This window comes from Hyaloscypha bicolor (assembly GCF_002865645.1).
Source record: "Hyaloscypha bicolor E unplaced genomic scaffold K444scaffold_125, whole genome shotgun sequence".
In the NCBI taxonomy this organism is placed as follows: Eukaryota; Fungi; Ascomycota; class Leotiomycetes; order Helotiales; family Hyaloscyphaceae; genus Hyaloscypha; species Hyaloscypha bicolor.
The window spans coordinates 147,149-713,490 of NW_020194627.1; the positions used below are offsets into that span (position 1 = coordinate 147,149).

At 37.3% G+C, this 566,342-nt stretch overlaps 102 protein-coding genes and 1 pseudogene across 103 annotated transcripts; 43 read left to right on the forward strand and 60 right to left on the reverse strand.

The window, feature by feature from the left end:
- Positions 1-3,432: 3,432 nt before the first annotated feature.
- On the forward strand, positions 3,433-3,669 carry K444DRAFT_537541 (uncharacterized protein; the record flags this gene model as incomplete). Its single annotated transcript, XM_024875474.1, has 1 exon — positions 3,433-3,669. A coding segment is annotated over one exon (237 nt), but the record flags the coding sequence as incomplete, so codon positions are not given.
- A 169-nt stretch (positions 3,670-3,838) lies between these two features.
- On the reverse strand, positions 3,839-9,353 carry K444DRAFT_666667 (uncharacterized protein; the record flags this gene model as incomplete). The annotated part of the gene is made up of 10 exons (XM_024887203.1): positions 3,839-4,156; positions 4,284-4,339; positions 4,440-5,512; positions 5,563-5,629; positions 5,679-6,160; positions 6,220-6,567; positions 6,630-7,462; positions 7,519-8,271; positions 8,359-9,142; positions 9,190-9,353. 10 exons carry the CDS (start codon positions 9,351-9,353, stop codon positions 3,968-3,970), a joined length of 4,749 nt encoding a protein of 1,582 aa, XP_024732315.1. The 3' UTR covers positions 3,839-3,967.
- A 4,833-nt stretch (positions 9,354-14,186) lies between these two features.
- Positions 14,187-15,879, reverse strand: K444DRAFT_655020 (thiolase-like protein). Its single transcript, XM_024885981.1, has 2 exons — positions 15,245-15,879; positions 14,187-15,184 (listed from the first exon to the last, which is right to left on the reverse strand). The coding sequence occupies exons 1-2, from the start codon at positions 15,736-15,738 to the stop codon at positions 14,302-14,304; spliced, it is 1,377 nt and encodes a 458-aa protein (XP_024732316.1). The 5' UTR covers positions 15,739-15,879; the 3' UTR covers positions 14,187-14,301.
- Positions 15,880-19,365: 3,486 nt separating this feature from the next.
- Positions 19,366-19,780, reverse strand: K444DRAFT_486619 (iron copper transporter; the record flags this gene model as incomplete). Its single annotated transcript, XM_024873122.1, has 2 exons — positions 19,366-19,514; positions 19,693-19,780. Coding segments are annotated over 2 exons (237 nt in total), but the record flags the coding sequence as incomplete, so codon positions are not given.
- Positions 19,781-19,998: 218 nt separating this feature from the next.
- On the reverse strand, positions 19,999-22,757 carry K444DRAFT_88136 (DUF654-domain-containing protein). The gene is made up of 3 exons (XM_024888771.1): positions 22,394-22,757; positions 21,748-22,327; positions 19,999-21,702 (listed from the first exon to the last, which is right to left on the reverse strand). Exons 1-3 carry the CDS (start codon positions 22,601-22,603, stop codon positions 20,408-20,410), a joined length of 2,085 nt encoding a protein of 694 aa, XP_024732318.1. The 5' UTR covers positions 22,604-22,757; the 3' UTR covers positions 19,999-20,407.
- Positions 22,758-22,801: 44 nt separating this feature from the next.
- K444DRAFT_617144 (protein serine/threonine phosphatase 2C) lies at positions 22,802-25,302 on the forward strand. The gene is made up of 3 exons (XM_024881057.1): positions 22,802-23,731; positions 23,777-24,805; positions 24,897-25,302. The coding sequence occupies exons 1-3, from the start codon at positions 23,028-23,030 to the stop codon at positions 25,006-25,008; spliced, it is 1,845 nt and encodes a 614-aa protein (XP_024732319.1). The 5' UTR covers positions 22,802-23,027; the 3' UTR covers positions 25,009-25,302.
- A 3,221-nt stretch (positions 25,303-28,523) lies between these two features.
- K444DRAFT_633564 (uncharacterized protein) lies at positions 28,524-29,526 on the reverse strand (the record flags this gene model as incomplete). The annotated part of the gene is made up of 2 exons (XM_024883628.1): positions 28,524-29,189; positions 29,266-29,526. 2 exons carry the CDS (start codon positions 29,524-29,526, stop codon positions 28,524-28,526), a joined length of 927 nt encoding a protein of 308 aa, XP_024732320.1.
- Positions 29,527-30,166: 640 nt separating this feature from the next.
- K444DRAFT_695531 (uncharacterized protein) lies at positions 30,167-31,819 on the reverse strand (the record flags this gene model as incomplete). Its single annotated transcript, XM_024887883.1, has 4 exons — positions 30,167-30,253; positions 30,290-30,805; positions 30,880-31,350; positions 31,793-31,819. 4 exons carry the CDS (start codon positions 31,817-31,819, stop codon positions 30,167-30,169), a joined length of 1,101 nt encoding a protein of 366 aa, XP_024732321.1.
- A 2,263-nt stretch (positions 31,820-34,082) lies between these two features.
- K444DRAFT_537817 (gamma-glutamyltranspeptidase) lies at positions 34,083-36,064 on the reverse strand (the record flags this gene model as incomplete). Its single annotated transcript, XM_024875493.1, has 4 exons — positions 34,083-34,552; positions 34,605-35,504; positions 35,676-35,868; positions 35,915-36,064. The coding sequence occupies 4 exons, from the start codon at positions 36,062-36,064 to the stop codon at positions 34,083-34,085; spliced, it is 1,713 nt and encodes a 570-aa protein (XP_024732322.1).
- A 944-nt stretch (positions 36,065-37,008) lies between these two features.
- K444DRAFT_537719 (uncharacterized protein) lies at positions 37,009-44,655 on the reverse strand (the record flags this gene model as incomplete). Its single annotated transcript, XM_024875485.1, has 7 exons — positions 37,009-38,371; positions 38,423-38,838; positions 38,888-39,172; positions 39,224-43,684; positions 43,820-44,081; positions 44,132-44,214; positions 44,266-44,655. 7 exons carry the CDS (start codon positions 44,653-44,655, stop codon positions 37,009-37,011), a joined length of 7,260 nt encoding a protein of 2,419 aa, XP_024732323.1.
- Positions 44,656-46,281: 1,626 nt separating this feature from the next.
- K444DRAFT_617147 (uncharacterized protein) lies at positions 46,282-46,917 on the reverse strand. The gene has a single exon (XM_024881058.1). It carries the CDS (start codon positions 46,751-46,753, stop codon positions 46,484-46,486), a length of 270 nt encoding a protein of 89 aa, XP_024732324.1. The 5' UTR covers positions 46,754-46,917; the 3' UTR covers positions 46,282-46,483.
- Positions 46,721-47,409, reverse strand: K444DRAFT_88276 (uncharacterized protein). Its single transcript, XM_024888772.1, has 2 exons — positions 47,132-47,409; positions 46,721-46,974 (listed from the first exon to the last, which is right to left on the reverse strand). Exons 1-2 carry the CDS (start codon positions 47,367-47,369, stop codon positions 46,883-46,885), a joined length of 330 nt encoding a protein of 109 aa, XP_024732325.1. The 5' UTR covers positions 47,370-47,409; the 3' UTR covers positions 46,721-46,882.
- Positions 47,410-53,405: 5,996 nt separating this feature from the next.
- Positions 53,406-55,059, forward strand: K444DRAFT_568416 (PLP-dependent transferase; the record flags this gene model as incomplete). The annotated part of the gene is made up of 5 exons (XM_024877198.1): positions 53,406-53,800; positions 53,858-54,204; positions 54,308-54,337; positions 54,405-54,547; positions 54,605-55,059. 5 exons carry the CDS (start codon positions 53,406-53,408, stop codon positions 54,983-54,985), a joined length of 1,296 nt encoding a protein of 431 aa, XP_024732326.1. The 3' UTR covers positions 54,986-55,059.
- A 1,404-nt stretch (positions 55,060-56,463) lies between these two features.
- On the forward strand, positions 56,464-58,241 carry K444DRAFT_537718 (cytochrome P450; the record flags this gene model as incomplete). Its single annotated transcript, XM_024875484.1, has 5 exons — positions 56,464-56,656; positions 56,746-56,840; positions 56,934-57,283; positions 57,365-57,992; positions 58,053-58,241. The coding sequence occupies 5 exons, from the start codon at positions 56,464-56,466 to the stop codon at positions 58,239-58,241; spliced, it is 1,455 nt and encodes a 484-aa protein (XP_024732327.1).
- Positions 58,242-58,491: 250 nt separating this feature from the next.
- K444DRAFT_695545 (MATE efflux family protein) lies at positions 58,492-60,397 on the reverse strand. Its single transcript, XM_024887884.1, has 3 exons — positions 60,162-60,397; positions 59,542-60,116; positions 58,492-59,490 (listed from the first exon to the last, which is right to left on the reverse strand). The coding sequence occupies exons 1-3, from the start codon at positions 60,349-60,351 to the stop codon at positions 58,675-58,677; spliced, it is 1,581 nt and encodes a 526-aa protein (XP_024732328.1). The 5' UTR covers positions 60,352-60,397; the 3' UTR covers positions 58,492-58,674.
- Positions 60,398-70,226: 9,829 nt separating this feature from the next.
- Positions 70,227-70,997, forward strand: K444DRAFT_695547 (uncharacterized protein; the record flags this gene model as incomplete). Its single annotated transcript, XM_024887885.1, has 2 exons — positions 70,227-70,661; positions 70,753-70,997. The coding sequence occupies exons 1-2, from the start codon at positions 70,526-70,528 to the stop codon at positions 70,995-70,997; spliced, it is 381 nt and encodes a 126-aa protein (XP_024732329.1). The 5' UTR covers positions 70,227-70,525.
- Positions 70,998-72,694: 1,697 nt separating this feature from the next.
- On the reverse strand, positions 72,695-74,511 carry K444DRAFT_617148 (HET-domain-containing protein). Its single transcript, XM_024881059.1, has one exon. It carries the CDS (start codon positions 74,366-74,368, stop codon positions 73,067-73,069), a length of 1,302 nt encoding a protein of 433 aa, XP_024732330.1. The 5' UTR covers positions 74,369-74,511; the 3' UTR covers positions 72,695-73,066.
- Positions 74,512-75,275: 764 nt separating this feature from the next.
- On the forward strand, positions 75,276-75,897 carry K444DRAFT_88346 (uncharacterized protein). Its single transcript, XM_024888773.1, has 2 exons — positions 75,276-75,457; positions 75,513-75,897. Exons 1-2 carry the CDS (start codon positions 75,349-75,351, stop codon positions 75,767-75,769), a joined length of 366 nt encoding a protein of 121 aa, XP_024732331.1. The 5' UTR covers positions 75,276-75,348; the 3' UTR covers positions 75,770-75,897.
- A 1,632-nt stretch (positions 75,898-77,529) lies between these two features.
- K444DRAFT_617150 (uncharacterized protein) lies at positions 77,530-80,042 on the reverse strand. Its single transcript, XM_024881060.1, has 2 exons — positions 78,664-80,042; positions 77,530-78,614 (listed from the first exon to the last, which is right to left on the reverse strand). Exons 1-2 carry the CDS (start codon positions 79,958-79,960, stop codon positions 77,653-77,655), a joined length of 2,259 nt encoding a protein of 752 aa, XP_024732332.1. The 5' UTR covers positions 79,961-80,042; the 3' UTR covers positions 77,530-77,652.
- Positions 79,991-82,591, reverse strand: K444DRAFT_537591 (uncharacterized protein; the record flags this gene model as incomplete). Its single annotated transcript, XM_024875478.1, has 3 exons — positions 79,991-81,379; positions 81,446-81,679; positions 81,782-82,591. Coding segments are annotated over 3 exons (2,433 nt in total), but the record flags the coding sequence as incomplete, so codon positions are not given.
- A 23,183-nt stretch (positions 82,592-105,774) lies between these two features.
- Positions 105,775-107,150, reverse strand: K444DRAFT_88389 (uncharacterized protein). The gene has a single exon (XM_024888774.1). The coding sequence runs from the start codon at positions 106,678-106,680 to the stop codon at positions 105,862-105,864; it is 819 nt and encodes a 272-aa protein (XP_024732334.1). The 5' UTR covers positions 106,681-107,150; the 3' UTR covers positions 105,775-105,861.
- A 1,176-nt stretch (positions 107,151-108,326) lies between these two features.
- K444DRAFT_617152 (AAA-domain-containing protein) lies at positions 108,327-109,826 on the reverse strand. Its single transcript, XM_024881061.1, has 3 exons — positions 109,253-109,826; positions 108,644-109,097; positions 108,327-108,577 (listed from the first exon to the last, which is right to left on the reverse strand). The coding sequence occupies exons 1-3, from the start codon at positions 109,657-109,659 to the stop codon at positions 108,356-108,358; spliced, it is 1,083 nt and encodes a 360-aa protein (XP_024732335.1). The 5' UTR covers positions 109,660-109,826; the 3' UTR covers positions 108,327-108,355.
- A 668-nt stretch (positions 109,827-110,494) lies between these two features.
- Positions 110,495-111,660, forward strand: K444DRAFT_617153 (uncharacterized protein). Its single transcript, XM_024881062.1, has 2 exons — positions 110,495-110,973; positions 111,026-111,660. Exons 1-2 carry the CDS (start codon positions 110,520-110,522, stop codon positions 111,604-111,606), a joined length of 1,035 nt encoding a protein of 344 aa, XP_024732336.1. The 5' UTR covers positions 110,495-110,519; the 3' UTR covers positions 111,607-111,660.
- A 472-nt stretch (positions 111,661-112,132) lies between these two features.
- On the forward strand, positions 112,133-113,224 carry K444DRAFT_88411 (uncharacterized protein). The gene is made up of 3 exons (XM_024888775.1): positions 112,133-112,393; positions 112,476-112,874; positions 112,932-113,224. The coding sequence occupies exons 1-3, from the start codon at positions 112,190-112,192 to the stop codon at positions 113,028-113,030; spliced, it is 702 nt and encodes a 233-aa protein (XP_024732337.1). The 5' UTR covers positions 112,133-112,189; the 3' UTR covers positions 113,031-113,224.
- Positions 113,225-114,229: 1,005 nt separating this feature from the next.
- K444DRAFT_88437 (uncharacterized protein) lies at positions 114,230-115,412 on the reverse strand. The gene is made up of 2 exons (XM_024888776.1): positions 114,541-115,412; positions 114,230-114,429 (listed from the first exon to the last, which is right to left on the reverse strand). Exons 1-2 carry the CDS (start codon positions 115,215-115,217, stop codon positions 114,411-114,413), a joined length of 696 nt encoding a protein of 231 aa, XP_024732338.1. The 5' UTR covers positions 115,218-115,412; the 3' UTR covers positions 114,230-114,410.
- Positions 115,413-118,888: 3,476 nt separating this feature from the next.
- Positions 118,889-119,770, reverse strand: K444DRAFT_633578 (uncharacterized protein; the record flags this gene model as incomplete). The annotated part of the gene is made up of 1 exon (XM_024883629.1): positions 118,889-119,770. One exon carries the CDS (start codon positions 119,768-119,770, stop codon positions 118,889-118,891), a length of 882 nt encoding a protein of 293 aa, XP_024732339.1.
- An 868-nt stretch (positions 119,771-120,638) lies between these two features.
- On the reverse strand, positions 120,639-121,640 carry K444DRAFT_633579 (uncharacterized protein; the record flags this gene model as incomplete). The annotated part of the gene is made up of 2 exons (XM_024883630.1): positions 120,639-120,809; positions 120,972-121,640. 2 exons carry the CDS (start codon positions 121,638-121,640, stop codon positions 120,639-120,641), a joined length of 840 nt encoding a protein of 279 aa, XP_024732340.1.
- A 628-nt stretch (positions 121,641-122,268) lies between these two features.
- K444DRAFT_666681 (GMC oxidoreductase) lies at positions 122,269-124,959 on the reverse strand. The gene is made up of 5 exons (XM_024887204.1): positions 124,429-124,959; positions 124,022-124,374; positions 122,833-123,967; positions 122,609-122,772; positions 122,269-122,551 (listed from the first exon to the last, which is right to left on the reverse strand). Exons 1-5 carry the CDS (start codon positions 124,475-124,477, stop codon positions 122,507-122,509), a joined length of 1,746 nt encoding a protein of 581 aa, XP_024732341.1. The 5' UTR covers positions 124,478-124,959; the 3' UTR covers positions 122,269-122,506.
- Positions 124,960-127,637: 2,678 nt separating this feature from the next.
- Positions 127,638-129,384, reverse strand: K444DRAFT_88562 (uncharacterized protein). The gene is made up of 4 exons (XM_024888778.1): positions 129,146-129,384; positions 128,489-129,069; positions 127,986-128,435; positions 127,638-127,930 (listed from the first exon to the last, which is right to left on the reverse strand). Exons 1-4 carry the CDS (start codon positions 129,194-129,196, stop codon positions 127,906-127,908), a joined length of 1,107 nt encoding a protein of 368 aa, XP_024732342.1. The 5' UTR covers positions 129,197-129,384; the 3' UTR covers positions 127,638-127,905.
- A 997-nt stretch (positions 129,385-130,381) lies between these two features.
- Positions 130,382-131,638, reverse strand: K444DRAFT_655029 (NAD(P)-binding protein; the record flags this gene model as incomplete). The annotated part of the gene is made up of 5 exons (XM_024885982.1): positions 130,382-130,660; positions 130,717-130,838; positions 130,889-131,164; positions 131,215-131,346; positions 131,404-131,638. The coding sequence occupies 5 exons, from the start codon at positions 131,636-131,638 to the stop codon at positions 130,382-130,384; spliced, it is 1,044 nt and encodes a 347-aa protein (XP_024732343.1).
- Positions 131,639-132,254: 616 nt separating this feature from the next.
- On the forward strand, positions 132,255-133,754 carry K444DRAFT_537756 (putative NADPH dehydrogenase C23G7.10c; the record flags this gene model as incomplete). Its single annotated transcript, XM_024875490.1, has 4 exons — positions 132,255-132,365; positions 132,426-132,863; positions 132,920-133,072; positions 133,122-133,754. Coding segments are annotated over 4 exons (1,335 nt in total), but the record flags the coding sequence as incomplete, so codon positions are not given.
- Positions 133,755-136,490: 2,736 nt separating this feature from the next.
- Positions 136,491-138,015, forward strand: K444DRAFT_633583 (uncharacterized protein; the record flags this gene model as incomplete). The annotated part of the gene is made up of 3 exons (XM_024883631.1): positions 136,491-136,705; positions 136,775-137,858; positions 137,923-138,015. The coding sequence occupies 3 exons, from the start codon at positions 136,491-136,493 to the stop codon at positions 138,013-138,015; spliced, it is 1,392 nt and encodes a 463-aa protein (XP_024732345.1).
- A 6,363-nt stretch (positions 138,016-144,378) lies between these two features.
- Positions 144,379-145,360, reverse strand: K444DRAFT_633584 (uncharacterized protein; the record flags this gene model as incomplete). The annotated part of the gene is made up of 4 exons (XM_024883632.1): positions 144,379-144,574; positions 144,623-144,857; positions 144,915-144,945; positions 145,217-145,360. The coding sequence occupies 4 exons, from the start codon at positions 145,358-145,360 to the stop codon at positions 144,379-144,381; spliced, it is 606 nt and encodes a 201-aa protein (XP_024732346.1).
- Positions 145,361-145,971: 611 nt separating this feature from the next.
- Positions 145,972-147,037, forward strand: K444DRAFT_645671 (uncharacterized protein; the record flags this gene model as incomplete). The annotated part of the gene is made up of 2 exons (XM_024885108.1): positions 145,972-146,021; positions 146,350-147,037. The coding sequence occupies 2 exons, from the start codon at positions 145,972-145,974 to the stop codon at positions 147,035-147,037; spliced, it is 738 nt and encodes a 245-aa protein (XP_024732347.1).
- Positions 147,038-147,794: 757 nt separating this feature from the next.
- Positions 147,795-149,244, forward strand: K444DRAFT_537742 (uncharacterized protein; the record flags this gene model as incomplete). Its single annotated transcript, XM_024875488.1, has 4 exons — positions 147,795-148,016; positions 148,070-148,336; positions 148,383-148,911; positions 148,964-149,244. The coding sequence occupies 4 exons, from the start codon at positions 147,795-147,797 to the stop codon at positions 149,242-149,244; spliced, it is 1,299 nt and encodes a 432-aa protein (XP_024732348.1).
- A 156-nt stretch (positions 149,245-149,400) lies between these two features.
- K444DRAFT_617161 (uncharacterized protein) lies at positions 149,401-150,769 on the forward strand. Its single transcript, XM_024881063.1, has one exon. It carries the CDS (start codon positions 149,873-149,875, stop codon positions 150,749-150,751), a length of 879 nt encoding a protein of 292 aa, XP_024732349.1. The 5' UTR covers positions 149,401-149,872; the 3' UTR covers positions 150,752-150,769.
- Positions 150,770-151,122: 353 nt separating this feature from the next.
- Positions 151,123-154,782, reverse strand: K444DRAFT_596335 (uncharacterized protein; the record flags this gene model as incomplete). The annotated part of the gene is made up of 5 exons (XM_024878425.1): positions 151,123-151,793; positions 151,899-153,198; positions 153,247-153,882; positions 153,933-154,417; positions 154,515-154,782. 5 exons carry the CDS (start codon positions 154,780-154,782, stop codon positions 151,123-151,125), a joined length of 3,360 nt encoding a protein of 1,119 aa, XP_024732350.1.
- Positions 154,783-155,164: 382 nt separating this feature from the next.
- On the forward strand, positions 155,165-157,566 carry K444DRAFT_666688 (uncharacterized protein; the record flags this gene model as incomplete). Its single annotated transcript, XM_024887205.1, has 5 exons — positions 155,165-155,309; positions 155,358-155,526; positions 155,580-156,298; positions 156,362-156,760; positions 156,822-157,566. 5 exons carry the CDS (start codon positions 155,165-155,167, stop codon positions 157,496-157,498), a joined length of 2,109 nt encoding a protein of 702 aa, XP_024732351.1. The 3' UTR covers positions 157,499-157,566.
- Positions 157,567-157,794: 228 nt separating this feature from the next.
- On the reverse strand, positions 157,795-158,801 carry K444DRAFT_568446 (Aldo/keto reductase; the record flags this gene model as incomplete). The annotated part of the gene is made up of 3 exons (XM_024877199.1): positions 157,795-157,973; positions 158,024-158,698; positions 158,744-158,801. Coding segments are annotated over 3 exons (912 nt in total), but the record flags the coding sequence as incomplete, so codon positions are not given.
- Positions 158,802-159,669: 868 nt separating this feature from the next.
- K444DRAFT_568447 (general substrate transporter) lies at positions 159,670-161,434 on the reverse strand. The gene is made up of 2 exons (XM_024877200.1): positions 161,075-161,434; positions 159,670-161,021 (listed from the first exon to the last, which is right to left on the reverse strand). The coding sequence occupies exons 1-2, from the start codon at positions 161,426-161,428 to the stop codon at positions 159,810-159,812; spliced, it is 1,566 nt and encodes a 521-aa protein (XP_024732353.1). The 5' UTR covers positions 161,429-161,434; the 3' UTR covers positions 159,670-159,809.
- Positions 161,435-161,633: 199 nt separating this feature from the next.
- On the forward strand, positions 161,634-163,402 carry K444DRAFT_655037 (NAD(P)-binding protein; the record flags this gene model as incomplete). Its single annotated transcript, XM_024885983.1, has 7 exons — positions 161,634-161,639; positions 162,128-162,180; positions 162,326-162,580; positions 162,643-162,677; positions 162,731-162,906; positions 162,960-163,026; positions 163,083-163,402. 7 exons carry the CDS (start codon positions 161,634-161,636, stop codon positions 163,400-163,402), a joined length of 912 nt encoding a protein of 303 aa, XP_024732354.1.
- A 4,496-nt stretch (positions 163,403-167,898) lies between these two features.
- On the reverse strand, positions 167,899-170,426 carry K444DRAFT_666692 (putative cytochrome P450; the record flags this gene model as incomplete). Its single annotated transcript, XM_024887206.1, has 8 exons — positions 170,052-170,426; positions 169,465-170,000; positions 169,077-169,397; positions 168,986-169,011; positions 168,836-168,920; positions 168,580-168,743; positions 168,396-168,504; positions 167,899-167,919 (listed from the first exon to the last, which is right to left on the reverse strand). Exons 1-8 carry the CDS (start codon positions 170,401-170,403, stop codon positions 167,899-167,901), a joined length of 1,614 nt encoding a protein of 537 aa, XP_024732355.1. The 5' UTR covers positions 170,404-170,426.
- A 1,123-nt stretch (positions 170,427-171,549) lies between these two features.
- On the reverse strand, positions 171,550-172,607 carry K444DRAFT_633594 (alpha/beta-hydrolase; the record flags this gene model as incomplete). Its single annotated transcript, XM_024883633.1, has 2 exons — positions 171,550-172,350; positions 172,500-172,607. 2 exons carry the CDS (start codon positions 172,605-172,607, stop codon positions 171,550-171,552), a joined length of 909 nt encoding a protein of 302 aa, XP_024732356.1.
- A 938-nt stretch (positions 172,608-173,545) lies between these two features.
- On the forward strand, positions 173,546-181,941 carry K444DRAFT_537698 (putative polyketide synthase; the record flags this gene model as incomplete). The annotated part of the gene is made up of 17 exons (XM_024875482.1): positions 173,546-173,954; positions 174,015-174,132; positions 174,191-174,722; positions 174,804-174,927; positions 174,975-175,574; positions 175,622-176,727; positions 176,783-177,095; positions 177,147-178,142; positions 178,165-178,415; positions 178,648-179,487; positions 179,542-179,748; positions 179,802-179,879; positions 179,934-180,008; positions 180,065-180,402; positions 180,461-180,632; positions 180,685-180,993; positions 181,048-181,941. The coding sequence occupies 17 exons, from the start codon at positions 173,546-173,548 to the stop codon at positions 181,939-181,941; spliced, it is 7,362 nt and encodes a 2,453-aa protein (XP_024732357.1).
- A 913-nt stretch (positions 181,942-182,854) lies between these two features.
- On the reverse strand, positions 182,855-184,591 carry K444DRAFT_88774 (S-adenosyl-L-methionine-dependent methyltransferase). Its single transcript, XM_024888779.1, has 5 exons — positions 184,445-184,591; positions 184,363-184,382; positions 184,185-184,267; positions 183,395-184,119; positions 182,855-183,340 (listed from the first exon to the last, which is right to left on the reverse strand). The coding sequence occupies exons 1-5, from the start codon at positions 184,496-184,498 to the stop codon at positions 182,996-182,998; spliced, it is 1,227 nt and encodes a 408-aa protein (XP_024732358.1). The 5' UTR covers positions 184,499-184,591; the 3' UTR covers positions 182,855-182,995.
- Positions 184,592-187,154: 2,563 nt separating this feature from the next.
- On the reverse strand, positions 187,155-188,146 carry K444DRAFT_666696 (uncharacterized protein; the record flags this gene model as incomplete). Its single annotated transcript, XM_024887207.1, has 3 exons — positions 187,155-187,562; positions 187,726-187,862; positions 187,947-188,146. The coding sequence occupies 3 exons, from the start codon at positions 188,144-188,146 to the stop codon at positions 187,399-187,401; spliced, it is 501 nt and encodes a 166-aa protein (XP_024732359.1). The 3' UTR covers positions 187,155-187,398.
- Positions 188,147-189,242: 1,096 nt separating this feature from the next.
- On the forward strand, positions 189,243-190,922 carry K444DRAFT_537712 (cytochrome P450; the record flags this gene model as incomplete). Its single annotated transcript, XM_024875483.1, has 4 exons — positions 189,243-189,367; positions 189,442-189,737; positions 189,792-189,951; positions 190,016-190,922. The coding sequence occupies 4 exons, from the start codon at positions 189,243-189,245 to the stop codon at positions 190,920-190,922; spliced, it is 1,488 nt and encodes a 495-aa protein (XP_024732360.1).
- Positions 190,923-192,304: 1,382 nt separating this feature from the next.
- Positions 192,305-193,166, forward strand: K444DRAFT_617172 (HET-domain-containing protein). The gene has a single exon (XM_024881064.1). The coding sequence runs from the start codon at positions 192,496-192,498 to the stop codon at positions 192,793-192,795; it is 300 nt and encodes a 99-aa protein (XP_024732361.1). The 5' UTR covers positions 192,305-192,495; the 3' UTR covers positions 192,796-193,166.
- Positions 193,167-196,833: 3,667 nt separating this feature from the next.
- K444DRAFT_666698 (uncharacterized protein) lies at positions 196,834-198,235 on the reverse strand. Its single transcript, XM_024887208.1, has 2 exons — positions 197,156-198,235; positions 196,834-197,098 (listed from the first exon to the last, which is right to left on the reverse strand). Exons 1-2 carry the CDS (start codon positions 198,021-198,023, stop codon positions 197,067-197,069), a joined length of 900 nt encoding a protein of 299 aa, XP_024732362.1. The 5' UTR covers positions 198,024-198,235; the 3' UTR covers positions 196,834-197,066.
- Positions 198,236-198,344: 109 nt separating this feature from the next.
- Positions 198,345-200,148, reverse strand: K444DRAFT_617175 (uncharacterized protein). The gene has a single exon (XM_024881065.1). The coding sequence runs from the start codon at positions 200,081-200,083 to the stop codon at positions 198,536-198,538; it is 1,548 nt and encodes a 515-aa protein (XP_024732363.1). The 5' UTR covers positions 200,084-200,148; the 3' UTR covers positions 198,345-198,535.
- A 2,368-nt stretch (positions 200,149-202,516) lies between these two features.
- K444DRAFT_666700 (uncharacterized protein) lies at positions 202,517-203,899 on the reverse strand (the record flags this gene model as incomplete). The annotated part of the gene is made up of 3 exons (XM_024887209.1): positions 202,517-202,741; positions 202,775-203,423; positions 203,610-203,899. 3 exons carry the CDS (start codon positions 203,897-203,899, stop codon positions 202,517-202,519), a joined length of 1,164 nt encoding a protein of 387 aa, XP_024732364.1.
- Positions 203,900-205,112: 1,213 nt separating this feature from the next.
- K444DRAFT_537654 (uncharacterized protein) lies at positions 205,113-206,786 on the forward strand (the record flags this gene model as incomplete). The annotated part of the gene is made up of 2 exons (XM_024875481.1): positions 205,113-205,534; positions 205,631-206,786. 2 exons carry the CDS (start codon positions 205,113-205,115, stop codon positions 206,784-206,786), a joined length of 1,578 nt encoding a protein of 525 aa, XP_024732365.1.
- Positions 206,787-206,826: 40 nt separating this feature from the next.
- On the forward strand, positions 206,827-208,294 carry K444DRAFT_537846 (S-adenosyl-L-methionine-dependent methyltransferase; the record flags this gene model as incomplete). Its single annotated transcript, XM_024875495.1, has 8 exons — positions 206,827-206,961; positions 207,013-207,174; positions 207,357-207,442; positions 207,495-207,676; positions 207,739-207,897; positions 207,960-208,053; positions 208,111-208,180; positions 208,232-208,294. 8 exons carry the CDS (start codon positions 206,827-206,829, stop codon positions 208,292-208,294), a joined length of 951 nt encoding a protein of 316 aa, XP_024732366.1.
- Positions 208,295-209,338: 1,044 nt separating this feature from the next.
- On the reverse strand, positions 209,339-212,145 carry K444DRAFT_617178 (DAO-domain-containing protein). The gene is made up of 2 exons (XM_024881066.1): positions 209,903-212,145; positions 209,339-209,800 (listed from the first exon to the last, which is right to left on the reverse strand). Exons 1-2 carry the CDS (start codon positions 211,845-211,847, stop codon positions 209,592-209,594), a joined length of 2,154 nt encoding a protein of 717 aa, XP_024732367.1. The 5' UTR covers positions 211,848-212,145; the 3' UTR covers positions 209,339-209,591.
- Positions 212,146-213,148: 1,003 nt separating this feature from the next.
- On the reverse strand, positions 213,149-214,038 carry K444DRAFT_617180 (uncharacterized protein). Its single transcript, XM_024881067.1, has one exon. It carries the CDS (start codon positions 213,942-213,944, stop codon positions 213,372-213,374), a length of 573 nt encoding a protein of 190 aa, XP_024732368.1. The 5' UTR covers positions 213,945-214,038; the 3' UTR covers positions 213,149-213,371.
- Positions 214,039-216,008: 1,970 nt separating this feature from the next.
- On the reverse strand, positions 216,009-218,121 carry K444DRAFT_568480 (FAD-binding domain-containing protein). The gene is made up of 4 exons (XM_024877201.1): positions 217,578-218,121; positions 216,551-217,524; positions 216,377-216,498; positions 216,009-216,328 (listed from the first exon to the last, which is right to left on the reverse strand). Exons 1-4 carry the CDS (start codon positions 218,030-218,032, stop codon positions 216,164-216,166), a joined length of 1,716 nt encoding a protein of 571 aa, XP_024732369.1. The 5' UTR covers positions 218,033-218,121; the 3' UTR covers positions 216,009-216,163.
- A 1,857-nt stretch (positions 218,122-219,978) lies between these two features.
- K444DRAFT_633607 (uncharacterized protein) lies at positions 219,979-221,759 on the reverse strand (the record flags this gene model as incomplete). Its single annotated transcript, XM_024883634.1, has 2 exons — positions 219,979-221,336; positions 221,396-221,759. The coding sequence occupies 2 exons, from the start codon at positions 221,757-221,759 to the stop codon at positions 219,979-219,981; spliced, it is 1,722 nt and encodes a 573-aa protein (XP_024732370.1).
- A 408-nt stretch (positions 221,760-222,167) lies between these two features.
- On the forward strand, positions 222,168-223,132 carry K444DRAFT_695659 (uncharacterized protein; the record flags this gene model as incomplete). The annotated part of the gene is made up of 2 exons (XM_024887886.1): positions 222,168-222,923; positions 222,995-223,132. The coding sequence occupies exons 1-2, from the start codon at positions 222,174-222,176 to the stop codon at positions 223,130-223,132; spliced, it is 888 nt and encodes a 295-aa protein (XP_024732371.1). The 5' UTR covers positions 222,168-222,173.
- Positions 223,133-230,093: 6,961 nt separating this feature from the next.
- K444DRAFT_617183 (uncharacterized protein) lies at positions 230,094-232,355 on the forward strand. Its single transcript, XM_024881068.1, has one exon. It carries the CDS (start codon positions 230,205-230,207, stop codon positions 231,882-231,884), a length of 1,680 nt encoding a protein of 559 aa, XP_024732372.1. The 5' UTR covers positions 230,094-230,204; the 3' UTR covers positions 231,885-232,355.
- A 1,213-nt stretch (positions 232,356-233,568) lies between these two features.
- Positions 233,569-234,872, reverse strand: K444DRAFT_655050 (aldo-keto reductase, putative; the record flags this gene model as incomplete). Its single annotated transcript, XM_024885984.1, has 3 exons — positions 233,569-234,221; positions 234,274-234,353; positions 234,424-234,872. The coding sequence occupies 3 exons, from the start codon at positions 234,870-234,872 to the stop codon at positions 233,716-233,718; spliced, it is 1,035 nt and encodes a 344-aa protein (XP_024732373.1). The 3' UTR covers positions 233,569-233,715.
- Positions 234,873-236,603: 1,731 nt separating this feature from the next.
- K444DRAFT_89224 (uncharacterized protein) lies at positions 236,604-238,558 on the reverse strand. The gene is made up of 3 exons (XM_024888780.1): positions 238,448-238,558; positions 238,192-238,329; positions 236,604-238,141 (listed from the first exon to the last, which is right to left on the reverse strand). Exons 2-3 carry the CDS (start codon positions 238,264-238,266, stop codon positions 236,774-236,776), a joined length of 1,443 nt encoding a protein of 480 aa, XP_024732374.1. The 5' UTR covers positions 238,267-238,329; positions 238,448-238,558; the 3' UTR covers positions 236,604-236,773.
- A 351-nt stretch (positions 238,559-238,909) lies between these two features.
- K444DRAFT_537850 (uncharacterized protein) lies at positions 238,910-240,405 on the reverse strand (the record flags this gene model as incomplete). Its single annotated transcript, XM_024875496.1, has 3 exons — positions 238,910-239,251; positions 239,366-240,199; positions 240,250-240,405. The coding sequence occupies 3 exons, from the start codon at positions 240,403-240,405 to the stop codon at positions 238,910-238,912; spliced, it is 1,332 nt and encodes a 443-aa protein (XP_024732375.1).
- Positions 240,406-242,037: 1,632 nt separating this feature from the next.
- On the forward strand, positions 242,038-243,538 carry K444DRAFT_89242 (uncharacterized protein). The gene is made up of 3 exons (XM_024888781.1): positions 242,038-242,249; positions 242,301-242,407; positions 242,487-243,538. The coding sequence occupies exons 1-3, from the start codon at positions 242,239-242,241 to the stop codon at positions 243,500-243,502; spliced, it is 1,134 nt and encodes a 377-aa protein (XP_024732376.1). The 5' UTR covers positions 242,038-242,238; the 3' UTR covers positions 243,503-243,538.
- A 216-nt stretch (positions 243,539-243,754) lies between these two features.
- K444DRAFT_695662 (uncharacterized protein) lies at positions 243,755-245,742 on the reverse strand (the record flags this gene model as incomplete). Its single annotated transcript, XM_024887887.1, has 2 exons — positions 243,755-244,891; positions 245,461-245,742. 2 exons carry the CDS (start codon positions 245,740-245,742, stop codon positions 243,755-243,757), a joined length of 1,419 nt encoding a protein of 472 aa, XP_024732377.1.
- Positions 245,743-248,518: 2,776 nt separating this feature from the next.
- On the reverse strand, positions 248,519-249,195 carry K444DRAFT_491821 (uncharacterized protein; the record flags this gene model as incomplete). Its single annotated transcript, XM_024873212.1, has 2 exons — positions 248,519-248,938; positions 248,986-249,195. Coding segments are annotated over 2 exons (630 nt in total), but the record flags the coding sequence as incomplete, so codon positions are not given.
- Positions 249,196-253,922: 4,727 nt separating this feature from the next.
- On the reverse strand, positions 253,923-254,774 carry K444DRAFT_89280 (uncharacterized protein). Its single transcript, XM_024888782.1, has 2 exons — positions 254,636-254,774; positions 253,923-254,588 (listed from the first exon to the last, which is right to left on the reverse strand). Exons 1-2 carry the CDS (start codon positions 254,660-254,662, stop codon positions 254,088-254,090), a joined length of 528 nt encoding a protein of 175 aa, XP_024732379.1. The 5' UTR covers positions 254,663-254,774; the 3' UTR covers positions 253,923-254,087.
- A 239-nt stretch (positions 254,775-255,013) lies between these two features.
- On the reverse strand, positions 255,014-255,455 carry K444DRAFT_89286 (uncharacterized protein). Its single transcript, XM_024888784.1, has one exon. It carries the CDS (start codon positions 255,337-255,339, stop codon positions 255,058-255,060), a length of 282 nt encoding a protein of 93 aa, XP_024732380.1. The 5' UTR covers positions 255,340-255,455; the 3' UTR covers positions 255,014-255,057.
- K444DRAFT_89285 (uncharacterized protein) lies at positions 255,456-256,374 on the reverse strand. The gene has a single exon (XM_024888783.1). The coding sequence runs from the start codon at positions 256,047-256,049 to the stop codon at positions 255,573-255,575; it is 477 nt and encodes a 158-aa protein (XP_024732381.1). The 5' UTR covers positions 256,050-256,374; the 3' UTR covers positions 255,456-255,572.
- Positions 256,375-263,391: 7,017 nt separating this feature from the next.
- Positions 263,392-267,472, forward strand: K444DRAFT_89401 (ras GEF). Its single transcript, XM_024888785.1, has 2 exons — positions 263,392-264,181; positions 264,235-267,472. The coding sequence occupies exons 1-2, from the start codon at positions 263,612-263,614 to the stop codon at positions 267,337-267,339; spliced, it is 3,675 nt and encodes a 1,224-aa protein (XP_024732382.1). The 5' UTR covers positions 263,392-263,611; the 3' UTR covers positions 267,340-267,472.
- A 2,451-nt stretch (positions 267,473-269,923) lies between these two features.
- K444DRAFT_89418 (uncharacterized protein) lies at positions 269,924-271,051 on the reverse strand. The gene is made up of 2 exons (XM_024888787.1): positions 270,180-271,051; positions 269,924-270,124 (listed from the first exon to the last, which is right to left on the reverse strand). Exons 1-2 carry the CDS (start codon positions 270,867-270,869, stop codon positions 270,041-270,043), a joined length of 774 nt encoding a protein of 257 aa, XP_024732383.1. The 5' UTR covers positions 270,870-271,051; the 3' UTR covers positions 269,924-270,040.
- Positions 270,811-271,713, reverse strand: K444DRAFT_617191 (uncharacterized protein). Its single transcript, XM_024881069.1, has one exon. It carries the CDS (start codon positions 271,666-271,668, stop codon positions 271,234-271,236), a length of 435 nt encoding a protein of 144 aa, XP_024732384.1. The 5' UTR covers positions 271,669-271,713; the 3' UTR covers positions 270,811-271,233.
- Positions 271,714-274,573: 2,860 nt separating this feature from the next.
- Positions 274,574-274,670, forward strand: K444DRAFT_t31 (annotated as a pseudogene). Its single transcript has one exon. The product of its transcript is annotated as a tRNA-OTHER (tRNA).
- Positions 274,671-276,161: 1,491 nt separating this feature from the next.
- Positions 276,162-281,748, forward strand: K444DRAFT_568499 (uncharacterized protein). Its single transcript, XM_024877202.1, has 5 exons — positions 276,162-277,059; positions 277,107-279,470; positions 279,519-279,693; positions 279,746-279,964; positions 280,014-281,748. Exons 1-5 carry the CDS (start codon positions 276,435-276,437, stop codon positions 281,548-281,550), a joined length of 4,920 nt encoding a protein of 1,639 aa, XP_024732385.1. The 5' UTR covers positions 276,162-276,434; the 3' UTR covers positions 281,551-281,748.
- An 824-nt stretch (positions 281,749-282,572) lies between these two features.
- On the forward strand, positions 282,573-283,573 carry K444DRAFT_617193 (uncharacterized protein). The gene is made up of 3 exons (XM_024881070.1): positions 282,573-282,827; positions 282,930-283,048; positions 283,096-283,573. Exons 1-3 carry the CDS (start codon positions 282,607-282,609, stop codon positions 283,362-283,364), a joined length of 609 nt encoding a protein of 202 aa, XP_024732386.1. The 5' UTR covers positions 282,573-282,606; the 3' UTR covers positions 283,365-283,573.
- A 14,905-nt stretch (positions 283,574-298,478) lies between these two features.
- Positions 298,479-298,943, reverse strand: K444DRAFT_537585 (uncharacterized protein; the record flags this gene model as incomplete). The annotated part of the gene is made up of 2 exons (XM_024875477.1): positions 298,479-298,856; positions 298,905-298,943. Coding segments are annotated over 2 exons (417 nt in total), but the record flags the coding sequence as incomplete, so codon positions are not given.
- Positions 298,944-299,728: 785 nt separating this feature from the next.
- K444DRAFT_695704 (glycosyltransferase family 2 protein) lies at positions 299,729-301,466 on the reverse strand (the record flags this gene model as incomplete). The annotated part of the gene is made up of 6 exons (XM_024887888.1): positions 299,729-300,043; positions 300,119-300,210; positions 300,253-300,430; positions 300,518-300,604; positions 300,659-301,042; positions 301,443-301,466. 6 exons carry the CDS (start codon positions 301,464-301,466, stop codon positions 299,729-299,731), a joined length of 1,080 nt encoding a protein of 359 aa, XP_024732388.1.
- A 1,821-nt stretch (positions 301,467-303,287) lies between these two features.
- K444DRAFT_617197 (uncharacterized protein) lies at positions 303,288-304,788 on the reverse strand. Its single transcript, XM_024881071.1, has 3 exons — positions 304,242-304,788; positions 304,044-304,190; positions 303,288-303,988 (listed from the first exon to the last, which is right to left on the reverse strand). The coding sequence occupies exons 1-3, from the start codon at positions 304,702-304,704 to the stop codon at positions 303,687-303,689; spliced, it is 912 nt and encodes a 303-aa protein (XP_024732389.1). The 5' UTR covers positions 304,705-304,788; the 3' UTR covers positions 303,288-303,686.
- A 1,412-nt stretch (positions 304,789-306,200) lies between these two features.
- On the reverse strand, positions 306,201-307,076 carry K444DRAFT_633620 (uncharacterized protein; the record flags this gene model as incomplete). Its single annotated transcript, XM_024883635.1, has 5 exons — positions 306,201-306,333; positions 306,392-306,432; positions 306,483-306,557; positions 306,598-306,614; positions 306,701-307,076. 5 exons carry the CDS (start codon positions 307,074-307,076, stop codon positions 306,201-306,203), a joined length of 642 nt encoding a protein of 213 aa, XP_024732390.1.
- Positions 307,077-308,145: 1,069 nt separating this feature from the next.
- On the forward strand, positions 308,146-310,074 carry K444DRAFT_666717 (uncharacterized protein; the record flags this gene model as incomplete). Its single annotated transcript, XM_024887210.1, has 4 exons — positions 308,146-308,318; positions 308,374-308,377; positions 308,436-308,445; positions 308,564-310,074. The coding sequence occupies 4 exons, from the start codon at positions 308,146-308,148 to the stop codon at positions 310,072-310,074; spliced, it is 1,698 nt and encodes a 565-aa protein (XP_024732391.1).
- A 168-nt stretch (positions 310,075-310,242) lies between these two features.
- On the reverse strand, positions 310,243-310,746 carry K444DRAFT_537731 (uncharacterized protein; the record flags this gene model as incomplete). Its single annotated transcript, XM_024875487.1, has 1 exon — positions 310,243-310,746. One exon carries the CDS (start codon positions 310,744-310,746, stop codon positions 310,243-310,245), a length of 504 nt encoding a protein of 167 aa, XP_024732392.1.
- A 796-nt stretch (positions 310,747-311,542) lies between these two features.
- K444DRAFT_633623 (P-loop containing nucleoside triphosphate hydrolase protein) lies at positions 311,543-313,131 on the forward strand (the record flags this gene model as incomplete). Its single annotated transcript, XM_024883636.1, has 4 exons — positions 311,543-311,857; positions 311,894-312,591; positions 312,645-312,799; positions 312,875-313,131. The coding sequence occupies 4 exons, from the start codon at positions 311,543-311,545 to the stop codon at positions 313,129-313,131; spliced, it is 1,425 nt and encodes a 474-aa protein (XP_024732393.1).
- A 4,944-nt stretch (positions 313,132-318,075) lies between these two features.
- Positions 318,076-319,154, forward strand: K444DRAFT_666718 (uncharacterized protein). The gene is made up of 2 exons (XM_024887211.1): positions 318,076-318,105; positions 318,160-319,154. The coding sequence occupies exon 2, from the start codon at positions 318,169-318,171 to the stop codon at positions 319,006-319,008; it is 840 nt and encodes a 279-aa protein (XP_024732394.1). The 5' UTR covers positions 318,076-318,105; positions 318,160-318,168; the 3' UTR covers positions 319,009-319,154.
- A 979-nt stretch (positions 319,155-320,133) lies between these two features.
- Positions 320,134-320,664, forward strand: K444DRAFT_633625 (uncharacterized protein; the record flags this gene model as incomplete). The annotated part of the gene is made up of 1 exon (XM_024883637.1): positions 320,134-320,664. The coding sequence occupies one exon, from the start codon at positions 320,134-320,136 to the stop codon at positions 320,662-320,664; it is 531 nt and encodes a 176-aa protein (XP_024732395.1).
- A 545-nt stretch (positions 320,665-321,209) lies between these two features.
- Positions 321,210-321,877, forward strand: K444DRAFT_695748 (uncharacterized protein; the record flags this gene model as incomplete). Its single annotated transcript, XM_024887889.1, has 1 exon — positions 321,210-321,877. The coding sequence occupies one exon, from the start codon at positions 321,210-321,212 to the stop codon at positions 321,807-321,809; it is 600 nt and encodes a 199-aa protein (XP_024732396.1). The 3' UTR covers positions 321,810-321,877.
- A 374-nt stretch (positions 321,878-322,251) lies between these two features.
- Positions 322,252-323,173, forward strand: K444DRAFT_617200 (uncharacterized protein). Its single transcript, XM_024881072.1, has one exon. The coding sequence runs from the start codon at positions 322,384-322,386 to the stop codon at positions 322,930-322,932; it is 549 nt and encodes a 182-aa protein (XP_024732397.1). The 5' UTR covers positions 322,252-322,383; the 3' UTR covers positions 322,933-323,173.
- A 22,372-nt stretch (positions 323,174-345,545) lies between these two features.
- K444DRAFT_633629 (uncharacterized protein) lies at positions 345,546-346,971 on the forward strand (the record flags this gene model as incomplete). The annotated part of the gene is made up of 5 exons (XM_024883638.1): positions 345,546-345,723; positions 346,299-346,419; positions 346,471-346,553; positions 346,623-346,678; positions 346,954-346,971. 5 exons carry the CDS (start codon positions 345,546-345,548, stop codon positions 346,969-346,971), a joined length of 456 nt encoding a protein of 151 aa, XP_024732398.1.
- A 58-nt stretch (positions 346,972-347,029) lies between these two features.
- Positions 347,030-347,179, forward strand: K444DRAFT_537556 (uncharacterized protein; the record flags this gene model as incomplete). Its single annotated transcript, XM_024875475.1, has 1 exon — positions 347,030-347,179. A coding segment is annotated over one exon (150 nt), but the record flags the coding sequence as incomplete, so codon positions are not given.
- Positions 347,180-347,866: 687 nt separating this feature from the next.
- K444DRAFT_537905 (uncharacterized protein) lies at positions 347,867-348,055 on the forward strand (the record flags this gene model as incomplete). The annotated part of the gene is made up of 1 exon (XM_024875501.1): positions 347,867-348,055. A coding segment is annotated over one exon (189 nt), but the record flags the coding sequence as incomplete, so codon positions are not given.
- A 1,353-nt stretch (positions 348,056-349,408) lies between these two features.
- K444DRAFT_666721 (uncharacterized protein) lies at positions 349,409-350,397 on the reverse strand. Its single transcript, XM_024887212.1, has 2 exons — positions 350,336-350,397; positions 349,409-350,262 (listed from the first exon to the last, which is right to left on the reverse strand). The coding sequence occupies exon 2, from the start codon at positions 350,037-350,039 to the stop codon at positions 349,584-349,586; it is 456 nt and encodes a 151-aa protein (XP_024732401.1). The 5' UTR covers positions 350,040-350,262; positions 350,336-350,397; the 3' UTR covers positions 349,409-349,583.
- A 30,043-nt stretch (positions 350,398-380,440) lies between these two features.
- Positions 380,441-381,758, forward strand: K444DRAFT_666722 (uncharacterized protein; the record flags this gene model as incomplete). Its single annotated transcript, XM_024887213.1, has 3 exons — positions 380,441-380,704; positions 380,830-381,574; positions 381,637-381,758. Exons 1-3 carry the CDS (start codon positions 380,522-380,524, stop codon positions 381,756-381,758), a joined length of 1,050 nt encoding a protein of 349 aa, XP_024732402.1. The 5' UTR covers positions 380,441-380,521.
- Positions 381,759-381,956: 198 nt separating this feature from the next.
- K444DRAFT_666723 (uncharacterized protein) lies at positions 381,957-383,113 on the reverse strand. Its single transcript, XM_024887214.1, has 2 exons — positions 382,617-383,113; positions 381,957-382,477 (listed from the first exon to the last, which is right to left on the reverse strand). The coding sequence occupies exons 1-2, from the start codon at positions 382,771-382,773 to the stop codon at positions 382,062-382,064; spliced, it is 573 nt and encodes a 190-aa protein (XP_024732403.1). The 5' UTR covers positions 382,774-383,113; the 3' UTR covers positions 381,957-382,061.
- Positions 383,114-383,448: 335 nt separating this feature from the next.
- K444DRAFT_89729 (uncharacterized protein) lies at positions 383,449-385,690 on the reverse strand. The gene is made up of 6 exons (XM_024888788.1): positions 384,894-385,690; positions 384,648-384,832; positions 384,002-384,594; positions 383,856-383,945; positions 383,627-383,795; positions 383,449-383,567 (listed from the first exon to the last, which is right to left on the reverse strand). Exons 1-6 carry the CDS (start codon positions 385,250-385,252, stop codon positions 383,563-383,565), a joined length of 1,401 nt encoding a protein of 466 aa, XP_024732404.1. The 5' UTR covers positions 385,253-385,690; the 3' UTR covers positions 383,449-383,562.
- Positions 385,691-385,844: 154 nt separating this feature from the next.
- On the forward strand, positions 385,845-387,905 carry K444DRAFT_617203 (subtilisin-like protein). Its single transcript, XM_024881073.1, has 4 exons — positions 385,845-386,258; positions 386,321-386,368; positions 386,423-386,773; positions 386,824-387,905. The coding sequence occupies exons 1-4, from the start codon at positions 385,938-385,940 to the stop codon at positions 387,403-387,405; spliced, it is 1,302 nt and encodes a 433-aa protein (XP_024732405.1). The 5' UTR covers positions 385,845-385,937; the 3' UTR covers positions 387,406-387,905.
- Positions 387,906-390,145: 2,240 nt separating this feature from the next.
- Positions 390,146-390,775, forward strand: K444DRAFT_617204 (uncharacterized protein). Its single transcript, XM_024881074.1, has 2 exons — positions 390,146-390,564; positions 390,612-390,775. The coding sequence occupies exon 1, from the start codon at positions 390,388-390,390 to the stop codon at positions 390,547-390,549; it is 162 nt and encodes a 53-aa protein (XP_024732406.1). The 5' UTR covers positions 390,146-390,387; the 3' UTR covers positions 390,550-390,564; positions 390,612-390,775.
- A 5,422-nt stretch (positions 390,776-396,197) lies between these two features.
- K444DRAFT_537752 (uncharacterized protein) lies at positions 396,198-396,401 on the reverse strand (the record flags this gene model as incomplete). The annotated part of the gene is made up of 1 exon (XM_024875489.1): positions 396,198-396,401. A coding segment is annotated over one exon (204 nt), but the record flags the coding sequence as incomplete, so codon positions are not given.
- Positions 396,402-438,121: 41,720 nt separating this feature from the next.
- K444DRAFT_666726 (ketoacyl-synt-domain-containing protein) lies at positions 438,122-445,191 on the reverse strand (the record flags this gene model as incomplete). Its single annotated transcript, XM_024887215.1, has 4 exons — positions 438,122-439,280; positions 439,333-439,548; positions 439,603-444,511; positions 444,571-445,191. 4 exons carry the CDS (start codon positions 445,189-445,191, stop codon positions 438,376-438,378), a joined length of 6,651 nt encoding a protein of 2,216 aa, XP_024732408.1. The 3' UTR covers positions 438,122-438,375.
- Positions 445,192-473,227: 28,036 nt separating this feature from the next.
- On the reverse strand, positions 473,228-474,467 carry K444DRAFT_645699 (uncharacterized protein; the record flags this gene model as incomplete). Its single annotated transcript, XM_024885109.1, has 3 exons — positions 473,228-473,494; positions 473,976-474,182; positions 474,453-474,467. 3 exons carry the CDS (start codon positions 474,465-474,467, stop codon positions 473,228-473,230), a joined length of 489 nt encoding a protein of 162 aa, XP_024732409.1.
- Positions 474,468-481,092: 6,625 nt separating this feature from the next.
- Positions 481,093-482,975, forward strand: K444DRAFT_655055 (cytochrome P450 monooxygenase-like protein; the record flags this gene model as incomplete). Its single annotated transcript, XM_024885985.1, has 4 exons — positions 481,093-481,158; positions 481,218-482,321; positions 482,387-482,542; positions 482,601-482,975. 4 exons carry the CDS (start codon positions 481,093-481,095, stop codon positions 482,829-482,831), a joined length of 1,557 nt encoding a protein of 518 aa, XP_024732410.1. The 3' UTR covers positions 482,832-482,975.
- A 59,193-nt stretch (positions 482,976-542,168) lies between these two features.
- On the reverse strand, positions 542,169-543,215 carry K444DRAFT_596407 (uncharacterized protein; the record flags this gene model as incomplete). Its single annotated transcript, XM_024878426.1, has 2 exons — positions 542,169-542,991; positions 543,051-543,215. The coding sequence occupies 2 exons, from the start codon at positions 543,213-543,215 to the stop codon at positions 542,311-542,313; spliced, it is 846 nt and encodes a 281-aa protein (XP_024732411.1). The 3' UTR covers positions 542,169-542,310.
- A 1,508-nt stretch (positions 543,216-544,723) lies between these two features.
- On the forward strand, positions 544,724-545,923 carry K444DRAFT_695777 (uncharacterized protein; the record flags this gene model as incomplete). Its single annotated transcript, XM_024887890.1, has 5 exons — positions 544,724-544,831; positions 544,880-545,181; positions 545,232-545,652; positions 545,773-545,796; positions 545,912-545,923. Exons 1-5 carry the CDS (start codon positions 544,736-544,738, stop codon positions 545,921-545,923), a joined length of 855 nt encoding a protein of 284 aa, XP_024732412.1. The 5' UTR covers positions 544,724-544,735.
- A 622-nt stretch (positions 545,924-546,545) lies between these two features.
- K444DRAFT_568519 (alpha/beta-hydrolase) lies at positions 546,546-547,788 on the forward strand. Its single transcript, XM_024877203.1, has 2 exons — positions 546,546-546,826; positions 546,949-547,788. Exons 1-2 carry the CDS (start codon positions 546,647-546,649, stop codon positions 547,735-547,737), a joined length of 969 nt encoding a protein of 322 aa, XP_024732413.1. The 5' UTR covers positions 546,546-546,646; the 3' UTR covers positions 547,738-547,788.
- Positions 547,789-548,128: 340 nt separating this feature from the next.
- Positions 548,129-549,317, reverse strand: K444DRAFT_617207 (uncharacterized protein). The gene has a single exon (XM_024881075.1). The coding sequence runs from the start codon at positions 549,284-549,286 to the stop codon at positions 548,363-548,365; it is 924 nt and encodes a 307-aa protein (XP_024732414.1). The 5' UTR covers positions 549,287-549,317; the 3' UTR covers positions 548,129-548,362.
- Positions 549,318-551,548: 2,231 nt separating this feature from the next.
- K444DRAFT_509596 (uncharacterized protein) lies at positions 551,549-552,370 on the forward strand (the record flags this gene model as incomplete). The annotated part of the gene is made up of 1 exon (XM_024873424.1): positions 551,549-552,370. A coding segment is annotated over one exon (822 nt), but the record flags the coding sequence as incomplete, so codon positions are not given.
- Positions 552,371-566,342: the final 13,972 nt, after the last annotated feature.

The following is a 566,342-nucleotide window of genomic DNA, read 5'->3' on the forward strand; positions in this document are numbered from 1 at the left end:
TTATAATAAAGAATATACCGGGCTAGAAAAATCTTATTATAATAAGTGTTATAGTATTTTTTATAATATATCTAATTATTCTAAAATTTATATAATTAGGATTTATATTTAATATTAGTCTAATAATACTTTTCTATTTTAGTTCTATTAAGAAGTAAAGTATTAGAATTTTATAATTATTATCTAATATTTATATATTTCCTAATAATAAGAATTTGATTTTTTAATTTTTTAATAAGCCTTTAATTTCATATAGCTTTATTTTTAGTAAATTAGTATTTATAGTACTTATAATATAAACTATATCTAGAAAATAAAAGAGTAAAGGCCCTATATATATCTAGAAGCTTTAGAGAAGTATTTTTATTTCTATTTTTATTTCCTTTAATACCTAGAAAAAAAATTAAATAAACTATATAATATTATAGGTATAATATAAATAAGTAAAATATAAGCAAAATAAGAAAATTAGACTTAAGGATATATTTAGTATTAAATATTAGAAATCTATATTATAGTATAAAGAATAAGGCTTAAGCGAAATAAAGAATATAGAATTACGAATTGTATTAGCATCTATGAAGATCGCCGAAACTGCAAAGGACGACAGCTCCGCTATAAGAACGCTTGCTCTGATGAGTATTGCGTTCCTCCCTGTGACTTTCATTGCCGTGAGTTACCAATATTTTCTATTTCTAAATGCCGTTAGGAGTAAGCTTATTCTCGCAGAGTCTTTCTTTTCTATGGGTATGTTCGATTGGTCAGCTAAGGCTGGAAGCTCCGTTATATTAGAACAATCACCTGAGCAAGATCTGTCAATCTTTACATTTTTTTGGCTTCCTACTTTCTAGTCAAATATAGTCACTCTGACCTCTATTCTCGCATCACATTTTCGTCAAGTTTGACGAAAATGCTCAAAGAGCCGATTCAAGTTCCTAGATCCTAAAATAGACACCTTCCAAAACAGGGTAGGGAATAGTGTGACCTCAGTCCAGTGCCACCGCGGTGGTGTAGTGTAATATAGCTGTAGTGTAGTTTAGTGCGGATATACTAAACCGCGGTGGGTGCGGTGCAACTGCGGTTACACCGTGGTGCAACCGCAGTTTAAGGGGCAGTCTCGCTTAAAATTAGTTAAGGATATCAAGTGACTTATAATAGATAGAATATATTCAAACCTCAATGTAATTAAATAATTCTTTTATTATTAGAAAATATAGATCTAGGGCTTTCAAATGGATTAAACATTATAATTTTAGGTATGGTGGTTGTGGAAATATAGTTAAGTGCTTAATCGGGAATTCTTGAAGTTATTTACCGAGTTCTTGTTCCGGCACCGGGAGAGAATTTTTTCTTTAATTCTAGCCTCTCTTGAATTCCTCTCAATCAGAACGCGTCCTATTAATCAACCACTATGCAAATATGCCTCCAAAGGCCCAATCGAGACTCCCTTTTGGGAAAACCACTTAATCAAGCTCTTCCAATAAGAGAAATTCGTCAGTAATCGACCTAGAAGCCTCCGAGATTAATAGCCAAGCCTCTATAAATTCGACTCTAGCTCCTCCCGAAATATCGAATTCTCCTCCCGAAACCTTTGAACCCCTCCAAAAGCCCCCGAATAAGAAGACTCTATATACGTCCTAGGTATTTAAGTGGATGAGAGGGACAGATAATATGCAGTACGTGTTTTATAATATAGCTGGTAAGGAGGAGTGGCGTTATTGATTTTGCTTACAAAATTACTAAATCAGTGGTGGGACTAGTACTATTAGGGCCCATTTGGATATACATAATATTAAGAAGGACTCCTCTGCAGATACTAAGGCCAAGAATGTCCAAATCGCAATCGAAGAAGCTATTGAATCAGCGGCTCAGAACCTTCAAAAGCGTAGACGACTAAATAATTCGGACGGTAGCGAAATACCCCTTAATAGAGACGTTCTTGAGGTTCTTTATATCAAGTTTATTGCAGCTTGCAATATACTACTACGCTTAGTAGAGTGCCCCGAATTTAGAGCCTTGCTTTCATACCTTAATTCTAATATCGATTAATGGCTCCCAATAGCCCATAAGACGGTACGAACCTGGGTTATATGGCAATTTGAGATTAAGAAGGGAAAGATTAAGATACGCCTTTAGAACTCTAAGACTAAGATCCACTTATCCCTTAATATTTGGACTTTACCAAGTAATAAGCCGATCTTTGGTATTATTACTTACTATATATCTGATACGGGGGTACTAGAGCGGGTTATACTTGCTATAAAGGAAATAGAAGGCAATTATAGCGGATTAAACCTTATACTAGTTCTTATGGACGTAATTAGGGACTGGGGAATCGCACTAAAGCTGGGGTATATAGTAATAGATAATGCAAGTAATAATAATATGATAATACTAGTACTCTCGACAGGTACGTGTTTTATATAGGAATTATATAGGTATTGGCTAATTTTGACAGAATTACTTTATGAGTATAGCATAATCTATGACCCTGTTACCTATAGAATTCGATACCAAGGCCATATAATTAACCTATCTATTAACTTCTTTATTTATGTTACGGATAAGGAGAATCTGGAGAAGGAAGAAGAGCCTGGAAAGCTTAAGCAAACGCTAAAGGAGATTGATTAATGGCGGAAATATGGACCGATTAGCAAGCTATATAATATTATTATTAATATCTAAAGTAGTACCTAAAAGATATAGGAATTTATAATATTAAGCAAGCAAAATCGCCCGGTACGAGATAATAAGATATACTGGAATTCTATAGCACGAATAATCAAGAAGGCTATTATATTCCCGGTTTACGAAGCTATTAACCTATATATTAAATGCCATTAATTAGATAAGGTTGGAGAAGACGAGCTTTTAGAAGAGGATTAGGCTACTTTATGTAATATTTACGAGCTCCTGGATTAACTTGCCCAAACCATACTTATACTAGAGTTCTCGGTATCTATATTAGATAATGTCTTACCTGTAATGGATTTTATTCTTGAGCTTTTTGAGCAAGGGAAAGCCCGATATAAGAAGGATAATACTATAGTATTAATATATAATTCCGGGTGGGCAAAGATAGAGAAGTACTATAATATGACTAAAGAGAGTCCTGCTTATATTGCCGCTATTATTTTGGACCCTAATTTGAAATGGAAGTATGTGGAGACTAATTAGAAGCATAAGTGGGTTCCAAAGGCGAGAGCTATAATAAAAGACCTTTAGGAAAAGTATAAACCTGATCCTTAACGATCCCAATCGACTACTACGCTATTAACTGAAGCTTCTACTCAGAATGCCTTTAGCCAGTAGAAGAAACGTTACCAAGGAATACCAAACCTTGAGGACGAATATAAGAGATACTGTATAGCTAAGTATACGTACGATATTAATTTAAGAGTATGGTGATTGGAAAAGACTTAGCAAACTAGCTATCCTAATCTTAGCCGTATGGCATTAGATATCTTAAGTATTCCTGCTATATTAGCTGACCCTGAGCGTCTGTTTTCTAGCGCCAAGTTACTAATTTCGGATCTACGGAATAAGCTCGGTATGGATATTATTAAGGCCTTTGAGTGCTTGAAATCATGGTATAAGATCAAGGGATGGGAAGCTAAATCAGAGTGGTTGGAGAAAATTATTGATATTAAAGCTGGTTTGAGCTTGTAAAGTCACGTGAAACTGGCAAACTACGGTTTAAACTACGGTTTTGAGGATATAATCGTAGTTTAGTTTAGTGGAGAGACCCCTTAGTTTAGTTTACTTAAATTGCACCGTAGTTTGAAACCGCAGTTTGCACTATGCCCTACACTGTTCCAAAATATATCCATTATTCTATCCACGGTATAAGTTGGTTTTACATAGATCCCCTGACCCCGCCTGATCATCTCCGTTCATTTCGTGAGCTTGACATAACGATAGTCTCTCTGTATAAGAGCAAGCATAGTGCCTCTCAGCACTCTTCAAATCAATGTCCGTCACCAGTCGGAGGCACCACAGAGTAAGACTCCGATGTGAATAAGAGCTCACCTCTATCCTCCATTCCAGCCGGATCAACATAAAGTCGCATATCAATTTTATCCTTGTTGAGATTGAAAACGCGAAGGATTATATAGACTTCAGCTGATGCTTGAACACCCAGTCTCATATCTTGCATCTAAATTCTCGTCAGCCTAGAAGCAGTGTAATTTTCGGACAGCAAATATACTCTTTTGTATTGACTCTTGCTCAAAAAGAGCCGAGTGGCACATTCTTTTGTTGTCGACTTCACTTCGAGGTAGTACTTTGGCTTCGCACGAGCCCAAATAGACGTATCCAGGTAACCATTCGCGATTAGAAGCTGTGTAAATTCTCCTTCAGTATCATCGTATGTAATATCCGCCGTCTCCGGTTCTCGCCACGGTTCCATGTCGCTGTAATTCTCATGGACAGTAACATACTTGCGGATTCTGCTCTGCCAGTTATCGCGACAGAATCCAGGGAGAGAAGTCTCGAGGCGGGAGAGAATTTCAAATGCCTATACATGTCAGAACTCTGCCTAAACTCTGTGGTTTTTGTACACATGTAAAGCTCTCCAGCAGCTCCAACTTTCATATCATGAGCAAGTTGGTTCTCATTCCGGACTCCGAAAGGTAGATCGTAATTGTCCACTTCTCTTGTCGCCTCTACCGGAAGAGCGTTCAAGAGTTCGCCGAGATTGAAAGCTCCCTGGGATGGAAACGCTCCTCTTTTATTCCTTGCTGCAGTGATGATATTGTTGAGTAGTCGTCGATACTCCACTTGGTTACCCCCAGGCGTAAATGGGCGCCGTGCATTCTCTGGAAAGGCCGGCTCGGGGCTTGTTCTTGGGGGACTGTCAAAGAGCTGAATTGGTTGTGATGGAACACTTGAATGATAAGTTGCTTGGTGCGTAGAAGTCGCAGGGATAGAGAAGTTGGTGCTTCGAGCGGGTGAGGCACTAGTTCCAGGAGTTGTAATTCCTGCCTGCGTTCCTGATCCAACCGATGCGTTTTCGCTTTCCGCGTTATGCTGTTGATCAATACCTGGACTAAGCCAGACGTCGTCCGGAGGCGGTTGCTGGAGCACTTCTTCATATTGATCAGGATATGGTACTGGGATAATACCAGCCTCCTCTAGTACCAAGTTGACGACCTCGTCGCTAGACGCGAAGATTGCGGTAATGATCGAAACAGCTCTTGAATCAAACGCCAATGTAGAATTGCTGTCGACTTCCCCCATCATGGTCTCGTTGAATAGCTTCGTGGGAAGTAGCCGAAGATAACAGATCTCTTGATCCTTTGAATCTTTTGGAACATATATGTTCAAACCCTCCGGTCCTTCTTCAACGTGAAGCTTTGTTTTGCTGACTTCGACGATAACGGTTTCACCAAGAAGGGTATACTGAAGACTTCCAATTATACCATCCGTTTCATAAACTTTTGTTTTAAGAAGCAATTGGTAGAGAGTTTGGCTGTCGTTCTTGGTCTTAGGGCTGCCGAAGTGTGTCGCACAGCTACAAATATCAGCCGAGGATCTTTTCAAGGCGAGAAACTGAGCACCTACCGGGAGAGCGCATAAGCACGTCGTCGCAGATGTCTAGTCCTCTTGGCGCTTGGCTCTGGAAGAATGCCTTGGAAGGAAGATTTTTCAATCACAACCTCAGACAAGTATCCGCCGACCTCCATACCCCGACAAAAATGGCTCCAGAGCCCGGATTTCTTTGAGAGTAAAATCGAGAAAGTCTAACTTCCCATCAAATGCATCAGCCCAGAGTTGACGGTCAATAATCGAGAACCTCGCCAGCCTTGTCCACAGCTCAATGCTCCCGTTTGTCTTCCTTACAGGGAATATTTTAGACCCGCGCAACCTGGCCAAGTCCTCTGTGGTCGGAGCAAACGTATTGATTTGCCAAATAAGACTCTTGATATCATTGGTGGATGGTGAGGATTGTGCGACTCGTTTGAGTTCTTCAACAAGCAAACGCAAATCGGGGATTTTGACCTTAAGCACTCCTACAAACAAGTCCTTCAAATCTTTATACTGCCCACTGATAGTACTCCTGCCTGGCACTTGAGCGTCTTTTGACCACAGGCACGTTGATGGAGCAGCCCAGTCTTGACCCAGCATATCGTAGATCAGCGCATCTTTTTCGAAAGAAGCCCTAGAGTTCGACAAGTCAGTAGAGATTTCACGGCCAGTCATGAGGTTTTCATTTCTTACAAGATCGCTTCCAATTCTTCTGACCCCAGATCCGCTGACATTCTCTGGAGGCGAAGGTAGATATCTTGAACAGCTATTGTGTCTGGTTTATTTTCTGCTTTCATCGCTCCGAGCTCGGAAACCAAATCGACCCAAGAAACGTCTTCAATATCGAGAGTGTTTTGAAAGAAAACTGTAAGTATGGGAGTGTTAAGATGTGACAAGGAAGGGAGTAAAGCCCATAATTTTGTCATGTAGTCCGGTCCATCCCAACGGCAACGTCCCGAATAAGTCCAAGTGGGCAGCATTTTCGGACAGGACAGTGCTAGTACGAGGTCGTTATCCCATATAAAATCCCTAAAGTATGACCTAGTAAGCATCTAGGATGAATCGTAGATGCGGGAAGGAGGAAAACGAAAGACAATTCATACCTGACTCTTTTTATATCCTCATTCGAAGTGCTCGAGACCCAGATCTCCCGCTGAATGACTTCGTATAATTCATATCGAAATGGACCGTTCGATAACTTGCAGTAATACAGTATCTGCAACCAGAAATCAAGGCCACCCTCGATGCCAACGTGAAACGCACTCAAAAATTTCCATCCTTCGATATTCGGTTCATTTTCCAGTTTCAAGAAAGGGAATTTCTGTGTGTCGAGAAACTCGCCACATCTGACTGTAAGCGTCTCCGATGGAATGAAAGTCTCTTTTAACGCAATTGAGCCAATGTTTGTGCCAGGAACCAGAGTGTCAGAGATTTTCGATGCCAAGCCAGTACTCATCACCGTCGCGTAGGAAGCCCAATGTGCCTTCAATGTTCCCAACAACTTCTCCGGACGTGCTTCAATAATGTACCGGAAAATTGGTGACAGTTGCGTAGGATCTTTGGAATCCACAAGCCGTGGATGGTTTAATATACCAACGGATTCTTGTAACCAGGCCTTGAATGGGAGGTGGGATCCACCACGTTTTACCGGAAGAAGCTCAATTCGCTTGCAATAATCGGGACGGATGAAAGAGCCGACAATGCCACTGTTGTATGGCTTTATCTCCAGGACCGATCCCATCAGCTCTTGGAGACCATATTCCTCATCACTTTGAAAATACAAGTCTTCCTCATCGTGAATTCGATGATCCCGATGGTTAAATACCCATAGAGAAGTTGATTCGCGGAGCTTAACTGCTGTTCCAGGAGGACAGGTCGAGTAAAGAAAATGGAGATCTTTCAAAGATGTTTCGAAGTCGATGGAAGAGCTTTCTTTCTTATAGCGTGCTAGTATGAGTGCTCTGATGTCTTGGATCGAGGCAGATTTAACACCAATGGTGACAAAAGCTTTTTCCTCGTCGGGTTCGTGGTAGCTTTTTCATCGACAATTCTTAATCCAAGATAGCTTGGGATTATTATCCCATCAGTGTGAGGGAAGAATACAGCGCCCTCGGTGATTGCTGTCCACTTCCCATTTTGCAGTGGGATACATGCTAGTCCTCGGACCCAATCCGGTCCCTTAGTTTTCCATTTCTCCTCAAAAGGTCGCAGCAAAAGTTTCGCGGTCCTCGTGTGCCAGTCCTCATTTGTTTCTGGTGATTTGAACCTGGACCCGGAACTTGGCTGTTCCAAATCGTGTCGGAAACGTTCCATTACAGAACCAAAGCCAAGCACACCTAGGCCCAGGCTGACGAGAGCCGCTATATCTTCCTGTTGGTATTCTGATGCAAGATACATTTCCTCGTCCAAATCAGGAACAAGAGCATTACCGAATTCATCTGTAAAGTCCTCCCCGATTTGCTTCAACTGACTGATGGGCCGAAGAGGGCCATGGCTGTGTCCACGTAAGACTGCACGCCCCTTGAGGAGCTCGTGGATCTTGTCTTTCAGGCGCTCCCAGAAAGTGTTGGAAATCTTCCCTGGGATATATCGCGGCCACTTATACTGAAGGGTAGGGTGATTGCAAAATTGACACACAGCGTCCAGAAATGCTTCAGCTATGCCGTCGAGGATGTCTTTGTTTCGGTGGCTTTCCATCACATCCTGCCGACTGGCCTGTGTAACGAAGTCGGATTGAATAAGAAACTACAAGTTGTTAGTCTTGTATACATATGAAGCTCAGATTCACTTAACGGAAAACCCAAAGTCCTCGATAGGAAGGTAAGCATAAACCTTCTGGGGACCAATAATGGGTTCGGATTCGCCATCGAGGGGGAACGCAAGCACTACTTCTGCAGTATCACAGTCTCGCTGTTCATCCAGTGGTAGATCCTTCAGTAGTTTCCGCGTAATGTGGTAGTGCTTCAAAGACGCCTGTGGATGCTCGGAACCTTTACGGTGGACCTTGCTTAAAGTTGCCTGTCTGGAGGATTCGTCTAGAGTGCAGGAGAATGTGGTAGACTCTGCACTCTTTCCAGCGAAGTCGATTTTGTCAATCGTAATTGTCCCAAGCTTGTTCAAAAAGAGGAGAAAAGTGTCAGGGAGAGTATCGAATTGCGAAAGTAGTTCCGGATAGTCCAATGTATCGAGGAGGGTTAATGTCATACGGGTCAAAGGATTTGGCAAAGCTACCTCGGCAGGTTCCCACACTGGAGTTACCAAGCCCATCCCCCGCGCTCCCGGTGGATGCTCGAAGAAGAAGGAAAAGGGGCCTGATTGGATATGAACTTTTGATGCGACCATAAAGACGGATTTGAATCCGATGCCTTTTTCGCCAATATACTGCTGCGCGCCAGCTCTTTTCTTAGTGCTCTGTCCGACCTTGCATATTGCTACAACATTTTCGGTGGTAAATCCATCTTCATTGGAATCGATAACTATCTTGTTGCGATATACCGTAAACTTGATATAGGGCTCAGCACCGCTGGAGATAGCTCTCCTATAATCATTGTCTTCGGCATTTTGGATCAATTCAAAAACGAATCGAGCTTGGCTCTTGTAGAGGTTCGTTGCTAGTCTATGCAATTGTCAAGAATTGCTAATAGACCTTAACAGGGTGCATACGTTCTGACTGCAATCCCAAGGCTTTCTTGGAGCATATCTATCGCTTCAAGAGCTTCCTGATCGCTCGCATCACGCGCTCTCTGACTGATCCATCCATAACCACGTGCGATCCGTTGGACAAGCTGCTGGGCCTCCGCCGAAGATATGAGATCGTTGGTTGGCATCGAAGTAGCGTTTCTATTCAGTGGCAATGAACAATTCAGTCACAAAGGTGGTCTTCTTTTGGAATATCAACAATTTCCAAACAACTTTATACTGAGCATTCAGTAGGAGCAAAAGAGGCTCGCGTATTGTGAAACTCGACAATTGATTACAGCGTATCAGGCCTGTTAATTGTAGCGAGGCAGGGGGTTCTCGGGTTGCACGGATCGGAAAATCGCCGGAATTAGTTTGAACACCCTTTCCCGCCCCCGGTCTCGCTACATTTAATCGGGCAGCGACGTTGTATTGAGGGGGATTTACCTTCTCACATCTCTGTTATGACCGGCGAAAAACATGCAGGGGGTCAGTTTGTGACATTCTTAGGCCTGTCACTCGTTTCATTTTCGAGGGTGAACCGAACCGTCGGGATCACGAACTCGTAAATCACCCAATACATTTGAACAGTTCCATTGCACCTTCTTCATCCGTTCACCTGCCCATACAGTCTACCCCTGATACGGCTGCTGGACATTCGGAGAAGCTATCATTGCAGAATTAGGGCAGCGGTCCACCTCATGGCGCCAAAATAGGGCTCTGCTCAGGTATGCCCACCCTCGGCTCAGGGTAAGGAGCAGGTGCTCGCGTCCGGAGACTAAAACAGAATCATGGAAAGGGAAATTAAACCCTGATCTAGGGGTAGCCTATTGCTTCCAGCGAAGCGTCTTGGATACTATCGGAGTAACGCTCCATTCCGCCGACTACATCTTTGTCCCGATGTTTGTTTGCTCGTTCTCGAACTGCCCGGTAATAACTCGATGGGTTTCCTCTGTCGGTACGTCCGAAACCCTCCTCTCTGGGTGGTCTCTTCCGTCGAAAGCGTCCTCAGTCTCAGTCCACATCTGACCCCTCCAGGGCTGTACGTTCTCAAACGGGTTCTCTTTCCCGAAAGAGTTCGGCATAGTAAGCAGAACTCCCTTAGCTGATGGGCGAGGGATCTCTCGATCTCCTCCGTGTGTCTCTAACATCTTCGCCACTAGCCCAAGGCAAGAGTCTGCGCATCGGCGCTGGCTCGGTGTTGCCCAGCGAGCGGAGCATGTTCCGGACTGTGTCTAGCTTCGAAGAACGAGAATAAATAACTGGTGTTTGCTGTGTACCATGGTCAGCGAGGGCTTCACGAACTTGCTAGAATTGACGAGGGTTACTCACATCCGACAGAGAGGGTCTCGGTAGATCCATTCCATAACTGGTTGCGGATTATGTACTCGAGTTTGCTGGGGTATTTCCCAAACGCCGTCGGGAGCTTGGCGGGGCCCTGGGCCTAGAAGGCAGGTGGAGCTGGATAAAAAGCTTGGGGGTGAGGCGCTTGAGAAGGACGTTGGTGAGAGGTTCAAAGAGGGAGTACAAGACGAAAATAAACAGAGCAGCGTTTGCTTATTGACGCCCTACTCCCGACGGTACCAATTAGGGAGACCATGTACCGGTGTTTGCTGGAGCAATTTTTGGGCGTTCGATCTCGCTCACTATTTGAGTCAGCGGAGAGGAAGCAGCGCGAAAGATATTAGAACTCACATTCAGACGGCGGCCAGGCGATCCTTGCCGTCAGGGAGCTGGTGTTTGGATCTTTCAGTCTTTGCCTCCTCTGTGCAAGAAGACCTATTAGCAGCAGGTCCACGAGTTGTTAGGATGGGAAGAAATACCAAGCACCAAGTCCATTGATAAACTTCCCAGACCTTGGTTGTGGCATCGACAGCAGATTGACGTTGGGATTTGGGAAGAATGCGGAGTTCCGTAGCGAATTGGAAGAGAAAGAACAGGCTTTAGGCCATCCACTCAAAATATTAAACATTGCCGATATCGCTGCTTCCGCCTTCCGCCTTCCGCCTTACTACTACCGAGAAAGGCACAAAGAAAACATATCACGTCCTCCAACCCCAACACATCTCCAACGTCCCGTCTGACAGCTCCCCAAATTATGCAACCACAGCCACAGGACAACTTGGTAAGACTGCACGGGACTTGAATAGCTTTTTCTTAACACCCAATCACATTACAAGCTATCGAGAATGCCCCCTTCTCATTTCTTGGTCGAGAAGACAAGACAAGACTTTGGGGTATGTCTTCCCTTCCTTCATGAACAGGCTCTTATCTAATGATTCCAGCACGGGCAACGCGCCGGTCTAACGCATTTCACTTTACTCTGCTCAACTTCTTCGATGAGCAGACCGAGGTGGTAAAGATTGAGAACGGATACCAGCGGTCGCTGATTGGCCGTTATATCAGCACAGCAGCCCATGTTCTATACTCTTCGGATGTGTCTCCGCTTTGGCTTTGCGGATGTAAGTCCAATAAGTAGCTTCTTACAATTGCCGCATACTCGGAAGAGACCGGACTAATCTTCTCTCTCAGGATCAACCTCGGTCTCGTTCTCAAGAGAGTGCTCGGTCGAGACTACAAACTTCTCTGGCGTCACACCGTCATTCGTTGTCATCTTCGCCCCAGGGGCCCAAGGCGAAGGCAGCCGCCAGTCCTTCTAAGCCAGCTACTTCACCAAACCTCAATTAAGTTGAAAGCGTGATTGGTTCAAAATACAGCAAGCAAGTCAGACACCAGACGTTCTGCGCCTGCCTCATTGCCACCCAAGTACTTGTTCGGCAACAAGCAAGGTCTTCCAAAAATTAGGAGGAGATGAACGAAGCTGGCGAGCCTAATCTATTCGAGGAAGATGGCTACGAGGCTTATGACCCCGGCGAGCGGAAACTGGATCTTCAGTTGTCAAAAGCCAGAGGGTGAGAATCAGCTCAGAGCGAGAGTTGTGATATTGGATTGAGAGGTAAGATCGACTACCTCACCGACATATCTGCGACATCTTCCTCCCAATTATCGTCCGGAGACTGATATTGTAATCATTAGCCAAGACAAGAGTGGCCACTGCTAAAGGAGACTGTTAGCAATTCCCGCAGGAGGAAAGGCAATCGTTCTTGCTGAGCGGATAGCTGCCAAGGCCAGGAAGGGATGGAAGCACTTCGATTATCAATTAAGTTTTCGACGCTCCATAAATGAGAGAAAGTCGACAACAAGGACTCTGTGGCCTACCGTGCATTCCAACGTCTTCCTTCCTCGATCTTTTCCCCACACATATACACCTCCGATGGATGGATACAATACCAGAAATGCAGAGGTAAGGCTAAGAACTCCCATTACTTGGCTTTTCTCCCAGTCAAACCTGCACACTGCTCCTCCCCCAGACCTGCCACTAAGATCTACAACGACCTCTATCTCCACCTCCAACCAAATCTCAGGCAGACTCCGCCGCTGCTACATATGTGTAGCCACTGCGGGCGGGTCCGGACAAGAGTTTTTCTAGAAGCAATCCAATCAATGTTCCCCCAAGATTCTACCATTCTTCACACCACCACATAATTATTAAGTTCATTCAAAGGGTATCATTGCTTCGAGTCAAGCTAACGTTTTTCTTATTACAGAATGACCGGGATGGCTTCGCTACGGTCCTCCGTATGAACTTCGTTAGGGCGAAAAAGGTAGCCTCTTCCTGGCCCCCCTCACCGCTCCGCTTGGCTTCTAACGGAGTTCCATAGAGCTGAGATGGAAATAAATCTAAAGACCAATTTGGCCTTCACATAGGGACTGACTCCTGGGGAGAACCCAGTTCCCTTGAGCTCCATTGCCCAGCATTTCCCAAAGCGCAAACACCTTCCACCTCGGGAAACCCCAATATCCGGTGGACCCTCAGCTTTCTTCAATGACCGCATACCACCCCTTCCCTAGTAAGCCGCCATTCTCGATTACTCTTCCAAATGCAGCGACTCAACAACATCCCCTTGACCCTAGTCTCATCGCCGGCTCGCCACCTGTCAGTTCTGACCTTCCGCCTTACGCTGCTCTGTACATCCGCCTCGGGAGCAACTGGAGGTCGCCTCCGGTCTAACATGAAGACGGTTCTTGTACACGTCTCATTCATGAGGATAAATACAACGACATTCAAAATGTCCCTCGGGGTGGAAAGGCCACTGGTGGTGGACTTTCCTGTCCCGAAGACTGCCAAGAATTGTAAGGTTACCAAAAAGACCTCCAAGAAGAAGGCTGCCACGTCCGTCCAGCAACTCAAGGCCAATGCCATCAAGTGATGGAAGCACTTCGGCAGAACCAGCTTTCAACTCTTCATTAACGGGAGAAGGCCGATAACAAAGGAACCATGGAGACGAGATGAAAATAAAGCTCAAGATGAGATTGGCCCTCAAGAACCGCCCTCTAGGCACTGCCGCCAGAAAGGCTGCTGATGGTGAACCTTCTTCCCCTTCCGTCCCAAAGACAACCAAGGCGGGTACTCTCCTGGGAAGCAGAGAAACTAAGAGAAGACTGAGTGTTCCCCCGGTTGCCGATTATGAGTGAGTTCAGGCTCGAGAGGAGGCACCACGCGAGAAGCAGCGTGTTGGTGAGGAGACTGCCAAGAGACTGCGGGAGGAAAAGCGGAATGTGTAGAGGCCATTCACAGAGAGCAGGACGAGCCAGAGGTCACCAAGACCACCCCCAAGGAGAAAGCTGTCAAGGAGGAGTCTGAGTGGAGGGAGACGAGGAAGAGGTAGATGTGAATGTGTGATACTGTTGCTAGTGTTATAAGGTTTTCGAGGACCAGTTCGATCGTTTGAACGAGGCCAATCGGGCGAAGTTGAAGGAAGAAGAGTACGAGGAAGCACGTCAGTCTCCAGCGAAATAAGCCCCAGCACAAGTGACAACAAGCTCCTGGCAACATTCTCCAGGAATAGAATGCCAGACCGGGCAATTTATGAAAAGAATCCATCAGCAAGTGATGTTCGGTACAATGAGATTGGTTTGTTGTATTTTCTCCACGCTATAACTGCAGCAAACCTTGCAAAAAATCCAATGTTGAAAAGATTTTCAATTCGATCCTAAAACTCCTAATATACGTAACATAACAGACTATTTTGTAAATTAAAATCTAGCCTCGACCTTCTTCTCCACATCTCCCAAGGCCCACGCACTCTTCTTATTCCTACTCCTCACACTCGTCGCCTGCTCCTCTGTAAACCCTTTAGCAACGACAGCAGGGTTATACCCTAACTTATTCCTCTTGCCAACCTCACTGTCCTCCACCTTCCGACTCGTCTTCCCATCCGCCCTCTTATAAATCGTGACCACGACCGCACCTCCAAGCCCCAAATTATGCTGCAACGCAACCTTCGTCCCATCAACCAACCGATTATTCGCCCATCCTCTCAAATGCCAAACAAGTTCCGCACACTGAGCAATACCAGACGCACCAAGCGGATGCCCTTTGGAAATCAAGCCGCCGGAGGGATTAATGACGACCTTCCCGCCGTAAGTAATGCCTCCACCTCGAACAAGTTCATGCGCTTTCCCCGGTGGAGAAAGCCCCATGGCATCAATAACAATCATCTCATTCGCAGAAAAGCAATCATGTAACTCGCAGACCTTGATCTCGTCCGGCTTGACGCCCGCCTCCGCCATCGCAGTCTTAGCCGCATATTTCGTCATCTCGAAACCCATGAGATCGATCGCGGACCTTGAGAACAGAGACGGCGCGTCGGTCGCCATGCACTGGCCTGCGATCAGGACCGCTTGGTCTTTGAGGTGTGGACGCGCGTCGAGGAAATCTTGCGAGACGAGCACGGCGGCGGCGCCGCCGTCGGAGGTCGGGCAGCATTGCAGCTTGGTGAGCGGCTCGTGGATCATGGGCGCTTTCATGATTTGCTCGAGCGTGTAGACGTCTTGGAATTGCGAGTAGGGGTTGCGCTGCGAGTGCTCGTGGTTGATACGTGCGATTTCGGCGAAGTCTTCGGGTTTGGCGCCGAACCTGTGGTAATTGTCAGTGAGAAGTGGAGAGGAGGGGAGGGGGAAGGGAGGGAGGATATACTTCTCCATGTATTCCCGCCCTGCGTTGCCAAACATCTGTGCTGCTCCTGGTGCATTCGTGACTCCCCTTGTAGCAGCCATCATCTCTCCGCTCGTGCCCGTAGGATTCGCTCTGTCGTTCCAGAAACTCTGCAGAGAGCCGGGATTCATCTTCTCGAATCCCACAACCAGAATACAATCCGCGCCTCCATGGCTAATAACATTTCTCGCGAGATGAAGACCCGTAGAGCCGGTAGAGCAGTTGTTATTAACGTTATAGATGGGGATTTGGGTCATGCCAAATTGGTAGAATACACGCTGCCCACAGGTTGAGTCGCCGTAGCAGTAGCAAGCCACCCCTTGGTCCACGTCGTCGTAGTTGATTTGCGCATCCAGCATGGCTTTGATGCCGGCTTCGAAACCGAGCTCGGTGTAGTCGACTTTTCCGCGGGGTTTGATGAATTTGGTCATGCCCACGCCGAGGACGTAGCATGGCTGGTTGCGTTGGATGACCATGGTGGCGGTTGTTGAGGTGTGGAGGAGTAGGGGATGGTCAGTTGTGAAACTGTAATATACCAGAAGCTGTCCCGTGGATGCAATCGTCAATTATGGAGAGGAAAGGGGCGAAAAAAAAAAAGGAAGGTTGTGTGGTATAAAGGTAGAAGTGAGGTGTGGAGAAGCTCCCCATATGGAAGCTTGACGTCGGGCGTCGGCATCTACAGATTGCGGGGAACACAGCCGGGAACACAGCCGAGGCACAAGTTAATCTGATTATAATTTGCTCCCCATTAGATTTTTTCAATGGGTCTTGTGGTTGGACGAATTACCGATTGTGAAACTTGCTTGTGATGCATCAAAAATTACTGACACGAACATGCTGACAGGGCCGTTCTGAATGGGAAGGGTCGGTTGCGTGTTCTTCAGCGACGCCACGCATATAATCGTTGTACTTCGCGCTTGATTTCTAGTCTCTTACTTTCATATTGCACGACTTGCCATTCTAACTTCTTAAGCAAGTACATAAAGGTTGTTAAGAGAAAGTCTCGGTTCATGCGCATATTAAGCTGTGGGAATCTATAAATAGAACAGCCCCTTTAATTTTTGATATTTCCTCTTGGCCCAGCAATTGGAAAAGCTGATTGTAATAACAGATGGAAAATGTCACATCTTGGATGATTACATTAAACTCTTCTCGTAACAGATATTTTGTCGGGGTGGTTTAATACTTTTCTTACTGGACACGGGATTTTGGGTACACGGCCTCCTGAGACATTCTTTTCAAGTTTTATATACAGTTGGCCCGACACAACAAGAGCAAAGTAGTCCGCCTTTTACGCCTACAACAACTTTTTAAGTATAATCTAAATTAATTAATACTCAGTGATACGATAATAGAGTAGAATTATACGAATAAAATAAATTAACCTGATATTTAATAAAATTTACATTTAATTAGTAATTGAAGTTTGAAATATATAAATTGTCACAGCCAGTGTGAGTCACGCTAGACTAGGCGAGGACACACGCAGGGAATAGCTTTGCTGCGTGGGCGAACAGGCTAAAAGGCACAATAATAAGGTTGGAAGCCCTATCAGTGATTCTACTATACAAAAGCACAGGTGGTGTGGTCACGTGGTTGCGCACGTGATATAAATTATATATACTTAATTAAATAATATATTAAACTTAAACTTATAAGGCCTCTTAAGCTTTTATAAACTTATTATATATAATAAAAACTCAAATTCTAAGAGTTATTATTAAAGATAATATAAAATATTAAAAGTTTATAATTTCAATTATATATAATTTTATATATAATATAAGGCATAGTTTTTAATTATATAAAACACGGAAATTTCTATATAAGCTTATATATAAAAAATTACGTGCTTTATAACTCTTGTAATATTAAAGATATTAAAAATCGGAGAACCAAGAATTATTTACTATAAAATATATAATAATTATGATTAATACGATTTACATTAATTAGTATTATAGTAAACTTTCTCATTTTGTCGTTATCTTGTCGGACCGACTGTAATTGCATGCTGGCTTCAAAATTCCGAAGCTCTTATTACGCCATGATGGCACCGTTAGTTCATCCCTGCACTTACGCATGACAGTTTCTGGAGCAAGGTCCCCAGTGGTTCTACTGTTGACATCGCCAAAGAATACGGATATGCAGCAATTGATGGATACTCACCTAATTGGCAAAATCATCGTTCACGAGGTTGTTTGGCCCGAAATTCAAATTTGTTTATTAGAGTACATTGCTTACACTACTTACCCAGTTTTGACGCATGCATGCCAATACAATGTACTGTACTTGACGGAAGACTTTTTGACGCCTTCGAGTTCTAAAGCTCATAGTAAGAACCTTCTAATGGAACATCTTAGCTCAGGAATGAGGTCTTAACAGTCAATAGGATGGGGCAATTGTAAAGAAAATTCGGATGTCGTGACGGTACTTGGGCCAGGGGAGAAATTGGCTTTGGGGTGGGGTAGGGTAAGCCTCAATGCCTCGCAGGGTCCACTCAACGCAGGTGATATTTGATTCACAGAAAAGAGCGTCATCTGTAACTTGGGTTTGTTTTTAACTGAATAAGATTAAATCTTGGATACACGGCGTATTTGCGGCTATTTCCTAGGGGTGTGTTTGTGGACGACGACATTACAGAAATGAACGCTGATGTGGCATAGGAGTGGGTGAACTTAGAACCTCGTAAACTTACGATCCCGGTTATTCGTATCCTCAGTACAATGCACAGGAGAGGCAAGGTCTTTTTGGGGGAGGCGGGGCTGATTCATAGGCAGCTGGGCTCTGTTTGCGCCTTGAGAGAAGTCGCAGAATAATTTAAATCTTATCCTGTAGTATGTGGACGGCAGTCTCATTGTAAAGGCGTTTGATAAGGTTACTTCAAAGTGGCATCAAGGATTTAACAACCTCCTGCCAAATTGTACATGTTTACGGCCATGTTGCTTCATCATGATAGGATTTTTCGAGGATATACATTAGAGTGTATACAGAAGGGAAAAGTTAAAGGTCCATCCTAATCTCTAGCAGTCCTTCGAATTGTGCAATGTAGCGAGCCTCAAGGATCAACGCTTCGGCGTGTTGAATTGATGAAATATCTCCGGGAAGTATGGTCCTGAGAGCGAGGGGAGTAATGTTGAATGCCTGTGACTTGGTGGTTTGACGATTTGGAGGCGCTGTGGCCGGTCCCGGGAGGCGGGAAAGGTCGAAGCAGGGGTTTCCGAGCGACATATTGGCAAATTGCAATGCCCGACTAACATTGCCGGAATGATGTTATCGGGGGCGATAATGAGTTTTACCCGCAGACATTGCTTCGATCATGGTGGTAGAGCAGGTAGATCGAAGAAGTTGATAATAATCTTGTTTTCAACATGGGTCAGTCCAACGGCCGGTATGGAAGACCAGTACTGTAATTGGCCAAAGAACTTCAAGCCCCCTGGACCTTCGTACGGACTGATGTAGATACAGTGATATGGGAGACGGACAGGGAAGAGTATCCATCTAGCAAATTGATGGAGATATCGGGGAGGTAAAGGTACGAGGAAATTAAATTCGCAAAGACCAACATAACCTCATTTAGCAAGCAGTTGAATTCTGCTCTGGATACCTCCAGGGAATTTCCTAGATAAACCAGCATCTGGGTACCGCATCGTGGGCCTACACTTCAGGGTAAATTATACGACTCTTAGCTGCCGAGATTTTATACATAAGCTTCACAACTGGGGGAGTAACTTGCCAGCAGTCCCAAACCAGCTCCTTGCCTCCGTATTCTTCCTGCACACAGAATTGTGACACTTGCCTCATACGGTATGCATAGCACCCCGACTTTTGAATTGCAGCACACCTCGGCCCGACCCTCTTATTTGTAATCCTGGTACGCATCTTTGTATCCAGCCGACCGTTCTGCAAAAACACCGAGTGCACAAGCATCACCTCAACACCAGGCCGAGAAAGAAGGGTATGTACGCCCAATGTTGAATTCCATTCTCTTTAAACCATGTGCCTATGTGCTGTCTCCCATCGTGTATCTAACAATCTCCCACTCTCCCCGCTGGCCTCTCCTCCCCAATCAATCAAACAGGGACTTCAACGCTCTTCACCACGACGCTCTTCACCTCCCCATCCGCCTCGCCCGTATTAACCTTCTTGCCTGTCTTCACGATGGTTTTCAGCACGGTCTCGTAGTCGAGCTCCGGGGCTGCGACGACGGTCGCGGTCTGTGTGTCAAGGGAGACCTCGTAGGATTTGACGCCTTTGCACTTCGTCAGCTCTGTTCATTTCATTTTTACACTGAAGATCGAGGTGGAGGACGCCGCGCGGGCTTTTAGGGGCCTCGCTGCGCAAGAGTCGGGGCCCCGGACACAGGAGGGGCAAGGGAGAGAGGGACCAGAGAGGTGGAGGAAAGAGAAGGGGAAGAGGTAATGACATACCGTCAAGCTTCCCAAGGACTCTGTTCACGGCGCCGGAGCAGCCGCCGCAGGACATGCTGACGTTGAACTTGTATGTGTGGTCTGCCATCTTTGCTTCGTCTGCCATCTTTGCTTCTTTTTGTATCTCTCTGTCTGGTCTTCTTGCGGTGTGGGGTTGGTGGGGTATCGAAGTCGCAGAAATTAGGAAATTCGTGAGGTTCGTGAATCGGAATCAGAAATTCGTAAGGTGAATGGGCCCGTCGGGTATTTATGGCAACGCAGTGAGAAATGAGGAAAGGTAGTCAGAATGGGACTTGATGTGTAATATGTAACAGACCTCGATGATTACCGATTTCTAAGCTGGGATGACGAGCGAGTTCAGCCGCGTCGCAGCGAACAGGGGTCGGAGCGGTTTTAGGCTTGGCAGGGCAGCCAGACGTGCATGAAACCTGCTCATCGAGGATCTTAATGGATTCTCTCCGATTTAAAGGCCCTTTTGCTTTTGCTAATCCTGGGGGGGGGGGGGGTTCTTTTGGAGGATGTCTTGAGCAAGTTTCGGGTTGCTAAAGGGGAAGAGGCCTACAGGGGAGCATTTTGAGGAAGAGAGAGTGTCACGTGCGTGACGAAGAGAACCTAGAGAACAGTCGGCTCAGGGCAGATGGATTTTGAAAGTGCAGGGTTGACGATTTTGTTTCATGAGATCTAAAACGGAGTCCTATCAGTGAAGTCGTGCGAGCTACTCGGCATTAACCAACTCGGGCATCTCATCATCAGTCTCCCCCCCCTCGGCATCCTCAGCGTCAATCAAGTCAGGCATGCTATCATCCGTCCGTTCATCATTGTCCCTGCCAAGTTGCGGAGCATTACCACTCCTCCAAAGCATGTTCAGCAGTCTGCTGATCACGCCTGGAGGTATATCTGTATCTCTGTCTTCTTCTCCCTCACTATCTTCATCGTCGTCAGAGAGACCGTCGTGAGCCTCGCTGCCTGAAATATCTTCGAGCACGCGGTTGATGGCACCCTCTTGTTCTTCGCGATTCCCGGCTGCTGGGCGACGGAATCCGGGAATTAGACGAGCGAGTGCTGCAAGGGGGTCGAAGAGATCATCTCCTAGGCCACCGCGTGGACCGTCACGACCTTCAATTGCAGTTCGCTGGGCAGGGTAAGAGAAGATGTTGTGATCTGGTGATAAGGGATCTGCATCTGAGTTGTTGCTTCTATGCAGGAGTTGGGAGGGCACGAGAGACATGAGAGCCGGAGTGTTCTCCAGGTAGATGAAGCGCACTACGTCGAGACTCATCGTATCATTCGAAAGCTTGGGGAATGCTGAATCTGGATCGGCTTTTGGGATCGTGTGGGCGATTTCCATTAGCAATGCGGTTGCTTCAGGCGTACTCCAGAGATCTTTGGTCTGAAGAACATAGAGTTCCGCAATCAGGGCTTCGGCGTCTGTACGAGGCTGTTGACCCCAGATACTTTTTGGTGCATCCAGGTTGAGTTCTTTGAAGAGGCGTACAAACAACCATGGGAAGTTTTTCATAGCCTCGCTCAACAACATCCTGCACAAAGTAGCATCTTGGAGGGACATGGCTGCGTATGCAACTGACACCATCATCGCTACAATTGAGAGTTGTGACCCTGGAGGTTCCAGCTTTATTTTGGGGTAAAAGTCCAACAACCATTGAAAATCGCGAGCTCGAATTGCGAGATGATGAATCATAAGAAGCATCGAATATGGATCAGCTTCCAGGTCTAAACTCAGCAGAAGTTTCGCCCATTCTAATGCCGTTTGATAAGTGCCTTTCATGAGGAGAGATTTGATGTATTGGTAACCAGCAAGCCAAAACTCTCTGTTTTCAGGTCGAGCAAAATCAAGTCGCGCCTTTCCTTGTGACATCTTGTTATTGAATGCCGTGATTGCAGCTCTACCAAAGGTAAACAGGGCCCTTTCAAGAAGATCAGCTGACAATGCATGATCTCCTTGGTCTTTAGCAATTTTGCTAACTTGGATGAGGAGCGAGATGTGGTACGCTAGAAATGTTAGCCATTTATTGTAGTGGGATTTGGGAAACTTACGATTTCTTGTCAAAAGTCCAATCAAGTTTTGAGGATCTCCCATCTCAACATATCCATGAAAAGCGGACTGCAAAGCCTGGTATGTCTTGTCATGGACAAATCTAAACTCGATAGTCCCATCCGGCGCCTTATTATCAACCATTTCCATAGTTAACCCACCAGTTGTCCCCTTCGGCCAGTCATCCTTCCCTTGGATTAAAGGATTCCGGCGTAGTGTCAACTCTGACAATCCTTTTCCTGGTGCGTGATGTCCCTTCAAGGCAGTTTCGAGATCTACCTGGCGTGGTTGTTGCCGTGGCCTCTGCCTTGCCCTCCTTTCTGCACGATCTTCATGGGTTTCCACTGCAGACTTCCCAAACAAACTTCGCATTTCATTTGCAACCTTGAGATGTTGCGTACTGACGCCTAGCAAAGCGCATACTCGTTGATATTCTGGATCGACAGGGACAACTGGGTCTGCTGCAACGCTCTTCGATGTTGGCTTGATATCCAGTTCTCGCAGAGCAGCATCGATATCATCCGCACCAGTTCCGTGGACTTCATCCTCCGCAGGCTTCTCTTTTCTTTTATTCTTTGCCTTCTTCTTCTTTTTAGATTTCTTGGGCTTGTTCGATGTCGAGGTTGGAGCGGGTTGGTGATCGCTCACATCGTCTTGAACGATCTCCTCCTCGGGCTTCTCCTCGCCTTCATCCTCTGCTTCATCTTCTAGATCCGCTAGATTTGCGAAAAGACTTGGTTTCGGTTTCGTTGTGATAACAGGCTCGTCGTCCGATTCTTCCTGTTCCTCAGCCTGAAGCTTTGCTTGCTTTTCCAGCTCTCGCTGCTGCTGGATCTTGCGTAACTGCCGACTCGACATTTTTGCAAGGATCTGTGAAAAAGAAAGAGAACCTCTTGCTCACGGAAAAGTTGCGTGTGTTGTGTCAATGAAGTCCACGAGACGTTTGCCTCTGGATCATTCTCGGCGAATGACGCATTGAAATCGGCAGAATTCCGCATGTGGAGGGCCTCACAATCTTCACGCGAGCATCTTCGAGACAACAGCGTGTAACCTGGGCACACACCTCTCTCGCCCTGCTTCACCCAGGAAAATTCTCACCGCGTGCGAATATGCAATCATAATACAACTCACGCTCCTTTACAACCTCGTCGCTCTTTCCGCGGTCGACTTTCCCTCCTTTAAGGTTACGGCTCGCAACTGCCTAGCGCTCCAAGCCAGCCATCGCCAAAACGTCTCACAAGGGGCTTCAGACTCGCTCTGAGCCTTCCAAGACCACAATCCGATGCGTCGAGCAGCAGTCATTGCCTTCCGGACAGCACGTCTCGCCCCACCGCGCAACCTCGCTGTGCGCGTAAGAAGCGGCTTCCAGTCCTCCAGCTATGTGCTAGGCCTCAGACACGCATCAGGGCAGCCAAAGACGAGTTCCAAAGCAGGCATCTCATCAACTGTAACTCCAACTTCGAAAGGCGCCTCGTCGATGTACATTCGGAGGTTCTCCGTAGCGGTTATCTCTGGCTTAGTTGGTTATGGGGCTTGGTATACATACAAGGGGCAAACTGAGCTTTCAAGCGGAGGAAATCCTTTCTCGGCAGCACAACAGAGAGGATTTGCTAGTTCTCCTGTTCCCGGTCCTAGGGGAGAGGTCGAGAGAAAGGCGGTGATTGTTGGGCCGGATTCGCTGTATACTGGAGCCATTTCGGGAGAGGGGCCGATATCCAAGCAGATAGACGACGCGGGAAGACAAGTGCTTGAAATGTTGACACCGGAACAATCTACGCAAGTTTTACGACGAAACGAAGAATCTTATTTTGTGGGACGGGGAAAGGGAGTTGTGAGGTATGATGTTGTTCAGATACCCAGTAATAATCCAATTGAGGATGATCATTCGGAGAAGATAATCGAGATACCACAAGCATTGGCAACAGCTACGGGAGCAAGGAGTTCAGGCAGTGACTGGATGTTCTGGGGAGTGTTTGATGGCCATTCGTGCGTATCATCGCTCAATTGAAGACTGTCGCTGATCATTAATAGAGGCTGGACAACATCTGCTAAACTACGGCAAGTTCTAATCAGCTTCGTGGCTCGAGAATTAAACAACACATACAAAGCCTCCCTCGCCGACCCATCTCTCTCATCCCCCACAACAGAAGAAATCGAAGCAGCCATCAAGACAGGCTTCACCCGCCTCGACGATGAAATCGTTCACGACAGCGTCGAGAAAGTTCTAAAAGCCAACTCTAAAGTTGCAGCGGCCGAACTCCTCGCCCCAGCCCTGTCAGGCTCCTGTGCCCTCCTCTCTTTCTACGACAGCAACACCAAACTCCTCCGTGTTGCTTGCACTGGCGACTCCCGCGCTGTTCTTGGCCGTCGAGGCGAGTCCGGAAAATGGGTCGCGACACCACTCTCCGTAGACCAAACAGGCAGCAATCCCGATGAAGAAGCACGCATGCGGAAACAGCACCCTGGAGAAGAGAATGTGATCCGCAACGGACGAGTTCTCGGCGGTCTTGAGCCGTCACGAGCCTTTGGAGATGCTACCTACAAATGGACCCGCGAAGTCTCGGAACGGTTAAAGCAATCTTTCTTTGGTCGAACTCCTAGCCAACTACTTCGTACCCCTCCCTACGTAACCGCCGAGCCAGTAGTAACAACGACCAAAATCGAACCTTCTAAAGGAGACTTCGTCGTCATGGCCACCGACGGCCTCTGGGAGATGCTCACCAACGAAGAAGTCGTCGGACTCGTCGGCCAATGGCTAGAAAAGCAATCCTCTGAACAGAACGGCAATTCCGGCAGCTCATGGGCCAAGTTGTTTTCATCACAGCAGAAAGGCCTACCAGTTGAGCACCACCAGCAAGGGGAAAAGAAGAAAGGGAAGGATGGCCAGAAGACCCCGATTAGACAACAGCAGTGGGGTGTCAAGGGCGGGGAGAACGAGAGGTTTGTGGTAGTCGATAAGAATGTTGCGACGCATCTTGCTAGGAATGCGTTGGGGGGACGAGATCAGGATATGGTGTGTGCTTTGCTTACGTTGCCAGCGCCGTATTCGAGGCGGTATAGGTATGTTTTTCCCTTTGTCTTATCCTTCCCCCTGCGCACCTTATGCTGCTCCTTCGTTGTTTCTTTGCAAACAAAAACTGATCATAGATAGGGACGATCTTACAGTAGAAGTCATCTTCTTCGGTGATGGCGAGAAGAGCGGTGATGTGGTGCTGAACAAGGAAGCTAGTGCCTCGGCTGGGGATGCGAAGGCTAAACTTTAGAGCTCTTCTCCATAGACTAAATCTTTCGTGAAGCGCTTACATTGCATTGAATTTTGCTTCTGGACGAGTTTCATCGCGCAGAGGAGTTAGGAAACCAAGTTCTGCCCGATGAACGTATCTTCGAGTAGAATGTTCCTTCGCTGTCCAGTACAATGATCCTAAGCATTTCTCAATTCGAGGATGTGTGTGCTGATATGTGTATATATATTTAGATATATAGTTATGGCATCTTCCACGAGGTGTGAGCACTAAAGTGAGCTAACATCCTGGTCCTTGGCCTCTGATTCTCTCCCGTCTAGTTAACTTTTGCTTTTTGTGGCGCAAGTGTACGTGTATCTTCACATTGTTTGCTTCCTCGATGGTCCTTTCTACTTTCCATTCTATTCTCTTCTCGACAACTTGCATCTCGTGGCTTGAGACATGTTTATTCAGTTGACCTTCCTCCGCATAGCTTTCGAAGTTGCGACGACAGTCACTGTTTCGCAAAATTCACGAGCAGTCATGCCGTTTAAATTATGTCTTAAAGCCAGCGAGGCCTGGAATTACCGAAGTGGTGTTATCAAAAATCGAAGATGAGGTACCGTAGTTGAGAGATGCCATAGTCTCTTTGTGAATTCAATCGAGTGGAGGAAAAGGTCAGATTAGCAAGGAGTGTGGCGAATGCGACAAGTGTGTGACGTTCATAGATGGGTAATAATGCATCCTTGGCATGATGAGAGCAGGGAGGTAGGGAAGTCTGGATGTTAGAAGTTTGAAATTCGGGGGGCAAAGCTGATAGGTCAAATTGCTCGGCTGGCTTGGAGAGCATATGTATCACTGATGTCATCTTGATGTCTCCTGCAATGTCACAAGCTGGGAAGTAGATCGAATACTTGATTCAAGTCGCTTCCGCAGTTATGCCACGACGCCAAGTTGCCCGAGCATCTTATCTCCCCGGTCTAGCAAACGGTATTTCTGACCATCCTCACGGCGTTTCCGCTCCACCGGTTTAGGCTGCTGCCTTCTACATACCAACCTCTTCTTCACACATGTTACGCAAGTGGCTTTACTTGATCGCAACGGAGTTTGTCGTTTTATGGCAAGCACTTCTCAGACTTCGGTTGAGCAGACGGAGCGGGTGTACACAGATATTTCGCACAGTGGGAGTAACGTAGTCCTGTAACTTCTGCTCGGTCACAGTAGCTTCCAGGTCGGTAACACTGCTTGCATTTATCTTCCTTGCCCTGAGGCCCCCTCCACCTCTTCTCCACTGGAGAGTCTACGTGTATGTTATTTTGACTTCCACGTGCCCTTGCCAGAGTCTGCACGTCATTGCAGGGCCTGGCGGAAGTGTGTTGGGCTGCTTGCTGGCTTGATTGCCCAGGGGTCGTTATGTTCTACTCGACTTGCCGAATGAATTCTGACTTGGCAAAGAGTGACGTTTAACTGAAATGCCTTCTTATGTGTTGTCCATGGCGTTCGTCATCTGAGGATCTTCCTGGTCGAAAACTGGCTGAAAACTCTGTTGACTGCCAAGCCCTTGAGCACTTGCTTGATAGTTGACTCTGCACTTAATGATCGAGCACCGTTGGTGCTACGAATCCCTCGCAGCCTTCACTGAATTGAGTCTGCGGAGGGGTTCATTGCTGTTGCTGACCCCTGTTGCCAAGGACCGCAGTCTCCCACTGCTGGGTCGGCATCCCAAACTCTTGAGAAAACCGTAAATGGCAGCATTTGCTTCTGTGTTATACTCCTCAAAAGGTCCCCCGAACTGGAGAGAAAATCGAGAATTGTCCTGATACTGCTAGCCCATGGGATTGCTGGCAGGCACTCCGAATTGCTGTGGATATCGACTACCAAAGTGATTTTTATTCCCTGGGTGGTCTTGTCCCATTGAATGACATTCTTCTTCGAACTGTAGAGGGGGTTGAGCAATCAACTGGCTACCCTGTCTTTAGGCGATCGTGGAGATTTGGCAGTAGTTCCAGTACTTTCGCTCCACCCCCTGTATTTTCCGTTCAATCGTCTCAGCCACGCTTAATCCCAGGTCCAGATCAACCTGACTTTCGACTGTTCTTGACTCGTTCCCACAAACAACCAATCAATGTTTGTGTCCACAACATCCAGAGAGCGACCCTCTTTTGTCTTTCCTGCAAGTCTTGCAACATTCTCCGGCAGTCATGATTTAACACTGACGTCTTGAGCGTTCAACTTCTAAGCTGCCAACAATTCCGTTTCGTATCCGGAATGATCTCTTAATTCAACACTTCTCTCGTAATAGCAACGACTGGCCATGGCTCGAAGCTCTTGAAGATCCGTTGGGAAAAGGTTCTCTCCAAACGTCGTGTTTCTGTTGGATTCTGAGTAGAGTTGTCAGTTTCGCCGGACCAGTGTGGTTGTCTGGCTAGGGGGAAACTGGCCGATCTCTCCCTCGCCGTCGAGCTTCATATATGACATCTTTGACTCCAGAAATTCTTGCGAACCCCTGCTGCTCGTGAGCGACTGTCGTTCTCGTTTAGAAGATCTGGTATAGGCTGGTGCAATGAAGGCGTAATGTGCCGTTAGCTTAGCCTTAAGATTCGCAAGCTCTTTCTCAGGAATATACTTCCAAAATGTGCAGGGAGCCGCATCAGGTTTGCTCAAGCAACCGACTTGACGGTCAAGCTGGGCGACAACTTGTGGAGCCAAATTTCTCCCAGTCTCCAGCGCTCGTTTGAGGCGTGTCTCGATCCAAACGCGAGCAGCGTAATCAGCTGCAATCTTGACACGCCCACTTCCAGCTCATTTCGTTTCGGACCAGGTTCCTCCGTTGAAGATTCCGGCGCCTAATCTGCATATGGCTGCACAACATCATAGTCATTCCGCACTTCCCCAGTTGAATGCTCGTCGTCTTCGTCCATTGTTAGAAGCGAAATTGAACCTGTGGATGACTTTATCTTATTCGGAACGGGAAAACTATTCCGTTCGGTCCATTATCGCACTCTACTTCAAGCGGAATGGTGAATTGTGACAATCATAGTTGTAAAGGTTGCCAGATTTACTGTATTCCCCAGCAAGCCATCGCCCAGATAAACCTTGGAATAATGCTGGTCCTTTCTTTTCCACGGATGTTTAAGAAGCTGTGGCAGAAGAATCTACTGGAATGAAGACTTTGGAAAATCTTACAAAGAACCTCCTTGCTATGTACAGGGTCAAAGAAAGAGGTGATACTTAGGGAAGTAAATCACGGACTGGCAAAGAAGAGAAAGAAACCTTTATTGCAAATATCAAAATACCCCCTCAATCTGTAAAGGTCAAAGTGATCTCGTGTCGTTAACACAAATCGCTCCTCCTAATCCGAGACCACAACGCATCATTAATCTTGTTGGAACTGAGTGTACGCTGGTACACTGTAGTTTATATACTGGGTGTATATATAGAGTGCTTACCCCGCGTGAGCTGAGAAATCAAGTCGTCAACCTCCAAAACATTGCAACAAATCTCCAGACGCCCCAGTTTCGGAGAACTCTCGATGCTAAACCTCCTATCCAGAACATTCAGTATTGTTGCTGCGAGAGAGCATCGGGTGCATCTCGTCTTGTGGTGTATTGTTGCATCATTGCCATACCCGGAAAGTCCTTGTAATCCAATGCATGTCGACGTGCGAGGGGCCGACTCGTCATCTCCTGGATCGCGTAGTACTGATTCTCGAGGTCCAGAATCGTCCCGCCTACAGACCGACCAGCGCTGATGGTATTCGCAGCATCCTCCTTCACAAAAAGCCCATCATGTAGCCACAGGAAAGCCCAATCCTTATTCGTGTCATCAGTGGACAGTGAGCGCCCCTCCCGTGTTCGATTTGTGACTATTGCAACGGATTCCGAGAGCCAATGATCAGTACTGATCTCAAGCACACTAAGTGCCTGGAGTTCCTGTATCTCTGCCTCTTCGCTCAATGCTTGAGTTATCTCGGAACTGCCGCGGTAAAAGCATCTTCCTGGCCGACTTCGAAACTCTTGGATCTCCTGGTTACCGTAACCATAAGTCGTAGTTGCTAAGTGAACAGCCTCTCTCCGAACATCGTAGTTTCTCTGAATCGCAAGCAAGGCTGCCGGTCTCGTTATGTCGATGTAGTAGTGAGGTCGCTCGATGACTGAAACCCCGGCTTCATTTCTGCGTCGCTGGTACTCCAAGGCTATGTCAAACCCCTTCGCCATCAGGTTCTAGCTTTGGATTAGTACCATTAGACGGAAGTTGGAGAAATTATCGGACGGAAAGCAGAACATTCGTGCAACCTACTTTCATCTCCGCTTGCAATTCCCTCATCTGCTTCAAATGCAGAGTCATCCAGCCCTCCGGATGAAGCTCAGTTCTTTGCTGTGCACTCAGTTGGTCCATTAGAAACTGTTGCAATTGCTGATAGATTTGGGCAGCGAGTACTGGGTATCCTTCCATTCTGCGTTTGCAGAGTGCTTCATCCCAGACGTGATCAGCATGGCGGTGTGCAACCTCGTAATCTGTAAGGTTGACAAGTCCAAGAACTCCGCTTGGGTCTGCCATAGTTGTAGCAGGCTGACGCTTGTTGATGAGAAAATCAAACGAAATTCTGGGTTTGTGGTTCTTCCTATGCCTGGAAGGACAATCTGATGAAACTTCTAGCTACGAGAAGTTGCTGGCATTGCATGGTGAAGAGGCGGAAGAACCAAATGGGGGCTGGTGAATTCAAGACAAAACCTCTTTGGAAACACCTCCATTAACCAAATCTTGTTACGTCTGGAAGGATTTGCTATTTCATCACCGTGTAACGTAATCTTGAGACAAAAACTGTGTAAGGCTTCCAGCTCTAACCATAAAAATATTATGTCAATCTCTATATGCTGTCGAAGTCTCGCGTGCAAATGTCAAAGGAATAGCCAAAGACTCTGGTTCGACGATCCCCGAGAAGATTCTGCAGCCAGTTCGCCAAGTTGCTCTCCGCAAGATCTGAAATATGGCACAAGAAAGCCAATGCCTCTCAGCAATTAGTTTACATTTATTACTAGACTGATCAAATTGTTAGGACACGCCAAAGACAACCAACCAGACCCTCGAAGTAATGAAGTAGCGCATCCGCGTCCTTCACTTGTTGTCCACGACTTCTGAAATTATTGACCCAGCATATATCCACATTTGCGGCACAAAAACCTCCATGCAACCCCTTTTATTCAGTACAGTCATCGTCGCTACTATCCTTTTCCTCGCCTCCACTTTCTTCTGAAAGCGTCCTTCTGAACACAAGTCTGCGTGGCTGTCCATTCATAGCATAGTTTTCATAAAACTGTACCTTCTCGACCTTCTTCTTGAACTTGATGCTCATCAAGACCACTTCCGGAAGCCAGTAGCCCATTTCCCTCTGCTCCCTTTCCCAATTCTGATCATCCAGAGGCCTGCCGTTTCGCCGAACACGAGCCAAGCGAGCAGTATTCTCTGATAACCACTCTTTGTCCTGATACGCGCACTGGTATTCTTCGGGACTATTTCCGCAGTTTCTTTGCAGGTAATCGGTGATAGCACGACACTCTGATTCCACATCGACACCAGGCTCTTTGCGAGGAAGGTCGCTCCTAAGATAATACCGTCCATAGATAGTCGATTTCCACTGCTCAAAGTCTGCTCGCTTGACGCCATTGTTGCATATGATTCTCGCTTCCCTTTCCACAGAAAACTGCCTCTGAATCTGGAGACGCCACTCTGGCTCGGTAGGGTCGATGACGAATGTGGGAACGAGGCGGCCCTTCTTCCTTTTCGTGCGATAGCTTGCGTACGCCTTTGCAACCTGGGTGTGGCTTTGCTCTAAGGCCTGTTGAGGTCAGTCCTAAAGAGCTTATGGTAAAGAAGAAGAAAAGACTGCCAGGGAAACGGAGAAAAACTTACCGACAGCTGTGCATCCCATCCAGCTTCCTCTACGGCATAGCTCTTTTTCCACGACGTGTATTCAGCAATATCTTGCGGTGTTATCTCGTAACCCCCATCTTCGATCATGTAGTCCATTTCGTAGATCACTCTCTGGGCGGAACGTCCTAGTATCTCTTTCCTTTGCTTCAATAATGTCTCCAGCCAGACGTGATCAGCATATTCCCAGGCACTTTGAGCAGCAAGACTTGCTGAGGAGAGCTGGCCGAAATCGCGCGGAGTATCGGACATTTTTGCGATTTTGACAAAGTTTGCTGCGTGTATGACTGCGTGTGTGTATGTTTTTACGAGCTCGAGCACCCTCCTCGTTGCCTCGAATCGATTCGTTGGCTGAGTGGCTCCGCTCAGAGAGTAGTCGCGGTATTGGAAAAAGCTGACTGGACGGCGACCGAATATGTTGGTTATGGAAGTCTCTTTACTACCTCGGTGAGACTGGATAAGTAGACAAAATTGGTTATAGGACAATCCCTTTGTGCTTCGAGATCGTTCCGGTGTCAGGCAAAGGAGCAAAACCAAAGATTGAGGTTGAAAGACGCGCCTTCACCAAGACGAAACTCTCGGAGCAAGTAAACTCAGCCCACCGACTGATTGCAAGATTCAGGGAACTCCGAGAAATCCCAACTGCGAGCGCGCCTTGCATTTGGATGGGAGAATTTTCCCCAAAGCGACTTTTGGTGCAGGTGCTCGTGTTATTTTCGGCAGTCTAAATCCCGACCTTTGGCTGCGTCTCCGATACTCGTCAAATAATCCCGGGTTCGTGAACGGCAAAGACAAATCGCTATTGGGATCTTTCTCAAGGGTGATATAGCAAGATCGGCAACAGATTCTAAGGACCTAGATAACCTGTGTTGCTTCTACTCTTGGAAGTGTTTACCTTTCGGCCATACTCTAAACGTGCCATTGTGAACTGAAGATGCAATACTAAAATGAAGCACACAACTGTGAATTACAGAATTTTATCTGTAAGATACACTCTTCTCTTCTTCTATGTAACTAACCTAGATTGAACCACCAATACTGATTCCTTTTCAATGTTCCTCATTAAATTTGCATGAGACAATCGGCGTCTCTTCTGTTGCAGATGTAGCTCCCTTTTCCTACCGGTTCCAGAAGGGAAACAGAATGCACAATGGCATGGCCTGTACATCTAACGTAGATGTCATTCTCTAACCGCAAAGTTGCTTTATGAACCATCGTCTTTCACTCATTTGGAAAATCTGGCATGGAATGATTGGGCTGGATAGCTGTTTTTTTGATAAGATAGTGCATTAAGGAGCTGTGTTGTGTGCATATAGAGATGCACTACGAATTGAGTTTCTCCTATTATTGTATCTCCCATCGCCTCATTTTTGATCCCCCTTCGTGACTTTTATTTTCGTTTCTTCTCTGAGCAGATTCAGGGGTAAGTGGCCCGTCCGCACAAGCGACCCCAGCCCCGAAGAAACGCCGTGAACCGACCCCCTTTCCTTCCCCTGTGCTCACTCCTTGGGTCTTTCCCTTGCAGTCGACCCAATAAACAAAAGCATTGCCCTTCTCAGCTCCTCACTTAATCTTCAATATAATGGCGCATCGACTTGACTGCTAGGCTATTGTGATTATATGCATGCAGAGCAATGCTGTGGCTGCTTCCTTGCTGATCTGTCGACTTCCCCCAAATCAAAGGTATCGTCTTTTGGGGTTCACCCTCGGTATGAGAGGTAGAAGGAGACCACCAATGATCTCAATTTCTGTGCAGAAACAGGAGGAACCTTCAAAGGGGCAGCTTGAAGGATTCATGGCACTTGTAAAGCAGAAGAAACTGCCGACAAAGGAGATGCTGCAACTGCTTGTGAAGAAGTTTGTTGCTCTCCAGAATTAACAAAGAATCGACATCAATATTACTTTCTTGGTAGGGAGATACTGGGTGGAGATTCTTAATAGCATGCCTTGTTCCCACTTAATGACATATATTAACAGTTCACTCGGAGTTTGGCTAAAATACTCCGATATCTGACTACCGAACTCTATGCATCTCCTCCCCAGCAGCCAAGTGTTCAACCCAATGAGTCAATGGTCTACTTGGCAGAGAGCTACTCCCCATATCGCATTGCATTCCTCTATCACAGACTACTCTGTGCCTATTTCCCGTCGCCTTGGTGTGAGCCTTTGCTCCCAGAGCCGTACATTTATCCAGGACCCTTACTTCCTGGGCCTTCTTCCCCGGACTCGTCCTTGACATCCTCATACTCCAGTTTGTTCGGATTTCTGTATCGACGAGAGGGCAGGATTTCATGCGAGTCCTGAAAGCTGCTAAATGTTGCCTTGCATTTCGAATCAGCAAGCCGAGACCCAGGAGAATGACGCGAGAGTTCGGCAGAGCAGCCTTCCAGACCAATTGTTGGAGCTCAGCGGGAAGTTCAAGAAACTTTGGGAATGTGATAGCTTGCGGTGGCGGACCGGTTGAACAGTCGCTCTGGTTTCCAGCCCGGTGAAGGATCGAATTTCGCGCAAAATTCGAAGGGGAGGGGTGCGGTGGGAAACCGAGCTAGCAACGAGCTCGCCAGTAAGTGATTTGCACAGGTCAATTACACGCCCGTATCTCTTCTACTCACGATGAGCAATGGTGAGGGTCGTCATAGAGAGCCCGAAGGAGCTTCGACTCAACAGCAGCTCCCTGCGGAAGCAAAAGAAGACTGAGGAGAGGCTCATGTAGTTTGGTTGTCCAAAAATTCTGGAACCAGGAATGAGAAAGCCACTTGGGAAGGTGCTGGAAGATTGCATTGGAGAAGATAAGAACTGGAATCTCGGAATTATATTGAGATGATGTTGGTTGGTTTGATCTTCGGATTTCCTCGGATTGACTTTTCCCCGGAGTTAAGGCTACTGACCACCCCCTCAATCACGTGTATAGACCATCCCACCTTCCAAGTTGTTGACTTGGAATTTTCGAATCGATCTTGAAATTTAGGCAGTATATTTTCCCACTTATCTTTATATTGTCTTTGGGTTCATGTTTTGTAGCCAAGGACGAGTTTACTGCGGACTGAAGCGATGATTTCGATTGAGCGTGTAGATGTTGATCAAGTAAATTACGCTCCTCAACCCTCTTCCCCACAATAACAGATTAAATTGGTTGATGTAGAAATAAAAAAGGTGAAGTCCAACAACATGACAGATTCAACCCCTCAAAAGGCATAACCTCCACTTGCCAACTGTCTTGGCTCTGCAGCTGCCTCAAAGGTACCATTACTCAATCTTCTGATTGCTTGTCCCGCGGAACTAAAACCAACAAAGGTAATATTTGCTCCAATGCTCTTCATAAAGGCAGTCGTCTGGTTATTGTATCCCACAAGGCCATGTGCTGGATCTGCCCACTCAAACTCTACTTGCGGAGGGTAAAGTTGATCATGCATTCGGGGCGAAGCAAGCGCTTCTGCAGATGTCAGATTCTGGTCAAGAATGTGCCAAAGATGTTGGCTAATCTCGGTGGTAATGCGGCTCCCTCCTGCGCAGGCATGAACGATGTACACAGTGCCGTTTGGGAATTCCACGATTACGGGTGCAATCGAGGATAGAGGGCGCTTGAGAGGAGCGATGTAGTTTGAAGGGCTGTCTCTTACACCAAACGCATTCGAGGTATTGAAAATAGAGAAATCTATCATACGTGTTAGAGTGTATTGATGATTTGGAGACTTATTTCGCCTCACCGTTCATCTGGTTATTCAGGATGACTCCAGTCTCGGGTACCATCATTGTGTTTCCGAAGTAAAAGTTGACCGTACTTGTCAATGCAATAGTGAGACCACTCTTGTCCGCGGAAACCACGGCGGTTGTTCCATGATCAGGTACATCAAATAGTTGCCCTGGTGGTTCATAATCCATGGTCTGGAGTACACCGTAGTCCTCGATCTTGGATCTACACTCCTCTGCGGTATTCTCAGAGTACATTTCCAGCTGGTAAGCCGTAAGATTCGGAAGGAAAGTTGGGTCTCCAAGTAAAGTGCGTTGACCATACCCAAACTTCATTGCCTCATCAAGATAATGAGTAGAGAGATTGAGTGCGGAAGGCGTTCTCATATCATAGCCTTCGACGATTTTCAGGATGCTGCAGAGGACTGCTCCACTTGATGGCGCACTTCCGCTGAAGACCTTGAAACCCCGGTAGGTGATATTGGAGATTGGGCGATTCAAGATTGTATAATTTTTGAGGTCTGAGAGTGTCATCGTACCGTTTGCTCGTTGTAATGCGATGATTGTTGCATTCGCAATTGCTCCGGTGTAGAACACATCAGGACCGTATTCCGCAATGCTTTCGAGTGTGTCAGCAAAGCGTTTCCTTGTCATTACATCTCCTAGCCCCACTCTCGTCCCATTCGGAGCGAAATCAATGGCCCACTCCGGATCATAGGTGAGAAAGTCATAATCATAGCCGAGGTATGCGTATCTTCCATCAGTAGACGCTATCATAGCAGAGTCGAGGGCTTCCGTGACCTTGAAACCTTCGCGAGCAAGTTTGATCGAGGGCTTGAAGAGATCTTTCCATGGCTTCTGGCCATATTTTTCATGCATTATTTTCAACCCGCGAAGCTCACCTGGGACAGCCGCCGCTACAGCAAATTAGCAATGCAAATGTAGGAATATCGCCAAATATCCGAAAACCTGGGCATTCCTACTGGAGAAAGCAAACAGACGGAGGAGTCACCACTGTTTCCTCAAAATAGTCCTTGTCTCTCGCACCGTAACATATATGATGATCTCAGAATGAGAACAAGCCTCACCTAATCCTCCCCGGAGAGAGAGTTTTATAGTTTCCTCAGTAAACATTTTCTCGTACGCTGCTGCCGGAGCTGTTTCTCTGAAGTCGATGAATTCATAGGCTCCTTCCTTTGATCGAACCAGCACGAAACCTCCACCTCCAATCCCAGAGTCATACATATCTACAGTACCAATGCAGATTTGAGTGGCTACCATCTGGTTTTCCATTAGTACAGGCGAGATGAGAGAGAATTGAACTTACGGCGTCCGCAGCATTGCCGCCTTCCTTCATTGTATCGATCCCAATTTGAGTGCATAGTGCACTCTCACAAGCAACAGCGCCATTTGTGTTGTTCGCCCACACATATCCCACACCGAGAACAAGAAGGAGTACTTTACAAAATCTTAACATGATCGGCGACTGGATAACAATCGAGAGGCATGAAATGAGAGAGGGAGGGAGGGAGGAAGGCTCTTGAGGGTTTTTAAGAAGGCTCGCTCGGAGCTTTGTTGTTGGATTTTCTACTCGCTCTTGAGGATTGTGATACACTAAGGCACTCAATTGCATGTAGCGGGCCGACACCTTTCGGCCATACTTGAATCATAGTTCAGGGCCACAGGTAACGCAACAGAAGATCATCGAAAAGATTGAAAGAGCTGAAGTCCTCGGCACTCGCCTGACTCGACAGTAAACGGCACTAGTGTATTTGATAAAAGTAACGCAGAGCATGCCGTGAGACTTCCCGCTGGGGCGGACCGACCCACAATGGGAACTTTGTACATCCGGTGGGGCGCTGCATATACCTAGCCGGATGAATTCCACCTCTCCTCTCCTCCTCTATTCTTAACCTAAGGAAGTGGGCAAAGGCGGCTATCGAGTCCCGAGGAGAATGACTCTGCTGTACTCTGCGGTCAATGAAATGAACTCATTCCACGGAAGTAACACAGGAGCTAGGGTCGAAGCAACGTTACTGTGACCAGCCGGTCTTTGATTAATGTGCGCCCAGGGGGCCGTTCAGGTGTACCTTCGTAAGACTCACTGGCCAGTGTTTTCGGACGTTGAAGATTGCTGATACACAAGCACGGCGAATTCTCTTAGTGCAGAGATATTTCTTCCTCTGTGAAGCAGGCGGGGAATATGCGATAGGGCCATCCGAGGGCGCGAAAGTGGGTTGAGAAAAGCCGCTTACTACTTCTGCCTAGGGGGTGGGGAGGGTGATATTTTCCAAAGTTAACGGGCATTGGACCGGAATTGGTCATATAAACTTGAGATAATCGAATGAAATTCTGTAAAGCAAAGCTAAAAAAGAGCAAAAACTTTTCGTGTCCGTGAGGAGAGGGATGAGAGGTGTTGTCCTACGCCAGGACCTTCAGCAACTTATCAGCGGCGTGCTTCCCCAGGGCGTCCAGAGTCCCCATCTGCAACATTTCCAATACCGTGATATCAAATTCAAAGGTCTGTCTCCACCAAGCTCGCACCTCGATCGCGACCAGAGAGTCCATGCCCAAATCGGAAAGAGAGAGCTGGGTGTTCAATTCTTCCTCTGGCTTTAAGAGGAAACCGAACAACTTCTTCCCGATTTCAGTGGCAAGGAAGCTGCTGGTTTCAGGTGAGGATATGATTGAAGGATCGGTCTTCGCAGCCATCATGAACGACTTGAGTTTGTCACTGGATGCCGTTACTTCGACGTTGGTACCGGCGTCGTTGTGGTAGGCAGCCATTCGCAAGTCCTTCCAGATTGTGGCATTGTTATCAGCGTTAATTGGAACGGTTGAGCCCAGACCAAGCACGAAACTGCGATGATTGACAAAGTTGGGGTATGACTGATTTCCCTCCTGCTTCCCAACTGTGATTGCGAGTGCCAATGCATCAAGAAGGCTTTGCTCTGAAATCCGGTGTAAACCCATGGCGGTGATTTTCCGGAGAGTCTCTTCGTTCTCGGCCACAAATCCAATTTCGTGTACGCTGCCAAGGTTGATTGCAGAGACTGGAAGTCCGAGGCGTGTCCGATAATCAACGAAGGCATCTAGAAACGTGTTTGCACTAGAGTAATTGGCTTGGCCGGGCTGTCCGATGATCCCGGAGAGCGAGCTGAAAAGCACAAAGAAGTCGACACTTGCTCCAATGGATGCGAGCTCGTCGTGGAGATTCCAAGTCCCTTGAATCTTTGGCCAAGTGGCTCCATTCCATTCACCAAGCGTCATTCTAGAGAAGGCTTGGTCGCGAAGAACCATTGACATCTGAAATACACCCTTTACTGGAGCCGTGGCGATGGCCGCTGCGACCGTTTTCTTGACATCTGCGGGATCGCTCACGCTTCCTCGAACCATCTGCACCGTGCAACCCATGCTTTCGAGCTCGTGGACCAACTCCCCGTGTATTGGACGCGTTCCTGCACTTGGGGAGAGGAAGACCAGATGGCAGGCACCGCGTTCGGCCAACCAGATTGCGATTGCGCGGCCAAGGCCTCCGAGTCCACCAATAAGAAGATAAGACGCCGAATTATCGAAATCCACATGCGTTGTGCTGTGTGCGGCCTCAGTCCCTTGCAGAGTACCTTGAAAGGGCTGAGGAAACTCGACGATAACCTTCCCGATATGGGTTCCGGGTTGCATGAATGTGAAAGCATCTTGTATCGCGTTTGGTCCAAAGAGGTGAACTGGGGATATGGGTTTGATCTTTCTTTGAGAGAAAAGTTCAATTATGGAGGCCAACAATCTGAAGATTGTCAGAGAGACCAGTTGGACATTTGGGGATTTGAGCGCTCACCTATTGATGACCCAAGGCTTTTGAGCAACAATTTGATCAAGATCAACGCAGCAGTAGCTGCGGTTAGCAATAAAAACGTCCATGTCGAGCTTTCCAGCACCAAGGATGTCTCGTTTTCCAATTTCGACCATCGTGCCAAACTCGGCGATGCAGCGCCAGGTTTCATGGAGCAGCTCACCAGAGAGCGAATTGAGGGCCAAGTCAACACCGCGCCCTTTAGTTTCCCGCATAATTCCGTCAACAAATGAGGTGTTTCTTGAACTGAAGATCCGGTTTCTGGGCACATTCATCTTGTCCATAAGGAAGGTTACCTTTTCTTCCGTGCTGACGGTCACGAATATCTCAGCTTCCAGCATCTGTGCAAGCTGTATTGCGGCGAGACCAACCCCGCCACAACCGCTGTGGATGAGAATAGACTATACGTTGTAAGCAATGAGAGGATGATGCATGAGAATATCAACTCACCTGTCGTTTTTCGAGTCGTCCAACTGTCATCACCGCTTGCATCGCGGTCCCATATACAACTGGCATGGTCGCGGCCTCAACAAAAGTCATTTCTTCGGGTATCTTAGAACAGAGAACCTCCGATACCACGATTGAGGTTGCGAAAGTTGAACGACCAGCCAACATGACACGGTCCCCAACGCACAACTCCTTGACTGCAGGTCCGACAGCACGGACTACACCACTCGCTTCATGGCCCAGTGAAGGTTTTGAGAGCTTGACAACGCCCATTCTAGTCAATACATCCTATACATTGTCAGGAGCGCCAATAATAAAGTGAATGAGTCCTTGGCTTACTACGAAGTTCAAGCCAACTGCATGTGTAACCACTTCGACATCATCCCCGCATAATCTCGAAGCAGGCTTTGGTGACCACTGAAGGGTGCCAAGCCTCCCAGTTCTGGTCAGAGTAAGCATGAGCTCGTTGCTTGCATCCGAGGTCAACAAGGCATTGGAAAGTGAGAATGGATAAAATCGACCAACGTGGACAGTTCCGTTGCAGATGGCGAACTCATAATCCGGGCCCAATATATCTTCCGTTCTTTGACTTTGAAACCTGGAGAAAACATCTGCTATTAGCCCGGAATCTGAGCCAATGTCGGTTGTCTCGCAGGTAGCGAAGTCAAGCAGCATCTCAGACCGGATCGTCCGCGCGACACCAATAGCTTGAGCGTATCTTGGATCCCGGCAGTGCATGTGGCAGGGTCGGGTAAGCCACATAATTTTGGAGTCTCCCAGAGAGCCAACCACGTCCTTGAACTGCTCCAAGGTAGTTTCGTCAACCTTTGCGAAAAAGGGCTCGGCTTCATCGAGAGCAGCAATAACATCTTGCTGAACAGGAAGACGATCCCCAAGGTTAAACCTTGACACTGCGAAGCCTTTGGAATCCAACTGTTCCATTAGCAGGCGAGGATCACTATCCTGGTCTCTGCACAGAAGCGTCAATCTCTTCGCTGGCGTGTAAGCTCTCTCAGGTGATGCGATCATAATTGCGTTCATCTGGAATGGCTTCTCGGCGTCGAATATCACTGCATCCAGTGGTCTGAAACCTACTGAAATGAGCTCTGAATTCCACCTTTCGGGTGTGACGTATGGTTCGTCAACTCTCCCGTCCAAAACACCATCCCACCACCCAGGAAATGGGCCCCAGACGTAATCAACCCATTTCGATATTGAGCATAATTCATGGAGCAGAAGTCGGCCGTCATCGGCGAGGAGCGTGCGGACGTTGGCCAAAGTTTCTCGAAGAGTTGGGGTTGCATGTAAAACATTTGTTGCAATAATGAGGTCGAATTTTTGGTGATCAAAACCTTGTTCCGCTGGATCACGGCTGATGTCCAAAGTAAGGAAGTCGACATTTGGAATTCCCATCAAAGTCTCTTTAGCAGTAGCAAGAAATGCAGGCGAAATATCCGTAAATGCGTATCGCGAGTATAAGGGCTTCCCGTTAGGGAGAGCTAGATGAGCTAAAATCGTTTTGCTGGTCGCGCCTGTGCCAGCCCCTATCTCGAGAATTCTCAGGTTCGGCTTGCTATGGGTTAAGTGCTTCAAGAATAGTGACCTGTCACAAGCCTCCGACAGGAAATACATCTTGCTCAGTAGGTCATCCTCCCGAAGGATTTCCATGGCATTGGCTTCACCCGTGAATATCTGTGCCACGGAAGTGCATATTCTGCGCATTGCTAAAGCCGCACATGCAGCAGGAGTTTGACTGAGTTCACCAACAATTTGGTCAATCCGCAGATCAATGGAAGCATCATCGAGCTCTGACTTGACACATTGGCGATCGATCCATGCCGAAAACATCTTCATGTGAGGCAGACTTGATTCCAGCCCGGCGAGGCTTCTTTGTGAGCGGAGAAGGCAGAGCTGAGTCAATTCGTTCAGAGCTGGTGTGAAGGTTGATCGATCTAGTGTTGGTTTGATCAAGCCTTGCAGATCCATGAAGTCGATATGGGGGGCCCAGGTGTGTCTCGCTGCTGCATGACTGTCCCTGGTATCGGGGTTGTTGACATCCTCTAGCGGTGAAAGACAGACGCCTGACATATGTACGACTACAGTATCGTCTACCACACACATTGCCTTCCCAATAATGCCACCGCCTGCGGTAGAGGCTGCGGAGACTGAAACATTGACATCGCGCGAGCACCGATGTATGTTCATTGACTCGACAACGGTTGGAAGCATCATCCGATACTTACGAGAAAGGCTGTAAGTTTCTGCGCAGCATAGCAGTTGTAAAGCAGAATCGATGACAGTTGGATGAACGTGGTAGTTATCCTCGTCGCCTTGCCGGTTGTTGAGGACTCTTGCTGTCGCCATTGCTTCGCAGGTAGTTGCAGTCCTGATATCATTCAGTGACTGGAAATGCGGCCCGAAGTGCAGCCCCAATTTACTCATTGCACTGTACCATTTCTGTGAAGCAAGCTTACGAGGGAGAGTGGGCCGGATCCCAGGCAGCTCCTGGATTTTGGACAGCATTGCCACTTCCCCATTGCAATGTCTTGTCCACGAGTGTCCATTGTGCGAGGTCACTGCGAACTCCCACCAGTCCCCTTCCAAAGAAGTTGTTAAACGCTGTCGGCGAAACGTGGTTATCAGCTCTGTAGGCTCTCCTTCATGAAGAACAAGCGCTGTTTTAACGTGAACACGGCGAAGTCGGAAACCATCCTCAGCGCCGACAGTCTGTCGAATCGCCTCCCCAATCAGTCCTACGTACCCTGTAAATGGAAAGATAATATCATCATTGATAACATGGTCACGAAGCCAGGGAGCATTGTCCAAGTGAAGAATGTTTCTCCATACCGGCTCAAACTCGGTGCTTTCTGTAAGCTTAACTCCGAGGAGGTCGTGATAAGCGTACTGACGATGACGCCATTCGCGAACTGCCCGTGGTTCATGCCAGAAGCTATTGGGGTGGTGCCATGGATATGGTGGAAGATTGGGCAGGCAGCGGCCGGCGGGGGCCAGCGCCAGAAGGTTCATTGAGACATTCATCGTCCAGAGTCTTCCAATTGCTGAAAGGAAAGACTCAACACAATTCTGCTGACGCAGCATAAGCGATGCGTACGGTGCCGCACTCGAGTTTTGTGCAAGTATCTGCCTCAACGGCCCACCAAGAGCCGAGTGCGGGCCAACCTCTAGGAAAATCGCATTTTGTCCAAGGGGGTGTCGCAAAAGACAGGTGACTGCAGAATTGAACAATACTGGAGATTCGAGATTCTGCTGCCAGTATTTTAGATGAAGCGTTTCCCCTTCGTTGAAAAGCTTTCCAGTGACAGAAGAGAAGAAAGGCTTCTGCAGCCGCCGTGGCAAGACAAGCCCCTCGAGTAAATGAAGATAGCTTTCTCCAACTTCGGCCATATGGGGAGAATGATAAGCCTTATCGACGTTCAAAACTTTCGTGAGCACGTTTTGCTGCGTGGCCCGAATATTTTCAACCACGAACTTAACTTGGTCCGCATCTCCTGATATTGTGACGCTTGATGGGGAGTTTTCGCAGGCAATGTTGACATTGGGAAGTAAATAACTCAAAGTGTCCTTCCAACCCATCCCGATGGCAGCCATTGCACCCTTTTTTGTCTGGCTCTTGATTGCAAACCCACGGTTCAAGGAGACCATGATTGCCTCATTGGCTGTGAGAGCACCTGCGGCATAAGCTGCTGCCACCTCACCGCCAGAATGGCCGACAACAGCTGTTGGTCTGATTCCGAATGAAGCCAAAGTTTCGACTAGAGCTATTTGAATGGCTGTAAGGGTCGGTTGGGCAATTTCTGCCTCACATAGCCTACTCGATTTGGGAGATTTGCATAGCTCTGCTTCCAAGCTCCATTGTGGAGCAGAATCCTCGAGGTTGCCTAGGAACTGATCCATGGATCTGATGCTGTCTCTGAAAGTAGCATTCCACTGCAACAGGTCACGACCCATCTGCGGCCATTGGGCGCCCTGGCCAGTAAATGCCATCACCAAGTTAACAGTAGTAGAGCCAATTTTTGTTGGAGGAGACGTTGTTGCTGCCCCATCACTGCTAACGATCATGAAAGTGCGGTGTGGCATGTGCTCCCGCCCGTTCGCTAGGGTATACGCAAGATCTACTGTCTTTTCTGGGTTCGAATGCACGTAAGAGTTGTAGGTTTCCATTATTTGCGTCAAGGATTCGAGAGAATTTGCCGAATAGAGGAGCAAGTGAGGCTTGGTAATTCTCTTGTCTAGGCACTTCTCTTGGGGAGGCTTTGGGAACATGACGCTAGATGCAGAATCAATGATTACGTGCGCGTTCGAGCCTCCAAAACCAAATGAATTGATGCTGGCTCTCTCAACGCATGCTTTGGGCCAAGTGACTGGTTCTACAGGAACCACAAGTCTTCCAGATTCAAACGGAATTTTTGGGTTGGGTTTCGAGAATTTGATGTTGGGTGGGATAGTACGGTTCTCGAGAGCGAGGACGCACTTTATCAAGGATGCCAGACCAGACGCTCCCTCTGAGTGGCCTAGATTTGGTTTGATAGATCCGATGTAAATGCCAGACTCTCCGAAGACTCGAGCTACGGCGGCGGCCTCAATAGGATCACCGGCCGGGGTTCCAGTGCCGTGACATTCAATGAATGCTGTTTGCGCAAGGTCCGTAATGCCGGCGTGGCTATAAGTCCTCCTCATCAAAGCCTCTTGAGAATCAGAACTTGGATTTGTCATGCCGGGCGTCTTTCCATCACAGTTAGTTGCTATTCCTCGAATAATTGCCCTGACTGGATTGCCGTCCTAACAATCACCGCGTCAGCATAACTCGACTAGGAATTTCGATATCAGAAAAAGGTCAAAACTTTAGTTGAGTGAAAACTTTGTTTGTGCGACATCTCAAGTCCATTTAAAAGAAAGTCGCAAGGATAGGCATACCCGTAATGCAGCCTTCAGGGTCTTAATGTAGACAGCAACAATTCCTTCAGCTCGCGCATACCCGTCAGCATCAGCTGAGAAGGTTTTGCATGAGGCGTTGGGAGAAAGTATGCCTTGCTCAGACGCCGTGGCTGTGAGGCCCGGGGCCAAGATAAGGTTGGTGCCACCAACAATGGCAGCATTGCAGTCGCCCTTCGAAATAGCTGCGCATGCCTCGTTCAGACAGACAAGTGACGCTGAGCATCCTGTCCGGATAGTCAAACTATACAAATCAGCTGGTGCGCACGTGAGACATTGCTGAGTTCAGCATACCTGGGGCCTCGAAGGTCCATTTCATAGGACACGCGGTTTGAGAGTGCCATGTCGCTGGTACCCGTGAGGCGGTATCCGCCATACTACCCGACTTAGCAAAATGACGAGAAAACTTATGAGAAGGGAAGATATACCTGTTGAGAGTCCTTCGCAAACATCTCGCACCAGTCCTCACCAAAGTTTCCTGCGTAAACACCAGTGTTGCTTCCTCTCCAGTTGAGCTCGCAGGCATCGTCGATACATTCTCGCGCTACCTCAAGTAACTGCCGCTGTTGTGGGTCAGTCCGCTCGAGCTCTGTTTTTGAGATGCTGAAGAAGGATGTGTCCAGACTCTCAAGCTTTACGTTTTCATCGAGGAAATAGCCGTACTCCGAATTGATGGTTCCCGGCTTGCCATTTGCCGAGTAGTGCGAGGACGACTTGTAGCGACTGTCAGGAACACCTGCACGAGCATCGCGTTTGGCAAGCAAGAAGTCCCATAACTGCTGTGGACAGTGGATGCCTCCTGGGAGGCGACATGCCATTCCACAAATTGCAATGGGTTCAAACGTCGTCGGGCTGTTGTTGATAAGAGGTGTTGGTGGTGTAATATTACCGCTCTGGTGGCCACTGACATTGCCGCTGGTGTTGTTGCTAACGTTGTGGGAGCTGACAGGATTGACGAGGCTTCCGGGCGTCGCCTGGGCCACCCCATTAAGACCCATTCGGTGACATGGACCGCCATCGAGCGGTGGCATTGCGGAGATCTCGAACTGAGATTCGAGAAATTAGTCCAGAAATTTTACTAAGTGTAGAGTCAGTGGTGAAAACATAACTAATTTGAAGTTGATGCGTGAATATCTGTTATAAAAAGTCTCAAAAATCACGTGTGGACAAGAGCCAGGCTGGGAAAGAAGCGTAATCCTTACACATTCACGTGAAAGACCCAGCATTAACCTTCTCAACGGTGTAGAGTTGGAGCAAAAGAATCACGACTTCTTGCAGAACCGTACAGCATTCTCGTCGAGCATATGAGCACCATTGCTGGTCCCAGCATGGCTATCCAATAGAAAATAAAAAACTGGGTCAGAATAATCATACCATCCAATAGAAGCTTCGGCACCAACTGTGGAAAGGGAGTAGAAATGGAACACAGAAATCACAACTTCTTGCAGACACGTACAGCATTCTCGCTCGGCATGAAAACAGGCGTGTTGGCTCTGACCTGGCCCGTTGAAGTTACCCCCACGCCCGAATGGCAGTACCAGAACTTGTTCTGCAAATCTGCTGCACGACGAGGTACCAATCCGCCGGATCGCGAATCGGCGCAGGCGCAAGTTGCACGTTCACGGCCACGTGCTCAATTGAACACCATTCCCAAGCAATATACCCAATGCTGGGCTACATGAAACTTCCTCGCTCGAGTCTGAATGCGCTCCATAATCCACTTCCCCCTCAATCATTGAATCATGGCGGTGAGGGTGGTCCGAGAGGTGCCAAAAGTGAAGTACGAAGCAAGTACGACTCGTTCATCCCGAGAACTTTCCGGTAGTGCAATGCAGGGCAGTCTCGGAGACAAGGTGTTCTTGGCTTCAAATCGCTGTAAATTCAAAACGGCAACTGGCATCATGTTTCATTGAAGGTGGGGTGGTGTAACCTTAACGTCTCCTAGGCGGTGTGCGAGATTCCCGAAGTACTCTGCAAATTGTCCACAGGTGATCACATAGTCGTGCAACATCTCTCGATGGTAACAATAATGACTTAGGGAAAGGCATTGAGTCATCGGTCTTTTTGGCGTTGCTATGGTATGCTTTCGTTGAAAACGCGTGCTTATGATCGTTAGATAGGCAGATCGGTATCTCAGTATGGGTGCAAGCTCAAAGGTTAGGTAGCTCTGAAGGAAACTCGGTGACAGAATTGAGTATATAGCAGTGTGGGTTTCCCATTGCCAGCGAGATCTTGGGAGTTGGTAGAGGCCTGTCCGCTTCCACAGGATGAAGGATGAAGTTGGTCGTCGTTGGATTAAACTCACGACCAGAAAGTGGGGAGAGATCTCACGTGAGATGCGGCCTAGTGCATCCCAATCAGGCCTAACCCCATACCCCTATTTAAACCAATCCTCTCAGGAGAACCTCACCTCCATTTTCTGATCTCTAATCAAAACCAATTGCATCGACTCGTCTGTGGTGCTTCTGGGAGACAAGTTTCATTTTGGTCCCCCAAACTTCCACTAATTTCTACCGCTTTTACCCTCCATTTGCTCCGTTTCTCGATTAAGCACAGTCCTCCGTATGCTATTTTCGTGCAGTCTTCAGTAATGACTAATGATCCAGTTCTCCCATTCCTGGGTCTCCATTTTCGCAATACCTCATACTACTCTTCCATTATAGAAACGTATGCTGATACCAAAGGCGTCTCTAGACCTCTAACTAAAGCCCCATCTGACTGAAACTCTCTCAAGCTCTCGTCGATGCTAATATGAGGTTTCGTCGTTACCCGAAGCCCCCTCCGTTCCTCTGCTGACAAATCTGCAACTTCTCTCTGGCAGTCCCCTGCTACAAGTGGAAGCTTGTTTTCTAAGCCATCAATACCCCCGACAAGGACGGCACAAAGTGTGATACAAGGATTAGCCGTACCACACATAAGTCCGAACTCGAATATTGTCTCGGTGACGCGCCTCTCGGTTCTGCCAGCTCCAACACACGTATTCCACTCTGCTCTAAATCCCCGTTGCTACTCCCTTGTAGCTGATATTGAGTGGCATTGCAAATGCTAGTATTGAAGGAAGATGGTCCAGGATGCCTGTGAATAAGCTCTCTGCTTTCTCAGGCTTGTGGTGTGTTTCAGTGGAATTGCGGAGATGCCTAGATGGTTTCAGAGTCAGCATTAGCTATTTAAAAAGAAATTTCATATTGAGTTAAAGTTTCGTGGTCCCTTTCTTATGCATACTTCTCTCACCAATAACCTCACTGCTGGAAAAGTACTTGAAAGAGGAACTTTGTGCGCACAGAACACACTTACGCGTATGAACACCGGTGTCAGCATATTTTGGATATGGTAGAGGATGTAACGTGGCCCTCAATCTGTGTTGATGAGCGATAATTGTTATCGTCTCTCGCGCCCTCAGCAGCATATTAACTGCTTCAACTAATATGCGGGGCAATAATCCGAACGCCTTTTGGCCAGGCCCCAATTCTGTGTGGAACTTTTCGGCCGCTGCGTCTACAAGAGAGAGCTTTCTTGCAAGTTCACCAATCATCTCGAGAATCAACGCATCTTCCGAGGCGAGATTGCACCGCGACTTGGTACCAACCTTCTCGAACATGAAAGCTGGAGGGTCAGCGGCACCAACAGATTTCATGGATACAACCTCGAATCTCAAGATGAAGCAAACGGGCTAGACTTTACTCCATCTGAAATCTTCCTTTAAGACTTGCAAGCTGGCTGCGTGCGCAGATAGATGTAGAGCAGCACCGCTTCTTTCCAGGAATAAAGTCATAGTCTACACCCTCATTGGACCTCTTCCTGGGTAGGCATATTATTGGAAAGTAATCGATTTATTGATGGAAAATCGATATATTGGAGTTTGATAATCTGTAGAATGACTAGATACAGGAGAGTGAAGAGTAAAAAAAAGGAGAGGAAGGAATCTAAAGTATAGTTCTTATATACCTACTAGTGGGTGGCGATTTCCTCTAGTATATTATAAATCAGATGACTCATATATATTAGTGAGCGTTCCCTGAGCTTCCATAGTGAGCTATTCTATAGGCTTCTATAGTAAACCATTATAAATGAGAGTGGCGAAGCTAATATTAGTAGTTAAACCTGGTACTGGAAGGACTAGTAAGCTAGTACTAATTTAATACGCCTCCTCCTTATAGTCGAGGTTCGACGTTAGTGAGGCTAATAAGCCCCAGCTTTGATTGTAGTAGTTCGAAAGCCGGTCTAGGGAGTGGTTTGGTGAGAATATCGGCCGTTATTTCCCTTGTAGGTACGTGCTTAAGATTAATTTCCTTAGTATTAATATGATCTCTAATAAAATAATGTCTAATATTGATATGCTTGGTTTTTTGCGAAAATCGGGCGTTTGTAGCTAGATCTATAGCTCCCTGAGCGTCCGTTTTTACCTCGATTAAGCCTATAGGAATTGATATTTCCTTAAATAGTTGCTTTAGCCATAAAGCTTCTTTGATTACCGGCGTTAGGGCGATATATTTAGCTATAATAGTAGCTATAGCGACAGTTTTTTGCTTGGTACTAGCCTAGCTAATGGAACCACCAAATAGGGTAAAAACCATACCGGAAGTTAATTTGCGATCCTGTAAATCGCCTCCATAATCGGTATCTGAGTACCCAATGAGCCCTTTATTAGACGAAGCGCTATATAAAATGCCCATATTAAGCGATCCCTTAATATATCGCATTATATGCTTCTGTATAATACCGTGCGAAGCTTTAGAATACGAATTGGAACGTCCTAAATAGCCTGCAGCAAAGCAGAAATCGGGTCTTGAAGCTAAAGAAGGCCATATAAGTAATCCAGTTCGACTTTGATATTCCGTAATATTAATATTGGTTCTATTAGGTACTATAGGTTCGGCTATTAGAGTGGTAATTGGCATGTACCTTTCCATTTTATACCTTAGGAGCATATTTATAAGATATTGATTTTGGTGCAAAAACACCGAACCGTCCCGTAAACGTATGATTTCCATACCTAGAAGCGTTTTGATTTCCCCCATATTAGTTATATCAAACTTCTGATATAATTAAGCCTTGATTCTATTAATATGAACCATGTTTTTTCTAATAATAATTATATCGTCTATATAGATAGTAATTAAGAGGGGTAGTTAATTAACCTCGTATTCCTGGTAGATATAGAGTACTGGATTACTAAGTAATTACTAGAAACTAATAGAATAGAAAAATCGATTAATTACCTAATACTAAACCCTAGGGGCTTGTTTCAGGCCGTAAATACTCTTTTGCAAGCGGCAAATAAGGTTCGTTCCTTCGATAAAACCAGGGGGTTATTCCATATAGCACTTCTCTTCTAATTCTCTATATAGGAATGCTATTTGGATATTTATTTATTGGATATAAAGCCCATATTTAGCTGCTAGGGCTAATATGATTCGAATAGTAGAAAGTCTGGCTATAGGAGCAAAGGTTTTAAAGTAATCTATGCCATATTCTTAAGTATAGCCTTATACTACGAGCCTAGATTTATGGCATTTATTAGACTTGATTTTGAAGATCCAGCGGTATCCGATAGTTTTTTGGTGTTTTCGTACTACTAGATCCCAGGTATGGTTCCGTAAATGGGAATCTAGCTCTTTCTTAATTAAAGGTCTCCAGAGATAAGTATCTGGGCCAGAGAGAGCTTCTTTAATTAATAATGGAATTTTGGAAGCTTCTGTATTCTGGTTAGTAACTAGTAAAGCATGGTAATCCACTAATTCCCCGGTAATTCTAGTCGATTTTGGATATCTAGGGAGTAGTTTACCCCTAAAACTAATTATTTCGGGCATCTCCTGATTTATAGAACCCTATTTAGAAGTATCTGCAGGTACTACAGGTTCTTGGTTCTCCCCAGAAGGTAGTTTAAGGGGCTTGCTTAGGTCAGGAGTATCCGAAATTACGTTACGTAACGCGTTTTTAGTAGTACTTCCTTCTGTATTAGAGTGATTTTCTCTATTATTTTCTAATAGATTATTAAGCTATTAATTTCTAGTATTAATAATAATAGTATTTTCGTAATCTATATCTGGATTATCCGAATTATTAGTAGAACTATCGTCAGATTCTGTAGCAGTTCCTACTAGTCTTCTATATAGCTAGGATACTAGGTTTAGGAATAAGATTCCCTTAACGTATTCTTTAATAGTATAATAGTTGGAAATAACGAATATCCGCTTATACGGGTTCCAAATTCAGTATCTAGAACCACTATAGCTAGTGAAAATGCCCCTAAAGGCCTTGGCCATATACTTATACTATAAAGCTATTTCCTTAGGTATATGGACATATACTAAGGAACCGAATATCTATAGGTTAGAAACGTCCGGTTTAATCCCATAGAACGCTTCGTATAGGGTCATTCCTATTTTGGGTAGGTAGTATTAATTATAGGCATAAATCCCATATATAGCGGCTTCCTCCCAAAACTCGTATGGTAGGCCCGATTATTCTAGTTCCGTATACTTTGCTTTAATAATTATATGCATACTATATTTAGAAATACTATTCTGTTCGGGTATATAGGTAGTAGTTAGTTCTAGACGAATCCCCTTTAATTTGTACTAGTTCTTAACTTGTCCTAATATAAATTCTAGAGTATTATTAAGGTATAGGCGCTTGACTTTATTCCTAGTTTGGGTTTTAGAGAAGGTTACTTGATCCTGAAGATCTATAAAGTAGCCCTTTCTATCCGAATTATATACTGCCATATAATATTTGGTACCTTTATAAGTAGTAGAAAGCATATAGGAGTTTTTGCTAAGGGATAGAATTCTTAATAGCCCCTATAAGTTAATTATAATATACTTTCCTAGAAGTAGTTTTTCCGGGTATAGCTTAGTCATACTAGCCCTAGTAATCTTGCTTATATTATATGGATTATAATCGAATAGGTTTTGGTTCTTGAATTAAAGCCTATAGATATGGTTTATTAATTCCAGGATATACTTCATATTCAGGTATTTATATTACTAATACCACGTTTCTAGGGAGGCTAAAGCTTCCGATTTTAATGCTTTTAGGGCATGCCCTGAACCAAATTAGTCAAGCTAATATAGCCCTATAGAGGGGCTAAAGGTACCAGTTATAATAGTAATTCCTTCGTTAATAACTTGGACTTTCCCTTTAGAAAAATTAATATCTCCTCCTACTCGTATGATTTTGGGAATTAATAATAGGAAGGTATTCCGGAATTAGGGGCTATAAAGTATATTATTAAGCTATATTTTTAGCTCCGGTTTAGTAGCCAAAATAATGGTTCCTTTTTCCCTAATAAGAACCGTAGATTTATTTCCAAGGGTAATTAAAATAGGATTAATTTCTTTATAGGTAATAAAGGAGCCTTTGCTTCCCGTAAAATAGTCCGTAGTACCTGAATTAATATACCAGATATTCGTGGAATCATTATTAAGTAATTAGCTACTAAGGAGGGCGCTAATAGTCGATTTTTGAGTAGTATATACTTTCTTATAGACAGGTAATTAGGAGGCTAAAGGCACCTCCTAATTAGTGAAATTGGAGTCTTTTCTATTAGAATTAAAGTAATCCTGGGCTAATTTATAGGTAATATAGTCTTTAATATCGTACCCTTTAAATTTGTGGAATATATAGTAAGCATTGGGATCCCTAGCTTGCTTTGGTTTTTTATTATTTGACTAATTATTTCCTTGGGTAGCTAGTGCCTTAGGAGTAGTATCCGGGTTGAAATTAGAGGTTTTAGCCCTAAGCTTATTCTCTTTGGTAGAAGCGTCCGCTTTAAGTAATTCCAGCTTTAATTTATTAATATTAGCTCTAATAGAATTCAGGAGGGGCTTATATAAGTCGTATTTCTTTGGTAATCCGCGAATCAGATATCCGGATACGGAAACGTCCGAAATTGACCCGTTTACCCCCTTGATTTCAGCTACTTTGCGACTAATGCGGTTAATAAAGTCGTCTATTCCTATAGTAATATCAAATATAATAGTTTCCATTTGTTAAAGGTATAGGGCTTCCTTTTGAGCTTTTAGCTATTTAGCTTTGACTTGAATCTCGCTCCAAACCAGGTATACGAGCTTGATTTCCTTGAATTATTGCCAGGTATTGTGGGTAATAAGTAAGCTTAGTACCGCTCTGGCGATTACTAATTGACGAGTAATCGTTTTATTATCTTTTTGGGACGAAATAAGGGCAGGAGCTTGATCAGGATCGACGAATTGCCATAGATCTTCGACTATGAAGAGGTTCATAGCGTCGTCCATCCAGGAGTAGATGTTGTTGTCCGAGAGAGGCTCGATTTTGGTACCTTTGTAGGTAATATGGGTTGATTTTTTGGAATCCGGCATATTGGATTTTGCGGAGAATTTCTGACCGAAAATGGCTGTGTTTTTGGCGAATTCTGCTGACGCGAAGCCGAACTAATGGGTGGAATTCACCAAAATTAATGATTTTGATGATTTTTGGAATGGATAAGTGAGTACTAAGGTCAAGTGACGCTTGGATCGCTTAGTAAAGCACTAGCCGGGCTCAGAACCTATTGGAAAGTAATCGATTTATTAATGGAAAATCGATATATTGGAGTTTGATAATCTGTAGAATGACTAGATACAGGAGAGTGAAGAGTAAAAAAAAGGAGAGGAAGGAATCTAAAGTATAGTTCTTATATACCCACTAGTGGGTGGCGATTTCCTCTAGTATATTATAAATCAGATGACTCATATATATTAGTGAGCGTTCCCTGAGCTTCCATAGTGAGCTATTCCATAGGCTTCCATAGTAAACCATTATAAATGAGAGTGGCGAAGCTAATATTAGTAGTTGAACCTGGTACTGGAAGGACTAGTAAGCTAGTACCAATTCAACACATATGCTGACGAGAGATGAGCTTCGAGATACAAGACTCCTAGAACAAAACCTCTTTTTGCAATGTGACCATTCCTTAACCTGTGGGGTATGGAGGACGCAACTCTCGCTCTGATGCCACTTTCGAGCATTTGGGATAATCGGGAAGTGAGAATCATAACGATAAAATAAGACATATTCAGAGGCATAAATCGCAGCCAAATAAATTCGCGGTCATGGCGAAGCAGGATCTCTTTCCAAAACTTTGGGATCTGGTCTACTTGACACTGAGGTTCAATCCTGGAATCCGGATGAGAGCACGGCCACTAGAGGAATCTCAGCCCAGAGCCTGCAGCTTGTGACAGGCTCGATAAAGTATCCTGCCGTACGAGCTTGACAAATGTGCGCCAACCTTCTCGTCGCCTTGAGAGCAATAGATCTGGATCGAACATACAACCACGATGCATACGGAATCCCACTTTCGTCACACACATATATGAAGGCCTGTCGCACACAAGCTGGATACCGTGGTTCCTTTTCTTATTGGCATGTTCAGTAAGGGAGTGAACGGGATGCATACATCGACCTGCCTCTAGTGACCTCTCAATTTTCTTCTCCTTTCCATCAGTGAGCAGCAAGTATTGGAAGAGCTATTGGCCTTACTCAATCGAAGTCCCATGATATACGCTGCGCTCCTTTCTGCTTCTGTTAATTCTTTCAACCGTGGGCTATGTCTCAATCCACGAGCGTTTTTGAGCAGGATCTTGCTGCCACTCTCCATAAGCGTAAGGAGAAGGGAAGGTACCGTCCTATGTACCCGCCTTCCGAGCTAGCCAACACGATCGATTTCGGCTCCAATGACGCCCTCTCACTGTCTTCCTCAGGAGCTCTTCGATGCGAATTTCTGCGAGAGCTTGAAAGAAATCCTGGATTCCAGGTTGGAAGCAAGGGGAGCCGACTTGTTGATGGGAACAACCAATATGTGGTAGACCTTGAAGCATATCTAGCCGACTTTCACAAGGCTGAGACAGCGCTTTTCTTCAATTCGGGCTATGATGCGAACGTTGCGGTGTTTACAACGCTGCCGCAGCCAGGGGATGTTATTGTGCATGACGAATTTATTCAGTGAGCGGTTCTGTGCAAGTTTTTACCTCAAACACGTATCGCTGACTTATTCGGCAGTGCCAGTGTCATCGATGGAATGCGCCACACAAGGGCAGCATCAACACAAGCATTCAAACACAACAGCATCAAGTCCTTCAAGGAAGTTCTTCACAATGTCAAAGCGTCCTTCCCCGAAGTCCGAGAAGGTCGAAGATCTCTTTTCGTTGCCTTGGAGTCGCTGTACAGCATGGATGGTGACTTCCCTCCAGTACACCAGATACTGTCAGTCGGCAAGGAGTTATTCCCTCTCGGTAATGTTGTTTTCTACGTAGATGAGGCTCACTCAAACGGTATCATGGGACCAAAGGGCTCTGGTTATATATGCCACCATGGTCTAGAGGATGAATTTGCCATTCGAGTTCACAGTAAGTTCCCAAAGAGCAGACCTGCCCCTATCCCAGACTGTCTTAAAAAGAAGCATCCAAATCTACTCGATCAGACAATTGCTGACTTGCGGTTTCCTTACAGCATTTGGGAAGTCACTGTCGTCTAGCGGTGGTAAGTAATGATCTCAATTGGAAGTATAGAGTTTTTCAAATACTGCTTTGCTAACTCGCGGACAAAGCAATCGTCTTGGCTAGTTCAATCGTAAAAGATACCCTTGCAAATTATGCGAGGAATTTCATCTATTCGACCGGACCCTCGTTTCCGAGTCTGGCCTGTGTGAAGGCAGGATATAATCTTCTTGAGAGTTTGGAGGGTGAACAGGTCAGTAAAGTAATCCACAGAAGTTTATCCATACTGATGATTGGTGTCCTGTTGCAGCGACGACAAAGGCTGCAGAAAGCAACATCTTACTTTCTCCAATGTTTCTTTAAACACCCAATCTGGAACCAAATCAAAGGGAGTGCCAACATTGGCATTGCTAATCCGGGAAGATTGGTTTCCAGCGACTTTCAATCTCCTATTGTACCAGTCACTACAAAAGCAGGGAAGGCTTACCCTCTTCGGGCGTGGCTGTTGAGAGAAGGGTTCTCGAGCTGGGGAATCGCGTACCCTGTGGTACCGAAAGGGGAAGACAGAGTCAGAGTTGTGATTCATGCTGACAACTCACACCCGCAGATGGAAAGATTTGTTGATGTCATTATGCAATGGGCATTGGAGCAGGAGAGGAGCAAGAGACCCGACTTTAAAGCCCAGTTGTGATGTGGGAATCACTGTGATGTCTTGAGATAGGGGCTACTGAATAGAAACAAAAAGTATTCCGGGTAACCCGCTACGAGCTATCAAACTTGATTTTCGAGTTATTGGTGTTCGGAAATATCAATAAATTTTAGGAATTGTCCCCGAAATGCTATCGTTTTGGTTGAAAGTGTCCACATGGGTGCAAGTGTACATCTCAATCTCGAGTCACGACCAGATACAAATTCAAAAGGAATGTCTTAGACAAGTTGCACTTCAAATTTGCCGGGAAGGCTTGGTCAACTTCCACGGGGGCTCATCGTTCATTCACGTACGCCCAACACTCCACTGCCGGACGGAACCTCGGGTACGTGGTGCCATATGGGAATGGCTAACTGCATATTTCATCGAGGACAAAACCTTGTCTGGTGAAAAAAAAAGGTACTCAGTAATATCTACTCCGTAGATAGGAACACAACTGCATAAGCGGTGTGGATGCATTCTCCCTCTTGACACCGCATCTCACGCTTCACGAACAAGTCCCGATGGTCGCCAAAGCAGCAGTTGGGGTTCAGGGTGCTTATCTCACCAATTACCTCTAGCGTGCCGTCCGATTGTCGCTGTCACACAGCATAACTAGAGGGGCGTAAAACCAGAAATACCAACCAAATTAATCCAGAAATCCCGGAGTTGAATCGGAATCTCTGTAGGTGCAGTGTTCTGTCTCACAATTGCTTTGTTGTTCCACTCAATTTCGTGGATACGTCCCTCGGCTGTGCAACAGTGCAACAATGCATTGTTGAACAGAAGGTTCAAATCTCGTACAGATTGCAGACGGTAGCCTCCCCTTTAATGTCCTTCCTTGAGAAACATCGCACTACAGGTGAGAAACCCCAGGTGCATTATGCTGCACATTGCAGACTCTTCCGACGGTGGCGTTGTGGGCCAGCGGGAGTTACGCTTCATGTTGTGTCAAAAGAATTCCTGCTTCCTAACTAATTTTAATATAACCCTTCATCAGCTGATGTTCCAAATAGGGCCGCGAGAACACTCTTGCCAGTGAACCCGTGCTGCATTCTCATTCCGAGATGTTCTCCAAGTTGTCAATATTTGCCGTTCGGAAATATAGAACCTTGTCTTCCTAACACGTTGGTTCACGAATGTAGTGTTCCTGTGCCGAACAATTTCGGCTACACCTGCTGTGCACCCTTGAGAATTTAAATCCGAAAGGCGTTACAATCTCGGGAGGCTCGATCCCGAAAAAGTTTGTGATACAATTCAGGGCTCGGAAAGTGCCTCTTCCCTCATGAATGGAATGTTTCACAAATTGCTCATCCAAGTTCAATGTTTGCCAGAGGGTACGGCTCAACGCCACCAAAGAATTTCTGTGGGCGTGGGCGTCAGTCAATTCAACTTCGGTGTATTGCGTAGTGGCCGTGCCATCTTCGTGATTTGCTTGTTGAGCTGCGGCATCGTCAACCAAATCAAGCCGCACCAAAATGATGTCTCCTCGGATCCAGCTGCTATTAGCACTCGCCTTTGCCTTCTGTATCAAACGGATTATATCTCACTTACTGGATCCTTTGCGACTTGTTCCCGGACCGTTCTTGGCGAGATTCTCTCGACTGTGGTATCTTTTTAGCAGCCTGAATGGGCGTGGCCATGAGACTATTTCCAAGTTGCATGAAAAATACGGTAGGAAGAGCTACTTTTCAAGACGCTTTTGACACGGTTCTCTGCCATTGGCAACCTTGTATTCAAAAATTCTGATTTTCACTTTCGAGTAGGCCCAGTTGTGAGACTGTCTCCCGCAGATTATAGTATCGCGGACCTCGATGTTGCCAAGCAAATATATGGACCTCGCACTGCCTACGAGAAGGTAAATATCAAAATTTCTCAAAAAAAAATCATCAATCAATCCCCTTTGAAGTGAACGCTATGCTGATATTTTGATCCACTCTGCTCTTTGTAGTCTTCCTGGTACTCAGCATTCCGAAGCCCCGAGAAGGAATACACCATCTTCACCGACCAGAATAACAAGCATTACTCTCAAGTCCGAAGAAAATATGCAAACGCATTCTCTCTATCCAACGTAACTCAATACGAAGGATCTCTCAACAAATGCCTAGGCCTACTCTGTCAGAGGTTCACCGAGATAGCAAACGAAAAGTCCGAATGCGACTTGTCCCAATGGTGTCGATTCTTTGCTTTCGATTCGATATGCCAGATGTCAATTGGAGATTTGAAAGTTATGGAGCTGGGCCAAGATCAGCATGGGATAATTTCCATGGCTCAAACGAGTACTGTTTACGGAAATGTTGTGTAAGTCGTTTTCTCACACTCACCCACACTCTCGACACCTGTCCGTATTGTCGCCAGGAGACTGTGCTAATTCGTTGTCAGAGGTCGCATCCCAGAATGGCACCATTGGATCTGGAAGCTCCTTCCAGCAGACAAATCTGAAAAAGGAGCTATCGCATGGATCCGCGAAACCATGGCCAAGAAATCACGCGGCGAATACAACAGCGCAACAACGACATTCACAGACGTGTGGCTCCAGCAAGAAGAAAAGATGAGCCGGGAAGACATCTTCCTAGGTATTGCTGCGAGTGTTGGAGGAGGATCGGACACAAGTTACGTGACAATCGTGAACATTATTTATCTTCTTGGGAAGCATCCTGAGGTTCTGGAGAAATTGCAAGTCGACATTGACGAAGCTGTGAAACGGGAAGGCCTGAGGGAAGGCTTGATCTCGTATGAGACAGCCCGGCGTCTTCCGTATCTACAGGCTGTCATCAAGGAGTCAATGCGGATAATCCCAGTTGTTGCAGTCCAGCCTCCACGTTTTGTGCCGAAGGGAGGCGATACGCTCGCAGGCCATTACTTCCGTGAAGGGCTGACTGTTGGTGTCAACCCGTGGTCGACTCGAATGAACGCCAAATATTTCGGAGATGATGCACATATTTTCAGGCCGGAGAGGTGGTTGGGCGAGGGAGAAGAGGTGAAGCGTAATGAGTATTACCACATGCCCGTAAGAAATTTTTCCCCATGTAAATTGTTCTGCCAGGTTTGCTGACCAGCTTTTGCATAGTTCAGCATTGGACCTCGGAGCTGTATAGGGAGGCATCTCGCCATTTTTGAAATCACGAAAGCCATAGCACAGCTGGTCTATCTTTTCTCTTTTCATGTTACCGTTCCAGAAGGGGAGCTTCGCTATCGCAGCTATTCGCTGGTGCAACCAGACGTGCTGCGTTGTAGGATTGAACTCCGGAGACAGTGAGATGAGTGTTGAATGAGAACAACCTGTCACATGCAATTTGCGATGGCCAGCTATCATCCATTTTCCATTTCCCCTTGAAGTCTCATACAAAAAGGTGGGTGAGGCCATGTTTAAGTCGAAATCAATATACATAGCCTTTAGTAATTCCGCGTCCTTGAAACTTCGGTGACTTACGCGACCTCGCTATATGTAACCATGATGGCAAATCATATCAAAAACGAAGGGACCAACACAGTGCCCCGTCTTCCATTGAGTATATGTTATATATATAATACAGGCATATTTCTACACAAATCCAGGATACCATGTCCCTCTTCTTCTTCTACTACTTCTTCTCCTCCCCATTTCCCCTCCCTTTCTCCCACAACTTCCACCACATCTTCCTTTCCAGCAACCCCGGCACTCTCCTTGGCATACTATAATTCGCCAAATCTTACTCAAAACACCGCTCATTCCGCGTTTTCGCCTCACTCAGCGCCCTTTCCCAATCCAACCTCACCACAAGCCACAACTCAACAGCAGCACAAACGGCCATCGCCACCAAGCACCCAACCCAAATCCCAAGCAACTTCCACCCCGCCACAAAAGCCAGTAGTAAACCCAACGGCAAACACAAAATCCAAGAGCAGAATAGCTGCGAGTAGCCAGCTGCCTTGGGTCTGCCCACCGCACAGATAATCCCATTGCACGACGAGACGATCCCGTCGAAAATCCCCATGGCAGCGTAGATGGGAAGTATGGACATCATTTCAGCGACAACTTCGACATCGGCTGTAAACAAGAGCGGGATCTTCTCTCGAAGACAAACGAGTAGGACGAGATTTGACGTTCCGAGAAGCACGCCCACGCCCATCGAAACATGCGTAGCAACCAACGCACGTCTCGGAAGCCCCGCACCCACCGAATTCGAGATCCGCGTGCTGCTGGCAATCGCAGCAGAAGTGCATATCTGGTACCCAAGGCTAACGATCGATGCGAGAGCTGACTGCGCGGCGAGTTCCACCGAGCCGATATAGGAGGACACGATCGTCTCGAGCTCCCAGGCGAGGAAACAAGCCTCGAGCATCAGGAACGTGGGGATCGCGAGGCGGATCATGGGGCTCCAGTTCTGGAAGATCTTTTTGCGGCTGAACGGGTGCCAGCACTCGTATCCGGCGATGAAGCGGACGTAGAGAGCTAGGAGGAGTGGGAGGAGGTTGTTGGTGATTGCTACAGAGATGGGGGCGCCGTTGAAACCCCAGCCGAGCTTCTGAATAGGAGGTTAGAAAAAGAGTGGAATTTCTTGGGTGAGCGGACTTACCCAAACGAACAGCCAACTCATGACAGCATTCAGAGGTGCGCAGATGAGAAGGACAGACAGCGTAGCGCGAAAGAGTCCTTGGGCTTGGACAAACTTCTTCCCTGCTTCGAAGCATGCGAATCCTGGCGCCCCCAGCAGGACGATCCGGAGATAAGTTCCAGCTAACTCAGCGGTCTCTGAGTGTTCGTCAGGGATGAGAAATTTGATAACACTTGCTGCATTAAGCCAGAAAGCTCCAATTGGGATCGTCAAGAACAGAAGGAAGGCGGTCATTCGTTGCATGTGAAGCCCGACGAGCTTGAAATTCCCTGCACCATATGCTTGCGGACAGAGGGTATCTAAGCTTATGGAAAAGCCTTGATATACGCAATAGCCGGTGATTATTGCCGTCAAATTGGCTAGGCTTACTGCTCCCAGCTCCTGTGCACCCATGCGCCCAACGACGAAGATACTCGAAACTGATATTGAGGTTTGAAGCAGCATGGAAAGCATCATCGGGGCCGTAGATAGAACGATTTTCTTGATTTCATCCTTCCAGAGAGCTGCAGTGGGTATGGACTTTTCGTCAAAATCGGCTGAGGCGGCACAGAGAGGTGTATGTTCGGTTGGTTGGCTTGGACCTCGCGAGCTGCTTGGGTCGTGGTGCTGCGACCCTGGTCGGGGATAATTGTGATATGGAAGTTTGAGTTCAGGGGCTTGCCCATACTCGATGGTACCATATGCCACATCGCCCTGATACGGTGGATTGTTGTTTGAGCCACCTCGACTTGCGGATAACCACCCACTATCTTCGCTGCAGCATGAAGACATTCTGGAAGGCCTAGTGAAAGACTCTTACGTTGAAAGGGATCGTGACATGAAAATTTAAACAGCAAAATAAAAACAAAGAAAGGATGGCCCAGTGGACAAGTGAGCACAAGCTGTTTAATCTAATTCATCAATCATGTTGCTGGTCAGTAATGCCTCAATACCATCTCAGAGCTGATCTATATGCCATTGGAGGTTGGCACAGGCCCCTCGCCATGAGGCAATTTGATCGCCGAGGATCTTCGAATAGTGAAACGTCACAGTGGTGGTGGCGTGGGCTTGCAGCGTACAGGTACCTATGAGAGCCTGGAGCGGCCTGCCAGAATAGCCTCGGAAGCCCTGTATTCATAACACTTCAAGCCCGTGAAGCCCTGTCTTCAAGTTAATTCCAGCGTGAACCCGGAGCGTGTGGATCGCTGAAGAGCTCAAACTATTTGCTTATATGAGCTATAGAGAACACAGGAGCGAACAGCAGAGGCAAAGTAACTGGGGAGCAGGGAGGAGGATATACTCGTGGGGGAGGTGGTCGAAACTGTTGAACTACCAGCGAGGAGACTACGTCCGTAGATTTCCTTACGTCAATCAGGCTTGTTTTTTTCGACTCCCCTAATGCGGCCATCTCACTGGCAATTGAGCCACCTTCGCGACCAATACCATAATATTGATTGGTGAGACGTCGCGATATTCGGAGTTCCCTTCCTGCCCATCGCCGACTTGTGGACAACGCAGTTCAGGTTCCGTTACCACGATCTTAGGAAAACTCTAATTGGTGATCAGTTATAACACAAGGAAATAACGGCGAATCAAAGAGTGAGCTCACATCGCATGTGTTCCAAACCCACCTACGACATTGCATCTGGAGTGACACGGTGTGAGACTGGAACATTGCAGGCGAAAGATCGAGCCACCGCACAGGACCACAGGTTCCGATCCTGTTCAGCATTATCGATTTGAGATGCAAGGGAGGACTTTGAAATGCCATCATGTGGGGGAGCTATAATTCCCGGTCTTGGGAGAAAGGTCGGCAGGTGATTGGAAAAGGTAATGTGGCTGCAGTTGCAGGCGGTTCGTGAGCTCTGTGTCCTCCTCGCCATCTTGACATGGGAGTTCCACCGTCTCAAGACACCTTAACACTGGCACCCTGTCACTGGCATCGCCTACCTGAAAGACTTTGGTGTTAAACAAGCACTGATGCGAGCACTCCCAAATCAGAAGTCGGCAACACTCGTCACCTTCCGCCTTCCATTGTGAAGCTTGGCACTCGGCCAAGGGGAGAATGAAGAAAGAGAAAGGGGGCTTGTAAGCGTGTGCTAGTGGGCACCAATCTGCTCAAGGAAGCATGCTCGCCCCCAGCCAGAACGTACTCGAACGCGTGTATACCAGTACAGCTGGCCGAGTCCTGCGTGGACTTCCCAAAGATCCACTCCTAATACTTCCCTCTTCCAGTATCGCAGCAAGGGCTGCTCATCCAGGTCTGGAATTTTTGCTCGTCTGACTCATGCTGCTCAGCGTGGTATTATTCCCTTCATTGAAGCATGATCACCATCGATGTCTGATAGTTGACTCCTCTTCCAGTTCAAGAACGCTTGGTCTAACCGCATATCGGAACATTGCCGTATTATCATTCGAGCTTGTCGATGAACACACCTAGTTGGTCTCCAGTCTTCGGCAGCGCAGCGCAGCACTGATGTCATCCCCCGGACAGCCATAGTCCCCCACACGGAGCAACGTCGCACCCTTTGCACTTTCAAATCTTCGTATGTTCTCGCCACTTGTGCCATCCTTGTCGTTGCTGCTCTCGAAATGGTGGACATCGCTCCCGATCCCCTCCATCGTGTTCTGGTATCTCGGCTGTTCTCTGCATCACGGCCGTCTTCAATGTAGTTGTAACCTTCGTCGTGCCCCAGCTCTACAGGCACCCTAATCACTTGTACAGCTGCCTCTTGTATTGTTGAAAGTCCAGCGTCTCCTGTACCAATCCAACTCTCTCCTCGTCCTCTTGGATGCATCTTGTATTGCCTCCTTCCGCCAAGTTCGCTCTGTCCTTTCCTCTTCACGTCATTGATGGTGGAACTTGGGAGGCCGAGTCGGGGGGATAGAGATAGAAGAGGCAGGAATTGAAGGTAAAGCAAGCAAGAGCAGGCTTAAAATCAGAACCGGGGCAGTCTTTGATTGCGGAGGTAAAGGTCAGAGGGAATCTGCGAGGGCAGTTAGCTCTTGTTGTAAGGAATATTTGGCAAGCTGGTAGAGTGGGTGACAGTTAGTCAAAAGCATTTGGATTGGACTTCCTGCTCGGGACGATGTGGCGACGTGATGTTGGTTCGCAGTGACCCAGCGTCTGCGCCGAATCATGGTTATCTGACCCCGGCGGCACGAGCAGTGGTATCCCACAGCTCCGAGATCTTCCTGCAACGCGATAGTTGTCTTGCTTTTGCGTACTGCGGAGGAATAGGTGGAGTAGTCTTTGGTCAAAAGACGTGAATTCCAAGAAAGTGAATCAAAGTTGAAAGACCGTCGACGCGTCGATCTCTGTGGCATCCGCAGCTGTGTTTTGTTATGTGAAATTTCTCCATTTGGCTTTCCCCAGGTTTTGGATAGGAGGTGCTTTAAATTCGGGGATGTTAGGATAGAAATGTGTAGTATATCTTTGAGCAACGCCCCTCCAGTCCTCCATCAATTCCTTGGCTTGCAGCCTTGTTCGTTCTCCCCCGCTCTCTCACGACCAGAAAGCAACAGAGCAATTACCACAATGTGTCCATCACCTTCTGACTTTGCTTTGAAAAACAAGTCGCCACAAAGGCGGTTCCGAAGCCTTAGATATGGCGCTCTTATATCCTCAACTCAAGCATAGGCATACATGATTGAAATGCCCGTCGATGCGCACCGTTCGCAGAGCTTTTGACCTGACAGGCCCGGCCCCTTATTTCTACGTCAAGTCTTCCAACACTGTCCAGATAATAGAGGACCCTCGTAACAGTCTTGATCAAAGAAGGGCAGCAAATCTGTTTGAAATGCAACGAAACAAGAGTTCCAATCTCTCCCTGCTTGAGAGTGCTTACTGGATGAGCGTCATACTCAAAATCAGAATCAAAATCACAACCACAAATTCACAATCAGAAGAGAAATTTCCGTTTTCTATTTATTGTGTTGTTGATCTGTCTTTTGCGATCTACAACGAGCGAGTCCCGGCCCAGACTCCTCTGCTCTCTCGCTCTCTCAAAACAACTTCTCTCTCTCTCTCTCTCTCAAGGCCACAGCCCGGCCGCGGGGCACACTACCACACAACCCACCGGGCCTCCCCGCCCCCACCAAACCACCCTCCACAACCACACACCCCCGTCCCCAAGAAAGGAAGGAGACCCACCCGCGCTCCTCCCGGCACTTTCCCTACCCGTGTAACCTCCTCCACCACCCCCCTCAGCAATACCAGTTCTCTTCCGCCCTCTTTCTCCGGTAAGAGAGACGGCCTCCTCGAACAAGGCAAGATAAAGGGATGATGAGTGTCGTCGGTCTCCCCCACCCCGCAAGCAGAGTGAGATCAAGAACCAACTCCACAAAGCAACCAGTGGAGAGGACGATCTATGCAGCAAACTTTTGTCTCGGCCGGGCCGAACCCTTTCTCACATGATGTATAGGTAGGTTAGGATCCGCGGCCTTATTTCAAGCAAGCTTGAGATAAGTTTTACATTGAGTCAATTTCCAGGGCGAGGACCACACAAAGTGTGGCTCCCAGATGGTTATGCTTCACTTCACCACTGTGCAGGGATACGACGAGAGGCCGCGAGGTCCCCCCTAAACGGTTTCCATTGAGAGTCTGCTGCGGTGACGCTGTGTTTTCCGAGGTCGTGGGGCGGCTTAAGGGTTCCCAAGCCCCTTCCGCAAATGGGGACGTAGCTCCGAAGAGTACGCCCCCGAGCGGGAAAAAGTGGCACGACTGCATTGATAAAAACCGTTAGCAGTTGTCCTTTTGAATGAGTTCTGAGATGTGGGATGGTGGATGTCAAAGAAGGGTCCAGAGCTCGGAATTTCCGAGTTGGGAGAAGGAAGGTAGGGGAAGGGATGTCGGGGTTGAAAAGGAAAGGGAAACTTACTCTTAAGATGTGCAAGAAACAAGTACCTAGCCACTGTGGTTTAAGATGGTCAGCCAATGTTATGTGAGATGGGAACGGAGATGACTTGCCAAGTTAGCAACGTGTTCAAACTGGCCCCCCCTCTCCGAAGAGAGGGGGGGAAGGGGAGTTTCCTGTGAAGCATATCAGCGTAGATCAAAAAAAAGGGAAAAGTGAGACATTCCTTCTTCACATCAATTAAACCCTCCCTCCCACCCTATATTTGTCAGCAAACATCCTTGTGAAAAAGGGAGGGGAAGGGGTTAGGGGAGTACTTTCCAAATAATTCAGGTTGCGAGCAGACCTCGTCAACACATTGTCGTTGCAGCAGACTCTCGGAAACCAGGGTTCTCAAGCTTTCTCTCGTCGCGTTACCCACGGTGCAGATCCATGAAGCAAGGTTATCTTTGATGGGGCCCCTTCAAATGATCAATGGCCGGGATCCAAATGGCGAGCCACACGGGACCCATGTTGCCAAGTTACCCGATGCCACTGGACACGACTGAAGCCGCGCGACCTGCCGTAGGTCTGACTTCAGTAGCAGCAAAGGGCCATCTACCAATGTGGCCATCAAGGAAAACCAAGAGTCATTAAGAATGCAAGAAAGTCATCACACCAGCCACTTGACTCGGTTACCCTCCCCATGCCCTCCGGACCGGACAAGGAGAGGTGGGCGTGAGCGGTACTCATGCCACCCTAACCACCCTCACCACCAGACTGAACTCTGAGAAAGTAAGCATTTGAAAGTCTGAAAGGGAAAGGATGACTTACAACGCAAGACTAGCTACTAATGGTGACAAAGCACCATAGCGGCTGACCAATGCCAGTCCAGACTCGGGTTAGATGAGTTTTATGACTTCCCAGGTCGCATCCTTGCCATTGCTGTGAACTTTCGGTGCTGTATTTGAAGCTGTGATGAAGTTTGGCTGGAGTCGGAGTAGCCTCTGTCTGAATGATGATGATAGGGATGAAGGTACTCATTTCAAAGATTCTGAGATTCATTTGAAGACGACAGCAGGCTGTTGATGAATTGAACTGCCAACTTCACGACCAAAGGGATTGGTAGCACGAATAATGAGAGCAGTTATTGCGGTAGAAGCAAGGATGCATGATGGGTGTTTGAGTCTGGACTGGACATTGGTTAGGATTGGGAGATAGCAGATTTTCTGACCTTGGCTTGCAGCATCCGAGAGTTCTGAAGTCTCCGATGAGACGTGAGACTCAGATTTCCGAGGAAGTTTCGAAGTCTTCGAGGTGACTGCATTCTGAGACTCAGATGTTCGAGTTTCTGACGTCTTGAAGGAGACTGCATGATGAGACTCGAGTGTTTGACGAGTTTCTGAAGTCTTCGGTGAGATGATTGCAATTCAAGACTCGGATGTTGGAAGGAGTTCGGAAGATTTGGTAAGAGAGCTGCGAAGAAAAGCCGGTGATTGAAGTTTGAGAGGAGCCTGAGCAGTTGGAGGGGAGAAGAGAAAATTCTTGATTGGTTTCGGGCAGCGCAAAAGCTTCGCTGGTCTTTTCAAAGAAGACCATGAAGATCAGAGATGATGCTGCAAGCTGCTGCAAAATTTCGAACCCGACTACCATCACAAGTTGGAGAAGTTGGTGATTTGAGGGTAGAAAGATGAAGAATTCAACTTCCACTGTGAGGAGTTTTGCTGGTGGAAACAGATTTGGTTGGTATTGCTCAGACTCCTCTGGGGAGATCAGAATTTTGGGGGCTACTGGAACGTTAGTGGAAACTCAAAAAACGGATAGAAAAGAGAACTTACTGCTATGGTGCTTTGTCAAGCGTGCTCATCAGAGCTTGGGGAGATGATGGTTTGATGTTCCAGAAATTGAGAGCTGTCCAATTTTAAGCAGAGACGTAACTTCTGATTGAAGTACTGGAATCGTCATGATTGCTGAATTAAAAGATGCTTTGCTGTTAGTATGATTTACGAGCCATTGGATGCATGAATTTGGATCAAATGCAGAAACAGCAGTGACAATTGTAGTTGTTTGCAAGGGACAGTAACTCAGCCAAGAAGGTAGGTAAGTATTCTGGCGGTTGGAAAAGTGAGAAGGAAGATCAACAAAGGTTTGAAACCATCACCTCCCTAGGAGATAATTTTCAAGAAGAGATAAGAGGAGCATTTGGAGTTTGCTCATTGATCTGGACCACAATTTTAGTAGCTGCGAGAGTAGCGTTGGATGGAGAGGGACTTACGTGCTCTTGAGCTCTTCCTGGACTGGAATTAGTCCAAGTGCTGCGGAATTCAGATGATTGCAACACGATGAGTGCGGAAAGAATACCTTTTATCTGTAAGTTTTGGATTTTGAGCAACAGCGAGAAATCGGAGTTGACTTACTTTGGATATTTTGAAGGTCCGCTTTATGCACGGGAAGTGGCTGTTGATTCCCTTTTTGCAGCATTGTGAGGAGAAGAATTGCGGTTAGCGTGAGGAGAAAATGTGGCGGTTGTCGTGAAGTGAAGAAGGTTGTGAAGTTGCTGCTAGTGACTTGCAGCAGGGAAGGAATGGCGGTTGTTGTGAAGTGAGGAGTTTATGACGGTGAAGCAGCTGCTCGATGATTTACAGAGTTTTGAGAAGAACATGTGGCGATTGCCGTGAATTGAAGAAGTGGAGGTTGTGAAATTGCTGCTTAGTGATTTGCAGCATTTGAGAAGAAGAAGCGGTGGTTTTCTTGAAGCGAGGAATTGATGGTTGTAAAGTAGCTGCTGAGGAACTCCCAGCATAAAGAGAAGAGGTGTCGGTTGTTGTGAATTGAGGAAGTGATAATTGTGGAAGAGAAGAGATGTTCATGAGTTGGTGACGTTGAAGTGGATGATTTTGAAGCCTTCGAAAACGTTTGAAGACTTTGAAGAAGGTGTTGCGAGGAGAAAGAGTTTGAGAACAAAACAAGTAGTGGGGATTGGGATGTGCAGATGTCAGAAGGGGTAAATGCGCAGATGACTTCAGAGGAATTCAGATGCTACCAATGCAGCGTTCCTTGACGCGCTTGGTAGAGTTGACGAGCCATGATTTGAGGCTCTGGATTTTCTGGATTCGCTGCCATTAGCTATCCAACGTACTTTGGTCTTAAGAGGGGAGATGTTAAAGTCAACTTACTGGATTGGAAGGTCTTTTATGCTAGACTCGCTCGGGAGAGGAGCCTCAGACTGAGTGATGACTGTGTCGGTGTGAGAGTTTGATTCCTTCGAACGCGTCAGGAAGACGTGGTCTACAGAAGGGGATTGAATTTACCTGTGTAAGGGAATGCATTGCAGCTTGGGAACTTCTTGTTGGCGTGATAAGAAGACTTGAGGTGCGGTAAGGTCCGAAGACAAGTGAAGAGATGTTGTGCATACGTCACGGGCTTCACTTTGGAGGGAATTTGAAAGCGGCGCAGAGCTAATTTCCTGTCCAGAATCTATGAGTGATCAAAATATTCATTAGGGAATGGATGTGAGTGCTCACAGAAGCTTTTGGTTAGAAGAGAAGGAATTGATGGCGAAGTACTGGAGGCAAGGTGTGGGAATGGACGCGATGATGAAGTTTTCGCGTCAGGCTCAGCACAGTGGAAGCGCGCGAAGTCTTGTGAAAAGACTTAATTAAGCGTGTCAGTGAGGCAAGAAGCAATTGGGATCAAAGCACTTACGAGAATTTTGGAAGAAATCCATGAAATCGCTGCGACGAAATGACGTAGCACAAGTTGGGGTGAATTTATGATGTCCAAGTGCTCAGGTACTGAGGAGCGCGTGAACTTTGAAGGCCTTGAAAAATGTCAGAGGTCAAAAGACGCGATGACAGATGGATTGAGAGACTTACTTTGATGTTTGTGAGGAAGTATGGTAAGGAGACAGCGCGAAGACGCTGGTGATGGCAAGCGCGAAGTTGTGGCGATGAAGTCGGAAGAGATGGCAGGACGCGATCAGCGTTCGGGAGGCTTGCAGAAAAGCAACTGAGATGCGAAGGGGATTGCATGTTGATCAATTGAACGATTAGGGAGGAATTGAAAGGATCTACAGCCGCAGCAGGTGGTGTTGAGGCAGAAGGTTGTTGAAGGAAAGTGGCGTCGAAGGTCGCGATGGGAGGTTGCGAAGGAAGAAAAGCTTTTCAGAGAGGAAGCTCAAGAGGGTCTAATGTCGACGCACCAAAACGGCGTTGCCAGGTGAATTGCAACGTGTTGTGATGTCGGGAGAGACTCAGCTTTGAGTCTTGCTACTTGATGGACGCGTTTCCTCCGATGGTGGCAGATCGAAGGAAAAGGACGAGCTGAAAGAAGCTTTTGACAGCGCGTCCGGAGGAGAGTAAACTCAACTTCCCAAAGATATCAAATCGGAAAAGAGAGATGTCAGACAGTCAGTAAGAGGTGGACGGGTGACGATGGCTTGGAGCCAATTGCCCCATCTGCGCGAAAACGGTGTTGACGCGATTGCAGTGTCAACAGCTTTCGCTACTTGACCGGAATTTAGTCAGCGCGGTTGCAGAATGGAAGAATTGGAGACTTACGGATGGTACTTGTGTTCAGATTATCCACTTTCCTGAGGAAGTGGTAGAGTGGTGGCGCATTGTTGAGGTGTTGGAGAGAACGCGGAATGGGAAGGCAGATCACAGCTTTTCGCGGCGGCTGGTGTGGAGGGATGGCCATCGACGTGAGGGCGAAGGCAGCGATCTGAGATTTGCAGTGTAGGGAACTTAGCTTGATGATTCTCTTGATGGCGACGTCCGATGTTGAGGTGCAGTCGTGGAGTGACGTTGAAGACTGGCCGTGGGCGTGGGCGCGTCTCTCCGACGGCGGCGACGAATTCCGAGACTGCGAGAACCAGACGCGGTCAGTACGGTAGAAGAACATCAGAATCATGTTTCTTACCTGGCTGCCGTTGCGCGATGTGCTGTAGACAGCGCAGAAGAGTGGACCAACCAATGGGTGGAAGTTGGAAGTTGTGGTGGAGGTTGGTGGTTGTTTGTTTACTTGGTTTCGAACTAGCCACAAGGTATTTTGGTGACGGTGACGATGACGCGAATTTTGACGCTGTGGCCTGAGCTAAGGCACAAGCGAACACATGATTTTTGGACAAGGCTGAGAATTGATCAGCATGTGAGTGCATTCAGTGCCAGCTGCGAGTTCATTGCAGTTGATGGCCGTGATACGCAAGAGCTCTTGATTTGCGTAAGAGAGAACCGTAAATCAGGACCAAAGTTAGCAGTTCATATCAGACGGCTACAGAAAGGTTTTGGGATTAGTGCTGATGAGAATGGATGGTGGCATCCTGGAGGCGCGTTGACGCGGCTCCGGCTGGTAGAGGAGGGGATTGCGCAGGCGTAAAGAGGTGGAAGGAGTGTGGTGAACCTCTATAGACATCTGAACAGGGGCATTGGGGATGGAGTTGTGGTGTTGTACCCCTTCGATGGTAACATGGGACCTTGGTTATAAGAAGGATGAAAGGCTCGAAGCAATCGTGGGTGAAAGCGAAGGTTTCTCAGCCGATTTGCCTCTGACGTAGCAGAGAATCGAAAGCAGAGCAAAAAAAGTGAATTACTCCAGCTTAGTCAATATTAACTCGAATTTCTTCAGCGTCAAATGGAGTTCAGAATTTTATTGCCTTCGAAGACCGATCTCGCTCGTTTGTTTTCGTCTTCGGACACGACATCGCACAACACCAACACCTCAAAACATCCCTGAAGAATCGTCCACCCGGGACAAACCAAGCACAAATTCTATCTACCCCTTGTACACATCTGAAGACACTGGTAAGTACTTGCATTTACTTTTCCGCACATCCACAAGGCATCACACCACTTCCGGCTTCGATTCCTCTGGTACCCAGCAACCTTTCAACATACTTCCAGAGAACTCCTTCCTAAAGAAACCTCTTGATTTCTATTCGAGTCTCCTCAGTTCTGTTGGTTTTCTTTCAGCAGCTACGAGTTTTTCAGAGACAGAACCACGCAGAAAAACCTTCTCGCACTGGCACACTGCCACCTTCAAAAGCACAACATTTGCCTCTTCCCCCCATTCATTCTGCATCAACCTCTCGCTGACCTCCCCTTTCCGCATTCACAGAACCAACCACCGCCACCATGCCTGACCTCGCCAAAGACCTGGAGTTCTTGCTCGCGATAGTCAAGACCGGTTCGCTCACTATCAACTATGACGCCGCCTCGACTATGCTCGGCTGGAATAAGAAGAAGACGACGAACAAGATGTCCGAGTTCCGTAAGCAAGCAGTCTCTCCAGATCCCCCCTTTCTCTTAGAAATCTTGCGTGAAGAATCTCCATATGCTAACGTCCATATCTTGCGGTGTAGGCAAGGCTCATGACTGGCCCATCAACAAGGACAAGGATGCTTCCCAAGCCAGCGCCGCTCCCAAGGCTGCAAAGGGCAAGGCTACAAAGAGAACTGCCGCCGCTGCTGGTGATGAGGAAGGTGAAGGCGAAGTCAAGAAGCCTGCTGCTAAGAGAGCAAAGAACAAGAAAGCCGCCAAGGAAGAGATTGCCGAGGACGAGGCCGTTGCGGAGGAAGCTGTTGAGGAAGAGGGCGATGATGCATAATTTCCATAGACAGATGATAGATGCGTTGGCCTAGGGGTATGATTGAGAATAATCATGGCCAAGCTTGGTGGACAACAATGGATCTGGGAAATGGATTTGAGCTTTCTTCGCGGTTCTCACATGGGCGTATTGGGAAGCAATACCGAATATCAGAGAAGTTTGGGGAGATGAACAATGAAATACAGATGTCCTCCCGTCTTTCATGCATCCAAGATACAAAAAACAAGTCATGCATTTTATTCCTACTATTTCCTGCCATCATTTTCAGATCATCAAGTCGATGCTTCAAGCTTGGATGTCAACAAACCCCTGAGTACGGCAGACGGCAAGCATAGCCGCTGCAACATCTTGGCAAAGCTCAGCCCCGCACCCTCTCTTTCTCTCACCTTCCTCCTCCCTCTCGCTCGCCGAACCCTCGATTCGAAACAATATTCCTCACTCGTTCGTACTGTCTCGTCTCCCCTCCTTTAATCTCCCAGATTTTCTTTCTTTCACCGCCCTCGATCGCATTTGACCGCACTTGGTTTGGTGTGGGTTGCTGCAGCACAGCACAGCCCCAAGCCACCGAGAATTTGCTCTCACCCCGGCTGGTGGGCGCAGCAAAATGCAGCCGATGGCCAAGATTTTGATATCGCATCCACACCGCTCATTTGTGTTCGATCAATCTCTCGTCGACAGTAGACTGCGGTTCCTCATTTGCTTTCACTCGCTGCGCGTTTGCTTTCGCCAGCAGGATGCAGGGAAATGGCTGCGAAGTGCTTTCGCCGGTTTGTGGCTGCTGCGCCCACCTCTCTTACTCTTCGTACCCCGTTAGATTTGCTCTCACCACGTCTTACAAGATCCCGCTATTGTCCGGCCCCTGTCAGAGTTCTTGGAATGCATCTATATCCTATGTCAAACTCGTGCGGAGTATCCAGTCCAGTTTTTCTATCTTCCAACAACCTCAAAGGAATCAGTGTTGTTTCGCGCAAGCACACATGGAATTACATAAGCTCGTTCGAGCCTTTGATTAAAAGGGCCCGAACGTACAGGAATGGAAACCTTACGTCCTTTTACCCGTTCCAATCACATTCGTATTACCATCCCTCACCTGATAAGCGTTCTAAGCGAGAAATCATGTGAGAACCGCTGAACGATTACTACAAGCGGAAAGCCCACTCATTCCGAAATTCAGCCTTGAGCCACTGATACTGCTCCTGGGTCGATTCATCCAAATTCGAGATGGCTACATGAATCTTCAATCGACCGAGTATGAGAATCAAAAGGATTTTGTGAGGACTTGGATGAGGGGAAGTATTCCTATCCGATTGTCCTTTCCCTGGTTCGCAAATCCGAATAGGAAAGTCAGATTACTGGAATTTTCCGACAGAGACTATTCCGAATCGATCAATCGTCATGCCTTCCACAGGAAGCGGAACTGCATATTCTTCAACTCCTGAACGAATCGGGGACTTTTAGTGCTACCTTGTAATTTTTTTTTTTCTTGAAGAGATTGGAGAGTGAAATTGAGGGTGAGATTGAGAAGTTGGAAAGTCTCACGGGGGAATCAAACCCCTTAATGCGACTTCTAATTATAAGACTTAGTGTGAAGCATCTCTAACTACCTAAGAAACGAAGTCTCGGTAATGTTTCGGGAATAGGAATAGTTAATGTTTAATATATCACAGTTCAGACTATATTTAGATTGAGTGTATCCTCTCGTAAAATATTAAGAAGCAATTTGAAGCTATATAATTGTGATCTCGCGTTGCGAAAGATGATCAAAATTCGTTCTAGGCACATTTTCAAATGACCCAATACGCTTGAACGTTTCTTTCTCGGACTTTAGGAGAAGCAAGCCTATCGATATAGTCTTTTCGAAAGTCCAGATTGGAAGACAGAAGACTTGCATTGAAGGCCAATTACCTGACTCGTCATGAAAGGCCTTGAACCTCGAATCCTGATCAGTTGATTCATTGTCTTCTGCCTCCTTCGAACTGCCTTGCCTGGACTGAGCCAAACAACAAGCATCGATAGCCCTTGACATGTCATCGTCTTCGTCGGCCCAGAGAATGTGCTTTCCAGAAGGGTTAAACCACCCCTGCCTCAGCACACCTTTTAACTTCAAGGACCCAGGTAAGTTGCCACAAAATCGAGAATTGCCACAATCCAGCGAAATACTCCGGGCCTAGTAGAGGTGAGAACCCTTGAGCCACAGCTGAAATCGCATTCAATTTGTCACGGGAAAGAGATGATGAGCGCTTTGAATAGACGCTCACAAGCCGCATCCACCGCCCCAGTTCACCTTTCGAATCAGAAGCGGGCTTGTTCAAAGCATAGAATGATCGAGAAGTTTGCTCATCGTCGGAGTAGTGTACGAGATGGAGGGAATTTCCATGGTTTCGTACACCGGCATTACAGCGCCATTGTAAGGTATGCGATGAATAGATCAGATACCTGTGTGCAAGCATACTTTCTTGTAATGTCCAAGCCCTTCTGTTGATAGGTTCTTCGGATTCTTCATATTCCCTTTCGTCTAGTTCCTGCACTGACATGGTCCCAAATTGGCTTCCAGAAAGACGAAACGGGATGTTGAAAGATTCCATAGGCATTTTCCGTGGTTGTAAGAACCCTTGTGTAACTCCTTCTGAATTCGCTGCGACGATAGTAACCAAAGAACCTCTATAGACTTGCTCCATCATGGATATTTCAAACGATTTGTCTTCGTCCGAGTCTTGAAGTATGCACAAGGCGTCCACCCAAAGATAAGGAACGGAAATGCTTTTAGTAACTGCGATGGCATCGCGCAGTGTCTGGGGAAGCACTTCTAAGTCCAGGTGTTCAAGGTATTTGTTCAAGTGAGACCGTCTGAGTTCCCCGTATGAATTGCTACCCCAGCAGTAAGAGAGGGCTGCATATCTTCCTTTTTTGCCGGCAGTTGCGAGCAGTCGAGGTCTGTCGGGAGAGATCGCAGGAGCTACCTCTATTACCCGGGTAGGGAGAATCGTTCCAACCTGCCCAGGGCATTGGCTGTGATCGGCACATTCGGCAAGCCAATTTCGAATTTGATGTCTTGATGCATCTGAATATACCTCGGTTTGAACTTCTCTCGCTGTAACAAATGGAGCAGCTTGATCCGTCGAATTGGTAAAGGCGTGAATCCTGAGAGCCCAGCCACCGCGTGTCTCACGTTTTGGAGACTCCAAATCCATGTTCAGGTAATACATGTTCTTTCCAGTAGGCGAGGAATAGTATGGATAGAAATCGCTGAGAGAGATGGATAAAACATCATCTGGATCCCTAGTTTCTTCTTCTCTTGATGTGAATGTCCGCATGTATGAGCACCAGTTGCAGCCATTGCTTGCTGACCCATTTATCTGCTGGACGGTCATCTTACAAGTGATCCGATTGTCACAGTGATTGCCTTCGCATTCACATAAGCAAAGGAGCTGGAACTGTTCTGTATTGAAGAAATTTTGCCAACAGAAATTGCAGACCAAGTTTCTGGCGCACTGGAGAGATGCCATATCGATTCCTTCGATTTGAGGGCTACGTGAGAGTGAGTGAGGCGTTTGAGAAAAAGGTGGAAGTCGCCTATGGTCACGTGATAATAGCATTAGCCCCTTCAGCGCTAGCGCGTAAAGTGGATTTAAGGAGTCGCGTCTTCCATGACTAAGTTCGTCTTTTTCACCACCAGCGAGTCTATTTCCGTCCAACACCTGGAATTCCATCCTTCCAAACTTGATTGAAACGAATGTGGGACGTGATTGACGCGACAGACACTTGCACGACGCGTCTCCCCATTCTACCATCAGATATTCCCTTTCGTATCTTCACAGAACCTTTCAAGAAGCCCCGACAAATTTGACTTGACAAAATCAAGAGCTGGTCAAGATGGGGTAATCAAGTAGACCTAGCATTTACACTGCCATATACAGTAACGTATGCGCTCTGCAATTTTATCTCATTACGTGTCCGCGACGTAAAAACTGACCTCACCTAGATCCCTGTCTACAAGTATCAATTCGGAGAAGGGCTCAAGGGGCATGGGACGTTCACTGTTGATCAAATATCTTTCGCAGATATATACTAAAAGTGCTGCTAGTTATGCGCCGCCGTGGTGACGATTGGATCAATGCGACGCACATTCTCAAAGCTGCCAGTTTCGACAAGCCCGCGAGAACTCGAATCCTAGAGCGAGAGGTCCAGAAGGGGACGCATGAGAATTTTCAGGGGGGCTATGGAAAATAACAGGGTCTGTTGGGAAAGTGAGCTCTGTAGAAGGAGATGCTGATATTCAGAAGGTACCTGGGTCCCACTCGAACAAGGCCAAGCTCTGGCGCAACGTAACCAGATCTACGACAAGATTCACATGATATTTGAGTTCACTCCTGGCAACATCAGCCCCCCTCCCGCTTCCAAGCATATCACTGCGAAACCGAAGCTCCCCAAGAAGCCCGCTGTCCCAAAATGGTCCCGCAGTAGGTGTCTTACGCCCGTTATCTGCGAAGACAAGCGCTAACAGTAAAGAGCCAGTGGCCGCACCATCTCGTGCGATGGACGACGAGTACGACAATATAAGCGCTTTGAATGATGACGGAAGTGTTGCTGATGATACCACAGTTGCTTCGGCTTCTTATGCGCCGGAGGACGACCGATTTGATATGTCTCAACCATCCACTGATCACCGGAAGCGCAAGCGGGAGGACCACGTGCAGAGCATTATCGAGCAAGCCCAGATGCTATACTCTGATGACCGGAGTGCCGCGCCGATGTTGCCTAGTCTTGCATGAAAGATACGGTACCGGACGTTTGTGAGGAGCGCCAGACGTTGACATCTCCTAAGACTTGTGCTGTCGTTCTTTCGGACTTTTGAAACCATATAGAAACTAATGCACGTAAAGATCGCAGAGTAGGGAGTTGTATTAAATGGTAAAAGAGTTAATTGAACTAGCTAGAAAAGATCTCAAGTGAAGTGTAAAGCTTCAGGATATGAGTGCACAGATCCTGACAAGCAGAGCGATCGCGCTAGCCCCAAATCAGTGATTCTCACTGCAACACACCCCCCAGGAAGGCACGATTATCGTGTTCTACCTGTTCTACCCAATCAGAGAGATTTGAAATGGCAAAAATCGTCCGACATATGGGTTTTAGAGAGCCGCATCGATTTCCGATCCGAATAGGCTTAGCGCGTATCGTTTCCCCAGATCGCCGAATTCCAGGGGAAGCCTATAGAGCCCGAAAATTTAGCGATCAAGCGCCTGGAACTAATTTCCCTCGTATGCAATTATCGCCTTGCCTGTTCCACACCCCAAATTAGAGCTCTTATATACAAACTTCCTTATACCTATATTAGGAAATCTGATTCGAGAGAAGGACTTATGTAAGTACAAGCAACCAATTGGGCATTATTAAAACTCTAAAATCCACTGATTCGTGTAATCGACACCCCGGGGGTGTCGTTTTACATTTTCCCCTCATAGTGCCTTAAAAATTCCGACTTTCCTTACTCTCTTTAAATTTCCTTAAATTTACTAATTATTATATAATAAAAACTGTATATCCTATTAGCTTATAATCTGGCTTTCTATAATATAAAAAAAGAATTAAATTATAATAATTCCTTATATAGTAAATTAAACTTAAAGGAAAACTAGATTTTTTGGTGTTCTCTCTACGTTAGGTTAGTCCGGCCCCCAATCGACACCCCGGGAGGGGGGGAGGGGTTTCGTTTTACATTTCCCCCAAAACCCCCCAAAGCGAACATTCAACAAAATCTTAAAATTCTGAAGTGCCAGGAGTTGACGGCGAGACTATCAGGAGTCCTAGTCCAATTATTTTTTACAAGTGGCAGTGAAATCTGTCTATTTTGCTAAGCGAGCTCCTCCAAAATAATTACCTCTAAGTCGGAGAAAAAATGGTCAACAAATCAACCCTTTTCCCCCTGCAACTTCTTACAGCTCCTAGTAGATCTCGCAAGTCTTAACGCATATTTTTTGCGCTTTGATTTGAGTTGGGTTCTCGCAAATACAAGTCAAGAGGCGCAGATTTTGGTGTTCGCGCAGTCGCCAAAATCGGCCACTTTTTGCTCCTACGGAGAGCTCGCATTAAAATAATCTTGATTAATATCGCGACATTTAAAAGAATATATATCAAATTGTTATATGACGAATATTAAGCGAACCTGATTATACCAACGTTGATAGCAAGTACATTCACTAAGAGTTAACCAGTCAATAAATGTCGACGAAGCTTGGGGAGAATCCATGCCAGGCTCGAGCCACCACTTCTCTTCCCTCTCTATCATTTCGGCGAGAGCTTGGAGTTGGTGATCGAGTTTCGGCTCCTGGGTGGGAGTGATGGTGACCTTGGGCATTTTGACTGTCGAAGGGGTAGGCGGGTTGAGTGAGGGAAGTGTTGAGATCGCAGGTTAGAGGAACGGGTCTAATGTTTATGTAGGAAGAAGGAGCTTTTTACGACTCGCTGCTAAAGAATAAATTGAGTATTTAGGCATATAAATTTCTGCATTGAAGTAAATTTGATTATTAGCGTGTATTTGCTCATATTATTTCGAAACTTCGCTGCATTACTATAGCAAAATTAATCAAAGTATTACCACAATGTCCCTCACCATGTAGAAACAACGATTTCGCCAAGTCCCTCCCCCCCTGATGGCTCACCGTATCTCGAAAACCGTCGTTGCTATACTGTGGTTATTTTGATACGCCATAGCCTCGCCGTCCATCATGCCGTACACATAGCACTCTCCCATCACCTCATAGTGCCACTGACCCCCTTCCCCATATTTGCTCATTTTGGTGGTAAAATTCGTCTCGATGGTCTCGGTGTATTTGACTTTCTCCTCCTCAGTCAGCCGCTGTGTTACCCTGATAAGAGCAGAAACCGGCTTTGTGATTCCTATCTCCTGACTCTTTTTCTGGTCTTTCTCTGCAACCTGCTCAATATCTTCCCGTACACCTTCTTCGTGACCTTTCTCTTTGATCTTTCCCTTTAAAATTTCACCCCCCTTCTTCTCATTCAACCCCTCAGCGTTCCCATCATCTGCATGCTCTCCGTGGTTAATTCCTCCGTTTTGCACAACATTGCGGCTATCTTGCTGTTCATCAAGGTTTTCTTTTTCCATCTCGAGTCTCTCCTTTTCTCTCTGTTCTTTCTGTCGTTTCTTTTCCACGTTGGAGGGTCGGGTATAGTTGAGGTGAAACTTGCCATCTTTGCCGATGATTCTAGGGGCATCTCGTAGCCACATTGCAAGATCGTTTTCTATTCGGGCCTGTGTAGCGGCCCGATGCTCTTCTTTGGCCTGAAGTAGCACGAGTTTCGTTCTGTCTGCCGCTAAATCGGTTTGAGAGCGTTTCAGAGACAGCTTCTCTTGTCGATTTTGCTCATCCTCAACATTGATTAGTGGATTATGAAGGGCTTCTTGCTTGTATTCACCATGCGCGATCGAATTATTTTGGCTACTGGAGCCCTGCAATAACGGCTGTGAAGGGCGACTGGCTGTTTGAGTTGGCCCCTCGTGAGATTGACCGGGTATGGCGTTGTGCCTCCCATTGTGGATTTTGAGATCAGGGGAAGTGTTATTAGTTAGGTCATTCGGGTCATTCGGGTCGGCTCCAGCTTGAAGTTCGTCATTATTTGTGGGAATATTCGTTTCCAGCTCACTCACCTGTCTCTTCAAATGTTGACCAATTGCGGTACTCAACTGCACAATCTCCGCTTTTCTTCAGAAAATAACGCGTTCGTGTCAATTGTCGCTGTTTAACTCGTTGGGGTTCTGACCACTCTTTCAAGTAGTCTCGTTTTCCCTTTCTAATGAGCTTCACCCAATGCCGACCGTAGCTGAGCATGATTTCGAATTCTTCCCAATTGACCTTTTCAGGTTTCCAACCCCTTCTCCACCTCTCTAGGAAACGCTCCTTGTCTCGCTTTTGTGCTTCCTCTTTTCTCTTTTCAGCTTCCTGGTTCATCTTCTGTTTGAGCTCTGTTTCTATTTTCGTCCATTCGGTCTGCTCCACTTGCAAAGTTTCCAGACGAGTAGCCTCAGGGTTCTCCGAAAGCCAAGCTGTTCGCCATGGCTCAAATATCTTTCTAACCTCATTTGTTATACTCTCATGTCGATCAGGATTCTCTAGGCCCTTTTTCCTCATCCAGGTATTGAACGATTTGACTTCGGGTTCGTTCTTATCCCACGTTGGATCGGCCTCCCACTCTTGTTTCTTATTCAACAGTTCTTCAGACCCACAGAACTTACACTTCTCCCTCAGCCAAGCTCTGAAAGAGTCAGTACAGAGAAACCAGGAGTTTTCTGCTGCCCACTCCGTCTTCCACTTGTTCGCTGGCGGCTCGTTCCATTCCGCTTCTTTCAGGTCATCAGAATAACCAATTGGTTTTTTGTAGACCTTCGCCGACCATACAAGGAAGCCTTCACTTTTGAGGTACTTCTCGTTTTGCTCTTGCAACCAGACTCTCCACTCTTTGTCCTCGCGAAAAAGATCCCACAACTTCATCTGATCTTCCGTCAGTTTAAAAGGCTCTCCAAATGACGCTTCGTTGCTTGAAACCCGAAGTTTATCCATGAAATTCTCGTGCGTATATCCATTCTCTGTAGCCCAGGTGGCAATGTCGTATATCTGTGGGAGCAGGACGTTGACATAGCCTTGGATGGCCGCCTCCGTAGCATCGCAATCCCTTGCGTTCCCTAGCTCTGATAGCTTCTTCTTCTTTATCACCCAAATCCTGAACTCATGAATTCGCATCAAGCCGGCCCGCACCAAGGGCCACTTTTCGCTCCAACCCTTATCTTCCTTACAGTCCTTGCGTCTCTCCTCCTCCCAAGCCTTGTAGGTCTCCTTGTCCTCTTCGCGTTTCTTTCGAAAAGTCTCACGTCTCTCTAGACGACTGTGATACCTCTCGCCAATATGATTAGCAAGAAATTTGAGCTCCCACTTCATTTCGCTCTCCATGACATCATTCTTCTTGGGACCAAATAGCCTGAGTATCACAGGCACGCTGCATCCGTAGAGAATGCATACAAGGTCACCCTCCTTTACGTTACTCGCGACCAGTCCCAGACGTCCAGCTTTCGTCTTCACCAGAGCCCGGTTCCAGATCGCGGCTTGTACGCGGCGGCAGAATTGTGCCACTACTGAATTGCGCTCATGCTCAATAAGACCAGTAGTATCAACAACACCGGATGTCGTATTGCCCTTGCGGAAAGATTCCTGGCAAGCACGCGCATAGTAGACCGGAGGGTTCTTCCCGTCGCTCCCTCTGTCTGCCACTAATGTCCTCCAGAAATGCTCAGGTGGCGTGGTTATCATGTCCCAGTTGGCAAAATTTGCCCATGCAGTCGGTATCGACCCACTCTGAGAAGAGTTCTGGAGCTCGACTATGGTATCCAGTACAAATCCTCGGACAAAAAGGCTGAAATGATTGAGAATCGGATGAGTGCTCTCTGAGGATGGTTGAGAAACAGCCGGCATCGATGTCGTGTTCATGGGTAACTCTGGGGAGGCTATCGTTGTAGATTTACCTTTTTCAGGTGCAGCAATTGGATTCACGACTTTCTGAGCGGCATCTTTCGCGTGGGTTGCCGAAGATGCAGCCAAAGTTGACTGCGGACGAGCCCCGCCAGCGTTGCTTGGCTCAACAGACTTTCGCGGCCCGCCAAATTCTTTTGTTTTTGCAGATGATGGAACTTCAGTGGTTTCCTCTTTAGTGTCATCCTCTTGCGTAGTGGAAGACGATGCTGAGTGAGAGGCGACTGCTTGCTGGCCCTCTTCGGCATCGGCTGGCTTCCCATTGACCTTTGGTTTTGGGACTGTCCTCTTACGAAATCGAAATACCTTCCCATCCAACTTCTTCGTCTCGGCCGCATTATAGTTTCGGTGTGTGACGTTGGGCAGGCCGACTAGCGAATCGGCATTTTTGCGACCCATTCTTAGCCCATCGATACCCGGCCCACGATCCATGCCGTATGATGCTTTTGACAACCGAGGGACCCAAGAAGGGAAAGGCAGCTCATCTGGTTTCTGGTCGATCTCTATTGCAAATGGTCGACATATAACATCAAGCACCCTCGACGGATCGCGGTGCGCGTTCTGACGCACACAGAATTCGATAAACTCTTTACAGATATCGATATAATCGGCGGTATAGTCCACATTGTATTGCTTCTTTTCGGTAAACATCTCTAGAACTGCTTGGGTATGATCCGTAACGAGTAATTTTTTATTCGCAGCTGTCGGTGTAGTGTCCTTCGAGATTCCTAGTAGTGCATAGATAGAGTCGTGCGCATTGGTGACGTCAAAGATTGAAAGGTTGGATACCAAGTACTCGAGGGTCAGGAGAGGTTGGGCTTTTGCCATGGCGTCTAGAGTCTTCTGATTTTGTTCGTAGTGTTTCTCCGCTTCTTCTTTGTAAAGCTTAGCTCGTACCTCTGGCGTGACCACCTCATCGTCCTCAGGCTCGCGATCAAGTGTGTCGGGAGGTGGATCTATTAGCATCTCAGGAGTAGTCTTGGGTTTGCTCCTTGCTGGTTTCGATCGGGGCTGCAATCGTCTGATATAATCATAGTCGCGGAACAGCTTTCCCGTCGCGTCGACCAAGAGACTCGCCCCCAACTGTGAAATGTACTCGAAATACCTGGGTACGTGATTGGTTTTGGTATCTGTTTTCATGATCTGGATAAAGTATTTGTTAGGATCTATTTTTCGGGGTACTCGACTTGAACTTGTCATCGAATCTATCAATGCCAAAAATAAGATGAAAACGTTGATTCTTACCTCGGACAATCTATGGGTAGCTGTCTCTGCCTCGACAAAAAGCTCGACAGCGACAGCGAATTTATTCCACGAAAGTTTTGCTGACCCGCAATGAATGATGGCCTTGGGAGCTAAAGCGACCTCCTGCACAACCCAGCGACGCGAGAACCATTCACGCTGCATGAGTTCCAGTAAAGCTTTCCACTTCTCGCTAAACTCACTGCTTCGGCACAAATCGTCGAAGTGTTGCAATTGGAGCACCTGCTGCTTGATAAAGAGTATGGCAAGCTCAGCGGACTTGTCAAGATCACCAAGCCAAATTCGCACACAATCAGCTCTGCCATAAATGTCCGCCATCATTTCGACCTGACTGTTCTTCTCTGGTTTATAGTCCTGGTTGATGCAGATTGCATCAGCCCATATATGTCGGTCACAGTTTCTATGCCGAAGGGCTCGTAGTGCGGAAACCAAGCTAGGCTGGACGAACTTCACGTAGCTCACTCCGTCGAGCCGAATATTTATCTTCCCGTTCTGTCGCCCCTTGCCCCAACACCATGAGAGAGCATCGTAAGGCTTGAATTCTAAGGGGTGCGGTTTATGTTCTTTACATTCCTTGTAACTCAGAATAGTTCCGGTTATAAGCTCGCAAACCACATCATCGTGGTCGGATGACGCGCAATGGACTTTCAATATCCGGATGGCGCCTCTGTCATTCACAGGAATCTTATCGTATTGGGCCTTCTCGAAAACCAGTTCGCCATGGACACGATAATCAGTTTTAGGCAAAAGTGATGATGCCGCTGTCTGTGCCGAGCCAACTGAAGATGCCATTGTGCGAAAGAAGGTAATGTGCATATGAGAAGACCACGTCCTTGAGAGTGTCGCGCAAAAGAGAGAAAAGCATGCGACTCATCTTCAGACGGGACCGTGAGGGGTTTATCATTCTTTCATTTGGTGGGCACCCCCTCGTAGCGCTTTCTTGGGGCTTTTAAACCACTTCTATCGAATCAACCAAGAGCTGCGGCTGAGAGCCTCGCCAGCTCGCGTGAGTATTGGACGCCAACTGCAAATCTCGCCAGAAGGAAGAAATCCGTACACACCACCAAGATCTCATTGGCTTGGTCTCACTCTCATCCAACTCAGCTGTGCAATCCCATGCGGCTTGCAGGGCGACAACCATCATCTATGCAGTGTAACATGATAACATACGAGAAGGGGAGGTTTTAACGAATATGAGGAAAGAGCTGAATACTCGACAAGCCTATTTTAGAGGTAAGCCGTGCCGTATATTATGGAAGTATGAGCCTTAATTCGAAATAGTTCCGTAGCAGCAGCTCTGCTTACTTGTACCTTTGGGAACAGAAACGGATTTTCTCCATGTCAGGATCGGCGCATGACAATCGGCTGCCGAGTTGATCGGGAATCTGTTGGGCGGACGGCTGGTCCGTTCAGTTAGTGGCTGCAATCGGTCCGCCCGGGCGAACAAAGACCAGGGTTGTATCGAGCTAATTGGAAGGTACCGATTGGCGTAGCGACAGCCATGAGGACCTTGAGCAAGAACGAGCGAAGCGTGCTGAAAATGAGGCTGCTAAAGAAGCCAAAAGCAAGGGCAAACGTGGAAGAGTGCTGCGGCTAGAGGTAGATGCGTTAAGGCTAAATGCTAAGGTGGCGCGGATAAGCAAATACAATGTGAAAGGCAGGTTTGCGGTTGAATCGAAAGTCTCGAAAATCTCGTCAAATTAGATGGGATGAAAGAAAAGTTTCCTTACAACAGTCCCTTTTCATTCTTGATTCGGGAGTCACGAGATCTAGGCTGGAGGACGTCGCACCAAGGTTATTCTAGGTCTCCAGTGGTGGTGCTGGAATCTCCGATAAGCTGCAGCAACCCCTGCAGCAATCCCAATAGTGTGTCTCCCCGTGCACGAATTGAGGGGTTGTCAGCCTAGCAAAAGCTTGTGCGGGCGGGGAATGGTTGGAAAGAAAATCAGTGTGCCCCTGCCAACCCCTGCAACACCCCTGTTTTGCTCGCGTAGCATTCCTAAAACATGGGTGTACGCCCAAAGGGGAAATGACAGGAGGCTAACTCTGATTAGAATATATAAGCACCCTCTCTGGGTAAACCCTAGAACGGGCACTTATGCAATTGAGAATTGGATTCCCTTCTAGCCCCCTTCCCCCGCATTTTGCAAGCTAATTTTTATAATTTTATCATAAAGTAAGGCTTTCTTTTTCGGTTATTCTTTAGCCCCCGGTATGTATACAAAAGGTGGGCAAGACATATGTCCCTCTATCCCTTACTTATAATCGCTTAGGAAATATATTCTCAAGGATATATATACGCTTCCTGCATTTAAGGTATAGGTATATATACGCTCCTATAAGGCGCTGAAGGCGCCGAACGCCGTACCCCTGGCCTCCTAAGCTCCTAGTATTAGTAGAGAATATACTTTAAATATAGATGTGCTTTGTATACAGATGTGTCCCATACGCAGTTGTGCCCTATATGCCGTAAGGCGCCGAACGGGGTGCCCTTAGCCTATTAAGGTCCTAATATTAGTAGAGAAATAAGCTTTAGAACTCCCAGAACTAGTGCTCTGTCTAGTTCAGCTTACGATCATAAAACCGCAAGCAGAAGGTACTCTAGCTTCTTTTATATTTCATTCGTTAGATATTATAGTATTCAGGCTAGTGGCGTTGCACAGATTTCAATGCTCCTTCATCCTGTAGGGCACGGCTGTGTAATTAATCACGCTAACAGCGTGGAAGGGCCGACTTGATTCTCCAGGTTTCGTTATCTGAAGAGAAAGATCCTTTTATTGCACAACCCCTGCTAGTATCCAAATCGTCATCCGTAACCCCCACAATATTTCCAATAGGTCTCCTATTTTATTGCCTCGCAAACCATCTACATCGAGGTGCTAATAAGAGAGCCACGTCAGAGTGACCAGCAGATGGGCGCTGTCGGGACATGCACTCATCCCTCTATATATTTGGGCACTATGCAGTGTGACACGACCGTCATACCGCATATGAATAGACCTACATCAAGAGCGGGGTAAGCTTCCTTATTATCTGAGTTCTAAAGCGCGTATTGAGGCTCGAGGCTCGGTTCGGCTCGGCTCGACCCTTCCTAACAGGGGAATTCGTAGATGATTTATCAGCCCACAACATTAACTGGGCGTCGATGGCACATAACCACGATTTGGATCAGAGCAGGGTTACATAGGCTGTGCAAGGCAAAGCAGAGCGAGAGCCTTCCTTAGCGTCTCGTTTGGTAACGGATACAAGTAGCTCTGGGTTTCCGACTGGAAAGATGACTGTTTGAAGTTGTACGCAATTACGAGATTATTCTATAAACAGAAAACGTAATGTCTTTTTCACAAGCTTCACTGTACTTCTTAACGGCAACGTCTAGTTGTCCCAGAATCTCAAGAGGGCTGGAAGGCTTAGATGGTACTATTTCTGTTAATGAGGTTGGGGTTTGAGAGGGCAGAACGTTAGTGATATTAATGGGTGGGAGACCAGCCACAGTCGAAGCTCTACGTTTTCGCTGCCGTTCTACATCTTGCTATTCTTCAGCATAGAGTTGTTCACGAATATCGTCTGGTATAAGATAGCGGGCGTCTAAAACCAGAGATTTGCGAGATCAATTCCACTTGTTAATGCGATCCCGGCTCTTCCGCTCCTCCGCTCCTCCGCTCCTGTCTTGCAGGCCCGCGCGTGACCGCTAGCGCGCGCGGCCGCTTATTACAGCGATATGCGAAACTAGCTTTAAAACACCTTTTTTTTTATTTTACCGAGCTTTGAAAATCGCGTCTGGAGAAGAACGATCACCAACCATAGATTTCCAATTTTTGTAATTACTGTATTCCAGAACCACTTTATCAATTGATCCGTAACACTGCAAAATTGAAGTTTGCCATGCCTCCCGCAAGATCCTCTAAGCGCCTGCAAGCCAAAGCACCTACTGCTAAGAAATCTCCGAAACGGGTGCTCTGTTTTAATAGAAATACTCTGGCCGAATTCAATGTATTCTAATCGCTTGTTTAATAGCGGAAGAGACCCAAAAAGCAAGCTATAGTGCCTATAAACGTTCCTGAACCCGAAATCGAGAGAAATCCGGTATCTGGTACTCTAATTATTATTTTAAGTAATTCTCTAGTAAAATGCTTTTATTATATTCTTAATATAATTATATATTCTAAATATTAATATAATAGAGCTTTATAATAATTCTTTTATTTTTTCTAATAATTAGTTAAATAATTTACTTATTACTATAAAATATAATTTAAAGCTTTTTAAAATCTAAATATAGATTTCTAAATAGTTTCTAGAAAGCTATAATTTCCTTTATTATATAAATAACTCTATATATTTCTAATTTAGTTAAAGAAATAATTATAATATTTTATTAAATAGCTTTTTATAATATTAAACTTCTAAATAAGAAAATTATATATCTATAGCTTAATTATTATATATCTATAGCTTAATTATTATATATTTAGGTTATTTATATATAAAGTATTAGATATAATTTATAGTTATATCTTTCTATATTTCCTATTATATTAGATTACTAAAAACCGGATTTTAAATAAATATTAGAAAGCCTAATCTATAGCTATAAAATATTCTAAAATAGAATTTATTAAGAACTAAAAGAATAATAAAATAGTAAAAGCTATATCTGATCTAATTATAATTATAATATAAAATAATAATCTAACTTTCTTTTAATATATTTTAATTTAATATAAATAAACTTAACTATTATATATCTAAAAATTAATTTCAAATAATAAAATACTAGAATATTTTTTATTTATTATTTTAAACTTTTTCGTAATTTTTTTAATATAAATATTATAAACTAGTTAGAGCTTTTTAGCTTTTTAATTTCTAATTATATAAACTTCTAGAAACTATTCTATATCTTATATATTATAAAATTTATAAATTCTTTTAATTTAAATAATAATTAATTAAATATATATTCTATTATTTTTATAATAAAACACTTAAAAGTTATTTAAATAAAAAATAATAAAAAACTTATAATTTATATAAATATAAATATAGAACTTTTTATTAAATCTAGAAAATCTAATTCTTTTTAGAATATTTATCTAATATTTATATTATAGAATAGAAGAGTTTTATAGCCTATATAAAGCTTAATCTATTTCTATTATATAGCCTAATATTTTAAAACTATCTAATAGCTTATATATTATTATAGATTTATTAGAATTTCTTTTTATATTAATAAATATATTTATAATATTAAATTACTTTATTTCTAGATTAAAATAAATTATAATTATATTAGTTATTTAAAAACATTTTATTATAAATATAATAATATATATATAAATAAAAGTAATATCTTTTTTTTAGAAATCTTTATAAACTATTAGCTTTAAATAATACTAAATAATATATTTATTAGAATTAATTTTATATATAAATACTTATTTTAAAAGAATTAGAAATATATTTATTTTATTACTAGAAATAATTCTTTAGTAATTTTGAATTTTAAAATTATTAATCTCTAGTTTAGTATCTAATTTAAAATAATTTTTAGCTAGATATTTCTCTAGATTATTTTATATCTTTAGAGCTTTTAAAAAATTATTAATATAAATTTTTATTATTATTATATTATCTGGAATTTTTTATTCTAGATATATTTTTAATTAAACTGCTATTATAATTATAGTATAAATAGTTTTATAATTAAATTTCTTTTTATAATTCTCTAGCTAATTAGACTAATTTTTTTTAAAAGAAATTCTAAATAATTAATCTAATTTAATTTATTTATTATTTCTAATAATATATTTATTATAATAATTATATTATTACTAGATCTATTCAGATTTCTGTTCTGATTATTTCTTTTATATAAATATATTTAAATTAGCTTTTTTCTAGTTTTAATAATTAATTTCTTTATCTATTTTCTTTTTAGTTTTATTATTTAATCTTCTATTTTAGTTAAGCTATTTATTTTTTCTATAAAGAATTCTTTTATTTCTATTAAGCTTTTTATTTTATTTATAAAAACTATTAGTAAATCTTATTATTAGTTCTAAAAATATTCTTTTCTATTTTTTATTAGTTTAATCTATTTTTCTAATAGTTCTAGTATATTATATTATATTTCTTTTTATAATATTAAGTCTTTTTAAAAGCTTAGTATTTTTATTTTTATTATATCTAAATTCTAATATACTTTCTAGTTCTAAAATATTTTATAGAATTATAAGTTCTATTTCTAATAAGGCTATAAAGTTTTCTATTTCTAAATTATAATTTATTAATATATTTATATACTTTTTTAATTATTAGTTTATTTATTTATTATTTTCTAATTTAGATTTATTTTCTATTTATTTTAATAAGCTATTATATTATAATTTTTTATTATTAAAGATTAATTTAATATTCTAAATCTTATTTTCTAGAAATAGTTCTATTATATTTTTTATAATTTTTATTAAATATAAAAATTCGGATTTTATAAATATTAAATATAATATATTTATATAATATAATTCTTAATTATTAGATATATTCTAGAACTATATATATAAATTTTATTTTAATTAAATCTGAAATTAATTATTATTTAAACTATAAGCTCTAAATTATATTAATAGAAATAATTATAAAACTATAAATCGAATATTTTATTTAATATTTTCTAGTTATTTATATATAAAAAGCTTTAATTATATAAGTAAATTATAGCTATAAAGCTTTTTAATTATAGTCTTTTAGATAAATTAGTTATTAAATATATTATAATAATCTTATTTATAATCTTTTATTTTATTTATTTAATATTATTATTTAATTTATATATATATAAAGAAAAAAGCTTAATTTTAATATCTTATTTCTTTATTTAGATCTAATAAACTAATATTTTTTAAATTAAAATAACTATTTTTTTCTAATTATATTTAATATAAATAATAAAAAAGTATTAGTTTACTAGTAATATATAATACTATTATATATTCGTGAAATGCTATTTATATAAGGTTAGTAAAGTTATTATTTAGAAATAAGAATTATAATATTATAGTATTAATATATAATTCCTAAATTTACTAAGTCTAAAGAAATCTAGTTTACTAGTCGAATTATTAATAGAATACGAGATTATATAACTATATCTTATATCCTATATCCTATTACCTATATTCTATTACTTATATTTCGTATCCTATATCCCGTGACTATATATATAACTCCTAAAAAAATAGCTATACTAATACTAGGAACTCTCTAAAAAACGCGAAAAATAATATCTTTTTCTAATTATATATAAATTCTCTAATCCGGCCTAGTACTAGATTTCCTAAATACTTTATATATCTATATTGTTTCTAAGGTTTTAATTATATATTAAAGGCTATAGCCTTTTATATATAACTTCCTCTTTTATAATATTCTTCTATCTTATATATTTATTTTCTGCCCTATTTATACTTAATCTATTTTTCTATATCTAATTATATACTTGAGGGTATTTATTAGCTTTAATTTTATTATAGAATTAGTAGGATTCGATTCTTCTTTAATTTATTTAACTTCTATAATCTCTTATTATTTATATATCTAGTAAAGGCATATTATATTAATTATTAGATACTTCTCTTAAGTAATTCCTAATTTAATAAGATATTTATATAATAACTTTGAATCTATAGACTACTAGTAGTAATTCTAGTACTTTATTAATTATAGATTTAACTAAAGCGCCTATATTAAAGCTATAAGCTATATTATAGAGTTTTAAAGCTAGAATACTTCTAGTAACTCTCTTATATTTAGTAAAGAACTAGTAAATAATATTAGTATATCTAGTTCTATTTACTAGAACTAAAATATATCTAATTTAGGAAAAGAGATCTTTATTATTTATAAATAAAGTATTTATAAAAACGATTAAATATAAGGATTTCTTTATTAGCTTTACGAATCTTAGCCCTCTAGTAATATTCTTAATTTATTATTAAATACACTTATTAAATACCTTTATATTAGTTTCTAAAGATTTAATAGCTTAAATAGTAATTAATAGATTATATAAAGCTTCTGGTTAATAAACTAATATAATATATTAGGTAATATATTAGTTTTTAATAGAGAGATTTTAATAAATAGTACTCCTATTACTTATAGTAGTAATATTTTTTATAGAAATAGTTTAGAGGTTTTTATATTAGTATTTCTATATAAGAATAATTTTAGTAATATTTATATAAATAATACTTCTATTAAACTTAAAATTATAGTTAAAAGTAAGGGATTTATACTCTTTAGCTAAGAACTTAGCCTTATAGAGCTTTAGTTATTTTATTTTTATAAAATTATTAGTTCTAATAAATAGAATATTATTAGTTTAAAGGCTAATAATTTTAAAGAATTATTTACTATAAAAAAGGCAAGAATTATAAGTTAATTATTCTATAAAAAGCTTATTAATATAATAGGAATAATAAGTCTTAAACTAGTAATTCCTAGCTTCTAATATATTATATAGTAGTTTTATAACTTTTAGAATCGAATTATTATTTAGATTTAGCTTTCTAATAAGCTTATAAAGTAAGTTAATATAAAAATTGCAGTTAAATAAGATTATTAATTAGATATAAGCTTATAAGATATTATATAAATATAATTCTATAGTATTTATTATTATAATAGTAATACTAAGGATAATTCTCTAGCTAATATATTAAATAGTAGGTAATTATATTAATACTATATATTTCTTACTATTATTATAAGCCTAGATAACTAATTTCGACTTTTTAAATTCTCTTTTCATATTCTTATTTTTAATCTCATTAATAAACCGGGAGTTAAAGATATATACTTTTTTTAGTACCTGAGATCTGGGAATAATCTCAAATATATTCTTTTCTAGAAAGCAAGTAATTTTAACTTAATAGGAGTTCTTATATAGGTTATTATCCTATAGAAATACTATAATATCCGGGTTCTTATAAGAGTATTCTTTATTATACTTTAGTAAAATAGCGGGAATAGTAAGAGGAATTATATTTGTATTACCTTTAGTTATATTATAAAATTCAAGAATAGGTTTAGATTTAAGGCTATTAGTAATAACCTTAATATTTCCTATATAAAAGGGCTTTATAGAAATTAAATAAAAGATAGTATTACTATATAATAAAGCTAATATATAGTTCTTTCCGTTAATAGCTACTAGCTTATATAGCCTATCCCAATTACTAGATTAATTAGTATTTCCTTTATATTATATGAAAATGTCTGAATTTAAGGAAAGTTTATAAATATTAGTAATACTAGAACTATTTTGGATATTTAGGGTATTTGTAATTTAATATCTAGCTTAAAGCTTCTGAATTTCTATTATTACTTTCTTAAGTATTACTAATTACTATAATATAATTAGTAATAGAGTATTATATTTAGTTATTCGGGGTAAAGTACTATAAACTAATAGAATTAGAATAATACTATTAGATCTAGCAGAATTATTAATAGCCTTAAAAGCTATTTAAAGTATAGTATTCTTATTAATTCTATTAATTTTAGTTATAATAATAAGATAAATATATTAAATTAGGCTATAGTAATATTCTATAATTCTAATAAAACTATAAGCTTTTATAAAAACGATTTTAATCTTAGTTCCTATAGTATTTATAAGCTAAGTAAACTTCTTACTAGTAAACTACTTTCTGGTATTTACTATAATCTAATTAGAAGGGCCTAAATAGGTATTAATCTAATACTATTTTAGGGCATTTCAAATATATAATATACTAATATTTTAAAGCTATTAGCCGGCTTAATATCTAGTACCTTTATTAATAATATAAAGTATAGGCTTACTAGAAATATAGAAAATATTAATAATAATAAAATAATTAAAGCTATTATTATTTCTTAGGTTAAACTTAAATTATTCTAGTAATTATCCGAATTTCTGGTATTATTTATAGTATTTTATAAAGTATTTAAGGGCTTTTATATTAATATTATAGCCTGCTTATTCTAGTATATTTTAAAGCTTCCTAATAAATAAATAACTAAAATAGTAATATAGATATTATAATTTAATCTTTATAAGAAAGTAGAAGTTATAAATAAAGAATTCGGAAATAAAACTTTATAGAATAGTATTCTAAAACAGGAAAAAGTATCTAAAATATTATATTATAAATATAAAGTATCTAATAGAAATAATAAGATAATTAGTAAGATTATTAAAGTAGATCCCTAGCTTATTTATATTAGCTAAGCTAAATAGAAATAAAGTCTTTATAAATATAATATGGAATTATACTTATTTAATTAGTATTCTTACTATTATAGATCTAATAAAGGATATAGATCTAATACTAAACTAGATATTAACTTAACTTTTAGTAATTTTATTAAGTTAGATACTATTATTAGTCTACTATAAAGCTTGGAATTAGTTAGAACTAGTAATTGAGAATCTAGAAGCTCTAGTATTAATTATAACTTTATAAAAGTAGTAAGTATTATATCTTAATATATTATTAATTATAAATATCTGGGTATTTTCTATTTATTTAATAGGCTTTAAAGTATGGTTTTTGCCTATTATCTAATATATAAGGGAAAGAAATATAAGGTTATTTATAAGAGTATTAGTTATAGAAATAGTAGAAGCAGGGGCTATAAAAGTAGCTAGAAAGCTCTTAATAGAAATAAAGTAAAAATTAGAATAATATTTCTTTTCTTTATTTATTTTTACTAGTAAGGCTTTAAAAGCATTATTTACTAGTTTATTCTTATTATTCTTATTATTTTCTTTTTTTTTTAAATTTAGTAATATACTATATATAAGTATTACTAAAGTATTTATTAAAGTTACGAATATTTCGGGATCTAAATTAGTAAATATTTCTACTCTTAAATTAAGCCTTTTTAGTTTCTTATTTTTCTAGTATATATTTCTATAAATAGTATTTAAATCTTTTATATATAAAATATGACTTTAGAATATAATTATTATAATTACGGGACTTAAAGTAGTTATTACGGGTTCCAAAGTTATAGTTAGGTTCGTATTAATAATTTCTAGATAAATAGTAATTTAGAGAGTTTTAAAAATAGTATTTTTAATTAGTAAAAAGAATCTAAATATTAATTTATTATTTCTTCTTATAAGTAATAATAAATAATTAGAACTTATTAATAAGCTAGCTAAGATTATTAGGAGAATCCGAGACTATATATTAGTATACTAGTAAGCCTTAATAGGAAGTAATAATCTTATTATATAGGAATTTAGTAGTTTATAAAACAGGAATAAGGCTATATTATAATTTATATAGGTTATTAATTAGTATTTAGATAAGCTCAAATATTGTTTTTTTAGAGTCTTTTACTATTATAATTACTAAAGTAATAGTATTTTATTTATCTAAATTTTAATAATAATAACCGGGGCCTTTTAAGAAACTATAAATATTTATATAAGCTTCTTTATATATTTATTAAAAGAGCTAATTATTATAGAAATAGTCTTATACTAGTTCCTTTAATATAATAGAAAAAGCTCTTACTAATACCTTTTCTAGAAGCTCTATATATTAGTAAATATTTAGAAAAATAATAAGTTTTTAGTTAAAACGATTATTAGTTCTATTATATTTTTATATCTTAGTATATATCTTTATTACTTTCCTAATAAGATTTCTAGTAATAATAGTAGAAATTAACTAGGAGTCTTTTAGATATAGTAGATCTAGTAATAGTAATAAAAGTAGAAGTAATAAATAACCTTAATTTAGAAAAAGTAAATAAATATCTTAATTTAATTAACTAATTAACCGAAAATACTTGGTTTCCTTTTATCTAGTTTCCTCTAGAATAAGATAAACTAATATAATAGATTCCTTTAGAAGATCTATTTTAATTAGGCTATTTTTAATAATATTAGCTTTATACTAAATATATATTATTTCTTCCTAAATAATATTAAATAGAAATTATATTATAGTAAAATATATATAGTTTTATTTAATATAAATACTATTATATTAAAGATATTTTTAAAGGATTTATAGTTTAGTATAGCTATAACGGCGGGATTAATATAATAGTCAAAGACTCAAAGTTTAAAGAATCTCATATATTAGAAAATACTAAGCTATAAAATAAAATAGGGAGGATGTCTCGACCTTTAGTATTATTCCGTCTAAGTAATTCCGGCTTAGCTTCGTTTTATACCTATTTCTAATATCCTATCCTTGGTAGATTATACCCTTATACTAGCTATTATATTATTCCTCCTCTAAAGAGAAGTCTAAATACCCTTATTTAGGGGATTATTTAACTATAATATAGAAAAGAAAAAAGAGAAAATAATAGCTATTAATCCTATTCTATCTAATTCCTATAGCTTACTTGTAATTAAAGTATAGTCTTGACTCTGCCAGAATAACCCAGTTCCTAGTATATTCCGGCTAGTTCTTAGTATCCGTTACTTGTATTATGCCTATATCTATATTAATAATATAGTCTGGAAGTACCGTATAGGCCATGGCCAATATTAGGACTATTATTATCGGGCGGTTTTTGAATAGGAGTAGTAAATCAAGTCTATTTATTAATATAGGCTTTAATATAGTAGCTTGCTTGCCTTTCTTCTTGGCTAGGGTAGTAATATTTAACTTGATTATACTGTCTCTGAGTTATTTAATTAACTTCTGGGCCTTTTCAAACTTAATATATATATTTTCAAGTTATTCTTCTATAATAGAGATTTATTTATTAAGGGTGGCTACTTGAGCTACTTTATTATTAAATCCCCGGGCCTTGAGCTATATGATCTTGGTCTTATAGGAGCTTCTGAGGGATTTTCCGACTTTCTAAACGGTATTATATACTAATTCGTTAATGTCTATAGGATATTATTCCTTTAACTCGGTATTTAGGATTATTTTCTAGCTCTTGGTTTTAGACTAGTACTTTATATAATAACTAGTACTTGGTATTATATGTTTTCTAGTTATAACAGGTGTCTTAATATTAGTTTGGCTACCTTTATTATAGTTGGAGTCTTTTTTATTACTAGAAGTCTTTTTATTCTTAGTCTTTTTACTATCGGAATCCTTACTATTATCTGATACCTTATACTTCTTGGATAAGCTAGCCTTACTCTTTTTAACCTTTTTGGCATTTGGCTCTGTAAGGTTAATAAGGAAGCCCTTATTAGTACTATCCATTCCGCCTATTAGATTATTAGGCTTATTATTACTAGTAACTAAAACCTTTATTTTATTATTCTTAGAACTTTTTATTAAGATATCCTCTATAGTAATTTCAGGTATATTCTTAAGAGTAGTATAGGCCGTATTCTATATATTAACCTGTTCTTAGGTAAAGGAGTTACTATTTTCGTTTATAAAAGTAGTTTGGCTAGTAGTTATATTAATAATAGTAATAGCTACTAAACTTGAGATACTACTACTATTATTTAAGTTATCCAGGATCTAGTAAGTAGCCTTACTTAGTCCGGCTATAGATAATATATTACCGGGATTTCTTATTTATTTCGTCTTTATTAATAGTTTTATTAAGGCGGTAATAGTAGTATAAATAGTTAAGGTTATAAAGGTTAAAATAGTTAAGAAGGTTTCTCTTGATTTTTAATAATATTTTAAACTAATATAGGTAAGTATTTACTTTTAGCTTAGTTTTAAGAATTCATTTTTTTTTTATAATTTGCCTAGATAATAAAGTATAATCTAGTATAGTAAAAGAAGGTATTTTGCCTAGATTTTTAGAAAAGAAAATAAGTACTAATATAGTAGAATAAAGGAAATATATTAGGATTTAGATAAAACCCGGGAAATATCTAGATTTTTCTTCTTCTTTTCTGGTTATAGAGGCCTTATTATTAAGGTTTATTATTATCTAGATAGTCTTTATTAAACTTATCCTTTTTAGTATACCGAATCTATTTATTTAGCCGGATAAGAGGTCCTGCTTTACCGGGGTTCTACTTATAAAATTTATATAGTTTAAATACTAAGTTCTTAAAGTTTAATATAAGATACTATTTATTATCTATATCCTATTTCTTCTATTTAACTTTATAGTAAAGCTTACTATAAAGTACCTTGGAAGAGAGAATCTTTTTGACTTCCTATTCGAGTTTACTATTAACTTTAGTAAAACCAGACTCTTTATTAGTTTGGCCGGGTAGTAAGTTAGTAAGATCCTTATAAAGTCTATCTATATAGAAAATTGGCCAAATCCTATATAATAGGGGAAGGTCTAATTAATATAAATAGCTAACTATTTTATTAATCTTAAATAGTCCGGTAAAGAAGTAGTCTAATTTATTAGACAGATAGTCCGTTTTCTATATCTTTTTAATTATATAGATTATATCTTCTAGACCAAAATCTAGTTCTTATTATTTCTTATTAGCTTACTTGGCTTAATACTCCTAAGCTACTACTATATATTCTCGGGTATAATTAATAGTAGTATTAATTCTCTTAGCTTACTATTATATTTCTTTCTAATTGAGTTTCTCTTTTAATATTTTGAATTCTATTATTAGTAATATCTAGTTAAAGCTTAGCCTGGATTTATATCTATAGTCGACTATTAAGGAAAATAAGCCGGTTAATTTATATAGGCAGGTAATATCTATAGTATTAAGTACCGGAAGTAAATCTGCCTAATTATCCTAGAAGTAATTAATAAAGGAATAAAGTCGGATATTAATAATCTGGTTAATAATTTCTGTTTATTTATTAGTTTGGGTATATTCTATAGTCGAGAGCTTTAGCTTAGTTCTAGTTAATCTTAATAGTTTATTTATAAAGTCTAAAATAAACTAGGGTTCTTAGTTACTTGTAATAGTAAAAAGAGAACCTCGGAATTACCAGATATAGTAATAGAATAGGCTAGTAATAGTTCTAGCTATAGTATTTTTAGTTATTAGTAGACTTATATATTATTTGGATAATCTATTAACTATAATAAATATATTATTATATTCCTTACTTATAGAACCAGGGATATGGAAGTCTATAGACAAATCGTCCTATATCCTTAGGGAAACCGGTAATAAATATAATAGGCCTAGTATTTTATCTTTTGGCTTATAAGACCTTTAATATTCGTAGTAGTTTACTATAAAGCAATTAATATTTACCGAGAAAGTAAGCTACTAATAGAGTCTCCGAACTAGAATTTTTGTCTTATTTCGACCGGAGTAAGTAGTAGTTATTATATTATAGATTTGTTATAGGAGCCTAGTTTATAGATTATTATATCTATCCGGTATAATAAGTCTTTTATTATAAAGTAAATAGCTATTTAATATTTCCTATAAATCCGTATTTTCCCGGGCCTTCTTATATTTATTTTCTAGGGCTGGGTCCGTCCGATTAGCTTATAGGACTTTAACTATAACTAATAGCTTATCTAATTCTTCTATTTCGGTAGAAGTATAAGCTATATCTTTTATTTTAGTAGAAGCGAGAATTAGATCTAATAGAATAACTTGTTTAGTTCTCTTAGCCTCCTTAGCCTGCTTCTGGGTTAATATAAGCTTATTCTTTTAAAATAAGATATTAGTAATAGTATTATTTTTATCTGGCTAATAAATAATCTAGTAATAGAATTATAATAGGAAATTTATCTATTAGATTTATTATTCGTTTAATAGCCTCTTAGTACCGAAATACTTAAAAGCTTTATAATTAGTAATAATTAGAAAATTAGGTAAGCTAATTAGTTTTACTTACTATTCCCGGAATCCTTAGATAATAGTAAGGAGTTCCTTATTATAAATTTTATAGTAGCTCTCGGCTCCTTAAAGAGCTTTGAAATAGAACGAGACTGGGTACTATTATTTGTTCTCTAGACTTTTTTAAGAGAGTATACCTATAGTAGCTAGGTCCAAATAATTAGTTTCTAGGCGGGTTTCCCTATTATATTTAAAATAGAAAAGTATAAAAACGGAGAGAAGCAGATTCTTAAGCTAATTAAAGATATCTAGCTAGATTTTATTAAATATAAACTTTAATAAAATATTCCTTTTAGTTAGATAATTTAGGAAATAGGAGATATATCTATAGGCTTGAATAAACCTATAGTAGAAGTTATAGAAGCCCAAAAACAATTATATTTCCTTTTTTATTATGGGTTAGTACTAGTTTTGAATAATAGAGGTTTTGGCAGGGTTTATTTATATATCCTAATTCGAAATAATAAATCCTAAGAATATTATCTTAAAGACTTCAAATTCGTATTTATAGATATTAATTTATAATTTGGTATCCTAAAGCTTTTATAGGACCGTTCTAATATACTATTAATACTTTTTCTTATTTTTGGAGAAGATTAATATATTATTAATATAGGCCGAGTAAAAGTCGTCTAAATAATCTATTAGAATAGTATTAATATATTACTAGAAAGTTACCGGACTATTATAGAATCCGAATAGTAAAACTACTGGTTTAAAGAATCTATATCTTGTCCTAAAAGCTACCTATACTATAGAAGCTAGTTTTATATAAATTTGATTAAAAGTATATTAAATATCTAATTTGGTAAATACTAATAATTTGGCTAATTAGTTAAGAGTTTTGGTAATAAGTAATAGAGAATAGCGGTTCTTCTTTATTATAGTATTTAGCTATTAATAATTAATATAAAATCGTAGGCTGCCGTTTTTCTTTTTAATAAATAAGACTAGTAATAAAAAGGGGGATTCGGATAGCTTAATAAAACCCTTTTTTAGGTTCTTAATAAGATACTTTTTTATTTTTTCGAGTTTACTAGAGCTTATCTTATAGAGGTAGGCTGTCTTTATTAAGGGGTCTAGTCTATTAAAACGGAGCTTATAGTTAAAGGATTAAGACTAGAGAAGCTTATTTGCTACTTTCTTGGAAAATATCCTAGCTATATTATATAGTTATATAGGGAGGGATATCCGGAGCTCTTAAAGTTCTTTAGGATTAAAAGATAGTATATTACCGAAGGTATTGGGTTTATTTATATTTAGGAAATATATTAGGTTACTAGTTTGAATATAGTATCCGGCAGGCTATAGTATTAGTTATCTAATTACTATAGATAGTAGTAGATATCTCTTTGGTTTATAACTCTATTTCTCAAGTATATAGTTAATCTTATTAATAGTAACTAATCCGACCAAGTTACTGGGGTCTTTGGTATTTAATTAGAAAGTAACTACTTTAATAAAATAGTAGAAATAATCTAGTAATTTAACTATTTCGAGAGTATTAAAGTCTAGCTCTTTTTTTCTTGCCTAGTATTTGGCTTTTCTTATAAAAAGGTCTTATAAAGAGATAAGAAATATATCCTTTTATTTCTTGGGTCTAATTTTACTAGTTACTTTTAGGATTCTAGTTAGAGTATTTTCGGAGTAATTACTTTTTTAATATTTCTTATTAAAATATCGGATTTTCTAAGTAAAGTCCGGCTGATTTATCTTATAGTTCTCTGGCTAATAAAGTTGATTTTATTAATAGTCCGGTAGAATATTATACTTTACTAGCTATTCTTTCCCAGAATTATATTATAAGAGCCAAGGTTAGTAGTAAGTAGATATTATTGAGTTTGGGAATACTAATTAATAGCTAGATCTATAGTAGCTAGATATTAAATAGCTTTACTAGGTTATCTATTAAAACCTTATAAGGGGACAGGGATTTTGAGTTTATATAAGGGTATTTATAATACTTTTATTAAGGGGCAAATATACTTCTAGTTAATTAGAGTATATATATTTGCTCCGGTATTTACTAAGTACTAGAAGGTTATGGTTTTGCCTTTCTAGTATACTTAATAATTAATAAGAAACTAGTTCCTACTAATTAGCTAAGTGAGATCTATAGGTTCTTAGTAAAGTTCTTACTCTAGGAGATCTACTTCTATATCTAGAGCTAGACTTTTCCCGACTTATTAATATTATACTTCTTATTAAATAGTAGGTAAAAGCCGATATCCTTATTATTTATCCCTGAATTATTAACTCTCTCTAAATAATTCTCTTTAATAGGTATAATCTTATTAAAATCAGGATAGGTACTTTTTATATATCCAGGCTTTTTATAGCTATAATAATAAAGACTCTCTAGCCGGTCTAGTCTCTTTTCAAATTCTCGACAGACTACCTTCTTTGGCTATAAGAATACCGGCTACTAAGGTTAATTTATTAGATATAAGGTTACTATAGCTTCTTAGATTCTGGTAGGCTTTCTAGCCCAAAATAGTATTTAATAATAAGTAATCTCTACTAGTTATTTCTTCTAGAATTATTAATTTTTAATTAAGAGAAGCCTATTCTCTTATTCTATATATTACTTGGCAAGGTCCCTGGAAGTATTAAACTTCTTATTACCCAAGCTTTTAAATAGCTCGAGATTTATTTTATTTATTAAGTTATTATATTAGTTATCCGGTAACTTCCCTAGTTTTATTATTAAATAAGTAAACTTTATCTAGAATACCGGAAATAGCTTGTTTCTTTATCTTAGGTACTAGTATACCTCTTTTACTTTCTAGTATTCTATCTCTTTACTTTTACTATAAGCTTACTAGAGGATCTTAAAGATCTATTTAATAATTAAGATCTATCTAACTAATTCAGGTTCTAGTTAATTACGAATAAAGTTACGGGTGTCTCTAGTAACTAGTTATATTATATAAGTAATTTTTAGTAATTTGCTATTAAATTTAGAAAAGTTCTATATTAGTTTATTTCTTATATTAAATATCTAATTATTAATCTAGTAATTATCCTTACTTGTAAATAGGACAGGATTCTTGATTCTAATAAGCTATAGTTAATTACTATAAACTAAAAGCGGGAGAGAGCCTTAGTATTAGCCCCTAAATAGTTCTCCTAATAGGGATCTATAGTATTCCTAAATACCTATCTACTTAGATCTCTATTTTATTACTTCTTCTTATACTAGTCTTTCCCTTATATAAAGTCGACCGGTAATTGCCTCTAGCTTATTAACTTTCTTAATAAGTTAGTTAATATATAAGTAGAATTTCTAGTAGTATTCCGCTTGTTTATTAGCTATAAGATAGTATTTATTAATAAGATTATCCTATATAAATAATCTCTATTAGGCCTTATCTGTTTTCGGAATATTTATACTAATTTTGAGTTCCAAGTTAGCTAGCCGCTTCTTAATATCTTCTTCCGGAATAGTATTATAATAGCTTTTCCAATAATATAGGTTTATAATATTAAAGTCCGGCTTTTCTATTTTATTATATTAGGGCCTCTTATCTAATATACCTATAGTAATAGTACTTGGTTCCGGGCCGTCTATAGTAGCTTTAGAAGAGATATTAGCTATAGAGATAAATACTAAGTAAGTTCTTCTTATTTAATATTAGTAAATTATAACTAATTATTATTTTGTCTAGTTTTAAATTAGTAGACTAAAACCGACTATTATCTTTTCTTATTTTAAATTAGTAAACTATTACTAATTCTTCCTATACTAGGGAAAAAGGCCAGTTCTTTTACTTTTATTAGTATCGAGAGAATATTATCTGCTCTAGTTAAGGGTTAGGCTCTGAAATTAACCGGATTATAGAGGATAATATCTTTCTTTTTTTATATTAGTAGAGGACCGACTACTAGAAGAGAAATATTATCTATTCTAGTTAAGGGTCAGGCTCTAAGATTAACTAGATTATAGAAGATATTATATTTCTAGTTAAGCTCTCTAGTTCTTTATAGTTTGAGGAGGTTATTAAATATTAAAAGCGGTATTCTGTCTTTGCTTTCTAAGGATAAATACAAGTCCTTTACCGGTAGTATTATATTGCCTCTATAGGCCAAGTCAAGTAAGCTTAGTATTATATAATAGCAGGATTAATATAATAGTTAAAGACTTAAAGTTTAAAGAATCTTATATATTAGAAAATACTAAACTATAGAATAAAGTAGAGAGAATACCTTAACCTTTAGTATTATTTTGTCTAAATAATTCCGGCTTAGCTTCGTTTTATATCTATTTCCGATATCCTGTCCTTAGTAAATTATATCCTTATACCAGCCATTATAATAGCTATATTAACTAAAGATTATATTACTAAAATTCTTGAAATTATCCTTAAATAAATCCTATAGGTTCTTATTAGAAGTTCTATATAAGATATACTAATATAACTTGATATTTAGATATTCCTAAAGATTTATTTTTATAGTATTATTAGTATTAATTCTATTTTCTTATTTCTTAATTAATTTCTTTTTCTTTTTATTATTTATATTAAACTAAGTTTAGTCTCTTTCTAGTATATATATGTGGTTTATAATAAGAGGTATTTAAAGGTAAAATAGTTTATAATAGGTTTATAGAAAGGGTTTAGTAATAAAGATATTTAGATATCTAGTTTAGATATCTAGTTTAGATACTAGATACTTAGTTTAGATATCTAGTTAAGATACTAGATATCTGGTTTAGATATCTAATTAAGATACCAGATATCTAATAAAATATTAAAGTAAATATTTTGCCCTTAAATATTTTATCTATAATAAGAAATTTAGGAAATAAAATATTATAATTCCGGGAAGATCTAAAGCTTAAAGAACTCGATTTAATAGTAAAATCAAAATAGTAGTTAAAGAGCTTTAAGAGCATATATAGGATATATATTTTAGAGAGAGAGTTCTATAAATATAGGTATTATATAAGTAGAAAAGATAGTTTCCAAGAAAGTAGTTTTAGGGCTAAAAGAAATTAGTTTTAAAGAATAGTAAAAGTTAAATAAATAAATAAATAGTTAAATAGCTAATTATTTATTAATTAGTAAGAGCTAGTATTTTCTTTTTAGGCTATTAAATACTTTTCCGGAATTAATAGTAGTTCTTTTTTTTAACTAGAAATAAACTACTTATCTTAGGCTACTAAATACTTTTCTAACTAGCTAGGTCTTCCTCTAATTTATAAGTACTAACTAATTAATATTGGTTTACTAGTAATATATAATACCGTTATATAAGTTATAGAATACTATTTATATATAATTAGTAAAGTTATTATCTAGAAATAAGAATTATAATATTATAGTATTAATATATAATTCCTAAATCTACTAAGCCTAAAGGGATCTAGTCTACTAGTCGAGTTACTAATAGGATATAAGATTATATAACTATATTTTATATCTTATATTTCATTACTTATATCTTATATCCCGTATCTTATAACTATATATATAACTTCCAAAGAAATAGCTATACTAATAATTACTAATAAAATAAAAATAAATAAATTAATTATATATATTATTATAATTCTATTTTAGATAAATAATACTATTTATAGTTTTTATTTATAATTATTTATAGCCTATAATTCTTTATAAATTTATATTTAGTTAAAAATATTTATTATCTAATATATTAGACTATTTATATTATTTATAATTTAGTAAAAAATAATTAGAAATAATACTAATATTTTATTTATATTTATAAATAATTTATAAATATTATTTTTAACTAGCTTTTATTAATAGCTAATTATAAATCTATTAATAATCTAGAACTAGTATTAATTTATTTATAATAATAGTTTTCTATTTTTATTTTTTAATCTATATTATAATTATAGCCTCTTTTTATTTATATATAGGCTTATAAACTAATAATAATTATTTATAAATTATAGGCTTTTATTTTTTTATCTAAAATTAAACTTATAAATATTATTTCTTATTTATATTATATATTTTTAAAAATTAAATATTATTTATAATTATAATATAAATCTAGTTTAATTTTAATTAGTAATTATATTTTATAGAGATTATTATAGCTATTAAATTAGATTTATAAATAGCTTATTTCTATTTATAAAAGCTAATAAATATATATAAAATATTTTACTATTATTTTTATATAGATTTTCTAATTTATAAATCTTATTATTTAAAATAAAATACTAATATAATATAAGTATTATTTTAAAGTTATTTACTAGTTTTTAATAAATAATATTCTTTTTTAAAAAAAATACTTATAATTTTTAATAATTATTTATTTAGCTATAATTTAAATATCTCTATTTATAAACTAATATATAAGTTTATAAAAATAAAAGTAGCTAGAAGTTTATTTATTAAATTAGTAAATTATTTAATAATTTTATATTCTAATAAAATAATAATAATTTCAGATTATATAAATTAACTAGTATTAATTATATTTATTTCTCAAATCTTTTTTCTCGGGCTATTATAAATCTATTAACTTTCTATAAATAATATTTTTTAATTATATTAAATATTATAGTTTTAAAACTTAATATTTATATTTTTAGATATTTATTAAACTAATTATAAATATACTAATTAGTAAATTCTTTAGATATAAATAAGTTTTTAAATAATAATTTATATAAACTATTTATAAAATAATTATAAAATATTAATTTTTCTTTTTTATTATTATTTTAGTTTATTTTTAAAATTAGAATTCTAATATTATTTTTATAGAATCTATATTTATAAAAAGATTTATATAATAGAACTCGAATAATAGTTATAAGTTTATAAATATATTATATTAAAGTCTATTTATTTAGAAATTTTTTTAATAGCTAGTTATAAGTAATTTTATAAATTAAGCTATTTATTATAAATACTAGTCTAGAAATTACTTTTTTCTAAAAGCAGTTTCTAATTTATTTATATTATTAGTTTAGATTTATAAATAGTTTTATATAAAAGTTTCTTATATATTATTTATAAAAGGCTTAAATATTTTTCTATTATATAAGAACTTATTTAGAATATTTTAATTAATTTATTTTAGTATTTTATTTCTTATAGATATTTTATAAATACTAGATAGTTTTATAAATTAGATTAAGAAATTTAGAAATCTATAATTATTTATAACTATTTATAAATATTTATATTTATTTATAAATAATTCATAATTATTATATTATTAGATATTAAAAAAAGAATTTTAAATAATTCTTTTTTTTTCTTTTTCTTTTTTTCTCTCTTTTCTTTTTCCTCTTTTCTTTTTTCCTTTTTTCTTCTCTTTCTCTTTTATTTCTTTTTATTCTCTAATACTAATATTAAATAATCTATTTTTTTTTAATATTTTTTTTTCTTTTTATAAAGTTTAATAAAATAATCTATTTTCTAAAAATAAATAAATAAATAATAATAATAAATAATAGTAGTATAGTAGGCTATTTATATATTAGTTATAGTCTATAATAATTTATAATAAATATATATATATATAAAAGTAAATTATTAGAAATAATCTAGTTATTTATATAATTACTAATAGTAATAATAATAATAATAATATCTAGAAGTATTTATTAAATTAGTTATAATTTATAAAATATTATATAAAAGTATTTATAGAAAGAGTAATAAGTATTCTTATTCTTATTATTATTATAATAGTTAATATTGCTTTTATTTAAAAAAAAACTAGCTATAACTATATATATTATCTATATATCCAATCTACTAGTATAATATATATATCTGGTAGGGTGAACTTGACTAACGAATTGGCCAAGCTCAGCCTCCAGGTTAGTAGGCCAGGCGGGGTTAGTAGTACGGCCGGGCCGCAAGACAGGTATACGGCGGGCGGCGAGGAGGGAGAGGAAGGCTATAGACGGGTAGGGCGGGGCGGAAGGGCGGGCAGGGCGGCGGCAGGCCAGTAGTAAAGTTTACTGCCGTAGCAGTAGTAATAGTAGTAGTAGTAGCGGCGGCAGCAGATAGTAGAGAAGATATTCTACGGACCGTAAGGAGTGTTACAGGCCAGGGGCAGGCCCGTAGCAGGTATAGGGGTTAACTTACGTATACGTATGTAAATATATATTTATTAAAGGAAAGAAGCTTTGGAATTCGAAATTAAACCTTACCTTATTTAGCTTACCTGGAAAATTTTTAGCCTTCAAAAAGTGAATTTTCAAAGTGAATTTAAAGTCAGTAAAGCTGATATCCCTTAAATAAGTGCCTGAGGCATCTAATTAATCTCGTAATCATCTATTGTTATTGACCATGACAACGGCTATCAGGAACGAGAGCAACGAGATTTCCGTACGTGCTCCCACAGTATTGATCTCCATTCCTTCCCTCCAACCAAATTTTTGCAGGGACCCCTTTGCTTGCCCATATAATCCTTTGTTTTTCCGTGTTGCAAGGTCGAAGAGCTCGAACCCGCGTCCTGGGACCCATGGCGGTTTGAATCTCCTGGTCTTGCCAGGAGAAGTGGCAGTGCAGCACTGTAGAAACAGTTGTAGCACTTGGCTATAGATCTCTTCTTGGCCTAACTGGTCCCCTCCGTCCAACCGCTGCCCATCGCGTGTCAGACGCTCACAGGAAAACTTGAATACATTCATGTACACGCTGAAGAGCGTCTGAGAGTAATCTGCGGTGAGGGCAAATTGGGGGTCCAAACCTCTGCAGTCTGAAGCCATGCCGAGAAGTGCGAAGACCGTGTCCCTCGGGTCAACACATTGGCGATCGTTGAACGCGGCAAGGAGAGCCAGTAATGTATTCTCGTCAAACCTTCCTGCAAGCTGATAATTTCGATAGCCGATGAGAGAGTGTATGGCGGCAAAGTCAACGTCATCGAATATTTTGAATACGTTCTTCATCGCGATCCGCTTGGAGTATGCTGCAAACGCCTTCAAGGGAACACACTTGGAGCCACAATGTACAGTCATGTCACCCGCCAGCACGAATTCTTGCAGAACCCACATCCGGTGCCAATACTCCCTTTCACGGAGTTTGATCATTGCTTGGGACTCCTCTAGTGTTGGCGATTTGTCCCAGTGAATGAGCGAGATGCATTTCATGCCAACGTCGCTGTCTTCCGAAGCAGGGCCTAGCCAAACGATGACCTACTCTGCTTTCGAATAAATCGTGCTCATCAGGCCGACTTGGTGATTCCTCTCTAAAAAGTCGCTTTGATTTATACAAAGCGCATCGACCCAGAGAATTCGGTTTCCGTTGGGGAGTCGCAAGTGCCACAGAGCCGACCAGAGATTCTCGCGGACATCAACGAAATGCTCATCGAGAAGTAATTGTTTCGAATTATCGGGCGAGCCCCAGCAGTATGATAGAGCCTTGTATCGGGGTTTCGTCTCCAGATCAACGGTGGTAAGGCTGCATTTTATCGGATCCTCTCCGGAGCCGCGGTGCAGAGTGAGGAGACGGGTCGAGGTCTTCGAGTCGAGGGGCCCTGTCTGATAGGGCCGGTGGGTTACCTCCATGTTCCCTGAGTACGATGGAGCAATTTTGTCTATGCTTGGCAATGCCAAATTCTCAGCAAGTTGGTTGAAGTTGAAGGTTGCAGGAGGAGGCTGCAGGACACAAGAAGGCTGCGCTAGACAGTCATCAGCCACCGCCACGATTTCCCAAAGCGGAAGCCGCCCTGCCTAAACAAACTACTCCGATCTTGTATAATTTATTCGCCAGGACATCTGTTTTAGGGGTTCAAGCACAAGTCTGAATTTGCCCGAAAACAGTGAGGACAGGGAGTGACTGGTCAGATCGAAAAATTGGCTAGTAAATCGCACCAGATCTATCCCATCGTTCAGGTCCTGAGTTACGACTGAGAGGATTGCTGACCAGGAGAGGCATGAACTCCAGTTTAGCAATGATTACAAGCTATCAAAGTCACCTGGGAAATGAAAATATTTTACTTTTAATAATACTTATATTAACTTATATTTTACTTTTTACTTTATAATATTATATATAATATATTATGATTACTAATTTATTATTAAACTTTTAGCTTTTTCTTTTGAATTAATAACTTAAAATACTATAATTATAAAAAGAAATAAAAAAAGAGCCTTATTAATCTTTTTCTTTATTACTTTCTATTATATAATATTACGAATTTATACCTTAGCTTAAGAGAAAATTACAAAAGCAGGAATTATAACCTTAATAATACAATTTAACTTAACTAATATTTATTTACTTTTATACTCTAGGTAGTGGGTGTTCTTACCCCCAAATCCGGGGTAGTTAAGCCGCTGTTTTTGGGGAGTCGGCTATGTCGGAGCACCAAAATTAAGCGACTATCATCATGTGCATAGTGTCCATCGGTCCTTTCTGTTGCGATAACAACTGAATAGTCACGTATAACATGCTATAATCGTAGGCTGGAAGATACTAGAATAACTGCTGTTTTATAGTGATAGGGAGCCTGTATTTATAGGTGCTGAGAGCCTCTAAAGCCCCTGAATTAGGCTCCCTTTCGGTGTCTCCAATAGCTGAAACACGCCTCTAAATGCCTTGTAATATTCAGCTCTACAGGCTGAGCAGCTGAATTTACAGCACCTGTGCAGCTGTGGCTTCAACGTAGTTACAGTGGCAAAAGCCACTATTATTGCCTAAGCTACAGGGGCCTTAGGCGCCTAAAAATCTAACACTACTGTACATAGCTGATGAATAGACTTCCATTTCAAAAAAGAGGTCAGATATGGCTCGTCATTACGCCATGGTATCCACGATTGATTACGCGCCGTCTTTGCCGTATTTTTCTGTCCATCGACAATGGTCTTGGAGTAATTCTTTATTGACAGTGGGTTTTGCTTTTGCGAGAGCATTGTAGAAATCTTCCTTAGCTACTGCAGGCTCTAGAAGTTGGTACGAGGGTATGTCACGCCAGTTCAGAGCCGCTGCCCCTTGTTGGCCAAGCTGACATGGGGCGAGTCCCCTCTTTCCGTGAGAGAGTACCTAACAGAAAACACCGTTTAGTACTTCATTGGGTTGTTTCGCATGAAAGTCATAGGGAAAACATACATAACAAAAGTACTCAGCTTTAAATATCTTTTTCATGGGCTCCATCAGCGCTTCCTGCACTACGTTGCTAATATCGCTGCCCGAGAATCCTTCAGTTCTCCTAGCAAACTCTGCGTAATCCTCCGTTGAGACATCGCAGCATGTCTCTCCAACATGTATTTCAAATAACCTCTTGCGTGCCTCTTCGTCTGGTAAAGGAATATAAATCCTCTTCCGGAATCTGCGAATAATAGCCGGATCTAAGATCCATGGTAGATTTGTTGCTGCTATAAAAAGGATTCCATTGTTGTCCTGGCTTACACCATCCATCTGCACGAGAAATTCGGTTTTCACTCGGTTGTCATGTTCTGATGACGAGTTGGAATCGCGAATACCGCATAGTGCTTCGATTTCATCGATAAATATCATTGACGGCTTCTCCTTTCGAGCACGTTCGAAGACAAGTCTCACAAGTCTAATACTTGTTAGCACACACTGCGGTAGTATATTATGCTTGTTAATAGAAATAGACATCGATAGCACAACCGGCAGGTGCCGACCGAGAGTGCATGGATTTTTCTCGACATATCCAACTTACTAAGGCTATGAATAGATGAACCGATTACTGACCTTTCACTCTCTCCGACCCACTTGGATTGAACGTCGCTGCTGCTGATAGTGAACAATGTCGAATTGACCCCAGAAGCAAGCGCTTTGATCAGTTGACCTTTTCCAGTACCGGGTGGTCCGTATAAAAGAATAAATCTCTGGGGTTCTCGTTTTCCTCTGAACAATTGTGGGAATTTTTTCGGCATCTCAGCGGCTATCTGAAGCTCCATTTTTGCCTCAGCTAAACCAGCAACATCATCCCATGCAACATTTGGCTTGTTAGTAAGGACAGTCTTGTCGAGAGACTCGTTGAGTTGTTTGTCGAGAGATTCGCGGCTGTATTTATCCTCTTTCTGATTCTCTTGAGCGACTTCGTCGTCCAGAGGCTCGGGGTCGGTGCCCGTCTTCAAAGCGATAAAGAGCTGCATGATGAAGGTCGTATGTTGAGCTCTGTGAGAATAAAGGCTGTGGATATTGAGATTTATAGGCAAATGCAAGACAGGAGGATAGAACAGAAAATCGGGTCCCGATTTGTCTCCAGCGAGCACCAGTGCGGGCTCTTTTGCGATTCTATCCCGTCACTCAGACATTCCGTGGTTTCCGGAGGTGCCCCTGCCAAGCGCGAAGGCTGTTATGGCTGATAAAGCCTCGCCTTGTGTCCTTTCGACTTACCTCATGTACTTCGTATGGCGAGTCCACCTGTCCAGGTGCTTTCCAAGTTTCATGGGTCTATTACTATTCCAAGTAGCGAATGGCAGAAACAGCGCAGCGACAGCCTCTGTTCAGATTCGTCACTACTTGTATTTTCATATGTCGGGCTTTCCCCCAGGCTTCCCATGTCGTTGATCGGCAGGAAGTGCTTTTTCTCGGAAGGGTTATTCATCCCATTCGTGAGGCTTCACTGACGCCCGGCCAAGGCCTGAGCCTTCGCCTTCCCCAGTCATCTTTGGGCGCCGACGTTACAACGTGGCATTCCATTCCACTAAATCGTGCCCTTCTTGATGATAATGTCACGAACTTCCATCCAGCCCCGGAATGCTGGTTGGTCGCCTAGCGACGACCAGCGCACATGCGCATTAGACCTTGCCGAGGATCGTCGATCAGCGCATGAGACCCCTGATACCCCTCCCAGAATTTGAAGCGGCAGGCAATCAATTGGGGAGCAGGGAGCGGGGGGCGGGGACACTTGCGCCGTAGAGAACGAAATATATACGTGCGTGTTGTGTGTGAATTTGTGTGTGCTTCATTACTTTTATGAAGATCTGTTCGACCTAATTCGTTGCCTAAAATGAATCCGATGGACCTCTCCGACGATAATCTCTTTGATCACATCGATATGCTTGAACAGAGCCTGCTGGGCCGCACTGTCCTCGGTTATAGACCGAGTAACACTGCCAACCAAGAAGACCTTGCGGATGTCTTTGTAGTTAAATTCATTCTCGATGGACTAGAAGATAGCAAACAGGACTCCGAAACAAGTCAATCCATTTGGTTTGGCAGGATCTGGAGATATATCCGTGGCAGGATGGCGACGAATTCTAGAACCACACATTGGGCGGCGCAGATTAGAGGAGACTTGTACGAGACTTTCCGAGATAAAGATTATGCTTTGCCGTGGAAATGGAGAGCAACATTGAAAATGACACCAGAAGCAATCTTGAAAAACGAGCCACAGAGGAACTTAGTTGGACGATTGCGCGTGGGAACCACAACCCTGAGTACTAAAGAGATAGCGGAGCGAAGTAAAACGAACACAATATTTGAGCGGGGGTAGCTGCTGACCTTTGACTATAGCAATGCGGTACGAGCTATATTACCAACCATATTCAATCTTCGGCGACAACTGCCAACAGTTTATAATGCGATTCCTTCGAGAGATCGATGTCAAATTCGACGAAGAGGCCTGCAAACAACTGAAAATGGCAACTGATATTGCCAACCTTCTCCGGTTGAGCCTATCGCTTCTCGGCCTGATATTTCTCCTGGACCTCTTTAACAACGAAGGCAGATTTACCCTCGCAACATCTCTGCACTCTGCACTCGCTTTCCTCGGCATGATACTACTCACATTTTCTCATCCAAGAATGTTCTTGTTGAACGTATCTCATTTACCTTTTAATATTCAACACTTCATTATTGTACTGGTTGCCAGTTTTGTCTGGTTTTTGTGGGTCCTCGTTGGCGCTGTGCTGTGTTTTAGCTTTGAAAGAGTGTGTGATGAGGTTGCTGTACGCATTGTTGATGGGGTAGAACTGTTCGATATGTGGAATTCGTGCAATATCTTCTTACGAGTTGCCCAGTTGTTGATATCCATTGTGTGCCTTTTGGGTGGCATCTATCATTCCTATTACGGTTCTTCCTTTATTTCAGAATAGTGGTGGATTGTCTCAACTCTTACTCGTTACACCATTTGAATTTCCCATTTCTGTTCTCACCTTCGAGCAGACATTGTAATTACTAAAAGAAGAGCATAAAGCGACTGAAAGCCGCGGCAATTGAGATACGGCTCCACAATCTATCAAGAAGAATAAGAACTATTTTCGAGGCTCTCGCTCCGTCTTGCGGCGAAGCGATGTTAAGCATACCGTCGGTGCGGGGTTGTTCACCCAATCAATCGTGACCAATCTTCATTGTAGTAGCAGCGGCTTTATGGAAATGTGAATTTACTCTTACATAACGAGCGCCACAGGCGTTGAGCATAGCCATTGAGATAGGTTTTGTCCTTCAGGGCCCCGATTTCGTCGGTAAACCAGTGGAGGCTTAGGTTGGGCATCGCTGCAGCCGACAGCCTGCAGCTGACCTGCAGGGACTTTCCCCCACGGGATGGAGAAACAATCCATTACTCAGCCACGTGTGCTTCGTACCCCGCGTACATATCTCTTTGCTGCACTCCTGCTTCTACGTGTTTTGGATTTAGGTTCCAATTCGCAGATTATCTGTATCGCTTACGTCCGACTCATGGCAGGCCGAGCGCTAAGCCCTGTGAAAGCAATAGGGTCCCTTGCATGGGGCTCTTTTCAAACCGTTTTTGAAGTCATTTTCCTCCCTTGGCGCTCAAGCTACGAGCCTATAAAATCTTTCCTCAACGATGAGTCCAAGGACGTCCAAACAGGCAGCTGGCGTGACAGAAAGCTAGCTGAGTTGACTTTCGTCGGAATTACTGTAAGCTTCTAGAGCATCTCTTTCTCGCTTTAAAAACTGTCGAAATAAACTACGGCTAACCAGGAGCTATTGTCATCTACAGTGTGCACTTATCACTGGAGCAGTGGTCCAGGCTCTCACCTGGCCGCAAGCACAAACGCCTTCCAAACTTCCTCTCGGCCTCTGGTATAGCAGCCTTGTGCTTTCGCTCGTGGCAATTTGCCTTGCAACTCAGCAGAGCGTCGCTCTCAATCGTGTGAGCAGTTATAAAGACTTCGACTCGCGAATTCGATCCCTGTTGGGTAAGAAGATTGTGTCAAAGGATAGTGATAGTAGGGCGACTTGGGTGCCTAGGGTGTTGCAACTTTATGTTTGGCAGACACCGATTATGCATTTGAATTTCGGGATTTTGGGGTTCGTTGTTGGATTGGGAATTATGGTCTTCGAAAGCAGAAGCGGAGCGAATAACAGTCCTCCAGCCTCAACGGGCTTAGATGCGAAGGTGCGTTGTTAATCCGAGCCCAGAATGTTGTCGGTTCTTGCTAACCCTATTTGGCAGGCTTTGGTCATTGTTGGCTTCGTTACCGCCTTCTCCTTTCTCAATTACTTATTCTCTACGGGTGTGCTATACCACAGAATATGTCGTATCGAAGACTAGATTACTGGTCCAGGTGGAGCCTTTTAACGACACAAAGCTTGCTGTTTCTAATCTACGGCACTCTTCCAGAATGCCTTCTTCAAGCGCAACTCTCTCCGATCTTGCAAGTGTCTACTAGTATTTTAAATATAATTAGCACATGCTGTTTCTCTAGACGTATCACGGTTGGCTGTGGGTGGCCGCGTGCTTTAATTTGTGTGAGGCACGTAATAGCAGGGTGATGCACAAGTAGTCAAGGTAAATGAGCTGCAGAGTGACGTTTGCAAGTGTAACTGATTCCAAGAGGTGATTGCAACAAGAGATTAATCGATGACCCTTTCCAAAGCTATATGCGTCTCCCTATATATCCCCTAGTGCTTAGCCAAGCGTACGAAGCCCTTTACTTAATTAGGAAATAAAATCCCGCACAATCCGTGCAATTCCGATATAACCATTACTCAAAATAGGAAACCAAATCCACGATATCTGACGTCCGCCTATACTCTGTTACGTGTGCCCATTACATTAACCCCCCCTCTGGGCCCTTGTCCCCAAGATGCCTTGGCAAATTGCAAATAGCTTTATATATGCCCCTTGGAAGTCCTATAACTATTCTTCTTAACCCAAGGATTCTCTATTTATATTTTAGCATTACGCTATAGCAAATCTGGGAATACAGTTTACCAAACCTGTCCATTTGACCCACAAATTACGTCTTGCAATTCCTATGTGCAAAGGAAATACAAATATAGTATATATTATTGCTTGTAGAGTTAATCCGATTTCCTGGTTGGTTTATTAATTTTATCTTAGCTTCCATTGCAAATTAGTTATTACTTTATTAGCCAGAGAGCTGGGAAAAGTTAATCCAATTTTCTGGTTTATTTATAAATCTACTCTTTTAATTTTTCTGGGCTTTCTTGGTATAAAAGTAGCACCGAATTTGCTAAAGTTATTTTGCGCGGGGTTTAAAAGCGGCGAAAAACGACGTTGGCAGGCTGCGGCACGAGCGCCTTGGAGTTTTCGGTGTGAAAGCTGATGCCTGGGGAAACGATTGCCACAATAATCGTATCCGTTAAGGTCCAGAGTTACGACTGAGAAGATTGCCGACTAAGAGAGGCTATGAACTCTAGTTTCGCAATGATTGCAAGCTATCGAAGTCACCTGGGAAATAAATGTGAAAGTTCTTGTGCTTGATAATACATCTCTTTCTATTTTTCTGAGTCTCCTCTTTGGAAGCATTAATCAGCCAAGCTGACAACGTAATAAAAATACAACGCTCGCGTGCACGCCAAGTAGCAGATATCTATCCAGTTTTCTGTATCTACGATAAAGCAACGCTGAGATCCTCCCATGGTATCATTTTTTTCTTCATCAAATCATTCCCAACCCATGATCCCTTCACCACCCATAATCAGACCTCCGTCTCCTCTCCAGCCTCTCCCTCTCCCTCTCCCGTTCCCGCTCACGCTCCTTCTGGCGTTCGCGCTCCCTCTCCCTCTCCTCCTGCCTGACCCTCTCCCTCTCCAACTCCTTCTCCCACGTACTCGTCCGCTTCGGAGCCTTCGGCTTCTCATTCCTCGGTAACAGCATCACAAACGCGTCCTTCGGCCTCTCCCACTGCTTCTTCTTCCCATCAAACACATTGACATAGAACACCTCACCATCGACCTCGGTCTCGACCCACGAGTTCTTCATGTGGCTCGTATACGCGTCGAGTTTCGCGATACCGATGACCACCTCATCGGTCCTGCTTTTCTTCAGAATAGATTTCGGTTTCGGGTCCTCCTTGTGCTGCTGCGTGATCTCAAGGCGGTACTTCAGCCCCGAGAACGTGGACAGCGCTTCCGCTTCCAGGGTCTGCAGCTGGTAGAGCAGGGATTGGAAACCCCCGGTTCTTTCGTGGCCGTAGGCGATGCCCGAGAGCTTGGATTGGATCGCGAGCAGGCTGCGCACGGCGCGGTCGAGTTCCGTTCGCGCGATCGTGTCGCCGAGATCGAAGCGTGAGCCGCATGCGGAGCGCAGTGATGTGAATGTGTAAGCGAGGTTTTGCTTCGAGGTGAGGGTGTAGGATTGGAAGGCGTCGAAGTTGGGTGTTGGAGCGGAGCCGAAACGGCGCGTGGCGCGGATTATTTGGCAGAGGTCGTAGGAGTTGTTGAGGGTGGAGAGGAAGGTGGTGTATTGGTCTTTGAACGTGGTAGGCGACATGGCTGCCGTGATGTTGGAGTAGGGGTAGCTTGACGGAGACAGTTTGTTGGTGGGGATGATGAACTTCTTAAGTGCAGGTTGAGATATCACTGGCGTGATATGAGAATGGATGGACTCTTTATGTGTTTCAATGAATGTATGATTGAATGAAAGAAAGAAAGAAGAATTGAGCAATAGGGAACGAGGAGGTTCTTATATCTGAGTCTGGCTGTGAGAGGGTGTCTCGCGAGACGGTGGGGTGCAGCCGCTGCAGCGAGGTCTCAGCCACAGCCACAAAGACCAACTTTGCACGAAACTTCGCACCCCTGAAACCCGTTGGGGGCCGCGAGAAACGGCCGTGACTCAAGAACGCTCAAAGAACAACCAATTGTGTTCGCGCCAGAGTCCTACAATGGCTGCCTATGATACTTTTGGCCACCTAGGTTGCACGATTTGTGAGCAAGACGCACTCTGGCTTCATGCTCTCCAGGTCATCTGGCGGGAATCTGGCCGTCTTCGCCAGCAACAGCCAAGATTCCCGGCGGCTATTGTCGCACAAGAGGGCGCCGGCGACCGTAAATGGCTCGGTGATGATGGAAGTGTGCATGAGGGGCTGAACTTCTGGTCGATCCTGGGCCTGGGCTGAGGCCAAGGCAGACTTCATCTTTGGTGGTGGGTGGAAATGATGGTTGCGCCGAAGGGGGCAGTGCTGCTGACTGGCGCAGTCTGAGGAGGCCGGGCTCGCGGTGATAGCAAAGTACGACGCGCGATTGGACGATGCAGGCTGCCCAGGGAGGGTCGTGAAAGCAAATCTGCCGCCACTTTCATGGCATGATATCAATATACGAGGTGTGGTGGGATGCGGGATAGCAAAATTGGTCATGCAAGACCTCAGCTGAGAAGTGTACCCGCAACTCACACCATTTTGGTTTCATCCCCTGAAGGATTTGGTGTCGCGGCCTCGTCAGCATGCAGGCGGAGAATTCAAATCAGCAAGGGAGCGGAGACTGCAAAATTTGAAATGCAGTCACCCAGCTGAGGAGACTCGCTCAACTACGAAGACCCACACCATCCAAGCCATTTGGTTTCACCCGGAGAGATTTTGATGTACAGTAAGATCAATTGCCACGTCAGCTATGAAGGCGGAGAAATCAAATAACCGGGCAACGGAGACAGCAAAAGCTGAAATGCAAGCAATCCGCGGTAAGAAAATGCCGCAAGCTCGCAAGCATTTGGTCTCACGTCGGCCAAATTTGAGTTCGTTGCCACGTCAGCGATCCTATTCTTGCCCCCGCTCCTGCAAGCGGGTCGAGAGCAAATTTTCACAGAGTGAAAGCAAATGATGGAGGCAGTGAACGGGCGGCATTGTCGCGGTGAAAGCAAATCTAGGGGAAAGGCCTTGATGTGTGTCGTGAAGGGAGTGAGGTGTGGAGTGGCGGTGGCAAAATGGAACGGGATCTCGTCCATGAAATCGCGGCCATGTTGAGCACTTCTGCTGTTGCCCCCACTCCACCTGCTTCGCCAAGCGGATTTGAAAGCAGAATCTCGGCGCCTGGTGGAAAGGAAGTGATAACAAATTTGCGTGAGAAGGCATGAAGAAGGGTGGTTTGTGGATTGATACCCATAAAACTCGGTCAATCTTTGCAGCAACAAAAGTGAGTGCCACACGAAGCCACCACATCACTGCATTGTCGTTGATTTTTGGTTTCTAGCGTCCGGTTGAGGGAAAGCCACCACTCACTGCAATTTTAGCGCCTACACAGAGGTTGGTGTTTCCTGCCAGTGACCTCTGAGTCACGTGCCCAAAGAAAATATGTGGTAAAAACCATAAGTAATAATCCACCTTCTCGGAGACCACCTGGGAGCGAGGCGTCAAGCACTGCAATTTTAGCGCCAACACAGAGGTTGCTGGCCTCTGAGTCACGTGCCCTAAGAGAATATGTGGTAAAAACCATAAGTAATCCGCCTTCTCAAAGACCACCTATCTCTGTGAATTGAATGTAATAGCTTCTATTCTTGCAAACTCAATACCTTTCCAACGTTGTTGTTGCAGGCACGTGCTGGTCGCGTGGACAAGGCCCTAGTCTACGAAGGCGCGCCGAATTGAAATCCGTCCATTTTCGCCTAAGGCAAAAAACACCAAAATCTCTAGTTTTTGAAAATTGCGCATCGTAGCATTACCAAGTCCAAATACTTTAAATTAAGCTTTCAGAAGTCAAAGTATCTTTTTTTTACGGTTTCGTGGTTCTAAACTTTTAGGGAGTTTTATTACGATTTTTTAAAGGTGAGGGGATAATTTTCAAAACTCTCGCTTAGCGAAACGGACAGTTTTCAATTCGGCACGCCTTGGGACAGTCCTCCGCGCAGATGCTAAAATTGCAGTGCAGTCCTGCATCCTACCCCTGAAAGAACTGGCCCGATAACCCGGTACAAGTAGTCTACTCATGAGGACGAGTCCTCCGCGCAGATGCTAAAATTGCAGTGCAGTCCCGCATCCTACCCCGACAGGATTGCACCGATAACCGCCCAACCGGTAAGCAGCGTACTGGGTAACCTGTGTGCTCCACCGGGTGAGTTACAGGGGTGGGAATGAGGACCCACCGGGTTATTTCTGCCTGATTTTTGACTTGAAGAAAATCGACTTTTCAACCTCAAGATAGAACCAGTTCTATAACGCTTTTATAACGGTTCATATATGGTTTAGAAACGCTTTAATTAGGGGTTAGGGTTAGGGGTGTAGGGTGCGGGTTAGTTAGGGTTCGCCGGGGGTCCGGGGGACAGTGGGAGCCCCCCACTTGGGAACACTTTAGAAATGGTTTTAATACAGTTAGAAAACAGTATTTGGGTTACTTACTATAAAGATATAGTTAAGATGCCCTATAGACGGGAAGTTAATGCCTGACGAAAATTTCAACTGGTTACTTTGAACCCCTGTAATCTAACCCGGTGGAGTACACGGGTTCAGCTACGCTGCACACTCGGTCACAAATAATCACTGCAATTTTAGCGCCTACACTGAGGTTGGTGTTCCCCGCCAAAGACTTCCGAGTCACGTGCCCAAAGAAAAAATGTTGAAAGAAGTCATAAGTAATCCACCTTCTCGAAGACCACCTGTCTCTGGGAATCGAACATAACAGCTGCTATTCTTGCAAACTCAATACCTTCCCAAGGTTGTCGTGGCGGGCAATAACACTTGTTGTTCGCGTGGACAAGGCCCTAGTCGGCTCATGAGCAGTCTCCGCGCAGACGCTAAAATTGCAGTGCATATGCAGCCCAACAGCTTTCTCTAGCCGAGCACAAAAATTGCAATCTTTTAGAAGTGTTTAGAAAATTCCAAAACTTTGCAAGATGACTATAATTAAGTCGTAGATCACGATTATCGACTCCTTTTCTTCATTTTGTTGCGTTGTTGTGGTTAAATACACTTTTGGGCTGTTGAGGGGCGTGGGAGTTATCGAGCGAAGCCTGGGAAGGAAATATTATCGTTATGCTAAGCTTGACCAATCATTCAGCTTACCCTGCTTCACGGCGGGCAAAAAAAAGCAGTTCTCATTGGCCGAGGTCAATTTGGAATATTTCAGATGCTTCTCAATAAAAAGTTCCTTCAATTTATGTACATTCAAAATTTAACTACTCTATTTTTTGTGATTTTCTAGAACATTTAGAAATCTTCCCATCGGTAAAAGCGTAACCTATTTCCCGAATAAAGAATGCAACAGCTCCGAATTGTGTTGCATCCACTTGTTTTTCCAGTAGTCGCCGCTTCGAACCTTGGGACCGTCCTTCGAGTTATCGTGGCATTTGTGGGCCATCCACATCGCTTTCCAAGATCTCCAACATTCCACAACTGGCCCAGTGTAGTCCTGGTTTTTCTTATACTCGTCATTAGAGATGCAAGTTGATTTTGTAAGGTTCGGGCGAGCCTTCATCGGATCAGGGTCGGCTCTGCCTGATTTAGCATCCTCGGGCTTGACGTTGTATTGCACGAGAAGGCCATTCTTCTCATCAAGCTGAACAAAGCCGCTGGAGAAGCCGTTAGAGGTGCAGAGATCGTTGGTCTCCCTGCACATCTCTTTCAGGCCGCTGAGGATTTCGAGACGGTCGCAGCTATCGCAGTTGCAGACGTTGAACCAAGCCGTGCCTTGGTGAAATTTCTTGCAAAAGCAGTGTCCCTCCTTCTGGTCTGCTTTCTTTTGCTTGGTGCGGGCAATGATGTAGTTGTCGTCGATCTTTCCGCAGAGCTTTTTGACGTCGTCGGGCTTGGGTTTGGGGCCGTCGAGGATGCAGAACTTGGTCATGTTGCCGCCTGGCCAGCCTCCGTGCACTGGCTCAGACCACTCTGGGAGGTTGGCGGCGGTATTTCCTGGTTGGCGTGGTTCGAGGAAGCCGTGTGATGAGGTGCTGTTGAGGTAGTCCTTCAGTGACGAGCAGACTTTTCCTTCTGGATTTGAGCCGAGCGTAGAGCATTGCGGAACAGAGTGCGAGGCAATGCTACTTCCATCTGTAGCCAGCGCAGTGACGACTGTGGATGCGGTACTCAAGGCGAGGAAAGTCGTGAGACCGAAAGGCGCCATGGCATTATCGCGAAATGGTGACTGGTTTCAATCTGATAAACTGACTGGAAGTTGTTGGATGTTATTTGACGCGAGGTATGAAGAAGCAGAAAGAAGCAAAATTGTGGGTGGGTTGGAGGAATAAGTATTTTTTCATGAGCTACTTAGCTCGAGCTATTTCACACGTTGGTTGTGTTCCTTAGTACGTGACAAAAGTTTCACCAAGATCTGGGACCGATCCACCTAGATCTTTGCCATGCTTAGGGCTGGGCTGATTTTTGACCCACTTTCTTTATTATTGAAGCACACTGACCAGCCAATGTACTCTGTTATAATTATTTCTTTCAAATTTGGTACCATGATTCGTTGCCACCCGTAAGAATCTCGTTGGCGTTGAATTATTAGTGTTAAAAATCAAATCAATTACATTACGTTAAAATTCCAAATTCATGAGTTGGATAAATTCCTTTCGTGCTCTTGTGGCAAATCTCGCTTCTGATTTAATGTTTGAAAGAAGTATACACATTGTGATGTGAGGTCAGGGTACGAAATTGAGAACAATAAAAATAATGAAAGGAATATTAAACGCAATTTCATATGAGGTATAACAACGAAGGAGACAACACATAAGCACAAATGAAATCAAGGTTCACGAGACGGAGGAAGAAGAGGGTTCTACTTACTGTACCGAAGTTTGTAGAATATGAAAAATTACTATTCGAGATAGCATTTGAGTCTTACGGTCAAACTACCCCACGTTTTTATGACACAAATAGTTACAGCTCTCGAGAACAAGAACGAATTTGCTACTCCAAATGGCTATCCAGCCTCCAACGCCAAGTAATAAAGACACAACCCCATCTTCCACCCGAAACAAGAAATCTCTCTCTTAATGTTTGAGGGCATCCTTCAAGAGTTGTGGACACACGGCTCCTAGTCTCTCCGCATCCCCAAACAGTTTCCCCGAGTAGTTTTCAATTTCCTTTCCTTGCACACCCGACCTGCATACTGTGTGCTCCTTCTGCACATCCGCAATCGCGTTATCATGTGCCTTTCCTACCTTCTGATAATCATTATACACCCTAATAAAAACATTATGATTATGAAGGGCCACATAGCGACTCAAGTACCCCTCTCTGATATTTCGCGTCGCCATCTCCATGCACTTGGCCCGCAGACCCATGGGAATAATGAATGCATCGCAGACGTCGCAGTTGCATACCTCGAACTTCTCGCCCCTCTTCGCCCACTTCTTACACGTGCATTGCTGCACGCCGTCCTTCCTGACATACCCGCGGGGGATGATGTAGTTGTCGTCGACCGAGGTGCAGAGCTGACATGCGTCCTTGAGGTCAATGCCGTGTCTGCCAGGATTGTTGGACCACTCTGTAGTACTTTGCAGCCAGCCTTTGGTAAGCTCTACTTCACCCGGTCCAATTTTACTGCGTATCAAAAATGTCCCGTTGATAGCGATTGCCATTTTTCTGTTATCGTTGAGACGTTTGATGATAGTGTCGCGATTAACTTTTTCGCTGGCATCCGATCGATGCAAAGAGTAGGTGCAGATTTCATGATGATTTGAATCATATGTTAGTCTACCGTAATCATATCCCAGTTCTCCGTCCCTGCAGCGCTTGATATTTCTGTCCTTGGCGAGAGCGCGGTCGACGCTGACGAGCTTCGTGGTCGTCGCGGAAGCTATGTAGGGATCCGGGAGTTCTGTTGGCTCGGGGAATTTTAAAGGTGGTTCTGGTGCTCTCTTCCACAAGTTCCTGGCGGCATTCCAGACGTAGGTACCTACTTCGCGTGGGCCTGCAAATGCTTCGCCCACGTCGATGCAAGCGGTGACAACAAAGACTGAGATAAATAATACCCTTTTTGGTGAAACCATCTTTGGTACCGGCGACGATGATTGATAATTGGAGATTATTAGACTGTATGATGTTGTTGCGAAGAGAAGACTTCAATATGGAATGAGGGTGGAGAGGGATTTAGAAATTGGTGATAGATATTGAGTTTGAAAAACTGATGGCAGATAGACTGTTAGGAAAAGTGCCTAGTTCCATATACTCATAATTCTTGACCTTAACTTCAAGTGTGGGACCCAAGTTCCTAGAATCTTACAATAAGTACCTGACTCATCCTCGCGATTGGGCGGGGCGTAATAAGCCAACCCTAGCTCGCGGCTGCTAGAGGAAGCCCGCAGCCTTAGCCGTTGTCGCAGTTACTTGGCTACCACCCTATGGCGGTTGCTACGCTTACGAGTTAGTGCTCTAGACCAACCGCGAGAAATGGCAAAGATCAATGGAATCACCGAACAAGTATGGCGGAATGTCCATATCTGGCCAAGTCTGGTCGTGGCGCTCTCGAAGTCTGCTGACGAAGTGGTAAGATCTTACAATCGTCATTCGCTTAACCTCGACTACGGCTTGACTAAATAGGGGCGAGCCTTGGTTCAGGAACCATGGTCGACCGTATTTCAATTCTGCAAGTGAAGAGAAAGTTTAACCGTTCCGATTGGCAGCACAAATTTATTGCGATTAAGATTTCATTTGAATGGAAATAGAGAGAAGGTATGGAGAGGAGAAAGTGCCTAAGGGCTAAGTCACGAACACAGGAAGCTCGTTATGATCCCCCTCCGACATTCAAGAACAATAAGACTGTACGCATCAAAGACTTATAAATGAAAATTAAATTCAAAGTATTGACAGCCAAAACCCAAGCTGCCCAAGGGAATCATTTGGGCCTGTCTTCCGCTTACGAGTACAGACTCGAGTATTGGGCTTTGATCATATCCGCGGCCTGGAAAATCGTAAGCCAATTTGATCACAAGTATGGTATACTTTGAACTCAGCTCACCTTCTCTGCAATCATATAAACAGAGTTTTGAGGGCGGCAATCAGGAATGACTGGGATGACCGATGCATCAATGACGCGGAGATTTTTGACGCCGTGGACACGGAGCTGAGGATCGACAACTCCTTGCTCTATGTTCTTAGAAAGACGAGTAGTACCACAAGGATCTACAAAAAAATTTGTTAGCCACAACATTCGAAAAGGGTCGGTTGATGAGAAGAACATACGGAACCCAGTCTGAGATCTCTCCAAAACCACCTTATTCATCGCCTCGTCAGAATGAATGGGCATCTCCCAAGGATAATCCCCAGTAACAATGTCCTTCATACCTTCGCCCTTTGTAAGAACGTCGTATGTCCAACGAACACCTTCGCGCATAGCGAGGATATCAAGATCTTCACCAAAGAAGTTAAGATTGATGTTAGCCTGCTGCAAAGGATTCGCAGAATTCAGCTTGACCTCCCCCTTTGAGAGTGGCCGAAGGAGATCCACAATGATAGTGAAAGCACTGCCAGAAGGTGGGATAGGATAATGCCACTGGAACGCAGAGGAGAACATTGGTACAAAATCCAGCTCAAAATGTGGCTGTCCGCCAGGACCGAAGGGATCGAGTCCTCCGTTGGCAGCCTTGATATCGCGGTAGGCTGCGTACTTGTTCAGTCGTTCATCAATGCGAGGGAAGCCGACCATCTCCAGAAGACCGCTACTCAAAGGGCCGGACTTGTCACGACAGTAAGCGCTGACGGCTCCGTCGTGTGCTTGGCCTGGGCGAAGCAAGTGGTCATCCAGGCCGTAACCATCCTTGAGACGTAGGACGAATGGAACGATTGGATGATCGAGAAGGTTTTGACCAACGTGCCTGCTGTCCACAATGACGGGGATACCGTGCTGCTTGAGTTCTGATGCCGGACCAACACCAGAGAGCATGAGGAGCTTGGGGGACTCGAAAACACCTTGAGAGACGATGACTTCGTACTTGGCGGTCAGGGTAAGCTCCTCTCCAGTCGCGGGGTTAATTGCTTCGACACCCGTGCATGCCTTCGTGGTGGGATCGATAATGAGTTTTTTGGATTGGACGGACGAGAGAACAGTGACGTTGGGTTTTCCGTTCAGATACAAGAAGCTTCCTTGGCGAGTTCCCTTGTAGACAGTGTCCAAGCAGTGTGTGAGACCATGCATAGTGCCGGAGTAAATATCTTCGTTGAGCTCATGTCCCTTGCTGGTCCAGGCATTCGTAAGTGCATCACGAAATGGCTCTATCTCCGGGATAAGGTCGGCATGCGAGATTTGGAGAGGCCCTCCTGTGCCGACTTTAGAAAGCTCTTTCGGGTAGAGCTTCTGGTCATCATGGTAGGTCGCGCACTAGCATTGGAGTTAGTCCATGTTTTGGAAGGTGGTCTTGAAGAGGGACACCACCTTTCTCAAGTATCCGACAATATTATCCCAAGTCCAATCCTTCCCGCCAAACTCCTCCCAATCATCAAACGTAGCCTTACTCCCCGGGATCCAAGTGAAATAATTAGCACAGCTACTTCCACCCAAAACCTTGCCACGGGTGTTCGGTTTCTCAACACGCTCGTAGTCCTCACGTTTGATCATCGTCGTCTTGTAAGCCCAGTCATATTGACTCCCACGGAGGTCAAAGGCTTTTGCTGGAGTTGTAATGTTTTCAATCTCCTGTGGGTTGCCAATACCGGCTTCGATGACCAAGACTCGCACTTTCGGGTTCTCAGCCAGACGACCGGCTACAGAATTTCCTGCGGTTCCGCCTGATTTCTGTTAAAACTTCAATAAAAACGCCTGGGGGAAGAATCAAGACCTACCACCGACGATAATGAAATCGAAAGGCTGTACTTCTGCAACGGAGTCCATGATGATATCGTGGGCTTGACTTTTGGATGAATTTTTGGAGTGGCTGGAGGCGATTTAGGAAGATTGGGCTTTTAAGATACACTTTGTATGTGGAAGCTGAAGCTGCTGGAAGGTGTTGATGCTGTCCGGGTGAAAAGGCGGGATGTAGGGCGGTAATAGTGTACTTATACTCAAAGACCTTCGTAGAATTGAAGCAATGACGCACCGCATATGTCGAAGAACGAAATTCCGAAATTGGGGCAGGATGAAGATACCGAGAAAACGGATTCCGAATAGCAGTATAAACAAACCCGGTGGAGGGATGCAGCATTCCGAAACATAGCTCAGCGAGGCGAATAGGGATGCCTCAACACGAGTGGGGAAGGTAGCTCAAAGTTCATTGGCTTCAACTCCTACTAGAATAAGTTGGTCGCTTTGGCATGTTGTACCTCGCATGAGTTTCACGCGGTATTTTAAAAATTCGCCGTGGATGCCGAGTTCGGATCGGTCGGGAGAGACAAACTTTTCGTCGCCGATACAATTCTCTCCCCCTGTTGAATGGACATATGACGTAGACAGGGTACCCTGAGGCTCTTCTCGTGATGCATACTGGAAAAACGAATTCACCATACACGATGCACACTCCTCCCCTTGGCAACGTCCCACCGCGCGAAATGCTGCCTGATTACTCATCCATCCCCTGAGTTAAGCGAAACTCGGTATCTCGGGATTCGTCTGGGGAACATCTCGGGATGCAAAGTTACATCATGTTTTGGCCGACGACGCAGGTACGACATGAGATAACTTCAGGTCAAGTTACCTTTGGTGCTTAAAATGAATCGGGAAGCAACCTGGTCCGAAGCTTACCTCGGCCCGAAACAATAGTGTTTCGGATCACGTGATGCACTTCTGTGCTGGATGGAAGGATGGAGAGGCTGATGGCGAAGAGCAGCAAACACGGAATTCACACAAGAACAATATCTCCGCGGGATCAAAACCACGTAAATTCTCCGGAGAGCAGGAATCAATGGCAACGGCACCGCTGGAAGTATTTCGCTCTCTATTCCGGCCTTCCAGGTTGTACCAGACATCCCGGCTCTCTCAATTGAGATATTTTCGCAAATTTCTATGTCATTACTGAGTGGCATTATTTAATACTCTTGGCTGTGAAGGAAACCCAGTTTTTTTTTACCATGATGTGCCAATTCCGAATGTCGCAGAGCCTTCCCGCCCGCATAAGCCAGAGTAAGTTTTCAACCATCTTCACAAGATTTCTTAGTTCTTGACTTTATGTCCATCCCCAACTCATGAACCCAGCCAAATCATTCCATTCCCGCAGCTTCCCAACAGCTGTCCATCCACCTAGATCTTTAACAAGCTTGTGTGTCTTCGCCTCCTTCGTCAGCTAACTTCACCCACTGCTCTCTCCCAAGCTCAAGTAAGGAAAACACTCACCTCCTCAACAGAACCAACGACACAGGGCGCCGCGGCAAACATGCCGAATTGCAGCCTGGCTGTCATCTCCTTGCAAGCAGCAGGGAAAGTGATGATAGCTCCTGAGATACTTAACCAACGTTTGATCAGCTCACAAATATATGGCATTTCTCATTGAAGAGAAAACGCACCGGAAACATAAGTGGAGGGCCGGTCTGTCTCCCGGTTCTTGCCACCGATGCAGAGAAGTTACACGATGGGAAAAGTGTGGCGCCGTAGTTTTGTTGCATAAGAAGAGCTAATTAGCTTTGATGGATAGATTGACGGAAAAAAAGAAAGGAGGATTACGTTGCATATGCGCACGTCGACGGCGGGGTTCTCGATCCAACAAGGTGAATCGTGAGGTGGGAGCTGGTTTGGTTGGGAGGGGGGTTCTGTCATCTAGGTTTTGGAACAAACGTGGATGCAGTGATTTATTGTCTGAAAAGAAGGTGGAATATTGGGATAGCCATTGCTGTTAAATACAAAGTGAAAGATGGTGGTGTTTAAGGGGCTAAATCATGGGGAAGGCAGTAGATATTCCGATTCATTGTCTGGCACTATGCAAAATTCAGGTTAAAGATTGCTTAGTAAATGTATCAATGCTGCAACTGCTAGTTTGATGGTATTGTGGAAAGGCAATCAAGTACTTCATTGCTTAGGTCATTGAGTTGGCGAAAAAGAAACCGCATTTTCGCAACCGGTTCCTGGACCACTTCCCCCCATACACCATTTACTTCATATCACTTTGTTAACCACCCTATCTTCCACTCTTTTCATAAACAGAGAACCTATTGCCATCTGGATCCTTAAACAACATGTAGTAGCAACCATCCTCTCCAAGCTCCTTGGCACTGCGAGACTCCCCACCAGCTCCCTCGACTCTCTGCCTGATCTGTCACCAGATAGATTAGCAACCTCATATACACCATCTTGGAGGGGAAGCACACCTCATCAATATTATCAACACACTGGGAGATAGTAGCAACCAGGGCTTCCCCAGCCAACTTGATCATCTGGTCAATCTCGCTCTGATGTCCAGGTGAAGCGGTGACGATCGCGCCCATGAGATCTATTTCTTGTATCAGTCTTACCTGTTCCTCCCAAAATAAGGGGCGCTTACTCGAGGGACCCTCAAAACGCCAGTCTGTGTAAGGCGGGGTGGGTTCTGTGAATAAGATGGGGTTGTTTGTTGGGGAGAGATGGTGTTCAGCGGCAAGAGAGAGTGTAGTTAAGCTTTTTGAAACCTGGGGCTGCAAGATATGAAATGTCAATTTTCATTCACTGACTTCGGGTCTTTAGAATTTAGTGAAATTTTATCTGGAAGTGAATGATCAAAATTCGAGGGCTTTCATGTGTTGACGGCACTACAGGACAATCACAATGACTCGACACTGGAACTGATATATGCCCCGAAAGATATACCAACACAATCACTGGCAGACTGGTGGTATTGACTGAACCAGGTCACAGTCGTTAATGCGCCGACTCATTGCCAATCTGCTCTTCAATTCCTCCCTATCCCGTGCCAATTGTACGTAGGCGGGATCTTCGATCACAGCGCCCCGCAGACCTTTTTCAAGGTTACCACTCTCCGTCTGTTCGTCAAAGCTAATGAGGAACTCACAATCTTGACCAACAAAGCTCCACTCTGTATCCGGCCGCGTGGGTGCGGTGAAAGTCCAGGGTAGGAAGATGGCGATGGAAGCACCTTTGGTAATGTCTGACTTGAGGTTGTGCTCAGAGCTGGCTTGGTCGGTGTTTGTTTGTTGATGGAGGGTTGAGGCTGGGCGCTAAAGGAGGGGTATTCAAGCTTTTGAGGTTGGGGGGCGGCGAAATAAGCTTTTCTATTCACATTTTTGAAAAGTAACGAGCTAGATTTCGAGAGCCTTAATTGGTCGACAGCATTTCAGGACAGTCGCGATGACTCGGCATTGAAAAATATATCTTCCATTCGCTACGATTGAGGTCTCGACTCAGTATGGTACTTGGGTGTTCAACCTAGACGCTCCATCAGCTATTGGTACATTCAATCAAGAGTAAGGTTGATACTTACCAAGGAAGATCTAGCATGAACTGATCTTCATACAGAGAGGTCTCAGTGCCAGCCGGATACAGTTCAGAACCCAACATTAAGTCAGTGTTAAACGCCATTGCTGTAGCAGTTTGTAATAGCTGACTGCTCGCTGGCTCCACACCTCTGTAGCTCAATGGTGATTGAGCGGGCGACTCTGGCATGTTCTCCCGAAGCTGGATAAGAAGTTTCCACATCGGAGTGCCAGACACTGGTTTCAAAGGGTCGGAAAACCTTTGGAAGTTGAGATTGATTTGCCATTGGGCGCGGTCGATGTCGGATGATTGAGTCGCGCGGGGTAGCTCGGTCAGGACGATGGCGATGGCTAGCCATGGGATGATGGTTTCGAAGATCCATTCCCAATTGTTGGAGATAAAGGTTTTAGAATGGTACTCAAAAGCTTCAAGTAGTTCAATTGCTGCCATAAAAACTCTGTGCAAGTATCAGGAGTGTCATGGACTTTTGGAAATGGCAAGAAAACTCACTGATGTCTTCCAGGGTCCAAGGGCTGTGTTGTCACCTTCTGTGTTTGACGATGCTGATTGGAGAGTCGTAAATTGGCGATCCTGACCTCTGCGAACGCAGCAATTATCTTGTGTGATGGATCAGCGGTATCACGAAGATAGCCGTTATGGAGGTCAGCTTCTGTCTGGCGTATAATGGTTTCCTTCTTTTCAAAATCAAGGGGATTAACACGTGCTAGGGCACGTGTTGTATCTGCAATGATTCGATGAACAAGGGCAAACGTCATATCGGTAAATCCAGAGCTAGAAGGAACAGACGAGGGGTTGGCAAAACGACTTGTATGCCAGTCGATCTCGTTTGCATTTTGAGGTGGTTGTGCATCTGATATTGCTGGGAGACATGACTCAGCTCCATAGAAAGTCAGAGCCATTGCATCAAGACAGCATAAATGGTTCCAAATCCTCCTTCGAATCTCGTAGACCCAAGGCGAGAAAGGGAAAAGACTCGGGTCACGATGATGACCCATGGTCTGGGCCAGCCGTGACGCCACTCCAAGGAGTGCTTTTGCATCTTGATAAAGATTTTCTTGAAATAAAAATGTCTAGATTAGAGAGAGGATTAGTGACCGTTGTTGATCTCAATAGGATGGGTATACCAAGTAATGAATCAGTGCTTGCAGGGCATGGATCTTGTCGGTCTTGAAAAAGTCGACCTTGGCTAAGGCACATTGGCAACTATACTGATACTGGGATACTAGGGTATTTTTCGATGTACCGAACGCCCTTTGGACAATTTCGGGCCGAAGGCTGTTGATTGCCAGAAGGTTCATGGCACAAAGAAGAGCTTCAAATTCGTGGGGCCAGTCCAGGCGTCCACGACGATATCGATCCAGCTCTCTCCCAAAATGGGCTTGATGTAGAACCCGAACGAAGGGGTTGGCCGTCTCGAAGAAGAGCTTGCACAAAAGATTACTCTCTTCGAGGGTGGGGTGCCCGTAGCTCAAACCTGTGAGGGGCGATATCCCCATGATGGAAAGTGACACCCACGATGGAGGGGATTGTTCCAAAGGAGGATCAAACAATCGTCTCAGGTCCTCGATCTGGATGGAAACTCCTGTTAGTGAAATTCTCAAACGGTTCAAGTGTATTTGAATCTACCTCGGTCACAAGGCCAGCCCAGAAATCCGAATCAAAATACGCCGAATGAAGTTCTTGGAACAGTATTTGCCCCAGGGGTGCATCCGATGCCCCAACAGCTGGAGCTGTGTTTTGGTGTGATGATTGTGAAAGAGAAGGAGAGAGGGAAGGCTTGTGAGTGAGGCGTGAAAGCGGGTCCTTGGCGGCTGCAACGCTACCCGCAGCTGCAATTTCAGGGCTCCATCTCGTCGCGACTCCTCCATTCTCCCTTACCATCATCATTTCCATCAATTTCTCCAGCCTCGCAAGCCTCTCTCGAACTTCGCCATCCGCGGATCCTTCAATGCTTTGTCTCGCAGTATCTGGCCCAGGCTCATCGCCATCGTAGTTGCAGAGCTGTTTGGCACGCGCACAATTTGAACATGGACGCGTTTTGCTGCATTTTACCTTCCTTTTGCGACAGGCTATGCATGGTTTGGCAAGTGCTAGAGCATCGATGTCAATCCCGGCCTCTAGTGAGGCCATATTGGTGAGCGGCGGACCTGTTAATGGTAATAAGTCTTGGAGGTTTACGGGAATGAGAAGAGTCGGTTTAGTCGGTTTTGTCGCGATGCGGACCGCTGACTGTGCAGCTGTGGGGTGGGAACTTCCCCGGATCTGGGCCAATAGCAACACGGAATTCTTAACAAAAATATTCAAAAAGCGTCAAAGTCTCTATTTCAGTATTCATATATACGCATTGTCTATCTTCTCAATATTCCAGGAGCTGCTGTCAACTCATTTGTCGAAAGACAGCCTCGATGATTGGGTGCCCAAAGTCTTCACCTCTTCCTTGATCATCGACGGCAGGCTCTCATACAAGCTAGGGCCTTGTGGCTTCCATCCTAGTGTGTGAAGTCTGTCAGATCGGCTTCTGGCGTTTCCACCCCAAATAATAGGAGCCCAGGGATGCATAGCTGCTGCCTCTGCAATTGAGACTTTGTCCACCTCCGCTGCTTTGATAAGTCCTTCATCAGTCATGATCTTTGAGATGGCCTCTGAGACTTCTCCCCATTTCTGCTTAACCGTCAGTTATCTGCAATTGTCTATGTGTGACATGGGGGAGGACTTACGAATTCCCCTGCTTCGGCGAAGTAGTACCCTTCGTCGCCCCATTGTGCATTTCCACCATTCGGCTTCAAAGCTTCTTCAGCAAGCAGAATAAAAGCCTCAGAGAGATCGTCAACATGCACATCTAGAGTTATCAGCGTTATCTTTGGTACTTCTTCCTCAATGTTTGCTTACGATCCCAAATGTTCCGGCCCTCGAGAATCTGGAAACCCTTGCCTCGCTTGAGAATGGCCTCAGCCATGGCAGGGATCTGAATGCTTCTCGTCTTGATCGGGCCTTTTCCTACTCCATGCACCAAAGGTGGTGACAGAATGGCAGTTGGAACGTTCAATCTCTTCTGGGCCTCGAGAATTGCCAAGTCAACATCGCGATGTAAATGACCCTCGACTGGGAAAGAGGTGATTTCTGCCAAGTCGGTGGTATCGTGGTAGATTTTGTCAGACGGCTGGCCTAAATAAAGTCAGTGCATTCTTCTATATTCTGCGTAATTGATAGCTCACCGAATCCATTCGGCGTGTCATGAAGGATTCCTGTGCCACCAATGTGGATCAAGTAACCGGGAGTTGGCTGTCTCTGGTTCAGGCCCTGGATAAGAGAGACCACGCCAGAGTTATGGTCCGCAGATGCAGTTTCTGCTCGGGTATTTAGCAAATATACTTTAACTGCTATTCGGATTATACAGTACTCACGAAGGACAGCGTCGGCTTTTGATCCCTCCTTAATCATCAAAGCACTGTTGTCAAGGTCGCCGATGACAGCCTCGAGTTGAGGCCATCTCCCAAGGACGATCGCTTTTTGTGCTTGGTCTCGGACTAAAACTGCAATGTGCCATTCTGGATGCTTCTTGAGAAGTCTTCCCATCATGTGGCCTCCGACATAGCCTGAGACACCGGTCACGAAAATCCTTGGCGGGGACGACGACATCGTACAAGAATGATTGTTTGTGTCTTGAAATAAAACTGAGAAATTGGGATATGAATGAGCCTTGAATTTGAAGTATGATTTGATTTGATTGAATGAGTTGATTGACGTTTGTTTGGTTGATGCTATCAGTTCCTTGGCCGCAGCCTCTCTTATACTCGTCCAGGCTTCCATTCTCTTGCACTTATGCATATTTGACTCATCAGCGGCAGACTGATTAGAAATTGGAATCCCAGTTGAGAGCTGCTTGAACTGACATCGTTGGTGTCAATAGCAGTTTTGCTTACTCAGTGCCCCAGAAATGTGGAGCAAAGGCGGCGAGCTCGCCGCACATCCCTGTCCCTCGCCGAGATCTCGGCGAGCTGCACGTGATGAGTCAACCATTCGCGAACCCGCAAGCAGCAATCGTCAACATCCACGTACGTCAAGAGCTCCCTAGCCACTGTTCTGCAATGAAGTACGAATTTACGGGACAAGCCGGATGTAAGTCGGATTTCAGATATGCTTTCCAGGCTACTCCATATATCTCTCTCTCCTCGCAACGAGACTTTCTCTCTTTCCATCACCGTCACACTTGCATTCGGACGTCAATACAGATCTAGCACTTCAAATTCAAAATATTTCCGAGAATATTATATCTTCCACTATGGTAAACACTTCAAGTCCAACATCAAATCCCCTCTCGAGAGATGTCACTGAGAACCCATGGAAAAGTCGAGCCGCGCCAAAGGTACGTATTTCTCCAGGAGTCGTTTTAATAGGCATGTTTCTAAGACAATGGTTTTTTTAGTTCTCATACTTCACACCGGAACAACACGTCCCCTCAGGAGCCGCGATCTATCACGCCAATGAAACATCCACCAGCAAGCTCTTCCAACCCCTGAAACTACGGGGCTTGACTCTACAGAATCGAATTTTCGTCTCGCCTATGTGTCAATACTCAGCAGAGGACGGACATCATACAGCGTGGCACTTTGCTCATCTCGGTGGGATTATCCAGCGCGGCCCCGGGTTGACCATCGTGGAAGCGACAGCAGTAACTCCTGAGGGTAGAATCACACCCGAAGATTCCGGACTTTGGAAGGACAGCCAGGTTGAACCTCTAAGGAAGATTGTGGAATTTGCACATAGTCAGAACCAACATATCGCAATTCAATTGGCTCACGCTGGGAGGAAAGCCTCAACTGTTGCCCCATGGATTGATCGCAAAGCTACAGCTACTGCTGAGGTAGGAGAGCTTGCACATTTTCGCTCTTATGATTCCAGACTGACCATGCTGCGCAGGTTGGCGGATGGCCAGACAAAGTCATCAGTGCCAGTAGCGATCCATACGACGAGCACACCTGTCTCCCGCACACAATGACCCTAGAAGACATCCAAAGTCTCAAACAATCCTTCCTCGCCGCCACTCACCGAGCACTCAAAGCCGGTTTTGACGTAAGTCCTTCCCCCCCACCTCTCCATCCAAACTAATTCCCCCATGCAGGCAATCGAAATCCATGCCGCCCATGGTTACCTGTTGCACTCCACCCTCTCCGCCGCAACCAACAATCTGCCCGCTCCCTACTCCGGCTCCCTGGAGAACCGCATGCGCCTCCTCCTCGAACTTACCTCCCTAATTCGTGACGCAATTCCCTCCACCATGCCCCTTCTTGTCCGAATCCCAGGCTCGGACTGGATGCCGCCCAATACCAACAACTGGGACATCGACCAGGCGATACAACTCTCTCTCGCTCTCTCCGAAGCCGGCGTCGATTTTCTCGACGTCTCGTCCGCAGCGCTGATGGCTGCCCAGAAAGTCGTTAGTGGGCCAGGATACCAAGTCCTTTTTGCAGAAGCAATTAAGAAGGCGCTTGAGGAGGCTGGGAAGGGAGATAATACCAAGGTCGGGGCGGTCGGCATGATTACGACGGGCAAGCAGGCGGAGAACATTGTGAAGGAGGGAAAAGCGGATGCGGTGCTTGTTGCGAGGGCGTTTCAGAAGAATCCAGGGTTGGTGTGGCAGTGGGCTGGGGAGTTGGGCGTCGAAGTGAGGGTTGCGAAGCAGATTGGGTGGGGGTTTGGTCAGAGGGGTGATGGAGGGATCAGGGGAGGGGATGCTGCTGCTGCAAGGGGGTGAAGGGGTGGCGCTTGACCAAGTTTTGCATAGACGAGAAGTGATTGAAGGATGGAAGACACCTCGGGAGTCTTCCAATGGGTACCATTGTTGATTTGTTCCGAAAACCCTTGTACGAGAAAATGAAACAATTTTGCATTGGGATAACTCCCACCGCGTCTCCTATGTATCAATATGACTAACGTTTCTTCTCCGCCGTCCTCCGCGGCACCCCCGTGGAAGCGCCATTCTGGCCATCTCGAGGACTATGTATTAGAGGCCCACACCTTCTGAAAGACTGATCGTTATCTCGGCCTTCAATGTAACAAAGCCTACTGCTCCACTTATTGCCCATCATCCCCCTTAGAGACCTTATTGTCCCTACTCACTTCCATTGCGTTCCCCATATCATAGAAGCATCCATAGAGACCCCCACCCTCACAACACAAAACACATCTGATCAGCTCCTGATTAGGACCCCACTGTAAGCACTCGAGCCGTCTGCCTAGAGACATCACGTTCGCCAGTGACTTGTGTGAAGTTGCAGTCCTACGAGCAGAGCGATAGATGAAATCTTTGAGGAGGAGATTGTCGAGGCCATTGCAGTCGGTGCCACAACGATGGTAGAGTCGTTTATAATCATTGCGCCAGTAACTGGTAGTACGTTAGCCATTGCTCGGATCTCTCTATATTGGAGTACCAAGACCATTCATTGTACCAAGTGAAGCAGGTATATACGTGGAGGCGGGTGAGTAACTGGAAGGCTGGGAGCCATTGTGTCGAGGATGGTTGGGGTATTCACTGCAATGCAGAGCAAAAGCCGAAGTCTGTTGAAGGTCTAGAGCGATACATTAGCAGCTGCTCTGGCCGGAGTCAGGCGGGACCAAAGTTGTCATACAAAACCAACCCGGAATTTTAATTGGCTGAGACCCGGACGGCCCACGAGGGTTGCCCTTTATGACTGAAAAGGACCGGTTGACTGGTCTGGTGTCGGTCCGGTTGTGCTTGCAGAGGTACCGTATGTGACTAGAATTGCACGTTGCTGTTGCTGAATTTACTGAGTTGTAGATGTTGCCTGTATCGAGTCAGCAATGTCAAGATCGGAGCCTGTTTTGTGGAGGCTCGCCTGCTCAGGCGTTCGGATGTGGCTATGCGGCAATGCGGCCGCAGGGGAATAATTCGGTTAGCCGAAGTCGACATCCACAGTTGGCAGCTCCTTGTGGCGCTCTTTGACGTATATCTGAGTTGTTCTTGGTCTAGTTGTGTGTTGGCCAATATTGTGAGGTACTAGTGGCGATTTTATCGCTCTGCGACAAAATCGCGGTTTTGGTACTTGCCGGTCGCCTGTCAGCTTGTCTACTGCTGAAATGTCTTGCCACACTCAGAATGCCTTGCTCCTCTTCATGAATGCCATACGCTCGCCCTCAATCGAAATTCAACACTCCTCCCATACCCTGCATCAATGGCTGGCGTCCAATGTCTCATTGGCTACGCCGCTGCGGATGCTGCTGGTACTGTCTCAACTCCTTCTCACTTTTCGAGTCCAAGATCTGAGGTACAGCCATAGCTTCTACCTACACAACTTCCCACTTCAACGTACCAAAAGCAAGGGGAGCTAATCAAGAGGATGCACAATCTTATGGGGCACCACCACAACAACATCTAGGCAGAAGGTGGCGACGAGCCTCATTTCCCAAATCTGACCAAACGCCTAGAGGCACCCCGGCTACGTCCAACTATATTCTTTTGAACGAGGCTTCGGGAACCGCACCCCCTCCCCCCAACCACCAACCCGAAGCTTGTTTCGCTAGCAGTTCAGAGTCCCACCCTCTCAGGACCAAGGTTCTTCCATCTGGTAGCCCCAAGCATTGGGTCAAGTTTAGCGGCGGACGAACCAGCTCAATCAGACCTTGAGCACGACAATGGTGCTATCCCAAAGATCCGGAATCCATGAGACCCGGATTTGCTCGTGCCCGTGCTCAGGCTCAAGGTCAGGTCTTGGACCAGCGCTATGGGTCTCGTTTCTGGAAAATTACTACAACATACACATTGCGAGAAGGTCTTCAAGGGCTTTTTGCAGCAGGATCAGGGAAACCAAAGCAAGTTGATTACGTCGACAGGGTAATTAGCGCATGCTAACCAATGATACATGGAAGTATTCCTGTTGATGCTGCTGTGAAAGGCGCCCACAAGAGACTTGTCGTCAACGTCAAGGTGCGCAAGGTCGCAGCCAAGGATCTTTTTGTTGGATAATCCATGGAATAAATGTGCAGCTGTCCCCGACAGATACATGTGTCAACTCCTCTTAAATTAACGGATCCACCACCTCGCTGTGATCCCTAGTCAAATGATATGAACAACGGCCACCATTCATACCTGCAGAACCTCGGGTTCTCAAAGCCTTTGTATCTCAACTCCTCGCTCATTCTCCTCTTCGGACCTTGTGTCTCTTCACCGCACCCCCTGAATACTCCGGACCTCTCCCTCGCGGATGAGAAGAAACTCCCAGTACAGTCAACATTTACCAGCGCCATCCTGTCTCACTTGGTTGAAAACCCGAGGTAACATGGACGATAGCGACAGCAACTCCACGCGTCGTCATCGTGTTAACCCCCCTATCCCCAAGAAATAGGAGTTAGCACCCTCCTTTAGGATATTTTTGGGGGTAGAATATTCCACCGGCTGTCGGATATTGCTGCAAGAGGTATCAATACTCCGAAAAGTTGGGACTTACTGGCACTGGACTTGAGCACCTATTCCATGAAACCGAGTTTCTCATATCCCTGCGCAAAGAGGGCAAATCTCCCCGATATCACACCCAAGTTCAGATACAAACATCTTGATTCTCCAGGCTCAATCCGGATCCTCCTTCTGCATCCTGCACCAGCCTCATCAGCTAGGATATGTTGCGACCTCACCGACACCACAATATCGGCCTGTGACCTAGATCTCTTCGAACACTATGTAGCCTTGTCGTACGTCTAGGGGTCCACGGACGACTTGCAGAACATTTATCTCGAGGATCATGAGTTCAAGATCACCAGGAACTTGAGCGAGGCTCTCTATAATCTGAGAGAGGAAAAGAGAGCTATCAGACTATGGGCCGATGCTATATGTATCGACCAGCAAGATGATGACCAGCGTAACCAGCAGGTGTCTCTGATGGGTCAGATTTATTCAATCGTACGGCACACGGTCATCTATCTGGGCCATTCCACTCCCTCCATCGATGCGGCATTTCAATATGCGGTGTCATCGGCAAAAGATATCTCCTCTGAGGAAGACGAACGCCATAAATCACCCGAAGAGCTTCAACTACAGCTCGTTGCAAGAGAATTATTGGACCGAGCGTGGTTCACTCGCATTTGGGCCTTTCAAGGATTGGTTCTCTCCCGCGACCCTTGGGTCCAGTGTGGTAAATCACGCTTGAAATGGACAACCTTCTGTGGTACCTTGCTTTGTACGTCAGTGGTCGAAGAATCGGATCATTCACCCGCGGTTTTCCCTTCGGAGTACATCGCACTTGAGAATTACTACACCGAATTCGAGACTCTGCGATCACTCAATGGTATAAGGACAGCGTACCGAATAGACAAAGTAGAGCGACAAGGTGTGTCTGAGCTTGCACTCTTGGATCTCGTGACTTTTCGTCGTGGATTGGGTGTCACAGATCCTCGCGATATAATTTTCGGCCATATGGTCTTGGTGGGAATGCCATTAGACGGGGTGCCGTTTGGTTCCAATGAGTCTCTGTTGAGAGCCCCTGAGTACGGGAAGTCAGTTGAAGACGTTTTCATGGATTTTGCACGCGACATGATGGAGTGGTATGGATTCTTGGAGATTTTCTCCTACAGAGAGGCTCTCTGCCCGTCTAAAAGAATGTCAAACCTTGCGTCTTGGGCACCAGATTGGTCGGTTCACCCTTTCAAGCAGCCTCAGATTATCAAACCAAGAGGGTGGAAGTGGCTGTCGGGTGCAAAGGCGGCTTTTCAAAGGCCACACTCATGGATTCCCAATTCACGACTGCTATTAGTTTCAGGGGACTCTTTCAAGGTTGTTGAGGTTAGTCGAGTGATTCCCTGGAATCCGTCAGATATCATCGTGTTGGGAGATGATGAAAGCTTTTTTGTGAGAGATTTTAGGTGGTTTCTCGACAATCATTATCACTAAAGCTACACTTACTTCCTCCCAGGCCGATTGGCGCAACGAGTTGTACTGGAAAGTATACGGCCACTACTCTCAAGCCATAGGCCGGCAGTTTCTACCAAAACCCAATTTTCCGTGATCAATATACTCTTTGATCCCTTTAATAAATCACGCATCTTTCCCTAAAGAGAGGAGCTTTAATAGTTGGAAGCTCTCTGGGCTCGTATTTGCTCATACTTTCCAAGTGAAAGAAGCGTCCATCCATGCTGGGCGTCGACTTGCAACTCTGGAAAGCGGCCAAATTGTACTGGTTCCGCCAGATGTTGCATATCAACTAGACATAAGTTTGGGACAAGACTGCAAATCGACCTTTGTTTTCCGTCCTCTCGATAGAGAAGCTGCCAACAAATCATTGCGTAGGTTGAGTGCATCTCAGCTGCAGGCTTTCGGTCATTTTAGATTCCACATGCTACATTGTGAGGGATTAGGGCCAACTAGTGAAGAGTACCAGCAAGGCCTACTTCTCGGCCAAGCTCGGGTTTTTGAAGATGGAGTTCAACTAGAAAGAAATTGGAGGTCTGCGAATACTCAGCTACTAGTGATTCACTAGCAAAGAATGATAAATTGGCGAGCGTAGTTGACTTCCCTATAGTCTGTGGAAGACTTGGTGACTGAGTACTTTCCAAACCACTCAGTGGATCGTGAAACATCCTTCGAGTGTGGCACCTTGTTCGCATTCTGCCACTGCCATTTCATGAAGCGGTTTGGGCCATTCAATGGCTCGCGACCGAGGGCCCCACACTTAACAACACACTGTGAAAATCCAGACAATTGTCAATTCCATATCCCAACTCAGCACTCACTGGTCTAGGTGACATGGCTGTTCGGCCCCGCTCACCTGCAACGTCTACTAACTTGTATGAGATCACTCTCCTTCCATTCCTCACCGAAAGCCCTATTCCAAAGTAGGAGAAAGACTAGCCTCCCTACTGAAGTCTCCCCATGGCAATCTCAAGTCGGGAGCCCTAATGAGTCATGCATCACGTGCTCGCTTCCCCCTTTTCCCTTCCCACATGCTTCCATTCATCCAAGCACCTAGCCTCGTGAACATATTCCATTGCCAGTGTTCAAATAACCACATCTCAACTGCAGCGGTCCGGCTCAACGTCTTCAAGCTCGTCAAAAATACAACAATTGAGATCGGATCTCTGGACATTCATTCAAAGCATGAGTGGAATTCTATCGAACTATTATACAAGTCCACTAACACGCAGCCCTAATGCAATGCAAACTCCTCCCATGCTTTGTCTCCCAACTCCCCCTCCCACCCAAAGATTTTGAAGTGTTTGTTGCCGTTCATTTCCTCTTCGGTGAGTTGATGATTCTGTCGGTGAGCTCTCAATGATTTCGCTGTTCGCTCTGGATTTGTCTAGAAGGCTGAAGGGCTGAACTGTCGCGATCGCCTTCGCTCTTCTTCTGTGCCGGTTGAGGTTGGCGTGGCAAGTTTTCTGTTCAAGAAATGCTGATGTCTTCAAGCTCGGAATCTGCAGAGTCTAATGATCTGGCTGCCTCGAAACGAACTGGAGATTCAAGGAATGCTGTGGAGCTGACTTGGGCTTTTCTGTCACGCAGGGAAGCATGCAGTCACAATGCAGGGCAAGACAGACGTTTTTGCCTTTTCGAGGATTGCAGTCTAGCTGGAACAAATGGCTGAAGTTGGTCGGGTTGCTAAATACAGCAATGCCCCATCAATCCCCCAAGACAGCTCAAGACCTCCCGAGATCCTCCACGATTTCAGTAAACTACAAATCTACACTATAGCCAAGTCAAAAGCTCGTCTCTATAGTACACCGTGAGACAAAGGAAAGTGGTGGTACAAGTGGTGGTATAGGGGATATTCATACATCCAAAGAAAAGTGGACACAGTTCCAACTGTAACTTGAAAGTAAGTACAAGAACCAGAAATGATATCCCTGGTGTCTGCAGTCACAAGAAACGGCAGTTATGCCCCTTGTTGTACTTGTATGCATGAAAGCCGGTGCCGTACGCTTTGGCTCGATGGCATAGAGCACGCCGCGAGGCAGACATTAGTGGGTCAAGTCGACGATGATGAGTTCTGCATCAAGCACTGGCCTAGGCCAATGTTAAATCTTCGCCTATCGTACACAGACCCCGATCAAACTTTCCATGATAGCACACCATTCTCTCCCATATCAAATCAACTCAACTCGGGTACCACCGCATCATCAGTGGAACAGAATGAATCAAGATGAGGAAAACAGAGAAAACACCGAGGATGACGGGCACACGAGTTGGATAAGAGATAGAAATCGCAAAGTGTATATGAAACCTGGTCGCTCGTCTCCCAACTTCTCTGCCTCGCGATGAGACATGCCTCGAGTCCAGCGGTCACGTTGACCGGCCAGACGCTTCTTATTCTCTCTCGCAAGCAAGGTGCGCATAGCGATGCTGCCACCAAGCAGCAGACACCATGTAGGTCATGACAGTTGAGTGGCCGGCGGTGAACTTGGGACCGTTGCGGTAGATGTTAGAGGAGATGATGCCGTTGGGGTTGCCCCAACTACCAAGCAAGCAGACAAACAACACCGAGATCCTTGCCATCAATGGAGTTTGAAGAATTGGCGTTTGAAGAGCTGGTGTTTGAAGAACTGATGGAATGTTGGCACTTCTTGGACCCCGGAACTCCTTGATCACTTGCTCCAAGGGCTGGTGGTTTTGGGTCTCAAAGCTTGTTGATGCAGGATAGCCTGCCTAAGAGTTGTTTTCTTGCAAACAAGTGATTGGATGGTAGCGACCGGCATCAATGGAGTTTGGCACGGGATCGGAGTTGAGAAGGGTCGTAGGTGCTGGGCATCTCCAGTGAGTGAGGATCGTCAGGTTCTAGATAGTGGCCACTATAGTGAGAACCGTACTGTGGACCAGGTTGACAACCGTTTTGAGCACCATAGTGACCACTGTACGGGATAACATTTGAAGGATTGACATTTGAAGAGTGGTGTTTGAAGAAGTACCAAATGCTGGGAAACTCCCTTGGAGACTTGGGTGATGATTTTGGGTAATGAATTTCTGAAGATTCACGCCCTTGCAGTGGAGCGAGAGCAGCATCGTAGATTGGGATCAACAGAACCAAATGGTTGAGGCAGAGGCAGGGTTCGAAGACCGAAAATTCGGATGTGGCTATCGGAGGTGACTGACGAGATAATAGGCGGAAAGTAGGGTGAAAGAAAAGCCGTAAGTGATATAGAGTGGTACGTTTCATTGATATAGATCGGTTGCTCTGCCGAGAATTTGCAGACGGGGCAGGTCGGGTTGGAAGCAGGGGCCAGACATCGCTCGAGGAGGTCTTTACGCACGGCAAAGTACGATCAGAAGTATTGTAGATTAAGGAACAGCTTCCACTGCGCCCTTGATGTTCATCTCTCTAAGGCTTATTATCGGTAGCAACAGAGTAGTGTTGGTGACGAAATCTAAATTTCATACCCGGCGGCGATGCACTCTCCAAGACAAGCGAGTGCGAAAGAAGCTCCACCGGCTCCTCCTCTTAGTAGAACGTCTTATTCCGAGCAGTTCCATGCATACTTGAAGACCACATCGTTGACCTCTTTCTCCCAATGTGTCCGTGGCAAACTTGTGATGGAGCATACCGGTCAGCATGTTGCAGCTGAACTCCTACTTAAGAAACCTTCCAACTCGGTTCTCGAGCATGGCGTTCGTACTGGCATAAGTCGGTGTTGCTTTCAAGACTATGAAGTTAACATCTCCGTTGTATTGAATGCTGTGTCTCAGCAGCTCAGCAATAATCTCCCGTGAAGCAGGGGTATCTCGGTGCCTCATCGACTGAATTACAGAGACGTGCAAGGATTTTTGGGAAACGAAAATAAAGATAACCCAGCAGCTTGTTCTTGAGAAGGTCGACATCTTTAAGTTATTTCCCAGAATAAAAGGAAGATTGTGGAACGAAGGCTGTTGACCAGGGCCGGAAGATTGTTCAAACTTGGTCATTGAGAGGGAGTAAAAAGTCGTAACAAGGCTACCTTCTGCAGCGAAGCTCCGAAAACCTTGCAACCCTAACGAGAGGCAGCACGACAGTAGGCAAGGCGATTGGAGTCCTTGTTTTATCGCAAAATGTTACCGATCGGCTACCTTCGAGGGTGGTCCCCTCGCACAATTCGCCAGTTCCCTTGGTCAGGCTCGTGGCTTCTGGGTAGCTTGGGCAAGTAGGCTTTGGTTTGCAAGGCTCATTAGCCGAAGTTGAACAGGGAGCAGGCACTGGACAGCAGTGGTTTGTAAAAAATTGATTTCAATTGAAACCGGATCATTGAGCGTGCGGTTGGTGATTTTGAAGTGGTGTTTGGCGAGACGGATGGAAAGCAGTTCTTCAGAAGATAGCAGTCCGTTGCGCAAGACCAAAACATACAAATGGGCGAAAGTAAACACCGGTCGAGATGTAACATTTGGGGTTAAGTATCGATTTCTCGACTGGTCGAGGGAGAAGCGCTAGCGCAATGTCCCTTCCAATATTGATAGACAGTAGGATCCTGAGCCTCCGACCGAGTATACGATGAGAAATCCAAGTATTATCAAGGTCGTTATGGACGTTGGTGATATCCTGTAGCGATAATCTGCGCCAAAGAGGTGGGTGGGTTGGGCGTCTGCCTGGGCGAGCATGCCTCAATGCTGACCTCGGCTCGTGTTGTGGTTAGTTATTCGAAGGTAGAGATAGAAACAGCGATGACGGTTATAGTTGAGATGGATTGGGCTTGTAGGAACCTCTTCGGCGGTGTGTTATTCTTTGAGTGCCGTGATAATGGTCCCGATGTTGACATCCTGGGAGATCGATGAACCGATAGCGTGCGTCGGGGGATTTTATCTAGCGAGACTTCAACGAAGATGAGGAAATATCACTATCGAAGTTGATTGGACGCAGTGGCTCAGCTGTGTAAATGAACTCGATATCGTGAAAAGTTGGGGCAATCCAGAGGCTGGATCAATCCACTTGTACATATCGTTACTCTCTTGGACCTTGATCTGAAAATGCTTGGAGATGCCAATTCCGTCGCCAGGACTAGTTTAATAGCCGTTTAGCATAAGCTAAATCCAAGAGAACATGTTGGCGGTAACAGGGAAGGAGGCCGAGGGGTGGAAAGCTGCTCTGCGAAAACAGATTTCACATAAAGTGCTGGTGACCCGTATTGAACCAACATCATGACTTGAGCCAAAATCGCAGTGCTATCTACAGCGTTGGCACTTTGCCTTTCCTGCATTGCCATGAGAGGCCCTTTGTTCAAGGAACACTGACTCCTGTGCCAGACATCTCCACGGGTCAGCCGAGTTTCTGAACCGAGCGTCTCAACGGCCATCACATTCAACTTCGTATTCGTATGCAAAAAGGAGTCGATCTCTTTTGATTTTGAGCAGGAGCGCCACTCCAGTGAAGTCGAGGAGGGCCCACAGATGCTCGCAATCACCTGCGAATTCGGAGGCGTTCGGATGGTTCTTCAGGATAGCAGTGTTTAAGTCGGTGTTATGAGGTAAAGCGAATGGCTAGAAGCCTCAGGGTTCTTGATAGTGACCACCATACTGGCCAGTAGCGTTATGGTAAGTGCTGGCCATGCTCGGAGTCTCCGGCCATAAGTCATCTTTACCAGGGATAACAAATGAGCGGCCGCTCATATTGTTGCTCGAACAAGCTGGGCCTTGTCACCGTCCCGAGAAGGTTGGTAGGACATCCTCGATCTTTGGGCGAAGAAGATCTTGCTCTCTATTCGCAATAAGTGGTGTCGAGTCCTTTGCTTGAAGAGAAAAGTCAGCAAAGCTGCTGCTAAAATTACGTCTTTGGGAGTAGCTTTTTTGCTCACATCGTAGGTGGCCCGATGTTGGATCAGCTCGAAAATGGTAGCTGCTTTGCTCCATCCACCATACGGAGAGGTTTGATCAAATGGATGCCGGCATGTCGGTCTTCTGGCAACTCAAACAGATTTTGTAGTTTGTTGTCCCCGGGTAGGATCTTGCCAAGCTCGTTGATGCTTCATGACCCGAGTCAAACGAATCATCCAGGGCGCGGATTGAACAAAGGACATTTCACGGCCAAAGAAGAACGGTCCTTGAGGGTGATTGTCATCGAAGATCTTCGAAATTTCCTCCTGCAGCTTCTTGGTACATTCAGCTGGCTTGTTGAAGTCATATATCTTCTCACGACGAGGGTGGGGTTACGGAAGGATTGAGACACCGGAACAATTTTGTAGCATTGTGGGTTCCGGAAAGACCGTTGGATGCAGGCGACAAAAGATAGACGATGTGGCCTTGAGAGATTTCGACTTGGAAGATCGATCTGATGGCGGTGGTCAGTGTGACGATGCGGAGGTGGAGGTGAAGGTGTTGCTTTGTTTGTAAGGTGCTGATATGAAAAGGAGGAAGAAGGCTGCAACTTACGAGGATTATAGAAACTCGAGTCAGAGACAGCCTCATAGCCATCTTCGTTCTATGGATCAGGCTCGTCGGCATCGTTCATATCCTTCTCTCCCTTCTTTGGTGGGCTTTGCTTGGTGCCAAACAAGAACTTGTGTGGCGATGAGGCAGGCACAGAACGTCGAGTGTCTGACTTGCTTGTCAGAGACGACAAGTAGATTGTGATTCGTGCGCTCGAGCCGATCTCTCTGGGGAGGGAGATCGACCCCCTGAGCGAGGTGTCAGCTAGGCGTGGATAATAGAGCAATAGAACGTACAGAAGGCTGGGTGCAGAATAATGTCTTGAATGAACGTTTTTGTTTGAAGAGAGCGGCGCCTCTGCTAACCCCTCCCCGAGCGTTTGTATTTTCGAATTGCGGTTTGAGTGGTCGACCTCGACTCCTGGGGAGGGGGCTGTCCTCCATGCTTGCCTGGTCGTTGAACACCGGTTCAAGCCGACATCGGTTTTGGTGGGCGGATCAAGGGAGTGATCGTCCTGGCTGTCACGATCAGCTGAATAGCTGTTTTGTAATCTGAGGAATGACGGGAGGGATCAAAGGGAACGCTTACCTCGAGTTTCATACACTGCGTGAGCGAGACCCTGTGGGGCGATACATAGGATTTAGATTTTGGTTGAAGATGGAATTTTGCGAATTGGATTTGTGTGGGAGAGAAAAATAAACAAAAGTGAACAGGTTAAAGAACTTACAAGTGGATTGCGGCTGGTTTAGTCAACGGCTATATAGGAAGGGGCGAATATCGGTCCATGCATTGCGGCTCGACAGACAGCGGCTTGGATCGCAGGTGGCCGCTCACATGGATTGTTGATTGACCAAAAACCCCTCTTCTTGAGCCGCTCACCTTATTCTTACCTGGCTTGGAACAACTAAATATGGCTCGCATCTCTCTGTCCTTTCATCTGGCCTATATAGAACTGAATTGTGAATTTCAAGCTTCGAATGGAGGGGATCGCTCGCCTTGACGGTCTTGATCGTAACTATGAGTGTTTGAGACATCCTCTTAGGCAAAGTTTTCACCCCGCTTACTCAATTGGGGCCCACTAGGTCCGGGTGTAATCATTATACCTTCTATTATCATAAAACGCTTTCGCCAAGTTGAGTTTCGAATTTGTATGGCTGGCTGCTCACCCTGCATCATCGGCTTTTGTGACAGCAGACTACTCACTAGTTTGTCTCTGATCATCTAAGAGCGCCTGAACCTCAGAATTAGCTCTTATTTCCTGCTCCACATATTGGAAAAGGTGGAAATTATGAGGTATATAATAGCACACTGGGGCAACTGATCACTTCAATGCTGCAAACGATGAGTAGATATTTCTTTTACAAGCTCAATTTGAGCTCACAGAGTACTAGGGATTAGGCAATATTGAAGTGCGAGGCAAAGATAAAGGTCTTTGGTCTTCCTCAGCTGTCTTGACCAAGGGTACCCACAAGGGCTTCTGTTAGCCTTGCTTCCGGACTGCTCTAACAACGCTGGTTTAGCCTCATTACTTAAGCAACTCAGATAAAGTTGCTCTTTGTCTCAGTAGAAAGACAATCTAATCTGTATTGCACTCCGCGAAAATCGAAGTGGCTGGAATAGGGGGGAGGTTTTGGGTGAAGGTCACATGACCATAACTTCAACTTCCCCAGAACACCCTAACCACCCTCTATGCTAGTACAACTCTACTGAAACTCTTTAATAGAGGACTCCTGTATGGTTTATCTTCCTGTTTTAATTCGGGACATCTTTGGTGCTGACAAGCTCACGTGAAAAGCACGCTAAAAGATCCCACTAGGGGTCGCTTGTAAGCTTCTTCATTTCATCTCATCATCTCAAAATCAATTCCTTCAGAGCTGCACTTGCACGCATCGACATCACATTCGATCAAAAGCTACTAACTTGCCAAAGCTGCGCGAAGCGGATTCGCACTCGTGTTTAAAGCTGCACAGCCACCCCCACGTCCCACCAATATGAACTCAACTCGGCATGCAAATCGCTCTAGTCGTGGGCAATCAAAAGGAGGCCGTGGCCGTGGCGGACGCCCACAAGGAGGCTTCAACGACCGAGATAACACTGGCCCGGGAATGCATCCCCTCCCAAATATCTCACAAGTCATTCCCGGCGCTCCGGTATCAATTGTTCTGAAAGTCGACCAGCCCACAGGGAACGAAGTCCAAGGCATCGTCGCTGAACTCTTGACTCGAGGAGATCACCCAAGGGGCATTAAAGTCCGGTTGCAAGATGGTCGTGTCGGCAGAGTTCAGAGGATCGTCAGTGAGGAGGCGGCCAAAGCGGGGTCGGAGGGGCTTAGTGGGTTGGGGAGGAATGGTGATGTGAGGATGGGCATGGAGATCAATGCCAGCCTCCAAACGACATCTGCTCCTGTCGTGACTCGTGTTGGAGGTTTTACTGGAAGACGGTATGGCGACTTCAGGTTAGAGGAACCAGATGAGCCACTGAGTACCGGGTTGAGTCTGTCCGACTATGTGGTCACAACGTCGAAGCGCAGGGGTCGACAAAAGAAGCAGAATGATATGGGTCCAGATGCTGCAGAGCAAGAGGTCAATGAAGACGGAAACTCAATGGCTGCTTCGGACTCGACAACGATTGTGGCGAAGTGTCCAGTGTGCGGCGAGTTTGAGGGCGATGAAGTTGCCGTTGCTCATCATGTCAACACGCATTTCGACTGATCGCGTTTGAGGCCATGCAACTATTCCTACAGAATGTCATCGCCAATGATTAATACAAAGAGTTCCACACAATTATGAGCGCGGGTCAGGATCAGCAACACCAAAGATGAATTTCAGCAAATGATCTCTACCCCATTCTAGCAGCTGCCGGAAGGCAGATCTGCTTTGCTCTGTTTCATTCACAGCCTCAAACATAGCCTTCTCCTGACATAAGGTTGCTTGGAGAGAAATTGGCTCTTCAAATCTCGCCGCCATGGAATCTCGATACTTATCGTACATCGTCCAATGAGATGTGAGCTTGGTCTGGCCAGTTCGCTGAGACTGTGCCGATTCAACGCTGGTGCAGACCAAAACAATGCTTCCTCGCACCTTCAAAAGACATCGAGTAGCCGCTCCGCCTCCTTTCACGAGCCAAGTTATCTCTCATTTCATTCCTTCAGCCAGTCATCCAATGACAATGGGCAAGCCAAGCCATTTTACACGTGATTGTGGTGACATTGGGAGGCGGTGTGGACTTCTGCCGTCAGGCAACAACCTTCTGATTTTAGCACAGCCTCAGCTTGATCTGCACTAAACGGGAGCTCAACTCGACTTAAACTCCTCAGTAACTTGGGCAGAGGGGAAGGAAAGCACAGTCATCGAGAGCCTCAAAGAGAACCCTTCCAGAAGACTGGAAACGACGCGAACTCAATTTGTATTGCTTCTTCCGACATCCAGTGCCTTGCAGCTGAATCACTCGACGCCGCACCCCACCAGAATGGAAGGCTTCTTTGGAAACACTCAAGCGGATGCATCTCCTGATACTTTGAGGGCCTCCAGCTCCAGCCGCGCCTCCCTTACGCCCAATGATACGGCAAGAGAGTCGCCTCCAGAAGCCCCCATCGCGAAAGCCGACAGCGGGCAGATCAAGAAGCGGGGAAGGAAGGGACACAGTAAGTCGAGGACTGGCTGCTTTAATTGTAAAAAGGCCCGCATCAAGGTAATATACACCGATTTATATGCCTCAGACCCCTCAGCTCATGCGTGATCTAGTGTAAGGAAAACCGGCCCTCCTGTGACTATTGTGCCCACCGAGGACTGCAATGCGAATGGCCCGAGATTCAAATCAACCAAGTGGGGATAGTTATACGAAACCCGATGCCAGAGCTTACAATCCCGGCAGCTCCCCAGTCAAACTTACCAGTGTTCACAATGCAAGATTTCCGATTCTTCCAGCACTTCATCAGTTCGGCTTATCCTCATCACCCAATTGACAACGATTGGCAATGGACCCATGATGTTCCGAGTATGGCATGCGATGTAAGTCATCTTAGCCCGCCTACGAAGCATTGACTGATGGCAGTAGTTCGACTTTCTGCTCCACGCCATGCTCGCATTGTCCGCCTCTGATCTAGCAGCCAATTCGGATGACAGCAATGACATGAAACTCATTCCTACCTCGATTATGCATCGAATAAAATCCATTGAGTCCCTGAACAAAGCCGTAGCGGCGGGTATCAAATCCTGGCAACAAGGAAACGCCATGATTGCCACGTGTTTTACATTACTTTTCCAATCCGTCCTGCTGAATGATGGGCTATCCGAGTACATATCTTTCCTCCGAGGCATCCTTACGATCGGAATGCAAATGGGTCAAAGGAGGATGAAATTTGTGTTCGAGAGGCTTTGGGGTAACGAGCAGCTGCAGTCGAGGGACGCTGAACTCTCGGCTGCGCCTTTGATCAACGAAGAAGTAGTTTCAGCAGCCTGTCGGTCTTTCGAGAAAATGTCCCCACTACTCAAGACAAAGACGGAAATTGGCATGTATGGTCTTCTGCTCAGCATGGCACGCAGTCTAGTCACCTCATCGAAAGAAGGCAAGTCAGATATCTGTTGTAGGCGCTGCCATCTGCTAACGTGGCGCAGCCTACATCGGTTTGGGCAAAGTGTATCAACTGTTCATGATGATGCCGCACGAGGAGTTCCGCGAGTTCACAGACTCGAAAAATGAAGTGTGCCAGCTACTGCAAGCTCACTTTGTGGCTATGCAACTGATCATGACACCCATTAGCAGAGTTGAATGGGGGAAGAGAAAATCGCCAACTGAGATGCAGACAGAAGGGAGAACGGGACGGTGGCTAACCACGCTGCACAATGCGATGCCGCCGCATATGCGAGGGTATTACGAGTGGACTTTATGGGTTGAGAAGGCCAATTATACGAACTAAAACGGACTTATTGACGTTCATCGTGGGAAGAAAGTAGAAAATTGAAGTATAGAATATGATATCCCTCTTATACCCACCAGCAATCGGTCCCTCACACTACCATCTCGCCCTCCTCTGTCTCGATCCGAATCCGAAATCTCCTCCACAACACGGAAGAATCTCTCCAGCTTTCGCGTCAGCATCCAAACCCGACTATGCTAGTGACCACCCTATCATATTTTTCTAAAGTGGGAGTGCGATGTACCTCAATCCGCCACATAATCATCGGCACAACAATACCCCGCATCAACGCACCAAGACTATCCAGAAAGAAACGCTCTACCCAATTGGCTCGCTTCTTACCGCGATCTTCGCATTTCGTATCACGACCCCCTTTCAACTCGCTAACCAAAATCGAATGAGCCTTGCAGAGGCGCAGCACAGGTTAACCAGAGGGCTGAATGAGGCTGCACACCCGCGCGAGGGATTTCTTCTCCTTACATCGCCATTATCTCCTTTACTCCTCCTATAAAATATTTAATCTTCATCTACTGTAGCTAGAATCCAGCATATATTCCGACTCCATTCCCACAGCCAAACCGGAAGAAGACCCCGCCAACTCCTGACTTTCAGTTCAAGCAACACCTCGATGGCAACAACCACAACAACATACGCCAAGGGCGGAATTCCCCTTCGTACTATCCCCTCCTCCACCATCACCTCCTCTTCTTCATGCTCGAAACCCTACGACCCCTCAATAACAAGAACCTACACCCCATCCATCACCAGCACGCTCGCACCATCGACACTCGCACCCTCCACAATCTCCACAACCCGCTTTCTCCTCGCACCACCCGCACCATTTCTCCCTACCTCAACCCTCCAAATCCAAACCACAGGAAAAGCTCTCTTCCGCCTCCCGTCCCCTCCAAAGGAGTTAGAGATTCCGATTTTCTCGCTCGAGACGGGCAGACCTGTATACCTCTCTGTCCGTGGGAAGCGGAGTTCCGGAAATTGCACGCTGGTGGATGTGGATAGTGAAGAGGAGCGTGTGCTTGGGTCGACGGAATATCATTGGGGTCCGGGGAAATGTCCTATCGTCAGAGTGAAGGGAGTGGGGGAAGGGGGAGAGGAAGAGGATGAGTTTGAAATCCAAGGGAAGTCGTTAGTGAGCAGGACGACGATTTTTGAATGCCGATGGGGACGATTTGAATGGCGGTATGCTGGAAGGAAAGAGAGGGGTGAGGGAATGAGTAGTCTTCTTGTGCTTGAGAAGGTTGGGGATGGGGGTAGAGTCAGGGTTGCGCAATTGGTGAGGGGAGAAGAGACCAGGAGTCCGGGGAGTACAGGGAGCAGTGCAGGGAATGGGGGGCGGTTGGAGATGTGTTTGGATGATGGGGATGGGAAGGGGAAGGGCCAGGTGGTGGATGAAGTGACGGTTGTGAGTACGGTGCTGGTTATGTTGAAGAAGGAGATTGATAGAAGGAGGGCGTTGCAGGTTGCTATGATTAGTGCTGCGGGCTCTTGATTTCTTGGCTGATAGATGGATAGAGATTTCTTTGATTTAACTGTATTCCTAGTAGATTTCCCAATATGATGACACGATTTAACTTCAATAGCTCCTACTATTAAGCCCAATTAAATTCTCTAGATACCCCTTCTGAACTCCAGAATTCCGACCTCGTTTCTGTCCTTTAGCATATGTAACGGGCAATTCGACATCGAAATCTGACATGAGTATCTTCCATTTTCGTCTTCGGACATGAGCAGAAGATACTTTAATCTATCTCCATCTTAGAAATGTTAAATAAAAAGATTGCCCAGTAAGAAAGTTTAGGGTAGAAGAGCGATTCATCAGTTCACCTCTCTTTGTAATCATTGTCATGACCTGAGGTACATCTAGCGACCTTCCGGCAGCGCCCAGCTTTCTACCAACTCCGCCAAGGTATCTTCCCCTCCAACATTGCCAGGAAATACCACATACGGAACACCGCGATGTCTAGACGTCTCTTCATCACACCTCCACAGAGGTACTCCCGGAGCCGCCTGTCCAACAACCATGGCACGCTTCATTTTCAACCCTTTCGTAGCGATATCAGAAGAAGTAATCCCTCCCTTCGCAACGACATATCTCGGCCGTACATCGATACCAAGCATTACTTTGACAAGCGTAGCAGCGACAGTTCCTCCAATGCTCAAACTCGAAATGGCATCGTCGCCTACGACCAAATCTCGCGATGTCATCACGAGGACGTCCTGGCCACTCTGAAGCTTCTGGGAAGCATCTTCAATGGCCGTATTTACGATTTCTGTGGCATTTTCTGAAGAGTGGATCAACTTCGAGACCGGAAGCTCTATCACGTCGAGTTTTGATGCTCTTCGCCTCAGCAAAGAGTGCAATTGTAAAGTCGTCTTTGGAACATAGGACCCGGCAATAATGAGACCCCCGCTAGGGTTGCTGCTCATGTCGAGAGATTCCGCGGATAAAGGTGGAATACCAATGATGCCGAGGCGCGATGAAACAAAAGCTGCACCGGTGCGATAGAGGTACTTGCGGCCCTGTTGCTCGGCTGACAGCTGAATTAGCCGATTTGATTAGGCATGATGTTTGTGGAGGGTAGCAAAAAAGAGTCCTCAAAGTCTTGAAATGGCTAAGAAGCGGAGCAAGAGCTTACCGGCAAGGATTCCTGCAGCAAAGACATACATGTCAGACTCCGCAGCCGCGTTGACGATAATGACGCTTCTTCGTGGAGCCTTCAGGAGCTTCTCTGTGACAATCCCAGGCCCGCACCTGATATCCTCAAGACTTATAGAAAATATATCGCCCATGCTGAACTTGAAACCAGCTTTCTCCAACACATAGTCCTTCAAGTTCGATGACTTGTATCCAAAGGTGGCATCTCGAGCAAATTGTGTCTGGCCAGATGGTATTAAAAAATCGCCTTCTGCAACATAGTGAACGTCATTGATAGTGTACCTGCCACCCTGGTAGAAGAAAGGGGCCAGGATCCATCCGTCTATTCTGTCTCTTCCGAGTGTTCTTTCAACAGTTTCTGGTTCATCAGGGAAATGACCCCGCAATGTAGAATCCCCGCGAAGAACAATTTCGAATTCTTTCCCAGCTAATTGCGCTGCATGCTGAACGTTCTGGCAGATGATCTCCAGAAGCTTCTTTGCTTCCACTGGCGGGAAGGCTCGAGAGTTCGTCAAAATGAAAAATCCCTTTTCACTACAATCAAACTCGCGCTGTAAAGTTTCAACATCCCACACAGTGAGTACCGCAATATCATGGCAGGTTTGCGTGCCAGTTGGGTCATCATCCAGAATGACAAGTAACGGGGTCTTGTCATCCGAGATGTATTCTCTGATAGAGTGAAGGACGTCTCCGTTATACTCCGAAGGAAGAGAATCTATTGTTTCTTTCAGAGGCAATGTTGGATATTCACGTGGGTTGAAACCTGTATCCTGTGGTTTGGCACTCTTCGAAACAGAGACTCCAGTCATCAGTTCCCATAACCTGACGATTCCACCATCTGCTTCCCGAGCCCATCCATGAGATGCCCCCATCAAATTCATCTGATGGGCAGCCGCAGTGAGAAATGCCGGGAAGCCCAATCTTTTCGACTCATCTAACACCATGCCCAAGTCCTTCACGAAAATGGCGAGCATTGAGTGAGGCGTCCAGTCTGCTGATAACATTGCCGGGACGCGATTTTCAAACATCCAGCTCCCTCCAGCTGCGTTTTTAATGATTTCGTATAAACTCCGGGTGTCTAAGCCCAATTTAGCTCCAAATGCCATAGCTTCAGCAGCTGCCATGATATGCACTCCAGCGAGGAGTTGGTTGATGAGCTTGATCGAAGAAGCGGCCCCAATACCTCCTTCAGCATAGTAGATATTATCCGGCTTTCCGCTCATAGCAAGAAGGACTGGATTAACTTTTGACATGGCGGTGTCAGTTGCCGAGCAAATTATCTGTTCAACTTGGTAAGTGATAAGTTTAGAAGCGGGCTAAACCCTTACTGTCAAGAGTCCCTCAGCAGCTTTGGCCGCTCCTCCGCTGACGGGCGCATCGACAAGATAAAGCTGCTTTTCCAACGCTTCGAGCCGGGTTCCGATTTTTTGTACAAAAGATGGCGGCACAGTTGAGGTTAGAATCACAACCGCACCACTTGGCAGTTTCTCTGCCGCATTGCCAGATCCAAAAAGTACTTCCTCAACCTGTGATGCAGTTTGTACCATTACAATCAAAACATCAGCATCCAAAGCTGCTTCTGCTGGTGACTCTGCCGCTTCAGATTTTCCTCCGCTCAAGAGGAAATTCGAAACCGGTTTTGGTGAGATATCGTATCCGGTGACATGGAACCCACCGTTCACCAAAGTAGTTGCCATTCCAATCCCCATTGCTCCAAGGCCAATAAAACCAACCTTTTTTATCTCATTTGGTGTTACAATTGGTGTCAATCTATCGTCTGTCGGTGCTTTCTTCTTGCCTCCATCGTGAACTGCAGACTCAGCTCCAGGTGTGAATACCCGCACCAGTCCGGAGTCGTCTTCTTTACCATATCCACACAAAGATGCTGAAAGGTAAAGTTGCTCGGCTGCCGAGGACAGTGGAAGGGGGAATCCTTGTGATCGCGCCGACGATGTGACTATTCCCTTTCAAATATTAACTACGCAGTCGTATATGGAAGGGTCGGATTTCATACCATGTCCTTTACAAAAATATCCAGGGCCGATTGAGGTGTCCAATCATTGTCCAGCATATGTGACACTCGATTCTCAAACATCCAACTGGTACCTGCAGCGTTGACTATGATCTCATAGACTCGGCGGGTATTTAGTCCCATTCGAACAGCTAGACCCATCGCCTCAGATGCAGCCGCAATATGAACTCCCGCTAGTAACTGGTTAATCATCTTGATATTACTTGCGGCACCAATACCCCCGGGTATCACAAAATGCTTTTCCGAGAGATCGTACAAGATTCGTTTGCTTTGACTTAATGCAGCCGGAGTTGCTGATGATAAAATTGTCAGCGTCCCTTCGGCTGCTCGGACAGTTCCACCTGATACTGGGCTATCGACCAGGAAAATGTCATTTCGACCCATGGATTCTAGTTTGGACTGTATTTCCATGAGATAGGCAGATGGGACTGTGGAACATATGATTATAGTTGCATTGAGAGGAAGAACTGATTTGACTATTAGCATACGAAGTGAAAAGAAGTATCCCGGAGGGATATGATCAAGCTTTTCACCGAGGACATGGTGGAAGAAACGGGAAGATACCTTCAACGGCCCCCATTCCAGAATCAAACAATACAGAATCTGCCTGTTGTGAATTGGCAACCATACAAATCAAAACCTGCGCCCCGCGAGCTGCCTCTCGCGGTGATTGTGACATATTTCCTCCTGCTTCCAGAAATCTGAGGCGAGTTGGCTCATAGACGTCGTATCCAATGACATGGTAGCCCATCTTTAGCAGATGAGACGCCATACCGAAGCCCATGGCACCTAACCCTACGAAGGTAACGATGGTGGAAGTTATCGAATCCATTTTCTGGTAATCTTCTATGGAAAAAGCTTGTTGAATATTCTCTAAACGTTAGTCCTTGTCCCCTAACATCTTCACGCGCTCTATAACCAGAGACCGACAAGTAAACAAAAGCCCCGAAGACTCGCGCTCCTCCAGCGAAAATTTAGTGATTGCTGTGATTGGACATGCACGCCCGGAGTTGTCAGCGGGATTGTCTCCGCAGTCTCCGCAGTGCGGGGTTCAATCCGAGTACAGTACACCACTGGGCGAGTTCTCCGCCCCTTCCGACTCTTCTCTTCTTGCAAAACCCGCTCCCCTCACGGACACATATCCGCACTGCTACACTTGACATCAAAGACCTATTCGACGGCCAAAACTTCAAAAAATTGGTCTCAGACGCGGTATGAAGCGCGCTCATTATGACATCAGCGACAGGGTGCCTTCCCCGCAGATGCAGGATGGGTCAGATCACATGATTGACACTTCAAACGGAGCAACGAGGGGAGTATCGAAGAGACTTCCAAAGGTTTCCAAGAAGATACAAGCTTGTACGTATTGATGTTCTTATAGCACCGAACCCACTTGGCAAGTTCCAGCAAATTCAGAGTATCAGCTGAGGGCAGTTTCAGGCACGGAATGCCAACGACGAAAAATCAAATGCGACTTGAAAGAGGGCGGGGAAACAATATGCAGCAGATGCCGAAAGCGAGGGTTTCAATGTGTGGTTAACAAGAATCTTCAGTCGATTCTGGAGGATGATGGAGAGTGAGTGGACGGTGTGAAACTTGACGTTTGGATACGAATACTAATCGTTGCAGATGGAAGGCAAGGATGGAGTATACATCAGGACAACTGCGAACAGCCGTGTCTGAAATTCTGAGTAACTTAGCTCTACCCGCTTTGGAAACATTCACTTCAATCGTCCAAGATCAATCGTCACAGCAATCCTATTCTGTCAACCGTCAAGAAGACCTCCATTCCGGGATGCGTGCTTCAGCGCGCAGTCAAGAACAGGAAAGACGAACTAGTCAGAGTGCAACAATGGCAATGACAAGAGAAAATTCCCAAGAGCGACCAGGGTTTGAGGAAGCTGGGAACGATACCCTAATTGCCGCACCCATGGGGAGCCTCTACGAAGTCACTAAGCTCAGAAACTTGCGCAGCAATCCACATGGCTACTTCCAGCAAAGCACAGCTGCGCCTTTAGAGGACAAGGATTTCATTTCAAGTGGCGAAATCGGCTTAGCCGAAGCAGAGGAAATGTTCCAGATATTCGAGCGCTCTCTGAATCAATACCTCTGGGGTGGGATTGTCCTTCTACACAAGGATCTGCTTTCAGTTCGGCGGTCATCCTCCTTGTTACTAGCAGCAATTCTCACGGTGACAGCGCTCCATATTCCTGGAAAAACCTCCACATTTGATGTTTGCTACGCAGAATTTCTCGACCTTGTCAGTGCCTCAATGATGGATCGCTATCATACACTTGACGGAATTAGAGGGCTGTGCATCGGGGCATTTTGGTTGTCGGATGTCAGCTGTTAGTTCCCAGAGTTATTGTCATGTTGTAATCCTTCTCAAAAAGCTAATCGGGCTTTTCTAGGGAAATTATCTGGCCACGCAGTGAGGATTGCAACCGAGTTGAATCTTCACCGAAGCTATGCTCGAGCAATCAAAGGCTCCCAAGAGCATTTCGAAGGTGCTCGGCTGTGGTACCTTCTATACGTCTGTGACCACCACTTCAGTATTGCGTATGGCAGACCACCTGTTATCCAAGATGACGCCTCAATTGTCCAACACGAAAAGTTTCTGCAGTTGCCTGGGGCGACACAGGCGGACTTCAGACTTCACAGTCAGGTGGCAATCTTTATCATTCTTACCCAGATCTACAACGCTTTTGGACCTGAAGTAGAGGCTAAGCTAGAAGAAAATGATTTGGGTCGACTTCGGCAGTGGAACATTGAAATTGATCGTTGGCGTGTTAGATGGGAGCCTCAGCTAGGTATAATATATCACCACCAGAGAAACCATTAGCTTAGGCTTGTATTGCTAATACATTTCAGCTCCCAATACCCATATATCATCTTACCCCTCAAAAGGAGTAAACCTTCACTACCACTTCGCAAAACTGCAGCTCAACTCCCTTTCACTCCGTGGCTTCGAACAACTCTCCTCCCAAAACATATCCGCCGGCCGCCGCGAACATGCAAACCTCGCCATCTCCTGCGCCATGTCAATTTTGCAACTAGTTATCGACGAGCCTGACATCAGAGATGCACTAATTGGTGTACCGTTGTATCTCCATACAATGATTACCTATGCTGCTGTTTTCCTTCTGAAAGTTCAACAGCAGTGGAAGGCGGCCCGTTTAGGCACAGATAGTGTCCTTATTCGCGAAAGTGTCGAACATATCATCACGATTTTCAGCAAAGAAGGCGCTAGTGAGCGCCATTTATCCTATCATATAGCACGCGGTTTGAGGAGGATGCTGGGGCGCCTGTCTCGGGAAGGACTAGCTGATTTGAACCCACAAGAAAGGGCGGCACTGGGATACTTTGACCAGTCGAATGGTACCAATGGAATTCAGGATGTGAACGTCGGGCAAGATTTCGGTGCCAATTATGTATCTCTGCCGCTGTATGGGGACTCGCCCGAGATGTTTGATGAGAACTTTTTCCCAATTGGGTTCTTCGATGTTACTAACGCTGGGCCCTGGCAGTGGCAACCTGGAACTATGTAGAAAAGCCTCTCACCGTCTTAAAAGTATGAATACTCAACGTTCCAATCGGAATTAGATTTTAAATTTTGGAGCAATACTTGCAAAAATGTAATCGTGCCACCTGTGATTAAATGCATTTGTTATCGAATTGCTCTCTCAACTTAGACTTGAAAGTGTTCAAAAGGCAAAGGATACTTCTTAAACAGTCATCAAACTACTTTCATAAACTTAGCTTACTGGGAAGAAACACTCGCGACATAGTTCCATCTTTCTAATACAACTAAGCAGCAGTACTGTGATGACTACTTGACAAATTGCTGGTCGGGGAAGCCCAGGTTAACTTTCCACGGCGGATTTCCGTGTCTCTTTAAATTGCCTCCAGAAGACACCTCTGCGAGGTCATTCATATCATCACGCTCCAACTTGGTAATTTGACGATTTGCCTTAATTCGTGCTGGAGTTACGGACTTTGCAAGTACGGAATGCCCCCTCTCAACTGTGTGAACGATTAGAGACAAAGTACGCAATCCCGGAATATTTACGTACTATGATAACTCAGGAGAATACTGGCAGGCGAAACACCATTTTTTGTTGCAATCTGCACAACAACTGGGAGGGTCAATAGGGGACTGCCAGTACTGCCGAGAGGGCTGTATGCCGTGATATGAATGCCCTTGGCTTTGCAAAAATCCGAGACGTCATCTTGGGGCAATAGTGGGTGATTCTCGATCTGATTGACTGCTGGAACAATGGAGGCACGGGCAAGAAGTTCCTCGAGGTACACAACACTGTAGTTCGCAACGCCAATGGCCTTGACCTTTCCTGTGTGAAGAAGTTTCTCCATATCAAGGTACGTATCCACGTGATGCCTACTGAAATCAACATCACGGCTTCCATCCGGTGTGGTAGGAAATAAGGGGTGATTTCCATTCGTATTCATGGCGACAGGCCAGTGCATCAAGTATAAATCAACGTAGTCTAAGCCGAGCTTCTCCAGACTCATCGCGAGGTTTTCCTGCACACGCCTATGGTGTGTGGACCATAGCTTGGTGGTGACGAAGACATCTTCACGTTTGATACCCGCCTCAAATGCCTTCTTCAGTCCGATACCAACTTCTTCCTCGTTTCCATAGCTGTATGCTGCATCAATATGGCGGTAACCAATTGAAAGAGCATATTCGACTGCCTTCTCTACTTCTCCTGGCTTTGACTGCCAAGTTCCTGAACAGGTCAGAGATATCTATTCGTTGGTCTCAAAAATCTTACCAAATCCGAGCGCCGGGATTTTCCTGCCAGTATTGAGGGAAAATACAGTTTCTGCCATGATTTAAATCTGGGGGTCACGGGCCAAACTCAGGTGTACTGTAGGATGTATATCTCTCCAGCTCTTGCGTTGTGATCTACTCAACTGCGGCCGCAGCTCATCATGGAAGGTCTTTTCAATCGGCCAAATGTATGCAATGATTTTGCACCTATCGGACGAACACCGCCTTCCGCAATAAGATTTATGGAGCATTGGCCCATGAATTTGGGGGATCGCGCAGGCTTGGCAGGCTAGTTTGGAGGCTTTTGTGGGCACTGAGCCACTGGGATGATCTGGGTGACAATCAGCCAACAAATTTTTTCAGGTAGATGTCATCCTCGCTTAGCAATCAAACCCCTGAGTGACTCTGCAGTTCTTGGTGGCAACCCGACATCTCGGATAACCTCATCCGTACCTTGACAGGGGGACCCCAATTAATGGCCTCCTCCCCGACGGATACTAATGGAAGTGGAGGAAGCGATGGTCCTAGTAGTTTGTTCACAGGATCTCCGAAACCCTTGCAATGACCAAATTCTAAGCAGTTCTTCGAGGCCAGCAGGGATGCTCACGGATGCCCTCTGTCAAAAGCACATCCAAAATTTTCAAGCAATACCAACATACATTACTTTCAAAAATTAATGTGATTAACTTAAGAGATACCGAACATTCGATTATAAGAGGGAGAAAAGGTAGGTTTAGACCTTTGTGCCGTCGAGGTTTTGAGGTGTCTGGAATGGATTTCCGCGCAACGCGAAGGAAGGCCCCCGCTTATTTTCGAAAAGGCGACGAGGACTTTCTGTTATCGCTATTCAAACGTCCAATACGTACACGGGTAATTTACGCCAGTCACGGAAAGTGCATCGTTCAACAGATAATTTTGAATTCTTGTCTCATGTACGCAGGCTCAAACAGTGACTAGAGTATTACCATAACCACTCACACTCCCACGACCAAGCCCTACGATTCTATCATCTAGTATCAAACAAGCCCGAAGCATCTTGACTTCTACCCAGTTACACCCACAGATGCCTATTCCTTCAATTGGACGCGTTCAACCTGCTGGTCTGTCGGAACCCCACCTGCACCTGCATAATCCGATTTTCCAGTCCCAACATCGCTCTCTTCCTGTTCCTTGACCTCTGCAGCATCGCTATCAACATGAGAACTCGGTTTCCAGTGTGAGCCAGGTACAAAAGTCGGCGAGTTGTAAAACAGCTCATCCATGTCCTCCAAGTTAAGTCCCTTCGTCTCTGGAAGGAACGCCCAGAAGAAGAGCGCACTTGTCAAATTACAGACGATGAAAATAATGTAAAACTTCCAGCCGATGGACGATATGGCAATTGGAGTGATCTGGCCGATCATAGTGTTGAAAGCGAAGGAGGTCATCGCCCCCCACGATACACCCTTTGTACGCATGGCTGTACCGAAAAGCTCGGCAGGAATAGCCCATGAGAGGGGACCGCTGGTGACGAAGAATACGAAGTTGAAGACCCAAGTCATGACGATGAAGCCCCAGTGTGCCCCAGTGTTTGAAACTGTCGCTGGGAAAACTGCGATCAAGATGGCGTTGACGATGAATGTCCCGCTCATTATAATCGCGCCATAAATTTCCAGTGGTCTTCTCCCAACGTTGTCAATCACTGCAATGCAGACCGCGGTCCCGAGGAAAGCAATGATGGCATTGACGGCTTGCAAAAGAAGCGTCGTGTCGGTGGGAATCCCGATCTGAGCAAAGATTTGAGGGGAGAAATACTGGATGGCGCTGACTCCGGTCATTTGGCAACTGGCTTGGATCATCATCATCAGGATAGTCCGCCTGAGGTTGGGCCAGTCTCTGAAGAGATCGAGGTAAGTTTTGGACTTTTGGGAGTGTTCTTCTGCTATTTGGGCTTGGATGAGGTTGAACTCGGCGATGACATAGGAATCTTTGGTGTCGTCATAGGCGTGCAAGTGGGCTAAGTTTTTGAGCCCTTGTTCGGGTTGATCGTGGTCACACAGCCATCTCGGACTTTCTGGGAAGAGGTACACCAGTCCCCCAAGGAAAAGAGCTGGGATGATTTGGATCGCGAGCGGAATCCGCCATGAACGACTGTTACCGGTTCCATCCCAGGTCACAAAACAACCGTAGCCAGCCCACGTGGCGAAGATCTGTCCTAGAGCGTTGAAAAGTTGCTGAAGACTGGTGATTCTACCTCGAATACGGCGATGTGAGATCTCGGATTGATATATGGGAATTATCATCTATATCAAAAAAAATTAATGCCATCCACAATGCCAAGATTGGGTCCACTTACGGTCAAAAATCCAACACCAATTCCTGCAATAAACCTTCCAGCATATAACATACCGATGGTGACACCTGCTGTTTGAATCGTACCACCAACAACGAAGATGCAGCAAGCCATAAGAATAGTGCCTCGACGACCAAGTCTGTCAGAAAATCCAGCACCAAGGGCCCCAGTAAAACAGCCTCCTGTAAAGAGGGCCACCACAGTCCCAGATCGAGAGTTCGCATTTTGCTGGAGAAATAAAGTCTTGAAGGAGTCCGACGCAACAACTTCAGCTATGACACCTAAGTCATAGCCGAATAAAAAGGATCCAAGGGCTGCAAAACACCCCACCAAAAACTGATAAACTCCAGGTTTCATGTTGAATTGTTGAATGTTTTTGGGCTGAAAAAATATGTTTTTTCTGATAACATCACTTCGGAGATGTCTCGAGTTATATTACCAGTTCCGACATGTCACTCGAAGTACGCTCTAGAGAAGAGTGGGATCGCCGCATGCCAGTTTCTCCATCTTGCGGATACATCACCGCTATCACTCCGCATTCTAGTGTGGTCACTTTGCGGGGATGAAGGTTAATAATCCGGGGTAAAAAAAGTCCGCCGGGGAAACGAACTTGCGAGCCGTTCAGCTTCGTGGAAGCGCCAGAAAATCATATGACAAAGCACCCTCTGTCCCCAATTCGGCGAGGAAGAAGGGAGCGGAGTGAAAGCCGCTATGTCAACCGGTTGTGGAGTCATGATTTATAAGGGGACTGTCTACCCCTGCCAAGCCTGTCATCCCGCTTTTGTGATACGCTGAAGCATTGCATGATCGCTCCTCGAGGAGTGGTTTGAATACCGCATCTGCGGGATTTCCGGGAGTAGTGGCAATGTGTCCTGGGAATAAGATGTTCGTTTACTTCACGGAATGCAGGCAGATGGGATAAAGAACGCTCTCCTCATATTCAAATAGCTAACAACAGTTTCAAACGAACTTCGCCCAAAATAGAATTCTTTCCATTGTTTGAAACTTGGCGCTCAAGAATTATCCAACATGGGAAATAGCGAAATCTCTATAAAGTCGGGTGGCAAACGCATCCTCTTTACCGGCGGTAGTGGAAAAGCCGGAAGACAGTATGTGTCAATCTCTGAGCCCAAATTCCCCCTCTCAGATGCCTGGAGAGGCTGTTCTCGTCTTTAGAGTAAAGAGAACTCGAAACATGGTTTCAACTCCCTAATTTGTTCCCCGCCAAGCAATGCTGACTCTGAGATTTTCCAGCGTGCTTCCTTACCTCCTCGAGCAGGGCCACAAAATACTAAACGTAGACCTTGCCCCTTTCCCGGATCCAAAGGCCGACATCTACACCTTGAAGGCAGACCTCACGCAATCGGGTCAAGCATTCAATGCTCTAACCTCGCATTTCAACATGAGCGGTTATGATGAGAAATCGCTTCCTCAGCCACCAGATGTTGTGATACATTTTGCTGCATATCCTCGCAATATGATCGTTCCCGATAACGAGACATTCCAAGCGTAAGTACCAAAGTTTCCCACCTGAACTAGTAAGTAGTTTGGCCGTTGACCACGCCCTCTAGCAACGTGACGTCAACTTACAACGTAATCGAAGCTGGTAAGTGTTTCAAAAACTTTGCTCAAGTATTGTGACTGACAATGCTCTCACAGCTTGCAAACTGGGTGTCAAGAAAATCATCGTCGCGAGTAGCGAGACAACGTACGGCGTTTGTTTTGCTCAGGGTGACGCAGACTATCATTCATTTCCTCTCGAAGAAGACTACGACGTCGATCCTGAAGATTCCTATGCTCTTAGCAAAATCTGTGCAGAAAAGACAGCAAGAACAGTAAGTTGAGATTATGTGAGTGCGGAAATCTGACTACAGCTCACAAGGATTAGTTTGCGAGACGATTTGGAATAGATATTTACGCCCTTCGAATTGGGAACGTCATTGAACCCCACGAGTGTAAGTCATTGCACAAAGATAACTCGGCGCGGGGTTGAAAACTAATGAATACACAGATGAGCGAGATTTTCCAGGCTACATTTCAAAACCGGCGGGCCGCAAGCGCAATGCCTGGTCATACATTGACGCCCGCGACCTGGGACAGATTTGTGACTTGGCAATCAAGAAAGACGGACTCGGCTTTCAGATCTTCAACGCCACAAATGATACGATCACGGTTAAGGAGACGACGAAGGAGTTTTTGGCAAAGAATTACCCGAAAACCAAGGTCACTCGTGAGATGGGAAAATATGAGGCACCACTGAGTAATCGCAAGATTAGAGAGGTCTTGGGATTCAAGGATGTGCATGACTGGAGAAAGTATGTCAATAGTTAGATAGCAGATTCTCCCTTAGATACTGCTAAAACCACTACTTAAACCTGCCACCGCATGTTGCACACCTAGAACCTCCTGTTATTTTTTACTCCTCCTTCCACACTTCCTTGTGTCGCACCAAACCTTGAAATCCCTGTATACCCGTCCCAGCTCTTCTTTATCAAAACTGCAAACCCAAACGGACCTGCCAAAATCCCCTCTCTCATAGGCCAACCCAACAGCCCAGAAAATTTCTCTTGTTATGTAAATGTATTTTGGTAATCTCAACCAATATTTACCTCCTTGTCTTCTATGGCAGCTCTTTGCCAACCCTGAACATCTGAAGTACAGAAATTGAGGTAGATAAGATAATATTCTAAACGATAAAGAAGACAAGCTGAGGAAATACTGCGAGCCTGAAACATACTAATGAAGGGCTTGACTGAAGTAAAGACTCGCAGGTAAGTTGTAATTGTTAACAACAGTATGTCAAATGAATAGATTAGATTAGATTAATAGCCATTAATCTAATTTAATCACGAAACATACTCATTAATCATATTCTGTTCACGTATTAATTAGATTAATACACACGTAATCGTACTAGCCGAATCTGGTAACGCTCCTGCCCGTTCTAGCTCTAGTACTATCCTAATTAGGGGCAGTAGCGCTTAGTAAGCGAGCTAAAGTTAGATAATAAAAGAAGAAATATAGAGATTTCAAAGAAAATAACTTATTTATTATTATTAAAAGTTAGTATTTAGCTATTATTATATAAGCCCTAGCTTAATTTAACTAGAGCTACTTAATAAGTGCTTTAGTTATTTGATAATTATTAAATAAATATTAATTTATTATAATTATAAAATAATTTAATTAATTAGTTCTATATTAAATTAATTATAAATTAATTATATTAATTAATATACTTAATTTTTTAACATATTAGTTAATAATATAATTCTTATATAATTATTAAACTAATATTTCTATTTATACTTTTATAGCTAGCTTGCTATTTTTAGTTTATATAAGTTCTTATAGAAATCTTAATTTATTATTACTAGTTATTACTTTCTTGCTTTTATTTTAATCTCTTATTTTTATATATTATTTTCTTTTTATAAATCTTTTTCTTGTTTTCCTATAACTTATATACTCTTTTTATTATAGTTCAGGTTTCAATATTCCGATTACCTGATATAATCACCTAATAGCTAGCGTGGAAATGTATATGGAGATATTTAGGATACTAGGCCCCTTAGAAGCTAGTTTACTATAGGTATACTTAAGCCTATAGCCTCCTATATTCTAGCTTTCCCTTCTTAGCTTTAAATCGTCTTTATAAAAGACCTTCTATCTTGCTTTCCAAGCCCTGAGTACTATACCCGTAATACTTTTCGCGTATATTTATCCCGTATAATTATTCCTTATATAAGCTTATTTTATCTTTTAAGTTATTTTTTAATTTCTCTTTTTATAAACTTAAACTAAAATTAAATAAAACCTTATTTAAGTCTTATATTAGCCTTATAGCCCTTTAATTCTTTGTTTCTTTTATAAGTTCATATAACGTAATAATTAATAGTTAATAAATTATAATTTAATTATTAGGTTCCTAACTTAATCCAATTATTAGTATAGCTATTCCTTCGGGAGTCACGTGCGTAGTTACGGGACTCGGGACACGGGACATGGGCAATGGGACATGGGCAATGGGACATGGGCAACGGGATATGGGATACGGGACATGGTCATGTGACCTCGCGTCCCATAGTTGACTCGACCGTGTGAGGGGGAAAATTCGCTTGAGCCTCAGGCACATATTTCGCTTAATTATGGCGCTAAGGAGTATTTAGCCTCGCTCCCAAGCTTCTACGAGCTTCACGCTTCTATTCTGGAATTTATCGGAATTCTAGAAATCTCTTGTGTTCATACGTGACGAGTAAAATACCCGGTAATTCGCGAACCTGGTACTTGGTTCACTTCTGCCTGTTTCTTCTGAGGATCTTCAACCGGTAGCTAGTCCCCATTAGGCTTAGCAGATTTAGGGATCGCATATTAATACCACGATACTGCGATCCTTACTTCGAACTAAAAACCACTTCACTAACTTTAACGCACTTGTATTCCACGCATATTACGTGACGGTGCTACGCGTTACTAGTAAACCGACACCAATTTAATCTCGGGCCAAAACTCCGTAATTATAATTAATTAAATTATATGACCCATTGGCCGCACCCGGGCGCGCCGCGAAGGCGCGCGACAGGGTGCCCCTGGGCTATAAGCAAGCTACGGTACACGGGAAAGAAGCTCCCAGTATCGGTAGGGACAAGCTTTAGAGCTCCCTGTCAAGCGCACTCTCTAGTTGAGCAGTCTGATCAGAGCCATGGAGATGGCGTAGATTGGTTACAACGATCTGCAGGGACCACGAATAACCAGGGAAGCTCTATTCTCTGAACAGGGACCTTCGAACCTAACTACTCGCACTCTCGCAGCTGACGAGGTAACTGGACTCGAACTTCTTGATGTCGTTGGCAGTCTCGGCCTCAACCAAAGCGCTGTTCTCATCCAGGTCAATTTTTGTCACCTTGGTGCAACACACGATTTTGGCCGTGGGCTGTTTTTGAAGGTGCTTATATGATACCGCCCAGGTTGTTGTGAGGAAGAGAGATCAGGTGGTCAAGGTGATCCTTGAGATCGCTAACGTTCATCGCAGCCAGTCGGGTCCTTTCAGGTTTCCCCAATAGAGGGCTTGTGGCAAGAAACCTCGGTCTTGAACATCTTCCAACACGCCAACACGCCGCAGCTCACGAGCGGCAGGAGGATAATAATGCGTCGCTCACGGTTGCTCGTCTAGCCTGTTAGCAGCCTCGAGGAGTAGGATAGAAATACTTTTTTGACAAGTGGAAGAGCCAGCAGAAGACCTGAATACCGGCTTTAGCAATGATGACCTAAGCATGCTTTAAGTTAGTTTCTCGGAGCTGTTAGGAGCAGGAAAAGAGAAGAGGTCGCGATTGATATTGTGCGGATGGATTTAGGACTAACATTGTAAGGCGGGGACATGTTTGAGGATTAATATTCCTAATGTTTTAGGTGAGAATTCGGCCACAAATACTTGCAATGGTGGACAACTGTATCTTTGACTCAGAACAGAACTATACCCTACGAAAGAGTTAGTTGTGACCTAAATACACAGATCTTATTGTGTGTGTTGTGGGCACTCCGTGGTTCCACGTTGCCCTCCATAGAAGCATTGCTGGCCAACTGCCCAGACCACTCAACCGCCCGAACCGTGATTTCACCACAGCGGCTCTAAACAATAAAACTAATTAGACATTCGTGATAAGTGACCTCGCGATAGTGATTCCAGAGTTTTTTTTAGAATTTTCTAAGAACTTTAAAAATAGGATAAACTTTTGGTGGTCCGACAGGGGTAGTGGGCGGTCGAGTGGTATGGGGCTGTTGGCTAGCGTATGCTTCTACCGGGTACGTGAGTTACTCGTTACGTGGGCGTGGGTGCCCCTTACCTCCCCTTTAAACGTTAAATACAGCATGGCCTGTTTACAGGGGATTTTTCGACGAACTGGCTAGAATCGAAGGGTGGCCTGACCAATTCCTTGTTTTGATTCCAGCCTTTCTTGCTATATGCAGTTAAATACTAGTTAACATTTAAAGACCACTGTACAGTACGTAGTAACAAAACCAAGCAACGAGCCTGCGGACATAAGTCCTTGTTTTTAGCGATGTATTTAGGCATCACAAAACCAAAGTCGTTCACTTCACTTCACAGCTTCTTCACAACTACAAATTGAAACCTTGTATAATTCAAGCGCACACGACGAAAAATGATAGATTGAGTTTAGAAGGCCACCAAATCCAATTCTAAATATAAAATAAAAACGACCAAAATAGTTATGGGACTCGTTTCTCAGCGAAATGCCCTAAAAACAGGGACTTATGTCCGCAGGCTCGTAATAACCTTATTCATTGCCAATTGGCAGCCCCATAATAGTGCAATAACATTCAATACGAAGACACACCATGCTCTATTATTGAATGGCGAAAGGTTTCTGTAGAACAGCCGGGGATTTCGGCACTGCCGTGTAACGGATTGCCCCGCACCTTCTGCCCAGCATCGCCGGCGAGGAGGACGCGCCCCGCGCATCACGTGGAAGCCACGGTGTATGCAAGGCTCGGCAACGATCCAGTATCGATGGTATTGATACCTAAGCGATTCTCGGACCCCAAGTACTCTTTACTATTAATAAAACTAACCTAAAGGCTTGGATATTAAAAAGAAAAGTATATTGCTTTATTATTTAGAGTATTCTTTATAATTTAGACTTTTTTTTAAAAACCTTTTATAAGAAGCTTTACTTATAGTACCTAATTTTTGAAGTTCTCAAGCTTATTAAGATTTGGGTAATAAGCGAATTTCCGAGTATAAGGCTAATAGTCCAAATACGAAGAGATATTATTATATTAAGAGTTTATTAATAATTTTATAAATTTTAAAGCTTAAAATCCTTTATCTATAATAGATTATATATGTAAAGCTTGTATAGAAATAAGTCTCTTTTTAAAATAGAAGATAATAAGGCATTTAAAAAGTAGGGGGGTATTGATTCATTCGATTCGATTCGATACCGAATCGATATCAATCCAGTATTGATACCTCAGGTATCATTGCCGAGCCTGGTGTATGCGGCCCATCTTAGGTGTGATGCCCCACGTGGCCAGAGTGTTCCAGCTGGTTTCCTCGCAACAACGAACTTTGCCGGTTATACTCTTGTCGCTTTTCAAACGCATCACATCACTGGAACTATCACACAATCTATCAAGCACTACGATATCATTCTTCGTTACGCAAGTCATTTAGTTATCCCATTACTCATTACCCATCACCTATTCCACTCCAGGCCCCATTTCGCCAACTCCGACTCCTCGACTCAGGTCATTTAACAACACATCTCAACCCCACACTCCCCGCCTTCGGATACGGACTAACAAAATCATGATACTGATCAATATCATCCTCTCGATTCGTCTCATACAGCCCTAGATCAAAAGAGGCGAAGATTCTCGCTAGCGCTAGATACATTTCTGCGTTTGCGAGACTGCGGGTTACGTGCATTGATTAGCGGTTGGTTTCTGTTTAAGGGGAAGGGAGGGAAGGCGGGGCGGAGGCTTACTTCATACCAACACACACTCTCGAGCCACGACCAAACGGCGTCAGGTATTTCTCCAGCCGCTTCCGGTCAGCGGCGTTGACCCACCGCTCTGGTGAGAAGGAGCGAGGGTTTGGGAAGATCGTGGGGTTCTCGTGGATGAATTTTTGGGTTAGGCTTACCGGGGTCTGCATCCGTCAGTACAGCTCAGATACTCTGATTGGAGGACAGGGATTATGGACGGGGGTGGATGAGAGGGAGGGAAGGGAGGGGTACTTACACCGGCAGGAATAGTCCAGGATTTGTAGGTCATGGCACTGCGAGGGTTGATTCGAGGGTGTCGGCCTGCTCCACTGGTGGAAATACTAGACGGTACGTGTGAGTGAGACTTTCCAACTCCATAGCGATATATCTGATATAGTGGACTCACCGAAGACCTTCCGAAACGACAGCATTCTGATATAACATGGTCAGTACATAACCTAACAAGTCAAGCAAGTCGCACTCTCAGGCGCACGCACCAGGTACGGCAACTGTAACAACTCCTGATACGTCAACGGCACCCCATGATTCTTCTTTTGCGCCTCCAACAACTCTTCTTTTAATCTTAGTGCCTTCTCTGGATTGGCCACGAGATGGAAGATTGTAACGCTGAGCGTGTTTCCAGACGTCTCTGTCCCGGCAGCAACGATGGTGCGCACTTCGAGCATGAGATGCTTGGTGTTCTTCTCGACTTCAGGCATATCGGAATCGAGCATCTGTTGCACGATGTCGGCGGCTATGTCTTTGCCGGTGTGCCCTTTGTGCTTGGCAATAAGGGCTTTGGTTTGGTTTTCGATGTCCTGTTCCCAATGGTTAGACCATTAGAGAAAGTAAGGAAGGAAAGATGTTGAAGTTGGTTGAACTAACATCGAAGAAATCAAGCATGGCGACGGCAGAAGGGTCAGTTAGAGCAACGAACCAGCGAGGCATAGCCTCGAACAACTGCAGAATAAACCCGAAATGGCGATGCCACGTTGCAACCAGAGCAAACGTCCTCGTCATGTTGTGATTGCCGGCCGCAAAGTCAGGCTCACTAAGGAGGTTATACGACTTATGGAACGCAAACTCCGTCACTACATCCGTAGCCAGGGATTTCGTCGCATTCGAGATATTGACCGGTTCGCCCGTCTTCTTTGCCTCTTCTAGACGAGAGCAGAGTATGCCAACAATGTGCTCAATCTCTGGCTCAAACTTCTGCACTTCTGCGACAGTGAAGTATGGATTCTGAGGGCTGCGGCGGATGCGGTGGAGCTCGTGGTCTACGGTTCCGAAAGAGGCTTGCGAGGAGCCGAAGGCGCGGTAGTACCAGTGCCATTTGCTGACTCGGGAGCTGATCTTGAAGGGCTCGTTCCAGTCGGGATCGTTGACGTGGAGTTCATCTGGTCGGATACGGACGATTGGACCTAGACGACGGTGAGTAAAAGAGCTGTTAAGAAGGTGGGAGGCGCGGATACCATACTGCTCATGCATTCGCAGTATTTCCTCGAAATATCTGCCGCCGAGAATGCACTCGTAGTAGAACTCGTACAGTCCGGTGAGTGCGGGAAGCTTGGGGCCGGGGAACTTGGCAAGAGGGTGGAAGTAGAGGCGGTAGATCGATAACAGTATCAGGTATGTGGGTATGATCATAGCAACGAGGGATAGAGGCCTGATCGGCCAGCTAGACGGCGAGTAGAGAACATCCATATTGATGCTCCAACCATCCACTGTGGTCTTGATAGACTCCATGATGTTCCAACTACTGACTGCGGTCTTGATGGACTCCATGATGTTCCACCCATTCACTGTCGTCTTGATAGACTCCATGACGTTCGAGGATACGGAATCACCTTGGGAGCAGTGATAGAATCAGCTGGGGGATAGCAAGGATCGGATGTCAACCTCTTTACGAGAGAGCCGCGGGAACAAAGACGAAACTTCACGGAGAAATTCCCAATCAATCTTACTCGGCCTTTCAACGGAGTATTTGGGATTGTGTGGGGGCATCTAAACTTTCGTAGATGACCATCTGCATAAGGAAAACCTATATGATACAATTTCGTGAACCGTGCGGTGGGAGGGCCCCAGCATTAAACGCATTAAACGCATTAACCTGTTTTACTGGGAATAGAAAGGAGCTACATGTGGAAGGAGAATAGCAGGAGAGACAGCTCAGATGGAGGGGTAGCTCGCAAGAGCTAACTTACTATTCAATCCGCCGTTTGGGATTCCGGAGGTCAACGCAGCGGGGTAACGTTCATCCTTGAACAGCGGCTGGTTCTTGATGAATACTGGCTACCATGTTATGCACCTCCCCCATTGCGGAACACGGTGCATAGAGGGGTCGTTCTCGCGTTCAGTTTCCCACACCGCGGAAAGCGGTACGGCACGATCGTTTGCCAGCCCGTGCGGGGACCACACAGCCATCCTATCGGTTTTCCTGTCTCGCATGTACTGGACGAGTGAGTGGGAATTTAACCCCACTGCTGCAGCTTGCATCTGCCTAAGTTTGAATTCGCGAGTGAGAGGCCGCCACGCGAAGGTGCCTCCCCCGCCGGTTTCCTGCAACACCATGAATGCAGAGGGCCACAGCCTCGGTCGCCTCCACCGGCACCCTATGGGGAGCACGGGATTGATTGTTGGTAATGGAGCGCATGATTATCGACATAACGAATTCGCTCGGCGACTGGTCAATTTTCTGTCATTCCTCTGTTGGAACAGCGGTTGATGCGCTGGACTGTGTTACTTGAAATGTACCTGTGTAACTCTGTATAACTCTCCTACGGACTATATAACTGAAAACCTTTTCCCCCGGCCCGCTGCCGATGCGTTCGCGTGCTGATCTCCAGGAAAAGAAGGTGCACCGTCTACGTACGATCCCCTTCCGTGCCGTAACCGTTGCCGACTACTGCTGACAACAAGGTTAGGTCATCCTGCCAGCGCATGCACTGCTGCATATCAAATGTACATGCGTTACTGCACGCCCAGTGTTCCGTCTAACGCAGCCACGGCCCAGCCGGCTTGGAGCTTCATGATCGAAGGAAAGTCCTCGCCACTCAGAACGTTCAGATGCCCTTTACCCATTGAGACATGTAATCTTTTCGGCTCGGCGAAGGTCTCGAAGAGGGCGATCTGGTCCTCCGGGGGAGAGACTCTATCAAGCTCTGGCACGACGAACATCACCGGAGTTGGCGAGACATACCGCATTAGCGCGCTTGGTTGCCACATGACGATTTTATAGTACGATTGGATCGTGGTGCGGTTCTCGAAGGAGGGCGCCACTCTCTCTTTGGCGGTGGAGATGTACTCGAATCCTTCCTTATCCATCCCAATGCCAAATCCGGCTGGATTCTCTCCCTTGTCGGTCAGAAGGGGCAGGTAGAACGGGGGGTTTCCTTTGACCTGCGACTCTCGGTCCTTGGCGGCTTTCGCGAGCACTTTTGGGAACCTATTCTTGCTGTATTCGAACGACAGCAGCGGGCAGATACCGATTACAAATTTCGCCCTCTTATCCAGGGCAGCCGCGCAGAGAGCTATGGTGCCCGAGAACGACATACCCCAGAAGCCGATGCGGTCTGAGTCCACAATAGGCAGTGTGCTGAGGAAGGTGAGGGCGTCGGAGTAGTCTTCGACTTGCTTCATTGGGTCGATCTCGTTTCGAGGAGTGCCATCGCTCACGCCGGTGCTTCGTGGGTCATAGATGAGCGATGTGATGCCCAGGAGCTGGAATTGTTCCGCGACCTCTGGTACGAACATCTCCTTGACACAATTGAACTAAAAGTTCGTCAGTTGAGGAACTGAAAAAGAGTTGCAAATTGAGGCTCTGGGACTTTTGATTGCAACAAGTATCAAGAAGAGCCTTGGTTATCTGGATCACGTGGAATGAAACCAACGAAAGGAGCCCACAGCTCGGACGGACTTACCCCAGGAGTGATGACGATACCAGGGCCTCGTTTGCTTGCTGGGTACAGCCACCCCCTCAAGGTGAGGCCGTCCAGAGTTTTGAACTCGACCTCGTCGTGGTTTGCCATCTTCAACTCGAGATTGAAGAGAGAGCGTGGAAATTCGAACAGCAATATGTATCTCGAAATTCCCAGTCGTAAACCAGCGTAAATACTGCTTCTTGGGAATTCGCCTCTCAATATTTGAAGCTATAGCCGAATTAGTGTTTTTGGCAGGTGCGCCGTTGATCAGTGATTGACATGTCATGTAACTCTGCGCGGAGCTTTACTGCCGGAAGCCGGAGTGAAAGATCTCGCGAGTGTACGGTAGCTCCCACCTTTCCGATCCCAGTACCTCAGCATTGGACCACGTTGCACTGCAGGACAGGGAAGAACCGACTTCCATCGTGCGTATGTCGTCCCACATTACCCGGCGATGGTTTGAGCAAGGTTTGCGCGCCATTGCGTCTTGGAAACCAATCCCTTCGGAATTTCGCCCCCATGGAACCGAGGTGTCGGTGTAAGACCTCAACTTCGAGATAAGAACCTCAGCAAGGAAACATCACCGGGTCTCATGTGACCCCATAGACGGATCGGGACTGCAAATGTGGGTTATCCCAGCTTGCGACTTCCGGGTCATACTGGCGGCTCCCTCGGCACCATGTTGATTAAATTTCGCAGGGGGGAACTTGGATTCCCCCTTTGCCAATATGCAGCGGTAGCTTTCGTTTTCAGTGACTGAGTTTCACGCCCATTCACTTTAATCCAACCCAACAACCTGAGATTCATCGAATTCATTCTTAGGGACTTGGGACTCATGTCCATTCACTTGAATTCGGCCCTGCCAACCTGAGGATTCATTCCACCTTCTTCTTGCAAGGATCTTTTGCCCTCTCAGGGCCTGTACTCTCTCGGAATCAACAAAGTACGTGAAATCGGCTTCCGAGTTCAGACTTTTGGGAAGTGGCTCGTTCACTTTCCTCGGCCGGATGGGTTCTGTGGTTCTGGGAGATGTCCCTCCCGGCAACATGCGACCCTCAAAAGCAGCATATTCGCAAGAGCCAATTGCAGTTATTGGCTTGGCCTGCCGTCTCCCTGGCAACTGCAACTCTCCAGATGCTCTCTGGAACTTTCTCGAGCGAGGAGGAGTCGCCCACAATGAGGCACCAGAGTCACGTTTCAACTTGAAAACGCACCATGACGGCTCCAGGAAACCAAAAACGATGAGATCCCCCGGCGGTATGTTCCTCGAGGACATAGACCCACAAGATTTCGACGCTCAGTTCTTTGGTATTCCACGAGTGGATGCGATTGCCATGGACCCTCAGCAACGGCAGCTCTTGGAAGTGGTTTATGAGTGCCTCGAGAATGCGGGTATCAGTCTCGAGGCTCTCGCCGGGAAGCCGGTTGGTTGCTTTGTGGGGTCCTACGCTGTTGGTATGAAATCCCTCCGATGCGGATGCAATTTGTTTCTCCCATGACTTAACTTATAACTAGATTACGCCGATATGCACGGCAGGGACCCAGAAGATCGGCCTCCTTCTGTCACAGTTGGTGTAGGTCGGGCCATCCTGAGCAACAGAATTAGCCATTTTCTGGATATCAGAGGACCAAGGTAGGAGCTCACAACCGTCAAGTAGTTCGAAAGTCCCATACTCACGCACTGCTTCCAGTTTCACCATCGACACCGCGTGCTCTGGCAGCTTGGTCGCGGTCGACGTGGCGTGCCGGTACCTCAGCACCGGGGAGATCAGCGAAGCCATCGTCGCCGCGAGTAATCTGTACCTCAGCCCCGAGCACAACATGGACGAGGGCGCGATGAAGGGCGCGGCATCGCCGTCGGGAAAATGCCACACGTTCGATGTCAAGGCTGATGGTTATATCAAGGCCGAAGGCGTGAACGCGGTCGTCTTGAAGCGGCTGGACGACGCCATCCGCGACGGCGATCCGATCCGAGCCGTGATTCGCGGCACAGCCACCAACAGCGACGGCCGCACACCTGGCATTGCGAGCCCCAGCGCCGCGGCCCAGGCCACCGCCATCCGCGCCGCTTATGCAAATGCAGGTATTCACGATCTCGCCGCCACCAGCTATGTCGAGTGCCACGGCACCGGGACCCCCGCAGGGGATCCGATGGAGGTCGCGGGACTCTCGTCGGTGTTTCGAGAGTCGCGCCCCGCCGACCGCCCCATGCTTATTGGATCTGTATGTCTTCATTGCCTGCCTCGCGACCAGCATGTCTCCTCATCCGGACCTTGTGCTTGCTAACACACCTCCGCGTGGCAGATCAAGAGCAATGTTGGACACTCGGAGCCCGCCGCGGGTATCTCAGGTCTGCTCAAGGCCATCCTCTCCATCGAAAAGGGCTTCATCCCCGGCAATCCCACATTTGTAACGCCGAATCCCAAGAGTACGTCCCGGAGGCTTGTCGTTTCCCCTGCTAATCCGCTGGTGCAGTTGATTTCGAAAAGCTCAAAGTCCGTGTGTCGAGAACCACGATACCATGGCCTGCTGTACCGTTCAGACGGGCGGGTGTCAACTCCTTCGGGTACGGGGGCTCGAACGCCCATGTAATCCTGGACGACGCGAAAACCTTCCCCCAACAATCTCCACGACCTCACGTTTCGTCCTTCACGTCAGACTACGATGAGCTTTTTGCAGATGATGAAGAGACCCAACCATCTACACTCGTCTTCTCAGCAAATGACGAGCAGTCCCTCCGAGCACATTGCAAGGCCGTGTGCAAACATTTGATTAACCCAAGCGTGGTTCTCAAATTGCCCGACTTGGCTTATACTCTCTCTGAGAGAAGAAGCCGTCTGTTCCACAGGGCTTATGTAGTCACTGATAAGATCAGTCTTGATGAGGGTGCCTTCATATTCGGGAAGAAGAGTACTGATCCTCCAAATATTGGGTTTGTATTTACCGGCCAGGGTGCCCAGTGGCCGCAGATGGGCAAGGGGGTTATTGAGACCTTCCCTGTCGCTAAGTCGTTGATCAAGCGTCTTGATCAGGTGCTTCAATCACTACCAAACGCACCTTCTTGGACTCTTCTCAGTAAGCTCCTCTACATCTAGCAGTACTCTTTTCTAACAATTTTGCAGATGAGCTAGTGAAACCAAGCTCACCGGATCGACTCCGCATGCCTGAGTTCTCCCAGCCGCTGGCAACTGCCCTCCAACTTGCTATTCTTGTCATCCTTGAAAGCTGGGGCGTCTCTCCTATGGCAGTTGTTGGTCATTCCTCCGGCGAGATTGCAGCAGCGTGCGCGGCTGGCTTATTGACGGCAGAAGAAGCAATCAAGATTGCCTTTTTCAGAGGGCAAGCCTGCGTTTCTGATCAAGCCAGACCTGCCCTTGGTATGCTTGCGGTTGGGCTTGGCCCGGATCAAGTACAAGCATACATCGGTGACATGAAAACCTCGGTTCAAGTCGGTTGTTTCAACAGTCCAAGTAGTGTCACGCTCTCAGGTGATCGCCAAGCACTGGAGAAAATGAAGAGCCAACTACAAAGAGATGGCCATTTCGCCCGGATGTTGCAAGTCGATTTTGCCTACCATTCCATGTTCATGGCTGACAGCGCTACTTCATATGAAGATATGATTCTCCAGAACTGTGGGCCACCTTTACAAGGAAAGGAACACGTGTCGATGTTCTCCTCAGTCACTAGCAAGCGGTTGGGCCAGGTCTGCGACGCCACTTATTGGACCACCAACATGACCTCTCCAGTCCGGTTTGATGAAGCGGTCAGGGAGATGGTTTCTGGCCGAGATGGGGCAAATTTCCTCATCGAGATAGGTCCAAGTGGTGCCCTAGCAGGTCCTATCAAACAGATACAGAAGGCCTTGGGAGACCACGGCTCCAGCATCCAGTATTGTGCTGCTTTAAGCAGAGGTAGAGATGCCATCAAGTCATTATTTGATGTCGCAGGGCGACTGTTCATCTCCGGTGGTTCCGTCAATCTCTCAAAAGTCAACGAAGCCCAAGGACCTGACAAACCAACTCCGTCAGTCATTGTTGACCTTCCCAACTACATGTGGAATCACTCGACGAAATACTGGTATGAGAGCGAGGCCAGCAAAGACTGGCGCTTCCGAAAATTCCCGCATCACGACCTGCTTGGGAGCAAGATACTTGGTACCTCATGGAATGCGCCGTCGTGGAAGAAGACCCTACGAGTAGAGAATCTGCACTGGTTGAAGGACCATCGGGTAAGCGGTACTGCATAGACAGGCATGGTATGAGCTAATCACAATCTGTGGACAGATGGGACAGGATATTGTCTTTCCCGCCGCTGCATTTGTAGCAATGGGAGTAGAAGCTCTTTACCAGGCTCGTCAAGCTATCGATTTCATGGAACCGAGTACGTTGATCGAAAAGTATCGCTACAGGCTTCGCAATGTTACATTCCCGAAGGCATTGGTACTCCAAGAGAAAGGAGTGGGCCACAAAATCATGGTGACTCTGGCGTCACGCCAAGACTCGTGGCATGAATTTAAGATCTCCTCGTTGACAACAGAAGACACTTGGGTCGAGCATAGTTGTGGGTTTGTTTGCCTCGAAGAAGACCCCGGGCAAGGTAATTGTTCTCCGCATACTATATGAGCCGTAAAAGTTGATCAAGTACTAGTTGCTCCCAAGTCAGCTCTAGCGCCGCTCTCGCATCCTGTGCCTGGCCGTTTGTGGTATAAAGCCATGCATGATGCTGGTTACAGCTTCGGGCCAGTCTTCCAGAAGCACCTCAAGGTTGAATCACTCTCCAACACACGAAAAAGTCGCTCCGTTGTATCTCTTTCGGAACCTGCAGAGGACTACCAACAATCGTTTTATCCAATGCATCCAGTATGTATTGACGGATGCCTGCAGACCGTCGGTCCATCTCTATGGAAAGGGAATCGAAGCAGTGTTGATGCAGTTCTGATTCCAGCGATCATCGACAGTATCGTTATCAAGCCCACAGCAGTGCAACCTGAATTTGGTCTCTCTGTGACTTCTTCTGAATATGTTGGAGTAGGACGACGAGAAAAGACCAAGAATTACATGTCTAACGCCTCAGTCTATGATCCAGATACTGGTGCCTTGTTATTCCAGGTTTCAGGACTTCGTTACCACCAACTTGATGTTCTTGAGCATCAGCACGCCAATCACAGCTACAGTCAGGTGTGTTGGAAGCCTGATATTACACACCTCACCAACCACAAGCTTTTGGAGCTTCCGATCGAAACGCCCTACGGCAGTCCGAACCACGGAGAAACTTGGCTAACACGAGTCAGTCAGCTGATTGACTTTATTGCACATAAGAGAGCAAACCTGAAAGTCCTGGAGGTCAATATGACTCCTGGAGACCTGACAAGCGTATGGTTGGATGAAGGGAACTTCGATAAGGACTCTAGAGCAGCATTACTTGAGTATAACCTCGCAACACGAGACGCAAAAACTCTCATGAGTGCACAAGAAAAGTACGCGGCACAAGGAGACACGAAGTTTAGCCTCCTCGATCTTACGAGACCGCCAAATGACCTTCCTTTGGGCACCGCTGGCTTCGACCTTGTTATTGTCAAAGTTGTACGTGTGCCGAAGCACCCTTTACCCCTCCCGAAAGAAAAGGTTCATCAAATTAATCAATGTGCTCCAGAATTCATTGCCAGATGGAAAATATCCCGGCGAAAGTGACGACGTCATGGAGGACATTATCATGGGCGGTTCTCAGACTTCAGCATCATCAGAACCTGTCACGTCAAGTGGCCAAACAGAACATTCAACAACCGATGATGACGACAGCAGCTACGATTCAGACGTACAACCGGGACAGAAGAGAAAGCTTACCAGTACCAGACTTCGGATCCTCAGGAAGGCGAGGAAAGAGCGCGAAGCAGCCTTTGCATATGTGGCTCAGAATGTGTATGGTCAGTTGCGTGATGGGGGCTATGTCTTATTCATCGAAGACGAGTTATCCAGTGAGTATTTAGTTGTCAAGATTTTGAGAAGTAGGCTGCTAAACATGTCTAGCTCCAAATTTCGGCCTTGGAGATATCATGCATGAGAACGGATTTGTAAGTTTAGACGGATTTACCAATGAATTCCCAAGCACCTCAATGATATAGAAATCCTAACATCTTCAATAATATCAGGACCTCAAGGATAGTCTCCCCGCGGATACCATGCTGGAATCAAACGGATTCGCGAGCAAAATCAAAATCCAATGCGAGAAAGTATCCATACATCTGGCTGAAGTCGTGTCTAAGAATGCGAGCGGCTTGGACTCTGTCCATCGAGTCGACCTGGTGCATTTAAGAAATGCAACCGAAATCAGCTCAAAATCAAAAGAAGCACTTGTTCAGCTCGGATGGCAGATAGAAGAGCACTTCTTCCCCTTCCTAAACCTTCGTTCTAAGAGCACTATCCTTGTACTGGACGAACTCTCATCTCCCATACTCACCACTGTCGTCAGTGACGAGTGGAAAGCAATCCAGGAATTGACATCCAAGGGGAACAAACTCCTTTGGGTGACAACAGGTTCTCAATTCGAAGTCACCAAGCCTGACAACTCACTCATTCATGGACTTACGCGGACAATTCGTGCAGAGGACCCACTCCTCAGCTTAGTGACTTTAGACACGCAATCTAGTTCCGGCGCCGAGACCGTCGCAGCAATCGATCAAACACTGAAGTATCTCGAAAAGCCAACACACAAGATGCCGATGGAGAATGAGTTTGTTGAGAGAGGTGGAGTCTTGTATATTAGCAGAATACGGCCAGACGAGAGAACCAATCAATCCGAGAAGGACGAGAGAAATGGCGCAGAGCTTCAAAGCAAGAACTTGCACGAATCGGAAACATGTATCCGGCTTCGATGCGAGCGACTGGGCACTCTAGACTCGCTCCGCTATGCAGAGGTATCAGACAGGGAGCTTCCACTAGAAGATCATCTGGTTGAGGTCGAGATCTTCGCCGCAGGATTGAATTTCAAGGTACGTATTTGACTCTCAACCATGCCTTGTGACGAATAACTTAGGTGCGAATAGGATCTGGCCGTTACCATGGGCATCGTTCCCGAGAACGAGCACCTCCCAGGACTCGAGGGCGCAGGCGTCATCCGACGGGTTGGCAGCTTGGTCTCGTCTCTCAAAGTTGGGCAGCGAGTCCTCGTATATGAGAAAGGTACCTTCGCAAATAGAATTCAGGTTACTCCCGAGCGAGTCTACCCCTTGCCTGCGTCAATGTCATTTGAGGTAAGTAGCTGTTGAATCGTCAGTTGCAGTTTCATTCCTAATCCAGAACCTAGGATGCGGCTACCATGCCAAGTGTTTATCTCGTCACAATATATGGTCTCCTCCGCCTGGCGAATATTCAAAAAAACCAGGTGAGAATTACCCCGCCTGTCCCTAGTTTGACGGCTTCTAACTCAATCTACCAGAGCGTTTTGATTCATTCCGCCTCTGGGGGGGTGGGAATCGCCGCTATCCAATTGTGCCAATACATTGGAGCAAAAGTAAGATTCAACCCTCAATTCAATCTCTTCAACTGCCATCTAATAACCACTTTCAGATATACGCAACGGTAGGCACGGACAAAAAACGAGACTTCCTAAGCTCGACCTTCGGGATCCCACCAGAACACATCTTCTCCTCTCGATCCACAGTGTTCGCTTCCCAGATCATGGAAATAACAGACGGTAAAGGTGTCGACGTCATCTTGAACTCTCTCACAGGAAACATTCTCGACGAATCATGGCGTTGTATTTCTGATGGCGGGGCGATGATAGAGATTGGAAAGAAAGATGTTCTTGCACGGAATAGCCTTTCCATGGAGCCGTTCAATCGCAATGCTACGTACCGAGGTGTTGACATGTCACACAAGTCGATATCAGACCCATTGATTGCTTCGTATGTTTCTCCTCCACCAATCATGCCCCAAGGGAGGATTTGCTAATTGCGAGTGTAGATTGTTATCTGAACTTATGGATTTGATCGAGAAGGGACACGTCAAACCGATTTCGCCCATGACGGTCTTTCCCTTTGAAGATATCGTGTCTGCTTTTCGCTTTCTCCGGGCCGGTACGCATATCGGCAAGGTCGTCATCTCCAATGGCACAAATAGTCACGTCGAGCTACCAGTACGGTTACCACGTTCACTTGTATGTGAGAAATATTAACTTTTTTGACTAGGTGCATCCCGCAGCGAGATCACTTCTCCTTAGACCCGATGCCTCCTACCTCATTGTAGGGGGCCTCAGAGGGTTATGTGGGAGCTTGGCAGTATATCTGGCACGACTAGGTGCTAAACACCTAGTCATATTGTGCAGAAGTGGCTACAAGGACGAGAAATCGCAAGCGGTGTTGAAAGATATCTCTACCGAAGGGTGTGAGGTTGAACTCTTCGAAGGCGACGTATCGAATGCAGAAGATGTAAACCGAGCTTTCAGAGGAGCTAGCTTTCCTATCAGGGGAGTGATTCAAGGAGCGATGGTGCTCAGGGTAAGACTCTCAGACATATACACACTTACGTAAGCATCCACTAACATTTAACAGGACAAAGTCTACACGTCCATGACAGTCCGCGAGTTCCACGAAACCATCACCTCCAAAGTGAAAGGCACGTGGAACCTGCACTTCGCCTCCCTTGCGCAACCCACCCAACTCGACTTCTTCACCCTCCTCTCTAGCATCTCCGGCGTCATCGGGCAGAAAGGGCAGGCCAACTACGCAGCCGCCAACGCCTTCCTCGACAGCTTTGCCTCCTACCGTCACGCTCTCTCCCTCCCCACCTCGTCGGTCGATCTCGGCGTCGTCGAAGACGTCGGCTACGTCGCTGAAAACGCAGCCTCGCTCCAATCTGCATTTGACAAGGAGATATGGACACCTATCAACGAGAGCCTGCTCCATCAAATCTTGCGTTTCTCCATTCTACAGCAGACAAGCCATGGCGCTAGCACCTCCACTTCGACGTCCCAAATGATAACCGGCATTGCATTCCCACAGCCCGCTTCCTCCCCCCTGCTAAAGCGCGACCCCCGCTTCAGCACCCTCTATCACCCTTCCTCCACCAACCCTCTATCCGGCAACTCAGGTTCGTCCTCAAACGACAACGAAGACTCGAAAGCCATCCGCGCCTTCCTGCTCTCGCTCGCCTCCTCCCCTTCCCAAGACCCTTCCCTGCTCGCATCCCTCGTCGCTATCCTCAGCACCCAATTCTCCTCCTCCCTGCGCCTCTCCTCCCCCATGGAAGCCGCGAAGCCGCTCTCCTCCTACGGCCTCGATTCCCTCTCCGCCGTGGAGTTTAGGAATTGGTGCCGCATGGAACTCAATGCCGAGCTGACGACGTTGGAGATCATGGGCGCGAGTAGTTTGTTTAGTCTTGCGGGCAGGATTTTGAGTAAGATTGGAGGGAAGGGGAAGGAAGGGGAGGGGGCGAAGGAGAGTTGAGTCTTTGATGATGATGATGATGATGATGATGATGATGATGATGATGATGATGATGATGATGATGATGACGATGATGATGATGACGATGATGATGATGACGATGATGACGATGACGATGATAATGGTACTCATAATGATAATCGTCTCCGGCGGGTAACGAATCCAGTTTTGTCATCTAGGCGTTCTATATTTCATATCTCTCTTTATATCGATAATACAGACACACGCGAGCGTTTCATACAGCCTCTCATGACCCTGTCCGTCTTTGCAAGCAAAACTTATCCTGTCAACTTCCTCTCAATATAGAGTCTAGAAATAGGGCAGGCTCTGCGTACTCTATCTCATCGTTATAGCCAAACATATAACAGTGTCTCCAGCAACATTGCGCGTGGCTATGGAATACCCCAGAAGGAGTGATGGCTCAAAGGAGGGCTTTATCTTGGGTCCAGTATTTAGCGAGGAGCCAGTCCACATCTCACAAATTAAGACTCTTGCATCTTCTCTCACTCACTTCGACAGCGATTGAACAAGACAGAATCCCATAAACTATTTACCAACTATAGCAGCTAGTAATCACATCATGCATTATAAACAAACTAGCAAGCAAGCAAACAAACAAACAAGCAAGCAAGCATAGACTTTCGAATCCGAATCTCAGAACGCCGGAAGATGTCAGTAAAGGGCTCCGGCCTCCCATTACATATTGATTATATAGGTAGCTAGATAGATAGATATCGAAATCAAACAAAATGCCCAGAAAGCCACCTCCCATCCATAAAAAGAACTCCGTCGGAACTCCCGCCTAGATAGCTCGCAGACAGACACACGCACACGCACACGCACAATTTTCAAGTCAAGTCAAGTTGAGGCCGAATGTCGAAGCAAAAGACGGAGGGCGTTTGCGCGGAGGTAGCTAGGTAGGTGGAAAAGCGAGGAGAAGGTGCGTGGTATCGTGGGCAGTATTCACAGTAAGGACATGCCCTTGAATAGAAAATTTCGAAAAACGGGTGATGGGAAGGCTCCAAGTTTTAGCTGTCGCGTGTAGCTATGCTAGCTATATCTGGACCGCTTGTTGCGGGAGCGATGGCATGAAGGGTACCGAGTCCGTAGCATCCGGAACAGCTTTCTCGGATGCTACAGGCCCTTTCTCTGCCGTGCCGTGATTTTGGGAATCGGAGCTGAGGCCTGAAAGTTTTTCTACTATGGGTGATGGCGAGTGTGGAGGGAAAGGTGTGGTATCAGAAGGAGTTGGAGCGATAGGACTTGGATTTGTGATGGTTAAGGCGCCCAGTCCTTCTTCGGGAGAGAGCTCTGGTTTGCGGCCGTAGACGATGTAGTATTTGTGATAGGCGTGGACGCGATGGTCTGTGATGGATTTGCGAACGTTGACGAGATAGACCTGGAATCCGAGTCAGAATTGCCGCTAAAAAGAGAAACCCTTAAGAACACATACCTCAATCTCTGTTTTGCTCCACAAGAACTCCCTCGAGAATAATGCTAGGCTGAAACCTTGCAAGCCCGCCAACAGATTCTCCGCCCAAAACTTCCCCAAGGTCTTCAGGTGCTTGTTGCGGGGCCAGGAATTGATGGGCATCTTGATGATCTTCTCATGCACGTCCACAAACCCGGCTTCGATATACCACCTCTTCAATTTGTGCGCAATAGTCAAACGGCGATTCGCCTTCTCCGAAGCATCATCCATAGTCTCAGACCAGTCCTTGAACGGCCAGTCATCAGGCATCGTCCCATCGTCACAAAACGGCGGGTGCATGAGATCCTGGCTTTCCATCCACCCGCCAGGTTTCGTGTGCTTGAAGCCTTGTTTGATGATTTCGCGAAAGTCCGCGAAGCAGCCCATCATAAAGCGTGTGTGGATATAGTCGTAGTGGTTTTCGGGGACGGCCCAGTCTTCCTGCTCGGCATCGTCAATCACGAATTGCACGTTGGCGGGGACGTCCGTGGGCTGGATGGGGGAGAGATCTGTGCCTTCGATGGTGGCATTTGGGTAGGCGTCACCCATTTCGATCGCCCAGTCGCCGGTGCCGGTGCCGATGTCCAAGACGTAGCGAGGAGCGAAGAGAGGGGCATAGTGTAGACGGCTGTCCAAGGCAAAGTCAATGACGCAGTGTTGATATTCGAGGCGCTCGGCTTCGGTGGGATCGTTGGGGTAGTAGTAGACTGCAGAGAAATGTCAGAGAGTGGGGGCAAGGTGAGGGGTACAAGAGAGTCGCAGAGTCTCTCACCACCAGGTCGATAGCCATGATATGTCCGGCCGTTCTCCTTGTCGAAGCGCCAGACGTTGCTTGTCACGGATAAGCTAGAGCAGCTTGCAGTCTGTTAGCCAAGGACTACCGGTAGTAGGAGGGGTGGAAGCCGGCCTCAGCCTTCTAGCCGGCGCGCCGCTGGGATATCGGTACTCACGCATCGGAGCCCTTATATGACTGCCGCCCGAAGTCAGCGAATGAAGTCCTTCTGCGACAGCGACTGCGAATGCAATACATACATCAGCCTCAATTGGCGTGTCCCCGCCTGACGGGGTTGATCCGGCGTCGTCCATGTGTGCCAGAGCTTCTCAGGCCAGGTGCGGCATGGCGAGCGTCATGAAGACCAGGGGTGTGCGGACATGAAGGCAGTATCGTACGTGCGGTGCGTTTGAACCTGTCCGCTGGGACGAGGTAAGGCAAGGTGACGACGAGGCAATCCCAGGAGTCTGGGACTTGGGAAGCTTTTGTAAGTCAATTTCGATGGTTGCTTGGCCGTGCAGACCCGCGGCGTTTTGCGTTCACCGCTCGAGCGCCTATCCATTCCTGTCGGGAACTTGCCAGCCAATCAGGAGCCAGAGAGCCCCTGCACCGAGGAATCGGCGGGGTAGTTGGCGAAAGAGGAAAGGCGCATGGTCCGAGCGGAGTAGATCGCCTGACAGTCTAGACAGTCTCCCTACATTCCTCGCTTCCACGGCTACGATAATAACGTGATGTTCGACGATACCTTACTGTGAGCTTCGTCCAATCAACGAATATTTGGTTAGCGGAGCTGTACTGGTCTCATAGCTACAGTACTGAATTCATAGGGAGCTAACCATCAGCGACGCATACTCGTACAGTACACGATCAAAGCCGGCGCCATCCAGCCAGGCTACACCAACCACCCGGGTTCCTGCCTCAACAAACCCACTCCCTTAAATGTAACCCGGATGGATGTTACGATTGCGCTTTTGGCGTCGGTTGCGAGGGGCCGTTTAGAGGGATCCGAATTGGGCGGGGAATACTTGGGAGGAAGTTGATCAGGTTGTTTTTCCTGTCAGTTCTTTTCTCCTTCTTTTTGAGTGAGAGAACTAATGCTTTGAATGGGATAGCGTGCCTATGTCACTTTGAATCTTGATGCTAGTGGCGCAAAAAGTGAGCCGAGGCCACGGGAATTGTCAGATGGTAAGATTGTGATTGTGGCGTCACTTGTTTCAAGCTCTTATTGCCACCCTCCTCGGCTTAGTAGGCTCCATTGTTTATTTGTCGTGTGATTCTCCTTACTTTCTTATATTTAGCTTCAGTCTCCACTCTAGCTCGCTCACACTTTTAGTAGGAAGCACGACCTCACCGTCCCCATGCTAGTCAAATCCTCCTTCATATTCTCCAAATCGCAATGGTCTTAGCGAAACGAGTCTAGAGCTTAGAGAGCGTCTTTTTGTTGTAACTTCCTCTTTGCATTTATTTATTATGCGTAAAAACGTGCAAAGAAGGGTAATTCCAAAGAGGGGTTTAAGCTTAGGAGAGGCTTTGAATTTATATAGGCAGTGGCAGATTTCGGAAGCCAGGCAGAGGTGGTCGATTCGACGCTTCTGATGGCATAGCAGCGAATCTCACCTTAGAACGTTCTCGTTGCGGTTTCCATTTCTATCTCTAGATCTGAATTGCTGCTGCTTTAGCATGAGCTATGAGCCTATGAGTGAGCAAGCTTAAGTCAGGGCTGTGCTTTCCAAATCACAGCCTCTACATACCCTAAGTAAACCTGAGCCTGCATTGAAAAGCTATTTCAGTATATAAAAGGGTTTGTTTCGGCTCTTTTGAGGTCCTTACACTTTCATTGTCCTCTCTTCCAGTAGCGAGTCCTCTTCCCAATTTTTTTAGGGTCTACCCTCACATACCCAGGGTAGGGTATAGTGCAAACTGCGGTTTCAGACTACGGTGCGATTCAAGTACACTAAACTGAGGCATCTCTCCACTAAACTAAACTACGATTATATCTTCAAAACTGCAGTTAAACTGCAGTTTAACAGATTCACGTGACTTTAGCCGATTATACCAGCTTTAACACTATAATAATTTTCTCTAACTACTCTGGCTCAGCTTCCCATCCTTTTGGAGTCTCGATTGGGCCTTTGGAGGCATAATTATGTCGTGGTTGATTAATAGGACCCTTTTTGATTGAGAGGAATTCAAGAGAGGCCAGAATTAGAAAAAAATTCTCTCCGGACACCGGAGCGAGAACTTGGTAAATAGCTTCAAGAATTCCTGATTAAGCACTTAAGTATATTTCCATAACCACGACACCTAAAATAATTAAGATTTTAATACCTTTAAAAGCCCTATATCCGCCCTTTCTAATAATAAAAGAATTAATTAATTATATTGAAGTTTGGCTATTTTCTATTTACTATAAGTTACTTGACATCCTTGGGTAATTTTAAGCGAGACTACCCCTTAAACTGCGGTTGCACCGCACCCACCGCGGTGCAGTATATCCTCCACCAAACTAGACTAGGGCTATATTACACCGTACCACTGCGGTGGCATCGCGGTGGCACTGGACTGAGGTCACACTATTCCCTACCCTGCACATACCCTGTACCCTCAAGAAATCAATCCCTTCTTCAACTAATTTTCCATACCCTGCGGCTTGTGACTTCGACGTGGCTGGCCCTGGCCTTTTCATCGGTCAGCTTACCGAAGTTGGACGTGAATTGCGTGACGTAGTACTCAGATGAATATTCATAATTAATTTGATTAACGTTGATTAATTTTTTGACACACTGTCTATAAAGGTAGGTGTGGAGATGCAGGCGAAGAGCCTCAAGACTCTTCAAGGAAATCTTCTTCCTGCGCCGCGCCGCCGCCCGCCCTCTGGCAATCCATCTAATGCTGAGGTCAAGAGTCAAAGTTTTGAGAGTTGCGACAAGGGGAAGCCTTTTCTAGCGAGATGAACCCTGAAGTGTACTGCTCATTTCTTCGGACCATCACACCAAGGTTCTACCTTACCCAACCTCCACATTTCCCTATCACATCCAAAGATCAAAGTCACAATCGCAAAGCTGTAGCACACATTCATATCCATTCTTCCACTTCTTCTAAGCTCCAACCCCAATCAAGACAGACAACGCGTCGACTCCAGATCAGCGAGAGAATGATCAAGATCAACACTCCTTCCTCCGTTCACCTCAGTTACAGGTTATCCAACGTCCCATCACATCCTTCCAAAGTTCAGCATACCCCCCGCCGCCTCTAGACCTCGTTTCACCTTCCTCTCCAGCGCGCACGTCACAGTCGTCGTCTCCGTCTCCGTCACCGTAGGCGTTGGCGCCGTGGTTGTAACGCCAGTAACGCCCGCGCAGGAGCAAGCGCTGTAGTCTACAGAACAGAGAGTTAGCAAGTTTCGATTTGAGACTGTTCGGGGTGGGTTAGGGTTAGAGGATGGAAGTGAGGAGGATTCCCTAGTGTGGAAAGAAATTGAAGCAAATGGAGCATGAGAGAGGACAGAAGTGAAGGGAGCAAAGATCTTTCTTAAGCTTACAGGCTGATGCGCTGGAGCAGTACTTTGCATAGGTGGGTACGACGGTAGGGCTGACGGTGACTGCACTGGCGGGTTCATCGCGCTTAACGACGGTAAAAACAGGCATATCTAGCGCCGATGAAGTTGTTGTCGTTGTACTGTTTCTTCCGGTCAGCGAAGAGGACAAGTTTGCAAAAGGAAACGCCTGCGCTGGATTTAGGAAGGGAAATTTGGAAGCTTACTAGACAGCCGGCGTCACAGTCACGGTGAACAGGCTCGAGCAGTCAGCCAGGCGACTGCTCAAAGGTGGATTCACGCCGGCGGCACCACCGACGCCGCGCTGGCAGTTATTTCCTGCTCCACAGGCGGTTGCGCGGACCTCAATTAATTGTGCGCTGGCAGTTAATGCCGTAGGCAAGAGGAGCATGAGTGAGAACTTCATGTTGCTGAATCAAGTACTTCAGAGAATGAGTGGAGCGTCTATGACTGAAAAAGGCGGATAGAGGACGGAAGAGTGTAAAGTGAGAAAGTGCCCTTGTTGTATGGTGTATGGGACTGAGTGTGTACTTCTGAGGCAGTGAGATATAGGGGTATATATGTTTCTTTCTCATAGGGCAACTTTCGGTGATCGACCGCCTCTGTACCCCTGCATTAGCCGCTAGATTATCCTTGCTGAAAGGTTGGAGTTAGGCCTTGACAGCTCAAATTGGGCTTGGAGACTGAGCCAAGATCCCAATATCGCGAAAGAGGACTGTTTTGGGAACAGTAGCGACCTAGAGCCGTCCCATTTTGGTCATTTACAAGCTGAGCTCGCCTCGGAAGCTCCGACAAACTTCAAGTTGTCTTTGTACCTAGGCCATTTCCATTTCCCAGCCAGCCACGTTTCTCCTTAACTTCCTACCGGACCAAGCTTTAGACAGGGGCTCCATTCGCTTACGGAGTTCTCAACTCGCTTACCAAGGGTGGCACAGACCAGAACCCCTATTTGGCGCGGACCCAAATAGGAGATGCCAAGACGCTTCTGGACAAGGAGGGCATCTAGATTTCAGCCTTCTTGCAGCAAGCCAGCTGTATCCTATGCATTGGGGTGACGGACTTTCTTAATTTTTCTGTATGTTGATAGTCTGCCCCGCAGTACTCCAGAACCTGCAGAGGGCTTCCGTTTGGTGCTAGTGCATCAATACTTGTGTCAATAGTTCGCGGGGCTGAAAATGATCGCTCAACGTAGTCTTGGGCTTGGCACTCGCCGTCTCCGATCAAATATTCCGCATGGAGTTCATCATGAAGATGTGCGCATTTGGAACGAACGAAGCTTTGAAGTGGTGGTACCTTATTATCCAGATCCCACCCGTCAATGTCCCAAATTGTGCTCCTGATATCTTCGGCTTATATTTCATCAGAAGCTTCTTGAAATCAAGTACATGATGTTAGACGAAGCCTTACAGGCCATAGGGCCTGTGCCTGTGGCCCTTGGGATTTTGTTGCTACTCGTCGCTGCGGCGTACATACATCGCATTGCTGCTCCGGAAATTGTAGCGATGGGAAAAGTTGGACTAGATCTAGAAACACCGCAACTTCCACAGTCGATCTCATCAAACATTCCTTATATTGGCCATGTGCTGGGTTACGTTCGAGGTGGGCACAGCTATTTCAGCTCTCTCTGGTAGGACCACCCATACACGGCAGCACTTGCCTGCCCTACCGCAATGTTCATTCCGCTGACATTTGAGGATTTAGTACGAGAACGTCGCTACCCGTATTCACGATCCGAATGGCTAAAGTAAGGATGTCCCTCGTGAAACCAGAACTCACGAGAGACCTGCCAAAAGTTCGACATCTCAGTTTGGGCCCGCTAGTGCTGCAGATATTCCGGAGAAGCCTGGAGCTGGGGGAGTTTTCGTGCTCGCTGCTAAAGGAAGATGACGAGCTGAGTCGAAAGTTCGCTCGGGAGGTATCGCGCCTCTTTCGCGAAGAGTTCATTCCTAACCGGAATCTTCGCAAGTATGTTGAGGAAATCGACGGATACGTCCATCGTGAAGTGTAAGCGTCCTCAGCAAGGAAATCCCTTCCCGGTGTGTTTGGGATAGATGCTGACTTTGGAAATGTTCACAGGATGGCGATAGAAGGTGGTCAGAAGATCTTTATCGAAGCGTGGATTTTCAAGACACTTGTGAGTGGGCTAGGAAAGTCGTTGTGGGGAGGTGATAATGGACCTTTTGGTGACCCAGAATTCGTAACGCACCTGCGGTATGGCCTTCAAAATTTTACAAGCTCTCGTGAATCATCGGCCAACTGACATGTGTTGCATTAGCACGTTCCTGATGAACATGAAGCGCCTGAATGCACCCTTCGACTTTATGATCGACAATAAACTGCTCACATCGCGGCGTTTCGTTCGCGAGCGCTTAGAGAAATTCAGTTTCGAGGAGTATGTAGATAAATGCGTGAGTGGAAACACCGATGCAGTTGAAGAGAGCTTCCTCGGTCGAGTTCGCGCATTATGCTTGACCCACGGAGCTGCAGTAGAGGGCTGGACAGACTACCAGCTCCTGCTAATAGCTGGCCTAGGGCCAAACGTCACGGCGGCTTCGACGTGGATGTTTCACCATCTGCTCGCTGATCCGGAATTACTGGTGAAAGTTAGGAAAGAGCTAGATGAGTTCGTCAAGGAGTCGGAGGGCTCAGTCGACGTCGCGGATATGTCAGAGGCATGCCCACTACTGCTAGCGACCTGGTATGAGGTCCTCCGATTTCATGGAGGATTTTCGCTTGGCCGCTATGTCCACGAGGACACGACTCTGGCCAGCAAGTACTTGCTCAAGAAAGGTTCGTACGCTCTCGCGCCACTGCGGCCACATCACTTTGACCGCCAGGTCTGGGGCCCTGCTGCAGCCGATTTCCTTCCTGGGAGATTCTTGAAGGAGGATGGAAGCCTAGACGAAATTCAGAGGAGGAAACTTCGCGTTTATGGTGTGTTTGGCACGTTATGTCCAGGGAGGTATTTGGCAGTTCATATGGCGATGGCACTCACAGTGCGGCTCTTGTTGGCATTTGATATGACGCCTTTGAATGGATCGCATACGCTACCACACGAAAGTAAAGACACAGTCGCAGGGTTGGCAACTCCAGCTTTTGATGTGGAGGTTGCAATGAGGAAACGAGATAATATTTGTCAGGGGGTGAAAATACGGTTCAAAAGTAGCAGGCAGGCGTTCTAGCACACTAAACATAATATGAAGCCAATCGCCGCTGATGGTCATCAGCATGTGCCCTTGGACATGCCGCTAAGTTAGCTGGAGTCTGCGTAGCAGCGTAGGGGATCCTTTTGCCACCCCCTAAAGAATCGCGTATTATGTCCACCTTCGTCTATAAATAAATTTTGTAAATGCCTGTTATCTGGAACCCAGCCACCTCTTTGACCTAGGCGATATCCGTTCTCGCTCCCCTGTCAGGCAATGACGCCTATCCCCCCAGGCAATGTGCCTGAGGCTTCTCAACTGACCAAAAGGAGGGCTGCTAGATGTGATTTTCGTTGCTTAAGTTCAACAATTTCATTCTCTCTGGTTGTGAAGTTTTTCTCGTTCAAGAGAAGATGTAATTTGGCTCTATTTAATTACGTAGTTTAGAAGTTATTAAAGTAATTTTATAAAATCAAGTGAGTCAGAGAGCGTGCGCACGGCTGAGGGTGCGCGTCGCTAAATTCGCGTCTCACCCTGGGTTTCCACGGCTACGGTAGGATTTTAGACGGTAAGTGGCCAAAACACTCGAGCACCAGAACACCAAAATCATGGAATTCAAAGCTACGAATCGCATGCTACTTAAAATTGCGCTTGAAATTGCACTAAAATTATACTGAGACTCGTACTTACTATTAATGGGAGCTATTTACGTATTGCAATGAGCTGCGCCCCAGGAAGCCCCCCTTTCCAGAAGCTGCCCTCCAGGAAGCTCTTTATATATTATAGTGAGCTGCCCCCAAGAAGCCCTTTATATATTACAGTGAGCTGTCCCAAGGGAACTGCCCCCCAAGAAGCTGCCCCTCAGGAAGCTATTCCTTAAGAAGTTTTTTATATATCGCAATAAGCTATCCCCTAAGGAACTCTTTATATATCGCATATAAAGAGCTCCCTAGAAATAGCTCATTATAATATATAAAGAGCTCTCTAAGGGACAGCTTTTGGTAAGGGGCAGCTTCCTGAGTAAAAGCTTGGATGCCTCAGGCAACTATAAAACCTTATATTCTCTTGAGCCTCAAAACTTGAGGTATACCTTATCTATTTTATATAATCTTTCGCCTATAACTTTTCTCTGGGAGGCAGCTCACTATAATATATAAAGAGCTTCCTGGGGGGCAGCTTACTGCCTTCCGTAAAGAGCTCCCATTAATAGTGAGTACGAGTCTAAGTATAATTTTAGTGCAATTTCAAGCGCAATTTTAAGTAGCATGCGATTCGTAGCTTTGAATTCCATGATTTTGGTGTACTGGTACTCGAGTGCTCGAGTGTTTTGACCACTTGCCGTCTAAAATCCTACCGTAGATAGCCTGAAAAACACAGACTTATGCGATCAGGCTCGTTACAGTGTGCAGCGACTCTCAGCCGCACCTTGTGCGAACGCCAGCTCAAGAGCTACGAATTTGTGGAACGCGAAGCACACTTTCCAGCTGCCTCCAACATCCTCCGCGAATTGATTTATTGCGATATATTACTAACGTCCACCACGAAATCAGCGAAGACAATCAATATTCCACCACCGCGGCCTCCGCTTCTGCGTCTCTAAAGTCTCACGAAAATGCGACTTTTGCAACTGCAGGCGGACGGCGAAATCAGCCTGGCTAGAGACCTGATCGAACATGTCCCTCCGTACGCGATTCTGTCATACACCTGGGGGAGTGACGAGGAAGAAGTCACCTTCAGCGATCTGAGGGCAGGTGTTGGAAGGACAAAAGCAGGGTTTGAGAAGATTCGCTTCTGCGGAGAGCAGGCTGCTCGCGACGGCCTACACTGTTTTTGGGTGGATACCTGTTGTATCGACAAGTCAAACAATACGGAGCTGGCGGAAGCTATTAACTCCATGTTTCGTTGGTATTAGAATGCAACTCGATGCTATGTATGGCTTGCGGATGTCCCCAGAACACCTATACCACCATGGGAAGAGGCATTTCGAAGGAGCAGGTGGTTCACCCGCGGGTGGACTCTTCAGGAGCTAATTGCACCTTCGTCAGTTGAGTTTTTCTCTCCGGATGGGAGACTTGGTGATAAAAGGAGTTTAGAGCGTGAGATTCATCGAATAACGGGAATTCCAGTCCAGGCTTGGCAGAAATACCTAATTTCTGGTATCGATAGGTATCGATGCCAGAATCGTAAGGTATCGATTCCTATCGATTCCCGAACCCAATTCCCCCCTTTAATTGCAATTAACTTTAGAACCATTTCCCTTATAAGAAAGTTTTTGGTAGCGCAAATATTCTACTTAATTTAGGCTTTCTATTTAGCTACTTATCTTATAGTTTAGACTAAAACTCGTCTCAATGCGGCTATTTTAAGCAAATAATAGCTTTTGAGATTTTCGTGAGGCTCGCTTATGATAAGCGTTCCGATAAGAGATACGAATACGATACTAAATTTTCCGAATACGAGAGCTATTTTAAAATTAAGATAATATTAACTTTTATTAATAATTTTAAGTAATTCCTTTAATAGAAAGACTAGAAAATAAAGAGATTATATATAAATATATTATTATATAAATTAAATAATAAATGGAAGAGATAATTTAAGGCTAAGTATTGATTCGGTATCGATACGTATCGATCCTTGCGATACCTAAGTAATACCATCCAGTATCAATACCTTATCGATACCAAAAGTATTTTTGCCAAGCCTGTGAATCCAGTCTCGGCTCTCCGAGGCAGCGCCTTATCAATGTTTACCATAACGGAACGTATGGCATGGGCGGAGAAACGGACACTAGACGCGCGGAAGACAAGGCGTACTCATTACTAGGTATTTTTGGAATCTGTGTGCCGCTCATCTACGGCGAGGGTATAGAAAACGCATTTCGCCGACTTCAAGAGGAGGTCGACAAGGTTACCAGCTTTAATATAGGTATGTTCCTGGGAGGTGATTCTAGGCAAATTATTTATAAAGTACCATGAATCAATCCCCATCGAAACTCTATTGCTTTACTTCGCTAATAAGTAATCGTTGTAGGCAATGCGAAACGACATCAGGGCATGGTTAATGAGGATGTGGCGTCCTTAGTTGCCAGTCAACAGAGAATCCAAACCCAAGTAGCAGAAATTGTCAACACTTTGAGGACTCAAGGATTAGCAATCGACACGGATGATAGCGGAGATGTTACCGTGATCGTAGGCTCTGCTACGGAGGCTTCCCTAACCCTATCGTCCATCTCGCGATTCATGAGTGAGCTGCACAGGGCCTACTCGGTTCACCATACGATAGAAGCGTCTCGGTCATACAATGCACAGTGGCTTCAGGATCAGTTCAAAAGAATCTGGGCGGATGTCCAGGAGCAGTCAGCAACTGAACTCAGGAATAGCAAGAGAAGAAAATTATTGTCAAGAAAGAGGAAATCAAATCCCAGTCTGAGTGCAGAAGCTACCAATGTTCCAAGAATCATGCACCAGGAGTTGCAGAGGAACGTAGGGAAGAACCTCGCCTCTATTATTCGAAAACGAAAGCTACCCATGGAGAGCAGCCCATTTGAGGTCAGTCTGCCAATTGGACAGGTGAAGCTACACATCGTGTCAGACCAGCATTCCGAGAAGCTACTCGGTTTGCGCCTCGTGTATACACCAGCCCGAAACCTGCGATTGGATGTTAAAGGAATCGTCATAGCATGTATGAAATACCAGTGGCCACAGCCAATAGCTCGATGTCTTTCAACATTTCAAGTACGTTCAGAAGACTCAGAAGTTGTGCAATCGATACAAAGCGGTAATTTGGAAGTTGTTCATCAACTTTTATCAATGCGAAGGTTTCTTCCAAACGATCGAGACGAGGATGGTGATAGCCTTCTTATGATAAGTGGCTCTGCTTAGTAAATGGTCAATTCTAAGAAGGATGAACAGGTCTCTCTCTTAAAGCACCGCTATGAGGTCAGTAAATTACTGCTCGAAGAAGGCGCAAATATTTTGGATTGTGACAGGTAGTGTGACCTTGAAGTTAGGGAAATACTAGCTGATAGCCTTTGAAGCACCGGGAACTCGGCACTATGTTGCTTTTTGGACGAGATATTTGGTTTTGCGGGTATGGTTTCAGAGGACCCGCCCACCAACTTCGACACGGAAGCTACCAACTTCGCCCTTCGTCTCTTTGTTCAATATTGTGGACCAGATACTGGAGTCGCACTAAAGCACTACACTGACCTCGGCCAAAGTGTCGGAGAGTCCTTCGTTCCAGCAATCCAATGCGCTCTGAACATCTTCCCTGATTCAGGTGTACAGACACTCCTATTCCAACCCGTCCGCCGCCTTCTCACTAGTGAGTGCGACCTCGAGGAAGTTGACGGCTTCGGGAGATCAGCGCTCCTGGCGTCCGTTGAAGGGGTGAAAAGGAGTCACCTTGCAGAAATGGTAGGCTTACTCCTTCAATTCGGAGCAAATCTGCATGCGGTCGATAATGGAGACACTGGCATATTACCCTATATTCTCCGTACAACCAGCGCCTGCAACAGAGATCATACTCGGCAAGCAATCTTCCAATCCATCAAAGACATAGTTGTAAAGCTTCTCTTGCGAGGCTGCAACCCAAATGCTGTGGATGAGAACGATCACACACCATCTGATCTGGCGCTTTCTTCGAGCGCATGGCTTCTTTGGTGCGATGCATTGGAAGCAGCAGGATTAGCGCCCGATGGCGTACTGAGAGATGACGACCGGATCCATAATGTAATGCTGGACAACGCTTTACTGGACCGAAAATATAGCGAATGGCTTGAAGCTCTGCCGCCAAGGTGGCAGGTTGTTAGTGACGAACCATCTCAGCCCGAGCAAAGTCTCCCCGTCTGCTCTTACTGCCAATTCCCGGATGAGTGGACCCAAACACGAGCACCGTTTGACCGCAACGGTACATATCTGGTCCAGATGGGTAACTCATTTACCCACGCTTCCTTCGTCAACCACACGGACGGAAGCTCGTGTGGAAATGGAAAGAAATCGATGTCATGCCGCCGCAAATGTCATAGGAAAGATGGCGGCGTTGCATATTGGTCTTGGAAGTCGCTCAGTATTAGAAAGCACATCGCCTACCGGCTGTGGAAGAACCGAGTTCTCGCTAATCCCGCTCAGGCATATGTTTGGGCGACTGGTTCATTGAATGATAGTGTCGCCAGCTAGTCAACGGCGATGGCCAAGTTCTTGAAGGATTCCCTATGAGGGGCAATGTCTTGGGAGCATGAATAGACTAAACAGAATAGAGCTTCCTAAGGAATAGAGTGAGGTTCAAGCAGCAACGTGGTGATGTGTCCGCAGTCCTCAGCATCGTCATTGCAGATGTCTTACAGCCTTGCCGATTAGACTATCACGAGAGATGCATGTGTCAACAAGCATCTTTTGAATTCAACAATGAATGATTGAATTAGAAAAGATGGTAGCTAGAACGGAGGTGTTATAAAAAAGAGCATTCGTTCGCGCTCAGCATACTGCAGCCTTACTGGGCATGGTATGGCTGTAATCCGCCAAAGGAGCCCGATAAAATGCCAAGTAAGTTTTATAGTGCGCAGAAAATCTGTGTGTGCAAAAAAGCAGGGCACCGATTCTTCATGCCACTATATAAAACCATCGCCGCATTTCGTTCTCACCGAGATTCTGGCTCGAATAATTGCCGCAGTTAGAGGCCTTCTAGGCCAATGGTAACTGAATCATCCATAGGCTATTAGCTTAGTTTCGAGCCCTTCTTTGAGTAAAGCTTTAATCAAAATATACTATATAGCATTAGTTGCGGCGCCATGTTTGCTAACACGAAGCCGCTGACTTTGGCGGGATTGGAGAAGGAAGGATCAGAGGATGGTGGGGTGAGTAGTGCCTGAGCAGAGCAGCGATACTGACTAACCGCGTTGGAAACGAATGTGAAGAAAAGTCGTCTGACACTTCCAGAAAAAAGCATTCGCCGACTGCCACATCGCTATATACCAATGCCTAACATATCTTTGAATAACGGATTATATTGGAAGAGCAGCAGGTTGAGATTCTATCGTATCCACCCCATCCTCTTTCCATATCTGCTGTCTGCGAGCTGTATGGTCTGCCCCATAGGGCGCTGCAATCACGGTGAGGAGCACCGACTGTAGTGGAGGAAACCTAGGTGGAAGGATATTCTGACCCAGGTCTCAGTCTTCGCCTATTGCCTTGACAAAGTGATTCGATGCGGAGCTACCCAAAATGTATTAGTTATTAGTCTCTTCTCGTTAACTATTCTGATAAACTCACTCTCAGCCATCGCAGGCTTCCCCATCCTCGCCTCAAATGTCTCAGCATACCAAGTCTTCGCACACCAAACCGCAACCATCAAGTCTACCAGCAACGCATCCACCACCTCCCCCTCCCGTCCCTCAAACGCCAACCCCGGGTTCTCCCTCACCCCACTATCAACCTCCTTCCCCTTCTTACTAACATTCTTCGCGACAACCTCATGCACCTCTTTCGCAACCAGTTTCCCTTGCCCATCACTCCATGTCCCATTCTTGCCCTTCAACACCACCTTCTCCTTGAATTTACACTCCCAGTACTTGCCTGTCAGGCCATTTTTTAGTTGGAGGTTGCCGGTTCCGGGATAGGTACTCTTTCTTTTCCCTTTGATGTGGAATTCCAGGAAGGAGAGAGGTGGGCGAGAGATATCGTACAGGTCTTTGTCCATAATCTTCCCGCTTGTACCGTCCATTCGAATGGCGCCGGGCACGGAGCGGGAAAGGGTGACGGAATTGCCCATTGTATTCAGAGTATAGTTTAGTGAGTAGAGTGCCGTTGCTGGAACGGTGTTCGGGAAAATGAGCGCTTTATCGAGAGTCAGGGAGAGGGGTCCTGATGATGTGGCAGATGGGAAGGGTGGAGGAATGATCTCCTCTTGTTGGGGAGCTAGACCACGCTGGAGTTCATCATATGGATCCAGATTTTCTGGAGCTTCGTCTTCGGAGTCTAGAAGAGACGGCAGTCCGGTTCCATAGTTCGGGATACCTTCTGTATAGAGGTCATCGGCGATGTGGTCTGCGTATGAAGGCACGCCGTCGTCTATTGAGTTGGGAACCCGGAAGTGACCGGCTTCCACTGCTTTTGACGGTGGATGCTGTTTATCCATCATAAGTGTTGAGGTGGACTCGAATGATAAGATCTCATTGTGTATCGAAATGGCTCAAGTAGTTGACTACTGTGGCTGTGAAGCATCACGCGACCAGTTGCATCTCCGTTGGTGAGCAAGTCATCAATTCTGTGCAGCAGTGCGGCACAAAATTAGCACCAGCGGGCTACATGAACAGGTTCTAAGATACCTGATGGGCGTTGAGATCAGATGAGGTTGGTGATGTTTAAGATGAAGCGCCGAATTTCGTGGCAAGATACTGGCTTGGCAAAAAAAAAAGGTAGTCACGTGACAACCATGCACATTTACTCATATACACCATTTCGGAGATCCTGTGAGGATGTTTTCTTGCTCTTCCTGATTTGAATGCAAATCTAACTTCAATTTTGCTTTTGAATATATACTACCAGAAGCCATAGGAACGCCATCGCACACCCCAACGGGCACATCTCCCCTCATTATTTACCCCTCATCGACTCCCACTCACTCGTTAAAGAAGAACATCTCAACAGCCTTCAAACCCCCTGTGACGTTGAATTGACACTTGAATCTGAAGGGTCATTGTTAAATGCCAAAGGGAATGCAGGCCCATATCGGCAATCCTGTGCTACCTTTGTATGCTTTCTCTGCAGAGATTTATCCTCCTCCCGAATGACGTCCTCGAGCTCCTCTTCTTCTCTCTTCTCCTCCTCGATAACGTCCTCACTCCCCCCTTCAGCGATGCGCTGCTTTCTCTCTACAGCCAGTCTCTTTTCAGTTGCCAATGCAACGGCAACCCTGTCACGGAAGGCAGCGTCTGCAGCCTCTTCGACAACCACAGCGTAGTGGCAACGACGGTATACCCCAACGACACCCAGCAGCAGCCCAACCAGTTCTAGGACAAAGAGAGTTGGGAGTGCGTAGTAGAGCTGAGGATTGCAGCCTTTGGACCATATATGAATCAGTGTCTGGAAGACTTCATGTGCTGGCATTGCATACGACCAGCGATAGAACCCTGGGGAGAGTTCGAATGGGACCAAGATCGAAGAAACATTGAACACAATCCATGTGATCAGAAGCATAGGCACATACTGGGGTGGGGTCCAGATGGTAAATACGTCGAGCCAGAGGAAGTTCACGTGTGCGAACAGCCAGAGCACAGCCCAGGTCAAGCCGAATTGGTTTGAATTGACGTCCCAATCTCCACGGAATGCCCAAATAGCACCAGTGACGCAGAGCGAGCCGCAGAATGTGTATGCTAGGGATATGCAATTTCGATATGCGATGATGCGGTGAGGGTAGAGCTTGGCGTAGATCTTGAAGGCAGCGTAGAGACCGTTGATCGTTCCGAGGTAGAAGAACTCCTGGATGAGGATCAAGATGATGACGAGAGTATTGTAAATCAAACGAGATCCTTGCGAGGTCTCTTGAAGGTTGACGCTTGTAAGCTGCCATGGATTTGTGAACACTGAGATGGCTGCAGGGTCGGTGGAGTTGAGAATTTGGAGAGCTCCAGTGCCATTGATGGCCGAGTATGCGACACGCGCTGTGGATGAAAGAGTTATAAGCGTACCCTGAATATCCGGATCCACAATTGTAGAGTATCGAGCTTCGTTCCAAACGAATGTCAACACATCCGATCGATTGTACGTGTCTGCAGCAACGCCTCCTGGTAGAGCATTCGCGAGTCGTTCCGATGCCCCCATTGAAGTGTAGATCGCGCCCCAGTAATTTGTTCTGCAAACAGCCTCCTTCACATCACCTAGAGTCGGAAATCTCTCTGAAGGCATTTCTTGTAGTGTCGGAAAGGTTTTGCCCTGTAGCGTCTTGTATGCGTCGCGAACTGCGGTTCCAAGGACACTTCCATCGTAATCGACGAATAGGACGTTCATATTGTGGATGTGGCTGGACTGTTGCCATATTGCACCAAAGATATAACAAAACAACCCAAGGAACAGAATCTGCAATAAAATAAAATTAAGGCCTGCGGCTTTCAGGAGGTTGACTCGGGTTTTACGGATAGATTTGTCGGAGCCGTGGATACGGTTCTGGTGCGCCTTGGGGTATCCTTGCATGAATGCCATTGCTGGAGAGCGTGGTCAATGGAGCTCAGATCAATTCGGATAGCGCGAAGAGGTTGAGAAGCTTCATGATGTTATAGGAAGAAGGGAGAAGGAGTGAATCCGGGAGTCGAGTTGAGATTCCTGCACGCAAGCACGTGACTAATCCCACCTACATCATGCATACTGCTTAATCAGCCGCGGCTTTAATGCCATTGCTTGCATGCGAACCCGGGACACCATTAAGTTAGACAAGTGGGTTCAACGCGAAATGGCAAGGAATTTATTCGTCGGAAGGGACTGTTTTGGATGACTGAACACTTTTCACAAAGCTCACCACTCACTCACCACACAACCACACAACCACACAACCACACAACCACACAACCACACAACCACACAACCACTAAGGATCACCACACAAATTATTTGTCACAAGCGAGATCTCTAACCACCAATCAAGCTTACGAACCGGCAAAAAACTAACTAGAGTTACTTTCAATGCCAACCGACATAATCGCCGGCCGATCTGAAACCTTCCATCGATCCTCTCAAACCCCGTTCACCCCGCCCTTTTTGCCTGGGTATTGCAATCTTGCGGCTAGCGTAGGATTCCGAAAGTCATAGACTTCGCACAACTCCAGGCATATCCAGGAATGGGATATTGGAAAGGGTCGTGGCAAACAAACATGGTGAGAAGCTGCATGAAATGTTGTAGGGGGTTGAGGCAAGGAGAAACGTTTTTGGGAAATTAAGCGAGTAACAAAGGGGAGCAAGTTGCGAAGGTTCTGTCGAATTAGTAATCCAACTTCTCCTCTGTGTGTAAAAACACAACTCACGAATGCCGTACACGTACGCCGGATTTTCGAGGTGCTCAGCTCTCATTCCACTGGCAGTTGAAGAACTAGCCTACGATCGCGACCATGGGGATTCTATTACGAGTACTGTACAACCGCGGCTGCGAACCCTGAGGCTGCAATAGGAGCAACGAGCCAGTAGATCAAGAATCAATCCCTCAACCATATGCAATCGCGAAGGCCAGCAGGTAAGCATTCTGCTCTATTTTTTCACCGTGAATCAAAACTAATTAAAACAAATAGACGCCGCAGTAGAATGGGTTGAACCGCAGTGGGTCAGGAATTTGCCGCCGGTGTTGCGTTGGATCGTCCGTATCTGTTGTGAGTAGCACCCACAAAGGGGTTCTGACCCGGAGATTTCTGGCAAATTGCGTTTACACCCTTATTTTTCTTCAATATGCGGGGCACTATACTTTAGAAAACATGACGGGAGGAGATTTGCAATGCTTAGTTTGCTTACTTATGTTTAGATTGTGTCAGAGCTTTCCTCGTTAGTGAGAGCTAGATACCATTTCTGAGCAGGATTAAGTTCAGATCTATTGTTGGCGGGTTGGTCTTTTCCATATTGCTTGCTTGTATCAGGAGTTGTGCAGAGTTAGGTTTCATGTCAAACAGTCAAACTCCATGCAGATTGCTCAGATTGTGCCTTGTCCCAAGAGAACTTCGAAAGAACTCGTTGGGAGACTCGCTGCAATCCCACGACCCCGATAGTATCCCACCGCACTGTCTGTAAATGCGGTCACAATTTCCAAAGAAGCCTCTATGCCTATGCCATGAACTTGCAAAATTGCTCTTGACTCTGAACCCAAAATTGTCCTTGTGAGGCTTGCATAATGCCTTTAGACAAGAATGTCATCGACCCTTCCCAACCTGCCCCCACACTTACCCTTTGCAAATGGGATGTTGATCATCGGCGAGCCATTTTGGTTTCTTTACCGTTCTTCCCTCTCCTTCTCTCCATCTCCCTGCTTGCTACTTACGTCTCAATTTGCGGGTTCCTCGGTGGATTTAATGCTCTGGGACTCATGTATGATCCTCATATGATCATTCAGAATCGCCGTAGAGAAGTCCTCGCCTCATAAAGCGGATTTTTTTAAGTCCTTCTTTCCCGTGACTCCGGTGGTGGTCGTAGCTTTGGCGTGAAGAGAAGTGATGTTGGGACGGTTTCTGGCTTTCGTTCGGCGGGATTCGCAATTCTTGAATCTGGAGTACAGGAAAAGTTTGGAATCGAGGAAGGTATTGTATTTCTGGGGGGGACGAAATACTACTGATTTCCGGGCCGTAGTTCAAGGCTTGAGGTTCGAGATTAGCAGGGTGGAGAAAGAAGAGTGGTCATTGACGCGTCGGTAACAACTCTGAACGTTCTGGTTGAACAATGAGGGCGGCAGCGTCTTGTATCGTCCGATGCAATTGAGTGAATATTTGCTGGGAGCTTTACTCGGGGAAAGGAAATGCTGTTCTGAAGAATTGAGGGGGTGTTTCTATTTGTGATGCAGGTATTCATGAACCTCAGATTTGACTACGCGAGAAGAAAAGCGTTGTCATCTTTTTAAAGGACCTTGCTATTACCTATAATTGATTCAGAGCAGAGAACGATCATTCAACCGGAGCTGTATCCAGCAGCTCTTTCAGGGTATGTTTCCATTGCAAAGTGGGCTCTCCAATAATCCACGCCAGCGTAGATGCCCACATCAACAATCCTGGCAGATGCTCTTTCATCCACCAACAAAGACTGCTTTTCCTCTGTCCATAACAGACTGCTTACAAGCCTTGACAGGTCATCCTCACAGAACCCATACCTCTCCTTGGCCGTACTAAAGATTCCCTCCCAACATCAGCTAATCCACCTTAGTCAAACCAAAAATCTCTTCCACTCATCATCGTCAACCACCTTCTCCTTTTTCGGCGCAACTCTCTTGAATATCCCTAACCTCTTCTTAAAATTCTCACAAGGTCCTCCGAGATCGCAATGTCCTGTCTCCAGCACCACAGTCGTCGTAAAGCTCTGAAAACACATCGGACAAACTACGCTCGAAATCCCCTCATTGATATTGTAATAGCCCATGCGCGACGAAGGCATACCCAAAACTGCGGGGCTGGCGTTGAAATCGAGATTTCGTGCGGTGCCAAGATAGTACATGTCCCAGCCATCTGGTCTTGCGAGACCAGGCCGGATGTCGATGTCGAGTATTGTCTCGCCGGGCGCGAGGCGTGGGCCTAGGCTTCTGGGCCATCTTTCCTCCGCCCTGATCTTGTGAAACTCGAAGCGTGGAATGTCTTGGCTCACCATAGTCTTGGGCTCAGACTCGGCATTCGAATGAGTCTCGAGGTCGCGGGTGACCTCACGGGGGTTCGAAGGAGGGTTTCGGGGGCCTTGGGTGATTGAAGGCTTCTTGCCATTGGGCTTCAAGCGTCCAAACTTGGCTGGTCTGGGTTGGCTCGACATATTTGTTTTGAAATCGGGTAGTACAAGTTGAGAAGTGTACGTCAAGTTCTGTATCTTGATCCTGTAGAAGATTACAGGAGTTCCTTGTGAAAGGTGCTGGCAGCGCGAAGTTTGATCTTCAAAGGATAGATATCTTCTACGCAGACTCCGTTAGCAAGTACCTGACGGTGCAAAAAATTACTTCATGAGTCTTACTTCCAATAGCAGCAAAAACTTTTGCGTTCAGCTCTCTCGCCCCCTCCGATACCTTGGCTTGGGTCGGTTCAGTGTGGCAAGTTTTGATGGTGTCTTTGCTTCAGAGGAAAAGAATTTGGGCGGACACAATACTTCTATGTTTGCCATTGAATCTAATTCACTGTGCGATAAAGAAGCTTCGATGCCGGTGTTGCTCCCATACGAGCTTTGCTGGCTTACATCATGATTGAGTTGCGAAGCGGAGTCATTCCTCTGTGAACGTTGTCGCTTCGCCTTGTTGATCCTTCCAATGTCTTTGGTAGACACCCTATTTTCAATCGGCGACTTGCACTGACATGGCATATTTAGATTCAACGGCAAGCAACAATACAAGTAATTGATAGACAGCAAGCAAGTCTCTGCATGAGACAAGATATCTCAACATCAACAAGTTCATAGATGACACACAATACGCCCGGCTTTCTACTCAAAGGAATACTTAACTCAAATTTGATAATTCTCTTGCTCGGATGTGGGCTGTCTATTGCAAGGTATTAATACAGCGCTGAGCGTTATTTTACGGAACATACAAATTTTGGGCTATAGTTGATTCCTTGAATAAGATGAGCCATGAATTTGTGCCCCTACTCATTAGCATAAAGTCGATCTTTGGTGAGTGGTATTGATCTAAATAGACACTTTTTGTTATGCGATAAAGTAAAAGGACGAGAACAATGGTGGGATCGGGTAGAAAGAGAGGGGTTTCTTGGACGGCAGCCAAGAAAAACGTGTCAGAACCAAGCAGACTTGAGCGTAGAATAAATGAAAAGGCTGTTGGGACTACGATCTGCGTGAGGTCGTGAATTCATAACATTGTAGGGTTTTCTAAGCAGCTTTGGTGGCAGCACTGATATTTGCTCTCAAGGACTGGCTATCAAACAGTCAAAATATACTGCTCTTAACTGTATTATGCGGCCCATGGAGAGTAAGAATCAACTCTTATGTCTCCCGCTGCAGCTTTGTTGCCAGGCACGATTGCATTCGAGGAAAGTGAAGGATTAATTAGAGACCACCATCTCCGAAACCACTTTCTATCCCATCTTTAGGATCAGGTAGACTAATGGAATACATGGACCAAACGAATCACAATGCTTTTCTGAGATTGAGAGTCCTCACCGAATATGTGGGGGGCGGAATTCATCCAATGACATGATCGGCCCCTCGCCCACCCTCGCCCAATCGCGATCGAACTTAATCTTGCATACTCGCAGTTGGAGGGCTCATGCATAGGCGATGGATGAATACTGCTACGCTAAGCTGAAACTGGCGGTCTCGGATGTAGATGCCACATTCACTCACCGAAAGCTGAATCCCTATGAGGCTGTGTCTGTTAAGTTGCGTGCGCGACTTTTTCTACTCGAAATCCACGAACACGGGTGTGTGACACGGGGGAAGATTCTTTTAGTTGAGCTAGTATCCTCACGCCCAAGCTCAGATATGAGCGATATACCGCAGTTAGGACACCGCCATGAACGATGAGCGCCTGAGTTTCGGCGAAAGCTCCGAGGAGGATGAAATGACCGGCGCCTACCTCAATCCAGGCCTCCCTCCTCCCACCCCAAGAGAGATTGACCATTGGAATTACCATGTTTCCCTACAACAATTCGCTAAAGGTCTTCAAGTCGCAGCAAAAGCGGTGTTCCCGAATGAAACCCGGTCGAGATACAGCTGTGTCTCTGTGTTAATGCTCAGTTGGGAGGAGGAAGACCCACAACTGCCGGTGTCATACGAGATTGACAAACTATACGAGGTCTTTCAGCATGTTTACCATTTTGAGACTGAGCATTGGAAGATTCCCAATCATAACTGCCATTATCGCCTCATGGAAAAGATTATGGATTTTGCTTCGCCTACTGATGCCATCGACCATCACTTGAAGATTGTGTACTACGCTGGCCATGCTAGACTCATGGAAACTCGTTCTTTGGCCTGGACCAGGTGTGTCTAATTCTTTCTATAAGCCGGTAAAAAAATAGAGTGGCCTCCGTTGTCAACTGAAATGGTTCCAGTTTGATAACTCTTTCCATTCTACAGCTTTCGGAACAACAAGAATTCTAGATGCCCCATTGTAAAATGGAGTGGGATTCAAACCGTCCTAGAAGAAGCTCTATGCGATGTCCTCATACTCCTTGACTGTTGTGCTTCAGGTGTTGCAAACACATGCGAGGGGAACGGCGTGAATGAGGTCATTTCAGCCTGTGCCTACAACGCAATCGCGAACGGTGTTGGAGCGTACTCGTTTACGAGCGCTCTAGTGATTGAACTTACACGACTTAGCAAAAAAACCTTGTTCAGCGTTGGAGAATTATACAGGAATATATTCATCAGGACGCAAAGTCGAATGCCAGAAGACATGCCAGAAGAAGGCCGAGAAGCGGAGCGTCATCCAGCCCCCATCCACCTTATCCTTACACAAGATAGCCAGGCTACGAGAAGTATTTTACTTTCTGTTCGAGCGCAGCCAAGTTATGATATTCAACGTGCATTAGGTGCCGACGATGGTTTCGACAACTCGCAATCACTGCCGTCTAATAAGGAAAGTGGAACGGCGGTTGATGATGTATCTGAACCCGGCCCCTTTCTGCCTTCTCAACTAGAGCCAATTCCCGGAAAATATGAATCGATTCCACGTGCTGCAAGGGTTCCCCGACTAGCTTTCGCCATTCGTCTAAGAGACACATTTCGCCCAGGCGAACAATTACAACACCTCTTTTTGGATTGGCTACGGAATATACCCGCTATTGCAGAGGAGGTTCAAATTGAAGCTGGGTTTGACAGCTTTTCAACCCTGCTAATAGTCTCTTTACCGATAGCTATTTCCAGCTACCTCCCTCGCAACGATGCTGTAATATCGTTAGGCCCCATCACGTCAATGAACAAGATTCCGTGTGATGGTGATCCTGATATTACAGCGTCTTACCTTCCCTGGGAATGGGGTAGTGTATCGCAACCCCCCAGTGTCTTTGATGGTTCCATCAAAGACGCAGACATGCTCTCGCAAACGCAGGCAACCTCTGTTGGCGGTTCAGACCTTGAGGCTGTTGGTTCACGGATACAGAGACTGCTGAAACCAACGCCAGACACAATGTCGCGAGTGCAGCCAACTTTGCTTGGTCAATCAGACCCTGAGCTTGTTGGTTCTAGCAGATCGGGACCCCTGAATGCGCAATCAGGAATAGCTTCACAGTAAGTCCATGTGGACGGATGCCCTAGTAAAAATGACTGCTAACATGCCGTATGACAGTTCTCACGAACCGGAAACTATTGAACTAGATCAAACCTTCTTGGAAACTGTAGTGTACCTGGATCGCACGTATCAATCTTATGCCATCAATAATCTCACATACCTTGTGCCAATCGATGAGGTACTTATTCCCTGAAGAGCTGCCTCATATTTTTCTCATACTTGAGTATAGGAAGAGGTTGAACGGCTTCACATCATGCACAATGTCCTGTTTCGCATCTTCGATGGACGACTGATCTTTGCACCTATACACCGCCCCAGAAGAATACTAGATTGCGGCTACGGGACCGCTTCCTGGGCTATGGAGGTTGCACAATTACACCCTCGATGTGAAGTTAGCCGCCTTTCTGCTCAATGATAATGCGTGATATTTATATTCTCTTTTCCATCACACAGGTCATTGCGAGCAACATGCGATGAAAAAACAATGCCTCTACTCCCAAGGTTCTATATTCGACGTTATCAGATCGGTGTAATTCTCGTCGTTGGGTGCATAGCTGACATTGAGCGTGACAGGTTATAGGGATCGATATAAACCCTACGATGGGGCCAGAGGAAATGCCGGCTAATCTCTATCTACAAGTAGATGATTTGAATCGAAGGTAAGCTAATAACCTGATAAAGTACAACAATATGATCGATAACGGTTTAAAGGCTTTCCTTTGATTCTCACCACTTCGACCTTGTTAATTCGTGGCTGATTGCCCAAGGCATTCATGTGAACCGATGGACACAGTACGTGCGAGATCTGTTACGAGTGATAAGGCCAGGAGGCTGGTGTCAGATGGTAGAAATATATTTCAATGTCCAGTCAGATAACGGGAGTCTCACGCCTGGTCAGTACTAGACAGCACTAAAGCTGAAAGCCCCGATGAACTTAATCTCACTCTCTGGATAGATCATGCCTTATACCAGTGGAGTGCAAAATACCTCGAGAGCATGAACGGTTTAAAGGATCTTCGTGCTGCTACTCGACTTCCGAATCTGATGAGAGATGCGGGATTCGTTGATGTCGAGAGCAGGATGATATCACTCCCTACTTGTGCCTGGCCATCAAGTAAGTGAAATTCATGCTCCACTGATTATAGTAAATGCTAAGGAACGTGTTCAAAATCTTAGATGCGCGTGACAAGGAAATTGGAGCTGCGAATCGAGATAATGTGCAACGAATGCTTTATTCTTTTGCAATATTTCCCTTTACGGAGCGGCTTGGGTGAGTCAATTTAATCTATGAGCTAAACAAGCAAGGTCTCTAATAAGAAAAATTTAGTATGACGAGTCAAGATGCGCATCATCTTATTGACCAAGCATGTGCAGAAGCTGATAATCTTACTTTTAAGGTACGGTAGTTCCTCACAATCTTTGCCAATATCTTCTTAACAGGATTATAGGCATATTTCCCTTTGTATGTTTGTATTGGCAGAAAGCCGCGTTCACGCAGATGGGGTTTCTAGTTTCAATCATCTTCCTCGTTGTTGAGAAAGCAAAGGAGGGTTAAGCCTTATATAAAAATATAAAAAAATCATAAGAAAAAGAGAAGAAAGAAAGAAAGTGAGAAAGGGAAATAATCGGCTCAAATAGTCAAGATAGGTATAGGAAACCTCGATGGGAGGGGGTCCGAAAGAACGGAGGAATGATATGATTATGAAACTACCCTATTTTGAATAAAACTAAACATTAAGCCTGTGTGAAGTATGCCCGTACAAATCTAGCCGTGTCGATCCATTGGAGAGTTTCAACAGAGCTCGTTTTGCCTAAATGTTCCCGTCACTACCTCCCAACGACCCACTAAATCCTTGAGGTGATCCGACTCCTTCTTGAAAGACAACAAAAATTCGCACCTCGAATCCCAGCCGGATAATCATCTGAAGCGAGTTTCTAGAAGGACTAGATTCCTCCCACGATTAAGCGGCCGAAGCTCGAGACTCTACGAGGTTCAGTTAAGTTCTACTTATTTTCACTCCACGATCGAAAAGCAAAGAGCAACTTTCTATGCACCGACACCCCGGATGCAATAACCAGTGGGGTTTCCTTACGTTGGCTTTTCTTTTAGTAAGGTACAAAATACAAAGTCGGAACGGAGCTTCCACCCAACCGCCGAACACACACCCCGAGCCCCGATATCCATAAGCAAAAACCTGTCGTGTTGCACGTCGCACTCAAGCTCCGATGTTCCGTGATGATGTAAAAGCGCCCGAAACTCCAGGGGAAATGGATCGGAGTTACCTTACTCCACATGTCGTGAGGAGTCGGGCTTTGGGAGCACTCGCTGTCTGGAGGGATGCGTGGTGGAATTTCCAGCCAGCCAGCGGGATTCCAATAGCCTGCGCGAGGAGACATAGAGGACAGAGAAATCGCGCACTCATAATTGAAATCGTGCCCAGTCGCTGTTTTAACGAGAAAGGAGTGTCCACTGGGAAGTCTCACCAGCTGGGAAAGGTGGTTCGGATGATTCAACTGTGAAGTGAGGGGAACAGCAATAATTACGAAATTTATTGCGCACCTCAAAGTTGAAAAACAAAAACCCGGAGGGAATTCCTACCTAGGAAAGCTGCCGCCTGACACGAAACCTCAAGAAGCCAGAGGAAGGACAATTTTCAAACACCAAACCCGTATCAATATTCACAGTATGCATCTAACCCTTATTTACAAATTTTATACTCTCCTTCTAACTCACGGGGTGTTCTCTCTCACAGCTCATGCCTTTCGTTACTCAGCTGGTACTCCTTTCCTACCTCGTAGCAGCACTCCCTACTTCTCAGCAGCAGCTCCTTCCTTCAACCCCGGATTCCCCTTCCCAAGTCTGCTGTCAGATTCCAGCTCATCATTTGGCTGGTCATGCCTCGAGTACATCTTATACTCGATGCTATCTCTGAAACTGAGGGTTCCGTTCTCGACTTGTTTTCTCGTTGCCGAGAGCTTGGATTTAGGGAGGCCCATGGATTCGAGGAATGCGACAGCTGTTCAATCACTTCAGTAATTGAACGCTGACAGAAGTAAGGAGAGAGAGATGGGGAATGAATGAGACAGGCAGGAGGGGTTATTGGGAGGGAAAATCTTACTGTCTCTCCACTCCACCTCCTTCCGCTTGTTATCCCACTTCAACTCCCCAGCCATAATATCAATAACCTTTGGCAACGCCTCCAACGCCGCCTGTGCATTCAAAAACGCGAGTCTCGTCCTCCTCGCCAAGACATCGACCGCAGTCTGTGCATACTCATGTCTAACCGCATACCTCACCTCGCCATCAATAAAAGGATACAACGCACTGATTTTCTCTCCTCTGACCGGGAACCTCTTCTCGGTGGGCACTGACAACGCAGCGACCGTCCACGCCCTATCGCCGTACGATTCGGTCAGGTGTTTCGCGACATCGGTCTCGACGCCGAAATGTTGGATTAAGTTGATAAAGAGAGTTTTGGAGAAGCCATGAGCACCGACAAGCTTCACTTGGTGCGTTTGGCAGCTTCCGTCGAGACGCGCGCCGTCGTCGACCATCTCTGTTCCGCTAACGTCTGGAGCGTTAAGCACGGGTTTTGTGGTGAGAGAGAAGGTTTTGACAGCTTCGTCGACGGCTTCTTCGGCCATCTGTCTGTAAGTCGTCCATTTGCCACCCGCACAAGTCAAGAGCCCGGATGGAGAGACGTTGATCAGGTGATTGCGGACGAGGGACTCGGTGTTCTTTGCATTCGGGTCTTTGACCAGGGGACGGATGCCCGACCATGCAGCGAGAACGTCGCCACGACGCACGTTGATGTCGGGAGATAGGTAGTGACTAATTTCAGAGAGGATCCAGTCGATTTCTTCCTCGCCTGCTACAGGATTGTAGGAGATTTTCGTGGGGGCATCGGTCGTGCCGGCAATGGTATTGCCTTGCCAGGGGAGGAAGAAGATTACTCTGCCATCAGAGGTTTTGGGATCAATGAGACCCATCTTTTGCGGGCTGTAGTAGCCGGGGAGAACGACATGCACGCCGGAGCTGGGGGCAACGATTTCCTTGACGTTTTGGTCATCCATTTTGCGAATTGAGTCGGTGAAGGGTCCAGTGGCGTTGATGATGCCTTTGGCTCGGATGACGAATTCGTCAGCTTTCTTGCCGTTCTTTTCTTGGACCAAGTCCTTGACACGTGCTCCGCATAGCTGCCCGTTTGCGCCCTTTTCTAGGCCTGTGACTTCGATGTGATTGACAACCGTTGCGCCGTATAAAGCGGCTGTCATTGCCAAGGACACGTTCATCCTCGAATCGTTGTGTGCACCATCATAGTATACCAGGGCACCAACCAAGTTGTCCTTCTTCAGCATAGGGAAAGCATCCAAAGCTTTACTCCTTGTCAAAAAGTATGAACTCTCAATTCCCTCTGACCCGGCCAAGAAATCATATGCCTTCGTTCCCGCCCAGTAATAAGGAGCCTTCCACCACTTGTCCAACGGCAGCATAATGGGCAACCAACTCGACAAGTGCGGGGCCGTGTCCAAAAAGTATTTCCTCTCCCTCAATGCCTCCTTCACCAGCGCATATTGGTTATAATCCAGCTCCCAAACCGCCTTCTCCAAATATCTGACCCCGCCATGCACCAATTTCGTACTCTTACTACTCGTCCCACTTGCAAAATCATCCCTCTCCACAATCGCAACCCTCAACCCCCTCGTCACCGCATCCAACGCAATCCCCGCGCCTGTAGCCCCGGCGCCAATGACCAGCAGATCATACACATCCTCGTCGTTCTGCGGCGCTGCCTCTTCGCTGGACTTGAACAAGCCCGTCGTCGCGCCCTTGCTCCCTCCACTCCGCTTCAGATCCCTAATTTGGTCATCTCTGCTCCTGACTTTTGGGAATCGAGGAGGCCGGAATCTGCCTTCTGCGCCGTAGCCGGGTGGTCCGACGACCGCGGGGTCTTGGCCTGGTATGTTGCGGGGCCGGTAGGTGTAGTAGAGGACGCCGCCGCCGAGGGCGGCTGCTCCAGTCGTGTAGAGGAGCGGCTTTGCGAGGCGCTGTCGGAAGGCCATTGTGTGTGTATTGAAGAGGGAGGAGAGGGAAGAGGGGGAAGGGAGGAAGTGAGTCGAGGTTGAGGTGCGGAGAATGCGGAGAGGAGCTTGGGTGGGGAGCGAGAAGCTCGATGATGCTAAAGCTAATGCAGATCAATCCGGCTTTTGACGAGGCCAAGGATCACTATTGACTTGCCGATGTTGCCGGCCCGAAAGAGAATTTATACGATTGGTGAGCTCGTACTGTGCAATTGCACAGAGAGAGCGGAGGGCGACAAAATGGGAGGAGGGAGGGAGGGAGGGAGGGAAGAGAAGATCGGATGTGGGCAAAAGCAATTGTTGATGTTGCAGCAACATGCAGGTATCCTGGGAAATCGACGACCGCGGCTGGGTGCGCCTTGCCCTGTGGGACGGCGCTATTATTCCGCCAATGATGTCGCCAGGGAGCAGCCTCACCAGGTTTGGCGGGCCCTTCAGCCCTTCATCCCCTTCAAGGGAGTGGGGAATATTCATGTGAAGATTCAAGACATCCACGTCATTCTTCTTCTTCTTCATCAAACCTTCGTGCGATGAGCCGTCAATGGTTGCTGTACGGCTTGGCATCATTCAATTTCTATCTACAGTCATCAGTTCAGTCCTTGATCGAAAGTTCGATATTGCAAGGGGTGAGCGTGAGGTGTAGGAATCATTCGAGGGGTCGAATCACGTGATATTAACTCCATCTCGTGACTTCGAGCCTCTCATTTTGAACTTATGGGATTCAAGACCTGTATTTCACAACTCACAACTTATTACACTGCCTTTGTTGAGTGCTTTAAGAATTTTATAAAAGGGTTTCAGTTCCATAGATTGATTATCTGAAATGTCCTGACAGGAGATGTGAACCAGTTCAGTTTTTATGAGAATTTCATTGGCAAATGCATCCCGGAGATCGGAGTTTGAGATGCGAAATGCAACAAAAGAACTCAAGTACATTTGTCATGCCGGTTCTCGTTCATTCAGGCATTCAGGTTCGGATACCCGGTCACTCGGTGTCACGCTGTCCCGCTCTTCCGAGCAGGCGGTTATTTGGAATCCAAGTCGGACATCGGAGCTTGAGGTATGATGTGCAATAAGGCTACCAAAATGCTTCCCGTTTTGTAATGTTCCTCCTCAGGAATTACCCATGTTCTATACACCGATAGCAGGCCCAAATCCTGCTTGGAAGTTCCACTGACTTTTCTATCCTCAGTATCCGGTGTGACAAATCCTGCCTTTCCCCGCTCGCAATTCAGTCCCGTTTTCAGGGCAATAGAGGCTTGATTTTAACGAGACTGCATGCTCAGTTGTATGAATTAAATTCAGCTTGCATCTGCACCATAGTTTGGGCCCATTCTGACTGTCCCTCGGTCCCATCAGGACAACCCAAAAAGCAACCGTTTATCTATCGTTGCTCTTCGAAATTCTACGTCTATATCCCATTCTCATCTATCTCAAAAGTTCACAGCTTCTGTCTCTCAAAATAGGGCTTGGATGTAACCCGCAAAAGGAGAAACCGAATCTCACTCACAAACCCCTATTATTCCCCTCCTTCCTCAACCGAAACCCCTCCAAAATCGTCTTTACCTGCACCTCAGTTGTAAACTCAATCTCTGTCCTCTCTCCTCCCCTCACCGCCGCCCCGCTTCTATACTCCTCCTCGCTGACCCACAGAAACTTCTGATGCTCCTCATTATCCAACACTACCTCCATCCCCTCCTTAACCTTCACCTCAAAACTAAACTTACACCACACCTTCTCCCTATCCAGCCACTCAGGCACACCCCCGACCTGTCTCAGCACCTCGGTGGCAACCAGTCCACTCTCTTCCCATAACTCCCGCACGGCGCCCTCTAAGATGGTCTCGTGGGAGTCGCACGACCCGCCCGGTACCTCCCAGAGATTGGGCATGGAATCTGTGGCCGAGCGCTGGAGTATGAGGAGCTGGTTTGAAGGAGAGAAGACGAGCGCGCAGCTGACTCCCACTCGGCGCTTTGGAGGGTGAGAAAGGAGATAGTCATTGACTTGGGTGGTGAAGGGCGACAAGCTGGGAGGGAATGTGAAGGAGGCGAGTGCTGCTGGTGGCGCTTTTGGTGCCATGCTGACTGAGTTTGGTGATGAATTGTTGGGGATGCTCATGTCTTTTGGGCCTTGCTGTCAAATTCGTGAGATGTTTGAGAGTTCGAGCTGGAAACTTATGTTTTTTTTTTGGCGAGCAACTGAGTCGGACAGCTCAGCTCGGTGCCTGATTTTGAAGCGCTGGGAGCCGAACAGAGTGCATCGTACCATCAGAGCGAAGCAAGTCACCACCCCTGGCAGATCCTCGGGCCCGTCAAGATAGGCTCCCTAACAGGAGCCGAAATGGGCGCCCAAACGATTGAGAGGGGCCAAAAACGGACCCCCAACGCTAGAGATCCTGTGCTGACTCCTGCAAGCTAGAAGTTAGAGGAGCACGTGATTTTGACCTGGATTACTACCGCTCCGCTCCTAAGACGCAAGCCACGATGGTGACTCACCGCGTTGGAACGAAGGGAGGTAAAGATTCGGCTGATATTACTGCTAGAACCGATTTTGATGAAGAACACATCGCCAATTCAATCTTATGATATACGAGAATATAAGACTAATCTGCTAAGCCCCTATACCTCGCAACCCAACACAATCCAACGCCATCTGCTTTCTACTGTCATTTTCGCCGCATGATAATATCAGCAAACCTTAGCTCTACAGTCACTCTTTATTATCGAGGACTAACCGGAGCATACTCATAATATAGCATTTACGAAGCAGGCCCAAACAAGAGACACACGAAGCGTATCGCTCTCCGGATATATCAATTCATTAAGAATATAAGTCTACGGTCATCTCGTGGCAACCGGAAGGAAGACTACTCAACTCCAGCATAGGCATCATCTGAAATCCAATGGCCGCCTCCGAAACCTATGGCGATAACTTCGGATGGATGCGAAGCATAGCGGCAGTCATTGACATGTATTGACAAATCTTTGACATCCAGACGGAAAGAAGAACGGCGAGGTATTAAGCTCATTCCTTTGCTGTCTTTTATTCTGTGCAAACTAGCCCTTACGTTGATTCTGGGAGGTCTAAGCCTTATTTCTATTACCCAGTGCAGGCTCACTTTTCATCTTTTTATACTGAAATTATAATAGAGATTATATAATTAGCTAATTCGAAGTTAAGATAATAGTAAAAGAGAATAACTCAAATACGAAGCTATTATAATAGTATTTGTTCTAGTCTAGTTACGAATGCACTTCTATTTATAAAAGGTATATACTAGTAAAAAAGGCCATATTATTCCCGATTAGTATATATTATCTATAAAGAGTATTTGTTATATTAATAAGGACTATAAGTCAATTCGTGACTAGTATATGCCAGTCACGAATGTGAGGCTGTTCTTAGTTAGTATTGTAGTGGGGAATCAGGGGGCTGTCACGTGGCTGTACACGTGCTCTCGGCTATGTATCTTCCCCTGTATAGCTCTCTCCTCCTCTCCATCTCTCTTATTCATCGTATCCTGAGTAATCTAGTTATTTATATATTATAGTGTCCACACATGCCCCTCTTCAGTGTGTGTTAGTTATAAAGAGTATACTCGAAAGTAGTATATAAATAATTGTTTTACAGAGGTGGCTATATTACAGGTAACGGGATCTGCAAATTCTATATATATATATAGCATAGAAACCATAGCTAATTCGCGAGGGGGCTAGAAGAGGACCCCCCTGCGTATCCCAAACAGGATCCCCTTAAAGGTACGTCAAGTTCGAGGTGCAAATGTATGTCCTCGAAGATAGGCTGGACGATGGGGGAGCTGCACCATACGCTACTTTGCGCACGCGGGCACTCCTGTGCTTGCTTTTTTGGTAAGCGATAGGCAGCGTGTCTTGTGGCAGGCAGTGTTGCGCCTGAAGTCCTGGAACTTTAGCGGATTAAATCAGTTACTTAAGTAATCCCAACTCAGAGACACCGCTATACTGAAGCATATCTGTATGAGGGATAACTCCTAGCACTCAGGAACTACATAAGGTCAAAAGAATGCTTTATGTTCCTAGGGAGATGCAGTAGGGTATATCTTTCAGTTCTTCCTTCCCACTAGGTCATCACGAGCGAAGTATTAAAGACATTCTAGAAAGACAGCAAAATTGTAGCATATTATTTTCATTATCTAGTTTACGCACATTAAAAATCCATGAGCCAACTCGAGGAGTATTCGTGTTGTGGTCTTGGCTTGGTTCATGCAATATCGAGCAAAATATTTGCCAAGAATAATAATCGACGATCAGACAAGTCCCTCAAACCGTGCACAACTTGTCTCCAACCTCCTTCCAGCCCTCGTTGCCCACACAAGGGTGGCACCAGAATACATCGGTCGGATCGTACGCCTTCTTGATAGCAGCCAGCTTAGGATAGTTCGTGCCCCAGAACGCTTGTTGAAAGTCAGGTTCATCCCGATTGGCCTTCACATGATTAGACCCCCCACTATCAAAAACAGCAAGTATACATACCTCGTTGATATATGCTCCCGAGTTTGGGAGCAAATTCCTCAGAATCGTAACCCTCTGCTCCATAGCTGCTACCGCCGATGCCTCTGCTGTTGCATTGTTTGCTGCCCAAATTGCACCGGTAACTGTTCTCTCGTTAGCCAAACTTTTTCTTCGCCTCCTGTTGGAGAAACTTACCGAAATGCACTACTGTTTTCCTCCACGCGGGAAGGACGGCGTCACTCCCACCACTGGGAACAGCATCCCATATCCCCTTGCCGCCGCGTAATAAGGGCCCACAGCCAAGCTGGCCACAGAAGCCTTTAACAGCGCTTGTCAAGGCAGTAAGATTACCAGTCAAGGTTGGCGCATCCAGCAGTCTAGACCCAAGCCTGAAGTTGTATCCAGGGCCCACGGAATAAGCTGTTGCGAGGAAATGTGAGTAGAATGTTGGATATAAGGTTGTGGTATAATTGATGCTGGCTGCCGGCCAGGTGCTCTGTATGTGTGAGAAGATGGGCTGCATCGCTGCTGACAAGTAGGGGACGCCCTGTGGGGAGATACTGCGGAAGTTGCCTATGAAATATAGTGTTGTGGCGTTTCCAGAGGGAATGGCTGCAATTTGTGGGTCAGCGCTGATAGTCTTGTTGCTCAGACTAGGATATTGTGATAAGATGTATGCTACCATGTCCCAGATGTTATCTGTGGCGGATGACATCGTGAGTTGGAGGGAGAGGACAGCGACACGAGGTGTGGGATATGTTTTGAGCGTTACGCTGGTCATGACGCCAAATGTGCTGCCTCCGCCTCCTCGGAAAGCATAGAAGAGGTCCGGGTGTTGGCATTCATTGACTGTGAGCTTCGAACCCGACGGGGTGATGACAGTGAGTTCGAGTATATTGTCAGCTGCCATGCCATAGGCCGTACTTAGAGGAGAGTGGCCGCCACCGGTCAGATAGCCACCCAGTCCGACGGTAGCTTCCAGACCCCCGACAATAGTCAAGTTATAGGAGTCCGTCGCAGCGTAGAGATCTATTAGGTTGTGGCCCGCTGCTGCGGTGACGGCTGTGGCTGGAATGCTGTGTTTGCAGCCTTGGGGCTGGAAAGCGTCGTGAAGGTTGATACCTCTCATGTTGTGGGTCCAGATTGAGAGAGAATTTGGACTGACTGATCTAGAAGAGGGTCAGATTTATGCCAATGGCTGACAGGCTTCGGAAACACTCACCTTCCCATATAATCATGTCCTGTACCCTTCACAATCAAGCGTATATTGTTCGCTGCCGCAAAATTGACCCCCACAGCGACATTCTCAGGAGTGGTTGCGTTCACAACGTACACTGGATATCCTATTGGACTGCAGGGTTGTGCTGGATCAGGAAGACAAGTGTCGTTGTTGGTATTGTCCCAATCGGTGCTGACCGGATTATCTGCGTGAAAAGTGTAGTTCGACCACTGCTTTGTAATTACAGCGCAAGTTGCATTATTGTATGTGGGCTGATCAGAATGGCATACAGCACCAGGAGGAGTAGGTTTGATCAATTGACCCCCTAGAGTCCGGTTCAAGGCGTCCCAGTCCGCACTTGATGGCCAACCTGCAGATCCAGGTATAACCTTGCACTTCGCGTTGACAGAGGTGAAGGAGATGGCTCCCAGGATGAGAAACTTGAAGAGGGACAGCATAACTTTGCTTGGCTTAGCCCGCTTGGAGACTTGCAGGTGGAAGAAAAAACTGAAGGAAGAAGTGGTGTTGATCCTTCATCGGAGTCGCAGGTACCGCTGCAGTACTTTCATACAGGGCCAAAAGAATTGAGAGTGGGGCTCATGTTCACCTAGCAACGTCGCTCCCTTAAAAACGCGGCAGATATGGGCGTACTGCCCCTGTTCATTAATTACCCCATGGTATAATGGACCCTGCATTCTTAAGCGAGTAAATCCAGCAAATCGGAGAGCCAAGATCGGAACTTGAGCCTTCTGATTTGCTGCGATTTTGTGCGTATAATTGATCTGTAGTGTAAAAGCGGGCCGCAGCGCAACGGATACCTGATGATGACCTATGACCCAAGGATGAGAACGTTGTTAACTTCATCAATCAAATGAATTTGATAGAGCTAGGAGTCTGAAGCATGCACCTATTTCCCGCCCAAGATCCCCAAGCAGTGCAGATATAGGCTTTCAAGATGAGAGTAGGAAGTCAATGACAACAATTCAAATCCTGACAACGCTACGAAGACCAGCGAGCAAGCCTTGCTCAACTATTCAACGTGTTGACTGCCAATCACGGAATATACCCCTTTTTCACATTCCTTATGTCTCCTATCTATAATTTATGGGCTCGCTCACAATCGATTTATATCTTCAGATACCCGCAGGGTAACATTTAGACTGAATAATAGTGTTTTCGTAGTTCTTTTGATTTCCTACTATCGAAGTGAAAGGCTGAGGACTCTCTCCTGCAGGGATGTTTTGGCGGTCCTGTTAGAAGGCGGTTGATGGGGATCGGGCGACTTCTGGTGGCTTGAAAGCATCCCTGGCTTGGTGAAGGTCTTTTTGGGCCCTCGTTAAAAGTTGATGATTTCTAGTGAGGTTCTGTCTTGACTGGGCCGCGTCGCGTAATAGGGGTAACAGACCTGAGCGGAAGATGAACCTGGCCTCAGTCAGATCTGAGCGAAGGCGGCGCTGCTCACATGAGACATAGGATCGGGAATGTGATTGGGCAGGGCAAAAAAGATATAATGTTTCTATTTGTGTTTATTCGAGTTTTATTATTAATTTGGTCCCAAACAAGCTTATGTGATTTCACGTATATTTGATTAAGTATAAAATCGTAGTAAAGGATTATAGGAAGAGTAAATATTCCGGCGAGGGAACCCCAAATCCCATATCCCTAATCACGCATTCCCAATTCGCTTGCGCCAAATCTACTAGGTCCTCGCTGGTCAGCTCCACGCCCCTGAAGCTATTGAGGGCCCTCTAGAGGGTGGCACGTGTAAGTCCAGCGGCATGGAACATTCGGCTCTCTATCTGCATAATTCAGCCGCCAGGTTCCAGGCTTCCCTAATGAGTTCAATACAGCCTAGACCAGCGCGATTTCACCTTCATCGCCCAAGTGAAATTCAGGATCAACATCCTTTCCAAAAAGCACTCCAACCCCAGCCCGTTGATACAAGTTATTCCCAAGCCTTCTCAGAAAGAGCACATAGAGAAGGTCGTTCCATGGCAGCCAGTACCCTAGCGATACCCCAAACCGCTCAGCCCACATCTCCGTCATAATCAGAAAGGCAGAGACCACTGTCAACCCATTTTCTTAACTATTATCGGCTATGACACCGTAGCCGGGGTGCTCGAAAGAAGCCCATCCGGCGACAAGATCTGGTCTCGGTGGTGAATACGCAAACCTCCTCAGGCCCTCATGCCCACATGCCCAAAGCTTTGGCACCTCTCCCAGAAGATGAAGTTCGAGTTGTCTTCCGATGGGCGTTGCTCTCTTATAATGACTCTTTGGAGCTTGCCTTGGATTTTGAGCTGGTTTATAACCCTATCTAGTGGGAACTCGGGTGTGGTCGAGGTTGCAATGCCAGAGTTGGCAGTCGCCGGCATCTTGTCCTTCTTTGAAGACAAACTCCATTCTACCACCTATTCTCCGTTGATTTCGGCGACACTGGTGACTCTGCAAGCCGGGACCAGCTTCTTTCGGTGTGGATATAAATGGCTCCACGAGATCTCAGCCGGCAGAGATGCCCAGGACCAGGACGCAATGCGCTCAATCCTCTCAATCTTCTTTTGTGATGTCCGTGTTTCCTCCTGCGGCCCTTGCGCGATCGGTTTTGGCTCTCCTTGTTGCGCCCAGAGTAACCTGAAGTAGACATCTCCTGTCCACAGCCCAGAAAGGTAAGGCGGAATGTTCCACAGCTGCATGAATCGCCGATACTCTGTGGTGATACCAGACAGAGCGGAATACGGTCCGACCAGTATGTAAGTTCCTTGACTGAATACTCCTCAACAAGCTTGCACCAGGTATCGAACGAGCGTTTCACAAGGTCGAACTTCCCTTTTACAAGAACAGAAGTCAAACGGCTCGGTTCCCCGCCACCCTCTCGTACTCTCTTAATCCACCTGAAAATGGTCCCAAAGTCATCGCCTTGCACGCCACTCTTCATCCATCTATCCCCCAAAGTGTTTCGAGGGTTCCCTGTCCGGCACTCAAAGATAACGCCAGCTTCCGTGTAATATAACAATCGGCGGCTAAGCATTTGCTCCTGGAAGACCCATCCGCGTCCAAGAAGCTCATCGCTCCGTACAAGCTTTCCGTATGATGTGCGTAGACTATGATCAATGACGAACAGATACACGTATCCCCTCTTATTGCCTCGTTGGTCTCGGTAGGAGAGTTGGATAAGATTGCGATCGCCCATCTGGTTCCTAGAAGGAAGCACCCCAACCTGTCCGGGCCCTCTGATTGCGGTTAGGGTGAAAATGTAATTTTGGTAATACTGGGCCATCTTCACACAGCCACGCTTCCAGTCTTCTTTCCGGTCCCCTTTCTGAATAATGCAGATGGAGTCTATCCAAAGGTACGGGATTCCAGTCAGATGCACAATAAGAATCGCATCTTGGAAGTTCCTTGTCAGTTTCGAAACAGCGATATCAACCAGCCTAGCGTCGTAGTTATTAGTGGTTGTGCTGCAACCTTTAGTGTCACCTTCCCAGCGATGACTGAGGGTTATGTATGCTCCCTTTTTGTTGTCCGTAAGGCAAAGGCGGACGCGATCTGGTCCCAGTACTTCCACACATCTGGACGGAAGGACTGCTTCCCAGGCTTTTAGGTCGGCTCCATGCCCGGAAACAGTCTGACTGCATCTTGAATGGTCCGCACTCTGGGTGCATTCATGGAGCCAACGCTTCACGGCGGTACAGTGACCTTCAGAAAATAGGTCATTTCGAGGAAATCGCCAGAGGACATCGTTGTTTTCGGCAGCTGGAGTCCCTAGTATCAAGTCAGTCAGATATCAACAGCAGTCAAGAAACCCTCAATGGTCGACGCACTGGGGTCAGCCTGAAGATAGAAGTCGATCGCGAGGAATTCACGAGTTTCATCGCTTTCGAACTGTAATAACTGAACAAAATATCGAGGCGCAAGTGTGACGTGGAGTCGATTTGCCCTGATGCCGCCCTCGCCCTCACCCCCACCCTCGCCATCGTTGGAATCCGAGAAGAGTTGGAAGTGAAACCATGCTTCCTCAGGTAGACGGTGCCGACGCGCGAGCTGTCGAACTTCCCCATGTTCGGCGAGCGTCCGGCAGAAGTCACAGCTTTGCGCCCGCTGCAATGTCTCTTCGTAGCGGTAACCACAGGGGCCACTACCGAGCTTCTGTATATCGAATGCTTCGCATTCCTCGCACAAAACCATCTTGCCGTACGCGTCTGAATCGATGGAGTTCCATTATTGTGGGGGAAGCGGTGTTTGGGGGGTCGTATATGATATACGAAGCTTTCTAGCTTGCTTGTGAGCCGAATGAACGCGTTAGCGTCGTAGTGCATATTTTGGCCCCCTATCCTCCCCATTTTGGCCTTTGCGGCGCCTCGTGCGGGTAAAGGTGCTGTTTCGTGCAGAATTCGATAGGCGTGGCTGTCCTTGACTGGTTTAAATAATATTCCGGTGATATTGCGCCCAGTATGCTTGGGATAAAGGTCACACGGGGCGCAAGTTGCCCGGGCTGATTCCAGTCGAGTGATATCATAAAAGGATCGCGCTGAGTCTAACGTTTGTTCACATCTGATATCGTATTTGGCTCTTCTCCAGCCAGCATGGTCTCTCGCCAGAATGTCAACCAATCTCCTCTTATCAATTTTGTTGGAACCTCCCAGCGCGATTCTACGTGGATTCTGGGTCGATGCAGGCCAGCCAAGCCCAGATGAGCCCTGGCACTCGACACTTGCAAGTATTTGGACTGGGTTTGTGAAAGTGCCGGTATTATGGCGACTGCATATGGTACTCCGTTTCGTGAAGTTTCTTTGCATAATCGAGACGTTGAATGTCCCCAAACCCCACAGCGCAGCCGCTTTATCGAAATGGTACACATCCAATGTGTTGCAGGCAATTCATTTGTTGCTGTTTCTGCTCGATTGGATACCAGGGCGCATCTTCCGGAAGGAAATCTTCAGACCGAAAAGCGGGGTCCGTATAAGGCAGTTGTGGCTCATATACTTATCCGCAACCAGCGTTCAAATTTTCTCGACGGTGGCGTTATCAGTCATCATCCCAGACTACTGGTTCGGCATTATCCAGTGCCTCATTGCGGCCTTTAATTTGTATTACTGCTTCCGTATGGATCGATTGAGGCCTCAGTTTGAAGATTTGCGGGCTAGGATTGACACAGTCGATGCACGTTACGAGCCTACTGTTGATCGATCTCGAAACCAAATAGGAGGCTCAGTATCACTCAATGATATGAACGTGGATGTGCCAAACGGGCCACTCGCCGAGTCATTTCAAGACCAGCAACGCCAACTGCATGGTTCTGGATTTCTGGAAGAAAGCCATGAGCCTGGTGTGGGACTGTCACAACTTTCTGTATGTTGAGTGAGATCACACTACTGATCGAACCAAAGTCCTTGTTAGAACAAACAACTAATTCCATTTAGAGCTCGCCCCCCACTGAAGTGGTCAATGAAGACCGTCCTGGAGATAACCCAGAACCCAAGGAACTCGGGGACACGCCAAGCGAAGCCCCGAATTGCTTGAACTTTGACATTGTCAGTATTTCTGTATTGGCTAAGTAGCTACCAGCCGAAACCAAGATCGTGACTGACAGCCACGATCCCAGGACCCCGATGCAGGCGAAGGAGTCGACAGCCTTATATTCCCGTCCAGACTTTCCTCCAAGAAGTGGACTGACGCTTCTCTATGGGTCACATACTGGCTATTGGCTCTTCTATCTATCCTTGTTATTATTTTCGATGCACTCGCTGCGTCTAGGTCAGCCGGTCTTAGCCCAGGGTTCGTATCCCCCTCCAGGTATCACATTTCATTATCCATACTGACTCGACGCCTCAGGCTGATGGCGATGTTCTTCACCATCTCACTCCTATCGCTAGGATTCCAATCCTTCGTGCTCTTTCTAACCCAGCACCGAATCCATCTACGAAGACAACGGCATAAAGTATTGGGAATACAGGGCATTTTGACCCTCAGCGCTCTACAGGGTGTGAATTTAGGGCAGAAGCTCGCTACAAGCCCCTATAACTCTAGGTAGTGCTCCCTAAATCTACGTAAAGAGGCGCTATAAGACATTCGCATGGGGTAAGTAGATCTTCTAGGGTTATAGCGCTATTGGTAGAGCAACCACAGCGCTCGGACGCTAAACAAGCAACTATTATAGGCCCCTTTAGCGAAGGCTCCCTTGTAAGTACAGGGAAGAAGCCCTGAAAAGGTGTGGTAGCCCTTGTCAAAAGCGTAAATGTGCTTTTAGGGGAAGGGCCTGGAAATATAGGGCCTTGTAGCGAGTTTGCTACCTTGATCTGTACGCTGGAGAGCCTGAAAGTCTCCCAATGCCCTGTATTCCCGATACTTTATGCCGTTGTCTTCGTAGAAAGCCCCGTTCCCCATCTGTCTCCCATACTCAGACGTCCTCATCTTCTTCACACTCTTTCATGGAGACAGCTAGCTGGCGTAGTTGTAGGCTTTTTGCTGATGCTCCAAGCGTTTCTTCTTCTGGCAATAGTATTTTCACTATTAAATCGCGGTTTTACTAAGTTTATTCTACGTACGAACCGTGTCATTTCTTTACTTGCTGTGCTCTTTGATGGTCTTGCATGTTTGACGGGAGTAGCTCTGTTCATTGTAGCTCGCTTCGATTTGCTATCCCTTCGTCCGGTGAGACATGTCCAGCGCTAGCAAGGGGGGTGTGGCTGCACAAGCCTCTTGAAGCGTAATAAAACGAGATGAGGCTTGCGTGTAGCCACACCCCCCTTGCTAGCGCTGGACATGTCTCACCGGACGAAGGGATAATAAAGCCAAAAATAATATAAATATAATTTCTCTTATAATTTCTATTATTTTACTAAAATATAATAAAGAATATTATTATAAAATAATAATTTATATAAGAATTTCCGTTAAATTAAAATTATTAGTTTTCTAGAAAAAAATATATTTAAGATTTTTTCCCAGATTTTAGATATTAAAAGAAATATATATTTTTAATTTCTGGTTTATTAATAAGATTAAGAATAAAAAAATAATAAAAAAGCTTAAAAAATCGAGACTAGTTATTTAAGCTTATAATAATAATAAGAGTATTAATATAATTATTTATTATTTAATATATTAGCTATTATAGATATAATATTTAGGGCTTGAAAAGTAAAATAAAAGATTTCTTATAAAAATAATTCAAAGCTAAAAAAGAGAAAGCTAGAATATAGGAAATTATAAAAAAATATATATATTTTATAATATACTAGTTCTAAAGAAACTTAGCTTTCTAAATATTTCTAGTATATTTTAAATATATTTCTTTAATAAAGCAGTCGTATTATATATATTTAGGAGATATTTAATATCTAATTAAATAGTTCAAATATTAGATATCTGGGAATTATAATATTAGCTAAAGAATTATTCTTAATATTATTATTATAATAATAATAATAAATATTATAAAGTTATATTTATATAATATCTTATAAGCTTATATCTAATTAATAACTTTATTTAACTATAATTTTTGTATTAACTCATTTTATAAGTTTATTAGAAAACTAAATTTAAAAAAAAAATTTATTATAAAAATTATAAAAGTATTATATTAATAAGCTTTTTATAAAATAATTAATTTATAATTATTACCTCTTTTATAAGAAATAATTCTTTAAAATTATTAGTTTTTAAACTAATAATATTTTATTTATTAGAACTAATAATTTTATAAAAATAAAATAATTAAAGTTCTAAAAAACCAATTTCTTAATTAAAAAATATAAATATTTTATTTTTAATTATAATTTTGAGTTTAATAAAAATATTAATATAAAAATGTCTAAATTATTTTTATAAAAAATATTATTATTATAAATAATAAAAATACTATTTATTAAAATCTCTTTATTAAAAGCTAATATATTATCTAATATATTAAAGAAATATATATTATATTAGTTTATTAACTAAAAGCTTTATATAATTTATTAATTATTATTTAAGTTATTAAATTTCTAAAAACTAATATAAAGATATTTAATAAATATATTTAATAATAAATTAAGAATATTATTAAAAAAACTAAAATTTATAATACTAGTAAAAATGTTTTTATATTTTATTATTTTTATAAATACTTTATTTATAAATAATAGAGTTTTTTTCTTTTAAATTAAATATATTTTAATTCTAGTAAATAAAACTAGATATATTAATATTATTTATTATTTCTTTATTAAATATAAAAGAATTACTAAAAGTATTTTAGTTTTAAAACTTTATAATATAATTATAGAATATTATTTATATAAATTAGTAAAGTTATTATTATTTCGAAATAGGAATTATAGATTATAGTATTAATATATAATTCCTAAATTTACTAAGCCTAATAAGATCTAGTCTATTAGTCGAGTTACTTATAAAATATAAGATTATATAACTATATTTTATATTTTATATTCTATTACTTATATCCCGTACTTTATATCCTATAATTATATATATAACTTTTAAAAGAATTATTATACTAATAATAACTTATAATTTTAATATAAATATTTTAATTAAATTTATAATTAATAAAATATTAGAAATAGAATTATTATTAGTTATTTATATAAATTCGAAATTATTATATAAATCTTTTATTAATATAAATACTATTTAAAAGAAATATCTAATAATTAATATAATATATTTTTATTAAATATATAAATAATAAAAGATTATAAAAATTATAAAAATTAAAAAAAGAATTAAATTCTATTAATTCTATAATAAAATCGAAATTATTAAATATTTTTTAAATATCTAATTAATATAAATAATATATAATTAAATATAAATAAAATAGAAAATAAATATATAAAATAAAAAATATTATATAAAAAAAAGTTATATATAAAAGATTATAGTTTTTAATATATAATTAAATCTTTAAAAATAATATAAATATATAAAATATTTAGGAAATCTAATATTAGACTAGATTAAGGAATTAGTATATAATTAAAAAGAAATATTATTTTTTATATTTTTAGTAAAGTTCTAATATTAATATAATTATTTCTTTAAAAGTTATATATATAATTACGAGATTTAAAATATAAAATATAAATAATAAAATATAAATTATATAATCTTATATTTTATAAATAATTAAACTAGTAAATTTAGAAATTATATATTAATATTATAATATTATAATTCTTATTTCTAAATAATAAACTATTCTATTAATTTATATAAATAATATTTTATAATTATATAATAATATTATATATTTCTAGTAAACTAGTAATAAATTTAAAATTATTTAAATTAAATTAAATAATTTATTTTAAAGATTTAATTTTATTTTATTAAATATATTAAAAATAAAAACTTATAAAAGTAATAAAAAAATTAGTATTAATATAAGTTATAATATTATTAAATATTAAATATTAAATAAAAAATAATTTTTATTAAAAGTTTTTATAAACTAATCTTTTAATAATTAATTTAAAAAATAATAAAAAATAAAAGCTTTTTATTTTTTGTTATTATATAAGCTAATTATTAATAAGTTTTTAAAAGCTTTTTAATTTTTATTATTTTTATTATTTTTATTATTTTTATTATGCGTGTATAAGGTCACCAATCAGGTGTCGGTGCCGCGTGGTATCCTTATTCGTCTGTAACGAGCCGGGGGCTTTATTGCCGTGCGCGGGTGTTGTGTCGGGGTGCTCGGGCCTGCGGTCTAGCGAGTCTTACCTATATAGGGACAAGAGGCGCGAACTTCAAGCGCAGGTAGCGGTGGCTTTATCTTCACGAGGAGAAGGTGGTGAGCTGGCGCGGCGGTAAAGGACGCCGTCGCCGCTTCAACAAGTCCTACTCCATCTCGCCGGTTCCGCTATCAACCACAGGGTTTACTCCGTAGTCCTCCAACTGGTTCCGTGCTACGAGAAGCTAGTCGTAGGGTCATTGCGATGTTGTCCTTAAGCCCCCGCGCCCCGGAGCGCGCCGTCGTTCGGGTCTGCAGAAAGCGAACAGTCCTGCTTCCGGTGCGAGGGCGAAGCTACAATAAACACGGCTAAACACCACAGCGCACCCTCACGCACTTCGCGGTTTCTTACCATCCGCCTGGTCGTCGTCGCTCACCTACTTTTCGGGGCGCCACAACAACTACGAAACCTCCACTCTTCCGCGGCACGGGCGTGAGCACCCGTTTAAGGGTCTGCGGGACACTTCTCCTCCGGAACCTAATAACTTATACGATGGGTACGCGACTGCGCCTCTCCTACCCAGCCGTCCTTGCTCTTAGACGCACCGTTCCGGCTTCTCATACGGCTACTTCTCCCTTCAGAGCCTCCTACATCTTCTTTACTCTCCTCGCACAAAGCAACCTTTGTCACTCCACCTACCGCAGCACCTAAAGGAAGTACCACATCCACCCGCCACACTTTTTGCCAAAGCTCCGACGAGCGACTGAAGAGCTGCCTACGCGGAAGGTGATTCCACCACCGCCCTACTCAACTAAGACCGTACGGACATTCAGGGGTCACTATTCTGTGTTTCCTAAGTGCCTTTTCCCTTTTATCTACTAAGCTCTCTTCTGGATGCCTCCTCGAGACTCTGAAACGACTTTATTGGAATTTTGATCACCGCGTGGTGTCTGTACGCCCCTAATCCAGTCGAATGGGGAATGCCCCGGTCAAGGAATGTATGGCAGGGGCGGGGGCATTCCCGTGGAGGGACCGATTCCTTGACGTATTCCTTGGCGTGGTTTTTCAAATGTGGTTAATAATCCCGACTTTTAGACGGGGTTAATAAACCCAAATATTAATCGGGTTAATAATCCCGAGTTTTTAGTTGGGGTTAATAATCCCGAGTTTTGGACGGAAGTTAATAACCCCGAGTATTAATCGGGGTAATAACCCTAAATATTAATCGGAGATTAATAACTTGAATATTAATCGGAGTTAATAATCTTTGAATATTAATCGAGAGATTAATAATCCCCGGAATTTTAATTAAGAATTAATAATCTCGAGTATTAATCGGGGTTAATAACCCTAAATATTAATCGAGATTAATAATCTCGAGTATTAATCGGGGTTAATAACCCTAAATATTAATCGAGATTAATAATCCTTGAATATTAATCGGAGTTAATAATCTTGAATATTAATCGAGATTATTAATCCGAATTTTAATTAAGATTAAAATCTCGAATATTAATCGGAATTAATAATCTTGAATATTAATCTAGATTAATAATCTCGAATATTAATCGGAATTAATAATCTTGAATATTAATTAAGATTATTAAGATAAGATTATTAAGATAAGATTATTAAGATAAGATTAATTAAGATAAGATTATTAAGATAAGATTATTAAGATAAGATATTAAGATAAGATTATTAAGATAAGATTATTAAGATAAGATATTTAGATAAGATTAATAATCCTAAATTTTAGACAAAATTAATAATCTTGAATATTAATCGAGATTATAAATTCGGAATTTTTATTTAATATAAATAAATTCATATTTTTATTAAGATTAATAATCTTAAGTTTTAAACGAAATTATAAACTCAAATTTTTATCTGAAATTAATAAATTTAAATATTAATTATGATTAATAATTTTGAATTTAGATAAGATTAATAAATTTAATTTTATCAAGATTAATAAATCTAAATATTATTTTTATCAAGATTAATAAATCTAAATATTATTTTATTATTTTTTATTATTTTAAAAAAAAAAAAAAAAAAAAAAAAATTTATACGTACGAACGTGTCCTTTCTTTAACTTGCTGTGCTCTTGATGGTCTTGCATGTTTGACGGGAAGTAGCTCTGTTCATTGTAGCGTCGCTTCGATTTGCATCCCTTCGTCCGGTGAGACATGTCCAGCGCTAGCAAGGGGGGTGCTGGCTGCACGCAAGCCTCTTGAAGCGTAATAAAACGAAGATGAAATAAAACGAGATGAGGCTTGCGTGTAGCCACACCCCCCTTGCTAGCGCTGGACATGTCTCACCGGACGAAGGGATAAGCCTAAATCAGATATATGATATACCCCTGAAAGAATACAAAATAAGAAGTGATGAGCGATGATTATTTATGGTCATTATTGTTTCAGGAAACCCCTCTGGCATCATGAAATATATATTTTACATTTGAAATTCTAGAAAGCAGGCGAAGGAGTAATTACAAATGATAATCTCTAGACCACAAAGTATATAGGCGTAGGCCTCTCTACACCCCTCTTCTAGTTTGGTTATAAAAATAATGAGTTAATAATAAAGTATAGCAAGGTGGTTTATCGGTGAAGCGCGCATGATTGATTCGGTCGCTAGCAATCAACAACTTCCAAATTTGAGCTCGAGAACCTGAGCCTGAAATCTGGATTGGGAGGATTGTGTGGCTCAAATAGGTCTGTCTCCTGTCTACAACTACGTAGGCGCGTGTAAGCCGGGAGATGGTTACCCCGCACCTCACCATTCGTAACTCTATCACGACAACTTTCCGCGATATCCTCTCTTGTGGCCGACCATGAAATCTGCCTTGTATCCTACGTCTTGTTTTCCTCCATTAATCGATGCTGTTTCCCAAGTTACCATACCCTAAGGCTGCCCCTCCCTGCTACAACGGCTGAAGATGCTGCTCTCTGTCCGCCATCTTCTCTCGTTCTGGCTGCTTGTGTTCTCAATTCCCCTAACATCCACGTCTGCACTTGTGGCCCCAGGCTCTAGCTATGGACCAGACCTCGATGCTGCCCGCCGAAATGCCTTCCACATATTTAATGTAATCCACTGCGCGATGAGACAATGGGGCTCCTCGGTGAATCACAACGGAGTCTCTTTCTTCCTCGCTACAGTCCCCGAAGGCAATCTCTTCTATCACGGAAGTTCTTCCCCTGACCGCCCCGACAGCTTCGAGTGGCTGGCCTTCGAAGTGGAACACGCGTCCGGGTTTGCGCTATCAGGGGATCCAAGGATGCCACCGCCTGGTCTACCGCGTCCAACCAATAAACCAGATACATTCAGCTGGCAGCCGTCATATTCAGAGATCAGCGGGACCCAGATGTCACCGACGCAGGAATCGCATGTCACAGAAGACTCGAGCGCCCAGAACCGCCTCATTGAGGACGATGACAGAGGGAAGCACAGTCCCCCACCAACCTCTCGCGGCTACTTCCAAACTTACCGCGCCTCGCGTCCTCTCAAATTAATCTACATCGACGGGATGGGCGCCGCCGAAGGCTGCTGGGGAACCACGGACTCACAAGATTTACTGCTCTTAGGACTTTCCCGGAACTTCACAGACGGACCCCGTCTCGGGGATACAGTTTACGGCAGACTCCTCTGTGAACTGGCTAAAGAATGGGGAGTCGACGGCTGGGTACGCATGGAAACCGGGTTCGAAATCATCTACTGCGATTTTGCTTCTGGTGGTGGACTGGAGTTTGTAAGCCAGCACGGCAGTGCGTTTCCTAACGAGACTGAAAATTCGCAGTGGGAGGTTAAGACACTATTGTTTGAGCTACTGCGAGCTGCGGCGAAGAGACATGATGGGTTTAGTAGCGGGAGGATTAGGATTGATTGGTCCAGTATGGTAACTGCGTTTGCGTATGATGTGAATACCACGAATCCAGATTTAGAGAGGCAAGACCTCCCGCGTCTTATTGAGGTCACGAAGGAAGAAAAAGAGGATATTGGGGCGCGATTTGGGGAGGTTGTTGCGTCACGGAAACACGGAGTGAATCCGATGATAGACTGGCAGAACATCGTCGACGATATTGTTACCCGCTTCTCTGACCGGCTAAATTTCATCACCCACGGCAATCTGTCAGTAGAAATGCTGTGGGGTGAGGTCAGTACGCTACTCAACCCGTTCCTGAACTTTCCGGAGGATAGGAATGCCTCGACACCTTCACCCATAGGAGTCACGCTGTGCACGAATCACTACCTCAATGCTGCGATGATGAGAAGGGACATTTGGACACTTGAGGATACAGCAAATTTTATCGCCGTTAAGGTAGTAGCAGACAAGATTTGCTCAAGTTTGTTTCAGATTCGGACTCTTCTCAGTTCTGCTCGAGTCGGCGAGGAATCTGCCCTGCTCAAGAGTCGAACAATTGCGGGTACCCTGATGGATCAGTTACAATGGACGACCTGGAAGGGATGTGGCCGTTGTGCCAGTTCTTGGCAGTTTTGTTTTATTCCTATGTTCCCGACGGGAAGTGTCGAGGATTACTACTCTCCCAACTGCAAAGGGCTGGATGATATGGACGATGTCGTTAAGGGGTGTTATTGGGCTGGGGTAGTCCCTTGTTAATTGGTGTGAGCCACGTGGTGAGTCACGTAATTGATTTATCTATTATGAGTATCATCCTACCTAACTTTTAGTATTGGAGCTGTCAGAATAGGTCACCTTTAACAGGTTTAGCCGGTCAAGGGACAACTATTAGCAGTCGATGGGTTGGAAATTCAGCTGGTCCTGAATGAGCTGAAAGCTCAGCTCGACAGGGTTCTTATTGTTCAAGGAGTTGTTATCACGGTTATCTATAATTACAAGCTCAGGAGCCTGCCTGCGGTTACAAGAGGGAATAAGGGAAAACACGTCAGATAACCGAACACTGTTTATTGCACATAACTAGCCATTATACTAATTCTGGAAGTTCTAAAGCTTATCTCTACTAATACTGGGACCTTATAGGCTGGGGGCACGCAGTCGTGCGAAGCGCATTTATATTTAGAGCATATTATATTTGGAGTGCATTCACGTGCGAAGCGTATTCATATGCGGATCTATATACGAGAAAAATAAAGCTATTTGCAAAGCTTGGCGAAAGGCACACCCTAGGCAGGAGCAGTAAACGTGCGTTATATCCAAGGAGGCAAGTACGCGCGTAGGGATACGAGATAATATATAAGAAATAGGGTAATTAATACTAAATCTCACAGAATCGTCGATTTTTAAACGGGAGAGGTCAGGAGGGGCTAAATAACTCTCTCTTTATATAAGCACCCTTCTAGGGCTGCTCTAAAAGGGTGCTTACATGTACCCTAAAGAGAGTTAAGAGTGAAATCTACTACTTGGGCGGATACCCCTGGTTTGGGAATGCTACGCGAGCAGAACAGGGGGGTATATAGGGGTTAGTAGGGGCACACTGATATTCTATCTAATCCCGCCAACTGATATCCCTAAACCTAACCCTATAATATACACCTCTGGTAAATGGTTGTAGTTTGTGTTGCCCTGTTCGAGAATATTTCACATGTGTTTTATTTTTGCAATTGTAGAGCTAATTGTTGCAGAGACTGGATATGGTGGTAAGACAGGTGCCGTAATGAATTTTGTTTAATTACTAATATCCCTAATAATAAGGGTATAAATAAGTGCTGCGAACAATCTGCACCTATTACTGCATACTAATTGACAGAACTTCCTCCTCCGCAGTCTGCTTAAAGATTGGACCACAATGTAGAGGAAGGTCGGGGGAGCAAACAGAGGGCTGTATTTGGTCTTCGAAAATATAACTGGTTCCTTGGCCTAACATTTAAAACATAGGGTGTAAAACGCAATTCCGCAGTTCACTATACCTTTACCATTTTTCATTTTCTGTTGTTTTCGGTTAACACCTTTTAAACTATAAATAATGTAGGTCTAGAATGTCAAATTTTTACGAGACGCGAGAGTTCAGGGAGAAGTGTTGCATCCTGGTCGGCTCCCCAGATTCTAAGTGCAGTGGACGCAGAATGTTTTAGGGAAGTGCCCAAGTCCATGTATATCACGTCCCTGGGCTGAAGACCTGAAGGCAAACAGCTCTGTTGGGTATGTATGTAACGTCTAAAGAGAGAAGAGAGGAGCGGGAAGCTTGAGCTAAGTACAGGGTGCCACGCTAGGGCCAGATCATGTGACGCTGACGTCACAACAATGTACAAGCGAGGATGTCATCGCCACTTTGAAAATGTGTGCTTGGGATACTTCATCATTCACTTCTTAGTTGCAATGAGATGAAAGGTTCCCCGAGATGAAAATTGGTCGTCAACCCATCAGCCTGCAGCCCCTCCTTTCGAAACTTCACACACAGGCCAGGCCAAGATTATCATATAGTTTTCGTACTCTCATTGCTGTCCCTCTGAGCCGCATATCTCAGCCTAGACTAGGCCTTCAACGCCGGCGTAGCAGCAAACAAATGCCCAACCATAACCTCCGGATACCTCAACCCATGAACCTCAGCCCCTTCAACCAAGGCTCTAATCTCCTTCTCCTCCCCCCCACTCAACTGCACTTCCAGAGCCCCAAGATTCTCCTCAAGATATTTAATCTTCTTTGTCCCCGGAATCGGAATAATATCTTCTCCCTGCGCCAGTAACCAAGCCAACGTCAATTGACCAGCCGTGCAATTCTTCTTCTTTGCAATCTTCTGCAGCTCTTCGACAAGCTTTAGGTTCTTCGGGAAATTCTCCTTCGAGAACCGCGGTGCGTATTTGCGGAAATCGCCTTCTTCGAAATCGGCGGGTGAGGTGTAGGCTCCTGTCAACATGCCGCGACCCAGGGGAGAGTAGGCGACGACTGCTACGCCGAGCTCGCGGCATGTTTTCAGGAGGTTAATCTGGGGAGTTTCGATGTCGATTGCAAAGGGAGAGAATTCGATTTGAACGGCATCTGAGGGAATTAGTAGGTGAGTTTTGGTTTCTGGATGGGTGTGAGGACATACCTATGTGATGGACCTTACATGCTCGTCGGAGGGTATCAGATGAAATCTCTGAGAGCCCGATGTACTTTATCTTACCCTCCCTATTTCGGTCTTTAGCATCAATTCAGAGCGGGAAGGATGAAATTGGAAAGGAGGTAAATGGTAACGTACTTCTTCAACTGCGCCAGCGCCTCGACCGTCTTCTCAATCGGCGTCGTCATATCCACACGATGGCAATAATACAAGTCAATACTCTCCACACCCAACCGCTTCAAACTCTTCTCGCACGCCTCCCTACAGTACTCCGGGCTAGAGTCCACCATCCGTCCCTTCCCCTCCCCAATATGCCTATTCGCGAATTTCGTAGCCAAGAAAATATCTTTTCTCTTTTCGGGATTGGCGGCAAACCATTTCCCGACCAGGTCTTCGGAGTCTTGATAGATGTCCGCGCTGTCCCAGAAGGTCTCGCCGAGCTCGTAGGCCCGGTCCAGAACGGCAAGGCGTGAGGAGTCAGGCTCGGGAGTTCCGTAGAAGGCGGAGAGGCCCATGAGGCCGAATCCCATTGCTGGGACGAGGGGGCCGTTCTTGCCGAGCTTGCGGGTGGGTAGTTGGGGTGGCATTTTGGGGATTGCTGGTTTTTGCTGCTGTTTGTGAGATTCTGTGGAAATGGTGGGTGGAAAATATGACAATGGGATGAGAGAAAGATGGAGAATAGAGATGTGAAAAAGTTGAGGAGCGAGAAAGGACTTAGTCCGAAGCTTGGAGGTGAAGTTCAAAGCATGGCGTCAGTGGAGCCTGCACGAATTGTTCCCCATCGGAGATGGCGCCTCTCCATGAACCCCCGCCTTCTAAACGCCGAACACCTCACACTTCTCCCATCAACTTCGGCCCATCATGGTCACAGCTTACCAATAATTGACTTGAAGTCGGCTCGATATACCATCAAGGCCGATTCAACCAATCAGACCGCTTTTGGAGCAAAGTGAAGAAAACGTCCGGGCATCATCTCAAGACCGCTAAGTCCAGACCTCGAATCAAAGCGACTTGTGCCCCGCAAATCCCATGATGTCAACACTCAAATCGAGCTTCACTCTGACGTCAATTCCCACTTTCTTCTTCATACCCACTTCTCACGTGTTCCCTCGCCCTTTGCATCCCCCTATTCACTCTCGCTTAACCTCGATGCCATTCTCAACCCACCCACCCCTTTTCACCAAACTCATCGAAGTTCTCGCTCCACTCTCTGCCACCATATACCTCCCAATATTCCGCCTTACCACCTACCATATTTGCTCTCTCCTCTCCTGACCCTCCACCAGCCACCCCCTCCTCCTCAGGAATGTCCTCCGCCTCACCGGGCATGCCCAGTTCCAGCTCACCGCCCTCGCCATCTCCAGTCTATCTTCCTATATATACCCAGCAGGCTCCTCTCACCGTCTCAGCAATGCGGTAAATATTTGCGTCGAGACCAGGAGATCACAGATTGGCCCGGGAGCAGGTTGCTATGACAACCATATCCGCAGGAAGAGGAGTTGAGACTTCAGTGGCAATTGTACACCGCTGCCTGGATTGTGGAATCGTGGATATTTACATGGAATGGGATGTTACTGTGGCTAGTTACGACAGCGATGACGGGCCACGCTAAGGAGACGACGTTTAAAAGGGGGAAGAGGGATGAGTGAGAGAAGAAGGAAGAAGAGGAGAGATTGGGAAACGAGAAGGGATTATAATGTGAGAGACGGGGTGGGAAGACAGGATTTCAGATCAAGAGTTGGTTTGGAGTGGAAACTGTTTAATTGGGCGAGGAATGCATTAATGTTTGCTGAGGGCCTGGTAGGAGTGGGATGGCGAGTGTTGCCGGCTGAGAAGCGGGAGTTGGGGGGCGGATTGATTGAAGGCATGGCGGTAGTGAGTTTTGATTATCCTATGTACGGTTAGGTCATTACGATTAAGCGTTAAGAAGTAGAAGAAAAAAATTAATCTGTCCCATCCTTCAATGTCTTTACTCTTGATAGAACATTGAACGCTCCCATTCCATGGCCCACATATCCCCGCCGTCTTCAGCGAAATTGGTAGAATCAAACGCATATCCTCCCGTGGTAGTGGTAGAATCCAGCTGAGCTTCGTCCAAGGCTGGTTGAACGCTGGCTGGCACATTAGCGCGCCACTTGAAGAGAACATTTTGGACCATTCTCAAAAATCGATCGGCTTTCATCTCGTGCAGCTTTTGAATGGCTTCTGCGAGGTACACCTCTGTCTGCTGCTTCTTCTCCAAACTTCCAATTGGCTTCGATACAGAGAAGACATGAATAATTGCTGCTGATGTGAGGGAGTTCGAGTTGATGAAGGACGATTTGTCCAGACCGTAGGTTCGCGAATAGATATCCATCAGCTGAGAGATCTCGCCGGCAGCTTCGCCGCACAGTCCGCGTGCAGATTTCAAACCATGGGGGGGTAAAGCGTTGAGTAAAGGGCGGAGTAGCACGATAATGCAGTTGTGATAGTAACAGCTGGAATCGGATCAGCACACACTCAAGCCAAACGGAGCAGATTTGACGCACTGAAGTGTGATAATCTGAGGCAACGTAATTCCATCATCTTTGATTTGTAGAGCTGTAGGAAGATCAACACGCCATTTCTGCAGCTTTTCGTGATGCAAACACGATTGTTCAAACGTGAGGCCGCTCCGTGAGGAGTAGAAATCATTAAGAAAGTCATTAACAATCCCCGAGAGAAAACACAGCTGGAGTAGAACGCCGTATTTCCTGCTTGGTTGGGCCAACTCAGTCTCGCCGCCGTCGTAGTTGGGGGTACCAAAGGGTTTCCATAGTACATTTTCGAGGTCAGGTGACAGCTTGGGGTGACCAAGTCCTGTTGGCTTCAAAGGTGACGGCGTTCTTCCCAGCCACATAGCGGATGCTGTTTCGAGAGCAAAGCTTCCCCAGAATGTGATCTTGCGAACTTCAACTTCAGCATCGGAAATTCTTCTGTCTGGAGTTGGCGGGCGCTCGAGACCGAGTTCTGCTACCATGCTGGACATCAGAGAAATGTATTTCCGACCACTTGATACCCGATTGTGCATTGTCTCGCGAAGAGACATCAGCCCAAGTGCTTGTACAATCGGGAGAGAGGCTTCATCTGGGACTTCAGCAAAGAGCCGCTGTGCTTCCTCAAAGAAATGGTCACCGATGGTGTCTGCATCGTTTGGATTCTTTCTGGCCTCTGGTCTATCTGAGTAGCAACAACCAACGGCGAGAATAGCATTCATCAGAAGAGGTGTGCAGTACTTATACTTGCGCTGCTTTTCACCCATGCCGTGATGAAAGCATTCCTCTGAGAAGAGTACGTGAAACGGGTGCGACCAGGTAAAATAAACTTTCAGAAGATGATCAATCAATTCAGTGTCGGAGGTGACAGTCGTCCAATTTGGGACCTCACCAGCAGGTTCGTTCGTTGAGAGACCAAGCTCATCACCCTGGAAAGCCAGGTTCGACGTCGCGCCGTAGTGGCGACTTTGACTGCTCGTGGTCTGTGACGCGTCAAGAGTGAGAACAGACATAGGCTCGCTTTCTCCGCTGGGTATTGGTCCGGAAACGACTTCTATATTTCCACCAGAGTGTAGCATCCGAACGACTTGATCCTGAATGTCAGAGTAGTTTTCCGGTTTATTGTTGTTGCGGAGCAATTGCACGACTGCTGCAGCATCGGCTTCGGAACCTTGACTGATCGATCGGAGGATAAAGTCGCTGGTGCGCTTCTCCTTTCCGTAGTCTACGAGTAGTTTCCTCAATGCACCCTTTGTTCTGAGGTCTTTATCGGGATTGTAATGGCACGCCGCCTCTGTGTTATGGACTCGACAAGAGCCGCACGTCGGCATCACTGCATCGCACTGGGATGTATCAGCCTGGGCCATTCCATGAAGGGTGAAGAGTATCTGACCTTGGATCTGCGATTTCGGCATGGCATGCACGCCATTGAAACACAGGTTCGCTTCTCCTTCCCCCTAGTCTCCATGGTCGAAGGAGAAGCGACTTCGCGCTTGTACCCTTCGCGCTTGGTGCCATGGGATCTGGTTGTCTGCGAGTCCATGCCAGTCAGCCTTGGTGCTCTCCGCGGTGATTCTTCCAGGAGGTTGTGGGGAGAATGGAAATGATTCTCCTGGGAGGCTGTGGAAGATTGCAATTGGAGCACTTACGCGGAGACAGCTATCGCGAGGCGAGGATTTTTATGTATATGAAGGATTGGTAGCTCTAACTGCGTCGAGAAATGATCCTGTTGTTTTGTTGATCGGTTCAGAGCGGATTAAAGATGGCTCGGACGCCGGTCGTCGAAAAGGGGAAGGCACGCCTCGTTTGTGGTCTTGACAAGTCACGTGTGGTACCAGCTCTGGGTCATCCCCAGTTTTCTGACAGCCTCCCGCTTATGGCCTCTTTTCATGATTCATGAATTGATGTAAGAGTGTAGCTGCATGACCATTATCAATTAGTTGAAGCCATGAGTACCCTTTTGTGCCAGTTCGATCAGTGAGGTTCGCCACGGTTTCGTGACCCTGTGTGACGTTGCGTCAACCGCTTATCCAATTACGCAAGATGGCCCCTCAGTGTGATTGTTCCAGGGGTATTTCGTTTAATAGTTTTTTTGTTCTCCTTTACGGCTTCTATTCAAGCTCAGCATCTTCCCTCAAGTCACTGGTCATCGACGCTAGGCACTCACTCTGCACACTATCCAAGACATTCAGCAAAATCAATCCCAACAGTACAACCGGAAGTACTTGACCAAACCCCCAAGCAGACTCATCTGCTGCTAGGTAGGTATTCGATAGCTTAAGATCAATCAGATCATAGGTGTTCCATGCCGCGAAGCCAAAGAACGCAAGGACAATAATGATCGATTGAGGGTCGCCCCAAGCTACGAGCTCCATGTATCGGAGGAAACCCCACTCAATAAAGATAGGAAAGTTGAGAACCCACCACGCTATGTAGTGAAGAATTTTGTAACTCTTGAAGCGTCGTTCTGTTGTTGGAGTTGAGGAAACAGCCGATTGATGATTGTTAGGATCGAGTGAAGTGTGCTGAGCACCCGAAACGGCCGCTGATCCGACGCCCTGGGGAACAGGTCTGTTCAGTGTTGATTGTATCCAACGTTCGTACTTCTCGCGATATCTGTTCTCTAAGTAAGTCGTTTGTATTGAGAGTCTGTCCATCCATGTTGGGCTTCGACTTGTGATTCCAGCGAGGAGAAGAAAGAAAAGATACACGGCGAATATTAGCAGACCTGCGATCCAAATGTAGTTTTGCGTATATCCTGTTTTGTCATGGGAAATAAAGCAGAATCCGCTGTTCAAAGGGTCCCAATCGCGATGTTGTCGAGGTATCGTGAACCATTGGTAGTAAACTGACAGCACACAGGTGGCGAAGATGGCAAAAGCCCTCGTCCAATAATGCCAATTATCGTCATCCTCATTATCATTCAAACCGCCGGCCCTGGCCGCCCAAAACGAATTCAATGTAAGAAACCAGTAGTTCATGACAAATTGCTGATGGTAGAAGGTCGCTGATGTTTTTTGTACGATTCCGGCAATCACGATTGCTGTCCCGGTGACAACCTGGATGTCGCAAAGGATAGCGAGAGCGCTTTTGGCAGCCCTCCTAGTAGTTGGCATTTCTTTCTCGAATAGAAACAGAACGCAAGCAACTCCCCAGCGACATATGCCTCCCACACATCGAATGCAGCGTGCAAGAAAGCTCCACCTTGCGGCCGGAAATTCCGAGTCTTGAAAAGGCAAGGGGGGTACGATAGTTCGTAGAAGGTTCTTGAGATTTTCGGCGCGATTCCAGGACGCGTGATATGACAGATATTTGTCAAACCTTTTCGCTAACCCACAGTATGCGTTGATGCCTGCTACAAAGCAGGTTATCCATGCTGTCGCTATGAAAGCTGCCATCACCTAAAGATATCAGTCCGTATAACATTGTCTGGAGAACAGAACAATCTTACTCCAGGGCCAGCAATATCTGGATCCCCTTTAAAAGGGCACTGGCAATCTGAGTTCCTTGAGTCTGGGAGCCCTGTTGGAATCCATGTATTGTTATTCCAATAATACGAATAGCAGCAATCATTCGAACGACAGTAAGAGAAGAGGTTGAGCGACATTACGAATTGAGATGAGAGAAATGGAAGACTGAACTACCATTCCGAGTGGATTCGGCGAGAGTTTTGCAATTTAAGACAGCAGAGGAGTATGCTTGGGGTGTGCTGCCCTGTCTTTCGTTTACCATCCGCTGATGCTCCAAAATCAGCCAAGCTGAAAGCCACGCTGAAAGCCACGCTGAAAGCCACAAATGAATCCAATAATTCGGGTTGGAAAAGCAATTATCACTTTATCGGGAATGGGAAAGATTAGCGTCAATAGCAGCCAGCGGTATTTCAACAAGGTCTCTAGCCACCCGGATTAATTTACGCGTCAGCCATGATTGTACTCCGTACCTATCTATGCGACTTCAATAAAGCTTTTGGGTTCTACTATTTGGAGCCAGGCAGCAAGTCTCCAAACTCGCGCGTAGAAACCGCTCGGATGTTCCCAGTTGTTTCAAAGATCAATTTTGTGAGGAAGAGTCTGGAGGGCAAATTAAATCTGTATCTGTTGCAGAATCCTTCCATTCTGGCACCCCGGTCAGCCAGAAGCAACTGGAAGGCTGACTATTCGAAGACCTTGAACTTACTACCCGATTCCTTTCCTGCTTATCGGGAAATTTGGAGGCAGTGCATCCATCGGGTGCCATAGGGAACGAGATCGTCCCACTCAATGACTTCGTAGGGACGTTCATTGGGCGATTTGGTGCATCCTCTCTTGGGCAAGGCACTGTTCCAAGAGAGTTTCGGCTCCTGGAACCACAGCGTGATTGGTGGCCGACCGGCAGTAAGAGAGCTCCTTGATCTGCAGACATAATCTTATTATTGGTATCAGGTCTTCGGAGAAATTGGAATATCAGAGACTTCTTGAACGAAGTTTTAGTGTCCTGCAAACTCGGGAAAATTATTTGGTTGACAGCGTCGAGGCAGTTCGGGGACTTCAGCGGTGGATTTAGCGATTATCTCCTGTCGGGGGTGACGGGGCTTACTTCGTTACCAATAGGCGCTAAACCAAATAAACGAGCCTGGATCAGCACCCCTAATTCCAACGTCGGGAACTTCTCAACCTTTCTCGACTCAACTTCATCATTTCATCGACAACTCATCCTCACATTACGCTTGTAAGAGCAAGTGCCTTCATATCGCTTCGCCGCAAAGTCGTTGCAAGTGAGGCGTAACAGCTGGTTTCGAGTTGCTGCGGCTTGGAGCATGGAATTGAGATGTTGGTGTTACATGAGCAACCCACGTACTTTACACTTGAACCTTTACTGCCCGTCCCAACATTCCGATGGTGAAATCCAAACAGGAATACCGAGCTGAAGCCTCCGCGGCCCAAACAAAGCTCACTCACCACCGAGACACTTGACACAGCCACCTACGACAGTTCATGCAGGGGTCAAATGTTGGTGGCAGGGCGTCACTGTTTACTGGGACGGCCGTCGATTGGATAACCTCAAGATTCTGCAAGGCTTAGTTTTGCATGAATCCTTTCGTGTTTGGTTCGAGGTGATCGGTGTTGGCTCTCTGCACCAAGATCCGATGTCTTGTCCCGCCACCCCGACCCCGCCCAGCGACACTGCCTCTTGAATTCAATCCTTGAGTTGATTTTTCTGCTCGCTGCAATTTCGATGAAGAGAAGGTATGCTCCAATTAGTACCATGAGGATCGTGATGCTATCTTTCTTCACTATATCGTTATTTGGTGCCGTTGCAGCTGATGTGCTCATCACTTACCCTGCCGGGGGAGAAACCCTGTCGGGTGTCAACGATAACACTATCACCTGGATAGAATCAAATATCGTCCCTACGATCTCAAATCTAGACTCCTACACCATAGTTCTCTATATGGGAGACAATGATAACTACGTTCGTTGCCATCCTTCTTTCCATAACCTACCACTAGCTCACAATCAACAGACCGAAATGGCCAGCACAACCCCAAGCACCTTCACGTCTCCCACACCCCTCTCAAACGTCATCTCCTGGGATCGATTCAACGTTCCCAATTCAAAGGACAACGCATAGTCAGTCTCTCCCTCTCCCTCTCCTCTTCAATCCCCTAAGAAACATATCCTCATCCGGGTAAAAGTTTCCTTGGCGTAGCCTCAACCCTCAAATCCAACACCAGCGTCCAGATCGTCAATTATTCAAACCGCTTTTCTATGGAGGCCATTAATTTCACCGTCCCCTTCGACTCACCTAGAAAAGGCCAAGGCCTCAATCCACCAACAGCAAGAGAATTCAGCTGCTCTTCCAAATCCTGCCCCTCCGCCGTCGCTCTCGTGGGGCTCAATGCGGCGACACCAACCACTCTTGCTGTAACATCAATTCCGGCGACGAGGCCCAAATTAGGTCAATCGGGATCTCAACCTGAAGATGGCGATTTTTCGTTCAACGTTGTGGCTGTAACGCTTGGTGTTGCCGGTTTGATATTCACGATTTTCTGTATCACTGTCTTTGTTATATCTCGCCGAAGAGGGGGTGGTTCTGGAATGAACGGTGGGACGCCGAGGAAAGGGATTTCGGTGAAGTGGTGGAACAAACTTCCCAGGCCAGACTTCGGAACTTCAGAATTGTCCGCTGGACCAGGGCAGTATGAAACCGCGGAACTACCTGGAGAAGACGGAGTTCCTATCTTCGAGTTGCCAGCCGAGAGTATAAGGAGAGGTCTAGAAGGGGGCAGGAAGCGGAGTCAAATGTCAAAATTCAGTGGGAGTTCAAGCGAAGTCACCGACGCGGATATCGGACTGGGAATCCAAGAATCGCCACCTCATCCTCTGAATACGGCTCATCTCCAAACTGCCGAATCAGAGATGCGCGAAGCACGAGAAACAACAAATTTACTCCCAGCAACCTCGCCATCTCACTCAAGATCAAATTCTGGAGCATCGAATCCTCACCGGGAAACGCCATCTCAACTACCATCAAGATCTCTCTCAGAAAGACCAAATACTCCGGTCTCAGCACCGCCGAAGAGTAAAGCGGAGCTGAGAGGTTTAGTAGGGGTTTTTGCACCGCGTCCAGTGAGCGAGTTAGAATTGAAGTATTTAACTGGTGTCCTTACTCCTTTGCCTACACCGAAGCCGAGGGAGAAGAAGTATACATATATCTACAAGTAGCATTTGGTCGTCAATCAATGGAATCTCCAAATTTGGAAACAACATTTAGTTTCATTTCTTGCTGTACAAACCTACTCCGATAATCCTGCTCCGAGGGTAGTCCCCCCCACCCCCAAAAATCACCACCACTCTAAATCCACTTCCAGATCCGTTGATATCTACAAAGCACCATCCAGAATCGGAATCTCACAATACAGTCAGAGCGGTCTCCTAAGCTGATATACCAAAGATTCCCAACTCCCAGAAGTACAATCAGTTGCCCTTCTTCTTAGAAGTGCGCGTTCCTCGATGCTTGAACTTCGTTAGCTGGGCGCCAGGATACGGAGCTATCCTTCGGGATAGTGAGATCTGTTGGCCATACTGCGGAGTGTAACCATTTCCAGTCAGGGAACCATTCATGGCTGAGACGCTATCCATAACCGAGTGGGAGATTCTTCTCGTGGGACCACTTGACGCGGGTGGGACCCGTGGATAGGGTGTTTGATTTGATCTATGTGGAAGCTGCATAAACGGCACTTGATTCCGGTTGTTCATTTGCCTGTGTGCCGGATAATTCTGCGGGCGCTGGTTCGTATTATTTCGAAGGTAAGGATTGGCTCGTGGGATGTTGGCATTGAATGAATTGACCATCTGGTTCAAGTAGGGCATTGGCTGTGCCATTGCTTGCCCTATCAATTGGGACATATTTTGGCCGATTGGCGGTGTCATTTGTTGACCGACGTGTTGATCCCATTGCGGCTGTTGTTGAACCAACCCTTGTCCCCACAGCTGTCCTATATTCTGATATGCTGGCTGCGTGGTTTGGCGAGGCATCATCCCGTAGTTCGTGGTTAACGGCGCATTGAATTGAGCTTTGGATTCGATGAAGTGGAAATTATTTTGTACGGTTAGGTGGAAGCTTGACGCAACATATGGTGGAAAGTAGCCTAGGTGGGGATGTAGCGGGAGTTGAGGCTGTCGATGTACTGGTCCAGGTACAGGAGCAATGCTCAAGATCGGTCCAGGAGGAGACACTTCTGGAATAGGGAAATCGTGGTCTCGAGGCTCGTTGCTGGAGCTTGCAGCACAATGTTTTCGTTCAGAGTCTGGAGTGATTTGGCGGTTGACCAGGGCTGAAGGGGGGTACTGTGGAGTCATGGTGTAGGTAGCGCGGGACTGACGACCCCGAGAAGAAGCAGGCTCAACTGTGCTGCAAGAACCGTTGGCCCTAGAAGTTTGGGTCTTCCAGTGTTTCGTGGCGGCGACAGATTCCTGACCGAGGTCTTGACCCGCGTTATCATGACTCCGATTGGTGTTGGCAAGGGACGGAGTTTTAGTGTAGCTATCCTCCAAATCAACTTCTGAAAAAGCATCTGGGCCACTTCGACGTTCGCTTTGTAAACGATATTTCTCTTAGAGTTTCACAGCCTCTTGTCTCGCCAAGTTGCGCAGCCTCAAACGAGCAGCAACCAGGAGAGTCTCCGTGCTCTCATACTCGTCTCCCTCCATCCTAAACATTCTCATCAGTCTCTCGTAACTTTCTTTGTTCAGACGTTGGTCATAAGCGTGGGAGCCCTTGTGCCAGTCGTACTTCCATAGATTGCTGATATGGACGAGAAGAAGGTGTTGGAGACGGACCCATGACTTGCTTCTCAGCCAACCAAATGCTAGCGAAAGTTGTCCTGCATTGTCACCTTAAGGGTCATCGCGGTGTGAAATAGGAATGCATTCCTTGAATTTGATAGGCCGATCTTTGTTATTGTTGTAGTTCTCGAAGGGGTTTCTCTAAAGCTTGTCAACTGAAATGGTGTTAGCTCCACTTGTTATGATCCTAATTTCTACTAATAATAACAGCTTAATATTCAATTCACCTGAATAAAGGGTTGTTCACTCGCCTGTGGATTGTTTGGGAGAAAATATATAGAGTGATAAAGTTACAACGCGAAAGTGACAGCGAGAAAGGATTGACAACAACTTACATCTCTAACACCCAGCATCAAATCTCCTGGTTCTGCAGATCCAGATCGTTGCCAGATCTTGAGAATCACAAGTGGATGTCTATATCCCTCATTCTCAAGCTTGAAGTCGTCGCAATGTCTGGGTCGGACACATGTTATGTCTTCGTCCTTGTAAAAGCGTTGTCGTAGCCACACAACTGAACCCATGCAAATTTCCTCTGGCAGCACGGGGAGCTCTTCTACCGGCAACATTGGTCTGTCACTAGCCCACTTATCTGTGGGCAATGGAAATGCGGTAGCCATTGCGAGTCATTTCTGGTGGTGGGCTTTACTCGGACGACGTTGCTAGCCCAAAGAACCCGTATTTTGGAGGTAGGTATTAATCGAACTGCAAGGGATCGCAGAGGTCGGTTTTGTTCTTATTAAGGTTTGAGTAAATGGGGTTGACTCTTATCGTGCGAGGATGCGCTATATGAAAGGTGGTTGGGAGACGTTGAAGTATTTTGGACTGTTTATCGTATCGAACCTCGATTTTATAGAGGTGCATCACCGCGTAAATTTTCTAAATTTTGACCGGTGAATGAGCATGTGCAAATGCTTTAAATTCCGCAAGGGTAGTTAGATATATAGTCTACAAAGTGTTCATTCATTGTCTGCGTTTTTTGGATTGACATTCCAATTGAGTTCAAATTTTCCGAGTTAGTTCGTATCTCGGAAGACATGAACTCGCGCCCCAACAAGTTCTCCAAATAGCGTATACCCCTTCCAGACTCTTATTTCTACCCTGAGATATCCTTGGATCTTCGAAATGTCATCAGTGATCTCCAAAACCATCTCCATTGTCACCGCGAGCCAAGGTTGTCAACCTTTCCTTTGCCGAAGCCGATACTTGATCGATTGGAAAATATTCTTGTGGAGCACGTTCAAATAGTTCCATTATCCCGTGATAGCTCTCCTTATTTATGCGGTACACATACGAAGTCGAGTTATGAAATGGGCGTTGATCAGGTAAGAGATTGAATTGGCCAGATGTGTGGAAACCACACGTACCTCTTTTCTGGAATTTGACCAGAAACAAGGAAGAGCCGAGGGATATGACCGAAATGGGAGTATTCCTCATGGTAGACTAGGATGGCAATTCGAAACTTGATTAGGTTTTGATGCTTGATATAGTTTTCAAGACTCGTGCGATCGAAGGAAGTCACGTAAAGAGCTCGTCGGCAGGGCTTTCAAGAGCAGGGGACCACAAAAGGCGATCTTGCTTCCGACGCCAGCAGTATCGAATCTCCTTCAACATTGGAACCCGGTCGCTGGTGGATTTCAATGGCTTATGTTTTTCATGTGGGTGGAACACATTTGTGGACTCGAAATTCTGACAAAAATAATATAAATGAATATATACATCAAACCTATGCAGCACTGAACACTTCTTGCTAGATCAGTGGTCATTGATTCTCGAAATCGCAGTCTTTACTCACAATATTAACTAAGACTTTCTGGACGCAAGTTGACTGCTCGTTCTCCGACTGCATCAAGCATTATCTCTTTAGGAGTGTCGTGGCTTTCGTTAATCGAATGCGCTATCAATTGTGGAATATGCTGTCAGTCGCTCGTTTCCGTTCCTATAATAGCATCAGCTGGTTGGTATAGTTGAGGTTTCCGTTCCATAAAGGCCGAAATGACATAACTGGAATATTGGAGGAAGAGACTCTTCTGTTAAGGACAGAACCAGGTAGTCCGATGGTAAGAGGATCGCTTAAAAAGGGGCTAGTTTTCATCTGTTAATTGACGAGCTAAGCGAAAGTCCAGGTAGAAACAAGAAATCTGGACAGATTTGCAAAGGCAGCCCCATAATTTCTCTAGATTGAACTATTAGGGAATCTTGGAGGAGCTTCAGTGTGTTGGAGTAAACTCGATAGGGACGGTGGCCAACTGGTGGATTCTCTACACTTGCATCATCCGTGATCAGGACCACTCAAGGGTTTGTGTGTACTTTCGTACTACGGACACTGTCGATAAATCCTACCTGGGGATAATGAGGCATACTAAAGATTTCCTGTAGAAGGAGTAATCTAGATGAGGGGAACAGTTGAGCCAATGGTTTGAGCGACAGCTGGTGACCAGAAAAATGCTAGATTCGTCACCAGGGTTTTATAGCCTGAGAAGTTTGAACAAAGGATTAGCAAGCAACACAGTTGCCAAGAGATATATGTTTGCAATACCACTTATGACGTTTGTTTGGCAGCATGTGATGATATGAGTCATATGACGAATTGCGTGGGACAAGCAAACCAATGGCCAAGCGGGTTTATTGAGAACATTGGGTGCTCTGAGCATGTAATTAGTTTCAAGGATCCAGTCAATTTGCATTGCAACACTTCTGTTGAGTAATTAAACAGCCTAGTCCGTTTCTCTTGCCCAACTGTGAGCTCCTCCCTCTTGTAAGTTTCGCTTGTCTCAATCCACTGATTACCAAAGGAAAGCCTGAGTACCAAGTAGCAAAAGTCGAGGACGTAAAGCTTTTAATGAAACAACAAATCATGGACTGAAAGCCCTTGTTGAAGCAATTGCTGTATCAAATGTCGGTCGAGCAATCGGTTATCGTTCAGCAGGCCATAACAGAGACTCAACAGCACGAATCAGGAGGAAATGGAAAACCGAGTCCTCTTGATATGAAACTCTTCCCCAGGTAAAGATATGTATAAGAGATATCCTTTAGCCGCAGCCCGCCCAGTATCTCCATATTTCAGCTACAGGAAGTTATGCCCTGAGTGGGGCACCATCTACGTCGTTTCTCGCCAGACTAAATTTCTGCTCCTCACTAACGCGGAGAGTACCTCCACCAAACAAGAGAGCCGACAACTACGACTCCGAGAATGCATTTCAAGACCAATGAGGTTGAATCGGGATCAGAGGGCTCGGCAGAACTAGAATACGGTAGTGCATCAGGATAGGAACCCGGGACATATATTGGCGCTTGTGATAAGGATGTCGCCCCGTAGCGAGAAGTTGGGAGCGTTGGCTGAGAAACAAGGGTCGGAGAGTGGTGATGCATTGGCGGGAAAACAAGTTGCTGAGGGATTTCTGCCGTACACGGAAGACGAGTCGCATTTTGAGAGCGTCTGGCTGCGTTTGTCAAGGCTGAAAGCCGTTGCTTTGTCGTCTTCGACAAAGTCGCCGTTATCTCGAATATTTCTGGCTCGAGTCCCAACTTTTCAATCAGAGTAATGTAGCTTGCTTCTGAGAGTCTGGTTATATATGCCCTACCACCAGAATATTGAGTGAGCATCGATAAAGGAACTTCATATGTATGGTCAAGCCGAACGTAGGATTGCTTTCTCATATTGCCTTTTTCGAGAACAAGGTTTTGCACAGTTCCAGGGTCATCCTTGGTGGACTTGGAAGTGGCGTCCAAGATGGGCAGAGATGCTCGGTAATGTGGTTTTCGAAGCCGTTGCGCTCTGTAAACATCCAGAGAGGTGTTCGTGAAAGTTGTTGCCTGCGATCAGGTCAGCTTGAACACCTTTCAAAGATAAATTATCCTACGCAAGCTATAGTGCAGACTAAATCCCCAAGAATATTCGAATTGATACTCTGCCAGATTTTTAGCACCACCACAGGATGGTCATACCCTTCGGGTTCGAGAGCGACGCGACCACAACAGTCAGGTCTGTTGCACAAGACAGGATCGTCATGACTTTTCCTCGGGGGTAGCCAGACAATGCATCCTACGCAAACATCTCCCTTTCTAAGGCGGTTGTGTTGAGCCTTTTGGGTTCCGGCGACAGGAAAGGCTGCACCTTCTTGATGGAGGTGGGCGGCCGACGGCATTCCCAACGATTCAGCTGCACGAAAGAAGAATCGATGTACTTATTGACAGCTTCCAAAGAAGTCTTTAGAGCCAAATTTAAAGTCCTGAGAATTTAAGAGGAAAATTGGTCGTTATATCGACGTTGGAGACTTGTGCGACTCGACTGCGCCTTGCGCGTTTGCATTCCTGCACAAGGCCGAATCCGATGGATTTCGCCCAACCAACGAGGTCCAATTGTCGCCTTCCGCATCTTACAACACGAAAGGCCACATTGATTGGTAGTTTAGTTATCTGCCTAGCACGATATTGAACTTAGCACTTGCGGTCGCGTTTAAGGCGAGGCTGTGTGAAATCGGGACAGGGCCGCCGAAAGGTTGTCCAAGCCACGATGTTGGTTTCGACAGTGATGCAAAAACATTTCACTGTAAAGAAAAGCCTACCTTCGGATGGTACAATTATCCACGCTCTATGGTTTAATGAGCATATTCCCTGGAGTAATATGATCATGATAACCGTTTTGGGGTATGTGAAAAACTGAAGTTGAAATTTGCTTAAATGAGAATTCACCTTACACTTCAAAAATTCTTACGAACCACTAAATTTATAAATTTTAATACTTAATGAAAGTTAAAAGGTATATATTTTACTCAAACAAATTTGTAGTGAAAAAATCTAAATCTCAGTAAAGGCTGCAATTTTAAAATGTTTGAAATGAACTTCTGCTCCTAAGTAAAAGCTTTCTCCCTACAGCCTTACATTAAAAAAATGCAAGTTTGCGCATGCCACAACCTGCTTAACCATCAACACACAATATAGATACCATATTCGAACCGGCCGACCTTCGTTCCATAAATGAACAAATGCAGCCTTTCACACATTTTAATCACTTTAAAACGAAAGCAAACTCAATCCTTCCTTTAATTATAAAAATTACCTAAAGCAAACACATACGCAGAGAGAGAGAATTTCACAGAGCCATTCAAATGCTTGACAATAATTCTAGCTTAACTAAGCCAACGGTGGGGCGGAGATAGAACCTGCTCAAATATCCAGATATCTCAAGCAGTGCGAGGAGAACCACGACCCTTCTCGTCTTGATGGTAATCGGCTCTATTATACACTGATTGAGATTCCTCTCATTGATATATCCGAAAGTCGGCTTGCTAGAGGATCCTGGCGAGACATATATTTGCCCTCAGTTACGTCTGGGGAGGGGTCCCGATATTTAAAACAACTATACCAAACAGGTCATCCCTCGAGGATCCTGGCTCTCTAACCAAGATTATGGACGAGCTCCTAAGAATTATCCAGGACTCAATTACGCTTGTTTCAACGTTAGGAGGGCGTGAATTGTGGGTTGATAATTTGATAAAAACCCCATCTCGTTATAACAATCTACTACATTTATCGTCACCCGGGTCCGTATATGAACTAGATGCCAGAGACGAAGGTAGAACGCCTTCTCTACTTGAATGCGTCTCTAGGTCGCATTATGAGTCTCGTACATGGACATTCCAAGAGAGACTGCTTTCGAAGCGATGTTTGGTATTCACAGACTCGGCAAACATACTTCCACTGCTCAGAAGGTCTTGTCCGCATACATGATGGATGGCAGTTTGCAAGTTTGTGAAGCCGCTTTAAATACTCTTCCAGGTGGCCTGTTGTCGAAATATGATTGGAAATATGGGTTGCGTTCCCTAGGTATGCGAGACTCGTCCCGACTAAACAAAAAGGCAATCATCGTACCCTTCGGATGCCTTGAACGCATTCCCCAGGCTTCTTGAGCTTTTTAAGCATCGATTCGATAGGAGATTCATCTGTGATCTTCCATCAAACATTTTTGATGCGGCATTGCTCTGGGTTCCAGCGGGAGGCCGACAGCAGCTCACCCCTAATCATCCTTTTCCTAGCTGGTCTTGGGCAGGATGGATCGGGCCAGTTGAATACTGGCAATCACCAGACTCTCTTTCCCCCGAATGCTTCAACGATCGCCATAATGCATGGTACACGATGAATGCCACCAATTTGAAGTCTGCAGTTACTTGTTTCCATTTCTCAGGCCAACCTCTGGAATGAGATATTGATGGAAACCTTACCAATACTGAACGCTCAAATTCAGACAATGGCGGCATCTTAAATCTTCAGGAATGCCCATTGGAAGAAGAGACACCAGATCTGTTCTTGAATTTGACGCCGTTGCAATCAACATTACTGGATTTCCAGTCGGCCAGGTCCACATTTTGCAAAGATACAACACTCGGAGAAGTGGAGCTGTTGGTAAATTTGACCGTATTCTGGAGAATTCGAGCATCATTTGTTGACCTGTTACTGTTATCTCGATTCTCGCCCCTGCCCAAGGATGAGAAATCCAGTGGCCTGAACATTTCTGATTTTGATTGGATATGTTTGGACCACGGCCCTTTCGAGATTAGAGAATGGTGTCTGCTTAATCTTATGATTGCTGTTTGGAATACTGATAGGGATTGTGGGGAGCGGCTTAGACTTTGTGTACTCCACGAGGACGTCTGGAATCAGCTTGGCCCCAAGTTTACGCATATCACGTCAAAGTAAACACTGTGAATATTTCAAACAGTCCAAATCCTGGCGGTACTATCCATACCATGCTCCCCAAACATCTCTTTTGCCCCTTTTCGTCTATTCAACTTCTCCCTAAGGACAGCACTGGAGAAAGACAACTGTTTGATGAAATTGAGTCAGTACTGAGAGTGATGTAGTTTAAAACCCTGGATGGGTTTAGTTGACAACTTCTGAAATAAATCAGTATAAAATTCTGACAACAACAAATGCGTTGACCAAAAAACTTCCATGAACCATTCCAACATTGAAACTCCCCAACTCTGAGCACTCTCTGGCCCTCACCACAAGAATTGTTGAACGCCGCAATTCAAAACAGGTCTCTCCTTCAAAACAAGCAGATGCCCCACTTTTTATTTACCCTCGGGGTTCTACACGTTGATCTAAAGAACAAGAGGTACCCTCAACGCCATTCACCTTTAAATGCTAAGCTCATTCCACCGATTTCCTATCGTGATATGTAGGAGCCATTGTGTTGAAAGCTTGCCCCAGAAGAATAGATTTTGCAACAGTTTATTGTTAGAATACACCGCTTAGCAACAACCGGCAGCAATTTTCAAAGACTGAGAAGACTTATTGCACCTCGTGAAATAGAGAAGGAAGCGAAACGGATGGCAGTAAAGTCGTCGTAGCTGATCCAACCCTCTTTCCTGCTTTGTATATATAGATACCTTACGCGAACCGAAGGCCGCAACTAATCCGTTCTCCAAGACGCAAAGCTTTCAAGAAGACTTACAAACAATGACCGAAAATGAAATAATGTGTGTTAAGAAGATATCTGAGGATTGAGTGCGGTGACGAAGAAGCTTGTTTGCAAGGAAACACAGAGGTGTCAGGGCCAACGGATGAAAAGGTAGCATCAAGACGCAACTTGACAGCAACCACAATCCGAATTGAAAAATGCTCTCCCTTACTATCCAAAGACTTTCCAGGAATTACCCAAAGACTCACTGCTCATCCGCGAGGCGACTGTTCCCTCGGCGAAGTCGTTTCTTAGTCCTCGCGTCTCTCGCGTGCAGTTTAAGTAGAGGACCTTTCGCCAGCAGCGAAGAGGAATTCTAACAGTTATTGACGTTAGATTACTTTATCTTCGGTGAGAGCCTGGCAAGAGCGTCCAAGAATGAGGCAATTAGTTTAACACCTTCCTCTAAAATGCCCGACAAGAAGCAAGGGACATGCCAATTATGTAATCGCAGATGCTCCTTCAGTTCTATTCTTTTCTGGCTGCCTGTATACTTTTCTCAAGTCAAGACTTGTAGCCTAACCTCAAAGGAGTCTTGAGCGACAATTTTTAGAGACATCAAGGAGCGGAATCGAGTTGAAATGAATAGTGAGACAATTAATGAAGATGGAGACTGACAGTGGCGAGAAAACTATCGAGGCTTTAGGGTAGACATATATCCAGCATGAACCAAGTCCCTGAGATGAGAACAGAGAAAATGCCAATAAGAAGCAATTTGACAACAAAATATTCTCAAATTGCATTCACTGCCTCATGAAAACCATGTTGCCCTTGCTTAAGACGGGTGCAAAACATTTCCTAGAGGCCAAAGTCTTTGCGCCTTCTGTCGCACGTTTTGGATGTGATCCCCTCCCTTTGCCTCTGCAATGCGAACTGCTAATGGGCACAGAGAAGAGGACTTGATTCCATAATCAATTAAATAAGCTTTGGCAACGTCGGCAGCAACCTTCCCGAAATAGAAGGCCTTCCTCAGCCGCATCTGTTCCCTCATGAACGAACGTCGAGTAACACCGCAAGCAACAGAGATATCGTTCATGACTCTTCTCCCATTTGACCTCCGAGTTCGGACACTGTCGTCCTCGTACTGACCCTCGCAAGAATTGAACTCTAATAACCCCACACCGAAATTAAACCGGAAGTTACGTGAGTCAGGACCGTGTTCATCTCTCATCTCGATAACGGAAACACGATGACGACTTTGGCCACCCGGCCACCGCGTCGAAAAAGCCCCAAAATTAGGATCGGAACTCAAACTCCCCTTGCCACGCGGGAAGGCACAAGCCGAAAGTCAATTCAAATCAAATCAAGTCATGCAAAAACCGAAACAAAACGCAAGAGAGCTCCTTCCACCGCGACCGAATGCAGCCCCCCTGGCATCGTACAGTAACTGACAAGCGTGACGGCTGCAATATGGCAACGGAGTACTGCCAAACAGGATACCAGCACCGATACCTTACCGTTCTCTTCGTCACGATCCGCGATTCGATTTGACAGCGGTGTTTATTTCCGGGTGGGAGCAAAAGAAAGGAGGAGGAGCTCTTGAAACAAGTTTCGTTTTCCAGCTCTCTGCAACACACACACACACACACACATACATCCCAACCCCCCGTCCCAAAAAATTCTCAAAACAATAATATTCCGAATACTACTGTATCGCCAGGCAGGGCTCAAACACGACGCTTGATGCTGAGCGCGTGGCGTTCCAAACTTCGGTGCAGATGTGGGTGGGCTCCAGGGGAGGCGAACCTTGTCGCACGCATGAACACCCTCGGCTTCCGGGTGCTTGGGGCTTCTGTGCGACGACGGGGCTGCGCCGTGGCCCACCATCAACCAAGGCGAGCAACCAGGCAAAGGTATCCTCAGGGGAGTTCCTTGAACTGGAGTAAAATTATGACTTGGTTGAAGAGAGTGGAGAGGGGAGGGAGAAAGATGGGAAAAGCGTGGGAGAATATCGGGTACTCTGTTCAAACTGCCGGGGAAGAACCGTATTTCCTTCCGCCACTTTGGGGTTGTTAGAAAAAGTTCTCTTTATTTATTTATTGACCGACCGGAACTGCCCGTCCTAGTTTTTCCATATTATGTTGGTCATGAATGTTTTGGAGTCTATTTTCGAATTATGACTGGGACTGGTAGGTATATGGACTGGTGAGATTGCCAGGACAGGCACAAGGACAAGTATCGCGCGAAAAGAGGGGAAAGTAAGCACTTTGATAAGTCACACTACCCCTCGGATCGCCGAGATAAGTAGCATCGCATCTCCCCCGTCTATCGCTAGTGATTGTAAGGTTCAGGCCCTCACTTCCTACCGTCAGCACTAAAAGTTTACCCCTCTTTTCTTCCACCCACTATCCATTTATTACCAACCCGGAATCGATACGCTGATCGTGAAGCCGGCTGCAGCGTGAGCCTGCGATCACGCTCTGCGCTCAGCTGTTGCGCTTAGAGAACCGTGCTCAAGCTCAGCTCAAGCTCAAGGTTCCCCTCGACTCGCATGCACAAACAAGTAAACTTGAAGCGGAAGCAAGATGACGCGAGGGAGCCGCACGATCGCGGGCATCCATCCATTCATCCATTGAAACAAAAGCAAGCAAACAAACGCGACGCAACTCGACTTAACCTTAATCAGGTCTCGACACGAGTTTCCCTCCCTTCTTTCTAAAATGAAAAATGCCATGAGGCAAGGCAAAAGCAAAGCAAAGCAGAACGTGGCAACGCAAAAGCAAACAACGAACCGGCTAGGGTAGCTCGCCATACTGGGAGTGTGCCGTGCGCCGCGAGCCGGTCGGCAGCGGAGGCAGCAAAGGGGAACGTGGGAGCATGAGGGAGGGAGGAACGGGAGGGACTGAGCGGCGACGAAAAGGGAGGAGGGCGTCGGGAATACCCCAAGCCCAAGGCGTGAAGGCTTAACGGCGTGGTGTTGTGGTGTGATTCGAGAGGGGAGCAAGAGGGGACTGAGCGTTTAAAAGGAAATATCATATATGTCAATCAACGCCGGGTGCCGAGGCTGAGAGCGTGGAGATTGAGATTGAGATTGTCGCGAGGAGGGGAGGAGGAAGAGGGGAAGGAAGGTGGTGGCGATCGTTGGGTGGGCAGCGGAATGTCATTGTCGTGCGAAGAATAAGGAATTGGAGTTGTGGGAGTTGGTGATGTGAGTTGGCGATGGCAAAGAGTGAGGTGCAGCGAGGTGAGTTCATCGAGGGTTCGAGAGGCGCAACATCTCGCATGCTGTATTGTATTGTGCTTCGCAGACCGGTTTGAGATGATGCAGATGCATCGACGATGAGAAGGAGGATTCAGCCTTCCCGGTTGCCTACCGGTTCTTGACACCGTGATTCGAAATTTGAACCGACAATTTCGAAATGCAGGCATTGAGTGAAGGTTGTTGTTGGTTATGTCACTGTGTAACCAACTCGCCTCAACTCGCTTGCCCAGCACATATGCACAGCTGCTCAGCCCCACCATCCAACCTGTGATTCGGGTCCGAGTCCAGCACCTGACTTCCACTTCGAGTCGCCATGAAGCCGATCACACACCTCTGCGATCACACAACTCTCCGCACTGGCCACGCCGAAGGACCGGCCCCAAAGAGAAAGCTGGACCTGATCAAGGGCATGGTATCTGAATGAAGAACCCATGAAGCCGATCACACAGCTCTGCCGACTGGGGAGCCCAAAAGGAAAAGAAACGTTTGGTTATTCCCAGGCCTTGCTCGGCAACCTTGCCGTTAGGAGTTTGATCGCCTCTCGTCTCCAGGTTGCGCTCAATGCGGGGATTCGGAAGGGAGGGAGCCTGAGCCTGCATCCAGTCCAACACCTACCCTTGCCAACTGTCTGTTGAGAGAAAGGGAAGGGATGGGCTGGATGGAAAGGATCTGAGGGATCAATCTGAGGGATCAGGGGGCTTTGAATAATAGGATTGATGGGGAGGGATGGCATGAGGTTCCTGACTCGAGAAGGAAATTACTTGCACACGAATACACTAACTATGGTTAGGAGCCTGAGCTGTTGGGTCACTGGAGCGGTGGTCATTAGCAGGCCCGAGAACACTCGGGATACATGTGGGGTACCTAGCAACCTCTCGCCTTGAAGTAGAGTACATAAACTCTCCAGTAACTCAAATCCCATTTCGTCTTGTGCACAGACTCGTTCCCGTTTGATCGCTTGCATCACCGTTTGAACGATTCCTTCCTGAAACCACACCCCGCTCGACCGCCCCTCCCGAGAAATCTTGCAACACTCTGGAAGCAGCTGCGAAGCACCTAAAAATATTTCTTCGCCACATGGCAAACCGGGATGGTTTCTCGATCGAGAAGAGTCTTCCATGGGCAGTTCTCCATTTATTTTTGGGGCATTTCTGATGGCTGCGAGAGGTGTGCTCGGGGAATTTCGATGAACATGTACGGAAAAGGAGGCGAACGGCAAGGAATGAGAACGTGGACAGAAACGCACATGTTTCAAGGCTCGGTTGTGGCTTGCCTCGCTCCTGAGATATTTCGCAATAATAAGCAATATGAAAATAGCAAATTGGCTGCATGATATTAACAATATGTGCGAAAGCACGAAATTATTAAGCTACTGTAGCATAAGGAAAGGATTTGGGGGAGCGAATAATGACGAATTGCGAGCCAGCGTCGGGCTTGCAGCAACGAGCAAAAGGAAATGGAACGAAAATGGAAAGAAAGATTATGTGCATGACGACACGAGGTGTGACGCGTTGATCATTCTTTTGCCTTCGGGGCTTCGAGAGAAAGTTTGCAGCTTGCTTGAGCTCCCTGTGTGATCAAGCTATCCAGATCTCCTGGAGACCAGAACATCGCTGCGGTCCCTCGTTGAAAAACAGGGACTTCCCTGATTTAAGGTTTTTTTGCTATTCCTGACAGCTGCAGACGACTAGGGAGATTGTTCGTATTTGAACTTTATCTTAGTCGGAGGTACCGCTATGTCTTTGTGATTCGCTATCTCGTCTGATTACGCGTCAATCACAGAAGAGCCACGAGGAAATGAGCTGGAAGCCGTTGAAACCTGAGAAGAAACGAAGAGAAATGACGACGTCCCTAGATCCGATCCGCCAGTCGGAGCGCGTGGCAGCCGGTCAATGGGAGCTCGACGAGGCTGTTTGAGGCTTGAGCAAGCCTTGTTTCGATCGCTTCTTCTGGAGCCAAATTTTAAAGTCGAGATCTCGACTTGAATTGAGTTTGCCTAAACTTTGCTCGGCCAGGGAAGCGCCAGCGATGCAGGCTCGCTGTCATGAGAAGGTTAGCTAGCATTGTGGACGGGGGTGATGCTACCGGTGAACTGGCATGTTGTCGATACTGCTTCAAGTTTGGTGGGGGATGGTTTGTCGAGACAGTGACCTCTCAGAACGCAGGGAGGTTGTAAGCGAGGCGTCTGGGAGACGCGGGTGTCCTTCGTTTTCGTGCCAGCCGAGGGACTTTTTTGTTGCAAGCTTCGTCCCCCGCCTTGTATAAATGCAAATGCACGAATAAATCCTCTGACAAATCTAACATTCCAGTCCCGATACTCCGTCTCCTGGGACGATAGAAAGTAAGACAAGATTTTACTTTGCGTGCGAGGCGTTGTCCGTCCGGCGATCTTCAGACGGGCGGGCGGGTTGAAGCTGCGCTTGCAGCATCGTGGCATCCAAGACAAAAGGCGGTTCTGGAAGTTCTGCCTGCAGAGACAAGGGGACGGGGGATTTTCCACAAGCAGTCCCTGGCCCGTCCTGTGGCCGCGGTGGCTGCAATTGGAATCCGTCCCGCAAATTCCACGAACTTATGCGGAACTAATGCGTGCTCTTGCGTTTCGGTTCCGGACTTGAGGGACGCAGACGGGGAGGGTGCTGATTAGACGCTAAAGCTTCTTTACATTTTGCATTCCCCTTCAATGCTACGTTCCTTTTGAAGTCTGCTTTTGTTGTTGGTTGAGGTGAAGGGGAGGACGACTCGCTTCGGGATACGGACGTACAAAACAGGCGTGCCGAGCCTACCGCTCACAGACCTTTTGGCGTCCTCAGCTCGAGAGCAGAGGCGCAGAAGAAGCATAAGCAATTTAGCGGATTGAGGTCCCGGGCAAGGAATCTGGCTTGCGCTTTATCGTTTGGGTTTGAAGGATTGAGATAGAGCCAATCCTGACGGCCGGGTGCGATAGCGGTGGGGTTGTGGGGACAGCGGCATTCCGCTACTGTAGATGGCTTTCTGGGTTGGTTTCCGCTTCCGCGCGAGTGGGAGCCTGGGACGAGATTTGTGGAGATGACTTTTCGTTGTCAAGAGAAGGGGGGGTAAGAGAGTCCCGGATGCTGGGGACCAAATTCCGGTGCGAGAAGCGAGAGACGGGAGGTAGGATTGCGACGGTGGTTTTGTGTTGGAACTGAAGTGCATCTGACTGCAGTTTGGTGGTTGAGGTAACCAGTCACATGTTTGCTTTGTTACCAACGGTCCCGCTTGTGTCAACTGCTGCACGATGTGATGAGTTGCAGCTTTGAAAGTCCCGAAGTGATCACATTTTTATTTTCGGAGGGGATGAGAGACGCTGAAATGCACGAGAGAGGGCTCAACGTTTGATAGGATCTTGGATCTGTCGGGTTTGGAGCTGGATTGATTGATCTCCGCATCGGACGATGTTCGCAGTTTGGTTATCGAGTCTGATAGCTGCAGGTGGATAAAGTGACCTTGATCGTGCGGAGGTGTCGCAGGTGAGGCCAGAGGCCGTGCCTCTGCTCATACATAGTAGTAATCGGATGTGGGAACAGCTGCTGGGAGGAGGTATCACGAGGAAAGAAATTATGAAGCTGCTTGGCCTTTGAGAGTAAAGCTTGAATGTCGTGATAGCGGGGCAAAGTTGAAGATGTCGCGACTGGTGTTGTTGCTGATCTTTTGGCCTCGGCCCAGGTAAGGCTGATCATGGCCGTTGTTGGTGTCGTACGGTACGATTCCAAGGGATCGTCATCGACAGGGGAAATCTCACATTTCCTTCTCCTCGGCGACGATTAACTGCCGAGCCCCCCACCTCTGCAGTTCTCAATCTAAGATCAACTTGGAGATGGCCTCGACGATCCTCTTGGGGCTTTGCGCTCATTGGCAACGTTTGCAATGTGCCTGCAGCAGCTCAGAGCACGAGGAAATGCCCCGATTTGGCCATTTTGGAGCCGGGCTTCGGGCTCCCGCTGACCTTATTGGCCTTGCTGCATAATTATTGCATATGCGGTTTGACCTTATGCTGCACGCGCTGCACTTGTGCATACCTCGAAATAGAGTCGAGGTGTGAAGTAAGGACGTGGGGCTGCATACGGAGTACATCAGGGCGTCAGAAATGCCCAAGAGGCAGCCCTCCCATTATCGACAACGATAATGACATTGGTTTCTATTCTCGCGCGGGATGATGACAGGCTGGGGAAGACAGATGGGGGGTTCCGGATCTGGGTTTACGTGAGAAGGATATCTGCTATATCTGGGGAGGCGCTCTGTGCGGAACGCCGCCTGGCTCCCGACTCCCGAGCCGTGCCGTTGGTTGGTGATGTGATGTGATGTGATATGACGGTGATGACTCGGATTCGCACTTCTTCTTCCTTGAGCCACCAACTTCCAAGCTCCAGCCCAGCGTTCATGCTCCCCCTTGCCTGTGGTCAGCAGTAGGCTTGGAGCCTGGAAATGCGCGAGCCAGCTGCTTGGGCACGCCACACGGCTCCGGATGCCAAATCCCAGGGCCACCCAAAGGTCGTCGTAAACTTCCGCGAATGTGTGGGTACAGCAGAGAAAGGGAAGGGGAGGGAGGGAAGAGAGTGGATGGAAAAGAGAGAGAGAGCGGAGAGAGGAGGGCAGAGAGTGGATGGAAAAGAGAGGCGTGCAAATGGGGAAGAGTGAGTGGTGCAGGCGGCTGGCCCCAGCACGTGCCAAGGGGGCCTTGCCGCAGCACTGGGAGAGGCCTGTCGAAAGGAGACCCCACGCTGCAGGGGTCGGCGCTGCACTACGGAGGTCAGACTGCTGGGAGAAACGAAGGAAGGGAGCCAGGCTGCCAGGCTGCCAGGCTGCCAGGCTGCTCCCAGGCTAGCACGAGGCAAGCATTAGGGGAGGGCGGCGCGGGGAGAGGGGGCGCGGGGAGAGGAGAGGGGCATGAGGGGACCACGAAGCAGGGCATTCGTGACGAACGGCCACGGAAAGGATGAGAACAGAGTTGCTCCCAAGTGTTCTGTCCCAAGTGTCCTGTCCCAAGGCGCCTAGAGCACCCCCGTGGGCTTGCTAATCCTTTATGTGTGTGTACTTGTATCTCGATGACATCCCCCATGGCACACACTTCACTTCACTTCACGCCTCTGGGGCTGCTGCCGCTACTGATGCCGACGAGAACGAAAAACACATGAGCCCGAAACAAGAGACACCACGAAAATAGCCGTGGGAGATTCGAGGCAATCTGCAATCGCGCGCTCCAAGAAAGGGGGATCGCGGATGGGGGCGGAGTGTACCATTAATCTCCCAAAGCGGATCGATCTGCTCTCTCGTTGGCCGAGGAAACGCTTGCTCAACAACAACAACACCAGAACCTTCAGATGACCAAGAAATGACTGGAATAATCCGTGCAAGAGGGACAGGAAGGACCGATTGATGATAATTGTCCGGAGGCAGGCGAGATTGCAAGCGTCAAAAAAAAAAGAGCTGCATTGACGGGCGGTTTGCATCCAGATGAGATCGTCTCGAAAAAGAGTGATGCATCTCATCTGTATTTGGAGGAGCATTGTTTCATTCTTCAATAGTCAATACACACTGTGATATCGTCGGGCAAGGCAAGCCCAGGCAAGGGAAGGCCAAGACGACGACGACAATTGGATTCTCTGTAGCTGGCTGTTGGTCGAACGACGCACGAGACCCCGAGTACGAAGTGCTGCATCGCGGCTTGCGGTGCGGCTGGTGATCATTCGAAGCATCTCTGCCCAAACCAAACACACCACGACGAATGCTTATTTTGCTGCATGTTGCCAACTGCCAGCCTGGCTTCACAACCTCACCAACGGTAGATCCAAATCCCCTACGCAACTGTTGAGCCTGCCGTCGCTCCAGGCCTAGGCTTTCGACCCCCATCCGCGCGTGAAGCTTCTCGGTGACCGTGTATCCCAAGGTGTTGATGTGCAAAGCATGAGCAGCGAGGAGGGCCACAGGGCATCGAAAGCGTTAAACGGGGTCGACAGGGCTGAGCAGCGCGGATTTGGGGCTTGCAAGTTGCAGTGGCCAACGGACACTCCATCTGGCTGCACCTCCGAATGCCCTCACCGCACGGCTCTTCTCAATGCCCTCCCTTTGCTGCTGGGTCAGCCACGGCTGCATGCCCCTGCAACCACACGGCGACCACTCTCCCCGTTGACTCTGTGCCCCTGCCCTGCCCTTCCCTGCCCTGGGCTGTCAAAATCCCCGACTGCCCCCCCCCCTCGAGTGCAACGCTGCGCCTGCACCTGCCAGCTCTGCGTCTGCTTCCTTTTCAACACTGTACGCTCGCCGACCACGCCAAACACGACACTGGCACGCTCGAGACGGTGCTGATCCTCCTTGCCCATTCTCGTAGAGTTTCTTTCTTTCTCTCTTTCTTTCTTTCGCGGTGTTCCGTTCTGTTTTGTCTTGGATGGCATCAATTAATTACACGGAAAAACAACTGCGGCTGCTGCTACTGCTGGTGCAAGCTACGCCGCCTCGGGCCCGCAAGTCGAGTCGAGCGAGGCATGCGTGCGTGCGTGCACTGTTTTGCCGCTCCCTTATTCGACACATGCCTGCCCCTGCCCTTGCATTATTTTAACCTCCTCCACCACACCCGCACCATCCCCGTCCAACACCAAAGCACCAAGCACCAGAAAGACCCCCCAGCACCCAACCCAGCACCTTCACGTCCTCGTCAAAGGCCCAGCTGGGAGGCCCAAGCTATTATTGCTGCTCTTGATCTTTCGTCGACCCTCTCCCCTCCCATACTAGAGTAATAATAACTCGTCCTGCACTGCAACGCAACCGACCTACGAGGCCAGACGAAATCCCTTGCAGATCCGGACGGTTGAAGGAAGAAGGCACGAAACAACCTCACCTCCTATCTGCCTACATTATCGATTGCCAGCACAATCGGAGGAGGGGCGTTCTGTCCGGCAGCAAAGAGAGAACTGCGTTCGCTGTCTCGAGCAGCAGTTTCACGCATTGGCATTGCTCGGATTCCAGGTGCAGCTGCACGAAAACATCCTCTCCTACCACCCAGCACCACTACATCCGAGACCGACGCATTGGCGATTTTCGACCAAACTCAGCGGCCTGACACGTCAATTGCTTCTCCCTCCATTGGCCCAATCGTCATATTCTGACTCGAGGCCCCAGAGCATAAGTGTTTCTTTGCGGGACTCCAGGGGGCCAGGCACGCTTCGAGCCAGCAGGAGGTCCACCCTCTCCCTGCCACCTTGGCAGCGCAGCTTATTGTTGGAGGAAAACGAACGAACATACAACTGCAACGAAGACGTCCAGCTTGAGGCAGATCTGCATAAGGAAACCCACAACCCCGGCATTACCTTCTGCCTGTGCATGACGAGCTCGTTGACTGGTGAGTCTTCCCGAAACCTTGAAGCCATGCCGATTTTGGTATGCAGCCTTCCGCCACGCTCTATTAGATCATGACATTCCTGGGCCCCCTCACTGCATTCCTCCTTCTCCCTAACTTCACAACATCAGGTTGAGCAGTCTATTCCTGCTAACTGATCCTCCACGGCAGGTCACGGTCTGTTCGTCCATCCTCAACTGCATAACCGGCAAAGAACCTCAGGTCTACATCTGGAAGCCGGCTTCGACTTTTATTGATATACGGCCTGACCCGAGTGTATCGACTATACTATCCTATTGATCACCCTAGTTCGATCACTCCATACGACAATCACGCCTCCTGGGAACAGACGAGGAATTTGAGGAGAAAGTCTGGAAGATCAAGGGATTATATTCTACAGGAACGACTCACACCCCGCTGGACAACAACTTCACCAATTCATCTCATGGTAACCCTTCAAGGTGGCCCATCATGGTGACGGACGGTGACCAGTCATTGCGTTCCAGCGTTCACGTAGCACCGCTGTCCATCAACAAGGACAGGTCTCGTGGATCGAGCAACGTCTCCAGTCACAGGAGGAATTTGTCCTCGCGGAGCAGCAACCGGACAGGAGATTCGAGGAGCAGTCAATCACAGATGACGCCTCCAGCAACACCAAATGGCTCGCAGGAGGACCTCCGTCAACATATAGAACCGCAGCAGCCCGTCTTCCACAACTTCCTCCGCGCGTTCTACCCTTTTCACCCCACCTACGCCGTCTCAGATACCACAGTCACGCTACCGTTGAACGAGGGGGACGTAATTTTAGTTCATTCGATACATACGAATGGTTGGGCAGATGGAACCCTCCTCGTATCAGGCGCCCGAGGTTGGCTGCCGACAAATTATTGTGAAGCTTACGATCCTGATTACATGAGGAATCTTCTGAAGGCGTTGCTGAATTTCTGGGATCTTTTACGAAGTCCCATGACACGCGATAGCGAGCTGTTTGCCAACCAAGAGTTCATGCGGGGCATCATTGCAGGTGTTCGATACTTATTAGTTAGTACTATGGGTTACCAAAACGTAAACATGAACGAGCTAACAATTCGCAGGAAAGATCGAACTGCTTGACACGAGAATCAAACCTTGTTCAGAGCAATGATGGCTTACGTAGGAATAGAAAGGCGCTGTTGTCGGATCTTTCAGCTCTGGTCAAGACCGCCAAACGATTACAAGAATACACCGTTGTCCATCACCATCAAACGAATGAAGACGAGGTTAACAGTACGATTGATGAGATGATACTGAAAGCGTTCAAAATTGTCACCCGGGGCGTTAGATTTCTCGATGTCCTCGAAGATGACATCCGATCACGGCAACAGCCAGTTCACCGAGCGATGGCGACCGTGGCCGAAGAAATCTATAATCCTCCAACGCCTCCAGCAGACTCGACGTCATTCGGGGGAACACAACAGGTAGACCCTGCGTATGAGGCGGCATCTCGCAGGAGCTCGAGTCACAGTTCGGCAAGCGGCTTGTCAAATTTGCACGAGCAAACAAAAAGACAATCACAGTCGTACAAACGAATGTCGACCCCTTTTCCTAACAATTCTTCCTCATCACGACCTTTGTCAAGCGCACGTCCAACCTCGGCACACGTCAAAAGACAATCGATTTCACATCGGTTGTCTGCGTCAATTCCAGCTGCGCAGCGACAAAACCTCGTGTCGGAGAAGCTCAACGCCAGTCATGATCTCTTCCTGTCACACCTGGCCTCGGTTATCGGTCGATACAACCTTCAATCGCAATCATCAGCAGAACTCATCTTGTCAGTGCGACAGTCTGTAACTGCCGGGCGCGAAACGTTACTTGTGGTCGAGGCGATCTGCGCACATGATCTTCAGAGCGCTGAAGCTTTGGATCCAGCGCGGAACACGATGTACAACCGGATCAACAAGTTGGTGAACGCGGCGAGGGATATCATCACGGCTGCGGGGATGGAAGAGGAGGACGTCGTGATGCCTCAACAAAACGGACGTCTCTTGACGGCGGCGACGGAATGCGTGAAAGCTGCTGGGGAGTGTGTGGCGAAGACCAGGTTCGTCATTGAGCGAATCGGAGATTTCGAGTTCGAGCCGCAAGCCGATGGCCTTGGTATTGATATAGCGTCGATTGGCGTTGCGTCTATCGAACAGACTAAACCATCCTTAGAAGAAGTCGCACCTCAATCACCCACACCTCAAGAACCCGCCAGTCGACCTCCCCCTCCCCCGCTTGTCATTCCGAGTTACGAGAAACCGCTCCCTGAGGTACCGCTAGGTTCGACGCCGATTGATGAAGATACTACGCGAGTATCACCAGGAGGTCTCGAGCCGGTGGTTGAAGATGAACCAATCGAGATGGCTTCGGAAGATACCAAGCGATCCTCGAGGAGGTCGCTGTTGCCGCCGCTCCCGAAGATGACGAGCCCTCTGTTAACCCAGGACGACTACAGCCCTTCGGAACAATCAGTCAACGAAGGTGAATTCCAGCCGTCTTTCCGATCTGGAAGCATCGCGATATCAACATCCGGAACAAGCAGCACCTATCTCAGTAGCATGCGCGACTCGGAGTCGAGTATCATTTCGCAAACATCGACGCGAGCCACAACTCCCGATAACTCGGTATACGTTCCAAGGAATCAACCATCCATTTCAGATTTAAGCATGAGTGGCAGCCAGTCGACGCTTGCCGACGATGCCGACGAAGGTGAATCGAAGATGTTGGAGAAGACATTTGCGCATGAGTTACTACACAAGGAAGGACAGATTACCGGTGGTACACTTCCAGCGCTGGTTGAGAGACTTACGACACACGATTCGACACCCGACTCGATGTTTGTTTCGACCTTTTACCTCACCTTCCGATTATTCGTCACACCGGTGGAGTTGGCGAAAGCTTTGGTAGATCGATTTGACTATGTTGCAGAGAGCCCTCACATCGCTGGCCCCGTGCGGTTACGAGTATACAATATCTTCAAGGGGTGGCTGGAATCTCATTGGCGGGATCTCTCAGATCACGAGGCCTTGGCCGTGATTGAACCCTTTGCGCAAGACCAGCTCGGCAGAGTTCTACCTGCTACTGGAAAGAGATTATTGGAGTTGGCTCAGAAAGTTTCTTCCGCTAATGGTCCTCTGGTCCCACGACTGATATCCTCGATGGGCAAGACATCGACATCAATCGCACAATACATCCCTGCTGATACTCCATTGCCACCTGCGGTCATCAGCAAGAGCCAAATGGGTCTGTTGAAGAATTGGAAGATGGGCGGAAGCAACCCTACAATCCTCGAATTCGATCCCCTTGAATTGGCACGGCAATTGACGATCAAGGAGATGAACATCTTCTGCTTAATCATGCCTGAAGAGCTTCTTGGCTCTGAATGGACGAAGCGATCAGGGTCGAATGCGGTCAACGTTCGAGCAATGTCAACCCTTTCAACGGATCTCTCCAACTTAGTTGCAGATACCATCCTTCAATACGACGATGCCAAGAAGCGAGCAATCATCATCAAGCATTGGATCAAGATCGCACACAAATGTTTGGAACTCAACAACTACGACTCCCTGATGGCTATCATCTGCTCCCTGAATTCATCCACCATCGTCCGACTGAAGCGTACTTGGGATGCCGTCTCACAGAAGCGACGGGACATGCTCAAGGGTCTCCAAGCGATCGTCGAGCCCGACAAGAACTATGCCGTCCTCCGGCGAAGACTCCACGACCACGTGCCCCCTTGCCTCCCTTTCGTCGGCACCTACCTCACCGATTTGACCTTTGTCGACGCCGGCAATCCGGCCACCAAACAACTCCCTGGCCTGGGCGACTGCGAAGGTATGTCCGTCATCAATTTTGACAAGCATACCCGCACCGCCAAGATCATCGGCGAGCTCCAGCGCTTCCAGATCCCGTATCGTCTCACCGAGGTCCCGGAACTCCAAGAGTGGATCCAGGCCCAGATTGTGCGTGTCAAGTCGAGCTCGGAGAACGAGAACGTGCAGCAGTACTATCGTAAGTCTCTACTCCTGGAGCCGAGAGAGAATCTGCACCCGAAGCCAAGCCCCATCGATGCACAAAATGGATGGTCAGCAGGCCAGAAGGAGAAATTTGATATATTTGCCTGGACGCACTCGAGGGACAAGGAGCGCAGCGGAAGTGTGTCGGCGACACCGATTTGATGGAATGGAACGAAAACCATCCTTTGCAATTGAACACCTCACCCCCTCTTACGACAGAACAATGGTTCTTATGTTACGGCATTAACTACGAACGATCGATTTGATACCCCTCTTTGAATAGCGTTTTAGCGATCTGAATTTTCCCATTACTTTTCCGGCAGCTTTTTCCACCGGGGCTGCAACATTACACATACACGTCGGCGTTTGAAGACGTGAGGCCTGGGCTTGACACTTTACTTTTTTTTTTTATTGTACTGGGAGAATATATGCTTCACGGCTGCATCGATGATGAGGGGACGAGGAGAATGGCGGAAGGAGAAGAAGAAGATATGGATAAGAGGAGTGGAATATTGTGTACTTTTTCTGGAGGCTGGTGTCTGCGCTTCTCATTTCTGCGCAAAAGCAAAATAATCGTTTCTGCATGGTACAAAAAGCAGGAAGGGAAAGAAACAGAAAGGAGGGGAAGAAAAACAGATTGCTGGGCTCGCGCCTACCCGGGTCCGGTCTCGCGGGTCGATCGGGAAGTGTTTTGTACAAGAATGGGCGGGCTTTTTGTGTGTTATACCATGGGGAGGCATAAGAAGAGATTATTGAGGATGCACAGGGGAAGAGGGCTGGCGATGCAGATAGGAATAATGCCATGCATTCATGACCATACGTCGTTCCTTTGACTTTGGGTGATGTGATCTTCAACCGTGCATATTGACTTGCCCGAGCAATCCTCACTTTTGTATTCTTTCCCTGAGTCAATGCACCTGATTAGCTTTGTTTAAATGCGCACTATCCCAAGAGCAAACCGCGTCGGCCGTTATAACTGCATTACATTATCCATACAAAAAGCCCTCTGTGATATACTAATCGAATAGCCCTACCCGCATCTATACGAGATGGCAGACTTCCTCTATCATAGGTTTCGTAAAAGGATATTGGACAGATCAATCGGTCGGACTCTGTGATTAACAAGCTAGACGAGGACAACGATCCGTCGTATCGCATAACAACGGGATGCCAACCTTCGAGATCACTATCTATATAGGATGTCGCAATACAAGTCCGACTAACTTGTCTTTATGGATGAGTCTGGATGCGATGGAAGGGTGGAGATCGGCGTTGAGGGTGGTCTCCGAAAGGGGTCCTCCCTAGTCCAGGTCACAAAGTTCAGTCGCGAAAAAAATATGGCAGGCACATCCTTCTAGCATACGTGCAAGGTCGTATCGTATTAAGGCGAGTATACTAATGGTCAATAGACGGTAATTTATTTGAGGACTTGATCGCTTGGTTGCTGCATCACTGTGGCAGACACCCGGAGCCAAAATCTGTAATCGGCAATGGATGACGCTTCTTTGCACCATTCAGAAAAAAACCCTGTAGATGTGCCGAGACGCAGGAGTAGTATTAAAGTTCCTATCACCATGCTCGCCCAACTTCAACCGAACTGCTTCTTGTGAAGAACAACCAATACGGCATCGGCGGTCCCCACGGATACGATGACGCCCAGTTGGACAGCAAGGAACATCGTTTCAAACGAGGTTGATGTCAGGCGACGCGGTTGTGGGCGGAGGTTACTGGTATTAGACTCAATTTTCCATGCCTTTTTTTGCCCACTGCTGAAACTCAACAGGACTACGCAACCCTCCATCCCGCCACAATAAATAAGCCATATGCCTATTCCAGCTCCGCTTTTCAAGCGCCTGGGCGTTCATCTTGTTTGGATGGTAATCGAGAATCCACGACGAGTCTTCCTCCCTCACACATAAGCACTCGCCTCCCACAATGAAATGGTTGCACCCGACCATATGAATGCTTGATCCTAGCTCGTCGACTATCATTGAAGTGAACTCATCGAATGGCGCTGCGCGGCCTTCGGTTTTCGAATGATGGTCGCAAAGGAAGCAGTGCTTCTCGATGGCATAAATTGAGGACCAAGGATCCTTGATGTTCAAGAATGAGCGGCGTGCCATTAGCTGGGCGAATCTTGCTTGTAGATCTACTTCACGTCGTACAATGTCGCTGCGGTCGTCGATGGTTAGAATCTCGTCCCGGACGTCAGCTCCGTTCTCCGTGAGAGCTGCACATAGCAATGGCCATGCCGTGGGGGATAGTGCCGCATCCAGAGGAGTATATCCCACTATGTTGCTCGAAGTAAGCTCACACTTCTCTAGGAGACGACATATAAGTCCGATAAATGCCCTGCAATTCTCGTTCCCCATTTTATAATTGTTGCAGGCGCTCAATCGGCGCAACAAAAGATGAAGACAGCCTTCTTGATGATTATTCACGGCACGAATGTCAGCCCCAGCTTGTATCAAGGCAAATGCGACTGCCACGAGCTCAGACTGCGGCATGTAGTATAGCGCATATAATAAGGGGGTATTGCCGTTGACGTCACGAGCTTCGAGGTCAGCTCCATGACGCAGAAAATATTTGACGAGTTCGAAAACAGGGCTTCTGGAAGGTTGAGCAATCATTAAGCAATGCAATAGGCTCGCAGAAGCCCGTTGAATGGCGCTCCTACGCTTGTATTGGTGTGTGCCGTATACTTCTGTGCACGACCGTTTTGTGAGAAGGCGAATGAGGCTCAGCAAGTCTTCTGGGATTTTGGCGCTGGTGCTTTTAGGGACTTTAGACACGAGGAGGGCCAAAGCGTGATCGCCGTATCTAAATCCTCAGACGTTGTTCATATTATGTGGCAATAGACAACTTACTTGTTGCAATCCGAAGGATCTGCTCCATGCCGAATCAATAGCCGACACAGATCAAAATCATAACTGTCGTAAATTGTATACTGGTTTGTATTAGTAAATTCGTCAAATTATATGATGCGTAGATTTCGAGAGTACCCAGAGGAGTGAGTTTCCATTTTCATCTCGATCATTGACAGAAATTGTACCACTAGCTAGTATCTCTTGGACAGCTGTATGGTCTTTGCTCTGTAAATGCCGAAAAATGAGCGCATCATTGGGGTGACGATTGAAGGTAGAAAGTCTTCGTGGAATTTTCATCGGGGTATCGGTGCTTCTGCCAAATACTACTGCAACCCCCATGAGTAAAGCCTTCGTCGATGGGATAAAGAGAAGGCTTCCAGTTGTAATGACAGCGCGGGATTCCACTCGTTCATCAATTTCGGAAAGTCCTCTCTTCACAACGATGATCAAGCTCCCCGTGGGAATTTTGGTCTCAACAGTGACATTGTCAAGGAGCGCTATTCGACTTCGAGGTTTAGGGAAATGCCGCTGAGATGGCCAGCCTTCTTGCGTAGTTTGGTGAACGGTGTCGAGTGACGAGGTCGTTGAGAGTGGCCTGCTTTCAAAAGACTTGAGCGGAAGATCCTGAACAGTGAAAGGACCTGATGGTACTATATCTTGACGGCTTCTTTCCGCCTCCAAAGCCTCTACGCAAACGGTGTGCAGTTCTGACAGAAACCAAATTGCAAGGTCTTTGGCGATAGGTAGCGGAATCTCCGCTGAAGACGGCAGAAGGAGTTGATGAACATGAGAACAGATACTGTTCAGGGCAACAACACCATGCATTGGACACCCACGAAGTATAGTAGTGACTTTGCGTTGTTCTTTCTTGAACACAGTTGGTAGCTCTCGCGCTCCATGGCCAAAGGATTGAATATCTAGCTGAATGTTATCAAGTTGAGTGCTGATCTCGGCTGCTGAGCCAGCAATTCTGTCGCAAAAAGCAGTTTGAACTTCGTGTAGAGATTTAACTTTGTTGCTGAGGTGTGTGAGGCTGTTGTTGGTAGTACATCTGTTCGGTCAGCGTGGAATTCCAACGGTGCTTTGCAGATATAAAGCCCTTGACCTAGAAAGCTCGTGGCGTATTGTTTGGCTAGGTAAAAGCTACTTCTGATGGACATATTTAAGAGATGGGAATAGGAGAGAGTACTTACCCCGAGACAACTGAAAAAGCAAGGTGCAAAGTCGTTTTATGATGCATCAGCCTAGTCGCCATCTCGGATATCTCACCCTCACGAAGGAAAGACCTCCACCTCGTGCGCACCTTCCCAAACACTCTATTGTTCTTTGCCACACATCTCTCAATTGTATCCCTGACCTTAGCGATGTCTCTGAATAGTATCTCTAGCCCAACCTGCATGGCATTGAAAGCCTCGCCAGGGTTGTTTGATGATGAGTAAATGGGGCTCCACGTCTGTATTTGAGTTACGACTTTAGTGAGAGCTTCGACTTCACCTCTCAGTTGCTCTAGTTCCGTTGATGATTGTCGAAAGCGGGAGATAAGGCTGCATAACTCTTGGGACACTTGTAGAGTTGCTGCAAGAAGCCCCACGATTTTGGCCGTCGCGGAAAAGGGCTCCATCATCAATTAGACGCACTCAAGACGAAGAAAGGAGGAATGTGAGTAGCGTGGCATACTTGGTAATCTCCATGTTAGAACTGTGAGGGCCAGCGTGGAGACTTTGAAATATCCACAGCGGGTATCTGCAGGTTAGATGGGCGTGGGCTGGGCGTGGGCGTGGGGTTTCCGCAGCGTGCGCCAATCGCCATTGATCATTTGCTAGTGACAAGCTCGCGTGACCACATATTTGGGGGCTGTGATAGTTGGAGCGGCAGAGCAGGCACCAACACATGGTCTGTTATTCTAGTTGTATGACCCCAACAATCCTCCGCTTGAAATGATGCTCTGTAGGGATACGCATAATGAGTTCACGTTGATAGAGGTCGCAAGAGAGGCGAATGAGGGATGTTTCGTGAGGAATGATGAATCTCGGGTTGATCTGTTGGCTTTTGTCCTCGTCTGAATATTGTGATACTTCTGTTGAGCTCACACGGCCTCGTCAAATTTCGCCCCGCCAATTAACCTGTACTTCTCATCTACAATGAGATCGTAATATGTGTTCATTTCTCTACCAGCATAGTAGCAGGCTAAAGAAAGCTGGTGGGGTCGGAAACTGTGGAGGCTACAGACGCCTGAAGAGGGGAAAATGTGCAAAAAATCGGCGCACCCGCGGATGCGTGGCTGATAGCGTCGACAGATATGGGGAAAGAAGGAATGGTATTGGGAAGAGGAGACTTTGGCGACCGCACCTAGTGCAATTGGGTTGGGAGGTACGTGGATCACGCTTGCTGTGGCCAGCGGAGTCGCAGTATGGTTTTATTGTGGCATTAGCCCATAAGGTATCTACAGTAGTCTTATCTTTCACTATTGATGGCACTCCCGTTGGATTCTGATGGCTGGACTACTCTGTCAAAAGCCTTGAGGACGGAGCGTGATTGGGTCTTGAAGGATCTCGACGACATATGCCGTAGGTTGATTTATGTTATGGCAGTAGAAGAGTTGATAGGAGCAGAGAAAGCAGACCGACTCGTTGAGGTGACGAGCCACCTTTACGACCAGTACATGGCTCAAGCAATCTCAGTCAATATGCGCAATGCAAACGGGGTACCCGTCAACGATAGCTAGGAAATCAAAGATGCTTTGGTCTATCATACCGCCTATCGACTCACGCAGAACAAAGTTTCCAAGATCATCCTTCAGGCATTGCTATCAATTATCATTATTTGTAACTTGCTCGCCTGAATCTTCAGCGGCAATACAAAGGATCTTCTATATCACAACCCTTGCTCTATCGCTGGAACGGCAAGCTTGATAGCTGGAAGTGAGTTGTGGAGTCCAGGATTTCTCCCTAAAGATATAGCTTATCTAAGTAATGAGAAGCTCGAGGAGAAGAAGACATTGGATGGGTGGTTGTTCAGCCTGGGTTGGTGGACGAGAAGTGGAGAGCGAGCCCAGCGGTCATCCAAAAGGTTTGGGATAGATGATGGCAGGGAAAATGAGAGATAGACTTCGATGTTACTTAGACAATCTTATTTTCATTTCAAATATGTACAGATTCCACGTGCATGTAGAGCCATCCAATCAATAAAGATGGACCTTCCCAGAAAATACTCGGAGGGAATGATCACATAGTTGTGCATTTCCTTCCAGCACTCCCAGCTGATGTGTGAAAGAGTTATTGTAATACACGAGTATTAATTGATTGGGTTTACATTACAGGGATTTAAGTGAATCTCTCAAATGCTACTGGCCCCTAATATGGTTCCTTAGACGCGGCATTAATTAGTATAAAACCTTCACCTATATTAAGCATTGATTAGCTAATTCTTCTTTTTATTTATGAAGCTATAGCTAATATAATCCGAACTTGCTAGGTTTCAAATAAATCTTCTAGTATTACTAGATATTAATGCGACTTTACTTTGATTTAATAATATTACTAAATTATAATAATATTACTAAATTATAATAATATTACTAAATTATAATAATATTACTAAATTATAATAATATTACTAAATTATAATATTATTACTAAATTATAATATTATTACTAAATTATAATATTATTAGTAAGCTTATTATTAGTAATTTCTCATTTATTAACCTAACTAATATAAATGTCCTTTATATAATTTCTTTAATTTAAGAAAGTATTATTTATAATAAAATCTAGTAATTATATAAATCTTATAATTATTAGCTAATAAATAAATATTTATTAAAATATAAGTAATATAAATTCTCTTTTTAATATAATACTAAAACTATAAGAATTATCTTATTATTATTTATAAATAAAAGTAAAAGTAAAGTAAGAAAAAGAAATAAATTAAGTAATATTAAAAAATTATAATATATATTAAATTATATATAATAAGCTTTAATTATTAATTAAAAGAATCTTTTTATTAGTTTATTAATAATATATTTCTCTTAAATTTATTAATCGAATTATATAACTCTTGAGATAATAGCTATAGCTATACTAATACTTTTTTTAAACTTTATAATAAAAATAGAAATTAGTTTAATATTAAATTAATATTAATAATTATAACTTACTTAAATTAATTAAAATTATAATGGGATTCTTTTAAAATATGTCTCTTTTTAGTAATATATAAACTTTGAGTTAATCTTTATTCTAATTTTGCTCTCTAAATTCGAAAACCTAAAAGTAATGATGCCCACGTCGTTTCGCTTTCCTCTCGTGACCTGGCAGTCTCGATTCCCGTGGGCCCCACTCCTAAGCTCCCGTTCCACCAATTAGCTTCCCTCGAGACTCGGGCCCGTACTTTCTTCCTCGGCTTCTGAGGCTGCGGCTTTAAGGATTAAAATAAGAAATTTTTCGGACAAACATGACAAACTAGCCCGGCTGGCACAATGTAAGCTCTCCTGCTGCTACACTCCAACAACAACCTCTAACGCAAGCGTTTTATAGTGGTTAGCGCGTGGGCCTTTTACACCTCGTCTGAGGAACAAAAGGTAGCCCAAGGTTGAGAGTTCGAGCCTCTCGTCGGGCGATTCCCTTGTGGGATTTGGGGGTTGATTTTTTGCTAGCTGGATTCATATTCCGAGTGCTCATAAAGCCCTTATTTATTTTTGCCTTGTGAGCCCCTTAGATGGAACATAAAACACACTGAATTTGCTTACTCGTAAGTTACGGCTCGTGAACCAATGATGACGTCTTGGACCGTTTCTATAGCCTAACTAACTACAACCAATCTAGCTCGTAATTGTATTCGGACAGAAACACTACATGTCCTATTTCCTCTTCCGATACTGCACAAGTTATTCTCTGCAACTCTAAGGCTGGAAGACATTTCCAGTGTGCATCGCCCTGATCACCCAAGCGAAGTCGCTTATTGAGGCTGTCCCTAGAAGGTTCTGACAGCGCCTCAGCCCTGTGATCGCCCCACTAGCACTTCCCCTTTTTTTCTACGTCTGAGCACCTCGGGGCTTTTTCTTCTTATAAATTTGGAGGAGTTGCCAAAGTTTGTATTGCCCCTATCGCGCCATCGAAGGGTTGACAACCCGAGAGGGTAGACCGGCCAGCCTCTGAGGCCCGCTAGGAGTGCCCGCTCCTCCCCTTCGCCCTCTTCAGCGGGTGCATACCTCGGTTCTCGGTTCTGTTCTACTACTTTGACTTTCCTTGTTCTGTACCTGCGCGTCTTATTCTCCGGGACAAACTTCTCTCTCCTGCCATTCTATTCTCAGCCCGGAACGTTCTTGAGTTGTACAAGATCGATGACCAGAAAGACATACTCTATGACGAGCAGAATAGGAAGTAAGCAAGGCTGGGCAAACGTTATTTGCGAGGCCCGGGATTAAGATAATGAGATATGCGTGCTCCAATCTGGAACCGTCTTATTCTGCTGCCTGAAAGTTTCGAATGTGCTGCTGCTCGATGTGAGGCTGAGTGTTGGCTGCTTGGCACTGCGCACCAGATCCAGAACACCTATACGCGTAAGTAAGGAAAAGACTGTGATTTGTCTGAGGGCGTTGAAATAAACTAATAACTGGGGCGGCGCAGCAACCGGTATTCCTTCTCATCCTTCTGGGTACTTCGTACTTCGGTTGAAGCCCCCTCAGCCTTACGGATACATAGGGGTGTTTTCCATAAGCATCAAAACCCCACACAAGTTTGCGGATATCCCCCCGTGCAGAACAATACTTTGAGCGATTTAATTTCACATTTTCGTCCAGTGCTATCTTATCGACAGCAATGCGGCATTATGAGCTTGGCCGTGGCGAATCCTATGCGACGGAATATCTCGATTGAGCTTTTCCTCGCGCAATGCTACCGTATTTGCCCAAAGCCCAAAGCCCAAGAGTGTGCCTACGTAGTAACTCGATACGCGGATCGGCAGCAAATTGAACTCGGGGAGTTCCACCCCTGGACAACAACCCGAAGAACCCTGCCCGGATTCCTCGTCTGGCCAGCAGGCCACAGGGGCTGGGGAAAGCCACACGCTTGGGTGCTTGCAACGCCCTCAGCGCGATTGGCGTCTCCAAGGAATTGCACGCCACTTGAATGCACTGAAATGATCAGATGTTACTGTAACCGTGGAAGGCTGTGCCCTCGCGTCAACACGGCCGAAAGTCAGGCCTTTTTCCAAATGTCTCGAGTTGCGCGCATCCAAGCCACTCGCGAAATTGGGATAAGACAGAGACGTCGCTCTATCCTTCCGTTGGTATTCCACGACACATCACCTTCGAACATGCCACCACCATAATCCTGTGGCAATATCTCAACAACTCAATCGACTGTCGATACCTTCGTCACGATGAAGCTGCTACTAAGGCAGATCGGCGTTCTGGTGGAGAAGGACCTCTACCTCCTCTTCAACCCAAAGAGCCGCATCAGTACACTATGGCGCGCTATCTGGATCCCAATCATCTTCGCGATGTATATGTCATTCATCCTCAAGGTGTACTGGCCGAATGAGGAATATGGCATAGGTGCACCAACCCAAGTACGCTCCCTGACCGACGCGATGCAACATGCGACAGGAGGCCGCGATACCTTCGTCATGGTCAACCCCGTCAACCAAGGTGGAGATATCGACCGTGTCATCCAATTGATTGCTCAACCTCTTAAGTCCTCTGGTAAAACGATCAAGATCACCAGCGATGTCCTCGATATGATTCAGACATGCCAAAGCAGTCTTCAAGGCACCACAAAATGCTTTGGCGCAGTGGTCTTCAACTCCTCACCCAAGGAGGGACCCTGGGGCGTTTGGAACTACACCATTCGCTCTGATGCTTCCTTCGGGGTCAATGTCAACATGAAAAAGACGACCAACGATGTAGAAATCTACCAGATTCCCCTGCAGCGCACCATTGATGCAGCGATTGCCACCGTCAACAGCACAGGAGACGCTGTCGCACTTGCATCAGTCGATGAGTATCGTATGTGCCCCACCCACCTCGGATCCTACACGGCTAACATCCAATAGCTTTCACGTCCCAGACCCAGCAAGAATGGAAGGACGGGATCACAGTCTCCATCCAAAAAGCTATCTACGGCTACATCTCCATCGTCTGGTACATCGGCTTCGTCGGCGTCATGTACCAACTCGTCGGACTGATGGCCAAGGAACGAGAGTTCGGGATGTCAGATCTGGTCGAGTCCATGATGCCCAATGTTCGTCGCTGGGAACCTCAACTTGCTCGACTGATCGCTCATCATATCGCTTTCACTTTCACTTATGCCCCCAGTTGGATTCTCATGGCCGTATTCTTCAAGATTGGACTCTTTCCTCATGGCTCCATCGGAATTCTAATCATCTTCTTCATCCTGGCAGGTCTGGCCCTCACATCCTGCAGCATATTCGGTGCTGCATTCTTCAGAAAGGCTCAACTCAGTGGTATTTCGACAGTGGTCTTGATCTTGATCCTCGGAATCATCGCTCAGATCGAAGCGAAGAAGATGAGTGCAGCAGCGATCGCAATCACAGGACTGCTCTTCACTCCGATGACGTTCGTCTTTTGCCTCTCATCCATCGCAAGATTCGAATCACATAAGGTCCCGATAAACCTCCTCCGCGTTGCTCCCGACAGCCCCTGGAAGCTTGCTCCAGGCGTCTTTTGGATCTTCTTTATCATTCAGATACTCGCATATCCTATGTTTGCCGTATACACTGAACGATGGTTGTATGGCACTGCTTCCAAACGGTCCCGGCGAGAGGTTTCTTGGGATGATGGTGAGAAGACGACTCCTGTCCAACTGACGAACTTCCGCAAGGTTTACCAAAAGAACTGGTTCTTACGCACCGTGGAATCTATCATGGGACGCAAGTCCACACCAGTCGTCGCAATTGATGACCTTTCTATCAATGCTCTTCAGGGTCAGATCATGGTACTGGTTGGAGCAAATGGGTGCGGAAAGACAACGGTACTAAACGCCATTGCCGGGTTGAGTAGCATCACTGGTGGCTCGATTTCCCTCGATGGCTCTGGAGGGATTGGATTATGCCCTCAAAAGAACGTCCTATGGAATGGTCTCACTGTCGAGCAACATGCGAAGATATTTTACACATTGAAGACGGTGAACCCAGGAGATATGAAGGCGGATATTAGCAGACTAATCGACCTCTGTAGTCTTGTGGACAAGAGGAAATCATACGCAAGAACACTCTCAGGTGGACAGAAGCGAAAGCTACAGCTGATCATGATGCTGATTGGAGGAAGCCGTGTCTGCTGTGTCGATGAAGTTTCTGGAGGCCTCGACCCACTCTCTCGTCGTCGTGTTTGGGATATCCTTCTCGCTGAAAGAGGAAGAAGAACGTTCATCCTTACGACTCATTTCTTGGATGAAGCAGAATACCTAGCTGATCACATGACCATCATCTCCAAAGGTCGCTTGAAGGCTGAAGGGTCAACCTCCGAACTAAAAGCCCGACTCGGGAATGGATATCGATTCTCGGTCCCTCCTGGAACTGAGAACCTTGGTGAAAACGACGTCACGGGGCTGTCCGCGGGGCTGTCAGGGAAATTGCATGCTGAAGAGACATTTGCCACTACCGATACACAAGTTGCTATGGAAAAGATCAAGAGCTACAGAGCCGCTGGGGTCAAGAATTACCAGATTGCCGGACCGACAATTGAGGAAGTTTTCATGAAGCTGGCAGTCGAAGAAGACGCCAACACCGAACTCGGAGAACAAGTCGCACACGAGCACTTCCTATCGCCATCACCTCCTTCCGGAGCAGAGGGTCATGAAAAGGGGTCTGTCCTCGTCGATGTCAAGAGTGCCGATTCAAATCTCCTCACCGGTCGTCGCATTGGCTCCATTCCCCAAGCTTGGATTTTGATTAAGAAACGAATCCTAATTCTGCGTTGGAATTGGGCCGGTTACCTCGCGTGCTTCTTGATTCCCGTAATTGCAGCAGGCATGGTCACTCTCCTCTTGAAGCACTTCGAGAATCCTGGCTGTGCTTTCTTGGATCAGATTTCGCTTTCCGACACCTTCAACTTGTCAGATACTCTCAAACCTGAGTTGGTGATTGGACCTCCAGATGCACTCACATCGCAAAGGCTGGAGCTGTTCTCGAGATCTCTCCCGAATAGTACGGAGGGAGTGAACGTCAGCACGCTCTTTGGGTCCGTTCACCTCGTTGATACCCTCAAAGACTTCAACGATTTCGCCAATAGCAACTATTCGACTATCGTGCCAGGCGGTATGTACCTCGGAGGTGCTGGCGAGATCCCAACCTTTAACTATCGGTCCAATATTGGCACTCTTGGAATCTATTCCGCGATATATCTGCAGAATGCGATGGATATCGTGCTTACAAACCAGTCGATTATCACTTCATATGGTAAGCTGTCCCTGCAAATTTGAAGACAATGAATGCTAATGGCGCCAGCTGTTTTTGATATTCCATGGCCATCGAAGACTGAGGATTCTCTGCAGTTTGTCTTCTACTTTGGTCTTGTGATGGCATGCTACCCAGCGTTCTTCGCTCTGTATCCTACGATTGAGCGCCTGAGAGGAGTCCGGGCCCTACAATATTCGAATGGTGTTCGAAGTCTTCCCTTATGGTTAGTGAAATCACTTCAATTGTCTCTCGTTTACATTTTAACTTCCTCGCAGGCTCGCATACCTGATATTCGACGGAACGATTGTTCTTTTTATCAGCGCACTCATAACCATTATCTTTGCCGCAACCGTACCCAACGCATGGTGGAACCTCGGCCACCTCTTCGTCTGTCTCTTCCTTTACGGGATTGCATCAATCCACTTATCTTACACCATATCCCTCTTTGCAAAATCACAACTCGCAGCGTTTGCATTCTCTGCCGGGGGCCAAGCGTATGTATCCTCTTTCTGATATCTATTGCATCGCTGACAAGATATCTAGCCTGATGTTGGTGCTCTACATGACCGCATACATGACCATCAGCGCACGATCCCCTCCGGACCAAGTGGTGAACCAAATCCTCCTCGTCCACTTCACACTCGGCCTCATCACGCCAATCGGCCAACTAACCCGTGCAATGATTATCGGCCTTAATCTCTTCTCTGTGCTCTGCGTCGATGCACCTCCAGTCAAGTCAACTCATCCAGCAAACATCAAGTTCTACGGCGGGCCCATCGCCTACCTGATCGGGCAATCCCTATTCCTCTTCGCCCTCTTCATCTGGTACGACCACAAATTCGCCATCAAAGGGCTCCACCGCCGCCGACATACCCACCCCGCTCCCGATCTGGAAGACACAAACACCATCGAACCGGAAGTCTCCTCCGAAAGTGCTCGTGCGGCGACCTCAGACGATGGGTTGCGCGTCCTGCATGTGAGCAAACAGTTCAAGTCCCTCGCAACCGGAACCGTCACCGCGCTCGACAATTGTACCTTTGGCGTCAAGCGCGGCGAGGTCTTCGCGCTTGTAGGACCCAACGGCGCCGGCAAGTCGACCACGATCTCCATGCTGAGAGGCGAGGTCAAGCCTGATAGAGGAGAGATGTACATCCTTGACAACCCTCTTCGCTCCGCTCTCGAACTCGCGCGCTCCCATCTCGGCGTCTGCCCGCAACATGACGCACTAGATCAAATGACAGTTTTATCACACTTGCGGTTTTATGCCGGGATAAGAGGCGTCACGAATATCGAGCAGAATGTTCAGAGCTTAATTAAAGCAGTGGGATTAGCGCCGTTTGCGAATAGAATGGCGAACAAGCTTTCCGGTGGCAATAAACGGAAACTCTCTCTCGCCATCGCGCTGATTGGGAATCCGGAGTGTCTTTTGTTGGACGAGCCGAGTAGTGGGATGGACCCGCTGGCGAAGAGGAACATGTGGAGGACTTTGTCGCGCTTCGTTCCCCACAGATCCATCTTACTCACCACCCACTCGATGGAGGAAGCAGACGCCCTCGCCGACCGCGTTGGTGTTCTCGCCAAGCACGTCCTCGACATTGGTACCACCAGTCATCTGAGGACGAAATATGGATACGGATACCACATTCACCTGGTTTTGAAATCCGCGCCGAACTCGACACCGGAAGAGATGAACGCGGTCAAGGCATGGGTCGAGGAACGCTTTCCTGGAGCAGAAGTGGAGCGAGACGCCTGGCTCGGACAACTCCGCTTTAACATCCCCTCAACCTCTCCGCTTCCCGCCCCAGCCTCCGACTCTGACCTCACTCCCACCGAAACTCCCACCAAGCTCGAGAAGGCAGAGGAGCCGCCGTCTGTGGGGAGTTTGTTTGTGTTGCTGGAAGAGAACAGAGAGAAATTGGGGTTGGAATACCATTCAGTGAGCGTGAGTACGTTTGATGAGGTTTTCTTGAAGGTTGTTAGGCGGCACGGGGTAGGCGAGGAGGATCATGCGGAAGCGAATCGGTGGAAGAAGTTGATGCTTGCGTTGAAGGTGCTATTCCCTTGGATGTTTTTGTTTTAGATCTTCGTGGGGAGAGTAAAAAGGAAGAAAAAGGCAATGGGGGAGGAGAGTTGGGGGTTAATGAGGAGGGAATGGTGTCATGTCGTTTTTGCCTGTTTTTATTTTTTATTTTTATTTTGCTGTAGCAGTTTGACGATTGCTTGTTTGTGTAGATACCAGATTGCAAATTAATTAATAGACCTCTCAGCACGTGGAGATTTGTTCCTTGATTTTGGTGGTTTCGAGGGTATATATACTCCTCCCGATCCCCAGGTTGGTCCTCTATTGTTGCAAATGCTCATAGCGTCAACCTGCGCCATGAGGGATCTGCGGGAATTAACCAAGTCCAGGATATGCTCCTTTCGCAACTGGCAAGGTCGTAGCTCAGTTGCTTCAATACGCATCTAGAACTTTGTATTCTGTAACACCACAGGCTAGGGTTCTTAGGCATCAGATTTGTCGTCATCGACCTTCTCGTTGTCATGGTTCTTTCTCTCGTCGCATGTCATCCCGTCTATGGCCAAATTTTAATTTAGTCAAGTGGGGCATGAGGCCGTCCTCGAATTCCCAGGAAAGTTCAAATAGGACTGCAGCATTGGCCTGTCGGTTGCTGGCCAGTCGTTGACCGGGATACCTACTTGCTCATTGGACCGCCCTTGCGCTTGGAAGGGGTGACGCACTCGCCCTTGTTCTTGTCTATATGGGTCTGCGACCGGGTTGCAAGCACTAGCCGCGTGTCACGCGCCTCCAGACTGAGTCGTCCAGCTTGTCCTGGTGTTCAATCTAGTTGTAGCATCACCTCGAAACTTTTTGACGCAGAATCCAATCTTCTTCACCTGATTCTGCCAACGTTCAATTTCCTTCACGTCTAAGCACCCTACTATCACCGCAACTATGATCCCCGAGCTTCCACAATTAAAAATTCCATGTCTCGTGATTGAATTATTTGAAGTTCAGGGATGAGGCTAATCCAAATGGGGAAATCTCGGCAAACCCCTCAGCCCCTGACATCGACGACACATCTCATTCAAACCAAATGTCGTCGTCGTTCTATCCTCATCCACCCACCCCATCAAGATGCGCCTTCCACTCCTCCTCACCGCTCTAGCGACCTCTGTTCTCGCCACAGAAGTTGGGATCGAAGTCACAAATCCTGTGACCTGCGCGCGCAAGACCCAAGCCGGCGATTCCATCACGGTCAACTACCGCGGGACCTTGCCCAATGGAGAGGAATTCGATAGCAGCTACAATCGCGAGCCGTTTCAGTTTAGCCTTGGGAAAGGGGAGGTCATTCAAGGGTACGCCTTTCTCTTCTTAATCCGTCTTCCCTGGGCGCAAACGCCCCCCTGGCGAGAATTTTGTGTCACGTGTGCTTCCAAATCGATGCTGACATTTTATAGATGGGATCAAGGCCTGCTAGACATGTGCATCGGCGAGAAACGCAAACTCACTATCCCAGGGAGTCTAGCATACGGCACCAGTAGAGGCATAGGATCATGCAAGACTGACTGCACTCTGCGTACCTGCCCTTTAGGCCTCTAATCAGTCCTTTCTAACAGCTCTCAGTCTTTGACACGGAACTCATGGGTATTAAAGGGGTAACGAAGGAAGAATCCGTAAATGAAGAACCAGGGAAAGCGCCAGATCCAGGGAAGGATGAAGAGAGGGTCTCGCCGCGCCAGAGTGGACTTGATCACGTGATCCTTGGATTTGCAGGGTTGCTGTTCGTAGTTTCGGGAACACTGATCTTTATTCGGGCCAGGAAGGCGAAGCGGGCAGGCAAAGGGATCTTTGGAGGTGACAGGTATGCGGTCGTTGGGCAGCGGACGGCTTAGAGTTTGCTGCTGCGAAATGGGGAATTTGGGGTGATGGAAGAGATCGAAGGAAATTGTATTTGTACTGTAATCTTTTCGCGAGTTTAGCGGATTTCTATAACATTTGTCTCTTAAACTGTTTTTGATCCTCGTTCGTTTCTCCTTTGCTCCCTCTCTTTTGCTCTAAAGTCAGTATAATTCGTGGCAAGGTGCCCACTTATCCTCTCCGGAAGCTTTTCTGAACTCAGTATCCATTGTCGAATGTCCAATCAATATCACAAATAGCATCTCCCCTTTACACATCACGATACGATTCGCACGGACCAATGCCAAGGAGAATTCACAGCAGATACCGCTACGCCAAGGAACATCGCAAGCCCAGAGATCTCGATTCGGGAATATCTGCAGCAGCCATGTCCTACAGCCCGTTCAGCTTCTGTCCGCCAAGAAACATTTCTTCTTTCAATTAATACTATGGTAAAGTTCTAGCATCCCTTCAAAATAATTAACCTTTGACTACGAAAACAAGAGACAACCATCGCCTACCCTCCGAAATGCGCCTCTAACCTCTTCCCCTCTTAGTACCTTCCCTCTTCATCACAGCCGCGCCATCGAAAGTACTCCCTTGGCACACCACGCACAAGCTAGAGAACTCACACACGCACACTCGTATTTGCCCGACACCAACCTGCGTAGATCCTCTATCGCTTTGCGGCAATCCGGTGATATGCCCTAATTAAGACCGTGTCACCTGCTTTCCTTCGGGACATAAATGCAAAATTCCGACCATATGTTCATGGTTTATGATCTGCGACAATCTCGTGACTCAATGTGGGGGAGATATGATGTTTGTGGGGTGTGTTGATAAGAGTGTCTCGCAGTGTGCTCTCAAGGTGGGTTGAGAATTATTTGGGAGTTGTTTAATATGGGTTGGGATGAGGAGTCGTTGGTGGCTTGAATTTGTCATCATTGATGTTAAGTAGGGTGGGAGAACGCGAGTAGAAGCCGAGCATTCTTGTCAGTTTCAGGAAATTATTGTTGTGGGGTGCAGAGAGCTCAAGTGTCTGGGAAAGGCCGTAGATGGTGTTGCTAATCCATATAGGTAATAATTTTATGTGCATACAGAGGGCGTTCGGTTGAGCGACATGGAGGGGAGCACCGAGCAGCTGTTGTTTCCTCTGTTTATATAAACAGAGAGGAAGATATTCTATGGAATCATGAGTAGATTCGGGGCTCTCCACCTTTCCCGCAGACAATGACCACATCCCAACACATCCCAACCAGAAGCAACGGAAACAACCAAAGGCGGAATCCCAACTCCCAGCCCAACCCCTGAAGCGATATTATTACCAGCACCATACCCTCCACGACCGGTACCCCCACCTGAACCCAAACCCGTTTCTTAAGCCGAAGGTATGGTTGAAGTTGAATTAATGGTAATGACAGGCCCTTGGGAGTTTGAGGCGTAAGCGTGTTGTTTTGAAAGACCCAAGAGAAACGAGAGTCCAAGCAAGAAGAAGCTAGTGTGGTACTCACGAGTCGCAACCGAATTTACGCCTGGTGAGCTTGCCACAGTTGCGAGGATCAGAACAGTGGAGGCAAGATTTACAGGCGATCCAGGCAGAGTTGTTGTAGCCGCAGTGTTTTGAGCCAGATGGGGATATCCCGCCTGCGAACGATATCCATCACAGACTGCGAAGGCTGCGGTATCGCCTACTTGGTTCGAGGAGCAGCGGCTATTGGCGCAAGAGCTGACGAGACTAGTAATTGGTGCCACTACCGTAGATCTTCCATGCACCGGCAGTAACAGCATTAAGAATGCAAAGCAAAAGTTCACGTGCAGTGGTTCTCAGACGGCTGTCCATTCTAAGTAAGCTACAGTACCCAGTATTGGTAAAGACAAGCTTTAGAGCCCCTAGTCAAGCACTCTCTCTGGTTATATTACGGCGAGTTATATTGCACTAAAGCCAGTATACCACTATGAAAATATCCTGAATGCATTATTACCTTATTTCTCTTTCCAATTTCACTTCTACTCATTTATTTCCTTTATTCTAGTTCTATTAATCAGAAGTTAGTATCGAATTAACTTCCTATATTATTACTGAAATCCTTTTCTCTTCTTCTTATATAGGCTAATTCCGAGTTTGGTATCTTGTAATAAGACTGAAAATAAGCTTAAATAAGAGACAAGTTTATTATAATTAATTATTATTAGATAACTTTTTCTCTTATAATTAATATAAGTAAAAGAATTAATGGCTTCTACTTATTTCTATATTTTTCTTTTTATAATTAAAAAGAAAAATTGTTTTTAATAAATATATAGCTAATAAAATATAAAATATATCTTTATTTCCTTATTAAAACGCTTATAAGTATAAGAAGTAATAAAATTATAATTATATAAAAGAAATATAAATTAGTATACTTATTTATTTACTTATTTGCCTTGCAAAATAAAAGTTAAAAGGCAGCCTTTATAAAAAATTCTTTAATTTTCGGTTTTTAAGAAAGTTTCTAATATTTTATTAATATATATTTATAGAGATTTAAATACTTGATTTCTTTTAAAGTTTTAAAGCTTTTGCTTTTATTATTCTAAAGTCTTTTACTTATATTTCTAAGGTTTTATTATCTTAATAGCGCTTTTATTTCTAATAATTTTAAATTAGCTTATTTAAATTTTTTTATAAAATTCAAGAAATTAAGCTTTAAATACTATTATAAATATAATATTTAAAGCTTGAAAATTAAAGTAAAAAATCTTTTATAAAGACGATTTAAAGCCAAAAAAAAGAAAGCTAAAATATAAATATAAATTTTATAATATATTAGTTTATAAAAGGCTTAATACTTTAAATATGTTTATATATATTTATATAATCTAGAAGTAATTAGAAATAATAAAATATAAATAATGAAATATAAATAATGAAATATAAATAATGAAATATAAATAATGAAATATAAATAATGAAATATAAATAATGAAATATAAATAATGAAATATAAATAATGAAATATAAATAATGAAATATAAATAATGAAATATAAATAATGGAAATATAAATAATGAAATATAAATAATGAAATATAAATAATGAAATATAAATAATGAAATATAAATAATGAAATATAAATAATGAAATATAAATAATGAAATATAAATAATGAAATATAAATAATAAAATATAAATAATAAAATATAAATAATAAAATATAAGTAATACTAACTAAATAATTATATTAGTTAACTAGATTAAAAGCTAAATTATAATATTACTTTTCTTAAAAATAAAATAAACTTGTTTCTAGCTTTATAAAAGCCGTTTTTTATTTTTATTTTTCTATTATTTCTCTAATAATTTTTATATAATTTAACTAATATTATAAGTTTTATAAAAGCTTTAATAAGTTTAGTATATTAATATTATTATTATAAAAGTATTATAAAATTAAAAGGCTATTATTTAATATTAAAGCTAAATATTATTCTGGATTTTTACTTTAATTAATTAATTAAATTTTATATTTTAGCTTATTTTTTACTAATTTAATTATAATAATTTATTTAATATTTTTTAATATTACTAATATAATATAAATATAAAACAAGTAATAATATATAAAAATAATAGGTTTTTATAATATAAAATTATAATATATAAATAAAGTATAAAATTAGAAAATAAAATTAGTTAATTTTTAAAAACTAAAAAGAAAAGCAAGTAATATATATAAAACTAGATATATAAATATTTAGAAGTTATTTAATTATATTATATAATTAATAAAAGCAAAATTCTTATTATATTAGAAATAATTTCTAATTTATTTAATTTAATAAAGAATTCTAGATTTTTTTTATAATTTCTTTATATATAAAAAAGTAATTATATTTTTCTAGAATTTCTAATAAGCTTTTTATTTAGTTTTTTTAGCTTATAGTTTAAATAATTAAATTTATAATATTTAATAATAACTTATATTTTATTTCTGTTTTTTAAATTAATTAAATAAAAATATTATTATATAATATATATAAATTAATAAAAATAAAAATATTATAATATTAATATATAATTTCTAAATCTATTAAATCTAATAAGAACTAGCTATTAGTTAAGTTATTTATAAAATATAAGGTTATATTATTATATCTCGTATTTTATATTTTATTATTTATATTTTATTACTTCCGAGTTTTATAATTAAGTATATAACTCCCGAAATAATAATTATACTAATATTAGAACTTTTTTAAAAACGTAAAAAATAGTATTTTTTTCTAATTATATACTAATTTCTTAATTTTATTTAATATATTTATTTCTTGATCTATTTATATTTAATTTATTTCTTTATATTTAATTATATAATATTTATATTAATAAGATATTTAAGGGTATTTAATAGTTTTAATTTTATTATAAAGTTAATAAAATCGATTTTCTTTTAATTTATTTAACTTTTATAATTTCTTATTATTTATATATATAATAAAGATATATTATATTAATTATTAAATACTTTTCTTAAATAGTATTTAATTTAATAAGAGATTTATATAAATAACTAATAAAAGTTCTATTTCTAGTACTTTATTAATTATAGATTTAATTAAAGTACTTATATTAAAGCTATAAACTATATTATATAATTTTAAAGCTAGAATACTTCTAGTTACTTTCTTATATTTAGTTTTATTTATTAAAACTAGAATATATTTAATTTAAGAAAAAAGATCTCTATTATTTGTAAATAAAGTATTTATAAAAATAATTAAATATAAGGACTTTTTTACTAGTTTTATAATTCTTAGTTCTTTTATAATATTCTTAATTTACTATTAAATATATTTATTAAATGCTTTTATATTAGTTTTTGAAAGTTTAATAATTTAAATAATAATAAATAAATTATATAAAGCTTCTAGTTAATAGACTAATATAATATATATTTCTTTAATATATTAGATAATATATTAATTCTTAATAAAGAAATCTTAATATGTAATACTTCTATTATTTATAATAATAATATTTTTAACTAAAATAATTTAAAGATTTTTATACTAGTATTTCTATATAAAAGTAATTCTAGTAATTTCAGGTGTGGTGTTTGCTCTTCCGGGTTTAGTGCCCGCCGTATTAGGTAAGGTGTATGCACGGGCCAGCTGCCGCTTTTAATGTTTATAAAGTCGCGCTTCCCGTACTACTTGACTATCTTCCTCTTTAATCTTTTTCTCAACCCCTCCCTTAGTCGGCCGCTTAGTGTCTCAGCATGCGCTCTCTACCCTTCTTGCCTAGATCTACCCAGACTCCTCCGTTGGCCTCGCCACAGGTAAAAACCTTGACTATACAGCCGGTTTGCCAGGACCCTTGATCTTTTACCTCTAGATTCAATACTCTCAAGTGTCTGCGATAGCGATTATTCCTCTTTAGTTAGTTGGATTGGTTGAGATACGAGCTCAGCTTAGCTCCCTCTCCTCGCCGTCACACTATTACTAATCCTCACGGTGATGCTTTTTTATGATTGTAATAGTAGAGGCTTGGGCCTTTTCCTTTCACGCGTTTCGAGCTAATTAAAGAAATGCCTCTCGATAATGCCACTGGCTACTGCCTGGCTTCGCCGCGTATGAATTGGGTATTGGGGTCAGATCTCGGTGAGCTCCCTTATAATGTGGAGACGATAATGCGCGCTGTGTCTTGATTTGGGCTAACCTGCTATGAGAAGGGCCGATGCCTGCCTACATGGCTATGACAGATTATGTATTACATTATCGAAGCTTCTATTGAGCATCCTGCAGACTGAATACGAAACGCCGCTAGAGAAGACTGGGTCACAAGTAGGTCGGAGACGTGGGCGACTATAGGGAAGCAGAGTCGTCTGATTTTAGAAGTGGCTATATTTGCGGTGTCCTAGTAAGGGTTGAAGGATGAAGTGGGACGCTGGAGCGTTTATGTCAAGGTTATTGATATGGCACGCTGCAGGAGGCAGATTTACATGGCACGGCAGAGTGAATACGAGAATATTGTGCCACGCGGCCCTCGTAAATAGGGAAGTTCGTGTGAGCTGAGCTCTGGTAGAGATGGTTACAAGCGGTAGCGGACGGGCGGAGGATTGGCCGATCGTAGTACCATCTCTTAATTATTGGCTAAGGGTGAGGAAAGCTAGGGGGCGAGATGAGAGAGGAGGAAGGAGAAGGCCAGGGGAGGGTGGAACTGCTTCATGTGCTCCCGCATCTATTTCTGGTGCGCTGGAGGCTTGCATTAATGGGATGGCAGATATGAGCGGTAAATGGGAGACGGGCGAGATTGGAGGGCGAGGTTAGTCGTATGGCGTTTGCTTGTAAGCGGGGTTATATAACCTCTCTGTATTTCCTGCTCTAAAGACTTTAGCTTAAGAAACCGGCATTTTTGTCGCGTTCCTAAGACTTTCTCCTCTGTAAGATATCTAATTCTTTCTTAATGGCTATTAACTTGGATTATGCCTAATTCTGGGACCCATTTTTAAACTTGTTTCTTGACAAGTAGTATACTACTTCACATAGCATGAGCAAGTCTGCCTATATAACCAGTTCTCGAAATCAGCTAGTACTATATAATAAAGCAGCTCTAAGATTCAAACGCAATAACTAGTCCACGTCTGTAATTATACCGGCTTAGTACTAAGGAGACAATTCTATAGCCAGAGCTTAAGGTAAGATTAGAGCGAATGCTAAGAAACAGGCTTATCTAATCTATTGTATATATTACAGGCCGTAATAATAATAGTACTAACTGCGATAATGAAATAGATAACGACTTACTGTTAATCGAAGGGTTCTGGGATTAGATTTTGCGTAAGGGGATCTCAATAGACCGGAATTCTGAAGATATTCTTTAGGAGCTCGAAGACTCTATTCTCGAGACAAGTAGAAGTTGTCTTGACCTAATACATTCAAAATTAGATAATGGTAGAGGTAATAGCCTGGGTACTCGAGGTATGCGCAATAGCTCTCTATTACTATAGCAAGCTGACCATATGTAGAGAAGCTAGTAATTCTTGAAGATAATAAGTCGGATACTTCCGATCTCGAAGCCACTGCTTTTGGGCCGAGCAAGCTAACTAATCTGTCCGGCCATGAATTGTGGTATAATATTAAAGACTAGCACTTTATTAACGAGGACCTCTGTCTATTTCCTTTTTTTGAGTAAGACGGCTTAGCTTTAATGCCTATGCCCATGCCTACCTAAGACTAGCCTTACTCTTACTACTACTTTTCCGGGTTATTATAGGATTAGATTAGCTAATATGGTAATAATAGAACTATATTAAGCGTATTTGAGGAGCTAATGCCTCATATTTTATTTGCTTTATTAAGCAAGAATAGTAAAGGAGAGAGTAAGAAGGAAAACGTTTCTGAGCTTAAAAAGGACTTGCTCCTGGCTTTTGAGGAGCAGGATAAGTTATTGTCGGCGTTAGTTCCTGCTCCTAGCTCTCCATAGCTTTGGTATTACTCTATTAAGCTATCTAATGCTCAAATTAACGGGGCTAGTACTATTAGGGAGGAGCTCAGATATGGCTCTTTATTTTAAAGTTAGGACCGAGAGGAGGAGCCATAAGAGTAGTAGTAGCGATAGGAGGTAGTAGCAGAGGCAATGAGAGAGGGCAATAATAATAAGGAGCCGAGGTAATGAGGAGAGAAGCGGTAGTACTAGGGCGCAAATGAAAAGACTAGTAGTAATATATATTACCTTGAAGATAGCTATTATAGCTATAAAGCGAATGAGAAGGACGCCGAGGATGACGAGGATAATAAAGACCCGCGGCCGGCCAAGCGGCGGAAGTTGCCCCTAATATCTACTTACCAGGGTCTAATACCTTCCTATAAGTATAGCCTAGTGGCCCGCCTCGGTTGGCTTTATAGCCTTATACTGTCCTTAACCATGTAACCTGAGATTGACGAGTTACTATTCTAAGCTAATTATGCGCACCTACTAACTTCGGCGAATAACGACCACCATAATACCTCACGAACCTCTTGTAGTCCCTCCGTAGCGGAGTTGATACTATTTGCGAAGTATTAGGAATGGCTCTTTTAAGGTTTTCTGAAATATATTATGATTGGTAATTAGATAATATATAACTTTGAATTTATGTTACCCCGTACCTGTGGGTACCCCTACTTTTTACTCTATTCGGAAGTTTTAGGCTCTGTCTCTAGGAAGTCACTAGCTAAGGCTGTAGTCTCTCACCGGATTATATTAAAACGGAAGCCGGGCAAGGAACTAATAAAGGAGCAAGAGAGTCTATTGGCTAAGATGGTTCACGATAACCAGACCTGGGCAGATATAGGGCGGTGTTTCCCAGGTCACCTATTATAGTTACTAAAAGAGAACTTTAAGAAGCAAGGAGGCTAGCCTCGAAAGCGGGGCCGAAAAGCTGGTGTGAGGGCTAGCAGGTGGGTATATGAAAACGAAGCAAACTTTGTATAATATGATCCAAATATTTCTTAGATAATCTCCAAATTCAGCTAAGAAGCATTTTGATATACGCCTCTGATTTGCTGTAATAGTAAGCTACCTGCAAACCTGCGGTTTTAGATGCCCCGTATCCACTGGCCCTCTAAGGACAAAAGCAAGGCCGATTTCTGTACAAGAAGCTGCTCCGGATATGGAATGAAGGCCGTTCGTGAAGGACATCTTTGCTGCCCTCCCTAGCCCGAGTAAAGGGACCATCCGGGTGCGCTGCAGCCGATTTCTTTATTGGCGTCAGGGCTGCTGTATCGGAGAAGGTCGAACCGTCAAGTAGTGGCGGTGATAACGATTCAAGTAATGGCCAGACTTTAGTAGCGATAATGAAGATTCTTGCAAGACAGAGCAGGGTCATTCGAGCACTATTAGTCAGACCTGGACGAGCAGCGCTTGCTGGTATACATGCTTGTCCTACAGGTCGCAGCTGAGGAAGATATGGTAGACGCAAGCCTCTCGGCAAAATGCGTGGTCCGCGTGGCTACCCCAGCCCTACTTCTAAGGCAGCAACAGCCTTTGCCTTAGCTCCGTATTAGCTCGGTTTGACTATACTCGACAGTTCAACTTTTCTAACCTCTATTATGGCCGACTCCTATTGTATTTGCGGCGTGGTCTTAGCCACTTAAGACAGCGACTTCCCTCCATAATATAAAGATATTCGCGCAAGTAAGTTACTCTGCAAGCAAGAGACGTGAGGATATTAATAGTCTCTATATAATATATCTGTTTGAATATTAATACGTTCTTAGTAATTAAGGCTCTATTAATAATAATATAATTCCTTTTAACTTACGTATACCTTTATATAGGTTTATAAGGTTTTGCTATTATTATACTCGTAATCCAGATATTACCAGAGACTTTTATTATCTATTTCACATTACTTGCTAGACGCTACTTTAAGGTAATTCCAATAGCAAGACTCCTAATAATAATATTAAAACCTTATTTAATGTTTTCAAAAGTCTTTATTATAATAAGATTTCGTATTCCCTAAGATAGGGACATAACTATTACTTCGAGGATATTTCAGATAAGGAGGATTAATAAGCTTATTAGGAGGATATTATAGCTTCTTACGAGGTAGCTAAGTTAGCGGACCTATTATAATTTTACTTTAAAGAGGAAAAGGTTCAAGAACGACTTTAGAAGCATAGTTCTATACCTTGCTTACTATTACTATTAATTACTAAAGAAAACCGTCCTAGCTAACTATTATTACTACCGCCAGAGATTTTTAAGTTAATTCTATATTATCTTTATTTTCGGAATATATAGTCCATAATAAAAACCTGCCAAGTTTTCTATAGTAGATTTGGTAGAGGCGCTCTTAATCTATAATCTTCTTTTTAGGAATTTATATTCTCGGGTTATAGCGAAACTACTTTTGCAGAATTACTCCCGTTAGAAGGATATTCTCGGAAAGATTAGTTTTTCATAATTAAGTTAGAGGTAAAGAATAGCCCAAATAAGATAAGCTTGCAAAATTAAAAGAGGATTTAGAAACTTTATACTAATTTAATCGCTATAGTCCGCACTATTAAGGAGCCTAGCCACGCCTAATATAGTAGTATTATATTACTTTATAATTAAGTACCGGGTCCTATTACGAGTTACTTGGCTTTGGATTCTAGTACTAATAGTTATTAAGAACTAATAGAAATATATATACCTTTTAGTATATCTTAATATTCTCGAGTTTATATTATAATACTATATTATATTATTATATTAAATTAGAGATTAATTTCAGGCCTTACTCTCCTATTTAATAATAGCCGATCTATTAATACAGGTTATATAGGCAGATCTATAAATCGACCCGACTTTATACTTTCTTCCAGATCTTTATAGTTAGTTTTTAGTTAACTTGGTTTCGAGGTAATTAAACTAGATATATATCCGTAATAATCTCTCTATAATTATAAATTCACTTATAAATCCATAGTAGCGAGATAGCTATTAGGATATCTTAAAGAAATCTGGCTTAGCCTTAATATAAGCCTTTATATCTTTATTTTAAATAAAATATGCCTAATATTATTTTTCTAGGCCATATATATTATAAGAATTAGTTTGAATATGCTTAAATATCCAAAGTTTAAAACTATTTTATAGATATATCCCTACCCCGAAATTCCTCTTTCTATTTACGAAGGTAATATTACTACTTTATACGAATTATAGAGATAGTTATTCGCTCCGGTTTCAATACTATATATTATATATATAAATAATTAACTTATGGGAATTAAAGTATATAGTACTCTAGAACTATCTACTAGTATTAATGGAATTAGATTCCTTTATAATATAGGTATAGAATACATACTAGGCTCTATAAATAATACCTTATTAGCCTTTTTCCTTAATAGGATAGAAAGACTAGTTAAGGTTATAGCCTATAGGCATGGTTCCGTAATTCTTTATCTAGAAGTTAGTCCTTTATTTTAGCTATTATTTCTATACGAGTATATATAGGCTTTAATTATATTAGTTTACTATAACTTTATATAGGACGAGCGGATACCTGCCTTAGTTATAGGTAGGTTCCTCTTTATTATTAGAGTATATTAATTATATGGCATTAAATAATAGTTATATTACTAGACTCTCTAGTTATTTTATAGTCTATTAGCCTTAATTTATCCTTAATTACGGGACCCCGTAGCTAATCTTAATCGCAAAATAGCCGGCTAAACTACCTTAGTATTATTATAATAAATATAATATATATTTCTTAGTTATTCTAGTTAGTTTCTTATAATCCCGCGGCTGCCTTATATTCTAAAAGCTATTTCTAAGAGATATTCCTTAGTAATATTAAAAATTATAGTAAGTATTAATCCTAGTTATAACTAAAAAGAAAATATTAGTTTATTTAGGTCTCTATTAATCCGGTTATATTAAAGTACTAGTACGCTAGCCAAGTTACTAGTTTCCTATTTCGCTTAGGCTATAATAGACCTAACCTACTTAGTTAATAGATAGAAGCTAATAATACTTGTATTCTCGAGGAAGACGAATAGATTTTAATATTAGAGTTTATAATATATAAACTAGGGTTAGTAGTATGGCCTGAATTATTATAAGTTAAAGGAATTACTCTTATAATAAACCTAAAGAGAATTAACTAGGATCTAAGCAGACCACGAGAGCTTATAGGCAAGAGTTATAATTAGTAAAGGATAATAGAGATTATATGGGACTTTAATACTATCTTTAATTAACTTTATTATATTTGGTTATAAATATACTACTTTTTTCTAAATAAAAAAGAAAGTTCTATAATATACTATATAATTCACGCCATTAATTACTCTCTTACTTAAACTCTTACTATAGACTCTATATATAAAGCAAGCTTTTTATCCTAGTAATTCTTTATACTTACTTTCGGAAAATATCTTTATAGCAGATATATTTCTAATAATATATCTAATAAGGATATTTACTACTCGCCCTCGTCTTAACCTATTTATCCCGTATTATTACTCTCTCCTTTCCGTTCTTGTCCTTAAAAATAAACTCGTCTGGGCGGGTGAAATAATATTCCCTAGTAACTTTAACCATAATATATTATATATTAGCCTATTAATAGCTTGGTATTAGAGCTAGGTTGCTTAGTACTAGGCTACTTAGTGCTAGTACTATATTAATTATTACTAGTGCTAGGTTACTTGGTGCTAATTCTGGGTTACTTGGTACTAGAGCTTAGTAGTAGCTTGAGGTTAGTGCTTCGTAACTGGATCCTGGAGCTTAGTGGCTTGGTTCGGGAGCGTAATAGTTTAAACTACCATATGCATGACTACTCAGGCCCGCAAGTAAAGGAGTTGGGTTAGAAGCAGTATCTGGACTAGGCTACTGAGGGACATATGATTTATAGTAGTCAAAATAGTCTTGAACCTTTAGTATATTAGTTAGGAGATAGAGAAAACGGGCTTGTGTTATTACCAAATTTCCGCATGGGAGTTCTTTGCTATAAAATACTACATAATATCTAATACTAACGGCTCCAAAAAGAGTTGTGCCGTCTGGGTTATTCGACTCAGACATGTGGTTATTAAGTAAATCGCGGGCAATAGTATTAAAGGCATCTATAGTAACCTTCTCTCGAGGGCGCTTGAGCTCAATCGTTAAGATATTAATAGTTGCCCATCCAGTATTAAATTGGAGCATTTTCATTACCTTATTATCCGGTTCGGTAGTGCCTTGTTTGTATTTAGTAAGATTTATCTAATAGTCCTTAGCAGGGAAAATAGTCCAGATCAGATTCTCCCAAAGGGCTTGAACTTCCTACTTCTTCGAGCCGCGCTTGATCTGTTCGCACAAAAGAGAAAGAGCAGGGTTCAATAAATAATTGTCCTCTATAGTTGACGTCATAAAGCTAGAAAGAGGAGTATTGAATAGAAGTTCGTGTTAATGAACTTGATGGTGGGGTAAATCTTGCCTTTATAGAGGTTGATGTAGGATGTAATACCAAGTTCACTGGCTTCCGGTCAATATCTTCCCGCTGCATTTGATAACGAATCGTGATACGAGCCGTTCCGAGCGCGAGAATATTTGGTTTTGTCTGCAGCCTGCATTAAAATAGGAAGTGACCTCTAACTACATAGCATTATGCGCTCTCCGAAGAAATGCCAAGCTTCCAGTTTTGGAATCTTCTACCGGGAATTGCTCTGGGGTTTGCTCCGGGGTTTGCTCCTGCCCCGAGGATTTCCCGGGGAGTCGCCTACGCCTCTAATTACTAAAATCAATTTTCACTATATAATAGCGTGAGATCAGAGAAACAAGCTTATATTCTCTGAGCGCTTTGAAAATCTCAAATTTTTGGTGTTCTTAGCTAGGGCCTGACGTTAAGTCACTATCTAAAAGGACAGCTGGCCCAACTCGTGATGCAGCACGCAGCTCTAAAGGGAGGGAGCATGATATTGGCCGGCTAATCAATGCCCGTAATGGAATTAATGCAATTAGTCAATTCTCCCACCATAGGCTTGGTATTATGCAGCCAGCCTCGCTCCAGATCAAACTACTGCTCACGGCGGAAGCCAGCGGATAAGGCCTCAATAAGGCCCGTGCCTTTCAAGTCCGCGTTCGCATCAGGTGTTCGTGCTTCTGACTTCAATCAATATGGAAATAATTACACCTTAATGGAATTGCCCTTACTATTTGCAAGGATTTGCCTCGAGAGATAGATTTCAGAGATACCTTAAACCAGACAGGGTTTGTGGGCAATCGTACCTATTCCTTCTATTACAACTAACTCTAGACAGCAACTTATTAGCCAGCTTCTCGACCAGCTTCAATAGGTACTCCGTCCAAGCTATTAATAATTGCAAGAAAACACCGAGAGTTTAATCGCTTCTAATAGAGAAAATAATGTCGATTCTACCTTTACATGCCCTGATTCTAGCTACTAATCGAAGCCGGCGTATACTAGAAAGAATAAACTGCTCCGCCACTTCAAATCGCGTATGTTCCTTTTAGGCAAGCCCTTAAACAAGGCGACTGACAGAATATATTAGATGTGGCTTGTAATATAATATGTAGTTGTAATTTGACTTTTAATCGTATTAATGAGTTTGACAAATATCTTAAAGAGTGCCCTATATGGAGATCCAAAGATACCCGGACATTGGGCGTGAAGCAGTAGCTGTATTTAGATACTACAGAGAAACTAGATATATAACTGAAGAAATAACTAGACAGGTTTATTAGGCCTTTTGGAAATATTGGATAGAATTCTGACCATGAAATAGAAGCAATGAAACACTTAGCATATTTAAGGATCTAAAGCGCAAAAGTATTGGGGAAATAGAAGGTATTCATTTATCCTCGCGTTTTTTATTATCTCATTAATAATAGCAAAAGCCAGTCTCTCAAGCAGAGGTGAAAAGCGACCCTGCCTAGCTCAAGAACAGTCAATGCAAGAAGGCAGTATTTCACCCCAAAGCCAATTTAACTCTATTTCACAATATAAGTTGAGGTCCTCCTATAGCCGACTAAACGTACTCTCTGATATATATATAGACTAATATACTGCCGGAAACAGAAATAATCCTAAAGTAATAATCTCCCACTTGGACTCTAATGAATTAACTAATAATATACTATTAACGGGAAGTACTAATAGCCTTAATCCCATAACTCCCGAGAGTAATAACATTAACCGTATATAACTACCTTGGACAGATATTACGGGAAATTAATCTCAATACCGAGATATGGCTAAGTGAAACGAGTTTAATACCTGTAACCTAATATTATAGGGCGGCTTTATACTAATGCCTAATACTAAGCACTATGACTCTAGGGTATTTAACTCGGAAAGTAGGGATTCTTGGAGCCTTTACTCGAATAATTAGAATTTTTTTAATACTAATTATATGTTTTCTAATAATTCGGCTTATAATAGCTAAAGCCCCTTAATCTAGAAGAATTAGAAATATTCTCGAGTAAGATCCTAAAATCTGTATTAGGTATATTCGGATATAATAGGAACAAATTTCAGACAAGACTATAATAAACTCTATTTAACCCGCTATAGATGCCACTAATACTATATATATCAAAATTCATTTATACTTCCATAGTAATTAAGTTCCCTATTACCTTCTCAGATCTCCTGGTAAAGTAAAAAGATTCCTAGCCTACTAATACCTTTAATAGCGGGATCTTCCCGCTCTATGCCTGTATTAAAGACTACTATAGAGCCTGTATCTAAGGAACTTGCATTAAAGAATACAGAGCCTGCGTTAGGGGAGCTTATAGACGGCGGGTCTAGATTACTCATGCCAAGTTCGTTCGACTTATAAGAGCCCTTGTAAATGAGAGGAAGTTCAGGCCCTTTCTTTATTATAATCGCTACTATATGTTTCCCTGTACCATTTTTAATCTTGCGTATACCAGAGGGTATTAGAAATTCGTAGAAATAGATAAATCGGCAGTTCAAGCATGTTTTGGCTTGCAAGGTCGCGATATTTGGTTTGAATCTCTATACTCTATCAGAATAATATATATATCTTTGGCCTCTAGAACTTACGATTTCGAAATCATTAATAATAGCATCGCAGTCACTATTTCACTCGAGCGCAGTTTGCCGGATTCCCCGTAACAGAATGCCTGGCTTTGCTAGTGCGAGGATTTCGATTAACGTTGAGTCAATCTCTCCTACCATAGTAATACCAGAATCGGAGAGTTCTTTGTTAATAGTCAGCCAACTACTGGACATGATGCGTAAATGCTATAAGGGGCTATAGCCATTGGCAGGTTAATGGTGGGCAGGCTGCGTTTGAAGGGAGTGCTTCTCTCCACCGAAAAACTGTCATCGCGATAACGCCGGGCGTTTCGCTTATTAAAGGTCACATGACCATAATGCCCCGTACTGCCCCGCACTGCTTTTTGGGATGACATTGTGCACGAGATTTTCAGTATCAGGAGCCTTTTTTATTCAAGAAATCTGTCAAAATTCTTGTAAGCTTTCTCCTGAAGTCTCTCGGAAAGGCATTAATTCTTTTAAGTAATCTTTGGTCCTATAGCTACGGTGACCCAATTCGCAGAAGGGCTTCCAAGACAGCATAAATATAAAAACAATTAATATTTATAAACTTTTCCGTTCCCTTATTGAAAATTATAATGCCTTAAATCCTTTATTTTTGATCTCGGTAGCTGTAAAAAGAAAATGGCACTATTCTAATACGGAATAAGAAAGTGACGCAATAAAGCTTAGTTTGTATTGGGCCCATATAGTAAGGTAAGTATCTCACTCTTATTACTAGTCTTAATTTCGTCCACAGTCTGCTTTGGCTATTGCCTTACTAGTAGTGGAAAAGGCTTTGCTCTACTAATACCCAAGTCTCTGCCTGTCTAGCTATGGTTCCAGAATATAATACCTGCCCATAGCTTGAGGATTGAATAGTAGTAAGCAAAAAGAAGATAGGCCGGGATTAGAAAGAAGAACAGGAAGAAATCCGTAGGGTAACGCCAAAAATACGGTATTAGTTTGACTAGCTTAGTGAGATAGATCCAACCTCTAAAGCATAATAGAAGCAGTATCCGGTTTCTTGATTCCGAATAGAAGTTGGTCTTGGTAAGAGTATAGAGTATCCCTCTATCCCAGAAAAGTGCTAAGTTAAACAAGCTTGGGATATAGGTTATCCATATGGTCCACGGAGTGCGCCGCTATACCGTATAATCAGTAAACAGAGAGCAGAAGTTCGACCGGAAAGTTGTACGTAACTAATGAAAAAGCTGTACTAGGAACTTTGGATACTGGCCGAGTATCGTCTCTACCGTGGCACTATTAGTATATTGGATCTTTATCTCATAGTTCTGTGGATGGCGTAAAACTTATCGTGTAATAAAGTTATCGTCGTCGGGGTTAAGTGGACCGAATAAGCCAAAGAAGAAATGTTCGTTAGTAAATGCTTTATGGAAGTTATTATCTTGGATAATCTCAGATAGAATAACCATTACTTGTCCTGAGATAATAAAGACTCCTCTATCTCTGGCATTAGTGGCTCGGATCTCGAAGTTATGTCGTTCCAGATAGAGTACTCCCATAATATTCTAGAATAACTCCTAATATCTTCCCCAGAGCGAGTAAGCCTTGGGGTTCTTATGACGAATAGCCTTCTTTGTCCCGTATAAGCTAACGCATGGATTTTCGAAAACAGGTATGATAGAGTCTAAGAATAAACGTGGCAGAAACATATAATTATTAAGGAACATGACTAGGCGAGTCTGGATATGTTAGATAGCATATGTTATTTGGCGGCGTTTATTAGCGATACTAACGTATATGACTCGAATATCGACTCCGGAAATGTTAGTTAGACCAAGTTCACTTAAAAAGCTAGACGAGCCTCTTTGGATCTTGTTACGGATACTAAATAACTGTTTATTGACTTCTGTAGCTTTGAAATCCGTATTAGTAATAATAATAAGCCTCGCGAGTTTATTAACTAGACAGGTCGTAAGACATTCTTTAAAGTCAGGATTATCTGACTCTGAGACTGAGATAGTAGGTAGAATTATTATTACATCTTTCGGGCCTATAGTTCTAATCGTAGGAAGACTTGCTGGTTTGTATCGCCAGAAGGAGTAGAGGTTAACGAAGAGTCGAAAGTAGCGCCATGTAGCCAGTGTAATGAACCAGATCAGAGCGGGGTCGTTAATACTCTTAGAGAGCTTGCTGATCCCAAATGAAAGTAAAAATGGAATAGCATGCGGTATGGGACTGTAATAATATTAGTACTGTTCAAACAAGAATGGGTTGGCACTTATAACTAGATGATGGCGATAATAGTGATAGTATACCAAAATAGTTCCCATATAAGACGAAAAGCATAGCTCGTTATCCAGAAGAAGACGACTAGGGCTATGACGGGTAACAGGACTCTCATTTGAAGGATTCTCCTTTGAAGGGTCCTCAATATCTTGCCAAGTACTCAGGATGTTTTTGGACTAGAAATGAAAAGTATGCGAATAGTTGGATCTATAATTAAACTGTTGGGATTAATGACGCGCGCAGCGAACCTCCCCTTCCGACTCTGAATATCAATTCTCCATTGTTACGTACCATCTCACCCCCTATTGTATGCATGATGATTGGAAAAGCCATCATAACCATAAGCCAATAGGTAATTTTTTTACCTAAGCTCATCCCCGCAGATGACGAGTGCACAATGATACGAAGATTGGTGATGCACAATTGTGCGCATTGCATTGAGACAATGAGATAGCTCACTGGTAGCTGACCTATTTTGGACGCCTCAACTCATTGCCAATGGATAGCTGGGGATCAGGCTAGGAGCAACCCCAGGAGCAAACCCCGGGGCAATCCCCAAGTGGCTCAGGAGGAAACCCCAGGAGCAACCCCAGGAGCAAACCCCGGGGCAATCCCCAATTGTCTCAGGAGGAAACCCCAGGAGCAACCCCAGGAGCTAACCCCGGGGCAATCCCCAAGTGGCTCAGGAGGAATACCCAGTTTCGCGGAAAGCTTGTCTTGGACTCAGCTCTGCTGGGGAAAACACTGTGGAATAGCCAATTGGACTTGGAGCCACCGGCCATTCGACTCTCGCCTGTGCTCCTCTGAGGGGTGTGCTCAGTTTTAATATGTGCATGCGAGAGGCACTTGTCAGAGAACACGCTGACTGAGCAGAGAATGCAGCTACAGGCAAATCTCTTTTCTACATTGTTAAACGGTACCTGTACCGTTTTGTTGCATCCATCCCCTAGTCTCTTGGATTTCTTGGCTTTTGAAAATGAATTGCAACGGATGCTCTCCCAACGTGGTCATTCGACATTCATTTGAAGCAAATAGTGAAACTTGAACTCTTCGAGGCTGTAGAGTTAGAAGCCTTAAATAAAATCACTTGATTGTTGTCGCGCAACATGCTCAAAATGACTCTTTGACCTGTGGAAAGCTGGTACAAACATTGGCTTGGGAAGGCCATAGTTCGCGCAAGGGCCTCGAGACGGAAGGCACTGTCGGAAGATCTGCCATTGGGGCAGAGAAACTGCAAACGGCGCCATGGGTCCCTGGTATCAGGGTAGAAAGGGAAGGACAGTAAGAGGAAACTCGCCGGTGGGGACGAAATGAAAAGCTATGTCACGGCCCTGGTCGGCGACTTGGAAAGCAAGATGCCCGTGATACTCTACTCAGATTGACTTTGGATACTTTCGTTGCTAAAGGGAGCTTGGGTGGTTGTCATTGTAAATTTGTAGGAAGCTTCGTGATTCAAAGGAGGATTCGTAACCTGAAAGCGCCGTGTCGCTCCTTGTGCTCCTTGTACGGGCCATTCCCATTCATACTGCAAGTTCTCCTTCATTGTGCTCGTCACCTTCTCAACCTCTTTGTCCGTGAAATCGTCCTCCACCCTACCCCCATCCCATCGCTTGCGTGTCCTTCATGATTGGTATGTATCGCGTTGTTTGAGGCAGGAGTCTTGCAGAAGCAATTTATGATTGCTCGGCGAAGATGAAGCTGAAGGAAAGCTCTGCGAAGGTTTTGCGCATCGGTATCGAAAGAGAGTACTGTAGGATCGCGAGGTTAGCTTTCTGTCAATCCTGCTCCTATTTTGCCTTCAGATCGCTCACCGCCTCGTCCCGAATTTTCCATCGCAGTTCGCCTTTGCCAGTTCTACGCCTTTGTCCAGCAAGACTTGTTCGGCCTGCTAAAACCTTTCTCTGGTGTATTGAGGTATGGGTTCGCACAACCTGGTGACTCGGCGGTGAAAAATTGTCGGCTATGAACGGCATCGATGCCACGATAAGAACTTTAGCCTCATCGCCGCAAGGCCATGACGTGGGGCCTCTGCGCTCCAGAACAACATCATCGAAGTCGATCGCATTTAACTACCGCGAAGGGTTAGACCAGGGAACATCGAAGACGGTATCGTTCCCACAAGCTATCACGGCGGCGTCAACCGGAGGGTGCTGAGAGATGATTGATCTGTCTCAATTCGCAGATAATAAGGAGGGGGTTCAAACTGAGGTGGAAAGAAGAGTACAATGAATATGTGCAATATATGAACATAGCTAATCTCCTTTCTAGCTTGGCAGAACTGTGACAATCGGTCCTGAACAGTCCGGGGATGGTTTTGCAAAGGATGCAAAGACCTATGGAGAGTCATTCTCCGCAGTCATACTCAGGAGCCACGGTAGCGGCAAGGGAAGCGTGCGGGTCACTGGAGGAGGCCTCGAGGTAGACGGTGCCACCGTAGGACCTGGCTCTGCTGGCCCCTTCCTGGTTGAAGTTGCATCCGGTCAGAATTGCTCAGTGGCAGGTTATTATACAATCCAGCTTGTACAATAAGTGGAATCAAATTCGCAGAAAAGAGAGCAATTCCCCAGCCATTTCCGGAGAGACCTGAATCAACGGAGGTAATTTCCACGCAACTGGAAATAATATATAGAAAACAGCGTCTCCTTTAGAATCAAGAAAGGTAGAGAGCCTTTCTTTTGTCATAGGTACATAGTTGGCGTCTAGAATCTTGAGGATATCACCGGGTGGTGGTTTGTGCAGTAATTCAATCGGTGGTAGTGGATGTGGTGAAGGTTGATTTGGTGGATGTAGTGATGGTGCGTCGGTTGATGTCGGCTTTTCGAGAGACTGCCCCTCTCCTGCTCTTCTCGTCAGCGACTACTTGAGTATTTCCATTACATGGTTTGTCCTTACTGTATAACAGATCTCCACTGACGGACGGTATCATAGAAACATCATTCAGAACGGTCGATGGTTGTGCACCATCTTGAGTTGACTGGTTGTTCAATGGCGTCTTTGTTCGTCTACGCTTTCGCGATGCTGAATGCTTGGGAACGGCAGCTGTCGTAGTGTTAGTAAATATACTAAACAGCATGTGTAGGGGTGGGTCACCTTGACAACGACGAACTTCACGTTCAAATTCGAGGTGACGGTCCTCAGAGCCTCTCTGAAGTTCACGACGCGCACGATTAACAAGTGACTCGCTGAGCTTCGAGCGCTTGTTGGCGTAAATGGCAAAGTCGGTGAGGTATTTCTCCCCCGCTTCCAAGTGTTTCTTGGTTAGGGAATAGATGACCTCCAAAAAGGCTGGAAGAGAGAGGCTCGAGAGGAACACTTGAGATGATTCTGCATCTTCTCCATATCGGGTTAAAAGAAGGCTGTTGAAATCCTGGGAGCAAGCTTTTGGTGGATTATCAAATTTGTGGTACAGGATAGCCCGGTGTTTGGCTTGTATGGCTGCGGTGTGGGCTGTCTTCAACTGGACGACAAGCTTGTCTAATGCAGAATATGAGAGGTAGAGGAAGTCTGCTGTAGTGATGTCAATTCCACCAGCAGTAATGAGCTGAGGATCCATTGACAGGCTCGAGTTTGACCACCTCAGGAAGGCGTTCCCTGGCGTCCCTTGGGATGAGTTCAGAGGGGCGTCCCTTGGGGATGGTTTCGAGGGGGCGCCCTTTGGGATGGTTTCGAGGGCGCGTCCCTTGGGATGGTTTCGAGGGGGCGCTAGTTCTCCTTCCCCGATTGGTCTAACAATTAATGAGAGTCCGGTGACTTTGGCCCTGCTAAAATCACACCGTAGCTTCGGCTAGTCGCCTTACGGCTCACGGAAAGGAATTTTGGTAGTTAAGACACTTCATTCAGCCCCTTTTGTGCAGGCTGGCTGCTTGTTTTGTTATCCCCAGAAAGTTGCTGAAAACATCGCGATACCGCGGCCTTGCGTTCAACCAGTTGACCCTTGCCGATCATCCCTTCGCTCCGCTCTCGTGATTCGACGATAGCCTTTCCGAGATACTAATGATTCAAGCATAAAAGGACGCGTCCGCAGAGGAGAGCCGCAGCTACCGGCTCACCTCTCAGCTGGTCCTGGGTTCGCCTTGCTTCTTTGCGGTTTCCTTTTCTAGCGAGACATCTAAGGCTCTGGGGTTGGAATTGCGATATTCAACAAAACATTTTGCACACCAAAGGATTGGATGCGTGGCTGCTCTGTACATGTCGTCATACAGACAGACAATTTTGGGCAAGGTGCGAAGCCTGGACAAAACATGATTGTACGAGTGACAGCAATGTCTGCTGTAACGCCCGCGGAGAATATACAAAGTTGAATCTAGCCGCCTAACCATACAATAAACATCTCTTCTCCAGTTCTGCTTGCCACTTTGACCATATTCTTATATACCATGTAACCTGCCCCTACCTATTCTTGGAAGGGCTTCTGTCCATGTACAAAATAGCTATGATGTGTGAGCATAATTTGACAAATCGGGATGACTGGCCTACAAATCTTGAGAGATAGATGACTTGGGATTCATGATTTCAGCTTGTATGCTCGCAACGAGCACCTCGATTTCTTCGGATATCCACTGTAATGCGTTAATACTGGGAAATTATTGCGTACACCAAGAGGAACATACGTCCAATACCTTTGCAAGACGTCGTGCAGAGAAATCGAAAACTCCCGCATGCAATCTCTTTTAATTGAATATGCCAAGTTTAGTCTTACCGCTAACTGGGATGGTTTCTATTCTCTGTTTCACACCAACAAAGCCGGCCTTCTTTAACCATCCCTTAAGCCTCGAGCTTATATTAAAACTCATGCCACTTTTGTCGCCAGTATTAATAAACGTTTTTATCCACTGGGGATAAGGATGATTTTGTTGCAGGGTATTAATCGGTTTTAGATGAATACTTGGTTCGACAAGATTCAAGTATTCACCTGGCTGGAGCGCCCTAGTGAAGAGTCAGTATGAATGGATTGAGTAAGATAAATTGTTACCTGTAGTATTTTTCAATTAATCGAGGCCAGTCTTTGACACTACCGAGAAGTTCACGCGCATGAATTAGATCGTACTATTAGTATTCTTCGTAACTCCGCGCATTGAAGTCATTAATTAGAAATTTCATATTCGGAGGCACAGAAATTGGTTGCATCTTGGAGATATCAATTCCTGTAACATGCGATAATAGATATTTATCGGCAATATCTCTGAGATGGAACAGTTCAGTATTACGGGATGATATAGGGAAGAGAAGTTGAAACATACATGGCCCAAATCCCCGTACCAGTACCCAGATCGAGGATGCGCTATATTTTGTGTAAGTGCTCTAATGTTCTCTATTTGTAAAGCGACTTACTTGGGGATTCAAGACAGGGGCAGTAAGTAATTCGCCGTCGAGTGCCAGTATCCAAACGTGATGGCTATTATATTGCTATTAAAGATAGATTTAATCTGAGGTAGGAATAACAAACCTCAGATCCTGTTAATCCTGAGCATATTCATCGCAGGGGCCCCAGTATTTAGTACAGCCTACAAACATCAGCTTAATTGAAAAGAGCTAAAGAGATAAAATACCGTAAGTATGGTATGTTCTACTATTTTCTTCGCAAATGAGATCTTCTGGCTTAATGGTTCCAGTTTCGCTGGCATCGCTGCCGCACGTGGAATCGCCTTCGTCACTACTGTCTTCTTCACTCCATGGTTCGTAGCCGCTGTCTGCTGCGTCACTGTCGTAGCTGTGGTTTGAGCCCTGCTGGATAGGTGGGAAAACCACTGCAAGATAGGAGTTTTCGGAAGCAGCCACTCTGTCGCCTGTAGAATTGGTAACTACTATCTCCTCCACGACCATCATCCGGATTTCACCATCGTTGGCATTCACATCGAATGCACCCAGGGACGTGATTGTCGTGGTGGAGCACGAAATCTCGTCGGGAAAGCCGTCAGATACCATCGTCTCGATGGGATGGAAGGTAATTCCAGACAGTCATCCAAGAAGCGATGTGAGTGTTCGATACCTCAAGGTAGGTAGCTGGGAGTATGCACCAAGGAAGTTATGGCTGCGGCAGCAAGGGGAATGTTGGCGGGTCACTACCCGCGATACCCCGTCAAGGTAGAAGCCGCACAGACTCAAAAACGGCGATCAGGACGTGAGCGTCTCCACCCCATCGTGCTTTTTGATGTCGAGGCGCTGACGAGCCATCAGCTCCCCCAATCCGAGGAGGGCTCCAGCACAGGATCAATTAAAGGCTAGGTTAGGACATGCAGCGATACGACCCAGAAAACAGGGGCTCCCAATATTCGACCATCGATGTGGCGTGCGTATTTGGATCTGGTTGCCTCGCTCCAGGAAAGCTGAGAATTGCTAGGCATTGTTTCCTTCAAACAGACGGCAGCGTAAGCACAGCCGAGGATATCACCTACCATGAAAACGGCCTAGTCGGCGTGCTGCATGGTAGACGGGACCCTTGTAGCTAAAAGTAGCAAAGAAATGGCGGGATATATGGGAAACGGGTGGTGAATGGGTGGTGAATATGGCGTGAAAAATGTATGGGAACGCAGCCAAATCATCGGCAAAGGGTGGTGGAAGGGTGGTGAAAGTATTCGGGTCCGTGCGGGGGCATCGAATTGGCAGGGCCGATCTTCCTCAAAGAACGCCCCAAAACCCGCGGAGTGGTTCGCATGGAATTAGCGAGCGTGGGGTTTGAGACAATCAGCGATGCAGCCAATAACTCAATTCCCAATAGTCCGGTGCCGTGTGGAATGACAGCGACGCATGCATTCCCCTTGTCAAGGAAGCGGAACGTTCCCCGGAAGACACCAGCTGGGGGTCCAAAGCTATTCGATTAAGAAGTCTCCACTCGCCTCCCTAGTGGGGAGCGTAACCCGATTCGGGGTTTTCAGCCAGGTAATGAAAACGTGAACGAGTAGCGTTCAGGAGCTTAGCCAGCTCACGCTCTCCGGTGGATGCTATCCTTTAATAGTAAGCTCAAAACTTTTTACGAATGAATTGAAGTTGAATCATGGCCGGAAGGTTTGTCCCAGTCATTGTTATATTCTTCCGAGCCAGAGCTTCAAAATTCCATCTCCGTGGCATCCCAACCTTTAAAGAAAATGGCCAGTGTCAACTCCAGTCTGGGACAACAACTGGTGTCACGGCAGGTGAAATCAAGAGTTCGATCTGGCTGTGTAACGTGTAAGTCTCATTATTAACTCTCGGGATGCATGACCAGAACTAACCACCTATCTAGGCAAGTGCGTCTTCGAAGGGCTAGCTCTCCTCTTGCCCTTTCTTATTGACAATTTGTCGCAGGATTCGACACGTAAAATGCGATGAGAAGAAGCCTATTTGCGGTTCGAGCTCCTTGATTCTTGTCCCCTCATTTCAACACGCCAGTACCCTCCCTCAAGGCACCCCGAGCTGATTATCCAACCTTGCAGATAGGTGTGCGAATACCGGCTATGAGTGTAATGGATACTGCTATAACGCTTTGGCACGGAGACCTCCATCAAATCCTTTTTCGACTCGTAGCACCGACGAGAACTCACGAGTCGCCATACCAAGAGTCAGCTCCACTCCCTGCCAACTCATTGTTCAACCATCCGCAGGCCCTAAACTCAAGAACACGATTGAGCATCAATACTTTACGGTCTTCCGAGAGAGCATAGCTGATCAGCTTTCGGGATACTACGACACTGCTATCTGGAACTGCGTTGTGCTCCAGGCTTGCCACGACGAATCATGGGCCAGGAACTTAGTTGTTGCTATCGGAGCTCTCTACAAATCTCTTGGAAGGGAGGAGAGTGTGAGAGAAAGAAAACGCCACTACCTCTTCGCTCTGCAAACATATGGGGAAGCCTTAGTGCAATTAAAAGACTACACCAGAGAATGTAAATCAGACTCTGATCTTCGATGCGCCTTGATATCATCACTTCTTACTACGTGTTTCGAGACTTACATCGGCAACAAAGACAACGCAATCACGCAAGCCAAAGTTGGCATAGACATTCTACTCGAATGGACAGCAAAACAACAGAAAGAACCAGCAGACGACATGCCGGATGAGTGGTCCAACATAAGACGTGTTGCGACTCAGTTTTACATCCATAACGACCTCTTGGACGTCTTCCAACGCCTAGATTACCAACTCCTTCTCGTCAGAGGCCTTCAACCTGGGCGAAAATCCCCAGGAGCATTCCCCAGCATCGACCGCCCCTTTATATCTCTCGATGAAGCCTGCACATTCTGGGATCTGGTTATGCGGCGGATCTTGTTCTTTCACTCCGTCAAAGACGTCAGAGAACAACACTCTCTGCAAGGATACGACAAAGACAACGCCCAAGCCGAGGAATGCAACTTCAAGAATGCGATACAGCAGTTCTTCCGCTCATTCACGCCTATTTTCGAAAGCTCTAGACGAAGGCCGGGAACGAAGGAATACTTCCTGTCCAATCTCGTCATGATCAGATCCCTAGCTTGCCGCTTCGCAGTCTTGCGATTTCCATCATACAGTGAGCTATACAGCGATTATTTCTTGCGAGACTATAAGCTGCTTATTAGGCTAGCGCGCGAGCTAATCGATGATTCAAAAATGACCCAAAGGGAGGCGATTTGCAATTTCGACATAACTCTTGGTATTTCTATCTTCAGCCTCTTGCACCTTTGTAGAGTGTCCGCAGTACGCAAGGAAGCCCTTGACTTGTTACGCCAATACCCGCAGAGAGAAGGATGGTTCGATGCACTGGTATCTGCGAAGATCTCGACGTGGCTGATGAACGAGGAAGAAGGGGGGACAGTCCATGGGCACATACCTGACACTGCCAGATTGAGACTCATCAAGCATGAGCTTGGACCGCACAAACGAACAGCTAAGCTTCATTGCTCACGATTCGTACGGAAAGATGGAAACGCGACAAGGGAATTACTCCCTCCTATTACGATAAACCTCTGATTCGAGAGGGCGGGTAACACAGAACGCGCGAAGGAGGATCGTTTGGGGCTATTATAGTAGAATGCAGTCATTTCAACCCGAAAAGTACTTGCTCTATATGCAACTGCCTTCAATATTCATAAACCATCACACCAAATAACACCAAACCCCAGAAGCAAATCATAGTCCTCATTCCTCTTTCCTTTCCCTTTGGAATGCCTCCAAAATCGTAGCCTTGTGCTCCGGTCCAGTAATCTCGAGAGACCCAACCATCTCCTTCGTAACCCACAAATAATCTTGATGCTCCTCCGGATTCAGGGTCACACCTTCCGTGCTTTTAACTTCCACCTCAAAGCTGAGCTTGCATGTTGAACCATCCGTCACCACTTCCCCGCCAACTAGACGCTTAAAATGAACAACAATTAAGCCAGTCTCTTCGAATGTCTCGCGTGCAGCGCAGTGGAGGATAGTCTCGCCTTCTTCGCCAACTCCGCCAGGGATCTCCCAGCGGTTTGGCGAGGTGTCATTCGATGCTCGTTTTATGAGAAGGAGCTCGTCTTTCTTGTTGAAGTTTAGAGTGCCTGCTGCGACGTTGTCGAACTTAGGGCGCTGGGAGAGGAAGACCTTAGGGGTGATGTCGAATGGTCTTAGGGATTTGTCGTAGGTGAAAGAGAAGGAGGGTGAAAGTGCCATTCTGTCTTGGAGGAGCGCGATCTGTGGAGACTGGAGCTGGAGCTGGGAGGAGTGGGTGTTGTATTTGGATACTGGGGATGAGGACGATGGTTCTCTCGAGAATTAGGTGTCAACGTTGATGGTGGAAGTGCTGTCTGATAAGCTCGAACATTTTCCTGCCAACACTTGAATTATATTCAACCCTCGGCCCCAATGGCGGATCTTTCCGGAAAGTGGGCTGCACCACTGCAGAGCTAAGGTCCTAAACACTTCCAAAATCTTGGGGATTGCCTCCTCTACTTGGGGAGAGATCGCTGCACTGTGGGTACTTTTCAGAGGGATCATCTGTTTCGATTTACTTTTGCTTGTCATTGCATGACAAGGCGCTCACCGAGAGAGCTTACTGGGCATGAAAAAGGTGCATATAGGTGCATACGAAGTGGATGCATATGGATGTGAATGCAGTAAGGGTTGTCACGAGTGCATGCATACGCCCGGGGCTTGAGTCAAGGTGATTTTTCCATACTCGGATAGCTCCTGCATATGCAATCTGTGAAGCCACCAGAATTCCTGCACTTTCTGCTTAGCTAATGGTGGGCAAGCTCAGGCATGAGAATGAGGCTCAAAAGAACAACGCATAAGAACAGCTGGGGCCACCGTGGACTGCAAAAGCATCTGCTTCGATCATTGCTCCGCTACTCAGGTCATTGGAATGCCACTATTTTGTGAGAGTTTTCTTTAAGAATCCGCATTATTGAAACACATATTGACCTTCTCTAGATTGACAGTCACTTGCACTTGATCTTGCACAAGAATCATGGGGCAGAAAATGGTTGTCAATAGCCTTCTGGAGTCTGCATTTTACAATGCGGGGAATATTTCGTCCAGTGATCCTGCCCCAGGACTGTCTCTAAGAACGCTTCTGGAGACCTTCGTCCCAGGATATGGTCCCATATACAAGTTCGTACTCTTCGCTTTCGGCTTTGATGTTACTGTCTTCGTCTCCCTGGGTGCTATCCTCTGGTTCGGTGCTGGATTCTTCCGCTCAGTATGGGCTGCAGTCGGTGACCTAGTCTACAATAACTGCATGTCCGAAATCACGATTGATAGAGTAGATGACATATACGACTATGTAATGGTTTTCCTCGGGCATTAATACAAATTCAAGTCGTCTCGCAGACTTGTAGCAGAGACTCTTTCGAAAACCGTATGGGAACTGGATAGCGAGGACATAGAAACAAAAGAGTCGAGAGGAGAAGGCAAGAAGTTGCAAAATTTCGCTAACCAAGAAGCAAAATCGGAACCTAGATTTACTCCCGCTATTGGATCTCACAGTTTTTGGCACAAACGGAGATATTGCCAGTTGAGGAGGAAGGAGGTAGCTTTATATGACACGCTTACTGTCAAGGACAAGGAGGTCCTCACTCTTTCTTGTTTCGGACGATCCGCAGAACCGATTAAGGAACTGATCCAGGACGCTAAAGAATACTACTATCGAAGACAAAACGTAATGACTGTAGTCAGGCGCCCTGCGCCCAAGGATATGCGAAAAAACGGTAGATGGGTCAAGATAACAAAGCGTACATGTCGTCCCATGAAAACGGTAGTGCTAGATAAAGAGAAGAAAGATGATATCATTAACGACATTAACGAATATCTCACCCCTACTACTGCACGCTGGTACGCCAACCGGGGAATTCCATACCGTCGTGGGTACATGTTCTACGGACCTCCTGGAACAGGGAAAACATTACTCACCTTTGCGTTAGCAGGCCTTTTCGGCCTTGATCTCTATGTTGTTAGTCTACAAGACCCTACACTGACGGAAGAAGAGCTGAGCATACTGTTCGCGAATTTGCCAGCTAGGTGTATTATTCTACTTGAGGATATCGATACGGCGGGCTTAATCAGAAGCCAAGTGAGAATAACGAGAAGACAGCACCGGCAGACCAATCGGGAAATAACGACTTCAACGTTTCAGATCTCACCAAAGCACTCAAGAAGGCCAACCAACTCTCAGAAGAAGAGAAGAAGAAGGGCATTTCCTTGTCTGGACTCCTGAATATCATTGATGGTAAAGCTTCTCCCATTTCTCTCCCAACTATTTTATTTTAAAACTCCAAATGGACAAAACACTGAAAACAACTAGGAGTCGCATCTCACGAAGGCCACGTCCTAATAATGACAACCAACCACCTAGAGAAACTCGACGACGCACTGATTCGCCCAGGCCGCGTAGACAAGCAGGTCGAATTTAAGAACACCACCGAGAAAGAAACTAAAGAAATGTTTGAGAGAATGTATACCAAGGATTTGCCGTATACTAGCTCTAACACGAAGGGAAAGGATCGACCCATTTTTCTTGACTTGCTTCATGCCCTCCACCCAGGCGTCTACCTCATCTAGCGCCTTCTTCGGATCATTCTTCCGCTTTAACAAAAACCCCTGTATCTCGGCCTGAGAGAATACACCATCTGGAACTTTCTTTGCGAATTTTTGTGCGGTCTGACCTAACTCGTCACTCGACATCTCCTTTGGCTTTTCCTCTTCGCTATGCTCAATACTGCTCAGAGATGCTCCGGTGACGGGGGTGCCATTTGCAGTTTCGTTTGCAGAAATTGCTTGTTGGCTTACGATTGAGGCATTGACTTGCGGATTGTTGTGATGGCTTCTCCAACTCGTCATGCATACAATGCGGGATGAGATGCTCCGTAACAACCGAGAATTGATATTTAGAGTGGAAGACAAGGATGGGTTGGGGAGTACTCCAAGTACAGTAGAGGAAGAGAGGTGAGAGGAGGAAGGCAAGAGAGGAGGAAGGAAGGAAGGAATGTTGAATTTCAGTTATTAATGATATTTGGTTTATGAGAGATATGTAATGCCGATCCTACCAGTTGGATAAGTGCTGAAGATGGTGATAGCCTCTTGGACGGCCCTTGCTGCATCCTGATATAAATATTGCCTGAGGACAGCATTAATCGCGGATACCTACTGGCTTTATTTCTGAGGTCAACTGAACTACACCACGGACCAATCATCAGCGAGGCAAGGCAACCGCGAGGCGCCCTATCTTTTCAAGGATGTCCACCTTTGTTGTAAGTCGCAGGTCTCGCTTCACAGCCCCTTTCTGCTTCCACGATGAGGTGCCGTTCTTTCGAACAGCTATCGGTGTCTCCTCACGCGGGATGCTATTACTCCTGCTCTGGAAACAAATAGCCGAGCAAGCTTCCAGCCCTTCCCCTGGCATCTGCACATAAAGCAAATTATCGGGGATGACTTGCATCAACAACGGAATCTCAATTCTACAAAGAGATCTCCTTCAAATTCACAATGCCACATAGCCCCGATTTGATGAATTTCCCACGGATTTACAACATATGAATGGGAACACTAAGCTGTACTCGAGGCCCTTGGACGATGGCCGGCTTGCTCGGACGATTCATGAGCTTAATCGACTTAGCGAGCTGAGCACCGCAAATGTATATTCTCGTAATACTGCCTACACAAAAGTACAAAGCTGCGATGTGCAACAGCCCTAAATATACTTGCTTCTTCAACTTCCAACCAATCCGCCTGTACCCCCGCCAGTAGCTTGGCCGGGGCTGGGGCTAGTACACTTTCAGTCAACGTATAAAGGGAAGTTTTCTCATGAAACTCCAAAATGCCCTCAAAGGAGAAGATCCCAACTCAACCAAATAAGGCACATCCTCTCCAATATATATACGCTGAACTGAGCAAGTCTCCTCCATTTCCCACGAATGCCAAAAAGAGGGGTAGCTACGACAGGATGCAGGAAGAAGCAAGGAAAACCCAATAAACAACACCAATTGGACTTGGGCCCACCAGCCATTGTACGGCACATCACACGGTGTTCATTCCAGCCACATCTCATTGCGATGTGCAACAAAAGATGAGCTTAATTGTGGAGCTATCAGGTGACGAAATCACATGACATAACGGGGACGAGCAGGGTTGCAAGAAACAAATCTTTCCTATTCCTATGTTTGAATATTCTATTGATAGCGTGCTAATCAAGAGAATTAATATTAATGATTAACTCTCTGCTCATGTACGCTCACTACCTTTAGAAGTGGCAGGATGTCCGAATTACGATTCTTCGGGTTGCGAGTAGTTCGAATAACTAGTTCTAGTAATATAGCCAGGCTATTTTGTCTTATAGCTAGTATTTTCCTCCGAAATAGGAAAGGTAGTATTAGTAAACATGCGTAAATAATACTAATATAAACCTTAATAGTGCTCTAATACCCTATAGGAACGTAGTTCTCTGCTTCCGGTAATTAGTCTTTATATATTAATAGTATAATAGAGACTCATATAATATGTTCTGAGTATTTGCAAACTTAATAAGTAACATAAGCCATAGTATGCTAATAATAGTAACTCTAATAGTCCCTAGATTAGGTATAGGCCTTATAACTTTGCTTCTTAAACTTATAAAAATCCGAGGCCAAATATTACTAAGATATGAATTCTTTATTTCCATAATATTACGAGCCTAGTTAACTCTAGTAATAGAAGAATAATAGTAATAGTATCTAAAATAATATTAATAGCGGTGCTTATTTACCTAACTATATTTATATTAATATACTTAGCTAGACCCGTACTATCCTATCTTGTCTAAGTAATATAGACCGGAATATATTAAAATAATAAAGTAAGTATAAAAGCCGTACTATAGAGAATATCTACTACTATAATAGCGTATATTATTCTTTTAAATATTCTCTGGGGGAATATTCGAAGATAGAGGCATAGTATTAAGACCCGTATTATTATTAGACTTTTAAGATATAGTACCTTATTAAAGTAGTATATTTATATGCTTTTAGGAAAATTATATTACTAATTTAGTTATTAATTTATATAAAGAATATATATAATATTTTTGAATAGTATAGACTAAATGTTTTTCCCAAGCCCATAACCCGTAATTAGGTAGTATATTAGTAATTATGAACTTGCAGAAAGATAAATTTCGATATATGAATAATGGCTATTATAGAGAGCGGGATTATGAATCCCTATATTATAGTAAGCTATTTGGTTATTTCTCTTTAATTACTAGTATATTATTATAATAATAATAGTCTAGTTATCTATTCCGGGTTACTTACTCTTTATTCTTAATAGTAGTTATAGAAATAGAGCTAGTATAGCAAGAATAAGCCTAATAATTACCGTAATTAAAACTATATTAGTTCTATTTCGTAGTAGCTAGTAGCAGAATTTCCCGGTAATATTTTTGGTTACTATTAATCTTAGAAATTTTCCAAAAGTATTTATATAGAAGTATACTTAGGGACTCCCTGACTATATAGGTTATACTCATGTATAGTTTAAGACTATAACCTAGAGTTTGATTTATATAGACCGTTTTTGTTATAGGCATAAAATTTAAGTTAGTTATATATTAAACCTATTTACTTAGTATTTTAAAAATAATGGATTATGGGGCTAGATTATAGTATATGCAGGCAGAACTTTGCTTATAGAGTTTAACTATATAAGGGCAAGGGTGGCCATTAAAGTTATACAAGTCCCAAATACTAGAAGGCTTCGTATTAAATCAAGTATCTAGTAATGGTCTGAAATATAAACCAGATCCTCAGGTAATAGGTATATATAGAGAAGTTATATAGATTAAGAGAGAGATATTTGGAAGGTAATTTGCTACTCGTTATTTATTAGCTATCTAGAAAATAATAGTCGGGATAAACTGCTATGGCAAGTGGGGCGTTATTAGGTAATAAAAGACAACTATTATTAATATGCCTTCTAATAGCCTCACGAAATAATAGGGTATTAAGATTATTTAGATGGGATTATTTACGAACTGAGATGACTATTTATCCCTACTAAATAAAAGGCAATTAATCTTTAATAGTTATAAGGGCGTAATTACGCTCCCTAGAATTCTGAACCAGAATACCCCATACTTGACCTATAGATTTAAAAACTTCTCTTTAATAAAACCATTTTTTTATTTCTTTCGTGGTTTTTTACTAAAGAAATATGGCTTTTAAATCTTAATTTCTGTTTCGAGCCTTATAAATTTTTTTCTCTCTTATTGTTCTTGTTTTCTCGATTCTCGGTATATTTACTTAAAAATCTTATTTCTCTAAACCAAGTTTTATTAATAAGAACTAGTGGTATACTGGTAATACTTATTAATTTTGATTATCTTTTTAATCTTTATATCCTGTTTTGCTCTTCTTATGAGTTAGTATATTAGACTAGTATTATACTTTATATATAATTAGCCCTCGTTTCTTAACTTAATATGAGTTATAAACTAAGAGTAATAAGTATCTTTACCTTGTATTACTCTCTTTGCTATTGAATTTGTTATTTTTCTTCTATATATGGCTAGTAGTATTACTATTATTATTTTGGCTATAATCTTTTCCGGGAACTTGTATATTACAAGAGGCGCTAATAGAGCTTTCTTTATCTTTAGTTACCTGGCGTGGGGCGCTTCGGCTACTATTCATGCTATTAAACTCTCGAAGATTAGGAAGGAGTCGTCTTGCGTAGAAGACATGTCTAAGAAGCTAATTAAGATAGGGTAAAGATGGAGTTACTGGAATAGCTAGCTCTCGAGTATAAAAGAATTAACTTGCTGAAATATTATCTCTAAATCTGATTAAAGTATATCTGGAATACGAGGATTATATTATCTCAAATATTTCTCCTTTTTAGCCTATTCATGTGAATCCACCGAGAAAGCAAAGCTCAGATGAACCCATATTGCAATAAACAAATTTGCCGGCTACGCAAACCGAGAGTTTGACTAAGACATGGCGGCTATCCCAAAACAGGCAGGCCCAGGATCATCATGCTTCTTCTCATTGTGATCTCAGCTCTGAGCATAGATACCCTCCAAGAGAATAATCTCCGAGAGTAACTACCAGGGGTAGGTGAACCCAACTGCTGTGTTGGGTCAGAGACGCGTAGTCCGTAATGGCGTGTTGCCGGGACGGTGAGCGGCCGCCTAGTGCAGCGAGCCCGTCTTGGCATCCATGAATGAGCGGTGGTTCCTCGAAGGGCTGTCTTCAGCTTGGCCTCGTATCTGCAACTCTGGGGCTGTACCTTCTCAGGGTCCCTGGAAATATTTCCATCAAGTCCAGTAACGCGCTTGTGGCAACATATTTCGCCCGAGAAAATTGCCGTATGACTCAAAGGATAGTGACATACCACATACTAAGTTGGCCGGAAAAGTATAAAAGGGGATGATGTCCTCTCCTTCTCACCCGGCCATACCCTCTCCTTCTCAAGTTCTTGGATTTCAATTCCCGTTGTGCCTTTTTGACTCTTTAGGTTTATAACAACAGATCGAAACGGCATCTGTTTGTCTAGGTTCGTCCACACAGTTCAATAAAATTTCTGTGAGAGTTATATTGACGCTTCTAGGCAGACATAATGGCCAACTTCGCAAAATTTGACCGCTTTCCGACCGAGATCCGCCTCCAAATATGGCATCAAGCAGCCACTGATCCGCAAGTCGTTGATGCTCGGTTTATTTACTATATTTGGGCTATGCCAAACTTCAGATCAGATTCTTATCAGAATACGACGAGTCATCTAAAAGGTCTCTTGAGAGCGTGTCGAGAGTCTCGTCGTGAGGTCATAAGAAACTTCGGCCAAAATCTCAGGCGATGGGGCACTCCTCAAAATCCGGTCCTCGTTTACTTCAACCCGTCTATCGACACGCTTTGGTTTTCGGAACATTTCATAACAGCAAGCCATCTACAGTTCTTCCTCAAGCAGTTTGAAAATGGTCTTGATAAAGTTCGTCGTGTAGCCTACCCTCTCTGGCTAGAAGAGTTGCCAGATCGCTTGGCAGATATATTTCATCACATTTATCGGCTGGAACGCATATATCTAACAGACATGTCATCTAGCGAGGACATACTGGGGAAGGCAAGCCACGCAGTGCTCCTAGAAACGAAACTCAGGCCTGAGGATGACGAAGCCCGTATGGTTGAGGTGATCAAGGCAAACCGTGGAGATCCATTACTTGTTGTCACGTGGAAGCTAGTAGAAGAGCATATCCAACAAGTCATGAAGGAAAGGATGACGAGAGATACAAGTTCGGATCGGGGCTGGACACGAGTCATTCCCGAGACGAGAATCGGAAGGATTACCTGTTGGGAGTTGCTTTGGAACCATACTTGGACTTTAGGATGTTATTGTGAATACTGTCAGTGGCGGGAGAAACGGCACCCTGGGTCCCCCTCTAGTCTAATGAGGTTACCCTGACAGTGTAAAATATAATCTCTCCTTGTTTGGATCCATGGGGTGATTTTTGTTCCATAGTTCAACCCCGTGATCTTTTCCCTCTTTGTATTTAATCCCTGTAGTGCTAGATTAGAATCCGGCACCTTTCCAGTAATCGAATATGTCCCCTTTCTTCACTACAAATGCCTTTTCCAAATGATGGGTCCTGTAGTATTGCCCAGAGTAGCCGGGTTCTCACTCTAAGACGCATACTTCGCGCCTGCAGTTATTAATAGCGAATTGCTTTGCTGGAAAGAGGTTCGCCGCCAATTTAGCATCGATAATAATAGACTTCGGTGGGAACTGAGAGGTAGAGGTTTAAAGTTTATAAAGGTTGAAGATGGATGGGAAATGGAAGAGAAATAGTGCTGCCATACTCCACCAATACATCCATCTCCACCCTCATCTTCGTTCCCGGGAACGAGGTTGCCGATAGAGAATTCTTCGTTCTCCCAACTCCGGAAATAGCATATTCTACTGGTGTGGTTTCGTTAATAACCCCTTAAATGAGCTCTGTATTGGCTTGGTGGCGTTCTCCCATGGCACAACTCCGTCACAGCATGTCTTCCCGCCCCATATGACCCCTACCAAGTTGATCCTTTTGCTCTGTTTGCCAGCACAGTTTTAGGTGCCAACGCCAATGCTGCCTTACTGAAATGCGTGAGTCTCCGGATGCCACTAGACATTGGCGATACATGAATCTCCATCTCGGTTTGCCCACTGATCTTCCCAAAGAGTCACTTGACCTTATTATATGTTGAACCAGCCCAGATGCAATCAGCAAGATAGTTTGAAGATCACAAGTCAAAAGAAATTATATAAGGCCTGCCATGATTGATGGGGAGCCGTTTCTGGCCTGGATTGAAGACTTGGATGGTCAGGATGATGACAACCAGCAATTTTAGGGAGGCAAGTGCGCTACAGGCAGGGTTTAGCGAGCGGCCGAAGCTGCGTATAACAGCGACCAAACCAGCTGAATTCAGCAGCCCAAACCGCAGTACTCAGTTATATGATATGAGCGTTGCCCGAAGTTCGCCATTAGTCAGAATAAAACGAAATCTACTCTGCTGCGCCTAAACCACCTAAACCGCCCAAACCCCGACCGATATGGCAGCCTTATCCGAAACCATTAGAACCGTTGAGAATCGATTGGTACGTCTTGTTAACGAAGCTATTAAGTACAAATTCGGTGTCAATGGTAAAGATCGCCGCATTCGCCCTGCAGACCTTGTCATAGATCCTTCCGTTAGTATACAAACTTACTACTTCCGGGATAAAGCGGTTTATAATAAAGGTCCTTGGAAAGATTTCGTTAATTATAATACCAGCGGAAAGCTCCCACCAAATACAATAGTACAGAAACTCTTTCTGGACATCGACAAGGCCGTTATTGACGGGGATATTATCGTCAAGCTTGTAGATACTCCAGGTCAGGCGATTGATTGGGATAATCTGAGAGAATGGCATTATTACTCACCTGGTATTAAGTTCAATAATGAATTTGACCATAGCCTTTCATGGGAGAGCGGTAATAAGGATGTTCGTATGGGGTACTACGTATATATTAATTATAGCAAGGGAAATGATTGTGAGGGGAATGAAAATGGAGAAGACAATAAAGATAATAAAAGTGATTAAGAGGAAGGTACTAAGGAAGATAATAGTAATAATGAAGACTATGAGCCATTAATTCAGAGCGAATAGAGCGGGAATACCTTCCTTTTTTAGGAAAGCCTAGCAAGTAGAGTTTGCTAAATATAGCACACTTGGTCATCTTTGCTAGAAAACATATCTCGAGTTAGTGCAGGCAAATTAGTGACCTGCGGAAGCTCAACTAGCTGCGACCACCAAGTCCTCCAAACGGCTCTTGAATACAAAATAATTCATTCGCCAGTTATCGCTATAAAGGTCATTTCTCTCTATCCATTCTCATAAATCATATGACGTAATAAGGTGGTCTCTCCATTAATATTTTGCGGGCTCGAACTAAGACGAATAATAAATGAATTACCATGACTACCAATTTTGTGCTGCCCCGCAATTTGCAAGCGAAAAGGTTAGAGGCTACGAACTGCCCTACTCTTGCTTAGCTATAAATAAAGGCCCACTTCTAACGCTGCCAAAAGAAAGTTAGTTCCTCTCACATATCTTCTCCGAACCCTCAAACAGTCAACTTCGTTGCAATGGCAGCACTACCGCATGTTCCGACCGCATCAAAGGAATTACTACTCCCTGACGGTCACCATCTTTGCGAAAAGGATCAGTCAATCCCCGCCCGATCAAAGCTTGACCTCGCTATCACAACAGCAAAACACAAGCGCTCTATATTTTGGTCGACTTTCCCATGCTCAATGTGGTTTGAGACCAATGCGAAGGTCGAAGTCTATTGTGTCAACCACCAGAATTGCAAATTCAAGCACGAGAGAGGATGGCAGGGAGTGATTATTGGCAAGGGCATTCATGGATCCATTAACGCTCTGTTAGCTTGGTTCAAGTACAAAAACAAGGCATTAAAGACAAGTACACCCTTGATGGGCCTATTGACTGTCTGTGCCGAGTGTCGCGGCGAACTGGATTTCTGGTATGAGGCTAATCATGTGGATCAGATCATTAACAGGACTTCTGGAAGCTTGATCCTTGGTCTATCAGACAAAGAGGTTGAAGAAGTGGCCTCTAGCAAAGCAATCATTATGGAGGGGGCGCTTATGGATATGATCGAGACAGTGGCCATAGATGGCCAATGGACGAAGTGGCACATGTTGACGCCAGTTTTCAAGAACTGATAGATGAGCTGGACGAGGAATTGGTTCCAAGACATTCTTTTGAGTTTGAAGTTACATGTATGTTGATGTTGGAATAGTATTACTCAAAAACAGGTTTTGCAACACCGTAATACAGCCTTAATACCCGTGTCCCCTATATAGCACAACCCGCTCGATACGGCACATCGATAGGTGGGACCCATCGTGGCTTGGAATACGAGAGATATTTTAGGATATTTATCCTGTAACTGCGAAGTAACCATTTAGAATTCGTGGATCCACTTTCCCGGAGATAGGTGGGTAGATGCGGTGGATGCCTCAAACCGGTGATAGCCCTGCGCTGTCCTTGGAGCGGCCGCGTCGGAGCTGCCTGGTCGGACCAGGGCCAGCGTTGTTGCGGCATAAATACTGCACTTCTGCCCACCGAATGCTCCTCTCCTATCCACCTTCTCCAACGTACACGATCAAAACGCCCTCCCTTAGCACCTACTTCGCAAATCGTTATCGCTAGCCCTCTACCTTTCTTATAGACATCTAATTCACTTTATTGCCAACTGCGTACGAGCGCTGCAAGTTATCTCGGCGTACATTTATAATGACGATGTCAGCTACCACAATAACCCGAGATGGCTCAACGCCTACGTCCTTTCAAGACCTCTCCATCGAACTCCAATTACAGATCTGGACGTGCGCTCTCCCAGGCCCTCGAATTATCCAACTGCATTATCTGAATGGTGTCTTCTTCTTCCGTGGTGCTCCTCCTCCACTGGTACTTCACATATGCCGAGCTTCTCGAGAAGTAGGCCTCAAAGTTTTTGAGAGTATTTTTGATCTCAACGATAAGCCGATATATATTAATTTCGCTTACGACACTCTCCATCTCGCTACCAGCCCTCGGATGTGTAAGCAATTTACTAGCTTATACCCTGGAATCACAGAGAAGATCGAGTCTCTTGCGGTTGAAATAACCTCGGAAGAGGAGCGCGAGGAGGCAGTTATCAATATTGTCACTTCACATCTCAGTAAACTTAGGGAACTCATCTTTGTCGCCGGAGGAGGAATGGAGAGGATGTTAGCAATCAAGTATCCAGAGAAAGTTATGTTTCTTGAGCCAGAACCTATGCCCGATCCCTGGCGGCATTAGAAACCCTGGACGGAGCTTATGTCCCACTTTAAAGGTTGTGTAGTGCGAGTTGTGCGAGCCGAGATAGTTTGTGGAGGTAGCAGGGACGATGATCAGTGAGGGCAAACATCACAGATGACGTCGTTAAGCCATTGTCAAATCTTTACTTTCTATCCTTCCTTGCTATAGGCTCTCTAAGCTTCTCTATCGTTCACTTCCGAAGATTTCCGCCCTTTCTTCCTTCTTCTCCCCTGATAACCGTTCATATACGGGAGAAAGTGCTCCCTCCATGATTGTATATATGCCCTAAGGGCGGGACGAAGTGCGGATGGTGCGGTGGGCGAGGGTGCTTCTGCTGGGCTCTGTGGAGCTCTAGCCGGACGCTGGTCTATCACACTCGGTCAGCAAAACCTATGCGAGTCAAAATAAGGAAAAGTTCAGAACTTACGCAATGTAGCAGAGCTGCGAGTCTACGTCAAGCAGATAGACAGGCAAAGTTATTTTACGACACGTTCAGCCAAGAACTTGTCGATTCCCGCTTTCTGCGTCACGTCGCAGCCATCGGCATCGAGTACCTCGCGGTAGGAAGAGCTCGTCCTCTTCTTGGTTTTGCCTACGGGCGCTCACAGCTAAGTATTTTCGGCGTACATCCAATAGTAAGGGAAATATGGTCCGTTTGTTTGGACTCGTAGGTGATCCAGGTCTCGCTGGCGTTATAAAGGCTAAGTGTCTGGTGGTGGCGACCCAAGCACATATAGCATCATTCTGATTTCATGTTTTCTAGATTTACACAGAACTATTCCTTTTTTGAACCTTCTCTAAATAAAAAGATATCCTCTTCCCTCCACTATTTGACTTCACGACAAGGATTAACAGTCTCTATCCGGAAGAGCCTGGAAGCTTCCCCCAAACTTTCAGCTTGCCTCGCTCATCAAGAGATACTTCTTTATTACTAATCCAGATACTATCATAAGTTTTCCTCATATAGCTAATCTCATTATTAGTAATGCCTAGCTCGTTCTTGGGAATCTAGAGGAAGGGACGAGCTGAAGTCAGAGCCTTATCTTAAACAGGATTTGCTTGGTTGGGCCAAACTACTTATATCTTTAGCCTTTTTTTCTAGATCTTGGTCTAATAAAGCCTTACCTCTATTATCGATTTGATCCGCTTGCTTGATAATCTTTGCAAACGGTAGCTATTATAGCCTATGTCCATGATTTAGGCTATAGTGAAATAATGTAGTAAATACCATAGTAAATATTATAATTATTTCTTGCATAGTATATGCGGCTTTGCTATCTGCGTTATATATAAGAAAGAATAGACCGGCCAAGCATAATTCCATGAAATAAACCCTTATAAATAGCTAGCGTATTACGATAGGGTAAAATAGGCCGCTGGGTTCGAGATTAAGTTCCATGAGTTTTAGTAAATAGGACTAATATAATAGCCAAAGTGCTCTAAAGTAAATAGTACTAAAGATTAGAATAAAAGAAGTAATTACTAAATAGATAAGGCCTAAAGGCTATATTAGTTATATACCTCGACTATAAACTAAAGAACAAACCTATATATATAGTATTTATAAGTACTAGTATAAAGGTTCCCTATTTATATAGCCCTAAAGCCCGTCCTCTTATTTACTTTTATCTGGCGGTTTTATTAAATATAGGGGAAAGAATAAATAGGGCTAGGAGCTCGTTAACTTCTACGAGAGTTAAAGTAATAGTCGTGAATATATTAATTAGGATATAAGAAAAGAAGTAATTATATGCCTTTAGTAAATTCTGAGCTAGGATTACTAGGGTTAAGGTAATCTTATTTGCCAGATCTCTAATAATAATTATAATGCTAGCTAATAGGGAAATAGTAAGAAATACCTATATAAATAAGAATATATAGTAGTAGATCTAAATATAGTTCTTAATAACTCGACGCGAATAATGTCCTTATATATTTGCGAGCAGGCATAATGCTTCTGAGACTATAATAGTAATTAGGGCTAGTATTACGGGAAGTAAAACTCCTTAAATAACTGCTATTAATTAACTTGGGAGTGAATCTATTTACTATAGCCATGAAACTATATTAATTAAGTACTTAATCTGAGAAAGTAATCCTATAATTATAATAGGAAATATAAAGCCAAGTATAAGGAAGGTAATAAAGAAATAAATAATAGCTATTTGAATATATTACTACTACTAGCTAATTGAGATATTATGCCATATTATATTATTAGCTATAGTTTCCTATTTAAGCGTTTAGGTAGGGGGAACTCGTGCTTTAAGTACTAGAGTAATAAGTAGTATTAAGAGTATTCTATTAAAATAAATAAAAGCAGAGTTTATAGGAGGAAACTTATTTAGATAAAGTTAATACTACTTAATCTCGAGATTATATTAAGTAATTTCTGCCCGTAAATAATAGATTAAATTAACCTGAGGCCTAATAAATAATATAGCCGGAAGCTATAGGAAAAGCGGGAGGCATATAAATAGGCAGTTCTTTTAATATAGGTACTTTATCTAAGATAGTAAAGTAGTACTACTATTATTATTATCTCTAACTTTTTAACTAATTCTTTTTTATTAATTTACTTTCTTTATAAAGATAGTCTTAGTAGTCTTTAACTTCCTTATTAATGTATTTTATTAGTATAGTTTTGCATATAAGTTAGAAAAATCCCGATTTATTATTACCTCATATATGCCTCTATATATATTATGAAACTATTACTTAATTATATTAATAGAGAGTTATTTCTCGGATCTCGAGATAAGAAAGAAGTATACTTTTCTATAACTATCTTACCTGAAGCTGCCCTAAAGTCTAGTATAGTCCCGGAGCTCTCCTTAGATACTATAACAGACTATAATAATAGCAAATATTATAAGTACTAGGTAAGCCTAGTATTTACCTATATATAAGAGACTAATATTTAAAAAGCTTAAGTAATCTAGTTCTCTAATACCTCCAAGTTAGTTCCTGCTATTAATAATATTTAATAAAAGAAGAATTAGTAGTATTATTAGCCCGAGTAAAGCGAAAATCCTTAGTATAATCTATATATATTAGTTAAAGAAGTAGTTTTCGAATCCAGATATATATTTTAAATTAGGATCCGGTATTAGTGAGAAAAGTATTCGTATATATAATAAAGTTAGTTTCTATTTCGAATCCGGAATTTAATATACTTATTAGTAGTTATTTATTAGTATAATTCTCTTTAAAATAAATTATATTATTTACTAGTACCCGGAAAATTTCTATTTTAGAAATAAATATACCATAATCCCTAATCCAAGAATTACTCCTAATATTATAAGGAATACCAAAAAAGTGCCTAATAACTTGCCCTAAGCCTTCTGTGCTTTTCCCGTAACCTAATTAAAGATATTATTAATGCTATTATTTATGATTATAAGTAATAATATAAGTAAATAAGAATAAAAATAATAATAAAACGAATCTATAGGCGAACTATAGTCTAAAGGAAAGAAGTTAGGATAGCTTTCTAAAAGAATATTTAATCTTAAATTATTAAACGAGTAAGTCTATCTATATTATAAATATAGCGGTTATTATATTATCCGGATCTTATATCCTAATAATTACTAGGCTATCCGGATCTTATATCTTTTAATAACTTATCTAGTAATTATAAAATTAGGAATAGTAGTAAATTTCAAGCTACTGGGAATAATTACTCTTCTAGTAATTTTTTAATAATATATATAGGTATGGGTTATATATTATTTATTATATTACTATTTGGGTTTGTATTTAGATAAATAATATTAGGTAGCTCTAATTAAAGTAAGTTTTAGTATCTAGCTAAAATTTCATAAAATTTGAGTTTCCTACTAATATAAATAATATCTAAGTAATTATTCCTACTCTAGTATTTAGAGCTCTAAGTCCGAGATTTCACTTTTATTATCTATATTTATAATTTGCATACCCAGATCTATAATATCCTTATTTTTAGTTTCTACTTTATTTAACTAATTAGAATTATTATTAGAAGCTTAACTTTCCTCTTTATTAGACTTGTCTTTGCCTAGATCTTTATTATTATTATCTAAACCTTTAATATCCTTATTTTCTGCTTACTTTTTATTGGATTCGTCTCTATTAAGGCCTTTTTCAAAATCCATAATCTTTATACCCTTGCGTTTAATATCCTTATCTTTGGTTTCTTCTTTATACTTATTAATATAGTTATTATCTTCTGACTCTAATAGTAAAGTATTATTATTAGTAAGAAACCTTAAAGTCATATGATTTCTAAGACCTTTGGGGCCTACCTATAGGTCTACTATTAAGACATCTGGTTTATTTATATTACTAATAATGAGACGTAGTACTATTATATTAGTATGCTCTTAGTGGAACTAAAACGGCAGCCTATCTTTAGTACTAAGCCCTGCTTGAACTAGTAGTATCTTGAGGTTAATTAAGTAATCCATATTAAACTTTGTAATATTAACTAATAAATGCCCCCTTTTCTTCTATACTCGCTTTTTATTATAGAGATTATTCTATTTAAATAAAATATCTCTATTTACGAGTAAAAATTTAAGACTACTATTATTAAACCGGGCTTGTAGTAAATTATTAATATAATGCCACGAGTAACTATATCCTTCCATAATGCTCTATAGCTTATAGAGTACCTCTTGCTTTAATAACGCTTCTATTCATAAAACTTGTTGCTTTGCCCATAGTCTGAGGTTATAGGAACTATTATTGTGGTAAACCATATCTTGGAGAGATGGATTAGCTACTATAAGGATTTGAGCTCTGCTTAGGTTAGAAATAAAGAGAAGAAAATATTTTAATCTTGACTATTTTTGTATTTTGGTTTTGGATATTAAATATTCTATATAATATTAGTACGATTATTAATAGGTGGCCCTCAACTTCAGGTATTATTACTACTAGTGGGTTTATCTAGGAGGCACTAAACTCTAGGGCGGGTTCGGGATCGGTTACTGCCGGTAGTGCCCTCAACTTCAGGTGTTATTACTACTAGTGGGTCTATTAGAAGGCGCTAAACTTTCGGGTAGCATTTAATAATTCGGGATTTATCCCGTTATTGGCCCTTAGATTAATCCGGACCTCTTGGAGGTACGACTGCTAATTTAAGTCAACCGCACCGGTGCGTTATTACTAGCGTGACCTTAATATTGGCCATCCAAGGTAGGGCCGAAATCATTACCTTTACTTTCTACTAGCTATCCGCAATGCCTCTACCCGCCTCTACCGCAGTAAATAGCATCCTATAATAATAGTAACTGACTGAAATACTAATATGGGTTTTGATTAGCGGCTGGAGAGCTTGCTTGCCTCAGAAGCTTTCTCTGACCTCACATTCTTATACTAGGTAGGTTGAGGAATTATATATCCGTATTAGAAAGAAGAATAAGGATGTGTCCGTTCTATATATCTTAAATTTCAAAATTCAGAACCCGCGTCTACCCACTAACCTATCTCCTTTATAGATAACCTATCCAGAGCCACGATATTCGCTCCTGTATTTTCCGCAATTTATTTCCCGAGCGCTCTCATAGCCTTACCCATATTCATTAACTAGCGCAAAAGCTTCATATGATTAGATCTTACTATATATAACTCCGACTATATTATCTGATATTGCCCCTTTACTATTACTAGCTCCCTGGTATAGTTAGTCGTTGGCCCCGGCTTGGGAGGCTAGAGTACCTTTTCACTTCTTGTAACCTACTATCTATTAGTAAGCATTAAAAGAATAGTGCAGTAACTCACGTATCTTGGAGTTTCATGATCTTCCTGGTGTCTTGAATTACGTTCAAGTCCTCGAGGGATAACATGTGAATTTGCGGAGCAGGCTGACTTGTCGGAAAAGGCTCGTTATCTGGATTCGGTAATGGCTTTTGGTTATTTGCGGCGGGGGTTTGGCCGCTCTGAGGTATCACGATAATGCTGTCGTTAGGGTTTGCTAGGGAATGCGGGTCCGTGGCCCTATTTAGCGTGCCCGTATTCGAGAAGAGTATTTGGTCCTAGAGATTAAAATCCGAGTGAGCTATTTGAATGTTAATTGCAGATGCCATGCCGTTCAAAATCTCATCCCAGGTATTATTACTCGTAGAGTTCTTTATGGCGTTATTTGCGATTAATGCGGTATTATTACTGTGTACGCAAGACCTAAATATAAGGTTTAGCTGTGGCGTTGAAGTTTGGAGGCTTTGCGAAAGAGAGGTTTAGTGAACGTAACTCGCTAAAGGTAACGCCATCCGATAACAGATGGTCTAACCTCTATAGAGCAAGCCCCGCCAGATACACGTGCAGGGGTCTTGGATTCTACTATTACGAACTTCCGTTAGACTTTGGGATGATTTTGTTAGCGGTGGCCAACCCCCTGAGCTACTAAAGAACCACGCAAGAAGTTACTATATGGCCAACTACCAAAGTCGGAATAGGGGGTTTCTTGTGCCTAACCAAGCTCCCTCCCCCACTAGTACCCCTATTGGCGAATCCCTAGCGGCAGGCTAGAAACCCTAAGGTAGAGCTTCTTTAGTATAGTCTGACCCCGGGTTCTTCTCTCGATTATATATTCAGTCCACGAACCTCGCTCCGGGTTAGACGCCACAGTTCAAGCCAGCCATGTCTAATTAATGACTCGCCTGGAAGGATATTAAGTACTTAATACTAATTAGTACCCGATATAAGCTGCCAAGGGCTATACTCGAGGAGCTCACAGATGCTTTTAATAAGAATAACCAGAGTAATAATCGGAAAAGATCTTCTATTATAGTAAGAATAAAATTGAGATCTCTGGGCCTGTTAGGTAAACCGAAATATTAGTATAGTAACTCTCTCTATTTCTCTTGAGCTAATTATAAGTATAGCTAATATTAGACTTCTAGTAATACTAGCGAATTTGAGAGATCTGGGACTACTAAATTAATAGAGAGGTTCATATAATACTTTATTCTATCTTTATAAAGCTAATTATATTAATAGTTAGTATTAGACTTCTAATAAAGCCCGCGAAATCACCTCAAGAATCTTAATAGACCTATATTCCCCTGCCTATAGGAGATCCTGTTTCTTATATATAGCAAGATACTAATATTTAGTTAGGTATAATATGACTAGAGTTTGCCCGAGTTAGGTTTCTTCCTCCTACTTTATCCTCTCGTTACAGATGCTTAATACTATATAGCTAACTCCCAAATGCCCGGATATTACAAAGACTTATGCTTAGTACTACTATGGCCCACAATACTTGGGGCAAATAGTATTTTGAAACTAAAATATATAAAGAAAGATAAACTTGTATTATAATAATATATAAACTATTTTACGAGTTAAAGACCAAGCTCGTTTTAATTAAATATACTAGAGTCTATACCTATAAGAGGAGATAGCAAGGGCTAGGGCATTCAAAATATAATATATTAAATATAGGTATGCGATCTATAGAAATATATATTTAAATTATATAATTGCTTTCACTTAATATATAATAACCCTTAATAGCTAGCTAGCGGTTAATTTATAGAGTAATTATTAACTTTATTATTATAACTGCACTTTGTGGATAGGTTAACTATAGCCCTATAAGGTGGTACTAATAGATAATTAACCAAAATGCGAGTTGAGGAAATCGAGTAATTACTAGGGAAGTATATATATAGAAAGTAATCCGAATTCTGTTTATAAGAAGCACTACTTAGAGAATAGGAGGAATTTCAGATTTATTACCTAGTTTACTACTTTAAGCAAAAAAACCCCTTTTTAATATCTTAGTAAATTCATTATATAAGCGCTTTTATTTATATATATAAAGCTAGCTATTAACTAATTCCAGGTAATTACTACTTATTATAAGATATATAAAGGAAGGTTAACATGGGATTTCTTATAAGACTTCTACTTGAGAGTAGAAGTAGTAAAAAACTATACTCGAAGGCTAGAGAAGAATCTATATAATACTTAAATAACTATTTACTAGTACTAATCTTTACTTACTAAGTATATAGTATCTCTAGCTACTAGCTAGGAAACACTTAATAGAAAGTAACTAGACTATTAAGTATATTAGGAAGCCCTTATATTTAAAATAGAGAGATATAGAGAAATAATAGAATTACTTGACTATATATTTCAGGATACTATATGAAATAATAAGGTTACGAATTTTCTTAGTAGTTAGTATGTAATAGCCACTAAACTTAAAGCCTACTAAGTAGTTCCGAAACTTAATAGTTCCCTAATAGAGAGTTCTCTAACTAGGAAGACTTTAATAGAAACAGGTACACTTACTTCTATAGGCTAGTAGAGTAAGTTAATATAATAACAATAAATATTAGCTCTTCCCAAGTCTTACTAACTAGGTAAGTATAAGAAATAGACTACTACTCTTGTTTATAATACTAAAATATTAAATAATTCTCAGCCTAATTACACTAGCTCTACCTATAGGTTTTCATTTATAATTACTCGATTACAGAATGTTTCTGGCAGTACCGGATTTATTTAGGCACAAAATAGTAAGCTAGAATTGTTTTTAAGAAAATTTCCAGGTATAACCTAGAATAGTTATTAATTAAATAGGCTATATTAATGGGCGGACGGGCTCTTTTATAAAGGATATTTGGCCCTCGATATTTTCTTAATAAGAGGCTATAGAGTATTATTACTAATAGTAATTCGAAATAAAGTTTTTATCTAAAATTAATATTAAATTACTAAGGCTCACGTAATTAAGTATTCCCATTTCCTAATCTTATATTTTATTTTAACTATTATATATAAGTATTTCTATACCCTCTTTTTACTTTACCTTTTATTAAATGACCTTTCTTGTCTCTACGGAAGGCCTGCCTTTTATCCAAGTTTATTATATAAGGAGAAGTTATAATAGTAATAATGACTTCCCTCTTTCTAGTAAGAAAAGCTACTATAAACTAAGTATCTAGGAAATCCCAATAATACCGGCCTTAGCGAAACTTAAAGAGATAGTAATATATATACTTTAATATAAAGTTAGTACTTTATAAATAGAGGGCATTATATAGTAATGAGTCTAGTTATTTAGTTCACCTATTAACTTCTTTTCTTAGCTACCTCATCTCAATTATAAGTTATTTATTAGCTTTTGACTAGCTACTATTCTTTAATAGTCAGAGTAGCCTTTAGTCCTAGTAAAGTATAATAACCTAATTTGAATCTAATATTATATGTCTACTTCCTTTTCCTATATATACTTGAAATTAAATAAGGCCAGGTTAATTAGGGATATCTTAACTATTAGGTTCAAGTAATCTTTCTAGGTTAAGAGTACTTTCTCTTACTATCCTACTATATATAAGGATACCGAGTATTAATAAACTTAATTATTAGATTCGTCTCTATAATAGGTTAATATTAATTCTTGAACTATCTCCGTAATAGCTCTAGCTCGCAAAACAAAATCCTCTTATAAGCCTATTAGTTAGAATTAAAGAGCTTACTAGGGAGTTAGGCCACTTCTATTAAGAGATTTAATTTTACTATAAAGGCGGCTTTGAGAACCTGTAATAGCTATACAAATCTATATATAATGTCTCTTAGTAGCTCTTTATTACTCATTACCTTAATTAAGATATTAGCTATTTAGATAAGATTATAGCCTAGCTTCGGAATATACTAGAGGTATCTAAGTAACGTGAGCGTAAGGCAAAAAAGACTTGAATGGAATTCTGGAAGATAAATAATATTATATAAGAATATAAAGGAGACTTAATCTAAATATATTACGGGGTATAGCGAAATTAATATTTTAAAATAGAGTTCTTAGAGTTAGGGTACTACTTTCTTATTCTATTTATTATTATCTATTTACTTATTATAAGGAGCCTACTAATTATATAATAGACTCTAATTTTACTTAATAATAGAAGTATTCCGGTTAGCTTAGTAAATATTAGTAAATCTACTATTAATTTCTATTTTTGTTTTATATTATTTAAAGTTTTATATATAGTTATAATAAATAAACATAATTAAGATAACTAGCTATAAGTTTATAATTAATTAGTTAGGGTTTCTCGTAATTAGAGCATTACTCGTAATAATATCCTAGAAGCTAGTAAGTATTATTATTTAAGCAAATGGTTTGAGAATTATTATAATAGTAATAGTACTAATACCATGGCATGGTTATCTATAATAAGAAGGCTCAATAGTAAAATCTTTAAAAATAGTTAATTATTTACTAAGAAGTAATAATTCTAAACTATATAATACTATAAAGAGAATTCGCCTCTAGCGAACTATTAATTACTATACAGGCGAGATTTATCTTTTCCTAGTAGAAATAATTTAACCTGAGGTATAAGTATACTCGAAGTTTGCAGATATATAAAGATAATTATTAGTTATAAATAGAGGAACTCACTAGGTAATTACCTTCTTATTAAAGAATAATAGTTAGACCGAGTAAGAGCTATAGATACCTAAATTAGTACCATACCATTATCCTATTAATTATAGAAGCAGGCAGATACTAGTAATATTAGTAATATTAGTAATATTAGTACAAGCAATAGAACTATTAGATATATAGTGAGTGCGGGGTCTATATATTAGTGGTATAGCCTAAGTGAGGCTCGAAGCCTCATATTATATACTGGAACTAATAGTAATAATAAAAGTATTAGGGACTACTTCTAAGAAAATTCTAATTATTAGATATTTAACGAGACCCGTATAATAGGGAAATTTCCTCATATTATAGTAACTAGTCTAATAATTCATCTCACCAAAGTCGCTTCCCTTACTTTACTAAAAGGCAACCCTAAGCTCTAATTCCAAATTACCAAGTAAGGGAATTATAGTATTTACTCTTTATACTTAATATTTATGTTAGTAAATAATAGCCACCCCGCCTATTATAGGGATAACTAAAAGTCTAGCTTAATAAGGCACACCCTATTATTTATTCTCCGCTAGACCTCCTTACGGGCTTTATTAGCCATAATTCGGTTAGTATAGACTACTCAATTATTAATGGAAGAGCTAGTAGTATAAATAGCAAATCTTACGGGAGACCATAACCCTACCTTAGTGAGCTTCAAATTCAGTCTCGAGTATATTACTAATATTTGGCTAGCTTCCTATTTTTTTAATCTTAGAATAATTACTATATTCCAAATCCTTATTAGTATAATTTAAGACATAGAAGCAGACCTTAAGGATCTATAAAGTATTAGTAAGACCTAATTAGGCTAGGGGCAATTATATATATCCCGTATTACTAACTATAAGCTTATCTATTCATTTCCTAACCTACTCCTATTAGCCTAATATAGGTTAGGATATTATTAGATAATTTGAAATACTTCCCGACTTACTTTCTTTATTTATTTACCAGATAAGGAGAATATAACGGGTCCTTACCTTATAGCTATTATATTTACTAATAAGATCCTTAATATATAGAATATAGCTAGTAATACTAATCCCGATAGCAAATATTATTACTATTCTATAATTTCTAAACTTATACTATATTCTATATAATTTATTAATAAATATATAGAGCGTTTTATTAGTATACCTATCTAGCTCTATAATAAAACCCGTCCTTAACTTTACTAAGATAGAGATTATTAACCCTTTCTGGCTCTAGTCCTATTACGAAATTATAAAAAAGTGCCCTTATATTCCTATCCAGATCCCGAGTTTGGGAATTAAAAGGAAAATATACTAGCTAGCTCCGACTCGCTATTTCCTAGGTATAGTAATATTAATTCGTAAAACATTTACTAGATTAATAAGATCTAATAAGTAATTATCTAATATATAAGTTACTATTACTCTTGCAAGTAGCCTACTAATAACAAAGTTTCTAAATATAAACAGGAACTAGTTTACTATTATTATACTAGCCTATAGATATATATTAATCTATAAAAAGATCTCCGCCGGCTTTTTCGAGAATATATAAAGGCCCATAGTAATTAATACCGGAACCGAGAAAAATAGATATAAGTTAAGAAACATTTTATAAAAAACCTCCTTATAAGACGAATTAAAAGAAGAAAGATTAATCCGATTATAGAGCTCCCCTGCTACTTGAATATTAGTAATAATTTACGCAGAGATAACTAATACCAAATATACTATAACTCCAGAGGTATTAATCCTCATTTACTTAAATAACTAGCTATTAGTTAATAAAATAACTATATGTAATAAGATCTCAGTAATAACCATTCTACTAAACTATTAATAAGTTCTAATACTAGTTCAAAGCGAAATCCCAAGCATTTCTATTATAAGGCTCAAACGTAAACTATATAAAAGTGAAATTAGATTAATAATTAATATTATAGTAATACGAATACTTATATCTAATCTCGAATTCACTTTAATTACTATAACAAGAAAGATATTTATAATAATATATACTAATATAACTAGAATCTCAAGGAGTATTACTATTCCTATAAAGGGAATTCTTAGAAGGATATAGGAATATATAACGTATTTTAAGAAGAAAAAAGAAGTCAAGGGCTATTCGGAAGTAATTACGTAATAAATAGTACGGAAGAAAAGCCATATTATAAAGATATATATAGAAATAAATAAGTACTATAATAGTATATCTATCTTACTAAGCTTAAAAAACACTAAATATATAAATAATAAGAATAATATAATTAATAGTATTATAAACGCAACTTGGAATATAATTAAAGATATAAGATATTAACTTAAGTAAAGAGGCTCTATTATATAAGTATAGTAATAATCTCAGCTATTAAGGTTATAAGGCCCTCTAGAAATTAACCCGTATAGGCAATTATCCAAGAGATAATTACTTAAGTAATTATTTAAATAATTATTCAAATAATTATTTATATAACTATTAAGTTAGTTATAATTAATAATTAATCCTATTATAAATAGAGAGATTAATAGTAATATACTAGCTCTATAATAACGGGTAAAGCCTGTCTCAAAAGTTAATATTATTAATTTAATACTAATTATAAATAAGAGAATAAAGTTAGAGTAATTTCGGAAAAGGAGAAATAACTATTTCTAAAGGAATTATAATATTAGAATTACCTATAAAGCAGATATATTCGTTCTCCTAAAGAGAAATAGCAAATTCTATACCTTTATAAACATAAATAAACTACTAACCTAAAAAGAACTCGTAAGTAAGAGGGTATTAAAGCAAACTACTTCAAATCTGACCTTTATAAGTAATACAATTTAGTAATTTCCAAAATAGCTACGGACTTTATAGCTACTTCTCGGGCAAAAAATAAAGCTTCTCGGGCAAAAAAGACTACCTTATCTCTCCCGTCTAGTAATATGCGTGCCTTTTCTATACTTAGTATAAAGACTTTAGAGTTACTATAGCTAGATTTATTATCCTAGTAGGAATTAGGGGAATAGAAAGAGTTCATTATATTATTAATTCACTAAATTATATGAGGTTCATATAGAGTTAGCTAGATAAATATAGATATTTATTACAATATCTAAAGTTCTAGAGCCTAAGAATTAGTACTATAATTTTTATAAGGTTTATAGATTATATTAGCAAGTTACTTAATAGATAATAGCAGGTATTTAGTATATATTAGTCTTATAAATAGCAGATTTAATAGAAATTTGGGAGAGATTTCTTTATACTAGAAAATAACAATTACTTAGTTTATATAGGGATAATTAATTAACTTTCTAATCTTTAATTCATAATTCTAACTAGGCAAAACCGCGCTTAACTATTTCCCCTTCTTATTAATTTAGCTAAGATAATAATATAGTAACTAGCGAACTAATAATAGCAATTATAGAAGGCAAGTAAGTATATATAGTAAAGCTAGAACTAGTAGTAAATAAAATAGTACTAAAGGCGAAATATAATAATAGGGAACTTATATTAATAAGAAGGCTTATAGGAAGTATAGTATAATTAATTATTAGTATATATATTAGCGTATATATTAGTATATATATTAGGCACTTAACCTAGTTCTTCTAGTCTATAATATTAGTAATTATCTGAGACGAGAGGCTAAGTCCAGAGATTAGTAACTAAAGACATTACCGGTTCTAATACTACTTATAATAATTCTGTTCTTTTTCTACTAATTTTAGCAGATATAGGATAAAGATTATTACTAGTACTATTATAAGTAAACTCTTTATCTAGCTATTTCTGAAATATTATAGGATCCTAGATAAGACGCATATTATCTCTTATATGGCTCTGGGTTATACTCGATTAGTATTATAGTACTAGGTAAATAAGAAAAGGCACCATATTCTGGAAACTCTAGAAGAATTTCGTTAAATTTTAGATTATAATATAAGTAAGTATTAAAGAGTAATAATTAGAACTATTAACTAATAGCTCTAGTATAACTATCTATTATATGGCAGTAGATAATTATAATTATAATAATAGTAAGTTATTCCTATAGGATATAGCTTACTATCTAGACTAGGAGGGCATTAGTTTGTACTATATTATCTCATAATAAAGTAGTAAGATAGAGAGGCATGAAATGCCAAATTATTAAATCTTATAATATAAAGATTTAATTTCTCTCTAATAATATATTTTATTCTAATTATTATTAGACTTCTTTAAAATAGCGGCAGGCAGTATTAGTAAGCCAAAGAATAACAAGAATCGCAAGGCGGACTCTATTAAAGAGATATTAAAGAGCGGGATTTCCAAAGCAGACTCTAGCCAGAAGCCTAGTAAAGAAAAGAAAAAAAGAGAAGTCTAAGAGAATATTTAAAAGACTATAGCTATTCTAGATATATTCCGAATTTATATTAAAGAGCAAAAACAGAAGCTAGACCAAGTTACTAATTCGTATAATAATAGCAAATATCCCGAATATAAGGAGGAATACGAAAAATTAGTAAGGAAGTTTAAAGAGTCAAATACTAAACTAAAGGCATATAAGGATAATATAATAAAGCTAAAGAAAAAAGAGGCTAATAGTAACATTTCTGGATCTATTATAGCTAGCCATAGTATAGAGAATTCCCTTAGTAACCCGGATTATTTAATTACCTCTAATACATCTAGTAACGCACCCGCTACTAGCGGTAATAGTTTAGAAGCACTAACTAGTATACTATTAGGTACAGATATAGTTCGCTTATGGCTATGTTTTCTACTAGTAACTTTCTACTAATACTAGATAAAATACACATGGCCTTATAGGCCCTAATATTCCTCTTACTACTATAGAAAGCAAAAATATTATTATAAGTAGGAATAAAGATAAAAATAACCTGTCTTTAGACTTCTCCTCGGACTCTAGTAATAAAGAAGATAATAAAGAAAATAAATAGAGCCCTAGTCTCTCTCGAAAAATAGCCGGACTTAGTAAATAGGACCTTTGCCTTAAAGATATAATTAAGTATTAGAAATAAAAGAAATTTATTATAGCAGATAGCCCCAAGAATTCAACTTAATATAGGCTTTATAAGGCAATTAATATAGAGGGATTTAATAATCTAGTAGCTAAAAATCTTATAAATAACTAATATAGAGAGTTAAAAACCGGTAAAACATTTATATATGGAAAGGCATATATAAAAACTATCTAGGGAATTACTTGGGTTATAGATAAGGACCTTATAGTAAACTTTCCAAAAGATTTCCCAAAAGAAGTAGACTTGCTCAAATCAAAGAAATTACTTCCGATTATTAAAATAATAACCCCGGAAAAAGAAATTATTAGGATAAAAATAAAGGTAATTAACTATATTATTAAAATCAAGTAATTAATTTATAGAGAGTATATCTCGAGCTAGGAATTAAGACAAACTATCCGCCGGATTTAAGGACTCAAAAGAGGTAATAAAGGCATTTATATAGCCGCTTAATACCAAGAAAAGCTCTTTAAAGAGTGGGCTAAGGGCAAGCGACAGGGCAGAGATTAATCTATAATACCTTTCCGAGAATTCATACTAATACTAGAGAGAGATATTCGGGAGGAAATGCCTACTCCGGAAGAAAGTAGAATATCCCAGAAGAAAGTCCAGTTCTAGTAAAAGATATTATTAAAAGATTAGAAAAAAGACTACTATAAGTAGAATAATATCGAGGATCCCAAAACTATAATAAAGAAGAAAAAGAATAAAATAAGGGCAGCTTAGGAGGAATATATTATATAAGATTAATATACTTATAAATTTTGGACTTTACCTTATCTAAAATATAATACTAATACACCTCTTCTTATTTCTTATCTAAGTATTATATAGATCTAAGAAAAGAGTGAGAGGAATTAGGGAATCTTATTATTATTATCTTTAAATCCAGTTACTATCTATCTTTTATATATTATTCTTAGTTATTTCTTTATTCTATATTATTTCCTTTTTACTTAATAATATCTTAGATTAGATTCCAAATAGAAATAATATAGAATTATACTACATTATCTAGACTTATAGTATAAACTCAACTATAAAGAATTATTAGAGTATATATTAATTAGTTATTAGCTAATATATTCCCGCTATTTCCCTACTACTATCTCTAAGTAAAGATATATATCTTCTATTAGAATCTTCTTAAAATATATTCCTCCTACTTATTCTCAGAGGATTACTTACTAACCGCCCTTATTCCTCCTCCATTTATATTACTCTAATACGTTATTAATAATATATTATTCAGTAATTAATAATACTAAATTACTTATACTACTTATTATTACTTGTAGCTATAAGGCTTCTTAGCTTCACAACTAACTAGTAACACGAATTAATATTATCTTTATATGACTTTATAGACCACTAAGCGAGTAAAAAAGGAAGTCTTTAATTATAAAAGGGTATATTACTATAAAGACCTCTAGTATAAGGATCTCTTCCGTTTATATTACTCCCCAAACCTTAGTCTATTAATAGGGTCTCTTACTATTTCAATTAACGCTCTTATATTATTATTTTCGATATTATAATAACTAGAGTATTAATTATTAGTAATAAATCGACCTCCAGGGAGAAATCTTACTAGAAAGGGTACCGCTTAATATAATCTGGTATAGTAAGCCATATAAGTAAATAATTCAAGTATAGATTATTATAATAAAGCCTATATCTAGAAACTTTATTAGGGTCTCTAAAAGCCTTAGTATAGATCAGATATTTTTCGCTAATATTAATAGGTCTATTCCTTCTATTTAAGAGAATAGAGAGTAATTATTCTTACTAACTGGTTTTTAGTTAGTATTACTACTAAAATTTCTTATTCTTAGTAGGATCCCGAACTAATCTAATTAGTATAGTTATATTATTATCTTTAAGATTATAGTAACTAAAATATTATTCTTAGTAAGTAATAATCTTAAGGAAAAAGGAGACTTACTAATAAATACACTTTATACTAGTTTCTAGTACCATAAGCTATTCTAGTATATAATTCAAGTATATATCCTTATGGCAAAATATATACCTAGTAACCTTATTAGGATCTTCTAAAGAATCTATATAAATTAGATACTTTTTGCCTATATTAACCGGTCTGTCTTTTCTATTCCCCTTAGTAAAGGATATTAGTAATAGTTATCCTAATTAAGTGGATTTCGATTAAGCATTTTACTAAAGTTAAGCTATAGAACTTGAAGATACTATTATTACCCTTTAATTACCCAATAATACTAGAAGAGGTATTCCAAGATTTTGTGCTTGAGCGCTAGTACTCGGTCAAAGTTACTATAGTATAGAGAATATAGATATATTATACTCAGGGAATTGCACTTCTGGGCTTGCAATAGAAAAGGATAACCTCTCTGCCTCTAATAGTTCTAATATATTATACTAGGAAGGAACTAGTTATATGGTAGAAAAGAATAGTCTTTCTGCTTCTGAAAATGTAGACTAATTTTGCTAGGAAGATTATACCGCTAATTACGTAATAGAAAGAAGCAATATCTCTTCCTCTAAAAGTTCTAATACATTATACTAGGTAGAGTAGAGAATAGGTTATACTATAGAGAATAAGAACTGGTCTCCCTCTGAGAGTTCGGATGCATCATGCCAAGAGGACTATATAGCGGGCTATTCAAATAACAACCTTTCTCTATTTGAAAAATCGAATAATATTAATTCCTGAGTCTCGTTTGCAGGTGAAAAAGTTAGTAGGTCCCGCCGTGAAATAGTTAGAAGAATCTGCGTTCTAGATTCTGAAGAGCGTAGGAAAAGAGTCTAAAGGAGCTTGCGACTCTCTGAGCTTGAAATAGCATATCTTCCCCCAGGGCGGTGCCACCCATTACAGAAATAGAGACCTGCTAGCTCCTCTGCTTCGCTGCCGTATATTCGACTACGATCAATTAATTAAAGCAGAAATGCTTTTCTCTCCCGATCTGCCGTAATAATATTTCTTCCACAATATCAATCCTTTTCTTTGAGCCACGCAGAACACTTAGAGGTATTCTCATTGACCTCTTTGAAGAGGATAGTAGATTTGCCGACCGACATGGTGACACGAGTTGAGCGTAGAGAAATCGAGTGAGAAGCTAGGTATAAAAAAGTTGAGTGAGAGTGAAGGTGAGCAGGCGGGCATAGACCCCTTTATATATTTGCTGCTGTGGAGGAATTTGTGGGACGAGGCAGTGCAATAGTGGAGTGGTCATATGGCCTTCTTCCGGCGAAATATGCAGGCCACTATGCTGAGTAGGCGGAATGAAGGGGCTAAAGGCTGTCACTGTCTCCGAATCAATGACAACGGCGCCAAAAGAAAAGGAGAATAGTGTCAGGAGCTGACGACGGCGACCAGGGGGTTTGAGGGACCACGGTTGGCTCGAGGTATGGAACACCTCCCGAATTCCTCAAAAAAGGTTTTGGCAGGTAAGATGTGGTGCTCTTTTATGGCTTGCCTGGGACGATATCCATACTCAAATCCTCTAATGGACTATGCAACTTTGGGAATGTGGTCATACGGCCGTTCTTTCGGCGAAACGTGGTCTTAAGCGCTGAGTTTTCGGAAATAGGGGGGCTGATGGGTCTACGGAAAGGTCAACTTCCAATTCTGGTTTACTTTGCGGCTGTCAAACGTTGATCCTATGCCCAAACACCAATAGGATTCTAGCAATGACATTGATGAACGCTGGCTTGTGACTTGGTTGCACTACCACAGTAATAGTGTGCATGACTAGCATGTGTATTCGTATATGCAGTTGATGATATCGAACGGTGATTCTAATTCGTAGGCAGTGCTTTGCATCCTGTAGCAAGAACAGGATTACTTCCTTAACATTAGGGTTTTGTTCAAGCCAAACTCAACCGTACCAAAATCATATGATTTGTCTCAGTTTGTGCCGAAGGCTGAATGCGAAATCATAGCTCCTTACTGAAGAAGAGTAGATAAAAGTCATATGCAAGCTGTTATTAAGTATTGGCATGCGAAACTGATAGTGTTCTAGAAACAATCAAGACCACCAGAACCTCTGAACTTATTCTGAGGGTTCCTATTCATTAGTAACCTTCTTATCTTGAGCTCCCCATACCAGCTAATATGACTTTAGCACGACTAATTCATCCTTTCTTTTCATAATCGTCTTCCGTTCTACTATATTCTCTTTAAGAAGTCTCATGCCCTTTTTAATATTCGCTTTGAGTTCTTCTTATATCCCAATAAGTATTATATTAATTCTTCGTACTGACTCGTTTATCTATAATATCTTATCGTCGAGGTGCTATTGAGGCGAAGTCTTCCGCTGCTATTATAGCGAAGTCTTCTGTTACTATCGAGGCGAAGTCTTCCGCTGCTTTCGTCCGTAGGTGGGTTTATTTTCCTTGATGGGTTTTGCCGCCATAGTAGCTAAACCTTAAAGATTACCAGGATAGATTAGATCTGATTTACTAGAATCTGAATCAGATACTGGATAATTTTGATTACTTATAGTATTATTAGACCACTTTCGTTTCTTGGTGCTTGACCCAGACATATTAGATAAGGAACTAGTACTATCCTCGAAGATATTAAAAGGAACTGGTTAATTAGAATCTGTACCTGTATATTAGATTATTTATAAATAATACAGACAGATACTTACCTCGGGGTAGCTCCGATCTAATTGTCTGCTCGCGCTTGACTATGCCATGTTTAGAATTGTAATGACCGGTGAGTTCAGAGGGCAGCTCTGATCTAGTACCTGTATCTGCCTCGTCATCTTCCGTTAGATCAATAACTGGGCGCTCTAATATAGATTTGGATGGATGCCATGCTACAAGAAGTAGAGAGGAAAGAGGATGTTAGTTAGCTAGAATTACACTGAGTTTAATACTATGATTACTGGTTGGTTTGCAGGATGGCTCTAATTCGGTAACGATTTCAGGCTAAGTATCCTCTATTAAATTAACTCCCATTACTGAAGCCTCCGCCTTATTATTGAGTAGCCGCTATATATCCGAGGAACTAATAGGTTCCCAGTTATTAGGGATAGCATTAAGTTTAGAACCGTAATTACTAATTAGCTATATAGTTAAGGATACTATAATTGGCTCTTCTTTCTCCCAGTTCTCCTTTCACTTTTCAAGTAACCGAGCCACTTGCTCCTTAAAGGAAAACTTCCTATTCCTCGGAATCTGGTCCAGATTTAGAATCTTTTCGAGAACCTTATAGATACGTATATTATCTGCAATAATCCGTAATAGGATTTCAAGTTACTCTAGTTTCTCTAGGTATAAGGATATATTTTTCATATTGCCTGTACTCGGCTAGTAACCTTCAGGTAAGAAACCTTTCTATAGCTTATATCGCAAAAATTTAAGTTGTTCCTCGAATATTGTTAGTCTTTTAATCCTAACTCTGATTCGGTTTCTCAATTATACCTCTCTTTCCTGCTCTGGTATAAGCAGCGGCTTTGATCCGTACTCGGTTCCTATAGTATTAGTTCCTGGAGATTTTTAGAGTAATGATTCCGAAGGTAGTAATATATTCGAGCCAACTGGGTTAGGTGTAAAAGTATTATTATTAATAAGACAAGGTAAGGCATTTCTTACTAGCTAGGGGTTTTCAGCAGGAGTTTCCTGTACTTCTTCTGCCGGAGATCGGATTTCCAGGTATGGCTCGGGGCCCTACTATACGGTTTCCGAGCAGGAATTATCGAGAATGGAATATAACTCTCCGTTTAATAGCCGATTAATCTCTATATTTGGGTAATTATTATTGAATTTTAGGTCTGAGGTCTAAAATAAAGTTATGCTAATAGAAGACTCCTAATAAAGGGAAGAAAATTATTTGGTAGGAGAGAATATTAAAGTAAAGTAATACCTGGGAAGAAGCCAGCTTCTTATATTTCTCCTCGAGAGCCTAACCTACTATTAAATCCCACTTCTCGGTTATTCTCTATACTTCTGACTAAGGCAGTACCGCTTCTAATACATCTTATTAGTAATAGTTTATTAATAGCAAGGCATATTACTAAAAGTATCTCGGGATTATCAAGTTCTAGTATAAATCGAGACAATGTCTTTAGTAGGTCAGCTAAGTATTGGCCGTATAATCCTTTATTACGGCGGCTTTAACGAAGTCCCGATTAGAAATAGTAGCTACTTTACTCTTACAGGTACGGGAAGGGTCTGCTGCCGACAACCCCTTTCTACGAGAGTTACCCTAATAGAGTAATAATATATTTAACTCTTTTTATTATTAATTATTATTGAATATTAACCTAATAGTAGTCCTGAAAGCTTCTTTCCCGTACGAGCCCTATTAATCGTGAAGTCTATAGGAAGTCTATACATGGGATCTTGACTCAATATGGCACTTTAACAGGTATAACCCTTTGCGGTTTGGAATACGAGAGATATTTTAGGATATTTATCCTATAGCTGTAAAGTGGTAACTATTCCGACTTTACGATTCGTAAATCTACTTTCTCGGAGGCAGTATAGTAGATGCTTTGCTTTCCTGCAGAGCTGAAAATGGATAACGACTGTTATTACCTTATCTGCTCTGGGGATAGCTCTCATTCCAATGCAGAAGTCGGCCCTTCTCAATGTTATTCTCCCTTTAAGCAGACTAATTACGGAGAGCTCTCCTGGATCCGTATGCTAGTAGCCATTCATAGTATAAAGGTGTACTCCCTCCTCATCTATCTTTATCTGTTCTTTATTCCACTTATATACTTCTGACCCAACTTGATCTATCCTCTCACGCCACTACTACCTCTTTATACATCAAAAACCTATATAGGAGCAAGATGTCAGCCCTATCGCAATACTTGACCATTTTTGGTGTATATAATGCTCAATACCTTACCTCCAAATTCTAACCTCACCTGCCCATTTCCCGACCTTATAGTAAAGGAGATTCAATGGATGGCAGAGACGCAGCTATCTATAACTAAGGATACCATGGAGAGTAAGAATCTCGGCTCCAGATTCTCTGTCGTGCGGCAATAGAGCTCAGCTCTAAGCAAAATTTGAATTATAGTTTGGAAAGTTTTGTGGGTTATAGGACAAAAAATGTTTTGTCACCAGAATACATTAACCAGCCTACCGCCAAGATTAGTCAGTAGACTGGCCCGTATGCCGTCGCCAAGCTTTCTGAAACCCTTGAAGAGACGAAAATTTCCATTCGAGGTAGAACTGGCGTCGAGATGCTTGTCGGATATCCGGAAGGGTCACACTTGACGGCCCCGCCACTCGTATTAGAATCTCGGCCACAAGTTTTGGGTACCCATGCCCTCAGGACGAGATCGGATTCAAGTAGCTCGGCTATAGCTCCCAGGATGTCAATGGGAAAAGCCCTTGACGCCCCTGGGAATGCCAGGCCTAGTAAGCGTCTGTGGTAGGGCTCCTATCGAATCGATTCGATCGAATATTCGATAATTCGATCGAATATTCGATCTAATCGAACTCCCGTGACTAAAAATCACGTGTTAGGGCATAGAATAGGGGACTTATACCTAAAGTAGTAATAGAAGCGAATTTACTAAAAGAATTAGCTATATACTAAATCAAAACTCTTAATTTCCTAATTCTCTCTGCTACCAAGACCACTAATTCAGGCCTAATTACGGCCTAACCAGTGCATGCAAGTACCCTGATTCGCCCCTGATTCGCCCCTATAATGAAGATATATATACTAATTAATAATAGAATAGTACTAACCCCCCTGAAATCCTCCCAATTGCAGGAGACCACGTCCACACCTCAGCGTTCTCGTCGAATTACAAGAGAAGAAGATGAAGATATAATTACTGTTAATACCCCTCCATAATCCTCAAGAATTACGAATACCTCCCTAGATACTCCGAATATACTAATTACTCGCAAGCGTAAGGTCGACTACGCTAACCTCTATAACTTTGGGTTTTAGGGCTGTCCTCTACCCTTACTAAAGCCTCTAGCTAAGAGAGCACGTGTTTCCAATACAAGAGCCTCTCAAGAAGCCTCCCAAGCTACTATAATTCCTGAGGAAAGCGAGAATGAAGAGGATAATAAAGATATACTTGAGGAGAAGAAGCAGAAGTAAGTAAATGCCTCTGGCAAGCGTACTTGGTAGTGGAAATACTATATAAGCAAGACACTTACTACTAAGTATAATAAGGGCAAGGGAAAGATAAAGGAGAGGGTTTTTGACGAGAAATATACCTGTAATATCTGTAAGAACTTTGATTAACTAGCGTTAAAGCTTAAGGGATTAATTACTGCTTTATCTAATCATATTCAAGTCGACCATAAGCGCTCCGATTTCTCTGGATCTATGGCCTCTGGATCTATGGAAAGGGTATAATCTGGCCTTAATAAGTTTATAAAATTAAAGGAGGATATACCTGATTTTGAAGATATAATAGTTAATTGGATTATTAATACTTATTAGCTATTTATAACCTTAGAAAAGCCGAAGTTTAAGCTTATGATTTGCTCTACCGGATATACTGGACAGATTATTAGAGGGGATATAATTGCTAAGCGTATTCTTAGTAGAGTTAAGGTTTCTGAGAGTAATTTAGTAGCTCTATTAAATACTACTTGTAATATAATTACTATATTATTTAATAGTTAGACAAGTATAAATAATCTCTCGATATTTGCTATGAATGGGAAGTAGGCAGGCCTAGATATGAAGATATATTAAGCTTGTTTAGACTTTATTAAGATTAAGGGTACTTATTCCGGTAAAAACCTTACTCAAATTATCTATAAAAGAGGCAAAAAACTCGGTATACTTCACAAGATTATAAGCCTTACTAGAGATAATGCTAAGAATAATAATACTTGCGCTTAGTATCTTTATAAAATAATGGGATATATATATAACGAATACCTTAATCTAATACCTGTTTATAATAAATTAATAAGATTTAAGGGAGAAGCGAGCAAGATTAACTGCTTAGCTCATGTGAATAACCTTATTATAAAGGTGATTTTAAAGTCCTTAGGCTCAAGTACTCATAAAGACGCTATAGTATTCCTCGATCGAGTTAGTAATAATGGTTGGAATAAGGTCACTTTACCTATAGTATTAGGAGATATTACTATACTACGTATTATAGTTCTTTGAATAAACCGCTCTCTATAGCGAATTCAAGAGTGGCTTGCTTAAGAAGGGGTTACTTCTATAATTTCATATGATATTAATATGAGATGGAATTATACTCTCGTAATACTAGAGGCAGCTCTCTTAAATCGGGCAGCTTTGAAGGCATTTATTAAGAACTATCCAGAAATCGCATATCTCTCTTTTGAGAACGAGTAATAGAAAAGACTCAAGCAGATTAGAGACCTTCTGAAGCCATTTGAGGAGTATATGCTATTTGTCTCCCGGGAAGAGCCTATATTATACCGTCTTCCGAACCTATATCTTTAGCTTGAGAAGCTCCTGTAGTCGATTATAAAGAAAGAAGGAGTATATGCTATATTCGATTCTTCTCTTCTTGAGGCTACTCAAAAAGGACTTAATAAGTTTAATTAGTACTATGCGGAGATAAAGAAGAATGATATATACTGGATTGCTTATTGTCTTAATCCGAGAATTAAGGCTAAGTGGTTAATTAAAAATTACTCTAATTACGAAGTAATTCTTAATCGTGTTAAGAGCTTCCTAAAGGAGGCCTATTTATCTGAAGAAGAACTACTAGTAAGATCTCGTAATCTAGTTTAGAAGATAAAGATAAGCTTGGAGCTAGAGTTCTTGTAAGAGTATGGCTCTATAATTATAGCTAATAATAATATTAAGCGATACTTTAATATTCTAAGTATTAATTTCGTATTAAATAAGAAGGAGAATCAGACTAAGTAGATATTAAATTAGTGGAAGGTCTATAAGTAAGAATACTTCCTTATATTTCAGGTTGCACGTGATTACCTTCCTATTCCGGGAGTAGAGGTTGATATTGAGTGATTATTTAATATTGCAAGAGAGATATTAGGGTTGAGACGTGCTTTAATATCTGCAGAGACTTTGAGGGTATTAGTCTTATTAAAGGACTATATCTGTCGTGAAGTAGCTGGATAAGTTTAGGTGGCTATAAAAATCACGTGTGTACTATAGATTATATCTAAATAGCCTTAATATTAATATAAATAAATATTATTAAAAAAAGGTTCTAGTTTATATGCGAATTCCTGATTTTGAGGGAAAATCACATGGAAAATTCAATCGAACTATCGAATATTCGATCGAATCCTGTAAAAAAATTCGATTCTAATCGAATCGAACTTTACGTAATCCGATTCGACCGAATTCGATCGAATTTCGATCGAATCGAACTAATTCGATAATTCGATAGGAGCCCTAGTCTGTGGGAACAGGAATCAAATCTCGCACCTCAAGAAAACCAAACCAAAAGTGAGTAGTATATCCGCTGTGCCTTATTTTTGCTGACATATTCAAGACTCTGATCATGGTCGGTGTTTAAAGAAAGCTAAAGTGGACAAATTTCTTTTACGAATCCATGCTGCAATGGGACTAGTGGATAAATTGGCTTGTGAGCCAGAAAACTTGGATGAAATTGCGGCTGGAAATCTCGTGGACCTTCTCAAGGATTCACAAGAGATTTTAGAGAGTGTGAAGGACGATATGATAGAAGAATATAGAACAGATAGGGAGCGCTTAGAATAGATATATTTTGACGTATGTCCCGTATTTACTACATCTATAATTAGGGGACGAATTACTGGCGTCAATCAGTAATGCCCTATACGTATCCTAGCCTTGACAAGTCTATATATTCACTTTCAAGATGAGCGAACAGACATATATAGCTTCCGAGGTGCCTCTAGGGCCTATGGTCCCCCCCGAAGACCTGCTTGCGTGAGAGAAATGGCCACTCTAAGCCTAAAGACGCCCAATATGAAATCGTTAGCTGTATTTCAGACACCCTTTCGACCCTGTCGGTGCTTGGGCATCAATAACAAGATACAAAGAGCAGAAGAATAAGTCAAGAGTTAGCCCTAACCCTAAGTCACAAATACAGTAATGAAAGACCAGCTGGCGACCAATTGTGGCACCTGAGTGAAGACTTGTCCGTTTGGTATTTCCTGTGTAAATAAGTACAGAATGCGAACCCAAGCCGGCTTTATCGAGAAGTCAGGTCCGTCCCAAATGCCACAACCTTCCCTCTTCTGAGATAGCAGCCCATTATCAGTAATGTCGGTCGTCGAGGAAGCTTCGATGACGGAACGTCGATTTAGCGGGCGATCCGACGATACTTTTTTGGTCGTGTCTTCCTCCTTTCAAATTCCAAGTATTGTCCCCAGAATTGTTCCAGGAATAGTGCTACTGATTTGATGGGAGTAGACGAGTCCCCAAATTGACTCATTAATTGACGACTTTCATAATCGACTGTGTTCTTGAGTATTTGCAAAATATCTTCTGGCCTCTCAGAGAGAAGCTTTAGAGACACTGTGGCGAGTCCTACGAATTGGAGAACATCACGATCGGGACAGAAGTAGATCTTTCTCCCACTCATGACGAGCTGCTGGTAGATCCGTAGGGCTGCTCGGCGAGATTCTTGGGTAGTTCTTAATGCTGTTATAGGATCGTTATCCTTGTAGGAAAATGTGATGTTGAGGACCTTTGAAGATTCGATATCGCGGTAGGTTAAAGGGCAATCTTCATCTATGAGTGGAAGCACTTGAATCATGCAGGCTTTAGGGAAGGAGAATGTCCAGATCTTGTCTCGGATTTCGAGAGGGAGGCTTGGGAAAAGGTGAAAATCCTGAGGTCCTTGAGATCTATAAGATTAATAACGAGGGGCCTCGATATAGGGCCGATGCCGATCAAGGCGTCCCTTCTCATAGTAGAGAATAAATTGGCAAAAATCGGCCATCTCTCCGTAAGTGCTTATATTTGGCGGTGACTTGAAACTAGGTAAGACTACTATTAGCATAAGGAGAAAGCAGTAGGGGAGGTGATAGGGTAATGAGAAGCTAGTCCAACCTAATATGAGCGACAAATTGGGATGAGATCGAAGGAAGGATGATACTTGAGTTGAGGAAGACGAGCGTTTGGAGAATAAAAAGAGTTGTGGGAGGTCGATATACGGGCGGCCGCGTTTTATAGGGGTTAAGCGGCCGCTAGAGCCATACTAGGGCCTAGGTCACGCAAGCATAGCCTTAACGACTAGCCTTAATGCAACTCTGATCTGGCACATCGGTGGCAAAGTGGTATAATCAAGCAAAGAAAGCAGGGAGACCAAATAGTGGTATATTTGACTAAGGAGCTAAATATAGTCTCAAGATGTTTTATCCTGCTTCGCTTATATCACGTCCGTCGACCCACAATATGCTTTAAAATTAACTGGCAGGTTAATTTTTACTGGGCGAATTTGTATTACCTAATCTATCGGGAGTATTATAAAGTATCTAAATAACGGCCTCTAAGGTCTATACTATTAATTTTGCTTTCTAAAGCTCCTGGGATAAGGCAAGGTTCGAGTTCGATAGAAGCTCGCAATAATATCTCATCTAGCTATAGTTATATACGTATTACACTAATGCTTCGGTATACTTATTAACCTGGGATTAAAGCCGCCGATTTCTTTAAATCTCTCGTGTGACCTTAGTATGTTTAATTAATAATTCTTGCTCGGTATTCTGGGTATAATACTATAAGTCATATATATTGGTAATACTAATACTATGTATTATAGGGATATATGGGACTTCTTTAAGGTTATTATTAGATAGGTATTCCTCCTAATATATAGTTAGAATTATACCTTACTAATAGTAGTAAAGTACTTACTAATGCCATATTATATTTAATATAATATCTTTTAATATCTTGTCTTAAGGTAAGATAAACTTTATATTTTGGCCTTTCGAGTCTTATATACCTAATTATATATTATTATATAGGTTATTAAGGTAAAGGTTTTAAGACATTATATAGTATAAGGGTAATATTATTAGGAATATATTACTATTCCGAAAATTAATTATAATTACCCTAAGTCTATTAATGATCTATACTAAGCCAAATTACCCTTAAATAGATAAGGGCTTAGTAACTTAGTAACTATCTTAACCCGAATACTTAAAGGCTATAAAACATAAACCTATTTAAAGTTCTAATTATTAAATATTAAATGTTTAAAGGCTACTAGAACTATAAAGATAGTACTAGAGGTACGAACTAATTATTTTTTATAGTAACCTAATCTAATAAGTATAGAAATGTGTCTTATTATCTGGGTTAATAAAGACGTCTTTATAGGAGAGAAAAAAAGAATTAATAAAGAGAAATCGAGATTTCATTATACTATTTACTAACTGGTTTCTAAGTTCGTTCTGGGGCAAGAAGTATTACCGGGGCAGGAAATATTACCTCCTTTATATAAAAAAGAAGCCTCTGTCTAGTAAGGCCCTTAAAAAGTAATTTTTAAGAGACCCGACTCTCTTACTTTTCCTATATATACAGGCTATTATAAGCCTATAGGCACTCAGATTTTAGAGGAGGTTACTAGTTCAGAGAAATAATTAGGGAAAGGTAATAATAATGGATTTAGGGAATTACAAGAAATATGAGTTTCCTATATATAAATCACCTAAGAATATATTACTAATTATAAGAGAATATATCTAAAGTTAATCTTTAAATAAATTAGTTTTTGCAAGAGTATGAGATAGTTAGTAAAAGTATTTCATGAATAGGATATAGTATATTTATAATAATAAGCTAATATATAGATGTCTTATATACTAAAATAGCTAAAATAGCTAGATAGTATTACTAAATAATTCTAACTACTTTCTATTATTCGTCTATTCTAGTAATATACTTTATAAATCCTCTAACTATAAGCATATAGTCTTTTGCCCTGGCCTAGTACTAATACTATAATAATTTCCAATTCTCCTTATTATTTAGTTATTTCTTTATAGGTTTTTTATTTGAAAAATATTTATAATACTATCTTACTATTATATTACCTGCCTTTCTTTCTACCTAAGTCGTGTACTTAGTTTCGGAGGCCTCTTATAAAGATTTAAGCTTTAGCTTATACTTTTCCTCTTTTTTCTTATTTATATTTTTTTCTTTCTTTATATTTTCTCTCGCTTCTTTCTTTCTTTTCTTTTTTTATATTACCTTTAGTACTAGTGTCTTTTTATTATCCTTATTCTTTGCCTTTATCTTTACTTACTTATTTCGAAGTTTCGAACTATTCGAACCCTTATTTCGGAATAAGCATGTTTTATAAGTATTTATTATATCTAAATAGCTCAAAACATATTAGAATTTTCGCTATTAAGGAAGAAATAAAGAAAGATTAATAAATAATTATATAAAACATATTTTAATATAGAGGAAAATAATAAACGGGCCGACTTGAATATAAGTAAAAGAGATAATAAAAAAATATAGGAAGAAGTATAATAAGGTAGGCAGTTATAAATAACTCTATTATGTAATAATTCCGAGGTCACGTGCTACTTGCAAAATCTTTGCCATGTCCTAAGATTAGTCTTATTATTGAGATATGGCTAATAATAGTTAATATAAGTTATTTAATCTCTGGTTTCTATTACCTTGCTTAATTTTAGTTTACCCTAACTACTTTACTTAATTTTAATTATTTCCTTACTATCTTGCTTAATTTTAATTAATCTTTAAATTAACTATTTCTTAACTATTACCTTATTACCTTATTATCTTATCTAATTACTATATAAATTACTATTATAATATAACTCTTAGGATCCGGCTATCTTGTTTTACCTTATATATTACTTATATAGGTTAAGTAACTTTATATATATCTAATAATTCTCTAGATACTCGAAGTTACTAGTAAATATTATAATTATTTTCGTATTTAAATAGTTCTTAAAAAAAGGGCTAATTTCTCTAACCAGGCCATATATTATAATAGTATATACTTACTAATATTAGCTTTATATAAATTAAGGCAAAATCGGTATTAGGCTATAATATATAAATTAACTCTATTATATCTCAATTTCTTTTTTATATCCTATAAAGCAATACCTATTCCTACTTTTCTTTATTAGTAAGTAGTTTAAAAGTAAAGTATTACAAGCTCTATTCCCTAGTAATACTATATTAAACTATTAAAAGTATAGTATTACAAATATTTGCGTCTATTTAATTATAAGAAATAATAACTATTTAATCCTTATTACGAATAGTAGCCCTAATTACGTATAAGTAAAACTAAGAAAAGGCAAAAATACATACTATGAGATATTTACTTATCTAGTAACCTGGCTAGTTAATGAGAATAGAGGACCCAAGTAATAGGAATTACTAGCTAATTATATTCTTACTAAACTACTTTTATTATTTATTAATATATTATATATCTTTATATAGGACTATGGCGGCCTTAATAAAGTAATAGAGATACTAGCCACGTGAATAGTAAGAGGTTTGGTATTAAGCCTGCCTAGAGCTATCTGGCCTTAGTTACTTATAATTACGAGTATACCTAGTAATACTTTTAATTCCGAAGCTCTTCGTTTTTATCTAAGAATACTCTCTAATCCAAAGTTCTTAGATTTATTTTCTTTTTTAAAAGTAATTAATTTTTTAGGTACTAGTTAAAAGCCTACTTGCTAGTATTTTAGTAATCTATTATAGGTTTTATAAAATAAGATATATCTAATACGCGCTAAGCGAGTTAATACCTATATACTATTCTCTATAATTTATATTACTATATTCTTTAATATAGTACTAAGTTAGTTTATTATATTACTATTATAAGTCTTTAATTTTATTTATTATATAAGAGAAAACTATCCCGTTTCTCCTAGTTTCTAGTATTATATAGCTATATTTATAAGCTTATATTCCGGGTATGGGTTTCCTAATAATATTTTCTAGGACTTTATTACCTTAGTAATTATTCTTAATAGTTTCCCTCCTAATATATATAATAAGTACTAATTTTACTAAGAAATACTCTAGCTATACTAACTAATTCAAGTATTTAATTCTTTAGAGATCTTCTATATATTATACTATTAATCCTATGCCCTTAGTATTTAAGACTATATAAACTCTTAATAGCTAAGTAATAACTTAATCTATATAAATATTAAGGCATAAATAATATCTATATTCTCTTATATAAAGTATAGTAATTAGTTAGCTACTAAACTTTATTAGCGAAGCCTAGAGCAAAATAACTAGTACTAGTTATTATTATGGTATACTATTCTCTATCTCGCCTATCTTTAGAGAAATCTAGAATATTCTCTAAAATATAGTTATATTATATATAATATCTATATATATATCTTTAGTATATTATTAAAAAAAATAAAGTATTATTATGACCTTATTATCTATTCTCTTTACTAGAAAGAGATTCGGTTCTAGGCAAGATTACTACTACTAACTTATTAGGTAAGATTAGTAGTATTTAATAAAAGTAGTTCAAGAAATATTATTTTATTAGGATTTATAAAAGAATTATATTAGGCGCTTGATTTCCCCTATCCTATATAGGAGTACTTTAATTATATTATTAGGACGAGCTTAGATAAGAAGCTACTTTAAACTTTAGTACTAGGATACTAACTACTTATAAGAGATATTATAATTATTGGGCTTTTTACTAAGTACTAGAATCTAAAGTAATATCTCAATTTCTTTTATAGATTTATAAGAATTATCTTCTTATTAAAGTATAATATTAGATATTTAATATATATAATATTCCGGTATATTTTCGCTTTTTATTTTATAGATAATAAGTATAATATTACTATTTTAGAAGAAGCTTTAAAGGAGGTATTTAAATTAGGCCTTATTTTTAATTCTCTAAAATTATAGCTATTAGAAATAAAATTCGCAATTATGGCTATTATAATATTAGATATTATATTATATTTAATCTCGAATTATAATAGTAAAGGAATTTCTAGTAAAAATTCAAGTAAATTAAAACCTTTCCCGTTTTACTAATATTAATATATTAGGGTATAAATATCTTTATACTAAGAAAATAATAAATAAGATATTACTTTAGAAAGCATAAGTATCTATAGTTTATTAATCTATACTTACTAATATAAGTAAGGCAAGGTATATAATAGTAGCTCCTATATAAGGTATTATAACCTAAAAGATTTGGGATTAAAGCTAACTAAGCTAGTTTTTTTAAACTAATATATCTTAAGAATTTTGGTATATTCTAGGATAGCGGGTTAAAAAATAATAACTTTATTTAGCCAGGCTTATTTTAAGCTTACTATATCTAGGATAATATAGGCTATAACTTAATTCTTTTAATTAGGACTGGCTTTTAGTAAAAGCTCTTATTACTAGTAGCTTTAAATATTCGGAATCTTATATAGGATAGAGCTCTAGCTCATATCTATTAAGCCTCTATATAGTTATTATTACTTAATAGCTAATTTAGCTAGGAAGATTACTAGTATAAACTAGATAAGAAAGTAAAGAAATAGTATTTCTGCCTTAACTTATTACTTATAGGCCCAGAACCTCAGATTAATAATATTAATAAGATATAGTATTTTTATAACTAGATCTATTATTATCTAGGTAATATAGAAGATATTACTAGGGCTTTTAAGGTAATATCTTTCTTTTTTGAGCTTAACGGGCCTTTAATATAGGAAGATAAGTTATATATATATTACGGCTTTATTTTATCCTAAAGTCTAGATAACTGGGGTCTTATATAAAGTCTTAGGACTAGTTACTCTTTTATATAGTTCCTATATTATAAGACTTCTCTTGGGTTTCTTAGCCCGAATAATATCTACTAATAGTACGGGCGCTTCTAGAAAGGGGCTATATTTCATATATACTATTTCTTTAATTAAATTAATCTCTAACTAGTATTTAATAAATTATTTTATTAAAGTATTAGTAGGTTTCTATAGAAAATAGAATAGTTTATTAAATAATAGAGATTTAGTATAAAATTTGAACTTCCGGATTATTAAAGTAGAATTAAGTAATATTAATTCCTGGCTTATATTTATAAGCTCTAATATTACTATAATATATCCGCTCAGGTATTAGAAAAGAAATAGGCTTTTCCTATTTAGATAAGAAAACATAATAAGAAGCGGCGCTTATAATAAAAAAGAAAATTTGATTTTTAAATCCTATATTATCTTAATTTCTCTAGTTATCTTAATAGATCTTTTTTTTACTACTTCTATACTTATAAAGATAGGACTACTACCTAACCTTAAGAATCTCGTACTATAAACTAGCCAAGTGCCTTACTTCTTTATTACCTAAAGTAATAACCCTATTAACTTATCTCGAATATTATATAATTTCTATAAGATATAAGAGAAGTAATTATTCTTACCTATATTTACGGGTAGGTCCTTTAATATAAGCAGAAATTTGCGAAGCCAAAGTTTAATTACTATAAATATATTAGAGATAGTTTATACTAAAGTTAAATTAATAAATAAAAAATTATTCTTTAACTTGTGAATTTGGTCGAAATAAAGTCGTATAATACTATAGTAATGCCCTCTTAGTAATCTTTTCCTTAATATAAGATAAATAGTACCCGGAAATGCGAACCGAGACCCGTAAGCTTCTAGAAGCCTTACTAGTATTAGATATAGGCAGAAACCTTGGTCCTGAATCTGTTTCTCTATAGATTCCCGTATTTCGAGGCCAAGTCTAATAACTATTCTTAAAACTACTTCTAGGCTTAGTAAGAGGCTCTTAAGAATCTCGTCCGAAATCTTATTCTCTGCCTTTATTCTCTCGTATTTGCTTTAAGATAAAGCTATTACTATTCTAGAAATATAATAGGATAGTTTAATAATATTATGGATAATGGCCGCAGGAAGTAATATGAGTCCTATTATTCGTAGTAATTGGTTAGAGGATAAAGTATTATCTATTGCCTCTCTCGTTAAAGGCAGTAGCGTAAGCCTTGATCTGTATCGCTTTGCATTATTAGTAAGGCGAAAGAGCTTCTCGCATGAGTCGAGGTAGCAGAAAGGGGTATTGCCTGCTATCTATTCGTCTACCTGATGTGAGATCCCGAACACAAATCTGTTACCATACTCCGGAGCATGGCTGTCTTCATATGCAGGTGGTTGATCGTACTCAGGCAGGTAACCATACTCAAGGTGGCTATACTCGGTAGATGATATTGATTCTATAATGGAGGGTGGCAAAAGATAAAGATGATGAAGACGGGAGGTTAATGAAAGCGAAAGTGCTGCATTTTATATCTCTAGAGCTTGTGGGGCGTCGCCACCCAAGTCTTTAACCGGGATAGCGTTATAGCGAGATGGAGAACAGCCCGACTAACTGTTTAAGGGGTTCATTGCTGCGCCTTTAACGGTATTGGACTATTGTCCTGCAGGTAGTAGTTAAATCCATGATATTAGCTCGCACCAGCCTCTTTCCCTTACTTGGCGAGCAGACTTTCCCGGAAAGTGCTAGATCCAGAGCTTTAAAGACGGGCTAAAGTCAAAAAAGGGATATCCGCCCTTACTATACTCTAATTCGCAATCGTATCCATTAATAGAATATCCAGGGGATTACGCGCTCTAACTGCTTCTTCATAGCCACATTCTCTCCTCAATGGGGATCCAATGTGGAGCATCCGACTGTTCTGGACATGGGCAGATCTTCACGGCTTTGAGAGCAAGCTGAAGATTCTGCACAAGAGCTTCTGATACGAGCAGAAAAAGTCTCCCTTGACTTCGAAGATTTGACGATTCCTGAAGGCGCGGACGCAGAAGCCATCGAGTGGCAGGGATCGAGCTTGATTTGGTCTTTGCCTTTCTTGACTTTGTCGGACTTGATCGGAAGCACGCTGCTGGCAAGTTCTTGTCTTTCTGCTTGGGATTGACCTTTCTATAGGCCGGCTTGTGAGAGACCGTCGGGCTGTTTTCGATTGGACAAGATGCCAGATTTGGTATCCTTTAGAGTTATAGTCTTGAATTTTGGGCTCCGAGAAGTGTATTCCTTGGTTGGTGTTGCATCAATTTCTTGAGCTTCTCGTTATTGTTGTATTCCATATTTTCTTGCACTATTCGATGCTTCTCACATAGCGTCCTGTGAACCCAGCACCGCGGTATAGTGCTGCTCACCACTGCGAACTTGCTCCTGTGAACCTGAAGTGTTGGAGGCCGGGGCCCTGTCGTTAGGGAGCACTGCCATTTATCTCAGCATCCATCTCGTTGCCGTTTTGCTCTAGATTCTCCTCAGCGCCGTAATTTCAAAGTAATTCCTCGAAGGTCAGAAGTCCCATTCAAACACATGTCTGCTCGCTTTTATTAATGTCTTCGGCGACGCCAAGATCGTGATATCTTCGTCCAAAGTTTGCTACATGTTGAAATAGTCTCGTTCTCTAAAGCATTCATAAAGTGATGTTTCGCTATATTTTCTCTATATTTGATTTGCTCACGTGGCGTGATCCTAAATTTCAAATTATTCGAGAAGGTTCCCTAATGCTTCTCAAATAATTGGTAGCCTCCATACTATCTATAAGGGACTTTCCGCCTCGCTATCTTTATTATACTTCATATATCTAATGACATGGCTTATAATGTTCCGGGATTCCACGAGTTGGCGATGGATAGCTGAAAATCTGTTATTAGGCAAGCCCACTGCCTCCTTAATCGCCTGACTAATATGTTCTAAGGCCCTATTTAACTAGTTAGTCATTACATAATCGCTCAATCTCCCCGTAGCCTGTGGCTTTTGAAATTTGTCGTGGTCTGATATTAGTGTTTGCATTAGCCTAGTAGTGAAAAGCATGGATTGCAGTTCATACTTACTTTCCCTGTCTTGAAGTGCGACTTTCTTATTATAGACTCTAAATGTGGAAGAAGATTAGCTTGAGCCTTCCTTAATATGATTCCAGACCCAAGTATTCTTGGTTTCCTCAAGACGTAGTTTTTGTTTCCGAAGTCGAGTAATTATCCGCCGGGTAGCTTGTACTATACTAAGCCTTTTTGCGTTAGAATATCCAAGCTCTATTATCTTGTTTAATGATTTTATCTCGGTTCCCAAGAATTCATTAAATTGGCGCTTCTTTCTAGTATGTGAAAGTTGTTTACCGTTCTTATTAAAGATTACGAAGTCTGTTATTTATAAGTATTTGCTTCTTGAGACGTGCTATATTAAACTTACTGGTATTAAGATTAATTACTACTATCTTACTATATTCTATATTATGTGATTCTCTTTCCAAAGCGTTCGAAGCTATTTCAAGTATTAATCGGACTAGGGCATTCCCGCTTTGCATCTCGTAGTCACTCTGGGATCTACTTCTAGTAGCCTTCTGGGCTACAATGCCGGGATCTGTAATAGTAGTCGGCGGACAGATATATGCCCCAGGGAAAATCTCTTAAAAGTCTGAGCTCCTCTTTGCTATGGTGGTAGTGCGTGGTATTGTTTTTAGGTGCAATCTCTAAATGATAGAGTAAAGGGAAGAGTGAAGTCGAAAGATCTAGGAAGTCTCGCAACTTTATACTCAATTAGACTAGAGAGACACCCCTCTATTCTATTCTCGGTAGAGGTGGGGCTATGGAGAAGGGCCGAACGTTGCGTTAGGATGATCTCATAGCTACTTCCTGAGGGCTAGTATTATTCTCGTATCTATTTGTTAATAATAGCATATATTATATGTTATGAGGTCCGCTATATGTAGCGTTTAGCTAGTGACTTGTTCCGCTATTCGCTAATTCTCGGCACACGTATGCAGCCCCTTTTTGCTCGCTTAGTAGTCATATAGTCACGTAATGCATTATTAAGTCGTGTTACTAGAGGATCTTTACTCTAAATTTAACTCTCTTTCGCGGATTGAATTCTTTATAGCAGGCGGCCGTGAGGTTAGTTATATAATTTGGCTTTAAAGACACAGCTCCCTAAATCTAGTACAAGATTCTGCCATTTTCGTTAGCTACTACTTCTTGTGTTAATATTAGTTATTATCTTTATTTATGTATCCGGATGCATTTATAAGCCATAATCTCAGCCCCTGTATAGACAGGTGTTATTCTTCGTGCCGGTAAATACATAATAGCCAAGCTATTCCCTGTTATCTTAGCGGGGGAACTGTAATGGTGGGATTTATGGGTCAGTATAAGTATCAAGCCGAGTCGTGGAGCTATTGGGGATAGGTATGAAGGTGGATGTGCGGATAGAATAGTAAAGACCGTAACTAGCCCTTCCTAGGTCGCCCATTACCTTAGCCTGATGGCCGGAGCATTATCTCTTCCTATAGATCGTTAAGTTGGCCTAGACCTATGAAGAACCCGTTATGGGAACTCAATCTTACCAAGAGGACGACCCTGGTCCTGTGTCTCTGCCTGATATCACGATGTTTAGGGGGTTCGGCGTTAGCTGAATCATGGTTCTCTCATGGTTAGCACGGGTTTCCCTAAAGAGCATGTTAACCTTAATACGAGTGACACCCTTGACGCATCTCCAAATTTAGATCGGCCACACTTTGCCATGCACCATGTTCCTGATAACGATGTATCACCCGAATAGCAGGTGGCTGTGAAGTGATCTCGGCGGCTCCGTAACTGTGGTTCTCGCAGGACATGCTTGCTTCTTTGGTTCGAACTGCTAATAATGGCCTAGACAAGTGGATTAAGAGAGGCGCAGAAGTGAAGCTCTCAGCATTGCGAGTACTTATCCAAAATAGCGAGGCAGACTTGCCGCGGGACGGGAGGAGGGACTTTGGGTATATAAGAGTGCGGACAGTCTTTTGTTCCCACCTGCTAACCATCTTTCTCTGCTATTATCTTATAACTCGTCTTGCGATATGAGCGCCAAACTTTAGACTAAGATGATGCCTATAATAGATGAGCTCTCTCTCGCGGTAAGTTCTTGAAGATTCAAGAATATTAAACGATATACTAACTGCGCAAGGAATCTGAACCCATGCCTCTGAGCATGGCAGCAGATTACGGAGCGCGAGAAGACTTGGAAGTTATAGAAATGTGAGCTAATTACTAACAAATTCATGTTCCCGTAGCGAATAGGCCTAAGACTGATTATGTATGCAGAGCTAAAGACTATAGCAGAGAATTAACCCCCTCTAATACGGCCACTGAGCTGGCCCCTGAGCTAGTATGAATAGATTTAACTGTAATAATTGGAGCTATCTGAGCTGATGCAAGTATCTAGACGCCTATAACGGAGCTATTTAAGGAAAAAAATACCCGGGTTACTGCACTATGACATATTACCGCACTAACTATTCTCCTCCCTTAATATTAGCTGATACCTTTAGTGCTAGGCGAAAGATTTTAGGAATGGGCAGAAATGACTAATAACTATCCTATTAATATTTCATTCGGGATAATAGGCTCTTTTTAACTAATAGTTCAAAGTTCTATTCGTAAGTGCCTCTTATTTACTAATGGCTATTTATAAACTTACTTTTATCCTTTAGAATTTATAAAAGAGCAGGATGAATATATTATAGAATTAGAGCGGATAAACTAATGGCTATAACTATAATTCGAGAAACTGTACCGTAATAATTATTAAGTATACGTAGGGTACTCACAAATGCAACGTAAGTCCTCTTATTATTTCAGTTACTGGGACTTTCTATTGACTAGTTTACAGGTCATATGAAGTTTCTCGAACGCGAGAATAAATCTCTAAAAGGTCAGGTCTATTGTCTTTAATTTAATTATATTTAAAGCTGAATTATGTAGTCAAATGCGATGAGTTGGAGAGATGTACTATAGAGAATGGGTTTGCAAGAACAATGATACAGAAAGAAAATGGCGATCTGCTGGAAGTAATAAAAGCCATGGAAGGGCGGGATCTTACTGTAATAGCTGATTTGCGAGCAGAAGACATGGTAGTTATACTTGAAGCAAATGTAGATGTAACTGAGGAGAAAGCTGGGCATGAGACTAAGTTAAGCGAAGATAGTGCGAGGAAGAGAATCAGGCTGGATTAAACAAGATGGTTCTCAAAATCGGAGCTCCATTAAGTAGACTTTGCTTACTTTTTGTAAAGGTTGAGCTATTTATCTAAAGTTATGTCTGCTTATATTTCTAACCCAAATTGCCTGCTATTGTTCTTGTGTCACCTTACCACATGTCGTCGAAGGAGTGAAAACTATCTCAGAGGTGTGAAAATTGAGTTGGTATTGCTCCCAAATACAGTGAGATATAGGAAGTAATAATAATATTTTTCTGCTATGATATAACCTATTAGCCTAAATCATCTTTAAAAAGAATCCCTTTTGATATCCAATTCTTGCCTGCGTTTTGCGCAGTTTAATCTCTGTTACGTCAGATATATAAACGCACCTTGGACTTTAGCCTCTATATAAGCTAGCTTGGAGATTAGTGGAGGTTGTCTAAAAGAACTCCGTTGAGGTTTCCACTGCTTCCCGCGTTCGTATCTGGTATTCTACGTTCTGCGAGGCGCTTGGGAGAACAAATACCAGCAAGTCCAAGAGTGAGTGCTATGAAGAATGCATTCTTAGCGACTTTGCCGATATGGATAAGTATGCCGCTCTGAGCAGTGAGAAGAGATGCTGTAGTAGTTAATAAAGAACGTACGAAAGCGGGGAAATAAGGAGAATAACCTTTTCTATATTCGTAGAGGAAGATGCAAATGAATGCGATAACAAAAACGGTGAGAACTGCAGTAATAATAGCTCCGCCAATGCCTGATATTATTAGAGTTTTTGGAGCAGGTATAAGCAGACTTGGTTCATACGGATAAGAGTTCGTGTAGGTGCCATTTCGGTCTGTTTATAGTGCAAGCCGCGTTGGCGGAATGTTTCTCCCAGGTGCTTTTCAGTTTTATATCGCCGCTGCGTTTTCCATATGTGGCCCAGTTCTCATAGGGTAGTGCGTGACTATCCAGGTAGTCCGGGGAGCATCATTCTGATGGTCACGACCACATTAAGCGAGGCGGGTCCTTGTGCCAATGCGTTTGCACTAATTACTTCCTGGTACCACTTGGTTTATGGTACCAACAAATGATTTGTACTAATAATTTGATACTACTACTAATTTTTTAGTACTAATAAATTTCTTATACTAATAATTTAATAGTACTACTAGCCTATTAGTACTAATGGTTTCTTTATGCCAGCAAATTCTTTATACCAGTAATATAATAGTACTAATAGTTCCTTGGTACTAATAGTGCCATGGCACTAACTATGCGTTTATACTAATAGTATTTTGGTGCCAACCCAATTTTAGTACTAACCTTTCATAAGCTATCTTTCGTTACTACCTTGCCTACTTGTGGATGTAATTATTCCCTGAAATTTGGGTCCTCGAAGAGCGCTCCGCCTCAGAATTTCAGGGAGAGTTAGTACAAGTCTGTGGGGAGGTCACTTTACAAAGTTCTGGTGAGTGGGGAGGTTTGGATTATAGGTGTTATAGGGTTTAATGCAATGCATAATAAGCTTTGATTTCTTTTTGAGTGTTTAGCGACATTTTTTTAATAATGTCTAAGTAATATATTCCACTTAATAATTATAAACGGTTTTTGAAAATATCCCGACCTAAACGGGTAGAGAAAGCGGATCTAAATCTAATAATGGTTTTATGCTAAGGCTTTTAATTATGTCCCAACTCGCATAATATATGAATAGAATTATAATAGTTAGTAATACATATATTAAAAAGCAATACTAAAATATAATATAATATAATAAGTAGATGCACTTTAAATAGCAAGGGAACCTCCTATCTTCTCAATTGCCTCTAATATTCCCCAAGAAGCGACCTTTAGGAAGTTTTCTGCCTTTAGTAACTAATATTTGGGGTGCCTCAAGACGAACTCCTTATCTGCCTCGGGAAGAATACTATTCTGTATTATTTTAGTAGTAATAATCACGAGAGGACGGGCGGTAGTAGATCCTATAGACCTATATTTATTAAAATAGGCTTAAGCCTCTTTAATTAGACTAATATCTATAATATAATCTCATAAAACATACTAATTTTTATATACTTATCTAGTAAGAATAAAACTTTGGAACTATTAAGTCTATTATATACCATGCCAAATTTCAATAGATATTACATGCTTTTAAAGACCTTTAGGCATATTAGTAGGCTGCTATTAAATATGGACAAGGGAATTATCTAATAATAAGTAGTAAATACGTGTAATTCCTCGAGGGGAAGTGGGATAGCTATAATTTATTTGAGAGTAGTAGCTATATAATTAGTAATAATATAGAAAGCACCTTTAAATTAATATACTCTCATAATAGCGAGTAGGTTCTCATGCTAGTGTTTCCGGAGCTCCGTAAAGTTATTAGAAAGAAGCTTCTTAATAGTAATTATATAAACTAGAACTTCTCGCATATAAGCTACTATAATCTGGCCACCGCATTTAAGGTACCGGAGTAATACGTATGAAATCTATGAACTCTTTACTCTAATAAGGGAAGGCGGATCTAGTTATAATAAATTAATATTTATTATAGGTATAGGTCTTTCTAAAACCGCATTAGGTGGGTTTATTCTTAATAGTAATTGAGATAGGGCAGTTATTTCCTTTTTAGGGATTTCTTTAAGACATAATTTCTCTTTTTCTAATAAGAGGATCTTTTATATATCGGAACTTCCTAGAAACCGGGTATATTAGTTAGTATTAATATTTTTCTTACTAGTATGAATATTAGCTAATAGGTCTTATACCTCTTTACCGGGAAAACGGGTTTTCCGATCAACCTTTGGCTTCATGGTTTAATAGCCTTAAAATACATATTATGGGTAGTTTGTAATATATACTATACTATAATTAAATTACCTTGCTTAACCTCTATGCCCCTAAATAATTATTGCCCTATCTCGCGTAATTCTGACTACCTTATACTCTCTAGATATAAAGGATTTATATTACCTAGGAAAGTACTATAATATTAATTAATAGGGAGATAGAAGAGAGGAACTGCTATGTAGTACCTCGATTTCTATCCTCGAAATATTAAGCTAGCTTAAGTATATAGGTTTATGCCTATATTATATACCTAGTATTACCTAAGTTTATTACTAGGTTTATAGAAATATTAAATTCGGAGCTTATTACTCTCGAGCTAAAGATTATAAGTAATAAGCTTGCCAAGTTTAAGGATATAGCTCGAGTATTAATTACTTATCTGGACTTTCTATATCTAACCCATTAGATTAATAAAAAGATTATTAAGTAATTAATTAGGGACTTTAATAGTAAAGAATATATTCGAGAGAAACCGAGCTATTAGATTCCGGCTATTATAGATAATTCGATATTAGAAGAGGTACTAGAAAAGATTCGGCTAATTACTAAAGTATTTAAAGCTAAAGTTAATAATTTGCCGGATTTAAAACTAAGAAGGGAAATGAAATTGAAATGCCTTTATAAGTAATACCGAGTTCTAGTAATAAAGAAATATCTTAATATATTATAATAATAGTAAATTATTAATATTTATAGGACTAGTAAATATTATTATATAATTAATTATTTATGCTAACTAATACCTAGATCTTAATAAGAATACTAAATAAGTACTTTATAAGGGATATTTCTATTCTGTAAAATATATATTAGGCGAAATATTTCGCTATATAAGACTCTATTACTATAATAATAATACTTTGAGAGTATAATATTAGCGGGAAAGATTTACTTTTTCTTAAGATTAATTCCTAGAGTAATTATTTAAGCGTCCTATACTTATTATAATACTGGATTCTATTCTCTATATTTAAGGTATCTAGAGATAATTCTATATAGAATTACTAGATACTTTCTTATTCCCGAAATATAACGAGGTTAGGTTTTATAAAGCTTTTAAATAATAAGTCTAACTTAGTAAAGAAAAAAGCATATTATATTAAGTTTATTAAGATAATTTAGACCCGTATATTTAATAGTAATATTACAAAAATAATATAAACTAACTTCTTTACTATAGAATCTTTATAGTCGAGAGTACTAGTCTTTTTAAAGTCCGACTTCGAGTTTATTTAAAATAGTATGAAATATAAAGAGCTTTTTCTAGGAATTACTAATTAAGTAAAGAGAGATAATATTACTTAATACTTACTTGCTTTTGAGAAGCTAATACTAATTCTTTATATACTAATTAAAGATATTAGGTATTTAAAATAGCTAGCCAAACTCTTAACTAAACTTTTACTAGAGTCCCGTAAGAAAACTTTTTGCTAATAGTAGTATTATTATTTTACTAACCCCGGATTAAGTAACTAGACTATTAAAATATAACGGAGCGTATTAGGACCTTATATAACTATTTTAAGTTACTATCTTAATTCTTTTAATATTTATTATTAATAGCTATAGCTTTGCATATATAAAGTCTATAAATATTTAAATACATATAGTAAATTAAAGCTAGTATAGCTTGCCTAGTAACTAGGCTTCTGAAATATAAAGATTAAAATCGAAGTAACTAAGGATCCTACTTAAGCTATAATTAAAAAAACATTTTAAGAAATACTTTATATTCTATAGCCTAATGAAAATTTTAACTTTAATACTAAAAAAGTAAGACCTATTATTATCTTATTTAAGGAATATCTAAATTGGCTAGAGCTAAGTCCCGTAAATATAGTATATCTAGTAATAACCGTAAATAGAATAGGGGTTCCGCTATTAGCTAGGTATGGTTATAGTAATATAAATATCCAGGATCTCGCTTATCTCTTTTTTAATAAGATTTATATTCCTTTCTAGGAATATAAAAGAGACGGAGATAAGATTAGTTTCTTTTATATTAAATAATTATAATATATTATATTCTTTGGTTTACTAGATCTTACGGGTAATCACGAAAGCGGGTTTCCTTAATATAAATGCAGGCCTACTTAATTTAATTCCGGTAATATATCCCTAGAATAGTAATTAACTAACTTGCCTAGTCTTACTAGAGAAATTACTAGATCTGGTTCTACTTACTTTCTAGATTAAAATCTAGTTAAGAGTATTTAGGGCAATATCCTAAATAAGGTTATAGTATATTTAGATCTAATAATTAGGTTTATAGGGAAAGATATTCTTTTATAAGAAGTACTATTTAGGGAGCAAGATATTAATAATTAAGTAAAAGAATATACTAATTAAGGCAGGAAACTTTATATAGAGCAAGGTGCTTTTTTTCTTTAGTAGTATTATTTTGAGATACTTATAAGGACTAGATAGTTAACTATATTCGTTACTACTATTTCTTAACTAGTTAATAGGAAGCGCTATAGGAATAAGGAGCTACCTAATAGGTTATAACTAGTAATAAAGGACGATTTTGACTTTATAATAGAAGATGAGGAGGAATTGCAATCTTAGAACTAAGTAATATAATAACTTTTACTAATATAACGTTTTATTAAAGAGTAACTATTTGAAAACCTAACCAAATGCCCATCTACTAGTCCTGAATCTTCTTTTTCTCCTCTTTCCTCTCTAATTCACTCCTTATACTTCACTCCTTTCTCTCAATTCTTAATCTTCTTCTCTAGATTGTATTTCCACTCGCCCCCAAATTGTGAAAAGTATTCCAAACTATAAGATTAATTCACGAATAACCCAGAAGTTCGCTATAATAATGTGAATCTACTCCGTTAATATGGTATTTCCAAATGATTTATTAATATTGCTTACCTATAGAACTAGCTCCCAGTCTACTTAATGTTTCAAATTAATTAAGAAGGAGATAATAGCTATAAGGAATCCAAGTATGGTTATTCCTAATACAGATAATATGAGGTACTATTAATATTACTTTTCGTTAATTATACGGAATATTATCTAGTAGTATATAATAGAGAGTCCTATCTACTTTATTATAAATGAAACTAGTGCGATTTCTAGTATAGTACTTATAGCTCGGTCTCGGGCGATTTCATAAATAATAAAGATAGTTAACCCAAGGAAATAGCTATAAAGCCCTAGAAGAATCGAAGCCATATTTTTATATAAATAATAGGAAAACTTTTTCTAGAAGAAGTGAGTCTAAGTCAAATTAGTATTAGCTTTTACTAATTTTATATTAGAGCTTATTTGGGTTATAATTAAAACCCTCCCATAAAATAAGAGAAGTATCTCAATACCCTTCTTGTCTATAGAGTATAAACATATAAGTAGTGAGATATTTAAACCGATTAATGTAATTGTTACTACTAAGATATACAGGGCAGTTTTCTAGGAAAGTTCTTTCCGGTTTAGATATAACTGGATCTATCTTAGTAAAGACATGAGAGATATAGTAATAAGAATTACTAAGGACGCGGTAATAGAGAGGTCCTGTAAATGCATTTTGGAATAAAGGTAAAGAGGCATACGAGCGATTCGTGAATATAGAGAATGTGCGGCTGGCCTTTATAATGAGATTTCAGACCATATTAAAATTAGGGACCTAGCTTCATTTTGTTATATTCCCAGAGTTGCCTTAAATGTCCGGTGGCTTAGTTAGTAGTATATTAGGGGCAAGGCAACGAGAATATTCTCTCTAATAGGTTAGCTTGTGGATTGAAGCATAGTATTACGAAGGTGGCCTTAGAGCGCATCTAATTAGGGGAATGAGTAATGCTCTCACTATAGGATTAACTTGAGATGAGCTACTAAGTGGCAGAACTGAAATTTTAATGCAAGTCTTTATTTATGGATACGAGTTGTGAATATCCTCTCTTGGATATACCTTTAATAGGACGTCTGAATGGCTGTAAAAGACGTTTCAACTAGTCTATAAGATCATGTGGGTAGGGGATTTGTAACCTCTTGCTAGTAACTACCTAGAGAAGTAAAAGGAAGCATAATTTGCCTTTAATTGTGAATAAAAATAGGGCTTAGAAGGCGTGCCTATAGAATAGACTCGAGTATTATAATAATAAAAACACGCCATACGTCTTCCCTGCTAGGCTGTATAGGATTACTAAACTTTGCCGATTTCTGTTACCTTATTAGGCAGGGGTTTGGGAGCATACGGCCCGAGTTATTTTGAACCTGGGGGATATTATTAGAGTAGTAAAGTACCTCCTAAGTTCTCGGATCCTATCGTGATATGGATCTCCGTAGAGTCCAGAGCATTATTTTCGGCTGCTCCTATAATAATATGGGCATGTGTAACTCTACTTCTTTTTGCTCTAGATACTCAGAATTTGTGTTCTGCGGGAGCAAAACTTTGGAATAATCTAACTATAGGCCTATTGAGTAGCTATAATAGAAGGAGACAGAGTTGCCTTTCGCGTTTTTAAGGTGTGCAGGTACCTATAAGGGGCCTTTAACCATATGCGGTGGCAGCCTAGCTAGACGTAGTACTAAGGTCCTACTCAAGTTTATTTTAATTTCTTAGCTAAATATAAATGCCTCCCTATAGTCTTGCTTCATCTTTTACTAAACGTTATTTTCTATAATATGCCTCTAATATGAATAACTAGTAGTAGACGTGCTTCTAAGCTTACTATAAAGAAACGCACTAACCCAAAACGCAAATACACTAATATATTTAAGCGTCTTATAAAGAAGTAATACCATAATATTAGTACCCGAAACCCTAATATTTCTTACCCAGACGAACTTGGGCCATTAACTCAAGCCCCCAAAATCCGCGACTACTTATATTATATTAGAGCAAGCTATGAGTTTGGAAGGTGTGGCTGGCTACTTATTGCATACCCTATTGCCTTTAAAGACAAGAAGGCAAAGAAAACCTGGATAAAGTATATTCCAGATAGAGCTGAACTCGCAACCTTTTCGTTCTTTTATAAGGAAGTATAACTCTAATAACTATTACGAATTGGTTTCTTTATAACCTGGGAAAAATCATGGGTCTAGTTTAAAGGATACTGGTCTGAGATTAGCTGGTATGCCTGGCTTGTAATAGTTGAGACCATATCTAATGGGAAGCATTTGTTTCTCTATAATTGTAATACAAGTAGCCAATGGCTAGACCAGTCTACTGTCCCCGTTAAGGAGCTATTAGGCATGTAACGAAAATTCATTATTTATTTTTAAGAGAAACGGAAGTACAACTTGCGAGAGATCTGGATTAGTAGTAGTGGAAACGTTAATCCAGGCTTTTGCATGTCCTTAACTAGCGCCTTCCTCTAATAGCTATTTAGTAACCCGGTATATATATAGTAATTGCCATGGAACTACTCGTATCTCGTTACTACTAGCTTTAAACGAGTTATAACTTCTCCCGCTATTCGCGAATTAATTAATAATGTGGCAGGTTCTCTTGTTTAGCTCACACTCGATTCTTATAATCTGGAAAGAGGGCTGACCCTAGAGCCTCAAGTTACTAATAGTAATGAGGAGGAAAATGCTCTGGGAGACGTACTTATTAATACTAATACTGAAATATTACTATCTCTAATGCCATTTCCTGTTGCCATAAATAGATAAAGAAGATAAGTGTCTAAGCATTTAATAAATCTTTTCATGGCTTTGAATTATTTGGGAATTTGGTTTAAGGATTTTCAAGAGATAATATAATTTTAGAAGAATTATATTAGTATATTATAATACTATTTCATATCTTTATTCTTTAATCTAGGTAAAGGTAGTAGGATATTAAGTAGTAGCCGAGAATGAGAAAGGGGGGTATTACGTAATAAATATTAACTAAGTGATCTCTTATTAAGGCAAATACATGATTCCCGAAAGCCTACTAGCGTAATGAAATAGTTTAATTACTTATGGTACCCCGAGTACGAGGGTAATAATGCTTACCTTATACTAATATAGTAGTCTTCCGACTTCTACCGATAATAAGTAGGAGTCTAATTATATAAACTTAGATCTAGAGAGCCGTTATAACGAAATAGGATTACTAGTTGGCTGAGAATAATGCGAGGTAGTATCTCCGAAGTTATATATGCTATTAGGCAAGTCAAGTAAGGATTCCGCACTTGGATAGCGGCTAGATACAAGTATAGTGGCGGGTGCTAAAGGAAAAGCCTTACTAAGGGAAAAGGGCACTATTTTGGATTCACTTCTCCAGGTTACTATAGTTATAATCTTCTTGTTCCAAGGAGATTCTCCGGAATACCTATAGAAGACGTTAATATTATAACCGAGTTAGCTAGAAAGAATAAAATCACTTTGTCGAATTTGGAAGATTACGAAGGCACCTTGAAATCTGGAAGACTCTTATAACTTGGAAGTAAACTTCTTATTGCTATAAGGCGAGAAGGTCTATAAGAGAATTCGTACTTTTTAGTTCCTTTCCCAAGATAGGCTAAATATTCTTGGAATACTTGCATGCTACTAAATTATTTAGCTCCTTTAGTAGCACCCAAAATTTTACTTTTCTAAACCTTATATAAAACGCTAGCGTATATGCGACTTGTACTTGGAATAATTAGTTCACGTGTTCTCTATTATCTTTTTCCGCGAAAGCCATTTAACCCTCTATTATACTCTTTAAATTCATAATAATAGCGAAGCCTACTCTAGTTCCGCAAACTGGATACTATTATACTAAACCCTCTCTATTCTTTTCTTTAAGATTAATTTATACTACTTCTATAATATTTCCTATTAATAGTAGAAATAATACTCTAGCTTGGTATACTCGATTTAGCTCCGCGTCTAACTTCGCCTATACTTCTAATTAGGAGCACATATTGTATTTGTCCATATTAGTATCTATAATAGAATCTGTATTATTAAAGACTAAATTATCTTCCTTAAGCTAGTTTGTATTCTGGGTATCTTTGTCTTTTCTGAGCGTGAATCGGTTTGCTTTTAAGAGCATAATATTCTCTCGATTAACTCGCTTCGTATGCGTAATATCTATAAAGTAGAATTAGAAGAATAGTATATAGATATTTTAAATAATTGAATTATGTAAGTACTATTATTACGAAAATCCTTAATAGCCTTGCCCTTACTGGCCGGCTTCTTCTACTGGATTTGAGCGGCATTATCTAGAGCCTTTCTCTTTCGAGTTAAAGGAGCCATCTTCGAAATAGGAGGGAAAGAATTATAAAGGACTTCTTGGCTTTATTAATTTTGCTTTAAAGTTTCTGATCTTAGCTATGTTTATGAGGAAGTAATAATTTTAAAAGGATAAGAAAGATAATTAATAAGGGGATTTATACCTATATACGAGTAAGTATGGTACCTGCTATTATAGGTAATTGTAAATACCTAGCTAAGCTAGCTATAATAATATTAGTACTGTGTGGCTTAGCTAACTATTCTCTTGCTTAAATATGGTAATTAAATAGTATTATTATAAGAGGAAGGAATGGTTTCTGACTAGTATGGGCTTTTATAAAGAGAGTAGCTATTTCTAATTACTTTTTTAAATACTATTATATACCGAGCTTTGTACTAGCAAAATGTAATAGGAGAGCTATTTTCGACTATAAAGACTTACGAGACGTATTTTGGTATAGGAATAGAGGTAATAACCCAAAAAGAGGGCTATTACTCACGTAATTACTTACTAGACTAATCTTTATTCTTTGATTTAGTAAGGTGAAATAATACTATTCGAATCTTAATAGCTAAAAGTTACTACCTCGCTTATAATAGAACCCTATCGCATGGTACTATTACCCAGAATTATACTAATTATGCGAGTAGGATACGTAACTCTCGCTAGTAACTACCTAGAGAAGTAAAAAGAGGTATACTTTGCCTCTAATTATGGATAAAAGGGGCTTAGACCGTGCGCTATTAGTAGTAATAGACTCAGGTCTTCGAGCTATAGCCAAACCTACTTTTGGACCTTCTTGAAATAGTAAGGCAGAATAGGAAGAGTTAGTATTGGGGTACTCGACCTGGGAGGCTTAATATTATTATATCCTGTATTAGGGCTTATGTATAAGCCACGAGTATTAATTTTCCTACTAGTGAATAGGCACATTACTTGGCCTTTAATTATCCTTGTCTTACGAAGAGCCCCTTTTGGGAAGCTCAAATCTCAGGACAATCCTAGTACTTAGCCTCAGTATATGCTCTCTGAAATAACGCTTTTTAGGAGGTTCGGTATTAGCTAAGCTTCTTATAGAACCTTAATACGAGTAGTATCCTTAACTTATTTCCAAATTTAGATCTGTTATATATTACCTTGCGTTATGCCCCCTATTAATGCCAGGAGGGCAGGCCATGTAATACGAGCTATAGATTTAATCTTTTAATTCATACTATACGAGCCACATTATATGGTTCCACTATTTACTATAGGCTATCTGGGCTATCTGGGGACTCGGACTTAGGGCTTGGGATAACCTGTACCATGAATATAAATAAGCGCCGTTTTTACTAGTAAGACTTTAGTATAAGCTAAATATTACTTAGTTCTTTCTTTTATTCGCCCTTTATAATTTTTAGCTAATAGTATAATACTATTATTAAATTAACTTAAATCATGTCTTCTTAATATCCTTAGGGTCAGACTATAGGAGGCCAAATAGTTAGTATAAAGAATATTTCTTTTAAGATATATCCTAATTTATATTTAGGTAGTTTAACTAAGAGAGATATAAACTTCTTATAAAAATGCCAGATACTAGTCGGATCCTATAGACCATAACCTATTCTATATTAATTAAAAACTCTATTATATGAGCTCCATAATCTCCGAAGCCCTAAAGGTAGTATATAATAGTTATAGCAAGATTACTTTAATAGAGAGATATGCGTAAAACCTATATATATAATATAAAGATCTAAATACCAAGAATAAGGCAACTATAGCCAAGCTTAAAGAAGACTACTACTCCTTGAATTAGCAACTCGAGATAGCTCGAGAGTCTATTAAAGCTAGAGAATGAGAGGTATAGTAACTAGTAAAAGGATACTAAATCGTACTTAAAAACGCTAAAAACTATATAGAGATTACCGAGAAAAAGCTATTTAACCTAAAGGAGAAATCATAGAAGTATTATAGAGTAATAGCCATGGCTAGGGTATTTGGGGGGATAGCTGTGCCAGAGAAGGAAAAGCCAGACTAGATATAGAATTATTGGGCTTTACTAATTAGTTCTTGCGAGCAGGGGAGCCAAGTACTTGGTAATAGGCGCCAAATGCTTTAGACTTCGGAAGGTATTCAAATCTCTCTGGTAATTACCCAAAAAATTACTCTGGCACTAATTTCAAAAAAACGGCCGAGATCTAAGAGTAAATGAGATATATATGTCCAGAAGCAAAACCGCAAGGCTAGAAGGGAGGAGGGTGCTTTAGAGAAAGTTAATGAAAGCATAATTATTATTAAGACAGGAGAAGGTAGTATATAATTATTTCTTGGCTAACTTTGGCATGAAAAGAAGATCTCAAATAAATATTATTTGTAGTTATATCTCATAAATAAAGGAGCAAGGAAGTTAAGATAGTTTAATAGTATATAATATAGAAGTAGTATTAATATATTAGAGTATAATTAATAGTATTAGATAATAGTTAGTTTGAATTTGTACTATTACGTTTATTTACTATCTTATACTTCCGCGGTAATACGAGCTAAACTTTACCTGACTATAATTAGGATAGTTTCCTAGCTATATAAGTAATCTATAGGGTAAGCCTCTAATACCTCTATATATATGTTAATATTATTTATATAATTCTAATTATTTCTTATTATTACTTTAAAGCCTATTGTATTTATTACCTAAGTAATATAATTTATAGGGTTTAAGAATGGGTTTGGCCTTTTATAAAGTAATATATTTTACTAAGCATAGCGGTTTCTATAGAAGAAGTTACCGTGCGCTAGTACTTAAAAGCAGGGAAGTTCCTATGGTCCAAAGGCCCATATAGCAAAGTTATATAGATCCCTAGCTTTAGTTAAGTATTTATTATCGAACTTCTTATTATTAGATAAGGGTCTTATATAATTTATATATGTTTTATACTTATTAAATCCCGTTCTCCTAATATGCAGGAGCATAAGTATTTCTTTTAATATAATAGTATTGAGACCTAATTTCTAATATAAACCGCAATATTAGTTATATCTTATTATTAGTATAATAGGAAATCCTATTAGGTTAGAGAGAAAGTAATATAGACTAGTATACTCGAGTTCTAGGCCAATATTGAGGCTACTAGTACTAGAGCTTAATAGTACCCTATTTTAAGGAAGTATTAACCTATTATATTTTCCTTTATTTTCAGGGAGTTTTTTATAATAGATAAGTCGCTTTAGTATTAGTTAGTAAAGAAGAATTATTTCTTATAGTTCTTTACTAATTCAATTATTATAGGTAAGTAGGTAAAAAGCTTTAAGACCCCTAAATAATACTAGGAACCTAATTAAAGAATTAGAAAGGCCAAGGTTTCTTGCCTTAATAACTAGTTCTAGTAAAGTAAGTTAAATAGGCTAGCTTACTTATATAACTACTTTAAATAGGTTTCGTATATACGAGTATTTATTTAGCTTTAGTAAACGAAGTTTACTAAAGTTTAAGGCTAATACTATCTCAAATACTATAATATAATATGAAACCCTAGAGAGAGATAAGGTCTTTAATAATAGAAATAATTCTTTCTAATTATTAGAGCCTATAAGTAATATATTATTAGCCAGAAAGTACTAAGGTTTGTCCTAGCTCTATTTTTTATAGTAATAATAGAGCTTAGTAAAGGTTTATCTAATTAGGTCTAGCTCTAAAGTTTTGAGATACTTTAAATTTACCTCGAGCGCATCTTATAGAGCCAAAAAATCGCTTCTTAATTATATTTCTTGCTAAGAGATTAATTAAAAATACGTAAATTTAGTAAGTTTAGGAATTACTTTATTAGTCTAGTAGATTCTATTATTTAGTTAGTATAATGAGTCTATAATAAGTAATAGAGCTTCGAGTCGGCTTTATATTATTACTAAGTACTTAGAAGCACTAAGTAATTCCGAGGATATATATATCCCGAACTACTAACTACGAGATATTAGTATTATAAGAAGTAAATAATAAAGGACATACTTACGAGAAGCTACGTAAACTATTATATTATAATTAGTAAAAAAGGGCTAGAAAACTAGAACTAAGGGTACTTAAAGTTACTTTATAGTCTAGCTAATTATATTTCCCTTTCTCTTTATTATATTCCTCGTATTTCTCTTTATATTCCTTCTTATATACTTCTTTATATGCTTCCGTATCCTTATTCTCTCTTTTATAAATATAAAAATACTAGTATTTAATGTTTTTATAAATTAGAGTAAAGATATAAATATTTTTTATATACTTGAGATATTCCGGATACTTAGAAAGGGTTTATAGGAATAAAGCAAGACTCAAGTTTACGAGATACTACTCGTCTTTTACTTTAACCTTAATTATTTTATATAATAATTAGAAAGTAGTATACTAGAAGTATTTCGAGACCCTATATAGTCTTACTAGGTCTAATTTATCTAGAAGCTACCTAGATTAGATATTTACTAAATAAAGAAGAACTCGTTCTTACCTAATTAATAATAATTTCCTATACTTTAGTAAAAATACTTTTCTATATTATTTTAATAGAGTATAGGGCTATAAAGAAGCTAGAAGTATAGGGTAGCTTTTAAATATAATAATAGTTATATAAGGGGAAATAGAAACTTGGTATGTATTAAGAAGAAATATAAGAATAATATATATAGGCTAAGGTTTATATAAAAAGCTAATTTCGTTATTATTACCTTTAATTTAGTAAGTTACTAGAAGAAAGCAATTATTCAAATATTAATAGCCAAAATTTATTACCTCGCTTGAAATAAAGCCCAAGTCTATAGTATAACTAACCCATAATATAACTATAATAATTATATAAATTAAATAATTACATGCTATTACGAAATAGCCGCTATAATATATATTAAATCCAATATTGCCATTTAATAAGTACTTGCCTTTCTTTCTTCCTATCTTAGTATTTATATTTTCTTAAAGTATTTATTTCCTTAAGATTCTATTAGAAATAATAAAATAATAAGTTAACTAGTATACTATTATTTAAAGAAAGCTAAGGCTTTTCTAGGTCATTTATCTAATAATACTAATAATATTTATTTAATATTTATAGATTTAGGAGCGCCTAAAAAGATTTAAAGAATACTTAGGATATTACTTAAGAGTTTATAGGATAACTATAACTATATTTAGTATCTCAATTAGATTATATTAGTACTATGCAAAGCATTATTCTTCTAGCTTACCGAAATTCGAGAGGTTTCTAGTTTTAATATCCTGGGTAATTCCCTAATTTTGCCTTATATCTAATACCCTAATATTATAATTCTCTATAATATCTATTCCTATAATAATAGAATATTTCTTATTACGAAATACCTCAAAGTTTCTTTTGCTTAATTAAAGTTCCAGGAATATAAGCTAGAGAAGCGGGAGATAGTAATAATACTTATAAAAGTACTCAGATATCCCTAATACTAATTAGGCCATGACTTATAAAGACAGGTCCTAAAGGGAATTACTTATATCTCTTTACTAAAACTTTCTTATAAAGATCTCTTATAAAAAAACGTTTAATTATTTTTAGATAAGGAAATAAAGCTTAGTTAGTCCTTCCTATACCTAAGACATAATTAGGGCTTATCTATTTATTAAAGTCTTAGATCTTCGAAAGCTTAAGTATAATAACCTATATAAAAGCCCTAAGGTTTTATAGGTTTTATTAGACTTCCCTATTTTAGCCGAAATTATAAAAGAAATAATACTTTCTAATAATAAAAGATAATTAAAAAATATACTTAATTTTCTTTCTTATATTATAAAAGAATTATTTGAGAGTTTAATAAATATAAGAAGGCTACTTTAGATCCTATTTTACTAAACAGATACTAATAATAATAGTATTATTTCTTAAAGCAGGCTATATTATTAAGGGTATTAAGACTACGTATTTGCTTTATTCACGAAACTAAATATAGGTCTCGGGTTTCTAATAATAAAGAAAAGCAAGCCTTTAATTTTAATTTTACTATATTAACTTAGTAATAGAATTCTGAGATATAGCTTACTCAAATTTATAATACTATAAAAAATAGATAGTAATAGTATTACTTACACGAGTAATCCGTTAGCTCTAGTAAAAGGGAGGAGCCGAGACATTTCCTTCCGAATTTCTTATTACTTTATAACTAATACATATTCTAGTTTAACTCTCTCTTACTTATCTTTATAGTTCGAATTCACGGAAATAATACTAGTAATAAATATTAGAGTAAATTACTTTATTTATAATTTACTATATTTGTATTTTTTACCTAGAAATAAAGTAACTTAAACTATCCTACCCGCCCTATAAAGCTAGTAATAGCTCTATTTCTCAAAGTAATATGGTAGAAGATTTATTAATAGAAGGAACGCGAAATCCTATATTACATGTATTAGTTACGTATTAGATCTAATTCTAACTTAACTTACGATTTCGACCTTTAGTAACCACCAAGATTTATTATTAATTAATCTGAATATAGTAATTTAATCCTGTTATCGAACGAATAGAGCTACCTTAAACCCAGAAATCTCCCCCAATTCGTAGGCTTTCTTTATTAAAGTCTTCTTCCTCCCTAAGGCTTTCTTATATGACTTTTTCCCTTTTATTATTGTGTTATAGTGGATATTCTGGAAAACGGGGTGCCTCGTAATATTAATATATACCTATATAAAACTAGAGAAGGTTATCTCTTAATCCTCTAACCTATAATGGCATTATCTACCTTATTATTAAATTTTAAATAAAGGAAATAACATATAAATAAGGCTTACCGTTCGTCCTATTATTTTTATTAGTTAGTAGTAATACTATTAGAATATTAACCCCTTATTGAATTAGCGGTAATTAACCACACTAGCACAACTTTTACTAATCGGTTATATAGTATCTACCTAACTAAGAGACTAAGCATATTATGAAGTCTATCTAATTAGGTTTTTTGCACCTAATAGTAGCATTGGGACGAAGTAGAAGAGATCAAGATATAGCAGGCTAGTAAGAATAAATAGGGAATGATCTCACGAATAACCCTGAGCTTGTCTATATTAAGTAATAAATTGCCATAAATACTAGGACCACTAGTTCTTCCTTTTAATCTCAAATACATAATACATTTAATGCGCATTATTGTTTTCTTCCTAATAGTATTTAAGATAGTCTTATATCTTAATAATAACCGTTTCGTAGATTATATTAACTGGTATGTGCCTTACCTTTGTGAGGTTCTGGCTAATGGTGCGAGTCTAGCCCGTGTCTCCAAAGTGCCTTTAGCCCAGAGATCTCTAGTTCTATAACCTCCCAGAGCCCTGCTGTCCAAAACAGCTCGATTTCCTCCGCCAGTTATTTGCAACCTGCAGCTGCATTTACAATCTGCCAGAGCCATATTACTCAAAACAGCTCGATCTCGTCTTCTACCAGTTTGCAACCTGTAGCTGCATCTACAATCTCTCAGAGCCCTATTGCTCAAAACAGCCAGACTAGCGAGTCCATTACAGTCCAAGCTTCATCCTCTTCCAACCTCTCATCCTCCACTAGAGCAGTCTCTTTAACGACCATTTCAAGCTCAAACCCATCCCAGGCGCCTGCATTATCTATAATTTCCAACGCTGAGCCTTCGGTATCTAGTTCTTGCATTACTAGAGGCACTTGCAATAGCTATAAGCTCCTCGCATGCCCCGGCGGAGTGTGCGCCTGTGGCCAAGATATTAACCATATCCCAACTTGTTTCCAGGACAAACTTTATACCGATTTGGCTGAGTGCAATAATAATACTGATTGTGGTACTAGTAAAGCATGTGCTGTGAACACTTACTGCGGTAATGGTGGATATTGCATCCCACTAGAAGTAGGGTGCCTGACCAGCCCGGCTTGGGCGGCACCGCTTCCCGAATATCTATGCAAAAAGATTAAAAATAGGAGTATTTCAGCATTGGGTGGGGGTGAAATAGGGACAGACCGGCTTCGTTATTGACAGGAAGACGGCGCGGTGAAGTGGGTTGGCTAATCACGTGCAGTCAAGTAAAAAAGATTTGGATTTTCCTAGCGTTACGTAGTTAGAATGCCTTTCACTGGCCCTGTATTTAAACACTATAACTAGAATTTTCCTTGAAACCGGAAAAGTTCATCCTCATCTAGAGGCAACCTGTATTCTTTTCGAATTTTAAAATAACATATCTGGAACTCCTTCTAGGCATCATCGAGACTAAGTAATTCCAATTGACAAGATGAATGCTAAAACCGAAACAGCTTGGCCTCCGTGCAATTGCAACCTCCCGTTACTCCTTTGGTTTCTATGGCGCAAAGCTCTGCTCCGTCCTCAACGTGGTAATCGGCGGTGGTTTCGCAGTTGTGAACGTCGTGGTTGTCGGACAAATTCTCTCTGCCGTCTCAGACTACACAATGACCATCGCGGTAGGCTGCATCATCATTGCAGTAATTGGCTACGTAGTCTCCATCTTCGGATTTGCACTCATTCACACTTATAAGAAGTACTCCTGGATAATGACTGTCATTATCCTCTCGTCTTAATCGGGGAGGTTGCACCTCAAGTGGATCCCTCTATCCCTGCTCTCGACACCGGGTTAGGATTTACAGGTTCCTTCCTCAGCTTCCTCGCTATTAACTTCTCGTCCGCTTCAGGATGGTGCTCTATCGCATCGGACTACTACTGCAACTACCCCGCCAACACTAAGTCGTGGAAGATCTTCTTCCTGACCCTGGCTGGTATCTCCATTCCCACCATTTTCGTGACGGTAATTGGTGTATGCCTTGGAAACGCAGCTATCAGCTCCTCCGTGAACCCCATCCTGACAGAAGCATACAACGACCACGGGCTCGGCGGGCTCCTACGAGAATCGTTCCACCCACTGCGATTCTCCAAATTCTGCCTTGTCCTGCTCGTCTTCTTGGTTCTCGGGAACAACATCGCAGTAAACTACTCCTCCGGTCTCAGCATGCAGCTTCTGGGCCATTACTTCCACGCCGTGCCCCGTTTCATCTGGTCCTTCGTCAACGCACTCATCATTGCAATTCTCGCTATTGCCGGCCGGCAACATCTCTCGACTATCGTTAGTAACTTCGTGTCCTTGCTCGGCTACTGGACTGTGTCTTTCACGCTCATTCTCCTGGTTGAGGATCAGTGGTTCAGAAGAAAGGAGGGGTACAACCTCCTGGTCTGGGACGTACCGAATAAATTACCCTGGGGCCTAGCGGCTGTAATGGCGCTGCTGACAGGATACTTGGCCGGTGGAGTGACAGGCATGTCGCAGACATGGTATATTGGTAAGTCCCACCTCCGCTTCTCTCTATACACGTTTCCCCAAACATTCTCTAACTGGAAATAGGCCCTATTGCAGCCAAGTTCGGCGGTTACGGAGGCGATGTCGGCATCTATCTTTCTGGCGTCTTGACTCTTATTGTATACCCGCCAGCACGCTGGTATGAGCGCAAGGTGACTGGGAGATAAGCGTCTCTAATCTCGCTCTTCATGTTCATAAAATGATATCAGTGCCTTGAACAGTTTGGCTACACATACTTTTAATAGATCCAAATTGGAGAGTTGGATATTGCTGATGCTGATTAATATCACATTCATCATGCTCTATCATTTCAAACTTACCCCTTTCCCTGTGGTTGGGCATTTGGCTCGAACCGTGAAAGCGTGCGAGACATCACGTGATTCTATTTCTAAGGTATGTTCCAGATTGACTGTCCGGGGAAAGTTTTCCGTTTCCAATACAACTATATGCAGCGCTCTATTATCTCGTCCTTACTTTAAGTCCCACCTCCTCAACACTTTCCTATGCTCCGTCACACTATCTGCAGACCGATGCCTCAGCCCTACATCTCCACCCTCAACCTCAACATCCACTCCCATATCCTCAAGTGATGAGCCTTCTGCTATATCTACCGAAGACCCATATTGCGAACCACCGAGAGAAGAGAGGCCATCGTCGGAGAGACCGAGTGCGGATTGGATTATGTCGTCGAGGTGTGCTGAAATTATTTCGCGGGTTGTTGGAGGGTGAGAATGCTGGGATTGTGGATTTGATCGGGGATGATAGAGGGGATGAGGGGAAGGAGAAGTTCTTCGTGAGCGGGTGTGGTTGTGGGTGTTTGGGGAAGGGGGGCGGTGGGGTGTATGGTTGTTGTAGGTTGGGAGGAGGAGGCCGATGAGTTGTTCTTCTGTGGGGAGATGTTAGTCTCGATTGAAAAGCAGAAGGTGGAAAGCAGGCTTGGGGTTGGAGAAGTGTTGTAACTGTTATGGAGAGGAAGTGTAGTCATTTCTGCGGGAAGATGTGCAGAAGGAGGGTGGGTGGTCTACCATCAATTCGTCGTGCAGTTCGACGATACTTCTTCCAGATGAAGGCTATGCTCACGATGATCATTACTACTCGGTACACGATTGTAGCGATGACGGGAGGAGTCCAGATGGGTTGCTGATTTGACTGAGACGGCATGGTTGGGTTGGCACACAGCATTTTCGTGTACTCTACTTCGGTGTGGATGCGGTGAAGATTTCAAGCTCGAAAATGAATTGGAGAATGTTTGGAGTAAGGTTGGTCTTCAAAGTGAGAGTGAAGAAAAGTTTTATGGAGGAAGAGATTCGTCGATGGGGCAGGAAAGCTCGTATATCTAGTGATGAGGACCATGGCGATGTTCTTGGGTATCGTAGGCGATGTTCAATTGACGGGAGTGTCAAGCGTCGCCTTGAAGATGGGCTTGCATGGCCGTTTGGGGTGCGTCGCCGAAACCACATAAACAGCACAGGGCTCTTTAGGGAGCTTGCGAAGAGGTATTTCTGGTAATCCAGGCGACGCTCTGTCTTTCAATCACTCCAAAAGACTTTTTCACAAAGTCTGCTTTTTGCCCAGCGTCGCCTTGATGACTTCTTTTGCAGAAAGTCCCGATAGAACGTCGCCGTGAAGTGGAAAATCATCGCAGAAGCTGCTAATGCAAGCCACTGGATTGAATGCAAAGCATTTTAAGCTACTCGGGCAGATTTGGCTAGGTTGGCGCCTCCTGTTGGTTTCCAAGAGCATCGCCGTACCCTTTGCGCGGGCGTCGCCGCGTCGCCTTGAGTCGTCTAGCGAAGCGTCGCCCGGCTGCTGAAAGGTGGTTTTATTGCACCGCCTTGATTCGAACCAGCCGTCGGCGGGGCCACCTTGTCAGTCCGCGTGCTGCAATCGGAGTGCAGATTGGGATGCTGCAAGCTTAAGTCGTCTGATCGGTATCTACTTTACTTACTTTTATTGAGTAACTTTATAATATTAAACTACTTTTCTAAATTAAAATTATTTTAAAATGCGAGTATAAATAATTATAGTTAATTACCTTTGATTATTTTTCGATACACCTCCTTTATTTGATCTGCATAGATATAGATGGCGTAAATGCCAAGTGTAATAGCGGTAAGAGGAAGAGAGAGGATCAGGTACCACGACCACCGTGGAACAGCTTTGATATCTCCCATTGAGTCAAACTCTGGTATGGTCATGAGTATCTAAGGTGAAACTTTCAGCAAAGTTCAACAGGAACAGGAAAGCGGCATCTTCGTTCTTACCGCTATAAAGGTCCCCGGTAGGAATATCATGGTTAGAATAGCGATAGTTTTCATCTGTCGAGCATCTTCTCTTGCTAGATGGGCGGTATCCTGCAGAGCCACTGGCATTAGGTTTGCTCTCATTCACGGCTAGTGGAACCATGTACCTTTTGAAATGCGAGTGAAGTAGTTTGTAGGACGAGTTCACAATTCTGTATCAGTACATCGTACTCACGCACCAGCCGGTCAAGGTAGTCGGAGGGATGAGCCTCTTGTGATTGGGGCGGTCTCATAGCCTCCAGTTCCGCAGTAAATTTCTTCATCTCAAGGAGTTCCGCTTTCCAGGCCATCAGTCCACTCTTCAGATGTTGTTCCTCGAGGTAGGACTGGAGAAGCTCATGGGGATCGTCGGTATCTTTTGCGGCCTCTCGCGGATTAGTTTCTGTCTGTACCTCTCCGTGGCCCTCGATGAGGTTCTCAGTCTTGTCTTTGTTATGGCCCGAGCCCACGACGCGCTTCTTTTTTTCATTCTCAAGGAAGATCTTCATGGAAGTGAAAGGTGAAAACATGAGCTCGGGGGCAGCACTCATGTTTTGGTATATATCTCCAATCTCTTTACCGTTGAATCCAAGTGCCAGGGCATATGTCTTGCTGCCGAGTTTTTGAGTTTTGTTGCCGAGTACTTTTTGAGTACTGGGGAAGTATGTGATAGTTAGGGCCGTATGCTCAAACGACTTGCGTTCTACGCAGAGAGTATAGACTTGTTCACCCACGAGGTCAACAATCGGTCAGGATCATCCAAGTCTAACTTACCATTGCATGGTCGGTCTTCGATCGTACATGAGATCCTGGAAAACGCCGAAAAACCATTACTGAGCAATTCGACCAAGGCCCTATGGAAGTGGAACTTTCTCACGGTCTCCTGGAACAGGGCTTTGCTGATGGGAATCTTTCGAAGCGACGGTGCATCGAGTTCTCTAGAATCGCGGGGGAACCAGCTATTCTAGATATCAGTCCCAAGCTTTGCGACGAAACGTCAGAATTCTTCAAGATACGCACAGAATGCTCACAACCTTATCCGGACTTTCCAGATCAAACCATTCCGCATTTTCATCCAACCAATCCATCGAGATCGTGGGAGTATTCCTAGCAAGTCCATCCTGCCTCTCGTCACCCTCATCACCCTCATCAGCTTCCTTACTCCTCGCGCGGAAGAGCGTGGCACAACGATCCGATGGACGAGTTATGGGAGTCCTAGGATAGTGAAAATATCCCCAGTCGTTATTAGTGAATTCGTCCGTTCGACAAAGAGCATCCATGGCAGAAATTCTCGTGAAGCCTATGGACGCTGAACTAGAAAGGAGCCTGGAATTCAAGAAGAGATTGGAGTGGTGCGTGCCAACGAGAGCAATCCACATCGCCCAGCCTCCGAACGAGTGTTGGTTTACGAGGCATTTTTCAGCCCCTCTGTTAGGTCATGTGCAGCATTGAGTTGGCATATTTGAAGGCAGCCACAAAATTAATTCGATAAGGAGTGAGTGATCCCATTTGCGAGCCAGCTACCAGCCTGCAGGTGGTGGCGCTGTGTGAAACAAAGTAGGCGTCGGGGAACCAACCGGGCATGCTAGAGCTTGCTGCCGTGGCTGGCTCTTTGCGGACGTCGTAGGTGCCCGACGGGTTGCGCATCGTATTCTCGGGCCGCACGAAGCCCTGATATGTTCCTCTGTCCTCAGTCGCCCTGCTTTGGGCAGCATACTACTAGTCATCGCGGGGATTACATACTGTACGGGATTACCTAGTAGATCCCGAGGCCTGTCAGACTAACGTGGGATCTGGGTATTTGAGCATGATGGGTGGGGCGGAGGGGGGGCGGAAGCTTAGTCTACCTATAGGTAGGTTAACATGTAGGGGTAGGCACGTGGCAGGGAGGAAATTGCGCTAGCGAATCTAGCCAGGCTTTCTCACATTACCTAATTGCTAGGTGGTAGGTATCCACTTCCCGACAACCAGTTCGGCACAGCCGCTTTGACATCTTCATCATCTACCATCGTTTCCTACCAACGCCTTGGCGGAATTCTTAAATAGCCTTCTAAGATATTCAAGATGTGGGGGAAGGGAAAACGGAAATCAGGGTCCTCTCGATTCGGCAGAAAATCTGCCCCCCCTAATGTCACCGACTCTGTCACCGACTCCAGTGCTGTGGGCATCATTCTTTCCCCAGGTGCTCTTGAGTCCAACTCTCAAGACAGTGACCAGCGTGAATCTCGCAAATCCGAAGAGGGGGTCCCATCTGCGTCTTCCCCGTGGGCTTCTAAAGGCATGCGAGCGATTCGCACGTTCTCTATCGACTCGGAGGACATCGATCCGTGGGCGATGCGAGAGCAACTTGATGAATATCCCGGCAAAGGCCACTGGCAGTTGAAAGTAGATATTCACTTCCCCAGCTTACCCTGCTTAGGGTTCCATCATCATGCTCACGACTACAGCAACACCTCGATAGATACATTCTCCTCACCGATCAAGATCTCAAACAGGTGACAGACGAACTTCCCTGCGACATGACGGCAACATTCGCTGACGTGACCTAGGATGACCTGGCTTCTCTGACAAGCACGCTACGAATAAGTCCGCCTACGGAAAACGACTCGGACGAATGGTTCGAAAGGTTCCACACTCTGAGCAAGGTCCTCGAATCCAAGACTTCGACGCCCGTGAAGATTGCTGTGATCGATGGAGGAGTGCTACCGCACGACTTTGAGTCAAAGAAAATAACATGGCGCAACTTTGTCACGGAAGGAGATTCGAACGTGGACAGCAGTGGCCCTGACATAGTTTCCCTTGACCTCATCCGGAAAGTGTATGATAGAGACGAACTCTCTGTGGCGGTTGTATCCCCAGGCTCTTCTCCTAACGAACACACCGCGGATTATATGGCTAGAGTACAGGTGTCCGCCCGACCTCATTAATTGTTCATTGCTAAAGGTTTTAGGCTATTGAATGGGCCATCGGAGAGGAAGTCGACATCATCAGCATCGCGATTGGCCTAGAAACGCGCACTGAGCGCTTGGAGAAGATATTGCGCAAGGCGGCAACCGCAAGCATCCTCGTATTTGCTTGTGCCGGTACAGGAAAGAATATGCCTATTGCCTATCCAGCCAGGATGCGGAACGTATTCTGCATGTTCTCCACCGACGGCCACCTCAATGTTTCAAAGTTCAATCCACCGCCCAGCCCTTTTGCCGAGAATTTCGCCATCCTCGGAGAGGGAGTAAGTGCGGGGAAACGCCGCTCTGATGGTACGTCTGTTTCCGCGGCCATTGCCGCTGGGGTCGCCGCATTACTGCTAGACTTCGTGCGACAGGGAGATGCTTCTAAGAAAATACACCCTGATGCCCTCGAGAGAGTGCGAACCAAGGATGGCATGACTGCTTTATTCCAACTAATGTCTAGAAGAGCGAACGGCTATGATTGCATAGCTCCGTGGCTCCTTCTACCCCGTCGCTACCGCGATGATGAAGATGCCAGGGAGCGGGCTTGGCAAACTATATCGGAAGCTTTATTACATCTCTGATACAATTCCGGAATTTATTGTGGAGGCAACAATTTGGGATGTCTTACATCATCCAAGGGGAATGCTACGGTCTTTATCTACCAAGAAATATATCCATGAGCGCAACCATCAAGTCAAGCAAATGACTATGATCTACCGGGAGAGGTCGCGCGTCATTGTCTTGCTAACCCTGCAGAGAATGATGCTGACGAGGAGCTGGCCTTGGAATCAACACTCTAGAAGTTTCGTTCAAGCCGTACGCTAAGCACATTGTTCATACACCCCCGATCGGTAGGAGTTTTCACGTGGGATGATGCAGACCCATGGTTCGAGCAACCGGAAACCGTGAATCATTCTGTACTTCGAAGGACTGCATAGACCTTGCTCGTTGTACGAGAAGGACCGAAGAAATGGCTTAGGGAAGGAAGTCAGAAGTAGAATATCTAGATCAGAATCTTAAGATCATCTTTAAACAGCATTCTCAACCCTAAACTCGTAGAGGCAATGGAACAGTCCAGTTATATGATATTATCAAGACTCAATTTAGAAATGAGAAGTGCAATAGCTTTCTAAAGAACTTTTTAATATAGACCTCTTATAGTTCAGACAACTCTCTTCTTAAGTTAGAAATATAATAATATTAAGTCTGCTTCCGAAGCTCGAAATATTCGCTGAGGGAACTGACTTACGGTCATGAATTTTAGCTCCTTCAGGTTCTAGGTGGAGCCTGGTCTGCCCCGAGGCCAAACGATCATAGCCTTCCCACGAAACGGAGTCTAAAACTGCTCTGTCAAACACGTGTCTCCCAATCCTTCACCACCAATCATCTTGACCCCTTCTGACAGCTCGTAGCCAATGAGATGAATTAAATAGAGGCAGATCGACGACGCAGAGGATAGCAGTGCCAGAGGGTAGAGGGGCAAGAGGGTCTGTGCTTTCAGGCTACAAGGGCGGCTAATATGAGGCTCCTAGATTCAGCCGTCTAGCCAATTAGCATTGATTAGATAATTGACCGACGTTATCCGTCGAAGCCAAATGCCGCGGGAAACCTACTTAAACGCTTCACCCCTCTAGCGAGAGTTGGCTTTCACCTTAATCGGCTCTCTTCACTGAAGCGACGGCACCTTTCTCCGCATATCCTTGAACGCTATTGATATTGGAGTCGCAAATCACCTATTATTAGTATCCTCTCTATTAAACGATGGTTGAGTGCCAAACTTGCCAGGACAAAGCCCCACCCGGAGGGGGCGAATGCCCTAGTTATGGGAAAGGTCAGAAATGAAAAGGTTCGAACAGGGAGGATTTTAGTAGTACCTGCTAGGCAAACATATCTGGGTTCGGAATTCTGGTCTATTATTTACTAAGACGGCCTAATTGACTATTTTTAGGTGAAGACAATGTTTAAGCTTGTCGGCGCTTCAGAATCAGGCTCGGCAACGATTGCTGAGCAATCGATTAGTAATCGATTGTGTGCACTATTGATTAGCTATCAATTGTAATCGATTGGTAATCGATTACTAAACGATTATTACCCCGCACCCCACGAAAGCTAAGCACTAAATTTTTAGTACCTATAGCCTATAATTTAGCGATCGTAGCCCTAAAATTTAGCGATAAGCAGCCTATAATTATAGGGCTCCCTTTTCCTCGCGACCACAAGCCTCGAAGCTCACTTCTCACTTTCTCTCTCCACTTATTGCTTTTTACTTTTATATACTCGCCCTCTTAACCCCTCCCCCATTAAAAGTTGCCAAGCTTATGGGCCCAAGGCAGCCAGCGTATGGGAGGGCTAGTGGGAGACTAGTGGATTTGTACTATATTAAGGGGCCTTTCCCTGCCTTTAATAATGAGAACCAAGGCTTTTAACTACTTAAATTTAATATCCCCTAATCCCCCCTTTTACTTTTATACTTTTATATATATAGAGAGAGAGAAGAATTAAAGAGAGAGTAAATACTGAGAGAAAAGGAAGGAGGGGCAGTAATATGTGAGTGCGGCCGATTTTTGGTAGGGTAAATCGTAATAGACCCCCTTACTAGTATAGACTATATCTTACCGGATACAGGAATAGCTATTAATATCATCTCAATAGTACTAATGAGCGATAGGCCAGAGGGAGTCTTTTCAGGGGCTTATCGTACGGTAAGCTACCTAGAATAGGGGGCAGCTTGAAGCCAGACAAGATGCAGGAGTACCTTAAGTACTAGAAAAGGAGCAGAGTTCTAGATACTTTCTTTAAATAAGTAAATAAGAGAGAGCCTTACCTTTATTATATATAGTATAGTACTCTACTAAACTCCTGGATCTTCTGGCATTAGAAAAGGGGTAAAATCATACGTATGTAGGGATTAGCTCGCTAAATAATCGATTGCACTATCGATACAATCGATACCTTACGATTGTGGCATCGATTGTTATCGATAGTGCAAAACGCCAATCGTTGCCGAGCCTGGCGCTTCTACTTGAGTCGATAAAGCCTACCCTCGCTTAGTGCCGAACATATTTAAAGAATATATATGTGCCTGCCGTACATTTCTCAGATTTCAAGTTTAAAACTCTGTGTACTGGTTTAGTATTTTCGAGTTACGGAGAAAGCCACTTGCCTTATTTGCTTTTATCCGAGGTGCGCGGATCAAGCAGCATGTGAGTCAAGCGGCAAATTTAGAAGCTTGGGCCATCTGCAACGGTGCCCAAATTCTAGAGCCAAAAAGCTGTTATCTTTGATCAAGAGGAAGATATTGGACTCTAGTAATACAAGTACGAACAATACTACTTTGCGACCGAAGAAAGCTCTCTATTTCACTTCCGGTTTTCCCATTTCTGCTGGAGCCCTGCGCCGGTCTTCGCCACCACCACGCCACTATCGGGAACACAGCCTCAACCCCTCGTAATCTGCAGCCGCATCACGTGGGATAAAGCTGGATTCCCCGCTAGAACACAGCCGACCTTCCATCTCTTTCGACCACCGCTGCATTTTCATCTAATGACATACCATAGCTTTATATGGCATTGACCGTATTCGAGCTAGAGGTCGCGAAATGTCTGTTTAAAGGAGGCCCCGGCTACTCCGAATTAAAAGACTCAGTAGTCGGGGATAGTATCTTGGAGATGGAGAAGAGGAACTTCGTATTTTTTACGGAATATGGCCTGGACTTTTGTAAATAGTACGTCCTTAATTCGGTAGGCAGAACCAAATATTCTATAAATATCTATCTAATCTCTTCCAGAGAATTATACCCATTATATAATCCTTTTTCGACGGCGAAATTTGCGTTCTAGTATACTAGTTAAAATACATAGCGTACCCGGGCCATATCTCGTTCTTTAGGAGCGGTAGACCTGAGGCCGGCCGGCAGGCTTTATTAGTCTTTCTAATAGCTAAGGGATCGCGAATATTATACTAGAGTAATTCGCATTAATATGCGTTACCTTTTACTAAAGGGAAAAGGTACTTGTATAAAGGTATTAAATCTGCCCTCCTTATAGCAGGCTGCCGAAGGAAGAAAGAAACATATGCTAATGGCGGCTTATAAGGTTCCTATTACTATTATAGTTCTTTATTCTAATATATCTCGCAGATTAATTTTCGATACTTAACTAAATTTCGGAATAGAGAAAGGAGATATAATTATATTTGAGTTTGTGACCCCTAAAGTAATTAAATAAGTAATTGAACCGTGGCTAATAATAAATCTTCCGGACATACTAGAGCTAAGACAAAAGGTAGCAGATATGGGAAGTAGTAAAATCAGAATAAACTTTGTATTTATAGTTCCTAAAAGTAGAAAAAGAAAAAGGATTTCCTAGGTAAAATATAACTTTCTATATTCCCAGTCCTTATCCTGCCAATTCCCCTATATAAAGTTTATTATAGTATTTATTAGAGTATTAAAGCTAATAGGATTCGGAGGTGCGGTTAGGTCTTTAGTAGACTCGGGGTAGTTTGAAAAGCCGCCTGCGTAATTATACTTATTCTTAGTTACTATATTCGGAGCTATATCCTCTTCCCCCATAGTACCCATAGCCTCTTGCTCGCCGTATGTCGCGCCTGCTCTAATGCTTAGTCTCGGAATTAAAAACTTTATAGTATCCCTACCCTCTACGTTTACTTCTTTAATACCTTGCCCTTGCTTATATACTAATTATTACTCGTTAAAGGCCGCGCATGGCTCGGTGAAAGGTAGATCTGTTTAATGCTTAGCTATCCTCAAAAGTAATTAATGGAATAGGATTATATAATCTGGAAATAAGATACTTATAATATTTGTCTAATTATTAGTTTCCTAAAGCCCTTTCCGAGAAAGCATTCGCTTAATAAGTATTATGTCTGGATCTAGAAACATGTCTGTAAATTCAATAAAACCTGGCACTTTCCCCTTTTCTAATATTACCCAATTCCGGAAGGTAATAATAGTCCTATAGTCCAAGTTGAATTAATAGCTCTTATTATATTCTTTAATTGTTTCGAGGAATTCGGTAACTGACTTCTCCGTACATGTTCTCTCTAATATATAGAATATGAAAAGAATAAAGAAGTAGTGGCCTTTAGATAAGGCGGTTTTATAGATAGTATATCCTCTTTTCTATTACCGTTCGGATGTCGTAGTGATTTAACGGAAAGTGCGGAGAAAACGAGGCCAGAGGAGGCCCTTGTAAACCTCGAGCCATATCTTTTGGCTTTTAATATTATGAGCGATTATAATAAGTTTCTTGCAATCCGGAATAAGCCGCTTGCCTTTTAGTATTAGAGAATAAATTTGCGCCAGAAAATAAAGGGGTAGTAAGGGGTAGTAAAGGGACGGTAAAGGGGTAGTAAAAGGAGAGTAAAAGAGTAGTGGAAGGGTAGTGAAAGGGTAGTGAAAGGGTAGTGAAAGGGTAGTGAAAGGGTAGTAAATAGGCAGAACAAATATTTTCCACTAGTATCCTATACGACTTCCTGGTCTCCCCTCGCTATTAGCTGCGTTTTGCATCTCGCCTGTCGGATATGGAACACTCCCCTAATGTCCCGCATGAAACATTCCTAGTCTAGCATGTGAATGCTGGCTAGCTCGGATTTGGCCCTATACCGGAATACTCCCGAGATTTCAATATTTGCTTAATTTATTTAAGGGGGCGGGGATAGTAATAATACGAACGCATCCCTAAATAACATCTCGCTCTCGCTAACTAATACAAACTGCCTTATGTTTATATAATCTAATAAGATACTAGAGAAAAGAAAAATTTGTAGTTAACTCGAATTAATAGCCCGTACCTCTTCCTGGATATTATTATAATGTTAATGCGTATGAATAATACTCAGGATACTCGCGTGTTAAAAACAAATGTCATAAAATAGCAAAGTCAAATAAAACTCAAAACTCTTACTAATAAATAAGTCAGAAAACTTGCATGTATTAAAGGTATTTTGGAGGCTTATTCTAGTCCTAAATAGTATTTAACTGTAATTCTAGAAGCCATTATAGGAAGTAAGAAGATATATATCCCGGTGCGTTTTCTATTACTAGCTTCTACTACTACTTTCGCGCCCAGGGCTTCTATTTATTATTCTGGATTCTAAGGTAAAGTATTAGTTAATATTAATACTAAACCGCATAACCAAGCTCTATTATAATAATAATATATAATAATACTAAAGTTATCTAACTAAAACGCTATTATCTTTAACTATAATATAGACCTTGACCTCTATTATATTTCCTAAAGCTCCGGATACTAAACTCAAGAACTTAATTCCTTTAATATAGGCTTTCTAGCTTATTTATATTAAAGTATATACTATATTTATAGATATAGTATTATGGTACGAGATTATATTTAAGCTAATATCTAACTTAATTAAATCCCTAATTAAATACTACTAAGGTATTTATTACGTGAACTTAGTAAATACACATGCCTATTTAGAGCTAGAAGTTAAGAAGCTATAAGAGGAATTTATTTAGGCTATTTATAAGTTCATATACCATACTTATATATTTACTTTAGAGAGACTTAAACCGGATAGTTCTGGGGAATTATTATTTAAGGAAAGTAAAGAAGTTAAGACTAATATTCTTAGCCTTTTCCTATAAGCTCTATCCCAGAAAATACTTCCTCCTTTATATTAAGAGCCACCTCTACTACTCCCGTATCTAATATCCCGAGAACTAGTTCTAGATAACTAGGTTAGAGCCTTTTTAAATTTTTTTATCTTATAATTTTATATAGGAGTTTTAGGCTTAGGTTATAATACTTAATTCTTTTTAGGTTAAAAATATATATTTTATTACTATATTAATAAGCTATATTTACTATTTTATTTTCTAATTACGTTCCCGTTATCTTTTCTTTTTCTGCCATAGTATTATATTAAGCTTTTAATAACTATAATTATTATACGAATATTAATAAGATTCTCGCTCGCTATTCTAGTTAATAAAACCCTAATAAACTAATATATTATAATTATAAAAGTTATAATAGCGGCTTCTAATCTCGAGATTAAAGTTATAACTTAGAGTAAGTTCCTTGCCTTTAAAAGTTATTTATAAGTCCTAATAATAATATAGAAAAATATACTTTTTTTAATTATATGCCGCGAAAAGTAAGAAATATTATTCTTTTCCCTTAACTTAATTATCTCTACTACTATATTTGGCTTATAGCTATAATTAGTAAAGCAGGTAGTATTAGACTTATAAATATAGTTAATAATATTATATTTATTAATTATAAATAGGAAATATTCCTTAATACTAATTCCCTAGTAATACTTCTCTAGAGTATCTACTTTCTTAGCTATAACTTTCCTTTCTATTAACTTAATAATTATCTCACCTTCCCTAATATTTTTCTTAGTAAATAACCCCAATTTGTAAATTAGTAATAATATAACTTTTATAGCCTTAAACTCCGAATAGCTATAACCCGGTTTAGATAAATTATTTAGAAAAAGTCTAATAAAGAAATCATAAAAATAAATTGTTTTATAGTATTTCCGGGACTATACTAGTAATTACTTGCTTTTTTATTTGTGTCTCGGTATTATGGGCCCGCTACTAGAGGAGTCTATTTAGTAAAGAAGTTAAAGTCCAGGTATAGATCTTTATATCCCAAGTATAAGTTAGTGCGGGAGGTTATACTAGTTAAAGATAAATCTTTTCTATACTCGCTATAGGGACTCGGATAATAGTAGAAAGAAAGAATTACTAAATATAAGCCGCCTCTAAATCTCGATTAATAAGCGAGCCTCTTTTAGCCTAAATTACATATAATAGCGCTTCTAGTATCTAAAAAACTAGCCTGCTTTAATTATTTTAGCCCGTTACCGGATTATTAGTAGGCCCTATTATAATAGCCCGCTATATAACTATTATAAGAAGGAAGAATAGCGAGAGGCCTTTAAGTAAAAAGAATAATAATTAGAATATAAAAATACCTTAGCTAATTCTAGAGATAGATTTATTATTTTATATAGACGGGAGGAATTCTAGCTAATTACCCAAGTTTAGGAACTAGTATAGAATAGGTAATCCCGATTCTTGGCTATATAGAGAATAGGTATAAAGGCGTAATAGTATAGTAATAAAGGAAATTATATATAAAGACATATCTAATAATAAATATCTAAAGATATTAACTCGTATATAAAAAGCGCTATTAGAGGCATTATATAAGCTACTTGAGCTATCTAATTACCCGAAGTATCTATTAACTTAGTATTAAGGAAATCACGAAAGGAAAAGCTCTTTATAATTCTTTTTCTATTTCTTTTCCTAAAGTTTACTTTTACGAAAATATAACTTCTTTTTCTTAAGATAATTATTTAAGTAACTTTATGCGGATTTAATACTCAGATAATTAAACTACTTAATTCATAAAATAATTATTTCCCGTATTATTCTTTAGTTAAGAATAAGAAGGAAAATATCTAGCGTGATTTATTTCCTATTACTTTCTAGCCCGGTATTTATTAGTATTATATTTAAATACCTATATTAAGCTTTATAACTTTTCTAATAAAACCGCAGTTTTATATTAATAGTTATTACTATTATCTTCCTAATATATCCTTTATTATTAAGAGTATAACTAGCCTTGCTTTAAATATACTTAATATTCCCGGGCCCCAAGAATATAAACTATAAATAGCCACACTATACTAGCAGAAATTAATCTAATAATAAATACTCTTTATATATAACTCTTTTATACCCTCCGTATAAAAGTCGCTATATAATTCCTCTTAGCTATTTTAATTTTTGCCCTTATACTAAAGATATTAAAACTATTAGAATTATTAACTTATAAATCATAATTCTATATTATTTTCCTTTCTCTTACTATTACTTTTTGCGTATTCGCAAAATAGTATTATTTAATATAGACAAGAATAGATTTTATACTATTAATTTTCGAGTATAACTAAGTAATAAATTATATAAAAATAAGAAAATAATATAAAGCTTATATTATAAACTATATTTAGACTAATTTAAAACATCTTTAGGAATTAATAACTAAATTCCAAGTTATTTTTGGCTCGAAATTTTCATCTCTAAAACTCTATCTTATTACTCTAATACTAAGCAATATCTTTACTTATTATCTAGTCTCTATTTATTAAAAATTAAATAGATTAATTATATAATTATAATAGCTTTATTTAAATAATATTTAAAATCTATAAGAAAGAAAAAGCGAATTAAGATAACTTAAAAAACTACCTTTTAACTAATTAATTATTCTTACTCCCTGCCTATTATCTAGGGAAGAGAGGGAGGAGTTTCTCTTATTCTCTTACTAGGTCCCGAAATATTAGTATTGGCTTTTTATTTCATACTAGTAATAATACTTAATATTTCCTTTAGTATTTCCTGAGATTCATTTTTTTCCTCTCTACTATCTTCTTTTGCCTTTACTTTAGTAGCTATTAGAAATCTGCTATCCGGGCCCCTGGATCTTCTTATTATATAATTATGCCTGCTTTTATATAGGTACGGTTTTCTTTCTTTTAATATTAAATAAAAAGCCTCTTCTAATTATTATCTTACTATATAATATTTTAGAATTCAGTAGAATTATTTAGTATTAATATATAGAGGAACTGGCTTAGGCGGCTCTAACTATAGCTAGCTAGATATAAATACAGGCAGTATATAAGATAAAGACTCCTGTTTTATAGGTTATCTAAAATCAAATACATTTTCTCCTTAGCTAGAGGCAGCCACTATAGCTACTTTTACTACTACTTATTATATGGTTTTTGGTAGGTATTAGAGTACTAGGTTAAGGTAATTATAACTAGCTTACGGTTATAGTAATTCTCGTAAGTATTTAGTATATTTAATAAATATAGACTTATAGTAAGATATCCGGTATTATAGGTACTTTATTAGTTATATTAGCTTAGTAGATTTATATCTCCAAGTTCTCTTATATAGTATAAATCACAAGGTTAAGGCATATAAAATAATAGAAAAGAAGAAATTAATTAAGCTTAATAAGTAGCAGGTATTAAGAATTAAGAAACAAATATAATAAGGTAATAACTCAATAAATACATAGTAATAGTACTAAAATATAAAGCAGGTACTAAGCTAAAGTAAGTAGTTCCGGTATTTAAGGAAAAGAAGATTATTACTCGAGATTAGTAATAATTAAAAATACTAATTTTCCCGAGAAACAGAATTTATAATACAGGAATAGCGAGAGAAATATACAGGTATTAGTTCGGGAAACGAGTATTTTCTAATATATTAGTTAGCTTTATTATTATCTTATCTAAGGCTTAAGATTACTTTATAGAAATAATATCTAAAATAATAGATTTAAGACTAGATAGTAATTAGCCAAGATATAAGTAATAAAGAAATAGTAGGATATATAAAGTAAGTAGGGAATAGGTAGGAAATAGGTAATAAAATTAGTATAAAAAATATATAATATAATAATTAATTTATAGGCAAAAGATAATAAAGAAATAATTAAGAAATAATAAAATAATAAGGAAACTAGGTCCATATAATGGGATTAAATTAGTAATAAGAGGCTAATCTTCCTAAATAAGTACTCGCTTATATAAACTTCCGGCTTACGGAGATACCTAGCCCAAAACTAGGGATAATTAAGATATCTCTTATTTCCTAATTACTAAAATAATAATTACGCTTTCTCTTAATTATACTATTAGTTATTAATACTAGTAAAGTATTCTTAAGCGAGATATCTCTCGGTATTAGTTAATTAGCTATTAGAAAAAGGAAATAATATCTTACTAGGTCTACTTATATAGTTTTAATTTATATATGGCCCGTTTTCTCTTCCTTACTTTCTCTTTTAGTTTAATCTAGTTCCCAAAAATATTTAGTTTTTTTAATATTATTATATTTTTCTACTATAATTTAATACTATATAAATTAGGAATAATCCTAGCTATTTAAATACGAGAAATAATTCACGTAGTTATTTCTTAATAAGAGAGGCGAATTACTATAAACTAGATAGAAAACATATATAGGAATATTAATAAAATAAGGTAATATATATATACCCGCCTTAAATTATTCCTAATTAATTAAATACTCGTACCAAGTTCCTCTTATAGCCTTTCCCTAACTCTTTTATACGCCTCTTATAAAGTGCCTGCGCCCTCGCGCCTATCTCTAGTAAAGTTTTTATTATAAGAGTATTTAATAAGCTAATCTAAATTAATTACTTTTACTTATTCCGAGAAATGCCTATATTAGTTTTATTACTAGTATTCTCTATCTTAATATAGTTTATTACGGGAGCTAAGGCTACTATCCTTACTTAGTAATACTAGTATAAATAGATTCTTACCTAATAATACTAGTATAAATAAATTACTGAAATTAATATAGCTTTAACTTTAATATTCTTAGTTATTAATATATTACTCTTAGTATTTTCTATTTAGTAAAAAAAAGAAATTACTTAATAGATTCTTCTCTTATTAGCTAATAAAGCTTTAATTCTTTATTAAGTAAGTTACCTAGTTCTTTAAGGAGCTATACTAACTAGCGAGTTAAATTTTTAGTAGATATATATATTAATATTTCTAGCCAGGAAGAAGTTTTATAATAAGTATAGGAATATAGTAATAATTCATATAGTTATTATTATTATAGTATTTATACTTTCCCCGGTACTATCTTATATACTAAAGAGAACTACTAAGGGGCTTTATCTCGCAGGTCTTATATTCTTTATAGTAAAGTATTATATACTATATAGTTTCTATTAATATGACTATTATAACTTATATAAGATACTAATCTCTTAGCCTCTAATTCCTGACATTCTCTAATCTAATAAAATTCTTAGTATAATTACTCTTACTACTACTATTCCCTTTACTATTTATTACGGGAAAGGCATAATTAACTTTAAGTTAACTTTATAAGTAAATTAACTTTAGCTATTCGTAAATACCCTTTAATAAGATATATAGATAAAGTATATGGCCACTAAGATATAGCTTCTATAATAGGTACTACTAAAGTATTTATAAAAGTTTAATATTAAAAAAGTGATTTGGTTTTAGTAATAGCTATAATATTCTATAACTAATATAAACTCGGATATACTAAGTTTTATAATACAAGAATTACCTAATAAGTTAATTAAATTTCAATTTTTAGTAACTAATAAAGACTCGAAAACTCGAAGTATTATAATAGATAAAATACTATATATAAAATCAGAAGTCATATTACTATTACTAGTCTATTTTTCTAGTACTATAATATATAAAAGTAGGAATTCATCTAGAAGAACTATAGGCAAGGAACTACTATAATACTAATAGCAGGGATAATATTATTATCTATATAGGTATAATAATTCAAATAATAATTATAGTAATACTTTATATCCTAGTTATAATTATTTATATTTATTAAGAAATAAACTATAATAATAATATATTTTATATCTTAGTAACCTAAATTCACGATATATAGCTAACGTACTTGGTCTATAAACGAAATTAGTACTTAATATTCTTAGTAATAATAGACTTAACCTAACTATAATCCAGCTATATATACTAATATATTTATAAGCAAAATACTTATTATTACTAAAAATACTCACGATATTAATTCATAATAAAAAAGCCACATAAATAAATAAGAGGAAATATTCCTATCTATTACGGGACCCTTATTAGCCAAATTAGTAATATCCTTGGGCCCTTTTATAGAGTATTAAGTCTGCCTTAAGATATTAGGTTAAACCCGACTTCCGCTACTAAATATTCTTTTAAACCTTTTGCCCCTGGCCACTACCTCATATATATAAGCCGGTTTCCTTAGGCAGCTAACGCGGTACGAGTATTAATATAGCTACGCTATACCTTAGTCTAGACTCTTTTACTAGTATTTACTCCCTTAATAATATTATTCCCTTAACCCCATATACTAATAGGGATACTAGAATAGCCCATGCCTCGTGTCTAAAGAAATCTTATATATAAACGAGCTACTTAGCTACGGAATTACTGATCCTTATAACTCGAATTCTATAATCTAACTTAAATTCATATTATAAACCGCTCTCTACTTATAACTTACTAATTTTTCCTAAATAACTTTCTTATTTCTTTAATACTCAAAAATTAAGATATTACAGGCATATTACTTATTAAGAAAATATAAACCCCAATTATAGATTCTTTTTCGAGCTAGGTAACTATACTACAAAGCCATATTTCCTATTTTAGAATTGCCATATTAAGGCCCAAAGTTTACCTAGTATACTCATAATTCCCAAGTTAAACCGCCGGGAAAGAAATAAAGTTTATTAGGGTAATCTAGAGACTTAGAAATATACTTACTATTAAATCTAGTAAAGTCCGAAGCTAGTATAACTCTCACTAAGTTACTATAGCCAGAGATTAGACTAGCTATATAGTTTAGGATAACAAGAATTAATATACTATTATTAGGAAAACAACCTTATATAGCGGAGCCCGGTCTATTACTAGCTTTAGAAAACCTTCTAATACTTCCCAAAAGTTTACTATAATAGTATATATTATTATGGCAAGTAAGTAAAAGTACTATACTAGCTATAGGAATCATATTATAAAGTATAGGTCTATTCATATTTACTTCTCTCGCAAACCTTTTATAATAAGATAGATATATACCTCAAGTCACTATATCTTATTCGAGTGCAATAGTATAGTAAGGAGATAGAATGTAATTCTAAGTACTATTATAATAATATAAAGGTTCGTATAGTACTTTAGCTACCTAGATAGAAAACAGCTTTCTCTAAGGTAATATAAGTAGCTTAAGGCAGATACTAGTATTAGATCCTATTTATGTCCTAACTTTTATTACGCCTATATACATGTATTATATACCTATAAATATATACCAAGTATTGCAGTTAGCTAACGAAAAGCGCGTGCTTAATATAGGAGCCTTAGTACGATTTCATTAATAGTAAAAAAAAAAAGAGCAAGAGGCTAATTATAATATCGAGAAGTTCTAGTAGTAAATAAGGGAGTTAGAGAGAAAGATTAGGGAAGTAAAACAAGAAAGAGACTTCTACTATACTAAATAAAACCGTTTATATAATATTATATATAGGACTTCTAGTATAAGATACTTAATTATATAAGCTCTTCTAAGTCCACAAAGTATATACTCCAGGTTATTCCAGAAATTAATATCTCAGGTAGGAAATCCCCTACTTTTACTTCCCTTATAAGGAAATTTCACTAGCTTATTACCCTATATACTTCCTCTAGCTTCTATTTTACTACCTATTTAAGCTAGCTATTTACTAGGACCTAGTTAAGAATTAACTAGTCTTCCCTCTTTATGAGTCAAGAATAAATAATATTAGATAAAAGGCAATGTAATTACAAGCTAAAAAATTCATACGAGTATTATCTCTACTAACTAAATAGGTTACACGAATAATACTAGTAGCTTCTTTACCTACTAATAACTCTATACTTCACAAACATAATTATTATTCCCATATTATTATCCTAACCTCGAGATTAAAAGATAAAGACACCCTATTACTCACGAAAATCTAGTTAGGTCAGGTATCTAGTAATTATTCCGAGAGGAAATATAAGAAATATATAAAAAAATACACCTTATATTATAGTATTTAGAGTACTTAAATTAGAATAAAGACTCTATTATTTTATTTCATATACTTAGTTAAAGCGTAAATACGGAAAGCTTCTAATAAGCATATTCTTATAATATACTATAGCAGAAATAGTCGGCGCCTGGATATTAGTTTCCGATAATCTTAATATTCCTTTTTTTCTAAAATATAAGGAAATATAAAGTTTATAAGCTAATAGCTAATATATCCCGTATTTATTACTATTACTAAAAACACGCATGGTATGTAGTAATTCGCAATAAAAAATATAGAATATTAGCTTTACTAATAGTTAGCTAGAACCCGAAATTATTCTCTAGCTACTATATATTTATTTATTACATACCGCAAAAATAACTAATTAATAATTTATAAGAACCTCACAAGATCTAATGAATTAATTAGTTAAGACAACCTCAAGCCTAATACTAATACTTCCCTATCTAATAAGATATACTTCTCTCATATAATTTCACTCTTGCAATATATAAAGAACATACTAGAGAAAGACAAATAAAGCCCTTATAGGGCTGCGCCCGCGTTTCTATTCCTTAATTTTTAGTTACACAAGCCCCACTTTATTATATATTATACTTTAATAGTAATGGCAACGCCATTAATATCCTCATTAATAAATAAGGATCTTTATATATATAACATTGCCTTTTAATACTAGCCTATATAAAACTAATCTATAACTTCGTATTTCCACTCATATAGAATCCATACAAACTAGCCTCTTTTTCTCTAGCATATATACTATAGATCTCGGAAAGTAATACCATGCGTTTTTTTTATATAAAGCTTAAATATATTTATAATATTAAAAACTACTAGAATAGCCTCGCATATTAGATAGTAATAGGCAATTATTAGTCCTGGCTTCTTATACAAGTAGCTCTTAATATAATCTATTATTTTCGCGGGCTAGTAAAAGGTCTTTTTCTTATTTTTACTAGTATAAAAAAAAATATATTAAGTCTTTTTATAAATAAGAGAAACGGGCTCTAGATCTAGAGATAATTTACTCAAAGAATATTTTAGGGATAATACTTTACTAGTAGACTAGTAGCTAGAGTAATTACTAGAGCTATTATAACTCGAGACTAAATAAAGTTTAGGTCTTAGCGTCTCTTACTAAGAATAGAGTACTACTATTAGATTAATCGCGTGAATCTAGTATTAGATAATATCTTTTAGACTTAAGTTAATAGGAAAGTTATAGAGAACCTTCTATAGCCAGGTCTATTTAGGGAATTAGTAATAGATAACGGGTTTTATATACTCGGTAATCTTAATCTTATTTAGCTACCTTTATAATTCTTTATTATAAATATAGTAAAAGTACTATTACTAGAATACCTTCTTAATATTATTTTCTTACTTCTTAATTACCTTATTAATTTTTTAATAAAATATCTAGTGCCTCTTGCCCTTATTTATTCTTAGTACTAGGTATAAGAATTTATATTAGCTTTATATCTTAATATAGAGGGCCTTTTACTCCTTTTTCTATTTAATAATTTTCGGGTTACGAGAAAGAATATCTTTAATATACCTAGGGATATTCTTTAGGGCGCGCGGATTATACGTAATACTCATATATATAAAGGCATATATGAGCCTATTAATAGATAGTTATTTTATTACTATTACTTAAATATTAAATTAAACCCGAGTATTAAGATATATTATAATAAAGATCGCCAAGTTCTACTCATGTCTCATAATCTAGTTATAAACGGCTATTATAGCGGCCTCTAATAAAGCTTATAAGAAGAGAAAAAAGTAAGGGAATAAGATATACTTACTATCCGCGGCATTCCCTATACCTTAGTATATATAGTAGTAGGTAAGCCTTTACTCTAAACTAGTCTCTTATTCGAGATAATCCAGGTAATATATAAGGGTTAAGTAATAAAGAACTTTATATTCTGAGGTTCGGAACCTATTAGTAGTTTATATGACTTATTAAAAGATTAGAACCTTTAGTTTTAATAGCTTCTAATATACCCTAATTGCCTTTATAAGGTCTTTTAGGTTTATAGTAAAGAAAGATTCCGTACCTATAGGGCGGTTATCTACCCGAATCGCGTTATCTCGGAGCATAATAGCCATAATATAAGTAATTAGATAGAAAATAGGGAGCTCTTCCTTGCAAAAGAGGTAAGTTATACTATGAGTTATGTTATGGTTAGTAGGGTTAGTAAGAAGAAGAAAGCCCGCCTTATAGCTTGGGTTTCTTATTAGTGCCTTTATAGTACTTGAGGTTAATCTCTATTATAACTAGGTCACGCTTCCCAGGTTTGGGATTCTATATAATTCAGAGTCGGATATTCTCGTAATAAAGTACCTTATAATGTCTTTTGGTATTAGGAGATTTCCTAATATTATTATAGTAATTAGTATTATTAATATTATCCTAAGGTTTAGCTTAGTTATAGTCAGGGTCTTTAGAGTAATCTATTGGATCTAATTCTTTATTATCTAGGTTATTAAGGTCCGAGATAAGTTCCTCCTTATTAAGGTTAGGGATCTCGGGATTCTCCTATAAATACTTATAAAAAGCATTATACTTTATTATATTCACGAGCTCTGCTAGCTATACCCCTATAAAAATAGATAAAAGAAGGAAAGTTATAAGTATATGGCGCTAGTTCTCTATTAGGAATACGCAGGTATCCCTGGCCTAGAGGTAGGTAAGTAGGAATAAGAGGTCGTCCGATCCTAGTATGGGCTTATTCTTGGGTATAAGATCTAGCTTAAATTTTTCTTTTAAGACAAGGATATACTATACTAAATATTAATATTTCTAATCTTCTTATTTACCTTAGTATATATAGTATACCTAGCAGACGTTTTTTCCGTGCCCCTTTTAGTAGTTTTTACTACTAAATACGAAGCCATTAATCCGTTTATAAAGTATCTAAAACTACTTCTAGTACTAGCGGAGCGACTCTATCTTAAATACTTAATAGTTCTTATAGATAAAGCAAAGAAATACTATTATAGTTCCTTTATAATACTTCCGCGCCTCTTCCTTCTATTTTCCTAGCTTTACGTACTTATAGTACCTATAAAGTATTAGCTCTAGCTAGGGTCTTCCTGGCTCCGGCTAGTATATATTACTGGAATTTATTCGTGATACTATTAATATTCTCCTTAGTAATATTTATATCTTTCTGCTATAAAGGGCGTACTATATTAAGCTTTAAACTAAGGATATTGAGTTCCTCTAAAGTAGTCTTTTCCTTTTGCTCTCGTGCCGTGGGCTTATTGCACTAGTTAATATATCTGGTGAGAACCGCTACGGGGTCGTATGGTTACTGGGCGGTATTAACTTCCATACTCGCGGCCTTGGCTTAACTCCAGAGGGACAGACGTCGACAGAAGAGTAATAGAGGGTAACTGGACTTTGCGAGCCAAGATTTGCTCTACTTGAGATTAGACAGAATGATTACTTGGGGCCTCCCTATGCGAGTAAAGGGGATTGGGGAAGGCGATAGCCATGGCAATAGGGAATATGGCCCTCTATATTTGGCTGCCCTCCATGTTTGGCTGCCCCTGATAATGCTCGCTTAATTTGCCCCCTAATAATACTCGCTTAGTTTTAGTATTCCGACCCCCCAAAAACAGCGACATAACTATCCCGGATCTGGGGATTAGAATACTATTACCTTGACTCTTTAAGTAATATTTATATAAGTAATACCTTTATTAAACTTGAAATTATAATTAAATATAAGGTATTTATATTTTTTTAGCCAAGAACTTAGTTTTTTAAAGCTTTAATTACTTTGCTTTTATAAAATTATTAGTTTTAATAAATAAGATATTATTTATTTAAAGGCTAATAATTTTAAAGAATTATTTATTATAGAAAAGGCAAGAATTATAAGTTAATTATTTTATAAAAAAAACTCGTTAATATAATAGAAATAATAAGCTTTAAACTAGTAGTTTTTAATTTCTAATATATTATATAATAGTTTTATAACTTTTAAAATAGAATTATTTTTTAACTTTAGCTTTTTAGTAAACTTATAAAATAAATTAATATAAAAATTATAATTAAATAAAATTATTAATTAAATATAAGCTTATAAGATATTATATAAATATAATTCTATAATATTTATTATTATAATAATAATATTAAAAATAATTCTCTAGCTAATATATTAAATAATAAGTAATTAAATTAATATAATATATTTCTTTTTATTATTATAAGCTCAAATAATAAGTTTTAATTTCTTTAGCTTTTTTTAATATTCTTTTTCTTGATTTTATTAATAAATCTATAATTAAAGATATATATTTTTTCCGGTATTTAAAATCTAGAAATAATCTTAAATATTTCTTTTTAAAAAGGCTACTAACTTTAGTTTAATAAATGTTCTTATATTAAATATTATTTTATAAAAATATTATAATATTCGAGTTCTTATAAAGTTATTTTTTATTATATTTTAATAAAGAGGCATTTATATTAGTATTATTAGAATTAGCTTTAAATTAATTAAAATTAATCTAAATTTCCGAAATATAAAGAAATTTAATAAAAGTCGAATAAAAAGTAATATTATTCTATAATAAAGCTAGTATATAATTTTCTTTATTAATAAATATAAGCTTATATAGTTCTTTTTAGTTATTTAATTATTTAGTATTTCTTTTATATTATATAAGAATATTCGAATTTAGTAAAGGTTTATAATTATTAGTTATATTAGAACTATTTCAAATATTTAGTTTAAAGCTTCTGAATTTCTATTATTACTCTCTTAAATATTATTAATTATTATAATATAATTAATAATAAAGTATTATATTCGGTTATTTAAAATAAAATATTATAAATTAAAAGAATTAAAATAATACTATTAGGTTTTATAAAGTTATTAATAGCCTTAAAAGCTATTTGAAATATAGTATTTATTATAGATATAGTATTTAGGACTTAGAAAGTAAGATAAAAAGTCTTTTATAAAAATAATTTAAAGCTAAAAAAAAGAAAACTAGAATATAAAAGGTTATAAGAAAGTATATATATTTTATAATATATTAGTTTTAAAAAGGCTTAGTTTTCTAAATATTTCTAGTATATTTCAAGTATATTTCTTTAGTAAAGCGGCTGTATTATATATATTTAGAAGGTATTTAGTATTTGGCTAGATATTTTAAATACCGAATATTTGAAAATTATAATATTACTTCTTTTTTTAGAATAAGCTTATTTCTAAACTTTATAAAAACTATTAATTTATCTAATTTTATATTATTCTCTTTTCTAAAATAAACTAGTATTTCATATATAAATATTATATATAAAAGACAAATGCCTTTAATATATAATTTAGAAAGATTTATTATTATTTTTTATATAGTTTTAAATAAGTATTATTTTTTATATAATCTAGCTAATATTATAGATTTTATAAAAAATTTAATATATTAATATTATTATTATAAAAGCTTTATAAAACCAGGAGGCTATTATTTAGTATTAAAGCTAGATATTATAATAGATTCTTATTCTAACTAATTTACTAAATTCTATATTTTAGTTTATTTTTTATTAGCTTAATTATAATAATTTATTTAATACTATATTTTTATTTATTATTCTCTAGTATTAATAAAGGTAGTTCCGGGTTTATTTAATTTAATAAAGAATTCTAGAGGTTTTTTTATAGCTTTTTTATATAAAAAACTAAATATATTTTTATAGTTTCTAGTAGCTTTAAAAAAATAAGTAATTATTATTATAGGTATAGTATTTAGGGCTTAGAAAGCAAAATAGAAGATCTCTTATAAAGACGATTTAAAGCTAAGAAAAGGAAAACTAGAATACAAGAGGCTATAAAGAAGTATATATACTCTATAGTATACTAGTTCTAAAGAGGCTTAGCCTTCTAAATATCTCTAGTATATTTCAAGTATATTTCCCTAATAAAGCAGCCATATTATATATATCTAGGAGATATCTAATATCTAGTAAAATATCTCAGATATCAAGTATCTAGAAATTATAATATTACTTTTCCCTTTATAATAAGCTTATTCCTGAGCTTTATAAAAGCTATTAATTTATCTAATTTCATATTATACTTTTTTTTAAAATAAAACTAGTATTTTGGATATAGATATTATATATAAAAGGCCGGTATCTTTATTATATAACCTAGAAGAATTTATTATTATTTCCGTATAGTTCTAAATAAGTATTATTTTTTATATAGTCTAGCTAGTATTATAGGTTTTATAAAAGTTCTAGTATATTAATATTATTATTATAAAAACTATATAAAACCAGAGAACTATTATTTAGTACTAAAGCTAGATATTATACTAGATCTTTATCCTAACTAACTTACTAAATTCTATACTTTAGCCTATTTCTTACTAGCTTAATTATAATAACTTATTTAATACTATACTTTTATTTACTATTCTCTAGTATTAATAGAAGTAGTTCCGGATTTACTTAACCTAGTAAAGAATTCTAAGAGTTTTTTTATAGCTTCTTTATATAGAAAACTAGATATATCTTTATAGTTTCTAGTAGTTTTAGGAGAAATAAATAGCTATATTATTCTAGAATCTTAAATAGATTCTCTATTTAGTTCCCTAGCTTTCGGTTTAAATAATTGGATTTCTAGTACTTTATAATAACTTATACTTTATTTCTAACTTTGAAATTAATTAGATAATAGTACTTATTAGCTTATATTATATATTATTCTTATATTTATTTTATATAGCCTTAGGCAAGTTACTATAATTCATATAATTAATTTACTAATATTTTAGCTTTATTTCTATTTAGTTTCTTTTTGGGTAAGTTAGCTTTAATAGAAAAGTTCTAGTCCAGAGAAATATAAGGCTTATAGTTCTTTTTAGTTATAAATAGGAACTAGCTAATAGTTTTATACTAAAAGAAGGCTTATTAATAATTAATTATAATAACCTATTTATTCTAATTATTCTAGTAATAATTAATATACGAATATAATCTCTAATTAAAGTATTAATTAATAATTTCTATTTATTTATTTATTTAAAAATAATTAGTTATAGAAAGCTTAAGCTTTATACTAATTCTTATATAGAATTAGTTTTAAAAATCGAATATAAATTAGGGTTTCTAATCTAATATAATTATTTCTGAAATAATTATTTAGTATATTATATAAAATAAAAATAAAAGTATTAGCTATTTAACTATAATTATATCTTATACTAGAATTATAATTAGGTATTTAGACAAGTAATTTATAAATATAGTAACTATATTATAGCCTAATTTGCTTTCTAAATAGCTTTTGAAATCTATAATAATATATTATTAGAGGTAATTAGAAACTAGAAAAAAAATAAAATAAACCAGGCTTCTTATTTCTAAATATATATAATTTCCTATAAGTATAATAATTACTATAGTATTAATTAATATTCTTACCTATAAATAGCTAGTAATATTATTTCTTTAATAGCTAATAGAGCTTTATATATCCAGGATATCTAAAAAGAAGTTTATTATATATTTTATAAATTAGGGCAGTTTATAAAAGTCATCCGGGAGTTATTTTATTTTCTATAATATAGAGTTTTCTATAATATAAAAGAAGGCTGTCTTATAATATATAAATATTACTTTTAGTTTAGGCTATTATATATAGCTTTTCTAGATCCGGTAATATATAATTATTTTATAAGATCTTATCTATAAGTTATAAACTACTATATTTGATAGGAGCTTCTAATAATACTTTTATAGGAGCTACTATAGTAGAGTTTACTAGTAAAGCTTCTAAAAGAATACCTTTTTCTAGAGAAATTATACCTCTAATAAAAATATTCTTTTCAGAAAAGTCTTTAGTATATATTTGGTTTTTAGAGCCAAATTCCGAATTAAGTAAACCGACTTTATAAAATATTACTATAAGCTATAAGTTATAGATAATTTCCGGATTAATCTTATTTTTAGAAAGAAATACTTGGGTTTATAGCTTTTTCTTAATCTGGTTTTAAGTATTTACTTTATCTTATTTTTATAATAAAGTATTTATTTACTTATTTAATTTTCCAGAATAATATATAAGCTTAAAATAATAGTAGAATAAGAGCTTAGCTTATCTAGCTTATTAAGAAAAGAGCTTTTTAGTAGTTATAAAGTACTTTAAGGTATAATAATTAGAATAGACTTTAAAGAAAGTATTTTAAAGGCCCTCTAACTTAGCTTTCTATTTCTCTAGTATTTGTATTATAATAAGTATTTTCTTATTATATATATTATAATTAAGTTCTACTAGAAGTATAGTTTTAAAAAAATAAGCTATAAGATACTAAAGGCCTATTTTTGGGTCTTATTAAGAGAATAGGTTAGTAACTACTTCTTTAGATATATTTATTTCTATTATTATAAATAGATCTAGATTATAATATTATAAAACTAGAATAGAAATTATAGCTTTCTTTAGATAAATAAAAGCCTCTTAATATTACTTGAATTATTTAAAGAAAATTCCCTTTTTTATAAATAAGGTAAAAAATCTAGTAATTTATTTATATTTTCTAATAAAGTATTTATAAAAGTTATAAAAGCCAAGAAAGAACTATATATTCTTAATTATCTTTAGAAGTTACTAGTTATATATTACTTTAACTTTATTAAAATCTATTTTAATACTAGATATAGAAATAATAAAGCCTAAATACTTTATATATATATATAACTTTAAATTCCGATTTCTTAATATTTACTTAGAGGCTAATAAGATATAAATAATCTAGTACTTTTTATATATATTATTTATATTCTACTAGGTTCTCTAAATAAATAAGAATATTATTAAAATATATTATATAAAAGTTATTTAGATATTCGAGAAATATATTATTTCTATAATATTAATATATAACCGGGCCATTTATAAGGCCTTTTTAGAAAATATTATATTTATATATTTTATAATAAATACGAAATATTATTAGCTTTTAAGAGTTCGGGTCTATAGCTATATAATAAAGAGCTTAGTAAATATCTAATTTAGTATAGATTTTAGTTTTAGATAATTAATTTAAAGTCTTATTAATAAATAAAAAAAGATATTAATTCTTTTAAGTAATATTATTCAAATAGCGAAAATTAATATAAAAATATAAACTTCTATTTACTTTTTTTTATAAAAAGAACTAGTAAAATAAAAGAAGCTTAATTAGCTTTAATAAAACTTTTAGCTAGATTATTCTTTAAGAAATACTTAATTTCTAAAAGCTTTTAAATAAACTACTATTAGAAAGATTAATATCTAATACTTTTAGTTTTCTTTAGGCCTTTAATTTAAATCTTATAATTATATAATCTATAGAAAAAAAGAATATTAGATTTTCTTTTAAAAAAATAAAGACATATTTCTTGAATTCCAGAAGTAATATTTTCTAGAATTACTAAAGCTCTATTTTTTCTAATTATTAATTCTCTGAACTAGAAATAGTTTCTCTTTTTCAAGCTTTAAGCTTTTTATTAATCTTATAAATAGAGATTTAACTAATAATATTATTTTCTCTTTTAATTATATAATTAAATATTATAAAAATATAAATAGTTAAATCTAATATTTGCTTTTTATTAGAAACCTCTTTTTATTTCTTTAGCTTTTATTTAGATATTATATAATTTCTTCTAATTAATTTAAAAGAAAAAAACTATTTAAGAATAGAAAATTTCTAGAAATAGCTTATAATAGAATCTTATTAATTAGTATCTTTTTAATACTTTTTATTAAAATATTTCTTTAGCTATTACTAAGAAATATTAATAATATAACCGAATTATATAGATTTAGGTTTATTCTTTAGTTATATTAGCTTATATTTTCTATAATTAATTAGAATATTAATATATATTATCTATTTTCTATTAATAATAATATTATAATTTCTAAGATTTAGAATAATTATAAGTATATTAATACTTTATTTATTAATTAGAAATAAGACTTTTATATATTTTTTAGTAAATTTAGCTAGCTTTTTATTAAACTATATATAATATAGAATAAAAAAAGAAGTTATAATTCTATTTTTAAGAATTATTCTATAAGTTAAATAAGCTTTATATTAATAAAAGTATAATTATTAGCTCTAGTATTAATAAAAGAAAAAAACTTAATTCCTAATTCATTTATATTAATAGTATAAAATATTATAAAAGCTTTTCCTTCTATTAAATAAATCAAGTTAATTTTTATTAAATTTATATTATAAGTTTCTAAAATAGAAACTTTCTTTAAAAATACTCGTTTTTCGATTCTATATTAGAATTAGAGCTCGAATTCTCTAAATACTTTACTAGAATAAAAATTAGATATTTTAATAAAATAAAAACTAAGCCTAACTTAATTCTAAAAAAAGCTATTTTAATTTCCTTATTATATCTAACTAAATAATAATAAATATAATAGCCGAACTTATTATAGTTAAAATATTTAATAGTTAAGAGATTTTTAATTTTTATAAGATATTACTTATATTTATAAAAAGATATATATTTAATAAAAGTAATTAATATAGGCTTTTTAAATTTCTTTTTAAAAATATAAAAAGATATAATACTAGAAATAAACTTAGCTAAAATAGTTCCTGTTTTTTTATATTTTTTAGTTTTCTTATATATAGCCTTAATTTACTAATTATTAGTAATATAATACTAAATAAAGCAAATAATATTAATAGAAGAATTATTATAATATATATATATATACTAATTTCTAAAGCTTTAATAAAAGCTTTTTATTTAGTTTATATTTAATATTTTAAAAACTAATACTATTTTCTATAAATAATTATAAGAAAAAAATATAGAACTTCTAAAATATTTAACTAAAATATATTTAAAGCTTACTAAAATTATAGCAAGTATTCTATATCTTATTAGAATTAGAATATAGCTTCTTTAAATGAAATTATAGCTCTAAAAGCTAATAGTACTAATTCGGGCTATTTTTATTTATATAAGAATTCATTAAAATAAAAATATTATTTATAAGTTTACTAGAAATATAAATAATCTTAAAATTTTCTAAAGAATATAAATTAATATTTCCTTATAGTTTATTCTTAATTTAAACTAGCCAGTTATTAAAAATAGTATAATCTTTAATAAAGAGAATTAGATTTGAGAGCTTAATAATTCTAGTATTTTTAAAAGAAATATAAGATATAAAGAATTCTAAATAGAGATAAGTAAAATATAATTCGGAATTCTTTTAAAAAGAATTTAAAATAGCCGGAATTATAGAAATAATAAAAACAGATAAAATAGAAATAGCTAAAGCTATTATAAGCTAATCTATTATAGCTATATAAAGCTTAATATTCTCGAAAAAGCCTTTAGTATTTTTATAATTTATTTTATATAAAATAGTCTTTTTGAGATTCTTTTAATAGCTAGTAATAATTAAATTAAAATCTAAAAGTAAATAATTAGCTTCTTTGGTTTATTTATATAATTCTTTAGTAGTAATAAGCTAATTAATATATAAGAGCTTTTTAATAAAAGAAAAAGCTTCTTTTTCTATAAATTTATTTAAAAAACCTTTAGAAATATTAATAGAATATTTGGTCCGGAAAAGGTTATTAATAAAATAACCTGAATTAATAGAAACTTTAGAAGAAATTAATATTATTCCGGATTATATAATATTCTAAAAAATTAACTTATTATACTTTTTCTTTATTATATTCTTTCTAATAATTTTATTACTAATATATATATATAGGACCTATAAGATTATAGAATAAGACTTAAAAATAGTAGTTAGGTTACTAGCCTATAAATATCTATTATTCTAGAACTTAATTAAAGAATAGTCTTTATTTAAAGTTTTTTAATTTTCGGGTTTTTAAAAGAATTTCTAATATATTACTAATATATATTTATAAAAATATAAATACCTGATTTTTTTAAAGATTCTAAAGCTTTTTACTTTTATTATTCTAGAGTTTATTATTTATATTTCTAAAGTTTTATTATTTTAGTAATATTTATATTTCTAATAGTTCTAAATTAGTTTATTTAAAATTCTTTATAAAATTAAAAAAAGTAAGTTTTAAATACTATTATAAATATAATATTTAGGGCTTAGAAAATAAGATAGAAAGTTTTTTATAAAAATAATTTAAAACTAAAAAAGAGAAAACTAGAATATAAAAAGTTATAAAAAAGTATATATATTTTATAATATACTAGTTCTAATAAGACTTAGCTTTCTAAATATCTCTAGTATATTTCAAGTATATTTCTCTAATAAAGTAGTTATATTATATATATCTAGAAAATATCTAGTATTTAATTAGATATTTCAGATATTAGATATTTGGAAATTATAATAGTATTTTTATTAATTCTATTAATTTTAGTTATAATAATAAAATATATATATTAAATTAGATTATAATAGCATTTTATAATTCTAATAGAATTATAAGTTTTTATAGAAATAATTTTAATTTTAATTTCTATAATATTTATAAGTTAAGTAAATTATTTATTAATAAACTACTTTCTGGTATTTATTATAATCTAATTAAAAAAGTCTAAATAAATATTAATCTAATATTATTTTAGAATATTTCAAATATATAGTATATTAATATTTTAAAGCTATTAGCTAGCTTAATATTAAGTATTTTTATTATTAATAAAAAATATAGAAAATAATTATAATTAATATTATTTTTTAAATTAAATTTGAATTATTCTAGTAATTATTCGAATTTCTAATATTATTTATAATATTATATAAAGTATTTAAAGGCTTTTATATTAATATTATAGCCTGTTTATTCTAGTATATTTTAGGATTTACTAATAAATAAATAATTAAAATAGTAATATAAATATTATAATTTAATTTCTATAAAAGAACAAGAATTATAAATAAAAAATTCGGAAATAAAGCTTTATAATATAATATTTTAAAATAAGAAAAAATATTTAAAATATTATATTATAGATAAATAGTATTTAGTAAAATTAATAAGATTCTTAAAATAAATTCCTAGCTTATTTATATTAGTTAAGCTAAATAGTATAGGAAGGAAACTATTATACTCTACTACTTTACTAGGAAATTTAGCGTTACATAACCATACAATAATACATATGGTTAGGGCTAGTATTTAGAACACCAAAGCTCCTGTATATACGAGCTTCCTTCCTTAGTTTAGAATCCTTGGATTAAGAGCTATTTTACCTTACTTTCCAAGCCCAGAGATTCGGTTTCGTAATATTATTCTAAACTCATTCTTATTCCTGTAGAGGAAGTAAAATCACTCTTATATCTTATATATACGTACGATTTTTACGGCAATTTAATAATAGTACTATTAATATATATAGTTACGGAACCATATATACCTTTAGAGAGATTAAAAGCTTATTGGACTCTCTCTTGCCTCAAGATTACGATTACTATAAAGTAACCTTTATAGATCCAGATTACCACTGCAATTACCGAGCTTTAAATAGAGGTTTAATATCAAGCTAAGCTACTTTAATAGCAAAGCAATTAGCTCTTTTAGTAAAGTAACAAGCTCCTTCTCCTATAAGCTTGCCCTTCTATAAATGCGAAACCGAAATCCTCTCTCCTATATCCCGAAAAATTCAATAGCCAGGTTTACAAGTTCAATATCTGGCTCCCGTTAATTAAGGCCAAGCTATAAGTTAATAGCAAGGCTATTGGCAATACTACTGCTCAGTTCTACTATATTTATTTTAATCTAGAGTCTTATATCCAAATAATAGTTCTTCCCTAGCTTTCCCAGGCTAAAGACGATTAAATCTGGTCCTACCTCTTAATTCTCGACTAATTCTCTTATATCTATTCGAATCCGAATAAGGTATAGAAAGCAGAGAACAAGCTATACTCTCTTAAGCAAGGTACTAATTCGCTTTATATATTTATTACTAAGTTTAAACGAATTCTGTATAAGGTATATAGGCAGGACTAGAATAACATTAATAAGATTATAGCCTTTTATTAAGAACTCAATACTATAATCAAGAACAGACTAGTATAGTAATTAAATCTCCCTTAAACCTATACCAAGTTTATTGAGATAGTATAATAGCTAGCTGGGCATAATACGTACGAATACTACGACTCTAAAAAGAAGCCTTCTTACTATTTAAAAGGCAATACTATGGATATATTAACCATTAATACTATTAGTACAATTACTAAGACTCTATAACCTCTATAATCCTCCTCTTTCTCTTTACGACCCTCCTCTCTATAGTGCTTTCCCTTCCATATAAATAGTCAAGTACGATCTATATCCCCGGCAGAGCACTAGTAGCTTCGTAAGCAAAACAAGTATATATACTATAGTAGTAGTGAATACTGGGTAAAGGACTATAATATTGAGCCATATAAGAAGACAGGAAAGAAGATACTAAAGCCAGGACCAAAGGTTATAGTAGGCGAGAATAGTAGAAAAGTTATAATCTATATAGTTAATAATTCTAATAGTAGCTATAATTCTAATTACTTAATTAGTCTATATGGCCCTGAATCTGATTCAGACTCAGATTTAGAGGAACTGGTATATCAGGAACTAGTAGATTATATAGATAGGAGACGCCGGAAATAGGATATACGAGAATATACGAGATTATATAATATTTTGATTTTCGAGCGCTCGGGACGAGCTTTCCTAAAGGGGGGGGTAATATTACGCTCTGCCGCTTTACTAGGAAATTTAGTATTACGTAACTATGTAATAATATATGCGGTTAGGGCTAGTATTTAGAATACCAAAGCTCCTGTATATATGAGCTTCCTTCCTTAGTTTAGAATCCTCGGATTAAGAGCCACTCTATCTTGCTTTCCAAGCCCAGAGATTCGGTTTCGTAACAGAAACTATAATAAGACAAAAATATATATAAAGTATACTAGAATATAAAACGTAATTTAATAGTAAAATAATAAATCAAAAGTATAAATAGTAAAACATAAATAGTATATAGTATATAAAAGCTTAATTAATTAAATACTTATAAAGGATTATTTTCTAGAACTATAGAAAAACCAGTTTTCTTATATAATTTCTATAAGTTATATATAAAAGGCTATAGCCTTTATTATATAACCTAAATCTCTAAACCGCCAAAATAATATAATTTTTAATAAGTATAGCCTACTATATTATATCTAATTCTTTATTTATTTATATTTATTCTCTAAGTACTAAAAATAATAGAAAAATCCTATTTAGAATCCGAAATAATAAAATATTCAGGATCTTTCTCTATTAATTAATTTAACTTCTTTTCTATATATCTAAAATAAGACTTATTACCCTTAAATAGTCTTATTTTATATTTTCGAACTTACTTAAAAGTAATTCAAACCTGCTTAGCTATATTCTTATACTAAATCTAATATATTTCTTTATATTAATTAATATCTGCTTTTAATTATTACTTAATTTCTACTTTTATTATAGGGTATTAAGAAGGCTTATTATAGTAAATTATATTCTAAATTATACTAATATATTCTAAATAAATAGCTTCCTCGAATTTCATATTATCTATAATATCCTTAAATTAACCTTTAATAAAAGAGAAAATCTCTAGATAAAAGGCTTTAATAATTTTATAAGAAACTCTATTTTTATATATTTTATCTTTAATAATAACTAGACTTATTAGAATTATAGCAAAAGGCCTATTAAGTAGCAAATTATTATTAAGCTATTTTTTAACTTATATATTATTCGAGAATTAATACTTTCCTATAATTCTAGATTTATAAATTATATTTAAAGTCTTTTCTTCTATTACTTTTAGTAAATACTCGCCTAATTTCTTAGCTACTTCCGGCTCAAATTTATTAGAAATAAAGAAGTAATTAATATCTTTAAAAAACTTCTTACTAAAGATAATAGCTTTCTTATAATTTATAAGAAAAATATAGCTAATATTCTAATACTTTTTACTAAAATAGAATTCATTATTTAAAGTTTTAGTAATAGCTAGACCTTTAATATTACTTTTATACTAATTATAATTAATATTTCCAGAAATATAATATTGGGCTAGCTAAGAGTAAATAACTAGATAAATAAGATACTTATTTAATACCTTATAAAATCCGAGCTATATTAATAAATCTGCTATTAAGAATTAAGAAACTAAGGTAAAATAGCTATTACTAAGATCTCTATATATTAATATATTATTTTTTCGGAGATAGAACTATAATATTTCTATTTTCTTTATTAAAAGTTCTTAAATACTAAGCTTTTTAATTTACTTTAGATAATTCTTCTTATAAATATAGTTATTTATATCTAGATTAGTAATACTAGACTCAGGAATAGAAACTATAATATTAAATTAGAGCTATAGATTAGAGTAAAATTAATTAGAAATATAATACTTATATTTATATTATTTAATTTCCTAAATCTTAAAAAAGAAATCCTGTATTTTCTTATTTACTCAAATAATAGAAATATACTTCTTGCCTTTAGTAATTTTATAGATTTTAATAACTAGCTTTAGAGTATTCTTAATATCTTATATATTAATAGAGAAAGCATTAGTAAATTACTAAATATATTCTATATAAGGAACTTTAAAGAATTTATTATTAATCCTATAGTATTCTCGTTTATAAATAGGTCCCAAAATACTATTATATATTTCCTTAAAAATATACTTATCTTATTAAGCAAGTATTAGTTTCTATTTAGCTAGTATTTTATAAATATACTAAATGCCTTTATTAAGTTCTCTTGATTTAATATTTTTAGTTTTTTAGTTTTTAGTTCTAGATATAATTACAGGAGTCTTTCTAGATAATATCTTTCTCTTTAAAATAAAGAATTCCTCTTTAGTTTCCTCTATTTTACTAACCTTATACTTAATCTAGTATTTAGATTTCTACTATTTATTAGAAGTTTTAGACTTAGCTTATTCTCTATTCTTACCAGATTCATCTTATCTAATTATACTAGTTCTACTAGCCTTACTAGTAGTTTTCTTACTAGGCTTTATTAAATTAGCTTTATTTTTCTTAGCTAGATCCGGTTAAGTTAAAGCTAAAATTATAATAGAAGTCTATTCTTTAGGCTTATTTCAAAAAGTAAGAAAAGGCTTATTACTATAAACTTCCTTAATTAGAATTCCAGAAGTATTAAAGATATACTATCTAGCTTTAAGGTTATTAGTTAATAGTAGCTTAAACTCTAATTCTCCAGATCCCGAAATAGCTTTAATATACTTAAGTACCTTAGTAATATCTAATTCAATAAATATATTAGTATTCTAATACTTCTTATTCTTAATATACTCTAAAATAGCTTTATTAATTAACTAAATAACTTTATATACTAAAGCTTTTATCTTAAAAAGAAAATATAACTTCTTATAAATATTTTTACTAAGGTTATTATAGATATTATTAATATATTAGCTAAAAGCTTTACTATATAGTATAATTCTATTCTAATTCTTGGTTTTCAGACTATTTACTATAGTCTTAATCTTATTAAGCTTCTCTTATCTGCTTTTAGAAATACCTTTAATAATATTCTTGAATTCCCTATTATTAGCTTAGTAGTTCTTTAGCTTCTTCTTAGTTAATTCCAGTCTAGTTCTGTTTCTAATAAAGGTTTTTTACTTCAAGAGCTTATTATATATACTACTTAGCTTATCTAGAATATTTATATTAAATTTAGTAATTATAGTTATCTTTTCTAGTATTAGTAGGCCTTCTATAACTATTCAAGCTCTTTTAATACTCTAAACTTTAATACTATTAATTTATAGGCTTTTAATAATATTATAGCTTACAAGAACTAGCTATTATATTTTACTAACTTAAGAAATCTATTCTTTGGCCATTTTATTATTCTTAATAAATTACAAAAATATTATTAGTATAATAGTTATAGGTTATAAAATTAAAAGTTTTCGAGATTATAAGAATTTCTTTTAAATATATTTTAAAACAAAGAGTAAATTAGAATAGTTTTAGATTATATAAAGGCATTATATATATTCGAGTTTTTTCTTTCTTTTTAGTAAGAAAATAAAGCTGAAATAATAATATATATAATAGAGAAAGTAAATATAATAATTAGATATATTTAAAGTAATATAATTATAAATTAGAAATAATTATAAAAAGTAAAATATAGAATTAGGCTTCTATTATAGAAAAGAATATAAATATATATATCTAAAGAAATATAATTAAGGAAATAATTAAGGCAGGTTAAACTAAATAGTAATAATAGGAAAATAAGAAAGTAATATAATAGAAATATAAATATAATAGTAATATCTAAAATATTAGAATATAGAAAAAAATAATAAAAATTTCATAATATAAGTATATTTCAATTTCCTATTCATTTAGAAATATCTCTATTAACTCAAAAAATAATATAAAAGAAAGGAAATAATATAGGAAATATATAAAAAATAAGATATATAAATATACTAAAAATATTAGAAAAATATAAAGTAAGTATTAATAAAAAAGAAATTAGAATAATAGAATTAAGAAATAACTTAGAATAAGATATTATTTTTTCTAAAACTAATTCGTATTTCTTTTAAAAGCTAATTTCATTTATTTAGTATTTATTAAAATTAACTTTATATAATATAAAACCGTTTAGTTAATTAGGACTTTAAAATAATATCTATATTTATAAAGGTAATATTAAAGATATTAGAATATATGAAAAGAAAAATTATAAAATAATATAAATAGAATTTATAATACTATTATTAAGTTTGAAATAATTAATATTAAAGTTAATATAGAATATAGAAAGATTAGGTATTTCGAATTAGTATTAAGAATATAGGAATTATTTAGATAATATTTAATAGCAAGAAATAAATTAATAATAAGAATTAGTAAATTATATTAGCTTTTTAAAAAAGTAATTAGTTTCTAGTAATAAAATAATATTATAATTAGAGAAAGAGTTCTATATAAGAGAAGTTCTTTATAGAAATAGAAATATATAATATACTAACTAAGCCTTAGTATGAGTTTTAAGAATAGCTATAATATATACCTTAAATATAGCTATAAGTATATAAGAGAGAAAATAAGTTCCTTAATTCGAAATAAGCTAGATATAAGATAGGCTTTAAATAAGTAAATCTAGTTTATCTAATATCTAAGGAATTCCCAGAATTATATATTATTAAGTACTTTCGGAAATAATTATTAGGTTTAATAAGGTTTCTCTTTTCTTTTATAGGGCTTCTAGTTCGGCTATTCTATTTATATATAACTTCTAATTAGGAAGTTTATTTAGATATTATAAAAACACTTATAATAGTAATTTAAGTTAAAATCAAGATCTATAAATATTATAATTAAGCTTTAGACTAGTACAAGCTATAAGAATAGCTAATTAAAAGAGTAGATAAAGCTTCTAAAAGATTTCTAGTTTAGTAAGATATATATAAAAGGCCCTCTTTCTTTTTTTCTTTTCTTCTTATTTCTAAATATAATTATTATATATTATTATAATTTGAAATTAAGAGTTTATAAAATAATCTCTTTATTCTCTATTTATTTTTATACTAAAAGAAATACTTTATATTTAATTCCCAAGATCTAGTAATAGAATTTTATATAATAAGAATACTATCTAGTAATAGTAATTAGATAATAGTAAGAAATAAATAATAATAAAGCTTATTTGACTTCTAAAATAGTAATCTAATAATAATATTCTCTAAAGATTATAAATAATAGTTAAAAGAGAAAAATAAAAGATATATAAAGAATTAAAAGTAATAAGCTTTATTCTAGATTAAGAAAAGCCTTTATTATTAGATATTTTCTTCTAGTTCTTTATAAAAGAAATATATTTTACTTTTTCTAATTCCGGTAACTATTATAGGTATAATATTCAGGGCTTGAAAAGCAAGATAAAAGATCTCTTATAAAAACAATTCAAAACTAAGAAAGGGAAAACTAGAATATAAGAGGCTGCGAGGAAATATATATACCCTATAGTATACTAGTCCCGAAGGGGCTTAGCCTTCTAAATATCTCTAGTATATTCCAAGTATACTTCCCTAGTAAAGCAGCCATATTATATATATCTAAAAGGTATCTAGTATCTAGTAAAATATCTCAAATACCAGATATCTGGGAATTATAATATTACCTCTCTCTTTATAATAAGCTTGCCTCTAAGCTTTATAAAAGCTATTAATTTATCTAATTTCGTATTATATTTCCTCCCAAAATAAAACTAGTATCTCGAATATAGATATTATATATAAAAGGCCGGTATCTTTACTATATAACCTAGAAGGATTTATTATTATTTCTATATAATTCTAGATAAGTATTATTTTTTATATAATCTAGCTAGTATTACAGGTTTTATAGAGGTTCTAATATATTAATATTATTATTATAGAAACTTTATAAAACCAGGAGGCTATTACTTAGTACTAAAGCTAGATATTATACTAGATTCTTATCCTAACTAACCTACTAAATTCTATACTTTAGCTTATTTCTTATTAGCTTAACTATAATAACCCGTTTAATACTATATTCTTATTTACTATTCTCTAGTATTAATAAAAGCAGTTCCGGATTTACTTAATCTAGTAAAGAATTCTGGAAGTTTTTTTATAGGTTCTCTATATAAAAGACTAGGTATATCTTTATAATTTCTAGTAATTTTAGGAAAAACAAGTAGTTATACTATTCTAGAATCTCAAATAGGTCCTTTATTTAATTCTCTAGCTTCCGGCTCAAATAATTAGATTTCTAGTATTTTATAGTAAATTATACTTTATTTCCGACTTTGAAATTAATTAGATAATAGTATTTATTAGCTTATATTATATATTATTCCTATATTTATTTTATATAGCCTTGGGTAAGTTACTATAATTTATATAATTAATTTACTAATATTTTAGCTTTATTTCTATTTAGCTTTTTTTTTAGGTAAGTTAACTTTAATAAAAGAGTTTTAGTCCAGAGAAATATAAGGCTTATAGCTCTTTTTAGTTATAAATAGGAACTAGCTAATAGTTTCGTACTAAAAAGAGGCTTATTAATAATTAATTATAATAACTTATTTATTCTAGTTATTCTAGTAATAATTAATATACGGATATAATCTCTAATTAAAATACTAATTAATAATCTTTATTTATTCGTTTATTTAAAGATAATTCGCTATAAAAAGCTTGAGCTTTATACTAATTCTTATATAGAATTTGCTTCAAAAATCAGATATAAATTAGGGTTCTTAATCTAATATAATTATTTCTAAAATACTTATTTAGTATATTATATAAAGTAAAAATAGAAATACTAGCTATTTGACTATAATTATATCTTATAGTAGAATTATAATTAGGTATTTAAATAAGTAATCTATAAATATAGTAATTATATTATAGCCCGATTTACTTTTTAGATAGCTTTTAAAGTTTATAGTAATATATTACTAGAGGTAATTAGAAACTAGAAAGAAATAAAGTAAACTAGGCTTCTTATTTCTAGATATATATAATCTCCTATAAATATAGTAATTACTATAATATTAATTAATATCTTTACTTATAAATAGCTAGTAATATTACTTTTTTAATAGCTAATAGAGCTTTATATATTCAGGATATTTAGAAAGGGATTTATTATATACTTTATAAATTAGGATAATTTATAAAAGTAATCCGGGAATTATTTCGTTCTCTATAATATAGAGTTTTCTATAATATAAAAAAAGGCCATTTTATAATATTCAGATATTACTTTCGGTTTAGGCTATTATATATAGCTTTTCTAGATCCGGTAATATATAATTATTCTATAAGATCTTATCTATAAGTTATAAACTACTATACTTGGCAAGAGCTTCTAATAATGCTTCTATAAGGGCTACTATAATAAAGTCTACTAGTAAAGCTTTTAAGAAAATACTTTCTTTTAAGGAAATTATACCTCTAATAAGAATATTCTCTTCCGGAAAGTCTTTAGTATATACTTGGTTTTTAGAGTAAAATTCCGAATTAAATAAGCCAATTTTATAAAATATTACTATAAGCTATAAATTATATATAATCTCCGGATTAATTTTATTTTTAAAGAAAAGTACTTGGGTTTATAGCTTTTCTTTAATCTAGCCCTAAATATCTACTTTATCTTATTTTTATAATAAAGTATTTACTTATTCGTTTAATTTTCCAGAATAATATATAAGCTTAAAATAATAATAGAATAAGAGCTTAGTCTATTTAGCTTATTAAAAAAAGAGCTTCTTAGTAATTATAAAGTATTCTAAGATATAGTAATTAGAATAGACCTTAAAGAAAGTATTCTAAAGCCTCTCTAGTTTAGCTCTTTATTTCTCTAATACTTATATTATAATAAGTATTTCCTTATTATATATATTATAATTAAGCTTTAGAAGAAGTATAATTTTGGAAAAATAAGCTATAAGATATTAAAGGCCTATTTCTGGGTCTTATTAAGAAAGTAGACTAGTAACTATTTCTTTAGATATATTTATTTCTACTATTATAAGTAGATCTAAATTATAGTATTATAAAACTAGAATAGAAATTATAGCTTTCTTTAGATAAATAAAAGCCTTTTAATATTACTTGAATTATTTAAAGAAAATTCCCTTTTTTATAAATAAGGTAAAAAATCTAGTAATTTATTTATATTTTCTAATAAAGTATTTATAAAAGTTATAAAAGCCAAGAAAGAACTATATATTCTTAATTATCTTTAGAAGTTACTAGTTATATATTACTTTAACTTTATTAGAATTTATTTTAATACTAGATATAGAGATAATAAAGCCTAAATATTTTATATATATAACTTTAAATTCCGGTTTCTTAATATTTACTTAGAGACTAGTAAGATATAAATTATCTAATACTTTTTATATATACTATTTATACTTTACTAGGTTCTTTAAGTAAATAAGAATATTATTAAGATATATTATATAAAAGTTATCTAGATATTTAAAAAGTATATTATTTATATAGTATTAATATATAGCTAGGCTATTTATAAGGCCTTTCTAGAGAATATTATATTTATATACTTTATAGCAGATATAGAATATTATTAGCTCCTAAAAGTCCGGGTCTATAGCTATATAATAGAAAGCTTAGTAAATATCTAATTTAGTATAAATTTTAGCTTTAGATAATTAATTTAAAGTCTTATTAATAAGTAAAAGAAGATATTAATTCTTTTAAGTAATATTATTTAAATAGCGAAAATTAATATAGAAGTATAAACCTCTATTTGCTTTATTTATAAAAAGAACTAGTAAAATAAAGAGAGCCTAACTAGCTTTAATAAAGCCTTTAGCCAGATTATTCTCTAAGAAATACTTAATTTCTAAAAGCTTTTAAGTAAACTATTACTAGAGAGATTAATATCTAATACTCTCGGTTCTTTTTAAGCCTTTAATCTAAATCCTATAATTATATAATTTATAGAAAGAAAGAATATTAGATTTCTTTTTAAAGAAAATAGAAGTATATTTCTTAAGTTCCGGAAATAATATTCTTTATAGCTATTAAAGTTCTATTTCTCCTAGTTATTAATTCTCTGGGCCAGGGATAGCTTCTTTTTTTCAAGCTTTAAGCTCCTTATTAATCTTATAGATAAAGATTTAACTAATAATATTATTTTTTCTCTTGGCTATATAATTAAATACTATAAAAGTAAAAATAACTAGGTTTAATATTTGCTCTTTATTAAAGACCTCTTCCTGCTTCTTTAGCTTTTATTTAAATATTATATTTTAATTAGGCTATAGAAGCTTCTTTTCTATAGTCCTATATAATTTCCTCTAATTAGTCTAAAAAAAGAAAAACCGCTTTAGAATAAAAGATTTCTAGAAATAGCTTATAATAGAATCTCGTTAATTAGTATTCTTTTAATACTTCTTATTAGGTTACTTCTCTAGCTATTATTATAAAGTACTAATAATATAACTGAATTATATAGATTTAGGCTTATTCTTTAGTTATATAAGCCTATATTCTCTATAATTAACCAGAATATTAATATATATTACCTATTTCCTATTAAGGATAATATTATAATCTCTAAAGTTTAAAATAATTATAGATATATTAATACTTTATTTATTAATTAAAAATAAGACTTCTATATATTTCTTAGTAAACTTAGCTAGTTTTCTATTAAAACCGCATATAGTATAAGGTAAGAGAAAGAGTTATAATTCTATTTCTAAGAATTACTTTATAAGCTAAGTAAGCTTTATATTAATAAAAGTATAACTATTAGCTCTAGTATTAATAAGGGAAGAAAACTTGATTTCTAATCTATTTATACTAATAATATAAGGTATTATAAAAGTATTTCCTCTTATTAGATAAGTCAAGTTAATCTTTACTAAATTTATATTATAAGTCCCTAAAATAGAAACTTTTTTTTTAGAAATATTCGTTTCTTGATTCTATATTAGAATTAGAGCTCAAATTCTCTAAATACTTTATTAGAATAGTATATTTCAGTAAAATAGGAACTAAGCCCGGCTTAATTCTAAAGAGAGCTATTTTAGTTTCCTTATTATATAAAACCAAATAGTATCTAATATAGTAACCAAATTCATTATAATTAAAATATTTAATAGTTAAGAGATCCTTAGTCTTTATAAGATATTACTTGTATTTATAAGGAAATATATACTTAATAAGAATAGTTAATATAGGCTCCTTAGGCTTTTCCTTAGGAATATATTTCTTAGAAATATACGGGAATATAATACCAGAAGTAAACTTGGCTAAAATAGTTCTTGCCTTTTTATATTTCTTAGTTTTCTTATATATAGCTTTAATTTACTAATTATTAGTAGTATAGTACTAAGTAAAGCAAGTAATATTAATAGAAGAATTATTATAGTATATATATACTAATTCTTAGAGCTTTAGTAAGAGCTTCTTATTTAGTTTATATTTAATATCTTAAAAACTAATATTGCCTTTTATAAATAGTTATAAGAAAAAATATAGAACTCCTGAGATATTTAACTAAAATATATTTAAAGCTTACTAAAATTATAATAAGTATTCTATATCTTATTAGAGTTAGAATATAGCTTCTTTAGGTAAGAATAGAACTCTAAGAGCTAATAGTACTAATTTGAACTATCTTTATTTATATAAGAATTAGTTAAAGTAAGAATATTACTAGTAAATTTACTAGAAATATAAATAATTTTGAGATTCTCTAAAAAATATAAATTAGTATTTCCTTATAGCTTATTCTTAATCTAAACTAGCTAGTTATTAAAGATAGTATAATCTCTAGTAAAAAGAATTAGATCTGGGAGCTTAGTAACTCTAGTATCTCTAAAGAAAGTATAAGATATAAGGGATTCTAGATAGGAATAAATAGGAAATAGTTTGGAATTCTTTTAAAAAGGGTTCGGAATAGCCAGAATAAGTAAAGCAGAAGCAGTTAGAGCTATTATAAGCTAATCTACTATAGCTATATAGTATTTAACTTTATTCTCAAGCTTAGTATTATAAAGCTTAGTATTCTCGAAAATAGCTTTATTATAACTATAGGTATTCTTATATAAAATAGCTCTTTAGATATTTTCCCGGTAGCTTTTTATAATAATATTAATATCTGAGAGTAAGATATTAGGTTTCTTAGTCTATTTATATAACTCTCTAGTAATAATATAATTATTAGTTTCTAGAAGCTTTATAATAAAAGCAGAGAGTTCTATTTTTATAGACTCGTTTATAAATTCTCTAGAAATACTAATGAGATATTTAGTTCGGAAAGGGCTATTAACGGAATAACCTGAACTAGTAGGAGCTTTACTAGAAGCCTTAGTAAAAGTTAATATAGTTTCTAGTTATATAATATCCTGAGAAATTAATCTATTATACTTTTCCTTTACTATATCTTCCCTGGCAGTCTCATTACTAGTATATATATAGGGCCTATAAGGTTATAAGATAGGGCTTGAGAGTAGTAGTTAGATTACTAGCCTATATATACTTATTACTCTAGGACTTGGTTAAAGAATAGCCTTTATTCGAGGTTCTTTAATTTTTGGGTTTTTAGGAAAGATTTCTAATATATTACTAATATATATTTATAAAGATATAAATATCTAATTCCTCTGAGAATTCTAAAGCTTTCTGCTTTTATTATTCTAGAATCTATTACTCGTATTTCTGAGGTTCTATTATCTTAGTAATACTTATATTACTAATAGTTCTAAATTAGTTTATTTAAAATCCTCTATAGGATTAAAGGAAATGAGTTTTAAATACTATTATAAATACGGTATTTAGGGCTTGGAAAGCAAGATAGAAGGTCTCTTATAAAGACAATTCAAAACTAAAGAAAAGAAAACTAGAATATAGGAGGCTATAAGAAGTATATATATTCTATAATATACTAGTCCCAATAGGGCTTAGCCTTCTAAATATCTCTAGTATATTCTAAGTATACTTCCCTAGTGAGGCGGCCGCGTCACGTGCGCCTAGAAGGTATCTGGTATCTAGTAAGGCATTTCAGATACCGGGTATCTAGGAATTATAATAGTAATTCTAGAATATATATAATAATACTAGTAGCTTTCTTAATTTCCTAAGTACTATTTTACTTATAATACTTTATAATAGCTTCCTTTTTTAGTTCTATATCTGTCTTAAAACATTTATTTATAGGTATATATTTATTATTAACTTTATTTTTAGGAAAGTACTAGAATTTATTTCTTTTAATAAACTATTTAAATTAATTCCTAATATATATTTTTCGGAGTATAATACTATTAAGTTCTTCTAATATATAGTACTTTTTTAATTAATTTATATATCTTATTCTATATAGACCAAGCTAATAATATAATAGCTTTATATTCCTTAATTTATTTTAATTTATTAATTTAATATTATATATAAGAACTAGATTCTTTTCGGAAATAGGCTTTAAATAAATCTAGTAAGTAGTATTAAATTACTTCTTTTTCTCTCGGTATCTTCTATTCTTTTTTATTCTAGCTTCTTTAATATTTTTATTTCTTATCTATATTTGCTTTATATATATTTCTAGAAATATTTCTCTATTATAAACTTTATTTTATTTAAGTATTCTCCAGATTAGAAAGTATATTTCTATAAGTAATATAGCTTTCTTATTATAAACTATATAAAAAGAAATAAATCTAGTTAATTCATATATAATAACTTAATTAGTAAATAAAATATATAATAGTAAATTAATTTAAGGCTTCTTTTTACCTATTATAAATATAATAAATACTTAAATAATTAGTTAATACCTTCTTTTAATTATATTATTTCCTTTAAAATTATAGGCTAAAATAATAATTCTATTAATTTCTAGCTTATTAAGTTTCTAAATTACTACTTTTTTAAATTCTAATCTATTATTTACCTTAAGCTAGCTAAATAAACCATACTTATAAACGATTTCTTTCTAAATAAACTTAGTAATCTTCTTACTAGTTAGGTTCTTTAAAAGTCTAGCTTTAACTTATTCTAAGAAGTTATTTCTAGTAATAACTAGTAAGTTATATCTTTTATAATCTAGTAGTTTAACTATATTAATCTCAAAGTAATAAAAAAGAGATATAGCTTTTATTAGATATAAAGCTTTTTCTTATCTTCTTTTATTCTTATACTAATAGACCTTATAAGTATTAATATACTTCTATATATAGTTATAGTAATCTTCCTAGTAATAATAGCTAGTTACTAAGTAAAAAATACTCTTTCTTCTTATATATTTAATTTTATTATATAGTTCTTTAATAATAATTTCCTTTTATTCTTAGTTATTAATAATAAGTTAAGGTAAGTATATTTTAAATATAATTCTTTATAGTAATTAATCTCTTATATTACAATTTAAAGCTTCTTTACTTAATTTTTAAAACTTGGCTCTAAATATCTCTTCCGGTCTAAAGAATATTATAAGATATTATATAATATTCTAGTATTATTTAGAATAGCTATTATTTAAAAGATCTAATAAAATAGTCGAGTTATTAAATAAAGTATAGGAATTAGTATTATTATTTACTATTTTACTAAAGGTTATATATAAAAGACTATAGCCTTTATTATATAACTTCTAGATTTTATTATTTTTTAATATTACTAATTTACTTCCAGATATAATAAGGCTTTAATTATTAATTTTTAGTAACTAGATACTATTATTCAAATATCTAATAAAGATCTTAGTAGTCTAATTTCTTAAAATAATATTATATAACTAAACCGGAATTATTTCCTTTAATTAAACTTTCTGTTTAATAGGTATTATTCTAATAGTATTAAGCTCTATTACTAACTATTTATTAATATTCTTATTATCTTTAGTATTATCTTCTTATTATAAATATCTTAATAATTTATGAGTAATAATATATTTAGTTCCTTTAATATATTTAATTTTAAAATCGAATAATTAAATCCATATTAACTAGTAAGTAACTAGAGCTCTAGGAAAATCTATAATTACTTTACTTAGTTATATAACAAGTATATTAATATCTAGTTTAAGAATAAAGTAAACTTTATATAGCCAGAATTATATTTTCTATAAATATTTTACTAGTTCTTAATATTCTTTTTTAGTAATATTATATCTTTATTTAATATTATTTCAGATTCCAGACTTATACTATATAACTCTCTTTTTTCCTTTATTATTATATTAATTAAGAGTTCTGCTCTATCTATCCAGGTTAGTATTTATTACTAATATAATTATTCCCTAACCTTCTAATAAATTATAGTATAACTTATAAAGTATTAGAATAGTAATAAGCTTTTCTTAAAGAATTTATATAGCTTATTTTTATTTATTATTCCAGTTCTATATTATACTTTTTTTATTAAGTAATAAATAAGTTTAGTAATAATTATAAAGCCTTTAATTCAAATATAATAATAAATAATAATTCTAATAAATACCTTACCTTTAGTTATATTATTATAATATTTCTATTTCAAGATCTTAATAATTCCTAAACTTAAAGGACTTCTTTTAAATACTTTATAGATAAAGCTAATAATAATTATATTATTATAATAGAACTATAATTTTTCTCTAATACTAGTTCTGGCTTATTTAATTCTATCCAAAATTATATTTAGGCTTTAAAGATGTTTAAATACAAAACACTAAATTCCAGGTAAAATAAGCTATTTATTATAATTTATATAAGGCCTCTTAATTCTAATATTATTAATAAATAGTATAGTAATTTTAGGAAATAGATTCTCTAGAATAGTTATAATAACTCATATAAACTATATAACGGAATTAGTAGCTTTCTAAAATAGTATAATTATTCTTAATAGTTCTAGAAATATTATAAGTATAATTAAATCTTTATTATAAATATCTAGTATAAGTTAATTATATTTAGAAAAAAAATTAATTAAAGAAATATAAATATATCTAGTAAATTCTTCCGAAATCTTATTAGTAAATAAGAATAAATTAATATCTTATAAGATTACTAAATTCATTTTTATAATAGTATTAATTAGTTTATAAGTTCTAGTAACTTTCTTTATAACTAAAAACCATAGATTTTAGTAAGGTCTATTATATTTCTTAAGAATTTTATAATCTAGATATTCTAATAATATCTTTACTATTACTAGTACTAGAGCTTTAGGATATGGGAAATTCTTTTCTTACTAGGCCTTATACTTAATAGTCTTAATTAGAATAAATAGACTAATATTTTTATAAACTTTTCTTATTTCTTTCTAATTAAATATAATTATATTTTCTTAATTAATTATTAATTCTTGAAATATAGCTAGTTTCTCTTCCTAGAGCCAGTTACTAATATCTAATTATTTAAGATATTCCGGAATAAGTTATAAATCTCTTAAAATAGCTAATATTCTTAATAAAAAATAATTCTTATATTTCCTAGTATATTTCTATAAATATTTTCTAGCTTTAAATTTCTTAAACTAGTCCGGATATTTACTAGGGCCCTTTCTAGTTCTATTATTAGTATTTACTAATTAAATCTTCTTATTCTTTATTTTATATATTCCTATAACTAGAAATAAACTATAATTATTATTTTTTTCTTTAAAAGCTATAGCTATTTTTTCTAGTATTCTTTTTATCTAATTTTTAGAATTTATAACTTTCTTATTTAGCTTCTTTCTAGTTAGATATAGAGAGTACTTTTTTATTTAATATTTTAATATATCTTTCTTAAACTCCTATATATTCCAGAATTCTTTCTAGTTTTAAGTTTCATATTTCTTAGCTTTAGAAATATATTTCTTTTTTAGAAATATTTTTATTTCTTTTTCTATTAAATCCGGAACTACTTTTAATAATATTCTAATTAGAACTCTTTCTACTTTAGTTTCTTTAAAAATATTATTAATTTCTTAAACTTCTAAACCCAAAATAAAAGAATTTATAGGAAATCCTAATATCTTTTCATTTCTTCTAATATTATTACTAGTTATAATACTAGGCTCTATTTTTCCTTTTTATCTTTTATTTCTTATTTTATATTATTTAATTTCTTAATTTTGGAAGCTTAATACTTTTAAACTATTATTTTCTTTTATTTTCTAGTATTCTTTAAAAATAAAATAATTATAATAATATAGGTATTCTAGTTATTTTTAGGGTTAGTAAACCTTTTATTCTATAAACTATTACTTTTATATATAATATTTATCTTTATTTTTACTAAGAATAGTTAACTAAGCAGGATTTTTAGAGCTTTTTTAACTAGAAAAAATATATCTTTATATCCTACTTTATTTATAACCTTAGTTTTAAGCTTTACTATTCTTATAAATCCAAATTCTGCTCTAGTAATAGTAAATATTTAATAATCTATAGTATTATATATTACTTTACTAATATTTCTAGAAATCTTTTTAAAGAAAATATTAGCTTTAGCTCTAGTATTAATTATTTCTTTATATTTAATACTTTTTTAAGGTTCTCGAAGTGTAAATTAGAGATATAGAGATTATATAATATACTTATAAGCTAGTAATATTCGAATATTAATACTATTACCTTTAAATTAAATAATTCTATTAGTATTAGGTATCTGAGCTAGTATTTCTAATTTTTTAAATATTCTATTTATTATATAAGCTATAGCTACTAGTTTTATAGATCTCCTAATATATCTAATTATATTTAATATAATAGTATTTCTTATTTATAAGATAATAAAATAAAGAGTATTATTTTTAACTTATTAGTTCTAAAGTATAATAACTAGATCTAGTATTTTTAAGATATAAATAAGTATTCTTGTTTTTTTCTAAGTCTTTAGAAATAAAATAGTTATTTTCTTTAGTAATCTTATTAGAATATTATTAACTTTAGGAATTCTATACTTATTATAGTTAAGAGTATATTAGGTTTCTAATTTATTCTATTTATTTCCGGAAATATTAATATTTATATTTTTAGTTAGGCTATTTCTTTATTTATTACTTCTTAAAATAGTATTTTTCTGGCTTCTTATATATAATAGCTTTTTTACTACTCTAGCTTGTTTTTAGAAAACCTTTTTAATTATTTCTATTTCTCTTTCCTTTTTTTTTTAATAAAGAACCTATTATAGTATTAATAGAAATACTATTTATAGCCAAATCTTAGTACTATTTATTAATTTCAGAACCCGAAATATTAGTAATTCTAATATAATTTTCTCTAAGACAAAGCGGCTATTTAGATTCCCTAGATATAATTTGCTTGTTTCTATATATAGATCCCGGTTAGCCAGTTTTCTTTTCTCTTTCTTGCCTAGTAAACTAGATATCCTCTATTAATCTCTAAATATTTTTAGGTCAAATATTTAAGTTATAGTTGAATTCTTCTCTTTAGACTTAGGAAACAATTTAGTTAAATTACTAGTATTTACTAATAAGGAAAAAGGAAATGCTTTTTTATTTAGACTTAAATAGTTCTTTATATTATTTTCTATTAAATTAATAAGTATATTTATAATTTATAAGTTCTTTTATTAATAGGTAATAGAACTAAAAGATATAAATATATTCTAGATTAATATTATTATTCTTATTTCTATTATAGTATTTATAGTAAATTCGTTTTTTCGGTTTTAAGTCTATATTATAGGCTATATTAACTTAAATAGTATTTTCTAATTATACTTGAGACTAACTTTCTCTAGAACATAGTTATTTAGATTCTTTATTTATTCTAGCTTAACTATTATAGCTACTATAGTATTCTTTATAACTTCTATTATAACTTCTAGTATATTTTCCCTAAAGACCCGAATTATATTTACTAGGCTATTAATACTATTATACTTATTATAATTAACTAGATTATATAAATAGGCTATAGATATTTTCCCGAATTATAATAATAGCTATATTAAGCTATCTTTATAGGTTCTCCTGAGTTATAATAATAATAAATAGTTTTTCTAGACTTTTTACTAGCTAGTTAATATTATCTTTCTTAAGTTTACTACTTTTAGTAGGTTTTATATAATTAGCCGCAGGCTAGGTTTTCTTCTTACTTATATTTATAGTAATTTCAGGAAATATAATAGAAAGTATTAGTAAAGAATAATTATCTTCTAGTTTAAGAATTATATTATAGACTATTATATTCAAGTATTCTTATTTAAGTCTAGATATATCTGGGTTATTAGTAATATTAAAATAGTATTTCTTCTTTTTATACTAATAGAATATTACTACTTTCTTATATATCTTATTATATTTATAAATAGAAATATTTATAAACTCAAAGTTCGTATTCTTAAAAATATAATCTCTTATTAGAATAGATAATTCTCTTATAAATTCTCGATACTAAATAATTTCATTTATCTTTTTCCTTTTAGTAACTTCTTTAATATTCTATTAAATATATTAATATAAGACTTGAAAGAGATTTTTCTATTCTAAACTTATATAATAATCTAATTAAGAAAGTTATAGCTAATTTTAAGTATTTCCTAGTTATATTCTCGGAATTCCTTTAGTAAGGCTTTAAAGAACTTGGTTTTCTAGTAATTTCCTGGATTATTAGTATAGTACTCTAATATAGTCTTAATCTAATTCTTATAAATAGAAGAGATATAACGGATAATTCTCTTTCTTTTAGTATTATTAGGAATATAATAGTTCTTATATATATTTATATACTATTTCAAGAATATAGAAATATTATTTCCCTAAAACTATAGTATTTCAGGAGCTTCTATAAATAGCAGATTCAAATCCAATACTAGTATATACTTATTTTTAGCTATATTAATCTCAATAATTTCTTCTATAATTAATTATAAAGTTTCTATACCTGAGACTTTTACTAATAAGATTTCTAAAAAAACTAATTTCTTATTTAAATATATCTTTTAATTTGAGAACCAGAATTAGAGAGAAACTAGTTAATAATAATAAATATAATCGAGATTTGAGTTTTAATATTAGTAGTAATAAAGTAATAGCTTTTCTAGTCTTATTTCTATTACTTATACTTTCTTTTCTATTTTATTAGCTTAATATCTATAGTATTTTCTCTTAATTTTACTAAACTAGATATATCTAGTATATCAAATAATTTAATTAATTATAATTATTGGCCGGTAATCAAATTAAATTAAGTCAGAATAGTAGTAATCAAATTATAATTAATTATTTACTTAATTTAATTAAATATAATTAATTATTTGGTCACGTGGTATTACACGTGACTATAGAGATAGCACAAGCGTTATCGGGCAAAAATAAAGTTTATTCTAGCCTAATTTAGATATTACCTTACTATAATAGGCTTAATAGCTAGTATGCCGCCTTTACTTTCTTTACTTATCTTTATAACTGTTGCATGGCAACTGCAGGCTGACCACGTGACTTGTCTTCACGTGACCATGATTATTATATTCAAGCTCTGGCCACCCACACTACACCTCTCTTCCTTGGATATCTAATATATACTATATATACCCGCATTTATTGCAATAGTAAATAAGTGTTATGGTAGTGGTTTTGGCTTCCCTAGTCACGTGGTGTGATTATGTAATATCCGCAGCAAATAATTCACATATATATTACTTTGCTCTCCTTCTCTTTTCTTAGGAAATTAACTTACCTTTGCTCTCTCTACGCTTTAATCGTATATTATTTAAAGAAAAAGAAGAGAACTTATTATTTATATAACTTTTATATAACTGTCACGTGATAATTAAAAATAATTAAATATATTTAATTATAATTAGTCTAATAATTAATTATTTTTTTGGAAGTCGATAATCAAATTATAATTAATTAGAAAATTAATTTAATTAAATATAATTAATTACCTTAATTATTTTTTTGATATACTGGATATATCTATTAATATTATTAAAAGTAATAATAAAAATAATAAATATAATTTCTTTTCTGACTTTTCTGAATTCTCTTTTGTTTTTTTATTTTGTATTTATTTCTTTTTCTAGAAACTTCTCTAGTTTATTTATATAATTTCTTATTTCCGATTTCTTTTTAATTTTTATTTCCGATTCCTGTTTACTATTTTACTTAAAATTAAGAATATTTCCTTTTTTAGGTATCTTTTCCGGATTTAGTAATAAGCTTTTTTACTAAAACTAATATTACCTTTATTCCGGTCTTTATTATAACTAAAAATAATATATAAATTAATAATATAACTTTATTTCCGAATACTAAAGTCTATTTCTAACTAAGATCTAATTCATATTATCTTAGTATAATCTTTCTTATTCTATTTCCTTTATTTCTTTTCCTTTTATAATTAGTCTCTATTTCTACTACTTTTATATATTATACTAGTAACTATATCTTATAGCTAATTCATATCCAAATTATTAGATATATTAGAAATTAATATAAGATACTAAGATTAATACTTATATATTCTTAATATTTTAGCCTTAGACTTAAGGTATTATAATAGCCCTTTTTCTCTCTTAACTTACTAAGCTAATAATCCGCTTTATAGATATCTCTCAGAACTTTATAAGAGTATTACCTTAATTATAAAGTTTCTATCTTCCCTATATTACTTATTATAAAATATATAAAAGAGAAACTATAATAAAACAAAAACTTATATAAAGTATATTAGAATATAAATATAACTTAATAATAAAATAATAAATTAAAAGTATAAATAATAAAATATAAATAGTAGATAGTATATAAAAGCTTAATTAATTAAATACTTATAAAGAATTATTCTCTAAGTCTATAGAAAAACCAGCTTTCTTATATGATTTCCGTAAGTTATATATAAAAAGCCGCGGCCTTTACTATATAACCTAAACCTTAAAACTACTAAAACAATATGATTTTTAATAAATATAGCCTGCTATATTATAGTATCTGGTATCTAAATAAGGCATCTATAGTTACCTAATAGTTATATATAATCCCGAGCTTGAACTAGTATATAGGCCCGTATATAGCTTGTAATTATTTAGATCCGAGGCTTTTTTAAGATTCTCTTCTCTTTTTAGCTTTAAATTATTAAAATAAAGATAATCTAATTATATCTTTTAGGCCCTAGATCTTATACTTGTAATAATATACTAGCTTATAAGAGGCTTAGTATTCTAAATATCTCTAGTATATTTCTAGTATATTTTCTTAATAATATAACTATATTATATAATTTAAAGGTAATTAAAAGTAATAAAATATAAGTAATAAAATATAAGTAATAAGATATAAGTAATAAAATATAAATAATACTAATTAAATAATTATATTAGCTAATTAAATATATTATTTAATAAAGAAAAGATATTAATATCTAAAGTAATTATTAATTATAATTCTTATAAGGCTTATTATAATTATTTATATAACTTATTATTATTATCTGTTTTTAATAAATAGGATTTAGTTATTATTTATTTGTATTATTTAACTTTTATTATTTGAGTTTGAAATTTAATTCGACTTTTAATAAATCTTAGTAAGAATTAGGATTTAATATAAAGATTTAAAGCTAAGTATAGTAATTATATTTAATAAATTACCTAATTATATTTACCTTAATTAAAAAAAGATCTCAATAAAGCAAAGAGAAAAGAAAGAAAGGTTATTTCGAATATGTCAATGCGTGGCTGCGGGTCCTCGTTCTTGCTTCCCGTACCTTGAAGAGTGGGCATATGGTCGTTTTCTTTGGCGGTAAACTTCCTGGCCTTGGCCTCGATCCATAAGTTGGAATTGTCAATAAAGCAGCGGCATATCTGTGTTTCAGCCATGTTATTCTCTCATATTAGTCTTTCTACTCGTCCTTGATTGTATTCTCAGTGGTGTAGTTTTTTGCCTTCACGACTTGAGCTTGTAGGAGAGATGGCGCGGCCACGAGTTGGTCTGGCAATACTAAACCAGGTGATGCACCATGAGAAGAAAAAAACTTCACAATATCGCGACACTGCAGATATAACAAAGTCAAATTAATGAAGATCTGAACGAGTTGGAAGTCATACAAAGGCATCTGAAAAAGTCTATGCCGGGCAGTGGAAGAAATCGTGCAATTTTTGCTTGACACCTTTTAAACTATATACGTTTTCCTTATATTACTGTGATCGTATGGTGGAGTTCGAAATAACAGGGATTCGGAAAGGGAGGAAACTTGTTAGTTCAAGATTTCGGGTCGACGTTCCTGCCCAGCAGGTACCCTCTAAAATCTGCATAAATCTGCATAAGCATACTCAAGTGAGTCGACATCGTCACCTCAGCAATATTTCCAGAAAGAAGTTGTAGGCAGGCTCTACTTCCTCGTCCCATTGCCTTGATCCAGGCTCTAACAGAAGGTCGTGGAGGTGCTTGCTACTGTCTAGCCTGACGAACTTGTGTTCGACACCGGCTTCACTGAGCGCAGATACGAACCTGTCTGCAGAGTCTATGAGTACCACTTTATCCACTTTGCTATGTACCACGCATGTTGGCGTGCAAAAGTTCCCCTTTCTTACTTGAGCGAGCGGGCTGATTAATTCGACTCTCGCTGCGTCCGGGCGTTTGAAGACCGTATCGCCCTCACTGTTGGGTGGAGGAATTCCGTCTAGGATAAGCGGAAGGCCAATGCCCTCTTTGAACATTGACAGAACTAGAGCGGATCGCGGATCACTCGGGCGCACAAATCCAACGCCCTCGAGGTATTTTGCATCGCCCTTTGACTCGTAACTGGTCAACGGTTTTGCTAGAAGTGACGTCCTGATGTCATGTATTGAAATTGTTCGTTCCGGGAATTTTCTGTCCGCGTCGATATCTTCGGATTCGAAGCCTGTGGGCGCGTAGAAAGACAGAATAGTCCTTGGTGGCTGTATCCCCGAGGCTCTTGTTGTCCAAGCACTAGTTAAGGCAAGATGGCCCCCCGTGGACCAGCCGATGATCCCAACACGACTTGCGTCCAGTTCGATGCCCGTTCGCTCTAGAAATTTCGGTAGTGAATGCTGCACCCAGAACACTGAATCACGCACGTCTGAAATGGCTCCGTCGAGAACATTGACTTCAGGGCAAAGGCGATAGTCAATGCTCACTGGTAAAATCCCGTTCGCAAGGAGGTGAGCAGTCTGATGTGGGCGAATGGCCTTGCGAGAGAGTGTCATGTAGCCACCTCCGTGGATCATGATAGCTTCAAGATAATCAGCATGTCAACGATTCCACCGCATTTGACGGTGACACACCTATAGGCATCGGACAACTTGGAACGTCATTGGGCAAGTACACATCCGCCTCAATATCAACACCATCCTCGACTTTGTAGACGAAAGTCAACAATTTCTCCTGCGCCTGTTTGACTCCGTTTGACAATACAACATTGTTCTTCTGCTGCAACTTAGCTGTGCGAGGACGATTTGAAACCCCGAGAGCAGCCACCGCATCTTCGGTCTTAGGTTGTTCTGCTCATTTAGCATCAGTCACCCCATCTTATTTCTACCTCGGGAAGGATTTACCTTTTACCAGCGCACGACCTTGAGCACTCAGGAAATCAATAATGTCCTGCACTGTCGACTCCAAGCTCAACTGCTCATTGCCAATGTCCACTTCGAATTCGTCTTCGACAGACGATTTCAACTCCACAGAAGATAGCGAATCGACGCCCAGAGATCGTAGAGAATCCCTAGGCTGAATAGCATTGACAGACACACCGCAGTTATCTGCGATAACAGCCAGCAACTTAGTGTAGTCCACGCTAGTCGAGGAGGACTTTGAGGGAGATTTTGGCGTCCCAGCAGTAGGTGTAGCCGCAGACCTGGCAGTGAGCACGGGTTTCGCTGTATTCTTTGGTAGCGGGAGTGCCGTTGATGTCGATTGGAGCCGGGCCGTAATCGAGAGTACAGACTCGTTTGCAATTTCTTTTGACGGAATGCTTATTCCGAAGATTTTCTCAATTTCGTCGACAAGCTCTATCGCAGCCAGCGAGTCGAGACCAAGATCGTCCATTCGTGCTTGCTCTGGCATTTTTCCGACAGTGATGCCCACGAATTGGGCAATCGTGCTTTTCAACACCTCCAGCTTCTTATTGAATCCATTTTCCCTATCCCAGCTTAAGACCGTAATATCAGTATCAGCGCCGGTTTCCGATGATGCCTCTTCGTCCGAATCTGAGGTCTTGTCCGAGTCAGACGGTGACATGTTCTTGGTGACAGCTGGAACACCCTTGATTGCCACTTTGGCATTGGCAGCACGGTTGGCGTTGTCTAACAGTTTCTCCAGGACAACCACGGGCATCTTTGTGAATCGACAGCCGAGGTAGTTCACGGCCAGGACTCCCTCTTGGTTGAGCACAAAGACATCCCCAGATACCTTCCGCTCACCTTGCGGTGTGAAGATCGCATAGACAGTCCAGTTGCGAGAGTCACGAAAATTGATACTTGCTGTAACAAACGCTTGATCGATGGCACTAGCAATGAATACCTCATCAGGACTGTTCTGTCCGCTGCTGTTGATCATCAAACCAATGACTTGGATAAAGATATCAAGCGAGACGGCATCGAAACGCGTCGACACTGTGCTCTCTCCGGAGTCGGCCTCAGAGTTCGGTACTTGAATGGTAGCCAAAGCTTCGTTACCGGCAATGGTCACAGATTCGATGCCGCGGAGGACAGGCCCATACATCACGACCCGTGAGAATAAATCATAGGCACGAGAAGACCGCAAAGTCTCTGCTCGAGCAGCATCTGGAATCTGAGAGATTCGACTTGCAACCAGACGTTGGTATGCCCACAGGCCACTGACACCCTTCTGATTGATGTCAACAGTACCAGCGGCATGTATGATTGGCTTTCCAGAGAGATTGTCTCTACTAGTACTGGTTACTTCAAAGTGCCAGGAAGAATGTGACTCGAGCTTGCTCAGAGCCACCTCGATACTACGGGTGGCGCCAAGTCCAAGTGGCGAAGAGTACTTGACCTCGGAGAATTGCAAAGCATTGTGTTGTACTTCGACGCCTAAGAGGTCCAGAGCCATAATTGCAAACTCCATATACATCGACGCGGGGCATAGCGCTCGGCCACGGACTGCATGACCTCTAACGATAGCTTGGAATCTCTTGGTCGCAGCGTTGACCTCGAACACTTTTCTAGACGAGGAGGATTCCGCGTCTCTTGGAACGACAAGCATAGGGCTGGCAAATACGCTCTTATGGCCATTTGTGGTTGATATTGCCGAAGAGTCGCGGTGCAAGGCTTTAACAGCCCGGTCAATGTTCGGCAGCCAGTGTTTCGTCTTTTGGAACTTGTACGGAGGTAACCAAACTTGATGAATTCCCCTCTGAGCATTGTCAAGAAACGGAACGTATGTTGTGTCGATGCCTTCGCTCCAAAGCTTGATAGTTGCTGCTAGGAACCCGGCTGTCGAGTCCTCTGCGCTGCCTGAATCGACAGGAACGAAACAGTGCGCGTCCGTCTTTGTGACCGCTCGCTTGACCATCGATGTGATGGGCGAGCCTATGCCAGCTTCGACGAAGACGCAATTTTCATGAGCATTCTCAATGCGTTTGATAGCTTCTTCGAAATACACTGGCGCTCGCGTGTGTTCGCGAATCCTGTCGGATGTAACGACGGTCCTCTGCAATGACGTTGCGGGCTCGAATGGGATGGTCGCCTCTCTAAATACCAAAGCCTTTGCAACAACTTCTATGTCGTCAAGAATGGACTCCGTAAAAATTGAGTGGAAAGCATGACTAACGTCAAGGCGCTGAGAACGGATCTGTGGTTTAGTCTTGGCAGACAAGAATCCCTCAAGGTTCTCGATGTCTTTGTCTTTGCCCACGACGACCTGACTAGAGGCGGAGTTGAAACACGCTATCTCCAGAGACAAGCCGCTGTCTTTGATGAAGGTGGCCATCCTTTGCTTATTCGTATACACAGCGAGCATGGTACCTCGCTCCGGACCCCACTTGGAATGTATCAGGCTTGCTCGTGCAGCAATAAGCCGCATACCATCCTGAAGCGACAAGATGCCAGACACAACCATTGCTGTCAGCTCACCAAAGCTGTGACCGATGACTGCTGCGACCGAAAGACCCGAATCAATCCAGCTCATAGCGCATGCGTACTGTAGGGCAAAAGTTCCGCACTGGAGCAAAACCACATCGTAGGTGGGTTGTTGGCTGAAGATGCCGGGAAGCATTGACGGATAGCCTAGGTCCGTAAGGGTCGCATTGCACTCGTCAATGTACCTGCGTAGACGCGGCACAGACTTATAACTCGATTCGTGTAGTCCAACAATCTGGCGGCACTGGCCTGAAAACACGAGGCACACTTTCCTTGGTTGTTCTGGAATCAAAATATCGGATGTGTTCTTCAAGGCATGTAGCAAGGACTCAGATGACGGCAAGGAAGCTGAGACGGAAGCGATCAGCCGCACTGAGTGGCGTTTTCGCCGCTCGGCCAGGGTGAAGGCAACGTCCGCAAGGCTAAGGTTCTCTTGAGCTGGCAGCCCGAGATAGCGAACCAAGCTCTCGGCGGTTGTGTGGAGACTCGCTGCGCAATTTGCACTGAGGATGAGCGGAAATCTCTCGTTCTTGTTGTGTACATCCACCGATCCCCTTTTAGCGACCTGAGGTGGTTGACTGCAGAACAGAGCAGAGTTGCTACCGGCAGCTCCATAACTGTTGATGCAGGCCGCCTTGAAAGGTGCGTCCCATGCTTCAATAGCCGTCGGGATCTTCATCTTGTCAGCTTCCAGAGATCCAATCTTGGGGTTTATGGACTTGAAATTGGCAATTGGAGGTACGCCTTCATGCTGAAGCATGGTGAGGATCTTGCACAGACTCTGCACGCCTGCTGCGGTCTCTGCGTGACCTACGTTCGCCTTGAGCGAACCTAGGGAGAGAGCTGTTGCGCGAGAAGGGCCCGCAAAAACCTCACGCACAGTGGCTATCTCGAGTGGGTCGCCAACCTGCGTTCCAGTTCCGTGGGCTTCAACATATGAAATTTGGTCCGGCTGCAGAGCTGATTGTCTGAGAAGTCTTTTGTAGAGGGTCTTTTGAGCTGGTGAAGACGGAACTGTAATGTTCGGTGAAAGGCCACCTTGGTTGGTTGCGATGGCTAGAATGACACCGAGAATCTGCTGTCCCTCGGCAACAGCTTCTTTTAAAGGCCTGAGAAGCACTAAAGCACAGCCTTCACCGCGGCAGTATCCGTCTGCAGCTACATCGAACGGCTTACATTGGCCAGTAGGGCTCAAGAAACCAGCTTTGGCGAGGTCCAAGAAGTTGTGGACGCCGGTCAGAACATTGACGCCACCGGCTAGAGCCATGGAGCACTCTCCACTTTGAATCGCCTTACACGCTCGGTTTATTGCTACCAGGGAAGACGAACAAGCCGTATCAATGACCTCAGAAGGGCCATGCCAACCAAACTGGTAGCTAATTTTGCCCGAGAGAAAAGCTCGAATCGTGCCTGTGGACGTAAAAGCAGTCGGCGCATGGACAGCGGTGTTGTCAAGATACTCGACGAAGCTAGCGCCAATGAAGCATCCGATATTGTCGGCCGACTCCCTTCGGTGGTTTCGTAGATACCCGCTAGAATCGAGGGCTTGATAGGCGACCTCGAGCAGTACTCGCTGCTGCGGGTCCATATTCGTGGCTTCCCGCGGGCTGATCTTGAAAAATGTGTGATCGAAGCGATCCGGATCGTCGATGAAATTACCCCAGAATTTCTGCTTGCTCGCCCATTTCTGATCAAGACCTGCCTTGAAACTTCCATAGAGATCGAAGCGGTCGGTTGGAACCTCGACAGCCCTGGATTCGCCACGCGCTATCAACTGCCAGAGTTCTTCCAAGTCGTCCGCGCCAGGGATGCGGCAGGCAGCCCCGACGATTGCGATGGCGTTCTCGGGGTATTTATAGTTTTCGGCTTTCCCCCGGACCGACACTTTCTCGATGTACGACAGGACGTCCAGTTTGGTAATATGCAAATTTTTCATGTGAAAAGGCATAAGAGGTATGCAATCGCCAATTCCAAACACAGTAAACAAGTGAGATGCATGGCCGGTCGCAACGAGGTCGCTCGCAGTCTCTTGCAGGAGCGTGTACCATTCGCACTTGCGCGTCAGAATGGTGTATATCAGTTCAGAGGTAAGTGGTGCGTCTGAGATGATCTGTCCGTTCGTGTTGGAGCGAATTGGTATTCGTAATTGTCGAGAGTGCGGGAGGGTGAGAGACGGCTCCGAGCAAGCAAGGTCATTGAGATCCTCAGCAAGCTCTGCATTTTCGGGATTGTGGACTTTGCCACGCAAGTGAACACCATGCACAAGAAGACCTTGCTCCCGAGCGTGTGCGGATAGCGTTTCCAGCACAGGAACAGTCCCAACGATACTTATCGTCTTCGGATCTGTGACAGCTGAAATATATGCCTGTTTGCCACCGAATTAGCTGAAAGTCAAATAACGTTTCGTTATAGAACCAAAATTACCCCGGGATATTTTTTCACCAGTTCCTCCCCCTGATCTGGTCTCTTTAATCGCAAGACAATCGTAGTGGGTCCAGGTATATTTTCGTCATCGCCAAGCTCTCCATAAGCCCCGATCCCTAGTGCTATTCGCATAGAGGTGATGGCGTTTTGAACAACCTCGTCCTCGTTACTGGAACATGCAATGGCCGCCGCTGGCAGAAGACCACCGCAATATCCTTGGATGCCGCCTCCTCGGTTTAATGATTCTTGGAAATCATTGTGAGAAACTTGACGGGCTTCCAGATATTGCAAGTATTGGCATGTCTGAACAATGGTCAAGAGGGGTAATGCGAATATCCCAGACATGTGGTCAGCAATAGGCTCGGAGTGGCCCGTTGCGATCCAATCTGCAAATGATTTCATGTAACGTGGGCCTTGCTTCAAGGCCGCAATGTCTTTGCGGTGATTGGCAAATATCTGCCACGTTTGCTCAAGGCGGCCAATTGCATTAACAAATGGCTGCAAGTACAGTGTGCTTGTGAGAAATGCATGAATGCTGTTCAGATATGCAGCCGTGGGAGCTTTGCTTTGTGGAGAAAAGACCGCAACGGACGGCAGGATGTGCTTAGTCTCGATTGTCATGGCGAGTCAGTTGAGGCAAAGAAGGTTGAATTAGAAGGATTGTGCGCGAGGATACAACAAAGAGAACTGCTATTAAGAGTGCTCAGAAGATTGTGTGCGTTACACTGAGAGGCGTGGTGTGGTTTTATATCGCCGGGTACTTGGTTTCCGTTAGGAGCTAACCGATCCCCGCACCAAAACACGCGCTTAAGAAAAACACTTTTACTAATTAAAAAGTAACCACTTTATAAAATCCTTTTATTTTCAATATATAGGATTCCCTAAGTATATAAAGCCTACTAATAGTATTAAATTACATAGATAATAAATATATCTTATAAAATTTTATTTTTAATAATTTTAATTAAAATATATTAATATTAATATTACTTTTATATTATATAATACTATAAAGCGAAAAAAATTATAAAATTATTACTTTATTATGGTATTTATAATATATATATTAAATTTTTATATAATCTGTTTTTTAAAGAGTTAATTATAAAACTAAAGATTTAAATTTTGAAATTCTGAAATTTTTTATAATAATTTTTAAAAGATTTATATAATATAAAAGTAAAAGAAATTCTTAATTTTGTTTTTATATACTTCTCTAATATATAACTAATAATATTATAGTATTATTAATAAAAATGATTTATATTTACTTTTATTTATATAAAGAGCTTTAAAATATAAATAATATATAATATAATATTATTCTAAATTATTCTAAATTTAAAATTATAGAGTTTTATATATATATAATACTTTTAATAAAAATCAAAATCAAAATAGCTTTATTATATATACTATTTATAAATAAATTAAAGGAATTAAGTATAAGTTCTTTATTAAGTTATATTTTATAAGAAACTTAAAAATTAATAATAATTTAATTTTCTTTAAACTTTTACTTAAATTTTATTAAGAAATTATACTTTTTATAAAAAATCTTTTATATATTATAAATAGTATAAGTATTTTAAGTATAAAATATATAGCTTTATAATAATTTATATATTAATTAAAAAGTTATATTAAAAGTTTATTCTTTTATATATATAAATATAAATTTAATAGTTATTATAATTATTATAAATCCAATATTATTATTATACTAGGTTATTATTCTATATAATTAAATTTTAAATTTTATAATAAACGGATTTGTAGTTATTTAGTTATTAAAGAAACAAAAATTCGCGAAAACGTGTTTTGGTGCGGGACGTGTTTTGGTGAGGGACTTCGGTTATGAAGGCGCACGGCATTAAAATCCAGTGTGTCAAAAAAATAATTAAGGTAATTAATTATATTTAATTAAATCAAGTAAATAATTAATTATAATTTGATTATTGACTTTTTAAAAAAAAATTAATTATTAGAAAAATTATAATTAAATATAATTAAATATTTCTAATTATTACGTGAAACCCATATAAAAGTTATATAAGTAATAAATTCTCTTCTTTTTCTTTAAATAATATATGACTAAAGTGTAAAGAGAGTAAAGGTTAATTGATTTCCAAAGAAGAGAGAAGGAGAGCAAGGTAATATATATATATGAATTATTTGCTCTATATATCACATGACCGCACCCACGTGACTAGAGAAGTCAAAATCCCGACTGTAGTACTTATTTACAAAGATAAGTAAAGCGAGTAAAGGCGGGATACTAGCTATTAAGCCTATAATAATAAGGTGACATCTAAATTAGGGTAAAATACGCTTTACTTTTGCGCCATAACGCTTATATTATCTTTGTAGTCACGTATAATAACACGTGACCCAGTAATTAATTATAATTTGATTACTACGATTCTGACTTAATTTAATTTGATTACCGGCCAATAATTATAATTAATTAAATTATTTGACACACTGTTAAAATCCGTCCATTTTTCGCTAAGGCAAGGAACACCAAAATCTCTAGGTTCTGAAAATTGCGCATCGGAGCACCACGAAGTCCGAATGCTTTGAATTAAGCTTTAAGTGATAGAGAAGAAGCCAAAGTATCTTTTCCCATATCTTTGTTGTTCTAAAGTTTTAGGGAGTTTTGTTACGATTTTTTGACCGCGAGTGAGCGATTTTCAAAACTCTCGCCTAGCGGAATGGACGGTTTTTAAAGCCGCGCGCCTTCGGCCCTGTTTCGCAATTTTTGAATGCTACTCGTAGCATATGGTCAGCAATCGAACACTAGCTTTCGATTATTAGGAATTTCAGTGTTTCGTAAATTTTTGTATACTAGCAACTAAACACTGGTATTTGATTACCAGTATTTGCTCCCATACAAATCGTAGTTTTTTTAGAACCACCTATAGTAGGTGGTTCTGAAAAAACTGAGTATTTGAATACTGGTTTTTGTCCTTTCCAACTACCTTTATAGCGCTTCTTAAGGCACAATATTTTAATTATTATATAAATTTCGCGCTTCTCGTGCAATTTCTATTGTGAATTCTTTTTTAATAGGATAGCTATAATAAAGTAATTAATTAATTACTTTTGCCTTAGGAGAGAAATAATTATTAGACTATAATACCCTATAATTATAGGGAGTAATTACTAAAGAAAAGTAAGCCTTGAGATTTAAGATTACCAGAGATTATTCTAAAACTTCCGTAATTACAATGGTTATTGAGTATTTGCATTTTGCGAAATACCTCTAAATTATATAAATACTAGCTTTGAATACTGAGTATTAAACGCTAGTATTTGGTTGTTGGCGAATGCTGGCAATCAAAAGACGTGTGTCCGTACGAAACAGGGCCTTTGCAGTGAATATTTTAAGCTTTATTGAAGGTTTCATAATGGAATTAATAACGAAAGCTAGTTACGAACCTACCGACAGAAGTCCGTGTTTTTAGCGATGTTTTCAGGTGTCGCAAAACTCAAATCGCCCACTTCACTTTACATTTTTTCAGTAACTATAGATTAAAACTATATAGAATTCAAGTACGTATAATAGAAGAAGCCGGGTTGAGTTTAGAGAGCCCTCAAACCTAATTCTAAATATAAAACAAAAGTGTCCAAAATAGTAATAGGGTTGGTTTCTTAGCGAAATGCCCTTAAAAAACGGACTTCTGTTAGTAGGCTCGTTATACTGGAAAGCTTCCTCGGTTGGCTAAAGATATTAAGTAAGTACTAGAAGACTCCCCTATACTAAGAAGCTTCTCCGGTAAGAAATAATAGCAGTACTAGTATAAGAGTAATATAAGAAGGAAACTGCAATAAGACAAAAACCCATATAAAGTATATTAAAGTATAAAACGTGACTTAATAGCAAAATAATAAGAATAAAAATATATATAATAAAGTATAAATAGTATATAATTACAAAAGCTTAATTAATTAATATAAAGAATAAATAAATGCTTAAAAACTATTAAAAAGCTAGCTTTCTTATATAATTCCCGCAAGTTATATATAAGAGGCCCTAGTATTTATTATATAATTAAAATTTTAAAACTATTAAAATAATATAATTTTTATAAAATACGGCTTATTATATTATATTTAATTCTTTATTTATTTATACTTATTTCCTTAATATTAAAAACTAATAAAAAGCTTCTATTTAAAGTTTGAAATAATAAAATAATTAGAATTCTCTTTTATTAATTATTTTGAATTCTTTTTAATATATGTAAAATATAATTTATTATTATTAAATAATCTTATTTTATATTTCCGAATTTATTTAAAAGTAATTTAAATTCGCTTAGATATATTTTTATACTAAATCTAATATAATTCTTTATATTAATTAGTATTTATCTTTAATTATTATTTAATTTCTACTTTTATAACTAGATATTAAAAACCCTTTTTATAGTAAAATATATTATAAATAAATAGCTTTTTTAAATTTTATATTATTATTAGTATTTTTAAATTAATTTTTAATAAAAGAAATAAGCTTTTAATAATAAGTTTTAATAACTTTATAAAAGAAATTCTCTTTATAAATTCTATTTTTAATAATAATTAGATTTAATAAAGTTATAATAAAAGAATTATAAAATAATAGATTATTATAAAACTTTTTATTTTTATTTATATTATTAATAAAGTATTATTTGCTTATTATTTTAAATTTATAAATAATTTAATTAAAGCCATTTATTTATCTAATTATATAAAATATATTAGAGGTCTTTTTCTATATTGCCTTTTTAAAATATTAGCCTATTATAATAATATTTATTATTTTATATTTATTATAAATAGAAAGATAATTAATATTTGAAAAGAACTTTTTATTAAAAATAATTACTTTTTTGTAATTTATAAAGAAAATAATATTAAGATTTCGATTTTTTTTATTAGAATAAAACTCGCTATTTAAAGTTTTAGTAATAACTAGTTTTTTAATATTACTTTTATACTAATTATAAAAACTATTTTTTAAAAAAAATCGTATTAATTAAAAGTAAATAATTAAATAAAAAGAATACTTATATAGTATTTTATAAAATCCGAGCTATTTTAAGGAATTTACTATTAAAAGTTAAGAAACTAAAATAAAATAGCTTTTATTTAACTTTTTATAAAAAAATTTATAAGAAAAATTTATAAGAAAAAAAAATTATAATAAAATTATTTTCTTTATTTAAAGCTTTTAAATACTAAGCTTCTCGATTTGTTTTAAATAATTCTTTTTATAATAATATTTAGTTTAGATTAAATTAATAATATTAAATTAATAATATTAAATTAATAATATTAAATTAATAATATTAAATTAATAATATTAAATTAATAATATTAAATTGAAGGATATAGTTAAGGGGGCTTTCAATATTATATTCCTCACGGGATCATCAAATAATATATAATTTTAAATTTTGATAATTTTATTATGATTAAAAATATTTTATGCCGAATAATATAAATAAATTAAGAAATAAATAATATGAGTAAAGGATTATAATTTTTGACTATTTTTCGAAGATAACATTTCAAACTTTATTATCTTTATTATCTTAAGAGAAAATAATTAATAAAAACTTGAAGAAAAATTAGTATACATTTTATAGTTAAATAGATAAGTAGATTCGTATTTAGAATAGAAAATTATAAAGGCTTAAATAAATTTTCATTGAAATTTAAGCGAATCTATATAAAAATATGATTTAGGGATTATTTAAGAAATATAATTAACTCATAAATAGAAATTAATAATAAATTAAAGATGAAAATAGTTGATCTATAATTTTTGGGAAAAATATCATTTTATATAATATTTATTTATCGAAAAAATTTAAAATATAATAATAATCATAAAAATTTAATTAAAAATTATTTTCTTTATTCGAAAATTATTATTCAAAAATTATTGAAATATTTTCTTTAAGAGAAATATTTAAGATAAAAAATTATTATTCTAATTAAATTATTTCAATATTATTTTCTTAATATTTTTTATCTAATAATATTTTGAAAAATAAAAATAATATAATAATTATTTCATAATAAACGATAATAAAATTTAAATATTTATTAAATTAATTTCGGTAAATAAATAGATTAATATATTTTATATAATCTCCAGAAAAAGATATAACGGAAAATTTTATAATCTCGGATAATATTATTATAAATAATAAAATATAAATAATATTTATCTTTCTATTAATTATAAACTTTCTTGAAAAATAATTTTTATTAATGAAAAAACATTAAATATTTCTTTTATTATATTCTAAAGCTAAAAAAAATAATCTTATTTTTGAGCGATAAATTTCAAAATCATTATTGATCAAAAATTATAATGAAAATATGATTAATATTTTTGATAAAAAATTTTTTTTAGCATAATTAATTTTCATTTATTAATTTATTTTTCTTATGAATATATCATAAAATATTTTAGGCTCGATAAAATTCCTTAAATGATAATTTTCAATTCTTTGATTTTATTTTATCGAAAATAAATTGAAAAATATTTTTTTAAATATTCTTTTTAAATATTCTTTTTTTTTAATATTATTTTAATAAAAGAAATAAATTTCGAAAATTTATGATTCGAAGAGCTAAACAAAATTTATTAAGAAAAATATTATTATAAATCAAATCTAATTTAATTATTATAATTTAATTATTATTAATTTAATTATTATAATTTAATTATTATAATTTAATTATTATAATTTAATTATTATAATTTAATTATTATAATTTAATTATTATAATTTAATTATTATAATTTAAATAATTAAATTTGCTTTAATTAATCTTTATATTATAAATTCAAATCTAAAGAATTAGAAATAATAATAGAATTTTATTTCAGATATAGAAAAATGAAAATTATTAAGAAATAAAATAATAAAGAATAAAAATATTTTTCTCAAATATTGAAGAATATATTATTTATTATTCATAATTTGATTATTAAAATTTATTAAAGAATATTTAAGAAAATATTTAAGAAAATGAAATTTGATCTATATTCGAATTTTCTTAATAATATTATTTATTAAACAAAATAAAAAAAAGAAAATCTTAATTCTTTATATTTTAATTATCTTTATAATAATTAAGCTTTTTTCATTAATTTATAATATTTATAATTCGATAAAGTTATATAATTAAATATTTTATTAATTATTATTATAAAATCTTTGATAAATTTGATTTGAATTTTTAAAATAAAGAATTTTCAATTTAATTTATTTAATAGTTAAAAATATTTTGATAAGTATATAAAAAAAAAAAAAAAAAAAAAAAAAATTAAATTAATAATATTAAATTAATAATATTAAATTAATAATATTAAATTAATAATATTAAATTAATAATATTAAATTAATAATATTAAATTTATTAATTTAAACGAAATTAATTAGAAATATAATATTTAAGTTTAGATTTCTTAATCTTATTATTATCTTAAAATAAAGTCTATATCTTTTTACTTTTAATAATTCTTTATTTTATTATTTCTTATTTTTATAAAAAGAGCTTTAATAACTTCTTAAATATATAATAAATAATAAGTTTTATTAAACTAATAATTTTAAATAATTTCTTATAAATTGTCTTTTTTATAAATTCTTTTACTTTAAACTAGATATAAGCTTAAAAGAATTATTATAATAAATAATTTGTTTTATTTTTTTCTTTTTATAAAACAAGAATTAGAAATATAAAATTAATAGAAATATTATTAATTCGAAAAAAGTAATTAAATATATAAATATTAAGCTATTTCAATATATTATTTATAAAATAATTAATAATAATCTTTAGAAACTATTTAAACTAGACTTTAAAAACTTTATTTCTTAAGAAAACTTAAATAAATTCAATTTTTATAAAACTAGTATATTTATATAAAATTCTTTAATATAATAATATATATATAATAAAATAGTAATACTTTATTTATTATAAATACTTTACTTATTATTATTAAAAAAAGAAATAATATATAATTAAATAAAGCTATTTCAAAAACTTAATTAGATTTTTAGAAGAAATTAATTCTTTTAGAAAACAAGTACCTATAATTAATTATTTTTATAATTATTTATATTATTATCTTTTATCTTTTTATTAAATTTAGATATTAATATAAAAATAAATAGAAATAGAAGTATTATAATAAAAGCTTAAAAAGCAAAAACTAGAAAAAATAATATACTTTTACTAGTTTTATTACTATTATTATAAACAGATTCAAACATTTTCTAATTACTTTTTATTATTAGATTTATTAGAGAAATAATTAAGATTTATATTAAAAAAATAAATCTATAATAAATCTATAATAATAGTTTTATTTATAAACTTATTATTTTATATAATATTTATTAATATATAGAACTTTTATAAAAGGCACTTATAAGAGCTTTTTTTATTATATTAAAAAAGCTAGCTTAAGACTTTTTTTATAATAATTAATTATTTTATTATATATTTAATAATATTTATATAAATATTTATAACTTTTTTAAAGGCCTTAAATTCTAATATTAAAATTTAAATAAATAAAATATTATTATTTTAATTTTTATAATATTTAAGGCTATTTAATTATTAATTAATAAGTTATATTAATTATAATATAGTTTTATTATTAGTTTACTAGTAATATATAGTACTATTATATAAGTTATAGAATACTATTTATATATAGTTAGTAAAGTTATTATTATCTAGAAGTAAGAATTATAGTATTATAGTATTAATATATAATCCCTAAATCTACTAAATCTAAAGAAGTCTAGTCTACTAGTTAAATTACTAATAGGATACGAGGTTATATAACTATATCCCGTATCTTATATCCCATTACCTATATCCTATATCCCGTATCCCGTAATTATATATATAACTCCTAAAGAAATAGCTATACTAATACTAGAAACTTTCTAAAAATATAAAGAAATAGTATTTTCCTCTAATTATATATAAATTTCCTAATCCGGTCTAGTACTAGATTCCCAAATACTCTATATATCTATATTGCTTTTAAGGGTTTTAGTTATATACTAAAGGCTATAGCCTTTTATATATAACCTTTATTCTTATAATATTCTGTTATTCTATATATCTATTTTCTATTCTATCTATATTTAATCTATTCCTCTATATCTAATTATATAGTATTCGTATTAATTAGGTATTTAAGAATATTTATTAGGTTTAATTTTATTATAAAATCGGCAGAATTTAATTCTTCCTTAATTTATTTAACTTTTGTAATTTCTTATTATTTATATACCTGGCGGAGGTATATTATATTAATTATTAGATACTTTTCTCGAATAGTTCCTAATTTAATAAGGTATTCGTATAATAACTTTAAATTTATATAGACTACTAGTAATAGTTCTATTTCTAGTACTTTATTAATTATAGATTTAACTAAAGTACTTATATTAAAACTATAAGCTATATTATAGAGTTCCGAAGCTAGAATGCTTCTAGTAACTCTCTTATATTTAGTAAAGAACTAGTAGATAATATTAGTATATCTAGTTCCGTTTACTAGAACTAGAATATATCCGATTTAAAAAAAGAGATTTCTATTATTTATAAATGAAATATCTATAAAAATAATTAAATATAAGAACTTCTTTACTAGCTTTATAAATTTTAGTTTTCTAGTAGTATTTTTAATTTGCTATTAAACGTACTTATTATATGCCTTTATATTAGTTTTCGAAAATTTAATAGCTTAAATAGTAATTAATAAGTTATATAAAGCTTCTAGTTAATAAACTAATATAATATATGCTTTTCTAATATACTAGGTAATATATTAGTTCTTAATAGAGAGATCTTAATAAATAGTGCCCCTATTACTTATAGTAGTAGTATTCTTTATAGAAATAGTTTAGAGGTTTTTATACTAGTATTTCTATATAAAGGTAATTCTAGTAGTATTTATATAGATAATACTTCTATTAAACTTGAGATTATAGTTAATAGTAAGGCATTTATATTCTTTAGCTAAGAACTTAGCCTTTTAGAGCTTTAGTTATTCTGTTTTTATAAAATTATTAGTTCTAATAAATAGAGTATTATTAGTTTAAAGGCTAATAATTCCGAAGAATTACTTGTTATAGAAGAGGCAAGAGTTATAAGTTAACTATTTTATAGAAAGCTTATTAATATAGTAGGAATAGTAAGTCTTAAACTAGTAGTTCCTAGCTTCTGATATATTATATAGTAGTTTTATAATTTTTAGAACCGAATTATTATTTAGATTTAGCTCTCTAGTAAGCTTATAAGGTGAGTTAATATAAAAATTATAGTCAAGTAAAGTTATTAATTAGATATAAGCTTATAAGATATTATATAAATATAGTTCCGTAATATCTATTATTATAGTAATAATACTAAAAATAATTCTCTAGCTAATATATTAAATAGTAGATAATTATATTAATACTATATATTTTTTATTATTATTATAAGTTTGAATAACTAGTTTTGACTTTTTAAACTCTCTCTTTATATCCTTATTCTTAATCTTATTAATAAACCGGGAGTTAAAGATATATATCTTCTTTAGTACCTGAAATCTAAAAGTAACTTTAAATATATTCTTTTTTAGGAAGCTAGTAACTTTAACTTAATAGAAGTCCTTATATAGGTTATTATCCTATAGGAATACTATAAAATCCGGGTTCTTATAAAAGTATCCTCTATTATACTTTAGTAGAATAGTAGAAGGAATTATACCTATATTACTTTTAGTATTATTATAGAGTTTAGGAATAGGTTTAAGTTTAGGGCTATTAGTAATAACCTTAATATTCCCTATATAAAAGGGCTTTATAGAAATTAAGTAGAAGATAGTATTACTATATAGTAGAGCTAATATATAGTTCTTTCTATTAATGGCTACTAGCTTATATAGTCTATTCTAATTACTAAATTAACTAGTATTTCCCTTATATTATATAAGAATATCCGAATTTAAGAGAAGTTTATAGATATTAGTAGTACTAGAACTATTTTGGGTATTTAGGATATTTATAATCTAGTATCTAGCTTAAAGCTTCTGAATTTCTATTATTATCTTCTTAAGTACTACTAATTACTATAATATAGTTAGTAATAAAATATTATATTCGGTTATTCGAGATAAAATGCCATAAACCAAGAGAATTAGGATAATACTATTAGATCTAGTAGAATTATTAATGGCCTTAAAAGCTATTTAAAATATAGTATTTTTATTAATTCTATTAATTTCGGCTATAATAATAAGATAAGTATATTAAATCGGGCTATAGTAATATTCTATAATTCCGATAGAATTATAAGCTTTTATAGAAATAATTTTAACCTTAGTTCCTATAGTATTTATAAGCTAAATAAATTTCTTACTAATAAACTACTTTCTAGTATTTACTATAATCTAATTAGGAGGGCCTAAATAGGTATTAATCTAATACTATTTTAGGATATTTCAAGTATATAATATACTAATATTTTAAAGCTATTAGCCGGCTTAATATTAAATACCTTTATTAATAATATAGAATATAGGCTTACTAGAAATATAAAAAATATTAATAATAATAGAATAGTTAAAGCTAATATTATCTCTTAGGTTAAACTTAAATTATTTTAGTAATTATCCGAATTTCTAATATTACTTATAATACTTTATAAGATATTTAAGGGCTTCTATATTAATATTATAGCTTGCTTATTCTAGTATGTTTTGGAGTTTACTAATAGATAGATAACTAAAATAATAATATAGATATTATAATTCGACTTTTATAAGAAAGCAAAAGTTATAAGTAAAGAATTCGGAAATAAAGCTTTATAGAATAATATTCCAAAGCAAAAAAGAGTATTTAAAACATTATATTACAGGTATAAAGCATTTATTAGAAATATGAAATAATTAGTAAGATTATTAAAGTAAACTCCTAGTTTATTTATATTAGCTAAGCTAAATAAAAATAGAATCTTTATAGGTATAATATGGAATTATACTTACCTAATTAATATTCTTACTATTATAGATCTAATAAAGGATATAGATCTAATACTAAACTAGATATTAACTTAATCTTTAGTAGTTTTATTAAGTTAGATATTACTATTAGTTTATTATAAAGCTTGGAATTAGTTAAAACTAGTAATTAAGAATCTGGAGGCTCTAGTATTAATTATAATTCTATAAAAGTAGTAAGTATTATATCTTAATATATTATTAATTATAAATATCTAGATATCTTCTATTTATTTAATAAACTCTAAGATATGGTTTTTGCCTATTATCTAATATATAAGGGAAAGAGAAATAAGGTTATCTATAAGAGTATTAGTTATAGGAATAGCAGAAATAGGGGCTATAGGAGTAGCTAGAAAGCTTTTAATAAAAGTAAAATAGGAATTAGAATAATATTTTTTTCCTTTATTCATTTCTGCTAATAAAGCTTTAAAAGTATTATTTACTAGTTTATTCTTATTATTCTTATTATTCTCTTCTTTTTCGAATTCGGTAATATACTATATATAAGTATTACTAAGGCATTTATTAAAATTATAGGTATTTTGGGATCTAAATTAGTAAATATTTCTATTCTTAAATTAAGCCTTTTTAGTCTCTTATTTCTCTGGTATATATTTCTATAAATAGTATTCGGGTCTCTTATATATAAAATATAACTTCGGAGTATAATTATTATAATTATAGGGCTTGAAATAGTTATTACAGGTTCCGAAGTTATAGCTAGGTCTGTATTAATAATTTCCGGATAAATAGTAATTTAAAGAATTTTGAGAATAGTATTATTAATTAGTAAAGTAGGTTTTAGTAATAATTTATTACTTCTTCTTATAAGTAGTAATAGATAATTAGAGCTTATTAATAAGCTGGCCGAAATTATTAGGAAAGTCCGAGACTATATATTAATATACTAGTAAGCCTTAATAGGAGGTAATAATCTTATTATATAGGAATTTGGTACTTTATAAAACAGAAGTAAGGCTATATTATAATTTATATAGATTATTAATTAGTATTTAGACAAGCTTAAATATTGTCTTTTTAGGGTTCTTTACTATTATAGTTACTAAGATAGTAGTATTCTATTTATCTAAATTTTAATAATAGAAACCAGGGCCTTTAAAGAAGCTACGGATATTTATATAGGCCTCTTTATATATATAGTTCGAGAGCTAGTTATTATAGAAGTAGTCTTATACTAGTTCCTTTAATATAGTAGGAAAAGCTTTTACTAGTATTTTTTCTGGGAGTTCTATATATTAGTAGATATTAAGGAAAATAGTAAATTTATAATTAAAACTACTATTAGTTCCGTTATACTTCTATACTTTAGAATATATCTTTACTATTTCCCTAATAAGTTTCCTAGTAGAAATAGTAGATACTAATTAATAATAGTTCGGATTTGGTAGTAATACTAGTAATAATAAAAGTAAAAGTAATAAATAGCCTTAATTTAGAAGAGATAGATAAATAGCTTGATTTCTTGACTAAGATTATCTAGTTCTTTTATATCTAGTTCTATCTAGAGTAAGATAAACTAATATAATAGATCTCTAAAGAAGATCTATTTTAATTGGATTATTATTAATAATATTAGCTTTATTCTATATATTTTTTATCTTTTCTTGAGTAAGATTAAGAAAGAATTATATAATAGTAAGGTTTCTATAGTTCTATTTAATATAAATATTACTATACCGAAATTAGGCTTAAAGATTTTATATAAGTATATAATTAATTAGACTATATACTATAGTATTAAAGTTTTTAAAGTTATCCTGAAATAGATCTTATAGATTATTATTACTCTTTCTATATAAGATATACTAATATATTTTAGTAATTATATATTCCTAAAATTTAGCCTTTATTATAATTACTAGATTAATACCGTTCTCCTATTTCTTAATTAGTTCCTTTCTCTTATTAGTATCTATACTAGACCGAGTTCAGGTTCTCTCTAGTATATATATATGATTTATAGTAAAAGGGGTTTAAAGATAAGATAGTTTATAGTAGGTTTATAAAAAGGGTTTAGTAATAAAGGTATCCAGATATCTGGTTTAGATATTAGATATCTAATAAGGTATTAAAGTAAATATTTCGCCCTTAAATATTTCGTCTATAATAAGAAATTTAGGAAGTGAAATACTATAATTCCGGGAGAATCTAAAGCTCAAAGAACTCGATTTAATAGTAAAATCGAAGTAGTAGTTAAAGAGCTTTAAGGACATATATAGGATATATATTCTAGAGAAAGGGTCCTATAGATACGGGTATTATATAAGTAGAAAAGATAGTTTTTAAGAAAGTAGTCTTAGGGCTAAAAGAAGTTAGTTTTAAAGAATAGTAGAAGTTAAATAAATAAATAGTTAAATAACTAACTATTTATTAATTAGTAAGAGCTAAATATCTTCTTTATAAACTATTAAATACTTTTATAAAGTTAATAAGTAATTCCCTTCTTTAATATAGAATAGACTAGATTTGTTTTAGGCTATTAAATACTTTTAGGACTAATCTAAAATCTTCTCTAATTTATATATATAAACTAATTAGTATTAGTTTACTAGTAATATATAATACTATTATATAAATTATAGAATACTATTTACATATAGTTAGTAAAGTTATTATTATCCAGAAATAAGAATTATAGTATTATAGTATTAATATATAATCCCTAAATCTGCTAAGCCTAAAGAGATCTAGTCTACTAGTCGAGTTACTAATAAAATACGAGGTTATATAACTATATCCTATATCTCATATCCTATTACTTATATCCCGTATCCCGTATCTCGTAACTATATATATAACTCCCAAAGGAATAGCTATACTAATACTTATATTTGCTTTATAAAGTATTAAATTTCTTTATAACAAAATTATTAGTATTTATTAAAATTCTCGAATATATATATATAATTTTAGATCTTTTTATAAATCTTAGATAGCTTATTAATATATTCTAATTATTTATTATTATATATAAAAGTAAATAATATATTAATTTTAATATTTTTTCTTTATTAATTAATAATATTATTTAACTAACTATTAATTCGAAAATTATTTATATTTTAGTTATAATTATAAAAACTTTAATAATTATTTAAATAACTAAAAGCCTTATAATTTTAATAATTATTTAAATACTTCGAAATTATACTTTATATATAAGAAATCTAATTATTATTTCTAGAAATATATATCGGAAAAATAATAAGCTAAAAAGATTTAATTTAGAATTAGAAATTTTAATTAATTTAATAATAAAATATGAAACTCTTATAATTTTAATAAATACTTTAATAATACTTACTTATAATATATAATTAAAACTAATAAATAATAAGAAAATAAAATAAGAAAAATAAATTAAATAATGCTTTTAAAGCCTTTCTAATTAATATAAATAATTAAAAAATTAATATTTAGATTAATATTTTATTTTAATTAAAAGTCTTTTAGCTACTTTTATTATATTTATAATTATAACTAATATTCTTATAAATAACTTTAATTCTCATTCTTTTATATATTAATTAATAAGTAAAAACTATATTTTAGAATCTAATAAATTATTAATAAAACTAGTAATAAAAGATATTTAAATTATTATAATTAAAGATATTTTCAAATATAATATCTATTATATTAATAAAGTTATAATTAATATTAAAGTTTTTAAATATTTAATTATTTGTTCTAACTAATTTCAAGTTTTATAATAAATTAATAATAGTATTAAATTTAATAAAATTATTAAAAATCAAGATAATATCTAGTTTAGTATTAGATTTATAATAATAAAAATACTAATTAAATAAATATAATTTTATATTATATTTATAAAAAAAAATTTTTATTCAATTTAGTAATTATAAATAAAATAGACGTTTATTTTAATAATTTTATTAATAATTTTAATAATTTTACTAAATATTATATATTTATAATATAATATTTAAAATATAATATATATAGGGTTATATCTAACTTAAAAACATATAATAAACCTCGTATATTACAAGTATTAATTAGGGAGATTAGTAGCCCTTTAATATCCCAACTAACTACTATTTATATTATATATATTAGATTTATAAATTACTAATTATATATATACTATTAGGGCCTCTTATTTAGAGGGGGCTTCTCTAGACCTTATAGAAAAGATAGAGATTAGTTTTATAATATACTAATTTATTCTATTATCTTATTACCTACTAATAAATACCTTATAAGCTAATCTCTCTATCTTTAAAGGAGATAGTTTAATAAGTAATTATATCTTGAAATCTATAAAATATATAACTTCTTACTAGAGCTATTTCTATAGAAGAAGTTAACTAGATTAATCCTAATATAGGTAATAGTAAAGGCTTATTTAATACTTTTAATAGAGCCTTTCAGGAGCCTCCGAGAGCCAGTAATAATAATAGAAATAATTCCGGTAATAATTAAAATACCGAGATTAATACCCAAGTTACTATTACCCAAGCTATAGAATAGGGCTTATATACTAAAGTCGAAGTACTCTAATAAAAGCAAGAATTAGTAAATATAATTAACTAGTATATTCTATAATTAGAATAATATAAGAATATTCTTAGGAATATCTTACGGTTTATTATATTTTATAGAAACTCTATTTATAAATCTATTTCTTTTTTCTTAATAATTCTTATTAGGAAACTTCCTAAAATAGAATTAGAACCTATTTCCTTTTCTAATATAATAAGTTTTGAGAGTAATTTTAATACTATTTATTAGAAGTTATTATATAATATTCTAAAGATATATTTAAACTAAGAGAAGCTTTTTAAAGTCCGGATACCTGACTTATATTATAGAAAGTTCTTTAAGAAATAGAAAATATTTATATTCTTCTGGAAGGCAGTCTTTAGAATCTAACCTTAGACTTATAATAGATATTCTTCTAGAATTAATTCTACTATAAGTACTTTTAGGAACAAATTTTATAATACTTGGAAGGCTATAATAAAGTAAAGCCTATTATTATATAAGATTTATTAGAAGTAATTCAAGGCCTATTTGGCTAATATATTTCAAGTACTTTAAATCTATTAATAAGATATCTTTAAAGAACTCTGAGATCTTTATTAGAAGAATAGTAAAATAATTACTAAATTATATATTTAAATAATTAGTCTTGAAGTTAACTAGGACCTATATTTTAAAAGAAACCGGATCCGGACTCTTAATACTACTTTATCTAACTATAAGACTTATTAGATACTTATATCTATTCTTTTAGGAAATAAGGTAGTATTTATTTCTAAATAGCTTAAGAAAGCTTAGAAAACAAAATATACTACTTATCTCAAATTAAGGAAAGTAAAGGCAGGAGAGTCTAGTAAGGGTAATTCTATTTCTAAGAACTTTAATTTAGTAAATTCTAATTTATAAGACTATTAAAAAAGAAAGAATAAGTTCCAAAAGTTATATAAGAAATCTTTAGGTAGTATTTTAGCCTCTTTAAGGCCTTAATAGAATACTAGTTCTATTTCAGGTATAGTTTATTAGATTTATAAATAAAAAGAATATTTCTTAAAAAATATAAAATATTTCAAATATATTAAATAGGCTTAATAGAATCCTAATAAGGCCAAAACTATAAAAGAGTCAAAGTATTTATAGAAGTAGATTAATACTATTATTATAGAGGAGTATTTTAGAGGAGATTTTTCTAAGAAATAAAGAAAAGAGAAAACTAAACCTTAAATATTAATAATTTTAGCTATAATAAAAAAGATATATTATTTTATATAATTATTTAAATAAGATTAATATAGCTAGAAATAAATACTTTACAGATATATAGTAGATTTAGTAATATTGGATTAGACTATAACTTTCTTAATAATAATTGGGCTTAAAGCCAGAACTTTATTACTTTAGCTAAATATAATTAAGAATTTATAACCTTTTATAGGAATAGATTTAAGGTTTATTAAGCCTATAATCTTAAGGTATTTATTATAGATAATTATAATAAAATATATTCTTTTAAGCTCCGGTTCTATAAATATAAGAATATTAGCTCTTATAGTCTTATTTTCGGTATAGAATTTTATAAAGTAATTCTTATATAATATATAGACTATATTAAGAAATAAGAAATATATATATTTATATAATCTAATAATATTAAGATTCTAATACTAAAAGAATTCGGTAAGGAGCTTAACCAGTATCCTAAGCTAGTATTTTAAGTCTTATTTTTAACTAAAGGCAAATATAACTATTCTAGATAATAGATTTTATATATTTATAATAGTTATTAGATTTCTATTTTATTATATAATTCTAGTAATATTAAATAGGAGTTTTTAATATAGCAAATTAATACCTTCCGGAAAGGGGCTTTAGAGATATCTATTTATTTCTGGAATAATAAATACAAAAACTTCTTAAAGGTTTTTAATTCTAATAAAGCTTTAGAACTTCCTAATCTTAATAGTATTAAATACTCTATTAATATAGACGATATAGTCTCGTATAAGCCTTTATATAATTTATTAGAAACCTAATTAGAAATATTATATTTGTATTTATAAGATATATTTTATAAATATTAGATAAGATTTAGTAAAAGCCTAATAGAAATACCTATTCTTTTTATCTCTAAAAAGAATAAAAAACTATATCTTTATATTAATTATTATAGACTTAATTAAGTTATAATTAGAAATCGGTATCTGCTTTCTTTTATTAATAAAACTTTTAACTGGCTCTAAGGAATTAAAAATTTTATAAAGCTGGATTTTAAAAATATATATTATTAGATAAGAATTCATAAAAAATACAAATAAAAGACAGCTTTTAGAATCTATTATAGCTATTTTAAATATCTTATAATACTTTTTAAGCTAACTAATATATTAGCTATATTTCAAATATATATTAATACTATATTTATAGAACTCCTGAATTATTTTATAGTTATTTATTTAGATAATATCTTTATTTATTCCCGAAATAAAAATAAATACTATAATTATATTTACTAGATATTTATTAGGCTATATAAATATAATCTGTTTTATAAACTTAATAAATACGAGTTTAATATTAAGAAAGTCGAATTCTTAGGTTTCCTTATTAGAATAGAAGGTATTTATACGGATTCTGAACGGGTTTATAGTATTATTAAATAGCTAGAACTAAAATCGTTCTATAATATTTAAATATTTCTTAGATTTACTAATTTCTATTATAGGTTTATCTATTATTATTCTCAGGTAATTATAAACTTAATAGACTTCTTAAAAGAAATAGAAAAGGGCCGGAAATCCGGTTTCTTTATATAAATAGATAAAGCGGCTAAAAGCTTTAAGACTTTAAAAAAAAGCTTTTATTATAATATCTATTCTAGTTTATTTTAACTTTTCTAAGAAGATTTATATTAAAAATAATATATTGAAATTCGTAATTACTAGTACTATTTTATAATAAGTTAATTCTAGTAATAGTCCGAAAAAATACTAGTATCTAGTAGTATTCTGGTTCCAGAAACTCTCTAAAGCTAAATATAACTATAGTACCTATAATAAGAAGCTATTTATAATAAGAAGCTATTTATAATAAGAAGCTATTTATAATAAGAAGCTATTTATAATAAGAAGCTACTTATAATTATTAAAGCCTTTAAGTATTAATACTATTACCTTAAAGGGTTCAGGTTTATAATCGAGGTTATTATAGACTATAATAACCTCTAATACTTTATAGAAATAAAGTATCTAGAAAGCTATTAAATATATTAGGTAATATATCTTATAATATATAATTTTAATATTATTTATTATAGAAATATTTTAAATCTAGTAAATAAATCTAGTAGAAGGCCTAATTATAAAAAAGATTCTATTAATATAACTTGGCTTTTAACTTTTTAGAATAAACTAAAAAAAGCTTTTATAATTATAATTTAGAGGTTCTTATAGATATCTAAAAAGTTCCCTTTTTAGAACAAATATTATTTAATATTTACTATATTTATAATAGCTAAAAAGAAATATTTACTATAAGATAAATAAATAGATTATTTTATAAATTCTTTAATTACAGAATTAGTTAAGAAGTAAAAGATAGAGAGATATTTTAAAGGCTTTACTATTATAGCTAAAATAATAGAAATATTTATAATTATATTATTTAATAGAACTAAAGGCTTTTTGGTTTCCTGAGTTTTTAAATTAGATAGTTATAAATACCTAATTCCCTATATATAGATATATATAGCTACTAAAAGAGCTATAATACTAACTCTTCTATCTAAATTCCTTCTAGATATTATTTAAATAGCTTAGAAGAATAATTTTTAATATTAGAATATTATAAAATAGAGGTTTAGTAAAAAAGATATTAAGGGAAAAGAAATCTGGAAAAATAATTCAGGCCTATTTAGATACTATTTCAAAATTATTATATCTAATAATTCCGTTTTATATTAAGAAGTTATAAAGCTTTATTATAATAACCTAATAGCTAAATATTATAGAATAGAAAAGACTCTCGAGTTCTTTAGAAGATTCTAGTATTAGAAGAATATAGAAAGAGATATTTATAATTATTATTAAGAATATAATATCTACTAGAAAGTTAAAATAAAAAGGCATTTATTATATAGTTTATTTAGTAATTTACTATAGCCTAAAAGATCCTGAAATAAAATCTCTATAGATTTTATTATAGGTCTATTATTATATAAGAATCCGGTAAAAGGTTCTAATTTTAATATAATTCTTATAGTTATTAACTAGTATTCTAAAATAGTAAAGTATATTATATATTATAAGACTATTAATTCTCTAGAGCTTATTAAGATTATATAGGAATATATTTTTTCGATTTTTGGCTTCTTTAATAGAATTATTTCCGATTAAAAAACGGTATTTACTAGCTAGTTCTAATTTGTTTTCTATTTTTATTTAAAATATAAATAGTATTTAAATATAGTTTACTATTCTTAAATAAATAATTAGATAGAAAGATAAAATCAGGTCCTAGAATACTATTTGAAATATTATTATAATACTTAAAAGAATAACTAGTTTAAAAAGTTGTTTTTTATAAAATTTATATATAATAATTCAAAATATTAGATTTTATAAGATATATTTTTCTATATATATTATAAATACTATTTTTAACGTCTATAGAATTCTGAGAATAGAATTATAAAAAAAGTATTAGCTATATATAAGAGACTAGAAACCTTTAAAATAAAATAGAAAAAACTTAAAAATTTGTAATATTATATATAAAATAACTAGAAAACCTATTATAATAAATATTAATTAGCTAAATATTATTTTAAAGAAATCTAAATAATACTATTAATAAAAAATATTAAACTTAAAGCAAAAAAGCTTAAGCCAAAATTTATAAGTTTATTTAGAATTCTTAAATATATTAGTAATTCGGTATATATAATTATTTATATCTAACTTTCTATATTTCTTTTTTTAAAAAATATATAATAAAAAAAAATTAGAAACTATATTTATATTTTTCTAGAAAACTTCTATAATTAATAAATAATAATAAAGAATAAGAATAGAAAATAAAGGCTATTATTAATTACTAATAAAATAATAAAAATAAGAAGTAATAGTATTTAATTAAATAGAAAGCCTGGCCTAAAGATTATAATATCTAGTTATCTACTTTTTCTAATTTTAAAAATTTCAAGGAACTTCTAAAATTATATAACTAAAACTATAGTTTAAAATCCAAAACTATCTTTTAATAATCTTTTAAAATTAAAAAGAATTCTGAACTACTAAAAAGAAGGCTATTTAAAAGAAAGAAAGGACCTAAATAGCTAAGAAAAGATCCGGAATAATAATAGAAATATTCTTTTTCTAGATTTTTTATTTATAAAGATTTTCCAGAATTTTATTAAGGCTTATAAAAATTATATTTAAATTATTAGAAAAAAGATTCAGAATTAAGAAAGGTTTATTATAGGTAGATTAGCTATAAATATCTCAAATAAATAAATTCTAATTTCTATAAATTCCTAATTCCTAAAATAAGAATACTAAATACTAGCCCTATTTAGAACTTAGTAAAGAATTAGCTAATATTTTTAGGAATCTGCTTATTTCTTAATAGAATATAATTATACTATAATAATATTAGTATTAAGAATATTAAGAAAAGTAGATAAGGAACTTATAATAGCTATATATATTTTATAAAAGGCCTGAACTTCTAAAGTCAGATCCCAAATAATTATAAGTATTATATTATTAGTATTTGAAATACTAATAATAAACTATTTAGTAATTTCGGTAGTAATCTTAATAATAAGATTAATATCTTAAAGATAGACTTTATAGTATTTCTTTAAAGAATTAGTAAATATCTAAATATATTAGAAAGAACTTATTTTTAGGATACTAATTCTAGTAGTATTATTCTCTATTTTATTAAAATAGGAAGAAGAATTCCAAAGCTTATTAGTATTCTTCCAGTTTTCGAAAACCTAATTAATAGTATTATTTATATTAGTATAATACTATTTAGGATATTCTTTAAGAAATTTCTTAAAGATTATAATAGTATCTTTCTAGAACTAGTAAGCCTCTAATAAATAGTAAGAAATCTGAAATTATATTAGCTTTAATAGATATTAAAGCTAAAGAACTTACTAATATATAAGATTTAGAATTTTTATTATAACGGTTATAATTCTTTTTACTAGATATTATAGTATATAAAATAAAGGAATTAATAAGTAAATATTTAAAGTATTTCAAATATCTGCTAGTAATAGGAAAGGAGACTATAAAATTACCTTTATACTTGTAATTATATTAGCGAATAATAAAGCCAGAAGAAGATATTATAGAATTAATTAAAAATAATTAAAGAAGATTTAGAAAAGAGTAAAAGAAAAGGCTAGAAGGCAATAATAGAAGAAATTATTATATATATAGTTATTAGAAAGGAAGAGAATATATAGTAATATAAAGAGGTTCTTTTATAGAAATAAAAAACTATCTGGATTAACTACTAGTTTTTATACTAGTCCTAATTAGAATTTAGTATAACTAATTAATATATATTTCTAGGAATCTATAAATAATCTCTAGAACCTCAGAAATATTTATATAGGTTTTTTATATAAATATTTATTAAACTCTTTTTATATAGCTATTTAGATTATTCTAATATAAGATCTAATAGATAGTATTAATTTTATAAGATAGTACTTTAATACTTTAAATCGAGCTAATTAGAATACTCAGATCCTAAACGAAATTGCAATTACCGGCTAGCTCCTATATCTGGAATATAATTACTCTTTCTTTTTACTTATTTAGCCCTAATCTAATTAGATAATTTTTATATCTATTATCCAGATTATATTAGTAAAACCACCTTTTAAGATACTGGAAGTTTATATTAATTAAATAAATAATTAATTAAATATTTACTAGAATAGATTAATAGATCTTAGGGATAAGATCCTAGAAAAGAGATATAGTTATAATATATATAGAGTTATATATAACTTAAGGGTATATAATAAACCTCGGATATTATAGGTATTAATTAGGAAGATTAGTAGCCTTTTAATATCTCAACTAATTACTATTTATATTATATATATTAGGCTTATAAATTACTAATTATATATATACTATTAGGGCCTTCTATTTAGAGGGGGCTTCCCTGGACCTTATAGGAGGAATAGAGATTAGTTCTATACTAAATTTAATACTATAGTTTTATAATATACTAATTTATTCTATTATTTTATTGCCTACTAATAAATACCTTATATATAATATTATAATGCTTTATTTCTGAATTCTTTATTTATAATTCTTGCTTTCTTATAAAAATTGAATTATAATATTTATATTATTATTTTAGTTATTTATTAATTAATAAACTATAAAATATACTAGAATAAATAGATTATAATATTAATATAGAAGCCCTTAAATACTTTATAAAGTACTATAAATTATACTAGTAATTCGAATAATTAAAATAATTCAAGTTTAATTTAATAAATAATATTAGCTTTAATTATTTTATTATTATTAATATTTTTTATATTTTTAAAAAGCTTATATTTTATATTATTAATAAAGGCACTTAATATTAAGCTAGTTAATAGCTCTAAAATATTAGAATTATATATATTTGAAATCCCCTAAAATAATATTAAATTAATATTTATTTAGGTACTTTTAATTAAATTATAATAAATACTAAAAAGTAATTTATAAATACTATAAATATAAAGATTAAAATTGTTTTTATAAAAGGTTATAACTTTATTAGAATTATAAAATATTATTATAAATTAATTTAATATAATTAATTTAATATTATAGCTATAATTAATAAAATTAATAAAATTAATAAAATTAATAAAGATATTATATTTTAAATAATTAAATATAATATTTTATTATTTATTATTTTATAATAATTAATAGCTTTTAAAAGATAGTACTAGATATTAAAGAATAAATATATTAAATACTCGAAATAATTTAAATATAATTAATATTAATAAAAATTTAATAAATTTTAAAGTTTTTATATAATATAAAGAAAATATTAATTAATTTAATAATTAGAAGAAATTATATAAGCTTATAGCTATTAATAAAAGAACTTATATATTAGCTTTATTATTATATAATATTATTTTTTTATATAGCCTTTATTAAATTTTATTAAATTCTAAAAATTTAAATTAATTCTAAAAATTTTAATATTAATAAAGGTAATATAAATATATCATTATTAAAGTATAGTAAAGAATTATCTTATAAGAACTCTAATATTATAATATTCTTATAAAATAATATTTAATATAAGAACTTTTATTAAACTAAAGTTATTAGCTTTTTTTAAAAAATAATTTAAGATTATTTCTAAATCCCAAGTATTAGAAAAAGTATATATCTTTAATTTCAAATTTTTATTAATAAAATTAAGAATAAGAATATTAAAAAAAAGCTAAAAAAAAAACTTATTATTTAAGCTTATAATAATAAAAACAAGTATAATATATTAATTTAATTATTTATTATTTAATATATTAGTTAAAGAGTTATTTTTAGTATTATTATTATAATAATAGATATTATAAAACTATTTATAAAATATTTTATAAGCTTATATCTAATTAATAACTTTATTTAATTCTAATTTCTATATTAATTTATTTTATAAACTTATTATATAATTAAATTTAAAAAATAATTTTATTCTAAAAGTTATAAAATTATAAGTTTAAAACTTATTATTTTTATTATATTAATAATCTTTTTATAAAATAATTAATTTATAACTCTTGCCTTTTTTATAATTAGTAATTTATTAGTATTATTAGCGTTTAAACTAATAATACTTTATTTATTAGAAATAATTAAAGCTTTAAAAATATAAATACCTTATTTTTAATTATAATTTCAAGTTTAATAAAAATATTATATATTAAGATCTTTTTATTAAGAATTAATATATTATCTCATATATTAAAAAAGTTTATATTATATTAGTTTATTAATTAAAAGCTTTATATAATATATTAATTATTATTTAAGTTATTAAATTATTAAAAACTATTATAAAGATATTTAATAGTAAATTAAACGTATTATTAAAGAACTATATTTTATAAAGCTAATTAAGATATTTTTATATTTAATTATTCTTTATATATAATAAAGATTTCTTTTCTTAAATTAAATATATTCTAGTTTTAATAAATAGTATGAAATATATTAATATTTTCTATTAGTTTTTTATTAAATATAAGAGAATTACTAAAAGTATTCTAGTTTTAAAATTATATAATATAATTTATAATATTACTATAAGTGCTTTTATTAAATTTATAATTAATAAAATATTAGAAAAGAAATTTATTACTTGTTATTTATATAAATTATATATTATTTAAAAGAAATACCTAAGAATTAATATAATATATTTTTATAAAATATATAAATAATAAAAGATTATAAAAGTTAAGTAAATTAAAGAAAAATCGATTTTCGCTAATTTTATAATAAAATCGAAGTTATTAAATGCCTTTAAATATTTAATTAATATAACTATAATATAATTAAATATGAAAATATAAGTTAAATATAAATAAAAATATATTAAATAAAAAAGAAATATATTAAAGAAAAAGAAATAAAAATATAAGATAAAAGAATATATATAAATATATAAAGTATTTAAGAAATTTGAAATTAGTATATAATTAGAGAGAAATATTTTTTTTAATATTTTTTTTAATATTTTAATATTAATATAATTAATAATTCGAGAATTATATAATATAATTATATAATTCAAATATAATAAAATATAAATAATGAAATATAAGTAATAAAATATAAAAAACGAAATATAAATATATAATTTTATATTATATAATTAATTTAATTAATAATCTAATTCTTATTAAGCTTAGTAAATTTAAAAATTATAATTTAATATTATAATATTATAATTCCTACTTTTAAATAAAATTACTTTATTAAATAAATATAAATAATATTTTATAATTATATAATAATATTATATATTACTAATAAATTAATATATATTTTTTTAAAATAAATATAAAGCTTTTATTTTATAATTTTTATTAATAGCTTCTTTATATAATATATTATAATTATTTTATATTTTATAATTATAATAATAAATTTATTCTCAAATAAAAAAAGTTTTGTTTTAATTTATAATTCTTATTATAAGAGCTATATTATTTATATTTTATTTATATTATTTTTAAATTTATATAATATATTTATTTTATTATTAGCTAATAATAAAAGCTTTTTATATAAGTTTATAAACTTAATAAAAATATATATAAATAAGAAAAAAAAGTATAATAAAGAAATATATAATATATAATATATAAAATTATAAGTATTTAATTTTAATATTATTATTATTTTTAAAATAAATAAAGCTTTAATCTTTTATTATAATAAAATTCATAAAAGATATTATAACTTTAAAGCTAAAATTTGGTTTATAAAAATTTATTTTAAAAATAATAAGACTAAATAATTAGATTTAATATTTAAATAATAAAAAATAACTTTTTAGAAAATAATTAATAATAATTTTATAAACCTATACTTTATATATTTGTAATTACTATTTAATAAACTATAAAAAACTTTAATATAATTTCCCTAAATAAAATAAAAATACTTTTAAGAATTAAGTTATATTAGTTTATTAAAATATTTCTAAATATAGCTTAGCTTTATTTTAGCTAGAAAATATATTTAAAACGGTTTGTTTATAAATATAATTTGTTATAAAAATAATTAAATAAACTTAAAAGGCTTAATAATTATAATTTATAAATACTTAAATATAATAAAATAAAATATTATTATAAAGGTTATAAGAACTATTATAATAAAGGCTTTTTAGAAGCTATTTTAGATATTAATTTAATTAATATAGGAATTCTATATCTAGAAATACTATATATTAGAAAAGTACTATATTTATAGCTAATTAAATTACTAGTTAATAAGGTATATTTTTAAGAAATATTAAAAAGTATATAATAAATTCAAGTAATATTCTATTTATCTTAACTTTTTATATATTTATTATTAAAGCTTTTTAGTAAATATTAAAGGTATTAAGAAACTAATAAATAATATTATAAAAAGCTAATAAAAGTAATTTAATAATTATAAATTAAGAAAATAATTAATAACTCGAATTAGAGATCTATATTACTAAGCTAAGAAATATTAATAATATATAAATTATAGAAATATTAAGTAATTAATTTGCCTTTTATTTTATTACTAAAACAAATATCTTTAATATACTAATTAGTATATTAAGTAATATTTATTTACCTAAACTATATTTAGCTTTTATATTTAATTAATACTTATTAGAGATCTTTTAAGATATTATATTTAATAGTAAAGCCGCTAGGGTTTCTATAATAGGAAAGCCTTAAATAATAGCTTTTTAAAAGCTATAGCTATTACTTCGAATTAATACTATAACTACTATATTTATTTCTATTTATTAATATAAGTAATTAATTAATTAGACCTAAATAAGGAGCCCGATTTACTAATAAAAGAGCCCGATTTTAAAATAATTTATAACTTTTTAATAAAAGATAAAGACTAAAGTTTAATTAAATAAAAAGAATTAATATTTATAAGAGATTTAAATAATTTTTTCTTAGATTAAATTCTATTAAAAATTAAAAGATATATATAATTTTATATTTTTAAATTAAAATTATAATAAAAAAGATTTTAGAATTCTAATAAAAAACTAAAGCTAATATTATTTAATTAATATAATTAACTTAACTATTTCTAATAATTTATATTAATAGAATTTTAATAATTTATAGAATTTAAAATATTTTAGTATTTTAAAAATTTACTTATATTTAATCTTGTATTTATAAACCGGAGTTCGCTTAAGCAAGCGGTTAAGTAATTAGGGCCCGTAATTAGGTAATAGGGACCCCGATTAACTAATCGCTCGTATTAACGAACGGGGGTGAACAAGTATAATCCCGTCTGGGCCAGCTGAATCGTTTATGGCATTTACTGCCATTTGAAGGATTACATCCTTATTTGTCGCTAGTAGTTCAGTAGTAAGGATTTCATATACTCGGCATAGAGGGCCATGGTATCGTTCAACCTTCCCTACGCTTTTGTGGGCTTCAACAGGGACCTCCTTAGTATCGATATCCAGGCTTAGAGCGTACTGCTTGAATTCTCCTAATGCGAAGTTCTTCCCAGCATCGCTGACTATACGGAGATCGCGGTATAAAGTATCGGGAATATAGGGCATTTGTACTAAAAGTCCACTATAGAGCTCATTTCTGGCACACTCAACCGCTATAAGACTCCATATTTCTAGGCTATTACCCTGAAAATGCCCTATAAGCAGTCAATAAGGGGTAGTACACCTTTTAAAGCCTTCTCTCCTGTCGTTATAGAGGCTACCTTACTAAAGAGCCCTATAATTGCTCTCCTTATAGCATCCGAGCACTATAGTTGCTCTGCTAGCAGCGCCAATACCCCTAAAGATCTTCTATAACCTTGCGAATGTCTTATAGCATGCTTTCGGGGAGTATAGCCTAGAGTTACAGGGTCTTATAACGGGCTCAGCCCCTACTATTGCACGCTATAGTGGGTTTAGAGTCCCAACGCGCTGTATTCCCGATACTTTATGCCGCGATCTCCGTAATGTCCGTGGGTCCTTAATAAACATCGATCCAGCAAATCCTTAGCGTTTCCCAGGTCGTTTTTGCGCTTATATCTTGTAGGAATCTGGCTGCTTGGAACGCTGTGGCCTTGTCGACGACATGATATACTGGCTTATTGTCGATATACATGACGTCGACAATGATATAGTAGTTAAACTCATGGTCGTCGTTCAGGGTGAATTTGAACCCTCCTGGCGCTTTCCCGAGTAGCTGGCATTAGTGGCAGTACTTAGTGAGTTTTTCAATGGCCTGTTGCTCGACGTCATTATAGCCAGCTCTTTGTAGAATTCGTACAAGCTGTTGTACTGATGGGTGACCAAATCGACGATGCAGCTATCGGAGCTCTGTTTCTGTAAGGTGGCTCCATGTTATAGCTTCTTCTTGGCGATGTAGTAGCATCCATGGGTGTCCCCATTTTCGTATAATAGGGACAATATTATTTCCTTGGATGAGCTCATTTGTCAGATTATCATGCCTCACTCCTAATCTGTCCATATCTTGAAGACAGAACAAGAATGGTGTACTTGTTGGTACGACATGGAAAGTAATTAGGCCGACGGGTGTATTGACGTTAATAGTTCCCTGAGAGAGGGCATCCCCTTTTCCAAATCTGATCTTATGGTTGCCAGCTGTTCACTCCTGTTCATTAATACGAGTGATTAGTTAATCGGGGTCCCTATTACCCAATCGCGGGCCCCGATTACTTAATCGCTTGCTTAAGCGAACTCCGGTTTATAAATACGAGATTAAATATAAGTAAATTTTTAAAATACTAAAATATTTTAAATTCTATAAATTATTAAAATTCTATTAATATAAATTATTAGAAATAGTTAAGTTAATTATATTAATTAAATAATATTAGCTTTTATTTTTTATTAGAACTCTAAAATCTTTTTATTATAATTTTAATTTAAAAATATAAAATTATATATATTTTTTAATTTTTAATAGAATTTAATCTAAGAAAATATTATTTAAGTTTTTTATAAATATTAATTCTTTTTATTTAATTAAACTTTAGCTTTTATTCTTTATTAAAAAGTTATAAATTATTTTAAAATTAGGCTCTTTTATTAGTAAATCAGGCTTCTTATTTAGATCTAATTAACTAATTACTTATATTAATAAATAGAAGTAAATATACTAACTTTATTTATATTTAGTATATACCTATAACTTATAAAAGACTCTTTTCTATTACCTTCTATTACTAAATAAGCTAAAGCTATAAATAAGGCTATAAAAGAAATATATTATTTATATACTAAAGAATAAGTTAGAAAGGCTTTAGCTATAAGAAATAGTTCAAATACTAATAAACTATATAATCTTTTATTATAATTAGATATTCTAATATATTATAAAAAGAATATTTAGAATAGCTTATTTAAGCTAATTATACTAAATAAAGAAATATATATAATTTAAATACTATATAAACCTATAGATTTCTGCTTAATAGAAATAAAGCTATACTATATAGAGAAGAAAATAGAGGAAATAACTACTTCTAATATTACTATTATAGTCGAGTATTCTAAAGAGGAAAAGAAATAGATATTTAATAAACCGCCTAGTATTATTAAATAAGACTAGAGATAACTAAGAACTCTTAGTAATAATTCCTAAAGACCTTTAGAAATAGATAATATCTTATAATATTTGACTTATTTATTCTAGTTAAAGAAAAAGGGAATTTAGAGCTATTTTTAAAACTAGAATATAATAGAATTATTAAGAACTCTAGTTTCCTATTCCGTTATAGCCTAAATAAACTATAGAAGTAGAATATAATATATATTAATATAAATATAATAAATAATAGTATCCTAAAAGTAGTAAAGAAGTTATATATATACCTATATATAGTATATAATATATCTCTTTTAAAAAGAGAAAGAAATATCCCTATTTGAGCCTAGCCTATATCCTTAACTAGCTTCTTAACTTTCTTCTTCTTTTATTTAATAAAATTCTAATACTATAGATTTGCTAGACTAGGGCTATTACTATTAGAGTTATTGAGATTACTTTACTCTGGTTTAATCTAGTAAGCCCTAGCCTTATAAGGCTTATAAAAGTAGTTTCCTGGAGCTAGGAAGTTCTTAAAAGCCGAATTAAGAAATAAAATAATACTAGTAAAAAGGTTAGAAAAATTAGAAAGAAGATTTTAATTTTATCTTAGCTAAAGGGCTTAATAGGCTATATCTAGCTAGAGATTCTATTTTCTATTAATAGTAGTTAAGAACTAGCCAAGAATTATTATTACTATTAGTTTATTAATATAGTTATATAAAGAAGTATTAAGAGAATTATATATTAAAAGAAAAGTATTAAATTTAGACTTAAAACTAGAAGAATAAATAAAGCGAAATATTTCTTATATATATATATATACGAATAGTTTTATTAGAACAAATATTATAAAAAGTAAATTAAAAAGAAATTAGAATATATAAAATAATATTAGAATATTTCTTAAATTATAAAATAAAAGAAATATAAAACTTAGAAACTAGAATAGATAAAAAAAAATTCAGGGCTATAAGCTCTATTAAATATTAAAAGAAAATAATATTATAAAGGCAAAAATAGAAAGCTATATAAATATATTTATATAAATTATTACCTTTTCTATTATATTTATATTCTCTAAATTAAAATAACTAATATTTAAAATATATAAATAAAAGAAAAAAGAGAATTTAATATTAGTAAGAAATAAATAGAAAGAGTAATAGAAGCCGGAATCTCTTATAAGTTCATTTATTAAAGAAAATATATAATCTATTATAATTCGGTATTATTAAAACTATTTTTTTAATAAAATTACTAAAGAATTTATATTAAAAGAGAAGCAGAGAGTTATTCTTTATTCTTTATTTTTATTTTTATTAGAAGCTTATCTAGTAAGGGTTTTGTCTTTTAACTAAAGGTTTTTAGAGTTTATTTTAGAAAATAATATATATATAAATCGAGAATTTAATTAAAAGCTTATAATAAAATAGTAATATAGAAGTCGAAATCTTAGGGTATTACTATTATATTATAGCCTAAACAAGCTATAGAAATGAAATATAATATATATTAGTATAAATATAATAAGTAATAGTATTCTAAGAATAATAAAAAAGCTATATATATATCTATATATAGTATATAATATATTTCAAGCTTCTAATATAAAGGAAATCAAGGAACTAGTAGCCTATAAAGTCTTTGCTTTTAAGTAATATAACAAGTATAAATATAGGAACTAAAGAATTTTTAAATCCAGAATTATTTAAGAAATTAAGGGCAAAAATACTATAGCTACTTATAAGAAATTACGGCTTATTATTCAGGTCTATAATAATACTAAAAAAAAGCTAGTTCTAACTCAATTACTAATAGTTTAGAGAGCTAGCTAGAAACTACTTCTCTTTATTACTCCGACTCTTTTATAAGAATATAAGATAATTCTATAAATATATAATATTATTTAAGTATATATCTAATTTATAAATTTTTTATAGTATTAAATTCTTGCGTCTCTTATAAAGGAAATTGAGTACTAGTATCCTAAAAGTACTATTATAGTTATCCTAAAGCCATTATATAATATTACGGAAGCAGGCATATACTTGTAGGTTATATACTCTAAATACTATAGGAAAAAGCTCTCTATAGATCCTTTAATATATAACCCTTGTCTTCTAAACTTTACTAGCAAGAAAAAATTCCGTATTATAGCTATATAGACAGATAATACTCTTGGCCTATCAGATAACAAATCTACTACTCTCGAATACGAAAAGCTTAAGGAGGCTAAGTTTACTGCAAAGCCAAAAGAGATACTAAGTAATACAAGCTCTCTATAATTTAACGGATGCGTTATATCGATTAAGGAGAACGGTACCCTAAACCTATAACAAAAAGGCCAGGGAGCAGAAATCGAGTCTATTAGTACAAAGGCCTCGAACTACTAGCAAACCTACGTCTAATGTGCCCGAGGAGCATATATCGCTTCAATCTGTTAGCCAGAAGCTACGTTCGATTTATCTGCAGCAGCTCAATATCAAGAGCCGACCCAGGACGACGTCAGGGCCCTGAATAAGCGGCTCGAATGGCAGATAAAGAACCCCGAACGTGGTCTTAAATATGTCAAACTAGACCTCTCTACAGCTAAGCTATACGTATTTGTTCATGGCTCTTTTGCCAATAACAAAAATTTAAGCTCACAGATTGGATTCGTACTTCTCTTAGCGAACGAGACTATAAGAGACGATGAGTTCGATTTCTATGGAAACCTGCTCCATTGGAGCTCGACCAAAAGCAAAAGAGTGACGAGAAGCGTCCTCGCCTCAGAGATATACGGAATGGTTGCAGGCGCTGACCTAGCGTACGCGATTGGTTCGACACTAGCAAAAATCACTGACTAACTAGACCTACCGGCCACCCCTCTCATCGTCTGTACCGACTCATATTCGCTATATGAGTGCCTCGTTAAACTCGGCACAACTAAGGAGAAGAGGCTAATGACCGATATTGTGGCCCTTCGTTAGTCGTACGAACGAAGAGAGCTATTTGAGATCCGATGGATAAACGGCCTCGATAACCTCGCTAACGCTATGACAAAGAGTACCCCGAATAAGGCCTTAGAAACCCTTGTCTCAACTAACAAGGTCAGAGTACGAGTTAAAGGATGGGTAAAGAGAGAGTAGTGTGGGAGGGAAACTGCGACAAGACAAAAATCCACATAAAGTACACCAGAGCGCAAAACGTGACTTGACAGCAAAACAGCAAATCAAAAGCGTAAACAGTAAAGCATAAACAGTGTACAGTGTGCAAAAGCTCAATTGATTGAATACTCACGAAGGATTATTCTCTAGGACTACAGAAAATCCAGCTTTCTTATGTGATTTCCGCAAGTCACGTGCAAAAGGCCGCAGCCTTTGCCATGTGACCTAAACCTCCAAACCGCCAAAACAACATGATTTTTTGACGAGTACGGCCTGCCGTACTACAGTAGCTGTACTCTATAAGTAAAGAGGTCACGATTCTCTCTACAAAGGAAGAGTTGCCAATATTAGGAGCTAGTGAATATATTAAGCTTTATTAAGGGTTTCATAATGGAATTAATAACGGAAGCTAGCTATACCGGAAAGCTTCTCGGCTGGCTAAAGACACTAAGTAAGCACCAGGAGACTCCCCTGTACTAAGGATCTTCTCCGGTGAAAAATAGTAGCGGTACTAGCGTAAGAGTAAGAAAGTATAAGAACCCCTTACGTATTATAGATAGTTACAAAATAATCAAGAATTAATTATTATAGAATACAGAAGTATTACGTAATATTACTCTTGTAATTCTAATAGTTTCTATATTAAAAAATTATAAATTTAAATTAATTATATATTATATAATTTTTTTATGTTTTAATTATAAACCGTTATAATAATAAATTAATATTTTAAATAAAACGTTACAAATTTTAACTATTTTATATATCTTTAATTTTAAGTTTTATTAAAATATTTAAAATATTAATTATTTTAAATTATTAAAAAAATTAAAAATTAAAATATTATGCTCTATCAGGCTGCCAGCTGACGACAGACGTTGCCGTAGTGGCCAGGCAAGGGTGGTCAACAGGGGGGTAGGCCATACTTTTGACCGGGACCTCTGTATCTGTATGGCGAAAGTCTTGTCATAGCCGATTCACGAATGGTTGATTCTCTCAAATAAAGAATGACTATGAACAAGTGGTTTAAATATGACAGCGGAGTGGGTAGCATTGACAGCACAGTGGTCAATGCTACCGAGCACAGCATGTACTTTAACACTGCCTTTCCTCATAGTCCACAGCCTGGCACATCTTGACTGGTATTGCTTACATGCATGAGTATTGATGCACCTCGCGTCATGGCAGGGCAGAGGCGCGTCGTGGAATGTCGGGCCTACATGTCGGCCGAAGAAACCTCAGCTCGACCTGGACACGCGGCCACCGCCTTCCAGGACATCGTAACCTCTTGTAGGTCATGTCAAACATGGTCACGGTACAGCCCCATCGTCCAGACTCCCAAGGCTGCGCTGGAGTCATCGTCGTGAGCCTCCAGCGGCTTCCTCGTGCTGACGTAATAAGTGTTTTGTGTGGCGGTCGTGGAATCTCTGAATAGCACGTCGTTATCGTCGCCCGTCGTTTCCAGATAAATTTGGTTATATTGCAATTAGTCAAAAAAATAAGGGTCTCATAGGTATATAGCAAAACTTATTTCTTCTTAACCTCTTATAAAACGGGAAAATATAAAGCGATACCTCCCAGAATATTAATTTGGGATATTAATTTGGGATACTAATTTGGGGTGTCGATTAGTAATATTATTTTGGGGAGGGGGGTGTCGATTAGCGATATTGACCTTAAGAGAGCCTGAAAGTTTAGCGATTAAGCACCTGGAACTTTTGCCTCATGCGCAATAATTACCTAGGCTCTCTTATACTTCAAAACTAAAGCTCTTATATATAAATTTCCTTATACCTATATTAAGAAATCTGATTCGAGAAAAAAGCTTAAGCATATATAAATAATGAATTAGGCATTATTAAAACTCCAAAATTCATCAACAGTCCGATACTTTGCCGGGGGGGGGGAGGAAATGCCGAGCGCTAAGCCAAAAAAAGATTTTGCTATCGACACCCCTAATCGACACCTGAGGGGGGTTCGTTTTAGTTTTCCCCCCTGCCTGGCTTATATTAACATGCGGTTCACCAAAACATCGCATTTTCTAATAGACTATAGTACAGTTAAACTAACCGTCTTTGCTTCTCCTTCGGTCGGCCCGAGCTGATTGTTCTGCAGCATTGATCCCCAAACAGCATGTAAGCGAAATCTGGGTTATCGAAAACTATTACTGCTATACGGAGTACTCCGTACTGTAGTTATCTTACTACGATCTTCGAATCCTTCGATGATCTTTGAATCCTTTGAATCCTATAATAATCTTTATATCCTTCTCAGGACTTGGCGAGAGCTGACCAAGGTCTAGACTTCACTTTTATATTGAGCTATCCTCTGGTCATGGTAGCATCGAATTGAAACCTCTCTCGTCTTGTAGTATTGGATATTGCAGCACATCAACCATGGCATATGGCTTTGGTCCAGATGGTAAAACATTTCTGGCATTTGCATCCGTTTCAGTAATCACAGTGTGTATTGCCCCTGGCATTTCCTGAACCGCGAATAGAAAGTCTAACGAGCGAGCAAGTACATTGTCTGGCGGACGGTATACTACGTCTATTTCCATCCTCTTCGAGAATTTCCGGGACCCTTCCTCGCCAAGTTTTCGAGGTTTCCACTTATCAGGTCCCATTTCCAGGGAAAGACGTACAAATACGTGATCGACCTCCATGAACAATATGGAAGCATCGTTCGCATTGCTCCGGATGAACTGGCAACCACAGAGTTAGAGGCCTGGAAGGATATTTATCAAGCCAAGCCGCAATTGCCTAAGGATCCGTTAAGTTTTACGCCTCCGTTAAATGGTGCCGACACACTTTTCACTGCTCAGGGAGCGACCCATCAGAGAATGCGTAGGACGTTGGCCAATGCATTCTCTGATAAAGCTCTGCGTCAGCAGAACCCGATCATCCAGCATTACGTGGATCTATTCATAGAACGCATAGAGCGAGAGCTGCAAAAAAGCACGACCCTGGATATCACCAAATTCTACGGATTCCTATCGCTCGACATTATCGGCGACTTATCGATTGGCAAGTCTTTTCACGGCCTTGAGGGCGAGAACGAGCACTCATGGCTTGATGATTTCTGGATGGGCGTCACTTTCGGCTCCTTGCGGACTAGCCTCGCGCGCTTCCACCCGCTTGAACTGATCTTTGGCTTTTTGTTTCTGCGTCTGACGAGGAAGCAAAGGGCAAACAATTGGAAATACGTCACCGACAGCATCACCGAAAGATTGCACAAAGGCAGTCTTGATGGCGAACGATGGGATTTCCTCACTCCTGTTATTGGCAACGTCAACGAAGGCAGGGAGGAAGGTATTACGCGGAGCGAGCTCGACGGCAATACACTCGCCATGATCATCGCAGGCTGCGAGGTCTCCACCGTGGCATTGTCCGCCACCACCTACTTCTTGCTGCGGAATCCAAGCACTGTCGATCGCCTTGCGGAGGAAGTGCGGAGTTCGTTTCAGAATGAAGCAGAAATCGATGTCGGCTCGACCTTCGAGTTGCCATACCTGAACGCTATTATCAACGAGGGCCTCAGAATGCACCATCCAACGCCTTCTCCGCTGCCAAGAGTGGTGCCTTCAGAGGGGCTGAAAATCGCGGGCCAGTGGATCCCCGGCGGGGTGAGTATAACCACAAAGTCCTGCCAAAATTCAGTTACTTCGCAGAGCTTAACTTGTAACTTCAGGCGATTATCGGAATTTGCCCTCAAGCTATACAAACGGACAAGGCGCATTTCAACGACCCGCTTAGCTTCAATCCAGAAAGATGGTTAGAAGAATCCCACAAATACTTCGACGAGCGCTTCCGGTACGACAACCGCGAAGCTAGCAAGCCATTTTCTGTACGTTTCTCTCATTGTTTTACAAGACAATTTCTTTGATTTGACCGTTGTTGCACAGGTTGGTCCACGAAACTGTATCGGCAGCAAGCTGTATCTCGGCGAGGCACGTGTAACGTTTGCACGCCTACTCTTCAAATATGACATAGAGATGTTTGACAAATCAGACTCCGAATGGACTGACCAGAAGGCATTCTTGATCTTTAAGCCAACGCCCTTGCAGGTCAAGTTGATGCCTCGGGGAGTTCAAAGCCAAGCCGTACCACAGGAACGCGGCAGTATAAATCGTTGATACGACACCCCGACGCTGTGTCACAATCGTGCACCGAATGCTTGAAATCCGCAAACATGTATATGTACGTGCGACCTGGAACCGATAAAGCTCCTCAAAACCCCGAAACGCAAGGTCTCGACATCATGGATAATTAGAACGCTCATTTTTACCTAAATTATTCTCAATCAATCTTTAATTTTCACATGTACCTATCGTCTCTCTGGATATATAAAACCCACGATCGCCGTCAATAACACTTGCGGTAGAGATCACATTCCAACATTGAGTCGGTTCGAAGTCACGGCGGACACTCATTCTTACTCTAACGAGCTTGAGACTGTCTGCTCCATTCGTAGCATCTCCGCATCGTCTTGCGCTCCGCCAATGATCACCACCGTAACATAAGCGCTGATAACGAACGAGTGCTAAACTTTACATCGCTTTATCTCATCCTCTCCTCTAAATATAGGTATCTCAGCGAAACTTAAGGGTTGGTGAAATCGGGGTTATCGAAAACTATTGCTGTACAACTTGAACCATAGCTTAAGCCACCGTCCTTTGGCAGAAACGCGAGGCGTTAGCTGCAACCCAGCAGTTCGGGAGCGTCCAACATCTATCCTTCTCCGGATTGGATACGGAGTACTCCGTACATTAAGGCGAGTAAGAAATCCTTTTCCGTCGATACGAGCGTACTTATATAAATTTGAGTAAGAGATAGGAATTTTGTAATTATAATAAGTTTGTTCTTGCGTTTTAAAATCGTTATAGGATTTACGTTTCGTTATATATTAAAGCTATATTTTTAAAAATATTAAGATTTGTTAAGAAATATAGACTATATCTTAATATTTTAATTTTATTATATAACTTTCTAAATATAATAAATATAAACTTAATAATTTTTTATTAAATTCATTATAGGATTTGATAATATATATTAAAATTTAAATATAAAAAACTTATAAAATAAAATTAATAGCTAAAAAAATAATTCTTTTTATTTTATATAGAATTATATAATAATATTTTTTTAATTATATATTATAATATAAATTTCTTTAATTATTATATTTTATATTCAAGTTCTATAATTTAAGCTATTAAATTCAGGTAATTTAATTACTATTTTATACTGCCTTAATTATATATGAAACTTCTATATTTATTAGTTTATTATATTTATTAATTCGTTATATTTATTAGTTTATTATATTTATTAGTTTATTATATTTATTAATTTATTATATTTATTAGTTTATTATAATTATTAATTTAAAAACGTTATTTATAATTAAGAAATACTTTATATATTATATTATTATTAAAATATATATATTTTATTTTTAATTACTTAATATAATAAGTTAAAATAAGGATTTAAGTAAATAATTTTAAAATAAAATCTATTTAAATTTATTCTTAAAAAGCTTAAATATTAAAAAAAAACAAGTTATATAACTTTTTATATATAAATATAATATTATATAATCTAGCGAGATTATAGCTCTATAAAAGTCTATAATCTCTCTTTCTCTTTTTTTTTCTTTAGTTAATATAATCGAGACTCTTTTTTTACCTTTATTTCTATTATATTATTTTTTTATTAAATTATATCTAACTAAGAAATATATTTTTAATAGATTATAAAGCTCTAGTTTATTAAAATATTTAGTAAAACTATATATTAAATATTCTATTTATATAATATAAAGGTATTATATAGTTAATATAAGAGAAAATATAATCTTTACTATAAAACTTTATAAAAGAATTCGAATAAATACTATAATATTTAATATAAGGCAAAATAGAAATCTATTAAGTTAAAAATATAAAGAAAAACCATATATTATTAAGCTAAAGATATAAGGAAAAATAGTAATATATTAATAAATAAATATAGCTAATAAGCTATAAATATTTTTACTTTTATTATAAAATATTAAATTATTATCTTTCTATAATTATAAAAAATATATTTCTAAGCTTTATACTAAAGAAATCTAATATATTATTAAACTAAATAAGAATATATATATTATAAATATAATATTTATAATATTTATAATATCTAATATATTTATTAAAAGAAAAAGCAAGAATAAAATTAATAAAATAATAAAAGAAATAATAAAGTTAAAGTTTAAAAAAGATTTTAAGAAGCTTAAAAAAAGATTATTTAATATAATAAAAATAAAGCTATTATTCTATATTATATTAGTTAATTACTTTCTAATAAAGATACTATTAAGATTAATAAGCTAATTATATTAAGATAATATAATAATTCCTTAAAATAAAATATTACTAATTTTCTTTAATTAAAGTTATAATAATAATTTAAAAGATCTAGAGCTTTAAATATATAAAGAAAAAGGAAATATATTCTAGATAAACTAAAATAAAAAAAATTATTATAGATTTAATCTTATAAATTCTATAATAAAAATTATATATCCCGATTTTATATTATTTATAATATTTAATATAAAGCTATTAAATAAATATAATATAATTATTAATAGATATTATATAATATTAATAAAAAGATTAAGATTTTAGTAAATAAGAAAAATAGTTTTAAAATATATATTATACTAAAAAGTACTTTTATTATTTATAATACTTATAACTGTTTCCTTTAATATTATTATTATTATTATTATTATTATTACTAGTTTAATTCTTTAAAAAACGGAAAAACAGAGTATTATATATATAAAAGATATAATTATTTTATATATAATTATTTATATCTTAATACTATATATAAAATTACTAGAATTAATTAGAAGAAATTATTATTTTATTTAAAAAATCAAGAAAGCTATTATTAAAGCTATTTAAAAAAGCTAAGGCTCTAGTAATTACTAATAATTTCAAGTAAAATACTATATTTATTAAGGAATTCAATTCTGAAACAGATATTAAAATTAAGATTATTTTATTTTCTTAAAATAGTATTAGTAAATATCCGGCTTTCTGGCTACTTAACTTGATCTATATTATATATATAACTAACTAATTTTTCTGCTTTGGGTTTATACTAGTTTCTATTAAATATATACTAATTTAAATTAGTAAAAAAGTATTATATACTAGATAAAAAGAAATTATAGAAATATATATATTAAATAAAACTTTAATACTAGTTTTTAATTATCTTTTTATATTCGATTTTAGTATTAGTTTCTTATTAATAAGATATTTATATAAAGCAGGTTTTAAAAAAGAAATTAATTATAAAAAGCTATATTTTAAATATAAAATAAAAATAATTATTAAAGCTAGAATAACTAATAAACTTTATTTAGTTTCTTATATAATATTAGAAAAAGAAAAGCAAATTATATTTATATTAACTAAAATTAATATATAAAATACAAATTCTTATAGATAGCCGATTATAAAATCAAATAATAAGGAAGTTAGAAATAAGAATACTAAATAAAAAAGAAATAATTTAAAACCTTTAATTATTTACTTATATTAGACTTTAATAAAAATAACTATTATTACTAGATATAAGCTTATATATAAAAGATTTAGTTATTTTAGACTAAATAAACTATATTATTTTTATAAAGTTATAACTTTTAATAAAGTAATTTAGATCTTATATAATATTGAGCTTTATAAAATCTATTTTCTAATAAAAATAAAAAATAAGATCTCGAAAATACTTAGTCTATAAAAGATTATAATTTTAGTCCTAATTTAATTTAATATAATAGGCCTATTTCTGATTAATATTAATAGCTATAATTACTTTTTTTTAATTCTTAATAATATAATATAAAAGAAATAAGTTTTATTAATAAAATTAAAATATATAGCTATATAATACCTATATAATACCTATAAACTTAAAGGCTTAATATAAAATATAAAATAAAGAAACTAATTATTTAAGGTAATATAAGACTAGAAAACCTTTAAAAACATAAAATTATAAAATATAATAATAGTATTATTATACTAGAATAAACTAGTTAAGAGAAATATATAAATTATAGAAAATAATATATATATTTTATTATAAGAAGTAAATCTTCTATTAGAATTCTGAAATAAAATAGCTAAGGCAAACTATTATATTTAAAATTATATATATAATAAGCTAAAGCTTAATAATAAAAAGATTTATTTTAAATAAGTATTTTCTAGAAAAAAGCCAAGAATTAATTATATTTAAATATAAGAATATAAGTACTTCTTTTATAAAAACAAGAAGTTTATAAATAAATATAAATATAATAATAAGCTTATTAATTCTAGATAAATAAATAAATTTATAAAATATAAAAAAGAAATCATAAAATACTTTTAAGTATAATTTTTTAGAATATAAATAAGTAATTAAATATAGTATTATATAAGTTAATAAACTTATTATAAGAAATATAATTAACTTGTAATTATAAGGCCCAAATAGTTCTTATAATATATTAAATATAATAGTAAATTAACTAATAGCTAGATAACTAAAAAAAGATATTTCTCTAGTAAAAATACTTATAGAAAAGCCAAGTTTAACTTTATAGATAATTATTTTATTATATTAGAGCCTAATAAATATCTTAAGCTTTATTAAAATAAATATGGAAAATAATAATACTAAATTAATAATTTATAAGAAATAAAATAATAATAAGTAAAATTCTAATTTTTATAAATAGCTAATTACTAGATTATAAAATAACTTAATTTTATTTTCTATTCTTAATAATATATATTAAGCTTTAATAATACTAATATTTCGAATCTTTATATATAAAAAAGTAATTATATAATTATTAGTTATAAATACTAAATCTAATAATTCTATTTCAGGTATTTTAGAAAATATATTAACTAATTAACTAGATATAAGTATTATATTAAGTATAAGTATTATATTAAGTATAAGTATTATATTAAGTATAAATATAATTTACTAATACTTTATTAAATACTTTAAGTAGAAAAAAGCAAAAAATACTAAAAAAAAAAAATATTTAGTAAAGATTATTCGAGTTATAATTACCTATTTTTAGAATAAGAATTAAATATTATTAAATAACTAATTAGCTATAAAAGAAGTTCTTAATTATATACTTATAATAAAAATAAAAGCTAAAATTCTAATTCTAATATTTTATAAAAAAGTAATAAATAATTCTATATATAAAAGATTCTAGAAATAAGCTATTTTAAATAAGATAATCCAATTATTAGAAGTAAGTTTTAAATAAATATTCTTTATTTAAAAGATACTAATCTAGTTAATTATAAATAGGGTTTTAATATTAAATTTACTTTTAATAAAAAGTCAAGTAATATAAAATAAGGCTAGTTATATAAGAATTTATATAAAATAAAAATTAAATTTTTTTAAATTTTTTTAATAATAATTATTAAAAAGAATCTAAAGTATTACTAGTTTAATATTAAAATTATATTTATTTAAAGTCTTTTAGAATATAAATATTAAAAACGGATTTATATTTAAAATATTATAAAGTTTATATAAATTAAAGTAAACTATTTAAAACTAGAATTAATTAATTTACTAAATAATAAAAGATTGGAATTTTATATAAAGTTTAGTTAATTTATATTTATATATATATATAAATTAAATTATTAAGCTTCTTATTTATATTAATAATAATATTATTATTATAGAGAATAAATTAGATATAAGTTAGTTTTTTATCTAATTATTTAATAAATTTAAGGCCAAGCCTTAGGAAAAATATCTAAAATTCTTAATTATAGAATTATTAAAAATAAAAAAACTATATTATTTATTTTAAATAATTTTTAGAGAAAATAAAAGAATTAATATTATAAAATACTAATAAGATATTAAATATCTTATATTTATAATAATACTTATTTATTTAAATATTATAGGTATATATTTAAAAATTTAATAAGATATTTTTAATTTATATTAAAATAGAAGATTTACTATAGTTTTTAAAAAAGATTTAAGTATTTAACTCTTTATTTTAATACTAATTAGGCTAGTAATAAATCTAATTAGGAAAGTATTATAAAATATATTATAATATTTTATAAAGAACTAATTTTATAATTATATGAAAAATAATATTTAATAGCTATTTTAAGCTATAAATTAGAATATATAATACTTTTTGCAAATATATTTCTTAATTAAATATAAACTAATAAGAAAATAGTATAATAAAAATAAAAGCAAAAAAAGAACTCGATTATATTAATTAAAAAAAGAAAAAGAAAAAAAGAAATCTTAAATTTTTATAAAACTATAATTTTATTAATTTATATAATAATATTATATAATCTATTTTTTAATATTTCTTTTAGAATATATTCTTTTAAAAAAATTAGTTTTATAATTTTATTTCTTTAGCTTTTCTTTTTCTAATTACTTCTAATATTTCCTTAAATTTTTTAAAAGCTATTCTAAATAATAGTTTTATTATTTTATTAATAATGATTTTAGCTATTAAAATATAAATTATTTAGGCTTTTTATATCTTTATTAAGTTTTAAATAATATAGTAAATAATTATAATTATTTTATAATTATTTTTTAATATATAAATCTTAATTCTATTCTTTCTAATATATTATAATTAGCCTAAATTCCTAAAGATTTATATAATTTATTATTCTTATTTTATATATATATAATAAGTATTATATATTTTAATTTATAATTTAAAATAATTATTAAATATTATTTTTTATTTAATTATAAGATTAGTTCTTTATAAAATATTATAAAATATTCTCTAATATTTTTCTAATTAGATTTATTACTAGCCTAATTAGTATTAAAATAAAAAGTTAAATATTTAAATCTTTTTTCAAAACTATAATAAATCTTCTAATTTAATATAAATTAAAAATATCTTATTAAATTTTTAAATATATATTTATAATATTTAATTAAATTACTTATAAATTATATTAATTTACTAAATATAAATATAATATTTAAATAACTTAGTATTAGTTTACTAGTAATATATAATACTGTTATATATATATAAAAGTACTATTTATATATAGTTAGTAAAGTTATTATTATCCAGAAGTAAGAATTATAATATTATAGTATTAATATATAATTCCTAAATCTACTAAGCCTAAAGGGGTCTAGTTTACTAGTCGAATTACTAATGGGATATAAGGTTATATAACTATATCCTGTATCCTATATCTTATTACCCATATCCTATATCCCGTATCCCGTAACTATATATATAACTCCTAAAGAAATAGCTATACTAATACTAGAAACTCTCTAAAAATACAAAAAAATAGTATTTCTTTCTAATTATATACAAATTCCCTAATCCGGCCTAGTACCAGATTCCTAAATACTTTATATATCTATATTACTTCTAAGGGTTTTAGTTATATACTAAAGGCTATAGCCTTTTATATATAATCTCTATTCCTATAATATTTTTCTATTTCATATATTTATTTTTTGTTCTATTTATACTCGATCTATTTCTTTATATTTAATTATATAATATTTATATTAATTAGGTACTTAAGGATATTTATTAGTTTCGATTTCATTATAGAATTTGCAGGATTTAATTCTTCCTTAATCTATTTAACTTCTGTAATTTCTCGTTATTTATATACCTAGTAGAGATATATTATATTAATTATTAGATACTTTTCTCGAATGGTTTCTAATTTAATAAGGCATTTATATAATAATTTCGAATTTGTATAGATTACTAGTAATAGTTCTATTTCTAGTACTTTATTAATTATAGATTTAACTAAAGTACCTATATTAAAACCATAAGCTATACTATAGAATTCCGAAGCTAGAATGCTTCTGGTAACTTTCTTGTATTTGGTAGAGAACTAGTAAATAATATTAGTATATCTAGTTCTATTTACTAGAACTAGAATATATCTAATTTAGGAAAAGAAATCTCTATTATTTATAAATAAAGTATCCGTAAAAATAATTCAATATAAGAACTTCTTTACTAGCTTTATAAATCTTAGTTCTCTAGTAGTATTCTCAATTCTTAATAAAAAATCATTAATAATGATATTACGTTCATCGTTAGTTTAAATCCCTGATATTAAATTGATATTATAGAGCATTCGAATATAGATTAATTATTGAAATAAATTAGCATTAAAAATTGATCAATTGGATGAAATATTCGAATGAGTCTCTCGATTTAGCATTTATTATGTAACCGAAGATTTCCAATATTTGTGATGGATTGTATATCATATGCCTTCGATGCCTTAAATGATCAAATTTCCTGAATGATGAGAGATATATAATTATTCGAAGATTATTTTTTAATTGAATGATTGGAATGGAGGAGATAATGTATTCATTAAGGAAGACCTTAGCAGCCGGAAATTTGATTATTATAAGATAAATAATTTTGATTACTAAGAGATGTTTTTATTTCATTGGATGTTGCGAGTGTGCGTTCGATGTGCGAATAACCGATTCCTGTATTTGATGGTGTGTGGAGTTCAAATTATTGTTATATGTGCTTGTTGTGTTTATTGGATGAGTATATATCCTTATGATCATATTTTTGGAGGTTTGATAAAAATATTTCTTATAATGAGTGATAGTCCTTCATCATCCTCGTGGATAAATGAAGTCTCCGCGAGCGAATAAGTGTGGATTATATGAGAGGTGGAGATGAGTGTGTTCTTTTCGAGTATGTGAAATCATAATTTGATCTTCGAAATATATTGAATAATTAATTGATAAATTCGATAATTTAAAAGCGTTTTTGATTATATCGTTCCGTTATATTATTTATATGAAATTATCGTTTAATTCTTATGATAGTCTTTTTGATAAAAAAAAAAAAAAAAAAAAAAAAATAAGCCTATAAGAATATATTATATTCTCTTTATGATCAATTAGATCATTAATCTTATCTGATATATTCAATCATCGATAATTGCCTTTCTTGATATATAATCGAGATGATATATCATTATGATGGGAGATAAATTAGAGATATTTCGGGAAAATATATCCCTTATAATTCCAATAATGATTACCGGAGTTTGAATTTGGATAAGGATTTTGAGATATAATTATGATTTTCATTATATTCCATAATTAAGGAAAATGATAAGATGATTTCATTATTATCTCCTATGAAAATATCTTTGGTCCTAAAATATCATAAGGATATCCTATATGGGATATATCCATGAAAGATAATTCAAATTCAAATCAAAGGATTTTTCTATATAAATTTAATAGAAAACATCTAACAGTCCAAATATCCGAATTTAAGGGAAGTTTATAGATATTAGTAGTACTAGGACTATTTCGGGTATTTAGGGTATTTATAATCTGGTATCTAGCTTAAAGCTTTTGAATTTCTATTATTACCTTTTTGAGTATTACTAATTATTATAATATAGTTAGTAATAGGGTATTATATTTACTTATTCGAGGTAAAATACTATAAATTAAGAGAATTAGGATAATACTATTAGGTCTAGTAGAATTATTAATAGCTTTAAAAGCTATTTAGAGTATAATATCTTTATTAATTCTATTAATTTCGGCTATAATAATAAGATAAGTATATTAAATCGGGCTATAGTAGTATTTTATAATTCTAATGGAATTATAAGCTTTTATAGGAATGATTTTAATCTTGGTTCCTATAGTATTTATAAGCTAAATAAACTCCTTACTAGTAAACTACTTTCCGATATCTACTATAATCTAATTAGGAGGGCCTAAATAGATATTAATCTAATATTACTTTAGGATATCCCAAGTATATAATATACTAATATTTTAAAGCTATTAGCCGGTTTAATATCGAGTATCTTTATTAATAATATAGAATATAGGCTTACTAGAAATATAGAAAATATTAATAATAATAAAGTAATTAAAGCTAATATTATTTCTTAGGTTAAATTTAAATTATTCTAATAATTGTCTGAATTTCTGGTATTATTTATAATATTTTATAAAATATTTAAAGGCTTCTATATTAATATTATAGTCTATTTATTCTAGTATATTTTAGAGGTTATTAATAGATAAATAACTAAAATAATAATATAGATATTATAATTTGACCTCTATAAGAAAATAGGAGTTATAAATAAAGAATTCGGAAATAAAGCTTTATAGAATAGTATTCTAAAATAAGAAAAAGTATCTAAAATATTATATTATAGATATAAAGTATTTATTAGAAATAATGAAATAATTAGTAAGATTATTAAAATAGACTTCTAGCTTATTTATATTAGCTAAGCTAAGTAAAAATAAAGTTTTTATTAGTATAATATAGAATTATATTTACCTAATTAGTAGTCTTATTATTATAGATCTAATAAAAAATATAGATCTAATATTAAACTAGATATTAACTTAATTTTTAGTAGTTTTATTAAGTTAGATACTATTATTAGTCTATTATAAAGCTTGAAATTAATTAGAACTAGTAATTAAGAATCTAGAAGCTCTAGTATTAATTATAATTCCGTAAAAATAATAAGTATTATATCTTAATATACTATTAATTATAAATATCTGGGTATCTTTTATTTATTTAATAAGCTCTAAGATATAATTTTTACTTATTATTTAGTATATAAGAGAAAGGGAAATAAGGTTATTTATAAGAGTATTAGTTATAGAAATAGTAAAAATAGGGGCTATAGGAGCGGCTAGGAAGTTCTTAATAGAAATAAAATAGGAATTAGAATAATATTTCTTTTCTTTATCTATTTCTACTAGTAAGGCTTTAAAAGTATTATTTATTAGTTTATTCTTATTACTTTTATTATTTTCTTTTTCTTCGAATTTAGTAATATACTATATATAAGTATTACTAAAGCGTTTATTAAAGTTATAGGTATTTCGGGATCTAAATTAGTAAATATTTCTATTCTTGAATTAAGCCTTTTTAGCCTTTTATTTCTTTAATATATACTTTTATAAGTAGTATTTAGGTCTCTTATATATAAAATATAACTTCGGAGTATAATTATTATAATTACAGGGCTTAAAGTAGTTATTATAGGTTCTAAAGTTATGGCTAGGTCGGGGGGGGCGAGTGTCTCGGTGGAGATTTGAATGAGATCAGAGGGAGTGTTAGGAGTTGATTCCGCTTTCTTGATAATTCGGTATCGCTTGCTTATAGAGAGTTGAGTGGATGTGTGTATTTCCGATTTGAAAGTCCTTAATGATAGTGATTGAGTGTTTTATATAAGCGCGTCATGATGGAATATTAAGGGGGTGCGGTTCAGGTGGATTATGGCGTAAAGTATGCTTGAGGTGAAGAAGATGCCGCGGAGGGTGAGAATGTGTGAGATGTAGATAGTGCATATGATAGATGAGAGAGAGATGATGATATTTTTTTTTGAATATTATATGGATTTTATGTATAGTTCGCATTTAATATTCAGTAGTTAATCATAGATATACTTTATGTCTTGATATTTTTTGTGGCAATGATAATATTAATAATTTTATAGTAAATAATTAGGAGTAAATGGTGCTTTTTATTGTTTTATTAGAATAATACTTAGTTCGATGTAGTGAGAGGTGGAATGGATGGGAGGTGAGAGTTAATCGTATGAGAAGAGAAAGCCTCTGAGGATAGATGGTGGAGAATCTGTATTAATAGTATACTGTATCTATATCTTTGTATCTATCAGTGGGCTTGAATCTTTTTATCTATTGTAGAAGTCAGGAAGTTATAATTCGAGTAAGATGAAGGGGGGGGGGTGGAATTGATTATTGTCATATGAATAGATTTAATTTCTCGATTAATATATGTATTGATATAAAAATTATGTTGTTGTTTTTTTTAATTTTATGAGGAAAAATTATTTTATGATGCAGAATATGATTTTGTATTTGGGCCTCTTCGCATCGCATGGGAGGGAATCATAGGGGATCGAATGGAGGAGGCGATGCATTCTCTTCGTTTTTGAATTTAATCAAAAAATTTTCTTTTTTTTCTTTCTTTTATCATTATTGAGTGTTTTATATCTTTATATACATTATTTTTCTTTTATAAGGAGTGGAATTATCAAATAAATTAGATTATTTATAGGAAATTTATGATAATTTAGAAGCATAGAGGATGGAAGTGATGGAGCCTCTCGAAGCCACTTCTCTCATGCTTTTCATTTATGTTTGACCGAATAATATGATTTAATAAAAATATTAATTTCTCTCGCTCACTCCTCCCTTTTTTTTGTTATGTATATATATTATGTTAATATAAAAGATAACGAGAGCTCGGTATATAAATTTTTTTTTTTTTAATTTTTCTGCCGGGGGGGAATAGGTTGTGAAAGTATGGCGAGAGAAGATGGGTTCAGGGAAGAGCACAAAGTATTTTTTAATTAAGTAAATCTATTTTTAATTTATGATAGAGTGGGGGGGAGGTAACATTAGATATAATAATCATTATACTTGCGATAGTTTTCTAATTGAAAAATTCGACAGATAATTCTGATTAAATTAAATTAGATATATAAGGGGGGCCCCGGGGGGGGAATATAAGTGGAGTCGGAATAAGGGAGCGAATATTGAATAATTTTAAGGATATATAAGGGTGGATTCTAATAAGAAGAATAGATTCGGCGAATGATCATATGAATTATATATCGGAATCTGAGAAGCGCTCTATTGAGACAGAACCGATCGAATAATTATGCTCGAATGTTAGATAGATAGGATTAACGTGAATCATTCGGGTGTCTGCATTGGATTTAAGTCGATGGCTTTGGATAAATTGATTGAATTAGTTATGATAAGAATTTTGGGAAGTTAATTGATAAATAAAACCTTTAGAATTATGATTGGCTGAAAAAAAAAAAAAAAAAAAAAAAAATCCTTGATGAATAATTAAAATATTTTCATAAATCATCGGATATCTTTTCTTATAGAATCAAGAATGATTAATTATTCATTAATCGATAAACTGATAGATAGATAAATTAAGATGATAAGAAATTTTAATTGAAGAAAATCGGGATTTTGATGAAAGAATCTTTGATAAAAAAGATGAATATATTATGGGGCATAAATATTCTAGGAGAAAGGGCCTTATATACGGATTATATATAGAAATTTCGAAAAATTATGATGAAGGCTAAAATGATAATTTAGCTCAAGAAATTCGAAATCTAGGAGGGCCTTAATATCATAAAGTGAAGGATTTAAAGGAATAATATTGTTTTATAAATGAAATTATGGGATAATCCATAGATTATAGATTTAATCCATAGGATCTATGGAAATAATGATTTGAGAAAGATATTTGGATGATATTTGATGGAATAAAAAATTTGGGGAGAATATTTTGGATTATATATATTATGATCTCTCTTAGATTTGAATTAGATCATAATTTATGATTATTCCCTTTCTTTGATTAATTCTTTATCCTTTTATCATAATTAGATCATTGATATTATTCCGATTTTGAAGTCCTTATATATTGATATGATTTTTATTTAATTCATAGAATATATTCTTTTTGCATTATTATTAAATATCTTAGATTAAAATCTATTAAAAATTTTGAAATTATAATATCATATATCAGATTAATTGTATATATGAAATATATTTTAGAAAATTCGGATTTGAAATCATTGATTCATCTAGATATAATGTTAGTCTTTGATATTTTTGGAATGATAATATATTAAAGAAATAATTGGATAAAATCGTCTTTTTATTTTTTATATATCTTATTTCGTTGAGTAATAATTATTATAAATTAATCTTATCTAGAAAAATTCTCTAGATAGATATAAGTCAAATCAGATAAGGAATCTATACTTTGATCTATATGTTCTTGATCTATAGAGTCAGTTCCTTTGAATTCGATAGATAAAGGAAGAAGATTTTAATTCCGAAAATATGAAATAGAAATAATAATGATCATAATGATGTGGATTGAGTGGGCCTTGAATAATTAATCAAGCATAATAAAGATGAATCCTTCGAATAATCCTTTTATCATTTTTATATGAAATGTTTATATGCTTTATATTCACTAATTATTACAAAATTAATAATTTGAATGATAAATTCTTTAATATAGAATAGACTAGATTTGTTTTAGGCTATTAAATACTTTTAGAACTAATCTAAAATCTTCTCTAATCTATATATATAAACTAATTAGTATTAGTTTACTAGTAATATATAATACTATTATATTTATATATAGTTAGTAAAGTTATTATTATCCAGAAATAAGAATTATAATATTATAATATTAATATACGATTTCTAAATCTACTAAGCCTAAAAGAGTCTAATTTACTAGTCAAGTTACTAATAAGATATAAGGTTATATAACTATATCCTATATCCTATATTTTATTACCTATATCCCGTATCCCGTATCCCGTAATTATATATATAACTTCTAAAGAAATAGCTATACTAATACTTAGTATTATTATAAATATAAGATATTTAATATTTTATTAGTATTTTATAATATTAATTCTTTTATTATCTAGAATAATTATTTAAAATAATTTATAATTATATACTAAAATAGATTTCTTTTTATAGGATTTTTATATAATTCTAAAATAATTAAAAACTATTATTTAATATTATTTTTAATTAAAATAAATAATATGGTTTTTTTTTCTTTAATAATTCTATAATTAAGAATTTTAGAGATTTTTTCTAAAGACTTAAACTTAAATTTATTTCTAATTTATTTTTTATAATAATAATAATATTATTAATATAAATAAAAAGCTTAATATTTTAATTTATATATATATATAAATATAAGTTAGCTAAATTTAATATAAAACTCTAATCTTTTATTTCTTAATAAATTAATTAATTCTAGTTCCAAATAGTTTATTTTAGTTTATATAAGCTTTATAGTATCTGTTATATAATACTAGTTATATAGTACTACTATATATAACTTAGTATATAGTTAGTACTTTTAGCTAAATATATAGCTTTTAGCTTAATTTAAGCTTTTTATTATTATTATAATATTATTTTATTATAATAGTATTTCAAATATAAATCCGTTCTTAATATTTATATTTTAAAAAAGCTTTAAATAAATCTTTTCCTTTAAATATAATTTTATGAGTATATTCTTAATATTAAACTAATAATATTTCAAGTTTTCTTTAGTAATTATTATAAAAAAAGATTAAAATATATTTATTATTATTAGAATAAATACCTAGCTATAATTTTTGTATTTAATTTATATAAATTCTCATATAATTAGCCTTGTCTTATATTATTCGACTTTTTTATTAAAAGCAAATTTAATATTAAAATCATATTTATAATTAACTAGATTAGCTTTTTCTAAATAAAGAACTTCTTTTTAAGAATTATTTTCTAATAACTAAATTATTTTATTTAAAATTACCTGCTTTTAGAACTTTTTATATTTAAGATTATTTATTGCTTTTTTATAAGATATTAGAATTAGAATTCTAGCCTTTACTTTTATTATAAGAATATAATTAAGAATCTCTTTTATAGTTAGCTAGTTATTTAAAAATATCTAGTTTTTATTTTAAAAATAAATAATTATAACTCGAATAATCTTTATTAAATACTTATTTTTCTTAGTATCTTTTTCTCTTTTTTACTTAAAATATCTAATAAAATATTAGTAAATTATATTTATATTTAATATAATACTTATATTTAATTAATTAATTAGTATATTTTCTAGAATATTTAAAATAAAATTATTAATTTTAATATTTATAGCTAATAATTATATAATTATCTTCTTATTATTAGTTTACTAGTAATATATAATACTATTATATAAGTTATAGAATACTATTTATATATAATTAGTAAAGTTATTCTTTAGAAATAGAAATTATAATATTATAGTATTAATATATAATTCCTAAATTTACTAAGCCTAAAAGGATCTAGTTTATTAGTCGAATTACTAATAAAATACGAGATTATATAATTATATTTCGTATTCTATATCTTATATCTTATATTCTATTACCTATATCCTATTACCTATATCTCATATCCCGTATTCTATATCTCGTAATTTCTAAAAAAATAGCTATACTAATACTAGAAACTCTCTAAAAACGCAAAAAATAGTATTTCTCTCTAATTATATATAAATTCCCTAATCTGGCCTAATATCAGATTTCCAAATATTCTATATATCTATATTATTTCTGAAGTTTTAGTTATATACTAAAGGCTATAGCCTTTTATATATAACTTCTTCTCTTATAATATCCTTTTATTTTATATATCTATTTTTTGTCTTATCTATATTTAATCTATTTCTTTTTATCTAATTATATAATATTTATATTAATTAGATACTTAAGGATATTTATTAGCTTCGATTTTATTATAGAATTAGTAGGATTTAATTCTTCCTTAATTTATTTGACTTCTATAACCTTTTATTATTTATATATCTAGTAAAGATATATTATATTAATTATTAGATACTTTTCTCGAATAGTTCCTAATTTAATAAGGTATTTATATAATAACTTCAAATCTATATAAACTACTAGTAGTAGTTTTATTTCTAGTATTCTATTAATTATAGATTTGACTAAAGCACCTATATTAAAGCCGTAAGTTATACTATAGAGTTCTAAAGCTAGAATACTTCTAATAACTCTCTTATATTTAGTAGAGAACTAGTAAATAATATTAGTATATCTAGTTCTATTTACTAGAACTAGAATATATTTGATTTAAAAAAAGAAATCTCTATTATTTATAAATAAAGTATTTATAAAAATAATTAAATATAAGAACTTCTTTACTAGCTTTATAAATCTTAGTCTTCTAGTAATATTCTTAATTTACTATTAAATATATTTATTAAGTGCCTTTATATTAGTTTCCGAGAGTTTAATAGCTTAAGTAGTAATTAATAAGTTATATAAAGCTTCTAGTTAATAGACTAATATAATATATACTTTTCTAGTATATTAGATAATATATTAGATCTTAATAGAAAGATCTTAATAAATAGTACCTCTACTACTTATAGTAGTAGTATTTTTTATAGAAATAATTCGAAGGTTTTTATACTAGTATTCCTATATAAGAGTAATTCTAGTAGTATTTATATAAATAATACTTCTATTAAACTTGAGATTATAATTAATAATAAGGTATTTATATTTCTTAACTAAGAACTTAGTCTTATAAAACTTTAGTTACTTTGCCTTTATAAAATTATTAGTTCTAATAAATAGAATATTATTAGTTTAAAGGCTAATAATTCCGAAGGATTACTTACTATAAAAGAAATAAGAGTTATAAGTTAATTATTTTATAGAAAGCTTATTAATATAATAGAAATAGTAAGTCTTAAACTAGTAGTTTCTAGCTTCCGGTATATTATATAATAGTTTTATAACCTTTAGAACCAAATTATTATTTAGATTTAGCTTTCTAGTAAGCTCTCAAAATAAGTTAATATAAAAATTATAGTTAAGTAAAATTATTAATTAGATATAAGTTTATAAGATATTATATAAATATAGTTCTATAGTATCTATTATTATAGTAGTAATATTAAGGATAATTCTCTAACTAATATATTAAATACTAGGTAATTATATTAATATTATATATTTCTTATTATTATTATAAGCCTAAATAACTAGTCTTGATTTCTTAAACTCTTTTTCTATATTCTTATTCTTGATTTTATTAATAAATCGGGAGTTAAAAATATATATCTCTTTTAGTACCTGAGATCTGGAAGTAACCTTAAATATACTCTTTTCTAGGAGGCTAGTAACTTTAACTTAACAGGAATTTTTATATAAGTTATTATCCTATAGAAATACTATAATATCCGGGTTCTTATAAGAATATCCTCTGCTATACTTTAGTAAAATAGCAGGAATAGCAGGAGAAATCATATCTGTATTACTTTTAATATTACTATAGAGTTCGGAAATAGGTTTAAGTTTGGGGCTATTAGTAATAACCTTAATATCCCCTATATAAAAGGGCTTTATAAAGGTTAAGTAAAAGGCAGTATTACTATATAGTAAAGCTAGTATATAGCTCTTCCTATTAATAGCTACTAGCTTATATAGTCTATTTTAATTATTAGATTAACTAGTATTTCTTTTATATTATATAAAAATGTCCGAATTTAAAGAAAGTTTATAGATATTAGTAATACTAGAACTATTTCGAGTATTTAGGGCATTTATAATCTAATATCTAGCTCGAAGCTTCTGAATTTCTACTATTACTTTTTTAAATACTACTAATTACTATAATATAGTTAGTAATAAGGTATTATATTCGGTTATTTAAAGTAAAGTACTATAAACTAAGAGAATTAGGATAATACTATTAGGTCTAGTAAAATTATTAATAGCCTTAAAAGCTATTTAGAATATAGTATCCTTATTAATTCTATTAATTTTGGCTATAATAATAAAGTAAATATATTAAATCGGGCTATAATAATATTCTATAATTCTGATAGAATTATAAGCTTCTATAGAAATAATTTTAACTTTAGTTCCTATAGTATTTATAAGCTAAGCAAACTTCTTACTAGTAAACTATATTCTAATATCTACTATAATCTAATTAAAAGGGCCTAAATAGATATTAATCTAATTCTATTTTAGGGTATTCCAAGTATATAATATACTAATATTTTAAAACTATTAGCTAGCTTAATATTAAATGCCTTTATTAATAATATAGAATATAAGCTTACTAGAAATATAGAAAATATTAATAATAATAAAGTAGTTAAAGCTAATATTATTTCTTAAGTTAAACTTGAATTATTTTAGTAATTGTCCGAATTTCTAGTATTACTTATAATACTTTATAAAATACTTAAAGGCTTCTATATTAATATTATAGCCTGCTTATTCTAGTATATTTCGGAGCTTACTAATAGATAAATAACTAAAATAGTAATATAGATATTATAATTTGATTTTTATAAGAAAGCAGGAATTATAAATAAAGAATTCAGAAATAAAGCTTTATAGAATAGTATTCCAAAATAGGAAAGAGTATTTAAAATATTATATTATAAATATAAAATATTTATTAGAAATAATAAAATAATTAATAAGATTATTAAAATAGACTCTTAGCTTATTTATATTAGCTAAGCTAAGTAGAAATAAAGTCTTTATAAATATAATATAGAATTATATTTATTTAATTAGTATTCTTATTATTATAAATCTAATAAATAATATAGATCTAATACTAAACTAGATATTAACTTAATTTTTAGTAGTTTTATTAAGTTAGAAGCTATTATTAGTTTGCTATAAAGCTTAGAATTAGTTAGAACTAGTAATTGAGAATCTAAAGGCTCTAGTATTAATTATAATTTTATAAAAGTAATAAGTATTATATCTTAATATATTATTAATTATAAATATCTAAATATCTTTTATTTATTTAATAGGCTTTAAGATATAGTTTTTGCCTATTATCTAATATATAAGAGAAAGAAATATAAGGTTATTTATAAGAGTATTAGTTATAGAAATAGTAGAAATAGAAGCTATAGAAGTAGCTAAAAAGCTTTTAATAGAAGTAAAGTAGAAATTAGAATAATATTTCTCTCTTTTATTCGTTTTTACTAATAAGGTTTTAAAAGTATTATTTACTAGTTTATTCTTATTATTCTTATTATTCTCTTCTTTTTCGAATTTAGTAATATACTATATATAAGTATTACTAAGGCATTTATTAAAATTATAGGTATTTTGGGATCTAAATTAGTAAATATTTCTATTCTTAAATTAAGCCTTTTTAGCTTTTTATTTCTTTAGTATATACTTTTATAAGTAGTATTTAGGTCTCTTATATATAAAATATAACTTCGGAGTATAATTATTATAATTACAGGGCTTAAAGTAGTTATTATAGGTTCTAAAGTTATGGCTAGGTCCGTATTAATAATTTCCAAATAAATAGTAATTTGGAAGATTTTAAGAATAGTATTATTAATTAGTAAAATAGGTTTCGGTAGTAATTTATTACTTCTTCTTATAAGTAGTAATAGATAATTAGAGCTTATTAATAAGCTAGCCGAGATTATTAGAAGAGTCTAAAACTATATATTAGTATACTAGTAAGCCTTAATAGGAAGTAATAATTTTATTATATAGGAATTTGGTAGTTTATAAGGCAGGAATAAGGCCATATTATAATTTATATAGGTTATTAATTAGTATTTAGATAAGCTTAAATATTGTCTTTTTAGGATCTTTTATTATTATAGTTATTAAAGTAGTAGTATTCTATTTATCTAAATTTTAATAATAGTAACTAGGGCCTTTAAAGAAACTATAAATATTTATATAGGCTTCTTTATATATATATTAAGAGAGCTAGTTATTATAGAAGTAGTCTTATACTAGTTCCTTTAATATAATAGGAAAAGCTCTTACTAATACCTCTTCTAAGAACTCTATATATTAGTAGATATTAAGAAAGATAGCAAGTTTTTAATTAAAATTACTATTAGTTCTATTATATTTTTATATTTCGGTATATATCTTTACTATTTCTCTAATTAGCTTTATAATAAGAGAGCTAGCTAAAGGGCTATTTGGAAATAGTAGAGGTAATAGAAGTAGTAGAAATCCGTTATTACTAGCTTTCTATAGTCCGGTACTAGTAGAAGTAATTATAGATAATAAAGGAATATAAGTAATAATTAGTTTAATTTATTAATTTCTTATAATACTATTATTAAAAAATATATATAATAAGATAATAGGACTTATATTAAGATCTAATCTAATAATAATAATATTAGCTATAATTTAGGTATATTATTCTTTTTCCTAAATAGTATTAACTAAAGATTATATAATAATAAGTCTCTTATTATTTTATTTAATATAAATACTACTATATTATAAAATAGCTTATAATTTATATAATATATATTAATCTAGATAATTAAATACTTTGAGATTAAAATTACTAAAATCCTTCTTAAATAATTCCCAGAAATAGTTATTAGTTAACTTTTTTATCTTATATTAGAATAGTCTAATATTAAAGTAATTTAGAACTTCCTTATTACTATAGGTAATTAGATTAATATTATTTTTCTATTTCTTTATTTATATATATCTGTCCTATAATTCTATTATATTAAATTTCTAGGATTAAGCTCTTTTTAATATATATATAATTTATAATAAAAAAGATTTAAAAATAAGATAGTTTATAATAAGTTTATAGAAAAGTTTAGTAGTAAAAATATCTAGAAAATATCTAGATACCTGATTTAAATATCTAATTAAAATACTAGATATCCGGTAATTAAGATACTAGATATCTAATAAGGTATTAAAGTAAATATTTCACTTTTAAATATTTTATTTATAATAAGAAATTTAGGAAATAAAATATTATAATTCCGGGAGAATCTAAAGCTTAAAGAACTCGATTTAATAATAAAATCGAAGTAGTAGTTAAAGAGCTTTAAAGATATATATAAGATATATATTCTAGAAAAATTATTCTATAAATACGGGTATTATATAAATAGAAAAAATAATTTCTAAAAAAGTAGTCTTGGGGCCAAAAGAAGTTAGTTTTAAAGAATAATAAATAGTTAAATAGATAGATAAATAGTTAAATGGCTAACTGCTTATTAATTAGTAAGAACTAGAATCTTCTTTCTTAGGCTACTAGATATTTTATAGAATTAACAAGTAATTTCTTCCTTTAATAAAGTAGTTATTAGTTCTTAGTAAAAACTAGCTATTCTTTCTCTTAGGCTACCGGATACTTTATAGAATTAATAAATAATTCTTTTCTTTAATATAGACTAGTTTAATTTTGCTTAGGCTACTAGATATTTTAGCTTAAAAGATTCTATTCTCTAATCTATATATATAAACTAATTAGTATTAGTTTACTAGTAATATATAATACTATTATATAAGTTATAAAATACTATTTATATATAATTAGTAAAGTCATTTTTCAGAAATAGGAATTATAATATTATAGTATTAATATATAATTCCTAAATCTATTAAGCCTAAAGAGATCTAGTCTACTAGTTAAGTTACTAATAGGATATAAAGTTATATAACTATATCTCGTATTTCATATTTTATATTCTATATTCTATTATTTATATTTTATTACTTATATCCTATATCTTATATCCCGTATCTCGTAACTCCCTATAATAGCAGGAATAGAGTAATGAAATAAGGCTTAAAGATTAATGATTTCTAATGTTTTAAGAATTTAAAGCTAAGGAGGATAGGAGTAAGATATGGCAGTAAATAAGTAGGTATAGCCAAGACTACTAAAACGCCGAGCTTTGGAAGCGAGCTTGGTTTGAACTATAGCTTGGAACCTTAGCTAAAACCAATCCCTTTGGCTAAAACTAATCATATAATACCAGCCGTCACATTACCCCCCCCTCCAGAAAGCTCGTCTCGAGCACTAGTATAGGAAAAATAAAGGGAAAGCTAAAGCAAGTATAGTAAAAATAATAGAATAAAGGAAAAGGACCCTATTCCCTAGTAATTAGCTTTGTCTAGTCTAGCCCCGGTAGAAGCTCGTAACCCTTTCCAGAATCGTTATTACTCTCTATACTAGAGTAATTGTCGTTTACTACGGCAATTATAACCCGTTTGCCAGAACCAGGAGTGCTTGCAGGTGGCCAGAGATAGTTCTTTACCTGGTGGCCATAGGAACCGTACCTAAAGCACTGGCCAGATTTCTAGTAGTCTTAATAAACCGGTATAGACGTAAGAGTACTAATTATTAGTTCGCTAATATCTATGGGATTACTAGTAATTCTGGGAGTGGTTTGGTACGGCGGAACGGCTATTTTTAACGAGAGCTACTAAACCGTATATAGGAAATCGGCGTAAACCCTGGGGAAAATAAGCTATTAGGCTAGACGAGAACAAATTATTAAATTAAGGCCATTGCGAAAGCTAGAGATTTTATTAATATCTGGCTAGCTTTAACTATTTGCTTCGTATAGGGTGTGTTCAAACTTGGTAATATAGGCAGGAAGGGAATCATTATCTTAGTAGAGGATATAGAGCTTGTCTTTAGCCTCTAATTACTTGTTTGGATTATTATATACCCGTAAAAGCTAATCCAGGATCGTTTAGTAGTCCTATGACTAAGTATGCTTCGTATAGGAAAGCTATAGCAAAATCATGGATTTGACGGACGAATTAAGGTTCAGATAGACGTAGTAGAATTAAGCCGTGGCATCTCCAATTACCGTACCATTAATAGCTAGCTTTGCTTCAATTAACGGAAGCCAGGTATCGAATTTGTAGGTGCTTCTAGTAAACTTCTCAGGATCAGGGAGCTTTGGACGGGGCCGGGAAGCTTGGGTTTTCGCAAGAGCTACTCGGAGAGTGGCAATTTCAGCTCGTAGGCCATCGAACTCGCATTGAACCTGGGATTAGAGGGTAGGATTCATTCTCAAGGGAATGTCGGTAAAGTTGGTGCTAAAAAATCGTAAAAATAGGGGTGCCGGACAGATAGAATGGGTACTTGGGAACGGTATAGTGCTCTACCAAGCCAGACAGACAGAGGGTATTGGGAGCGGTGCTCCACTAATCAGACAGACAGACGGAACAATGACAGACAGATAGAAGGTTACAGGCTTTGCAATACTAATATCCGCTGCCGAGAATATAGGAGCTTTAAATAATGTGACGGCAGGAACAGAGCAATGGAACGAGGCTCAAAGATTAATGATTTCTAATGTCTTAAGAATTTAAAGCTAAGGAGGACAGGAGTGAGGTATGGCAGTGGATAAGTAGGTATGGCCAAGACCACTGAAACGCCGAGCTTTGGAAGCGAGCTTGGTTTGAACTATAGCTTGGAACCTTAGCTAAAACCAACCCCTTTGGCTAAAACTAATCATGTAATACTAGCCATTATACTCTTAAAGAAATAGCTATACTAATACTTATATATAAATATTCGAGATATTAGTATTATTAAGGCTTAATTTATATTATTAAGAATAGGAAATAAAATTGAGTTATTTTATAATCTAGTAATTAGCTATTTATAAAAATTAGGATTTTATTTATTATTATTCTATTTTTTATAAATTATTAATTTAATATTATTATTTTTTATATTTGCCTTTATAAAGCTTAAAATATTTATTAGGCTTTAATATAATAAAATAATTACCTATAAAATTAAACTTGGCTTTTTTATAAGTATTTTTATTAAAGAATTTTTTTTTTTTTTAGTTATCTAGCTACTTTTTATTTTATTATTATATTTAATATATTATAAAAACTATTTAGGCTTTATAATTTTAAGTTAATTATATTTTCTTTAATAAATTTATTAATTTATATAATATTATATTTAATTACTTATCTATATTCTAGAAAATATACTCGAAAATACTTTATAATTTTTTTCTTATATCTTATAAATATATCTACTTATTTAGAATTAATAAGCTTATTTTTATATTTATATTTATTTATAGATTTCTTGTTTTTATAAAAGAAGTATTTATATTTCTATATTCGAATATAATTAATTCTTGGCTTCTTTTTAGAAAATACTTATTTAAAATAAATTCTTTTATTATTTAGCTTTAGCTTATTATATATATAATTCCGAATATAATAATTTATTTTAGCTATTTTATTTTAGAACTCTAATAATAAGTTTACTTTTTCTAATAAAATATATATATATTATTTTCTATAATTTATATATTTCTTTTAGCAAATTTATTTTAATATAATAATATTATTATTATATTTTATAGTTTCATACCTTTATAGGTCTTTTAATCTTATATTACCTTAAATAATTTCGAGATATTATTTAATTATATTTCCTTAACTAGTTTCTTTATTTTATATTTAATATTAAGCTTTTAAGTTTATAATTATTATATAACTACCTGTTTTAATTTTATTAGTAAAATCTATTTCTTTTATATTATATTATTAAAAATTAAAAGAAAGTAATTATAGCTATTAATAAAAGTCGAGAACAGGCCTATTATATTAAATTAAATTAGAACTAAGATTATAGTCTTTTATAAATTAAGTATTTTCGGGATCTTGTTTTTTATTTTTATTAGAAAATAAATCTTATAAAGCCTAATATTATATAAGATCTGGATTACTTTATTAAGAATTATAATTTTATAAAAATAATATAGTTTATTTAGTCTAAAATAACTAAATCTTCTCTATATAACCTTATATTTAATAATAATTACTATTTTTATTAAAATCTAATATAAATAAATAATTAAGAAATTAAATCTTTTCTTTTTTCTTTAATATTCTTATTTCTAACTTCTTTATTATTTGGCTTTATAATTAGTTATTTATAAGAATTAATATCTTATATATTAATTTTAATTAATATAAATATAACTTACTTCTTTTTTTCTAATATTATATAAAAAATAAAATAAAGTTTTAATATATATAAAGATTATAGAATAGGGAGTTATATTAAATAATAAAAGAATTAATTAAACTAGCTAGAAAAGAGCTTAAGTAAAATATAAAGCTTTAGGAAGTGAGTATATAGATCCTGACTAAGTAAAGCAATTATACTAGTTCTAATTCAGTAATTCTTACTATAATATACTTCCCAGAAAGGCATAATACTATATTCTACCTGTTTTACCTAATTAGAGAGCTTTGAAATAGCAAAATTTGTCTAATATATAAGTTTTATAAAGCTATATTAATATTCCGATCTAAATAGGCTTAGTAAATATCATTTCCCCAGATTACCGAATTCCAGGAAATTCCTATATAAACCTTTTCTTTTTACTAACTCCAGAGCCTCTAATTAAATACTCTTCTTTAATACTCTTCTTTAATACTCTTCTTTAATACTCTTCCAGAAATCTCTTTCTAAGCTTCCGATTATTATAAATATAGCTTCTATCTCTTTTTATACTACTATTAAGTCGATTCCGGCTTGTAAATTCAAGGTATTTTTAATCTAAAATATATTTTTATTTTACTTTTTACTAACTTTAGATAGTATTAAGTAGCTTGCAAGTCTATTATAAATATAGCTCTTAACTATTAATATAAAGCTTACTTTTAATAGAGTATTAAGGTTTAGATTCCTATAGTATCTTCTAATACTTCTAATCTCCCTTTACTAAAGATAAAGAAGTTTATACTAAAGCCTTATATTTCTTGTCCTATTTATACTAGTTTTAGAAAGATCTCTTATATAAGTTATTATAAGTTCTCTATACTATTCCAAAGCTTATTTTGATTTAATATAGTCTTATTTGCTCTAAAGGGCAAGAATAATAGTTCTTACTATAATACTATTAGTTAAGGTTCTTATAACTAGAAATATACTTCTGGTTATTCTTATTTAGCTATTCTAATCTCTTATATTTCTATTATATAGCTCTTTCTTATAGAACTTCCGATTACTAAAAATGCTATAAGCTTTCTTTTCTTGATTTTCTTTTATAAATTCTAACTATTTTAAAGCATTTATCTATTCTTAGGTATTCTATTTATACTATACTTGAGATTACTGAATCTAATAAAGAGAATAGTAATAAGAGCTCTTTTACTAAGGTTTAAAAGGCTATTAATAGAAATAAGAAATAGTCTAATTAGATAAAGGGCCTTTTATATAAGCTTATTAATACTATAATAAAATACCTTTAGATTTTCTATTATTAGCTTTTAAGCTCTATTATTTTAATAGATTTATAAATAAAAGATATAAATAAAAGCTTCTTTTTATATTATTTAATTATTTTAATCTTTATTCTAATATTCTAAAGATTTAATAAAGCTCTAAAGTTCTCGAATTTAAATCGGGATAGATTTTTTATATGTTTATTTATAGATATATTACTTATTTAAAAATATATAACTTGAAATATACCTTTACTATATTCTTAATATAGCTATATATTCTAGATATTAATATAATAAAGCTTTATAATAATTCTTTTATTCTTTCTAATAATTAGTTAGATAATTTATTTATTATTATAGAATATAGTTCAGAGCTTTCCAAGATCTAAATATAGATTTCTAAATAGCCTCTAGAAAGCTATAATTTCCTTTACTATATAAGTAATTTTATATATTTCTAATTCGGTTAAAAAAATAGTTATAGAACTCTATTAAGCGGCTTTCTATAATATTAAATCTCTAAATAAGGAAATCGTATACCTATAATTTGATTATTATATATTTAGGTTATTTATATATAAAATATTAGATATAATTTATAGATATATCTTTTTGTATTTCCTATTATACTAAATTACTAAAAACCGGATTTTAAACAGGTATTTAAAAGTTCAATCTATAGCTATAAAGTATTCTAGAGCAGGGTTTATTAAGAATTAAAAAGGTACTAAAGTAGTAAAAGCTATATCTAATCTAATTATAATTATAATATAAAATAGTAATCTAATCTTCTTCTAATATATCTTAATTTAATATAAATAAGCTTAATTATTATATCTCTAAAAATTAATTCCAGATAATAGAATACTAGAATACTTTCTATTTATTACCTTGAACTTTTTAGTAATCTTCTTAATATAAGTATTATAAACTAGCCAGAGCTTTTTAGCCTTCCGATTTCTAATTATATAAATCCCTAGAAACTATTCTATATCCCGTATATTATAAAGCTTATAAACTATCTTAATTTAAATAATAATTAATTAAGCAAGTACTTTATTATCTTTATAATAGAGTACTTAAAAGTCATTTATATAGAAAATAATAAAGATCTTATAATCTGTATTTATATAAATACAGGGCTCTTTATTAAGTCTAAAAAGTCTAATTCTCTTAAAAGTATCTATCTAGTACTTATACTATAGAGTAAGAGAGTCTCGTAGCCTATATAGAGCTCGATCTACTTCTATTATATATTCTGGTATCTTGAAACTGTCTAGTAGCTTATATATTATTATAGGCCTATTAGAATCTCTTTCTATATTAATAAATATATTTATAATATCGAATTACTTTATTTCCAGATTAAAATAAACTATAATTATACTAGCTATTCGAAAAAACCTTATTATAAGTATAGTAGTATATATAAACAGGAATAATGCCTTCTTTTAGAAATCTCTATAAACTACTAGGCTTAAATAATACCGAGTAATATATTTATTAGAATCGATTTTATATATAAATACCTATTTTAAAGAAATTAGAGATATACTTACTTTATTACTAGAAATAATTCTCTAGTAATTTCGAGCTTTAAAATTATTAATTTCTAGTTTAGTATCCGATTTAAAGTATTTCCTAACTAGATACTTTTTTAGATTATTCTATATCTTTAGAGCTTTTAGAAAATTATTAATATAAATTTTTCCTATTATTATACTATCCGGAATACTTTACTCTAGATATATTTTTAATTAAACTACTATTATAATTATAGTATATATAATTTTATAATTAAAACTCTTTTTATAATTCTCTAACTAATTAGGCTAAAGAGATCCTAAAAGAGATTCTAAATAATTAATCTAATTCGATTTACTTATTATTTATAATAGTATACTTATTATAGTAATTATATTACTACTAGTTCTATCTAGATCTCTATTCTAATTATTTCTCTTATATAAGTATATTTGAATTAGTCTATTTCTGGTTTTAATAATTAGCTTCTTTATTTACTTTTTCTTTAGTTTTACTATTTAATCTTCTATTTTAGCTGAGCTATTTACTCTTTCTATAAAGAATTCTCTTATTTCTATTAAGCTATCTACTCGTTCTATAGATAAGCTTCCCGCTTTACTTATAGGAGCTATTAGTAGACCTTATTACTAGTCCTAAGAAGATTCTTTTCTGCTTTTATTAGTTTGGTATATTTCTCTAATAATTCCGGTATATTCTATTATATTTCTCTCTATAGTACTAAGCCTTCTTAAAAGCTTAATATTTTTATTTTTATTATTTCTAGACTCTAATATACTTTCTGGCTCTAAAATACTTTATAGAATTATAAGTCCTATTCCTAATAAGATTATAAAGCTTTCTATTCCCGAGTTATAACTAATTAATATACTTATAGGCTCTTCTAATTATTGGTTCGTTTACTTATTATTCCCTAATTCAGGCTTATTTTCTATTTATTCTAATAAGCTACTATACTATAATTCCTTATTTTTAAAGATTAATTTAATATTCTAAATCTCATTTTCTAGAAATAGTTCTATTATATTCTTTATAATCTCTATACTATAGCCTTTAGTATATTTATAATTCTTTTTATAGAGAATATTCTCGTTAAATATAATATTATATATAATAATTACTTTGTTAAATACGGGAACTCAGATTCTATAAATATTAAATATAATATATCTAATTAAATATCTAATATACTTATATAATATAACTTTAAATATTCTCTTATTCTATTTTATTTTATAGTTCTTAATTATTAGATATATCCTAGAATTACGAGTTTAGGGCCGCTCTGCTAAAATTATTACTAGCGGCCCTATATAAGCTCCGGGGCTAGTAATAATTTTACCCTAAACTCGTCCCGAGTAGTTTTAAATAATACTTCTTAGAAATAAACCCTTTATAAACTTTTTATAAATTATATAAAAAAGAAAATAGCTTATAAATATATAAAATTATTTATAAATAAGCTAAAACTATTCTCTTAATTTATATTTTAATAACTAAGATTTAAAATTAAGTCTTTTTTTAATTATTAAATTTTAATAATATAAGAGTTTTAAATAAGTTTTAAAAATTAAAAAATATTAATTTAATATATATAAATTATTTAAAAAAAGCAAATATTTATATAATATTTTTATTTATTTTAATAAATCTTTACTTTTAATTTTAATTTCTTTTTAAAATTCTTTTATTAATAAGTATTATATAAAGAAAGGTTTTAATAAAAGTAATTTATTAATATAAGTTTTCTTTAATATAAAATATTTATATAAGTTTATTTTAAAAAAAGTCCTTAAATATAAAATAATTTTTTTATATATATAAAAGACTATAATTAAAAAAGTTCTTTAAAAGCTTTATACTATTAAATATATTAAAAATATAAATTATTTTTAAAATCTTTCTTAAATTAAACTATTTAAAGATATATTACTTAATTTAATATTTATTTTAATATTTTAATATTTATTATATAATTAAATAATATTTTTATAAATTAATAAAATTTACTTTTAATAAAAGAATTTAATTTCTTATATTTCTTATATATTATATTATATTATTAAGTTATAATAAACTTTCTTTTATTAATTTAATTTATAAAACTCTTTTTCATATTATATTATATTTTTAAATAATTAATTTTATAAATTCTTAAACTTGAAACTTAATATAAGTTCTTTAAATTATTAAAATTATTAATTATATATTTTAATTAATTATATATATAAAAACTTATATTTATAAACTTTTATTTATAAACTTTTATTTATAAACTTTTATTTATAAACTTTTATTTATAAACTTTTATTTATAAACTTTTATTTAATATATTAAAGTTATTTTATTTTTATTTTTATTTCTAATATTAACTATATAAAAAATTAATTAAAATTAATAAAAAGTCTTTTTATTATAATAAGAAATAATATTATTTTTATAAAGCTTTCTTAGCTTTATTTTTTCTCTTATATTCTTTTTATATAAAACATTCTCTTAATTTATATTTTAATTAAATATATAATATTAATATAAGTCTTTTAAATATTAAATTTAATAAAATAAAAATTATAATAAATCTAAATTTAAAATATTATTATAAAATATATAAAAAATATCTTATATATTAAAATTTATAATTATTAAATCTTAATAATATAAGTCTAATAAAATATAATTTTATAATATAAGTATTTTAAATAAAAATAAAAATAAATAAATTTTAAAAACTAAAGAAAATTAATTTAAATATATATAAATTATAAAATAATAAAAGTTTATTAAGCTTTATATAATATTTTTACTTATTTTAATAAATTCCTATTTTTAATTTTAAATTCTTTTATTAATAAGTATTATATAAAGAAATTTCCTAATAAAAGTAATTTATTAATATTAAATAATATTTTTCTTTACTTTTATTTAAATATAAAAGTATATTTTAATAAATCTTTTAATATTTTTAAAATATAAAAACTATTATATTCTATAATTATTAGTTTACTAGGAATATATAGTACTATTATATAGGTATAGAAGTACTATTTATATATAGTTAATAAAGTTATTATTTAGAAATAGGGATTATAGTATTATAGTATTAATATATAATTCCTAAATCTACTAAGCCTAAAGGGGTCTAGTCTACTAGTCAAGTTACTAATAGGATATAAGATTATATAACTATATCCCGTATTCTATATCCTATTACCTATATCCTATTACCTATTACCTATGTCCCGTATCTCGTATCCCGTAACTATATATATAACTCCTAGAGAAATAGCTATACTAATACTAGAAACTCTCTAAAAACGCGAAAAACGGTGTCTCTCTCTAATTATATATAAATTCCCTAATCCGGCCTAGTATTAGATTTCCCAAATACTTTATATATCTATATTACTTCTAAGGTTTTGGTTATATGCCAAAGGCTATAACCTTTTATATGTGATTTCTTTTCCTATAATATTCTTTTATCCTATATATCTATTTTCTGCCCTATTTATACTCGACCTATTTTTCTATATCTAATTATATAATATTTGTATTAATTAGGCACTTGAGGGTATTTATTAGCTTTAATTTTATTATGAAATCGGCAGGATTCAATTCTCCCTTAATTTATTTAACTTTTGTAATTTCTTATTATTTATATACCTGGCGGAGGTATATTATATTAATTATTAGATACTTTTCTCGAATAGTTCCTAATTTAATAAGGTATTCATATAATAACTTTAAATTTATATAGACTACTAGTAATAGTTCTATTTCTAGTACTTTATTAATTATAGATTTAACTAAAGTACTTATATTAAAACTATAAGCTATATTATAGAGTTCCGAAGCTAGAATGCTTCTAGTAACTCTCTTATATTTAGTAAAGAACTAGTAGATAATATTAGTATATTTAGTTCCGTTTACTAGAACTAGAATATATCCGATTTAAAAAAAGAGATTTCTATTATTTATAAATGAAATATCTATAAAAATAATTAAATATAAGAACTTCTTTACTAGCTTTATAAATTTTAGTTTTCTAGTAGTATTCTTAATTTGCTATTAAATATGCTTATTAAGTACCTTTATATTAGTTTCCGAGAATTTAATAGCTTAAGCGGTAATTAATAGATTATATAAAGCTTCTAGTTAATAAATTAATATAATATATATTTCTCTTATATATTAGGTAATATATTAGTTCTTAATAGAAAGATTTTAACGAATAGTACCCCTATTACTTATAGTAGTAATATTCTTTATAGAAATAGTTTAGAGGTTCTTATACTAGTATTCCTATATAAGAGTAATTCTAGTAATATTCATATAAATAATACCTCTATTAAATTTGAGATTATAGTTAAAAGTAAGGAATTTATATTTCTTAGCTAAGAACTTAGCCTTATAAAGCTTTAGTTACTTTACCTTTATAAAATTATTAGTTCTAATAAATAAAATATTATTAGTTTAAAGACTAATAATCCCGAAGAGTTACTTGCTATAAAGTAAGTAAGAGTTATAAGTTAACTATTCTATAAAAAGCTCATTAATATAGTAGGAATAGTAAGTTTTAAACTAGTAGTTCCTAGCTTCTAGTATACTATATAGTGGTTTTATAACCTTTAGAATAGAATTGTCTTTTAGATTCAGCTCTCTAGTAAGCTTATAAAGTGAGTTAATATAGAAATTATAATTAAGTAAGGTTATTAATTAGATATAAGCTTATAAGATATTATATAAATATAATTCCATAATATCTATTATTATAATAGTAATACTAAGAATAATTCTCTGGCTAATATATTAGATAGTAAGTAATTATATTAATATTATATATTTCTTACTATTATTATAAGCTTGGATAACTAGTCTTAATTTCTTAAGCTCTTTCTTTATACTCTTATTCTTAATCTTATTAATAAACCGGGAGTTAAAGATATATATCTTCTTTAGTACCTGAGATCTGAAAATAATCTTAAATATACTCTTTTTTAGAAGCCTAGTAACTTTAACTTAATAGGAATTCTTATATAGTTCGTTATTCTATTGAAATACCATAATATCTGGGGTCTTATAAGAGTATTCTCTGCTATATTTTAGTGAAATAATAGGAGGAATTATACTTGTATTACCTTTAGCCTTACTATTAGGTTCGGGAATAGGTTCAGATTCGGGGCTATTAGTAATAACCTTAATATCTCCTATATAAAAGGGCTTTACGGAAGTTAAACGGAAGGTAGTATTACTATATAATAAAGCTAGTATATAGTTCTCCCCATTAATAGCTACTAGCTTATATAGTTTATCCCAACTACTAGATTAACTAGTATTTCCTTTATATTAAATAAGAATATTCGAATTTAGTAATAGTTTATAGATATTAGTAATACTAGAACTATTTCGGGTATTTAAAGTATTCCTAATTTAATATCTAGCTTAAAGCTTTTGAATTTCTATTATTACCTTCTTAAATACTACTAATTACTATAATATAATAGGTAATAGGGTATTATATTTAGTTATTTGAGATAAAGTACTATAAACCAAAAGAATTAGAATAATACTATTAGGTCCTATAAAGTCATTAATAGCCTTAAAAGCTATTTGAAATATAGTATCCTTATTAATTCTATTAATTTTGGCTATAATAATAAGATAGATATATTAGATTAGGCTATAATAGTATTCTATAATTCCGACGGAGTTATAAGCTTCTATAGAAATAATCTTAACCTTAGTTCTTATAGTATTTATAAGCTAAGTAAACTTCTTATTAGTAAACTGCTTTCCGGTATCTATTATAATCTAATTAGAAAGGCCTAAATAATTATTAATCTAGTATTACTTAAGTATATTTCAGGTATATATTATACTAATATTCTAGAGCTATTAGCTAGCTTAATATCAAGTGCCTTTATTAATAATATAAAATATAAGCTTACCGGAAATATAGAAAATATTAATAATAATAAAGTAATTAAAGCTAATATTATTTTTTAGATTAAACTTAAATTATTCGGGTAATTAGTTATATTCCTGGTATTACTTATAATACTTTATAAGATACTTAAGGGCTTCTATATTAATATTATAGCCTATTTATTCTAGTATATTTCGGAGCTTACTAATAAATAAATAACTAAAATAATAATATAAATATTATAATTCGACTTTTATAAAAAAGCAGGAGTTATAAATAAAGAATTCAGAAATAAAGCTTTATAGTATAGTATTTTAAAGCAGGAAAAAGTATCTAAAATATTATATTATAGGTATATATTTTCTAGTAAAAGTAATAAAATAATTAATAAGATTATTAAAATAGACCTCTAGCTTATCTATATTAGCTAAGCTAAGTAAAAATAAAGTCTTTAAAGATATAATATGGAATTATACTTACCTAATTAGTATACTTACTATTATAGATCTAATAGAAAATATAGATCTAATACTAAACTAGATATTAACTTAATCTTTAGTAGTTTTATTAAGTTTAATACTATTATTAGTTTACTAGAGAGCTTGGAATTAGTTAGAACTAGTAATTAAGTATCTAGAGGCTCTAGTATTAATTATAATTTTATAAAAGTAATAAGTAGTATATCTTAATATACTATTAATTATAAAAGTCTAGGCGTTTTCTATTAAGGGTTTAATAGGCTTTAAGATATAGTTTTCGCCTATTATCTAGTATATAAGAGAAAAAGAAGTAAGGTTATTTATAAAGGTATTAGCTATAGTTATTAGTAAAGCAGAAGTAATAGAAGTAGCTAAAAAGCTCTTAACTAAAGTAAAATAGGAATCTGAGTAATATTTCTTTTCTTTATTTATTTCTACTAATAAAGCCTTAAAAGTATTATTTACTAGTTTATTCTTATTACCCTTATTACCTTCTTTACCTTTGGCTTTAGTAACGTACTATATATAAGTATTACTAAAGTATTTATTAAAGTTACAGATATTTCGGGATTTGAACTAATAGATATTTCTATTCCTAAATCGAGCCTTTTTAGCTTTTTATTTCTCTAGTATATATTTCTATAAATAGTATTCGGGTTTCTTATATATAAAATACGACTTCGGGATATAATTATTATAATTATAGGACTTAAAGTAATTATTACGGGTTCCGAAATTATAGCTAGGTTTATATTAATAATTTCCGGAAAAATAATAGCTTAAAGGGTTCTAAGAGTAATATTATTAATTAGTAAAGAAGATTTCGGGATTAGCTCATTATTTACTCTTATATATAGTAATAGATAACTAGAGCTTATTAATAAGCTAGCCGAGATTTATAGAAGGGTCTGAGATTATATATTTATATATCCGGAAGCCTTAATAAGAGATAATAATCTTATTATAAAGAAATTCGGTATTTTGCAAGTTAGATATAAGACTATACTATAATTAATATAGTTTATTAATTAGCAATTAAATAGTCTTAAATATTATCTTTTCCGGAAATTTAGTTATTATAGAAGCTAATATAATAGTATTCTACTTATCTAAATTTTAATATTCGAATCCAGGGCTTTTAAAGAAGCTATAGATATTAATATAAGCCTCTTTATATATATATTAAAAGAGCTAGTTACTATAGAAATAGTCTTGAGCTAGTTCTTTTAGTATAATAGGAAAGGCTTATATTAGTACCTCTTATAAAAGCTCTATATATTAGTAAATATTAAGGAAAATAGTGAGTTTATAATTAAAATTACTATTAGATTTATTATACTTTTACTCTTTTATATAGATTTTAGCGACTTCCCTAATAAGTTTTATAATTAAAGGAAATTAGGGATTATTTAAATATAGTTATAATAGTAGTAATAGTAGAAATATACTATTTGCTTCTAGAGCTTCTATACTAATATATAAATCTAGTAGAGATATAAGATATAGTAATAGAAAAAGTAATAGAGAAAGTAATAGTAATATAGAAATATTAAAGATAATAGGTTTTAGGTACTTGTTCTTTATAAGAGTAATAAAGCCTAATAGGATTAGTCCCTTAATAAGGTCTAGTCTAGCTACTAATATATCCTTATTTAATTATATATATTATTTATTTTCCTTTATAATAGTATATAGGATATTTGTAATAGTATTAATACTATTATTTTATTATATAAATATATTACTATACTAAAAAGTCTTATATAGATATAGTATTTCCGGGAATTTGAACTTATTAAAGTTCCCTTAATAAGTAAAGTTCTTAAAATTATATCTAAATAGCTCCTAAAGGTTATTATTAACTATTTTATAGAGAATATATTAAAATAGTTTAGTATTTAAGAACTTAGTTATCTCGTCTGCCTTAGTAGAATTCAGGTTAATCCTATATCTTTACTTTTTTACTAATTCCTTGAAATTATTATTATCTATAAAGTAATTAGATTAGATAGATTTAATAAAGGAATTATCTATTATAGTATATTCTGCTATTATATATTCTATAGGCTTATATCTAGTTTAAGGTATAATAGTTTATAAGAAGAGTAGGTTTATAAGAAGGAAAGTAGTTTATAAGATAAGTAGTTTATAATAGATATTATATTTAAGGTAAAAATTTCGTCTATAACAAGAAATTTAGGAAGTAAAATTTAAGGAATAAAATATCGAGATTTCGGGAGAACTCAATAATTCTAAAGCTTAAAAGCCCTAGGGATTTAAAAGAAGGTGGTTTTTAAAAGGGTTTTATAGAAGTTAAATAGAAATGAAATAAAATAGTTAAATAGCTAACCGTTTTAGTAGTTAGTAAGATTAAGTGCCCTTTTTACCTATATAACCGAATTATAGGTAATAGAACTAATAGATATTTCCTTCTTTAATATAGTATAATCGGGCCTTAGTAAGATTAAGTGTCTTTTCTGCCTATATAACCGAATTATAGGTAATAGAATTAATAGTTATTTCTTCTTTAACTAGAATAATGGCTTTGCCCCTAAGTAACCGAATTTTAAGCAAGTATAGCTTAATTCTTCCTAATCTATAAGTACTAACTAATTAGTATTAGTTTATTAGAAATATATAATACTATTATATAGTTATAGAAGTACTATTTATATATAGTTAGTAAAGTTATTATTTAGAAGTAGGGATTATAGTATTATAGTATTAATATATAATCCCTAAATCTGCTAAGCCTAAAGGGGTCTAGTCTACTAGTCGAGTTACTAATAGGACGCAAGGTTATATAACTATATCCTATATCCTATATTCTATTACCTATATCCTATTACCTATTACCTATATCCCGTATCCCGTATCCCGTAATTATATATATGACTTCTAGAGAAATAGCTATACTAATAATAATAAAATTATTTAATATTTTAAGTTATTTATAAGTTTTTAAAATAAATTATTATTAAAAGTTAATAATATTTTCTTAATATAAGTTTCTTTAATATAAATTTATTTTAAAAAAAGTCTTTAAATATTAAATATAATTTTTATATAATAGTTTTAAAAGAGCTTTTTAAAAAAATTATATTATTAAATATATTAAAAATATAAACTATTTTTAAAATGCTTTTTAAATTAAAATATTAAAAATATATTTCTTAATTTAAAAGCTATTTTAATAAATAATTTAAGTTATATATTTCTTATATTATATATTATTTAATTAATTTATAATAAACTTTCTTTTATTAATTTAATTTATAAAACTCTTTTTTATATTATATTATATTTTTAAATAATTAATTTTATAAATTCTTTAACTTTAAACTTAAAATAATATCTTTAAATTATTTAAATTATTTATATATATATATAAGAACTTATATTTATAAACTTATATTTAATATATTAAATTAAATTTGTTTTTATTTTTTATATCTAATATAAATTATATAAAAAATTAATTAAAATTTATAAAAATTCTTTTTAATTATAAAAGAAATAATATTATACTTATAAAGCTTTTTGCTTTTCTTTATAAATTATTATAGCTTTTACTTATATATATAAAGCCCTTTTCTTTTCTTATAGGCTTTCTTAAGCCTTATTTATATTTATAGAATTATCTTATAAATTATTATAGCTCTTACTTTTATTTATAAAGCTCTTTCTTTCTATATATATTTTTTAAGTCTTACTTGCTTCTATAAGTAACTTATTACTTATATTCTTATTTATAGCTTTTTTATAGCCTTTACTTATATTTATAAAGCTTTTTTTTTTTTTATAAATTATTATAGCTTTTTTTCTTGCTTATAATTTCCTCTAAACTATCTTATAAGCTTATAAAGCTTCCTCTTTTCTTATATAAACCTCTATAGCCTTATTCTTATTTATAAAGCTCTCTCTTATACCTGTAGAACTTCCCTTAAGCTTGCTAGGCATTAGGATTACGGTATGCGGTATACGAAAGTTTTAGTAGTTCTCACGTGACCTATATTTTTCAGGAAATCCCGAGAGCTAGCGAGAGCCTTAAGAATTCCCATTACCCCACTCCTCCCGAGCTTTAAAAAATCGTAATAAAAGCCCCTCGTATTCCAGAACTACTAAAATATAGAGAAAGATACTTGAGCTTCTCCTCTCTTCTCCTAAGCTGAGTACTAAGGATTTGGACATAATCATATTCCGATATGCGATTCCCTAGAATAGGGCGATTCTGGCGTTCCTCACATAACTAGCTTTTTTCAGGAAGCCCCGAGAGCCAACTGCTTAGGGTAGTCCGAACGTAGGACAATATAGAAGAGGACGAGTTTAGGGCTGCTTCGCTAAAATTATTGCTAGCGGCCCTATACAAGCTCCGGGGCTAGCAATAATTTTGCCCTAAACTCGTCCCGAGTAGCTTTAAATAATTCTTTTTAGTAATAAACTCTTTATAAATTATATAAGAAAGAAAATAGCTTATAAATATATAAAATTACTTATAAATAAGCTAAGAATATTCTTTTAATTTATATATAATATTAATATAATTTATTTAAATTATTAATTATATATTTTATTTATATATATAATAACTTATATTTATAAACCTTTATTTAATATATTAAATTTAGTTTATTTTTATTTTTTATTTCTAATATAAATTATATAAAAAAAATTAATTAAAATTTATAATAAGAAATAATATTTATTTTATAAAGCTTTTTTAGTTCCTTTTTTTTATATAAAATATTCTCTTAATTTATATATTATTAAAATATTATTTAATATATAAATTTATTTCAAATTAAATATTTATTTTATATTATTATAAAATTAAATCTTTTTTATAATTATAATTATATAAAATAAATATTAAAACTCTTAATAATATAAGTTTAATAAAATTAATTTTTATAATATAAGTATTATATAAAGAAAGGTTTTAATAAAAATAATTTATTAATATTAAATAATATTTTTCTTTAATTTTTTCTAAGTATAAAAATATATTTTAAAAAGTAAAAGCTATTATATTATATATAAAATAATTTAATACTTTAAGTTATTTATAAGTTTTTAAATTAAATTATTATTAAAAGTTAATATAAGTTTTCTCTAATATAAGATATTTATATAAGTTTATTTTAAAAGAAGTCTTTAAATATAAAATAAACTTTTTATATATATAAAGGATTTTAATTAATACTTATTTTTATATATATTTTTTAAAAGAATTTAATTAAAAAAGCTTACTAAAACTTTATATTATTAAATATATTAAAAATATAAACTATTTTTAAAATCTTCTTAAAATTAAAATATTTAAAAATATATTTCTTAATTTAAAAGTTATTTTAATAAGAGTTTTAATATTCTAATATTTATTATATAATTAATAATATTAAATTAAATATAATTTACTTTTAATAAAATAATCTAATTTATAAATTTCTTATATTTTTATATAATATATTTTTTAATTAATTTTATAAATTCTTAAACTTTAAACTTAATATAATTTTTTTAAATTAGTAGAATTATTAATTATATATTTTAATTATATATATATAAACTTATATTTATAAATATTTATTTAATATATTAAATTTAGTTTATTTTTATTTTTTATTTCTAATTAAAATTTATAGAAATTCTTTTTATTATAATAAGAAATAATATTATTTTTATAAAGCTTTTATAGCTCTTTCTTTTCTCTTATATTTTTTTATATTTTTTTTTATATTTATAAAGTTTATTATTTTTATTTATAAATTATTATAGCTTTTATTTATTTATATAAAATTTTCTTTTTCTTTTTATAAATTCTTATAGTTTTATTTATATATATAAAGCTTTCTTTTTCTTTTTATAAATCCTTATAGTTTTATTTATATATATAAAGCTTTCTTTTTCTTTTTATAAATCCTTATAGTTTTATTTATATATATAAAGCTTTCTTCTTCTTACTATAAGCCCTTACTTTTATTTATAAAGCTCTTTTCTTTTTATAAGCCCTTTAAGCCTTATTTGCCTTTATAAATTCCTTATTACTTATATCCTTATTTGTAGCTTTCTTTTAGCCCTTACTTATACCTATAAAGCCCTCTTATAAGCCCTTTCAAGCCTTACTTATTTTTGCAAAGCTCTTTCTCTTTCTTTATAAATTATTATAACTTTTTCTCTTTCTTATAATTCTTTTTAAACTATCTTACAAGCCTATAAAGCTTCTTCTTTCCTTATACGAACCCTTATAGCCTTATTCTTATTTATAAAGCTCTCTCTTATACCTATAAAATACCCTTTAAGCTTGCTAGATATTAGGATTATAGTATGTAATATATAGAAGTTTTAGTATTTCTTACGTAATCTGTATTTTTGGGAGCCTCGAGAGCTAGCCAGAGCCTTAAGAATTCCCCTTACCCTACCCCTCCCGAGCTTTAAAAAATTATAAGAAAAGCCCCTCGTATTCCAGAACTACTAAAATAGAAAGAAAGGCACTTGAGCTTCTCCTCTCTAATTCCTAGCTAAGCCCTAAGGATTTGGATATAATTGCATTCTAATATATGATTCCCTAGAAAAGAGTAATTCTGGTATTTCTTATATAACCCGTTTTTTTTAAGAAGCCTTATAAGCCAACTACTTAGGGTGGCCTAAATATAGGATAATATAGAGAAGACGAGTTTAGGGCCGCTTTACTAAAATTATTACTAGCGGCCTTATGCAAGCTCCGGGGCTAGTAATAATTTTGCCCTAAACTTGTCCCGAGTAGGTTTGGAATATAATAAAGGCTTTTAGCTAAGTATATAAATCAGGTATAGACTCTTTACGGATTCTTTAGGGACGGTATAAAAAGAAAAATAGCTTATAAGTATATAAAATTAGCCATAAATAAGTCAAAAGCTAAGTAAGACCTTATAATATTTCTGGATATACTATATTACTTATATAGTTTATATTAGGGAATAAAAGAATATAAAGCCCTACCTATAAGATTACCCGTAAGGCTACTATATAGAACTAGTCATAAGAAAAGACCGGGAACCGTAAATCTACCCCTATTACCTTAAATAACTAGTCCTATAACTTATTAATAATTATTATAAAGAATAAAGCAAGTAGAAACTACTTACGGGAAAGTATAAAAGATAATTACTAATTCATTAACTAGAGCTTAATCCATAGAATTATCCGTAACTGGCTATTAAAGTTATTACCTAATAGCCATATACGAATTGAGAACTTCCCAAAGCTATAAATTAATATCCGTAACCCGTTATAAAGCCCTTCCTATAAATAGAGATTCTGTAAGAGTATTACGAGTATACTAATCTTAAGTCATAGCTTAGAGAAGGGCAGACCCGGTAAATAGATACTTTATAAGACCTCTAGAAGTAATTTTATAATCTCAGGATCTACCTCATTTATATTAGCCAAATCTACTATAAAATACGTCTATTTCTGGCCAGAAAGCATATCCAGAATTATTTAGTTAAGCTTACGGACTATATTATTTAGGATTAATAGGATTACCCGTCTACTAAAGGCCTAGTAATTATACGGGGCCCGCAAGAGTTACTCTTGCGGGTAAACGTAATTAATTAGGTCCGTAACTAACTAGATATATAAAATAAAAAGCGGGAGTATAATTTGCCTATTTAAAGACAGGTCATATAATAGACTACTAATCTAGTCTATAAAATCCTGCTCAAATAGATTATTATAGACCCGTATATTAATCCGTAATAATAACTAATAAAGCTATAGCCAGATCTATATCTACTATAGGTAGGCCCGTATTATATTGGCCCGCAAACCATATAGGATTACTAGTAAAATCTAGATAAAGTTCCCTCCGAGGATTATAAGTATTCCTCTAAAGAAAATATTATCCGTAACTAACTATAAATCGACTATTAGCCGGTATACTACCTCAAAGTAATACTTATACTATATAGGTACCTTATCCCAGATAATTAGGTCTATAGATTACAAGAGCGCCCCGAGCTAGCTTATCTTAGTAATTATACTTATAGATAATTCATTGAGCTCGAGCAGGATCCGGAACTAGAAGTGAGACGTATGTTCGTCCGGGAGAAAGAGAGCCATAATACCCGTTAATACTATATATAAAACAACCTTACCTTAGCTATAGTAATAGTAATAGAGGGTCTTATAAAGAAATGTCTTACTAGTCCTACTAGGGCCTTATAAGTAGAAGTAGGTAGTCTGCGAATTATCCGTAATTACTATTATAATTATCTAAAAGCAAGAATACTAGTTCACATTTAACTAGGCTTATATTATAATTACTAGTAATATTTTATAAGTATAATTAACCTATAGATTAGTTATACGGTAGCTTATAATCTAGTTAAAGGTATTCTCAGGCAAGGTAATGTCTATAAGCATCTGCTAGAGATCTGTAAGGCCGAGACTAAGTAAAAAGAGGCCGTAATTATAATAAGGATTAACCAAGGGTAGCAGGAAGTTAATTAATAAATTATAGGCTAGCTTGCGGGCCAAGTTATTACAGAAATACTTCTTATACCGGTTCCAGATTACTTGCATATCCGTAATTAGCTACTAGCAAATGCCTATAAGAAAGAGTATTCGTAAACCATGGCTAGTTATTAATAAAATAGCCTTATTAAAGTACTAGAACTACTCCTAATTATTCTCTGCCAAGCTATAGGTAATACAGGTAGTATAGTATATAGGATAACAAATGCCCTTAACTAAGTAAAACTTATTAAAGAACTATAAATCGTATATAACTATTAGTAAGAGCTATAAATAGAACCGCTCGCCCGAAACTAGACTATAATAGTAAATATGGCTAATACTATATTCTCGCTTATAGCGCTTCTATATCCGGGTCTTGGTAACCTATATAAAGTACTATAGGAACTCGTAATATAGGTACTAGTATCCGTTCTTATATATTACATTATACTCAAAAAAGGCTATTAAGGTTAAGCGGGTATTTACGGCCCGGTCTGTGATTTACTCGGGTAAGAGGTTAGCTATAAAGCAGACTATATACTATTTAGGGAAGTAAATTATAAGATATTAAACCGGGAGGAACTCCTGGTATATTAGGTACTTAAATAGGTACTAGAAAGCCTCTATAGGGCCTATATACTAAGCCTAGAGATACTAGGTAATCTTATTATCTATTCCCGAGATAGTAATAGTTATATAGTCCGTTCTCTTATAAATATACTTATAAATATACTTAATTACTTATACGGATATATAAACCTTAATATTAATATATAAGTAGAACTTCTAGAAAAGATATAGGTTATATGAAATAACCCAGTAATTATTACGAATAACTTCCTAGTCTAGAAAGCCTGGTTTATAGACTATAAATATATGGCTATTATCCCGGTACTAGTACTTGGGATATCTATTCTTATAAATAATTATTATAGCCGCAAATACTTTAAAGAACCTCTTCTAGTATATAAGCAGGACTATAGGCGTCTTATAGATTATATACGGGGCTTTCGGATTATTATTAAGGCCATATGGCCCATAAGATATCTGGCTAGTAATTATAGCCATACGTTTGCCCGTAAAATCCTATAATAGGTCTAGGAGCTCGGTATAAATAACCTTATTAACTAAATTAGGGATTAAGAAAACGGTATTTCTCTTAAGAAATAAGAGTAGGTATATATATAGAAGGCTATGCTTCTAGTACTCGATTATATAGATATGGCCCGTATATTATCCGAAAAAGTAGTTCTTAAGATTTATAAGAAGCTCCTATATCTTTAGAATAAAGACCTAATAAAAGAGATCCGGATAATTAATTACTTACTACCCGTTTAAGAAGTAATCTATAATCTCAGGCTAGTACGGGTTAGCTATAAAAGTAATAAAGAAGCTTGGCTTACCAAAGTACTATATAATAGCTATTAAGTCTTAAAAAAGCTGCTATATAAAGCAATTACTACCTATAAAGCTTAATAGAAGAATAAAGTATTAGCTAATATTACTTGTATAAATATTCTTATGAATTAAAGTATCCGCAAGTCCTATATAGATATCTATACGAATATTCTGCTAGTATAAGCAGAGCTAGTCGAGCGAGATAGTCTTATAAGTAATATATATATTAATAATATACTACTAAAAGAGGTAGCTAGCGTAAAAAAGTAGGGAAAAGGCTAGACGGATATAGAAATAGTACTAGTAAAAGACCCGTTACTCGAGCCATATCCGCTAACAAGTCCTATTATGGTCCTATAACTATAAATCATAGTACTAGACCGGGTTGCTATATGAGAAGAGTAAGATATAATAGAGTAGTATATATACTATATATATAATATTAACTATACGTATTTACAGATACTTATAGCTTGCCTTATAGACTATAAGTACCAGATTACGGCAGCTTGCATTTATATACTTGTCCGGGATAAGGGCTGTAATCTTATTACTCGTTAGGAGATTCTTATAATAATAATTAGTACCTAATTCGAGAATTAAGTACATTTACAGGTTAAATAAGATCCGGAAATTGATTTATTAGCTTATAAGACACTTGCAGGCTATCTTATAGACTATAATAAACGGATTATAATCCGTAAGTATATTCGTAAGCTATAAAAGAACCATATAATCTAAGTAAGGGAAGTTAGTAGCCCGTATATTAGTTATAAAGAGCGGATTATAAAAGAAGAGCTATATAAAAGAGAGTTCGGTATATGAAGCAGGCTATAGCAGGCCTTAGAAATAAAAGAGCTCGCTATGGATCTAAAAGTACTAGATTCTATAAGAGAAGTCAATTTATATATTCTTTTAATACTTAACTAATATAAAGGCAAAAGTATAATTATATGCCCGGATATTTGCTCGGAAAGCCTAATAGAGCAAATTATTACTCGTAAAAAAATAAGAGAGGTATAGAGGAGGCTTACGAATTAGAGAAAGTATTACGTTACCCTTCTTATAATAGGCCTCAAAGTAATTATTCATATAGCTAAAATAAAGGGCTTCGCAAGCTATATAATAACCCGTAAGCGGACTAGTTATATGTACGGAAGCTAGCCGGAAGCGTGAGAGAAAGCCAGGAGGCCATATAATAAATAGGTCTATAAGAAAGTCTTCTAAGATATTAACTAGGGCCATAACAAATAGTTAATAGATCCGTTACTAGTGCTATAGGGCTAGCTCGTTCGCAGAAACGTCCGTAATAGACTATTATTATTACCGGGAGATAGAAAGAGTATTTGGATCAAGTTCTTATAAGGCAGGATATTACTAGATATAATTAGTAATATTTCAGGCCTATTAATAGGTTAGTTAAGTCAGAAAAAGGGGAAAATACAAACTCAATAGTAATTACAGGTCTTATATTACTTGCCTCGCTCTATAATAAAGTCAGAAGCAGGCCGGTTTTGCTTATAGGTAATATAAAAGCAAGAAGGGTTCATAATATAAGTAAAAGGGAAAGTAGTAAATATAAAAGTAATAAAGAGAAGAAAAAAAGAAGAATAATATAAGGCTAGCTTTTTTTTTTTAGTATTCCTTACGTGACCTATATTTTTTTAGGGAGCCCCGAGAGCTAGCTAGTACCTTAAGAATTTCTCTTGCCTCCTCCCGAGCTTTAAAAAATCATAATAAAAGCCTCTCGCATTCTAGAACTACTAAAATATAGAGAAAAGTACTTGAGCTTCTTTTTTCTTATCCTAAGCTAAGCCCTAAGGATTTAAACGTAATTATGTTCTAATATGCGATTTCCTAAAAGAGAAAGATTCTAGTATTCCTTATATAACCCGCTTTTTCCAGGGAATACTAGGAGCTAACCGCTTAGGGTAGTCCAAATATAGGATAATATAGAAGAGAATATATATAGATTCTATTCTAATTAGGCCTGAGATTAACTATTATTTAAGCTATAAGCTCTGGGTTATACTAATAGAAATAATTATAGAACTATAAATTAAGTATTTTATTTAGTATTTTCTAGTAATTTATATATAAGAAACTCTAATTATATAAGTAAATTACGGCTATAGAGCTTTCCGGCTATAGCTTTTCAGGCAAATTAGCTATTAAATATATTATAATAGCCTTATTTATAATTTTCTACTCTATTTACTTAGTATTACTATTTGGCTTATATATATATAAAGAAAAAAGCTCGATTTTAATATCTTCTTTCTTTATCTAGATCTAATAGGCTAATATTTCTTAGATTAGAATAATTATTTTCTCCTAATTATACTTAATATAAATAATTAAAAGATTATATTATTTATATATTTATTATTCAAAATCCCTAATTATATTAAATATTACTAAACTTCCTTTATTCTATAAAAAGTATCCAAAGAGCTTTCTATTAAATTCGTTCTTAATTATTAGAATTCAGCTTAAACCATTATAGCTATTTAGGTAATTAAATAAGTTTTATAAGATTCTCTAAAATAATTAAATAGACTTCTTTTTAGTTAGCCTATATAAGATTACTTATCTAATATATATCTAAATATAAAATTTATATATAATCTTTATTAATCTATTAATTTTTATATTATATATATAATTAATAAGCTTTTATAAAGCTTTATAGGCTAAATGCCCTGCTTTTATATACTATTTTCTTTTGAATTATTTCTCGGCTTGAAATATTTCTTTAATCTCTTATATTAAATTCTAATTAAATATTTAAGTATTAGAAATATAAGTATATTACTAGTACTAGTAGGAATTTCAAATAAAATATTAGAATAAATAAAAAGCAGCTTATATTTAAGGAAAACTAAATTAAATCTATATTCTAATTATATTAATACTATATTCTCTTTATAATCTCCTAATCTAACTATAAGATTATATCTATAATACTAAGCTTTCTTTTCTACTAAATAAGCTTCGGAAATAATATTTATATAGAATCCTTTAATAACTATAATATTATAAAGAATTAGATCTTTAATATATAGTTCTATAAGTTTATTAATTATGTTTTTAATTATATAAGTACTATATCTAATAATTAGAAGACTAGTTATTTCTGCTTCTATATAATTATTAATTTTCGCTTTAATAAAAGTACTAGAATTAATTAGATCCTTACTATTAACTAGATATATAGTATTATAGTTATTTAATAAAATACTCTAAGAAAGTAAATATCTTAAAAAATCAAGTATTATATAGATTCCCTAATCTGGACTCTAGATTATAAGTATAGGATCTACTAGAATAGTATTAAAGTTCCTAGAAAATTAGGTTCCGGATACTTTAGGCTTCTTTTTAGAACTAGTATCGGGTATTAGCTTTTCTATAGCTTATTTACTAGTAATTTTCATATTATATTTCTTTTCTAGCTAAGGTTTCAGATTCTTCTAATATTTAATTAAGATTCTTTTCCGGATTTTTCTAATCTATTTCTTATTAGGCTTAAATTTTATCTAAGTTTTACTTAATCCGGTAATTATAATTTCTATAGTAATATAGCTAAATAGGTTCTATTTATACTTATAGATTTTAGAACCCTTATAAAAGTATTTATAGTACTTGTATTTATCCGTATTAGGCTTACTATCTAATTCTTTACTAGTTTAATTCCCGAATATAATAAAGATTATAGAAGCTCTTAAGTATTTAGTATTTTGGTTTTCTAAAATAATCTAATTAAATACCTGGCTATATTATTTAAGTATAAGAATTAGAAGCCCTAGCTTGTCTTTGCTATATAGATTACTAAGCTATTTTATTACCTAGATTAGTACGAGTTTCTGCTAGAGGGCTATTAAAAACTCGATTATTACTAGAGTACCTTCGATTTCAGTAATTTTAAGAGCTCTAGCTCTATTAAATGCCTTTTTCTAATTAGTAAACTAGTATTTTGGGCTTATTTCTCTTTTATTTACTTATAATAAAACCAAGCTATATATTTTCTAAATAGTAATAATTTATACTATATTTATAGAACTATATTTCGTTAATAAAGCCTTAAGAACCTTGTAAATAGAGCTCTATTTACTCTTTTTGAGGCCTAATATAGAGTTTATAAGGATCTTCATATTAACTATTTAATAGAGCTATTACCTAATTATATAGTAGTATACTAGCTTATTTATCCAGTCCAGTTTCTTAATCTTATAGTTTTATAAAAATACCGAATAATAATCTCTAATATCCCCGAATATTATAAGCTATAGAAATACTAATTTCGATCTTTTCTCAATTATAGGTCGAGTATTTTTATCCCATTTTTCCGTATTAACTTGGTATCTAGTATAGTAATTCTCTGTTTCCTTTAGTATAAGCTTATTAATTATAGAGAAAGGCCTAGAAGAAGCTATTATATTTGTTTTAATTACTTTATTATTAAATGAATTAATCTTATTTCAGATATCTTTATTACTGGCTACTTTATAGAAAGTATTAAATTAGTTCGCCCAGGAACTGCAGTTCTTTAGAATAATAATCTTTACTATAGCTTCTAATATAATTGTAATTAAGCCTTAGAAACTATAGGAACTATAGGAATAATTTCTATTAATTAGTTAATACCGGAAATATAAACTGAAATATGATTTTCGAAGAAATAAATTAAATAAGCTCTTAAATACTCTCTGTAATATACTAATTAGAAAGCTTATTAGTATAAGACCGGGCTTATAACTAATATATATAAAGATTATAGAGTAGGGAGTTATATTAAATAATAAAAGAGTTAATTAAATTAGCTAGAAAAGAGCTTAAATAAAGTATAAAGTTTTAGGAAGTGAGTATATAGATTCTAACTAAGTAGAGTAATTATACTAGCCTTAATTCAGTAATTCTTACTATAATAAGTTTATTAATTATCTAAAATATAGCTTCTTATAATTAATTTCTTTCTTAAAACTTACTATATATAAGTATCTTATTAATAAAAGACTAATATCTGAATCTAATATAAAAAAATAATTAGAAACTAGTATTAAAGTTTTATCTAATATATATATCTTTATAATTCCTTTTTATCTAGTATATAATACTTTTTTTCTAATTCAAATTAATATATATTTAATTAAAACTAGTATAAACTTGAAATAAGAAAATTAATTAGTTATATATATAATATATACTAAATTAAATAACTAAAAACCCGAATATTTACTAATATTATTTTTAAAAAAAGTAAAATAGTTTCGGTTTTAATATCTGTTTTAGAATTAAACTTTTTAATAAATATAATATTTTACTTGAAATTATTAGTAATAACTAGAGCCTTAGCTTTTTTAAATAACTTTAATAATAACTTTTTTAGTTATTTAAATAAAACGCTTTTTTAGAAAAAGAAATAAAATAATATTTTCTTCTAATTAGTTCTAGTAGCTTTATATATAATATTAAAATATAAATAATTATATATAAAGCTACTAAAACTAATTTGAAAAAGATATTATTTCTTTATTTTTTAAGAAATTAGATTAATAAAAATAATAATAATAGTATTAAAAGAAGTAGCTATAAATATTATAAATAATAAAAGTATTTTTTAATATAATATATATCTTAAGGCTATTTTTCTTATTTATTAAGATTTTAATCTTTTTATTAATATTATATACTATTTATTATAATAAGAATTACTAATTTGAGACTAGTATAATTACTTTACTTAATTAGAATCTATATATTTATTTCTTAAAGCTTTATACTTTATTTAACTTTTTTTTTAGCTAATTTAATTAAATCTTTTTATTATTTAATATAATTTCCTATTCTATAATCTTTATATATATTAGTTATAAATCTGGCTTTACATTAATAAGCTTTCTAATTAATATACTATAAAAAATATTTAAAAGTTTATTTAATTATTTCTTCGAAAATTATATTTTAGTTTATATTTCTATTATTAACTAATTAATAGAAACCATTTCTATAATTTCTATTATTATTCTAAAGAACTATAGTTTCTAAATAGACTAGTTTAATACTTTCTATAAAATAGCTAGTAATAAAAATATCTGAAATAAGATTAATTTATTTAATAATAAAGTAATTAAAATAAATATAATAGGTTCTTTCGGGCCTTTTCTTATAGTTAATAAACTTATACTTAAAAAAAAATAAAGAATTACTATATTAGATATTAAATTAAAGCAGAGAATTAAAATAAGAATACTTGGTTTATAATTAAAAAAGAATTAAAACTAGTATTTTTATAATATATAATATTCGGAAATATTAAAAACTACTATTTAATTCTTTTATAAAACTATAAAAATCAAGAAACTAAACTAGATAAATAAACTAATATATAATTATATAATTAAATAATTAATATAAAGATTCTTATAAACTTTATTTTAAAATTTAAAAAAATAAATAAAGTTCTATTTATAAGATTTTTAAAGATTAATTAATAAAATATAATTCTATAAATATAATACAAATTACTACTATTTGAAAAGTATATAGTTCGGTTCTACTATAAGTAAATAAAAAAGAAATAAGTCTAAAATACTAGTTTATTAATTAGAAAAAAGTATTTAATTATATTAAAGGTTTTAAAATCGCTAAAATTAAAGGCATTCTAGTAATAATTGAATTCTTAATAATACTTTAGTAAAATATAATATATATAGGGTTATATATAACTAAAGGGCATATAATAAACCTTAAATATCGCGGGTATTAATTAGGGAAATTAATAGTTCTTTATTATTATAGCTAATTACTATTTATATTATAAGTATTAGGGCCTTCTATTTAAAAAAGGCTTTTCTAGATCTTATAAAAAAGATAGAGATTAGTTCTATATTAAATTTAAGATTATAGTTTTATAATTTACTAATTTATTTTATTATTTTATTATTTATTAATAAATACTTTATATAAAAACTTATACTAATCTCAATAATAAAATAGTTTAATAATCTATATAGTAAAAATAAACTAGGGCTTTTAATTCTTATATTCGAATAATATAGCTAAATATTTAATTAAATTATTTTAGAAAATTAAAATACTAAATATTTAAAAGCTTCTATAATCTTTACTATATTCGGAAATTAAACTAGTAAAAAATCAAATAGTAAATCTAATTCAAATAAATATAAGTACTATAAATACTCTTATAAAAGTTCTAAAAACCTTAAATACTACTAGGATTTACTTAATTATATTACTATAGAAATTATAATTACCGGATTAAATAAAATTTAAATAAAAATTAAGCCTAATAAGAAATAAATTAGAAAGATCCGAAAAAGGCTCTTAATTAAATATTAGAAAAATCTGAAATTTTAGCTAAAAAAGAAATATAATATAAAAATTACTAGTAAATAAGCTATAAAAAAAACTAATATCCGGTACTAGTTCTTAAAAAAAGCCTAAAATATCTGAAATTCAATATTCTAAAAACTTTAATATTACTTTAGTAAATCTAATAGTTATAATTTAGAGTCTAGATTAAAGAATTTATATAATACTTAATTTCTTTAAATATTTATACTTTTAAAATACTTTATTCGATAATTATAATACTATATATCTAGTTAATAATAAAGATCTAATTAATTCTAATACTTTTATTAAAATAAAAATTAATAATTATATAAAAGCAGAAATAACTAGTTTTCTAATTATTAGATATAATACTTATATAATTAAAAATATAATTAATAAATTTATAGAACTATATACTAAAAATCTAATTCTTTATAATATTATAGTTATTAATGAATTTTATATAAATAATATTTCTAAAGCTTGTCTAATAAAGAAAGAAGCTTAATATTATAAATATAATCTTATAATTAAACTTGAAAATTATAAAGAAAATATAGTATTAATATAATTAGAATATAGATTTAATTTAGTTTTTCCTAAATATAAGCTGCTTTTTATTTATTCTAAAATTTCATATAAAATTTCTATTAATACTAGTAATATGCTTATATTTCTAATACTTAAATATTTAATTAAAGCTTAATATAAGAAATTAAAGAAGTATTTTAAACCGAGAAATAATTTAAAAGAAAAATAATATATAAAAATAAAATATTTAATTTATAAAGCTTTATAAAAGTTTATTAATTATATATATAATATAAAAATTAATAAACTAATAAGAATTATATATAAACTTATATTTAAATATATATTAGATAAGTAATTTTATATAAACTAACTAAAAGAAAGTTTATTCTACTATTTTAGAGAATTTTATAGAACTTATTTAATTATCTAAATAGCTATAATAGTTTAAACTAAATTCTAATTATTAAATAATAAGGATTTACTAATATTTAATATAATAAAGAATTTTAAATAATAGATATATAAATAATATAATCTTTTAATTACTTATATTAAATATAATTAAAAGAAAATAGTTATTCTAATTTAAGAAATATTAGTTTATTAGATTTAAATAAAGAAATACGATATTAAAATCGAGCTTTTTCTTTTATATATATATAAGCCAAATAGTAATACTAAATAAATAAAATAGAAGATTATAAATAAGGCTATTATAATATACTTAATAGCTAATTTATATAAAAAGCTATAGCTAGAAAGCTTTATAGCTATAATTTATTTATATAAATAAAGCTTCTTATATATATATAATTAGAAAATACTAAATAGAGTATTTAATTTATAGTTTTATAATTACTTTTATTAATATAATTTAGAGCTTATAATATAAATAATAATTAATCTCAAATCTAATTAAAATAAAATCTATATATATAATTCTAGAATATATCTAATAATTAAAAACTATAAAATAGAACGAAATAAAAAAGTATTTAAAGTTATATTATATAAATATATTAGATATTTAATTAGATATATTATATTTAATATTTATAAAATCTGAATTTCTATATTTAATAAAATAATTATTATATATAATATTATATTTATCGAGAATATTTTCTATAAAAAGAATTATAAATATACTAAAGGCTATAATATAAAGATTATAAAAAATATAATAGAATTACTTTTAGAAAATAAGATTTAGGATATTAAATTAGTTTTTAATAATAAAGAATTATAATATAATAGCTTATTAAAATAAATAGAAAATAAGCCTAAACTAAAAAATAATAAATAAATAAACTAATAATTAAAAGAGCCTATAAATATATTAATAGGTTATAATTCGGGAATAGAAAGCTTTATAGCTTTACTAGAAATAGAACTTATAACTTTATAAAATATTTAAGAGCCAGAAAATATATTAGAGTCTAGAAGTAATAAAAATAAAAATATTAAGCTTTTAAAAAAGCTTAATATAATAGAAAGAGATTTAATAGAATATATTAAACTAATAAAAGCAGGAAAGAATCTTATTAGAAATAGTAATAAGATTTACTAATAGCTTCTATAAATAAAGCAAGAAGCTTATTTATAAAATAAATAGAAAGTTTAATAGAAATAGAAGAATTCTTTATAAGAAAAGCAAATAGTTTAACTGAAATAGAAAATTAAATAATAAAGCTAAAAAGAAAATAAATAAAAAAGTTAATTATTAAAACTAGAAATAGACTAATTCAAATATATTTATATAAAAGAAATAATTAGAATAATAATTCAAGTAAAGCTAATAGTAATATAATTATTATAATAAATATATTACTATAAATAACAGATAAATTAAATTAGATTAATTATTTAAAGTTTCTTTTAGAGTTTCTCTAGCCTAATTAATTATAGAATTATAAGAAGAGATTTAATTATAAAACTATTTATACTATAATTATAGTAATAGTTTAATTAAAAGTATATTTAGAATAGAGAATTTCAGATAATATAATAATAAGAATAATTTATATTAATAATTTTCTAAAGGCTCTAAAAATATAAAATAATCTAAAGAAATATCCGACTAAAAAGTATTTTAAATCTTATATTAAACTAGAAATTAATAACTTTAAAGCTCGAAATTACTAGAGAATTATTTTTAGTAATAAAGCAAATATATTTCTAATTTCTTTAAAATAAATATTTATATATAAAATTAATTCTAATAAATATATTACTTAATATTACTTAAGGCTAGTAATTTATAGAGATTTCTAAAAGATATTACTTTTATTTCTATATACTACTAGATTTATAATAAAGTTTTTTTAAGTAGATAATATAATTATAGTTTATTTTAATTTAGAAATAAAGTTATTTAATATTATAAATATATTTATTAATATAGAAAGAGATTTTAATAGGCCTATAGTAATATATAAGCTAGTAAATAGTTTTAAAATACTAGGCTATATAATAAAGATATATTAAGCTCTATATGAATTATAAGACTTTTCTATTTTATAATATAAGTACTAGACAGATATTTTTAAAAGAATTAAACTTTCTAAACTTAATAAAAAGCCTTATATTTATATAAATACAAATTATAAGATCTTTATTATTTTTTATATAAATAATTTTCAAATACTTTATTATAATAATAATAAAATATATATTTAATTAACTATTATTTAAATTAAAAGAATTTATAAACTTTATAATATATGAAATATAGAATAGTTTTTAAGAATTTATATAATTAGAAAATAAAAAGTTAAAAAGCTTTAGCTAGTTTATAATACCTATATTAAAAAGATTACTAAGAAGTTTAAAATAATAAATAAAAAGTATTTTAATACTTTATTACCTGAAATTAATTTTTGGAAATATAATAATTAAGCTTATTTATATTAAATTAAGATATATTAAAATAAGATTAGATTATTATTTTATATTATAACTATAATTAGATTAAATATAGCTTTTATTATTTTAATACTCTTTTAATTTTTAATAAATCCAGTTTTAGAATATTTTATAGCTATAGATTAGGCTTTTTAATATCTATTTAAAATCCGGTTTTTAGTAATTTAGTATAATAGAAAATATAAAGAGATATAATTATAAATTATATTAAATACTTTATATATAGATAATCTAAATATATAATAATTAACCTATAAATATATAATCTCTTTATTTAAAGATTTAATATTATAAATAGCTATTTAATAAAATACTATAATTATTTCTTTAACTAAATTAAAAATATATAAAATTACTTATATAATAAGGAAAACTATAGCTATATAAAGGCTATTTAGAAATCTATATTTAGATTTTAGAAAACTCTAAATTATATTCTATAATAATAAATAAACTATTTAACTAATTATTAAAAAAAAATAAAAGAATTATTATAAAGCTCTATTATATTAATATTTAGAATATAAAGCTATATTAAAAGTATAATAAAAGTATTTTTCAAGTTATATATCTTTAAATAAATAGTATATTTATAAATAGATTTACTAAAAATCTATTTCGATTTAAATTCGAGAACTTTAAAGCTTTATTAAATCTTTAAAATATTAAAACAAAACTTAAAATAATTAAATAATATAAAAAAGGCTTTTATTTATATCTTTTATTTATAAAATCTATTAAAATAATAGAGCTTGAGAGCTAATAATAAGAGATCTAAAAACGTTTTATTATAATATTAATAAGCTTATATAAAAGGCCTTTTATTTAATTAGATTACTTTTCTTTTTTCTTAATTTAAGTATTAGTAGAAAAGCTCTTACTATTATTCTTTTTATTAGATTTAGTAATCTCAAATATAATATAAATAAAATATCTAAAAGCAAATAAATGCTTTGAAAAAAAAGTTAGAATCTATAAAGAGAATTAAGAAAAAGAAACTTATAGTATTTTTAATAATTAGAAGTTTAATAAAAAAAGGCTATATAATAGAAATATAAGAGCTTAAAATAGTAATATAAGAATAACTAGAAATATATTTCTAGTAATAAAAACCTTTACTAATAGTATTATAATAAGAACTATTATTTTTATTTTTTAGAATAAAAGAAATTATATTAAATTAAAACAAGTTTTAGAATAATATAAAGAACTTATAATAACCTATATAAGAAATCTTTCTAAAACTAGTATAAATAGAAGAAAAAATATAAGATTTCTTTATAGATTTTTTTATTTTTAGTAAAGAAATACTAGAAGTATTAAAAAAATTAGTAAAAATCTAAACCTTAATATTCTATTAAATATAAGCTTTATATTAATAGATAAGAGCTATATCTATAATAGTCTTATAAGCTACTTAATACTATTTAAAGTTAGTAAAAAATAAAATAAAAATACATTTTAAATTAAAAATATCTTGGATTTATAAGCCGGAATTAATTTAATAATAATATAAAAAGAAATAGAACTAATATAAGCTTTATATAAGGCTCTCTTGAAATTCGGTAATCTAGGAAAATAATATATACTAAGCCTATTTAATTTGGAATATTAATATAGCTCTATAAAACCCATATATTAAATAATTTTTACTATTTCAAAGCTCTCTAATTAGATAAAACAGATAGAATATAATATTATATCTTTCTGGAAAATATATTATAATAAGAATTACTAATTTAAAACTAGTATAATTACTTTATTTAATTAGAATTTATATACTTATTTCCTAAAGCTCTATATTTTATTTAAGCTCTTTTCTAGCTAGTTTAATTAACTCTTTTTATTATTTAATATAACTCTTTATTCTATAATTTTTATATATATTACTATTATTATATAAAATTTATTAATAATTACTTTATATTTATCTAATAGCTTTATATTAAATATTATAAATAATATAAAATTAGAAAATATATTTTTTATTATAGGATTTATAAAACTAAATTTATAGTAATATTTCTTTATTTTAGCCTATTTAAAATATATTTCTTTTTCTTTTATATATTTAAAGCTCTAAATCTTCTAAATTATTATTATAACTTTAACTAGAAAGAATTAATAATATTTTGTTTTAAGGAATTACTATATTACTTTAATATAAATTAGCTTATTAATCTTAATAATATCTTTATTAGAAAATAATTAGATAATATAATATAAAGTAATGGCTTCGTTTTTATTATATTAAATAAGCTTCTTTTTAAGCTTCTCGAAGTCTTTTTTAAGCTTTAATTTTACTATTTCTTTTATTATTTTATTAATTTTATTTTTGCTTTTTCTTTTAACTAATATATTAGATATTATAGATATTATAAATATTATATTTATAATATATATATTTTTATTTAGTTTAATAATATACTTTATTTCTTTAGTATAAAGCTTTAGTAATATCTTATAAAATTATACTTTATAATTTAATTAGCTTAAAAGCTCGAGCTTGGAAATATATTCTTTATTATTTATAATAATATATTTTATAATTATAGAATTATTAGTAATAAAAATAAAAATATTTATAGTTTACTAGCTATATTTATTTACTAGTATATTATTATTTTTTCTTATATTTTTAGCTTAATAATATATAGTTTCTCTAAATATCTAGATAAACCGGAGCTTTATAATTTTTTACAAATATAATTTTTAATTAAATATAATTTAATAAGGAAATAATATAATAAAAATAAAGGCAAGAAAGAAAACTCAATTATATTAATTAAAGAGAGAAAAAAAGAAAGAGAGATCTTAGATTCTTATCTCGCTAATCTATATAATAATACTATATTTATTATATATATAAAATAAAAGTAATAGATTATATAGATTTTTTTTTAGGAATCTAGGCTAATTATAATATATTAAAAAGAATAAAATTAAGGTTTATATACCAGAAAATAATTAAAAAATAATTACTTTAGCTAAAAACTCTTATTTTTATAATTATTTCAAGTATATTATAATTGTTTATTACTTTATTTGAGATTTAGTAAAGATATAGAAGACCTAAATAATCTATATTCTAATAACCGAAATAATTACTAATAAAATAATAAAACTACTATTTAAAATAGCTTTTAAGAGATTTAAAAAGATATTAGAAGTAACCGGAAATAAAAAATCTAGGAAAACACAAGTATAAAACTAATATATTTAAGAGAATATACCTTAAAAAGAAGTATTAAAAAACAAGTTATATAATACTATTATATAATCTAGTAAGATTATAGCTTTATAAGAGTTTGTAATCTTCCTTTCTCTTCTTTTTTCTTTAATTAATATAATTAAATCTCCTTTTTTACTTCTATTTCTATTATATTATTTCCTTATTAGATTATATCTAACTAAGAAATATATTCTCAATATTAAAGTTATAATTAAAAGATTATTACTTTATATTAATCTTATATATAAAGGTTATACTTATTAAAAGTACTTATAATAAAGTTTAATCTTATTATTATAAATAATTACAAAAAAGAAAAAGAAAAATGTATTTAAAATTTAAAATCTTTTAAAACAAAACTTAAGTACTTATTTTAAACTTGAGAAAAAAGGTTTATTAAAACTTAAAAAGAAACCTTATATAAATAAGATATTAATTATTTATCTATAGTAATTTAAAAGTAAATATATAATTATTATAAATTAAAAGTATATGAATTTTGCTGGGAAAACGGCTATTGGTCGAAATTTTTATCACCCCACTATATACTGACAGCGACAATGCACCTAAGCTAACAGTGACAATGCATCTGAGCTGATAGCGACGATGCATCTGCATTGACAGCAATGATGTACTTGAGCTGATAGCGACGTTTAGATTGGCAGCTGGTACACAGCTGCCTTCATAATAATGACCAGACTGACAGCCGTCCGGCAGCGATTTGATAGCTGATAACAAACTTTTGTATTACTAAGAGTGGATAATATTTAATTAATCGCTCGACATAACCGTAGCATTATTCTCAACAACAGACCAGGATGACTTCGGAAGGTTCGGCAGGGGGTTAAAGGCTCGAGTTTATCGAGCTCTAGGATTCATCCTGCGATGTTTCAGATGTCCAATGCCACTCGCTCACAATCTCTCCACCCAGAAGACTAAGCTGACCACGTCTCCACCAAAGTGTGCCATCTGCGCCTGCCCTGCTGATTGGGCTTTTACGTCGACCTTGAACTTTACTTTCGTTTTTTCAGCAGCTTGGGTCCACATTTCCTTGAATGACTCGACGCTGTAAAGGTGGAGCTTGCCAATTGGAGCTACTACCTCTCGGTCAATTCTGCCTCCCAAGCATTCGCCAACGATGACAGATCCGGAGCGATTGCTTAGCAGCTTCGTCATGCGCATTGCGACCACGAGTCCGTCGTCTCGGCTGAAACAATGCAAGAAACGGCCGTTATAGATAATGTCGATCTTGCCGTTCCATGCTGCGAGTTCCGGATTAGGGCCGGACTTTTCGAGTACGTCTGCCGAGATAAATTGCGACTTGAGCGTATCACGGTCAAGAAACAAGTCATACCCCAAGTCGATAAAGCCTGCCTCAAGCTCAACTCCATATACGAGGTGGTCGGGTACTCCATCGTCGATCATTTGCCTGACATCCTGACCAAGAGCACAACCGAGGTCGAGAATCCTCTGACCTCCTTCCTTTGCCCGGCTGATGATGCTGGAATACTGAGGCAATGTATTGACCGTGGGAACAACAAAGGACCACATGCCCACGCATGGCCAGGGGAAGACCTTCCATGCTTTTTCGCGCTACTGCACAGTAAGCTTGGCTGCAACATGCAGGACTATCGCATATTAGAGTGACCTACTACGGTGTAGAGATGGGGCACCACCTGATCGGAGGGCAATTTACAATACCTCTCGATCAGATCACGGCAATTCTGATCGAGAATAATCTCCTTAAAAAATCCAATAGCCAAGTTGTCCGTCTCTGGCAGCTCGTTGGACACTGTTGCAACTTGGGCATCGGCCATGGTTACGAAATGCTGAGAATCGCAAGTAGACTCGCTTCGCTTGCTTGCTACTCCACAGGTGTCAATTAGTCAAATAACCTAGATGGTTATAAGTGCGGAACTTTTGCCGTTCTGATTGATTGACAGTTATGAGCCCAGTTAGCGGTGAGAGTACCCTTAAGAAAAGAGGGATGGTTGAACCTAAATTATAAGCAATATATAGATACGCTGGCTGAATCAGATGGCTGTAGCAAGACATAAAAACTGGTTTTGTTTAGGCTTTATGTGATAAACCTTGAAAGGGTGTATTAATTAGTTAAACAAGTCAGCTACTCCCCATTTCGGCCACCCACTTTTAGTGTAATTTTATATAAAAAACGTATTACCGAAAATATAATTAATAAATTAAACAAAAATTATAAAGGTATAATAAAAGCTAATTATATAACTTTAATTAAATTATTATATAATTATTTAAATTCGAAATATAAGATATATTTTTAAATCTTAAAATCTTAAAATTCTTATATAAAATTAAAAACCTAAATTTTAATAAACTTTAATATTATTTATTAAAAAAAAGTAAATTTTAAGACTAAAAAATTAAGGCGTTATTGTGATGCAAATCTGCCCGATTTGCCTATACAAATTTTGGTGCGATTTGCGTATCGCTGTTCGTTGCGTATCGCTATCCCCACCTACAAGGTGTGCTAGGCGAATTGTAGGTGGGAACCGCCGAACGATTATTACTAGCAGAGGTCTGTCGTCCAGCCTCGGCTAACGAGGCAAAGTCCCATAGCCCACACTAGTTACGCAATCGCTTTTAGATGAACGCGGGATCACTTGGCACCGCACGATTATTTAGCTGCGTCGGGGATCTTGGCCCATTCTGTATATCTCTAGGATTAGTACGGAGTACTTTGTACTCCGTAATGATCATCGATTCCTATCCTTCTCGCATCCCTGATCGAGCCGGTTAGGGCTGCAATAGGCATTGGCAGGCCCCTTTGCAAGGGTCGCAAGCTACGAGGGACTCAAGTGACGCTGGAAGCACTAGGGAAACGGGACCTAAGTTAGCGTTCTCAAAGATTTCAATTGTCCCCTCATGTAGTTTTACTCCGCCATATCCGAGGTTCTTAATAGCTGTGCGGGTTTACCAACCTCCGCATCACTTCTCACAAGTAACGTCCGTCCCTGCGTGCCGAAAAATTGGACAAATTTCAAAATTCACAAATCGCTATATTAATAGAAATAGTGTAATAAACTTATTTCTAACTTTAAATATAAAAACTTTTCGTTGTGGTTGGCTTAAAGAGGACTTTGTGGAGAAAAATCCGCGGATCCTTGCGATCTTATTGGCCGTTTTCGGCACTCCGGGTTTTTGCCACGCAGGGACAGACGTTACTGCTAGCAATTGAACACCAAATTTAAATCAGAAAAATATTCAGCTTATTCTCTTTCAGTGAAGGTAAGACTATGGATACAAAGTATCTCTCTTAATAATCAAAGAAGCACAGCTTTAGAGGAAGCAATCAGGCCCTATGTTACATGCCGTCACCTTAGCTCGGGCTACGGATGTCAACGAATCTATACGAATTCTTCGGCTTGACTTTAACGCTGCTGAAATTGGTGCAAATGTCAGTGTTATCTCTCTATTTGGCTCTACTGGCACTAACTTATCAAAGTTTCTTCCAGGTCAATGGCTTAATCTTCATCTGGACGGCTTAGAAGTGTTAAGAGGATATGGTATCATATCAGTACCAGGCGCGGCATTGGCAGCTCAGGATCTTGCGCCAGGGTCCAAGCCGCACGTTGAAGTCATCATTCAAAATGCGCCTCAAATACAACAACCGCGGGCAGAAGTCTCTTTACTTGTCGGCACGCAGCTGAACATCTCTTTCGGAGGAAGCTTTGTATGGCCACCAAATAATGTACACACTACTCCTATAACCAGAGTTGTTTTCCTCGCTGGAGGTGTAGGTGTGAGGTAAGCCTGTCTGAGCAAGCTTGCCCAGCGTATGATTAACAAACTTTCAGTCCGCTCGTATCTATCTTGTCACACATCTTTGGGACAAATACAGTGCCACAGGAGGTCCACTTTTTGTATGCTTCCAGGGTCAAAGGATACTACAATATCTCACATGTTCTTGGACTTGAGAGACTTATAAGTATCAGCAAGGCACACGAGGGGAAATTCCATCTCTACCTTTTCTTTGGCGGCTATGCAAGTAGAGGGTTGATGGAAGCTGCGGTGCCGCGGCAGAGTTTCGAACCACGAGTTATGATGGGCGCAGATGTTCTAGATATATTCAGAAACTTCAAGTTTAAGCATACAACAGTATGCTATGTTGCTGGACCTCCTAACATGACAAGTCATTTTGTTAAACTACTTCAGCAGAAAGTCGGAATGGACGCCAGTAGAGTGCTCTACGAGGAGTATGAAGGTGAGGTCTCACAGGTATATACAGAAATTTAGACTTCTATAGAATTGAATATAAGGCAGAGCTCATAAGGTGCAAACCTAGGAAGTGGTATTCAGTCAAGTACAATATTAAGAAAGCTAATAAAATTCGAAAAGGGTTTCACCTGTCAGAACTCTCACGTGAGTCAGTGGAATATCTCTAAGGTTACAAATAAGTTAACTTAACTTATTATTAATATAAATATATATATAAATATATGTTTTTTTTTAAAAAAAATATTAATAATTTATTTAGTTATTTATATAGTTAATAATTTTTAATTATATTAAATATTAAATGCTTTTATTAATTAAATTACGTTTTCTATTATACATTTTTTTTTAAAATAATTAAAAATCAATATAATTTATATATATATTTAAATACATTAAATATTTATATTTATATATTTTTAAATATTTTTAATTCTTAAACGAATTTATTTATATTATTATTTAATATTAATTAATTATCAAAAAATAAATTTAATGGAAAAATAAATTAATATTAACTTAAATTAATCTAATTTTTTTATTTACTAACTTAACTTAAACTTAGAACACTTAACTTATTTCGCAACCCTGGATATTCCGTACCATGGTGTATTTAGCTCGTCACATCTCGTTAGTTAGTACCCTTTGAACAATGGACCTTCCTTGATCCGCCGAAGTCCCGACATCACCAAAGCAGGAGGGAAGCAGATTATGCGATACTGCGAGTTTAGTGTCTTAAGAATGCACTGCTGAATATTCACCTACTTTGTACTAACCCGCGCTCGCCCCACCTCCTATTTCCTCCATCCCGGCACTGACATGCGCGATCAAATCAGGGTTTGCATATATTCAACACACGGGTGCCAGGACTCACCAGGCCGCCGTGCATATAAAAATCGGAGGAGCCAACTCTCCTTTCCCTCACCCACGTAGTTCTTCTAGCCACTTCTGATGTACATGATCCTGCGATAAACCCCTAAGGACACCACCAGTGACAATGTCGTCATTACCACCGATACCTCAGATGCCGAATCCATTTGCGCCGTTTTTCGTTACTGATGTTTTCACGTATAAGACGTTTCAGGACACACCGATTCAAACTGATGTCCATGTTCCGAAGGACATCGAACCTGGTGAAAATCTACCCATGCTTCTGCTCATGCATGGCGGGAGTCTGGTATGCGGCGTCGTCTTTTCTCCATCATCATGCGTGATTTCCACTTTCGTACAATACAGCATTTTGCTTGATCAAGCAGGCACCAACATATTAGCATTTCCAGACTGACATTTGCATCCCAGATTGCCGGCCACCGAAGGATGTGGCCGTTGCTCTGTGGACCGTGGCTGGCTACCTTTGCCGCCAAGCACAAGGCGATCGTGGTCGTACCCGACTACCGCTTGGCGCCAGAGACGAAGACGCCAGAGATTCTAGCAGACCTTGTATCTTTCTGGGAATGGGTTCACGGAGTCTTCCCTTCACTGCTCAAGGGGAAGCGCAGTGTTACTCCTGACCTGTCCAAGCTAGCCATTCGTGGTGAGAGTGCAGGAGGGTGGTGCGCGCTGCACTTGTCATTGCTCTATCCACAAGAGATCCGAACCTCTATTCTGGCATGGCCTATGGTCGACACTGAGAGTGACTGGTACAAGGTCGGTAGTGGCAATAGTATTATGATGGGCATGCCGCCTTTCCCTAAAGATCAGACCGAGAAGTACTTGGCCAGCATGAACATGAATGCAGTGACAACCCAAGGAGGATACGACCGTTTTCCCATCGCAATAGGTGGTATGCAGAATGGATTCGCACACATCATCTGGGGGAAGGGCGAAGAGACGTTCGTGCTTCGAGCACTGGAAAGAGGATGCGCCAAGTTACCGAAATTTGTGTGGATATCGCATGGAAAAGATGACACGGCGGTCCCGCTCGAGGGAAGCGAAAAGCTGGTCCGTTTGATCAGAATCAATAGTGCAGGTACGTCTGTACGGTTTGATGTAAAGCCTGGAGACCACGGCTTTGACAATAATGTGCCATTTGAGGAGGAGTGGCTTCAAGAAGCGCTGAAGCAGGTCGCTGTCGCATGGCTGGCTTGACTCGGGCTGAAGTATGTCTAGGGGCCCTTACTAAATAAATAAGACTCAGACCAATTCCTATATTCACAAATTAAGGGAGCTGCAGAGCTCTCGCACCCAGTTTAGCTACCAGTTCGTACCTTCCACTAGTTTCCACTGGTGGTTCGTGAAAGCGACCTGGCCATACTAGCGACCTGGCCAACCCCCCAAAATTGGTGTTCCTCGCTAAATTTGTAGCAGACCAGCACAGACCAGCTAGCTAGAAGTACCTCCTATACAAATTACTATGTGAAATACTTGGCCAGGTCGCTAGTATGGCCAGGTCGCTTTCACGAACCACCAGTGGAAACTAGTGGAAGGTACGAAAGGGGGTCTCAGGAAGTCAAGAGCACCCCCCATGTTTCTGCCATTGCCAAGACATCCAAATTAGGTATAATTTATATGCTGCTTTAATGCTCTACCAATGAGTTTGTGCACCTTTCCGGAATCTGACTTTCTCAAGCCTTTCTGGAAGGGAGTCTATATACTTATTAAAGTCCTCTACTGTAATCTCCTTTTCCCAAATATCAAGGACTGCCTCCTGGAGGTCTTTCAAAGACTACCCACCGTACGGTTTCCTATTCCGGAGCCTTTGTTTTAAGATCCTCTATACGTTCTCAATTGGATTCAAATCCGGGGAAGAGGGTGGCCAATCGATCGAGTATATAAAGCATTCCACCCGTGCTTTATTACAAAGACCTTGGTTCTTCTTTGTATCCTTCTTCCCGTGCACTCTACTTCCGTCCTCAACTATAAAGTAGTCTTCGTCCGTACAAAAAGCCCCTAAACTCTGCTTTTGACCGTATTTATCCGTACAAATCTCTCCTAAAAGCCCTCGCAAGATCTGCTCCTCATACTTCTTTTGTGTAAAGCCCTTTCCTTCTCCTTCCATCGACAAAACCACAAGCTTGCTCTTAAAGTTATATCCAATCGCCGCTGTACAATGTATAGATGTCCGACCACTTGTAAACTTGAATTGGATGCAATCGAGTCGTCGTCGTTCTCCCCTTTTGCGAAGGATTTTGAGCCGTCGTCGTAAATTCGATTGGATTGTAGTCTCATCGTAATAAATGCCCTTACGCCAGTACTCCTTCCCCCGATCCCAATTCTCAATTGAAAAGGTCCATCGCTTTCGTTTTGTAGCTTCTGAGAGAAAGGGTTTGCAATCAGGTAAATGGTGGTGATATCCGTGACGGGCGAAGGCAGCTAAAATCGTATTATCAGAGGCTTTAATACCGTGCTCTCGTGCGATCTCCTGGAGGGGCATTGCTCGCCGGTCAAAGTGGCCTGTCATCCACCTAATCATCTCCTCCACCTTTTCATCTGAGATAATAGGGGGTCTGCCCGTCCTCGTTTTACCTGTCCGTCGATCGGAAGGCTGTCGGTGTAGCCATTTAATCGCTGTCTTGCGCTTGACATTGACACGCCGAGCAGCCTCTGCTTGCGAGAGCCCTTGCTCAACAAGACACCGGAATCGTGATCGTTTAGGGGTATCGTGCTCTTTGCGGAGTGTTTTGCGAACGTAGCCCATTGTGTTTGGCTTGTAGATAGCTCTAGAAGCTGTAAGAGCAGTATATAATTGATGGTGTGGAGGAAGAAGGTGCTAGAACAGCACGGCACTAAGCTCACCGCCTTTACAGGGGGGGTGCTCTTGACTTCCTGAGACCCCCTTTCGTACGAACGGGTAGCTCGTTTCGGCACGCGAAAGAATCTGTTGGATTGCAGAGTTTGAGGCCCGCAGGGCTATCGCTCGGCCGTTCGAACGCTCGATAAGGGTTGTTCGAGCCATTTCCGGGGCGCTCGAGAACTGTAGGATTAGTAGCATTCGGCTAAGTGTTGGTTTAAACTTATTTAATAATAAAAAGGTTTTAATAAATTTTCGTAAAGCGGCGGCATTATTTTAAGGCTTTATTAACTCGCCGTTTATATCGCGAGATTTATTACTAAAATAGATATACCCGTCGGCAATTCCTCGCTTTGCTGGGGCCGACTTGCACTAGCAAGTCGGACCCAGCAAACTCCGACATATCACCAACTCCGACATTTGCGATAAAATATTAATTATTAAATTATCGAAATAATAGAATTAGATTATTATAGCCCTCAATCAAGTCTATAATCGCCTAATAGAACCTTTTGAAATATAAGAAGGTTTTAATATAAATTATTAATAATTCATTTTAAAATTATAATATTATTTATGCTTTTTATAGAAATTAATTTGTAATATATTAACTAATTACCATATTTATTAATATTAAATTATATATTACTATTAGAATTAAGAGTTTATATATCTCCCTGTATTGTCTAAATATTAATAGCTTTAATCTTATACTTTTTGCCTTAGAACTTCTTTTCTTTTCTTATACTAAAACTTCTTATTTTCTAGTCTTCTTAGCCTCATTCTCTATTCTCTTTTTCTTATCTCTTTCTGCATTCTTCTTAGCTCTCTATTTATTCTTTTTTCGATTATCTTTTGCCTTTTAAGCCTTTTTAACTTTTCTTCTAATCTTATTTTTCTTTTTTTTAAATTACTACTTTATATTAGTATTTAATAACCTCTAGCTCTTTTCTTATTCTAGTAAATTCGTTCTTTTCTTTCTTATTATTTCTAGCTTTAATATTATATAAACCTTTTATAAAGGAAATAATATATTATTTGTAATTCTCTTTATTTATTAAAAAAAAATTACTAGCTTAAAGATCTTAATTATTCTTATTTCATAATAATTACTTAATAATTACTTTTAAATTAGCCTTAATTTAGGCCCCTTCTTTAAACTTCTTATTTAAAAGCTTTCGAGAAGAAAATAATATTACTTTTAAGGCCTTTTATATTTGAGCCTTTTTTTAATAAAAAAATATAGCTTTATTTTGTATTTTGGTATCTTTTAAAGCCTTCTATTAAGCTCTTTAATCTGTTTTCTTAATATTTAATACGTGGCGATTAATTTAGTAATTAATATAATTAATGCCCCGCGATTTTTAATATCTTTTTGCTTTAGTATTAAGTAAGTTCTCTTTAAAAAGAATTCTAAAAATCATATTTTAATTTATAGTATAATACTACGTAATTATATAAAAAATGTTCTATTGCGCGATTATAGAGTCTAGTATAGCCTATAATTATTTTTAAAAAAAATCATCTTTATTAAATATATAGTTAATTTTTAATCTAATATATAGACTAAAAAATTGATATCGGAGTTACTGGAATGTCGGAATTAGTGTCACCAGCAAGCATGGAAAGCTGGCCCGAACCGGATGCGGAATTGCCTGCGAGTAGTTCTGTTTATTAACGTCAAAATCTTTTATCTTACCTTTATTATTTTAGTGGTTTACAAGAAATTTAACGTAACGAGCAGGCTAACGCTTTAATTGATCAGGGCCTTAGTAAGGGGAAGCAGACACACAGAAAATACACATTAGTCTCTACTTCGTACTCTCCAAATATTTCATGCTTCTTACAGTGCCACGCCTTTCCACAGAACCTGTCATCGCCCCATAAACTTCTGGCACAACAAGTCTATATACAAGAGCCTCTTCGTGTGGCTGATCTTGGCTAATACGTATATACACGCTAACACTGTCTTATACGCTTATTAAGAATCTAGAACAAGAAAGAAGTCGCAGTCCGGCATTTCCAGAACACATAGGGGCTACCTCTGTCCCTAATCGTTCACTTGCTCTGCTGTTCCTCCTGAGCTACGCAGAAGACCAAGCCGGCCCGATGCCCCATCTCACCCCTAGAAGCTCTGATAATGCCCCGACACCTCCGTCACTGCCGCCACTCGAGTCCACCACCTTCAACCAGCCGCTATTTACTCGCATCCTGCGCTTCTGGTTTGCGGGGCTTCCCTACGGCGCCACGGCGGCAAATCCGCAGCTTCTGTTCAAGTGGTTTGGCCGCGTAGATCCGGACAGCAAGGCGATATTCGACGCCTCTTGTAGGGAATTGAGCGCGGGCGCTCTCGCGTCCATTGGGCCCGATCGCCTTCAGCTGCCCTCGTTCCAGGGCTACGCGGAGGAGCGGGCTCTTGCGCTCCACATTTCTGCACCCTTTCGCAATGCGATTCAACGCTGCAGCAGTCATAATGACAGCAGCAGTGGCGGCGGCGGCTGCGATTTGCGGCCTGCCGATGTGGCTCTGGCGATGATGCTACTGCTGGACCAGATGCCACGCAATATCTTTCGTAAAGTCGATGAGCTGGGCGTGGTGTACGCGCACTACGACCGCCTCGCACGTGCGCTGCTGTACTGCGTCCTGCACCGGCATCGTCCGGACGGCAGCTTTGATGTCTACGGGCTTGATCGCAGCGAGAACTTTAGACACTCCCCCGTCTACGGCTGCTTTTTCTACATTACCTTGCAGCACTCTGAGGCATTTGAAGATCACGATGAATTTGACCGGCGGTCTGTGCAGCAGCTGAAAGACATCAGACAGGGTGATGTACTGGCTGAGAAGTTCATCAAGTCTGGAATACAGTTTGAGCAGGAGCACAGGGCTCTGCTTGAGAGATTCGGGAGATATCCCTACCGCAACAAGGCACTCGGGCGTGAGTTCACGACAGACGAGGAGAAGTATCTTAGGGAGGATGGTGAGACTTTTGGTACCAATTCTGGAGTCTGATTTTTTTAACCTAAACATAATGTCTTACTGAAGCTAGTAATTGCAATATCAAAATCCTCATTACTATGCCTGCCGATTTTTAGAGAGCTACTGCTACGAGCATATCGGAACTTGCGCGACTTTCTAATCCGCTCGCCGTACTTGCAGAACAAGAACGGATCAGACAAAATATTGCAAGTGTAGTAGAATTGAATTAAGCGTTTAATCTACATTATAGATAACGCGCTACTATATAGCTATCTTTTCTAGCTACGGTAATGGGTTGCTTCTGGTTATCTTGACGCCCGCTACATTAGCACCAACAAAGCACTCTGGCGCATGGCGAGCTTCAGGTCGCACACCTCTTCACCATGGATAATGATTTCAATACTAAATCTCAAATATCTGACCAAACCCAAGGAAACATAACTCGAATAAGTAAGTTAACTACAGGGTAGGGTATAGTGCAAACTGCGGTTTCAGACTACGGTGCAGATTTTTATTATCAAACTGCGGTGCGATTTAAGTACACTAAACTAAGGCATCTCTCCACTAAATTGAACTACGATTATATCCTCAAAACCGCGGTTTAAACTGCAGTTTGCCAGTTGCACGTGACTTTACCTGATCACACTAGTTTTAATATTAATGATTTTCTCTAACTATTTTGACTTAGCCTCTCATCCTTTAATTTTATTTCACGATTTCAAGACCTCAAAGGCCTTAATAATATCCATACCAAGCTTATTACGTAGATCCGAAATTAGTAACTTGGTGCTAGAAAACAGACGCTTAGAATCAGCTAATATAACAGAAATACTCAAGATATCCAATATTATGCGGCTAAGATTAGAATAGCTAGTTTGCTAAATCTTTTCCAACCACTATACTCTTGAATTAATATCGTACGTGTATTTAGCTACGCAATATCTCTTATTTTGATTGAGAGGAATTCAAGAGAGGCTAGAATTGAAGAAAAATTCTCTCCCGGAACCAGAGCGGGAACTCGGTAAATAACTTCAAGAATTTCCGATTAAGCACTTAAATATATTTCCATAACTATCACGCCTAAAATTAAGATTTTTAATTAATTTAAAAGCCCTAGATTTACTCTTTTAATAATGAAAGAATTATTTAATTATATTAAGGTTTGGCTATTTTCTATTTATTATAAGTTACTTAATATCCTTTAGTAATTTTAAGTAAGACTGCCCCTTAAACTATAATTATACCGCATCTACTACAGTATAGTATATTATCTACTAAACTAGACTATAGCTATATTATACCGCACTACTATAATAGTACTATAGTAGTACTAAACTGAGGTTATACTATTTCCTATCCCAATTAACTATTTTAATAACATTTGTATTTCTTTAATTTAGATCCCGAAAATATAAATATAAAACTCGAAGAACCATTTTTTTTAAAAAAAATAATTAGCTATTAGTAAAGATAAAGAAGATTAAAAAATTAAAATAATAGCTATATTAAAAACGGTTTGAAAAAGAAATTATATAAATATTTAATATTTTTTATATTATTTCGAAAAAAATCTCTAGTTTTATTTTATTTTAATTATGTTTAACTAATTTAATAAAAATAAATATATAAAAATATTATTTATATTATAATAATAATTATTGGTTTACTAGTAATATATGGTACTATTATATATTCGTGAAATACTATTTATATAAGATTAGTAAAGTTATTATTTAGAAATAGGAATTATAGTATTATAGTATTAATATATAATTCCTAAATCTGCTAAGCCTAAAGGGGTCTAGTCTACTAGTCGAGTTATTAATAGAATACGAGGTTATATAATTATATCTTATATTCTATATTTTATTATCTATATCTTATTACCTATATCTCATTACTTATATCTCGTATCTCGTATCCCGTAACTATATATATAACTCCCAAAGAAATAGCTATACTAGTACTAGAAACTCTTTAAAAAATTCGAAAAACAGAAAATAGTACTTTTCTCTAATTATATATAAATTCCCTAATTCGGCCTAATACCAGATTTCTCAAATGCTCTATATACTTATATTACTTTTAAGGTTTTAGTTATATACTAAAAGCCATAGCCTTTTATATATAACTTTTTTTCTTATATATCTATATTCCCTAATCCGGTCTAGTATTAGATATTTAGATACTAGATATTAGATACCTAGATACTTAATTTCCTAATCCGGCCTAGTATTAGATACTTAGATACTAGATATCTAGATACTAGATATCCAGATACCAGATACTAAGAGAATCTCTATATATATCCTTTTATTTATATATTTATTTCCTGCTTTATTTATATTTAACCTATTTCTCTATATTTAATTATATAGTATTTATATTAATAAAGTACTTGAGGGCATTTAATAGCTTTAATTTTATTATAAAATCGGCAGGATTCGATTTTCTCTTAATTTATTTAATTTCTATAATCTCTTATTATTTATATATCTAATAAAAGTATATTATATTAATTATTAGGTATTTCTCTCGAGTAATATCTAATTTAATAAGGCATTCGTATAATAATTTCGAATCCGTATAGATAACTAGTAATAATTCCATTTCTAGTATTCTATTAATTATAGATTTAACTAAAGTACCTATATTAAAACTATAAGCTATATTATAGAGTTCTAAAGCTAGAATACTTCTAATAACTCTCTTATATTTAGTAAAGAACTAGTAGATAATATTAGTATATCTAGTTCTATTTACTAGAACTAGAATATATCCGATTTGGGAAAAGAAATCTCTATTATTTATAAATAAAATATCTATAAAAATAATTAAATATAAGAACTCTTTTACTAGCTTTATAAATTTCAGTTCTTTAGCGGCATTCTTAATTTGCTATTAAATACACTTATTAAGTGCCTTTATATTAGTTTCTAAGGGTTTAATAGCTTCAGTAGTAATTAATAGGTTATATAAAGCTTCTAGTTAATAGACTAATATAATATATACTCTTTTAATATATTAAATAATATATTAATTCTTAATAGAGAGATTTTAATAAATAGTACTTCTACTATTTATAGTAATAGTATTTTTTATAGAAACGGTTTAGAGGTTTTTATACTAGTATTTCTATATAAGAGTAATTCCAGTAGTATTTATATAGATAATACTTCTATTAAACTTAAGGTTATAGTTAAAAGCAAGGAATTTATACTTCTTAACTAAAAACTTAGTCTTATAAAGCTTTAATTACTTTGCTTTTATAAAATTATTAGTTCTAATAAATAAAGTATTATTAGTTTAAAGGCTAATAATTCCAAAGAATTACTTATTATAGAGGAGGTAAGGGTTATAAATTAATTATTTTATAGAAAGCTTATTAATATAATAGGAATAATAAGTCTTAAACTAGTAGTTTCCTGCTTCTAATATATTATATAATAGTTTTATAATTTTTAGAATAGAATTATTCTTTAGATTTAGCTTTTTACTAAGCTTATAAAGTGAGTAAATATAGAAATTATAATTAAGTAAGGTTATTAATTAGATATAAGTTTATAAGATATTATATAAATATAATTCTATAATATTTATTATTATAATAGTAATACTAAAGATAATTCTCTAGCTAATATATTAAATAGTAAGTAATTATATTAATATTATATATTTCTTACTATTATTATAGGCTTAGATAACTAGTCTCGATTTCTTAAATTCTCTTTCTATATTCTTATTCTTGATCTTATTAATAAACCGGAAGTTAAAGATATATATTTCCTTTAGTATCTGAGATCTGGAAATAACTTTAAATATATTCTTTTCTAGAAGGCTAGTAACTTTAACTTAACGGGAATTCTTATATAGTTTATTATTCTATAGGAATACCATAATATCCAGGGTCTTATAAGAGTATCCTCTATTATACTTTAGTAGAATAGCAGGAATAGTAAAAGGAATTATATCTGTATTACTTTTAGTCTTATTATTAGGTTTAGAAATAGATTCAGGTTCAGGGCTATTAGTAATAACTTTAATATCTCTTATATAAAAGAGCTTTATAAAAATTAAACGGAAAATAATATTACTATATAATAGAGCTAGTATATAGTTCTTTCTATTAATAGCTACTAGCTTATATAATCTATTTCAATTACTAGATTAATTAGTATTTCTTTTATACTAAATAAGAATATTTGAATTCAGAAGTAATTTATAAATATTAGTAATATTAGAACTATTTCGGATATTTAAAATATTTATAATTTAATATCTAGCTTAAAGCTTCTAAATTTCTACTATTACCTTCTTAAATACTACTAATTATTATAATATAGTAAGTAATAAGATATTATATTTAGTTATTTAAGGTAAAGTACTATAAGCTAAAAGAATTAAAATAATACTATTAGGTCTTATAGAATTATTAATAGCCTTAAAAGCTATTTAAAGTATAGTATTCTTATTAATTCTATTAATTTTAACTAGAATAATAAAATAGATATATTAGATTAGGCTATAATAGTATTCTATAATTCTAATAAAGTTATAAGCTTTTATAGAAATAATCTTAATTTTGGTTCCTATAGTATTTATAAATTAAATAAACTTCTTATTAGTAAACTACTTTCTAGTATCTGCTATAATCTAATTAGAAGAGCCTAAATAGTTATTAATCTAATATTATTTAAATATATTTAAGATATATATTATACTAATATTCTAGAGCTATTAGCCGGCTTAATATTAAGTACCTTTATTAATAATATAGAATATAGGCTTATGAGAAATATAAAAAATATTAATAATAATAGAATAGTTAAAGCTAATATTATCTTTTAGATTAAACTTGAATTATCCGGGTAATTAGCTATATTACTAGTATTATTTATAGTACTTTATAAAGTATTTAAAAGCTTTTATATTAATATTATAGCCTGCTTATTCTAGTATATTTCGGAGCTTACTAATAAATAAATAACTAAAATAATAATATAGATATTATAATTTGATTTTTATAAAAAAGCAGGAATTATAAATAAAGAATTCGGAAATAAAGCCTTATAGTATAGTATTCTAAAATAAGAAAGAATATCCGAAACATTATATTATAGGTATATATTTTCTAATAAAAATAATAAGATAATTAGTAAGATTATTAAAGTAGATTCCTAGCTTGTCTATATTAGCTAAACTAAATAGAAATAGAGTTTTTAAAAGTATAATATAGAATTATATTTATCTAATTAGTATACTTATTATTATAGATTTAATAGAAAATATAAATCCGATATTAAACTAGATATTAACTTGACCTTTAGTAGTTTTATTAAGTTTAATACTATTATTAGTTTATTAGAGAGCTTGGAATTAGTTAGAACTAGTAGTTAAGTATCTGGAGGCTCTAGTATTAATTATAATTCTATAAAAGTAATAAGTATTATATCTTAATATATTATTAACTATAAAAGTCTGGGTATTTTCTATTAAAGATTTAATAGGCTCTAAGATATGGTTTTTGCCTATTATCTAATATATAAGGGAAAGGGAAATAAGGTTATTTATAAGGGTATTAGCTATAATTATTAGTAGAACAGGAATAATAAAAGCGGCTAAAAAGCTCTTAACTAAAATAAAATAGAAATCTGAATAGTATTTCTCTTCTTTATTCATTTCTGCTAATAAAGCCTTAAAAGTATTATTTACTAGTTTGTCCTTATTACTCTTATTATCCTCTTTACCTTTAGCTTTAGTAATATACTATATATAAATATTACTAAAGCATTTATTAAAGTTATAGGTATTCCGGAATCTGAACTAATAGATATTTCTATTTCTAAATTAAGTTTTCTTAGCCTTTTATTTCTCTGGTATATATTTCTATAAATAGTATTCGGGTTTCTTATATATAAAATATAACTTTGGAATATAATTATTATAATTATAAGACTTGAAATAGTTATTATAGGTTCCGAAGTTATAGCTAAATCTGTATTAATAATTTCCGGAAAAGTAATAGCTTAAAAGGTTCTAAGAATAGTATTATTAATTAGTAAAAAAGATTTCGGTATTGGCTTATTATTTGCTCTTATATATAGTAATAAATAACTAGAGCTTATTAATAAGCTAGCCGAGATTTATAAAAGAGTCTGAGATTATATATTTATATATCCGGAAGCCTTAATAAAAAGTAATAATTTTATTATAAAAGAATTCGGTATTTTATAAATTAGATATAAAACTATATTATAATTAATATAGTTTATTAATTAGTAATTAAATAGTCTCAAATATTACCCTTTTCCGGAAATTTAGCTATTATAAAAGCTAATATAATAGTATTTTACTTATCTAAATTTCGATATTCGAATTCAGGGCCTTTAAAAAAGCTATAAATATTAATATAAGCCTCTTTATATATATATTAAGAGAACTAGTTACTATAGAAGTAGTCTTAAGCTAGTTCCTTTAGTATAGTAGGAAAAGCTTATATTAGTACCTTTTATAGAAGCTCTATATATTAGTAGATATCAAGAAAAATAATAAGTTTATAATTAAAATTACTATTAGATCTATTATATTTTTGCTTTTTAATATAGATCTTAGTAACTTCTCTAATAAGTCTTATAATTAAAGGAAATTGGAAGTTATTCGGATATAGTTATAGTAGTAATAATAGAACTAGTAAGAATATACTATTTATTTCTAGAGCTTTTATACTAGTATATAAATCCGATAGAGATATAGGATATAATAGTTGAAAAGATAATAGAAAAGATCATAGTATAGAAATATTAAAAATAATAGATTCTAGATACTTGTTCTTTATAAGAGTAATAAAGCCTAATAGAATTAGTTCCTTAATAAGGTCTGGTCTAATTACTAATATATCCTTATTTTACTATATATACTATATATTTTTCTTTATAACCATATATAAGGTATTTATAATAGTATTAATATTACTATTCTATTATATAAATATATTATTATACTAAAGGGTCTTATATAGATATAGTATTTCCGGGAATTCAAATTTATTAAAGTTTCCTTAATAAGTAAAATCCTTAAAATTATATCTAAATAGCTTCTAAAAATTATTATTAACTATTTTATAGAGAATATATTAAAATAGCTTAGTATTTAAAAATTCAGTTATTTTATCTATTCTAATAAAGTTTAGATTAATTCTATATTTCTACTTTCTTACTAATTCCTTATAATTATTATTATATATAAAATAATTAAATTAAATAGATCTAATAAAAGAATTATCTATTATAATATATTCTACTATTATATATTTTATAGATTTATATCTAGTTCGAGGTATAATAGTTTATAAAGAGAATAGATTTATAAGAAAGACAATAATTTATAAAATAGGTGGTTTATAATAGATATTATATTTAAGGTAAAAATTTCGTTTATAATAAGAAATTTAGGAAGTGAAATTTAAGGAGTGAAATATCGAGATTTCGGGAGAACTTGATAGTTCTAAAACTCAAGAGCCTTAGAAGTTTAAAAGAAGGTGGTTTTTAAAAGGGTTTTATAGGAATTAAATAGGAATAGAATAGAATAATTAAATAGCTAACTGTTTTAGTACTTAATAAGATCAAATATCTTTTCTATTTATATAATCGAATTATAAGTAATAGAATTAATAGTTATTTCCTCTTTAACTAGAATAATAGCTTTGCTACTAAATAACCGAATCTTAGGCAAATATAGCTTAATTCTTCCTAATCTATATATATAAATAGACCTTATTCTAATCTAAATATAAACTAATTAGTATTGGTTTATTAGAAATATATAGTACTATTATATAGTTATAAAATACTATTTATATAAGTTTAGTAAAGTTGTTTTTCAGAAGTAGGAATTATAGTATTATAGTATTAATATATAATCTCTAAATCTGCTAAGCCTAAAGGAGTCTAGTTTACTAATTAAGTTAGTAATAGGATATAAGGTTATATAACTATATCCCGTATCCCATATCCTATTACTTATATCCTATTACCTATATCCCATTACCTATATCCCGTATCCTATATCCTATAACTATATATATAACTCCCAAAGAAATAGCTATACTAATAATTTTATATAATTAAAAGTGAATTATATATAGCTTTTTAGTTAAATTCTTATAAAACTAAGCTTTTTTTAATAAAATATAATTAATATAATATAATAAGCTATACTTTATTAAAATTATTTTATTTTAATAATTTCGAGGTTTTAGTTATATAATAAAGGCTAGAGTCTTTTATATATAACTTATAAAAATTATATAAAAAAGCTAGTTTTTTTATAATTCTAGATAATAATTTCTTTTTTATATTTAATTAATTAAGTTTTTATATATTATATATTGTTTATACTTTATTACTATTAGTTTACTAGTAATATATAGTATTATTATATAGTTATAAAATGCTATTTATATAAAGTTAGTAAAGTTATTATTATTCCGAAGTAGGAATTGCAATATTATAGTATTGATATACGATTCCTAAATCTGCTAAGCCTAATGGGGACTAGTCTACCGGTCGAGTTACGCCTGTAATACAATATTACATGACTAGTTATATGACCAGGAAATTCGTAGTACAGCTATTCCGATACTGGAACCTCTCTAAAAACACCAAAAACAGTGCTTCCCTCCCATTGCATACTAATTTCCTAATTGGGCCTAGTCCCAAACCTCCCAAACGCTCAGTGTCCCTCCCGTCCAATATTCCCATTTAATATTCCCATTTCCTACCAGTATGTCCATTTCCTACTAGTATGTCTATTTCCTACTAGTATATCCATCTCCTACTAGTATGTCTATTCCCAGTATCCCCAATTGCAGTATACCCATTCCTTCTATTCCCAGTATGCCTATTCGCGTTTAACCCACTCCTGTTCACTATAAAGCTTGGAATTGTCCGAATTCAGTAAAGGTGGGAGTAGCAGAGGTATAGGTGGGTATAGTACTCCCATTGGTTCGTTGAAGGGTATAGAGTTGTTCAAATCCGGTAGCAGGGATCGAACGAAGAGGTAAACGAGGTAAAGCGAGGGTATTGAAGGTAAGGGCGTCTTCCACTGACGGTTCGATGGTATTTGCGAAAGGAATAGCAGGTTCGTTAGTTTCCACTGGTTCGTCAGTTTCCAAGGTAGAGATTAACGGTTCGGTGGCATTTGCGGAAGGGATAGCCAGTTAGTTGCATTCGTCAATATCTACTGATTCGTAAGTTTCCAATAGAATAGCTGGTTCGTTGGTATCCATTTCGTAAGTATCTACTAGAAGAGCCTCAAAAGTGAAGGAATCGGTTTTTGGAGGTTCGTTGGTACCGGTATCTACTGGAAGAGCTGATTCGTTGGTATTGGTATCTACTGATTTGTCCTTACTGCCCTTATTATCCTGTTCTCTCTTAGTTTCGGCTATATACTATAGGTAGGCCCTATTAAAGCGCTCCATTTCAGCCATATGTCGTTCAAAAGCACTAGCGGATAGTTGAGCAGGTAATTGAGATTGGAAGGCGAGTAGTTGAAGACGTCGATTCCCTCTTAAGGATATGAAACCCGAGGTAATAGGGCCCTTCTGAAGGTCCGCTCTAGCCCCGTCAATATCGGCCGTACTCCAGACATGCTGTTCTTCCTCCTGAACAAGGTTAACTAAGGACTGAGCGATCGTAAGTTCGTGGCTATTTGGTTTTACAAAGATGCTACCGCAGTTATAGGACTGCTCGCAAGCGTAGTAGTTCCTTCAGATCCAGACGATTAAAGGTTATTCGACTGAAGTTCTTGAAGTCGTACTTGAACAAGTCCCAGAGATTATTGTCAACTATTTCATGAACGGTAGCTTGGAATAGCTTTGTATTCAGGTATTCGGATAAGTCGTCTTTGGTAGAGGTAGCTGTATTAATTCCGGATCTCTACTTGATTCGTGCCTTCTACTGCTCTGCCTGCAAGATAGAATTATCCATAGTATCCCAAACCTTTCAGGTTCTTCCTAGTATATATATATGTATGGTTCGAAGGAGGAGGGGGTTCGAAGGAGAGGTAATTCGTAGAATTCGAGGTATATATGGAATTCGAGGTATTCGAGAAAGGAGAGGTAAGGAGAGGTATTTGATAGGCTCCCAAAGGTGAAGGATTATCGTTTCTGGAGTGGTTCGTAAGGGTTCGTAAATATTGAGAAATTTAGAAGTGAAATATTACAATTCCAGGAGAGGGTGAGGGTTCTGAAGGTTCTGAAGCTCGAGGGGTTCAACTTGAAGGTAAAGCTGAAGCTGAAGCTGAAGTACCTCAGGGTATTCCAGAGAGTAGAATGGTGGAGTTCCAGAAGGTGGGGTGGTATTCGACAGGTTCCCAAGGGTAAGGGATTATCGATTCCGGACGGAGGGTTGCTCTAGTGGTTTACAGAGGGTATTCGGCCTTATAAAAGAGCAATTTTGACGGTTACTCTGGCGGTTTGCGAGGGTATTCGGCCTCGTAAAAGAGCTATTTTGACGTAAGAGTGGTCAAATGGCTAACCGTTTTGGTACTTGGCAAGATCAAGTGCCCTTCCTGCCTGTATAACCGAATCACAGGTAATAGGACTAACAGATGTTCCCCCCTTTGACGTAGTATAATCGGGCCTTAGCAAGATCAAGTATCTTTCCCTTCCTGTGGAACCGAATTACAGGCAAAGGTAGTCAATAGTTGTCCCCTCTTTAATATAGAACGATGGCTTTGCCCCCAAGGAACCGAATCTTGAGCAAGTATAGCTTAATCCTTCTTATTATCTGATCTGTAAGTACTAATAGACCTTGTTCTGATCTGAATACAAACTGATCAGTATCGGTTTACTAGTAATATATAGTACCGTTACGTAGTCGTGGAATACTATTTGTATAAAGTTGGTAAAGTTATTATTATTCCGAAATAGGAATTGCAATATTATAGTATTAATATGCGATCCCTAAATCTGCTAAGCCTAATAGGGACTAGTCTACCGGTCGAGTTACGCCTGTAATACGACATTACATGACTAGTTATATAACCAGGAAATTCGCAGTACAGCTATTCCGATAATTACTTATTATCTTATTTTTATTATTTTACTATTAAGTTATATTTTATATTCTAATATATTTTATATAAGTTTTTATTTTATATAAGTTTTTATTTTATATAAGTTTTTATTTTATATAAGTTTTTATTTTATATAAGTTTTTATTTTATATAAGTTTTTATTTTATATAAGTTTTTATTTTATATAAGTTTTTATTTTATATAAGTTTTTATTTTATATAAGTTTTTATTTTATATAAGTTTTTATTTTATATAAGTTTTTATTTTTTATTTTATATAAGTTTTTATTTTATATAAGTTTTTATTTTATATAAGTTTTTTTTTAAATATTTTATAATAAGTAATATAAAGAAATTAAAACTTATAATTAAAATAATATATTTATAAAGTTCTGAGATTTTTTTATAAAGCAAATTATTAGTTAAATAAATTTAGAGAAAAAAGAACTATTATAATATCTTAAGCCCAAAGCCGAAATATTAAAAATATATAAGTATTAATTTTAATATCTTATATTAATTTCTAATATATCTAATAACTTAAATATAAATTAGCTATAAAATATAAAAGTAATAAAAATAAAAGCTAATTATAAAAAAAAGAAATAAAGGAAATAAAACAGAAAGTATTATATCAAAATAATATAAATTAGATCTTAGTTAGAAATAGACTTTAATATATAGAAATAAAGTTATATTATTAATTTATATATTATTTTTAATTATAATAAAAACTAAAATAAAAGCAACTTTAATTTTAATAATAAAGCTTGCTTTTAGGTTTAAAGAAAATACCTAAAATAGAAAATGCCCTTAATTTCAAGTAAAATAGTAAATAAAAACCGGAAATAAGAAATTATATAAATAATTTAGAGAAGCTTTTAATAAAAAGAAAAAATATTAAATAAAAATAAAAAAGAGAATTTAGAGAAATTAAAGAAATTAATAAAATTATATTTACTATTATTATTATTATTATTATTATTATTATTATTATTATTATTATTATTATTATTATTATTATATTTATTATTATTATATGTATTATTATTATATTTATTATTATTGTATTTATTATTATTATTTTTAATAATATTATTAAATATATCTTATTTAGTAAAATTAAATAAAAATATTATAAGTATTAAGCTAATAAAAAAATATAAGTAATAGAAATAATATTAAAAAAGCTATTATTTTATTATTATTAATATTTAAATTCGAATTCAAATTATATTTATTATTATTAATTAGCTTTTTTCAAATTTCGATTTCTTTATTAAAAAAATACTTAAATAAGAAATTAGCTCTTTTGAAATTTTATTAATAAAAGTTTCAAATATAGAAACTTTATAATTAATTATAAAAGAAATATATATTAATACCGTTTTTAAATCTATTACTTATAAGAGCTTATAAAATATTATAATTTTAAAAGATAATATTTTTATATTCTTGAAATAATATATAAATATAAATAAGAATTATTATATTTCTCTTATTTATGAAAATTAAATTAAGGCTATATTAAAGTATTATACTAATAATTCAAGAAATTATTAGAACCCTAATTTTTTTTAAGGCTTTATTAAAGAAATTCCGAGAATAGAACTAGGAAATATTTAAAATTAGCCGCGATTTTCTTAAATAAATTATTATATAAATTCAAAATAAAGGAATTTCTTTTAGGTCTTATATTAATATATTTAATAATATATTAAAACAATTATTAAAAAGAAAAAAATAAATAAAATTATTTAGTACCGGGAATCTATAAGGGAATTATTTATTTTAATAAGAAATTATATTTTTAAAAATATAAATTTCGAATTTACAAATATTTTTATTAGTAATTTACTAGTAATATATAATACTATAATATAATATATATGAAATATTAATATATTAAATTAGTAAAATAATTAATATTTAAAAATAAGAATTATAAATTATAGTATTAATATATAATTCCTAAATTTACTAAGCCTAATAAAAACTAGCTACTAATTAAGATATTTATAAAATATAAAATTATATAATTATATAATTATATTTTATTACTTATATTTTATTACTTATATCTTATTATTTATATCTTATTACTTATATCTCGTATTTCGAGTTCTATAACTATATATATAATTTCTAAAGAAATATCTATATTAATACTAGAATCTTTCTAAAAATATAAAAAATAGTATTTCTTTCTAATTATATATTAATTTCCTAATTCGGTCTAGTATTAGATTTTTCAAATACTTTATATATTTATATATATTCTCTTATTTTATATTCTTATCTTATATATTTATTCTTTATTTTTTTTATATTTAATTTATTTTTCTATATTTTTCTATATTATATTTATATTAATTAAATACTTAAAAGTATTTAATATTTTTTAATTTTATTATAGAATTAATAGAATTTAATTCTCTTTTAATTTATTTGACTTTTATAATCTCTTATTATTTATATATTTATTAAAGATATAATATATTAATTATTAAATATTTCTTTTAAATAATATCTAATTTAATAAGGCATTTATATAACGACTTTAAATTTATATAAATAACTAATAATAGTTTTATTTCTATTACTTTATTAATTATAGATTTAACTAAAGTACTTATTTATATTAAAGTTATAAGCTATATTATAGATTTCTAAAGCTAGAATACTTCTAGTAATTCTTTTATATTTAATAAAGAACTAGTAAATAATATTAGTATATCTAGTTTTATTTATTAGAACTAGAATATATTCGATTTAGGAAAAGAGATCTTTATTATTTATAAATAAAGTATTTATAAAAATAATTAAATATAAGAATTTATAAAAATAATTAAATATAAGAATTTATAAAAACAATTAAATATAAAAATATATAAAAATAATTAAATATAGGA

What these genes read in the sequence shown, in the direction of transcription:
- K444DRAFT_655020 (XM_024885981.1), bottom strand. Translation starts at nt 15,738, where the DNA reads ATGGTCATCCAACGCAACCAGCCATGCTACGTCCTCGGCGTGGGCATG. An exon ending in GGGCGGGAATACATGGAGAA is followed by an intron (nt 15,185 to 15,244) that starts GTATATCCTCCC and finishes CAATTACCACAG; the next exon opens with GTTCGGCGCCAAACCCGAAG.
- K444DRAFT_88136 (XM_024888771.1), bottom strand. Translation starts at nt 22,603, where the DNA reads ATGTCGAGTCGGCAGTTACGCAAGATCCAGCAGCAGCGAGAGCTGGAA. An exon ending in AGGAGATCGTTCAAGACGAT is followed by an intron (nt 22,328 to 22,393) that starts GTGAGCGATCAC and finishes AAAAAGAAGAAG; the next exon opens with AAGGCAAAGAATAAAAGAAA. An exon ending in TGGACTTTTGACAAGAAATC is followed by an intron (nt 21,703 to 21,747) that starts GTAAGTTTCCCA and finishes TAACATTTCTAG; the next exon opens with CGTACCACATCTCGCTCCTC.
- K444DRAFT_617144 (XM_024881057.1), top strand. Translation starts at nt 23,028, where the DNA reads ATGCGTCGAGCAGCAGTCATTGCCTTCCGGACAGCACGTCTCGCCCCA. An exon ending in GGAGTGTTTGATGGCCATTC is followed by an intron (nt 23,732 to 23,776) that starts GTGCGTATCATC and finishes GATCATTAATAG; the next exon opens with AGGCTGGACAACATCTGCTA. An exon ending in CCGTATTCGAGGCGGTATAG is followed by an intron (nt 24,806 to 24,896) that starts GTATGTTTTTCC and finishes GATCATAGATAG; the next exon opens with GGACGATCTTACAGTAGAAG.
- K444DRAFT_617147 (XM_024881058.1), bottom strand. Translation starts at nt 46,753, where the DNA reads ATGTGTGGTACGGCTAATCCTTGTATCACACTTTGTGCCGTCCTTGTC.
- K444DRAFT_88276 (XM_024888772.1), bottom strand. Translation starts at nt 47,369, where the DNA reads ATGATTGGTGAACTTGCAAGAAAGCTCTCTCTTGTAGACGCAGCGGCC. An exon ending in TGACACCGGTGTTCATACGC is followed by an intron (nt 46,975 to 47,131) that starts GTAAGTGTGTTC and finishes GAAACCATCTAG; the next exon opens with GCATCTCCGCAATTCCACTG.
- K444DRAFT_695545 (XM_024887884.1), bottom strand. Translation starts at nt 60,351, where the DNA reads ATGTCTTCATGCTGCAGCGAAGATAGTGGGTGGTTATCCGCAAGTCGA. An exon ending in CGACCCAAGCAGCTCGCGAG is followed by an intron (nt 60,117 to 60,161) that starts GTCCAAGCCAAC and finishes GTGCCGCCTCAG; the next exon opens with CCGATTTTGACGAAAAGTCC. An exon ending in TGAGTTGGCTGTTCGTTTGG is followed by an intron (nt 59,491 to 59,541) that starts GTAAGTCCGCTC and finishes CCTCCTATTCAG; the next exon opens with AAGCTCGGCTGGGGTTTCAA.
- K444DRAFT_617148 (XM_024881059.1), bottom strand. Translation starts at nt 74,368, where the DNA reads ATGACCGTCCAGCAGATAAATGGGTCAGCAAGCAATGGCTGCAACTGG.
- K444DRAFT_88346 (XM_024888773.1), top strand. Translation starts at nt 75,349, where the DNA reads ATGATATTTGAGTTCACTCCTGGCAACATCAGCCCCCCTCCCGCTTCC. An exon ending in TGTCCCAAAATGGTCCCGCA is followed by an intron (nt 75,458 to 75,512) that starts GTAGGTGTCTTA and finishes GTAAAGAGCCAG; the next exon opens with TGGCCGCACCATCTCGTGCG.
- K444DRAFT_617150 (XM_024881060.1), bottom strand. Translation starts at nt 79,960, where the DNA reads ATGGAGAGCGAAATGAAGTGGGAGCTCAAATTTCTTGCTAATCATATT. An exon ending in GTCAACATTTGAAGAGACAG is followed by an intron (nt 78,615 to 78,663) that starts GTGAGTGAGCTG and finishes ACGAACTTCAAG; the next exon opens with CTGGAGCCGACCCGAATGAC.
- K444DRAFT_88389 (XM_024888774.1), bottom strand. Translation starts at nt 106,680, where the DNA reads ATGAAATGCATCTCGCTCATTCACTGGGACAAATCGCCAACACTAGAG.
- K444DRAFT_617152 (XM_024881061.1), bottom strand. Translation starts at nt 109,659, where the DNA reads ATGCAGCTCTTTATCGCTTTGAAGACGGGCACCGACCCCGAGCCTCTG. An exon ending in TGGGTCGGAGAGAGTGAAAG is followed by an intron (nt 109,098 to 109,252) that starts GTCAGTAATCGG and finishes AACAAGTATTAG; the next exon opens with ACTTGTGAGACTTGTCTTCG. An exon ending in AAGCTGAGTACTTTTGTTAT is followed by an intron (nt 108,578 to 108,643) that starts GTATGTTTTCCC and finishes GTTTTCTGTTAG; the next exon opens with GTACTCTCTCACGGAAAGAG.
- K444DRAFT_617153 (XM_024881062.1), top strand. Translation starts at nt 110,520, where the DNA reads ATGAATCCGATGGACCTCTCCGACGATAATCTCTTTGATCACATCGAT. An exon ending in TAAAGAGATAGCGGAGCGAA is followed by an intron (nt 110,974 to 111,025) that starts GTAAAACGAACA and finishes CTTTGACTATAG; the next exon opens with CAATGCGGTACGAGCTATAT.
- K444DRAFT_88411 (XM_024888775.1), top strand. Translation starts at nt 112,190, where the DNA reads ATGGCAGGCCGAGCGCTAAGCCCTGTGAAAGCAATAGGGTCCCTTGCA. An exon ending in TGACTTTCGTCGGAATTACT is followed by an intron (nt 112,394 to 112,475) that starts GTAAGCTTCTAG and finishes TGTCATCTACAG; the next exon opens with TGTGCACTTATCACTGGAGC. An exon ending in CAACGGGCTTAGATGCGAAG is followed by an intron (nt 112,875 to 112,931) that starts GTGCGTTGTTAA and finishes CCTATTTGGCAG; the next exon opens with GCTTTGGTCATTGTTGGCTT.
- K444DRAFT_88437 (XM_024888776.1), bottom strand. Translation starts at nt 115,217, where the DNA reads ATGTCGCCTACCACGTTCAAAGACCAATACACCACCTTCCTCTCCACC.
- K444DRAFT_666681 (XM_024887204.1), bottom strand. Translation starts at nt 124,477, where the DNA reads ATGGACTCCGTTGCAGAAGTACAGCCTTTCGATTTCATTATCGTCGGT. An exon ending in CGATTTCATTATCGTCGGTG is followed by an intron (nt 124,375 to 124,428) that starts GTAGGTCTTGAT and finishes AACAGAAATCAG; the next exon opens with GCGGAACCGCAGGAAATTCT. An exon ending in TTTATATGATTGCAGAGAAG is followed by an intron (nt 122,552 to 122,608) that starts GTGAGCTGAGTT and finishes ACGATTTTCCAG; the next exon opens with GCCGCGGATATGATCAAAGC.
- K444DRAFT_88562 (XM_024888778.1), bottom strand. Translation starts at nt 129,196, where the DNA reads ATGTGCCTTAGCCAAGGTCGACTTTTTCAAGACCGACAAGATCCATGC. An exon ending in TTGGACCCTGGAAGACATCA is followed by an intron (nt 128,436 to 128,488) that starts GTGAGTTTTCTT and finishes ATACTTGCACAG; the next exon opens with AGTTTTTATGGCAGCAATTG. An exon ending in TTCATGCTAGATCTTCCTTG is followed by an intron (nt 127,931 to 127,985) that starts GTAAGTATCAAC and finishes TGGAGCGTCTAG; the next exon opens with GTTGAACACCCAAGTACCAT.
- K444DRAFT_617161 (XM_024881063.1), top strand. Translation starts at nt 149,873, where the DNA reads ATGGCAACAACCACAACAACATACGCCAAGGGCGGAATTCCCCTTCGT.
- K444DRAFT_568447 (XM_024877200.1), bottom strand. Translation starts at nt 161,428, where the DNA reads ATGAAACCTGGAGTTTATCAGTTTTTGGTGGGGTGTTTTGCAGCCCTT. An exon ending in TTGGTGTTGGATTTTTGACC is followed by an intron (nt 161,022 to 161,074) that starts GTAAGTGGACCC and finishes TTTTTGATATAG; the next exon opens with ATGATAATTCCCATATATCA.
- K444DRAFT_88774 (XM_024888779.1), bottom strand. Translation starts at nt 184,498, where the DNA reads ATGGACGACGCCGGATCAACCCCGTCAGGCGGGGACACGCCAATTGAG. An exon ending in ACACGCCAATTGAGGCTGAT is followed by an intron (nt 184,383 to 184,444) that starts GTATGTATTGCA and finishes TTCGGGCGGCAG; the next exon opens with TCATATAAGGGCTCCGATGC. An exon ending in TCATATAAGGGCTCCGATGC is followed by an intron (nt 184,268 to 184,362) that starts GTGAGTACCGAT and finishes ACAGACTGCAAG; the next exon opens with CTGCTCTAGCTTATCCGTGA.
- K444DRAFT_617172 (XM_024881064.1), top strand. Translation starts at nt 192,496, where the DNA reads ATGCGACTTTTGCAACTGCAGGCGGACGGCGAAATCAGCCTGGCTAGA.
- K444DRAFT_666698 (XM_024887208.1), bottom strand. Translation starts at nt 198,023, where the DNA reads ATGATGGATAAACAGCATCCACCGTCAAAAGCAGTGGAAGCCGGTCAC. An exon ending in GAAGCCTGCGATGGCTGAGA is followed by an intron (nt 197,099 to 197,155) that starts GTGAGTTTATCA and finishes CATTTTGGGTAG; the next exon opens with CTCCGCATCGAATCACTTTG.
- K444DRAFT_617175 (XM_024881065.1), bottom strand. Translation starts at nt 200,083, where the DNA reads ATGGCATTCATGCAAGGATACCCCAAGGCGCACCAGAACCGTATCCAC.
- K444DRAFT_617178 (XM_024881066.1), bottom strand. Translation starts at nt 211,847, where the DNA reads ATGGCCTTCCGACAGCGCCTCGCAAAGCCGCTCCTCTACACGACTGGA. An exon ending in GGAGGTGGAGTGGAGAGACA is followed by an intron (nt 209,801 to 209,902) that starts GTAAGATTTTCC and finishes GTGATTGAACAG; the next exon opens with CTGTCGCATTCCTCGAATCC.
- K444DRAFT_617180 (XM_024881067.1), bottom strand. Translation starts at nt 213,944, where the DNA reads ATGGCACCAAAAGCGCCACCAGCAGCACTCGCCTCCTTCACATTCCCT.
- K444DRAFT_568480 (XM_024877201.1), bottom strand. Translation starts at nt 218,032, where the DNA reads ATGCTGTCCCTCTTCAAGTTTCTCATCCTGGGAGCCATCTCCTTCACC. An exon ending in GGACATGATTATATGGGAAG is followed by an intron (nt 217,525 to 217,577) that starts GTGAGTGTTTCC and finishes ACCCTCTTCTAG; the next exon opens with ATCAGTCAGTCCAAATTCTC. An exon ending in CGGGAGCATATATCAACGAG is followed by an intron (nt 216,329 to 216,376) that starts GTATGTATACTT and finishes AATCATGTGAAG; the next exon opens with GCCAATCGGGATGAACCTGA.
- K444DRAFT_617183 (XM_024881068.1), top strand. Translation starts at nt 230,205, where the DNA reads ATGCTGCTCTCTGTCCGCCATCTTCTCTCGTTCTGGCTGCTTGTGTTC.
- K444DRAFT_89224 (XM_024888780.1), bottom strand. Translation starts at nt 238,266, where the DNA reads ATGGAGACTAGGGGGAAGGAGAAGCGAACCTGTGTTTCAATGGCGTGC. An exon ending in GCCGAAATCGCAGATCCAAG is followed by an intron (nt 238,142 to 238,191) that starts GTCAGATACTCT and finishes GATACATCCCAG; the next exon opens with TGCGATGCAGTGATGCCGAC.
- K444DRAFT_89242 (XM_024888781.1), top strand. An exon ending in AATTCAAAGGACAACGCATA is followed by an intron (nt 242,408 to 242,486) that starts GTCAGTCTCTCC and finishes TCCTTGGCGTAG; the next exon opens with CCTCAACCCTCAAATCCAAC.
- K444DRAFT_89280 (XM_024888782.1), bottom strand. Translation starts at nt 254,662, where the DNA reads ATGGAAAAACTAGGACGGGCAGTTCCG. An exon ending in AACTAGGACGGGCAGTTCCG is followed by an intron (nt 254,589 to 254,635) that starts GTCGGTCAATAA and finishes ACAACCCCAAAG; the next exon opens with TGGCGGAAGGAAATACGGTT.
- K444DRAFT_89286 (XM_024888784.1), bottom strand. Translation starts at nt 255,339, where the DNA reads ATGGCGAGCTACCCTAGCCGGTTCGTTGTTTGCTTTTGCGTTGCCACG.
- K444DRAFT_89285 (XM_024888783.1), bottom strand. Translation starts at nt 256,049, where the DNA reads ATGGTGGGGCTGAGCAGCTGTGCATATGTGCTGGGCAAGCGAGTTGAG.
- K444DRAFT_89401 (XM_024888785.1), top strand. Translation starts at nt 263,612, where the DNA reads ATGGTGACGGACGGTGACCAGTCATTGCGTTCCAGCGTTCACGTAGCA. An exon ending in CAGGTGTTCGATACTTATTA is followed by an intron (nt 264,182 to 264,234) that starts GTTAGTACTATG and finishes AACAATTCGCAG; the next exon opens with GAAAGATCGAACTGCTTGAC.
- K444DRAFT_89418 (XM_024888787.1), bottom strand. Translation starts at nt 270,869, where the DNA reads ATGCATGGTGTTGTTGCCCTGAACAGTATCTGTTCTCATGTTCATCAA. An exon ending in ATGGAAACTCACTCCTCTGG is followed by an intron (nt 270,125 to 270,179) that starts GTACTCTCGAAA and finishes AATACAAACCAG; the next exon opens with TATACAATTTACGACAGTTA.
- K444DRAFT_617191 (XM_024881069.1), bottom strand. Translation starts at nt 271,668, where the DNA reads ATGATGGAGCCCTTTTCCGCGACGGCCAAAATCGTGGGGCTTCTTGCA.
- K444DRAFT_568499 (XM_024877202.1), top strand. Translation starts at nt 276,435, where the DNA reads ATGAAGCTGCTACTAAGGCAGATCGGCGTTCTGGTGGAGAAGGACCTC. An exon ending in GTTCGAAGTCTTCCCTTATG is followed by an intron (nt 279,694 to 279,745) that starts GTTAGTGAAATC and finishes ACTTCCTCGCAG; the next exon opens with GCTCGCATACCTGATATTCG. An exon ending in TTCTCTGCCGGGGGCCAAGC is followed by an intron (nt 279,965 to 280,013) that starts GTATGTATCCTC and finishes CAAGATATCTAG; the next exon opens with CCTGATGTTGGTGCTCTACA.
- K444DRAFT_617193 (XM_024881070.1), top strand. Translation starts at nt 282,607, where the DNA reads ATGCGCCTTCCACTCCTCCTCACCGCTCTAGCGACCTCTGTTCTCGCC. An exon ending in AAAGGGGAGGTCATTCAAGG is followed by an intron (nt 282,828 to 282,929) that starts GTACGCCTTTCT and finishes GACATTTTATAG; the next exon opens with ATGGGATCAAGGCCTGCTAG. An exon ending in CAAGACTGACTGCACTCTGC is followed by an intron (nt 283,049 to 283,095) that starts GTACCTGCCCTT and finishes AACAGCTCTCAG; the next exon opens with TCTTTGACACGGAACTCATG.
- K444DRAFT_617197 (XM_024881071.1), bottom strand. Translation starts at nt 304,704, where the DNA reads ATGGATCCTCAGCTCATTACTGCTGGTGGAATTGACATCACTACAGCA. An exon ending in TGAAGTTCGTCGTTGTCAAG is followed by an intron (nt 304,191 to 304,241) that starts GTGACCCACCCC and finishes ACACTACGACAG; the next exon opens with CTGCCGTTCCCAAGCATTCA. An exon ending in CAGTGGAGATCTGTTATACA is followed by an intron (nt 303,989 to 304,043) that starts GTAAGGACAAAC and finishes CGAGAAGAGCAG; the next exon opens with GAGAGGGGCAGTCTCTCGAA.
- K444DRAFT_666718 (XM_024887211.1), top strand. Translation starts at nt 318,169, where the DNA reads ATGGCCAACTTCGCAAAATTTGACCGCTTTCCGACCGAGATCCGCCTC.
- K444DRAFT_617200 (XM_024881072.1), top strand. Translation starts at nt 322,384, where the DNA reads ATGACGATGTCAGCTACCACAATAACCCGAGATGGCTCAACGCCTACG.
- K444DRAFT_666721 (XM_024887212.1), bottom strand. Translation starts at nt 350,039, where the DNA reads ATGATTCAAGTGCTTCCACTCATAGATGAAGATTGCCCTTTAACCTAC.
- K444DRAFT_666723 (XM_024887214.1), bottom strand. Translation starts at nt 382,773, where the DNA reads ATGCTGTGTGCCAACCCAACCATGCCGTCTCAGTCAAATCAGCAACCC. An exon ending in AACTGCACGACGAATTGATG is followed by an intron (nt 382,478 to 382,616) that starts GTAGACCACCCA and finishes ATCTCCCCACAG; the next exon opens with AAGAACAACTCATCGGCCTC.
- K444DRAFT_89729 (XM_024888788.1), bottom strand. Translation starts at nt 385,252, where the DNA reads ATGTGGATTGCTCTCGTTGGCACGCACCACTCCAATCTCTTCTTGAAT. An exon ending in GATAAGGTTGTGAGCATTCT is followed by an intron (nt 384,833 to 384,893) that starts GTGCGTATCTTG and finishes TATCTAGAATAG; the next exon opens with CTGGTTCCCCCGCGATTCTA. An exon ending in CTTCACTCGCATTTCAAAAG is followed by an intron (nt 383,946 to 384,001) that starts GTACATGGTTCC and finishes GTGGCTCTGCAG; the next exon opens with GATACCGCCCATCTAGCAAG.
- K444DRAFT_617203 (XM_024881073.1), top strand. Translation starts at nt 385,938, where the DNA reads ATGTGGGGGAAGGGAAAACGGAAATCAGGGTCCTCTCGATTCGGCAGA. An exon ending in AAGGCCACTGGCAGTTGAAA is followed by an intron (nt 386,259 to 386,320) that starts GTAGATATTCAC and finishes TCACGACTACAG; the next exon opens with CAACACCTCGATAGATACAT. An exon ending in CCGATCAAGATCTCAAACAG is followed by an intron (nt 386,369 to 386,422) that starts GTGACAGACGAA and finishes GACGTGACCTAG; the next exon opens with GATGACCTGGCTTCTCTGAC.
- K444DRAFT_617204 (XM_024881074.1), top strand. Translation starts at nt 390,388, where the DNA reads ATGGCATTGACCGTATTCGAGCTAGAGGTCGCGAAATGTCTGTTTAAA.
- K444DRAFT_568519 (XM_024877203.1), top strand. Translation starts at nt 546,647, where the DNA reads ATGTCGTCATTACCACCGATACCTCAGATGCCGAATCCATTTGCGCCG. An exon ending in TCATGCATGGCGGGAGTCTG is followed by an intron (nt 546,827 to 546,948) that starts GTATGCGGCGTC and finishes TTTGCATCCCAG; the next exon opens with ATTGCCGGCCACCGAAGGAT.
- K444DRAFT_617207 (XM_024881075.1), bottom strand. Translation starts at nt 549,286, where the DNA reads ATGGGCTACGTTCGCAAAACACTCCGCAAAGAGCACGATACCCCTAAA.